The following is a 576,716-nucleotide window of genomic DNA, read 5'->3' as shown; positions in this document are numbered from 1 at the left end:
GGGGAAGGGGCTGAGGATATCGAGCCCCCAGACAGAAAATGGCCATGATAGAGGGATTGTTTGAAGAGCTTGGGCAGGCAGGTGTGTTTTCTTGGAATGGAACTGACAGGCTTCACATGTCGTGACTAACTCGACCGCATCTTGGAGGGCTGTGGGCCAATAGAATCCTCGCCGGAATGCTTTCCCAACTAATGCCCTTGATCCAATGTGGGAGCCGCACATTCTTATGTGAATCTCAGCCAGCAGTTCCTTTCCTTCTTCCCGACAGACACATTTCAATTTCACACCATTGGGCCTCCTTCTTTACAGAGTGTCATCGACAAACTGATACATACTGGCCCTCCAGGCTACTTCTTGAGCTTCATCTTGGTCGCCGGGAAACTCTCCGGTTTGGAGAAAGTGGACAATTGCCTTGCCCAAGTTGGAGCCTCGGGCTCGGCAACAAGGACTAGCGGCACCTCCTCTGCTGCGGGAGCACCAGCCTCGTTCGCGGGGTTAGTGCACCCGGCTGGAGGAGGTGGTCCGGCAGGCTGTGAGGAGTTGTTTCCGGCAGGGTCTCTGCCGGGAGCGGATGCCTCAACCAGGAGCGGATGGCTCAACCAGGAGAGGCTTACCGTAGTCAAACGTTCTCCTCTTCCAGGCCATTGTTGCTGGGGATACGGAAGGTTGAGTGAGATGGAGAACAAAAGTTTCTGGTTCCACAGGAAGCTTCTGCACAGTACACTTTGACAGATGATCAGCTATGCTGTTTTCTGCACGGGGTACGTGCTCTGTTTGTAATCCGTCAAAGCGCTCCTCCAATCTCCTCATATCCAAGGCGTATGCCTCCATCAATGGACTTTGATAATCCTTGTTGACTTTTCTCACCACAAGTTGTGAATCTCCACGAATGATCAGCTTCTTAATTCCCAATCCAACTGCGATCCTGAGCACGGCAAGGAGCCCTTCATACTCAGCTATATTGTTGGTGGCTTCTTCCCTGGCAAAATGCATTTGGACAACGTACTTCAAGTCCTCCCCAGAGGGGGCGACAAAAAGCACACCAGCTCCTGCACCTTGTAGGGAAAAAGCACCATCAAAATACATAATCCATTCTCGGGGCGATTCCTTGCCGGAAATAACTGTTTCTGTCACTTCCTCATCAGGGGTTGGTGTCCATACTGCAATAAACTCTGCCAATGCCCTTCTCTGAATAGTTGATGTGCTCTCAAACTTCAAATCAAAGCTGGATAACTCCAAAGCCCAATCCACTATTCTGCCGGTAGCCTCACAGTTTCGGAGTATCCTTTGCAACAGAAAATGAATAACAACCGTGATCTCATGGGCTTGGAAGTAGTGGCGATGTTTCCTTGAGGCCATAATAAGACCAAATATCAACTTCTGCACGCCAAAGTACCTCGATCAAGCCCCCTATAACAAAGAGCTGACAAACTACAATGGGCGTTGCACCACTTTCTTCCTTGCTGCGTTCTTGGGGTTGTTCTCGTTGTCTTGCTCATCACTGTCCCGATCCTTCTCTGATTCTGCTGGTCTCTGCTCACTTTCTGCCCCATCCACATCTCTTTGCGCCACCAAGGACGCACTGACCACTTCGTTGATTGCCAACAAGTATAGCAACAACGGCTCCTGGGGTTTGGGAGCAACCAAGGTAGGCACAGAGGACAAGTAGGCCTTCAACTCTTGCAAAGCTGCATCTGCTTATGGGGTCCACTTCATCGGGTCGGCCTTCTTCAAGATTTCGAAAAATGGCAGGGCGCCCTCGGCAGACTTGGAGATGAATCTGCTTAGCGCGACAACACATCCTATCAGATGCCTCACATCCTTGATTGTCCTTGGCGCCTGGATTTTCTCGATGGCCCTGATCTTGTCGGGGTTGGCTTTGATCCCGCGATGGGATACAAAGAAACCAAGCAGCTTGCCGGAGGGAGCACCAAACACACACTTCTCCGGGTTGAGCTTCAGATTGATCTTGCGCAGATTAGCAAATGTCACCTCCAAATCCTGAATAAGGGTGGCCTTATCCTTGGTCCTGACCACAGTATCATCCATATAAGCTTCTATGGTTCTGTGCAACTGTGGCTCAAAATCAATCTAGACTGCCCTTGCAAAAGTGGACCCGGCACTCTTTAATCTGAATTGCATGCAGGCCAAGCAGTATGTATCACATGGAGTGATGAATGATGTCTTCTCTTCGTCTTCCTTGGACATGAAGATTTGGTCATACCTAGAATATGCATCTAGAAAGGAGAGCAAATCACAACCTGAAGTGGAATCCAGGATCTGGTCTATACGTGGCAAGGGAAACGGGTCTTTCGGGCAAGCCTTGTAGAGATCTGTGAAATCTATGCAAAGTCTCGATTGCTTGTTAGCCTTCCGGACTACCACTAGATTTTCCAACCATGTGGGATGCAGTACTCCTCTGAGCAAACCAGCTGCCTCAAGCTTCTTGATCTCTTCTACAATAAACTACTACCTCTCCAAGGCCTACTTCTGGACTTTCTGCTTGACAGGTCGGGCATGTGGGCAGCTTGTAATTAAGGTGGTACTCGATTACATCCCTGGGAACACCGGGGATATCAGATGGTTGCAAGGAAAACACATCGATATTCGCCTGCACAAAGGCAACGAGCGCGCTTTCCTATTTGTCATCGAGGGTGGCACTGATAGTGAAGGTACCATCAACACTAGCCAGCCCTGCTGGGACCTTCTTCACTTGGGGTGCAGCGACCTTGGATCTCTTGTTGTTAGAACACTCCGGCATGTCGTCAAAGGGTGTCGTGCACTCGGTGGGGGCATGCTTCCCAGACTCTTTGCCAGAGTCCCTACAGTCTCTCTTCTTTCCTTTGCTTTCCTTGGCGGGAGCGGCCACTGCCTCTGCCGCAACCGCGTCCTGGTACATCTTACCCACACAAAGGATTGCACCCTTCTAATCTGATGGGATAGTGATGACTCCCAGTGGCCCAGGCATATTCAAGGTGTTGTAGGCATAGTGGGATGCCGCCATGAACTTAGCCAGAGACGGGCGTCCAAGAATCCCATTGTATGGCAGGGGGAGATCAACCACATCAAACACAATCCTCTCAGTCCGGTAGTTTAGCTCTCCCTCAAACGTTACCGGCAATGTGATCTTTCCCTTAGGATGGCTCCTAACGGGATTAACTCCTTGAAACGTGCCGGTAACCTCTAGCTCTTCTTCTCCTATCTGAAGCTTGCTGATAACTGCCGGGAAAATCAGATTCAACCCGCCCCGCCGTCCACCAGCATCTTTGTGACCTTAAGGTTGCAAATTGTTGGAGAGACTAACAACGGCAAACACCCTACCGCATTGGTATGGCTAGGATGGTCCTCCACATCAAATATGATGGGCGTACGGGACCATTTGAGCGGTTTCCGGGCCTCTGGTGTTGGTTCCACCACATTGACTTCTCTTGCCCACCGTTTGAGCTGGTTGTGAGAAGTGTGCAAAGATGCACCTCCATCAATGCACAGGGCGTCTGTGGCCTTTTGAGACTCCTGCTCACTAGTTTCCTCTTCATCCCCTCCGTCACTCTAATAATCATAGGTTTCCTTCACTCGACCTCTGGAGGGCTTTCCATGGTTCCGAAAGGGTTTGCCGGGGCAGTTTACTTCACCACTTCGGCCCTCACCACCAGCAACATTCTGACTCGTTTCCTTATCTCGCTTCTCATACACTGCTCTCTGTTTCTTGACAAGCTGCTCAACCTAATGACATTATTGAAGGTCGTGGCCCTTGGTCTGATGAATCTTGCAGTGTGCCCATCACCCTTCCCGGCTTTCTTGGCAGCAGCGGCTTCCCGGCAGCCAGTGCACGTGGCAGCTTCCTTGCCGGGGGCCTTAGCTTTGGCCTTCTTGCTGGTACTATCTCTTCGCTTCTTACTGCTCTTCTGTCTCTTCTTCTGACTAGTTGATTCATCATCATCCTCTGAATCAACATTGGTGCAATCTTCCTCTCCGGGCAACTTCCTTCCCTCCTCCATCCGAGCACACTTATCCACTAGTGTGTAAAGCTCCTTCACAGTCTTGGGAAACTGTACGTTCATCTTGGAACGAATACGACGGTTGCGCACATTGGACTGGAAGGCAGCTATTACTGCTACTGGATGGATATTTGGGATATTTCTATGGACTTTGCTGAATCTCTATAAATACTTATGGGGGGTTTCTCCTTCCTTCTGCTAGAGAAGTTGCAAATCGCTGGGCCTACGGGGTTCTTGATGACCACTATTGAAAGCACAAATGAACTCATGGCGCAGGCCAGCCCATGACGAAATGGAGTTCTCCGGTAGGTGCATCAGCCAAGACCTCACATTGGACTTAAGGGCCAAAGGGAAGTAGTTGGCAAACACATTCTCATCTCTTCCCCCGACGGCCTGAATAACGGTGGTGTAGATGCTCAAGAACTCTGCCGGGTTCAGCCTCCCATCGTACTTCTCAGGTATCTCTAGCTTGAACGTGCGAATGGACAGCCAATGGACTTGCCATAGCTCTTGTGTAAAGGCAGGGCAGCCAACCTCAAAAGGTAGGTGACGGTGTTCTGGACCCCCATGGCGGTTCACTTATGGGCCACTTCGGGCAGCCCATGCCGCATAAAAGGAGGATTCCACAAGACATGGCACCCAAGACAAGGAGTCCTCTAAACCCTAGGCCTCCAGTGTGTTATATAAACCAAGGCCAGGCTATTCAATAAACAATATAATATTCATTAGAACAATCCCGTGGTAGATACGTGTACTCTGTACTACACTCATATCAATACCATCTAAAGCAGGACGTAGGGCATGATACGTCTCCAATGTATCTACTTTTCCAAACACTTTTGCCCTTGTTTTGGACTCTACATCGCATGATTTCAATGGAACTAACCCATACTAACGCTGTTTTCAGCAGAACTGCCATGGTGTTATTTTTGTGCAGAAATAAAAGTTCTCGGAATGACCTGAAAATCCACAAAGACATGTTTTGGAATTAATAAAAATACTGGCGCAAGAATCAGCATCAGGGGCCCACACCCTGTCGACGAGGGTGCAGGGGGCGCGCCCCCTGCCTCGTGGGCCCCCTGAGACTCCACCGACCTCAGCTCCTACTCTGTATATTCACGTTCGGGGAGAGAAAAATCAGGGAGAAGGATTCATCACGTTTTACGACACCGAGCCACCGCCAAGCCCTAATCTTCCTTGGGAGGGTTGATCTGGAGTCCGTTCGGGGCTCTAGACAGGGGAATCCGTCGCCATCGTCATCATCAACCTTCCTCCATCACCAATTTCATGATTCTCACCGCCGTGCGTGAGTAATTCCATCATAGGCTTGATGGACGGTGATGGGTTGGATGAGATTTACCATGTAATTAAGTTAGTTTTGTTAGGGTTTAATCCCTAGTATCCATTATGTTCGAAGATTGATGTTGCTATGACTTTGCTATGCATAATGCTTGTCACTAGGGACCGAGTGCCATGATTTCAGATCTGAACCTATTATGTTTTTATGAATATATGTGAGTTCTTGATCCTATCTTGCAAGTCAATAGTCACCTAATATGTGTTATGATCCGGCAACCCCAAAGTGACAACAATCGGGATCACTCTCGGTGATGACCGTAGTTTGAGGAGTTCATTTATTTACTAAGTGTTAATGCTTTGGTCCGGTACTCTATTAAAAGGAAGCCTTAATATCCCTTAGTTTCCAATAGGACCCCGCTGCCACGGGAGGGTAGGACAAAACATGTCATGCAAGTTCTTTTCCATCATCACATATGACTATATTCCGAATACATGCCTACATTACATTGCTGAACTGGAGCTAGTTTTATGTCACCCTATGTTATAACTGTTGCATGAGGAATCACATCCGACATAATTATCCATCATTGATCCATTGCCTATGAGCTTTTCACATATTGATCTTTGCTTAGTTACTTTTCTATTGCCACTGTTACGATTGCTACAAAAACTACTACTGTTACTTTTGCCAATGTTACCATTACTTCCATACTACTTTGCTACTAGATACTTTGCTGCAGATATTAAGTCTTTCAGGTGTGGTTGAATTGACAACTCAACTGCTAATACTTGAGAATATTCTTTGCCTCCCCTTTTGTCGAATCAATAAATTTGGGTTGAATACTCTACCCTCAAAAATTGTTGCGATCCCCTATACTTGTGGGTTATCAAGACCATTTTCTAGCGAGGTTGCTGGGGAGCATAGCTCTATTCTTTGAGTCACTTGGGATTTATATCTTTTGATCACTATGAGGAGCTTGAAAGATGGAAGAACCTAGATTTTTCCCTCAACTACGAGGGGAGGTAAGGAACTGCCATCTAGCTCTGCACTTGATTCTCCTTCTATTTTGAGTAAACTTGCGACACGTACTCCTGCTATTGATTCTGATATGTCGCATATTATTGATGATGCCACTTCTGCTATTGATGATGCTTATGATGGAACTACTTCTATGCTTAATAATACTGTGCCATTAGGTGAATTTCTTGATGAACAACTTGCTAGGTTTAGAGAGAATGAAATTATTGAAACAGATAATATTGATGAAAGTGATGATGAAGATGCTCCCCCTAGATATGAATTGCCTGATCTGCCTGAGGGTCATGTTATGGATGAAGAGACTACTTGAGACCTTTTTGCTAGCAAAGATAGATATGATCTTAAGAAACTGTTAGCTAAGCTGAAAGAAAAGTCTTTGAATGCTAGAATGAAATATGACCCTGCTTTTGCTACTTCACCTATCTATATTTTTGATAAGGATTACGATTTCTCTATCGATCCTGAGTTAATTACTTTGGTTAAATCTGATCCTTTTTATGGCTATGAATCTGAAACTGTTGTGGCACATCTTACTAAATTGAGTGATATAGCCAGCCTATTCACTCATGAGGAAAAAATTCGTTACTACTATATCCTTAAGTTATTTCCTTTCTCATTAAAGGGTGATGCTAAAACATGGTTTAATTCTCTTGCTCCTGGTTGTGTGCGTAGTCCCCAGGATATGATTTATCACTTCTCTGCTAAATATTTCCCCCCTCATAAGAAACAAGCTGCCTTAAGGGAAATATGTAATTTTGTGCAAATTGAAGAAGAGAGTCTCCCACAAGCTTGGGGGAGGCTTCTGCGGTTACTTAATGCTTTGCCTGATCATACTCTCAAGAAAAATGAAATACTTGATATCTTTTATAATGGACTAACCGATGCTTCCAGAGACCACCTGGATAGTTGTGCTGGTTGTGTTTTCAAGGAAATACTTGTTGAGCAAGCTGAATTGCTATTGAATAATATATTGAGTAATGATAATGATTGGACACTTCCTGAACCAACTCCTGAGCCAACTCCGAAGAAAATGGGTATTCTATTTCTCAGTCCTGAAGATATGCAAGAGGTAAAGAAATCCATGAAAGAAAAGGGTATTAAAGTTGAAGATGTTAAGAATTTACCACCTATTGAAGAAATACATGGTCTTAATAACCCGACACAGGTAGTAAAGGTAAATTCTCTCTACAGATTTTATGAAGGTGATATTCCTCGTAATAAGTCTGTAAGCCAATGCTTCGATGAGTTTGATGATTTTGTTGTTAAACAAGAAAACTTCAATGCTTATGTTGGTAGACAATTGAAATGTAATACTTATATGATTGAACACTTGAGTGATTATATGTCTAGAGTTAAAGGTGACCTTAAACTTATTAGTAAACATGCTTCTATGGTTACCACTCAGGTAGAAGAAGTGCTTAGAGCTCAAGATGATTTTCTCAATGAATTAAATAATAAGAAAAATTATAATGTTGTTAGAGTTGTGACTAGAGGGGGTAAAATGACTCAGGAACCTTCGTATCCTAAGGGCCACCCTAAGAGAGTTGAGCAAGATTCTCAGAGAACTAATGTTGACACACCTAGTCCTTCTAAGAAGAAGAAAAAGAAAAATTATAGGACTTTGCATGCTCCTAGTGAACCTGTTGTTGACACACCTAAGAATCCCAATGATATTTCTATTTATGATGCTGAAACACAATCTGGTAATGAACATGAACCTAGTGATAATGTTAATGATGATGTTCATGTTGATGCTCAACCTAGCAATACCAATGATGTAGAGATTGAACCTGCTGTTGATCTTGATAACCCACAATCAAAGAATCAATGTTATGATAAGAGAGACTTTGTTTCTAGGAAGCACGGTGAAGAAAGAGAACCATGGGTTCATAAACCCATGCCTTTTCCTCCTAAACTATCCAAGAAAAAGGATGATGAGTATTTTGAGCGCTTTGCTGAAATGATTAGACCTATCTTTTTGCGTATGCACTTGACTGTTATGCTTAAAATGAATCCTTATGCTAAGTATATGAAAGATATTGTTACAAATAAAACAAAGATACCGGAAGATGAAATTTCCACCATGCTTGCCAATTATACTTTTAAAGGTGGAATACCTAAGAAACTAGGAGATCCAGGAGTACCAACTATACCATGCTCCATTAAAAGAAACTATGATAAAACTGCTTTATGTGATCTTTGAGCCGGTGTTACTGTTATGCCTCTCTCTTTATATCGTACACTTGATTTGAATAAGCTGACACCTACTGAAATATCTTTGCAAATGGCCGATAAATCAACTGCTATACGTGTCAGTATTTGTGAGGATGTGCCTGTTGTGGTTGCAAAAGTAACTATTTTAACGGACTTTGTTATTCTTGATATTCCCGAGGAAAATAGTATGTCGATTATCCTTGGTAGACCCTTTTTGAATATTGCGGGGGATGTTATTGATTGCAACAAAGGCAATGTCACTTTTCATGTTAATGGTAATGAGCATACAGTACACTTTCCGAGGAAACAACCTCAAGTCCACAATATCAATTCTATTGGAAAAATTTCAATGATTGAAATTGGAGGTTTTGAATTCCCTCTTCCTACTGTCAAGAAGAAATATGATATTCTTATTTTTGGGGACATGCATATCCCTGTTGAGGTAACCTAGTGTTATTCGAAAATTCTCCAATTTCATGTTATTTGGAAAGAGTTTGTTAACAAGACTTAACCAACCTTGTTACTGGATTCCTTTTTGATGAGCATGAGATGGAAGAAGTTAGAAAACACAACTCCCTGCACCCTCCTTTTACTTTCTATTATTTATATTAAATAAAGGAAAAATTGTATTTTCTGTCTGTTTTCTGAATTATCCTTGCAATAAAACTACCCCAAAAATAAAAGTTCGCCAAATGTCCTGAAAATGAAATATGATTTTTTGTTGAATATTTAAGAATTTCTGGCACTGATAACACACTAAGCGGGCTCACCATTTGTCCACGAGGGCACAGGGCGCGCCCACCCCCCGGGGGCGTGCCCCTGCCTCGTGAGCCCCATGTGGCCCCCCTCCACTTATTCCAGCACCCACACACTTCGTCTTCCTCCAGAAAAAATCATCCCGTAGCTCAAACCCGTGCTCTAGCTCATCTTGCTGCCATTTTCGATCTCCTTGCTCAAAGCTCCATGCACAAAACTGTTTTGGGGGATTGTTCTTCAGTACGTGACTCCTCCAATGGTCAAATTAGTTTTTGTTCTAGTGCTTTATTTATTGCAAATTTTTGCTGCTTAGGTGACCCTGTTCTTGAGCTTGCATGTCAAATTTATATGGTCAAAAGTAGTTTTAATGCATGATAGCCTCTAGGCACTTGTGGGATTAGTTGCTATCAATCTTGTTGAGTTTGGTTCGCTTTTATTTTGAGTCACTAAAAATTTCAGAAATTTTTCAGAGAAAGAAAAATGCATAGGAAAATGTACCAAGGTGGATCCTCAAGGAAGCAAGGACCAAGGCTCGTGATACGTGAGCCGGACGATGAACCACCGAGGGAAGCTCATGTGCGGCCTTGTGAATGTCCGTCAGAGGAGTTTATGGTCCAGGCAGGCATCAGGGATGAATTTGACATGTATGTGCGTAATGCTGATCTTGAGGACTTCGTGTCAGATAAGTGCCTACAGTACCACTACCTAACTCATTCCTTTGTGAGGAGGTTTAAATTTACATCCTCACGCAATTTTCACACTGTTTTATTTGATCTTTATGATAAATCATATACCATGGACTTAGAAGATTTTAGTACTGCTTATAAACTCCCGCAGTGGGGCAATGTTAGTGAACCTCGCAAATCTGAATATAAAGACTTTCTTGCTAGTATCACTATGGGGGAATCTAGTGAAATCACACAAGCTACCATAGGGAGCATTCACTTCCCTTCCATACATTATTTCGCTCTCTTTATAGGTAGATGCATTAACGGTAAAGATGAGGCATGTCACACGTGCGTTCCAGATCTTAGTGTCCTCAAGAGTGCGGTATCAGGTGATAAACAATATAACTTGGGTGCCATTGTGGCACGAAGGTTGCATCTTAACGGTGTAAGTGGAGATTTGTTTGGTGGAATTTATGCAACTCGTGGAGCTAATTATCTTGGTATACCCTTACATGGAAATGATATTGAGTTCCCTCCTGCTTATTTAGATTATAGTGCTATGGTGCACCATCAGTTTCTTGAGAGGAATGAACAGTTCCTTTAGTACCAACTAATCTTTGACAAACAGCCCACTGTCCATGTTGCCCTCCCTGCTCCTACTTTCTTTAACTTTCAGGCAAACAGGAGATATGTTATAACCAGGGAGGAGGCAAACGAGTATGAGAGGAGGACGGAGGAAGCTCGCCTCCAAGATGCAGCTCTTCAGGCAGTAGCTGCTGCATTTCAGTACAACCTCAACCATGACTTTGGATATCCGCTAGGCCAGCAGTGGACATAGACCAACTTAGGCCAAAAGCCTAAGCTGGGGGAGTACGTATTTCTCACCGACATTACATTCATGTTCACACACTCATTCTAGTTGTCGGTGCTCATACTTTTTCATTGTACAATCCATGATAGTTTATTTTCTTTTTTAAGCCTTCTTCTTGTGTGTTTGAAAAACCTGAAGAAAAACCAAAAAATTTAGTTGTAGCTTTTAGCTAGATTACTTTCCACGTCTGTAGTAGTAGTAATTAAAAGAATACCCAAAAAGATTTCTCGTTCTTCTTTTGCTTGTTAGGAGCTTTCCCGTGTAAATAGTTTTATTTCTTCTCTTATTCTTTGGGGTTGAGAGGAGAAGACCATGATCAAAATGTTGAGTGTCTCTCATATGCGTTATTGTTGATTTAACCAAGGGCCCATATTACCTTGTCTTCTCCCTTGTATTAAATGCTTGCAGATTCCAGCTTAGTCCAATGCACGTGCACAACTATTATTATCCACACCGTTCGGTCGTGCAAGTGAAAGGCAATAATGATGATATATGATGGACTCAACCTATCTTGTTTTTGTAAATATGATTAGTTCATCGTTCCTGATTCAGCCTATTATGAATGAAACATGTTCGCAATGACAATTAGAGATTATAGTTTCCCATGCCATTCTTAATTAGCTAGGAGTTTATAATGGTTTACCTTGCGTGCCAACATGCTATTAAAATCGTTGTGATGTGGTATGATAGGGTGGTATCCTCCTTTGGACGATTCGAGTGGCTTGACTTGGCACATGTTCACGCATGTAGTTGAAACTAAATCAACATAGCCTCCACGATATTTATGTTCATGTTGATTTATATCCTACTCACGCTTGCACTCATTGTTGCTTAATCTTAATGCATGTTCATGACTGTTGTCGCTCTCTAGTTGGTTGCTTCCGAGTCTGTTTCTAGCCTTCACTTGTACTAAGAGGGAATACCGCTTGTGCATCCATTTCCATAAACCCCAAAGTTATTCCATATGAGTCCACCATACCTTCCTATATGCGGTATTTACCTGTCGTTCCAAGTAATTTGTGTTTGCCAACCTCTAAACCTTCAAATGAATTTCTGTTTTGTATGCTCGAATAGCTCATGTATTGTAACACCCTCGATGCGACTATAGCTCCCACGTGTCGAGGCACGACTTAGAGACATAATCGCATTGAAGGCATATGTCGCAAGTTAGGCAATCTTCACAACATCCCATGTAATATGATAATAAAAGGGGAGATAACATAGTTGGCTTACACTCGCCACGTCAATCAAGTACATAAATAACATTACATCATCCAAACACTCATGGCCCGACTACGGCGCCAAAATAAAAGAGAACCCAACATGCGACACGGTCCCAATCACCCCCAACTGGGCACCACTACTGATCATCGGGAAAGGAAACATAGTAACGTTGAGAGTCTTCATCGAACTCCCACTTGAGCTGATACGCGTCACCTGGAGCGGAATCATCAGGCCCTGCATCTGGTATAGTAGTAATCTGTGAGCCACAGGGACTCAGCAATCTCGCACCCTCGCGATCAAGACTATTTAAGCTTATAGGTATGGCAAGGTAATATAAGTGGAGCTGCAGCAAGCGACTAGCAAGTATGGTGGCTAACTTATTCGCAACAGAGGGCGAGAAGAGGAGGCAAAGCGCGAGTGAGAAACTAGAGAGCAACCTGCGCAAACATTACTCCAACACCGTGTCCACTTCCCGGACTCCGCCGAGAAGAGGCCATCACGGTAACACACTCAGTTGATTCATTTTAATTAAATTAAGGTTCAAGTTATCTACGACCGGACATTAACAAATTCCCATCTTCCCATAACCGCGGGAACGGCTTTCGAAAGTTCAAATCCCTGCAGGGGAGTCCCAACTTAGCCCATGACAAACTCTCACGGTCAACGAAGGAATAGACCTCTTCCCAAGACGTTCCGATCAGACTTGGTATCTCGGTAATTCAAGACACTTCGACAGGTTAAAACAAGACCAGAAAACCGCCCGAATGTGCCGACAAATCCCGATAGGAGCTGCACATATCTCTTTCTCAGGGCACACTCAGATTGTCTAAACTTCCGGTAGGCCAGCCCAGAGTTGCCCCTGGTAGCCACCGGCGGCTGACGGGTTGGACCAACACTCAGAGGAGCACTGGCCCGGGGGGGGGGTTAAAAATAATGATGACCCTTGAGTCTGCAGAACCCAAGGGAAAGAAAAGGCTAGGTGGCAAATGGTAAAACCAAGGTTGGGCATTGCTGGAAAAGCTTTAATCAAGGCGAACTATCCAGGGGTTCCCATTATAACCCAACCGCGTAAGGAACGCAAAATCCGGGAACATAACACCGATATGACGGAAACTAGGGCGGCAAGAGAGGAACAAAACACTAGGCGAGAGGCCGAGCCTTCCACCCTTTACCAAGTATATAGATGCATTAAGATAACATAGCAATATAATGATATCCCAACAAGTAAATAAATGTTCCAATAGGAACGGCCTCCGATCTTCACCTGCCACTAGCAACGCTATAAGAGGGGCTGAGCAAAGAGGTAACATAGCCAATCAACGGTTTGCTAGGACAAAGGTGGGTTAGAGGTTTGACATGGCAATTTGGGAGGCTTGCAAGCAAGTGGTAGGCATCGCAGCATTGGCATAGCAAAAGAGCGAGGAAACTAGCATAGCAAAGATAGTAGTGATTTCGAGGGTATGATCATCTTGCCTGCACAGTTGTCAAAGTTGACTGCATCCTCGAAAGCAAACTCAACGGGCTCCTCGTTAGCGAACTCGTCTCCCGGCTCTACCCAGACAAGACAAACAAGCAACAAGGATACAATCAACCACGTGCAAGGATCAAGCAATATGATGCAATGATGATATGCTATGCGGGATGCCAAATGCAAGATATGACAGGAAATGCATGAACCTGGCCTCAACATGGAAATCCAAGTGTGCCACTGTAAATATGAGATGAAATCTCTTGAAAACGATATAAAGAACGCCGGAATCGGAGTTACGGTTTGGAAATGGCAAGCGATTCAAAAATGACACCGGTCTGCGATTTACAGCAAGTAGGCATCAAGATGCAACGAAATAAACATGCTACAGCACTCAAACATGACAAAAAAATACATGGAAGGGATGCACACAAGATGCTTAACAAAAGTCTAGCACTGAGCTATGGCCAAATCATCCATCAACAGGTTCAAACAAGCATGGCAAAAACGCATATGGCAAACAGATCTCAGACTTAGTGAAATTAACACTTGTCTGAAATTTCAGATCAGGTAGCCCTCTTCGGAGCAACAAAACTACATGCTACAGGACCTAATCATGGCAAAGTAAAGCATGTAATGGAGCTACTCAAAAAGCTTAACAAAAGTCCCTTATTGACCTTGAGCCAAAAGGGATCAGAAAATACAATTGCAAGCATGCGAACATAGCAAAAACATAATCAGTTTCAGACTTAGTGAAAAACTGACACATGCTGAAATATAACTCAAGTAGGCATGTTTACGAGCTCGATGCACTCACTACAGAGCAATTCATGGCAATACAAGCATACATCCATCAATAAGGCACAAAATGCAAGCTATAAATGGCAAGAACAATAGCATAGCATGCACGGATCAACTACAACATCACCGGCAAAATTGCAAACAAGTTGACAATCTGCCTAGATTCACAAAGTAGCAAAAGTAGAGCTCGATTGACTCAAGCTAGGTTGCTCCATAGTTGCAAACAAAGACATGGATGGATAGAGCTCTACAATATTAACAAAACTCCCTTACTGATAATCCACAAAAGAGGAACGGATCACTAGGAAACAACAAGAACATATGGCATCATGAGATAAACAGCTCCAGGACTTAGTGAAAACTACTAAGTCCCTGAAAACAGACTTAGCAAGTGCACCACTTTGCAAGCTTGCACAAGTCACCACACACATCCTAAAAATACATGGGTTGCACCTCTGGAAAAATGACAAAACCCTTAACAAAACACATATATAACTCACGGGCATATAATGCACACAATAATCATGGAAAAAATGACAAAAGTGCTAAACGAAGTAGCAGATCTGACAATTAACTCAAGTAGCCCTCTTCTAATAGCATTTCGGGCATCAAGATGAACTCTAATGAAAATGATGCAATGGAATGAAATGATGTATTCTCTGAGATGAACATTTTGATATGCTATATGCATGAATCGGAGCTACGGATACAAAGTTACGATGCGATGAACATGTGCATATGGATCTGGGAAACTCAGGACTTAGAAGAAATTTAATTTACCCCGTGGAAAAAGTCAACGGCGGACGGGGATATCCAGGACGGAGCGGTGCGGGGACGGGTGAGGGCGTTTGGATCGGGGACCGTGGATCTGGTCCCGATCCGGATCGGATCCGGCCGGAGCTCCGGCGAGCGGTGGAACTCCGGCGAGGCGTGGTGGAGCTCCGGCGGCGGGGAGCCTCGATGGCGGCGGCGGGGCCGCGCCGGCAAAGGGAGGCGCCGGCGGGAACGAGCGGTGGCGGGAGCAACGGCCCGGGCGGCGAGCTCGCGCGGCGGCGGCGGAGATGGCGGCACGGTGGCGTGCGGCGGCCGGCGGCGAAGGCGCGCGGCAGGCGGGGCGAGCTCGGCGGCGGAGGCGCATGGAGGCGGTGAGGTGGCGGCGTCGGATAGGCTGGCGGCGGCGAAGAGGTGACGTGGCACGCTGCAATTGGGCGGAAGGAGGTGGCTGGCGAGATGGACGCGTCCGCCGGCGGGCGGACATGTCCGGCGGCGCGGAGGGAGTTGGATCTAGGGTTGGACTGCGCGAAAATTTCGGAGGAGAGCACATATTTATAGGTAGAGGGAGCTAGGAGAGTCCAAATGAGGTGTGGTTTTCGGCCACCTGATCGTGATCGAACGACCGAGATGATGGAGCAGGTTTAGGTGGGTTTTGGGCCAAATTGGAGGGGTGTTGGGCTGCAACACACACGAGGCCTTTTCGGTCCCTCGGTTAACCGTTGGAGTATCAAACGAAGTCCAAATGATACGAAACTTGACAGGCGGTCTACCGGTAGTAAACCAAGGCCGATTGGCAAGTATCGGTCCAATCCGGAAATGTTTAAACCCCACACATGAAAGAAAGGTAGAAACGACCACCGGAGGAGAACGGAGCGCCGGATTGCAAAACGAACAACGGGAAAAATGCTCGGATGCATGAGACGAACATGTATGAAGATGCAATGCACATGATGACATGATATGAGATGCATGACACTCAAGAAATGACAAGGCAACAACAGCGAATAACTGCACGACACCTGGCACATCGGTCACGGGGCGTTACAACATTCCACCACTACGAGAGGATCTCGTCCCGAGATCTAGAATGGCACCGGAGGGAAAAACGGAAGAGAAAGAGAAGAGGTAAAATGAAGTTGCTTCATTGACAAACGAGTGAAACCACGAACCTTGAGAGGGTTAAGCCATTTCGAGAAAAGAATACAACGGCGATGAACGAAGTTGAAAACACTCCGTTAGAAAAGAGGGACAAGGAAGAACAACTTCGAGCAGCACTCTGGTTGAGAAGTTATGCAAGACTTGATACGATGAAAAGAACATGAGAAGAGGACACGACACTCCATTTAAACAAGATAGAGAAGGGATAAGACTGATATAATTTGGACAGCACTTCGACTGTAAATGGAAGAAATTGAACATGATCTTGACAAAACGAGATGACGGGTGAAAAGAACAACATCGCAATGCCTCCGGAAGAAAAGAATAGAAGATAGATAATTGAAATAAAAGAATGGAGAAGAAAATGTCATCTTATGCCACAAAAGCGCTTGAGAAGGCATCCTTAGGAGACGGGTCGAGCGGAATTGTTGGAACCCCAACAACGAAAAGAATATACTTGATATGGTCTTATGGAATACATTTCAAAACTATGAGGTGAAATTCTGCCACTAACGAAACAATAGATTGGCTTGATATCAAGAAGGAGACGAGAAACTTATTCACCGGAAGGATAAAAGAAGAACTTGGGTCATTTATAAACACCATAATTAGCAACAATCCTTAGGGAAAGCTTTAGGTGAAATATAACCCAAGTTAACTCCCATGACGAGATTGATGGATTTAAAATACCCTATTCTTAACAACATGTGAATCATGAAACATGAACTCAAATTATCAAGAATGACATAATACCATCTCCAATGATATGGTAGAAAGAAATGCACTCCGGATTGCAAGATGAAGAAAGCTTGAGCTTCTGTGAAAAGAATTTCGATGAACACTTCGAGAAGGAGTATCAAACGAAAAGAAAAAAAGAAGAAGTTGAAAACACAAAGTGAAACCTTGTAATGATTTAGATGGATCTCCGTGATGAAGTAATTGAAAAAGGTTGGAACTCCGGGAAAAATAGAAGATGAAACAAAGAAACCGAGAATTTTTTCAATGAACCTTCGGAATAAGGAATTAATCATTTGGATGAACAAGAATAAGAATTATGTTATGCTTATCCTTCACCAATTTAAATTGATGACAATCCACGGATTTGGCATACTACTTATTCTTGTAGCAAGGATGAAGATAGATATAGCTCAACTTGAGCAGGTCTTCAACGATCCACCGGTAGTATTGAAACAACGACTGAATTGATAAGGAAGAGAAATCTTGAACGAACCACCGTAAGAATTAAAAAAATGAACGAAGAGAAGATAAAGAAACACCGGGAGGAATTAGCAAATGAACGAAAATACTTGCTAGGATTTAGATACATGAGAACGAAAAGATCACGAACTGATTAGATTTCACTTGACCGATGTACCGTCAAGATTGTAGAATGATAACTGAATGCTGAGAATGAATAAACCTTCCGAAATGATGGCCTTCGGAGGCACAAGCTGAAAAGACTCCTGAATTAATCCGGATGGTTGAAAAGAATTCTCACATCGAAAACAATTTTGAGAGGATGGCATTAAGCTAGAATCACGAATCTCTGAGAGAACGGATAAAATATGGAGGGAAAACTCTTCTTCGGTCTTCAAAATCCGAGAATGATGACGATAAACAATCACCATGAATCGTTGAGATACTCCGGAATGAGAAATGGAAAGGTTGAACCAACGATGAAAATAAATGAAAGATCTTGGAGAAAGACATTTGACTGATGACAATGCATTCTTACGTCAAATTTCGAAAAGAATTTGATGGTAGCTCCGGGAAAATAGAAGAGTCAGGTAAGATCCTGGGAAAAGACCTGTGGGTTAGGGCCCACTCAAAAGAAACACCGTAGAATCATTTGGAAGGGAGATTGCACTGGTTGAATTAAATGACTTGTATGAGGGAACATCCTCGAAATAGGTTGAACGGATCTTGGATGACAAGGCGAGCCTTCTGAGATATCTTCAGGGCACCGGAACAAATGAATAGCGAGAAGTGAAAGAATATGAGGAGCACCGGCATGATAGGGTATTTGAAACGAGGAAAAAGATATGATGAACACCGAAGGCTTGAATTGGTTCCACCGGAGAAGAAAATGGGTGACGAGAGACGAACTTGAAGCTTCATTAGCATCTTCCTGAGAATCACCGGGAAAGTACATGAAGGAAAAGAATGGAGAGACTTCACATCAATGAAGGATACTTGAATAATAAATCTAAGTCCTTGAAGAAAACAAGGGTGGGAGGGAGGGAAATCAAAGGCAACTTGGAGACGGATGAAACAAACACCGTTCAGAAGAAACTGATATTTGATCTTGCAGATGTTGAAATGATCGGATCCACTTGAAGAGAAACACGCCGATTAAAAAGGATTGACAAAAACAATCTTGATGATCAAGAAGGATTGGTATTCATATCGGAGTATGAGAATACCATTTGGGGAAGGGATGGAATCAACATTTGGCTTTGAAGCAACTCGAATACCACAACTCAAAAACAAAACAAAGGATTGGCTTGCAGAATAAGCCGAAACAAACATATGATAGAGATTTCGTCTGAAGTTTTCGTGGTGGGGCCCACACGGGCTCGATCGTACAGCACCATCATGTACAAGGCAGTGCACATGACATAGCAGCGTCCCTGAGTCGGCATAGCCAAGGACTCTTTAAGACACAACGAGACCACTGTAAAACCGACCGTGAATAGGCGGACCACTAGACGTCGAACCCCAATTTCATATCATACATCCGTCGGAAAGAAATTCTAAGAGCTACTTGAATAACCCACCTATGAAACTCCCGAACCTTTCCGGTTATGCAATCAGGTGTTGGGGATACAGGGGAAGCATAATATCTCACCCAAAACTAGCAAATCCTACATCCAGCTGTATCCGTCCTTCAACACATAACCAAGAAACCTTCGGAAACCATCTACATCAACCTTCGAAAAGCATCCGCTATACAAGTTATGGCGATACTCCCGAACTCCCGCCCCAGTACTGGGTGGCGTCGAGGTTATCTCACCAACGAACTGCATAAAAAGAGATTTTCGATGTCGGCGTACTAAACTCAGGTATTCCAGAACTTCAACGATAAAATTATGATGACAACACCTCAGAGCTCAACTCCCCGGGACACTTCCACTAAACCCCTGACAGGAGGCACCAAGACAATGTTCTCATCATAAAACCATCGGAACGATTCCAAGATACCCGCGTGATCCTAAAATTTTTTTAGTGCAATTTGAGAAGAGAAGAGTCAAAACTCTACGTCAGGATGCCTTACCAGAGCGATGAGGAGACTGGGAAGTAAAAAGAATTCCTAATCTCTCTGATATATAACTCCTAAAGACTCAAAACATTTTTCTAGACACAACTCGGCCACTAAAAACGATCAAGCAATGGGGCTCCTAAGGTCGGGGAAGGCTCTGATACCAACTTGTAACACCCTCGATGCGACTATAGCTCCCACGTGTCGAGGCACGACTTAGAGACATAATCGCATTGAAGGCATATGTCGCAAGTTAGGCAATCTTCACAACATCCCATGTAATATGATAATAAAAGGGGAGATAACATAGTTGGCTTACACTCGCCACGTCAATCAAGTACATAAATAACATTACATCATCCAAACACTCATGGCCCGACTACGGCGCCAAAATAAAAGAGAACCCAACATGCGACACGGTCCCAATCACCCCCAACTGGGCACCACTACTGATCATCGGGAAAGGAAACATAGTAACGTTGAGAGTCTTCGTCGAACTCCCACTTGAGCTCATACGCGTCACCTGGAGCGGAATCATCAGGCCCTGCATCTGGTATAGTAGTAATCTGTGAGCCACAGGGACTCAGCAATCTCGCACCCTCACGATCAAGACTATTTAAGCTTATAGGTATGGCAAGGTAATATAAGTGGAGCTGCAGCAAGCGACTAGCAAGTATGGTGGCTAACTTATTCGCAACAGAGGGCGAGAAGAGGAGGCAAAGCGCGAGTGAGAAACTAGAGAGCAACCTGCGCAAACATTACTCCAACACCGTGTCCACTTCCCGGACTCCGCCGAGAAGAGGCCATCACGGTAACACACTCAGTTGATTCATTTCAACTAAATTAAGGTTCAAGTTATCTACAACCGGACATTAACAAATTCCCATCTGCCCATAACCGTGGGCACGACTTTCGAAAGTTCAAATCCCTGCAGGGGAGTCCCAACTTAGCCCATGACAAGCTCTCACGGTCAACGAAGGAATAGACCTCTTCCCAAGACGTTCCGATCAGACTTGGTATCTCGGTAATTCAAGACACTTCGACAGGTTAAAACAAGACCAGAAAACCGCCCGAATGTGCCGACAAATCCCGATAGGAGCTGCACATATCTCTTTCTCAGGGCACACTCAGATTGTCTAAACTTCCGGTAGGCCAGCCCAGAGTTGCCCCTGGTAGCCACCGGCGGCTGACGGTTTGGACCAACACTCAGAGGAGCACTGGCCCGGGGGGGGGGGGTTAAAAATAATGATGACCCTTGAGTCTGCAGAACCCAAGGGAAAGAAAAGGCTAGGTGGCAAATGGTAAAACCAAGGTTGGGCATTGCTGGAAAAGCTTTAATCAAGGCGAACTATCCAGGGGTTCCCATTATAACCCAACCGCGTAAGGAACGCAAAATCCGGGAACATAACACCGATATGACGGAAACTAGGGCGGCAAGAGAGGAACAAAACACTAGGCGAGAGGCCGAGCCTTCCACCCTTTACCAAGTATATAGATGCATTAAGATAACATAGCAATATAATGATATCCCAACAAGTAAATAAATGTTCCAATAGGAACGGCCTCCGATCTTCACCTGCAACTAGCAACGCTATAAGAGGGGCTGAGCAAAGAGGTAACATAGCCAATCAACGGTTTGCTAGGACAAAGGTGGGTTAGAGGTTTGACATGGCAATTTGGGAGGCTTGCAAGCAAGTGGTAGGCATCGCAGCATTGGCATAGCAAAAGAGCGAGCAAACTAGCATAGCAAAGATAGTAGTAATTTCGAGGGTATGATCATCTTGCCTGCATAGTTGTCAGAGTTGACTGGATCCTCGAAAGCAAACTCAACGGGCTCCTCATTAGCGAACTCGTCTCCCGGCTCTACCCATACAAGACAAACAAGCAACAAGTATACAATCAACCACGTGCAAGGATCAAGCAATATGATGCAATGATGATATGCTATGCGGGATGCGATGCGGGATGCCAAATGCAAGATATGACAGGAAATGCATGAACCTGGCCTGAACTTGGAAATCCAAGTGTGCCACTGTAAATATGAGATGAAATCGCTTGAAAACGATATAAAGAACGCCGGAATCGGAGTTACGGTTTGGAAATGGCAAGCGATTCAAAAATGACACCGGTCTGCGATTTACAGCAAGTAGGCATCTAGATGCAACGAAATAAATATGCTACAGCACCCAAACATGACAAAAAAATACATGGCAGGGATTCACACAAGATGCTTAACAAAATTCTAGCACTGAGCTACGGCCAAATCATCCATCAACAGGTTCAAACAAGCATGGCAAAAATGCATATGGCAAACAGATCTCAGACTTGGTGAAATTAACACTTGTCTGGAATTTCAGATCAGGTAGCCCTCTTCGGAGCAACAAAACTACATGCTACAGGACCTGATCATGGCAAAGTAAAGCATGGCATGGAGCTACTCAACTAGCTTAACAAAAGTCCCTTAGTGACCTTGAGCCAAAAGGGATCAGAAAATACAATTGCAAGCATGCGAACATAGCAAAAACATAATCAGTTTCAGATTTAGTGAAAAACTGACACATGCTGAAATATAACTCAAGTAGGCATGTTTACGAGCTCGATGCACTCACTACAGAGCAAGTCATGGAAAGACAAGCATACATCCATCAAGAAGGAACAAAATGCAAGCTAGACATGTCAAGAACAATAGCATAGCATGCACGGATCAACAACAACATCACCGGCAAAATTGCAAACAAGTTGACAATCTGCCCAGATTCACAAAGTAGCAAAAGTAGAGCTCGATTGACTCAAGCTAGGGTGCTCCATAATTGCAAACAAAGACATGGATGGATAGCGATCTACAACATTAACAAAACTCCCTTACTGATCGTCCTCAAAAGAGGTACGGATCACTAGGAAACAACAAGAACATATGGCATCATGAGATAAACAACTCCAGGACTTAGTGAAAACTACTAAGTCCCTGAAAACAGACTTAGCAAGTGCACCACTTTGCAAGCTTGCACAAGTCACCACACACATCCTAAAAATACATGGGTTGCACCTCTGGAAAGATGACAAAACCCTTAACAAAACACATGTAGAACTCACGGGCATATCATGCACACAATAATCATGGCAAAAATGACAAAAGTGCTAAACGAAGTAGCAGATCTGACAATTAACTCAAGTAGCCCTCTTCTAACAGCATTTCGGACATCAAGATGAACTCTAATGAAAATGATGCAATGGAATGAAATGATGTATTCTCTGAGATGAACATTTTGATATGCTATATGCATGAATCGGAGCTACGGATGCAAAGTTACGATGCGATGAACATGTGCATATGGATTTGGGAAACTCAAGACTTAGAAGAAATTTACCCCGCGGAAAAAGTCAACGGCGGACGGGGATATCCAGGACGGAGCGGTGCGGGGACGGGCGAGGGCGTTTGGATCGGGGACCGGTGGATCTGGTCCCGATCCGGATCGGATCCGGCCGGAGCTCCGGCGAGCGGTGGAACTCCGGCGAGGCACGGTGGAGCTCCGGCGGCGGGGAGCCTCGGTGGCGGCGGCGGGGCCGCGCCGGCAAAGGGCGGCGCCGGCGGGAAGGAGCGGTGGCGGGAGCAACGGCCCGGGCCGCGAGCTCGCGCGGCGGCGGCGGAGATGGCGGCACGGTGGCATGCGGCGGCCGGCGGCGAAGGCGCGCGGCAGGCGGGGCGAGCTCGGCGGCGGAGGCACATGGAGGCGGTGAGGTGGCGGCGTCGGATAGGCTGGCGGCGGCGAAGAGGTGACGTGGCATGCTGCCATTGGGTGGAAGGAGGTGGCCGGCGAGATGGACGCGTCCGCCGGCGGGCGGACATGTCCGGCGGCGCGGAGGGAGTTGGATCTAGGGTTGGACTGCGCGAAAATTTCGGAGGAGAGCACATATTTATAGGTAGAGGGAGCTAGGAGAGTCCAAATGAGGTGCGGTTTTCGGCCACGTGATCATGATCTAACGACCGAGATGATGGAGCAGGTTTAGGTGGGTTTTGGGCCAAATTGGAGGGGTGTTGGGCTGCAACACACACGAGGCCTTTTCGGTCCCTCGGTTAACCGTTGGAGTATCAAACGAAGTCCAAATGATACGAAACTTGACAAGCGGTCTACCGGTAGTAAACCAAGGCCGCTTGGCAAGTCTCGGTCCAATCCGGAAATGTTTAAACCCCACACATGAAAGAAAGGTAGAAACGACCACTGGAGGAGAACGGAGCGCCGGATTGCAAAACGGAGAATGGGAAAAATGCTCGGATGCATGAGAGGAGACACCTTTAGAGCACCTTTATAATCACCCAGTTACGTTGTGACGTTTGGTAGCACACAAAGTGTTCCTCTGTTAAACGGGAGTTGCATAATCTCATAGTCATAGGAACGTGTATAAGTCATGAAGAAAGCAATAGCAACAAACTAAACGATCAAGTGCTATGCTAACGGAATGGGTCAAGTCAATCACATCATTCTCCTAATTATGTGATCCCGTTAATCAAATGACAACTCATGTCTATGGTTAGGAAACATAACCATCTTTGATCAACGAGCTAGTCAAGTAGAGGCATACTAGTGACACTCTGTTTGTCTATGTATTCACACATGTATTATGTTTCCGGTTAATACAATTCTAGCATGAATAATAAACATTTATCATGATATAAGGAAATAAATAATAACTTTATTATTGCCTCTAGGGCATATTTCCTTTAATTAGGGTTGAGGGCGGTGGAGTCCCAGGGGGCCCACGTGGCAGGGGGCGCCCTGCACCCTCGTGGGCACGGTGTGGGCCCCCTGATGCTGATTCTTTCTCCAATATATTTCAGTAATTCCAAAACGTGTCTCCGTGGATTTTCTGGTCATTCCGAGAACTTCTATTTCTGCGCAGAAATAACACCATGGAAGTTCTGCTGAAAACAGCGTCAGTCCGGGTTAGTTCCCTTGAAATCATGCAAGTTAGAGTCCAAAACAAGGGAAAAAGTGTTTGGAAAAGTAGATACGTTCGAGACGTATCAACTCCCCCAAGCTTAAACCTTTGCTTGTCCTCAAGCAATTCAGCTGACAAATTGAAAGTGATAAAGAAAAACTTTTACAAAATCTGTTTGACCTTGTTGTTGCAAATATGTAAAGCCAACATTCAAGTTTTCAGCAAAGATTATGAACTAATCATATTCACAATAACATTTAGGTCTCATGTTTACTCATATCAATGGCTTAATCAACTAGCGAGCAATAATAATAAATCTCAGATGACAACACCTTCTCAAAACAATCATAACATGATATAACAAGATGGTATCCGCTAGCCCTTTCTGAAACCGCAAAACATAAATGCAAAGCACCGCTGAAGATCAAGGACTGACTAGACATTTTAATTCATGGTAAAAGAGATCCAGTCATACTCAATGTAAATTAACAACAATGCATGCAAATGACAACGGTGCTCTCCAACTGGTGCTTTTTAATGAGAGGATGATGACTCAACATAAAAGTAAATAGATAGGCCCTTCGCAGAGATTTGCAGAGGTGCCAGAGCTCGAGTTTTGAAATAGATATAAATAATATTTTGAGTGGCATACTTTCATTGTCAACATAAGAAACAAGAGATCTCGATATCTTCCATGCTACACACATTATAGGTGGTTCCCAAACAGAATGGTAAAGTTTATATTCCCCACCACCGACAAACGTCAATCCATGGCTTGTCCGAAACAACTGGTGTCATCCAACTAACAACAATACCGGGGAGTTTTGTTTGCAATTCTTTTGATTTGATTTGAGCATGGGACTGGGCATCCCGGTTACCAGCCATTTTCTCGTGAGTGATGAGCGGAGTCCACACATCATGAGAATAACCCACCTAGCATGGAAGATATAGACAGCCCTAGTTGATACATGAGCTATTCGAGATTACAAAACAAAATTTCATTTGAAGATTTAGAGTTTGGCACATACAAATTTATTTGGAACGGCAGCTAAATACCGCATATAGGAAGGTATGGTGTACTCATATGGAATAACTTTGGGGTTTATGGAAGTGGATTCACAAGCAGTATTCCCGCTTAGTACAAGTGAAGGCTAGAAAGAGATTGGGAAGCGATCAACTATAGAGCGACAACAGTCAAGAACATGCATTAAGATTAATAAACAATGAGTGCAAGCATGAGTAGGATATAAATCACCATGAACATAAATATCGTGGAGGCTATGCTGATTTTGTTTCAACTACATGCATGAACAAGTGCCAAGTCAAGCCAGTCGAATTGTTCAAAGGAGGATACCACCCTATCATACCACATCACAACCATTTTAATAACATGTTGGCACACAAGGCAAACCATTATAAACTCCCAGCTAATTAAGCATGGCATGAGCAACTACAATCCCTAATTGTCATTGCAAACATGTTTCATTCGTAATAGGATGAATCAAGAACGATGAACTAATCATATTTACAAAAACAAGATTGGTAGATTTCATACCAGCTTCTCTCATCTCACTCAATCCAACATATATAATCATTATTGCCTTTCACTCGCATGACCGAACGGTGTGGATAATAATAGTGCTCATGCATTGGACTATGCTAGAATCTGCAAGCATTTAATACAAGGAAGAAGACAAGGTAATATGGGCTCTTGGTTAAATCAGCAATAATACATATGAGAGCCACTCAATATTTTCATCATGGTCTTCTCCTCTCGACCCCAAAGAATAAGAAAAGAAATAAAACTATTTACATGGGAAAGCTCCCAACAAGCAAAAGAAGAGCGAGAAATCTTTTTGGGTTTCCTTTTAATTACTACTACTACAGGCATGGAAATTAGACTAGCTAAAAGCTACAACTAATTTTTTTTATTTTTCTTAAGGTTTTTCAAACACACAAGAAGAAGGCTTAGAAAAGAAAAGAAACTAGCATGGATAGTACAATGAAAAAGTATGAGCACCGACAACTAGAATAGTGTGTGAACATGAATGTAATGTCGGTGAGAAATACGTACTCCCCCAAGCTTAGGCTTTTGGCCTAAGTTGGTCTATGGCCACTGCTGGCCTGGCGGATATCCAAAGTCATAATTGGGGGTGTACTGAGATGCAACAGCTACTTCCTGAAGAGCTGCAACTTGGAGGCGAGTTGCCTCTGTCCTCCTCTCATACTCGTTCGCCTCCTCCCTGGTTATAACATATCTCCTTTTTGCTTGAAAGTTAAAGAAAGTAGGAGGAGGGAGCACAACATGGACAGTGCGCTGTCTGTCAAAGATTAGTCGGTACTGGAGGAACTGTTCATTCCTCTCAAGAAACTGATGGCGAACCATACCACTATAATCTAGATAAGTAGGAGGCAACTCCATATCATTTCCATGTATGGTTACACCAAGATAATTAGCTACACGAGTTGCATAAATTCCACCAAACAAATCTCCACTTGCACCGTTAAGATGCAACTTTCATGCAACAATGGCCCCCAAGTTATATTGTTTATCACCTAATACCGCACTCTTGAGGACACTAAGATCTGGAACGCACAAGTGACAAGCCTCATCTTACCGTTAATGCATCTACCTACAAAGAGAGCAAAATAATGTATGGAAGGGAAATGAATGCTCCCTATGGTAGCTTGTGTGATTTCCCTAGATTCCACCATAGTGATACTAGCAAGAAAGTCTTTATATTCAGATTTGTGAGGTTCACGAACATTGTCCCACTGCGGGAGTTTACAAGCAGTATTAAAATCTTCTAGGTCCGTGGTATATGATTTATCATAAAGATCAAATAAAATAGTGTGAGAATTGCATGAGGATGTAAATTTAAACATCCTCGCAAAGGAATCAGTTAGGTAGTGGTATTGTCGGAACTTATCTGACACGAAGTCCTCAAGATCAGCATTACGCGCATATGCGTCAAATTCATACTTGATGCCTGCCTGGACAATAAAATCCTCAGATGGCCATTCACAAGGCCGCACTTGAGCTTCCCTCGGTGGTTCATCGTCCGGCTCACGTATCATGAGCCTTGGTCCTTGCTTCCTTGAGGAACCACCTTGGTACATTTTCCTATGCATTTTTCTTTCTCTGAAAAATTTCTGAAATTTTAGTAACTCAAAATAAAAGTGAACCAAACTAAACAAGATTGATAGAAGCTACTCCCACATGTGCCTAGAGGCTATATCATGCATTAAAACTACTTTTGACCACATAAATTTGACATGCAAGCTCAAGAACAGGGTCACCTTGGCAGCAAAAATTTGCAATAAATAAAGCACTAGAACAAAAACTAATTGGACCTTTGGAGGAGTCACATACCGAAGAACAATCCCCCAAAACAGTTTTGTGAATGGAGCTTTGAGAAAAGGGATCGAAAATGGTAGCATGATGAGCTAGAACATGGGTTTGAGCTATGGGAGGATTTTTTCTAGAGGAAGACGAAGTGAGTGGGTACTAGAATAAGTGGAGGGGGCCCACGTGGGGCCCACGAGAAAGACGGGCGCACCTCAGGTGGGTGGGCGCGCCCTATGCCCTCGTTGCCAAATGGTGGGCCCCCCTGGTGTGTTCTCAGTGCCAGAAATTCTTAAATATTCTACAAAAATCATATTTCATTTTCAGGACATTTGTAGAACTTTTATTTTGGGGTTATTTTTATTGCAAAGATAATTCGAAAACAGGGAGAAAATACTATTTTTTTTCTTTATTTAATCTAAATAACAGAAAGTAAAAGGAGGGTACAGATAGTTGTGCTTTCTAACTTCATCCATCTCGTTCTCACCAAAAGGAATCCACTAACAAGGTTGATCAAGTCTTGTTAAGAAAGTCTTTTCGAATAACATGAAACCGGAGAATTTTCGAATAACGCTAGGTTACCTCAACGGGGATATGCATGTCCCCAAAAATAAGAATATCATATTTCTTCTTGACAGTAGGAAGAGGGAATTCAAAACCTCCAATAGTAATCGTTGTAATTTTTCCAATAGAATTGATACTGTGGACATGAGGTTGTTTCCTCGGAAAGTGTACAGTATGCTCATTACCATTAACATGAAAAGTGACATTGCCTTTGTTGCAATTAATAACATCCCTTGCAGTAATCAAAAAGGGTCTACCAAGGATAATCGACATACTATCGTCCTCGGGAATATCAAGAATAACAAAGTCTGTTAAAATAGTAATGTTTGCAACCACAACACGCACATCCTCACAAATACCGACAGGTATAGCAGTTGATTTATCGGCCATTTGCAAAGATATTTCAGTAGGTGTCAACTTATTCAAATCAAGTCTACGATATAAAGAGAGAGTCATAACACTAACACCGGATCCAAGATCATATAAGGCAGTTTTAACATAGTTTCTTTTAATGGAGCAAGGTATAGTTGGTACTCCTGGATCTCCTAGTTTCTTTGGTATTCCACCTTTGAATGTATAATTGGCAAGCATGGTGGCAATTTCAGCTTCTGGTATCTTTGTTTTGTTTGTAACAATATCTTTCATATACTTAGCATAAGGATTCATTTTAAGCATATCTCAAAAGCATACGCAAAAAGATAGGTCTAATCATTTCAGCAAAGCACTCAAAATCCTCATCATCCTTTTTCTTGGATGGTTTTGGAGGAAAAGGAATGGGTTTCTGAACCCATGGTTCTCTTTCTTTACCGTGCTTCCTAGCAACGAAATCTCTCTTATCATAACATTGATTTTCTTTGATTGTGGGTTATCAAGATGAACAGCAGGTTCAATCTCTACATCATTGTTATTGCTAGGTTGAGCATCAACATGAACATCATCATTATCACTAGGTTCATGTTCATTACCAGATTGTGTTTCAGCATCAGAAATAGAAATGTCATTGGGATTCTCAGGTGTGTCAACAACAGGTTCACTATAAGCATGCAAAGTCCTATCATTTTTCTTTTTCTTCTTCTTAGAAGGACTAGGTGCATCAACATTAGTTCTTTGAGAATCTTTCTCAACTCTCTTAGGGTGGCCCTCGGGATATAAAGGTTCCTGAGTCATTCTACCCCCTCTAGTCATAACTCTAACAGCATTATCAATTTTCTTATTATTTAATTCTTTGAGCAAATCATCTTGTGCTTTAAGCACTTGTTCTACCTGAGTGCTAACCATAGAAGCATGTTTCCTAATAAGTTTAAGGTCACCTTTAACTCTAGACATATAATGACTCAAGTGTTCAACCATATAAGCATTATGTTTCAATTGTCTACCAACATAAGCATTGAAGTTTTCTTGTTTAACAATAAAATTATCAAACTCATCCAAGCATTGGCTAGCAGACTTAATACGAGGAATATCACCTTCATCAAAGCTATAGAGTATTTACCTTTACTACATGTGTCGGGTTATTAAGACCATGTATTTTTTCAATAGGTGGTAAATTCTTAACATCTTCAGCTTTAATACCCTTTTCTTTCATAGATTTCTTTGCCTCTTGCATATCTTCAGGACAGAGGAATAGAATACCTGTTTTCGGAGTTGGCTTAGGAGTTGGTTCAGGAAGTGTCCAATCATTATCATTACTCAATATATTATTCAATAGCAATTTAGCTTGCTCAACAGTTCTTTCGCTAAAAACACAACGAGCACAACTATCCAAGTGGTCTCCGGAAGCATCGGTTAGTCCATTATAAAGATATCAAGTATTTCATTTTTCTTGAGAGGATGATCAGGCAAAGCATTAAGTAATCGGAGAAGCCTCCCCCAAGCGTGTGGGATATTTTCTTCTTAAATTTGCACAAAATTATATATTTCCCTTAAGGCAGCTTTTTTCTTATTAGTGGGGCAATATTTAGCAGAGAAGTAATAAATCATATCATGGGGACTATGAAGACAACCAGGAGCAAGAGAATTAAACCATGTTTTAGCATCACCCTTTAATGAGAACAGAAATAACTTAAGGATATAGGAGGAACAATTTTTTTCCTCATGAGTGAACGGGGTGGCTATATCATTCAATTTAGTAAGATGTACCACAAAAGTTTCAGATTCATAGCCATAAAAAGGATCAGATTCAACGAAAGTAATTAACTTAGGATAAGTGAAGTAGGAAAAGCAAGGTCATATTTCATTCTAACAAGGTCATATTTCATTCTATCTGATAGGTGAAGTAGGAAAAGCAGGGTCATATTTCATTCTAGCATTCAAAGACTTTTCTTTCAGCTTAGCTAACAGTTTCTTAAGATCATATCTATCTTTGCTAGCAAAAAGGTCTCAAGTAGTCTCTTCATCCATAACATGACCCTCAGGCAGATCAGGCAATTCATATCTAGGGGGAGCATCTTCATCATCACTTTCATCAATATTATCTGTTTCAATAATTTCATTCTCTCTAAACCTAGCAAGTTGTTCATCAAGAAATTCACCTAATGGCACAGTATTATTAAGCATAGAAGTAGTTCCATCATAAGCATCATCAATAGCAGAAGTGGCATCATCAATAAGATGCGACATATCAGAATCAATAGCAGGAGTACGTGTCGCAAGTTTACTCAAAATAGAAGGAGAATCAAGTGCAGAGCTAGATGGCAGTTCCTTACCTCCCCTCGTAGTTGAGGGAAAAATCTAGGTTCTTCCATCTTTCAAGCTCCTCATAGTGATCAAAAGATATAAATCCCAAGTGACTCAAAGAATAGAGCTATGCTCCACGGCAACGGCGCCAGAAATTCGTCTTGATAACCCACAAGTATAGGGGATCACACCAATTTTCGAGGGTAGAGTATTCAACCCAAATTTATTGATTCGACAAAAGGGGAGGCAAAGAATATTCTCAAGTATTAGCAGTTGAGTTGTCAATTCAACCACACCTGAAAGACTTAATATTTGCAGCAAAGTATTTAGTAGCAAAGTAGTATGGAAGTAACTGTAACGGTGGCAAAAGTAACAGTAGTAGTTTTTGTAGCAATCGTAACAATGGCAACGGAAAAGTAACTAAGAAAAGATCAATATATGAAAAGCTCGTAGGCAATGGATTAATGATGGATAATTATGTCGGATGTGATTCCTCATGCAACAGTAATAACATAGGGTGACACAGAACTAGCTCAAGTCCATCAATGTAATGTAGGCATGTATTCTAAATATGGTCATACGTGCTTATGGAAAAGAACTTGCATGACATCTTTTGTCCTACCCTCCCATGGCAGCGGGGTCCTATTGGAAACTAAGGGATATTAATGCCTCCTTTTAATAGAGTACCGACCAAAGCATTAACACTTAGTGAATACATGAACTCCTCAAACTACGGTCATCACCGAGAGTGGTCCCGATTATTGTCACTTCAGGTTTGCCTGATTATAACACATAGTAGGTGACTATTGACTTGCAAGATAGGATCAAGAACTCACATATATTCATGAAAACATAATAGGTTCAGATCTGAAATCATGGCACTCGGGCCCTAGTGACAAGCATTAAGCATAGCAAAGTCATAGCAACATCAATCTTAGAACATAATGGATACTAGGGATCAAACCCTAACAAAACTAACTCGATTACATGGTAAATCTCCTCCAACCCATTACCATCCAGAAAGCCTATGATGGGATTACTCACGCACAGCGGTGAGCATCATGAAATTGGTGATGGAGGATGGTTGATGATTACGATCGCGACGGATTCCCCTCTCTGGAGCCCCGAACAGACTCAGATCATCCCTCCCGAGGAAGATTAGGGCTTGGCAGCGGCTCCGTATCGTAAAATGCGATGGCTCCTTCTCTCTAATCTTTTCCTCCCTGAAAGTGAATATATGAAGTTGGGGTTGAGGTCGGTGGAGTCCCAAGGGGCCCACGAGGTAGGGGGCGCGCCCTAGGGGGGCGCCCTGCACCCTCGTGGACAGGGTGTGGGCCCCCTGATGCTGATTCTTTCACCAATATTTTTCATTAATTCCAAAACGTGTCTCTATGGATTTTCAGGTCATTCCGAGAACTTTAATTTCTGCACAAAAATAACACCATGGTAGTTCTGCTGAAAACAACGTCAGTCCGGGTTAGTTCCATTCAAATCATGCAATCTTGAGTCCAAAACAAGGGCAAAAGTGTTTGGAAAAGTAGATATGTTGGAGACGTATCAGAGTCCTGGATTAGGGGGTCCCCAGGCATCCAGGCTATGTGACGTGGGCCGGAATGGTGGGCCGTGAAGATACAACATAGAAGGCTTCCCCCATGTCCGAATGGGACTCTCCTTGGCATGGAAGTCAAGCTTGGTGTTCGGATATGAAGATTCCTTTCTCTGTAAACCGACTCTGTACAACCCTAGCCCCCTCCGTGTCCATTTAAACCGGAGGGTTTAGTTGGTATAGGCAATCATAATCATATAGGCTAGACATCTAGGGTTTAGCCATTACGATCTCGAGGTAGATCAACTCTTGTAACCCCTATACTAATCAAAGTCAATCAACCAGGAAGTAGGGTATTACCTCCATTAAGAGGGCCCGAACATGGGTAAACATCGTGTCCCCTGCCTCCTGCAACCTTCGATCCTTAGACGCACAGTTCGGGACCCCCTACCCTAGATCTGCCGGTTTTGACACCGACAGCTCTCTTCCGCCGGTCGACTCGCCACCGCTCCACCGCTTCCATGGCTGGCGCCCGTCGAGCCTGTGCTGAGCGTCAGGCCGCCCTCGCTGCTCACGTCGCCCAGACAGTGCCTGCCGGCAGGCCTCCCCGTCATTCTCCATTGCCTGCCACCAATGCCAGAACCGGCCCGGTGGGGCACGAGCAGCAAGCTTCCTCACTGCACCCCTCCGTGCGGCGTGATGGATGCATGGCCACCCCGTCGCTGAGTCGGGCTGGTTCGTCATCTCATGCTCGCCGTGCGCCTGTCACATCCCTAGCTTATGGTACTGCCTGGTGTTTTGCATCTTGTTGCATCATGTTTAAATTCTATTTAAGTTGAAATAGGGATTGACCAAACCCTAGCATCAGAAAGAATTCTACTAGGTTCAAATAAAAATATTTTCAATGAACCCAAAATGCCTTCCCAAAAATGTTCATCATCTTTGGATTGGTCTAGAACCTCTGCCAAAAATGGTGCATATTTTTCTAGGACACTTTGGATTTTTGAATTAATCCATAAGTATTTGAATTTGGACATTTAAATCTTATAAATATTTTTAATTGTCCAAATAATCCTGAAAGTACTTGAGGGCTGTTGGGAAATATTTCAAAGGTGCCTAAAATTATTTTCAGGATTTAACCAAGTGGTTTAGTATTTTCACTAAGTCAAAAACAACAGCAGAAAATAGAAAAAACAGAAATAAAAGAGAGAGAGAGAGAGACTACCTGTGTTACCTGCAGGCCCAGCCCACCTGGCAGCCCAGCCACCTGGCCGGCCCACCGAGGGCAGGGGCGTCTTCTTCCTCCTGCTAGAAGGCCGAGGAGAAGACAGCCACGGCGCCGCGGCGTGCCACACCGGCAGCTGCCTGCCTGGCTGCCCCCTCATCGCCCTGGACTCCCTCCGCGATGCCACGCACTCCCTCTTGACACCCTCGCTCTCTCCCTGGACCCCCTCCCCCTCGTCTTCTCTCTCCCGCAGCACCACCGAATGGAGCCGTCGCCACCGTCGCAGTTTGTCGTGGCCACCGACCTCCCCACGCCAAGCCAGCTAGCCCACGAGGACCGCCTCGCTGCGGCGCACCTCTACGCCCAGTCCCACGAGCCCGGACGCCTTGAAGAGATGCCTTCGAGCTCGTCTCCTACCTCGGACCTGCCGGTCACCGTCGCCCGATTCGTTGAACTCCGGTCGCCTCCGAGCTCGCTGACCACCTCTTCCTCTCCACTGTGAGCTCCAACGCCTCCCCTCTCGCTTCCCGTGCTCGATTTCGCCGCGCAGCCGTCGCCTCTGTCGATCCCGAGAACCCGTCGCTGCTGGCCGTGTCGCCACGTGGATAGAGCTCACGCACGTCGCGTCTGAGCATACCACCATGATCAGCGTGATGCCAAAAGCCCAAAACCCCCACCCACTTCTCCTGCCGTTCGATGTAGCGTCGTTTCCGCCAACGCCCGATCTCCGGCCGCCGCCCAAGTGCTCGCCGTCGTCAACTCCGGCCACCTCATGCCCTCCCCCTACCACCGTTGGATTCGCACGAGCCCCAGCTGCTCATAGATGGGCTCGGCCATCGATTTCGTCACCGAAGCCGCCGTCCCGATCATCACCGCTGCGTTCCCAGGTCGCCGGCGTTGAGCTCCAGCGATGCTGCCGTGGCAGTCTCATTAACTGTTAATGACCACTCTAAACACCCCCTTGAGTCACTGCCATGTGGGCCCCTGAGCCTAATTAGGTTAGTCTAATTTTTCTGTTAGATTAGTGCTAATGCCGTGGAACCCACGTGTCAGCTCTGACCATGGCCCAGTCAGCGTTGACCGGGCCCACCTGTCATCCACCCAAAGCAGCCCTGAGACACTGACGTGTGGGTCCTAGCTGCCAGGTTTGACCTGGACTGGCATTGTTGACCTGCTGACGTTGTGCAGTCGTCATGCTGACGCTATAAATCATTTTCTGGATTTAAGTTTATTCAGGAAATTCCAGAAAATGCCCAAAACTTCTAAAAATCATAGAAAATTATCCATAACTCCAAATAAGATAAATTATATATGAAAAATGATCATAAAAATCCAATCTATCCATCTGTACTGGTTTCTTGCATGTCAGAGCAACTTAAACTTGTTGTTTAGCTCAAAACATGTTAATGCACTTTATAAACCCATAACTAGAGTTTGTATTCGAATCTTTGATTCAAATGAGTTCAAACCACCCTAGTTGTAGATGCATTAGCCCAACCCACTCATTTTGCCATAGCATATTCATGCATCATATTGTTGCGTTGCATTGATTGTGTTTTTCTCTGTTTCCGGTAATTGTCCCCTCTCAGTAGACATTGCTTCGACGATGTCATCGTTGACACTGATGAAGACCCAATGCTATCTTCAGAAGTGTCAGGCAAGCACAAACCCCTTGTTCATTCCGATACAATCCCACTCTCTCGCTCCTGCTCTCTTTTACTGCATTAGGACAACAACGATTCATCTGTTACTTGTTGCGGTAGTTGAACCCCTTATCCTCTGCATGACCTGTCATTGCCACAGTAAATAGATGAAACCCACTAGCATGAGTAGGAGTTGTTTGAGCCCTGATGTGCCTACTCATTCATGCTTGTTTGTCATGCCTGCTATTGCATAGAGTTGTGTCAGGTCTGATTCATCGGGAATGAATCGGAGGTGTGTGAACATGTCCTACTATGTGTGAGCTAAGTGTGTGAACACGTTTTGGTAAAGGTAGCGATGAGAGGCCATGTAGGAGTACATGGTGGGTTGTCTCATTGAAACCGTCCTCAGGAACTGAGTTCTGTGTCTGTGATCCATGAACAGCTACTACCACTCATTGGGATCCTTAATTGACCCTCTTGGCTTCTTAATCACCCTAGTACTCTGTCCAGGAGTTGCAACTAGTTTCTGGTGTTTGTAGGTTATGTGTTGGCGGCCGTGCATAGCGCTGACCATAGGGGTGGGCTATGATGCGGTAGATACACCGTGGCACGGTGTACCGGGCGCCCGTTTGGTGTCTCGGGAACCCTGTTCACATCGTTCGGGGCCGTATGTGGAAACCTCCGCCGTACTCCCTGAGGATGGAACCTGGATAGGCGATAAACCTGGACTAGAGACTTAAGTGTTTAGGTAGGCCATGGCCGACACCCTCGTTGGGGTTCCGCTTGAAGGTTGCCGAGTACATGTCGTGTAAACGACGGTAAGTGGTGGGAGCGTGCGTGAAGAAGTACACCCCTGCAGGGTTATCAATATCTACTCGAATAGCCGGATTCCTCGGATATGGAAAATTGGACCCCTTGCATAGTTCATAGACAAGTGAAAGTGGATACTCTAAAACTCGCAAGATAAGTGTGAGTGCTATGGATGGCCTTCTCGTAGGGAGATAGGAGCGGATCCATAGTGGTGTATTGAATGGTGAATATGTGGACTCGTGTGCGCCACCTCAAAAGAGTTGCTTGTAGTCGTAGTTCAGGTTAGCCACTGGGTCAAAGCTGGCTTGCTGCAGTTAAACTCCACTACCCCTTTGTTGATACCGATGCATATGTAGTTAGTTCTGATGTAAGTCTTGCTGAGTACAATTGTACTCACGTTTGCTTAATTTATGTTTTGCAGAGAGACGTCAGTCTCGCTAGTAGTTCCCTGTGGGCTTCGACGTTTTGCTTGCTACCTCAGCTATGATCTTGTGCCCTCGGCAGGATCTGGTAGATAGTCAGGCTTCTTAGCCTCTTTCATTTGTAGATGTCTGTACTCAGACATGTTAAGCTTCCGCATGTGCTTTGATTTGTATGCTATGATTGTTGGGTCATGAGACCCATGTTTGTAATATCTCGCTCCTCGGAGCCTAATGAATAAATACTTGAGTCGTAGAGTTATGTTGTGATGCCATGTTGTATTTACACATATCGAGCATATTGTGTGTATGATTGAAATGCTTGGTATGTGTGGGATCCGACAACCTAGTTGTTTATCCTTGGTAGCCTCTCTTATGGGGAAATGTAGTCTTGTGCTTCCATGAGCCATAGTAGTCCGCTACAGCCCGGTTCACCGGAGTCCTGCTAGCCCAGCACTACTGCTCAGGACACTTGACTGGCCGGCATGTGTTTCACTTCGTTCCCGTGTCTGTCCCTTCGGGGAAATGTCACGCTGTGATATCCGGAGTCCTGTTAGCCCAGTGCTACAGCCCGGATTCACACGCCGCTGACCGACATGCTCGATGTGATTCATGTATGCCTGTCCCCATAGGTTGGTGCCGCTTTGGGTTCACGACTAGCCATGTCGGCCCGGGTTCTCTGTCACATGGATGCTAGCGACACTATCATATACGTGAGCCAAAAGGCGCAAACGGTCCCGGGCCATGGTAAGGCGACACTCGTGGGAATACCGTGTGTGAGGCCGCAAAGTGATATGAGGTGTTACCGGCTAGACCAATGTGACTTGGAATCGGGGTCCTGACAGCTTTGGTATCAGAGCCTGACTTCCTGTAAGATTACCAAGCCAAGCTGGTCGAAGTCGTGTCTAGAAATGCTTTAGTTATGTAAGGGAATTGATTGTGGAAGGGAATGTAAGGCACTTTTTACTCCTTTACCCTATGGCCTTCTAATCTGAGTCATCCTCTTCTCTTCTACGGGGATTAAGAACTAGGCTTCTCATCTTTCTATCAGGATCACGTATTACTAATCCGTAGACTCTTAGGATTGTTGTTTTCAAGCCTCAGTTCAGTTCCTACTACTTCCATATGTTCATAGCTGGCCTCAGAACATTGATATTGTGATGTTGAGTGGTTATGCCACCATTTTTGTGGGATGTCTCAAATCATTTTGAGCATTTACAGCCATTATGCTGTCCAAGTCATCCCAGGTATCTAAACAGTCTAATGCATTTGCAAATCTCTTCGTCCCGTTTCCGATGTCATTTTGGGCCAGATTAAGCACACTAATTGGTCTGTTGAGGTACTCCATTGCCTTGACATATATGTTGGACCTAGTATTATGACCCTAGGAATTCTAGCGAACCACCCACTAATCTAGCAATGCTTTATATCCCCAGTGTGAAAATTCTGGCCACCTTTCTTGAAAGCATCCCGTGATGTTATTTAGTTAGTAGGTATTCTACTACTAGGTTTTGAACCCGAGATTCACCCTACTTCATGTTGTTAGTATTTGCTAGTTCCCTTAAGATATTAGTAACCATGTGATAGTCCTCGAGGTCTGTGGTATATCGTTCTTCCAATACCATGAGCCAATATGGCAGAAGTTATTTGAACCAAAAGATCACAACTAGAGTACTCTTGAGGAGTTCTCCATTCATAATTGTGGCTCTGCCAGTCCTACCTCTCTGCATGGGTTATCCGGAAGAAACATGTTGAACTTGGTTCGACATACTAATCTATGCATCCACAACTCAGAAAGTTATATGTTCCTTGAGTGACCCTCCTCAGCTGTATTCCGACCCTAGTCTGTCAATTGATAGTCAGGAATAGTTGTGCATCCGTGTTCATCGATGCCTATTATTCTTGTGGTCCGTCAAGCCATTCTATTCCGGAATGACTAGGAGAAACAAACTCTAGTACCTCGTCCACAGCTAGGATTGGGTCAAAGTAGTTGTATCCCACAGATCAAAATGCCAATCCAACTTTTGTTCTGTTCTACCACGGAGTATCACCCTCTTTCATAACAAGAGTATTGTGAGAATTGCACACACCCTCAAATGAATTCTTGACACAGTGATACTTCTTGCCATCATTGTTCATTCCTCGGTTCCCATGTTATTGTAACTGGAATGCCGACAAGTGAATCGTGATGTGTGAAATCAATACTCCTAGCAGCCTTGTTGCTTGGTATTTAAAGGACACTACTTTCATTCTTAGCGCGTTGGTTCTTAAATCATCATTCTAAGACTGATTGTGCTACCTAGTCTTTATCTCCTGGTGCATTCTTCGATCAATGAGTTAGGATTACGTCAATCCCTCACTCTTTTAGTCATTTCGTCTTGCCTTGAAAAGCAAGATTGTTCTTGAGCTTAATAACATATTGGTGGTTCATGATTTACCGATTATCTTCTCACAAGTATCACCAGGTTGTCCCCTGACTGTTATGTTGAGTTCGTGATCAAGTTGGTTTTCCATTAAACCACCCTTTCTCCAAGAATCTGTGTTGGATACCCCTGAGCTAGTTGGTTAAGCTAAATAACAACTTGGAGAGTTGGAAGATAAAAGCTTGTCTGACTTAGTTCGTGTCAAGGGATATCTTTTGTGTGTGTGTGTTGAAGAAAGGTGATATCTTCATCGATTGGTCCTCGTGATCAGTTGTTGGACCTATTGTCTTGTCAAAACTTTGATTTGAGTATGGGCTATCACCAAATCAAATCAGAACCAATGATGTTCGTAGTGTTGTCTTACTCGTGGTTGATCCTCGAGCATACACCATTATATCATTTGTTCTGACCAATGTTATTGCTTTGTTCACATAGTTGTGGAATTCCATCTTCATGGAAATCTTTATGATTTGTTGTTGAGCCCATCAGCAGCGTCTTATCTTCTCCATGGCTCATGTCGAACATCAAGCTGGTGTTGGAAACTTGTGCAAGCATTTCTTCGTGTTTCGTTCATGAAGCATATGTTTGGATGAAAGAAATGACTACCTTTGATTCACGTGCATTTGGTGAAAGTTGCCGCCGTGAATTCGAGAAAGTTAGTTTTGCTTCCTCTGGAATCAACCCAAGTCAGTCATGCACAAGTGCGAAGTATTCTATGGCTTGGAGACTTGCAACCTTCATTCTATATGTATCCCTAGCACACGAAGCCACTGATTGATTTGTTCAAGGATAAGAAGTTTAAATGCTATTCCCGAAGGGCCCAGACAGACATGCACAAGACTTCATTATTTCAATGATGGTTCCCCATCTGAACCCGGTAGTGTTTTATTGTAAGACTACTATGTGATCATGCTTGTCTTGGACAACATGTTCATAGGTTTGTAGCGGAACCAGCTCATGTTTTGGAGCTTGCTATCGTAGTTCATTTCCGAGAATCTTGCAACGCCATCTCATCGACTTGTGTTGCAAACTTTCTTTTCAGACATGCTGAGTCTGAAGTATCCTATCACCAATCGGATCTGAATCTCAGGCAGATATGATGGTTGGAACATTCCCAGCAGTTACATTTTGTTCCCAGCTTGCACCGCCATTGTGCCAATTCCCCATGGGCTGCCCTTCTCGGTAGTTGCTGTCCAATATCATCTTTAAAAGTGGACTTACCATGAGTCCCATCCATTTCCGATGTTAAGCAAAAATCATCCATTGCGTTGTCTTCAACAAGGTAGTCCACATCATTCATTCTAGTCCGGGTATGCCATTCCTCTGAACTTCACCAAACGATTGTAGGTGAATTGCCTTAGGCTGGTATAGAGAGTTTCAATGATCTCCGTATCAAAAGTAATTCTTTTTGCCACTTAAGGGAATAACTCTATGAGTCATCTTCCCTAAGATGTCTCGTTATAGTATCATGGTAACTTAACTCCTCGCTACCTTGAAACCCCCTCACCATCTATTTAAGCGTGGAATTGTTTCCTACCAAATCGAGCCACCACCTTCTATTTCCTATCACCCCAATGAGTGTCTCGTGTCTTAGCTCAAGAGATATTCCTACGTCTCATTCCGTGAGTTGATCCTGAGTTGTTCGATCTTCAAGAAGATCGATCCTTCTAGAGTTTCCCTTTCTCCTTCATGTCGTGTTGGACAAAGATCTCGAAGGCCCGGGCGTCAAGATCATGTGGTAGAACGAATCAACATCTTCGATGAGGGCACTTGGATCACGAATATCGTGCTAGCTTTGTATCCCCTCTGTCTTCTTACCTCACGTCTTGAATCTCGGGACGAGATTCTTGTTTAGTGGGGGTGAGCTGTCACATCCCTAGCTTATGGTACTGCCTGGTGTTTTGCATCTTGTTGCATCATGTTTAAATTCTATTTAAGTTGAAATAGGGAATGACCAAACCCTAGCATCAGAAAGAATTCAACTAGGTTCAAATAAAAATATTTTCAATAAACCCAAAATGCCTTCCCAAAAATGTTCATCATCTTTGGATTGGTCTAGAACCTCTGCCAAAAATGGTGCATATTTTTCTAGGACACTTCGGATTTTTGAATTAATCCATAAGTATTTGAATTTGGACATTTAAATCTTATAAATATTTTTAATTCTCCAAATAATCTTGAAAGTCCTTGAGGGCTGTTGGGAAATATTTCGAAGGTGCCTAAAATTATTTTCAGGATTTTACCAAGTGGTTCAGTATTTTTACTAAGTCAAAAACAACACGAGAAAATAGAAAAAAACAGAAATAAAAGAGAGAGAGAGAGAGAGAGAGAGAGAGAATACCTGTGTTACCTGCAGGCCCAGCCCACCTGGCACCCCAGCACCTGGCCGGCCCACCAAGGGCAGGGGCGTCTTCTTCCTCCTGCCAGAAGGCAGAGGAGAAGATAGCCACGGCGCCACAGCGTGCCACGCCGGCAGCTGCCTGCCTGGCTGCCCCCTCGTCACCCTGGACTCCCTCCGCGATGCCACACACTCCCTCTCGACCCCCTCGCTCTCTCCCTGGACCCCCTCCCCCTCCTCTGCTCTCTCCCGCAGCACCACCGAACGGAGACGTCGCCACCGTCGCCGTTCGTCAAGGCCACGGACGCCTTGAAGAGACGCCTTCGAGCTCGTCTCCTACCTCGGACCTGCCGGTTGCCGTCGCCCGATTCGTTGAACTCCGGTCACCTCCGAGCTCGCTGACCACCTCTTCCTCTCCACTGTGAGCTCCTACGCCTCCCCTCTCACTCCCCGTGCTCGATTTCGCCGCGCAGCCGTCGCCTCTGTCGATCCCGAGAACCCGTCGCTGCCGGCCATGTCACAGGCGTGGCTACAGCTCACGCACGTCGCGTCTGAGCATACCACTGTGCTCAGCGCGATGCCAAAATCCCAAAACCCCCACCCACTGCTCCTGCCGTTCGCTTTAGCGTTGTTTCCGCCGACGCCCATCTCCGGCCGCCGCCCAAGTGCTCGCCGTCGTCAACTCCGGCCACCTCTTGCCCCCCCCTGCCACCATTGGATTCGCACGAGCCCCAGCTCCTCGTAAATGTGCTCGGCCATCGATTTGGTTGCCGAAGCCGCCGTCCCGATCATCACCGCCGTGTTTCCAGGTCACCGGCGTTGAGCTCCGGCGATGCTGCCGTGGCAGTCTCATTAACTGTTAATGACCACTCTAAACACCCCCTTGAGTCACTGCCATGTGGGCCCCTGAGCCTAATTAGGTTAGTCTAATTTTTCTGTTAGATTAGTGCTAATGCCATGGACCCCACGTGTCAGCTCTGACAATGGCCCAGTCAACGTTGACCGGGCCCACCTGTCATCCACCCAAAGCAGCCCTGAGACACTGACGTGTGGGTCCTAGCTGTCAGGTTTGACCTGGACTGGCATTGTTGACCTGCTGACGTCGTGCAGTCGTCATGCTGACGCTATAAATCATTTTCTGGATTTAAGTTTATTCAGGAAATTCCAAAAAATGCCCAAAACTTCTAAAAATCATAGAAAATTATCTATAACTCCAAATAAGATAAATTATATATGAAAAATGATCAGAAAAATCCAATCTATCCATCTGTACTAGTTTCTTGCATGTTAGAGCAACTTAAACTTGTTGTTTAGCTCAAAACATGTTAATGCACTTTATAAACCCATAACTTGAGTTTGTATTCGAATCTTTGATTCAAATGAGCTCAAACCACCCTGGTTGTAGATGCATTAGCCCAACCCACTCATTTTGCCATAGCATATTCATGCATCATATTGTTGCGTTGCATTGATTGTGTTTTTCTCTGTTTCCGGTAATTGTCCCCTCTCAGTAGACGTCGCTTCAACGATGTCATCATTGACACTGATGAAGACCCAATGCTATCTTCAGAAGTGTCAGACAAGCACAACCCCCTTGTTCATTCCGATACAATCCCACTCTCTCGCTCCTGCTCTCTTTTACTGCCTTAGGACAACAACGATTCATCTGTTACTTGTTGCGGTAGTTGAACCCCTTATCCTCTGCATGACCTGTCATTGCCACAGTAAATAGATGAAACCCAATAGCATGAGTAGGAGTTGTTTGAGCCCTGATGTGCCTACTCATTCATGCTTGTTTGTCATGCCTGCTATTGCATAGAGTTGTGTCAGGTCTGATTCATCGGGAATGAATCGGAGGTGTGTGAACATGTCCTACTGTGTGTGAGCTAAGTGTGTGAACACGTTTTGGTAAAGGTAGCGGTGAGAGGCCATGTAGGAGTACATGGTGGGTTCTCTCATTGAAACCGTCCTCAGGAACTGAGTTCTGTGTCTGTGATCCATGAACAGCTACTACCACTCATTGGGATTCTTAATTGACCCTCTTGGCTTCTTAATCACCCTAGTACTCTGTCTAGGACTTGCAACTAGTTTCTGGTGTTTTTAGGTTATGTGTTGGCGGCCGTGCATAGCGCTGACCATAGGGGTGGGCTATGATGCGGTAGATACACCGTGGCACGGTGAACCGGGCGCCCGTTTGGTGTCTCGGGAACCCTGTTCACATCGTTCGGGGCCGTATGTGGAAACCTCGGCCGTAATCCCTAAGGATGGAACCTGGATAGGAGATAAACCTGGACTAGAGACTTAAGTGTTTAGGTAGGCCGTGGCCGACACCCTCGTTGGGCTTCCGCTTGAAGGTTGCCGAGTACATGTCGTGTAAACAACGGTAAGTGGTGGGAGCGTGCGTGAAGAAGTACACCCCTGCAGGGTTATCAATATCTATTCGAATAGCCGGATTCCTCGGATATGGAAAATTGGACCCCTTGCATAGTTCATAGACAAGTGAAAGTGGATACTCAAAAACTCGTAAGATAAGTGTGAGTGCTATGGATGGCCTTGTCGTAGGGAGACGGGAGCGGATCCATAGTGGTGTATTGAATGGTGAATATGTGGACTCGTGTGCGCCACCTCAAAAGAGTTGCTTGTAGTTGTAGTTAAGGTTAGCCACTGGGTCAAAGCTGGCTTGCTGTAGTTAAACTCCACTACCCCTTTGTTGATACTGATGCATATGTAGTTAGTTCTGATGTATGTCTTGCTGAGTACAATTGTACTCACGTTTGCTTAATTTAACTTTTGCAGAGAGACGTCAGTCTCACTAGTAGTTCCGTGTGGGCTTCGACGTTTTGCTTGCTACCTCAGCTATGATCTTGTGCCCTCGGCAGGATCTGGTAGATAGTCAGGCTTCTTAGCCTCTTTCATTTGTAGATGTCTGTACTCAGACATGTTAAGCTTCCTCATGTGCTTTGATTTGTATACTATGATTGTTGGGTCATGAGACCCATGTTTGTAATATCTCACTCCTCGAAGCCTAATGAATAAATACTTGAGTCGTAGAGTTATGTTGTGATACCATGTTGTATTTACACATATCAAGCATATTGTGTGTATTATTGAAATGCTTGGTATGTGTGGGATCCGACAACCTAGTTGTTTATCCTTGGTAGCCTCTCTTATGGGAAATGTAGTCTTGTGCTTCCATGAGCCATAGTAGTCCGCTACAGCCCGGTTCACCGGAGTCCTGCTAGCCCAGCACTACTGCTCAGGACACTTGACTGGCCGGCATGTATTTCACTTCATTCTTGTGTCTGTCCCTTCGGGGAAATGTCACGCGGTGACATCCGGAGTCCTGTTAGCCCAGTGCTACAGCTCGGATTCACACGCTGCTAACCGACATGCTCGATGTGATTCATGTATGCCTGTCCCCATAGGTTGGTGCCGCTTTGGGTTCATGACTAGCCATGTCAGCCCGGGTTCTCTATCACATGGATGCTAGCGACACTATCATATATGTGAGCCAAAAGTCGCAAACGGTCCCGAGCCATGGTAAGGCGACACCCGTTGAAATACCATGCGTGAGGCCGCAAAGTGATATGAGGTGTTACCGGCTAGACCAATGTGACTTGGAATCGGGGTCCTGACAGCGCCGGCGGACGCGCAGGCTGCGCTCCTCATGGCGCACGAGCTCCTGCGCTACCGCCCCGTCGACAACTTCTATGAAGACTAGCTGGACCGCATCGCCGAGCTAGTCAGCCCCGTTGGGGACTCTCCTGCACCGTCCCTCTCGCTGCCTCGCCTGCCTGCTGTTGTGGGCGATATAGCCCATGGAGCACCTCCTCCACCTCCCCGTCAAGACATCGCCCTGGGCATGACCCGCCGCGCAGGGCACCCACGCGTGATGAACAAAGCTACCAGGAGGTCCGGCGGCCGCAAGAAGATGATCCTGCACTCCCAGCACCACCACATCAAGACTGCGCGCCGCCTTCGGTGGTGGCGCGTGAGCACCAATATAAGGCTCCACCTCCACGACGGGCTCATGTGACTACCGCGGGCTGTTGTGCCTTCACTCCGGAGCTTCGCAACATCGTCTGGTCAGGGAAGTTCAAGCCTAACTTGCAAGCTGAGCATCGAGGCGGCCAACATCGATGAGATGGTCATTGAGAACTGGTTTCCCATGGCCCTCAAAGATGCCGCGCGCTCGTGTCTCCTGAACCTGCCCACGAGATGCGTGAGCGTTTTGTCGCGAACTTCCAGGGCACTTGCGACCGCCCGCCGGCCGCTGGTGACCTTCGACGCATCAAGGAGCACCCAGGGGAGACCCTGCAGAAGTACATCCATCTCTTCAACGGTGTTCGCCTCAAGATCGCCAAGGTTTCGGACGACGCCATCATCTCAACATTTTCTGATGGTGTCCGCGACGTCAGGATGAAGGAAGAGCTCGCCATAGACGAGGACCTGTGCACGGCTCTGGAGATGTTAAACATGGCAACCAGGTGCGCGATTGCTGAGGAGGGTCGCCTCTCACTCCTGGAGCTCCCAGGGACAGACCCATAAGACAAGAAGGCCAAGGTCAAGGATGTGAAGCGCAAGGGGCCGGCCGCGCTTGCGGCTGAGCCGGAGATGAAGCGCGGATGCGACCACCCAGAGTCATCCAAGGGCAGCCGCCCGTTCTGCGTCTTCCACAACATGCACAACCACAACACCAATGACAGTCAGGAGCTCATGGCCATCTGTGACGGGCACCTCGGTCGTCGCCCCGAGTGCAGCGACCGGGGCTACGGCCGTGGAGGAGGCAATGTCGGATTGCGGGTTCCGGCAAACCCTTGAGGTTCGAACACTGGGGTGCGCATGAATATCTCTCCCTAGCTCACTCTTGCAATGATCTCATGGCCTAGCTCGCCGAACCCAAGGAACGAGTGACACGAGAGTTTATACTGGTTCGGGCCACCGCTGTGGTGTAATACCCTACTCAAGTGTGGTGTGGTGGATTGCCTCGTGGGCTAAGGACAAACTAGTACAATGGATGAAAAGCCTCTTGAGGAGAGGTGTTGTCGTGCTCGATGAGCTGGTGTGTTTGAGGATGGTCTGAATTGTCCAGCCTTTTCTATGGTGGTGGCTAGCCCTGTTTATAGAGGCCCTGGTCCTCTTCCCAAATGTTTAGGCGGGAAGGGATCCCAGAACGACCAATTTCGAAGGGAGACAACTAGGACAAGTTATCTTGACAAAAGGTGGTCTTCCCCTGCCAAAGGCTCTGGTGGTGACGCTGCCGTGGTCTCCGCGGTGACCTCCGTCCTGCCGTCCTATTTGTCTTGGTCTTGTTGCACTGATATGGAACCCTTTGCCTGATGCCTCAGGACTCCTCGCCTGCGCCTGCTTCCTTAGCACCAAAGAGGAAACCGACACTCTGCGCCCGCTGACGCCCGCCTGGCCTTGGTCGTCATGGCTCACATCACGCGGACCTCGCGAGGTGCCCCTTGCATAGATGTCTCCGCTCCTTAGGAGCCAGCCTAGCGAGGCTACCCCTGGGGAGGTCTTGGTGTCGTCCGCCTCACGAGGCTTGGCCCCTCGCAAGGGTCTTGAGTTCTTGCTGATGAAGATGGGCCATACCAGGCCGTTGGTGGAGCCACACCCTAGGCCGTTGGTGGAGCCACACCCTAGGCCGCAGGCAGGCAGGTCTGGGTACTCCCATTCCTTGGACGCCGACAGTAGCCCCCGGGCCCAAGGCGCGATCGGACTTGGCTTCGAGGCGAAGCCAAAGGGCAAGTGCGAAGCGCCATGGGCCCCAGCCGCCTGCGGCCTTGATTGACGCGTGGCGATTGATAGGTCGTGGGCATCTCTGCTTCCCCACGCTGCCTCGGCAACTGCCCGACTTGACGAGACCCTGCTGCATGCAGAAGAAAACCATCATTACCTTAGATCATGGAAGCTCGCGGTTGGCCTCCCTCTGGATATCAATGAGGAGTGGGGCGGAGCCCCCGTTGCTCATCTCTTCCTCCATCTGGCTTGCTTCCTCTTCTTTCTCTTTTCTTTTCCGTCTTGCAGCAACACCCATGGCGCCAATACGGAGGTTCTACGCCGCTGAGAAGGAGAAAACCACCCACGAAGAGCTTGGGCCACTCCCACCAAAGAAGAGGCTAGTCCGCTCCCGCGACATCGTTGTGAGGCTGGAGGTGACAAGGCCTTGGTACGAGCGGCCTCCCCCCGGCTACCCGCTATCCTTGTACGCTCGGGCAGAAGGCTCCAGAGGAGGAGGTAGCGACTGGCGCCGCTCGTGCCAAGGTTGCGGTGGCCCTGCCATGGTGGCCCGCGCTGCCGCCCCGCGAACGCACGCCGAGGACTCCTTGCATGATCTCGTGGTGTGGGCGGAGATGCCACCGCGCACATGGATCTGATTCCCTCCATTCGTTGCCGAAGTGATGCTGCCAAGGGGGCCGCTCGAGCTGTGGCTACAGCATGCCGAGTGCGGCACCCCGGCGACGGGAGCAGAGGTCGAGGCCGTCTCCCCGGCAAGATTTTCATGACCCATGGATGGGGTGAGGTTGCCCGTGTCTGTCGCACGGAGGGGACCCTCGCCATCCATTTTGAGTATGACGGCGCCTCCATGATGCTCTTCAAAGTCTTTGATGAGGAAAGCTGCTGTCTGGAGTGCTGCCCTGAAGGGGATCGCCAGGACAGTGCAGGGGCAGGCGCTGGGCCCGTCCTAGGTCCTGCCGACGACTCCTCCAGCAGCAGCGATGGCGCTTGGGAGTCCAGCGACTCTCCCAAGCCTGACGAGACTCCGGAGGCGAGCGACGATAGCTATGTGCCCCGAGCTCACGCCGCGCCCGGAGCACAGCAGCGCGTCCGCTCGTCGTCGCCACTGATTAGGATGGGGTTGGCGTCGGCCCCTCGTGACCCACTATTGATGATGGCGCTGGCGGTGATACTTGTAGATAGGGCTCCTAGAAACTTCGTTCTTTATTTCCCTGTGAGGAATCGAGATGAACCCTGTGAGGGTGTGTAAAGATTATATAACACTTTTGCATCAATATCATTTTCAATGCGAAGTTCATGATTGCACGTCTTTCTCCGGCATTGTCCCCCTTTTCGTCCTCGTGGTAGCTTAGTGCTCTACGTCGATAGGTCCTAATCCCCAGGCAGGCTTCAACCGTCGCTGGTAGGCCAGGTCGCAATGCCGCGGTCAAGGCCAGGAGGTGAACGACCCGAGGTCCGGTAAGAGCTCCTAAGGTGCGATGCTCAAGAGGCCCCCCTTGGCACGCAAGCAGCTCCCTAAAGGTAGAAAACGAAGGCGGCATTACATAAAGCAAGGCTGCAGGAGCCGAGAATCCTAAGTCGCGGGCTGGGTTGCCTTGGATACATGACTTATCTTAACGATCATGGATTGGTTCCTTGCGTGGCACCCGGTTCGTGGGCCGCTGATGGCGATGCTGCCAGGTTGTGTCCATGCCAGCTCCCACCCTTCACACTCTCCTGGGTGCTCTGCATCCTTGGGTCCCGGCCCTCGAGCGAGCTCAGCCACCGCTGGTATGCCAGGCCACGATGTCGTGGTCAAGGCCAGGGGGTGAGGGCTGAAGAGCCAGTAAGAGCTCATGAAGCACGATGCTCAGGAGCCCTCCCTTTAACGCCCAAGTGAAAAGCATGAAAGGGAGCAGCTGGTGGGACCTCCCGTAGCTAGGCTCCATAGGATCCTGCGGGTTAGTGCGAGAGAGAGAGAGAGAGAGAGAGTACCCCATAGTGGCGGTTGCCGGCCTGCCATTAATCCTTCCACGAGAAGTTGAAGGCACTGAGGATCTAGTGAGGTGGCGTACACGGAGCGGGCCGCGAGCCAGAGCTCGATCGCACAGGTTTATCAATGTTGCAGGGACAGACCCGAGCACAAGCACCGTGCCAGCATGTGAGTCTCCCGTTGCAGGATAAGCAAGTAACCAATCAGCAGCACGGGAGGCCGTAGTGAGCAAGCACCAGGTGAGTAGTGATTATAGAGCAATTCATGCGAGGAGGCAAGCCAGTTCAGATAGATGCAAGAACGATACATGCCACTGGGACGGACGCAAGCGGCCTGGGGATGATACAGGCCATGAGGTGCTCCCAACAGAGTAAGCAAAAGACGCAAAAGGATACACGCCGTAGGGACAGGCCCATGCGACTTGGGGATAATGCAGCCCGAAGGGCGCCCCTAACTGAATAAACTGGAAAGAGTCACCTGATATTGTAGCTGGAGTGGTGTCGGGGTAGCTGAAGATGCACGCCAGAGAAGTTGCTCCTCATGAGCCGCTAGGGTCCTGAGCCTCAAGAGGCTCCGCAGGCCCAGGTGGCTCCTAAAGAACTGTCATGATCTCCACCAGGACATCGTGATGCCTGGCCTCCTGAGCCGATAGAATGCTCCACACGTGGCACTAGAAGGTGACAGCCGCATTCTGCAGGCCGAGGGGCATGCGAACGTAGCAGTGAGGGGGACCCTCACACCGTCCAACACGTGAAGGCCATAAACGTCCTTGAGATGCGGCCCTATTGAGCCCTGGAACATCGATGCAGACGCGCAGCCCGCCGCCCTTGGTAGTGTGGGTAGCTGCGCTAGGTGGTGGGCAATGGTCGCTATGTATGGTCCTTGCCTCTTGAAGCTCCTGCATCGCCTTGGTGATAAATTCCTGAGCACAAGGCGTCCCACCCCTTGTGCCCCCTTGAGGTAAACATGCGACCAAACACGCCTCCACATGGTGCCCGAGCGCCTCCCTCGTGACGTTGGTTTTGGTCTGAGGCCCTCCATAAGGGAGCCCCCGAGCCCAGCCTAAGGAGGGCGCCAGGTGCGCCGTCCTATGCGAGGGAAGAAGGCGCCCCATCTGCGGGCGCAGGACCTGAGATAGTGCCGCTGGAGACGCCGCCCTCCTGAGGTGCTCAACGGAGTAGCTGCTTCTTCTTCTTGGGGTTGGCCTCAGGAGGGTACAGGGTGCCTTCATTGTTGGGGTCTTCGGTCACTGCATCTTGATAAGCGCACTCAAGGGAGCACACTGCATCTCATTCTTCACAGGGGACCGTGATGATGCCACTGCTCCCTGGCATCTTGAGGATGTTCTAGCCGTGGTGAGTGACTGCCATAAACTTGGCCAAGGATGGAGTTGTATGGCAGGCGGATGTGGGCGACGTCGAAGTCGATGAGCTCGGTGCGGTAGTTGTCATGCTGGCGGAAGGTGATAGGGAGGTGGACTTGCCCTATCGCATGGAACCTGGATGCTGTCGAATGTCTCGACGGACAGGACATTGAGCCCTACACCGCCGTCTATGAGGGTCTTGGTGACTTGAACGGTGCTGATGACGGGTGAGCAAGGCATCGGGAGGGCGCCGACGGTCGGCGCGCACTTGAGATGGTCTGACGAGCTGAAGGTGATGGCACACTTGGACCACCTGAGTTGGCGCGTGGCCTCGTGCCTGGGAAGGGCCGCGTTCGCCTCGCGACTAAACTGCTTGAAGGCACACTGAGAGGCTAGGGCTTGAGCACCACCTAAGATACAACCGATGGCGGATGGCTCCTGGAAGCCCCCAGCCCCCTCATCTTGATGGTGGTTGAGGGAGTCCTGGATGAGGGGGTCTCCGGACAGCCGGACTATATCCTTTGGCCGGACTGTTGGACTATGAAGACACAAGATTGAAGACTTCGTCCCGTGTCCAGATGGGACTCTAATTGGTGTGGAAGGCAAGCTAGGCAATATGGATATGTATATCTCCTCCTTTGTAACGAACCTTGTGTAACCCTAGCCCCTTCCGGTGTCTATATAAACCGGAGGGTTTTAGTCCATAGGACAACATACAATCATACCATAGGCTAGCTTCTAGGGTTTAGCCTCTCCGATCTCGTGGTAGATCAACTCTTGTAGTACTCATATTATGAAGAATAATCAAGCAGGACGTAGGGTTTTACCTCCATCAAGAGGGCCCGAACCTGGGTAAAACATCATGTCCCCTGTCTCCTGTTACCATCCGCCTTAGACACACTGTTCGGGACCCCCTACCCGAGATCCGCCGGTTTTGACACCGACATTGGTGCTTTCATTGAGAGCTCCTGTGTGTCATCATCATTAGGCTTGATGGCTCCTTCAATCATCGATAGCGATGTAGTCCAGGGTGAGACTTTTCTCCTCGGACAGATCTTTGTATTCGGCGGCTTCGCACTGTGGGCCAACTCGCTTGGCCATCTGGAGCAGATCGAGAGTTACGCCCTTGGCCACCAGGTCAGGTTTGGAAGCTTAAACTACATGGCCGATATCCGCGGAGACTTGATATTCGACAGATTCGAGCCCCTGCCTAGTGCGCCACACGGTCACGATGAGCATGATTTAGCTCTACCATCGGACGGTGTTCATGAGATCGCACCGGCAACTTCTCAGACCCTCAATTCGGAGCCAATTGCGCCATCCATGGACAGGTGGATAGACCCCGCCATGGAGGTTGTATTCTTAGCGGCGATCGAGCCGAATATCAAACTCACCCTTCACGGGAGCCGCGACGAACTACCGGATTCTTCCTCAGCCACGGTCTCTGAACTGCCAGCGCTCGTGCCTATCGAATCCGACTGGGCGCCGATCATGGAGTTCACCTCCGCGGATGATGAAGAAATTCTCTCCCCACCCACCACCCACTTGGTAGCCACTGTCGACGATTGGCCGACATGCTCCACTTCGACTCCGAAGACATAGACGGTATGGACGATGATGCAAGAGACGAACAGGAACCACTGCCCACAGGGCACTGGACTCCCACTTCATCATATGATGTATAAATGGTGGGGACACCCAAAGAAAACGACGACGAGGAACGGAAGGACGCAGCGAAGGGTTGTTCCCTCGAGAAGCAGTCAAAGCGGCGGCGTAAGCGCCCTCCAAATCCCACCTCGGCAGAAACAATGATCATATAGACCCGACGATAGAGCAGGGTGAACCATCACCCGACCAGGGCAACACGAAGAATCAAACCGAACAACTCGACCCCATCAAGGATAACAGTCCGGACGATATCACACCGTACAGGCACCCTGAGCAATAGAATGCCCATCAAAGGCTGGTTGCCATTGCGAGGAGTCTGAAAAAGCAGAAGCAAAGGCTCAGGGCTGCACAAGACACACTCAAAATCAGATGGAGTGAAGTACTCAACACTGCAGCGAAGTACGGCAGTAATCGCCACACCAAGAGCTACCCGAAGCGAAAGTTGCTACCTGAATTTGATGAGGAGGCCTTAGATCACCCGCAACCAAAAATTAAAACGGCCATCTGGTCGGATAGACGACCTCGTGGCCAACATAGAGCGGCAAATGACGCCGCACATAAGCCAGTACGCGATCCACGCGAGGGCTCGCATCAAAAGGACGGCGCAACCAGATCCATATACGGGCCACGCAAGCGTGCTCTAGCATGCAATGCAACACAACAAACATTTGAACACCACGGTACACCCAAATACAGGGATGCCGCACACTCCCTATGTTTCATCGATGAGGTGCTGGACCATGAATTTCCAGAGGGATTCAAACTCGTAAACATAGAGGCATACGATGGAACAACAGACCCTGGGGTCTGGATTGAGGACTACATCCTCCATATCCATATGGCTCGGGGAGACGATCTTCACGCCATCAAGTACTTACCACTCAAGCTCAAAGGGCCAGCTCGGCACTGGCTTAAAAGCCTCCCCGAAAACTCCATTGGAAGCTGGGAAGAGCTCGAAGACGCCTTTCGGGCAAATTTTCAAGGGACCTATGTCCGACCACCAGATGCAGACGATTTAAGTCATATAACTCAACAGCCCGGAGAGTCAGCACGAAAGCTTTGGAACAGGTTCCTCACTAAAAAGAACCAAATAGTCCGCTGTCCGGATGCCGAAGCCTTAGCAACTTTCAAGAACAGTGTTCGAGACGAATGGCCTGCTAGACACCTCGGCCAAGAGAAGCCGAGAACAATGGCAGCATTAACAAGCCTCATGACCTGCTTTTGCATGGGCAAGGACAGCTGGTTAGCCCGATGCAGCACCAGTGACCTGAGTACATCTGAGGTCGGCGATGGAAACGGGAAATCACGACGCAGCGAAAATAAGCCCCGGAATAAAGAAGACAACCCGAAGAGCAGGACAGTAAACGCCGGATTCAGAAGCTCTTGACCAGGTCAGCAAAAGCTTCCCTCCAAAGGCAACAGAGACGAACTATCCAGCCTAAACAAAATTCTGGACCAAATATGTCAGATCCATAGCACCCCCGATAAACCTGCAAATCATACCCATAGAGAATGTTGGGTCTTCAAGCAGTCCGGCAAGCTCAATGCCGAACATAAGGGGCAGGATACACCAAGCGAAGTCAAGGACGAGCCTCGCAGGCAAAGCACTGGGGAACAGAAGAAATTCCCACCAAATGTCAAAATAGTCAACGTGTTACACGTGATAAAGGGGAGAAACAAAGCAGCACTCCCAGAGACACATGCCCCAGGGCCTATCACCGTGGAGTTCTGCCACTGGTGGTCCCAACCGATCACCTTTGACCATCGAGATTACTCGGCAAGTAGCCGGCGTGTAGGATGGGCTGCCTTGGTATTAGACCCAATAATTGACGAATACCACTTCACACGAGTCCCGATGGACGGCGGCAGCAGTTTAAACCTGATATATCAGGACATAGTCCGCAACATGGGGATAGACCCAACAAAAATAGCCGCATCAATACTACCTTTAAATGAGTAACGGCAGGCCCAGAGGCCCATTGCACGGGCTCCATACTACTAGAGGTTATATTCGGCTTCCCCGATAACTTCCGCAGCGAAAATTTAACCTTCCACATCGCTCCGTTCCAAAGTGGCTACTCAAGCACTACTCGGACGTGAAGCTTTCGCTCGCTTTAACGCAATACCACATTACGCTTCCCTCATGCTTAAGATGCCCGGTCCACGTGGCATCATTACAGTAAATGGAAATATTGAGCGCTCCTTGCGCACGGCAGACCGTGCGGCTGTCTTGGCTGTCGCACACTAAATGGCCTCACCAACTAAAGCATCTGACAGGTCGTTAAGACCACGGACACGGTTGGACGAGTCCGGTACAGCTATATGTAATTGATACAGGTTTGATGGCTATACCCCTATTACAATACAAGGGGCTCAACGCGCGCGCACAAGTGGCAATCAGGCTCAACTTTACTTATTTTGAACTATATATTGTTTATTTAGTATAACTTACCTTTTGCATGGCAACTTGTCAATTAAGTTCCTCTCTTTTATCAGATGACCATCGTGCTACACCCGTCCAGAATATGGCACAATAGAAACACATGCGCAGACATGTAGCAGGGACCCGTTCCAAGGATTCTTTTTAGATTAAGACCCTGCGTACACCTTTTTCACTGTCTCTTGTTGATACACATCCCTCGGATTCTCAGTACAATTGAGAAGGATGCTGACGTCTTGGCATGTGGCCATGTTAGAATAATACACGTACCTGGACACCAGGGGCTTATTACAAAAGGCACTTTTTAGGCCCGATTTACACCATAAAGTCCGAATATCATAGGGAGTGTTCGGCGTCGTGAGTTTGGCCTTATATGCATCAGCTCCGAATCATGTCTTTGGTCAAATGTTGGGTTTGCCCAGCTCCTGTGTTTTGCTGCCTTACATTCCGCTCTATCGGCTAAGGTAGCACCAGGAGAACTACTGCGATTGTGCCCTGCTTCATCCGGACGAGCACCTCAGTAGAGAAAGCCAAAAACTGACTGTCATGATATAGCCTGAGACTGGTCAACCACTCGATGACCTAACGGAATCTTCGGGATTCCTCCGCCTTAACGAAGGGCAGTTTCCCGTCCAGGCATGTACGCACCCCGAATTCGGATGAGTGCGGAGCCACCAGGGGCTATATAGTAGCCCCACTGTCAAACACCTCTGGCTAAGTGAAAGTGTTAAAGCATTATAGTCCGGTTGCCTAGTTCGCTGCGCTATCACCTCCTTAATGGACCAAGACGTTGGATCAATTGTGAACATGCGTCTTCTGCGAACACCCCCGCATTATATGCGTGGGGGCTGAAGCCAACGACTGCAATCTTTCAGGTTATATACATATATACATAAACGGCCGCATAGGAGGCATCATAATACTTTCGGGTAGAAGTATAAATACAGCCTTGATAAACTTAACAAAACATTGTTTTTACAATGGGAATACATGTCACTCAAACATAATATTCTTCGAGCACTGGGCCTCTATCGAACGAGCGCCTTCAAGAACTTCTTCAAAATAGTGCTCGACAGCCACTCGGCCTATGGCCGCACCCTACGCCGCAACAGTGGTGGCATCCATCTCCGCCCAGTATGTATTGACATGGGCAAGGGCCATCCGCGAGCCTTGTATGCACGCCGACCTCTTCATTGCATTAATGCACGGCACCGCACCAAGGAACTGTTGCACCAAACTAAAATAGTTGTTTGGCTTTGGCCTTTCCGACCATAGATGATCCACAACAGACCTCATGGCGAGTCCGGACAATCTATTCAGCTCGGCCCATTCGGCAAGCCGATCAGTCAATGTAATCGGATGCTCTGGAACGTTAAATTGTGACCAGAATAGCTTGTCCACTTCATGATATGTTTGATCTTGGAAGTATTCAGCCGCATCGACAGCACTCGCCGCCAAGTCCAGATATGTGTCCGCCGAACTCCACAGCCAGTACAGAGGGGCATACCGAGGATCTCCAAACTTCCTCCGCAGCATAAAGGGTTTCCCAGCCATGATATCGCCGGCTTGGCGCAGCTCCTCCTTCGCTGTCATCGCAGAGCGGGTGTCTTTGGTCGCCATCGTGGCCATTTCTAGGTCCATCGCCTTCGCCCAATGTTCTTCTTCAAGAAGCTGGCACCGGTCGGCAGTATCTTTTAACTTTACAGCCATCTTGGCCATTTTTTCTTTGCTCTCGCTATGCGCGGCCTTTTCGGCTCTTAACTCTTCGGCCGCCTTTAAAGCGGCCGCATTGCTACTCCTGGCTTGCTCCTTGGCTCAGGCAAGCTCCACCCGAAGGGTCTCCACGGTGGCCGCTCCATCTGCAGTCACAAACATATTAAAGATACTGGCATCAGGCCGCTCTTATTATGTGACAATCACCAGAAAAATCACTGACCCGGCGCCTCGTCTAGTCGCTCGTTGACAAGCACGATGTCGGCATCTGCCACATCCAGCTGCCGCTTTAGTTCGACATACCCATCAGTCCAGCTAGCCACTAGAGCCTCCACCACCTGCACATAAAGGCAGTTTAGTTATTACCTGGGACTATGATCCTCTGTTTGCCGCCGCTTTCGACAACAACCAGAGTCTCAGGGGCTACTATCTACACAGGGCACATCTAATCATGTGCGGTACTTTCAAAAATGTACATCATTTCACGTACCTCAAAACCCGTCAGTAGACTCATAAAGGCTTCATGCAGCCCGCTTTCGGCGGACGAAATCCTTTCGATCATCGTACTCATCAATGTGCGGTGCTCTTCTGAGATATCCGGTTTCTCCAGCAGATCCCTCCGTACATCTGACCGCACACCTGACGGTGCCGGACTCTTTTGATTGCTCTCTTCGAGAGCTGGATACTGAGGACTTCGATGGCCATAGGATTACCTTCTGGCCTTGCCGGATCAGGAGAAGCCCTCCGCGACGACACCTCAGGGTCGCCCGCTTCGTAAGGCGGTGTGGCAGGGGGAGGCGTTTTGCTTTCCATCATCTCCGGAAGAAGATACCCCGAAGACGAGCTCCGCTGAGAAGGGCTAAGATCGGAACTGCAAGATAAATGCTTCGATTATTCTCCTCAGAAACAGAGCAAGATATTTTTCGTTATTGAATACCCTTTTACTTACAGCTCGGTAGAGGGCTGATCCCCGCACGGACATTGTGCAGCAAGAGTACCCTCCGAGGCAGGTCCCTCTGGCGGAGATTTCTTCTCCCGTTTGGAAACCTTAGTTTCCGGATCTTCAGAGGTAGACCTCTTCCTTCCCCGGGGAGAGAGAGTGTCAGATTCTTCCCCTTGGTTATCCTCCCTCGAGGAGGCGCTCATTCCCTCGGTTGGAATAGGTAGTGATGGAGGCCCGCTTTCGCCCTCTTCATTCCCCCCTTCATCTTCCTTTGAGGGCACCAGGCAAGGTGCTGGCTCGAGCATCTTTTCCAGCACCGGATTGTCCAAGCCCTCAGGAAGGGGGGCCGAACACCGGATCATCTTCGCCTTTGTTATCCAGTCCTGGTCAAAGACCGATTCTTCAGAATAATGTACTAATAAATAAAAGGACAGTGTGTTCGGCCATGGGATTACTTACTTGGGTAGCGGTGTGATTGCTGCTCAGGCCCACGTCCTCGGTAGTGTCCGGACACTCTATTTGGGGTCCGAAGAATGACTTGTACATCTCCTTGTGCGTCATGCCGAGGAAATTCAGAATAGTGCGCGGTCCTTCCGGGTTGAATTCCCACATGCGGAGGGGCCGCCGTTTGCAAGGCTGGACTCGACGAACCATCATAACTTGCATTACCATAACCAGACTGAAATCTCCTTTGAAGTGATCTCGGATGCGGCTCTGCAGTATGGGCACGTCCTTTGTTGGACCCCAACTCAGCCCCCTGCTGATCCATGACATCAGTTGTGGTGGAGGGCCCGAGCGAAAGGTGGGGACAGCTACCCACTTGGCACTTCGGGGAGCTGTGACATAAAACCACTCCCGTTGCCACAATCCGGACACCTCTGGAAAGGAACCCTTTGGCCATGGAGCGTCAGCAATCTTGCTTATTAGAGCAACTCCGTACGCTGCCTACTGCCCCTCGACCATCTTTGGCTTCACATCGAAGGTCTTGAGCCACAGGCCAAAGTGAGGGGTAATGCGGAGGAAGGCCTCACACACGACAATAAATGATGAGATGTGAAGAAGGGAATCCCGGGCCAGATCGTGAAAATCCAGCCCGTAATAGAACATGAGACCCCTAACAAAGGGATCCAGAGCGAGGCCTACTCCTCGGAGGAAGTGGGAGACAAACACAATGCTCTCGTTGGGTTCGGGGGTAGGGACGACCTGCCCTCGGGCGGGCAGCCTGTGTGAAATTTCGGCGGTCAGATATCTGGCCTCCCTCAACTTCTTGATGTCCTCCTCCATGACGGAGGAAGGCACCCACCGGCCTTGAAGGCCGGATCCAGCCATGATTGAAGGTCTGAAGCACCTGACCTTGGCTTTGGGTGTTAGAACTCGAGGCGGGGGAAGGATTTGATTGAGCACGGGAGGAAAAAAAATTAAAAGCCTTGTCCCTTTATAAAAAAGGTGAATATCAAGCCTCCTCCTCGTGGCCATTTGGGACTTGCCTAAAATCTAGGAGTCCTAGGCACGGTTGGGTTACCCACGTCCGTATTAATGATAATCCCGTAATAAAGGGAACACGATCTCTGCTTTGACAAGACGTCTCAAGAAACCGCCTCGCGTTATGTACGGGGCTGGTTAAAGAAAAACAGTTCAAATAATTACCGGGCCGTGACGTGATGTCATGCTGCCAAAACGTGTCAGCAGATTAGATTTGTGGAAATATTATTCACTCTACGGTGGTATGTGGAACTTATTTTGCAGGGTCGGACACTATCCTTGTATTCAAACTCTTCTGTGGTGTATTCGGAGGAGGAACGCGCCTTGCAATGTCGAAGACAACACTGCGCGCCGGACTCATCGTCATTGATGCCTGGTTCAGGGGCTAGTGAGGGAGTCCTGTATTAGGGGGTCTCCGGATAGCCGGACTATATCCTTTGGCTGGACTGTTGGACTATGAAGACATAAGATTGAAGACTTCGTCCCGTGTCCGGATGGGACTCTAATTGGCATGGAAGGCAAGCTAGGCAATACGTATATCTCCTCCTTTGTAACAGACCTTGTGTAACCCTAGCCCCCTTCGGTGTCTATATAAACCGGAGGGTTTTAGTCCATAGGACAACATACAATCATACCATAGGCTAGCTTCTAGGGTTTAGCCTCTCCGATCTCGTGGTAGATCAACTCTTGTAGTACTCATATTATGAAGAATAATCAAGCAGGACGTAGGGTTTTACCTCCATCAAGAGGGCCCGAACCTGGGTAAAACATCATGTCCCCTGCCTCCTGTTACCGTCCGCCTTAGACGCACAGTTTGGGATCCTCTACCCGAGATCCGCCGGTTTTGACACCGACAGTGGTCGTCGTTCCTTCTTGGTGGGGGTGGCAACGGAGGGAGGCCGGTGTTGACTTGCAGGCGGTCCTCACAAAGCTGGTCTCTCTAGGCGCCCTCACGAGGTTGGTCTTGCCAGCGGTCCTCACGAGGCCGGTCATGCCACTCCTGGGGGGGCGCGATCGTCCAGCGTCCTCCGCTTCGTACTCCTCCTCGGCCGTAGCCTCGGTCGTTGTGCTCGGGGCATCGACCGAAGCGCCCATCTGGGATGGCCCTGAGCTACTGACAGTCGGTGCTGTTGTGGCTGTGAAAATTGTGGAAGGCGCAGAATGGGCGGTTGGCCTTGGATGATTCGCGGTGGTCGTGGCCGCACTTCATCTCTGGCTCCGCCGCGAGCACGGCAACCCCCTTGCACTTCACGCCCTTGATCTTTGCCTTCTTGTCCTCCTGGTCAGCAGGTGGGAGCTCGAGGAGGGAAAGGCGTCCTTCCTCAGCCCTTGCACACTTGGTCGCCATATTGAACATCTCCAGGGCCGTGCATAGCTCCTCGTGGATGGCGAGCTCTTCCTTCATCTTGACGTCGCGGGCGCCGTCGGAGAACGCAGAGATGGGAATCTTAAGGCGAACATTGTTGAAGCGCCGGATGTACTTCTGCAGGGTTTCCCCTAGTTGCTGCTTGATGTGTCGCAGGTCGCCTGCGGTCGGTGGGCGGTCGCGAGTGCCTTGAAAGTTGGCAACGAAACGCTCGCGCATCTCGCCACAGGAGGAGATCGATCCCGTAGGCAAGTTCAGGAGCCACGAGCGCATGTCATCCTTGAGGGCCATGGGAAACCAGTTCGACATGACCTTCTCGTCTCCGTTAGCTGCCTCGATGCTCAGATCATAGAGATGCAACAACTCTGCGGGGTCGGGGGTGCCGTCGTAGCGCGGAGGTAGGTCTGGCTTGAACTTGCATGGCCAGACGACGGTGCGCACCTCAGGAGTAAAGGCACGACAGCGTTTTATGGTCACCGGAGCCTATCGCGGTAGTGGAGCTTGATCCTGATATCCACGCACCGCCGTCGCAGGCAGCATGCAGTCTTGATGCAATGGTGCTGGGAGCGCAGGAGCATTTTCTTGTGGCCTCGAGACTTCTTGGCAGCTTCCTTCTTCATGCGCGGGCACCCGGTGTGGAGGTTCATGCCGCGGGATCGCGCGTGTTGGTGCTAGGGCCCCATCTTGATGCAGAGGCGGCGGAGGCGCTCCATGAGCCGCGCGTCTTGGTGCTACAGCACCATCTTAATGCGGAGGCGCTCCATGAGCTACGTCGCCCGCGGCTGGGGGTGTGCGAGGCAGCGAGGGAGAAGGTGCAGGAGAGGCTCCGGCAGCACTGACGAACTCAGCGATGCGGTCCAGCCAATCCTCGTAGAGGTCGTCGACCAAGAAGTCACGCAGGAGCTCGAGTGCCATGAGCAGCGCGGCCTACGCGTCCGTGGGCACGCGATGAGCGTGGGACGACGAGCCGGACGGAGTCAGCGACGGGGTGCCGGTATATCCGTCCCGCCGCACGGAGGGGTGCAGCGATGAAGCTTGCTGCTCGTTTGCCGTCGGGCCGGTGGCGGCGTTGGTAGCGGGTGATGGAGAACGGTAGGGAGGTCGCAAACCAGTGCCATCTGAGCGATGCGGGCGGCGAGGGACGCCCGGCGCTCAGCACAGGCTCGACCGAGTGTCGGACATGGTTGCTGTGGAGCTGTGGAGAGTGAATCAACGGAAGAAAGGCTTTAGCGCACCCGTACTGGGCATGCCAAATGTCATATTGCGTGTTCCGGCAAACCTTTGAGGTTTGAACACAGGGGTGCGCACGAAGATCTCCCCCTAGCTCACTCTCGCAATGATCTCAAGGCCTAGCGCGCCGATCCCAAGGAACAAGTGACACAAGAGTTTATACTGGTTCGGGCCACCGCTGTGGTGTAATACCCTACTCCAGTGTGGTGTGGTGGATTGCCTCGTTGGCTAAGCATAAACTAGTAAAGTGGATGAACAGGTGATACGTCCGCAATGTATCTATAATTTTTGATTGTTCCATGCTATCATATTATCTATTTTGGATGTTTAATGGGCTTTAATTTACCTTTTTATATTATTTTTGGGACTAACCTACTAACCAAAGGCCCAGTGCAAATTGTTGTTTTTTTGCCAATTTCAGTGTTTCACACAAAAGGAATCATTTCGGTCTACTTGTCGCGGACGTGATGCCTATATACATGATCATGCCTAGATATTCTCATAAGTATTCGCTTTTCTATCAATTGCTCGATAGTAATTTGTTCAGGCACCATAGAATTTGCTATCTTGAGAGAAGCGACTAGTGAAACCTATGGCCCCCGGGTCTATCATCCATCATATTATTTCCATATCAGTTTGCTATTTCTATTACGGTTTATTTTGCAATCTATATCATAAAAATACCAAAAATATTTATGTTATTCTCTCTATCAGATCTCACTTGGTAAGTGACCATGAAGGGATTGACAACCCCTTTATCGCGTTGGTTGCGAGGTTCTTGTTTTTTTTGTGCACGTACTAGGTGACTTGTGTGTTACCTCCTACTGGATTGATACCTTGGTTCTCCAAAACTGAGGGAAATACTTACCCTAATGCGCTGCATCACCCTTTCCTCTTCAAGGGAAAACCAACGCATGCTCAAGAGGTAGCAAGAAGGATTTCTAGCGCCGTTGTCGGGGAAGTTGCATCAAGTCAAGACATACCAACTACCCATCGCAAACTCTTATCCCTCGCATTCCATTATTTGCCATTTGCCTCTCGTTTTTCTCCCCCTCACTTCACCCTTCCCATTTTATTCGCCCTCGTTTTCCACTCGCCTCTTTTTCGTTCGCCACTTTTTGGTTGCCTCTTGCTTGCTTGTGTGTTGGATTGTTTGTCACGATGGCTCAAGATAATACTAAATTGTGTGACTTTTCCAATACCAACAATAATGACTTTATTAGCACTCTAATTGCTCCTATTACCGATGTTGAATCTTCTGAAATTAATACTGCTTTGCTGAATCTTGTCATGAAAGATCCATTTTCTGGCCTTCCTAGTGAAGATGTCGCTACCCATCTAAACAACTTTGTTGATTTGTGTGATATGCAAAAGAAGAAATATGTGGATAATGGTATTGTTAAATTCAGGCTAATCCCGTTTTCACTTAGAGATCATGCTAAAACTTGGTTTTCCTCTTTGCCTAAAAATAGTAGTGATTCATGGAATAAGTGCAAAAATGCTTTTATCTCTAAGTATTTTCCTCCCTCTAAGATCATCTCTCTTAGAAACGATATTATGAATTTTAAGCAACTTCATCATGAGCATGTTGCACAATCTTGGGAGAGGATGAAATTAATGATATGAAATTGCCCTACACATGGTTTGAATCTGTGGATGATCATACAAATTTTTTATACTGGATTGAATTTTGCTTCTAGAAATCTTTTAGATTCGGCCGCGGGAGGCACTTTTATGGAAATCACTTTAGGAGAAGCTACTAAACTCCTAGATAATATTATGATTAATTATTCTCAATGGCACACCGAAAGATCTACTAGTAAAAAGGTTCATGCTATAGAAGAAATTAATGTTTTGAGTGGAAAGATGGATGAACTTATTAAATTGTTTGCTAATAAGAGTGTTTCTTCTGATCCTAATGATATGCCTTTTTCTACTTTGATTGAGAATAATAATGAATCTATGGATGTGAATTTTGTTGGTAGAAACAATTTCGGTAACAATGCGTATCGAGGGAACTATGATCCTAGGCCGTTCCCTAGTAATTCCTCTAATAATTATGGTAATTCCTACAACAACTCTTATGGAAGTTTTAATAATACGCCCTCTAATTTTTAGAGTAGTGTTAAAGAATTTATGATTTCACAAAAGAATTTTAATGCTTTGCTTGAAGTAAAATTGCCTAAGATTGATGAGTTGGCTAGGAACGTGGATAGAATTTTCTTGATGTTGATTCTTTGAAACTAAGATCTTTTCCACCTAAACATGATATCGATGATTCTATCAAAGCCATGAAAATTATCATTGATGAGTGCAAAGAAAGAACCGCTAGGATGCGTGTGAAAAAGATTGCTTTATAAAAGCGTGTTCTTGTAGTTTCCATGATAGTAATAATGAAGATCTAAAAGTGATTGCTATGTCTCCTATTAAATCTTTGTTTTGCAATATGAATCTTGATAATGATGGGACTGGATATGAGTCAACTTTAGTTAAAATGCGTCCCCATGATTCAGAGTTTTTAGATCTTGATGCAAAAATTGGCAAAAGTGGGATTGAAGAGGTCAACACTTTACATATCAACTAACCCACTATTTTGGATTTCAAGGAATTTAATTATGATAATTGCTCTTTGATAGATTGTATTTCATTGTTGCAATCCATGTTAAATTCTCCTCAAGCTTATAGTCAAAATAAAGCTTTTACCAAACATATCGTTGATGATTTAATGCAATCTTATGAAGAAAAGCTTGAATTAGAAGTTTCTATTCCAAGAAAACTTTAAGATGAGTGGGAACCTACTGTTAAAATTAAAATTAAAGATCATGAATTCTATGCTCTATGTGATTTGGGTGCTAGTGTTTCCACGATTCCAAAAACTTTGTGTGATGTGTTAGGTTTCCGTGAATTTGATTATCGTTCTTTAAATTTGGATCTTGTGGATTCCACTATTAAGAAACCGATGGGAAGGATTAATGATGTTACTATTGTTGCAAATAGGAATGATGTGCCCGTAGATTTCATTGTTCTTGATATAGATTGCAATCCTACTTGTCTTATTATTCTTGGTAGACCTTTCCTTAGAACGATTGGTGCAATTATTGATATGAAAGAAGGAAATATTAGATTCCAATTTCCGTTAAGGAAAGGCATGTAACACTTTCCTAGGAAGAAAATTAAATTAACTTATGAATCTATTATGAGAGCCACCTATGGATTGCATACCAAACATGGCAATACCTAGATCTATCCTTGTTTTTATGCCTAGCTAGGGGCGTTAAACGATAGCGCTTGTTGAGAGGCAACCCAATTTTATTTTTGTTTCTTGCTTTTTGTTCATGTTTAGTAATAAATAATTCATCTAGGTTCTTTTTATATGTGGTTTTACGCTTTTAATTAGTGTTTGTGCCAAGTAGAACCTTTGGGAAGACTTGGGGGAAGTCTTTGCGATCTTGCTGTAAAAAACAAAAACTTTAGCGCTCACGAGATTTGCTGCCATTTTTTACTGGAGAGTGAGATTAGGTTGATTCTTTTTGAAGATGACTAATATCCAAATTCCTCACGTTAAAAGTTTATTTAATAATTTTTGGGGTTATATAAGTATTCTAAACCTACAGATTACTACAGACTGTTCTGTTTTTAACAGATTCTGTTTTTCGTGTGTTGTTTGATTATTTTGATGAATCTATGGCTAGTATCGGGGAGTATGAACCATAGAGAAGTTGAATACAGTAGGTTTAACACCAATATAAATAAATAATGATGTCATTACAGTACCTTGAAGTGGTGGTTTGTTTTCTTATACTAACGGAGCTCATGAGATTTTCTGTTGAAGTTTTGTGTTGTGAAGTTTTCAAGTTTTGGGTAGAGATTTGATGGATTTTCGAAAAAAGAGTGGCAAGAGCCTAAGCTTGGGTATGCCCAAGGAACCCCAAGGTAAAATTCAAGGAAAACCAAAAGCCTAAGCTTGGGGATGCCCCGGAAGGCATCCCCTCTTGCATCTTTGTCTATCGGTAACCTTAATTGAGGCTATATTTTTATTCACCACATGATATGTGTTTTTCTTGGAGCGTCTTGTATGATTTGAGTATTTTCTTTTTAGTTTACCACAATCATCCTTGCGGTACACACCTTTTGGGAGAGACACACATGAATCAGAATTTATTAGAATACTCTATGTGCTTCACATATATCTTTTGAGCTAGATAATTTTGCTCTAGTGCTTCACTTATATATTTTTAGAGCACAGTGGTGGTTTTATATTATAGAAATTATTTACCTCTCATGCTTCACTTATATTATTTTGAGAGTCTTATAGAACATCACAGTAGTTTGCCTTGGCTATAAAATTAGTCCTAATATGATAGGCATCCAAGATGGGTATAATAAAAACTATCATAAAAAGTGCATTGAATACTATGAGAAGTTTGATAATTGATGATTGTTTTGAGATATAAAGATGGTGATGTTAGAGTCATGCTAGTTGAGTAGTTGTGAATTTGATAAATACTTGTGTTAAAGTTTGTGATTCCTGTAGCATGCATGTATGGTGAACATTATGTGATGAAGTCGGAGCATGATTTATTTATTGATTGTCTTCCTTATGAGTGGTAGTCGGGGATGAGCGATGGTCTTTTCCTACCAATCTGTCCCCCTAGGAGCATGCGCGTAGTACTTTGTTTTGATAACTAATAGATTTTTGCAATAAGTATGTGAGTTCTTTATGACTAATGTTGAGTCCATGGATTATATGCACTCTCACCCTTCCATCATTGCTAGCCTCTCTAGTGCCACGCAACTTTCGCCAGTACTAGAAATACACCTTATACCTTCCTCAAAATAGCCACCATACCTACCTATTATGGCATTTCCATAGCCATTGCGAGATATATTGCCATGCAACTTACCACTGTTCTGTTTATTATGACACGTTACATCATTGTCATATTGCTTTGCATGATCATGTAGTTGACATCGTATTTGTGGCAAAGCCACGTTCATAATTCTTTCATACATGTCACTCTTGATTCATTGCACATCACGGTACACCACTGGAGGCATTCACATCGAGTCATATTCTATTCTAGTATTGAGTTGTAAGTAAATAAAAGTGTGATGATTATCATTATTAGAGCATTGTCCCAAGTGAGAAAAGGATGATGGAGACTATGATTCCCCCACAATCCCCACTCACGCACATAGATATCTATTGATGGGCATCTCCATAGCCCGTTGATATGCCTAGTTGATGTGAGAGTATCTTCTTCTTTTGTCTTCTCCACAACCACCATTGTATTCCACCTATAGTGCTATGTCCATGGCTCACGCTCATATATTGCGTGAAGATTGAAAAAGTTTGAGAACACCAAAAGTATGAAACAATTGCTTGGCTTGTCATTGGGGTTGTGCACGATTTAAATACTTTGTGTGGTGAAGATAGAGCATAGCCAGACTATATGATTTGGTAGGGATAATTTTCTTTGGCCATGTTATTTTGAGAAGACATGATTGCTTTGTTAGTATGCTTGAAGTATTATTATTTTTATGTCAATATTAAACTTTTGTCTTGAATCTTTTGGATCTTAACATTCATGCCACAATAAAGAAAATTACATTAAGAATTATTCTAGGTAGCATTCCACATCAAAAATTCTGTTTTTATCATTTACCTACTCGAGGACGAGCAGGAATTAAGCTTGCGGATGCTTGATACGTCTCCAACGTATCTATAATTTTTGATTGTTCGATGCTATTATATTATCTGTTTTGGAAGTTTAATGGGATTTAATTTACCTTTTTTATATTATTTTTGGGACTATACTACTAACCAATGGCCCAGTGCAAATTGCTGAATTTTTTGCCTATTTCAGTGTTCTGCAGAAAAGGAATATCAAACGGAATCCAAACAGAATGAAACCTTCGGGAGAGTTATTTTTGGAACAAACGTGATCCAGGAGACTTGGAGTGGGCGTCAAGAAGGAAGCGAGGAGGCCACGAGGCAGGGATGTGCGCCCAAGGGGGTAGGCGGGCCCCCACCCTCGTGGGCCCCTCGCAGCTCCACCGACGTACTTCTTCCTCCTATATATATATACCCCGAAAACATCCAAGAGCACCACGAAACCCTATTTCCACTGCCTCAACCTTCTGTACATGTGAGATCCCATCTTGGGGCTTTTCCAGCACTCTGTCGGATGGGGAATCGATCACGGAGAGCTTCTACATCAACACCATAGCCTCTCCGATGATGTGTGAGTAGTTTACCACAGACCTTCGGATCCATAGTTATTATCTAGATGGCTTCTTCTCTCTCTTTGGATCTCAGTACAAAGTTCTGCTCGATTATCTTGCAGATCTATTCGATGTAATTCTTTTTGCGGTGTGTTTGTCGAGATCCGATGATTTGTGGGTTTATGATCAGGATTATCTATGAACAATATTTGATTCTTCTCTGAAATCTTTTATGCATGATTTAAATATCTTTGCAAGTCTCTTCGAATTATCAGTTTGGTTTGGCCTACTAGATTGATCATTCTTGCAATGGGAGAAGTGCTTAGCTTTGGGTTCAATCTTGCGGTGTCCTTTCCCAGCGACAGCAGGGGAAGCAAGGCACGTATTGTATTGTTGCCATTGAGGATAAAAAGATGGGGTTTATATCATATTCATTGAGTTTATCCCTCTACATCATGTCATCTTGCCTAATGTGTTACTCTGTTCTTATGAACTTAATACTCTAGATGCATGCTGGATAGCGATAGATATGTGGAGTAATAGTAGTAGATGCAGAATCATTTCGGTCTACTTGTCGCGGACGTGATGCCTATATAGATGATCATGCCTAGATATTCTCATAAGTATTCTCTTTTCTATCAATTGCTCGACAGTAATTTGTTCACCCACCATAGAATTTGATGTCTTGAGAGAAGCCACTAGTGAAACCTATGGCCCCCGGGTCTATCTTCCATCATATTATTTCCATATTAGTTTGCTATTTCTATTACCCTTTATTTTGCAATCTTTATTTCCCAATCTATATCATAAAAATACCAAAAAAATTATCTTATTATCTCTATCAGATCTCACTTTCGTAAGTGACCGTGAAGGGATTGACAACCCCTTTGAGGGAGTCCTGGATTAGGGGGTCTCCGGACAGCCGGACTATCTCCATTGGCCGGACTGTTAGACTATGAAGATACAAGATTGAAGACTTCGTCTCGTGTCCGGATGGGACTCTACTTGGAATGGAAGGCAAGCTAGGCAATACGTATATGGATATCTCCTCCTTTTTAACCGACCTTGTGTAACCCTAACCCTCTCCAGTGTCTATATAAACCGAAGGGTTTTAGTCCGTAGGACAACATTCACAACATACAATCATACCATAGGCTAGCTTCTAGGGTTTAGCCTCTCTGATCTCGTGGTAGATCTACTCTTGTAACACCCGTATCTTCAATATTAATAAAGCAGGACGTAGGGTTTTACCTCCATCAAGAGGGCCCGAACCTGGGCAAAACTTCATGTCCCTTGCCTCCTGTTACCATCCGGCCTAGACGCACAGTTCGGGACCCCCTACCCGAGATCCGCCGGTTTTGACACCGACATTGGTGCTTTCGTTGAGAGTTCCTCTGTGTCGTCGCCGTTAGGCTTGATGGCTCCTACTATCATCGATAGCGATGCGGTCCATGGTGAGACTTTTCTCCCTGGAATGATCTTCGTATTCGGCGGCTTTGCACTGCGGGCTAATTCGCTTGGGCATCTGGAGCAGAATGAAGGCTACTCCCCTGGCCATCAGGTCAGATTTGGAAGTTTGAACTACACGAACGACATCCGCAGAGACTTGATCTTCGACGAATTCGAGCGGCAGCCAGGCGCGCCCCACTGTCGCGATGGGTATGACCTAGCTCTACCGCCGAACAGTACCCCAGAAGTCGCGCCCGCATCAGCCCCGACCCTTAGTTCGGAGCCAACTGCGCCAATCGAGGACGGGTGGTTAGACACCGCCTCAGGGGTTGCAGTGTAGCGACCAGACCTCAAACGGTTTGATCTCTGTGCTCAGGTATCATCCCTGGATCAGTAATGCTGACACCACACAGTACTTGGAGGATTTATAACAGAGTAGCAATCACACACTTTTTACATCAAGTGTCTCAATAGAGAACTTATTACAATAAATGTTGCTTAAGGCCATCTAATAACGATAACAGCAGAAGGCTTAGAAGATAAGTGAGTCCATCAACTTCAACGGCATCACTGAGTATAGAACCACGACCTAAAAACTCCTTAATCATCGTTTGAAAAGTCTGCAACATTAACGTTGCAGCCCGAAACGGGTCAGCACATGGAATATGCTGGTAAGGTAACACATAGAGAGTAATGGAATGAAACAACTATACTATATGCACATTTGGCTGGTGGAAAGCTCTATGGTTACAGTTTTTCGTAAAGCCAATTTTTCCCTACTACAAAGAAATAAATTTTATTTAACTATCATGGTAGTTGTTAAACATTGAGAATGGTTGACAACATTCTCAATCCCAATTAAGCATCATCATTAAACAAAACCCAACAAAATTAAATTAGAGAGTAACATGTTGAGATTCACATGATAATCCAAGTACTAGATACTCAAGTTGTCCATAACCGGGGACACGGCTAACCATGATTAGTTTATACACTCTGCAGAGGTTTGTGCACTTTTCCCCACAAGACTCGATCGGCTCCATTTGGTTTCTCGCACTACATGGTGTTTGAGAAGACGGATGACCGAGACATAGTCTTTCAGAAGCGCTAGCACCTTACGATGGATAGACCGTTACACCTACTTTCCCCTACATCTGCTAGTCTACCCTGTAAGAGTTCGCACGACTTAATCAATTATGCTAGAGCCCATAATAGCTTGTGGCTGCAGACGAAAGTTTCTAGTATGAAAAATCTCATGATCCCTTTGGGCCTGGGTGGCGGTCCATAAAGAAAAACAAGCAATCCTAGAATACCCGGGTACCTCAATCCACCCAGATGTGTGTTTAAGTTGCCACCTTAGATAAACCATTACTTAACAAACTCACATCTGTCATGGATATCACTCACCCAATCCACGTCTACTAGCATAGCATGGCATAATGTCAAACATAGAAGTAACTCCCAAAGGTTTGATAATAAACAGGTAATAGGTACTACCTCAACTACTTCCCATCCCACAATTTAATTAGATCCTAATCATGCAATGTTTGAGGATTGATATAATGCAATAAAACTGGGTAGTAGGAGGTATGATCAAAGTGTTACTTGATGAAGACATGTACCTAGGGTAGGGACACGAACCTGACCGAAGAGTCCCACTCTAGGACACCCCTGGGAGAAATCATCTTTCAATCGACTTGAAGGCATCCCACTCGACAGGTTCAAGACACTCGACCAAGAAGCTATCACTCGACCATGAAACCAACCACTCGACCGCCGGAAGATCTGTAGTCACTCCGTAGGCAAACGGTTAGCAGTTAAGTAGTCTTCATGGTCATTACAGCACTTTATTAGAGGCGTTACCAGTAACACTCCATCTTAAATGTACTTTAAACCCCGCATTACTGAGGGCAGGAGGGGGCCGACGAACTCTATATAAGCCACCCCCCTCCTCAGTAGGAAGGGTCGCACCCCTGTAATCGATACACGCATAAATCCAGTCGACCGCCTCCGGGCTCCAAGACGTAGGGCTATTACTTCCTCCGAGAAGGGCCTGAACTCGTAAACCTCGCGTGTAACAGCTTCCCAATAGCTAGGATCTCGCCTCTCCATACTCACCCCCTACATCAATGTCAGAGTTAGAACCACGACAGTTGGCGCCCACCGTGGGGCAGGAATCTTAGCGCTTGGTTGGAGAAGTTGCGATCTTGTCCGATCCCTTTGATCATGGTTTCTTGCGGAGTTTTGGTGGAGAGCTGCGAGATCCATCTCGGCACGCTTACCTTCATCGTCGACGACTCTGCCTGGCTTCAGGAGGCACCGCTCGACATCGACGCGCTCCCCGCCCGCGGCGCGACACATTTCCACGCATGCGTTCGTGGCGTCCTCCTGCGGCAACCGTCGACCCAATATGGGTCGGCCCCCGTATCGTTTCCCCACCCTGTCTCTCACCAGCGCAAGCGCTCCGGTCGGTCAAGACTTCAGCGGTGGGTGAGGCACACCGTGGCCTGCCAATCGGCAGCCCCGCAAGTCGCGGCCATCGAGCCCGTCGAATCCCTCTACGGCCTGTTCGACCTGTCGACTGGCTCCGTGGAGACCGCATCCGAATGCGACAGCAGCGATCCAGCGGCTGAGGTTCTGGCGGTCGACGGAACACACAGTCCCCCTGGTTTCCCTCGCACTGATGGAGGCGCGGGTGGGGGCGATCCGTCGCATCCCCACGACGAGTATCTCCCCGAACCTCTCACGTCAGTGCAGCGAGAGGAGCTTCGCCGCCGGAACATGGACGCGCTCCGCACTCCTATCGTCGGAGAGACCCCCGAGGCCCGGGCCTTGGAAGGCGCGCGTTTGGCCAACTTGGCCGAGCGCACTCGACTGGAGAATCTCCAGCGAGCACTCGATGAGCAAGCGCGTCAGCGGGCTCCCGAGTCTAGTCGACGCCAGCTCTTCCCGCCGACGCAGGTATATCGAACCCCAGTTCAGAATCTAGACGCCGCGGCCCGTATAGCAGAATCGATTCAGCCCTCCCAGTCGGAGGCTGGCAGGGGCTTGTTGCAGATCAGAGCATTGCTCCGGGCGGCGGGAGACCAGAATTCCGCTGTCTCTCAGTCGCGGAATAGGATCCACAGTCGGTCTGTCGCAACAGATACAGTCGAGTCAGCTCACAGCCCAAGATCACCCCCGAGGCGTGAGGGACGTGGTGGCCGGCATGATCAGTACAGGAGGAATGAGCAGTATGATCACCGATTCGACCGTGATGATCGACGTCTAGTGCCAACCCCTCCCCCGAGGAGTGGGTCATATGCGCCTCGACGGCAAGATGACAGACGCTCTCATAGTGTTGGGCAAAGGATTCCAGTCGACCCCAGAGACCCAGGCTTTGATGCGAGATCCATCCTCGTTCAAGGTTTGGTCGACAGGAACAGAGCTCATCGAGAAGGCTACAACAGAGATGCGCCTGCCGGCAGCAGAGTACGTGCTTCAGGGCCGGAGTGTTTCAGTCGAGCCATCAGAGCCGCGGTAATTCCTCCCAACTTCAGGTTGGCGACTGGAATCGGCAAGTTCACCGGTGAATCTAAGCCGAACACCTGGCTCGAAGATTACCGAGTGGCTGTACAGATTGGCGGTGGCAATGACGAGGTGGCCATGAAGCATTTGCCTCTCATGTTAGAGGGCTCGGCCAGAGCATGGCTAAATCAGTTGGCACCCAGCAGCATTTACACTTGGGAGGACCTCTCCCGAGTGTTTATCACAACCTTTGAAGGAACGTGCAAGCGACCTGCAGGCCTAACCGAGCTGCGGTCTTGCGTGCAGAAGCCGAATGAAACTCTGAGGGAATACATCCAAAGGTGGATCATGCTGCATCACTCGGTTGAGAACGTGCCGGACCATCAAGCGGTTTGTGCCTTCAAGGAAGGTGTTAAATACAGAGAGTTGAATCTGAAGTTCGGCCGAACTGGAGAGATGTCTCTGAATGGGATGATGGAGATTGCCACCAAGTATGCTAACGGAGAAGATGAAGATCGACTCCGGAGTGGCAAGCAGAAAGCAGTCGCCGAGGAAACCGGAGGTAATTCCGGTCGGAAGCAGAAACGGAAGGCCGAGCCAGCTGCTCCTGGGGAGGCCCTGGCCGTAGCCTAGGGAAACTTCAAGGGAAAATCCAAGGGCACCTAGAAGCCCAAGAAAGTCAAGGATCAAGACGGAAATGATGTTTTGGATCTGCCATGTCACATCCACACCAAGAAGGATGAAGAGGGTAATTTTATTTACCCAAAGCATACCACTCAACAGTGCCGGCTCCTGATCCAGCAGTTCCAAGGAAAACAGTCCAAGGATAAGGAAAAAGAGTCGGACAGAGTCGAGGGCAAGGAAGACAGTGACGATGGATACCCCCAAGTCAATTCCACCCTGATGATTTTTGCCGATGTCGAAAGCAAAAGTCGACTGAAAGTCATTAACCAAGAGGTGAACATGGTTGCCTCGGCAACACCCAGTTACCTGAAGTGGTCCCAGACTGCCATCACATTCGACCAGTCTGATCACCCGACGCACATTGCCACCCCTGGGAGGCAAGATTTGGTGGTCGACCCAATTGTTGAAGGCACTCGACTGACTAAAGTCCTGATGGATGGGGGCAGCGGCCTGAACATACTGTATGCTGAAACATTGAAAGGAATGGGCATTTCGATATCCAGACTCAGCACCAGTAACATGAGTTTCCACGGAGTCATTCCTGGGAAGAAAGCCCAATCACTCGGCCAGATCTCTCTTGATGTGGTTTTCGGTGATTCGAAGAATTACCGCAAGGAAAAGTTGACATTCGAGGTTGTGGACTTCCAAAGTGCTTATCACACCATTTTGGGCAGGCCAGCTTACGCGCGCTTCATGGCCCGACCATGTTACGTGTATCTCAAACTGAAGATGCCTGGCCCCAAAGGTGTGATCACTGTCACTGGCAATCGGAAAAAGGCGGAAGAGTGCTTTCAGAAGGGCTCAAAGATTGCAGATGCTCAGATGGCAGTGGTCGAGCTGCAAGAGTACCAAAAGACTGCCGACCCAAGCGAGTTGCTACGAGCCAAGAAGCCTGCTTCAGAATCAGCTTTTCAGTCGTCCGGTGAAACAAAAACAGTCAACATTCACCCGACCGACCCCGACGCCGCTCCGACTCACATCTCAACGACGCTTGACTCCAAATAGGAAGAAGCGCTCATCCAGCTCCTCCGTGCGAACTGGGATATCTTCGCATGGAAACCCTCCGACATGCCTGGAGTTCCCAGGGGGCTGGCTGAGCACCGTCTACGGGTCGACCCAAAATTCAAGCCTGTGAAGGAACATCTTCGGCGGTCCGCCGTCCAGAAGAAGCAAGCCATTGGCGAGGAGGTGGCTCGGCTCTTAGCAGCAGAGTTCATCCGAGAAATTTAGCACTCCGAGTGGCTCGCCAATGTCGTCATGGTCCCCAAGAAGGACAAGTCACTTCGCATGTGCATTGATTTCAAACATATCAATCGGGCCTGCCCGAAAGATCAATTTCCTCTCCCTCGCATCGACCAAATAGTCGACTCGACTGCGGGGTGCGAGAGATTGTCTTTTCTAGATGCTTATTCCGGATACCATCAGATCCGTTTGTATGGACCCGATGAAATCAAAACAGCTTTCATCACCCCATTCGGATGTTTCTGTTATGTCACTATGCCGTTCGGCCTCAAGAACGCCGGAGCCACGTTCATGATAATGATTCAGAAGTGTTTACTCACTCAAATCAGTCGGAATGTGGAGGCATACATGGACAATATTGTGGTCAAGTCACGCAAAGGTTCCGACCTGCGAGCTGACCTTGCCGAAACTTTTGCCAACCTCAGGAGGTATGATATCAAGCTCAATCCATCAAAATGCACATTCGGAGTTCCAGGCGGAAAGTTACTCGGTTTTCTCGTTTCCGAACGAGGGATCGACGCCAATCCTGAGAAAACTGGCACCATACTCCGGATGAAGCGTCCTGTGCGTGTGCACGATGTCCAAAAGCTTACAGGCTGCTTGGCCGCTTTGAGTCGATTCATTTCTCGCCTCGGTGAAAAGGCGTTGCCTCTCTACCGACTGATGAAGAAGTCCGACAAGTTCGAGTGGACTCCAGAAGTTGACGCAGCGTTTGCAGAACTCAAAGCTCTGCTCTCCACCCAGCCGGTGCTTGCTGCCCCAATCAGCAAAGAGCCTCTGCTGCTGTACATTGCGGCCACGGGACAAGTTGTCAGTACAGTACTCACAGTCGAGCGGGAAGAAGAAGGAAAGGCCTTCAGAGTTCAACGCCCAGTCTATTATCTGTCTGAAGTTTTGACCCCTTCAAAACAAAGATACCCTCACTACCAGAAGCTTGTATATGGGATTTACATGACCACGAAGAAGGTTGCACATTACTTCTCTGACCACTCCATTACAGTCGTCAGCGACGCCCCACTGTCAGAGATACTGCATAACAGAGATGCAACTGGTCGAGTGGCCAAGTGGGCGATTGAACTCCTTCCCTTAGATATCAGGTTTGAAGCAAAGAAAGCTATTAAGTCCCAAGCAATCGCAGATTTCGTCGCCGAGTGGATTGAACAGCAGCTTCCGACTCAAGTTCACTCGGAGCACTGGACCATGTTCTTCGATGGATCTAAGATGCTAAATGGTTCCGGTGCTGGGGTAGTTCTAGTCTCCCCCAAGGAGATAAGCTCAGATATGTTCTCCAGATTCACTTCGATTCCTCCAACAATGAAGCAGAGTATGAAGCACTTTTGTATGGGTTGCGCATGGCCATTTCACTCGGCGTCCGTCGCCTCATGGTCTATGGCGACTCAGATTTGGTGGTTAATCAGGTGATGAAGGAGTGGGACATCAGAAGTCCAGCTATGACCGGTTATTGCAATGCAGTGAGAAAGCTAGAAAAGAAATTCGAGGGGTTGGAGCTTCATCACATCCCCCGACTGAAAAACCATGCAGCTGATGACCTGGCCAAGATAGGCTCCAAGAGAGAAGCCATTCCCAGTAATGTGTTTTTGGAGCACATCCGCTCGCCGTCAGTCCAGGAAGATCCTTTCACAGAAGAAGCCCCACAACCGAAAAGTGCCACAGATCCGACTGAAGTCGAAGTTCCTGTTGTGGTCGACCTGATCATGGAAGTATTGGCCATCACTCCCGTCTGGACGGTACCATACATCGCGTATATCCTAAGGAAAGAGCTCCCAGAGGACGAGGAAGAGGCTCGGCAGATCGTCCGCCGATCCAAGGCCTTCACAGTCATAAAGGGGCAATTGTACAGAGAAAGCGCGACTGGAATCGGTCAGAAGTGCATAACTCCGGAAGAAGGTCAAATGATCCTTGGTGAGATCCATTCGGGGACCTGCGGTCACCATGCGTCCTCTCGGACCATTGTGGCCAAAGCATACCGAGCAGGATTTTACTGGCCAAGAGCAAATGAGATGGCAAAGGAGATAGTTGACAAGTGTGAGGGGTGTCAATTCTACTCCAACATGTCCCACAAACCCGCATCAGCCCTGAAGACCATTCCACTCGTCTGGCCCTTCGCTGTCTGGGGACTGGACATGGTCGGCCCCCTGAGAACAGGCAGGAGCGGTTTCACCCATGTACTTGTGGCAGTCGAGAAGTTTACCAAGTGGATTGAAGCTAAACCCATCAAGAACCTCGATGCTGGCAGTGCTATTAGCTTCGTCAGAGGACTAACATTCAGGTTTTTTGTCCCTCACAGCATCATCGCTGACAATGGGTCTAACTTCGATTCAGACCAGTTCAGAGCCTTTTGCGCCTCTCAAGGCACTCGTGTCGACTACGCATCAGTCGCCCATCCCCAGTCGAATGGACAAGCTGAAAGAGCAAATGGTCTGATCCTCAAAGGACTAAAGCCTCGGCTAATGCGTGACCTCAAACACGCAGCAGGTGCCTGGGTTAACGAGCTTCCGTCAGTTTTGTGAGGATTAAGGACCACCCCTAACCGGTCGACTGGAAGAACCCCATTCTTTCTTGTTTATGGAGCCGAAGCCGTTCTGCCATGTGATCTCCTTCACAACGCTCCCCGAGTCGAGCTCTACACCGAAGATGAAGCAGAACAGGCTCGGCAAGATGCAGTAGACCTCCTGGAAGAAGAAAGAGAGATGGCCATGATCAGATCAACCATTTATCAGCAAGACTTGCGTCGATTCCATGCCTGACATGTGAAGAGTCGGGCCTTCCAAGAAGGAGATTTGGTCCTCCGAGTGGATCAACAGAAACCACACAAGCTTGCTCCTACTTGGGAAGGCCCCTTCATCATCACCAGAGTCCTCCACAATGGAGCGTATCACCTCTACAATGTTGATCGCCAGATTGACGAGCCGCGAGCTTGGAATGCGGAACTACTCCGCCCCTTTTACACTTAAGTTCCTTCCCATAAAGATGTAATAAGAGAAATTCCCGCAGTTCATCTTTGTCAAAGTCAAGAGTGTTCCAATGATTGCTGTCACTTCTGTTTACATACGAGAACCCCCAGTGGGTGACTTATCCGCGAACCCGTTTCGCCTAAGTTCAAAAGAATCCTACCGAGTGGAGAGCGAACCTCCCACTCGGGGGCTTAGCTGCAGTCCAGCACTCGCCTAAGTTCTCCTACGCAGAGACTTAGCTGCAGTCAGCACTCGCCTAAGTTTGAAAAATCCTACCGAGTGGAGAGCGAACCTCCCACTCGGGGGCTTAGCTGCAGTCCAGCACTCGCCTAAGTTCTCCTACGCAGAGACTTAGCTGCAGTCAGCACTCGCCTAAGTTTAAAAAATCCTACCGAGTGGAGAGCCAACCTCCCACTCGGGGGCTTAGCTGCAGTCCAGCACTCGCCAAAGTTCTCCTACGCAGAGACTTAGCTGCAGTCAGCACTCGCCTAAGTTTAAAAAATCCTACCGAGTGGAGAGCCAACCTCCCACTCGGGGGCTTAGCTGCAGTCCAGCACTCGCCTAAGTTCTCCTACGCAGAGACTTAGCTGCAGTCAGCACTCGCCTAAGTTTGAAAAATCCTACCGAGTGGAGAGCGAACCTCCCACTCGGGAACTTAGCTGCACTCCAGCACTTGCCTAAGTTCTCCTACGCAGAGACTTAGCTGCAGTCAGCACTCGCCTAAGTTTGAAAAAACCTACCGAGTGGAGAGCGAACCTCCCACTCGGGAACTTAGCTGCAGTCCAGCACTCGCCTAAGTTCTCCTACGCAGAGACTTAGCTGCAGTCAGCACTCGCCTAAGTTTGAAAAATCCCACCGAGTGGAGAGCAAACCTCCCACTCGGGGGCTTAGCTGCAGTCCAGCACTCGCCTAAGTTCTCCTACGCAGAGACTTAGCTGCGGTCAGCACTCTCCTAAGTTTGAAAAATCCCACCGAGTGGAGAGCAAACCTCCCACTCGGGGGCTTAGCTGCAGTCCAGCACTCGCCTAAGTTCTCGTACGCAGAGACTTAGCTGCGGTCAGCACTCGCCTAAGTTTGAAAAATCCCACCGAGTGGAGAGCAAACCTCCCACTCGGGGGCTTAGCTACAGTCCAGCACTCGCCTAAGTTCTCCTACGCAGAGACTTAGCTGCGGTCAGCACTCGCCTAAGTTTGAAAAATCCCACCGAGTGGAGAGCAAACCTCCCACTCGGGGGCTTAGCTGCAGTCCAGCACTCACTTAAGTTCTCCTACGCAGAGACTTAGCTGCGGTTAGCACTCGCCTATGTTTGAAAAATCCCACCGAGTGGAGAGCAAACCTCCCACTCGGGGGCTTAGCTGCAGTCCAGCACTCGCCTAAGTTCTCCTACGCAGAGACTTAGCTGCGGTCCAGCACTCGCCTAAATAGGAAACACTTCTCATTTCCCAAGGACGACGAGGGGCAGGTCGACCGCCACCTTCTCCTTCAGAGCTGCACCACGGACACAAAGTTATTTCGAGTGAAGATCAAATCCCACTCGATGGGTCATCCACAAAGAGATTCAACGACAAAGCAAGTTCAAATAAAGCCTAAAAGAGCCGAGAAGCCTCAGATCAAAGTACTCGAGCCCACAGCTCAGCAGAGTTTAACTGTTACACTTCCACTCGGCATTCCGAGGTGAATTTAAGGCAGAGTCTGACGGATTACAAAATACACTCGGCAGCCCGAGGCAAATTTTTTCATTCCTCAGGAGGAGGAGGACTGGCAGGAGCGACAAACTCATCCAAGTCGATCCCATCTGCGATACGGGTAGCAGCAGCAATGAATGTCTCCATGAAGTCCTGGAAGTTGTGCTTCCTCGTGTTGGCGACTTGGATGGTGGCCAGCTTCTCCTCCCGCACCTCCTTGCAGTGGACGCGGACCAGGGACAGAGCCACGTCAGCGCCACACCGAGCTGAAGACTTCTTCCACTCCTGCACTCGGTCAGAGATTCCATTGAGTCGAGTCATCAGAGACTCGAGATCATTCTGGAGCGTAGATTCCGGCCAAAGTGCCGGGTCGATCCGCGTCATGGCAACCTTCAGTCGAGCCAAGTAATCCACGACGCCGTCAACACGAGACTCCAGATGGAGCACGTTCATTGCGGCCTCGTCCTTCACAAGGGAGTTAACTGGGTCCAAGCTCGGCTCCACTCGACTGGTCTCCTCTTCAAAATTCTGGCAAAGCTCTGCATACAAGATTCAAGGATAAGACAATTTTCACAGAATGAGTCGACTCAAAAACCAGTCGGAACTGAATGCGCACCTCCAAGCTTAAGGTACAACTTCTTGGCAAGGCTCCCCAAGTAGCTCTCCAGGTCGTTTCTCCCGCGAGCGAGGCCTTCCAGCTTCTCACTCAGGGTGAGGTTCTCCTTCTTCCAACGTGAACACTCCCTGTTGGCCTCATTCAGAGCAGTCTTGAGCTTGGTATTCTCTTGTTCTAAGTGGTCGACTGAAGCTAGCTTCTGTGCGGCCAGAGCGGTCTTGTCATCAGCCTCCTTGCGGGCGGCAGCCAAGTCCTGATCCTTCTTCGCCAGAGCTTCTTTCAGTGTTTCGGCAAAAACGATGATTGAGTCGGAGAAAGCGAAGAGATACTAACCAGTCGACAAAGGCGTCTTACCTGCGGCGCCGTCTCTGACCTTCTGCAGCTCCGTCCTGGCCAGCTCCAGATCGAGGTTCATTTGGATTTGCTGCTTCTCCAAGTCAGCCAAGCGGGTTCCAAGATCACAAGATTTCTGAAGTCAAAGAGGAGGAGTTACAATTTCAAATAAAAAGCAACAAAGACAATAAATACTAAGACTATGGTCGACTGCCAGCAGTCCACCTTAGTCTCGGGGACTACACCCAGTGGGTGCACTTAGCGTGCCCCCACCGGTTCCTATCCCACCCATCTGACCCCCGAAGTCGAGTCAAAGACAAGTTGCTTCCGAGCAGCTAAGAGACAATAAGCCTACACCCAGTAAAAAAAGAGAGAGAAAGACGTCGACTGCCTGCAGTCGACAGAGTGAAGAAACTCAACTACGACTCAATTTAAAGACCACAGCCGACTGCCAGCAGTCGACCGTCGTCTCGGGGACTACACCCAGTGGGTGCACTTAGCGTGCCCCCACTCGTCCAAGAATTGGCAAACACACCCACTGGGTGTACAAACTTAAAGACCTTCGGAAAAGAGAATCTTCAAAGGACATACCAAAACAGATCAAGTGTTGAAGTCGACTGACCCGGACATTGCTCTGAAGAGCCGAGCTTGCGTCGTAAGCCGCCTGGCAAGCCTCCCAAGCCACTTTCACCTGTTCCATCATGACTCCGGCCTGGCGTACATCCTCCTTCACAGCAGCCGCTTGGTCCTCAGGGACGGGGTACGCAGCAAAAAGCGAAGACGGATCTGCAGTCGACGCTGAAGGCTGCACACTCGTCAAAGGAACAGCGAAAGTCACGGAAGCCCGAGTGGGTTCGCCATCATCCCGAACTGCAGCCTCAGGCGCGGGAGTGGATTGCGGAGTATTGCCAGCCAACACCTTCTTCTTCCTCTTCACCCTCAGCGGTGCGTCGTCGTTGTCGTCCGGGAGGTCGATAACATGAGGAGGAGCTGCAATGAAAACATTCAATCGACCAACGCTTCAGTCGACTCGTAAGCAGGACGGCAGTGATCGTACCAGGTTTGGAGGTGACAGCGTCCTCCATTTCTTGGTCGTCGTTCCTGGCAGAGACCTCAGAAGTTGCACCACTACAAATCTCAAAAGATTAGTCAGTTGGCCCAGCGAATCGACCAAGGATCCGTCCACAGTCGACAAAGGAAAGCAAGTGTTGTTGTTACCCCGAAATGGTGGGAACAGCTATCTTCATCTTGGGCAAGGCCTTGGGCGGCTTAGATGGTGCCGTTCGTGGGTGCTTGGGAGCCTTCCCGGTCGGCGGAGGAGAAGAAGTCCGAGGGCGTTTCGACGACTGCCCAACAGGAGCGGTCGCCTTGCCACGTTCCTGTGCTGGATCATGGGCGAGCTTGGACCGTCCCTCCGGGCGGGGAGGTTCAGCCTCCTCCTCCTCTTCACTGGAGAAGATGTCGTCTCCCTCCTCTCCCTCACCGTCGGACTCCCACTCGACCTAGTCGTCCCCGCTCTCGCCTCCGCTCCCCTCACCTTCCTTGGTCGGCCCCTGTGCCCCGCTGGGCGTCGAGTACATCTCAGTGGTAGCCTGGAGGACAACGGACAGGACGAAAGTCAGTCGACTTGCATAAAGAAGACTAATACAGAAGGCCAGATATCCGACACAAAGACATACCTGATCCACCTCATATGAGTTGTCGAGTGGAATCACCCTTCTGGCTCCTCGGGGGTTGTCTTTGTTCCCCGTGATGCTTGACAGCCACCCCTCCAGCATCTCATCGGTGACCTCCTCCGGGTGGATTCGAGTGGTGTCGTCGAGGCCAGAATACAGCCACATCGGATGGTCTCGCGCCTGGAGCGGTTGGATGCGCCTCTGGAGAAAGACCTCTAACAGGTCCATCCCAGTCACCCCCTCACGGACAAGTTCAACCACTCGACCCGCCAATACTTTGACTTGGGAACTTTCCTCCGGCGTGACTTTCAGAGAGATAGGCTTCTCGGCTCGGTCGAGTGAAAAAGGAGGAAGACCGGTCGACTATCCGGGGGTCGCCTGGTCCTGGCAGTAGAACCAGGTCGACTGCCAGCCGCGGACCGACTCCGGGAAGGTGATAGAAGGGAAACAGCTCTTCCCCCTCGTCTGGATCGCCAGACCCCCGCACAACTGGATGACTTGCGTCTTCTCGTCACTCGACTTGGCTTTCTTCACCGACTGAGAGCGGCAAGTAAAGATATGCTTGAAAAGCCCCCAATGCGGACGGCAACCCAGGAAGGCCTCGCACATAGAAATGAACGCGGCAAGGTAGACTATGGAGTTGGGGGTAAAGTGATGGAGCTGCGCTCCGAAGAAATTCAAGAAGCTTCGGAAGAATGGGTGGGGAGGCAGAGAAAACCCTCGGTCGATGTGGGTGGCGAGGAGCACGCACTCATCGTCGCGGGGTTGCGGCTCGATCTCCCTTCCCGGGAGACGTGGGGCCTCATGGGGAATGGCTCCTCCCTCGACCATGTCGTCGAGGTCTTCCTGCCGGAGCACCGATGGCATCCAATCGCCCTGAATCCAACCCTTGGGCAGGGTGGTCCGGGAGGAAGATCCACCTCGCGAAGACTTCTTCCCCTTCCCCGTCGCCGCCGCCTTCTTCGCGCGCTCCAAAGCAGTGGTCTTGCCCTTCACCATCGTCGCCGGAGAGATCTCGCACGGGCTCGCAGCGCTAGGGTACGGCCGAGGGTCGCAGGAGGGCTGGCAAAGAAAGAGAGGAAGAAGGAAGGAGAAGAGAGCGCACGGCTTGGAAACCCAGAGCCGGCAACTTATAAGGGGCCGTTCCCGAGTGGCTGACCGGTAGGCCCAGGCCATCCAGTCAAATCCCGCAACAGACGCGCGCGCAGTACGTGGCGAAAAAGGCGACGCGGAGATCGAGGAACTTCCGCTTGATCGCTTCCGATCACTGCGGCTGCTCCCGTCCCGCGCGCTTCCCAAAATCCAAATCCCGCGACATCCGCGGGCCGCAGAACAACTCGCTAAGGAATAGAAGACCCCGATCACGCCGGCACTCGGCACGGCACAAACAAAGAAATTCACTCGACAGAAGGCCTGGAATGGATCAAGGCGACTGAAAAAGGTTGGCAACGTCATCCGTGACGATTGTCCCGAAACGAGGCGCTCACATAGCCCGAAGAACCAGTCGGAAAGATCTCCAACTCTTTCCCCACTCTAACCTCGGTCCATTCGGGGGCTAATGATGAAGACATGTACCTAGGGTAGGGACACGAACCTGATCGAAGAGTCCCACTCTAGGACACCCATGGGAGAAATCATCTTTCAATCGACTTGAAGGCATCCCACTCGACAGGTTCAAGACACTCGACCAAGAAGCTATCACTCGACCATGAAACCAACCACTCGACCGCCGGAAGATCTGTAGTCACTCCGTAGGCAAACGGTCAGCAGTTAAGTAGTCTTCATGGTCATTACAGCACTTTATTAGAGGCGTTACCAGTAACGCCCCATCTTAAATGTACTTTAAACCCCGCATTACTGAGGGCAGGAGGGGGCCGGCGAACTCTATATAAGCCACCCCCCTCCTCAGTAGGAAGGGTTCGCACCCCTGTAATCGATACACGCATAAATCCAGTCGACCGCCTCCGGGCTCCGAGACGTAGGGCTATTACTTCCTCCGAGAAGGGCCTGAACTCGTAAACCTCGCGTGTAACAGCTTCCCAATAGCTAGGATCTCGCCTCTCCATACTCACCCCCTACATCACTGTCAGAGTTAGAACCACGACATTACTTGCCTTGCTGATGATCCGCGAAACCTAGAGATTCGAAGTGACAGGCGGCGCACTCCGGGTATTCTATCGCAAACAAACAAACAAGCATATAATAAGTATTCATCTAATGCACAGGTAAAACTCAAATAAGAGATCTAACCAGAGAGTTCAACTTAAGAACTCTGGTTTGCAAAAAGAATCAAATCGAACGGAGCAACGGATGTCAAACGACAGAAGAAACAGGTCTCGTTTACTATTCTCGATGTAGGGCAAATTTTACAGTGGAAAAACTTTGTTTAAGTTGGTTAAACGGATAGAGGGTTTCGAGATGAAACTATAGGCGCATGGATCCCCTGATTCCGATAAACGAGCGAAAAGTTATACTAAAACGAAAATCAGATCAGGAATCGCGATCAGAAAAATCACGGATTTAATCCGAGAAAAAGAAAAACGACGAACGTTCGTTAGAACGAACGAAGGACGAACGCTCGCTATTTAAATAAATCGGAAAAACCGATCTATTGAAAAAACCGAAACTAAAAAAACGAGCAAAACCGTCTATTGACTCCGGGGTCTAAAAAAACTACCAGTAACTCCGGCGAGAACTCCGACGGCTGCGGCGGCTGCGGCGGGGCGGCGGCGCGGCGGCGCTAGGGCAGAGCGACGGCTAGGGTTTGGGTGGGGAGGCTCGGGGCTGGGCTCCCGGCTTATAAAGCCTGATCGGGCCTGGTGTCCAGGTCGGACACGGCCCGTAGGTTGGTGGCGTTTTTTTTTATTCCGTGCAGAAAAACAAATAAAAGAAATACTAAACGGACTCCAAAAATCCCGAAATAAATTTTGCCGGGCTTCTAAAATCAAGCCGCACAAGGTGAACATTTATTTGGGGCCTAAATGCAAATTTGAAAAACGCACATTTTTCCAAAATTCAAATAAAATAACGAAAAACTCCGAAATAAAATTTTATTTGATTTTATTATTAAATCCTCAATATTTCTTTATTTTGGGAAAGTCATTTTATTCCCTCTCTCATATTTTTGTAATAGAAATAATTGATGATAAAATAATTAAAATCAAATGATCCTATTCTCAAAATTTGAGAAAACTCAAATATGAAAATAATGAAATCCCCAACTCTCTCCGTGGGTCCTTGAGTTGCGTAGAATTTCTAGGATCAAAACCAAAAGCAAATAAAATATGATATGCAATGATGATCTAGTGTATAACATTCCAAATTGAAAACTTAGGATGTTACATGCAGTCTCAACGGCGATCGAGCCGAACACTAGCATAAATCTCCGTGCAGCCCGTGACTCTAAGGTGCCGGACTCCCTTCCGGACCCCGAACCATCCGCGCCCCTGCCAATCGAATCCGATTGGGCACCGATCATGAAATTCACCGCCGCGGTTATCTTTCAACACTCACCCTTCAGCGACATTCTGAATTCACTAAGGTGTCTCTCTTTGTCAGGAGAGCCCTGGCCGTATTATGGCCAACGGGATTGGGATGTGGACGACGAAGAAATTCGACGCCCGCCCACCACCCACTTAATAGCCACTGTCGATGACTCAACTGACATGCTCGACTTCGACTTCGAAGACATCGACGGTATGGACAGCGATGCGGGAGGCAAAGAGGAACCACCGCCCACAGGGCGCTGGACGTCCACTTCATCATATGACGTATACATGGTGGACACACCAAAAGAAGACGACGAGGAACGGAAGGATGCTCCGAAGGCTTATTCCCTCGAGAAGCAGTCAAAGCGGCGGCGCAAGAGCTGCCCCAAATCACGCCTCGCCAGAAATAACAATAACACAGACCCAGTGTTGGAGCAGGGCGAACCACTGCCGGACCACGGCAATACGGAGAATCAAACCGAACAAACCAATTTTGTTAAAGATAATAGTTCGGACGACACAACGCTGGACAGGCACTCGGAGCAGCAGAATGCCCGTCAAAGGCTTGTTGCCACTGCGAGGAGTCTGAAAAAGCAGCAGCAAAGGCTCAAGGCTGCGCAGGACACACTCCAAATCAGATGAAGTAATGTACTCAACACAGCAGCGAAGTACGACGACAATCGCCCCACCAAGAGCTACCCAAAGCGAATTCGATGAGGACGCCTCACGGATAGACGACCTCACGGCCAACATAGAGCGGCATACAATGTCACCCACAAGACAATACGTGATTCACGCGAGGGCTTGCACCAAAAGGACAGCACAAGCAGATCCATCTGTGGACCACGCAAGCGCGCCCCAGCATACGATATAACACAACAGACATCCGAACAACGCGGTACACCCAGATACAGGGGTGCCGCACACCCCCTATGTTTCACCGACGAGGTGCTGGATCATGAATTTCCAGAGGGATCCAAACCTTCAAACATAGAGGCATACGACGGAACAACAGACCCTGGGGTCTGGATCGAGGACTATATCCTCCACACCCATATGGCTCGAGGAGATGATCTCCACGCCAACAAGTACTTACCACTCAAACTCAAAGGGCCAGCTCGTCATTGGCTTAAAGGCCTCCCCGAAAACTCCATTGGAAGCTGGGCAGAGCTCTAAGACGCTTTTCGGGCAAACTTTCAAGGGACTTATGTCCGACCTCCGGATGCGGATGATTTGTCTCATATAACTCAACAGCCCGGAGAGTCAGCCCGACAGCTTTGGAACAGGTTTCTTACTAAAAAGAACCAAATTGTCGACTCCCCGGACGCCGAAGCCTTGGCAGCTTTTAAGCACAGCGTCCATGATGAATGGCTTGCCCGACAGCTCGGCCAAGAAAAACCGATAACAATGGCAGCATTAACAAGCCTCATGACCCGCTTTTGCGTGGGAGAAGACAGCTGGCTAGCCCGATGCAGCTCCAGCGACCCCAGTACATTTGAAGTTAGAGATGGAAATGGGAAATCACGGCGCAACAGCAATAACAAATGCGGGAATAAAAGAGACAGCACGAAGAGCACGGCAGTACACGCCGGATTCAAATGCTCTCGACCAGGTCAGCAAAAGGCGCCCCCTAAAGGCGCCAGAGACGAACTGTCCAGCCTAAACAAAATTCTGGACCAAATATGTCAGGTCCATAGCACCCCTGCCAAACCAGCCAATCATACCCACAGAGAATGTTGGGTCTTCAAGAAGTCCGGCAAGCTCAACGCCGTACACAAGGGGGAGGATACACCAAGCGAAGATGAGGATGAGCCTCTCAAGGAAGACACTGGGGAACAACAGAAATTTCCACCAGAAGTCAAAACAGTAAACGTGTTACACGTGATCAATGGCAGAAACAAAACGGCACTCCCAGAAAAATACGCCCGAAGGACTATCACCGCGGAGTCCTGCCACTGGTCGTCTCAACCGATCACTTTCGACCATCGTGATTACTCAGCAAATGTCCGGTGTGCAGGATGGGCTGCCCTGGTATTAGACCCAATAATTGACGGATACCACTTCACACGAGTCCTAATGGACAGTGGCAGCAGTCTAAACCTGTATAACAGGATACAATCCGCGAAATGGGGATAGACCCAACAAAAATTTGCCATAGCAATATTACCTTTAAAGGAGTAACGCCAGGCCCAGGGGCTCATTACACGGGCTCCCTGCTACTAAAAGTTATATTCGGCTTCCCCGATAACTTCCGTAGCGAACATTTAACCTTCCACATTGCTCCGTTTCAAAGTGGCTATCAAGCACTAGTCGGACGTGAAGCTTTCGCTCGCTTTAACGCAATACCACACTACGCTTCCCTCACACTCAAGATGCCTGGTCCATGTGGCATCATTACAGTGAACGGAAGTTTTAAGCGATCTCTGTGCGCCGAAGAGCGTGCGGCTGCCCTGGCAGCCACACACTAAAAATGGCCTCACCAACTAAAGCATTTAGCAGGTCGTCACGACCTCGGACACAGTTAGACGAGTCCGGCGCAGCCATATGCAATTTTTACCAGATCAATGATCAGACCCCTATTACAAATACAAGGGGCTCAACGTACGCAGACAAGCAGCAATTCTTACTTACCTTGAATTATACATAATTTCTTTCAAAAACTATCTTTTTGCACGACAACTTTTTCACCTAAGCTCCTCTCTTTTATAGATAATCATCGTGCTACACCCGTCCATGATACGGCACAACGGAGACACAGGCGTAGACGTCCAGCAGGGACCCGCTCCAAGGATTCTTTTTAGATTAAGACCCTGCGTAAACCTTTTTTACTATCTCTTGTTGATACATATTCACCGAATTCTCAGCACAGTTGAGAAGGATGCTGGCGTCTTGGCATGTGGCCACGTCAGAATAATGCACGTACCTGGACACAAGGGGCTTCTTACGAAGGGCACTATTTAGGCCCGGTTTATACCATAAAGACCGAATACCTTAGGGAGTGTTCGGCGTCGCGAGTTTGGCCTTATATGCATGAGCTCCGAATCATTGTCTTTGGTCAAATGTTGGGTTTGCCCGGCTCCTGTGTTTTGGTGCCTTACGTTCCTCTTTACGGGCTAAGGTAGCACCAGGAGAACTACTGCGATTGTGCCCTGGTTCATCCGGACGAGCACCTCAGTAGAGAAAGCCGAAAACTGACTGTCATGATATAGCATGAGACTGGTCAACCACTCGGTGACCTATCGGAATGTTAGAATTCCTCCTCCTTAATGAAGGGCCGTTTCCCGGCCAGGCATGTACGCACCCTGCGATCGGGAGAGTGCGGAGCCACCAGGGGCTATCTAGTAGCCCCACTGTCAAACTCCTATGGCTAAGTGAAAGTGTTAAACCATTATAGTCCGGTTGCCTCGCTCGCTACGCTATCACCTCCTTAATAGGACCAAGACGTTGGGTAAAGTGTGAACATGCATTTTTTGCGAACACCCGCGCATTTTATGCGTGGGGGTTAAAGCCGACGGCTGCAATCTTTCAGGTTATACACAGGTATACATGAACGGCTGCACAGGAGGCATCATACTACTTTCAGGCAAAAGTATAAAAATAACCTTATAAAAAATTCATAAAAGCATTGTGCTTATAATGAAAATACATATAAAATATTTCGAGCACTGGGCCTCTATCAAACGAGCACCCTCGAGAACCTCCTTGAAATAGTGCTCGGAAGCCACCCGGCCTATGGCCGATCCTTGCGCCGCAACAGTAGTAGCGTCCATCTCCACCAAGTATGCTTTAAGACGGGCAAGGGCCATCCGCGAGCCATCTATGCACGCCGACCTCTTCATCGCATTAATGTGCGGCACCGCATCAAGGAACTGCTACACTAAGATGAAACATCTGTTTGGCTTTGGTCTTTCCGGCCATAGCTGATCCAGAACAGACCTCATGGCGAGTCCGGACAACTTATTCAGTTCGTTCCATTCGGCTAGCTGGTCAGTCAATGAAAGTGCACGCTCTGGAACGTGGAATTGCGTCCAGAACAGCTTGTCCACTTCACGATCTATCTGACCTTGGAAGTACTTGGCCGCATCGGCAGCGCTCGCCGCCAAATCCATATACGCATCTGCCGAACTCCACAGCCGATCCAAAGGGGCATACCGAGGATCTCTGAACTTCCTCCGTAACATGAAGGGTTTCCCAGCTGCAATATCCCCGGCTTCCCGCAGTTCCTCCTTCTTCGCTCTCATAGCAGAACGGGTGTCTTTGTCCGCAGCCGGGCCTTCTCAAGGTCCGTTGCCTTCGCTCGGTTTTCTTTTTCAAGGAACTGGCAATGGTCGGCAGTGTCTTTTAATTCTAAGGCCATCTTGGCCATCTTCTCGTGGCTCTCGCAATGTGCGGCCTTCTCGGCTTTCAACTCTTCGGCTGCCTTCAAAGCAGCCGCATTTCCAATCCTCACTTGTTCCTTGCCTCGGGCAAGTTCCGCCCGCAAGGCTTCCACGGTGGCAGCTCCGTCTGCGGTCACAACATATTAAAGATACTGGCATTATGCTGCACTTACTATGTGGCGTTCACCGGATAATAACACTTACCATGTGCCTCGTCAAGCCTCTTATTGACAAGCTCGATGTTGGCGTCTGCCGCATCCAATTGCTGTTTTAATTGGGTGAACTCCCTAGTCCGGCTAGCCACCGGAGCTTCCACCACCTGCACATAGAGGCAGTTTGGTTATTGCCTGGGAATATGATCCTCTGTTCTCCGCTGTTCTCAACGACAACCAGAGTCTCAGGGGCTACTATGTACACAGGGCACACCTAACATGTGCAGTACTATCACATATTATCTCACATACCTCAAAGCCTGTCAATAGACTCATAAAGGCTTCATGTAATCCGCTTTCAGTGGACGATATTCTCTCCATCACCGTACCCATCAGCGTACGGTGCTCTTCTGGGATGGCCGCTCGCCCCACCAACTCCGTCAGAACGTCCGACCGCACACCAGACGGTGCCGGACTCTTTCGTATGCTCTCTTCGGGAGCCGGACACTTGGGACTTTGGGGGTCTACGGGATTATCTTTTAGCCTCAGCGGATCCGGAGAGGCCCTCCACGACGACACATCGGGGTCGCCCGCTTCTGGAGCGGAGGCCCCCCCTGGGAGGCGTTTCGCTCTCCATCATCTCTGGAAGAAGATCCCCCGAAGATGAGCTTATTTGTGAAGGGTTGAGGCCCGAACTGCAAGATAGATGCGGCGGTTATTTTCTCAGGGGCAAAATATAGCTTACCCTTGCTATTAAAATATTTTGGATCACTTACGACTCGTTGGAGGGATGATCCCCCCGCGGACTCTATGCGGCAAAAGCACCCCCCAAGGCAGGACCCTCAGTGGGAGACCTCTTCTCCCGTTTGGAGGCTTCGGCTTCCGGATCCTCGGAAGCAGTCCTTTTCCTCCCCTGATCGTCCTCCTTTGTGGAGACGCTCGCTCCCTCGGTTGGAGCGGATAGCGATGGGGGCCCGCGTCCGCCCGTATTATCTCCCTCGATATCTTCCTTCAAGGGCTCCGGGCAAGGTGCGACCTCGAGCATCTTCTCCAATACCGGGTTTTCCAAACCCTCAGGGAGGGGGGCCAAACACCGAATCATCTTCGCCTTTGTTAGCCAATCCTGGTCAAAGAGCGAACTCTCAGAAACAACTTCTAACAAAAGACAGTGTGTTCGGCTAGAGGATTTCTTACTTATTCAGTGGCGCGGTTACTGCTCAGGCCCACATCCTCGGTGATATCCGGACATTCCACTTGAGGTCGGAAGAATGACTTGTACATCTCCTCGTGCGTCAGGCCGAGGAAACTTTGAATGGCACGTGGTCCCTCTGGGTTGAACTCCCACAAGCGCAGGGGCCGGCGTTTGCAAGGCTGGACTTGACGAACAAGCATAACTTGTATTACCGCAACCAAATTAAAATCTCCCCCGAAGAGATCTCGGACACGGCTTTGCAGTATAGGCACGTCCTTGGCTGGACCCCAGCTCACACCCCTGCTAATCCATGACATCAGTTGTGGTGGGGGGCCTGAGCGGAAAGCGGGCAGCCGCCCACTTGGCACTTCTGGGAGCCGTGACGTAAAACCACTCCCCTTGCCATAATTCGGACACCTCCGGAAAGGAACCTTTCGGCCATGGAGCTCCTGCCATCTTGCCTATTGATGCACCTCCGCATGCTGCATATCGCCCCTCGATCATCTTCGGTTGTACTTCAAAGGTCTTGAGCCACAGGCCGAAGTGAGGGGTCACACGGAGGAAGGCCTCACACACGACAATAAATGTCGTGATGTGGAGAAAGGAATCCGGAGCTAGATCATGGAAATCTAGCCCGTAATAGAACATCAAGCCCCTGACGAAAGGATCCAGAGTGAGGCTTAGACCTCGGAGGAAGTGGCAGAAGAACACAACGTTCTCGTTGGGTTCGGGAGTAGGGACGACCTGCCCTTGAGCAGGCAGCCGATGCGAAACCTCGGCGGTCAGGTATCTGGCCTCCCTCAACTTCTTAATGTCCTCTTCCGTCACGGAGGAGGGCATCCATCGGCCTTGATGGATGGATCTGGACATGATTGAAGATCCGGAGCACCTAACCTGGGCTTTGGGTGTTAGAACTCGAGGCAGAGGAAGGATTCGATTGAGCACGAGAGAGAAAAAGCAAAAACCCCGTCCCTTTATAAAGAGGGTGAATATCAAGCGTCCTCTCCGTAGCCGTTTAGGACTTGCCTATAATCTAGGAGTCCTAGACACAGTTGGGTTACCCATGATCATATTAATGAGAATCCCGTAATTGGGGGAACACGATCTCCACTTCGGCAAGACGTGTCACGAAACCGCCTCGCGTTATGTGTGGAGCTGGTTAAAAGAAACGGTTCGAATAATCACCGGGCCATGGTGTAACATCGTGCTGCCAAAACAAGCCAGCAAATTAGATCTGCGAAAGCGTTATTCTCTCTGTGTTGGAATGTGAAATTTATTTTGCATGGTCGGACACTATCCTCGTATTCGACTTCTTCTGTCATGTATTCGGAGAAGGAACCCGCCTTGCAATGCCGAAGAAAACTGCGCGCCGGACTCATCGTCATTGAAGCCTGGTTCAGGGGCTAGTGAGGGAGTCCTAGATTAGGGGGTCCCCGGACAGCCGGACTAACTCCATTGGCCGGAGTGTTAGACTATGAAGATACAAGATTAAAGACTTCGTCTCGTGTCCGTATGGGACTCTACTTGGCGTGGAAGGCAAGCTAGGCAATACGTATATGGATATCTCCTCCTTTTTAACCGACCTTGTGTAACCCTAACCCTCTCCGGTGTCTATATAAACCGAAGGCTTTTAGTCCGTAGGACAACAATCACAACATACAATCATACCATAGGCTAGCTTCTTGGGTTTAGCCTCTCTGATCTCATGGTAGATCTACTCTTGTAACACCCATATCTTCAATATTAATCAAGCAGGACGTAGGGTTTTACCTCCATCAAGAGGGCCCGAACCTGGGTAAAACTTCTTGTCCCTTGCCTCCTGTTACCATCCGGCCTAGACGCACAGTTCGGGGCCCCCTACCCGAGACCTGCCGGTTTTGACACCGACACCCTTTATCGTATTGGTTGCGAGGTTCTTGTTTGTTTGTGCAGGTACTAGGTGACTTGTGTGTTACCTCCTAATGGATTGATACCTTGGTTCTCAAGAACTGAGGGAAAATCAACGCATGCCTGAGGAGAGGTGTTCTTGAGCTCGATGAGCTGGTGTGTTTGAGGATGGTCTGAATGATTCGTCCTTTTCTGTGGTGGTGGCTAGCCCTGTTTATAGAGGCCCTGGTCCTCTTCCCAAATATTTAGACGGGAAGGGATCCCTCAACGGCCAATTTTAAAGGGGGACAACTAGTACCAGTTATCCTGACAAAAGGTGGTCTTCGCCTGCCAAAGGCTCTGGTGGTGACGCCGCTGTGGGCTCCGCGGTGACCTCTGTCCTGCCGTCCTGCTGGTCTTAGTCTTGTTGCACCGATATGGAAACATTTGCCTGATGCCTCGAGATTCCTCGCCCGCGCCTGCTTCCTTAGCACCAAAGAGGAAACTGGCACTCTGCGCCCACTGGCGCCTGCCTGGCCTTGGTCGTCATGGCTCACGTCACGCGGACCTCGCGAGGTGCCCCTTGCATAGATGTCTCCGCTCTTCAGGAGCCAGCCTAGCGAGGCCGCCCCTGGGGAGGTGTTGGTGTCGTCCACCTCGCGAGGCTTGGCCCCTCGCGAGGGTCTTGAGTGGTTGCTGATGAAGGTGGGTCGTACCAGGCCGTTGGTGGAGCCACGCCCTGGGCCGCAGGCAGGCAGGTCTAGGTACCCCCATTCCCAGGACCCCGACAGCCAAGGAGGAGGACACTGGGACGACTGCGGCCCCCACCAGGAGTGGCGCGATCAGCCACATGAGGAGTGCTGGCAAGCCCAGCCTCGCGAGGGCGCTTGGAGAGACCAGCCTCAGGAGGATCCTCCTCAAGGCAGCGCTGGCCTCCCTCCGCTGCCACCACCACCAAGAAGGAACGACGACCACCTCCAAGACGAGGGGGCTAGGGGCTTCCAGGAGCTTCGAGCCATCGCCTGCATCCTGGGCGGTGCTCAGGCCCCAGCCTCTCATCGCATCATCAAGAAGTTTGCCCGCGAAGTGAACGCGGCCCTCCCCAGGCCACGTGACCGTTCAGGTGGTCAAAGTGAACCATCACCTTCAGCTCAACCGACCAGCTCAAGTGCGCAGCAACATCTTGTGCCCTCCCGATGCTTTGCTCGCTCGTCATCAGCAACGTCCTCGTCACCAAGACTCTCATCGATGGTGGTGCGGGGCTCAACATTCTTTCCATCGAGAAGTTCGGCCGCCTCCAAGTGCCCTATGACTAGCTGCAGCCCACCAAGCCTTTCTTAGGAGTAACCGATGGCTCCACCACCCCGATAGGGCAGATCCGCCTCCCTGTCACCTTCGGCATGCGCGACAACTACCGCACTGAGCTCATCGACTTCGATGTTGCGGCACATCCGCCTTTCGTACAATGCCATCCTTGGATATCCAGCCCAGGCCAAGTTCATGGTGGTGACACATCATGGTTACAAAGTCCTCAAGATGCCAGGGAACTACGACATCATCACAATCGCCTGCGAGGAAAAGGACGCAGTGTGCTCTCTCAAGCGCGCCTACTGGGTTATGGCAGTTGAGAACCCTGACGATGAAGGAACCTTCTGTCCTCTTGAGGTTGTCCCCATGAGGAAGAAGCAACTGCTCCACCAAGGGCCTCAGGAGAACGGTGCCGCCACCTTAGGACCTGTGCCCACGGCCGGGGCGCCTCCCACTATCGCATAGGAAGGAGCGCCCGGTGCCCCTCATAGGCTGGGCTCGGGGGCTCTCCTCTGGAGGGCCTTTGACCTAGTTAACGTCATGAGGGAGGCGCTCGGGCACCACGTGGAGGCGTGCTTCAGCGCACGCTTCTGCCAGGAGAGCATGAGGCACGAAGCACCTGCCGCTTAGGAGTTCATCACCCAGGAAACCGAGGAGCTTCAAGAGGCGAGAGCCATGCGCAGCGATCGCCGCGCACCACCCGGCGCGGCTCCTCCGCCTGGCGAGGACAGTGAGCTGCGCGCCTCCGTGTTAATAAACTGACTTGTGTAGGTACTAGGTGACTTGTGTGTTACCTCCTACTGGATTGATACCTTGGTTCTCCAAAACTGAGGGAAATACTTACCCTACAGTGCTGCATCACCCTTTCCTCTTCAAGGGAAAACCAACGCATGCTCAAGAGGTAGCAAGAAGGATTTCTAGCGCCGTTGTCGAGGAGGTTGCATCAAGTCAAGACATACCAACTACCCATCTCAAACTCTTATCCCTCACATTCCATTATTTGCCATTTGCCTCTCGTTTTTCTCCCCCTCACTTCACCCTTACCGTTTTATTCGCGCTCATTTTCCACTCGCCTCTTTTTCGATCGCCTCTTTTTGGTTGCCTCTTGCTTGCTTGTGTGTTGGATTGGTTGTCACGATGGCTCAAGATAATAATAAATTGTGTGACTTTTCCAATACCAACAATAATGACTTTATTAGCACTCTAATTGCTCCTATTACCGATGCTGAATCTTCTGAAATTAATACTGCTTTGCTGAATCTTGTCATGAAAGATCCATTTTCTGGCCTTCCTAGTGAAGATGTCGCTACCCATCTAAACAGCTTTGTTGATTTGTGTGATATGCAAAAGAAGAAATATGTGGATAATGGTATTGTTAAATTCAGGCTAATCCCATTTTCACTTAGAGATCGTGCTAAAACTTGGTTTTCCTCTTTGCCTAAAAATAATAGTGATTCATGGAATAAGTGCAAAAATGCTTTTATCTCTAAGTATTTTCCTCCTGCTAAGATCATCTCTCTTAGAAACGATATTATGAATTTTAAGCAACTTCGTCATGAGCATGTTGCACAATCTTGGGAGAGGATGAAATTAATGATATGAAATTGCCCTACACATGGTTTGAATCTGTGGATGATCATACAAAATTTTTATGCTGGATTGAATTTTGCTTCTAGAAATCTTTTAGATTTGGCCGCGGGAGGCACTTTTATGGAAATCACTTTAGGAGAAGCTACTAAACTCCTAGATAATATTATGATTAATTATTCTCAATGGCACACCGAAAGATCTACTACTAAAAAGGTTCATGGTATAGAAGAAATTAATGTTTTGAGTGGAAAGATGGATGAACTTATTAAATTGTTTGCTAATAAGAGTGTTTCTTCTGATCCTAATGATATGCCTTTGTCTACTTTGATAGAGAATAATAATGAATCTATGGATGTGAATTTTGTTGGTAGAAACAATTTCGGTAACAACGCGTATCGAGGGAACTTTGATCCTAGGCCGTTCCCTAGTAATTCCCCTAATAATTATGATAATTCCTACAACAACTCTTATGGAAGTTTTAATAATACGCCCTCTGATTTTTAGAGTAGTGTTAAAGAATTTATGATTTCACAAAAGAATTTTAATGCTTTGCTTGAAGTAAAATTGCCTAAGACTGATGAGTTGGCTAGGAACGTGGATAGAATTTCTCTTGATGTTTATTCTTTGAAACTAAGATCTTTTCCACCTAAACATGATATCAATGATTCTATCAAAGCCATGAAAATTTCCATTGATGAGTGCAAACAAAGAACCGCTAGGATGCGTGTGAAAAAGATTGCTTTATAAAAGCGTGTTCTTCTAGTTTCCATGATAGTAAGAATGAAGATCTAAAAGTTATTGCTATGTCTCCTATTAAATCTTTGTTTTGCAATATGAATCTTGATAATGATGGTACTGGATATGAGTGAACTTTAGTTAAAATGCGTCCCCATGATTCAGAGTTTTTAGATCTTGATGCAAAAATTGGCAAAAGTGGGATTGAAGAGGTCAACACTTTACATATCAACTAACCCACTATTTGGGATTTCAAGGAATTTAATTATGATAATTGCTCTTTGATAGATTGTATTTCATTGTTGCAATCCGTGTTAAATTCTCCTCGTGCTTATAGTCAAAATAAAGCTTTTACCAAACATATCGTTGATGATTTAATGCAATCTTATGAAGAAAAGCTTGAATTAGAAGTTTCTATCCCTAGAACACTTTAAGATGAGTGGGAAGCTACTGTTAAAATTAAAATTAAAGATCATGAATTCTATGCTCTATGTGATTTGGGTGCTAGTGTTTCCACGATTCCAAAAACTTTGTGTGATGTGTTAGGTTTCTGTGAATTTGATGATCGTTCTTTAAATTTGGATCTTGTGGATTCCACTATTTAGAAACCTATGGGAAGGATTAATGACGTTATTATTGTTGCAAATAGGAATTATGTGCCTGTAGATTTCATTGTTCTTGATATAGATTGCAATCCTACTTGTCTTATTATTCTTGCTAGACCTTTCCTTAGAACGATCGGTGCAATTATTGACATGAAAGAAGGAAATATTAGATTCCAATTTCCGTTAAGGAAAGGCATGTAACACTTTCCTAGTAAGAAAATTAAATTAACTTATGAATCTATTATGAGAGCCACCTATGGATTGCATACCAAACATGGCAATACCTAGATCTATCCTTGTTTTTATGCCTAGCTAGGGGCGTTAAACGATAGCGCTTGTTGAGAGGCAACCAAATTTTATTTTTGTTTCTTGCTTTTTGTTCATGTTTAGTAATAAATAATTCATCTAGGTTCTGTTTATATGTGGTTTTATGCTTTTAATTAGTGTTTGTGCCAAGTAGAACCTTTGGGAAGACTTGGGGGAAGTCTTTGCGATCTTGCTGTAAAAAACAGAAACTTTAGCACTCACGAGATTTGCTGCCATTTTTTACTGGAGAGTGCGATTAGGTTGATCCTTTTTGAAGATGACTAATATACAAATTCCTCACGTTAAAAAATTTATTTAATAATTGTTGGGATTATGTAAGTATTCTAAACCTACATATTACTAAAGACTGTTCTGTTTTTAACAGATTCTGTTTTCCGTGTGTTGTTTGATTATTTTGATGAATCTATGGCTAGTATCGGGGGGTATGAACCATAGAGAAGTTGGAATACAGTAGGTTTAACACCAATATAAATAAATAATGAGGTCATTACAGTACCTTGAAGTGGTGGTTTGTTTTCTTATACTAATGGAGCTCATGAGATTTTCTGTTGAAGTTTTGTGTTGTGAAGTTTTCAAGTTTTGGGTAGAGATTTGATGGATTTTCGAAAAAAGAGTGGCAAGAGCCTAAGCTTGGGTATGCCCAAGTAACCCCAAGGTAAAATTCAAGGAAAACCAGAAGCCTAAGCTTGGGGATGCCCCGGAAGGCATCCCCTCTTGCATCTTCGTCTATCGGTAACTTTAATTGAGGCTATATTTTTATTCACCACATGATATGTGTTTTTCTTGGAGCGTCTTGTATGATTTGATTATTTCCTTTTTATTTTACCACAATCATCCTTGCGGTACACACCTTTTGGGAGAGACACACATGAATCGGAATTTATTAGAATACTCTATGTGCTTCACTTATATCTTTTGAGCTAGATAATTTTGCTCTAGTGCTTCACTTATATCTTTTTAGAGCACAGTGGTGGTTTTATTTTATAGAAATTATTTATCTCTCATGCTTCACTTATATTATTTTGAGAGTCTTATAGAACATCACAGTAGTTTGCCTTGGCTATAAAATTAGTCCTAATATGATAGGCATCCAAGATGGGTATAATAAAAACTACCATAAAAAGTGCATTGAATACTATGAGAAGTTTGATAATTGATGATTGTGTTGAGATATAAAGATGGTGATGTTAGAGTCATGCTAGTTGAGTAGTTGTGAATTTGATAAATACTTGTGTTAAAGTTTGTGATTCCTGTAGCATGCAGGTATGGTGAACCATTATGTGATGAAGTCGGAGCATGATTTATTTATTGATTGTCTTCCTTATGAGTGGCAGTCGGGGATGAGTGATGGTCTTTTCCTACCAATCTGTCCCCCTAGGAGCATGCGCGTAGTACTTTGTTTTGATAACTAATAGATTTTTGCAATAAGTATGTGAGTTCTTTATGACTAATGTTGAGTCCATGGATTATACGCACTCTCACCCTTCCATCATTGCTAGCCTCTCTAGTACCATGCAATTTTCGCCAGTACTAGAAATCCACCTTATACATTCCTCAAAACAGCCACCATACCTACTTATTATGGCATTTCCATAGCCATTGTGAGATATATTTCCTTGCAACTTACCACCGTTCTGTTCATAATTCTTTCATACATGTCACTCTTGATTCATTGCACATCACGGTACACCGCTGGAGGCATTCACATTGAGTCCCAAGTGAGAAAAGGATGATGGAGACTATGATTCCCCCACAATCCCCACTCACTCACATTGATATCTATTGATGGGCATCTCCATAGCCTGTTGATACGCCTAGTTGATGTGAGAGTATCTTCTTCTTTTGTCTTCTCCACAACCACCATTCTATTCCACCTATAGTGCTATGTCCATGGCTCACGCTCATATATTGCGTGAAGATTGAAAAAGTTTGAGAACACCAAAAGTATGAAACAATTACTGGCTTGTCATTGGGGTTGTGCACGATTTCAATACTTTGTGTGGTGAAGATAGAGCATAGCCAGACTATATGATATTGTAGGGATAATTTTCTTTGGCCATGTTATTTTGAGAAGACATGATTGCTTTGTTAGTATGCTTGAAGTATTATTATTTTTATGTCAATATTAAACTTTTGTCTTGAATCTTTCGGATCTTAACATTCATGCCACAATAAAGAAAATTACATTAAGAATTATTCTAGGTAGCATTCCACATCAAAAATTCTGTTTTTATCATTTACCTACTCGAGGACGAGCAGGAATTAAGCTTGCGGATGCTTGATACGTCTCCAACGTATCTATAATTTTTGATTGTTCGATGCTATTATATTATCTATTTTGGAAGTTTAATGGGATTTAATTTACCTTTTTTATATTATTTTTGGGACTATACTACTAACCAATGGCCCAGTGCAAATTGCTGAATTTTTTGCCTATTTCAGTGTTCCGCAGAAAAGGAATATCAAACGGAATCCAAACGGAATGAAACCTTCGGGAGAGTTATTTTTGGAACAAACGTGATCCAGGAGACTTGGAGTGGGCGTCAAGAAGGAAGCGAGGAGGCCACGAGGCAGGGATGTGCGCCCAAGGGGGTAGGCGCACCCCCACCCTCGTGGGCCCCTCGCAGCTCCACCGACGTACTTCTTCCTCCTATATATATATATCCCGAAAATATCCAAGAGCACCATGAAACCCTATTTCCACTGCCTCAACCTTCTGTACATGTGAGATCCCATCTTGGGGCCTTTTCTAGCGCTCTGTCGGACGGGGAATCGATCACGGAGGGCTTCTACATCAACACCATAGCCTCTCCGATGATGTGTGAGTAGTTTACCACAGACATTCGGATCCATAGTTATTAGCTAGATGGCTTCTTCTCTCTCTTTGGATCTCAGTACAAAGTTCTCCTCGATTATCTTGGAGATCTATTCGATGTAATTCTTTTTGCGGTGTGTTTGTCGAGATCCGATGATTTGTGGGTTTATGAGCAAGATTATCTATGAACAATATTTGATTCTTCTCTGAAATCTTTTATGCATGATTTAAATATCTTTGCAAGTCTCTTCTTATTATCAGTTTGGTTTGGACTACTAGATTGATCATTCTTGCAATGGGAGAAGTGCTTAGCTTTGGGTTCAATCTTGCGGTGTCCTTTCCCAGTGACAGCAGGGGCAGCAAGGCACGTATTGTATTGTTGCCATTGAGGATAAAAAGATGGGGTTTATATCATATTGCTTGAGTTTATCCCTCTACATCATGTCATCTTGCCTAATGTGTTACTCTGTCTTTATGAACTTAATACTCTAGATGCATGCTGGATAGCGATAGATATGTGGAGTAATAGTAGTAGATGCAGAATCGTTTCGGTCTACTTGTCGCGGACGTGATGCCTATATAGATGATCATGCCTAGATATTCTCATAAGTATTCTCTTTTCTATCAATTGCTCGACAGTAATTTGTTCACCCACCATAGAATTTGCTATCTTGAGAGAAGCCACTAGTGAAACCTATGGCCCCCAGGTCTATCTTCCATCATATTATTTCCATATCAGTTTGCTATTTCTATTACCCTTTATTTTGCAATCTTTATTTCCCAATCTATATCATAAAAATACCAAAAAAATTATCTTATTATCTCTATCAGATCTCACTTTCGTAAGTGACCGTGAAGGGATTGACAACCCCTTTGACGGAGTCCTGGATTAGGGGGTCTCCATTGGCCGGACTATCTCCATTGGCCGGACTGTTAGACTATGAAGATACAAGATTGAAGACTTCGTCTCGTGTCCGGATGGGACTCTACTTGGCGTGGAAGGCAAGCTAGGAAATACGTATATGAATATCTCCTCCTTTTTAACCGACCTTGTGTAACCCTAACCCTCTCCAATGGCTATATAAACCGAAGGGTTTTAGTCCGTAGGACAACATTCACAACATACAATCATACCATAGGCTAGCTTCTAGGGTTTAGCCTCTCTGATCTCGTGGTAGATCTACTCTTGTAACACCCGTATCTTCAATATTAATAAAGCAGGACGTAGGGTTTTACCTCCATCAAGAGGGCCCGAACCTGGGAAAAACTTCATGTCCCTTGCCTCCTGTTACCATCCGGCCTAGACGCACAGTTCGGGACCCCCTATCCGAGATCCGCCGGTTTTGACACCGACATTGGTGCTTTCATTGAGAGTTCCTCTGTGTCGTCGCCGTTAGGCTTGATGGCTCCTACTATCATCGATAGCGATGCGGTCCATGGTGAGACTTTTCTCCCCGGACAGATCTTCGTATTCGGCGGCTTTGCACTGCGGGCTAATTCGCTTGGGCATCTGGAGCAGAATGAAGACTACGCCCCTGGCCATCATGTCAGATTTGGAAGTTTGAACTACACGACCGACATCCGCGGAGACTTGATCTTCGACGGATTCGAGCCGCAGCCAGGCGTGCCCCACTATCGCGATGGGTATGACCTAGCTTTACCGCCGAACAGTACCCCAGAAACCGCGCCCGCATCAGTTCTGACCCTTAGTTCGGAGCCAACTGCGCCAATCGAGGACGGGTGGTTAGACACCGCCTCAGGGGTTGCAGTGTAGCGACCAGACCTCAAACGTTCTGATCTCTGTGCTCAGGTGTCATCCCTGGATCAGTAATGCTGACACCACACAGTACTTGGAGGATTTATAACAGAGTAGCAATCACACACTTACTACATCGAGTGTCTCAATAGAGAACTTTTTACAATAAATGTGGCTTAAGGCCATCTAATAACGATAACAGCAGAAGGCTTAGAAGATAAGTGAGTCCATCAACTCCAACGGCATCACTGAGTATAGAACCATGACCTAAAAACTCCTTAATCATTGTCTGAAAAGTCTGCAACATTAACGTTGCAGCCCGAAACGGGTCAGCACATGGAATATGCTGGCAAGGTAACACATAGAGAGTAAAGGAATGAAACAACTATACTATATGCACATTTGGCTGGTGGAAAGCTCTATGGTTACAGTTTTGCGTAAAGCCAATTTTTCCCTACTGCAAAGGAATAAATTTTATTTAACTATCATGGTAGTTGTTAAACATTGAGAATGGTTGACAACATTCTCAATCCCAATTAAGCATCATCATTAAACAAAACCCAACAAAATTATATTAGAGAGTAACATGTTGAGATTCACATGATAATCCATGTACTCGATACTCAAGTTGTCCATAACCTGGGACACGGCTAACCATGATTAGTTTATACACTCTGCAGAGGTTTGTGCACTTTTCCCCACAAGACTCGATCGCCTCCGTTTGGTTTCTCGCACTACATGGTGTTTGAGAAGACTGATGACCGAGACATAGTCTTTCAGAAGTTCTAGCACCTTATGATGGATAGACCGTTACACCTACTTTCCCCTACATCTGCTAGTCTACCCTGTAAGAGTTTGCACGACTTAATCAACTATGCTAGAGCCCATAATAGCTTGTGGCTGCACATGGAAGTTTCTAGTATGAAAAATCTCATGATCCCTTTGGGCCTGGGTGGCGGTCCATAAAGAAAAACAGGAAATCCTGGAATACCCAGGTACCTCAATCCACCCAGATGTGTGTTTAAGTTGCCACCTTAGATAAACCATTACTTAACAAACTCACATCTGTCATGAATATCACTCACCCAATCCACGTCTACTAGCATAGCATGGCATAATGGCAAACGTAGAAGTAACTCCCAAAGGTTTGATAATAAACAGGTAATAGGTACTACTTCAACTACTTCCCATCCCACAATTTAATTAGATCCTAATCATGCAATGTTTGAGGATTGATCTAATGCAATAAAACTGGGTAGAGGTATGATCAAAGTGTTACTTGCCTTGCTGATGATCCGCGAAACCTAGAGATTCGAAGTAACAGGCGGTGCACTCCAGGTATTCTATCACAGACAAACAAACAAGCATATAATAAGTATTCATCTAATGCACTGGTAAAACTCAAATAAGAGATCTAACCAGAGAGTTCAACTTAAGAACTCCGGTTTACAAAAAGAATCAAATCAAACAAAGCAACGGAAGTCAAACGACAAAAGAATCAAGCTTCGTTTACTATTCTCGATCTAGGGCAAATTTTACAGTGGCAAAACTTTGTTTAAGTTGGTTAAATGGATAGAGGGTTTCGAGACGAAACTACAAGCGCTTGAATCCCCTGATTCCGATAAACGAGCGAAAAGTTATACTAAAACGAAAATCGGATCAGGAATCGCGATCAGAAAAATCGCGGATTTAATCTGAGAAAAAGAAAAACGACGAACGTTCGCTAGAACGAATGAAGGACGAACGCTCGCTATTTAAATAAATCGGAAAAACCGATCTATTAAAAAAACCGAAACTAAAAAAACGAGCAAAACCGTCGGAAAAACCGAACGGTTTTTCGGAAAAAAAACCGGTGTCTACAAAAAACTACCGGCAACTCCGGCGAGAACTCCGGCGGCTGCGGCGGGGCGGCCTCGCAACGGCGGCTGCGGCGGGGCGGCGGCGGCGGTGGCGGTCGGCGGCGCGGCGGCAGCGGCGGCGGGGCGGCGCTAGGGCGGAGCGACGGCTAGGGTTTGGGTGGGGAGGCTCCGGGCTGGGCTCCCGGCTTATAAAGCCCGATCGGGCCTGGTGTCCAGGTCGGACACGGCCCGTAGGTCGGTGGCGTTTTTTTATTCCGGGCAGAAAAACAAATAAAAGAAATATTGAACGGACTCCAAAAATCCCGAAATAAATTTTCCCGGGCTTCTAAAATCAAGCCGCACAAGGTGAACATTTATTTGGGGCCTAAATGCAATTTTGAAAAACGCACATTTTTCCAAAATTCAAATAAAATAACGAAAAACTCCGAAATAAAATTTTATTTGATTTTATTATTAAATCCTCAATATTTCTTTATTTTGGGAAAGTCATTTTATTCCCTCTCTCATATTTTTGTAATAGAAATAATTGATGATAAAATAATTAAAATCAAATGATCCTATTCTCAAAATTTGAGAAAACTCAAATATGAAAATAATGAAATCCCCAACTCTCTCTGTGGGTCCTTGAGTTGCGTAGAATTTCTAGGATCAAAACCAAAAGAAAATAAAATATGATATGCAAAGATGATCTAGTGTATAACATTCCAAATTGAAAATTTGGGATGTTACATGCAGTCTCAACGGCGATCGAGCCGAACACTAGCATAAATCTCCGTGCAGCCCGTGACTCCAAGGTGCCGGACTCCCTTCCGGACCTCGAACCATCCGCGCCCCTGCCAATCGAATCCGATTGGATGCCGATCATGAAATTCACCGCCGCGGATATCTTTCAGCACTCACCCTTCGGCGACATTCTGAATTCACTAAGGTGTCTCTCTTTGTCAGGAGAGCCCTGGCCATATTATGGCCAACGGGATTGGGATGTGGACGACGAAGAAATTCGACGCCCGCCCACCACCCACTTAATAGCCACTGTCGATGACTCAACTGACATGCTCGACTTCGACTTCGAAGACATCGACGGTATGGACAACGATGCGGGAGGTGAAGAGGAACCACCGCCCACAGGGCGCTGGATGTCCACTTCATCATATGACGTATACATGGTGGACACACCAAAAGAAGATGACGAGGAACAGAAGGATGCTCCGAAGGCTTATTCCCTCGAGAAGCAGTCAAAGTGGCGGCGCAAGCGCCACCCCAAATAACGCCTCGCCAGAAATAACGATAACACAGACCCAGTGTTGGAGCAGGCGAACCATTGCCGGACCACGGCAATACGGAGAATCAAACCGAACAAACCAATTTTGTTAAAGATAATAGTTCGGACGACACAATGCTGGACAGGCACTCGGAGCAGCAGAATGCCCGTCAAAGGCTTGTTGCCACCGCGAGGAGCCTGAAAAAGCAGCAGCAAAGGCTCAAGGCTGCGCAGGACACACTCCAAATCAGATGGAGTAATGTACTCAACACAGCAGCGAAGTACAACGACAATCGCCCCACCAAGAGCTACCCAAAGCGGAAGTTGCTACCTGAATTCGATGAGGAGGCCTCAGACCCCTCACAACCAAAAATTGAAACAGCCACCTGGCCGGATAGACGACCTCACGGCCAACATAGAGCGGCATACAATGTCACCCACAAGACAATACGTGATTCACGCGAGGGCTTGCACCAAAAGGACAGCACAACCAGATCCATCTATGGACCACGCAAGCGCGCCCCAGCATACGATATAACACAACAAACATCCGAACAACGCGGTACACCCAGATACAGGGGTGCCGCACACCCCCTATGTTTCATCGACGAGGTGCTGGATCATGAATTTCCAGAGGGATTCAAACCTACAAACATAGAGGCATACGACGGAACAACAGACCCTGGGGTCTGGATCGAGGACTATATCCTCCACACCCATATGGCTCGAGGAGATGATCTCCATGCCAACAAGTACTTACCACTCAAACTCAAAGGGCCAGCTCGTCATTGGCTTAAAGGCCTCCCCGAAAACTCCATTGGAAGATGGGCAGAGCTCCAAGACGCTTTTTGGGAAAACTTTCAAGGGACTTATGTCCGACCTCCGGATGCGGATGATTTGAGTCATATAACTCAACAGCTCGGAGAGTCAGCCCGACAGCTTTGGAACAGGTATCTTACTAAAAAGAACCAAATTGTCGACTACCCGGACGCCGAAGCCTTGGCAGCTTTTAAGCACAGCGTCCATGATGAATGGCTTGCCCGACACCTCGGCCAAGAAAAACGGAGAACAATGGAAGCATTAACAAGCCTCATGACCCGCTTTTACGTGGGAGAAGACAGCTGGCTAGCCCGATGCAGCTCCAGCGACCCCAGTACATTTGAAGTTAGAGATGGAAATGGGAAATCACGGCGCAATAGCAATAACAAATGCAGGAATAAAAGGGACAGCACGAAGAGCACGGCAGTACACGCCGGATTCAAAAGCTCTCGGCCAGGTCAGCAAAAGCCGCCCCCTAAAGGCGCCAGAGACGGACTGTCCAGCCTAAACAAAATTCTGGACCAAATATGTCAGGTCCATAGCACCCCTGGCAAACCAGCCAATCATACCCACAGAGAATGTTGGGTCTTCAAGCAGTCCGGCAAGCTCAACGCCGGACACAAGGGGGAGGATACACCAAGCGAAGATGAGGATGAGCCTCTCAAGGAAGACACTGGGGAACAACAGAAATTTCCACCAGAATTCAAAGCAGTAAACGTGTTACACGTGATCAATGGCAGAAACAAAACGGCACTCCCAGAAAAATACGCCCGAAGGACTATCACCGCGGAGTCCTGCCACTGGTCGTCTCAACCGATCACTTTCGACCATCGTGATTACTCAGCAAGTGTCCGGCGTGCAGGATGGGCTGCCCTGGTATTAGACCCAATAATTGACGGATACCACTTCACACGAGTCCTGATGGACAGTGGCAGCAGTCTAAACCTGATATAACAGGATACAATCCGCGAAATGGGGATTGACCCAACAAAAATTTGCCATAGCAATATTACCTTTAAAGGAGTAACGCCAGGCCCAGGGGCTCATTACACGGGCTCCCTGCTACTAAAAGTTATATTCGGCTTCCCCGATAACTTCCGTAGCGGACATTTAACCTTCCACGTCGCTCCGTTTCAAAGTGGGTATCAAGCACTAGTCGGACGCGAAGCTTTCGCTCTCTTTAACGCAATACCACACTACGCTTCCCTCACACTCAAGATGCCTAGTCCATGTGGCATAATTACAGTGAACGGAAGTTTTAAGCGATCTCTGTGTGCCAAAGAGCGTGCGGCTGCCCTGGCAGCCGCACACTAAAAACGGCCTCACCAACTAAAGCATTTAGCAGGTCGTCACGACCTCGGACACGGTTAGACGAGTCCGGTGCAGCCATATGCAATTTTTATCGGATCAATGATCACACCCCTATTACAAATACAAGGGGCTCAATGTGCGCAGACAAGCGGCAATTCTTACTTACCTTGAATTATACATAATTTCTTTCAAAAGCTATCTTTTTGCACGACAACTTTTTCACCTAAGCTCCTCTCTTTTACAGATAATCATCGTGCTACACCCGTCCAGGATACGGCACAACAGAGACACAGGCGCAGACGTGCAGCAGGGACCCGCTCCAAGGATTCTTTTTAGATTAAGACCCTGCCTAAAACCTTTTTTAGTGTCTCTTGTTGATACATGTCCACTGAATTCTCAGCACAGTTGAGAAGGATGCTGGCGTCTTGGCATGTGGCCACGTCAGAATAATGCACGTACCTGGACACAAGGGGCTTCTTATGAAGGCACTATTTAGGCCCGGTTTATACCATAAAGACCGAATACCTTAGGGAGTGTTCGGCGTCGCGAGTTTGGCCTTATATGCATCAACTCCGAATCATTGTCTTTGGTCAAATGTTGGGTTTGCCCGGCTCCTGTGTTTTGGTGCCTTACGTTCCTCTTTACCGGCTAATGTAGCACCAGGAGAACTACTGCGATTGTGCCCTGGTTCATCCGGATGAGCACCTCAGTAGAGAAAGCCCAAAACTGACTGTCATGATATAGCATGAGACTGGTCAACCACTCGGTGACCTATCGGAATGTTAGAATTCTTCCGCCTTTATGAAGGGCCGTTTCTCGGCCAGGCATGTACGCACTCCGCGATCGGGGGAGTGCAGAGCCACCAGGGGCTATCTAGTAGCCCCACTGTCAAACTCCTATGGCTAAGTGAAAGTGTTAAAGCATTATAGTCCGGTTGCCTCGCTCGCTACGCTATCACCTCCTTAATAGGACCAAGACATTGGGTTAAGTGTGAACATGCATTTTTTGCGAACACCCCCTAATTTTATGCGTGGGGGTTGAAGCCGACGGCTGCAATCTTTCAGGTTATACATAGGTATACATAAACGGCTGCACAGGAGGCATCATACTACTTTCAGGCAAAAGTATAAAAATAACCTTATAAACAATTGATAAAAGCATTGTGCTTACAATGAAAATACATATCAGTCAAACATAAAATATTTCGAGCACTGGGCCTCTATCAAACGAGCACCCTCGAGAACCTCCTCGAAATAGTGCTCGGCAGCCACCCAGCCAATGGCCGATCCTTGCGCCGCAACAGTGGTAGCGTCCATCTCCACCCAGTATGCTTTAAGACGGGCAAGGGCCATCCGCGAGCCTTCTATGCACGCCGACCTCTTCATCGCATTAATGTGCGGCACCGGATCAAGGAACTGCTACACTAAGCTGAAAGAGCTGTTCGGCTTTGGTCTTTCCGGCCATAGCTGATCCACAACAGACCTCATGGCGAGTCCGGACAACCTATTCAGTTCGGCCCATTCGGCTAGCTGGTCAGTCAATGAAAGCGGACGCTCTGGAACGTGGAATTGCATCCAGAACAGCTTGTCCACTTCACGATCTGTCTGACCTTGGAAGTACTTGGCCGCATCGGCAGCGCTCGCCGCCAAATCCATATACGCATCTGCCGAACTCCACAGCCGATCCAGAGGGGCATACCGAGGATCTCCGAACTTCCTCCGTAACATGAAGGGTTTCCCAGCCGCAATATCCCCGGCTTCCCGCAGTTCCTCCTTCTTCGCTCTCATAGCAGAATGGGCGTCTTTGTCCGCAGCCGCGGCCTTCTCGAGGTCCGTTGCCTTCGCTCGGTTTTCTTTTTCAAGGAACCGGCAATGGTCGGCAGTGTCTTTTAATTCTAAGGCCATCTTGGCCATCTTCTCCTGGCTCTCGCAATGTGCGGCCTTCTCGGCTTTCAACTCTTCGGCTACCTTCAAAGCAGCCGCATTACTAATCCTCACTTGTTCGTTGGCTCGGGCATGTTCCGCCCGCAAGGCTTCCACGGTGGCAGCTCCATCTGCATTCACAACATATTAAAGATACTGGCATTATGCTGCACTTACTATGTGGCATTCACCGGATAATAACACTTACCATGTGCCTCGTCAAGCCTCTTCTTAACAAGCTCGATGTCGGCGTCTGCCGCATCCAGTTGCTGTTTTAATTGGGCGAACTCCCTAGTCCGGCTAGCCACCGGAGCTTCCACCACCTGCACATAGAGGCAGTTTGGTTATTGCCTGGGAATATGATCCTCTGTTCGTCGCCGTTCTCAACGACAACCAGAGTCTCAGGGGCTACTATCTACACAGGGCACACCTAACATCTGCAGTACTATCACATATTATCTCACATACCTCAAAGCCTGTCAATAGACTCATAAAGGCTTCATGTAATCCGCTTTCAGTGGATGATATTCTCTCCATCACCGTACCCATCAGCGTACGGTGCTCTTCTGGGATGGCCGCTCACCCCACCAACTCCCTCAGAACGTCCGACCGCACAACAGACGGTGCCGGACTCTTTCATATGCTCTCTTCGGGAGCCGGACACTGGGGACTTTGGGGGTCTACGGGATTATCTTCTGGCCTCACCGGATCCGGAGAGGCCCTCCGCGACGACACATCGGGGTCGCCCGCTTCTGGAGCGGAGGTGTCCGGGGGAGGCGTTTCGCTCTCCATCATCTCTGGAAGAAGATCCCCCGAAGATGAGCTCATTTGAGAGGGGTTGAGGCTCGAACTGCAAGATAGATGTGGCGGTTATTTTCTTAGAGGAAAAATATAGCTTACCCTTGCTATTAAAATATTTTGGATCACTTATGACTCGTTGGAGGGCTGATCCCCCCGCGGACTCTGTGCGGTAAAAGCACCCCCCAAGGCAGGACCCTCAGTGGGAGACCTCTTCTCCCGTTTGGAGGCTTCGGCTTCCGGATCCTCGGAAGCAGTCCTTTTCCTCCCCCGATCGTCCTCCTTTGTGGAGACGCTCTCTCCCTCGGTTGGAGCGGATAGCGATGAGCAGGCAGCCGATGCGAAACCTCGGCGGTCAGGTATCTGGCCTCCCTCAACTTCTTAATGTCCTCTTCCGTCACGGAGGAGGGCATCCATCGGCCTTGATGGATGGATCCGGACATGATTGAAGATCCGGAACACCTAACCTGGGCTTTGGGTGTTAGAACTCGAGGCAGAGGAAGGATTCGATTGAGCACGAGAGAGAAAAAGCAAAAACCCCGTCCCTTTATAAAGAGGGTGAATATCAAGCGTCCTCTCCGTAGCCGTTTAGGACTTGCCTATAATCTAGGAGTCCTAGACACAGTTGGGTTACCCATGATCGTATTAATGAGAATCCCGTAATTGGGGGAACACGATCTCCACTTCGGCAAGACGTGTCACGAAACCGCCTCGCGTTATGTGTGGAGCTGGTTAAAAGAAATGGTTCGAATAATCACCGGGCCATGGTGTAACATCGTGCTGCCAAAACAAGCCAGCAAATTAGATCTGCGAAAGCGTTATTCTCTCTGTGGTGGAATGTGAAATTTATTTTGTAGGGTCGGACACTATCCTCGTATTTGACTTCTTCTGTCATGTATTCGGAGAAGGAGCCCGCCTTGCAATGCCGAAGAAAACTGCGCGCCGGACACATCGTCATTGAAGCCTGGTTCAGGGGCTAGTGAGGGAGTCCTAGATTAGGGGGTCCCCGGACAGCCGGACTAACTCCATTGGCCGGAGTGTTAGACTATGAAGATACAAGATTAAAGACTTCGTCTCGTGTCCGTATGGGACTCTACTTGGCGTGGAAGGCAAGCTAGGCAATACGTATATGGATATCTCCTCCTTTTTAACCGACCTTGTGTAACCCTAACCCTCTCCGGTGTCTATATAAACCGAAGGCTTTTAGTCCGTAGGACAACAATCACAACATACAATCATACCATAGGCTAGCTTCTTGGGTTTAGCCTCTCTGATCTCATGGTAGATCTACTCTTGTAACACCCATATCTTCAATATTAATCAAGCAGGACGTAGGGTTTTACCTCCATCAAGAGGGCCCGAACCTGGGTAAAACTTCTTGTCCCTTGCCTCCTGTTACCATCCGGCCTAGACGCACAGTTCGGAACCCCCTACCCGAGACCTGCCGGTTTTGACACTGACACCCTTTATCGTATTGGTTGCGAGGTTCTTGTTTGTTTGTGCAGGTACTAGGTGACTTGTGTGTTACCTCCTAATGGATTGATACCTTGGTTCTCAAGAACTGAGGGAAAATCAACGCATGCCTGAGGAGAGGTGTTCTTGAGCTCGATGAGCTGGTGTGTTTGAGGATGGTCTGAATGATTCGTCCTTTTCTGTGGTGGTGGCTAGCCCTGTTTATAGAGGCCCTGGTCCTCTTCCCAAATATTTAGACGGGAAGGGATCCCTCAACGGCCAATTTTAAAGGGAGACAACTAGTACGAGTTATCCTGACAAAAGGTGGTCTTCGCCTGCCAAAGGCTCTGGTGGTGACGCCGCTGTGGGCTCCGCGGTGACCTCTGTCCTGCCGTCCTGCTGGTCTTAGTCTTGTTGCACCGATATGGAAACATTTGCCTGATGCCTCGAGATTCCTCGCCCACGCCTGCTTCCTTAGCACCAAAGAGGAAACTGGCACTCTGCGCCCACTGGCGCCTGCCTGGCCTTGGTCGTCATGGCTCGCGTCACGCGGACCTCGCGAGGTGCCCCTTGCATAGATGTCTCCGCTCTTCAGGAGCCAGCCTAGCGAGGCCGCCCCTAGGGAGGTCTTGGTGTCGTCCACCTCGCGAGGCTTGGCCCCTCGCGAGGGTCTTGAGTGGTTGCTGATGAAGGTGGGTCGTACCACGCCGTTGGTGGAGCCACGCCCTGGGCCGCAAGCAGGCAGGTCTAGGTACCCCCATTCCCAGGACCCCGACAGCCAAGGAGGAGGACACTGGGACGACTGCGGCCCCCGCCAGGAGTGGCGCGATCAGCCACATGAGGAGCGCTGGCAAGCCCAGCCTCGCGAGGGCGCTTGGAGAGACCAGCCTCAGGAGGATCCTCCTCAGGGCAGCGCTGGCCTCCCTCCGCTGCCACCACCACCAAGAAGGAACGACGACCACCTCCAAGACGAGGGGGCTAGGGGCTTCCAGGAGCGTCGAGCCATCGCCTGCATCCTGGGCGGTGCTCAGGCCCCAGCCTCTCATCGCATCATCAAGAAGTTTGCCCGCGAAGTGAACGCGGCCCTCCCCAGGCCACGTGACCGTTCAGGTGGTCAAAGTGCACCATCACCTTCAGCTCAACCGACCAGCTCAAGTGCGCAGCAACAGCTTGTGCCCTCCCGATGCTCTGCTCGCTCGTCATCAGCAACGTCCTCGTCACCAAGACTCTCATCGATGGTGGTGCGGGGCTCAACATTCTTTCCATCGAGAAGTTCGGCCGCCTCCAAGTGCCCTATGACTAGCTGCAGCCCACCAAGCCTTTCTTAGGAGTAACCGATGGCTCCACCACCCCGATAGGGCAGATCCGCCTCCCTGTCACCTTCGGCAAGCGCGACAACTACCGCACTGAGCTCATCGACTTCGATGTTGCGCCACATCTGCCTTTCGTACAATGCCATCCTCGGATATCCAGCCCAGGCCAAGTTCATGGTGGTGACACATCATGGTTACAACGTCCTCAAGATGCCAGGGAACTGCGACATCATCACAATCGCCTGCGAGGAAAAGGACGCCGTGTGCTCTCTCGAGCGCGCCTACTGGGTTATGGCAGTTGAGAACCCCGACGATGAAGGAATCTTCTGCCCTCTTGAGGTTGTCCCCAAGAGGAAGAAGCAACTGCACCACCAAGGGCCTCAGGAGAATGGTGCCGCCACCTTAGGACACGGGGCGCCTCCCACTATCGCATAGGAAGGAGCGCCCGGCGCCCCTCATAGGCTGGGCTCGGGGGCTCTCCTCTGGAGGGCCTTTGACCTAGTCAACGTCACGAGGGAGGCGCTCGGGCACCACGTGGAGGCGTGCTTCAGCACACGCTTCTGCCAGGAGAGCATGAGGCACGAAGCACCTGCCGCTTAGGAGTTCATCACCCAGGAAACCGAGGAGCTTCAAGAGGCGAGAGCCATGCGCAGCGATCGCCACCCGCCACCCGGCGCGGCTCCTCGGCCTGGCGAGGATAGTGAGCTGCGCGCCTCCGTCAACATCCCAGGGCTCAACAGGGCCGCATCTCAGGAGCGCTTCTGGCCATAGCGTGTTGGTCGGTATGAGGGGCCCCCTCACAGCTACGTTCGCATGCCTTTTGTCCTGACGAACGCGGTTGTTGCCCTCCAGCGCCACATGCGGAGTGTCCTAGCGACTCTGGAGGCCAGGAACTAGGCGGTCCTGATGGAGATGGCGATGGTCCTTCACGAGCATGTCAGGCCTCTGGAGCCTCCTGAGGTTCAAGGCCAAGGTGGCTCATGAGGAGCGACTTCTTCAGCATGCGTCATCGGCTACTCCAACATCTCTTCAGCAATGGTGCAAGGTGACATCTTCCGATTTATTTAGTTGGGGGCGCCTCTCGGGCTGCTTTATCCCCATGTCGTGTTGGTCCGTCCCTTCGACATGTATCTTTCTTGCATCTTCTAGTCGTTCAACTGGGAGCGCCCCTTGTACTGCATCATCCCCAGGCCGCATGGGGCCGTCCCTATGGCATGTATCGTTTGCATCTCTCGAAACTAGCTCTGCCCTATCCATGCCATGATTTATGTTACCACCACTTGCTTGTCGTATGGCCCTTCGCGGTCTCCCGCATTGCTTGCCGACCTCTTATCCATCCCACGACGGAGGCTCACATGCTGGCACGACGCTTGTGCTCGGGTCCGTCCCTGCAACGCTGACAAATCTAAGAGATCAAGCTCTGACTCGCAGCCTGCCCTGCGCATGTCACTTTACCTGGTCCTCAGTGCCTTCATCTTCCTGTGGAATGATCAGCGGCAAGACAGTGGGCGCGCTCACGAGTTATGCTCTCTTCTCGGACTAACCCACAGGGATCCTTGAAGTTTGGCTGCAGGCAGCCCCGCCGGCCGCCCTCTTTCCGTGCAGTTCACTTGCACGTTAAAGGGGTCTCCTGAGCATCGCGTCTCGACAGCTCCTACTGAATCTCCAGCCCTCACCCCCTGCCCTTGACCACGACATCATGACCTGGCATACCAGCGGCGGCTGAGCGTCGCTCGAGGGTCAGGACCCGAGGACGTAGAACACATAGAAGAGCAAGGAAAGGGGAGGCCGGCATGAGCCCACCTTGCAGCATCACCACTAAAGCACAATCAAGTGCCGCACGAAGGAATCACCTTAGGCTCATTAAGATAAGTCTCCTATGTGTATCAGTATAAACCCATTGCCCAGGATTCTCGTCTCTCGCAATCTCACTCTGGCAGCGCCGCTTTCCTTTTCGCCCCCTAGGAAGTTGCTTGCGGGCCAAAGGGGACCTCTTGAGCATCGCACCTCAGGAGCTCTCACCGGACCTCGGGCCGCTCACCTCCTGGCCTTGACCATGGCATCATGACCTGGCAAACCAGCAATGGCTGAAGCCCGCCTGGGGACTGGGACTAGTCGGCGTAGAGCGCAAAGCTACCACAGGAACGAAAAGGGGGGACAATGCCATAGCAAGAATGCACAGCCGCAAGCTCATACTAGGAATAATAAATTTCGGAGAAAAAGCATTACATTTTTTACATATGCCCACGGGGTCTGTCTCTATTCCTCGCACGGAAAAAAGGAAACTTCGAGGACCTCGGCTGCTGGGCATCACTGATGGCGCCGAGCAGACGCTGCTGCTGTGCTCCGAGCACAGTGAGAGCTCGGTGGCACGTAGCTGTCGTCGCTCGATTCTGGAGTGTCGCTAGGCTCGGGAGAGTTGCCCCTGTTGTTGGAGGAGCTATTCACGAGGCCGGGGGCGGGCCTGATGCCCGTAGCCGCGCCACACAAGCCGCTTCCCCCAAGGCAACACTCCAAGCGGCAGCCCTCCTCGTCGAAGACCTTGAAGAACAATATGGAGGCGCCATCATACTCGAAATGGATGGCGCGGGCCCCATCTGCGCGGCAGGGACGGGCGACCTCGCCCCATCCTTGAGTCATGAAGATTTTGCCCGGGGGGACGACCTTGACTTCCGCCCCCTCGGCGGCATCTCCTCGTCGAAGAATCACAAAAGTTGGATCCACGTGCGCGGAGGCATCACCGTCCACATCACGAACTCGCGCGAGGAGCCCTCGGCGTGAGTTCACAGGCCGGCAGCCCGTGCAACCTCAGCTTGGCGGCAACGGCCATGGCTCGCGTGGCACGGGGCGCTGCCGCCTTCTTCGGAGCCCTGCGCACGGGCGTACAGCGGGAGCGGGAAGCCAGGCGATGGCCGCTCGTACCAAGGCCACGTCACCTCCTGCCTTTCACCAGCATCACGAGGGCGGCTGAACCACTTCTTCGGCGGAAGCGGTTCGTGCTCCTCCCGAGGGGCCTTTCCCTTTTCTACCGCGGAGAAGCTCCTGATCGGTGCCATGGGAGCTATGGCAAGACGACGGCACGAGGAAGAAGAAGGAGTGGGAGGCGAGAAGATGGAAATGGGCAAAGGGGGCTTCGTCCTCCTCCCATTTATAGCTAGAAGGAGGCCAACCGCTAGCCTCAATGACCGCACGCAATGATGGTTTTCCTCTGCAAGCAGCAGAGTTTCGTCAAGGCGAACACTTGCCGAGGCAGCGTGGGGAAACGGAGACAACCAAGTCTCATCAATCGCCACGCATCAACCAAGGCTGCGGGCGGTTAGGGCCCGCTACACTCCGCACTTGCCCCTTGGCTTCGCCTGGAAGCCAAGTTCGAGCGCGCCTTGGGCACGGGGGCTATTGTCGGCGTCCTGGGGCCGGGGGTGCCCAGACTTGCCTGCCTGCGGCCCATGACGAGGCTCCATCGGCGGCCGGGTACGGCCCAGCTTCAGGATCAACAACCCAAGACCCATGCGAGGGGCAAAGCCTCGCAAGGTGCTATGTCTTGAGCTTGCGTTGGTTTTCCCCGAAGAGGAAGGGATGATGCAGCAGAGTAGCGTAAGTATTTCCCTCAGTTTTTGAGAACCAAGGTATCAATCCAGTAGGAGCCCACACTCAAGTCCCTCATACCTGCACAAAGCGATAGCTACTCGCAACCAACGCGATTAGTGGTTGTCAAGCCCTTTATGGTCACTTACGAGAGTGAGATCTGATAGGTAGAATATTTTTGGTATTTTTGATATAAAGATGCAAAATAAAAAGTAAAGTCAAAGTAAATAGCAAAACAATATAAAAGTGATGGAGATTGCTTTGATGAGAATAGACCCAGGGGCCATAGGTTTCACTAGTGGCTTCTCTCAAGAGCATAAGTATTCTACGGTGGGTGAACAAATTACTGTTGAGCAATTGATAGAAGTGTGCATAATTATGAGAATATCTAGGCATGATCATGTATATAGGCATCACGTCCGTGGCAAGTAGACCGAAATGATTCTGCATCTACTACTATTACTCCACTCATCGACCGCTATCCAGCATGCATCTAGAGTATTAACTTAAAAACAGAGTAACGCCTTAAGCAAGATGACATGATGTAGAGAGATAAATTCATGCAATATGAAATAAACCCCATCTTTTTATCCTCGATCGCAACAATACAATACGTGCCTTGCTGCCCCTTCTGTCACTGGGTAAGGACACCGCAAGATTGAACCCAAAGCTAAGCACTTCTCCCATGGCAAGAACTACCAATCTAGTTGGCCAAACCAAATGGATAATTCGAAGAGACTTGCAAAGATAACCAATCATGCATAAAAGAATTCAGAGAAGATACAAATATTATTCATAGATAGACTTGATCATAAACCCACAATTCATCGGTCTCAACAAACACACCGCAAAAAACAAGATTACATCGAATAGATCTCCATGAGAGAGAGGGAGAACTTTGTATTGAGATTCAAAGAGAGAGAAAGAAGCCATCTAGCTACTAACTATGGACCCAAAGGTCTGAGGTAAACTACTCACACTTCATCAGAGAGGCTATGATGATGTAGAAGCCCTCCGTGATGACGGCCCTCTTTCGGCGGAGCTCCAGAACAGGCCCCAAGATGGGATCTCGTGGATACAGAAAGTTGCGGCAGTGGAATTAGGTTTTTGGCTCCTCTTCTGATCGTTTGGGTGTACGTGTATATATAGGAGGAAGGAGTACGTCGGTGGAGCACCAAGGGGCCCATGAGGCAGGGGGCGTGCCCTAGGGGGGGGGCGCCCCCCACCCTCGTGACCGCCTCTTTGATCCCTTGCAGTAGGGTCCAAGTCTCCTGGATCACGTTCGGTGAGAAAATCACGTTTCCGAAGATTTTATTCCGTTTGGACTCCGTTTGAAACACTAAAATAGGCAAAAAAAACAACAATTCTGGGATGGGCCTCCGGTTAATAGGTTAGTCCCAAAAATAATATAAAAGTGGAAAATAAAGCCCAATATAGTCCAAAACAGTAGATAATATAGCATGGAGCAATCAAAAATTATAGATACGTTGGAGACGTATCAGGCATCCCCAAGCTTAATTCCTGCTCGTCCTCGAGTAGGTAAATGATAAAAAGAGAATTTTTGATGCAGAGTGCTACTTGGCATAATTTCAATGCAAATCTTCTTAATTGTGGTATGAATATTCAGATTAGAAAGATTCAAGATAAAAGTTTATATTGACATAGAAAATAATAATACTTCAAGCATACTAACAAATCAATTATGTCTTCTCAAAATAACATGGCTAAGAAGAGTTATCCCTACAAAATCATATAGTCTGGCTATGCTCCATCTTCCGCACACAAAGTATATAAATCATGCACAACCCCGATGACAAGCCAAGCAATTGTTTCATTCTCTAACTTTTTCAAAACTTTTTCAATCTTCACGCAATACATGAGGTGAGCCATGGATATACCACTATAGGTGGAATAGAATGGTGGTTGTGGAGAAGACAAAAAGGGAGAAGATAGTCTCACATCAACTAGGCATATCAACAGGCTATGGAGATGCCCATCAATAGATATCAATGTGAGTGAGTAGGGATTGCCATGCAATGGATGCACTAGAGCTATAAATGTATGAAAGCTCAACAAAAGAAACTAGTGGGTGTGCATCCAACTTGCTTGCTCACGAAGACCTAGGGCAATTTGAGGAAGCCCATCATTGGAATACACAAGCCAAGTTCTATAACGTAAAATTCCCACTAGTATATGGAAGTGACAAAATATGAGACTCTCTATATGAAGAACATGGTGCTACTTTGAAGCACAATATATGAGACTGGCTATATCATGGTGCTACTTTGAAACACAAGTGTGGAAAAAGGATAGTGGCATTGCCCCTTTTTTTGGGCCTTCTTTTTTTTCTTTGGCCTTTCTCTCTCTTTTTTTATTGGGACAATGCTCTATTAAATGATGATCATCACACTTCTATTTATTTACAACTCAATGATTACAACTCGAGACTAAAACAAAGTATGACTCTATATGAATGCCTCCGGCGGTGTACCGGGATATGCAATGAATCAAGAGTGACAAGTATGAAAGAATTATGAACGGTGGCTTTGCCACAAATACTATGTCAACTACATGATCATGCTAGGCAATATGACAATGATGGATGTGTCATGATGAACTAGCTGGTGGAAAGTTGCATGGCAATATATCTCGGAATGACTATGGAAATGCCATAATAGGTAGGTATGGTGGCTGTTTTGAGGAAGGTATATGGTAGGTGTATGATACCGGTGAAAGGTGCGCGGTATTAGAGAGGCTAGCAAAGGTGCAAGGGTGAGAGTGCGTATAATCCATGGACTCAACATTAGTCATAAAGAACTCATATACTTATTGCAAAAATCTAGAAGTTATCAAAGCAAAGTACTACACGCATGCTCCTAGGGGGATAGATTGGTACGAAGAGACCATCGCTCATCCCCGACCGCCACTCATAAGGAAGACAATCAATAAATAAATCATGCTCCGACTTCATCACATAACGGTTCACCATACGTGCATGCTACGGGAATCACAAACTTCAACACAAGTATTCTTTAAATTCACAACTACTCAACTAGCATGACTTTAATATTATCACCTCCATATCTCAAAACAATTATCATGCTTCAATCTTTTCTTAGTATTCAACACACTCAAAAGAAAGTTTCACAAATCTTGAATACCAAGCATATTATTATTAGGCAAATTACCATGCTATTAAGAGACTCTCAAAATAATTTAAGTGAAGCATCAGAGATCAATAGTTTGTTTAAAACGAATCCACCACCATGCTCTAAAAGATCTAAGTGAAGCACATAGAGCAAAATTATCTAGCTCAAAAGATATAAGTGAAGCACATAGAGTAAAATTATCTAGCTCAAAAGATATAAGTGAAGCACATAGAGCAAAATTATCTAGCTCAAAGGATATAAGTGAAGCACATAGAGTATTCTATCAAATTTTAATTCATGTATGGCTCTCTAAAAAGGTGTGCACAGAAAGGATGATTGTGGTATACTAGCAAACAAAGACACAAATAATACAAGACACTCCAAGCAAAACACATATCATGTTGGTGAATAAAAATATAGTTCCAAGTAAATTACCGATGGAAGTGGATGAAAAGAGGGGATGCCTTCCGGGGAATCCCCAAGCTTTAACTTTTTGGTGTCCTTGGATTATCTTGGGGGTGCCATGGGCATCCCCAAGCTTAGGCTCTTGCCACTCCCTGTTCCATGATCCATCAAAAGAATTCACCCAAAACTTGAAAACTTCACAACACAAAACTCAAGATAGAAAACTCGTGAGCTCCGTTAGCGAAAGAAAACAAAAGACCACTTCAAGGTACTGTAATGAACTCATTATTTATTTATATTGGTGTTAAACCTAGTTTATTCCAACTTCTCTATGTATTATAAACTATTTTACTAGCCATAGATTCATCAAAATAAGCAAATAACACACGAAAAACAGAATCTGTCAAAAACAGAACAGTCTGTAGTAATCTGTATCTAGCGCAAGATCTGGAACCCCAAAAATTCTAAAATAAATTTCTGGACGTGAGTAATTTATATATTAATCATCTTCAAAAATAATTAACTAAATATCACTCTTAAAATAAAAATGACAGCAGTTCCCGTGAGCACTAAATTTCTGTTTTTTACACCAAGTTCAACAAGACATTCCCCAAGTCTTCCAAACGGTTCTACTTGGCACAAACACTAATTAAACACAAAAAACACAACCTAAACAGAGTCTAAATAATTTATTTATTACTAAACAGGAGCAAATAGCAAGGAATAAAAATAAAACTGGGTTGCCTCCCAACAAGCGCTATCGTTTAACGCCCCTAGCTAGGCATAACGAGGAAGAATAGATCTAGGTATTGCCATCTTTGGTAGGCAATCCATAAGTGGCTCTCATGATAGTTTCATATGGTAATTTTATTTTATTTCTTGGAAAGTTTTCCATGCCCTTTTTTAATGGAAATTGAAATCTAATATTCCCTTCCTTCATATCAATAATCGCACCAACCGTTCTAAGGAAAGGTCTACCAAGAATAACAGGGCAAGAAGGATTGCAATCTATATCAAGAACAATGAAATCTACGGGCACATAATTCCTATTTGCAACAATAAGAACATCATTAATTCTTCCCATAGGTTTCTTAATAGTGGAATCCGCAAGATGCAAGTTTAGAGAGCAATCATCAAAATTACGGAAATCTTGTAAATCACACAAAGTCTTGGGAATAGTAGAGACACTAGCACCCAAATCACACAAAGCATAAAACTCATGATCTTTCATTTTAATTTTAATAGTTGTTTCCCACTCATCATAGAGTTTTCTAGGGATAGAAACTTTCAACTCAAGTTTTTCTTCATAAGATTGCATCAAGGCATCAACAATATGTTCGGTAAAGGCTTTATTTCGACAATAAGCATGTGGAGAATTTGGCACGGATTGCAACAAGGAAATAAAATCAATCAAAGAGCAATTTTCATAATTAAATTCCTTGAAATCCAATATAGTGGGTTTAGCAACATCTAGATTTTTATTTCTTTCAATCCCACTTTCATCAATTTCATCATTAAGATCTAAATACTCCGAATTGTTAGAACGCCTTCTAGGTAAAGGAAGATCATATTCAGTTTCATCAAGATTCATATTGCAAAATAAAGATTTAATAGGAGACACATCAATAACTTTTAGATCTTCATCTTGATTTTAATAAGAATAAGAAGAACATGCTTTAATAAAGGCATCTTTGGAAGCACGCATCCTAGCGGTTCTTTCTTTACACTCATCAATTGAAATTCTCATGGCTTTTAGGGACTCATTAATATCATGCTTAGGTGGAATAGATCTAAGTTTCAAAGCTTCAACATCAAGAGCAATTCTATCAACGTTCTTAGCCAAATCATCTATCTTAAGCAATTTTTCTTCAATCATAGCATTAAAATTCTTTTGCGAAGAAATAAATTCTTTAATATTAGATTCAAAATCAGAGGGCATCTTAATATAATTTCCATAAGAGTTGTTGTAGGAATTCCCATAATTATTAGAAGGATTACTAGGATATGGCCTAGGATTAAAATTCCCTCTATGAGCGTTGTTACCAAAATTATTCCTACCAACAAAATTCACATCCATAGATTCATTGTGATTCTCAATCAAAGTAGACAAAGGCATATCCTTAGGATCAGAAGAAACACTCTTAGAAGCAAATAATTTCATAAGTTCATCCATCTTTCCACTCAACACATTAATTTCCTCTATCGCATGCACTTTTTTATTAGAAGTTCTTTCAGTATGCCATTGAGAATAATTAACCATAATATTATCTAGGAGTTTAGTAGCATGATCTCTAAGCGAAAAAGGAAATAGCTTCAGTTTAATGACATCATTATTGACATCTTTTTTCTTTTGCATATCACATAAATCAACGAAGCTATTCAGATGAGTAGCGGCATCTTCACTAGGAAGGCCGGCGAATTGATCTTTCATAACAAGATTCAACAAAGCAGTATTAATTTCACAAGATTCAGCATCGGTAAGATTAGCAATCGGAGTGCTAAGGAAATCATTATTATTGGTATTGGTGAAGTCACACAATTTGGTAGTATCTTGAGCCATCGCGACAAACAAGCAATCTAACACACGAGCAAACAAAAAGCAAGCGGACAAAAGAGGAAAATAGAGAGGGAGGATAGAGAGAGAGGGTGAATAAAACGGCAAGGGCGAATTGGGGGGAGAGGAAAACGAGAGGCAAATGGCAAATAATGTAATGCGAGAGATAGGGATTGTGATGGGTACTTGGTATGTTGACTTTTGGCGTAGACTCCCCGGCAACGGCACCAGAAATCCTTCTCGCTACGTCTTGAGCTTGCGTTGGTTTTCCCCGAAGGGGAAGGGATGATGCAGCAGAGTAGCGTAAGTATTTCCCTCAGTTTTTGAGAACCAAGGTTTCAATCCAGTAGGAGACCACGCTCAAGTCCCTCGTACCTGCACAAAGCGATAGCTACTCGCAACCAACGCGATTAGGGGTTGTCAAGCCCTTCACGGTCACTTACGAGAGTGAGATATAATAGATAGAATATTTTTGGTATTTTTGATATAAAGATGCAAAATAAAAGTAAAGGCAAAGTAAATAGCAAAACAATATAAAAGTGATGGAGATTGATATGATGAGAATAGACCCGGGGGCCATAGGTTTCACTAGTGGCTTCTCTCAAGAGCATAAGTATTCTACGGTGGGTGAACAAATTACTGTTGAGCAATTCATAGAATTGTGCATAATTATGAGAATATCTAGGCATGATCCTGTATATAGGCATCACATCCGTGACAAGTAGACCGAAACAATTCTGCATCTACTACTATTACTCCACTCATCGACCGCTATCCAGCATGCATCTAGAGTATTAAGTTAAAAACAGAGTAACGCCTTAAGCAAGATGACATGATGTAGAGAGATAAATTCATGCAATATGAAATAAACCCCATCTTGTTATCCGCGATGGCAACAATACAATACGTGCCTTGCTGCCCCTTCTGTCACTGGGTAAGGACACCGCAAGATTGAACCCAAAGCTAAGCACTTCTCCCATGGCAAGAACTACAAATCTAGTTGGCCCAACCAAATGGATAATTCGAAGAGACTTGCAAAGATAACCAATCATGCATAAAAGAATTCAGAGAAGATTCAAATATTATTCATAGATATACTTGATCATAAACCCACAATTCATCGGTCTCAATAAACACACCGCAAATAAGAAGATTACATTGAATAGATCTCCACGAGAGAGGGTTGTATTGAGATTCATAGAGAGAGAAGAAGCCATCTAGCTACTAACTATGGACCCGAAGGTCTGAGGTAAACTACGCACACTTCATCGGAGAGGCTATGATGATGTAGAAGCCCTCCGTGATGATGGCCCTCTTCCGGCGGAGCTCTGGAATAGGCCCCAAGATGGGATCTCGTGGACAAAGAAAGTTGCGGTGGTGGAATTAGGTTTTTGGCTCCTCTTCTGATTGTTTGGTGGTACGTGTGTATATGTAGGAGGAAGGAGTACGTCGGTGGAGCACCGAGGGGCCCACGAGGCAGGGGGCACGCCCTAGGGGGGCGCCCCCCACTCTCGTGATCGCCTATTTGATCCCTTGCAGTAGGGTCCAAGTATCCTGGATCACGTTCGGAGAGAAAATCACGTTTCCGAATATTTTATTCCGTTTGGACTCCGTTTGATATTCTGTTTATCCAAAACACTGAAATAGGCAAAAAACAGCAATTCTGGGCTGGGCCTCCGGTTAATAGGTTAGTCCCAAATATAATATAGAAGTGGAAAATAAAGCCCAATATAGTCTAAAACAGTAGATAATATAGCATCGAGCAATCAAAAATTATAGATACATTGGAGACGTATCACGAGGCGGACGACACCAAGACTTCCTCGCGGGGCGGCCTCCCGAGGCTGGCTCCCGAGAAGCCGGGAAATCTATGCAAGATGCACCTCGCGATGTTCAGATGACGTGAGCCGTGACGACCAAGGCTAGGCGGGCGGCAGCGGGTGTAGTGTCCCAGTTTCCTCTTTGGTGCTAAGAAGGCAAGCACAGGCGTGGAGTCCCGAGGAATCAAGCAAAGGTTTCCATTTCGGTGCAATAAGACTAAGACCACCTGGACGTCAGAGCAGAGGTCATCATCGAGCCCACCATGGCGTCACGACCAGGAGCCTTTGGCAGGCGAAGACTAGTTTTGCCAGGATACCATGTACTAGTTGTCTCCCTTCAAATTTGGTCGTCGTGGGATCCCTTCACACCTTACATTTGGGAAGAGGACCAAGGCCACTATAAATCGGACTTAACCACCAGCATAGAAGAGGACGGATCATCCAGATCATCCTCTCACCCACCAGCTCATCGAGCACAAGAAGACCTCTCCTCCTGAGGTTATTCTCCACTGTAGTAGTTCATCCCAAGCCTTTGGAGGCCAATCCACCACAAAGCAGGAGTACGGTTTTACACCGCAAGGTGGGTCGAACCTGGGTAAACTACCGTGTCTTTTGTTCATCTAGTTCATCGAGCTAGGCAGTTAGATTAGCGATTAGGCAGACTGGGGAGGACGAGTTCTTCGCGCGCACCCCTGAGTTCGAACCTCCCAAGGGTCTGCGGAACCCCGAATCCGAGATTTGGCGCGCTAGGTAGGGGTGCGTCGGAGCCTGTCTTCCACCGGTTGACCCACCACCGCTCCACCGCTTCCATGGCTGACGCCCGTCGAGCTCGTGCTGAGCGTTGGGCTGCCCTCGCCGCTCGCGTCACCTAGATGGCGCCTGCCGGTGGGCCTCCCCGTCGTTCTCCATCGCCTGCCGCCACCAGCCCAGTGGGGAACAAGCAGCAAGCATCCTCGCTGCACCCCTCCGTGCGGCGTGATGGACGCACGGCCACCCCATCGCTGACTCCGGCTGGTTCTTCATCACATGCTCGTCGCTCGCCGGCGGATGCGCAGGCTGCGTTGCTCATGGCGCGCGAGCTCCTGCGCTACTGCCCCATCGACGAGTTGTACAAAGACTAGCTGGACCACATCGCCGAACTAGTCAGCGGTGCTGGAGCTCTCCTACACCGTCCCTCTCACTGCGTCGCCCACCACTTGCTGCAAGCGACGTAGGCCATGGAGCACCTCCTCGACCTCCCCGTCAAAATAATATTCTAATAACTAGTTAAACTTCTTGTTTTGTAATACTTGAACTTCCACCGGTAAGAACACGACTGTGATGCCCTGAATTAATCGTGCACTAATGATAGACACAAATGTGCATGATCTAGATTAGAGACTTACAGGAAAATATCACAACACAACTCTAGACTCAAATTAAAATAATTCAAGCTTTATATTAGAAGCTAGGGGCCTTAAGGGCTCTAATACATATGCTCGAACTCACAAGAGTTAGCGGAAGCAACAATATTTGAGTAAAGACATAAGGTAAACAAGTCTTCCTTAAGAAGGCTAGCTAAAACAACAAGAACAATCGAAAAGGCAAGGTCTCCTGCCTGAGACCCTCCTAACTACTCTTGGTCGTCGGCAGTCTCCACGTAGTAGTAGGCTTCATCGGGGTAGTAGTAGTCATCGACGGGGTCGGCTGGCTCCTTGGATCCGTCATCTGATCGAAGCAATTGGGTATAGGGGAAAAGAGGTAGCAAAGCAACCGTGAGTACTCATCCAAAGTACTCCCAAGACTTACATCAGATCTATGCTAATTTTGCATCAGTATCAAAGGAATGGGGCTATATCTTTGGACCGAACTTCAGAAATGCTAGAAGAGAAGGGAAAACCTAGCCAATCGAAGACTAGCATCTTGCAACACTAAAAGAGTGCAAATTAGCATAATATAAGTAGCAAATATGTCGTAGTACTGCTCAGAGATCCGTTCATGACTCCCTGTGAAAAAGCAATCCTACAGCCATCATATACATTTCATGTCTCGAGTATCCACTTCTAGTTGTATAGATCAGGATACAACTTTGAGCGTCTGTTACCATGTACACGGCTATTCGAATAGATTAACTTCCCTGCAGGGGTGCACAAACTTACCCAACACGCTCGATTAACTCTGGCCAAACATACTCTCCTGGGTCATGTCTGGCCTCGGCTGATCGACACGTCGTAGTCCTACCTAGGCTCAATAGAGAGGCCAGCATGTTGTCTACATCCTAAGCGCTCAAGGGTCTTAGGCCCATCGCCCTTTGCACTCCCGCATGTTGCGTTGATGGCCGGGATCAGTCCTGGCTACCTCTTTATACAAAGCAGGTGCTTACATGGACCACCCAGGCGCGTGCCGCTCAATCGCTGACGTATGAAGAGCTTTCGAAAATCATACGACACCGAGTGCCCATACTTATTCCCGCGTGGTGGTCAGTGTGAAAAGGCTAGAGGCCTGCTCGGATCACATATCCAAACCGTTAGTGTCTTGGGAGTGCGCGGAGACGAACAATGAGCCATGATCTATGGTCCTGTCGCCCCGTCTCACGGACTTAGGATAAGGGCTAAGAATGCCCGACAGTGCCGCATAGTTTTCTCACTGGTACCCTCCAGGTCAACCCGACTCCACACCACTCGCGCGTACCCTCATTGTCAACTTGACTCACAAGAGACTATTAGGAACTCAGGTCCACCTCTAATAGGGTGGTACCGCCTGTCCCTCTAGTCCTGCAGAAATGGTGACTCTCGCATGTACCCCTCAGGGCCGACCCATCTTTGACATGGTTTCGGGGGTAAAGCCAAAGTAACCGTGTGTCCATAAGACCAAGGGGGGAATCCTAGGAATCACCCCCGATGGATTCCATTTGATATAATCGTCAAGGTGAACTAGGAGGAATCACCCTTGAGGATTCACACTTGAGGTTTTGCACGACAAAGTCGTCATCGGGAGTGGTGAAGGAGGAACCACCCTCCATATACCACGACTGATTAGCTAAACTACAGAGATCTTATCGGAAGTGCTATACGAGGTATGACCATAGACACTCGATAGCTGTTTTATAGAGTCATACAACTAAAGGGGTGGGGAGGTGATGTGTCAGGCTCTGGATAGCGATCACATTGAGCGAGTCATCGGTCATAAAGTGTGGGCAACAGGGACAAGGTGAGGGGTCACTGACGGATCACTAATCAAGCTATAATAAGCATATAGGATAAACAGGTAGGTAACAATAGCAGGTTACAAAATCAGGCTATGCATCAGACTAGGATCAATCAAACACAGTATAAAATTCTGATGCAAGCATGAGAGAGAAGGAAACGGGCGATATAGGAATGATAAACGGGGGTTTGCTTGCCTGGAAGCTCTGTTGCAAGTGGCAGGACGTTAGAGGTGTAGTCGTACACTGAAGCAGTGTCAATCTTGGTGTCTACCAGAGAGAAGAGGGGGAACAAACAATAAATATAAGGTATACAAATGCATCACGATGCATGACGTGGCAATATGCAGTGCTAGGGTTGTCCTAACGCATTTCTACATGATACAGACAAATAAGGAAAACATCTGGGAATGTTTCCCTGACGTTTGGCATTTTTTGGACACATGAATCAAAGGGGAAGGATCCATGTTCATCATGTTATAGGCATGTGACAGATGAATGGATAGCATATTCGGATTTGTTATATTTTTTCAGCAATTTTCATATCTAAATTATTTTCATCTGAGCTACGACTATTTTTTTTATTAATTTTCAAAGTTTAAATTGTTTTTCTGAGTTTTCTGGGATTAATTTAATTAAAAATAAAAAACAGCCAAATTTCTATGGGTACATAGGAGTGTACCCAGCAATGAGCGCATGTGTAAGACATGTGGATCCACAGGGCCTAGTTGACCCTGTCAACATAGACTGGTTAACCAAAGAATAGTAGACGTGGGTCGCAGTTGTCATTGTCACAGAACTTTGAATAAGTTTTAAAACAAAATGGGCCCATGTGTCAGTGTCACAGAGGAGGGGTGTTAGTGTTAAATTGGATTAGCTCCTAATTAAACTTTCGGGCCCCACGTGTCATGGGCCAAGCGGCCATGTGGGAGAGAACTGTTCGGCTCTGCACGGGTGGCAGAAGCGGTGGGCACTGACAATAGGCGCCAACTCTAGGCGCGAGAGGAGGCGCGCTCGTGAGGGTGGTCACAAGGGATCGTGGGTCGTGGCGAACTGTAGCAGGCAGGGCGTGGGAGTGCAGGGGCGAGGGAGCAGAGCTCCGATGTGGCCGGGGAGGGCGAGGGCGGCCAGCGGGCAAGTGGCACGGCGAACGGGGGGTGGGGAGCAGTGTGGCAGCGAGGAGCAGGGCCCGGGTGCAGAGCAGAGCGGCGAGGGCATGAGGAAGCGTGGCAGGGGAGCGACGATGCGGGGCTGGATGCCGTCGCGATCGCAGTGCCCGCGACCACTGGCCGGAGACTGGGTGGCTAGGGTTCCCTAGGGAGAGGGAGGCGTCCTTATCAACCCGCAACACCGGCGGATGGGCGCCATGTGGCCAGAGCAAGGCCATGGCGGGGGGAGATGGCGCCACGATCCCCCTGGCGGGAGATCGGGGACAAGCCAGGTGGGTCTGGCTTCACTGTGCACTTGAGGCCCAAGTACGCAGTTAGGGCTTTTGTTTTTCTTTTTTCATATTCTGTTTCTTTTATTAGTTCTTTTTTTCATTTTTCAGTAGTACAAAATGATTTTTGTAAAAAGTGACACCTGATACATTAAATACTTTGCAATATTTGGATTTGGTACAAAAAGCCTCAAAGCATTTGGGAGTGTTTAACTATTTTGGAAAATTGAAAAGGCAAAAATAATTGTTGCTGGTCCACTATTTTGTTTGGTAGGGTCAATTTGGATTTCAAATAATGTTGGTTTTGTTTTTATAATTGCTTTGGGATTATTTGAAATATTATGAACTATTTTGTTTACATTTTGAAGATGTAAATTTTTGACTTGAAATTTAAATTTGAATTTGGCTTTGATTTTGGACAAGTGGAAATTTGCAAAAATAATTATGATGACATGGTCACCATTAGGGGGAGATTACTGTAGCATGACACTGGGGGTGTTACAATGACCTTCTTTCTGTTTTCACAACAATGGCTTTTCTACGGGATTACGGGTGATGCGTCCTGTTCCTTTGAGTACTAATGTAAACCTGATACACTTTTTAGCATCTAAATTGGTTTTCTTTGCAATGTTCTATAAAGGCGGATTTGTTATCGTGACATGGTTGCCGCATGTCTATGGGAGTTACAATTGAGCCAGTAGGCATTCATGATCCCCTAATATGATCTCAATTGAGTTTTAGCATGCGCTTTGAGTTCATTTGGTGTTTATTTCTCGCGGATTTTGTTTGGAGCTCTGTTCTTTGCATGTTGGTGTTGTTGTAGCTACTTCTGTTGATTTTTTGTTTTGCTCTCAACATTGGAGGTGAATCTACGTATTATATTGAAATTAAACCATCCTAATTCATTAATTTTGGTCAGGCGGGTTCCTACAGTCATTTTTTCGGCCGATAGGTTCCGGTTCCGCCCTCCACGGTTGACCCCACTTTTCTTCGAATGGACAGCATGGTGGCGCATCTATTTGATGTTAGTGGGGAGTATGATAGTATTCGAAATGTCGGTGGACGCATTGTAGTACACACAGATGATTAGATCTGGGAACCAAATTCGATCGTGGGTATTTTTCCGATCAATGACAGTCTGTTGTAGAAGTTGGACTTCTATACCATTTGTGTTATAAGTTTTGTAGATTTTCACATGTTTTAGGTGATGGGCAATATGATCTCTTCGGTTGCTGTTGTTATCAAATTTTTGTGTATGATTTTTGTTTTTCACAGTCCTCATGTGTGCAATTGTGGAGCTGGTCCAGAGACACACGCATCCTCCTTTCCTCTAAGCTATTTTCATACTCCGAATAGTAGTATAACTACAGTAGGTTCTCATGCCGAACTTCTAGTTTTTTCCTTCTGTTCGAAACTCCAATAGTGAGGTTTTTTTAACATGTGAATCTGAGGTTTTAAAAACTTCAAAGTTCTGTTTCTTTCTAATTTCAACTTCATTATTTTAATATTCATCAAATATTTTTTTCTATTTACATAAAACAATAGAATTGATATTTTAAAAAAAATATTGAGCTTCATTTATTTTTACAACTGTTATGTGTTTTTTAAATCCGACCCTTATTTGTTTTGTAATAAACATCTAATTGTTATTTACACTAGAACTTTTGTGTTTTTCTGTATACTTTTTTGAAGTCCTCCTGATTTTAATTGTTCAAATGGCCCATAAACAAATCGTGTGCTTCTCTAACATATTTTAGTAGTGCGAATAGGAGTAGAACTTCATTAGCTACATATGCTAAACTTACATTTTTTTCTATGGGGGACTTCTAGGATCAGTTTTTTATTCTGAATCGGAGGTATTATACACTTTTAACTTTTGTGTCTTCCTAATTTGGACTTGTAATTTTAATAAGAGGTATTACAATCTGGACTGCTGGTAGTTAGAACCTGACCTTCTCTCAATCTTTCACAATCGGTGTTCCCGCATGATTAAGGGTGCTGTCCGCGGAATTATGGAGCTAGCCCGCTGTCGGAATTGGGACTCCAAGGACCCAATAAAGGTTCGAACTCTAGCGTGTGCATGAAGAACCCCGCCAAGCTCTAGTTCTCTGCCCATTGCCTCACGCTGATGCTCCAGCGCGCTTGAGCGGGAAGGATGTTGAACAACAAACACAATAGTTTACCCAGGTTCGGGCCACCTTGTGGTGTAATACCCTACTCCTACTTTGTGGTCGATTGCCTCACGAGGGAGGATGAACATGCGTGTGTACAAGGAGGATGAACTGCCTCGGGAGGCTTGGCTAGTTCGAGGTATCCCTAGTATTTGACCCCTTTCTATAATGGAGATAGCCTATACTTATACTCGCCTTGGTCCTCTCCCCCGAAAACTCTAGGCGGGAAGGGTTACCACAACAGCCAATTTTGAAGGGGAACGGGAGTACAGCTTATCCTGACTAAAGGTGGTCTTCGCCTGCCAAAGCTTCCTGCCATGATGCGGTGGTGAGCCCGCTGTCCTGGTCTTCTTACACCATAGTGGCAACCTTTGGGGATTGCTTCAGGAACCCGCGTGTTGTCCTTGCCTCCTTAGCATGAAAGAGGAAAGAATCCTTATCTGCACCCGCTGGAATGTCTCCTGGCACTGCTCGCCATGGCTCACGTCACCCATGTGCAGTGTGAGGCGGGGCTTGGAGAGCCTAGAGATATCTTCCCCTAGAGGGTCCTCGGGAGGCTGCCCTTCCTGAAGCCCTCGGGAGCTCTTGACGAGCCTTGCTGATGTACGCCGCGCAACACGGGGGCCCTCACGAGGGTCTTGCTCGTGAAGCCTTGAAGTTGAGCCACGCTAGGCCCTCTGCTGGAGCCATGCGATGGGCCGCAGGCAGACGGGCCTGGGTACCCCCAGTCCTAGAGGCCCGATAGTAGCCCCCTCTCCCACGGCACGCACGACTCCGCTTTTGAAGAAAGGAGGGGGCAATAGGGCGTGGGGCCCAACCACCTGCAGGCCAGGCTCGACGCGTGGCGTACAATGGGGCGTGGGATGCCGCCACTTCCAGACGGCGCCTCGGCAACCGCCCAGGCCGACATAAAGCCTGGCGGGGGCTACGCATGGCCCTCATTCCTATCTCTGTCGCACGTGTCTCCCCGTGCCTCGCAAGATTCCTCACAATCCAATCTCAGGCGCGGCTCCACCCTCACCTTGCTCACAGCCGCGACACCGTATGGCGCCGGCCGGCAAGAATGCGAAGTCCATGGCCCTGGCGTGAGCTTGCATCCCATGGGGCTAGTGCTCTAGCCCTCCTCAGTCGCCAAGGAGGATGATCTAGGCCCCAAACTCCCACTGATAGCCGGGGAGGGGAACAAAGGGCAGGGTGACCAAGATCTGGCCAAGCTCGCAACCGCGGAGTTGCCTGGCGGAGTCTGTCTACCCCTTCTTTCTCCACAGCGTCTACGCCGGGTTGGTCCAACCATTCTTCGATTTATTCTACGCCATCCTCTGTCATTATCAAATCCACGCCCTCCACCTTTAGCCCAACTCCATCCTTCTCCTGGCCATCCGTGCCTTCTACTATGAGGCCTTCGTGCGGAGGGCTACCGGCAGCGCTGGGTCATAATGGACGCATGCCACACCATCCCGCTCCTGATTAGTCCGGCGGCGCTGCCCGAGCAGACCCAGGTGGGGCCACAAAAAGGTCACCGACTCAATGGTGGAGCATGTCCTAGAGTAGATAGTCCCGCATGGGGAGGCAGAGATGAGAGGGGCGAAGATCGCTAAATAGTTCATGGGGTAGCGCGTCACGCCACTCCGAGTGCACTCGCAGGCCATGTGGGAGTATGCCGGCACGGGGGACGCGATGAGGCTACACGTCGCCGGCCTGATGGCGGAGGAGCTAGATGAGGCCCTGGCGGACCTACTTGGCCACCTCCATAGGGACCCTCCCGAGGCTGCGGCCCCACTGTACAGCTGCGATGACAAGGTGGGGTTGGTCGCAGTGATGCCTTCCTTCAATGAGTGGGGGCTCATGCCACACGACCACGCTAGCTCGCCCGTGGTGGTGTCCTCTAGCAAAAGAGATAGCGACGAGGACTCGGAGGGGACATAGGACGACTCTGACTAGGCGCCACCGCCCCACCCCCACCGATCTCTTTGTGCCTTCTGGGACGACTCTGTCGAACGACCCAGGTGACGTCTCCTCCGCCCACCGATGCGGCGAGGGAGGCTGGGCTCAGTCCTACGTCGATCTAGCCATCGGTGGCGGTGACTGACATAGGCGGTGACTCCCCAGGTGCTCGGGAAGGGTAGAGATCTGGGGCCATCACGGGGGCCACGTCGAGCACTCTGCGAGTAGCCCCGGGGCGGTGCACAAGGATGGCGACGACGCGTTGGCCGCCACCGAGAGGAAGAGGAAATGGACCGTGCGAGAAGATTAAGTGCCCCTGTCCATTTTTGTGTGATGCGTCTGTGACCTGCCCGCCCACGCTAGCCCCTCATCTATGCAGGGGGCAAGGTAGCGAGAAGACGACGCAGAAGAAGGAGATAGTTGCTGGGGCGAAGGTGACCCATGTCTCAAAGTCAATGTCGATGCTTGGCTGCGGCTCTGGCGGGCGCGGGAGGTGCCTTGTATCGCCACGGTGCCACGCTCTGACGCACGGGCGCCGTAGTATCCCCCAGAGTCACGACAACTTAGCCCCCGACATCACCTGCTAAGGCCGCGATGAACCAGCCTATGGGGAAGGATGGGGTGCCTCAGCCGTCGGTGGCCGTCATCAGCCCCGCCATCGGAAGCGACGCAGGGCGCGTCATGGCGCAGCCTCGAGCCGCGTCCCTTCTAGTTACTCAGCGAGTCAGCGTGGCGGTCCCGCTAGGTGCGTCACGGGAGCCGAGTGCAGGGTAGGATCTAGAGCCCCTCGTGCCCAGGCGGAGGATGTCGGGGCCTCTTCGGCACCGTTTACAACAAACGAGGAGGTGTTGCCCCTCGTCAGGCTCTCACACTCATGAACTACCACACCTTGATCAGGCAGGGGGCCTTAGCGGACGCTCAGGTCGCACTCGGCCGACTCGGTGCAGACCTTCAGGATGCCGGAGGGCACCTCACCAAGGAGCACCTGAAGCTCGCCTCAGGGTGGCACCAGCTAGACACCACCACCAAGGACGCCCAGGGCCGGGCTGAGGCCACCATCACGGAGAGCAAGAAGGAAGCCGTCGAGGCAAAGGAAGCTCATGATAGCGCACTTGCCGAGGTGGAGGTGGCCACTAACCGCCGCGGCGTAGCAGAAGCCAGCCTGAAGGCGTTGTAGGACGAACATGCCATGCAGGCGCGGCAACTCCAGTTATGAGAGGATGCCCTCAAGGCCTGTGAGGTGAGGTTTGCGGATCACGACTACGAGTTAGCGAAGGTGGCGACCGAAGGAATTGTGGAGTGAGAGCGCTTGGAGGCGCTGCAATGCGAGATGACCTATGACCAAGAGGCCCATGCCAAGCACGTCTTTGAGACCGACGCCAAGCTTGATGCCAGGGAGAAGAACGTTCGGGAGGACACTGACGCGAAGGTAGTGACAGACTGCGCCTCTTTCTCTTCACTTGAGCTCAGATCCCACGAGGCGTTGAGTTCCATATGCAGGGAGCGGTTGGAGGCTCCTCTGACAAGCCCCAATGTCGACTATGCCGAGCTTTCTTCCAAGCTCATGGGATAGCTCAAGGGCTTGGCCCAGAAGGTGGATGGCATCCTGGAGGTGGAATGCCGTGACCTCTTCTCCGTTGCGGCGACATGCTTCTTCAACCACCTCCTCCTTCGTGATTCTGGCTTCTACTTTGGCGAAGTGATAGTTCCCGTCCCCACGGAATTTCACGATGACCTGGCGGCAGCTATGGAGGGTTACCTGACCGTGCTGCTTGATAAGTTCTCCTGCAGTAGTGACGGAGTACCTGGTGAGACCGAGGTGGGCGACGGCAACGGTGGCGACGATGCTTCTTCCTGAAACTTCCTTTATCACGCTACAATGGACTGACCGAGGCGTAAGACAATGGTTTAATTTGTGAGATGCTTTATGCTTGTAATAACAGTTTGTAATCCGCGGGTTTCCTTTTCGTGCTCCGTTTCTTTGTTGCTTGCCTTTGTGCTCTGCATTGGTAGGCCCCAGCCCCGCACATACCACAGCCATTGCTGGAAATCTCATGTCGCGATGTCTAGAAAAAGCCAGGAGGTGAGGGGTTTCAGAGCTAGTGAAGGCTCCTGAGGTGCGATGCTCAGGAGTTCCCCCTTGATGTGTAAGTGGCCCGGATGATATGGAAACATCAATGACGGCGAGGCTACCCCTGGGGTTCTCGTACTTAGCTCTTGTGGTGCTGATAGTCGTTTACTTATCGAGCGTGCAGTGTGAGGTCCCATTGAGTGCTCCGTCCCAATGGAACACCTATGCGCAAAGCTTCACTTCGGGCAACGTGTGCTCGTTGGCTTGCACCTGGGTGTTACGCGAGGAGACTAGACACCAAGGGCCTTGGTGGGGTGACATCCACGGGGGCTGGCCCCGCGAGCGAGAGCCCAATCCCTTGGGTTTTTCAACGCTAGTGTGACTGACCCGAGCACAGGCACCATGTCCAGCCCCCGCTGGCGTGAGGCTCGGGGGGAAGCCACGAGCCATGTCGCTGAAGGGTTGAGCGGCGGCCGTGACAGGCATGGGCCATCCTGCCATCAATATGGCCCATGGGGTGCTCTTAGTTGATTATCCACCAGCGTGGAGCATGGGGCTTCCACTGGGCGTGGGCATGGTCGTACTATGACCTTTCCGCTAGTGCTATGCATGGGGCTTCCATTGAGTATGGGCAGGAGCTCTGTGCTAGAGTGTCCGAGGTGTGTACAGCCCAACTTCATTTGTATGCGTGAAAGGCAGAACAGAACTTATGGAGGGTCAAATAATCAAGAACCCTCGTGCGGCTCAAGAGATCCTTCCTCATTCCTCAAGCGGGTTGCGCCTTGCTATTGACGCGGTTGTGCACTAATGTAACCTAGGACATGGGGGCGACCCGTGCCAAATGGCCGTCCCGAGGTCATCAGATGAGAAGGTTAGGCACCAAGGACCCAAACTAGGTGACGTGTACGGGTCCAGCCCGCTAAACTGAGCTCAGTCACTTGGGTTTAGCGACGCTGCAGGGATGAATCCGAGAACAACCTCCGTGCCAGGATTTCCCATGGAATGATCTGAGGAGGAGCCACCCGGCACGTGGCACCCATGGTGACGAAACACCAAAATTGCAGTTATATAGATTGGGCCACGCCCTAACTGGCCTATGCGCGATGGTCCCATGAGAGGACGAGACACCAAGGACCCCTGGAGGTGATGTGCACGAGAGATGGCCCACGAGATAGAGCTCAATTGCTTGGATTTATCAATGGTGCAAGGACAAACCCGAGCACTGATGTTGTGTCAGCCCTTAGTCATGAAATAGTCAAGAGCAGGGTCGTGAGGGCGCAGCGATTTCCATGGCGTCGAGGCACCGATCGTGAAAATTCAAGTCAACGAGAAAACTTCATCAGAGCATAACTAAATTTGGTACATGGCCAAAATGATGTGGCTGCAGGGACAGGCCTTGACTAGCTCGAGGATGATGCAGCCCGAGGGGTGCCCTCAATTGAACAAACCAAAAAGTCACCTGGCAACGATGTTGCTGCTGAAGCGTCGGGTTGGTAGGTGAAGCACGCACGAAGGGTCAATCCTCAGGGGTCTAGTGGCTCCTAAGGCCTTGGAGGCTCGCGAGGAGCCGAAGCCTCACGGGACACCAACGTTACAATCAGCTCGTTTGTGGCCCGTTAATCCGTTGGGCCATTTTCATAGCGTCATCAAATACGTCCGATTAACGACGGCCCATTATTGTCGGCCCATGAACGGATAATTCCAAATCTAGACCGTTTACGGCCCATAATGCGGTCTATTATTGGCCCATGATTGGCCTATCGATCATACGGCACGTACAAGGCCCATTGATGCTACGACCCGTAGAAGGCCCATTGTTTCCACGGCCCGTAGAAGGCCCATTGTTTCTACATCCCGTAGAAGACCCATTGTTTCTACGGCCCGTAGAAGACCCATTGTTTCTACGGCCCATAGAAGGCCCATTGTTTCTACGGCCCATAGGAGGCCCATGGTAACTACAGTAAATATGTTGCCCATGGTTATTGTGGACTAGTTTTAAAAAATAGGTTATTGCGGCCACTAGCAAACCATGGAAAAAGAACTGCACTGACTACAAGCAAACAAATAAACAAGACAACAGGGAAATAAATAAGCAAGCAACTTACGCTAGGTTATCACGGCTATTACACATATTACATCCACTGGGCATCAAAGTTCGCCACCAGTGCAAATATAGGGAACAAAGCAGCATATCAAATACACTGGTTGTCCAAGTTGGCGACCAGTGCAAATAAATGCCGCAACAAAACAAGTCCAGAACTGAAACCAGTTCAGAAGAGCTCAAGAAACAATATCCTGGGTACCCATAATGATGGCAAGATGCTTAGCAAGCTTATTAACCTTCTCTTATTTGGCGCTTAAATCCTCCAGCACTTGCTGTTGCACCAGAAAGTATGCATCTGAATTCTGCAGGGACTTCCTCAGTCCTTCAGCTTCCTATCGCATAACATCTGATCAATGTCTCTCAACTTGAAGTTGAGACTCAAGAAGCCGAACTAATTCAGGCAGCGAGTTTGAAGAGCTGGTGCCAGCAGTAGTAGCCAGTAACTTGAACACTACATCAAGATAGGACTTTGGGGTTGTCTCAAAGTCTTCAATATAGTTTCTATCAGCTTTCTTGGAGACCAACAGGGATGCCTCACTATCTTGAACCTTATCTGCATTACTTCCTTTACCATTGCATAACGGGGGTACTCTTCTCCGATATTTTTTCCACGTTCTAAAAGAGAAACAAACAAAGACATCACATGTTTACAATGTAGTATATGAAACTCATTTTGGTAAACAAGTTCAGTAGTAAAGTGGATAGGATAACATCATGAAACAAACATATATTTATGTAGTACGGTCACTTTATGGTCTATATCATTCTAGTTTATGTTGCCAAATCAAGATAGATACAGTTCGAATCATATCTATTTAAGACAAAGCAGCATAGACAGAATATAAGTGTGGAAAACTACACAACAATAACAACACTTGTAATGTGCATGGCACAAGAACATAACTGTTTATTCAATTGAAACTAAAATCAACATAGAGCAAGTTAAAACAGCAAACACGTTAAAGAAACATGTTTAAAACATACATGTTGCGCCATTGGAGTTTCAATTGCATCCTTCAAATTTGAAATTAGTTGGTATGAGTAAATACAGTGATGCAAGAGCAAAGTAGTATGTACCATAGCTACGGAACTTGACCTGAGAACAATTCTTCTTCTGCTTTAAGCGTTGACTTAGGGTTCGGAGTGGTGGTCCTCATGCTTTTGGCACTGAAGTTGCCTTACTAACTGCTCGTGTTTGGGTGCTCTGTGGTGGAGACGGTGCTGTGTCAACAGGAACTGGGTTACTATCTGCTGGGGTTGGGGTTAGAAGGGGTGTAACTGGTTCTCTGTCCAACTGGGTAAGGGTACAATCTGCGTGAGTCTGGGTTATGTGTGGTGGGGTTGGTTATTGGGAAAATACAACTGTGGTTCTATCTGCATTGACAGCTAGCACGATCTTTTCTGAAGACTGTGTTTTTACTCCCACAGATACTGCCATCACTCCCTCCAATGAAATTGCTGATAAACAAGAAAAGTAATTGAATGTATAGACATTGTAAGATAGACAAGTGCAATGTATATTAGGGAAGAAAACATGACATGAAATAATTCACATTTATGTTGTTTAACCAAACAGAATAGCAGGACATAATTTCACATATATCACTGGTACAACGATGTGCTAAACAAATGGTTGTAACCCCTTTCCGCGATGACATTTGGAACCGTCGCCAAGTGAGTGTGTGCAGTAGGGTGATCTTCCCACACGACCCAGAAATCACCGGGGATAGGCCCTCCTGGGACCCAGGCTGGGGCCGTGTGCGATCGGGTGAGGCATCGAAACCCAATCATTTCCGTAGGTATGTACATACCACACGGTAATCCGAGAAAATCATTTCCATAGGTATGTACATCCCACATGGTGAATCCAAGAAAATCATTTCCGTAGGTATGTACATCCCACACGGTGAATCCCAGAAAATCATTTCCCTAGTTATGTACATCCCACACAGTGAATCCTAGAAAAACATTTCCGTAGGTATGTATATCACACATAGTTCTTTGTGTGGAAACGTTTATGCAAGGTGGCCTAATGCAAACAGTTCGCTACCAGAAGCCGTGTGTGATTGTTAGTTGATCGAACACGGCTACTTTCTAGAAACCATGCGGGTTGTATGAGTTCATCGCCCATGGTGCTATCTGAGTAACCGTTTGCAATAGAAAACCCCAATAAGCAGGGTAATTAGCCTATTAGTGATAATCCATGTACTAATCAAACTGATATTTCTTATAAAACACACCATATATTTCATATCCATATAAAAGCAACCAGGATTTCATAATTAAATTACATCAGATAGCTTTGGCACTCAGTTATGGCATTATACAACAACACTAAGTTTCACATGTAGCATCAAAAACCTTTGGAAAGTAGCATCATACACGGTAAATAGACAGATGAATCTCATTTGGGAAACTACAGAAGCGGAAGGCAAATATTGAGTCTTCAGTGATGTTGAATGTCCTTGCAACTTTAGTTTAGTGACTATGGATAATTGCCCACCCGACCTTCGTCCTCTTCAGCAAGACTTCAATATTGTACCATGGGTGTTGAATGAATACCTTCCTTGCCTCTTAACCATGCAGGTGGTTTGAGAGGTAATCATCGGTGAACTGCTTTGAAAAGTATTGAAAACAAAGCTATGCATAAATCATTGTTGTAAATTTTGAAATGGCACAAGGGGTAAAAACAAGGCAAAAGAGTTGGTACCATCCTATAGTTGACTGGTGTCTTCTTCATTGTGCAAAAAAAGATCTTGCTGTTATTCGTCGCAAGTTTCTTCATCCTAACAATCTTTCTGGGTTTCTTGACTTGATTGATATTCATGGACATCTCATTTCCCCATATGCAAAATGGGTCGAACAGTGGGTCTAAGCCTCTCACAGCAGGACCTACATGTGCAAGACCAAATTTTAAGAAACCTATATATTAGAATGATTCCTGCAACTACACAATAATGTGCTATTGGCCAAAGGACCCTGCTTGAACAAACCTCGATGGTAAACCGCAGTGTCTCCGATTGTTTCCTTGCAACACACATAAGGAAGATCTTGATCATGTTAACTAAGAGTTGCCATACTATGAGTAGAATATGTATTGAGTACAGCCAAATTTGATTGGTGTCACAGGCATAACAATACAAAATTGTACCCACAACAAATGAAAATCAAATTGCAGAATTGAACCAAACATTAAATGGACATCAGACCAAATGAACCAAAATAGTTAGCTGAGCACGACATTGCAGAATAGAAACATGTACTAGAAGATAAGATAGCTAACAAAACAAAGAATGCTTGAGATCAGTACTACGAAATGTAGCAATTGTTCGACCAAAGTGTTAAGTGAACATTACATTTGAGAGGACCAAACTGTTAACTAAACATCAAATTGCATATTAACATTACAGAGGACATATCACTAGAAGGAACTAGCGGTGGCCTCGAGAAAACATCACGAACTGTATTTTAAAGTAGACAACCGCGTGGCGGTGTCGACGGTGGCCTCGAAGATGAGGTGCTCCTCCAAGATCTGGCGGTCGACACGCATGGCAGCCATAGCGACCTCGTTGGTGCGTGTGGCCGCATGCTATTCAGCTCCACATTATACTGCGTGTAAAATGGCTGTGGGCGGCGCTTCATTGGAGGAGGGGGCAGTGATTTTGATGGAAGGTGTCGCTCCGTCGGTCGGGGCATGTGGGACGGGAAAGGAAGATGATGGTGCGGGTGGGATGAGGATTACCTGACCATATCGACAAGGCCGTGCAACAAGAAGAAGGGTCGGTGGCAAGGAGGCCGCGCAGCAAGAAGAAGGGTCGTCGGCGAGGAGGCGGCGCTGCAGGAAGAAGGGTCGCCGGTGAGGAGGCGGCGCTACAAGTAGAAAGGGTAGCTGGCGAGGAGGCGACACTGCAAGAAGAAGGGTCGCCGGTGAGGAGGCTCCGCTGCCCGTAAGCAACAGTGAAGGTTTGACCTTGAAAAGCAAGGAGGAACAATGGAAATGTGGCAGTTGGTAGGAGGGAGCGGGCGGGGAGATAAATATTTCCATGGTGGCCAAAAAATTTTGTTCGGTGCCGCGAGAAACTTCCTGCGCAAGCCAGACCAGACGGTGCGCCAAGATATTTTATATCGCATCCCGCAAGATTCATTCTAGTAAACTGTTTGTGGTATACCTGATTTTTTCATTATATTTTGAAAGACAAAATGGTGTTACGGAGGGAAAGGATGGTGTTTGAATTGCTAGAACATTTACGTACAATCAACATGCAACTAGTACATGAGTGTCGTGTCTAAATTTGGAATTATTCCGGGTTTGTTTGGCATTTTTATGCATTAATTGAGTCTCTGGGCATTTAATGTGCATAATTCAAATTTGAACTACAAGCACATGCTCCAATGCACAAAAGTTGTTTGAAAAATCACATGTGTGTCCTTGGGTGAATTTCTAGGTCCCATGCAAGAGATGTGAGTGAAATTCAAACATCTGGGCATCATGGCTCGGCCGGAAAGATTGAGAAACTTGGTTTTTTAATTCCCGTATTTCCAAAACACGCTTGAAAATCATGAAACTTGGCATGGTGTCATGACATGGCACCAACATGTTGTGGTAATTTTTTTAGCCGAATTGGGACAAGATTTGGTGTAAGCTTCTTGCAAACTGGAGCTTCCCTCAAGAAGGCTCATGGTTCCGAGAGGAAACGTGTCACCTCTGTGCGCGAAACAACATATGTACGCTGCCTTCTCCCGCCTTAATTTTTTTACACGGCCAGATTAGACCAAATAGAAGTACGGTGCTAAATTTTGGAATTATTTTGGGTTCGTTTGGCCTTTTTTATGCATTAATTGAGTTTCTGCGCATTTAATTTGCATAATTCAAATTTGAATTACAAGCAGAGGCTCCAGTGCACCAAACTCGTTTGAAAAATCACATGTGTGTCCTTGGGTGAATTTCTAGGTCCTATGCAAGATATGGGAGTGAAATTCAAACATCTGGGCGTCGTGGCTCAGCCGGATAGATTTAGAAACTTGTTTTTTAATTCCTGTAATTCCAAAAAATACCTGAAAATCATGAAACTTGGCATGGTTTCATGACATGGCACCAACTTGCTGCGGTATTTTTTTTGGCTGAATTGGGACAAGCTTTGGTGTAAGCTTCCTGCAAACCGGAGCTTCCCTCTAGAAGGCTCGTGGTTCCGAGAGGGAACGTGTCACCTCCGTGTGTGAAACGACATACGTAAACTACCTTCTTCCGCCTTAATTTTTTTGCACAGGCAGATTAGACCAAATAGAAGTACCGTGCTAAATTGCGGAATTATTCCAGGTTCATTTGGCCTTTTTTACGCATTAATTGAGTTTCTGTGTATTTAATGTGCATAATTCAAATTTCAACTACACGCATAGGCTCCAGTGAACCAAAGTTGTTTGAAGAATCACATGTGTGTCCTTGGGTGAATTTCTAGGTCCCATGCAAGAGATGGGAGTGAAATTCAAACATCTGGGCGTCGTGGCTCAGCCGGAAAGATTGAGAAACTTGGTTTTTTAATTCCTGTAATTCCAAAACATGCCTGAAAATCATGAGACTTGGCATGGTGTCATGACATGGCACCAACATGATGCGGTAATTTTTTAGGCCGAATTGGGACAAGCTTTGATGTAAGCTTGTTTCAAACCGGAGCTTCCCACAAGAAGGCTCGTGGTTCCGAGAGGGAACGTGTCACCTCCGTGCGTGAAACGACTTACGTACACTGCCTTCTCCCGTCATAAGTTTTTTACACAGGCAGATTAGACCAAATAAAAGTACTGTGCTATATTTTGGAATTATTCCGGGTTCGTTTGGCCTTTTGATGCATTAATTGAGTTTCTCAGCATTTAATGTGCATAATTCAAATTTGAACTACAAGCACAGGCTCCAGTGCACCAAAGTTGATTGAAAAATCACATGTGTGCCCTTGGTTGAATTTCTATGTCCCATGTAAGAAATGGGAGTGAAATTCAAACATCCTGGCATCATGGCTTGGCCGGAAAGATTGAGAAACTTGGTTTTTTAATTCCTGAAATTGCAAAACACGCCTGAAAAACATAAAAATTGGCATGGTGTCATGACATGGCACCATCATGCTGCAGTAATTTTTTGGCCATATTAGGACAAGCTTTTATGTAAGCTTCTTCCAAACCGGAGCTTCCTCCAAGAAGGCTCATGGTTCCGAGAGGGAACGTGTCACCTCCGTGTGCGAAACGACAAACATACACTGCCTTCTCCCGCCTTAATTTTTTTACACTAGCAAATTAGACCAAATAGAAGTACCATGGTAAATTTTGGAATCATTCCCGGTTCGTCTGGCCTTTTTTATGCATTAATTGAGTTTCTGCACATTTGATATGCATAATTCAAATTAGAACTACAAGCACAGGCTCCAGTGCGCCAAAGTTGTTTGAAAATTCACGTGTGTATCCTTAGGTGAATTTCTAGGTCTCATGCAAGAGATGGGAGTGAAATTCAAACATCTGGGCGTCGTGGATTGGCCGAAAAGATTGAGAAACTTGGTTTTTCAATTCCTGTAATTCTAAAACACGCGTGAAAATCATGAAACTTGGCATGGTGTCATGACATGGCACCAACATGCTGCAGTAATTTTTTGGCCAAATTGGGACAAGCTTTGGTGTAAGCTTCTTGCAAACCGGAGCTTCCCTCGAGAAGGTTTGTGGTTCCGAGAGGGAATGTGTTACCTCCATGTGCGAAACGACATACGTACACTGCCTTCTCCCGCCTTAATTTTTTTACACAGGCATATTAGACCAAATAGAAGTACCGTGCTAAATTTTAGAATTATTCCGGGTTCGTTTGGCCTTTTACGCATTAATTGAGTTTCTGCTTATTTAATGTGCATAATTCAAATTTGAACTACAAGCACGGGCGATAGTGAGCCAAAGTTGTGTGAAAAATCACATGTGTGTGTCCTTGGGTGAATTTGTAGGTCCCATGCAAGAGATGGGAGTGAAATTCAAACATCTAGGCGTTGTGGCTCGGCCGGAAAGATTGAGGAACTTGGTTTTTTTAATTCCTGTAATTCCAAAACACGCCTGGAAATCATGAAACTTGGCATGGTGTCATGATATGGCACCAACATGCTACAGTCAGATTTTGGCCGAATTGGGACAAGCTTTAGTGTAAGCTTCTTGCAAACTAGGCCTTCCCTCAAGGAGGCTCGTGGTTTCGAGAGGGAACATGTCACCTCCGTGTGCGAAACGACATACGTACACTGCCTTCTCCCGCCTTAATTCTTTTACAGAGGAAGATTAGACCAAACAGAAGTACCGTGCTAAATTTTGGAATTATTCCGGGTTCGTTTGGCCTTTTTTATGCATTAATTGAATTTCTACGCATTAAATGTGCATAATTCAAATTTGAACTACAAGCACGGGCTCCAGTGCACCGAAGTTGTTTGAAAAATCACATGTGTGTCCTTGGGTGAATTTCTAGGTCCCATGCAAGAGATGGGAGTGAAATTCAAACATCTGGGCGTCGTGGCTCCACCGAAAAGGTTGAGAAACTTGGTTTTTTAATTCTTGCAGTTCCAAAACATGCCTGAAAATCATGAAACTTGGCATGGTTTCATGATATGGCACCAACATGGTGCGGTAATTCTTTTGACCGAATTGGGACAAGCTTTGGTGTATGCTTCTTGCAAACCGGAGCAACCCTCAAGAAGGCTCGTGGTTCCGAGAGGGAATGTGTCACCTCCGTGTGCGAAACGACATACGTACACTGTCTTCTCCCGCCTTAATTTTTTACACAGGCAGACGAGACCAAATGGAAGTGCCATGGTAAATTTTAAAATTATAACTGGTTTGTTTGTCCTTTTTATGCATTACTTGAGTTTCTGTGCATTTAATGTGCATAATTCAAATTTGAACTACAAGCACAAGCTATAGTGCACCAAAGTTGTTTGAAAAATCACATGTGTGTCCTTGGGTGAATTTCGAGGTCCCATGCAAGAGATGGGAGTGAAATTCAAACATCTGGGCGTTGTGGCTCGGCCGGAAAGATTGAGAAACTTGGTTCTATAATTCCTGTAATTCCAAAACTCGCCTGAAAATCATGAAACTTGGCATGGTGTCATGACATGGCACCAACATGCTACGGTAATTTTTTAGCCAAATTTGGACAAGCTTTAGTGTAAGCTTCTTGCAAACCAGGGATTCCATCAAGAAGCCTCGTGGTTTCGAGAGGGAACATGTCACCTCCGTGTGCGAAACGACATACGTATACTGCCTTCTCCGCCTTAATTCTTTTACACAGGCAGATTAGACCAAATAGAAGTATCATGCTAAATTTTGGAATTATTCTGGGTTCGTTTGGCTTTTGTATGCATTAATTGAGTTTCTACGCATTTAATGTGCATAATTCAAATTTGAACTACAAGCACAGGCTCCATTGCACCAAAGTTGTTTGAAAAATCACATATGTGTCCCTGGGTGAATTTCTAGGTCCAATGCAAGAGATGGGAGTTAAATTCAAACTTCTGGGCGTCGTGGCCCCACTGGAAAGATTGAGAAACTTGGTTTTTTAATTCCTGTAATTCCAAAACACGCCTGAAAATCATGAAACTTGGCATGGTGTTATGACATGGCAGCAACATGCTGCGGTAATTTTTTTGGCCGAGATGGGACAAACTTTGGTGTAAGCTTCTTGCAAACCGGAGCTTCCCTCAAGAAGGCTCGTGGTTCCGAGTGGGAGCGTGTCACCTCCGTGTGTGAAACGACATACGTACACTGCCTTCTCCCGTCTTAATTTTTTTACACAGGCAGATTAGACCAAATAGAACTACCGTGGTAAATTTTGGAATTAGTCCGGGTTTGTTCGGCCTTTTTATGCATTAATTGAGTTTCTGCGCATTTAATGTGCATAATTCCAATTTTAACTACAAGCAGAGGCTCCAGTGCACCAAAGTTGTTTGAAAAATCACATGTGTGTACTTGGGTGAATTTCTAGGTCCCACGCAAGATATGGGAGTGAAATTCAAATATCTGGGCGTCGTGGCTCGACCGGAAAGATTTAGAATCTTGGTTTTTTATTTCCTGTAATTCCAAAACACGCTTGAAAATCATGAAACATGGCGTGGTGTCATGATATGGCACCAACATGCTACGGTAATTTTTTGGGCGAATTGGAACAAGATTTAGTGTAAGCTTCTTGCAAACCGAAGCTTCCCTCAAGAAGGCTCGTGGTTTCGAGAGGGAACGTGTCACCTCCGTGTGCGAAACGACATACATACATTGCCTTCTCCCGCCTTAATTTTTTACACAAGCAGAACAGACCAAATATAAGTACTGTGCTAAATTTTGAAATTATTCAGGGTTCTTTAGCCTTTTTACGCATTAGTTGAGTTTTTGCGCATTTAATGTGCATAATTCAAATTTGAACTACAACCAAAGGCTCTAGTGCACCAAAGTGTTTGAAAAATAACATGTGTGTCCTTGGTTTTTAAATTCCAGTAATTCCAAAACACGCCTGAAAATAATGAAACTTGGCATGGTGTCATGACATGGCACCAACATGCTGCGGTAATTTTTTTGGGCGAATTGGGACAAGGTTTGGTGTAAGCTTCTTGCAAACCGGAGCTTCCCTCAAGAAGGCTCATGGTTCCGAGAGGGAACGTGTCCCCTCCATGTGCGAAACGACATACGTACACTGCCTTCTCCTGCCATAATTTTTTTACATAGACAGATCTGACCAAATAGAAGTACCATGGTAAATTTTGAAATTATTCCGGGTTTGTTTGCCCTTTTTTATGCATTAATTGAGTTTCTGCGCATTTAATGTGCACAATTCAAATTTGAACTACAAGCACAGGCTGCAGTGCACCAAAGTTGTTTGAAAAATCACATGTGTGTCCTTTGGTGAATTTCTAGGTTCCAGGCAAGAGATGGGAGTGAAATTCAAACATCTGGGCATCGTGGCTTGGCTGGAAATATTGAGAAACTTGGTTTTTTAATTCCTGTAATTCCAAAACACACCTGAAAATCATGAAACTTGGCATGGTGTCATGACATGGCACCAACATGCTGCGGTAATTCTTTTGGCCGAATTGGGACAAGCTTTAGTGTAAGCTTCTTGCAAACCGGAGCTTCCCTGAAGAAGGCTTGTGGTTTCAAGAGGGAACGTTTCACCTCCGTGTGCGAAACAACATACGTACACTGCCTTCTCCCGCCTTAATTTTTTTAAACAGGAAGATCAGACCAAGTAGAAGTACCGTGGTAAATTTTGAAATTATTCTGGGTTCGTTTGGCCTTTTGTATGCATTAATTAAGTTTCTGCGCATTAAATGTGCATAATTCAAATTTGAACTACGAGCACAGGCTCCAGTGCAACCAAGTTGTTTAAAAGTTACATGTGTGTCCTTGGGTGAATTTCTAGGTCCCATGCAAGAGATGGGAGTGAAATTCAAACATCTGGGCATCGTGGCTCGATCGGAAAGATTTAGAAACCTGGTTTTTGAATTCCTATAATTCCAAAACATGCCTGAAAATCATGAAACATGGCATGGTGTCATGACATGGCACCAACATGCTGCGGTAATTTTTTTGGGCGAATTGGGACAAGCTTTAGTGCAAGCTTCTTGCAAACCGGAGCTTCCCTCAAGAAGGCTTTTGGTTTCGAGAGGGAACGTGTCACTTCCGTGTGTGAAACAACATACGTACACTGCCTACTCCCGCCTTAATTTTTTTACACAGCCAGATTAGACCAAATAGAACTACCGTGGTAAATTTTGGAATTATTCCGGGTTCGTTTGGCCTTTTTATGCATTAACTGAATTTCTGCATATTTAATGTGCATGATTCAAATTTGAACTACAAGCACAGGCTCCAGTGCGCCAAAGTTATTTGAAAAATCACATGTGTGTACTTGGGTGAATTTCTAGGTCCCTTGCAAGTGATGGGAGTGAAATTGAAACATCTGGGCATCGTGGCTCGGCCAGAAAGATTTAGAAACTTGGTTTTTGAATTCCTGTAATTCCAAAACACGCCTGAAAATAATGAAACATCGCATGGTGTCATGACAGGGCACCAACATGCTGTGGTAATTTTCTTGTCCTAATTGGGACAAGCTTTAGTGTAAGTTTCTTGCAAACTAGAGCTTCCCTCAAGAAGGCTCATGGTTTCAAGAGGGAACGTGTCATCTCCGTGTGCGAAACGACATACGTACACTGCCTTCTCCCGCCTTAAATTATTTACACAGCCAGATTAGACCAAATAGAACTATCGTGTTAAATTTTGGAACTATTCCGGGTTCATTTGGCCTTTTTATGCATTAATTATGTTTCTACGCATTTAATGTGCATAATTCAAATTTGAACTACAAGCACAGGCTCCAGTGCACCAAAGTTGTTTGAAAAATCACATGTCTATCCTTGGGTGAATTTCTAGGTCCCACGCAACAGATAGGAGTGAAATTCAAACGTCTCGGCGTCGTGGTTCGGTCGGAAAAATTTAGAAACTTGGTTTTTGAATTCCTGTAATTCCAAAACATGCCTGAAAATCATGAAACATGGCATGGTGTCATGACATGGCACCAACATGCTGCGATAATTTTTTTGGGCGAATTGGGACAAGCTTTAGTGTAAGCTTCTTGCAATACGGAGCTCCCTCAATAAGGCTTGTGGTTTCGAGAGGGAACGTGTCACCTCCGTGTGCGAAACAACATACGTACACTGCCTTCTCCCGCCTTAATTTTTTTACACAGCCAGATTAGACCAAATAGAACTATCGTGTTAAATTTTGGAAATATTCCGGGTTCGTTTGGCCTTTTTATGCATTAGTTATGTTTCCACGCATTTAATGTGCATAATTCAAATTTGAACTACAAGCACAGGCTCCAGTGCACCAAAGTTGTTTGAAAAATCACATGTCTATCCTTGGGTGAATTTCTAGGTCCCATGCAACAGATAGGAGTGAAATTCAAACGTCTCGGCGTCGTGGCTCGGTCGGAAAAATTTAGAAACTTGGTTTTTGAATTCCTGTAATTCCAAAACATGCCTGAAAATCATGAAACATGGCATGGTGTCATGACATGGCACCAACATGCTGCGATAATTTTTTTGGGCGAATTGGGACAAGCTTTAGTGTAAGCTTCTTGCAAACCGGAGCTTCCCTCAAGAAGGCTTGTGGTTTCGAGAGGGAACGTGTCACCTCCGTGTGCGAAACAACATACGTACACTGCCTTCTCCCGCCTTAATTTTTTTACACAGCCATATTAGACCAAATAGAACTACCGTGGTAAATTTTGGAATTATTCTGGGTTCGTTTGGCCTTTTTATGCATTAATTGTGATTCTGCGCATTTAATGTGCATAAATAAAATTTGAAGTACAAGCACAGGCTCCAGTGCACCAAAGTTTTTTGAAAAATCACATGTGTGTACTTGGGTGAATTTCTAGGTCCCTTGCAAGAGATGGGAGTGAAATTCAAACAACTATGCGTCGTGGCTCGGCCAGAAAGATTTAGAAACTTGGTTTTTTCATTCCTGTAATTCCAAAACACGCCTGAAAATCATGAAACATGGTAGGGTGTCATGACAGGGCACCAACATGCTACGGTAATTTTTGTGGCCTAATTGGGACAAGCTTTAGTGTAAGTTTCTTGCAAACTCGAGCTTCCCTCAAGAAGGCTCATGGTTTCAAGAGGGAACGTGTCACCTCCGTGTGCGAAACGACATACGTACACTGCCTTCTCCCGCCTTAAATTTTTTACACGGCCAGATTAGACCACATAGAACTATCGTGCTAAATTTTGGAATTATTCTGGGTTCGTTTGGCCTTTTTATGCATTAATTGTGATTCTGCGCATTTAATGTGCATAAATAAAATTTTAACTACAAGCACAGGCTCCAGTGCACCAAAGTTGTTTGAAAAATCACATGTCTGTCCTTGGGTGAATTTCTAGGTCCCATGCAACAGATAGGAGTGAAATTCAAACATCTGGGCGTTGTGGCTCGGCCGGAAAGATTGAGAAACTTGGTCTTTTACTTCCTGTAATTCCAAAAGACACGTGAAAATCATGAAACTTGTCATGGTGTCATGACATGGCACCAACATGCTGTGGTGATTTTTTTGGCCGAATTAGGAAAAGCTTTGATGTAAGCTTCTTTCAAACCGGACCTTCCCTCAAGAAGGCTCGTGGCTCCAAGAGGGAACGTGTCACCTCCGTGCGTGAAATGAAATATGTACACTAGCTTCTCCCGCCTTTACACAGGAAGATTAGACCAAATAGAAGAACAGTGGTAAATTTTGGAAATATTCCTGGTTCGTTTGGCCTTTTTATGCATTAATTGAGTTTATGCACATTTAATGTGCATAATTCAAATTTGAACTACAAGCAGAAGCTCCGGTGCACCAAAGTTGTTTGAAAAACCACATGTGTGTCCTTAGGTGAATTTCTAGGTCCCATGCAAGAGATGGGGGTGAAATTCAAACATCTGGGCGTCGTGGCTCTGCCGGAAAGATTCAGAAACTTGGTTTTTGAATTCCAGTAATTCCAAAACATGCCTAAAAATCATGAAACTTGCATGGTGTCATGACATGGCACCAACATGCTGCGGTAATTTTTGTTGGCCAAATTGGGATAAGCTTTGGTGTAAGCTTCTTGCAAACTAGAGCTTCCCTCAAGAAGGCTCGTGGTTCCGAGAGGGAACATGTCACCTCCGTGTGCGAAACTACATACGTACACTGCCTTCTCCCTCCTTAATTTGTTTACACAGGCAGATTACACCAAAGAGAAGTACCGTGCTAAATTTTGGAATTATTCCGAGTTCGTTTGGACTTTTTTACACATTAATTCAGTTTTCTGCGCATTTAATGTGCATAATTCAAATTTCGACTACAAGCAGTGGCTCCAGTGCACCAAGGTTGTTCGAAAAATCACATGTGTGTCCTTGGGTGAATTTATAGGTCCCATGCAACAGATGGGAGTCAAATTCAAACATCTGGGTGTCATGGCTCGGCCGGAAAGATTGAGAAGCTTGGTTTTTTAATTCCCGTAATTCTAAAACACGCTTATAAATCATTAAACTTGGCATGGTGTCATGACATGGCACCAGCATGCCACGGTAAATTTTTTTGGCCGAATTGGGACAAGCTTTGGTGTAAGCTTCTTGCAAACCGGAGCTTCCCTCAAGAAGGCTTGTGGTTGCGAGAGGGAACGTGTCACCTCCGTGTGCGAAATGACATATGTACACTCCCTTCTCCCGCCTTAATTTTTTTCCACAGGCAGATTAGACCAAATAGAAGTACTGCACTAAATTTTGGAATTATTCCGGGTTCGTTTGGCCTTTTTATGCATTTATTGAGTTTCTGCACATTTAATGTGCATAATTCAAATTTGAACTACAAGCACAGGCTCCAGTACACCAAAGTTGTTTGAAAAATCACATGTGTGTCCTTGGGTTAATTTCTAGGTCCCATGCAAGAGATGGGAGTAAAATTCAAACATCTGGGCATCGTGGCTCGGCCGGAAAGACTGAGAAACCTGGTTTTTTAATTCCAGTAATTCCAAAACACGCCTGAAAATCATGAAACATGGCATGGTGTCATGACATGCCACCAACATGTTGCGGTAATTTTTTGACCGAATTGGGACAAGCTTTGGTGTAAGATTCTTGCAAACGGGAGCTTCCATCAAGAAGGCTCATGGTTCCGAGAGGGAACGTGTCACCTCCGTGTGCGAAACGACATACGTACACTATCTTCTCCCACCTTATTTTTTTTACACAGACAGATTAGACCAAATAGAAGTACCGTGCTAAATTTTGGAATTATTCCGGGTTCGTTTGGCCTTTTTATGCATTTATTGAGTTTCTGCACATTTAATGTGCATAATTCAAATTTGAACTACAAGCAAAGGCTCCAATACACCAAAGTTGTTTGAAAAATCACATGTGTGTCATTAGGTGAATTTCTAGGTCCCATGCAAGAGATGGGAGTGAAATCCAAACATCTGGGCGTCGTGGCTCGGCCGGAAAGATTGAGAAACTTGGTTTTTAAATTCCTGTAATACGAAAACACACCTGAAAATCATGAAACTTGGCATGGTGTCATGACATGGCACCAACATGCTGCGGTAATTTTTTTGGGCGAATTGGGACAAGCTTTGGTGTAAGCTTCTTGCAAACCGGAGCTTCCCTCAAGAAGGCTCATGGTTCCGAGAGGGAACGTGTCCCCTCCGTGCGTGAAACGAAATACGTGCAATGCCTTCTCCCATCTTAATTTTTACACACAAGCAGATTAGACCGAATAGAAGTTGTTTGAAAAATCACATGTGTGTCCTTGGGTGAATTTCTAGATCCCATGCAACAGATGGTAGTGAAATTCAAACATCCGGGCGTCGTTTCTCGACTGGAAAGATTAAGAAACTTGGTTTTTTAATTCCTGTAATTCCAAAACACGCCTAAAAATCAAGAAACTTGGCATGTTGTCATGACATGGCACCAACATGTTGCAGTAATTTTTATGGCCAAATTGGGAAAAGCTTTGATGTAAGCTTCTTTCAAACCGGAGCTTCCCTTAAGAAGGCTCGTAGTTCCAAGAGGGAAGGTGTCACCTCCGTGTGTGAAACGTAATACATGCAGTGCCTTCTCCCATCTTAATTTTTACACACAAGCATATTAGACCGAATAGAAGTACCGTGCTAAATTTTGGAATTATTCCGGGTTCGTTTGTCCTTTTTACGCATTAATTGAGTTTCTGCGCATTTAATGTGCATAATTGAAATTTGAACTAAAAGCATAGGCTCCACTGCACCAAAGTTGTTTGAAACATCACATGTGTGTCCTTGGTTGAATTTCTAACTCCCATGCAAGAGATGGGAGTGAAATTCAAACATCTGGGCATCATGGTTCGGCTGGAAAGATTGAAAAACTTTGTTTTTAAATTCCTGTAATTCCAAAACACACCTGAAAATCATGAAACTTGGCATGGTGTCATGACATGGTACCAACATGTTGCGGTAAATTTTTTAGCGGAATTGGGACAAGCTTTTGTATAAGCTTCTTGCAAACCGGAGCTTCCCTGAAGAAGGCTCATGGCTCCGAGAGGGAACGTTTCACCTCCGTGTGTGAAACGACATACGTACATTGCCTTTTCCCGTCTTAATTTTTTACAGAGGCAGATTAGACAAAATAGAAGTACCGTGCTAAATATTGGAATTATTCCGGGTTCGTTTGGCCTTTTTACGCATTAATTGAGTTTATGCGCATTTAATGTGCATAATTCAAATTTGAACTACAAGCACAGGCTCCAGTGCACCAAAGTTGTTTGAAACATCACATGTGTGTCCTTGGTTGAATTTCTAACTCCCATGCAAGAGATGGGAGTGAAATTCAAACATCTGGGCATCATGGTTCGGCCGGAAAGATTGACAAACTTTTTTTAATTCCTGTAATTCCGAAACACGCCTGAAAATCATGAAACTTGGCATGGTGTCATGACATGGCACAAACATGCTGCGGTAATTTGTTTGACTAAATTTGGACAAGCTTTGGTGTAAGCTTCTTGCAAACCGGAGCTTTCCTCAAGAAGGCTCGTGGTTCCGAGAAGGAACGTGTCACCTCCGTGTGCGAAACGAGATACGTACACTGCCTTCTCCCCCCTTATTTTTTTACACATGCATATTAGACCAAATGGAACTACCGTGGTAAATTTTGGAATTATTCTGGGTTCGTTTGAAATTTTTTATGCATTAATTGAGTATCTGCACATTTAATGTGCATAATTCAAATTAGAACTACAAGCATAGGATCTAGTGCACCAAAGTTGTTTGAAAAATCGCATGTGTTTACTTGGGTGAATTTCTAGGTCCCATGCAAGAGATGGGAGTGAAATTCAAACATCTGGGAGTCGTTGCTCGGCCAGAAAGATTTAGAAACTTGGTTTTTTAATTCCTGTAATTCCAAAACACGCCTGAAAATCATGAAACATGGCATAGTGTCATGACATGGCACCAACATGCTGCGGTAATTTTTTTGGCCGAATTGGGACAGGCTTTACTGTAAGCTTCTTGCAAGCCGGAGCTTCCCTCAAGAAGGCTCGTGCTTCCGAGAGGGAACGTGTCACCTCCTTGTGCGAAATGACATACGTACACTGCCTTCTCCCGCCTTAATTTTTTTACACAGGCAGATTAGGCCAAATAGAAGTACCGTGCTAAATTTTAGAATTATTCTGGGTTCGTTTGGCCTTTTTTATGCATTAATTGAGTTTCTGCGGATTTAATGTGCATAATTCAAATTTGAACAACAAGCACAGGCTCTAGTGCACCAAAGTTGTTTGAAAAATCCATGTGTGTCCTTGGTTGAATTTCTAGGTCCCATGCAAGAGATGGGAGTGAAATTCAAACAGCTGGGCGTCGTGGCTCGGCGAGGAAGATTGAGAAAGTTGGTTTTTAATTCCTGTAATTCCAAAACACGCCTAAAAATCATGAAACTTGGCATGGTGTCATGACATGGCACCAACATGCTGCGGTAATTTTTTTGGCCGAATTGGGACAAGCTTTGGTGTGACCTTCTTGCAAACCGGAGCTTCCCTGAAGAAGGCTCGTGGTTCCGAGAGGGAACGTGTCACCTCCGTGTGCGAAACGACATACGTACACTGCCTTCTCCCGCCTTAATTTTTTTACACAGGCAGCTTAGGCCAAATACAAGTACCGTGCTAAATTTTGGAATTATACCGTGTTCGTTTGGCCTTTTTATGCATTAGTTGAGTTTCTGCACATTTAATGTGCATAATTCAAATTTGAAGTACAAGCACAGGATCTAGTGCACCAAAGTTGTTTGAAAAATCACATGTGTGTCCTTGTGTGAATTTCTAGGTCCCATGCACTAGATGGGAGTGAAATTCAAACATTTGGGCTTTGTGGCTCGGCCAGAAAGTTTGTGGAACTTGGTTTTTTAATTCTTGTAATTCTAAAACACACTTGAAAATGATGAAACTTGGCATTGTGTCATGACATGGCACCAACATGTTGCGGTAATTTTTTTGTCCGAATTGGGACAAGCTTTGGTATAAGCTTCTTGCAAACCGGAGCTTCCCTCAAGAACGCTCGTGGTTCTGAGAGGGAACGTGTCACCTCCGTGTGTGAAATGACATATGTACTCTGTCTTCTCCTGCCTTTATTTTTTTACACAGGCAGATTAGGCCAAATAGAAGTACCGTGCTAAATTTTGGAATTATTCTGGGTTCGTTTGGCCATTTTTATGCATTAATTGAGTTTCTGCGCATTTAATGTGCATAATTCAAATTTGAACTACAAGCACACGCTCCAGTGTACCAAAGTTGTTTGAAAAATCACATGTGTGTCCTTGGGTGAATTTCTAGGTCCCATGCAAGAGATGAGAGTGAAATTCAAACATCTCGGCGTCGTGGCTCGGCGGGAAAGATTGAGGAACTTGGTTTTTTATTCCTGTAATTCCAAAACACGCCTGAAAATCATGAAACTTGGCATGGTGTCATGACATGGCACCAACATGCTGCGGTAATTTTTTTGGCCGAATTGGGACAAGCTTTGCTGTACGCTTCTTGCAAACTGGTGCTTCCCTCAAGAAGGCTCGTGCTTCCGAGAGGGAACGTGTCAATTCTATGTGTGAAATGACATACGTATACTGCCTTCCACTACTAGGGAAAAGCCTAGCAGCAGCGATGGTTTTGGGCCTCTTAGTAGCGCGGGTGCTGGTGCTACTAATAAGGCGCTACAGCTAACGTATAGCTGTAGCGCCTGTTGTCCCATGCTACTGCTATACATGAATAGCTGTAGCGCTCTTTGGGAAAGGGCGCTACTGATATTATCTGCAGTGCTGTTTGCTGGGACGCGCTACTGGTTAGGAGGCGCTACTGCTAAATTTCCCCCCTCGCTACTACTAGTTTATTTATTATTTTTTTCCTGCATATTTGTTTTGTATTTGAATAGGCTTTATACAATAATCTTTAGCATATCATACACATACAAATGTAATCATAGCATATACATACAATTAGTCTCATCAAATCATGTCATCATCATAATCATCATCCAACACAAAGTGGTCTCTCGTCATCATCTCGAAAATAGCGATACAAGTCTCGATTACTTGCAAATACATCGTCATCCATCTAAACAATGATATACACGAGAAGAGCTATCACTTTGAGAACATGAGTTCATATCCCTCTCTCGCATTAGCGTGAACCTAAACTAACTACTGCCTGTCGCTCGGAAACCGGAAACCGGTACACCTGGGCGGCCTGACACTCCGGTCACTTGTCGTATATATACTCCTGGCGTAGCACTTCTTCGCCATCTATGATCTATGCACCTGCATCATCACATGAGTCGATGATATGCAACATATATAGTTGAGCAACAGAAAGAGACAGACTTGGCAAAAATAGAAACAACATATCATAAGCATAAATAACAAAGTTCATCGTACCCCGAATGCCCTAACTAGAGTGATTTTCGCTAGTCGAGGAGGAGGACGGTTTAATTACATCACAAATAAAGTTTCACCATGCATAACTCAAAGTTTTGTCATACAGAAAGTATGGACTAAACGGACACATTGTCATATATCGACAATCACTCCAACATGTCGTTCCATCCATCCAAGTCAGGGAGATAGTCCCCGAGCCTAGTGAAAGGCTTGAGAGGCTATCCATGTTCGGACGTCTTCCTGTGACATTTGTACTTCTCCGTAGAACATCCCTGTTTTTCCGACGACCTCCTTCATGATGATTTGGGCAAGTTTGCGCTGGATGTTATAGAACTCAGCTCAAAGTCGATGATCCTCGATATCTCCTATGTCCTTTGCCCATTGCAGAATATGGGCATCGCTGGAAGAAGGTGCCATGCGAAGGTTCTGGTGATCCCGTCTGTACTCCAGCATGTGGTGTAGGACATATAATCCATCATTAAGAGAATCGTTCGGTTGCTAGATGCAGCAGAAGTCGGTCTTATGGCCGAAGGCGACCCTGCCGCCCCTTATCTTCTTGTCCCTGACCTCTCCACCCATTGATTGGTAGTATTACATAGCACTGTCGAGAACATCATTGATGTGGGTGTAATCCTTTTGGTGAATGTTCTTCGACGAGTCCAAGTAAAGAGCGTGGGAGAATCGGGGGGAGAGGATGATGAGGACGGCGCGCCCGCCGCTGTGCAAAATAAGTCCTCAAATTAATTAGCCTCCACCGTGCAAATGAATGATTGAAATCGAAGGAAGGATAGCAGCACGGATGACTTACATGGGATGATAAGGCACGAGAATCGCCCCCTTGTCCTTATTGGCGAGCATGAAACTGGCGATGTAATCCCTCGCGTATTCACGGTGCTTTGTGCAGACTCCCAAGAAGCACTCGTGCATGTAGTACGGGTCAACGACACAGATATGAGATATGTGCTCAACCCCGATGATGTAGTTCATGTGCAAGACATAAAGGTGGACAAACGTAAAATCTAGCTTCTTCACGTGAAACATGTCGAATATGTAATCAAATCGGAGGAAGAACTTATCCACGGGGAAGCTGTCGACGTATGACATTTTCCGCGGAACGTTAACCACATAGAGTGGGTATCCTGGATCTTTCGAGGCGATGAGGTCTTTCTCTACCCGCAGCACATCGTCATGAAGTCTCTTTAGATCGCCGAATCTGGCCCGTAGCGCTGTTGCAGGTAGGATTGGTTGACCGGGGATATGCCATTTATCCGCATAGGGGATTTCTATACGGTCCTGAAGCCGAGGCTGCTGAGGCGGCTGGATCATAGAAACAACTTTTTTGCCTTTCCTCGCTCTCTTCCTAAACTTCTTTACTACCGGAGGGTCGTCCATAATACGTTGAGACGGCAATTCAGGCACCGACTCATGACGCTCAAACCCCGAGGAGGCGCCAGTATAGACATACTATTCAGCAGCGCCATCGTCGTCCTCATCCTCATCCATGGCGACATCATCAGCGACTAATGGAGCCTCCTCCTTACCCCGTCCGCTATCACCCAACCCGACACTCGATGCTAATTGGGTAGGTGGGGTGTTGATGTTCATACCTTGCTAAGGCTGTGTGCTCGTGGGTGTGCTCCCGACCGCCTCCAGACGAAGCAGACTCTTTGGCCACAACAGGACCCACCCAGCATTGCAACAATCACCAAGCCGCCGCGGTGTCTCGTCGTCATCCCCCAGTAGTACTGGAGGAGGCAAATTCTCGTGGCCCGGTTTGACACTGGCCACGGAAACCTTGAAGACGTTCGGGGGGATCAGCCGGCTGTGGAACAATGGTTCCTTCGGCTCCATTATCGTCGCCTTCCCCACATCCACCTTCTGGTGGACGATGGTTTACAATATGGTGCACGGGGTTTCGTCAGCCTGCAAAGAAAATTCTGCGACATGAGACATCCAAAAGGCAACGAAAACGGGAGATTATACATTTATATTGAAGCGGGCCGGTGTGACAGATACCGTGAGGGCGTCGAGCTCTGCCAAAGACGAAGCACCGCCTAGCACGTCTGGTGCGGGAGCCGGTGCAGGAGCAGGTGCAGCTGCAGGTGCTGGTGCAACGCTAGTGGAGCCGCTCCCCGCCAAGAAGTCAGCAAGGGGAAAGTCCGCTGCATTTTTTTCTGGATTTTTCCTGGTCCAATTAAAAACGGCCGGAACCAAGGTAGTAGAAATATCTACAGCCACCTATTTTGCGGCAGCTACCGCTGTTGCGACTGTCTGTGTTGATTTCTTCTCAACTACAATCTCAACCCTCTTGTCGATGTTTTCTTCATTTAACCTCCGTCTTTCCTTTCTCTCCTCCGTGGTCTCACGATAGTACTTCTTCCACGTGGCGTCGTCTCCGACACCATGCATGCGTCCATACAACGGTCGAGTATCCACCGGTTGTTGTTTCAATATGTTCAACGCCCGGTTGAATAGAGTGTCCCACTTGGGCCTCGCCAATGCCTCCGATGGCGAGTCGCTTTCGGCCGCAATCCTGTGCTGCTCTCTCTACAAAAGGCACGAGGATCGTTTACAAATATGACTAACATGTGCAGTCGAATTGATCAGAAACTAAAATTACCAGTAGTCTCATGAACTCTGTAATGACTGGTGTTGTCTCGTAAACCTTCTTCACTAGGTCCCAACGGTGTCGGGCCCTGAGGACGTCACGCTCCTGCGGGACGGTGGACTCCGCCAAGGGGTCTAGGATGCCCAGACTTGTGGCTTCCGCGTCCTCCTTGGCCCATTTCGACCTCTTTCCGCCGTAACCATGGCTTCCGAGGTGGTGGCTCCCAAAGTTCCTCTCTTGAAGCCCCTTCATGTACTTAGACTTTTTTTGGCATCTTCGGCCTCGCAAGCCTCGTTGAATATTTGAAACTGCTCTTCCGTGATTGTCGGATTATCCTTTACAATCTTGGAGTAGGGTTCCTTCGTGTCGATGATCCTTTCTTTCACTTGATTTTCCCAGGCGGCAAACGTGTCGCTAAACTTGGTCATGGCGTGTTTGTTTATCTTCTTCATTGCCGGGTCCTCATCTGGATCTTTATAATCCTTCTCATTCCGGCCCGGGAACAAGAATATTTGGAGAAACTTCTTTAGGAGGGAGCTCCTCATATTTTCTATCTTCTGTAGTTTTTCATCGTTGATGGTGGCGGTTGTCCGTACGATGCAGCCGTAGCATCAACGCGCTTCCTCGTGCGCCGTTGGCTCAAAATTGCCGTCGTCCACCTCCGTGACCACTACCCTAGTAGTCCTGAGTTTGTTAGGAACCTGTTGCCTCTTTTCTTTCGGTTCTACACCGGCTCCGCTCCCCGAGGCAGCGCCGGTCTCAGTATCAGCGCCGGTCTCGATGCCGGTCTGAGTCTGAGCACCGGTCTCAGTCTCAGCGCCGGTCTGCGTGTCGGTGTCAGTCCCCGATGCCACCAGTGGGCCCAGCAATAACATCGGTTGATCGTCGGTAAGGCTAATAAATTCGTCTGCCGCCCAGTAGGCGTCGTCGCAATCACGAGAACCCTATCCTTCATCGTTGCTAGCCATGTTTCCTATGATTAAATCTAGTCAATTAATTCTAGACCTAATAAAATGAATAATGACATAAAAAGGCCTATTGTTTTGCAGGAATGTTGACTCCTTCCTGGTGCGGCAAATCACGGGCACTCGATATGTCCTAGTTTGTAGCACAAGTCATGCCGAAATTCATGAAAAATTTCGGCATGACCTTTGCTAAAAAGTGGACAAATCAAGAACCTGAAATTTGCTGGAATAGAAATGAATCAGCATTCCGGCAAAACATAGGCCACTCAGCATCATTCCCTGGAAACAGTGTTCAAATATCCCTCTTCGACACCGCAACACATGTCCAAATATACACGAGCAACAACATGTCCAAATTTCACCAGCTAATTCAAAATCAAAGTGTAGAAGAAAATTCATTTAACTACTAATAGAACAAAATTCAGTTAACTTTAGTGCTCTATAATGATGAAAGGAAAAAATTCAGTTAACTACTAATTTCATTCATTTAGGTTATTCATTTAACATCACCTAATTAACCTACTGTACCACTACAACTAGCAGCACTACTAACCTAATTAACCTAGCAAAACTCTAGTGCCCTAACTGAAAAACATCTAATTAACATCTACTAGTACCACTATTGCCCTAACCTAATTAACATCTACTAGTATCACTATATACTATACAAGCAGCATCTACCCTAATTAAACCCTACTGCCCTAACTAACTTTTGTTGTAAACCAATTTTTTTGCTCTAAACTAATTTTTGCTCTAACATCTACTACTTAACATCTTTTGCTCTAAACTAAATTTTTTGTTATAAACAAACTTTTGCTCTACTAATTTTTTCTCTAAAATGCAGATAGAGATGAGTGGGGGGAGGGGTGGGGGACTTACAGAGAGGGGAGAGACGGTGGCGGGGAGGTGCTCGGTGATGGAGGTAGGGGCGGAGAGGGCAGGCTCGGGCACGTGCAACGCGGTCCTGGGTGAGCTCGGGTGGCGGTGAGGTGGAGGGCTCCGACGGTGACGTCGAGGGCGGTCTCGGGCGGCGGCGGTGAGGCTGAGGGCGGCCTCGGGCGGCGGCGGTGAGGATGACGGCGGCCTCGGGGGGAGACAGTGAGGTTGCGGGCATCCACGCCGGCAGGAGACGGCGGCAAAGTAGGGCGACGGTGAATTGGGGAGACGGTGGCGAGGGCGAGGGATATGGGGAGGAAGTGGTGGCCGGGGCGGGGGGGGGGGGGAACCACTATTTAAGTGAAACGTAACGGTAGCGCATTTCCGAAAACGCGCTATAGCTAAGTTAGCTATAGCGCGTTTCCTGAAACCCGCTACTGCTATTCCTTTCTCCTTTTTCCCTTTACATTTTTCTTTACATTTTATTTTTTTTCCTTTCTCCTTTTTCTATTTCTTTCATTTTCATTTACTTTTCTACTTGTTTTTCACTTTATTTTATTTCCGGTAGCAGCAGCGCCTTACACGTAAGCGCGCTACAGCTAAGGAGAGCAGCAGTAGCGCGGGGCCAGTATACGCGCTACTGCTAGGTTGGGCTAGCCATGTGCACCCAGTTCAAACATAGCAGCAGCAGTTTTCGCTAGTACGCGCTACTGCAAAAGGCATAGCAGTAGCGCGGTTTATTTACGCGCGCTGCTACGAAGTAGCAGTAGTGTTTGATTTTGTATAGCGCTACTGGTAAGATTCTGTGTATAGGCTTTTCCCTAGTAGTGTTCTCCCACCTTAATTTTTTTACACAGACTGATTAGACCAAATAGAAGTACCGTGCTAAATTTTGGAATTATTCCGGGTTCGATTGGCCTTTTTTATGCATTAATTGAGTTTCTGCGCATTTAATGTGCATAATTCATGTTTGAACTACAAGCATAGGCTTTAGTGCACCAAAGTTATTTGAAAAATCACATGTGTGTCCTTGGTGAATTTCTAGGTCCCATGCAAGAGATGGGAGTGAAATTCAAACATCTGGGCATCGTGGCTTGGCCCGAAAGATTGAGAAACTTCGTTTTTTAATTCCTGTAATTCCAAAACACGCCTGAAAATCAGGAAACTTGGCATGGTGTCATGACATGGCACCAACATGTTGCGGTAATTTTTTTTGGCTGAATTGGGACAACGTTTGGTGTAAGCTTCTTGCAAACCAGAGCTTTCCTCAAGAAGGCTCGTGGTTCCAGGAGGGAACATGTCACCTCCGTGTGCGAAACGACATATGTACACTGTCGTGGTTCTAAGTCTGACAGTAGATTAGGGTGTACGTAAGAGAAGGCAAGATCCTAGCTACGATGAGGTTGTGCATGCAAGATTTACGAGTTCAGGATCTTCGCGGAGGAAGTAACAGCCCTACGTCTCGGTACCCTGAGGCGGTCGACTGGATTATGTGTGAAATTACAGGGGGTGCGAACCCTTGTCTCAGTGGTGGGGGTGGCTTATATAGAGTGCGCCAAGACCCCAGCCAGCCCACATTACAAGGAGTTCAATGTACATAAAGGTGAGGCGTTACTGGTAACGCCAGCAATAAAGTAATATAAATGATCATTAACACTACGGAGTGAATGCCTGACCGTTGCCATCCTGAGTGACTTTAGATCTTCTATACTCTGAGTGGTATCTTGTACGGTCGAGTGATGGTGTACTGGTCGAATGGAATTGGGCTATCCAAGTGGAGTTGTTGGTCGAGTGGGTTGCATTCCGAGGTGATTCCAGTCAGTGGAAATTACTGTGCTTTGAATGATGCTGATCTTTGGGTAGTGTCCTTGGGAAGGGCGTCTAGGTCAGGCCCATTACCCTACCCTAGGTACATGTCATCGTCATTAGCCCCCGAATGGATCAACGTCCAAGGAAAGGAAGAGGTTGGAGGTAGTTCTGACTCAATTTTTATGCTCCAGAGGCATCTTGCTTGGGAAGGTGAACTATCTTGATCACCATGTTTAAAATTCAAATGAATTTGAATTGGGGATGTTCAAACCCATGCAGTTAATAATTTCAACTAGGTTCAAGTTTAAATCTTTTCAATAAACCCAAAATGCCTTTGAAAATGTTCATGATTTATGATAAAGGTGAAAACCTCTGCCAAAAATGATGAGCATTTTCTTGGCCATTTATGGATTTTTTAATTAACTCATATTGTATTTTGGTTGGAGCAGATAGATCCTATAAATATGTTTATTGCTCCAATACTTCTGAAACATTTTGTGGAGCTCTGGGATAAACCACATTGCATCCACAAAAGTTTCCATAAGCTGCAAAAAAAATTTGGTTAGTAAACCAAATTCAAAACAGAAGCAAGAAATAGAAAAACTGAAGAAAATAGGAAAGCAGAGAGAGTGTGTGCTCACCTCGCAACCCACTAGCGGCCCAGCCCACCCCCACCTTGCCAGTCATCTTCCTCGACGCGCCAGAAGGACAAAGCGTGTGTGGCCGCAGCATGCCGGCACGCGCCAGCCACCTCCTGCCTCCATGCATGTCTCCCCATCGCCCTGAGGACGCCATGTGACTCCTTGATGCTCTCCCTTGTCCTCATCCTCTCCCCTATACCTCTCTCTCTCTCACCCCCGAACAGAGGCGCCGCCACCACCGCCATCCGCCGCTACCACCGACCTCCCCACGCCCATCCGGCTATGCCACGAGCTCCGCCTCAACCCCCGCGTCCTCTACATCATGCCAGGCGCCGCTACGAGCTCCGTGACGATGTCCCCGACCCCATCTTACTCCTCGGGTCACCGTAGATATCCTTCGCCGCCCGCTCGCTCCGACGCCTCCTCGAGCCAAACGAGCCACCCATCCAACTCCCTGTGAGCCCCGCCGTCATACCCCCTCTCCCCATCGTCGATTTCTCGCTGCAACACAGATGAAAGCTAGTCCCGTATGCCACCGCCGCATGAGCTCATCACCGACGAGGCTTCATTGACCAAATGGTCCCATGCATGCCTCCGTTGGGTTCATGAGCTCTCATAGATCCCGTAGGTGCAAACCGCTGGCCCTCCCGCGCGCCGTGTTGTTGATTCCGTCGACACCCGAGCTCCGGCCACCGCCCAACTCACTGCTGCCGCCGCTACATACCGCCTCGCGACCTGCTACCGCCTCCGCTGGATGCGTAGGAGCACGGGCTCCCTCCTGGTGCCCTCAGCGCACCCAGCCACTGCTCCTAGCGCCAACCTGGTGAGCCACCACCTCTCGGGTTCATCGTCGTCGTCTAACCGCCGGCGATCTGACATGGCGCCACCATTAGTTGCTAATGACCCAACTAATCACCCCTGGGTCACTGACCAATGGGCCCCAGGCCATTATTAGTTTTGGTTAAGATTTTAACCTTTATTAACCCCTCAGTCACTGACTGATGGCTCCCTCGTGTCAGGTTTGACCCTGGCCTCCCAGCTGACCCGCTGACATCACAGTGACGTAATGTTGACGTAATAAGTGTTTTTTGGAGTTTTAAATAAATCAGAAATGATTTTTTTTATTTCAGAAAATGTTTGAAACTTCTAAAAATCATAGAAATTAAACCGTAACTCCAAATGAAATAAGTTATATATGAAAAATGATGAGAAAAATCCAATATATCCATCTGTACCTTTTTCATGCATGTTAGAACAACTTATAGCTGCTGTTTAGGACCAATCATATAAATGGCATATGATTAATCACATGTGGAGTTTGAATTTGAATCTTGGATTCAAACCAACTCCATTTAACCCGTTGCTAGTTGCATTAGCTCAAATCATAGCATATTGCCATGTCACATTCATGCATCATATTGTTTGATTACATTGATTATGTTCCCTCTTGTTTGCCGGTGATTGTTTCCCCCTCATTAGACGTATGTTTCGACGATGAGTTCGATGACACTGATGAAGAGCTATATCATCTTCAGAAGTGCCAAGCAAGCAAAACCCCCTTGTTCATTCTGATACAATCCCACCCTCTTGCTTATGCTCTCTTTTATAGCATTAGGACAACAACAATTCAACTCTTACATGCTGCGGTAGTTGAACCCCTTTTCTCTGCATGACCTGTCATTGCCACAATAAATAGATGAAACCCACTAGCATGAGTAGGAGTTGTTTGAGCCCTGATGTTCCTACTCATTCATGCTTGTTGGGCATGCCTGCTATTGCTTAGAGTTGAGTCAGGTCTGATTCATCAGGGATGAATTGGAATGGTGATGAACATGTCCTACTGTGTGTGTGCTAAGTGTGTGAACACGTGAAAGTGTGTTATATCGACTAGAGGGGGGTGAATAGGCGATTTTTATGAACTCTTCACTGAGGAATTTCAGGGTGAGGAAATTACTGAGTGAAGAACTACTTGCAGCAGAATAAGTACTCAGAAGTAAACATAATAGTGCATGAGCATGGTCTTCATGAAGAAATGAAAAGAAGCACAGAGTACAGAAAGCGTAAACACATGATAACACATGATAAAGACAAACAGACTAAAGAAGTTGAACTGAGGAAATGGAGAAAGTCTTCAGTCAAAGTCTTAAAACAAATATGAACAAGCATACAACACAGAAATGAGGAAATGGAAGGGTTGACGAAATGGAACCAGGTAGGTTGGTGAAGACAGTGATTTGGTAGACCAGTTCCAACTGATGTGAGAGTTGTACGTCTGGTTAGGGCTGCTAGGTATTTAAACCAGAGGACACACAGTCCCGAACAACCAGTCCTGAACACGCTTCTCATGACACTCAGTCCTCACCATATTCCCCTTGAGCTAAGGTCACACAGACCTCGCCCAATCACTCGTGGTATGTCTTCAGGTGACTTCCAAACCTTCACAGACTCAGTCACTCGGCGATCCACAATTTCCTCTTGGATGCTCTAGACCATGCCGCCTAACCGCCTGGAAGATGCACATTCTTCAAAGGTAACAAGCGTCGGATCCACGCAGGATCAATTTCTTCAGTGATGCTCAATCACTTTGGGTTTGTATGTGTTTTGGTTTTCCTCACTTGATGATTTTCATTCAAAGTCCTCGGAGGATGGGATGGTCTCAAATGACAAGTGTCAGTTTCTCTCGGAGCAGCCAACCAACTAGTGGTTGTAGGGGGCAGCTATTTATAGCCTAGGGAGAAGCCCGACATGATAAGACATAAATGCCCTTCAAGAATATGACCGTTTGGTGGGTAGATATTTTGGGACAGCTGGAGCATAGCACAGCAATGGTCGGAATTTTGAGTATCAAATACCTCAGGGCTATCATGTTCCTCACTGTGTAGGCAGTCCGCACTGGCAAATTCCAAACTCCTTAGTCAGAACAAATTCCTCAGAGACCAGAAGAACTTCGTCTTTGTCACTGAAGAAATTGACTAAACTGTATGGGATTTCGAATGGCTTCACTCGAAGGGATTGGTAGGTGTAGGATTTGAGTTGAGCATCACTTGGAAAATTTTCCTTAGTATTTCCTCGACCCCCTTTAACAGTACAGTGTCTCCTATGACTCAAGAAAGAGTAACTAAAACAAAGAAATTAAAGGTGTTCATGCTTCATGTTCCTCGAATGAATACCAAGTCTTCAGGATCACACCAATTTCTTCACTTTCAAAGTCTTCAGAAAGTTTTCAGAAATCCAAAGTCTTCTATCGAAGAACTTCATTTCTAGGGGTCGACTTTCTCTGTAAATATCAAACTCCTCATAGACTTATAGACCTATGTACACTCACAAACGCATCAGTCCCTTAACCTATAAGTCTTCAATACACCAAAATCACTAAGGGGCACTAGATGCACTTACAATCTCCCCCTTTTTGGTGATTGATGACAATATATGTTAAGTTTTCAACGGGGATAAACATATGAAGTGTAAATACTGAAATTGAGGAATTTGATTACAAGATATAGAAGAACTCCCCCTAAAGATGTGCATACTGAGGAATTTGCTTTTGAAGCAATGCAAACTTTGAAGAGTAGAATCATGGAGTTCTCCCCCTATATCTCTTAATTCATACACGCATTTAACATATAATATGAAGAATTTGAAATGCATGATGAAATATGGTGACTGATGTAATTCAGCATGCGTGTATTAACATTAATGAGGAATAAGCATGCAGAAAAACTCAGCAAAAGTATCAGACCACCATAGAGTTTAAGTTTACAACTCGATCCAGCAAAGTCTTCAAAAGAACGAGAGTTGTAACTTACAAAAAAACGCCCATATTGGTAGACCCGCTTGAAGACTAACTCAAATTTCTCCCCCTTTGTCATTGAATGACCAAAAGGGTCGGAAAAAAGAGGACTAACGCCCCTGAAGAATATCTAGTTGATGGAGGAGCGCCAGCGTTGTTGGGGTCATTGGTTGTTGTAGGGCCTGCAGCAGTGTCGTCCATGTCTTCAAACTCATCAGTGTCGCGGGATAAAGAATAGGAGCTGGCCACCAAGGAAGGAACTTTGACTTTCTTGAATTTCTTCGCTGGAGGTGCAGACTAATCAAAGTTCTCCTTGAGACCCATTTGCTTCAGATCTTCTTCACCATACATATGTGATAAGAGAGCCCAGGTGCGACCGAAAACATCATGGAGGTAGTAATGGTTCTTCTTCACTGCATTATGTGTAGCAGTCATGTTGTGAAGAAGAGAATCAAACTGACGCTTAACCCATTTATGGTTTCGATCCACCTTCTGGTGAAGACTAAGAAGCAGCTCACTGTTAGTCATCACCTTGGGAGCTGTGGCTTGAGGATTTTGCTTGGATGCATGTGCAGCAGAATCATGAGTGGCAGAGTCATCATTTGTGGAATAAGATGCAGCTTTGCGAAATTGACCATCCAATGGACGAATTCCTTCATCAATGACAGCAGGTGCCTTGCCCTTTTCATCAGCTGGGGAATAAGTCTGCTTGAGGACTTCAATTGGGGGCAGGTAGCTGAGGTGATTCCGAAAGTTAGCCTTGTAGTTTAGTGAAGACCTTGTTCTGAGGAATCTCATAATCCATGGAGCATAAGGCTTGAACTCAAATGGAGAGAGTGCAACATTTGCCAGAGTCCTCATGAAGAAATCATGATAATTGACAGGAATGCCATGTATGATGTTGAATAGCACATTCTTCATGATGCCAACAATTTCCTCATCAGACGAGTCATGACCTTTGATAGGACTCATTTTACTCATAGGAATGCGATAGACTGTTCTGGGCACATATAGCAATTCCTTCACGAGGAATTTGGTCCTTGGCGCTTGACCGGGCTTCAGGGGCTTCATCAGCACTTGCATGTAATGGGCGGTGAGTTCAGGCCCCTGGTACAGACAGCGAGCTCCTTCAAGGGGTGGACTGATGGGAAGTGTTGATATCATCAAGATCACCTGTGATGTGCAGTGTAGCGTAGAACTGAAGAATAAGCTCTTCATTCCAATCAACAATATCAGAGCAAAAGTTGAGGAGGCCTGCGTCATGAAGCACACTGAGGACAAGAGAGAAGCAAGGCTGTGATTCCATGTCCACGTGAGGAATATGCTCATGGTAGAAGACTTTATCCTTGTTGAAGAGCAGTGAAAAATAGAAATTGGCCTGGCTGGCAGTCCAGAAGCACTTCCTCCTAAGACGAGCGAAGTCATAAGGATTGTAGTCCGTGAATAATACATGCTCGCCGAAGAAGTCATCAGCCTTGAATTTTTCCTTCTTTCAAAAGGGATCCTTTGGCTTGGGGTGAGTTGTGTTCGTCAATTGCATCACAGCCTCAGGGATCTCGATCTCAGGTTCCGCAGGCTGAGGAATTTTAGGTTCTTCTTCAGTGGCAGCCTGGGACTTCAATTCTTCACTTACATTTTCTTGAGCCCTAGTGGCAGGAATCTCTTCATGGACAGACGGTGTGGCATGAGGTTCTTCAGATCCCATTTGTACTTCAGTAGTGACAGGGGACTGAGGAATTTGTTGTAGGGGTGTGAACAGAGGAGAATTGGGATGCTGACTTTCCCAAAAGTCATCGTTCATCACTGGAGTTGTGCATCCAATGTCCACATCTTCGTCTTCATTCATTTTTTCAACGCCGGCCTCTTCAACAGTGAACTGAGAGGTGGGCGATGAGACTATTGGGGTTGAAGGGATTGCATCCGCTTCAATTTCTTCATCCAACTGCTCTAAGGAAGCAGCAGAAGGAATGTCTTCATTGGATCTACTTGGGATTACGTATTCTTCATCAAAAGGAACAAGGTCCTTTGATGGCATAGATGAGACAGGAACAAAATCAATTGGATTTTCAAATGTGCTGGTCAGTGGCTTCATTTTCTTCGGAGCTGAAGAATTGATGCATTTGATGCCTTCCTTTTCTTCACAGCTGCACACTCTGCAGCCTTGGTCTTCTTCACATCTGATGCAGATTGAAGAATCAGAGATGGTGTAGGCGCAGGAGGAGCAGAGGAATTTGGTTCAAGATCTTCAGACACAACTGATGCAGTTGCCCTGACTTCTTCATTTTCTTCAGGCGCAACACTAGTGGCTGCCCTGGCAATTTCTTTAGCGGCTGGAATGCAGTCATCAGCCCTGGTACTAGCATTTTCTTCAGCAGCCTGAGTATCATCAGCGGTGCTGGCATTTTCTTCAGTAGGATGAGTAGATGCTTCAGCCTGTGGATTATCTTGTTGCGTTGGGGCTGCAACATTGGAAGTGAACTGTTTAGTTAGATTCACAAAATGGACCTTGGCTCCTAGCCAATCAGCACGGTATGCGTCAAATTCATCACTGATTTTCTTGATCTCAGATTGAATAGTGACAAGTTCTTCAGTTGTCATAGAGACCACGTTTTTCTTCAAGAAGCGCTCCTTTTTGTACTGTGCTTTCTTCAACTGCCTGGCCTTTTCAAATTTCCATTTTTCTTCCTGAATGAAGTGAGTCAACATATGACTTTGGCCAGGAGTCAGCTTGAAGTCAGGCATAGCAGTGTTGGGGTCCTTGTGCCAGAGATCAATGTAATCAAGGATCAATTTTGGATCCAAAAGCAGAGGCACACTTGTGCCTTTTGCTCTAGCGGCCCTGAGTTGCCTGTCCTAGATGATTTCAGCAAGTTCCTCATCGTCAGCTTCATCTTCATTAGACGACACTTGAAAGGCGACCTGCTTCTTATGAGGACTTGGTCGAGAGCCTCGTCCAGCAATGGCCTTTGTCTTCAGCAAAGAGGGGTTAGTTGATGAATTTGGTGCAGCTGAAGAACTAGCAGAAGCTCCTGAGGCAATAGAGATTCCTGTTGTCCTTTGGCACGTGGCGAGATGCACAGGTGCTCAGGATTTTGACGGAGGAGCTGGTGCGGCTTGAGGAATTGGTTGTGAGGGCTTTGAAGAATCTGGCCGTGAGGGCATTGCTGAGGAACTTGGCCGTGAGGGCATCGGGGTTAAAGCACTTGGCTTATGAGCCGGCTTCTTTGGCATGGCCTTCTTTGGCTCGCTTGTAGAGGCCTCAGCAGTGGCAACAGCAACAATAGAGTCTTCATTAAATTTCCTCACTGCTTCCTTAGTTACTCTGGCTAGCTTGGCCTGGCGCTTAGCCCATTCATCAGGATAATCCTCACCACGCTTGACGCTGGTGGGATCAGCTACTTGGCCAGGTGCCAACGGAGGTCTTGGGCATGGAGGATTAAGAGCAAATTTCTTCAAATAATTGGGAGTAACATATCTGTATTCACTCCATTCCCGTGCACATCTCCTCTCTATCCTTTGGATGCGCACTTTGCGCTCATTCTTAGTTTCCTTTCCATGGGTGGCCTCATCAGGAGTGCAATATATCCTTGTATATATCCTCGGGGATTTCAAACATAGTGGTGACTTCCAGCTTCTTTCCTCCATTATGAGGTTTCTTGCCATCTGCCATTTTCTTCAGCTGAGGGTTTTGAACGATTGAGTTCTCTGAAGAGGTATGCAACTTTTCTTCGAGGAACGGTGCAAATGAGTTAAGTTGATGAGAACCTAATGATTCAACAACGGACATGTGTACCTGTGAACAGAGTATAGTTGCGAGGAATTTGGAGAGGTCATATGCGTTCTCAGAATATTTTGCAATAAGAACAAGTTTGAGGAATTTGACCGGATGAATCTTGAGGAATTTCACTAACCGTTCTTTGACTTAGGTTCTAGAGTTGTACAGATTTGAAAATCCACACAATTGAGGAATCTTGAAGAAAAATGGTGCTTAGGGAAATAGATCAAGAACATATGATATGTGAGGTTTCCAGTGTGTGTGGATTTGAAGAAAACACGTTTTAAAGATTTAAAGAAAAACATCCGAATCAACAAGGGTAGTAAAAATAACTTTTAATTACTCTGGATGAAGAACATGACGAACTGGGAAGTGTAGATTTGAAGCTCGTCGGTTCAGATCTTCCACGCCCTAACTTGGCTGAGGAAGACAGCTACGGCAGCGGCGGAGTGAAGAAATCCGCGTCCGGCGGGAGTACGGCGGCGACAAGGTCGAGGCAGTGAAGCTCTTCCTCACCGGCGACAATGGAAGTAGAGGCGGCACTAGGGTTTGAGAGCTCGAGCGAGGGATTGAGGTCGAGCAGAGTAAAAGTGAAGTGAGGAAGGGAGAGGGGTATTTATAACCGAAGTGAAAAACTTCTTACCCGAGGAAATAGGACGAACGTGCCCCTGACCCTTCTCATTCGCTTGACATGTGTCACCCACGTACCGAGAGGTGAAGATCGTGTCAAATTGTGGGTGAATAGGATAACTATTATCGTAGAATGCGTAATGGTTTCAGCGGCAAAGGCCGAAAATTCAGATAAGATAAGTTTAAAGTTCCATTCGCAATTTTTCAGCTGACCAGGACACAGTGACGATTTTGAACGAGTTCCAAATAGAACGCACATTAAGAATTTGTGAATAGACCGGGTTGAGTTTAGCATAGAGGGGGAAAGAGTCCGATCAGATTCACTTAGCAGAACAAGCAACTTGAAGAAATAGCAACAAGTGAATGTTGTAGAGGACATAAACTCATATATATATAGCCAATGAAGAAAAATGACGGAAATGGTGAAGACAATGCAAGTTGAAAAACAATAGAGGAATTTCAAAGCTGAGGAAAAACTCAAATTGAAGATTTTCAAGTTTGGGTGGTGGAGTGACCTACCATATAAGAATGATGATTTTAGACACCGCGCACAATTGTCGTAGGGTTCTGAGAATCAAATTCTTCGTTAATTTCTTCACACTTAGAGTCTTATTCTTCATTGATTGAAGAAAAAACGTTTCTTCATGTGTTGCACATCTAAGTCATCAATTTTTCACTAGTGTTAGGATGAGTGTCCTTTTCAAAGAACATTCGAAGATTCTAGGATATTTAGCTCACACCACAACTTGCTTAATCTCTTCTCATCCAAGGGCTTAGTGAAGATATCGGCTAGCTGTTCTTCAATCTTCACATGCTCAATAGAGATGTCGCCCTTCAACACATGATCATGAAGAAAATGATGACGAATCTGAATGTGCTTTGTCTTCGAGTGCTGAACTGGGTTATGAGTAATCTTGATGGCACTCTCATTGTCACAGTAGAGTGGCACATTCTTCACGTTGACGCCGTAGTCCTTGAGAGTTTGCTTCATCCATAGCAGTTGAGCACAGCAAGAACCAGCAACAATGTACTCAGCTTCAGCAGTAGACAGTGATACGCAGTTCTTTTTCTTGGAGGACCAACAGAACAAGGATCGTCCGAGGAAATGGCATGTACCAGATGTTGACTTGCGGTCCACACGATCACCAACATAGTCAGAGTCTGAATATCCAATGAGATCAAAAGCCGAGCCCTTGGGATACCATAATCCAAGTGTTGGTGTGTGACCTAGATATTGAAGAATATGCTTCACAACCTTGTGGTGTGATTCCTTCGGTGTAGCTTGAAATCGGGCACACATACAAACACTAAGCATAATATCTGGCCTAGATGCACATAAGTACAATAAAGAACCAATCATGGAGCTATATACCTTTTGATCAAAGTGAATACCATTTTCATCAGTGCATAGATGTCCATTTGTGGGCATAGGGATTTTGACTCCTTTGCAATCTTGCATGCCAAATTTCCTCAGTACATCCTTGAGATATTTCTCCTGAGATATGAATATGTCATTGCATTGTTGACAAATCTGAAGACCTAAGAGGAATTTTAATTCTCCCATCATAGACATTTGATATTCTTCACAAATCATATAGGCAAATTCATCACTATAACGTTGGTCAGTAGAGCCAAAAATGATATCATCAACATTAATTTGGCATAGAAACAGTTCACCATCATAAGATTTAGTGAAAAGAGTTGGGTCAAGTGAACCGGGTTTGAAGCCTTTCTTCATGAGGAATTCCTTCAAAGTATCATACCATGACCGTGGGGCCTGCTTGAGGCCATAGAGGGCCTTATTGAGTCTGAAGACTTTGTCAGGATGCTTTGGATCTTCAAAACCTAGGTGTTGAGCAACATATACTTCTTCCTCAAGCCTACCATTGAGGAATGCACTTTTCACATCCATTTGATATAAGATGATATCATGATGGTTAGCATAAGCAAGTAATATGCGAATAGCTTCAAGTCTAGCAACATGTGCAAAAGTTTCATCGAAATCAATTCCTTCAACCTATGTGTAGCCTTGAGCTACAAGCCGTTCCTTATTCCTCACCACAAGGCCATTTTTATCTTGCTTGTTGTGGTAGATCCACTTTGTACCGATGATGTTATGCTTACGAGAATCTGGACGTTTGACTAGTTCCCAGACGTTGTTGAGCTCGAATTGATGTAATTCCTCTTGCATAGCTTGAATCCACTCAGGCTCCAGAAATGCATCATCTACCTTAGTGGGCTCTGTGATAGAGACGAAAGCAAAGTGCGCACAAAAGTTAGATAAATGTGAAGCTCTTGAGCGTGTGAGAGGACCTCGAATGTTGATGTCGCTGATGATTTCTCAATTTGCACTTCATCTGCAACACGAGGATGAGCGGGTTGTTGTCGAGGAATTTGATCAGTATTTTCTTCAGCAGCATTTTCTTCAGGTGCATCAGCATGACGTTCTTCATGTTCTAGAATGACTTCTTCAGCAGATTCTTTGGTAGGAATGAAATCCTCAGTAGCCTTGAACTTAATAGATTCGTCAGGAGGTATTTCATCCGTCACAGGAGGTAGGTGCTCTCTTAGCGAGCCATTAGTCTCATCGAACCGCACATCTACAGTTTAAACAACCATGTCGAGATAGGTGTTGAAGACTCTGTAGGTGTGCTTTTGGTGCAAATTTAGAATTGTGATGAGGATCACTAATCCAACATTTTGCATCGAAGACTTTGAAATAACTCACATTGGGTTTCTTGTCGGTGAGGAGTTCATATGCAGTCTTCTTGAAGAATTTGTGAAGATATACCATGTTGATGATGTGGCACGCAGTATCAATTGCCTCAGGCCAAAAGCGATGAGGCGTCTTGTACTCATCAACCATAGTGCGGGCCATCTCAACAAGAGTCCTATTCTTGCGCTCCACGACGCCATTTGCTAAGGAGTATAAGGAGCAGATAACTCATGAGTAATACCAAGTTCATGAAGATAGTCATCAAGACCAGTGTTCTTGAACTCAGTTCCATTATCACTTTCTGATGTGCTTGATTTTCACACCAAAGTTGTTTGAAGCCATCAAGGAAAATCGTTTGAAGACTTCCTGCACTTCAGTTTTGTAAGTGATGATATGCACCCATGTATATCGAGAATAATCATCAACAATGACAAAGCCATATAAAGATGCATCATTAGTAAATGTGGCATAGTGAGTAGGGCCAAAGAGATCAATGTGAAGCAATTCAAATGGTCGAGTAGTAGTCATGATAGTCTTTGATGGATGCTTGGCCTTGGTCATCTTTCCAGCTTCACAGGCTCCACACAAATGGTCCTTGAGGAATTTGAGACCCTCGATGCCAATGACATGCTTCTTCTTCGCGAGCGGGTGCAGATTCCGCATGCCAGCATGACCAAGTCGTCGATGCCATAGCCAGCCTTCTGAAGCTTTTGCATGTAGACATGTAGCAGGTTGTGGTCCTGTAGAGAAATCAACAATATAAAAATCTCCTCTCCTAAAGCCTTAGAAGACTTTGGAATTGTCAGCTTCCATGATCACAACACAACGATACTTGCCAAATACAACAACCATATCAAGATCACAAAGCATTGAAACAGATATGAGGTTGAACCCTAAGGACTCGACAAGCATGACTTTGTCCATGTGTCGATCCTTTGAGATTGCAACCTTACCTAGACCCAATTCCTTGCTATTGCCTTTGTTAGCGTAGGTGATATGCTTCAGATGTGAAAGAGATAAAGCTGACTCCATCAATAAGCTCCTGTAACCAGTCATGTGATTTGTACATCCACTATCAAGGACCCACTCAGTGGCTTTGGGTTGATCATCCTGCAGATGAATTAGTGCAACTTACAAACTCATATATACTTCAACAGTGAAGAATATGGTATCAATTTCATCAGATCAATTTCATCAAGCAATAGAGCAGATAAAGCAGTATGAGGACGTCAGAAATGAAAATTCATTTCTTCATGATTAGCTTGCATCCTTTCAAGCAAATTCAGGTCTCCAGCAAATTCTTCAGACGATTAAGTTCATCTGGAGACCTGAACCTGCATAAGATGTTAGTTCTTTTTCTTCACCACCCACATCTAGAGGGGTGGCAAAGAGTTCATCATTCTGCGAGCTCCATAAGAGAAAGGTGGCCTAGATGCCAATCCACTTCATTTCACATAAGAGGGGTTAGGGTAAGCATAGGACTAAGTAGAGAAATTCTTCGAGGACTTATGAACATAGTGATTTGATGAATAATGCACATATCCATAATCGTTAGATCTTCCCTGCGAAACAGACGGGTTAGCATGAGTATGTTCATATGAGGACTTTGATCCTTTTGAGGAATTTGATCCATGTGAGGAGTTTGGTCCATATGAGGACTTGGATCCATATGAAGAATTTGATCTAGGGTTCCTATTATTCACAGGTGGTGTCATGATGACATTCACCTGAAGAATTTCAAGGCACCTTTTGGGAACCCAGATTTTCTTCATAGGAGAACCATTCCTGCAGTTAGTGCTAACATATCTAGCAAATACTTCACCATTCTAATTTTTGAAGAGTTTATAATTGGAGTCAAATGACCCATCAGAAGAATATGAAGATTCACATGTGAAGCCAGATAATGTAGATGGATTCACTGAAGGTCCCTTTGCAGCAACCCACGAGGTTTTGGGATACTGCTCAGGTTTCCATTAGGTCCCATCAACATTGTGTTTCCTCTCAAAGGCAATACCCTCTTTCCTAGGGTTCCTATTGAGGATTTGCTTTTTAAGCACGTCACAAAGAGCCTGATGCCCTTTGAGGCTTTTGTACATTCCTTTCATATACAATTCCTTCAGCCCTACATCGTCAGTGAAACTAGCAATGTCCTTAGATGAGGAATTAGTGATAGCAGAGACAGTTGAATAATTGGCAACAATGGAAGCATTTGAGCATTCAGGTGAAGAATTAGTAGTTTCACGTTCAATGCACTTCAAACATGGAAGAATAAATTCATCCTGCGTAGCGCTGATCTATTGAGCAAGTAATGAATCATGCTCCTTCTGAAGATCTTCATAACTTACTCTTAACTGCTCAAGATCTTGCTTTCTTTGAAGAATTTCATAAGAAAGCTTCTCATGATCAGATAGGAGAGTGTTATGATGACCTTGAAGACTGCCAAACTTGGACTGAAGTCCCTGAAGACTTTTAGCCAAAACTTTGGAACCATCCATTTCTTCACCCAACATATCGTCGTTCTCATTTAGCATGTTTTGAACTTTTTCCAAAGCTCTTTGTTGTTTAGTGGCAAGGGAAGGAAGTTTGACATAACTGGGTCCAAATTCTTCACCAGATTCATCATCACTTGACTCAGATAAGTAGCAATCAGTTACCTTGGCACTTTTTGCCATAAGCCATGGTGCAAAGGATGATGATTCTGGATTGAAAGTCATACCCTTGCGCGATTCCATGAATTTTTCGAACCAGGGTTTATGGTGAGATCGATGACCTTCATAGACCTTAGATAGCCGGTCCCAGATGAGTTTCACATGGCTGAGATGCATAACGTTCCTGAACTGATTTTGTGACAAGCAGGAGCAGATAAGGTCCTTCGCCGTGAGGTTGAGCAGTGTGTATTTGCGAATATCATCAGCCTCCGCCATCTTGCATACGTCAGTGAGGCCAATCTCGGTGACGGTCCAGAGTTCAATGTTCATCGCCATGAGGCGCTTCTTCATCATGGCCTTCCACTTGGGATAATCATGACCGTCAAAGATGGGCAAGTCACAGTCTTCATTCCTGTGATCGACATAACTAAAACTCCGGGCGGTTAAACCAAAATCACATAGAACAAGGGAGTACCTTGCTCTGATACCAATTGAAAGTGCGTTATATCGACTAGAGGGGGGTGAATAGGCGATTTTTACGAATTCTTCACTAAGGAATTTCAGGGTGAGGAAATTCCTGAGTGAAGAACTACTTGCAGCGGAATAAGTACTCAGAAGTAAACATAACAGTGCATGAGCATGGTCTTCATGAAGAAATGAAAACAAGCACAGAGTACAGAAAGCGTAAACACAGGATAACACGGGATAAAGACTGACAGACTGAAGAAATTGAACTGAGGAAATAGAGAAACTCTTCAGTCAAAGTCTTCAAACAGATATGAACAAGCACACAACACAGAAATGAGGAAATGGAAGGGTTGAGGAAATGGAACCAGGTAGCTTGGTGAAGACAATGATTTGGTAGACCAGTTCCAACTGTTGTGACAGTTGTACATCTGGTTAGGGCGGCTAGGTATTTAAACCTGAGGACACACAGTCCTGGACACCCAGTCCTGAACATGCAGCTCAGGACACTCAGTCCTCACCGTATTCCCCTTGAGCTAAAGTCACACAGACCTCGCCCATTCTTTCATGGTAAGTCTTCAGGTGACTTCCAAACCTTCACACACTCGGTCACTTGGCGATCCACAATTTCCTCTTGGATGCTCCAGACCATGATGCCTAACCGTCTGGAAGATGCACAGTCTTCAAAGGTAACAAGCGTCGGATCCACGCAGGATCAATCTCTTCAGTGATGCTCAATCACTTTGGGTTTGTAGGTGTTTGGGTCTGGGTTTTCATCACTTGATGATTTTCACTCAAAGTCCTCGGAGGATGGGATGCTCTCAAATGACAAGTGTCAGTTTCTCTCGGAGCAGCCAACCAGCTAGTGGTTGTAGGGGGCAGCTATTTATAGCCTAGGGAGCAGCCCGACATGATAAGACATAAATGCCCTTCAATGATATGACCGTTAAGTGGGTAGATATTTTGGGACAGCTGGCGCATAGCACAGCAACGGTCAGAATTTTTTGAGTATCAAATACCTCAGGGCTATCATGTTCCTCACTATGTATGCAATCCGCACTGGCGAATTCCTAACTCCTTAGTCAGAACAAATTCCTCAGAGACCAAAAGAACTTCATCTCTATCACCAAAGAAATTGATTGAACTGTATGAGATTTCCAATGGCTTCACTCGAAGGGATTGGTAGGTGTAGGATTTGAGTTGTGCATCACTTGGAAAATTTTCCTTAGTATTTCCTCGACCCTGTTTAACAGCACGGTGTCTCCTAGGACTCAAGAAAGAGAAAATAAAACAAAGAAAACAAAGGTCTTCATGCTTCATGTTCCTCGAATGAATACCAAGTCTTCAGGATCACACCAATTTCTTCACTTTCAAAGTCTTCAGAAAGTCTTCAGAAATCCAAAGTCTTCAGTTGAAGAACTTCATTATTAGGGGTCGACTTTCTCTGTAAATATCAAACTCATCATAGACTTATAGACCTGTGTAACTAGTTTATAGGCATCATAGACTTATAAACATCATATACTTATAGGTTAAACACCATAAACTAGTTGCAACTCCTAAAAATGATGAGTTTGATAAACTCATCATAGACTTATAGATATTTAGGAACTAGTCATTTATAGACCATATTTCTTATAGGCTGTTTATCAAACTCATCATTTTTAGGAGTTGCAACTAGTTTATGGTGTTTTTAGGATATGTGTTAGGGGCCGTGCGTAGCGCTGACCCTAGGGGTGGGCTATGATTTGGTAGAGACATGAGGCACGGTGTACCGGGACACCCGTTTGGTGCCTCGGGAACCATGCTCTCATCGTTTGGGGCTGTGAGTGAAACCCCGGCCGGATCTCCTTGCAGATGGAACCCGAATAGGCGATAACCTGGACTACAGACTTGTGTGGTTAGTCAGGTCGTGGCTGACTCCCTGGCCAGGCTTCTGCTTGAAGGTTGCCGAGATAAACGACGTGTACAGGTTGGTAAGTGGCGAGAGGGTGTGTGAAGAAGTACACCCCTGCAAGGTTAACATCATCTATTCGAATAGCCGTGTCCGCGGTAAAGGACTTCTGGGTTGCTTGTACAGTTAATAGACAAGTGAAAGTGGATACTCTAAAATGAGCAAGATAAGTGTGAGTGCTATGGATGGCGTTCTCGTAGGGAGACGGCCGCGGATCCATAGTGGTATATTGATTGGTGAATATGTGGACTCGTGTGCGCCACCTCAAAAGAGTTACTTGCAGTCGTAGTTCAGGATAGCCACCGAGTCAAAGCTGGCTTGCTGTAGTTAAACTCCACCAACCCCTTTGTTGATAATGATCCATATGTAGTTAGTTCTGATGTAAGTCTTGTTGGGTTCATTTGTACTCATGTTATCTTAATTTATGTTTTTGCAGAGAGACTTCAGTCTTGCTAGTAGTTCTGTGTGGGCTTCGACATTTAGCTTGTTACCTCAGCTATGATCTTGTAGCCTTGGGAGGGTCTGTACTCAAACATGTTAAGCTTCTGCATGTGCTATTGCTTGTATTACTTGAATGCTGGATCATGAGACCCATTTTTGTAATATCTGACTCTTCGGAGTCCTATGAATAAATACTTTGAGTCATAGAGTTTTGTTGTGATGCCATGTTGTATTTACACATATCGAGCATATTGTGTGTATGACTGAAATGCTTGGTATGTGTGGGATCTGACAACCTAGTTGTCTATCCTTGGTAGCCTCTCTTATGGGGAAATGTAGTCTAGTGCTTCCACTGAGCCATGATAGTCTGCTACAGCCCGGTTTACCGGAGTCATGTTAGCCCAGTTGCTACTGCTCCGGAACACTTAGAGTGGCTGGCATGTGTCCTTCTTCAGAGTCCTATTAGCCTGCTACAGCCCAGATTCCCGGAGTCCTGCTAGCCCAGTTGCTACAGCCCGAATTCACTCGCTGATGAGTCATGTATGCTCGTCCCTATAAGTTAGTGCCACTTTGGGTCCACGACGAGTCATGTTGGCCCGGGTTCTCTGTCATATGGATGCTAGCGACACTATCATATACGTTAGCACCCGTGGGGATACCGTGCGTGAGGCCGCAAAGTGATATGATGTGTTACATGCTTGATCAATGTGGCTTAGGATTAGGGTCCTGATAGCTTTGGTATCAGGGCCTGACTGCCTATAGGATTACCAAGCCAAACTGGTTGAAGTTGAGCCTAGAAATGCTTTACTTATATAAGGGAATTGATTGTGGATGGGAACGTAAGGCTCTTTTTACTCCTTTACCTTATGCCTTCTGATGCGAGTCATCCTCTTCTCTTCTACGGGGATTAAGAACTAGGATTCTCATCTTTCTATCAGGATCACGTGTTACTAATCCGTAGACTTATAGGAATGATGGAGTCAAGTCTCAGTTCAGCTCCTCCTACTTCCGGGTGTTCATAGCTGGCCTCAAAACCTTGATATTATGATGTTGAGCGGTTATGCAACCATTTTGCAGGATGTCTCAAATCTTTTTGAGCATTTACAGCCATTATGCTATCTGAGTCATCCCAGGTTTCTAAATAGTCTGATGCATTTGCAATCCCATCTCTCCATTCTCGATGTTCCTTTGGGCTAGTTTAACCACACTAATCGGTGAGTTGAGGTACTCTATTGCCTCAACATATATGTTGGAGGTATTATTATGACCCTAGGTGTCTTAGAGGATCACCTAGTAATCTAGCCATGTTTTGTGTTCCTAGTGTGATGATTCTGCCCATCATTCTCGAAAGCATCCCGTGATGTTACTAGTTAGTAGGTTTTCCATTCCTGGGTTCTTGAACCCAGGATTCACTCCACTTACCTCTAGTTGTTAGCGTTTGCTCGTTCCTTTAGGTTATTAGTAACCTTTGCGATAGTCCTCGAGGTCCGTGGTTTATCCTTCTTCCAAATACCATCAACTACTTATGGCAGAAGCTCTCCTGAACCAAAACATCACAATAAGAGTGCTCTTGATGAGTTCTCCATTCTGCATTGTGATTCTGCCAGTCCTACCTTTCTACATGGATTATCTGGAAGAAACATGTTGAACTTGTTTGACATACTAAATCTATGCATCCGCAACTCAGGAAACCATAGGTTCCTTTGAGTTGTGTCTCTTTAGTTGTATTCTGACCTCTGTCTATCAGTTCATAGTCAGGACTAGTTGTGCATTCGTGTTATCGATGCCTAATATTCTTGTGGTCCGTCAAGCCATTCTATTCCGGAATGACTAGGAGAAACAAACTCCAGTACCCCATCCATATCTAGGATTGGGTCAAAGCAGTTGTATTCCACGGATGAAAATGCCAATCCAGCTTTTGCTCTGTTCCACCTTGGGGCATTACCATCTTTGTATCAAGAATGTCGTGGGAAGTGCACCACCTCCTATGAACTCTTGATAGAGTGATACTTCTCGCCATCACCGTTCTTTCCCCGGTCTCTGTGTTATTGTAACCGGAATGCCGACAAGTGAACTATGATGTGTGAAATCAATACGTCTAGCAACCCTGTTGCTTGGTACTTAATGGACGATAATTCCATTCTTAGCGTGTTGGTTACTGAACCATCATTCTAAGATTGATCGTGCTACCTAGTCCATTTTCCTAGTGCACTCTTCGATCGATGAGTTAGGACTGTATTAATCCCTCGCTCTTTTGATCCTATGGTCTTGCCTTGAAAAGCAAGATTGCTCTCGTGCTTAGTAACATATCGGTGGTTCATGATTTTCCGAATATCTTCTTGGAAGTATCACCAGGCTGTTCCCTGATTGTCATGTTGAACTCGTGATCAAGTTGGCTTTCTTATAAACCACCCCTTCTCCTAGAATCTGTGTTGGATACCCCTAAACTAGTTGGATAGGCTAAACAACAACTTGGAGGATTGGAAGATCAAAGCTTTATCTGACTTAGTTCATTTCAAAGGGATATCCTCATGTGTTTGTTGAAGAAAGATGATATCTTCATCAATCGGTCCTCATGATCAATTGTTGGATATACTATCTTGTCAATACTTTGATTTGAGTGTGTTCTATCGTTAAATCAAATCAGAACCAACACTGTTCGTAATGTTGTCTTACTCGTGGTTGTTTCCTCGAGCATACACCATTATATCTTTTGGGTCTGACCAATACTATTGTCTTGTTAACATAGTTTTGGAATTCCACCTATATGGAAGCCTGGATGGATTGTTGTTAAGCCCATTGACAACATTTTCATCTTGTCCATGATTCATGTTGAACATCTAAGTTAGTGTTGGAAACTTTATAAGCATTATCTTCATGTCCCGGTCATGAAGCATATGTTTGGATGAAAGAAGTGACTTCCTCTAGTTCATGTGCATTTGAAGCAAGTTGCCGCCGTGAATTCGAGAAAGCTTGTATTTTGCTTCTTCTGGTATTATCCCGAGTCAGTCATGCACGTGCGAAGCATTCTATGGTCTGAAAGACTGATCATCTCCATTCCATATGTATTCCCTAGCACACCAAGCCACTGATTAACTTGTTCAAGGAGAAGCAATTCCTTCATAAGAGCTAATCATATGACTTATGCAAGGGCTTCGCTCTCCGCAATGATGGTTCCCAGCCAGAACTCGGTAGTGATTTATTGTAAGACTACTATGTGGTCATGCTTGTTTGGGACAGCGTTTTCACATGTGTGTAGCGGAACCAGCTCATGTTTTGGAGCTTGCTATCGTAGTTCATTTCCCGAGAATCTCGCAACATCCTCTTGTCGATTTGTGTTGCAAACTTTCCTTTCCAGACATGATGTCTCAAATATCCTATTACCAACTAGATCTGAATCTCGGGCAGATATGATGGTTGAAAAACTCCCAACATTTGCATTTTGCTCCCAGCTTGCACCGCCACTGTGCCAATTTCCCATGGGCTGCCCCTCCCAGTAATTACTGTTCAGGATCATCTTCAAAAGTGGTCCTACCATGGGTCCCATCCATTTCCGATGATAAGCAAAAATCATCCATTGCGTTGTCTTCAACAAGGTAGTCCACATCATCCATTCTAGTCCGAGTATGTCATTCTTTCAAACTCCTTCAAATGATCGATTGTGATTGCCTTAGGCTGGTATAAAGAGTTTCAATGATATTTGTATCAAAAGTAATTCTTTTTGCCACTTAAGGGAATATTTCTATGAGCCACCTTCCCCAAGGTGCCCCATTATGGGATCATGGCAATTAACTCCTGGATACTTTGAAACCTCTTCAGCATATTATCTAAGCGTGGAATTATTGCCTGCCAAATTGAACCTTTGTCATCTACTTCCTTCCATCGCTCCTGATGTGTGTTTTGTGTCACAGCTCAAAAGATATTCTTATGTATCCTTCCATGAGTTGATCGTGAGTTGCTCGATCTATGTGAAGGTCGCTTCTCATAGAGTTTCCCCTGTTCCTTTCGTCAATGTGTTTGTACGGAGATCTTGAAAGCAAAGACGCCAAGATCAGTTGAAGCAATGGATCAACATCTTCGAGAAGGGCAATTGGATCATGAAGATCGTGTTAGCTTTGTGTCCCCGCTGTCTTCTTACCTCACGTCTTGAATCTCGGACTAGATTCTTGTTTAGTGGGGGTGAGTTGTCACAGCCCTAGCTCAGCCCTTGTTGTCTTTTCTTGATCATCATGTGTAAAATTCAAACGAATTTGAATTGGGGATGTTAAAAACCTAGCAGTTAATAATTTCAACTAGGTTCAATTTTAAATCTTTTCAATAAACCCAAAATTCCTTTGAAAATGTTCATGATTTATGATAAAGGTGAAAACCTCTGCCATAAATGATGAGCATATTTCTTGGCCATTTATGGATTTTTGAATCAACTCATATTGTATTATGGTTGGAGCAGATAAATCCTATAAATACGTTTATTGCTCCAATACTTCTGAAACATTTTGTGGAGCTCTGGGATAAACCATATTGCATCCACAAAAGTTTCTAGAAGGTGGAAAAATAATTTGGTTAGTAAACCAAATTCAAAACAGAAGCAAAAAATACAAAAACTGAAGAAAATAGGAAAGCAGAGAGATAATGTGTGCTCACTTCGCAGCCCACTAGTGGCCCAGCCCACCCCCACCTTGCCAGTCATCTTCATCGGCGCGCTAGAAGGATAGAGTGCATGTGGCCGCGGCACGCCGGCACGCACTAGCCACCTCCTGCCTCCCTGCATGTCTCCCCATCACCCTGAGGACGCCACGCGACCCTTAACACTCTCCCTCGTCCTCATCCTCTCCCTGTACCTCTCTCTCACCACCGAACGGAGCCGCCACTGCCGCCGCCGTCCGCCGCAACCGCTGACCTCCCCACGCCCATCCGGCTATGCCACGAGCTCCGCCTTGACCCCCGCATCCTTTGCACTGAGCCAGGCTCTGCCAGGAGCTCCGTGACAACGTCCCTGATCCTCTTCGCCGCCCGCTCGCTCCGCCTTGACCCCCGCATCCTTTGCACTGAGCCAGGCTCTGCCAGGAGCTCCGTGACAACGTCCCTGATCCTCTTCGCCGCCCGCTCGCTCCGACGCCTCCCAGAGCCAAACGAGCCGCCCATCCAACTCCCTGTGAGCCCTGTCGTCACCCCCCTCTCCCCATCATCGATTTCTTGCTGCAACGCCGATGACCATGAGTCCCGTATGCCGCCGCCGCACGAGCTCATCGTCGACGAGGCTCCGGTGACCAAATGGTCCCGTGCGTGCCTCCGTTGGGTTCGTGAACTCTCATAGATCCCGTAGGTGCAAACCACTGGTCCTCCCGCACGCCGTGTCATCGATTCCGTCGACACTTGAGCTCCAGACGGCGCCCAACTCGCCGCTGCCGCCGCTACATACCGCCTCACGACCTGCTACCACCTCCGCTAGATGCGCAGGAGCACGGGCTCCCTCCTGGTGCCCTCAGTGCACCTAGCCGATGCCCCTAGCGCCACCCCGACGAGCCACCGCCGCTCTCGTTCGTCGCCATCGCCTAACCATCGGCCATCTGACGTGGCGTCACCATTAGCTGCTAATGACCCAACTAATCACCACTGGGTCACTGACCAATGGGCCCCAGCCCATTATTAGTTTTGGTTAAGATTAGTTTTAACCCCCGAGACACTGACTGATGGGTCCCACGTGTCAGGTTTGACCCTGGCCGCCCAGTTGACCCGCTGACGTCACAGTGACGTAATGCTGATGTAGCAAGTGTTTTCTGGAGTTTTAAATAAATCAGAAGTGATTTATTTATTTCAGAAAATGTTGAAACTTCTAAAAATCATAGAAATTAAACCGTAACTCCTAATGAAATGAGTTATATATAAAAAATGATCAGAAAAATCCAATCTATCCATCTGTACCTTTTTCATGCATGTTAGAACAACTTATATCTGTTGTTTAGGACCAATCATATAAATGGCATATGAATAATCACATGTGGAGTTTCAATTTGAATCTTGGATTCAAACCAACTCCATTTAACCCGTTGCTAGTTGCATTAGCTCAAATCATAGCATATTGCCATGTCACATTCATGCATCATATTGTTACATTGCAATGATTGTGTTCCCTCTTGTTTGCCAGTGGATGTTTCCCCCTCGGTAGACGTATGTTCCGACGATGAGTTTGATGGCACCGATGAAGAGCTATATCATCTTCAGAAGTTTCAGGCAAGCAAAACCCACTTGTTCATTCTGATACAATCCCACTCTCTCGCTTCTTCTCTCTTTTACTGCATTAGCGCAACAACGATTCAACTCTTACATGCTGTGGTAGTTGAACCCCTTTCCTCTGCATGACCTGTCATTGCCACAGTAAATAGATGAAATCCATTAGCATGAGTAGGAGTTGTTTGAGCCCTGATGTGCCTACTCATTCGTGCTTGTTTGTCATGCCTCCTACTGCTTAGAGTTGAGTCAGGTCTGATTCATCGGGGATGAATTGGAATGGTGATGAATATGTCCTACTGTGTGTGAGCTAAGTTTGTGAACCCGATTTGGTAGAGGTAGCAGTGAGACGCCATGTAGGATTACATGATGGGTTGTCTCATTGAAGCCGTCCTCAGGAACTGAGTTCTGTGTTTGTGATCTATGATTAGCTACTACCATACATTGGAATGCTTAAGTGCCCCTTTCGACTTATTAATAGCCTTGATCTCTGTCCAGGAGATGCAACTAATTTCTGGTGTTTGTAGGATATGTGTTGGGGCCGTGCGTAGCGCTGACCCTAGGGGTGGGCTATGATGCGGTAGAGACATGAGGCACGGTGCACCGGGACGCCCGTTTGGTACCTCGGGAACCCTGCTCTCATCGTTTGGGGTCGGGAGCGAAACCACGGATGGATCATGTGCATGAATGTGGCACCAGCTTTCTTGAGACCAAAGAGCATGGTAACATAGCAAAAGCACCCGAATGGAGTGATAAAAGCTGTTTTTATTTCATTAGGACCATACAGTCGAATCTGATGGTACCTGGAATAAGCGTCCAGAAAGGACAAACGCTTCCATCCCGCGGTCGAGTCAACAATTTGATCAATGCAGGGTAGGGGGGAATGATCTTTCTGGCAGGATCGATTGATATGTTTGAAGTTGATGCACATGCAAAGTGAATCGTCCTATTTGGGGACCATACAACATTGGCAAGCCACTCGGAGTGGTATATCTCGCGGATGAACTCAACTGCCATCAGCCGATCCACCTCCTCACCAATTGCTTTCCTCTTCTCCACGGCGGACCGGCGGAGATGCTCTTGGACAGGTTTTGCTTTCGGGCCGACTCGCAAACAGTGCTCAGCCAGTCCCCTGGGTACACCTGGCATGTCAAAAGGTTTCCATGCAAAGATGTCCCAGTTCTCATGGGAGGAACTGTATGAGTGCTTCTTCCTATTTGCTGTCGAGTGTTGTTGAAATATGAGTCGGAGCAGCATTGGGATCGGTTGGGTGAACATAAACTTGTTTCGTTTCACCGGGCGACTGAAATGAAGATTCTGAAGCGGGCTTCTTAGCACACAACAAATCAATCGGATATGCGTTCTTCTGGTACTCTTGCATTTCTACTACTACTATCTATTCATCAGTAATCTTTGAGCCTTTCTGAAAACATTCCTCTGCTCTCTGCCAATTCCTAGTGATCATAATCACGCCTTTGGGCCTACGCATCTTCAGCTTGAGGTATACATAACATGGTCAAGCCATGGAGTGAGCATGTGCAAGTCTTCCCAAAATAGCATGATAAGCACTGTGAAAATCCACAAATTCAAATGTCAACCTTTCCTTGCAATAGTTCTTCTAATCCCCGAAAACCACGTCAAGAGTGATCTGGTAGAGTGAATAAGCTTTTTTCCCAGGGATGACACCATGGAAGCACATATTTCTTTCACTGAGCTTGGACATCGGGATGCCCATCTCTCGGAGGGTCTTAGCATATAGAATGTTCAAACCACTACCACCATCCATGAGGACCTTGGTCAATCGGGTGCCTCCAACAACCGGGTCGACCACCAACGCTTGCCGCCCTGGGGTAGCGACACGTGCCGAGTGATCTGACTAGTCAAATGTAATGGGAGTCTTTGACCACTTCAAATATGTTGGCATTGCCGGAGCAACCATGTTCACTTCTCTGTTAATGACTTTCTATCGACTTTTGCTCTCAACATCAGCGAAAATCATCAAAGTGGCATTGATGTTGGGGAAACCATCATCTTCCTCTTTGTCTTCATCCTTATCAGACTCTTTCTCTTTCTCTTTGGACAGACCCTCTTGGAATTGTTGAATAAGGAGTTGACATTGTCAAGTGGTATGCTTGGGATAAATCAGGTTTCCTTCTTCATCCACTTTGGTGTGTATATGACACGGAAGATCCAACACATCATTCCCTGTTGAATCCTTCACCTTTTTGGGGACCCATGGTCCTTTTATTTTTCCCTTGAATTTTCCCTATGTCACCACTGCAGCTTCACCCGGAGTGACGGGTCCGGCCTTGCACTTTTGTTTCCGATTGGAATTACCTCCCATGGCTTCTTGGGCAACTGGTTTGCTCTTGCCGCTGCAGAGTCAGTCTTCTTCTTCATCGTTGGCGTACCGAGTGGCTATTTCCATCATTCGGGTCAAAGTCATATCTCCTGTCCGACCAAATTTCAGGTTCAGCTCCCGGTACCGAATGCCCTCCTTGAAGGCGCAGACTGCTTGGTGCAGTGACATATTTTCCACTGTGTGATGCAAAGTGGTCCACCTCTAGATGTAATCTCTCAGCGTCTCATTCTGCTTCTGAACACAATGTTGCAACTCTGCCAGTTCTCCAGGTCGTTTGCAAGTGCCTTCAAACATTCCGACGAACACTCGGGCCAACTCCTCCCAATTGAATATGCTGCCAGGTGCCAACTGATTCAACCAAGCCCTGGCCTACCCTTCCAACATCAAAGGAAGGTGTTTCATGGCTACCTCATCATTACCGCCGCCAATCTGCACAGCCACTCGGTAATCCTCTAACCAGGTGTCAGCTTTGGATTCACCGGTAGACTTACTTACCCCAGTCGCCAACCTGAAGTTGGGAGGGATCTCTGCGGCTCTGATGGCACTGCTAAAACACTCAGGCCGTGATACATGCACTTGACTGCTTGCTAGTCGATCTCTGTCTTTTCCTTCTCTGTGAGCTCTGTTCTGGTCGACCAGACCATGTACAAAAATTGATCTTGCATCAAATCCAGGTTCCCTGGGGTCGACTGGATGCCTTCGCTCGTCACCATACGGACGCCTCTCGTTGGTCACCGCGGTGCATACGACCTGCCTCGCGGAGGCGGCATTGACACTCCACGACGGTCCTCACGACCGACCCGATGATCATATTCCTCATAATTCCGGCCCATCAGTTGCTCTTGACGGTGTCCATGATCCTCATGCCGCGGAGGCGATCTTGGGTTGTGAGGCCACTGGACAGTGTCCGCAACCACAGATCTGCTATGGATCCTATTGCGCAACTGGGAAACTGCTATGTTCTGCTCTCCCGCTACACGGAGCAATGCTCTAATCTGCATCAAACCTCTTCCAGCCTCTGATTGGGACGACTAGATTGATTCTGCTATGCTAGCTGCAGCAGTAAGATTCTGAATTGGGGTGCGGTATACCTAATGCTCGGGAGGAAACAATTGCCGCTATCATCGACTAGATTCAGGGACAAGCCGTCGGGCGTGGTCGTCGAGTGAACGTTGGAGATTATCCACTCATGCTCGCTCAGCCAAAGTGGCCAGGCGTGCAGTCTCCAAGGCCCGAGCCTCGGAGGTTTCTCCGACGATGGGGGTGTGGAGTGCCTCTGAATTGCGATGATGCAGCTCCTCTCGCTGTTGTGGAGTAAGGGCTTGAGGACGATATTCTTCGTGAACGTGTGACGTATCACCGCCACCATCGCCGCCGTCACTGCAGCGGAAACCAGGCGGGCTGCGAGGCGTGTTGACCATCAGAACTTCCACCGTAGGGTCGCTTCTGTCACACTCGGACAGGGTCTCGACAAAGCTAGTTGACAGGCCGAACAACCCGTAGAGAGATTCGTCGGCCTCGATTGCCGCGACTTGGGAGGTGGCTGATCGACGAGCCACCACATGCTTGATCCACCGCTGAAGCCGCGATTGACCGGATCGCTTGTGGCGTCGAGCGGCAAAGAGTGAAGACGTTGCGGGAACCTAACGATACTGGGTCGACGGCTGCCGCAGAAGGACGCCGCAGGCGCACACCCGAAAGTGGGTCGCTCCGCGGACAGGGAGCACCTTGACGTCAAAGGGAGCCTCTTGAAGCCAAGCGGAGTCGTTGGCGATGAAAACGAGCGCGCCGAGATGGATCTCGCGGCCCTTAGCCAAACCTCCACCAGAAACCATGGTGATGGGAATCGGAAAAATCACAACCCCACCAGAAGTCACTAAGACACCGGCCCCACGGTGGGCGCCAACTGTCGTGGTTCTAAGTCTGACAGTAGATTAGGGGGTATGTAAGAGGAGGCAAGATCCTAGCTACAATGAGGTTGTGCACGCAAGATTTACGAGTTCAGGCCCTTCCCGGAGGAAGTAACAGCCCTACGTCTTGGTGCCCTGAGGCGGTCGACTGGATTTTGCATGAAATTACAGGGGTGCGAACCCTTGTCTAAGTGGTGGGGGGTGGCTTATCTAGAGTGCTCCAAGACCACAGCCAGCCCACGTTACAAGGAGTTCAATGTACATAAAGGTAAGGCGTTATAGGTAACGCCAACAGTAAAGTCATATAAATGATCATTAACACAACGGAGTGAATGCCTGACCGTTGCCATCCTGAGTGACTTTAGATCTTCTGTACTCCGAGTGGTTTCTTATACTATCGAGTGATGGTGTACTGGTCGAATGGAATTGGGCTATCTGAGTGGAGTTGTTGGTCGAGAGGGTTGCACTCTGAGGTGATTCCAGTCAGTGGAAATTACTGTGCTTTGAATGATTATGATCTTTGGGTAGTGTCCTTGGGAAGGGCTGGTGACCCACAAGTATAGGGGATCTATCGTAGTCCTTTCGGTAAGTAAGAGTGTCGAACCCAACGAGGAGCAGAAGGAAATGATAAGCGGCTTTCAGCAAGGTATTCTCTACAAGCACTGAAATTATAGGTAACAGATAGTTTTGTGATAAGATAATTTGTAATGAGCAACAAGTAAAAAAAGTAAATATAGTGCAGCAAGGTGGACCAATCCTTTTTGTAGCAAAGAACAAGACTGGAGAAATTCTTATATAGAGAAAAGCGCTCCCGAGGACACATGGGAATTATCGTCAAGCTAGGTTTCATCACGATCATATGATTCGCGTTCGTTACTTTGATTATTTGGTATGTGGGTGGACCGGTGCTTGGGTACTGTCCTTACTTGGACAAGCATCCCACTTATGATTAACCTCTATTGCAAGCATCTGCAACTACAACAAAAGTATTAAGCTAAAGCTAACCATAGTATGAAACGTATGGATCCAAATCAGCCCCTTACGAAGCAACGCATAAACTAGGGTTTAAGCTTTTGCACTCTAGCAACCCATCATCTACTTATTACTTCCCAATGCCTTCCTACACTAGTAGAAAACATGGCTTTGGTCCAGGCCGGGTCAGCCCATTAGTACCGGTTCAGTCCAGAACCGGGACCAATGTGGGCATTGGTCCCGGTTCGTGAGCCCAGGGGGCCGGCTGGGCCACGTCGGCCATTGGTCCCGGTTCATCTGGACCTTTTGGTCCTGGTTGGTGGGATGAACCGGGACCAATGGGCCTCGCTCCTGGCCCACCACCATTGGTCCCGGTTGGTGGCTTGAACCGGGACCAAAGGCTCCCCTTTAGTCCCGGCTCATGTCACCAACCGGGACCAATGAGGTGCCTATATATACCCCTCGCTCGCGAGCAGAGCACCCCAGTGCTCTGTTTTTCTATGGCCGAGGGTGAGAGGGCTTGGTGGTGCTCTAGCTCACCTCCTATGCACACAAGGTGTTCGATGGAATGCCCGAGCCACACTACTTAAGCTTTCTCCTCTCTAAGCTTGACCTCCAAGCTCCATTTTCCATAATATTTGTCTAGGTTTAGCGGTTCGTCACGCCCCGTCCCTGTCTTCACCGCCGTCGATCACCCGCGCCGAGCTCATCGCTGGCACCACCGTGGTGAGCCTCTTGTTCTTATCTTCTTTCTAAAAGGAAAAATATTCTTACTTGTATGTTTACATAGATACTTGTATTATTTACTTACTTTTATTATTGCATCTTATATAGTGCGATGGTTTTGGTATCCGCCCCCGTCGGCCCTCGTCCTGTCTATGATTCGGATGTGGTATATATATTATCTTTATAACTATTGGTTCATTTATTGTTTATGAAAAATATGCCGACCAACGTGACGTAGATTTTATTTATGTAGGATGTATGTGAAACGGAAATGCCAACCGACCCTATTGTCGAGAGGTTAAATTTAGTTGAAGAAGAAAACAATTTGTTGAAGGAAAAAATAAAAAAAATTGAGGAGGAGAAGATGATATTGGAGTTGCATGTTGCGGATGTCGTCGATGATCACAAGATTAAGATGGATGCAATGCGCTTGAAGATTAGAAAGATTAGAAAATATGCCATTCATTCCGAGGCTTGGTATCATTATGCCATTGGATCAATTGTTACCTTGGTTGCGATTATGATCGCATTTGTTTTCGCATTGAAATGTTTTACATAGTTTCAATGTATGGTTTAATTAATTAGATGCTCTGGAGAGCTATATGTTGTTAGATGAGAACTATGTATGCACTTTGGTTTTAATGTGATGATGAACTTCTATTAATTTGGACACTTAATTATATATAATGCACGCAGATGAACCGGCAATGGATGTACGGTGACAGACACACCTGCAAGTACATTAAGGGCGTGCATGAGTTTCTCGATGCGGCTGAGGCAAACAAGCAGAATGGTTTTATGTGTTGTACATGCACTGAATGTGGGAATACGAGGTCTTACTCTAACCGGAAAATCCTTCACTCCCACCTGCTTTACAAGGGTTTCATGCCACACTATAATGTTTGGACGAGGCACGGAGAAATAGGGGTTATGATGGAAGACGATGAAGAAGAAGAGTACGATGACAACTATGTGCCCCCTGAATACGGTGATGCTGCAACGGGGGGAGCTGGTGAAGATCAAGAGGAACCAGATGATGTGCCCAATGATGCTGTAACGGGTGAAGCTGCTGAAGATCAAGAGGAACCAGATGATGTGCCCGATGATGATGATCTCCGCCGGGTCATTGTCGATGCAAGGACGCAATGCGAAAGTCAAAAGGAGAAGCTGAAGTTCGATCGCATGTTAGAGGATCACAAAAAGGGTTATACCCCAATTGCGAAGATGACAACACAAAGCTAGGTACCGTACTGGAATTGCTGCAGTGGAAGGCAGAGAATGCTGTGGCTGACAAAGGATTTGAGAAGCTACTGAAAATATTGAAGAAAAAGCTTCCAAAGGATAACGAATTGCCCGACAGTACATACGCAGCAAAGAAGGTCATATGCCCTCTAGGATTGGAGGTGGAGAAGATACATGCATGCCCTAATGACTGCATCCTCTACCGCAATGCATAGAAGGATCTGAACGCATGCCTGGTATGCGGTGCATTGCGGTATAAGATCAGACGAGATGACCCTGGTGATGTTGACGGCGAGCCCCCCAGGAAGAGGGTTCCTGCGAAGGTGATGTGGTATGCTCCTATAATACCACGGTTGAAACGTCTGTTCAAAAACGAAGAGCATGCCAAGTTGATGTGATGGCACAGTGAGAACCGAAAGAAAGATGGAAAGTTGAGAGCACCTGCTGACGGGTCGCAGTGGAGAAAAATCAAGAGAAAGTACTGGGATGAGTTTGCAAAGGACCCAAGGAATGTATGGTTTGCTTTAAGCGCGGATGGCATTAATCCTTTCGGGGAGCAGAGCAGCAATCACAGCACCTGGCCCGTGACTCTATGTATGTATAACCTTCCTCCTTGGATGTGCGTGAAGCGGAAGTTCATTATGATGCCAGTTCTCATCCAAGGCCCTAAGCAACCCGGCAACGAAATTGATGTGTACCTAAGGCCATTAGTTGAAGAACTCTTATAGCTGTGGAATGGAAACGGTGTACGTACGTGGGATGAGCACAAACATGAGGAATTTAATCTTAAGGCGTTGCTGTTCATGACCTTCAACGATTGGCCCGCTCTCAGTAACCTTTCAGGACAGACAAACAAAGGATACCACGCATGCACGCACTGTTTAGATGACACTGAAAGTATATACCTGGACAAAGGCAGGAAGAATGTGTACCTGGGCCATCATTGATTTCTTCCGACCAACCATCAATGTCAAAAGAAAGGCAAGCATTTCAAAGGCAAGGTAGATCACCGGAAGAAGCCCGCCATGCGTACCGGTGATCACGTACTTGCTATGGTCAATGATTTACACTACGTAATCTTTGGAAAGGGTCCCGGTGGACTAACTGTTCCGAATGACACTGAGGGACACGCACCCATGTGGAAGAAGAAATCTATATGTTGGGACCTACCCTACTGGAAAGACCTAGAGGTCCGCTCTTCAATCGACGTGATGCACGTGACGAAGAACCTTTGCGTGAACCTGCTAGGCTTCTTGGGCATGTATGGGAAGACAAAAGATACACCTGAGGCACGGGAGGACCTGCAACGTTTGCACGAAAAAGACGGCATGCCTCCGAAGCAGTATAAAGGTCCTGCCCGCTACGCTCTTACGAAAGAAGAGAAAGAAATCTTGTTTGAATGCCTACTTTGTATGAAGGTCATGACTGGCTTCTCGTCGAATATAAAGGGAATAATAAATATGCCAGAGAAAAAGTTTCAGAACCTAAAGTCTCATGACTGCCACGTCATTATGACGCAACTGCTTCCGGTTGCATTGAGGGGGCTTCTACCGGAAAACGTCCGATTAGCCATTGTGAAGCTATGTGCATTCCTCAGTGCAATCTCTCAGAAGGTGATCGATCCAGAAATCATACCAAGGCTAAGGAGTGATGTGGCGCAATGTCTTGTCAGTTTCGAGCTGGTGTTCCCACCATCCTTCTTCAATATCATGACGCGCGTCCTAGTTCATCTAGTCGACGAGATTGTCATCCTGGGGCCCGTATTTCTACACAATATGTTCCCCTTTGAGAGGTTCATGGGAGTCCTAAAGAAATATGTTCGTAACTGCGCTAGGCCAGAAGGAAGCATCTCCATGGGCCATCAAACAGAGGATGTTATCGGGTTTTGTGTTGACTTCATTCCTGTCCTTAAGAAGATGGGTCCCCCTAAATCGCGGTATGAGGGGAGACTGACTGGAAAAGGCACTCTTGGAAGGGACTCAATAATATGCAGGGACGGATATTCTTGGTCTCAAGCACACTACACAGTTCTACAGACCTCTACCTTGGTGACCCCGTATGTCGATGAACACAAGAACAGTCTGCGCTCCAAACACCCGGAGCAGTGCAACGACTGGATTACATGTGAACACATCAGGACTTTCAGCAGTTGGTTGGAAACACGTCTCAGAGGTGACAACACTGTTTGTGATGAGTTGTACTTGTTGTCCAGGGGACCATCTTTGACTGTATTGACTTACAAAGGATACGATATAAATGGGAATACATTTTACACGATCGCCGAAGATCAAAAGAGAACCAACCAAAACAGCGGTGTCCGCTTTGATGCAGCAACCGAGAGCGGAAAGGACACATATTATGGTTGCATAGAGGACATATGCGAACTTGACTACGGACCTGATTTTAAGGTCCCTTTGTTTAAGTGCAAATGGGTCAATCTGTTAGGCGGCGGGGTACAGGTAGACCCACAGTACGGAATGACAACAGTGGATATGAAAAATCTTGGGTACACTGACGAACCGTTCGTCCTAGCCAATGATGTGGCACAGGTTATCTATGTGAAGGACATGTCTACCAAACCGAGAAAAAGAAAAGATAAGGAAGCAATACATCATACGATGAGCCAAAGCGCCACATAGTTCTTTCAGGAAAAAGGGACATCCTAGGAGTGGACGGCAAGACAGACATGTCTGAAGATTATGAAAAGTTTCATGAAATTCCTCCCTTCAATGTCAAGGCTGACCCAAGCATCCTGATAAACAATGAAGATTATCCATGGTTACGACGCAATAAGCAAATGACACAAGCGAAGAAAAAGTGAAGACTTTCTCCCGCAACTATTATGATGATACCATGCCAAGTTTGTAACACACGAACATGCTACCATTGTCCGTTTTGTACATGCACATGCTATGTGGGTGAAATTATGATACCATGCCAACTTTCAACTTTTTCAGAGTTCATTTGAAATGCTTTCATGTCTTATGGTTCGGCCCTCGTAATACCATGACCATTAGTCCCTGGCCCATGCCAACTTTCAAGTTTCAACTTTCTAAAACTAATGGCACTAACAAAAAGTTTATAATTTTGCTCCTCGCCCTTGGCCCATGACCATTAGTCCCGGTTTGTGCCACAAATCGGGACTAAAGGGTTGGTCCTCGTTGCGGGCAGAGTTTAGTCCCACCTCGCCAACCGAAGGGGGCTCACACCGGTTTATAAGCCCTTCCCTCTCTGCCTTGTTGAGCTCCTCTCAAAGTGAAAATAGATGCCCTAATAGAGAAAAGTTTAACCTAAATTCATAGTGAATTTCTCTGAAATTCATAGAAATTTACTAGGAATTTAGGTTGAATTTTCTCTATAAGCGCATCTATTCTCATTTTTTTAGTAAGTTAATCACAAACTTGTGATTCAAGCAATTTTCAAAGAATTCAAATTTTAACTATTCAAATTTGAAAACTAATGGCACTAACAGAAAGTTTATAATTTTTCTAAAACTAATGGCACTAACAGAAAGTTTATAATTTTGCTAACCTAAAAGCAAACAGAATTAAAAATTAAAGCAAAAAACAAAAGAAAATAAATAATGCAAAAAACAAATCAAAAAAACAGGAAAAAAACTATTTTTATAGTAAAGTTAATCACAAAATAAAATGGCACTAACAAAAAGTTTATAATTTCTCTAAAACTAAAAGCAAAAAGAATAAAAAAAATAAAGCAAAAAACAAAGAAAATAAATAATGCAGAAAACAAAACAAAAAAACTGGAAAAAAAATAGCAACAATAAGTATTTTGTTGTAAGTAGAAACAAAATAAAATAAATAAAGCAACAAAGAAAACAAAAAAACAAAAAAGTGTTTTCAAATTTTAAAACTAATGGCATTAACAAAAAGTTTATAATTTTTTTAAAACTAAAAGCATAAAGAATTAAAAAATAAAGCAAAAAACAAAAGAAAATAAAATAAATAAAGCAACAAAAAAACAAAAAAAATGCCACCTACTAGGCCCCCACGGCCTGAATACAACTAGAAACCCATCAAAGGGCCAGGATTCAGGCCCGCAGGAGGCCCAGTAGGCCCACAGGCATAGCAGTGACAATTAGGCCCGTAAGCCTGCAATGGAGAGAAGCTCGACAGGGGTGCGGCAGTGGGGCTTATAAACCACTGCGCACCCCTCTCAACTGGCGAGGTGGGACTAAACTTTTGACGCCGCAGCCGCACAAGGCCTTTGGTCCTGGTTGGTGGCACCAACCGAGACTAAAGGGGGGCATTGGTCACGGTTCGTGGCACCAACCGTGACCAATGCCCCCCTTTAGTCCCGGTTGGTGCTACCAACCGGGACCAAAGGCCGCCGCTTCCCGCCCTTTGGGCTGCTGAAAAGAGGCCTTTGGTCCCGGTTGGTGGCACCAACCGGGACTAAAGGGGGCATTGGTCACGGTTGGTGCCACGAACAGTGACCAATGCTCTATCTATATATACAACACTTGTGAAAATTTTGGTTCAGTTCTTCAATCCCGCCCCGACGACGCCGCCAGGCTGCCCCTCTGCTCGCCTCGCCGTCGCCGCCGTTACCCCTGCCCCGCCCCCGTGCACGCCCTACCTCGCCGTCGTCGCCGGCCACCCGTCCGCCGCCCCCGAGCACCCCCTGCGCCGCCGAGCCCGTCCGCCGCCCCCGAGCACCCTCTGCGCCTCGCCGTCGCCGCCGTTGCCCCTGCCCCGCCCCCGAGCGCGCCCTACCTCGCCGTCGGCGCCGGCCGCCCCCGAGCCCGTCCGCTGCCCCCGAGTGTGCCCCGCCGTCGCCCTCGCCCTCGCCGACCCCGAGCCCATCCTCGTCGCCGTCGCCCCCGACGCCGGCCCCCCGCGTCTCCTCACCGATCCCTCCGGGAGAGGTAGCTACCGCCCCATCCTCCCCCCTTCCTTCCTCCCCCGCTCCTTAATTTGCATAATTCTGTAGATGTATGTATGATGAATTTTGATATTTTTTTGTTCATATATAATGTAGATGTCTATGTATGTATGGAATGATATCGATGGATGTATGTATATAGAACATTCCTAGAAAATATGATGAATCCGATATGACCAATGTCCCCCTCCGGTTCACTCGGGAACACTAACTCTCTCGGAGAAAAAAATGTTATCGGGGAAAAAATGTTATCGGGGTCGAGGGTCGTCGAACATGAGAGGAAGAAGAGGATAAAAAAGAAGAGGAAGAAGAAAAAAAAGAGGAGAAGAAAGAATAGAGGAGCTTCTCCTCTATTCTTTCTTCTCCTCTTTTTTTTCTTCTTCTTCCTCTTTTTTTTATCGGTAACGAGGGTCGTCGAGGGTCGCCGAGCGGTAGAGGAAGAAGAGGATAAAAAACAAGAGGAAGAAAAAAAAGAGAGGGGTCGACGGTCGCCTAGGGGTCGAGGGTCAAGAGGGGGTCTAGGGTCGCCGAGAGGGGAGAGGAAGACGAGGAGAAATAAATAAGAAGAAGAAAAAAGAAGAAAAAGGAGAGGATAAGAAGAAAGGAATAGAGGAGAAGAAGAGAAAAATAGAATATATATTCTATTTTCTCTTTTCTCCTCTATTCCTTTCTTCTTCTCCTCTTTTTTTCTTCTTTTTTTTCTTCGACATGTGGTGGGGTCGAGAACGTCGGACATTCATGAGAGAGGCGAGGAAGAAGGGGAAGAAGAGGAGAGGAAGAAGAGGAAGTCTTCTCCTCTATTCTTTCTTCTCTTCTTTTTTCTTCTTCTTCCTATATGTATTAGTTTTTTTATTTAGGTTGTTAATTAGTAGATATTAATTTTGTTCATATATGTATGGATGCATGTGATATGTATGTTTGTATGCATGTATCGGGTATGTCGTTGTCGATATACCCCCTACACGTTAACTTTGACATGAGGGGGTCGAGAGGGGGTCTAGGGTCACTGAGGGGTCCAGGGTCGTCGAACATGAGAGGAAGAAGAGGATAAAAAAAGAAGAGGAAGAAGAAAAAAAAGTGGACAAGAAAGAATAGAGGAGTCTTTCATGTCCACTTTTTTTTCTTCTTCTTCCTCTTTATTTTATCGGGAACGAGGGTCGTCGAGGGTCGCCGAGCGGTAGAGGAGAAACCCTAAATAGAAAGTATCGTCGGTCTGAGATACATGTACCGTCGGTGTCGGACACTACATCCACGTCCCACAAGTGGCGTGGGCTTCGACGCCCACGTCACTTGTGGGATGTGGATGTAGTGTTCGACACCGACGGCCACATGTATCTCACACCCACGATACTTGCTATTTAGGGTTTCCTCTACCGTTCGGCGACCCTGACCCTCAACGACCCTCGTTTTCGATAAAATAAAGAGGAAGAAGAAGAAAAAAAAAAGAGAAGAAGAGAAGAAGAAGAAAAAAAGAGGAGAAGAAAGATTTCTTCTCCTCTTTTTTTCTTCTTCTTCTCTTCTTCTCTTTTTTTTTTCTTCTTCTTCCTCTTTATTTTATTGGGAACGAGGGTCATCGAGGGTCGTCGAGCAGTAGAGGAGAAACCCTAAATAGAAAGTATCATCGGTGTGAGATACATGTATCGTCGGTGTCGGACAGTACATCCACGTCCCACAAGTGGCGCGGGCTTCGACGCCCACGTCACTTGTGGGACATGGATGTAGTGTCCGACACCGACGGCCACATGTATCTCACACCCACGATACTTGCTATTTAGGGTTTCCTCTACCGTTCGGCGACCCTGACCCTCGACGACCCTCGTTCCCGATAAAATAAAGAGGAAGAAGAAGAAAAAAAAGAGAAGAAGAGGAAGAAGAAGAAAAAAAAAGAGAAGAAGATCTTTTTTTTCTTCTTCTTCCTCTTTATTTTATCGGGAACGAGGGTCGTCGAGGGTCAGGGTCGCCGAATGGTAGAGGAAACCCTAAATAGAAAGTATCGTCGGTGTGAGATACATGTGGCCGTCGGTGTCGGACACTACATCCACGTCCCACAAGTGGCGCGGGCTTCGACGCCCACGTCACTTGTGGGACGTGGATGTAGTGTCCGACACCGACGGCCACATGTATCTCACACCCACGATACTTGCTATTTAGGGTTTCCTCTACCGCTCGGTGACCCTCGACGACCCTCGTTCCGGGTAAAAAAAGAGGAAGAAGAAGAAAAAAAAGAGGAGAAGAAAGAATAGAGTAGTTCTTACTCCTCTATTCTTTCTTCTCCTCTTTTTTTTCTTCTTCCTCTTCAATTTTTTATCCTTGAAGCGTTGTCGAGGCCACCCCAAACCCTAGAGAAGCTGCGTCGAGGCCACCCCAAACCCTGGAGAAGCAGCATCGAGGCCACTAATTAATATTAGTTCTACGTTTGCCACTAATATATCCATCTGTCATGTTTGAATAATAATTTCCATGTTGTAAATATTTGTAGAAACTATGGACACCGCCCGAGACGAAGTACAAGAAGAGTTGTTGGGGGACATAATCGCACGAGGAAGTGATGCCGTCTGCTCGTTGTTTCTCAACGACACCGATGGTCTGGAAGCAGCTGGCTATGATTATGATGGCTCCGGTGACCTAATGCCGGTGCAAGAAGGAGATCGTGAGGACGGCTCCGGTGACCCAATGCCGGTGCAAGAAGGAGACCGTGATGACGTCTCCGGTGACCGAACCGAGTCCGGCCAGGTATATATATTAGTTAAGCTTCTGTTGACTAGCTAATTGATGCATTCATGGTTTTGGTATGTACACATATTAATTAAGTCTTTGTTCTTTTTTCTAGCGCTCCGGATCGAGCGCAACTTCGGTAAAGAGATGAGGCCCGAAGAAAAAGTTGAGCTCAGATGAAAAGTTTGAGATCATAGCAATCCCGCCCGAAGGCCAACCGATTGAACCCCTCCAGACAAAGAGCACATTTGTTGCTCAGTGCGGGGTTTTGGTTAGGGACAAGATCCCGATCAGCATCCAGCAATGGTTAAAGCCGGCTACAGAAGACCCTGAGGTGTCTTATGTCAATGATATGCAGAAAAATGATCTTTGGACTGAGCTGAAGTCAAATTTCACCCTAACGCCAGAGGATTATCCATAGAAGCCAGTTAAAGAGCAATTAATCAAGTCTTTTGCTCTTAAGAGGATGGCAGAACTATTCAGGAGGTGGAAGAAAGAGCTGAATAAGTTTGTCGAAAATAAAGAGACACCAAAATTCAAGGGCAGATATGAGAAGATCAGAGATCACTGGCCCGCATTTGTGGCCCACAAGACATCGGAAAAGAGTAAGAAGATGTCGGTGACAAACAAGAAAAATGCTGCGAAGAAGAAGCATCACCATTGCACGGGGTCAGGTGGCTACCTCGTAGCCCGGCCTAAGTGGGCCAAGACTGAGAATGATCTGGTTGATAAAGGGATCGAACCAGAGACAATTAACTGTCTAGACCGTTGCCAGACTTGGTTCTTCGGGGCTGGTGGAACCTTGGACCCTGTAACAGGGAAGTGCATTTGGATGAATGATCAAATGGACATACCAGTCAGGAAGCTTCAGCAATATATTGAAGCAGCGCAGCAAGGGACATTCTTTCCAAATAGAGAGAACGACGAGCTCACAATGGCCCTCGGGAATCCTGAGCACCCTGGACGGACACGAGGTTGGGTTTCCGGACGCAGGCGGTTACAAATCCCAGGAGAGGAGGAAAAAATTGCAGCAGACCCAAATGCATGCACTACAAGCAAGGGTACAAGCGATAGAGGAACGAGAAGCAAATCGCAGCAAACATACTGCCGAAGCTTCCCCCGAAGCTACCCCGCCATCTCAGCGGAGAAGCAGCATGGCTTCCACCGAGCTGCTTCAGCCAAAGCATGCCTTGACGGCTCCTGCCAGCTATCCCGTGGACGCTATCATGGAGTCTCAAAATTGCCACCTTATGACGCAATGGATGAATTTGACGGTCAAGGCGGCTGTTGGCTCTGTTTATCCTACCGAACCCGGCGCAACTTTTCACTGCCGGCCGATTCCAGAAGGATATGCTAGGGTGATGGTGGATGAAATAACGGAGGGATTTGAGGACCTCCAGCTTGACCACCCTACCGGTGAAGGGGAGACTAGGCTAGGCTCTGCTCTGAAGACTCCATGCCTATGGCGAAAGGAGCTCATCAACCTTCCGAACTGGACGCCTCTGCCTCCTCCTCCTCCTCCTCCGGCAAGTCAGGGCACTCCGCCTCCTCCACCAGTGAGTCGGGGCACTCCGCCCCCTCCACCGCCTCCTCCTCCGGCGAGTGACGATCAGGGCAATCGACCGGCTCCTTCTCCGGCACGTGGCGGCACTCTGCCTCCTTCTCCGCCTGCGCCGACGCGCCCGAGCAGCCAGCCTCCTCCTTCTCCGCCTCGTCAGCAAGGGCGGAAGAGACCTGCCGCCGCTCTGGCTGCTCCGGCGCGTCGTAGTCCTTCTCCTCCGCCTCGTAAGCAAGTAAAGAATACAGCCGCTCCGTCTGCTCGGCCGGCGTCTTGCAGTACAGCCAGAGGCGGGAGGACATACAGATTCGGTCCTTCTCTGAAGACTCCAGAGAAGTTACCATACGAGAGGACCCCGGAGGAGAACGCGAAGATCGCGCGAACCGAAGTGGATGACTGGTTTCAAGGGTTGAAAGCAAAGAGACATCCACCTCCGGAGGAGAAGGTAGATCCAGTGAAAGCGAAGCGCACTCTGGCTGCCCTGACAAAACCACCCAAGTCTCCGCTGAAAGGACACTATGAGCGCATTATTGGAAAGGAATTTGCCGAAGCGGAGCGGTCGGGAAGTATTGTCAGTGATCAAAGGCTAAAAGAACGACGAGCTGGGAAACAAATTGCCCACCTCGGCGAACAAGCGAAGCAATCGTGACCCCCGCTCAAGGTGCCTAGCGACAACGTCGCTAATGATCCGAGGATGGTGCCCGGTTATAGCAATCTTGCCGATTACCTGCCCGACGATGTACATTATGAACCCATGGAGGTGTAGATACAAAGATACGAGTACGGGAAGCCTCTCGTCAAAGATGAAAGATCTCTATCAACGATGATGCGAAGATTGCATGATTGGTACTTGAAAATCTGCAAAGACTCTGGGGGGAGGAGTACTTTGTATGTGAAAGTTAAAAAGGAGCATGACCTCGTTGGAATTGAACTGTTGCCTGTTCCATTTGAGGAGTTCTTTCAGTTTTTCAATCAATTGGCCCTCGATAAAACAACGGTCACCTGCCACTGTCTATAAGTAGTACTACTTCTGTCATTAAGTCTCTCTATATAGCTCAGCTCTTTCATTGCATGTATTTATAATCATCCTCACTATATTATGCAGATTGAAGATCGCCGAATTGAAGAAAACACAAGTCGGTGATATTGGGTTCATTAACACATATCTCATAGATGCAACTCAGGTTAAATTTCATGCCGCAGATACCGAGGCCAACTTGCTACGATCGGTGGTAATAAATGAAAACAAAGATATAATACTCTTTCCTTACAACTTCAAGTGAGTGTTACTGTCTTGTGCATATTCGGTTTCCCTTATATATATATATATTAGTCAAGGTTATAGTAATGTAATTGATGAGTTATGCATGTGTGTGCAGTTACCACTATATTCTCCTAGAGATTAAGCTTGAGCAGGGACTAGTAACTGTCTTAGACTCAAAACGAAAAGATCCCCAGGACTATGCGGACATGACTCAAATGCTCGAGAAGTAAGTTAAATCGATCATTATCCACTATATCAGCAACTTTGTTCATTTCCTGATATATCAAGTAATTGTTTTCTTTGTCTGGCAGGGTTTGGAAAAAATTCTCCAAAAAAGCTCCAGGACTCCCGAAGAAGCTGCAATTTAGACACCCGAAAGTAAGTACTATAGTACCATGTTCCGCACATCTCCTATTGATTTGGCATTCTTGCTTATTAGTTTGATTGACCTCTATTTCTTGTAAAGTGGTTGTGGTAGGAAAAAGGGAATGATTTCTGTGGATACTACGTTTGCGAGTCCATCCGCCACACGACCTGTGAGCGGGGCTACACTGATGAACAATATGAAGTACGTAAATAACAACATTCACAATTTTATTTTATTACCATCATTTGTGTTGAGTTTCATTCATTCATATATATATGTATTGACCCCCTTCTTCAAATTAGATGTTTCGGAAGCGGGATGAACTCCTAGCACCAGCACGCATGCGAGCAATTCAAGAGGAATTGGCGGCATTGTTTCTTGACCACGTGATCGCTAAAGATGGAGAATACTATGTGGACCATGAGTCCGTATGATTATATTTGTAAGAGATAATTATTGTATATATGTAGCCGGTAGTGTCAGATAGATATACGAGAACTTGTTGTTCGACCAATCTCTCGGAGAAGGAGAGGTGGTCGATATCACTTCTCTCTGTATGCATATATGTTCATGATGATCTTCTGTTTCCTTCGTTTGCTTACTAGCTAGCTAGCGTGTCTAGTCCTCTCTATACGGATGTATAGTACGTAGCGTCGACCAAGCACGAACATAAGAGAGGACACTTCTCTCTATTAATTATAGCTAGCTAACACAATATATGAAACACCTAAATTAACCCCCCAAAACCCCCAAAAGCCCCAAACCCCCCCCCCCTTCAAAAAAAACAAAAACCCCAGCCACAGAAATGCTGATGCGTGGATGCCTATTGGTCCCGGTTGGTGCCACCAACCGGGACCAAAGGGTCTCCTGCCTGGGCTCCGCGCACAGGCCACGTGGAGGCCCATCAGTCCCGGTTCTGGATTGAACCGGGACTAAAGGGGCAGGGCATTAGTACCGACCCTTTAGTCCCGGTTCAGGAACCGGGACAAAAGGCCCTTACGAACAGGGACAACGGGCCCTTTTTCTACTTGTGCTATAGGCCCAAATAATGGTGAAGTGTCATGTAGTCGACGTTCACATAACACCACTAGAGGAGAGATAACATACATCTCATCAAAATATCTAACGAATACCAAATTCACAGGACTACTAATAGCAAGACTTCTCCCATGTCCTCAGGAACAAACATAACTACTCAGAAAGCATATTCATGTTCATAATCAGAGGGGTATTGATATGCATATAGGATCTGAACATATGATCTTCCAACAAATAAACCAACTAGCATCAACTACAAGGAGTAATCAACACTACTAGCAACCCACAGGTACCAATCCAAGACTTAGAGACAAGAATTGGATACAAGAGATGAACTAGGGTTTGAGAGGATATGGTGGTGGTGAAGATGTTGATGGATATTGACCCCCTCTCGATGAGAGGATCGTTGGTGAGGATGATGGCGATGATTTCCCCCTCCCGGAGGGAAGTTTCCCTGGCAGAACAGCTCCGCCAGAGCCCTCGATTGGTTCTGCCTCGTGGCGGCGGAGTCTCGTCCCGAAAGCTTTCTTATGATTTTTTTGCTCAACGAAAGACTCCATATATCAGAAGATGGGCATTGGAGGGTCACCAGGGGGCCCACGAGGCAGGGCGGCGACCAGGGGGGTAGGGCGCACCCCCCACCCTCGTGTCCAGGGTGTGGCCTCCCTCTGGAACTTCTTGCGCTCAGTATTTTGTATATATTCTGAAAATGACTTCCGTGAAGTTTCAGGACTTTTGGAGCTGTGCAGAATAGGTCTGTAATATTTGCTCCTTTTCCAGCCCAGAATCCCAGCTGCCGGCATTCTCCCTCTTTATGTAAACCTTGTAAAATAAGAGAGAATAGGCATACGTATTGTGACATAATGTGTAATAACAGCCCATAATGCAATGAATATCGATATAAAAGCATGATGCAAAATGGACGTATCAACTCCCCCAAGCTTAGACCTGGTTTGTCCACAAGCGAAAGCCGGAATCGAAAAATATGTCCACATGTATAGATATAGAGGTGTCGATAAAAATAAAATACGGACATGAGGGCATCATGATCATCCTTAGAACATCAACTTATATAATTCTTGTCATATGATCTCTTATGCTAGAGTAACAATTCAATCACAATTTCAAGTATGAATCATAAACTTCATTGAAAACTAAAAAACTATAATCTCAGTCATTGGAGCAATTGCAATTTATCAAAACATAGGAAAGAGTCAATATAAGAGCTTTTTAGCAAGTCGACATACTCAACTATCATATAGTCTTTCACAATTGGTAACACTCATGCAATACTTATGGGTATGGAGTTTTAATCGGACGCAGAGAAAGATAGGGGCTTATAGTTTTGCCTCCCAACGTTTTACCTCCAGGGTAATGTCAACAATAATAGTTCATGAAAACTAACATCCAATTAGCCATATATACCAGGATCTTTCCAACATGTTGTGCTTGCCAAAAGATAAAATGTAAAAGGAAGGGTGAAGATCACCATGACTGTTATGCAAAGTAGGAGATAAAAGTAAAATATAGGCCCTTCGCAGAGGGAAGCAAAGGTTGTCATGTGCTTTTATGGTTGGATGCACAAAATCTTAATGCGAAAGAACATCACTTTATATTGCCACTTGTGATATGGACCTTTATTATGCAGTCCGTCGCTTTTATTTCTTCCGTATCACATGATCGTATAAAGCTTTTTTTCCCACACTAATAAGTCATACATATTTAGAGGGCAATTTTTATTGCTTGCACCGATGACAACTTACTTGAGGGATCTTACTCAATCCATAGGTAGGTATGGTGGACTCTCATGGCAAAACTGGTTTAAGGGTGTTTGGAAGCACAAGTAGTATCTCTATTTGGGGCAAGGAATTTGGCTAGCATGAGGGGGAAAGACAAGCTCAATCATGTTGGATGATCCATGACAATATAATTTATCTCAGATGTAAGAAAACATAACCCATTACATTGTCTTCCTTGTCCAACGTCAACTCTTTAGTATGTCATATTTTAATGAGTGCTCACAATCATAAAAGATGTCCAAGATAGTATATTTATATGTGAAGACCTCTCTTTCTTTATTACTTCCTATTAATTGCAACGATGACCAAAACTATGTTTGTCAACTCTCAACAACTTTTATTCATCATACTCTTTTATGTGAGCTCATTACTCTCCATAAGATCCATATGATCTCTTTGTTTATTTTTATTTCTTTCTCTTTTCTTTTATTCACTCAAGATTATGGCAAAATAATCAAGCCCTTGACTCAACACTAATCTTTAGTATAAATAACTCAAGGACTCAATTACGTAGAAGGATCATAAAGCAAAACTCACAACTAGATCATACTAAAACTTTATGCTACTAGATTAAGATATTACCAAAAGGATCGAACTAAGAATAATAGTAATGATAGAAGTGATGGTGATACGTGTTGATCTCCATCATAGTATCATTGTCGTCTCGCCAATCTTATGCCTGTACGACTATCGCTACCGCTTAGTGATAAAGTAAAGCATTACAAGGCGATTGCATTGCATACAATAAAGCGACAACCATATGGCTCCTGCCAGTTGCCGATAACTCGGTTATAAAACATGATCATCTCATACAATAAAATTTAGCATCATGCTTTGACCATATCACATCGCAACATGCCCTGCAAAAACAAGTTAGACGTCCTCTACTTTGTTGTTGCAAGTTTTACGTGGTTGCTACGGGCTGAGCAAGAACCGTTCTTACCTACGCATCACAACCACAACGATAGTTTGTCAAGTTGGTGTTGTTTTAACCTTCGCAAGGACCGGGCGTAGCCACACTCGGTTCAACTAAAGTTGGAGAAACTGACACCCGCCAGCCACCTGTGTGCAAAGCACGTCGGTAGAAGTAGTCTCGCGTAAGCGTACGCGTAATGTCGATCTGGGCCGCTTCATCCAACAATACCGCCGAACCAAAGTATGACATGGTGGTAAGCAGTATGACTTATATCGCCCACAACTCACTTGTGTTCTACTCGTGCATATGACATCTACGCATAAAACCAGGCTCGGGTGCCACTATTGGGGAACGTAGTAATTTCAAAAAAATTCATACGCACACGCAAGATCATGGTGATGCATAGCAACGAGAGGGGAGAGTGTTGTCCACGTACCCTCATAGACCGAAAGCAGAAGCGTTAGCACAACGCGGTTGATGTAGTCGTACGTCTTCACGATCCGACCGATCAAGTACCGAAAGCACGGCACCTCCGAGTTCAACACACGTTCAGCCCGATGACGTCCCTCGAACTACGATCCAGCCGAGTGTTGAGGGAGAGTTTCGTCAGCACGATGGCGTGGTGACAATGATGATGTTCTACCGACGCAGGGCTTCGCCTAAGCACCGCTACAGTATTATCGAGGTGGACTATGGTGGAGGGTGGCACCGCACACGGCTAAAAGATCAAATCAATGTTGTGTCTTTGGGGTGCCCCCCGGCCCCCGTATATAAAGGAGCAAGGGGGGAGGTGCGGCTGGCCAGGAGGAGGCGCGCCAAGAGGAGTCCTACTCTCACTGGGAGTAGGACTCCCTCCCTTCCTTGTTAGATTAGGAGAAGGGGGGAAAGAGGAGGGAGAGAGGAAGGAAAGGGGGGCGGCACCCCCCTCTCCTTGTCCTATTCGGATTAGAGGGGGAGGGGCGCGCGGCCCTGCCCTAGCCGCCTCTCCTCTTCTCCACTAAGGCCCACTATGGCCCTTTAAGCCCCCAAGGGGTTCCGGTAACCCCTCGGTACTCCGGTAAAATCCCGATTTCACCCGGAACATTTCCGATATCCAAATATCGGCTTCCAATATATCAATCTTCATGTCTCGACAATTTCGAGACTCCTTGTCATGTCCGTGATCACATCCGGGACTCCAAACAACCTTCGGTACATCAAAACTCATAAACTCATAATATAACCGTCATCAAAAACTTTAAGCGTGCGGACCCTACGGGTTCGGGAACTATGTAGACATGACCGAGACACGTCTCCGGTCAATAACCAATAGTGGAACCTGGGTGCTCATATTGGCTCCCACATATTCTACGAAGATCTTTATCGGTCAGACCGCATAAGAACATACGTTGTTCCCTTTATCATCGGTATGTAACTTTCTCGAGATTCGATCGTCGGTATCTCAATGCCTAGTTAAATCTCGTTACCGACAAGTCTCTTTACTTGTTTCGTAATACATCATTCCGCAACTAACACATTAGTTGCAATGCTTGCAAGGCTTAAGTGATGTGCATTACCAAGTGGGCCCAGAGATACCTCTGCGACAATCGGAGTGACAAATCCTAATCTCGAAATACGCCAACCCAGCAAGTACCTTCGGAGACACCTGTAGAGCACCTTTATATTCACCTAGTTACATTGTGACGTTTGGTAGCACACAAAGTGTTCCTCCGGTAAACGGGAGTTGCATAATCTCGTAGTCACAGGAACATGTATAAGTCATGAAGAAAGCAATAGCAACATACTAAACGATCGAGTGATAATCTAACGGAATGGGTCAAGTCAATCACATCATTCTCCTAATGATGTGATCCCGTTAATCAAAGGACAACTCATGTCTATGGCTAGGAAACATAACCATCTTTGATTAATGAGCTAGTCAAGTAGAGGCATACTAGTGACACTCTGTTTGTCTATGTATTCACACAAGTATTATGTTTCCGGTTAATACAATTCTAGCATGAATAATAAAAAATTATCATGATATAAGGAAATAAATAATAACTTTATTATTGCCTCTAGGGCATATTTCCTTCAGTCTCCCACTTGCACTAGAGTCAATAATCTAGATTACACAGTAATGATTCTAACACCCATGGAGTCTTGGTACTGATCATGTTTTGCTCGTGGGAGAGGCTTAGTCAACGGGTCTACAACATTCAGATCCGTATGTATCTTGCTAATTTCTATGTCTCCCACCTGGACTAAATCCCGGATGGAATTGAAGCTTCTCTTGATGTGCTTGGTTCTCTTGTGAAATCTGGATTCCTTTGCCAAGGCAATTGCTCCTGTATTGTCACAAAAGATTTTCATTGGACCCGATGCACTAGGTATGACACCTAGATCGGATATGAACTCCTTCATCCAGACTCCTTCATTTGCTGCTTCCGAAGCAGCTATGTACTCCGCTTCACATGTAGATCCCGCCACGACGCTTTGTTTAGAACTGCACCAACTGACAGCTCCACCATTCAATGTAAACACGTATCCGGTTGGCGATTTAGAATCGTCCGAATCAGTGTCAAATCTTACATCAAAATAACCATTTACAATGATCTCTTTGTCACCTCCATAAACAAGAAACATATCCTTAGTCCTTTTCAGGTATTTCAGGATGTTCTTGACCGCTGTCCAGTGATCCACTCCTGGATTACTTTGCTACCTCCCAGCTAGACTTATAGCAAGGCACGCATCAAGTCTGGTACACATCATTGCATACATGATAGAGCCTATGGCTGAAGCATAGGGAACATCTTTCATCTTCTCTCTATCTTCTGCAGTGGTCGGGCATTGAGTCTACTCAACTTCACACCTTGTAACACAGGCAAGAACCCTTTCTTTGCTTGATCCATTTTGAACTTCTTCGAAACTTTGTCAAGGTATGTGCTTTGTGAAAGTATAATTAAGCGTCTTGGTCTATCTCTATAGATCTTGATGCCCAATATATAAGCAGCTTCACCGAGCTCTTTCATTGAAAAAATCTTATTCAAGTATCCCTTTATGGTATTCAGAAATTATATATCATTTCCAATCAGCAATATGTCATCCACATATAATATCCGAAATGCTACAGAGCTCCCACTCACTTTCTTGTAAATACAGGCTTCTCCAAAAGTATGTACAAAACCAAATGCTTTGATCACACTATCAAAGCGTTTATTCCAACTCCGAGAGGCTTGCACCAGTCCATAAATGGATCACTGGAGCTTGCACACTTCATTAGCTCCCTTTGGATCGACAAAACCTTTCGGTTGCATCATATACAACTCTTCTTCCAGAAATCCATTCAGGAATGCAGTTTTTACATCCATTTGCCAAATTTCATAATCATAAAATGCGGCAATTGCTAACATGATTCGGACAGAGCTAAGCATCGCTGCGGGTGAGAAGGTCTCATCGTAGTCAATCCCTTGAACTTGTCGAAAACCTTTCACAACAAGTCGAGCTTTATAGACAGTAATATTACCGTCAGCGTCAGTCTTCTTCTTGAAGATCCATTTATTTTCAATGTCTTGCCGATCATCGGGCAAGTCAACCAAAGTCCACACTTTGTTCTCATACATGGATACCATCTCAGATTTCATGGCCTCAAGCCATTTTGCGAATCTGGGCTCACCATCGCTTCTTCATAGTTCGTAGGTTCGTCATGGTCTAGTAACATAACCTCCAGAACAGGATTACTGTACCACCCTGGTGCGGATCTTACTCTGGTTGACCTACGAGGTTCAGTAACAACTTTATCTGAAGTTTCATGATCATCATCATTAACTTCCTCACTAATTGGTATAGACGTCACAGGGACCAGTTTCTGTGATGAATTACTTTCCAATAAGGGAGTAGGTATGGTTACATCATCAAGTTCTACTTTCCTCCCACTCACTTCTTTCGAGAGAAACTCCTTCACTAGAAAGGATCCATTCTTAGCAACGAATGTCTTGCCTTCGGATCTGTGATAGAAGGTGTACCCAATAGTCTCCTTTGGGTATCCTATGAAGACACATTTCTCCGATTTGGGTTCGAGCTTATCAGGTTGAAGCTTTTTCACATAAGCATCGCAGCCCCAAACTTTAAGAGAGGACAACTTTGGTTTCTTGCCAAACCACAGTTCATAAGACGTCGTCTCAACGGATTTCGATGGTGCCTTATTTAACGTGAATGCGGTCGTCTCTAAAGCGTAACCCCAAAATGATAGCGGTAAATCGGTAAGAGACATCATAGATCGCACCATATCTAGTAAAGTACGATTACAACGTTCGGACACACCATTACGCTGTGGTGTTCCGGGTGGCGTGAGTTGCGAAAATATTCCGCATTGTTTCAAATGTAGACCAAACTCATAACTCAAATATTCTCCTCCATGATCAGATCGTAGAAACTTTATTTTCTTGTAACGATGATTTTCAACTTCACTCTGAAATTCTTTGAACTTTTCAAATGTTTCGGACTTATGTTTCATTAAGTAGATATACCCATATCTGCTTAAATCATCTGTGAAGGTGAGAAAATAACGATACCCGCCGCGAGCCTCAATATTCATTGGTCCACATATATCAGTATGTATGATCTCCAATAAATCAGTTGCTTGCTCCATAGTTCCAGAGAACGGCGTTTTAGTCATCTTGCCCATGCGGCACGGTTCGCAAGTACCAAGTGATTCATAATAGAGTGGTTCCAAAAGTCCATCAGTATGGAGTTTCTTCATGCGCTTTACACCGATCTGACCTAAACGGCAGTGCCACAAATATGTTGCACTATCATTATCAACTCTGCATCTTTTGGCTTCAACATTATGTATATGTGTATCACTACTATCAAGATTCATCAAAAATAGACCACTCTTCAAGGGTGCATGACCATAAAAGATATTACTCATATAAATAGAACAACAATTATTCTATGATTTAAATGAATAACCGTCTCGCATCAAACAAGATCCAGATATAATGTTCATGCTCAACACTGGCACCAAATAACAATTATTTAGGTCTAATACTAATCCTGAAGGTAGATGTAGAGGTAGCGTGCCGACGGCGATCACATCGACTTTGGAACCGTTTCCCATGTGCATCGTCACCTTGTCCTTGGCCAGTGTTCGCTTAATCCGTAGTCCATGTTTTGAGTTGCAAATAATAGCAACATAACTAGTATCAAATACCCAGGTGCTACCGTGAGCTCTGGTAAGGTAAACATCAATAACATGTATATCACATATACCTTTGTTCACCTTGCCATCCTTCTTATCCGCCAAATACTTGGGGCAGTTCCGCTTCTAGTGACCAGTCTGCTTGCAGTAGAAGCACTCAGTCTCAGGCTTAGGTCCAGACTTGGGTTTCTTATTTTGAGCTGCAACTTGCTTGATATTCTTCTTGAAGTTCCCCTTCTTCTTCCCTTTGCCCTTTTTCGTGAAACTGGTGGTCTTATTGAGCATCAACACTTGATGCTCCTTCTTGATTTCTACCTCCGCAGCCTTTAGCATTGCGAAGAGCTCAGGAATCGTCTTATCCATCCCTTGCATATTATAGTTCATCACGAAGCTTTTGTAGCTTGGTACAGTGATTGAAGAATTCTGTCAATGACGCTATCATCCGGAAGATTAACTCTCAGTTGAATCAAGTGATTGCAGTACCCAGACATCTTGAGTATATGCTCACTGACAGAACTATTCTACTCCATCTTGCAGCTGTAGAACTTATTGGAGACTTCATATCTCTCAATCCGGGCATTCTTTTGAAATATTAACTTCAACTCCTGGAACATCTCATATGCTCCATGACGTTCAAAACGTCGTTGAAGTCCCGGTTCTAAGCCGTAAAGGATGGCACACTGAACTATCGAGTAGTCATCAACACGTGACTGCCAGGCATTCACAATGTCTACAGTTGCTGGCACAGGTGGTACACCTAGCGGTGCATCCAGGACGTAACTCTTATGTGCAGTAATGAGGATAATCCTCAAATTACGGACCCAGTCCGTGTAATTTCTACCATCATCTTTCAACTTTTCTTTCTCAAGGAACGCATTAAAATTCAACGGAACAACAGCATGGGCCATCTATCTACAATCAATATAGGCAAGCAAGATACTATCAGGTACTAAGTTCATGATAAATTTAAGTTTAATTAATGATATTACTTAAGAACTCCCACTTATATATACATCTCTCTAATCCTCTAAGTGATCACGTGATCCATATCAACTAAACCATAACCGATCATCACGTGAAATGGAGTAGCTTTCAATGGTGAACATCACCATGTTGATCATATCTACTATATGATTCATGCTCAACCTTTCAGTCTCAGTGTTCCGAGGCCATATCTGCATATGATAGGCTCGTCAAGTTTAACATGAGTATTCCGCATGTGCAAAACTAGCTTGCACCCATTGTAGATGGATGTAGAGCTTATCACACCCGATCATCATGTGGTGTCTGCGCACGACAAACTTTCGCAATGGTGCATACTCAGGGAGAACACTTTTATCTTGAAATTTAGTGAGAGATCATCTTATAATGCTACCATCAATCAAAGCAAGATAAGATGCATAAAATATGAACATCACATGCAATCAATATAAGTGATATGATATGGCCATCATCATCTTGTGCTTGTGATCTCCATCTCCGAAGAATCGTCATGATCACCATCGCCACCGGCGCGACACCTTGATCTCCATCGTAGTATCGTTGTCGTCTCGCCAATCTTATGCTTGTATGACTATTTGTTATGGTATATCTCTCTCAAGGTAGTTTTGGTGATTGATGACAACATTTTTGCGGACTAATCTTGTGCGTTCAATTATTCTCAGATTCTCCCCTGGCACGAGAAGCTTTCTTCCCCTCAGAGTGTATTTCAAGACGGTGTAGCTCTATCGTTTCTTCCTAGGTGGACTAGTTGCGTAGAGGGCATCGTACTATCAAGAGGGGGTCCGCTGGGGTTTTGCTTGGGTGGAATCATCACGTACACATCAGCTTCTCACCCTCCGAGCTTTTCCTATCCATTGAAGAGATCTCTCCTCTCTTCCTTGTTCTGTTTAGGTCTAAGCGGTAGTACCGCGCACCCAAAGGTAGTACCGCTGAGAAGCCACAAGCGGCAGTACCGCTTCGCAGCGGTAGTACCGCCATGGCTCCACAGCAGTAGTACCGTTGGGGGCCTGGCTCCTCCGCTGGTCCTCAGCTTATTTGAGAGATCCCTTCTCTCTCTCTCTCGCCCCAGCGGTAGTACCGCACTGCCTGCGGTACTACGGTCGAAGGGTCACAAGCAGTAGTACCGCTCCACAGCGGTACTACCGCCCTTGACCCCACTGCCGTAGTACCGCTGGGTAGTTTGGCTCCTACCTCCTCGATTCGAGAGGTCTTTTTCTCATGTCGGGTTTTGCGGCACTAGTCACGGTTGTAGTGGCGGTAGTACCGTTCCAGGAGCGGTAGTACCGCCCTACCACCGCGGTAGTACCGCATTTGGGTCCGTTCCCTACTAAGTCTCCTCAGCGCGGCAGTACCGCTGGTTGGCGCGGCAGTACCGTCGCTTGGCGGTAGTACCGCCCCCTCTCAGCGGTAGTACCGCCCTGTGCGGGGCTGGTTGGTGGGGGGCAACGGGATTGTTGCCCCCACTATAAAAGGGAGTCCCCTTCCTCCCTCTAACTTACCTCTTCCTCCCCCAAGCTCCATTTATTGCTCAAGCTCCATTAAATACTCCAAGCTTCATTTCTGGCCGATCTATCTCTCTAGCCAATCAAATTTGTTGATTTGCTCGAGAGTGGTTGAGAAGGCCCCGATCTACACTTCCACCAAGGGATTTTCGATTCCCACACTTATCCCTAGAGGATCTTGTTAGTCTTGGGTGTTTGAGCACCCTAGACGGTTGAGGTCACCTCGGAAGCCATATTCCATTGTGGTGAAGCTTCCTGGTCTTGTTGGGAGCCTCCGATTAAGTTGTGGATATTGCCCCAACCTTGTTTGTAAAGGTTCGGTCGCCGCCTTCAAGGGTACCAATAGTGGAATCACGGCATCTCGCATCGTGTGAGGGCGTGAGGAGAATACGGTGGCCCTAGTGGCTTCTTGGGGAGCATTGTGCCTCCACACCACTCCAACAGAGACGTACTTCCCCTCAAAGGAATTAACTTTGGTAACACATCCTCGTCTTCACCGGATCCACTCTTGGTTATCTCTTACCTTTACTTGTGCAAGCTCTTTATTGTTTCTACCCTTGCTTGCTTGTATGCTTGTTGTTATTGCATCATATAGGTTGCTCACCTAGTTGCACATCTAGACAACCTACTTTGATGCAAAGTTTAATTTGGTAAAGAAAAGCTAAAAATTAGTAGTTGCCTATTCACCCCCCTCTAGTCAACCATATCGATCCTTTCAATTTGGTAAAGAAAAGCTAAAGAGTATGGTTGATACTGTAGACAGTGTGGAGGAACACTCCGGTGTGAATCCGATCTCGTCTATGGGAGATGGGGGAACTTCGGTCTCTCGTGAGGAGTTCAATGTGGCCTTGGAGACATTGAAAACCTCCATGACGACCGAAGTTGAAAGCATGTTTACTAAATTTCTTGAGGGGCTTAAACTATCCACTGCACCGTTGAAAGTGGGTGATTCCGCCAACAAGGTGTCGGATGCTATCCCCGATAAGGGGGAAGCTAGTAGTGAAAAGGTTCCTTCTTCTAGTGGCAAGAATGGCACCGGCATCTTTGCCCATGTGGAACCACCACTTGTTTATGGTGGACCGCTTCCTTCCACTCATTTGAATCATGCCGGTCCTCCCCCTAAGATTGTGAAAAATGAGGATTTTGATTCTTGGGTTTACCGCTTTAAACGTCATTTAAATCATGTGAACACTAACCTTTGGAGAATCATTGAAGAAGGTTTCTATCCACATGATCCAAGCAACTTCACTCCTTGAGAAGCCGCGGACAATCAATTCAATGAGAATGCTCTCTTCATCATTCAAGATGCAATTCCACCCGAAGACCTACCTCATCTTCGTCCCTTCGCCTTGGCCAAAGATGCATGGCATTGTGTCGTGTCTCTCTACCGGGGAAGCGCAAGCATTCAACGCTCCAACTATGAAGTGGTACAAGATGAGGCCGATGAGTTTGCAATGAAGGAAGATGAAGAACCTCGTGAGCTTTATCGGAGAGTAACCAAACTCGCGGTCTCACTACGAGATCACAAGAGCAAGGACACGGATGACAATTGGATGAAGCGCAAATTCCTCAAGGCAATGATGCCCTACCACAAGGCCATGTCCTCCGTCATTCTTTAAAGACCGGACTTCCACACTTTGACCTCAAGCGAAGTGTTGGATGAGTTTGTGGCCATGAACATTTTGGACAAGACCGCCGACAATGCGGTGCTCCGTTCTCAACGGGCAAAGAAGCCTAACCTTGCATTGAAGGCCAAGCTCACCGTGGAAGAAGAAGAAGAGGAAGAAGAGGAGAGCAACCCCGAAGATACGAAGTATGCATATCATGAACACATGGCAATTGCTTCAAGGCAATTTTGGAGCAAGAAAAACTTGAGGCCCAACTTTAGCAAAAACAACTCGAGTGGCACAAGGGGCAAGCAACGTGTAAGAACTTGCTACAATTGCAGCAACGTGAGTCATTTCGTTGCGGAATGCCCGTATGAGAAGAGGGAAGACAATGGTGGCAAACTCATCCGAAAGGACAAGGCCAAGTCGTTCCCCAACAAGAACAACTTCACCAAGAAGACTCCTCCCAAGGCTTTGGTTGTGCAAGAATAGTACAATGAGGATGATGATGATGATGAAGATGATGAGTCGGTTGCCATGGCCTCCGTTGCCATTGCAACAACGTCACGGGTGTCTCTCTTTGACTCACCCAACGAGAGCATCACCGCCAAGTGCCTCATGGCTAAAGCCACCAACAAGGTAACCTCCAACATCAAAACTACCATCATTAATCATCCTTCCCAAATGGATAGCATTAATGAACTTGAGGGAGCTAATGTGGAGGCTAACGAGTTTGAGGATTTTATGGGCAAACTCAAGGGAAAATCCAAGAAGCACTTTGTTGCTCTCTTGGAACAACTTGGTGAGGCCAATGACATGATCGAGGCTCATGAAGACACCATCTCTAAGATGGAAGGGCATAGTCGTGACTATGCCGATGAGATTTCGGATCTTTCCAATGCTCTTGAGGAAGAGCGTGGTATTCGTTTGGCTCTTGAGGAGTCACACAACGTTGATCATGCTAAGTTAAAGAAAGATTATGATCATGCCCTCATTATTTCTCATGTGCTAAATTCCGAGAAGGCCAAACTCGGGGTTGATCTTGCTAGACTCAAAGAGGAGTTTGATATACTTGACAAGGCCCACAAGGCCTTGAAGGGTATTCACGCTAGTCTCAAGGAGTCTCATGATCAACTCCAAGTGAAGCTAACTAAGGAGAAAGCAACTTTTCCTCATATGGTTTTAATTGATAATGCAAATGCTACTAACCCGTGTTGTGAGCATATACATCTTGTTGAGGAAAATGCTAAGTTGAAGTAGCAACTTGAGAGAGGTCTTGCGACTTGCATACAAGGCAAGAAGAACCTCAACGATCTCTTGATCAACCAAAAGGGAGCTGTGGCCAAGGAAGGGGTTGGGTACGTGCCCGACTCCAAGAACAAGAAGAAGAATGACAAGACCAAGCGACCTCCTCCCCTCATGCAAACCTTTGTGAGGGAGGGAGAGAGTGCCCCTGAGGAGAAGAAGAAGAACAATGTCAAGAAGGGCAATGTCATCCCTCCAAACAAAGTCGGCGATTTTAATCCTTCTTATGTGTTATGCCGTGCTAGTGATGGGCATGTTTATGCCAAATTTGTTGGTTCTCTTCATGAGTACATTGAATGGTATATTTGGGTTCCTAAGACCCTTGTTACTAACATCAAAGGACCCATTACAAAATGGGTACCTAAAACTAAGCATTGATCTCTTGTAGGTGCTTGCTTCAGGTGGTGGATCATGGTTGCTCGATAGCGGAGCTACAAATCATATGACCGGAAGCAAGGACTTGGTGGTGGACGTGCACAAAGTTCCATCTATGCCCACCAATGTCGAGTGGGGTGACGCCTCATCCTCTAAGGTATTGGGACTTGGAAAGGTGGTCATCTCTCATGATCTCACGATCGAGAAGGTCATGCCTATTGAGTCTCTTGGATACAATTTACTTTACGTTCGTCAACTTGCAATCATGGGCTTTGCCACTTTCTTTGATATCGATACCATGGCCCTCTTGTGGAGCAAGACTCTTAAAGTAGCTTTTGTTGGGCATGTCGAGAATGGTCTATATGTGATTAACTTTTCGGAGCGACCCACTAAGACCGCGACATGCCTAATGGCTAAAGTTGATGTGGGATGGCTTTGGCATCGCCGTTTAGCCCATGTCAATATGAGATCTTTGCAAAGTCTTCTCAAGGGGGACCATGTCCGTGGACTATCGAATGTTAGCTTTGTGAAAGATCGTGCTTGCAGTGCCTGTATCGAAGGAAAGCTACATGAGAAGGCTCACCCTCCCACGACTATCATTTATTCAAAGAGGCCCTTGGAGCTCCTTCACATGGATCTTTTTGGGCCCCCATCCTTCGATAGTCTTGGAGGTAGGGAGTATTGCTTGGTGATTGTGGATGACTACTCAAGGTACACATGGGTGTATTTCTTCAAGAGGAAGAGCGAGACCCAACAAACCGTCATTGACTTTGCAAATGAAGCACAACGTCAACACAATGCAAAGATCTTGACAATAAGAAGTGACAACGGCACCGAGTTCAAGAACTACACCTTGGATGAATTTCTTAGTGATGAGGGAATCAAGCATCAATATTCCACACCACCAAGGAGGAATTAGAGCATCGTGCCACCAAGGTTTCTTCCAAGCTCTCCACCAAGGATCATCTCATGACGAATGTGCTTCGAAGCTTAAGAAAGGGGGTAAGCACTCGTAGACAATTAGCAAATTATTGTGAATATCATGCGTTTGTCTCTTGTGTGGAGCCCCACAAGGTCTATGAGGCGCTAGAAGATCCGGATTGGCTCAATGCCATGCACGAAGAACTCAACAACTTCGAGCGCAACAAAGTGTGGAGATTGGTGCCAAGGCCAACAGGGAACCATAATGTCATTGGAACCAAGTGGATATTCAAGAACAAGCAAGATGCCCATGGGATTATCATTCACAACAAGGCTCGTTTGGTAGCACAAGGCTACTCCCAAGTCGAGGGTATCGACTACGGTGAAACCTTTGCTCCTGTTGCTCGTCTTGAATCCATTCGCATGTTGATTGCATATGCTTCTCATCATAACTTTAAGTTACAACAAATGGATGTGAAGAGTGCTTTTCTTAATGGTCCCATTAATGAATTGGTTTACGTCAAGCAACCCCCCGGGTTCGAGGATCCCTACTTTCCCGATCATGTGTATCAACTCGATAAGGCACTCTATGGCCTTAAACAAGCCCCACGTGCATGGTATGACCACCTTACCGAGTTGTTACAAGATCGTGGTTTTGAAGTTGGGCTAATCGACCCCACTCTTTTTACTAAGAAGGTCAAAGGGGAGTTGTTTGTGTGCCAATTATATGTTGATGATATTATCTTTGGTTCTCCTAACAAAGCTTTCGATGAGGAATTTGCCGCTCTCATGACCTCAAAGTTCGAGATGTCCTCCATGGGAGAGTTGAAGTTCTTTCTAGGGTTCGAAGTGAAGCAAAGAAGAGAAGGAACTTTCATCAATCAATCCAAATACACTCAAGACATGCTCAAGAGATTCAAGCTAAGTGACGTCAAGCCGGCTTCCACTCCAATGCCCACCAAGTGCCAACTTGACTTAGATCCCAACGGTAAAGTGGTGGATCAAAAGGTATATCATTCCATGATTGGATCCTTGCTTTACCTTTGTGCATCTAGACCAGACATCATGTTGAGTGTGGGAATTTGTGCACCGTTTCAAGTCGCACCTAAGGAGAGTCACTATGTGGTGGTCCAACGAATCTTTCGATATTTGGCTCATACCCCAAACTTTGGCTTATGGTACCCAAGAGGATCAAACTTCAAGCTTGTAGGCTACTCGGACTCCGATTGGGCGGGAGACAAAGTGGATAGGAAGTCCACTTCCGGAGGGTGCCAATTCCTTGGTTGCTCTTTGGTAAGTTGGTCTTCCAAAAAGCAAAGTTGTGTGTCTCTCTCGTCCACCGAAGCGGAGTATGTGGCGGCCGGTAGTTTTTGTGCACAACTCTTATGGATGAGGCAAACTTTAAAGGATTACGATGTCACTTGTGACAAAGTGCCTCTTTGGTGTGACAATGAAAGTGCCATCAAAATCTCTCTCAACCCGGTGCAACACTTCAAGACGAAGCATATTGAGATCCGGTATCACTTCATCCGGGATCACATTAGGCAAGGAGAGATCGAGCTCAACTACGTCAACACTCATGATAACCTTGCAGATATCTTCACGAAGCCCTTGGATGAAGCAAGATTTCGCGAGTTAAGGCATGAGCTGAATATCATTGATTCAAGAAATGTTGCTTGAACTCGCGCACACCCTATCACGCTCAACTTGTTGTCTAGTTTAGGTGTAGGCATGGACATAGGGGGAGTGTTGTTCTCTCAATGAACTCTCCCTCCCCCCATTATGCATAAATTGATCAAGTCTTTCACCTTAGCCATTGTTGATGGCACTTGTGCTTCAAAGACGAGTTTTGGTCATGGGCCCAAGGTTAAAATCTTCGCGGTGCCATACCTTTTGACTCAAACATAGGTGGCCTCGGCCACCGCCCTCTTTTGAAGAGGTGTGTCTTGGTCGTTTGCTGTTGTGCGTTGTTGTTTCTCTCTTGCCGTTTTTGTCGTTTCGTCGAGCTAAAGCCGTGTCTGTTTAGTTGTCGTGGCGTGTTGGGCGGTACTACCGCCCCCAGCGCGGTACTACCGCTGAGGGACGGGACCTGAGGGTTAAGTCGAGGCAGGGGGAGGTTTCTTCTCCCCCATACCCATTCACTTTGCCCCTCTTGTCTCTTCCTCTCTCCAGCCTTCTCTTGCCGTGGGAGGGCTCCGGCGGATCTCCGTCTCCAGGGCATCCCTCTCCATTTCCTTTGGTGGAGTCGATCCCCACCTCGTCCTCTTGCCATGGATGCCGGTATTGCCCCCGTTCCTTCTTTCGTTTTGTCTCCTTTTAGTTCTTGTTTCTTAGGGGCAATGGTGGTTGCATCTCTAGATTTTTGGTGAAATCTAGGCATGAGTTGGTTGGAGAAGGCAACTAGACTTTCTAGATTAGAGTTTGGTAGGATTATTTTTGAATTTGGTAGGCCAGTAGTGCCGGATCTGCCCACGGTTGTAGGAAACCACTGTTTCATTGCCGCGTGCTATGAAACTGTTGTTTATCCGCCTCAAGCCGTACTACCGCTCCCTTTGGAGCGGTACTACCGCTTGACCTATAGCGGTACTACCGCTTCCTTCGGGGCGGTACTACCGCGGGCAGGTCACGGTACTACCGCTGCATGCCAATTTCCATCATTCTCCTGCCTTACCTTGATCTTTTGTTGTGTTTGTTGGCTTATGCTCGTTCTTTCTGGTTGTTTCGCGTTGTTCTTGTGTTTGGTTCCAGGTAATGACCGTTACGAGCAGCAAGGTCGCCGTATCAACCCCGGGCGTGCCACATCAAAACGCTACCGCACCTCAGAGCCTGCTGGTGGTTCCTCAAGCACCCAACCGCCTCCAGCAAGTGCTTCTGCAAGTGTTCCTCCACCTCCTCAGCAATCGAAGCGAGCCGCCAACAAGCCAAAAGGGAAGACTGTGACTGAGATGACCAACAAGGAGTTTTGGGAGAAGCGTTGCCGCAACCCCTATGCGGTGGACCAAGAACCCACTTTGGTCAACCGCCCGTTCTGGAACCATTTTCAGTTTGCCATCTACTTTGATGTGATCAAGGCCAAGAAGAATCTTTTTGTTGATGTTCGCTCCATTGACACTGATGCTATGGAGAAGGATCCGGAGTACTTTGGCGAAGCTCTTCAGATGTGCACTCAGCTAAACATTCTCAGGATCATGCAATTCAATAAGGATGTCGATGCGGATTTGGTGGCTCAATTCTATGCCACCGTCCACCTTGGGACAGATGTCGACAGGACTCTGACATGGATGACCAATGGCAAGCTGCTTTCTGTCAAGTGGAATGCTTTCATGGAGTTACTTGATGTGGTGGATACCGGGCTTGAGACTCCTGTCGGTTTCCGTCCTCACCGCAATGCTACATCCACCCACAAGTAAGCCCTTTGGCCCTACTGCACTGTGAAGGTTCACCCAGTCACTCAGAAGAAGACCTATGAGCTGTCTCTGTATCTGGACATTCTTCATCGCATATTCCGTGAGACTCTCTTCCCTCGGATCGGGAATATGGATATGGTCCACTCTTACCTCGTGGACATGCTCCTTTTCTGTCAGCATGAGAAGGAAGCAAGCACTGGAAAGAGCCTGGATATCTCTCATGTCATGTGGTCTGAACTTCTATCTGCCATGTCTGAGCGCAAGTGTCCTATCTATGGTCCATTCATCATGAAGCTCATTGAGAGGGCCTGGGCACAGACTTATCCCAGAGTGCTGCTAGAGACTGGAGAATTGGTGTCTCATGAGATCAAGCGTCTGAGGAAGAAGGACAACTGGACAGTGCCTCACACAGGGGGTCCATCTGCTACTGCTGCCACAGGGGGTCCGTCTGTTGATGCTGCTGCTGCTGCCATGGGGACCGAGGGTGAGGCTGCTACTGATGATCATGAGGAGAACTTTGGCCCCTCTAGTGCAGAACCGTCATGGGCACAGAAGCTTAAGCGCAAGATTAAGAAGCTTTTCTGCATGGAGTCTCATGGTCAGTACATGACTCATGTGGCGGAGAAGCATGCCAGGACGCGCCACAAGGAGCTCATGCGTCAGATGGGAGCAACTGTTGTCAGTGGGTCTGAGGGTCAGATCATCAGAATTGCCACTGGACCGACTCCGATGCCGAGCAGTTTTTGACCCACGATAAAGATGTAGAGATGTGATGTTCGAGACCTTCCCCTCCCATCACCTGGAGTCATAGTGTCACTCTATGCCCTTTTTGGTGTCTCGCTGCCAAAGGGGGAGAGAGTGTAGGGATTTGCTTCTTGTGTCGTGCTTTGAGTCGTCTTGTGTTTTCTTGTGTGTTCCTTCTTTGGTTTGGTTTGGTGTGAGACCTAAGTCCTAGTCATATGGTGTAAGACATATGCTCCCTATCGCTACCTTATTACTTATGTCACTTCAGAGTACTGTAGTTTATATTGAGATGCATGCTTGTCCTGTTTATTCTCTTCTCTCATATATCTTGTGCTTAGTGTTGTTGGACTATAAAATATAGGGGGAGTGTTGATCCGAATGTGTGTGTCATGCCTTATCTTGGTGCACACATTTTGGGGGAGCTCGTCTATATTTTGTAGTTCTTAGTTTTATTCATTTTAACTCTTTTCCTTGCGCAAATCCCTTGTTGTCATCAATCCACCAAAAAGGGGGAGATTGTTACGGCATATCTCTCTCAAGGTAGTTTTGGTGATTGATGACAACATGTTTGCGGACTAATCTTGTGCGTTGAATTATTCTCAGATTCTCCCCTGGAACGAGACGCTTTCTTCCCCTCGGAGTGTATTTCAAGACGGTGTAGCTCTTTCGTTTCTTTCTAGGTGGACTAGTTGCGTAGAGGGCACCGTACTATCAAGAGGGGGTCCGCTGTGGTTTTGCTTGGGTGGAATCATCACGTACACATCAGCTTCTCACCCTCCGAGCTTTTCCTGTCCATTAAAGAGATCTCTCCTCTCTTCCTTGTTCTGTCGAGGTCTAAGCGGCAGTACCGCGCACCCAGTGGTAGTACCGCTGAGAGGCCACAAGCGGCAGTACCGCTTCGCAGCGGTAGTACCACCGTGGCTCCACAACAGTAGTACCGCTGGGGGCCTGGCTCCTCCGCTGGTCCTCAGCTTATTTGAGAGATCCCTTCTCTCTCTCTCTCGCACCCCAACGGTAGTACTGCACTGCCTGCGGTACTACGGCCGAAGGGTCACAAGCAGCAGTACCGCTCCACAGCGGTACTACCGCCCTTGACCCCACTGCCGTAGTACCGCTGGGTAGTTTGTCTCCTACCGCCTCGATTCGAGAGGTCTTTTTCTCGTGTCGGGTTTTGCGGCACTAGTCACAGTTGTAGTGGCGGTAGTACCGTTCCAGGAGCGGTAGTACCGCCCTACCACCGCGGTAGTACCGCATTTGGGTCCGTTCCCTACTAAGTCTCCTCAGCGCGGCAGTACTGCTGGTTGGCGTGGCAGTACCGTCGCCTGGAGGTAGTACCGCCCCCTCTCAGCGGTAGTACCACCCTATGCGGGGCTGGTTGGTGGGGGGCAACGGGATTGTTGCCCCCACTATAAAAGGGAGTCCCCTTCCTCCCTCTCACTTACCTCTTCCTCCCCCAAGCTCCATTTATTTCTCAAGCTCCATTAAATACTCCAAGCTTCATTTCCGCCTGATCTATCTCTCTAGCCAATCAAATTTGTTGATTTGCTCGGGAGTGGTTGAGAAGGCCCCGATCTACACTTCCACCAAGGGATTTTCGATTCCCCCACTCATCCCTAGCGGATCTTGTTACTCTTGGGTGTTTGAGCACCCTAGACGGTTGAGGTCACCTCGGAGCAATATTCCATTGTGGTGAATCTTCGTGGTCTTGTTGGGAGCCTCGATTAAGTTGTGGAGATTGCCCCAACCTTGTTTGTAAAGGTTCGGTTGCCGCCTTCAAGGGCACCAATAGTGGAATCACGGCATCTCGCATCGTGTGAGGGCGTGAGGAGAATACGGTGGCCCTAGTGGCTTCTTGGGGAGCATTGTGCCTCCACACCGCTCCAACGGAGACGTACTTCCCCTCAAAGGAAGGAACTTCGGTAACACATCCTCGTCTTCACCGGATCCACTCTTGGTTATCTTTTACCTTTACTTGTGCAAGCTCTTTATTGTTTCTAACCTTGCTTGCTTGTATGCTTGTTGTTATTGCATCATATAGGTTGCTCACGTAGTTGCACATCTAGACAACCTACTTTGATGCAAAGTTTAATTTGGTAAAGAAAAGCTAAAAATTGGTAGTTTCCTATTCACCCCCCCCCCCTCTAGTCAACCATATCGATCCTTTCACTATCTCTACCGCTTAGTGATAAAGTAAAGCATTACAAGGCGATTGCATTGCATACAATAAAGAGACAACCATATGGCTCTTGCCAGTTGCCGATAACTCGGTTACAAAACATGATCATCTCATACAATAAAATTTAGCATCATGCTTTGACCATATCACATCACAACATGCCCTGCAAAAACAAGTTAGACGTCCTCTACTTTGTTGTTGCAAGTTTTACGTGGTTGCTACGGGCTGAGCAAGAACCGTTCTTACCTACGCATCACAACCACAACGATAGTTTGTCAAGTTGGTGCTGTTTTAACCTTCGCAAGGACCGGGCGTAGCCACACTCGGTTCAACTAAAGTTGGAGAAACTGACACCCGCCAGCCACCTGTGTGCAAAGCATGTCGGTAGAACCAGTCTCGTGTAAGCGTACGCGTAATGTCGGTCTGGGCCGCTTCATCCAACAATACCGCCGAACCAAAGTATGACATGCTGGTAAGCAGTATGACTTATATCGCCCACAACTCACTTATGTTCTACTCGTGCATATGACATCTACGCATAAAACCAGGTGCGGGTGCCACTGTTGGGGAACGTACGGACCCTACAGGTTCGAGAACTATGTAGACATGACCGAGACACGTCTCCGGTCAATAACCAATAGCGGAACCTGGATGCTCATATTGGCTCCCACATATTCTACGAAGATCTTTATTGGTCAGAGCGCATAACAACATACGTTGTTCCCTTTGTCATCGGTATGTTACTTGCCCGAGATTCGATCGTCGGTATCTCAATACCTAGTTCAATCTCGTTACCGGCAAGTCTCTTTACTCGTTCCATAATACATCATCCCGCAACTAACTCATTAGTTGCAATGCTTGCAAGGCTTAAGTGATGTGCATTACCAAGTGGGCCTAGAGATACTTCTCCGACAATCGGTGTGACAAATCCTAATCTCAAAATACGCCAACCCAACAAGTACCTTCAGAGACACCTGTAGAGCACCTTTATAATCACCCAGTTACGTTGTGACGTTTGGTAGCACAGAAAGTCTTCCTCCGGTAAACGGGAGTTGCATAATCTCATAGTCATAGGAACATGTATAAGTCATGAAGAAAGCAATAGCAACATACTATACCATTGAGTGCTAAGCTAACGGAATGGGTCAAGTCAATCACATCATTCTCCTAATGACGTGATCCCGTAAATCAAATGACAACTCATGTCTATGGCTAGGAAACATAACCATCTTTGATCAACGAGCTAGTCAAGTAGAGGCATACTAGTGACACTCTATTTGTCTATGTATTCACACAAGTATTATGTTTACGGTTAATACAATTCTAGCATGAATAATAAACATTTATCATGATATAAGGAAATAAAAAATAACTTTATTATTGCCTCTAGGGCATATTTCCTTTAATACGATACTGGGGCACTCCCCCAAGCTTGGCAGTTGCCAAGGGGAGTGCCCATACCCATGTGATTATATCTCTATTGTTGGTGAAGAAGATGCTGGTGATGATGAATAGTCGCACATTGAGCGTAGGAGGTCTTCTAACTTGTGGATAATGCCTTTGAGTGCGATGATATGCTCATTCAACAAAATATTTTCACGTGTGAGATACTTATTTTGTATACGAGCTAACTCAATCATCTTGAAAGCTTCAATCTCAGTTGGGGTAAGAAGATTGTGATCAAGTTGAAGGATGTCTTCTGTTGCCGGAATTTGGTCCTCCGTGGTCTTCTTGATCCCTTTATCCTTGTTGATCTCCATGGGTTCTTCTCTCTTCATCTCTATCTTCATTAGCCAAGCATCGTTGCCCTCATTGTTGAAGGAGGAGGGGGACGACATGATGCTTGGCTTTGAGAACCCTGGCAGAAAACAGCTCGAAACAAGAACAGGAGATTTTTGCGTGATACGGGAGTCAAAACCCTCGGTAGATTATATAATGAAGTTTTACCGAACAAAAGAAGTGTCGTGCAAGAAAACGGAGTCCGGAGAGCGCACGAGGTTCTCACGAGGCAGGGGGTGCGCCCAGGGGGGTAGTGCGCGCCCCCCACCTTCCTGGAGCCCTCGTGTCCTTCCCGGACTGCTTCTTATTTTTCTATTTTTCTAAATATTCCAAAACGGAGAAAAATTGCCATTAGAACTGTTTTGGAGTTGGTTTACTTACCGTATCACATACCTATTCCTTTTCGGAGTCTAAAACGTTCCGGAAAGTGTCCCTTATGAATCCTCCGGGGTTACAGTTTCAATAATATTGGTTTCAACATTTATAGGATTACTTGAGATATGATGTTTGATTCTTTGACCGTTCACCACCTTCGGATTTGTGCCTTCGAAGTTGTTGATTTTGTTGGCACCGGAACGATAGACCTCCTCGATAATGTAAGGACCTTCCCATTTAGAGAGAAGCTTTCCTGCAAAAAATCTTAAACGGGAGTTGTATAGCAATACATAATCACCTACATTAAACTCACACTTTTGTATCCTTTTGTCATGCCATCTTTTAACCTTTTCTTTAAATAATTTGGCATTCTCATAGGCTTGGGTTCTCCATTCATCAAGTGATCTAATGTAAAATAACCATTTCTCACCGGCAAGTTTGAAATCATAATTGAGCTCTTTAATAGCCCAATAAGCCTTATGTTCTAGTTCGAGAGCTAAGTGACATGCTTTTCCATAAACCATTTTATGCGGAGACATACCCATAGGATTTTTATATGCAGTTCTATAGGCCCATAATGCATCATCAAGTTTCTTGGACCAATTCTTTCTAGATCTATTAACAGTCTTTTGCAAGATTAATTTGAGTTCTCTATTACTCAACTCTACTTGACCACTAGACTGTGGGTGATAAGGAGATGCAATTCTATGATTAACATCATACTTAGCAAGCATTTTACGAAAAGCACCATGAATAAAATGTGTACCACCATTAGTCATTAGATATCTAGGGACTCCAAACCTCAGAAAAATAACTCCTTTAAGAATATTAATAGAGGTGTTATGATCAGCACTACTAGTTGGAATAGCTTCTACCCACTTAGTAACGTAATCAACCGCAACTAAAATATGTGTATATCCATTAGAGGCAGGAAAAGGTCCCATATAATCAAAGCCCCAAACATCAAATGGTTCAATAACAAGTGAATAATTCATAGGCATTTATTGACGTCTACTAATATTACCAATTCTTTGACATTCATCACAAGATATGACAAACTTACGGGCATCCTTGAAGAGAGTAGGCCAATAAAAACTGGATTGCAATACCTTATGTGCAGTTCTATCTCCAGCATGGTGTCCTCCATAAGCCTCAGAGTGACACTTGTGTAGGATCTATTCCTGTTCATGCTCAGTTACACAACGTCTAATAACACCATCTACTCCTTCTTTATAAAGATGTGGATCATCGCAGAAGTAATGTCTTAAATCATAGAAAAACTTTTTGTAACGCCCCGAGACCGATGTGCCAGGTGTCGTCCAGTTATTCGCTGTTGTTTCCTTGTCATTGCTTGCGTGTCATGCATTGCATATCATGTCATCATGTGCATTTCATTTGCATACGTGTTCGTCTCATGCATCCGAGCTTTTTCCCCGTTGTCCGTTTTGCAATTCGGCGCTCCGTTCTCCTCCGGTGGTCATTTCTACCTTTCTTTCGTGTGTGGGGATTAAACATTTCCGGATTGGACCGAGACTTGTCATGCGGCCTTGGTTTACTACCGGTAGACCGCCTGTCAAGTTTCGTACCATTTGGACTTCGTTTGATGCTCCAACGGTTAACCGAGGGACCGAAAAGGCCTCGTGTGTGTTGCAGACCAACGCCCTTCCAAAGTGGCCCAAAACCCACCTAAACCTGCTCCATCATCTCGGTCGTTCGATCACGATCGCGTGGCCGAAAACTGCACCCCACTTGGACTCTCCTAGCTCCCTCTACCTATAAATATGTGCTCTCCTCCGAAATTTCCGCACAGACGAAACCCTAGATCCACTCCCTTCGCGCCGCCGGACACTTCTTCCACCGCCCGGACATGTCCGCTCGCCGCCGCCACCTCACTCCGCCCAATGGCGAGCTGCCACGTCGTCACAGCCGCCTTCCTCCTCCAATCCCGCTGCGCCACATCACCGCGCCCCGCCTCCTCTCTCTCTCTTTCCACGCCGCCGCGGCCCTGCGGGCCCGAGGCCGGCCCGCCCGGCCCGAGCTGCCCCACGGTCAGTGCTGCTCCTCCCGCGTCGTGCCGCCTCTCCTCCGGCGTCCTCCTCCGACGTCCGCACTCGCCGGCGCCGGTCCGCCTCCCCTCGCCGGCGCTGCAGTCCTCCAGCGTCTCGCCGAGCTCCCTCGCCGCCGTTGCTCCGGCACCACACCGCCCGTTGACCTCCTCCCGATCCGGCGCCCCGAGCGCCCGAGTCTCCATCAAGCCGCCGCCCTGCCTCTGCCGGCGTCGCCCCGCACCGGCGACCATCGATTACACCGCCACCGCCATCTGCGTCGCCCTCCGCCGTCGTTCGTCGCTGGAATCAGCCCCGGGCCAGATCCGATCCGGGAGTGGGGTCAGATCCACCCACTCCCTCATCCAAATGCGTCGTCCTGATCCAGATCCGTGCCGTCCCGCTTCTCTCCGTCCCGCGTTGACTTTCGCGGAGGTATAATTTCACTAAGTCCCCGAATTTCCCAGATCCATATGCCCATGTTCATCGTGCCGTAACTTTGCATCCATAGCTCCGATTCATGCATATAGCATATCAAAATGTTCGTCTCAGAGAGTACATCATTTAATCTCATTGCATCATTTTCATTTGAGTTTATCTTGATGCCCGAAATGCTGTTAGAAGAGTGATATTTGAGATAATTGTCAGATCTGCTGCTCCATTTAGCTATTTGTCATTTTTGCCATGATTATCATGTGCATGATATGCCCTTGAGCTCTACATATGTTTTGTTCAGGGTTTTGCCATCTTTCCAGAGGTGGAGCCCATGTATTTCTGTGATGTGTGTGGTGACTAGCACAAGCTTGCAAAGTGGTGCATTCGTTAATGCTGATTTCAGGGACTTAGCATTTCCACTAAGTCCTTGAGCTGTTTATCTCATATGGTCATATGTTCATGTTGTTTCCTAGTGATCCGTGCCTCTTTTGAGGATGATCAGTAAGGATGTTTTGTTAATCTTGTAGTGCTCTATCCATCCATGTCTTTGTTTGCAATTACGGAGCACCCTAGCTTGAGTCAATCAAGCTCTACTTTTGCTATTTCGTGAATCTGGGCAGATTGTCTACTTGTTAGCGATTTTGCCGATGATGTTGTAGTTGATCCGTGCATGCTATGTTATTGTTATTGCCATGTCTAGCTTGTATTATGTGTATTCTTGATGGGTGTATGCTTAGATTGTCATTCCTTGCTCTGTAGTAAGTGCATCAAGCTCGTAAACATGCCTACATGATATCTGTTTCAGCATGCTCCAGTTTTCACAAAGTCTGTGATCTGATTATGTTTTTGCTATGTTCACCTGCTTGCAATTGTATTATCTGATCCCTTTTGGCTCAAGGTCACTAAGGGACTTTTGTTAAGCTCTTTGAGTAGCTCCATGCAATGCTTTACTTTGCCATGTTCAGGTACTGTAGCATATTGTTTTCATGCTCCGAAGTTTCCTACCTGATCTGAAATTCCAGACAAGTGTTAATTTCACTAAGTATGAGATCTGTTTGTCATATGCATTTTTGCCATGCTTGTTTGAACCTGTTAATGGATGAATTGGCCGTAGCTCAATGCTAGACTTTAGTTAATCATCTTGAATGCATCCCTGGCATGTATTTTTCTGTCATGTTTGGGTGCTGTAGCTTGTTCATCTCATTGCATTTAGATGGCTACTTGCTGTATATCGTAGACCGGTGTCATATTTGAATTGCTTGCCATTTCCAAACCGTAACTCCGATTCCGGTGATCTTTATGTCGTTTTCAAGTGATTTCATCTCACCTTTCCAGTGGCACACTTGGATTTCCATGTTGAGGCCAGGTTCATGCATTCTTTGTCAAATCATGCATATGCATCGCATACCGCATCCCGCATATCATACCATGTTCATGTGTTGGTTGTTTACTATGTTGTGTGTTTCTTTCCGGTGTTTGCTTCTTCGGGTTGGTTCCGGTAATGTCGTGTTTGTGAGGACCCGTTCGTCTATGTCCATTTGTCTTTTTCATGGACTCGTTCTTCTTCCTTGCGGGATTTCAGGCAAGATGATCATACCCTCGAAATCACTACTATCTTTGCTTTGCTAGATGCTCGCTCTTTTGCTATGCCTATGTTGCGATACCTACCAATTGCTTATCATGCCACCCATATTGTTGAACCAAGCCTCTAACCCACCTTGTCCTAGCAAACCGTTGTTTAGCTATGTTACCGCTTTGCTCAGCCCCTCTTATAGCATTGTTAGTTGCAGGTGAAGATTGATGTTTTGTTCCTTGTTTGAACATGGAGATCTTTCCTTGTTGGAACATGTTTACTTGTTGGGATAACACAATATATCTTATTTAATTAATGCATATATATACTTGGTAAAGGGTGGAAGGCTCGGCCTTATGCCTGGTGTTTTGTTCCACTCTTGCCGCCCTAGTTTCCGTCATATCGGTGTTATGTTCCCGGATTTTGCGTTCCTTACGCGGTTGGGCTATTATGGGAACCCCTTGACAGTTCGCCTTGAGTAAAACTTCTCCAGCAATGCCCAACATTGGTTTTACCATTTGCCACCTAGCCTTTTATTTTCCCTTGGGAGTCGCGCTCCTGAGGGTCATCATTATTTTACCCCCCCGGGCCAGTGCTCCTCTGAGTGTTGGTCCAACCTGTCAGCTGCCGGTGACCACCAGGCGCAACTCTGCGCTGGCCTACCCGTACCTAGGACAATCTGAGTGTGCCCTGAGAAAGAGATATGTGCAGCTCCTATCGGGATTTGTAGGCACATTCGGGCGGTGTTGCTGGTTTAGTTTTACGCTGTCGAAATGTCTTGTAGAACCGGGATACCGAGCATGATCGGAATGTCTCGGGAGGAGGTCTATTCCTTCGTTGACCGTGAGAGCTTGTGATGGGCTAAGTTGGGACACCCCTGCAGGGATTTGAACTTTCGAAAGCCGTGCCCGCGGTTATGGGTAGATGGGAATTTGTTAACGTCCGGTTGTAGAAAACCTGAAGTTGACCTTAATTAAAATGAATCAACAGCGTGTGTTACCGTGATGGTCTCTTTCCGGCGGAGTCCGGGAAGTGAACACGGTGTTGGAGTTATGCTTGACGTAGGTTGTTTTAGGATCACCTCTTGATCATACTTTTATCGACCGTGCTTTGCCTTCTCTTCTCGCTCTCATTTGCGTATGTTAGCCACCATATATGCTAGTCGCTTGCTGCAGCTCCACCTCATACCTTTTACCTTACCCATAATCTTAAATAGTCTTGATCGCGAGGGTGTGAAATTGCTGAGTCCCCGTGGCTCACAGTTACTTCCAAAACCAGCTTGCAGGTGCCGATGAGTCCGTTCAGGTGACGCAACCAAGCTCAAGGAGGAGCTCGATGAAGATCTTGTCCTTTATGTTGTTTCGTTCTAGTTGATCAGTAGTGGAGCCCAGTTGGGGTCGATCGGGGACCTTGTCGCATTTGGGGTTCTTCTTTTATTTTGGTTCCGTAGTCGGACCTTGATTGTATCTGGATGATGTAATCCTTCATTCATGTAATTGTGTGACGTGGTGACTGTAATCCAACTATGTATCTCTTTTCCCTTATTGTATTACATGGGTTGTTTGCGAAGATTACCTCACTTGCGACATTGCTTTCAATGCGGTTATGCCTCTAAGACGTGCTTCGACACGTGGGAGATATAGCCGCATCGAGGGCGTTACACTTTTTCTTTTGCTGGTATGTGAAACTAGGTGGTATAAATTTAGCAACAATGTAATTAGCATAATCAGCATACTATGGAGCAGTATGAGAAGCATTTATGACGTTTAATTGTTCATCGGGAAAGCTATCATCAATAGGTAGTGGGTCATCAAGAACACTTTCTAACCTAGACAAGTTATCTGCAACGGGGTTCTCGGCTCCCTTTCTATCAATAATATGCACGTCAAATTCTTGTAGGAGGAGAACTCGTCTAATAAGTCTAGGTTTAGCAGCATGATCAGTGTGAATAGTTACTTTAGAATCAACAATATAAGGTCTGAACTTATCACAAGAAAATACAACTGCTAAGAATTCTTTTTCAGTAGTAGCATAATTTCTCTGGGCATTGTCTAGAGTTTTACTCGCATATGGAATAACATTTAATTTCTTATCAACTCTTTGCCCTAGAACAACACCTACAACATAATCACTAGCATCGCACATAATTTCAAAAGGTAAATTCCAATCAGGTGGCTGAACAATAGGTGCAGAGATTAATGCTTTCTTAAGTATTTCAAAGGCTTCTACACAATCATCATCAAAGACGAATGGTATATCTTTTTGTAATAAATTAGTCAGAGGCCGAGAAATTTTTGAGAAGTCCTTAATGAACATCCTATAAAAACCGGCATGACCAAGGAAACTTCTTATACCTTTGATGTCCTTGGGACACGGCATCTTTTCAGTAGCAACAACTTTAGCTTTATCAACTTCAATGCCTCTTTCAGAAATTTTGTGCCCCAAGAAAATACCTTCATTAACCATAAAGTGGCATTTCTCCCAATTCAAGACAAGGTTAGTTTCTTCACATCTCTGCAAAACTTGATCAAGGTTGCTTAAGCAATCATCAAAAGAGGATCCATAAACGGAGAAATCATCCATGAATACCTCACATATCTTTTCATAAAAATCAGAAAATATAGCCATCATGCATTACACAAACCAAAAGGCATACGTCTATAAGCAAAAGTATCGAAAGGACAAGTAAAAGTGGTCTTAGATTGATCATCAGCTGACACATGTATTTGAGAGGAGCCAGAATAATCATCTAGAAAGAAAAATTGTGTATGTTTGGATAATCTTTCTAGCATTTGATCAATAAAAGGTAAGGGGTAATGATCTTTTTTAGTAGCCTTGTTTAATTTGCGGAAATCAATTACCATCCTATAACCTATAATAATTCTTTGCAAAATCAATTCATCTTTACCATTAGGAACGACAGTAATACCTCCCTTCTTAGGAACACAATGGACAGGACTTACCCATTGACTATCAGCAACGGGATAAATTATACCTGCCTCAAGGAGCTTTAGTATTTCCTTTCTTACCACTTATTTCATCTTAGGATTCAGCCGTCGTTGGTGATCAATAATTGGTTTGGCATCTTTCCCCAAATTTATTTTGTGTTGACACAGAGTGGGACTGATGCCCTTAAGATCATCAAGAGTATATCCAATAGCAGCACGGTGCTTCTTTAGAGTTTTCAATAATTTTTCTTCCTCCTTCTCTGAAAGGTTAGCACTAATAATAATATGATATATCTTCTTTTCATCAAGATAAGCATATTTAAGAGTATCAGGCAATGGTTGAAGCTCAAACACGGGATCACCCTTGGGTGGAGGAGGATCCCATAAGATTTCAACAGGCAAGTTGTGTTTCAGCATAGGTCCCTGTTTAAAGAACACTTCATCTATTTCCCTTCTTTCATTCATATACATATCATTTTCATGGTCTAGCAAATATTGTTCTAAAGGATCACTAGGAGGTACGGCAATAGAAGCAAGACCAATAATTTCATCTTTACTAGGCAGTTCTTATTCACGGTGTTGTCTACGAAATTTAGAAAAGTTAAACTCATGAGACATATCACCTAAACCAATAGTAATAACATCCTTTTTGCAGTCTATCCTAGCATTAACAGTGTTTAAGAAGGGTCTACCAAATATAATGGGAAAAAATCTATCTTGTGGGGAACCAAGAACAAGAAAATCAACAGGATATTTGGTTTTCCCACACAAGACTTCAACATCTCTAACAATCCCAATTGGTGAAATAGTATCTCTATTGGCAAATTTAATTGTGAGATCAATATCTTCTAACTTAGCAGGTGCAATATCATGCATAACTTCTTTGTATAAGTCAATAGGTATTGCACTAGCACTAGCACCCATATCACACAAGCGATGATAACAATGATATCCTATTTTAACAGAAATAATAGGCATGCCTACCATAGGTCTATGTTTATCTTTAGCACAAGGTTTAGCAATTCTAGCAGTTTCATCACATAAATAAATAACATGCCCATCAATATTATCAGCCAAGAGATCCTTAACAATAGCAATATTAGGTTCAACTTTAACTTGCTCAGGAGGTGTATAGGTTCTAATATTGCTTTTACAAATCACAGTTGAAGCTTTAGCATGATCTTTTATCCTAACAGGAAAAGGTGGTTTCTCAACATAAGCTGTAGGAACAATAGGATCATTATAAGTGATAGTCTTTTCTTCAACTTTAATAGTTGCAGCTACTTTTACTTCTATGGGAGGATGGTATTTAAACCACTTCTCTTTGCGGAGATCAATATGAGTAGAAAAAGATTCACAAAAAGAAGCTACTTTCAGAGTCAAGTCCATATTTACTGCTAAATTTACGGAAAACATCGGTATCCATAAAAGATTTAACACAATCAAACTTAGGTGTCATACCTGACTCCTTACCTTCGTCGAGATCCCAATCTTCAGAGTTGCGTTTAATTCTTTCCAATAAATCCCATTTGAATTCAATAGTCTTCATCATAAAAGAGCCAGCACAAGAAGTATCGAGCATGGAGCGGTTGTTATCAGAAAGCTGAGCATAAATTTTTTGAATAATCATTTCTCTTGAGAGCTCATGATTGGGGCATGAATATAACATTGATTTAAGCCTTCCCCAAGCTTGAGCGATGCTTTCTCCTTCGCGAGGCCAAAAATTATATATATAATTACGATCACGATGAACAAGATGCATAGGATAAAACTTCTGATGAAATTCCAATTTCAATCGTTTGTAGTTCCATGATCCCATATCATCACATAGCCTATACCATGTCAATATATCTCCCTCCAAAGATAAAGGGAAGACCTTCTTCTTGATAACATCATCGGGCATACCTGCAAGCTTAAATAATCCACAAACTTCATCCACATATATTAGGTGCTCATTAGGGTGTAATGTTCCATCTCCACAAACTTCATACCCGAAGGAATTTCAAAGCAGACATTTTTATTTTCAGTAGTTTCAATAGGTTCAGTAGGTTGGGGAGCAACTCTTTGCTCTATTGGTCGGGGTGAAGATACCCCAAACAAGCCCCTCAGAGGATTACTTTCCATAGTAACAAGTGATAGTAAATTTCAGCACACTATATAAAATTCTCCCTACCAAAGCCGCTTCACTCCCCGGCAACGGCGCCAGAAAAGAGTCCTGATGACCCAAAAGTATAGGGGATCTATCGTAGTGCTTTCCATAAGTAAGAGTGTCGAAGCCAACGAGCAGCAGAAGGAAATGATAAGCAGTTTTCAGCAAGGTATTCTCTGCAAGCACTGAAATTATAGGTAACAGATAATTTTGTGATAAGATAATTTGTAACAAGCAACAAGTAACAAAAGTAAATATAGTTCAGCAAGGTGGCCCAATCCTTTTTGTAGCAAAGGAGAAGCCTGGAGAAATTTTTATATAGAGAAAAGCGCTCCCGAGGACACATGGGAATTATCGTCAAGCTAGGTTTCATCACGATCATATGATTCGCGTTCGGTATTTTGATAATTTGGTACATGGGTGGACCGGTGCTTGGGTACTGTCCTTACTTAGACAAGCATCCCACTTATGATTAACCTCTATTGCAAGCATCCGTAACTACAACAAAAGTATTAAGGTAAACCTAACCATAGCATGAAACATATGGATCCAAATCAGCCCCTTACGAAGCAACGCATAAACTAGGGTTTAAGCTTCTGTCACTCTAGCAACCCATCATCTACTTATTACATCCCAATGCCTTCCTATAGGCCCAAATAATGCTGAAGTGTCATGTAGTCGACGTTCACATAACACCACTAGAGGAGAGACAACATACATCTCATCAAAATATCGAACGAACACCAAATTCACATGACTACTAATAGTAAGACTTCTCCCATGTCCTCAGGAACAAACGTAACTACTCACAAAGCATATTCATGTTCATAATAAGAGGGGTATTGATATGCATATAGGATCTGAACATATGATCTTCCACCAAATAAACCAACTAGCATCAACTATAAGGAGTAATCAACACTACTAGCAACCCACAGGTACCAATCCCAGACATAGAGACAAGAATTGGATACAAGAGATGAACTAGGGTTTGAGAGGAGATGGTGTTGGTGAAGATGTTGATGGAGATTGACCCCCTCCCGATGAGAGGATCCTTGGTGATGACGATGGCGATGATTTCCCCCTCCCGGAGGGAAGTTTCCCCGGCAGAACACCTCCGCCAGAGCCCTAGATTGGTTCCGCCAAGGTTCCGCCTCGCTGCGGCGGAGTCTCATCCCGAAAGCTTGCTTATGATTTTTTCCTCAACGAAAGACTCCATATATCATAAGATGGACATCGGAGGGCCACCAGGGGGGCCACGAGGCAGGGGGCGCGCCCAGCGGGTAGGATGCACCCCCACCCTCGTGGCCAGGGTGTGGGCCCCCTCTAGAACTTCTTGCGCTCAGTATTTTTTATTTATTTTGAAAATGACTTCCGTGAAGTTTCAGGACTTTTGGGCTGTGCAGAATAGGTCTCTAATATTTGCTCCTTTTCTAGCCCAGAATCCCAGCTGCCGGCATTCTCCCTCTTTATGTAAACCTTGTAAAATAAAGTGAATAGGCATAAGTATTGTGACATAATGTGTAATAACAGCCCATAATGCAATGAATATTGATATAAAAGCATGATGCAAAATGACATATCAAGGGCATCTAGGTCAGGCCCATTACCCTACCCTAGGTGCATGTCATCATCATACACTGCTTTTTCCGGCCTTAATTTTTTTACACAGGAAGATTAGACCAAATAGTAGTACCGTGCTAAATTTTGGAATTATTCCGGGTTCGTTTGGCCTTTTTTATGCATTAATTGAGTTTCAGCGCATTTAATGTGCATAATACAAATTTGAACTACAAGCACAAGCTCCAATGCACCAAAGTTGTTTGAAAAATCTCATGTGTGTCCTTGGGTGAATTTGTAGGTCCCATGCAAGAGATGAGAGTGAAATTCAAACATCCGGGCGTCGTGGCTCTGCCGGAAAGATTGAGAAACTTGGTTTTTTAATTCCTGTAATTCCAAAACATGCTTGAAAATCATGAAACTTGGCATGGTGTCATGACATGGCACCAACATGCTGCGGTATTTTTTTTGGCCGAATTGGGACAAGCTTTGGTGTAAGCTTCTTGCAAACTGGAGCTTCCCTCAAGAAGGATCATTCTTCCGAGAGAGAACGTGTCACCTCCGTGTTTGAAATGACATACGTACACTGCCTTCTCTCGCCTTAATTTTTTTCACACAGGCAGATTAGACCAAATAGAAGTACCGTGCTAAACATTGGAATTATTCTGAGTTTGTTTAGCCTTTTTATGCGTTAATTGAGTTTCTGAGCATTTAATGTGCATAATTCAAATTTGAACTAAAAGCACAGACTCTAGTGCACGAAACTTGTTTGAAAAATCACATGTGTGTCCTTGGGAGAATTTGTAGGTCCCATGCAAGAGATGGGAGTGAAATTCAAACATCTGGGCGTCGTGGCTCGGCCGGAAAGATTGAGCAACTTGGTTTTTTAGTTCTTGTAATTCCAAAACATGCCTGAAAATCATGAAACTTGGCATGGTGTCATGACATGGCACCAAGATGATCCAGTAATTTTTTTGGCCAAATTGGGACAAGCTTTGGTGTAAGCTTCTTGCAAACCGGAGCTTCCCTAAAAAAGGCTCGTCATTCCGAGAGGGAACATGTCACCTCCGTGTGTGAAACGACATACGTACACTGCCTTCTCCCGCCTTAATTTTTTTACCCTTGCAGATTAGACCAAATAGAAGTATCGTGCTAAATTTTGGAATTATTCTGGTTTGTTTGGCCTTTTATGCATTAATTGAGTTTCTGCACATTTAATGTGCATAATTCAAATTTTTACTACAAGCACAGGCTCCAGTGCACCAAAGTTGTTTGAAAAATCACATATGTGCCCTTGGGTGAATTCCTAGGTCCCATGCAAGAGATGGGAGTGAAATTCAAACATCTGGGCGTCGTGGCTGGGCCAGAAAGATTGAGAAACTTGGTTTTTTAATTCCTATAATTCCAAAACATGCCTGAAAATCATGAAACTTGGCATGGTTTCATGACATGGCACCAACATGCTGTGGTAATTTTTCTGTCCGATTTGCGAAGGCGCACACATTAACAATCAACAAAGTCATTTTGGAACAAGTGCTGTCACATTACAAATCAGAAACACAAGTATTATTGAAACCGTTGGCATTCTACTTACCAATTACGTGCAGCCACGCGTCCCCTTTTTTATTGGCTAGGAGGTCCCGTGCGGGGTTGCTATTTGAGTACGGGAGGCGTGAGATCAGACCCCTGCGCGTGCTCATCGAGAGGAGAGCCCTTTGACCGCTACTCGCCGCAGACCTTTCCAACGTGTACTTTAATGGTGCCCGAGCATCTGTTGCATGGTGTGGCTATATGTCTGACTGGACTTAGATTTAAGAGAGAAAAATGAAAATCTGAAAAGAAAGTTTTGCACGGATCTTGATGTATGATCCGACGGACCTATATAGCATCGACTGAGACTTATAGCAAGCATGATGAATATAAGGACGATGACAGTGGATAATAATTCTCTTACATATTTAGAAACATAATTAAAAAAGCCACATGCGGCAACGCCCGAAATACACAAAGGAAAAAGAAGAAGGAAGACAACGATCTGGCTCGTTGATCTCTACTTTCTTGATGCGTTGCTGCAGGCCGTAGGAACTAGTCTCCACGGCAAGTGGCGAAGAGCTCTTTCTTGTCCTCAAGATGCTGCTTGAGAGCATCCATAGATTCCTCCACCAGCCTTCTGCGCTTGATGTGCAGCATGGTATTCTCTTCCATAAGTTTCTCAATGACGATGCTGATCCTCTTCAACAAGGCTGTGGTCTGCTCCTGCTCCTCCGCACTTCCGACGATCTTCGCCCTCAACAGGTCGCGCTCATCCTGGAGCTTCACATTGCTCTCACTTTGTTTCCAGATGATGTCGGTAGACTATTCAAATGAGTCTTTCAGGTCATCCTGCATCCTCGCCCACCTGGAGATCTGATCCATCTGCCTAAGAACAAGGGCACACATGCGCCTGTAAGAGTTCTCGCCTGCCCGCGAGACATTTTCCCAGGCCGCCGCGGCGCGGGAGGACATCTCTGCTGCATTGGCGGCACAGCGGGACATCTCTTCTGCTTCCACGGCGCGGCCAGAACAGTCTGCTACATTGACGGCGCGACGGGACCTCCATGCTATTTTGGCGGCACGACAGGACCTCTTTGTTGCTACGGCCGTGCGGCAGGACATGTTAGCTGCTTTCGCGGTAAGGCGGGACATCTCTTATGCTTCCGCTTCCAGGGTCGCCTCTCACTTGTGGCAGTCTCTTGACCCTGAACTCATGCTGGCCATGGCGGACGCAAGGGAACAATGATGAATGACTTGTTTGTTTTTGTGGTTGAGGAGTTGAGGAGGAATGTGCAGTCATCTTGGAGTAGTAGTATTTATAACCGCATAGTAATATGCTCCTAAGTGGGAAACCATTCAGGTTTTGATCCGTGTGAACAAGTTTGCAATTTGGAATGTGACGGGACGCATGCTCAAAATTTACTGACGGTTATAAGTGCGACACTATTCCCAGAAGGCGTAACGTGGGCACGTACGCCTTCTCGACCACGTACGTGGAGTTTGCACCATAGGGTGCACCGTAATAGGCAATGTCAACACACATCTTGTTCCAACAACCGTGCACGCTCATTATTACCATCGAGCATGCTTCTTTTAATTAGAATGTGTGTGCCCGTCTAGCGCACACACATTGATCTATCTAACTATTTTAGTTTGTTGTGGCTAATCGCAAACAGTTCATCCATGTGAAGTGTATGCCATCAATCGCAGACACTTTGATCTGGCTGACCCATTTCTATTCTGTTGCCTAATCATAAACAATTAATCCTTCTAAAGCGTATGCCCTCAATTACACACACCTTGATCTAGCTGACTCTTTCTTTTGTGTTGCCTAATCACAAACAGTTCATCCGAGTGAAACTGTATGCTCTTGCTACCTCTTGAGGACTGCGTTGGTTTTCCCTTGAAGAGGAAATGGTGAGGAAGCAAAGTAGCATAAATATTTCCCTCAGTTTTTGAGAACCAAGGTATCAATCCAGTAGGAGGCCACATGCAAGTCCCTGATACCTACAAAAACAAATAAGAACCTCACAACCAACGCGATAAAAGGGGTTGTCAATCCCTTCACGGTCACTTACGAGAGTGAGATCTGATAGAGATGATAAGATAATATTTTTGGTATTTTTATGATAAAGGTTAAACGTAAAGATTGCAAAATAAAAGGTAATAGAAATAGCTTGTTGACTGAAGATTAATATGATGGAGAATAGACTCGGGGGCCATAGGTTTCACTAGTGGCTTCTCTCAGGATAGCATAAGTATTACGGCGGGTGAACAAACTACTGTCGAGCAATTGATAGAAAAGCTAATAATTATGAGAATAGCTAGGCATGATCATGTATATAGGCATCACGTCTGTGACAAGTAGACCGACTCCTGCCTGCATCTACTACTATTACTCCACACATCGACCGCTATCCAGCATGCATCTAGAGTATTAAGTTCATAAGAACAGAGTAACGCATTAGGTAAGATGACATGATGTAGAGGGATAAACTCAAGTAATATGATATAAACCCCATCTTTTTATCCTCGATGGCAACAATACAATACGTGTCATTTCCCTTTCTTTCACTGGGATCGAGCACCGCAACATTGAACCCAAAGCTAAGCACTTCTCCCGTTGCAAGAAAGATCAATCTAGTAGGCCAAACCAAACTGATAATTCAAAGAGACTTGCAAAGATAACCAATCATGCATAAATATTTCAGAGAAGAATCAAACATTGTTCATAGATAGACTTGATCATAAACCCACAATTCATCGGATCTCGACAAACACACCGCAAAAAGAGTTACATCGAATAGATCTCCAAGAAGATTGAGGAGAACTTTGTATTGAGTTTCAAAGAGAGAGAAGAAGACATCTAGCTAATAACTATGGACCCGAAGGTCTGAAGTAAACTACTCACACATCATCGGAGGGGCCATGGAGTTGATGTAGAGGCCCTCCGTGATCGATGCCCCCTCCGGCGGTACAGAAGGTTGCGGCGGTGGAAATAGGGTTTCATGGTGCTCCTGGTTGTTTTCCGCGTATATGAGTATATATAGGAGGAAGAAGTAGGTCAGTTGAGCCACGAGGGGCCCACGAGGGGCGAGGGCGCGCCCACCTACCTCGTGGACTCCTCATTCGTTTCTTGTCGTCCACTCCAAGTCCTCTGGATCATGTTTGTTCCAAAAATCATGTTCCTGAAGGTTTCATTCCGTTTGATATTTCTTTTCGACGAAACACTGAAATAGGCAAAAAACAGCAATTTGCACTGGGCCTTGGGTTAATAGGTTAGTCCCAAAAATAATATAAAAGTGTAAAATAAAGCCCATGAACATCCAAAACAGATAATATAATAGCATGGAACAATCAAAAATTATAGATACGATGGAGACGTATCAATCATCCCCAAGGTTAATTCCTGCTCATCCTCGAGTTGGTAAATGATAAAAACAGAATTTTTGATGTGGTATGCTACCTAACATAATTCTCAATGTAATTCTCTTTATTATGGCATGAATATTCATATCCGAAAGGTTCAAGACAAAAGTCTAATATTGATATAAAAATAATAATACTTCAAGGATACAAACTAAGCAATTATGACTTCTCAAAATAACATGGCAAAAGAATGTTCATACCTACAAAATCATATAGTTTGGTCATGCTCCATTTTTGCACAAGAATGATCTCATCATGCACAACCCTGGTGACAAGCCAAGCAATTGTTTCACACTTTAGTAATCTCAAAACTTTTCAACTTTCACGCAATGTATGAGTGCGAGCCATGGATATAGCACTATTGGTGGAATAGAATATGATGATGGGGTTATGTGGAGAAGACAAAAAAGGATAAAGTCTCGCATCGACGTGGCTAATCAATGGGCTAGGGAGATGCCCATCAATTGATGTGAATGCAAGGAGTAGGGATTTCCATGCAACGGATGCACTAGAGCTATAAATGTATGAAAGCTCAACAAAAGAAACTTAGTAGGTGTGCATCCAACTTGCTTGCTCACGAAGACCTAGGGCATTTGAGGAAGCCCATTGTTGGAATATACAAGCCAAGTTCTATAATGAAAAATTCCCACTAGTATATGGAAGTGACAAAACAAGAGACTCTCTATCACAAAGATCATGGTGATACTTTGAAGCACAAGTGTGGAAAAAAGGATAGTAGCATTGCCCCCTTTTTTGGGGGACTTCCCTTTTTTGGCCTTTTTATTTTTTCTTATTTGGGACAATGCTCTATTAATGATGATCATCACACTTCTATTTATTTACAGCTCAATGATTACAACTCGATAATAGAACAAAGTATGACTCTATATGAATGCCTCCGGCGGTGTACCGGGAAGGGCAATGAATCAAGAGTGACATGTATGAAAAATTATGAACTGTGGCTTTGCCACAAATACGATTTCAACTACATGATCATGCAAGTCAATATGACAATTATGATGTGTGTCATGATAAATGGAACGGTGGAAAGTTGCTTGGCAATATATCTTGGAATGGCTATGGAAATGCCATAATAGGTAGGTATGGTGGCTGTTTTGAGGAAGATATAAGGAGGTTTATGTGTGACAGAGTGTATCATATCACGGGGTTTGGATGCACCGGTGAAGTTTCCGCCAACTTTCAAGGTGAGAAAGGGCAATGCACGGTACCGAAGAGGCTAGCAATGATGGAAGGGTGAGAGTGCGTATAATCCACAGACTCAACATTAGTCATAAAGAACTCACATGCTTATTGCAAAAATCTACAAGTCATCAAAAACCAATTATTAAGCGCATGCTCCTAGGGGGATAGATTGGTAGGAAAATACCATTGCTCATCCCCGACTGCAACTCATAAGGAAGACAATCAAATAACACCTCATGTTTCAAATTTGTTACACAACGGTCACTATAGGTGCATGCTATGGGACTTGCAAACTTCAATGCAAGTATTTCTAAAATTCAAAACTACTCAACTATTAAACTCTAATATTACCACCTTTATATCTCAAAACAATTATCAAGTATCAAACTTCTCCTAGTACTCAATGCAATTTTATTAAAGTTTTTATTATACCGATCTTGGATGCCTATCATATTAGGACTAAATTCATAACCAAAGAAAATTACCATGCTGTTCTAAGGGACTCTCAAAATAATACAAGTGAATCATGAGAGATCAATTATTTCTATAAAATAAAACCACCACCATGCTCTAAAAGGTATAAGCGAAGCACTAGAGCAAAATTATCTAGCTCAAAAGGTATAAGTGAAGCACATAGAGTATTCTAATAAATTCCAATTCATGTGTGTCTCTCCCAAAAGGTGTGTACATCAAGGATGATTGTGGTAAACTAAAAAGCAAAGAATCAAATCATACAAGACGCTCCAAGCAAAACACATATCATGTGGTGAATAAAAATATAGCTCCAAGTAAAGTTACCGATGGACGAAGACGAAAGAGGGGATGCCTTCCGGGGCATCCCCAAGCTTAGGATTTTGGTTGTCCTTGGATGTTACCTTGGGGTGCCTTGGGCATCCCCAAGCTTAGGCTCTTGCATCTCCTTGTTCCACCATCCATCAAATCTTTACCAAAAACTTGAAAACTTCACAACACAAAACTTAAAAGAAAATCTCGTGAGCTCCGTTAGTAAAAGAAAACAAACCACCACTTCAAGGTACTGTAATGAACTCATTATTTATTTATATTGGTGTTAAACCTACTCTATTCCAACTTTTCTATGGTTCATAAACTTTATTACTAGCCATAGGTTCATCAAAATAAGCAAACAACACCCGAAAAACAGAATCTATAAAAAACAGAATAGTCTATAGTAATCCGTAGGTCCCGAATACTTCTGGAACCCCCAAAATTCTAAAATAAATTGCTGTACGTGAGGAATTTATCTATTAATCATCTGAAAAAATAATAAAGTAAATATAACTCTCCAGTAAACAATGGCAGCAAATCTCGTGAGCGCTAAAGTTTCTGTTTTTTACAGCAAGATCGCAAAGACTTTCCCCAAGTCTTCCCAAAGGTTCTACTTGGCACAAACACTAATTAAAATAATAAAACCACATCTAAACAAAGGCTAGATGAATTATTTATTACTAAACAGAACCAAAAAGCAAGGAACAAAAATAATATTGGGTTGCCTCCCAACAAGCGCTATCGTTTAACGCCCCTAGCTAGGCATAAAACCAAGGATAGATCTAGGTATTGCCATGATAATGATAAGGTAAATCGTGAAAACTCATCTCATACTCCCTAAGTTAAGCAGAAAGCTTTATTTGTGGAAAGCAAAAGTAATCAAAAGGGCTAAATTTAATGGGACAAAAGTCCCCAAGATTAAGCTCGGGAGGTATTGGTTCCTCCTTTGGCCCCTCATATTGCACAACCGATTCATCATTATAAGCATTCTTTTGGCAAAAAGTCATGAGGCTTTGTTAAAGGGAAAACCCTAACCCATTATTCTGGATAGAAAAATTATCATTAAGCTCAGAGATCCTATCAACAAGAACATTGGTAGGAACCTTTTTTCTAAGGTTTTTATTAAAAGCAACATGATCTAAAGATCGTAAACGCATAATGTCTTCTTGATAAAAAAGGATTGCTTCTATGGGAGGACAGCCGGCATCCACCCTATAATGCGCAAAAATTTCATTGGCCTCTTTTATTATAAATCTGAACTCATGAGCTAAAAAGATGGTCGCAGATCGCTTAACAGAAGAATTCTCAATATTAGAAAATTCTAGGAAAATCCTTTTTATGGAAGGACGCATATGTAAAAATTGTCTTTCAAGTTCAACTATGAGCAAAGATATAGCATGCGCGAGAAATCTAGTTTTATGTAGAATATACCCGCTCATGGTGGGCAAAGCACCGACACAAGTAAAGAAATCTTGAATAACTCCCTTCCCAATAATATTACCGCTACCAATCCGAAACTTTTTAGTGTGTAAAATAGAAGGATTTTCAAGAGGATCATCAATAGCATCAAGGTTTTCCATATTATTATCCTTATCAATGATAACCTCCCCAGTTTCAGACATGATGGTAACAAATTGCAAAAAGAACTACCACGCAGAAGGAAGGAAGGAAAAAGAGGCGAACGGAAAAGATGGCGAATAAAACGGCAAGGGTGAAGTGGGGGAGAGGAAAACAAGAGGCAAATGGCAAATAATGTAATGCGAGGGATAAGAGTTTGTGATGGGTACTTGGTATGTCTTGACTTGTGCGTAGACTGCCCGGCAACGGCGCCAGAAATTCTTCTTGCTACCTCTTGAGCACTGCGTTGGTTTTCCCTTGAAGAGGAAAGGGTGATGCAGCAAAGTAGCATAAGTATTGCCATCAGTTTTTGAGAACCAAGGTATCAATCCAGTAGGAGGCCACACGCAAGTCCCTCGTACCTACAAAAACAAATAAGAACCTCGCAACCAATGCGATAAAGGGGTTGTCAATCCCTTCACGGTCACTTACGAGAGTGAGATCGGATAGAGATGATAAGATAATATTTTCGGTATTTTTATGATAAAGACTAAAAGTAAAGATTGCAAAATAAAAGGTAATAGAAATAGCTTGTTGATTGAAGATTAATATGATGGAGAATAGACCCGGGGGCCATAGGTTTCACTAGTGGCTTCTCTCAGGATAGCATAAGTATTACGGTGGGTGAACAAATTACTGTCGAGCAATTGATAAAAAAGCGAATAATTATGAGAATATCTAGGCATGATCATGTATATAGGCATCACGTCCATGACAAGTATACCGACTCCTTCCTGCATATACTACTATTACTCCACACATCGACCGCTATCCAGCATGCATCTAGAGTATTAAGTTCATAAGAACAAAGTAACGCATTAGGTAAGATGACATGATGTACAGGGATAAAATCAAGTAATATGATATAAACCCCATCTTTTTATCCTCGATGGCAACAATACAATATGTGTCGTTTCCCTTTCTATCACTGGGATCGAGCACCGCAAGATTGAACCCAAAGCTAAGCACTTCTCCCATTGCAAGTAAGATCAAGTTAGTAGGCCAAACCAAACTGATAATTCAAAGAGACTTGCAAACATAACCAATCATGCATAAAACATTTCAGAGAAGAATCAAATATTGTTCATAGATAGACTTGATCATAAACCCACAATTCATCGGATCTCGACAAACACACCGCAAAAAGAGTTACATCGAATAGATCTCCAAAAATATTGAGGAGAACTTTGTATTGAGATCCATAGAGAGAGAAGAAGGCATCTAGCTAATAACTATGGACCCGGAGGTCTGAAGTAAACCACTCACACATCATCGGAGGGGCCATGGAATTGATGTAGAGGCCCTCCGTGATCGATGCCCGCTCCGACGGAGCTTCGGAAAATGCCCCAAGATGGGATCTCTTGGGTACAGAAGGTTGCGTCGGTGGAAATAGGGTTTCGTGGTGCTCCTGGTTGTTTTCAGTGTATATGAGTATATATTGGAGGAAGAAGTAGGTCGACTGAGCCACGAGGGGCCCACGAGGGGGGAGGGCGCTCCCACCTGCCTAGTGGACTCCTCATTTGTTTCTTGACGTCCACTCCAAGTCCTCTGGATCACCTTTGTTCCAGAAATCATGTTCCCGAAGGTTTCATTGCGTTTGGATTCCGTTTGATATTCCTTTTCTGCGAAACACTGAAATAGGCAAAAAAAACAGCAATTTGCACTAGGCCTTGGGTTAATAGGTTAGTCCCAAAAATAATATAAAAGTGTAAAATAAAGCCCATTAACAACCAAAACAGATAATATAATAGCATGGAACAATCTACTATTATAGATACGTTGGAGATGTATCAAGCATCCCAAAGCTTAATTCCTGCTCATCCTCGAGTAGGTAAAAGATAAAAACATAATTTTTGATGTGGAATGCTACCTAACATAATCCTCAATGTAATTCTCTTTATTGTGGCATGAATATTCAGATCCGAAAGATTCAAGACAAAAGTCTAATATTGACATAAAAATAATAATACTTCAACGATACTAACTAAGCAATTATGTCTTCTCAGAATAACATGGCAAAAGAATGTTCATCCCTACAAAATCATATAGTTTGGTCATGCTCCATTTTCGTAACACAAGAATGCGCTCATCATGCATAACCCTGATGACAAGCCAAGCAATTGTTTCACACTTTAGTAATCTCAAACCTTTTCAACTTTCACGCAATACATGAGCGCGAGCCATGGATATAGCACTATGGGTGGAATAGAATATGATGATGGGGGTTATGTGGGGAAGACAAAAAGGAGAAAGTCTCACATCGACGCGGCTAATCAATGGGCTAGGGAGATGCCCATCAATTGATGTCAATGCAAGGAGTAGGGATTGCCATGCAACGGATGCACTAGAGCTATAAATGTATGAAAGCTCAGCAAAAGAAACTAAGTGGGTGTGCATCCAACTTGCTTTCTCATGAAGACCTAGGGCATTTGAGGAAGCCCATTGTTGGAATATACAAGCCAAGTTCTATAATGAAAAATTCCCACAAGTATATGAAGTGACAAAACAAGAGACTCTCTATCATAAAGATCATGGTGATACTTTGAAGCACAAGTGTGGAAAAAAGGATAGTAGCATTTCCCCTTTTTTGGGGCCTTCCCTTTTTTTGCCTTTTTATTTTTTCTTATTTTGGACAATGCTCTATTAATGATGATCATCACACTTCTATTTATTTACAGCTCAATGATTACAACTCGATACTAGAACAAAGTATGACTCTATATGAATGCCTCCGGCGGTGTACTGGGAAGGGCAATGAATCAAGAGTGACATGTATGAAAAATTATGAACTGTGGCTTTGCCACAAATACGATGTCAACTACATGATCATGCAAGTCAATATGACAATTATGATGTGTGTCATGATAAATGGAACGGTGGAAAGTTGCATGGCAATATATCTTGGAATGGCTATGGAAATGCCATAGTAGGTAGGTATGGTGGCTGTTTTGAGGAAGATATAAGGAGGTTTATGTGTGACAGAGTGTATCATATCACGGGGTTTGGACGCACCGGTGAAGTTTCCGCCAACTTTCAAGGTGAGAAAGGGCAATGCACGGTACCAAAGAGGCTAGCAATCATGGAAGTGTGAGAGTGCGTATAATCCATAGACTCAACATTAGTCATAAAGAACTCACATGCTTATTGCAAAAATCTACAAGTCATCAGAAACCAATTATTAAGCGCATGCTCCTAGGGGGATAGATTGGTAGGAAAAGACCATTGCTCATCCCCGACTGCAACTCATAAGGAAGACAATCAAATAACACCTCATGTTTCAAATTTGTTACACAACGGTCACTATATGTGCATGCTATGGGACTTGCAAACTTCAATGCAAGTATTTCTAAAATTCAAAACTACTCAACTATTACACTCTAATATTACCAGCTTTATATCTCAAAACAATTATCAAGTATCAAACTTCTCCTAGTACTCAATGCAATTTTATTAAAGTTTTTATTATACCGATCTTGGATGCCTATAATATTAGGACTAAATTCATAACCAAAGCAAATTAACATGCTGTTCTAACGGACTCTCAAAATAATATAAGTGAAGCATGAGAGATCAATAATTTCTATAAAATAAAACCACCACCGTGCTCTAAAAGGTATAAGCGAAGCACTAGAGCAAAATTATCTAGCTCAAAAGGTATAAGTGAAGCACATAGAGTATTCTAATAAATTCCAATTCATGTGTCTCTCTCCCAAAAGGTGTGTACAACAAGGATGATTGTGGTAAAATAAAAAGCAAAGACTCAAATCATACAAGACGCTCCAAGCAAAACACATATCATGTGGTGAATAAAAATATAGCTCCAAGTAAAGTTACCAATGGACAAAGACGAAAGAGGGGATGCCTTGAAGGGCATCCCCAAGCTTAGGCTTTTGGTTGTCCTTGGATTTTACCTTGGGGCGCCTTCGGCATCCCCAAGCTTAGGCTCTTGCCTCTCCTTGTGTGACTCCCCCGATTTGACAGTACACTAATCATACACGCAAACGCGTACAATCAAGATCAGGGACTCACGGGAAGATAACACAGCACAACTCTATAAATAAAATAAGTCATACAAGCATCATATTATAAGCCAGGGGCCTCGAGGGCTCGAATTCAAGAGCTCGATCATAGACGAGTCAGCAGAAGCAACAATATCTGAGTACAGACATAAGTTAAACAAGTTTGCCTTAAGAAGGCTAGCACAAACTAGGGATACAGATCGAAAGAGGCACATGCCTCCTTCCTGGGATCCTCCTAAACTACTCTTGTTCGTCTTCAGGGGCCTGCACGTATTAGTAGGCACCTCCAGTGTAGTAGGAGTCGTCGTCGACGGTGGCGTCTGGCTCCTGGACTCCATCGTCTGGTCGCAACAAACGAATATAGAAAGAGGGGAAAAGGGGGAGCAAAGCAACTGTGAGTACTCATCCAAAGTACTCTCAAGCAAGGAGCTACACTACATATGAATTGGTATCAATGAAAGGGGGTAGTATATGTGGATTGAACTGCAGAATGCCGGAATAAGAGGGGGATAGCTAGTCCTGTCGAAGACTATGCTTCTGGCCGCCTCCACGTTGCAGCATGTAGAAGACAGTAGATGGTAAGTTCACCAAGTAACATTGCATAGCATAACCCTACCCAGTGATCCTCCCCTCGTCGCCCTGTGAGAGAGCAATCACCAGTTGTATCTCGCACTTGGAAGGGTGTGTTTTATTAAGTATCCGGTTCTAGTTGTCATAAGGTCAAGGTACAACTATGGGTCGTCCTTTTATCGAGGGACACGGCTATTCGAATAGATCAACTTCCCTGCAGGGGTGCACCACATTTCCCAACGCGCTCGATCCCCTTTGTCCGGACACACATTCCTGGGTCATGCCCGGCCTCGGAAGATCAACACGTCGCAGCCCTACCTAGGCACATCAGAGAGGTCAGCATGCCGATCTAAATCCTATGGCGCAGGGGTCTGGGCCCATCACCCATTGCACACCTGCATGTTGCGTATGCGGCTGGTGAGCATCGCCCATTGCACACCTGCACGTTGCGTACGCGGCCGGTGAGCACACCTAGCCTCCCTTATACAAGAGCAGTCGTTCCAGTCCAACCCGGCGCGTGCCGCTCAGTCGCTGACGTCACGAAGGCTTCGGCTGATACCACGACGTCGAGTGCCCATAACTGTTCCCGCATAGTTGGTTAGTGCTTATAGGCCAGTGGCCAGACTCAGATCAAATACCCAGATCTTGTTAAGCTGTTTAATTGAATTAACCCCGGACGCCGACCAGGGCCAGGCCCATCTCTCTCCTAGGTGGTCTCAACCTGCCCTGTCGCTCTGCCACAAAGTTCCACTCAGAGGGCCGTCGGGACAAACGTCCTTTCGGACCCAATCCATGAAACACTCGCGGGTACTCTACGAGCCGACCCGACTTTAGTCACCACAAGTATGATATAATATGTATATAAGTATATACCCGTGATCACCTCCCGAGTGATCACGGCCCGATAGTATAGCATGGCAGACGGACAAGAATGCAGGATCACTGATGGTAAACTAGCATCCTATACTAAGCATTTAGGATTGCAGGTAAGGTATCAATAACTGTAGCAACAATGACAGGCTATGCATCAGAATAGGATAAACGGAAACAGTAACATGCTACACTACTCTAATGCAAGCAGTAGAGAGAAGAATAGGCGATATCTGGTGATCAAGGGGGGGGGGCTTGCCTGGTTGCTCTGGCAAGGAGGGGTCGTCAACACCGTAGTCTATCGCGGGTACCGGCAGCGGTCTCGGGGTCTACCGGAAAGAAGTAACGGAGGGGGAACACAATAAATAACAGAGCAAAAAAGCTACACCAAGCATAACATGGCAATGCGCGATGCTAGGGGTGACCTAACACAGTATGAGGTGATACCGGTGAAGAGGGGAAACATCCGGGAAAATATCCCCAGTGTTCGGACAGATGAATCGGAGGGGGAAAGTTGTATCTTCGCTATGCTAGGGAAGTGTGGTGGATGAACGGGCTGCGTATCCAGATTCGTCTCGTCGATCTGAGCAACTTTCATTTACAAAGTTTTTCCATCCGAGCTATGGTTTATTTTATATTGATTTTAAAAGTTTAAATCATTTTTAGGATTTATTTAATTATTTTAAATCAACATTATCCAGAACAGTGCATGCTAACGTCGGCATGATGTCAGTAGTTGACCGTTGACCTGGTCAACCTGACAGGTGGGTCCCACCTGTCAACGTTTGTTTGACAAATTAAAAGTAGTTAATTAGGTTAACTAGTTATTAGGTTAATTAATCTTAATTAGGTAATTTAAACAGAATTAATTAACGTAATTAATTAATTATTTTTTTCAATTATTATTTATTTATTATATGTATTATATGTATTTATTATTCCTTTTTTTAAACCGTTCTCAGGGGCTGGGCCTCGCGTGTCAATGGCCTAGAGGGCCGATGCGGTTAGCGGGCGCTACGGGCGCTTGCCTGCAGGGAGTGGCGGGGCGGGGCCAGAGGCCAGGGCCGCCGCGGTGGCCGACGGCGCTGCGGCGGCAGCAGAGGAGGTGGGGCGGCGAGCAGTGGTCTGGGGCCGCGGCCGGAGGAGTCGCCGGAGCAGCACGGCGAGGGCGTGGTCGGGAACGTCGGGGACGCGGGTGGCGGACGATACGACAGTCCGGGGCGGGGGCCGGCGAGGTCGGGGGAGGGCTGGCCAACACCGGCTAGCGGCGGGGCCGAGCAGGCAGGGAACGGCAACGGGGCCAGGCGGACGTGGGCGTCGCCGGAGCAGGGTGAGCAAGGCGCGGGCGGGGAGGCACGGGGTGGTGCGGTGGCACAGAGCCGGCAGGGGTGGTGCGACGGCGACGGAGGACAAGCAGCAGAGCAGAGAGCGGCGGGGCGAGGCAAGCACGGGCCTGCCAGAGCAACGAGCGGCAGCTGGTGCGGCCCCACGTGGTCGGGCGCGCATGGGTGCCCGGCAGGGCGCGGGGCATGGCGGCGCTCGACCACGCGAGCAGGGGAACAGCGCGTGGCGGCAGTGCGTAGAGGCGACGCACGGGCGCGCGTACAGCCACGTGAGCGCGTGCACGGGCACGGGACGGCGAGCACAACGATGTTCGTCACGGGGAGAGGGTAGAGGGGAGAGGTCGGGGCATCAACGGCGGGGCGTAGGGCACGAGGCAGCGGTTGTCGAGGCAGAGGACGGGGACGACACACGGTGGGGAGGAAGTCCGACGAGAGAGAGGGTGAGGAGGCCCGGCGACAGGTTCCGGCACGTCGAGTCAGTGGGGGCGTCGAGGAGGTCCGACGAGGGGGAAAGGCCCCGGGCAGCGGCGGCGATGTCGTCGAGCGGCGACGAGGGGGGGGGGGCGCGGCGCGGCGCCCAGGTCGGGTCGGGCAAGGAGAGGGAAGGAGGGGATCGACCGGGGTTGCTCCCTCGATCCACCTATCTAGATTGGGTGGGGAAGGGGAAGACGTGGACCGGGAAGTGCGGAGAGTGGGGTTGTGGTGGTGGATTGGGCTAGGGTTCGAGGAGGCGTGGGGGGTTAAGCGAGGAGGCGTGGGCTGGCCAGTTCGGCAGCCAGCTGGGCCTGGCCGAGTGGGGGGGGGGGGGCGACTACGTTTTCCTTTTGTTTTTTTCTCTTTTTTATCTCTATTCTGTTTTCTTTTATTGTTTTATTTTAGTTTCTCTTTTACTTTAGTTTTACTAATTATAAAAGTAGCCCCTAAACTAGTGTTAATAAATATGCTACGACCCCAAATATTTTGGCACCTTAAATAAAGAATATTTTATTTATTATTATTTTAAATGCATTTTAAATAATTGTTTTATCATTGTTATAATTAATTTAGTACATTGGAACATTTTATAGGTAGATGTTTACTCCACCAATATTAATTATGGATTATGGGCCACTCATAGAACATTTTAGTTTTAACATTTGAAAACTTTTACTGTTTGACTTGATTTTGGATTTTGAATTTCGAACATGATTGGATCACTGGGAGATTAATAATAGTGATAGTGGTGACATGGCATTATTAGTATGTGATTACTGTAGCCTAGATATCCGGGTGTCACACCTTGTTCCATAATCCATCAAATCTTTACCCAAAACTTGAAAACTACACAACACAAAACTTAAAAGAAAATCTCAAGAGCTCCGTTAGTAAAGGAAAACAAACCACCACTTCAAGGTACTGTAATGAACTCATTCTTTATTTATATTGGTGTTAAACCTACTCTATTCCAACTTTTCTATGGTCCATAAACTTTATTACTAGCCATAGGTTCATCAAAATAAGCAAACAACACCCGAAAAACAGAATCTGTCAAAAACAGAACAGTCTGTAGTAATCTGAAGGTTCCGAATACTTCTGGAACCCCAAAATTTTTAAAATAAATTGCTGTATGTGAGGAATTTTTCTATTAATCATCTGCAAAAATAATTAACTAAATATCACTCTTCAGTAAACAATGGCAGCAAATCTCGTGAGTGCTAAAGTTTCTGTTTTTTACAGCAAGATCGCAAAGACTTTCCCCAAGTCTTCCCAAAGATTCTACTTGCCACAAACACTAATTAAAAGCGTAAAACCCCATCTAAACAGAGGCTAGATGAATTATTTATTACTAAAAAGAACATAAAAGCAAGGAAGAAAAATAATATTGGGTTGACTCCCAACAAGCGCTATTATTTAACGCCCCTAGCTAGGCATAAAACCAAGGACATATCTAGGTATTGCCATGATAATGATAAGGTAAATCGCTAAAAGTCATCTCATACTCCCTATGTTCAGTAGAAATATTTCTTCGTGGCAAGCAAAAGTAATCAAAAAGGCTAAATCTAATGGGACAAAAGTCCCCAAGATCAAGCTCGGGAGGTATTGGTTCCTCCTTTGTCCCCTCATATTGCACAACCAATTATTCATTATAAGCATTCTTTTGGCAAAAAGTCATGAGCCTTTGTTCAAGGGAAAAACCTAACCCATTATTCTATATAGAAAAATTATCATTAAGCTCAAAGATCCTATCAACAAGAACATTGGTAGGAACCTTTTTTCTAAGGTTTTCATTAAAAGCAACATGATCTAAAGATCGTAAACGCATAATGTCTTCTTGATAAAAAAGGACTGCTTCTATGGGAGGACGGCCGGCATGCACCCTATAATATGGAAAAAAATTCATTGGCCTCTTTTATTATAAATCTGAACTCATGAGCTAAAAAGATGGTCGCTGCTCGCTTAACAGAAGAATGCTCAATATTAGAAAATTCTAGGAAAATCCTTTGTATGGAAGGATGCATGTGTAAAAATTGTCTTTCAAGTGCAACTATGAGCAAAGATATAGCATCCGCGAGACATCCAGTTTCATGAAGAATAGACTCCCTCATGGTGGGCAAATCACCGGCATAGGTAAAGAAATCTTGAATAATTCCCTTCCCAATAATATTGCCGCTACCAATCCGAAACTTTTTATTGTGTAAAATAGTAGGATTTTCAAGAGGATCATCAATAGTATCAAGGTTTTTCATATTATTATCCTTATCAATGATAACCTCCCTAGTTCCAGACATGATGGCAACAAATTGTAAAAATAACTAGCACACACAAGGAAGGAAGGAAGGAAAAAGAGGCAAACGGAAAAGAGTGCGAATAAAATGGCAAGGGTGAAGTGGGGGACAGGAAAACGACAGGAAAATGGCAGATAATGTAATGCGAGGGATAACAGTTTGTGATGGGTACTTGGTATGTCTTGACTTGTGCGTAGACTCCCCGGTAGCGGCGCCAGAAATCCTTCTTGCTACCTTTTGAGCACTGCGTTGGTTTTCCCTTGAAGAGGAAAGGGTAATGCAACAAAGTAGTGTAAGTATTTCCCTCAGTTTTTGAGAACCAAGGTATCAATCCAGTAGGAGGCCACACACAAGTCCCTCGTGCCTACACAAACAAATAAGAACCTCACAACCAACGCGATAAAGGGGTTGTCAATCCCTTCACGGTCACTTACGAGAGTGATATCGGATAGAGATGATAAGAAAATATTTTTGGTATTTTCATGATAAAGGTTAAAAGTAAAGATTGCAAAATAAAAGTTAATAGAAATAGCTTGTTGACTGAAGATTAATATGACGGAGAATAGGTTAGTCCCAAAAATAAAAGGTAATAGAAATAGCTTGTTGACTGAAAATAAAAGGTAATAGAAATAGGCAAAAAACAGCAATTTGCACTGGGCATTGGGTTAATAGGTTAGTCCCAAAAATAATATAAAAGTGTAAAATAAAGCCCATGAACATCCAAAACAGATAATATAATAGCATGGAACAATCAAAAATTATAGATACGTTGGAGACGTATCAACTGTATATCGCACACGCCTTCATCAGGCTGCCCATTTCTTTCGTTCCGCCTCATCGCACACAGTTCGTTAGACTGAACCGTATGACCTGAATCGCACACGCAACTAAAATATGAACCGTGTTTGATGGCTCCTCAATCGCAAACATTTTCACCTTGTTTGACGGTTCTTTTACACAACTGTTTGCTATTATTGCATTGCACACAGTTTTGTCGAAGGGTCTCTGATCATAGTGTCGCGTTAGCAGCATCTTGCAGTAGTATATGATGGCTAATTAAACAGGATAGCATGAGACAATTTCACATGTATGATGGCTAACTAAACAGGATAGAATGACATACTTCAAAATATGATGACTACGTAAACAGGATGACATGATATAACTATACGATGTGTCTATTAAAGTGGTTGGCATGCCATAAATCACAAACATGTCGTCGATGGGAACATGATGGCATGATATAACTCATGGATAGAATCACATAATTCAAAATATGATCACTACGTAAACAGTATGAGATGATATAACTATATTATGTCTTTAGAAAATGGGTTGGCACGCCATAATTCAGATACATGTTGTCTATTTAAACATCTTGGCATCATATAATTCAAATATATGATTTATATACTAAGCAAGTGAGCAGAGGGCAATCGCATATATGATGTGTCAACTAAGGAGATGGCATTCAATATTGTGTATATGATGTAAAACTAAGCATTGCAATACAACATATGCATGATCTGAGTAATATAACCCTGCCAAGTTTGAGCATACACCTCAGGGGATAATAGGACTAGCCATCTGCCCCTGAATCCTCCTCTAAAGAGCTATCTGTAACCAGCAAGACATCTGCTTCAGCCGGTAGCATTGTCTGCACTGAAGACCTTGTTTTCACTCCAGATTTATCCATCACCAATTCAAATGGTTGATGCACAAGAAGAGTAGTTAAATATACAAACATTGTCAACAAATGCAACGAGAAATACAAAAAAGGACGGCATGATATAATTCTCATAAATGACGCTTGTCTAAACAGCATTGCATTTCATGATTTACATATATAATGCCTTGCAACAAGATAGAATTGCATAATTCACATATACAATATCTTGCAACAAGATGGCATCGCATAATTCACATATATGGTAATTCGACACTAAACAGGTGGCATTCACACAAAGCATGTCTAAACTAAGAAAATGACATAGCAATGCAAGATACCATACATACGATATGAGCAACATAACACTGCCAAGTTAGAGCATGCACCTCGGGGGGGAAATAGGATTGGTCATCTGTCTCTGAATCCTCCTCTGAGGAGCTATCCGTAACCAGCAAGACATGCGCTTCGTCACATAGCATTGTCTGCTCTGAAGACCTTGTTTCCAATTCAGATTTTTCCATGACCGTGCCGAATGGCTGATGCACAGGAAGAGTAATTGAATGTACTAAAATTATTGACAAATTTAAGGCATAATAAAAAATGATGGCATGATATAATTCACATATAAGATGACTGGCTAACCAAGGTGGAATTGCAAAATTCACATATATGATGCCTGCCTAAACAAGATGGTATTGCATGATTCACATATACGATAAAGAAACTAAACAGATGGCATTGACACAAAGCATGTCTAAACTAAGCAGATGACATATTTGATGTATACAGTAAGCAACGGAAGGCACCATATGCATGATATTACCAACATCAGTATGCCAAGTTAGAGCGAAGACCTCAGGGGGTAAATAGGAGTGGTCTTCTCCTTGTGAATCCCCCTCAGAACAGTTATCTTCCTCTTGATTACGATCCAAAGTGGGTGGAGGTGGGTTGCCTTTGCGCATACCGTGGAGTGACGTCTGCATGAGATTTTATTGCCACACAAGGCTCGTCTCTTTTGCTCTACATGTTCAGTTCCATTGTGTACAATAACTGACATGCATAGGAATAAAACATGGTGAGATTATGTAAGGAGTCCATGCACAAATCCAGAGTGACGGTAGCAAACTGTGGATAGACCCAAAACCAATGATAGTAGGTAGATAATAGCTTTAGTTAAAAAATACAGATAATGGCTCCTTTAATGTTTGTTTGCACCCAACCTGAAACTCATAGTAGACACCCGAGATTGACCAGATAGTAGACAGATAGTACTGATTGCTGCCCCAATATATACCCCACAACCATTTATAAACTCAAGTTTAAACATTAGTTTGGACCTGACTCGGAGTCTAATAGGTGAACACAACGTTAAATTAGATGTCATCATATTAAGCGATGCATAACATAAGCAGACATGGAAAAGTGCGACCTCTCTTGCGGACCCGTGTAGTCCTCAAGGTCATCTACTCAATCGATGATGGTAATGCAGTTGTCGTGGCTGCCAGCGGTGGGGAAGAAGATCTGAGGCAGCAAAAGATAGTCTGGAGAGCGGATCCCTACTATGGTGAACCCTTCCGTCATTGGAGCAGCTGAGCTGGGGTGGAACACAGCGCAACAGGAGCAGGACAAACCACACAAGGTTTTCTTTGACACATATCTGTGACAGAAGTAATTGTGTAAGGGCTTGTTTGAATTTGAGGATTCTAACAATGCAGGAATAGGAAATACAGAGGAATAGGATAGAATTGCACGTGCAAAATAGAGAATTTAAAAACACAGGATTTCTGCCAATCTGTGTGTTTGATTCACAAGAATTGGAAGATCACAGGATGCAAAGAAGCATCGTGAGATTAAGTCAAACCATAAGAAAATGTACGGTTATAATGCTATTATGCTACTATCTCTTAGTCTTGTGCTTCATGAATAGGAATTTGAGAAGGAGGACAAGTGAAAATTAAAATTCCTACAGTTTTTCTTTCAAGGAGACACTAAAGGAACAAATCCTACTGTTTTCCTTTGCTCCATTCCTTTGAACCAAATTCATGAATGGTAGTACCATAGGAAACTTTCTAATTCCTATGTTTTTCCCTCAATTTTCCTTTCAAGCACCGGCAATTCTAGTAGGCAGGCTTGAGCAAGTAAAAGCCTACACTCAAAAAATGTTTTTGTGCTACTTCTATTACTTTGGACCTAGGCCACTGCCCTACTAGCTCAACTACCAGGCCCATCGACAAATTCACAACTCAAACACGCAGAGATAAATAATAATGGCATTCAAGAGAGTCCATCATGGATAGCTAAGTTGCCTGGTACCTCACTACTTATCATATAGTAGGATAAAATAATCGTATTTCACGTTACTACATGTGCTCAGTGGACAATATATATAAGATGTAGAGTAAAAAAGAGATGCAACAAGTGTACAACCTCTTTGGCGAAGCCATGTCGATCTCAGCGTGATTGGGTTGGTCGGTGAGGATGCTCTGGCTGACTTGGCTGTCAAAGGAGGGGAAGAAGATCTTAGGCGTCTGGAGATGGAACCTGGGGTACTGCTTCGCTGTGATGGAGGTTTTGGTCGTTGGAGCAGCTCCGGTGAGTTGTACGACGCCGAGGCTGAAGCAGGACAAGAGAGACAATGTTAACCTGAGCGGAATTCTAATCGCATCTCCAATAGATGATGTAAAATACATAACCACAAAGTGCTAGATGTAAAATACATCAGCCTCTCATCTCTGAACTTAATTGTCGAAACTGAATTTAACTGTCAAAACTGAACTTAACTACCGATACTGAATTTTGCTATCGAAACTGAATTTTACTGTCAAAACTGAACGCACTAGTAGCAGAAAAGCAGTAGCAGCAGTAGCGTGTGTGAGAGCCAGGGCAGCTGGTCATGTAGCAGCATTAGGTCAGGCTACCCTGAGCCGTCAGCCACCACCGGCCAAACAACCACCCCTCACCGCCCGCGGCCAACGGTGCACCGCCCCGCCCGCCCCAAAACCACTCCCCACCGCCGGTACGCCGCCGGCCCGGCCATCCCTCTAGCCCCCCCATGCCGATATTTTTCTTCGGCGATCCCCATGCCACCGCCCCACCACCACCGGCGACCAGCGCTCCCACCTTGAACCCTCAGATAGATAGTGGGGTACCTCTCCGGCGAGCCCCCTCCCCGCTGCGGCTGGTTCTTCCTCAACTCCGGCAAGCCCCCCCTCCACCCCCTGAAAATCAACTGACCCAAAAGTCGATTCAGTGGAATGAAGTGTAGATAAATCGGAGCAGCATCGCATGCAAGAGCAAGAGCGAGAGCAGCATCGCATCCAAGAGAAAGAGCAGACCAAGCAGGGCACTGAGAGCAAGAGCAGAGAAGTAGCGCGAGAGAGAGCTAAACCAGCAGCAACTCCTGCTGATGTGGATGTCGCCGCCGAGGGAACGACGCTGTGAAGGAAGTGGCCGGCGACGCCGCTGTGGATGGAGTCGCACCGTGTCGGCTCGGGACCGAGCGCCAGCAGCACCGTGAGATCGAATCAAGAAGAAAATGCGGTGATTAGTGTACAACCTCTTTGGTGGTGCCGATTAGGCCTCAGCTTCTTCCGAGGAAATGGTGATGATGATGCTCTTCCGGTGGTGCAGGTGAAGATTGAGGTGTGGGAATGGAGGTGGCGCGAAAGACGAGGGGAACGTCGGGGCAGCTCCTTGGAGGTGGAGGACGGGGTGCTGAACCGATGGGACAACAAGAACGACGACGGATCCTCATCCGGTACGGTGGATGAGGGTCGTCTAGCTGTTGCCGTGGACGACGTCGTCGGGGAAGAGGCTCCGGCTGGGTGGCGGGCGGAAGAGTGTGTGGGGCTTCATGGGTTTTCGCGGCCTCGATGTAGGAATGGGTGGGCAGATGGGATGGGAGTGGGGAACAACGAGACAAAGATATATCTTAAGTATTTCGGGGTAATAAGGCGCGGGTTGAGGAGGCGGGAGTTTCGCAGCACGATGGACAGAGACACTAGCTTTAAATTTTGGCATAACAGGGCGCGACTTCAAATTTCAGGAGAACAAGCCTAACGTGTACCCAAAAAAGACAATTCACACCTCATCACTAGAGAGAGCCATGTCCCGTCTTACTATATTACTAGAAATGCATTTAAATACAACAAAAATACTAAAAAAAATCGGGACAACAAACATAATGTGTACAGTACCAAAACAATTTGCACTTCCCTCAACAATAAGAAAACAATGTGTGTTGTTTAGCATACGGACTAAATTTGAGTACACTTTCCCTGTTTGAATGGGATTGTACTCGGGTTAGTTATACAACATTCTAAATATTATATTCGTGACACATGACATGAATATAGGAGAAGTAAATTCCTATATAAATATGAACTACATGTACATAAGATCTCAAATTCAAATATATGTATCCATTTTATGTTGAATTCAAATCATAGTACGTGTATGCTCTAGCTAGATGTTCGGAATCTAAACCATGTATGATATACTACGTACAATGTGTTTAACAAGAACAACACACACAAACACCATTTAGACTAGTAAGGTACACGTGCATTGCACGCACGAGATTTGGCAACCAAATTATGAATAAATACCACATTATAGCATGTAATCTTTGAGTCATATATGCATGATGTAGATGTTCGTTTAATTCTTATAGTTCATTTCATTCAAAATCATCTACTTTTTATAAGAAAGCTAATCTATTTTAAGATTCATGGAATTATGTGTTGTAAGGCATAAAGTAAAACCAAATAATGGCAAATCATGTAGAAAAACATTTGGGCAATTTTGATACGGAAGATTCTAGAACAAAGAAGAAGTGATTGTGTTTTGAGGTTTGTGCATTATGCTTAAGTTCAACCATGGAGTCTTCTACATTGTACATGTGGCAAAATCTGGTGGAATCTAGATGATATCCAACTGCCAGTAGTGCTCAAATTTGCGATCTCTGCACCATCGGATTGGCCTCATCCAACGACCATCTTTCAAAGTTAAAGTTATCCGCGCACTATATAAAAATATAAAATATAATATATATATATATATAGGGGTATGGATATAGATATGTGATGTGAAAGCCACCCATCATCTCCAATTAGAATAGTGTGTCCATGCACAGATGCAATGTGGCCAAACAATGTCTGCCATCGATATCTCAAATTCAAATCAGTCTGACCTTGTTCAATGTGTATATAGTACAGCATGCTCATTTCCAAACCACACTGCGCATATCTCAGTTATATTCACGCATGCATGGGTTTCAAACATCATGATCTCTTATTCAAATATTTGAATTCAACTTTATATTGATTATGACCTCACCTAGTCTTTTACACCCACACAGTCGTATTCTCTTTTATAATTGTACCACTAACTTTCTCCCATGCATGCATGCGCACACAGTACCAGTCGGCATTATCCATCGCACACATGCAATCTTTTTCTTCAGGCCGGTCTCCCATGCATGCACACACACACCTCCCCCTCTCCATCATATCGGGCATTCTTTATCTCTCACGTGCATGTGCAATGATCGATGTTCCTCTATGTGTGTGTATATATAGCTAGGTCTTTCACAGTTTCCCACACAAACCGATCAATCTATATATCGAGTGAGGTCTCACCCTCTTTCCCACGCCCACATCGATCAATCTATACCTCTCTATATTGGATTACATAGCTAATACACACACATTAATTATATATCCAACGTCCCCCTCTCATCATCCATGCCTTCCGCTTCATCTCTCAGACGCGCGCACAGTGGCGAAGATAGGGGGTAGCAAGGGCCCTGCCCCCCTAACATCACTATATATCGAGGCTAATATGAATGTGATCGTTAGAAAATTATTGGTAAAATGTTTAAGTTGATGAATTGGCCCTCCTCATAAAGGATTAGCAATGCTTGGCCCACTAGCTCATTTATTTTTCATGGCTCCGCCACTGCGCGCAACAGCGCACGTTCTTGCCCCCTCTCTTTAAATATGGATCTCGCACTTGTGCACTCCTTCATAGTCTCCCTCCACTTGGCCCCTTGCACCATCTACTAGCCTCCCACCGGAATTGCCACATGTACAATCTAGCAGACTCCATGGTTGAACTTAAGCATAATGCACAAACCTCAAAACACAAGTGCTTCTGCTTCGTTCTAGAATCGTCTGTATCATAACTACCCATACTTTTTTTCTAGTTGAATTTCCATTATTTGTATTTACTTTATGCTTTACAATGCATAGTTCCACGAATCATAAAATAGATTAAGGGCTTCTTTGATTCAAAGGATTCTCAAAGGAATTTTGGAGGATTCTAATCCTTAGGAATTTTTCCTATCTTGGTTGTTTGATTCAAAGGATTGTAAACCATAGGTATTTTTCCGTAGGATTCATTTTCACTAGATTTCATAGGAAACATCCCATCCACTCAAACCACTTTGAAAGAATCATGTGTTTTTTCTATGCACCATCAAACACTCGTACAATCCTTTAAGATTCCAGACGATATTCCACTCTAATCCCATGTTTTTCCTATTCCTGCGTTTTGGAAATCCTACGAATCAAATAGGCCCTAGCTTTTTATAAAAACAAATTTATTTTGAATGAGATGAACTATAAGAATTAAATGAAGGTCTACGTCAGGCATATATGACTCAGAGTATGTGCAAAACACGTAAATTAGAATTCCAATGGCACGCTACACAGTGTCTCTCTTGCAGTTCATGAAGCCACATGGAACATGTGGAGGCGTTGTCGTGACCTCCTTGTATGGATTAATCACAGTGACGTGCTACTTGTTCCAGAAAATGTACTTGTCCTCTCTGAGCCACACTAGCGGTACATGCATGAAGCGAAGATGTACACGCATGCCACACGCACACTCATTCCCTCGCACGCACATGCGGGTACATGGGGGGATGCATTTTTGTACGAATATCTAACCCATGTGATAATTTGACGCGTGTAAAGTCCTTAACTTCATTGATGGTCAATTAATATAGCGCATGCAAATTGAGTGGACGTGAGGGCGGAAGAAGGACATTACTACTCCACTTCGCGCATGCGAGTAGTTAAATCATGGGCTGCTAGCACTTCCATTGGTCTCCTTCATATTTTGTGCCAATTTTTGACCATATTTGTAAGTAATATAATATTTATGCATGTCATAAAAAGTGGCACAAAAAAGGGGGCCAATAAACCAGGACGTAGGCAGCATGATCAATTTTTGCCAGGGCTGCTGTTGGTGGCCTTTGTATTTAAATATGGACGGAGTGGAGTAGTACTATCTTTACATTAGCCTTGTAGGGCTCTCCCAGCGCATAGGATCGCCGCCCCGCCTCGCCCACCGGATCCCGCCATGGAGGATCCACCCATGGATAATCCCTTAGAGCCTAGTATCCTACAGGCTACCCTCTCGCTGCGACCCGCAACGCAGCCGCCTTTGAGTGAAACCCACATGTGTTCTAGAGGGTATCCATTGCTCTAGAATCACAGATCATGGCGCCGGAGGACATGCCAGAGCAGCGTTTCAGGTGGTGGGCAGCAAGGGAAAGTCAGATTGAGGAAGCGTCGCATCTATTGGAGAGAAGTTCAAAGGAGCTGCGCCTGGCGCAGCACAAGGCGGAGGCGCAAGTCGATCTTAGGGGAGAGAGAGATGCTGAGGGATGTCACCATCTGGTAGCGTCACGTTGATTTTGAGCTAGGGCTAATGGCATAGATCATGTTCACGGAGTCAACTGCGGAGGAAAGAACGCACATGCCTGCGCAATGGCATGAGCATCCGGTGGAACTGTTCAAATGGGCGGTAGGAGAAGCCAAATCCCGGGACCAGTTGCGGCGGCTCCGCTGGGCATGCATCGTAGGCGAGGTGAGCTGCCCTCCTTCCCTGCTAGTGATGCAGTGACCTAGTCGGTTGCTGCTGCAGTGAACTTGCAACGCCATGTCGGTTTGCAACCTTGACAATCACTCCATCTATATGTATTGTATTCCTGTGAAAATACTTGGTCGTTTGGAAAAAGATGGTAATTGATTTGTCACTAGTTTTAGAATGCTTGGTCATGACAATCAACCGGAGCCACAACCAGAAGTCTCCATCTGTAATACTTTATGGTCGGTCGCACCAATAGACTGCCGGTCGGACCCGCGTCTCACTGAAGGGACACACATCGGCTTGGTCTGACATGTACGTCCAGTTACATCACTGACTTGTGCGACTGCATTTGAGCAGCGTAGTACTCCCTCTATCTCAGTTTACAAGTCTTGCACGTGTACCTAGGTCGTTAATTTGAGCAACTTAATAAGAGGCATACATTATGAAAAATATATCATTACGAACTTCAAATATTCTTTTTTCAATGATATATGTTTTATGTTAAACAATTTATTTTATATAAGATACATTGACGACCTAGATACATGTGCAAGCCTTGTAAACTGAGATGAAGGGAGTACTTGAAATTTATGTTCCACTAAATTCATCGAAACCAAAACCATCAATTAATCTTTACCTTGTTCCCATCACATTCCAAAGTACTAGTGCTACAATTAAGTGAAAGCCTGCTCACACCTACTAGTACGTACCAAACCTGAATGTGTTCCCACTATGCAGGTTTTAGTACTAGTGCTAGCAGTACTTTGGTTATAAAAAGGGGAACTACCTAACTGAAAATTACTCTACCATCCTCCTCATAGGTCCTTCTTCTTCGTCCTTCGTTGGCATGGCTGGTGTGGAGACCTCTAGGTCGAGAACTACTCGTAACAAGGGAGTGGCAACCAAGGCTGCAGAAAAAAAGAGAGGGCTCGCTGCCACGCACAGACCTCGAAATATCTCTCATGGGCAGGCAATGGCTCCCGGTAGTGCCCTAGCCGCGGAGGCGAACATGCCGAGCTGGCGGCGCTGGAGTCGTTATCCCTCGATGGCATGCCCGATCAGCTCAATAAGCACCTCAATAAGTAGAAGGAGTTCATCCACAGCTTGGTGGAGCTGCTGAAGCAGATCCTCGACAACATGCCCGCTGAGCTCAATGAGCAGGGGGAGTTGACCGCCGGCTTGGTGATGCTGCTGAAGAACAGCATTGCCTCGGAGAAGAAGGCGACCAGCGAAATCTTACAACTTCAAGAGGACAAGGCAAAGCTCTGCCACGAGCTCGACCTGCTGAAGGAGGAGAACGCCGGCTGGAAGAAGCTGCATGAGAATAGTAGTTCCTCGATGAAGATACTGCAGGCCCTCATCATGGAACAGAAGGAGGAGTTGGAGAAGCTCCACATCAAGCACCCGACTACTGTCAAGGTACGTGATGCGGCCATGGAACAGATGATGAAGGCTCGCGTCGAGAAATCCCGCGTCGTGGACAAAATGAAGACGAAGGCGGAGGAGACGTGCATGGAGATGGAGGTCGTGGAGGCGACGAAGAAGCAGTTACGACTCCGCGGCCAGCAACCCTTCATGTAGTAGAGAGTAGCGCCCTAGACTTGTGTGTGCGTCTTCCTTCTTTTTTGGGGGTGATAATCTTCCTTCTTCTTTTGCTCCTGTGTTTCTTCTTTTGCTTCGGTTGTTTCGCCGCACGTGTCACGTTCTCGGTGAGCCATGAATGGAACAATGCTAACAATGAGATGACTAGCAAATTAGATCATTTTTATCGCCATATGGCACTGGGCTGCCGTGTTTAGTGCTCCTCCGTCGTACTACTACATTGGAAAACTTGAGTATACTACACGGTTCTTTGCTCCTCCTCAGTTCATAGGAACATTTATACGAGCAGTCAAATCACAAGGCCCTGCCTCCCAGCAGTAATGAGCCGTCAAATCACAAAGGCCTTCGCCTCTCTTGAAACCTACCAAGCTAGACTGCCCCGCCCTCTAGTCTTTTATAAAATGTATACTTTTGTGCAGTAGTAGTATCGATGGATTGCAACATGGAGCAAAACTAACAAGATGAAATTAAAGAAAAAAGGTGGACATATAGAGAGCGCTCGTCACCAAATAATGCATATAGTACTATTAAAAAAGCTAGTATGTGCTTAAATGGGGTGCTAAATTATATTAAAGAAACTAGCATACCTATTTAATTCTTGGGTTCTTATTATTTATGCCACTAGTTGTGTATCACTACTCAGTTTTAATATTAGAAGTTACAACTACTCAAAAATGCCATCGATCCATGAGATGCCTGCTCAAAATTGCAATAATATCTCAAAAATGTCATCATTAAGTTAGATGTTTGCTCAAAAATGCCATTAGACTTTGTTATTTTCAGGTCAAACTCGTTCACCATGTTATATGACAGAAATAAGCCGATTCTCACAGTGATAAGTGTGGCCCCGCTTGTCAGGACTAACCAAGCGAATAATTTTACAGGAAAATAAGAACGTTGTTGGGATCAAGTAGGCCCCACACTTTATTTTACTGTAGTGAGATAGAGGGAGAGCTGGCATGTTGGTCCATCGGTATTTATGTCATTATAACATGGCCAAAGAGATTTGAGTCACAATAATGGTGTCCAGCACAACACACCACTCAAATATAACTAAGCACCCTAAAATTCTTTGACAACTAAACTGCTGGCTATATGATGTTGGCCACATATATTGTACATATATAATGTGAAGAAATGAGTGGTAGTACTATACCAACTAAAATATGAACTATAAGAAATACTAGTATGTACGTACTGAAGAGTTAAAGTAACGAGAAGGAACATAACATAGTTCTGCTGGGGGATCAGCATAACACACCCCTCAAATAAAACTAAGAACACCTGAAATTAAACTAAGCAACTAATTTGATAGACACTGCATTAGAACCACCATGAGTAAGGACACTGCCTCCTTACTCGGACTCCTCGTCCATGTGCTTGACTTCGTCCTTGTCCCTCTTCCTCTTGGCCGATACTTCTTTGCTTGAACTGCACACTTGGATGTTGCTCTTCATCCAACCCTTCTAGATATTGAAACAAAGGTAGCCATCCATAGAAGATTAGAGGATGTGGTCTATATCTAGTACGTTCCACTCCCATGCATGATGAAACTCGAACGGAGGTTTCTTTAGTGTACCGTATGAAGGATGAACCATGGCTCCTGCCAGGGTCAGCATTGAAGAACGATCACGGGAGGGCACTAACCCTTTCTTCTGGAGGTCGAAGGGGTTGCCTACAATGAGACCTATCCGATCCAGGACCTCCCTATCGTTCCTAAAGTCTAAAATAACAAATTCAACTCGACCATCCTTGAGGAAGTTCTTAAAATCTTGGCACTCAACGTCGGCATGGCATATGTGGTAGAACAAGCATAAATCATGCATGCAAACCTAGATGACATCGAGCTTCTTCTTCTCTGCCTCCTTTAGAGTCTTCTCGCTTTGCAGGACTGTGGTGTACTCAACGTCTAGCCCAGCGACCCACTCATCCTTTAAGTTTTCAAACATGCATCTGAAGTGAGCAAGGCATCCTTTCACCGTCACGGAAGAACGGGTGTAGATGATGTCGAACTCATCGCTGGTGGTGGTTCTAACGTTGTACTCACCGCTGATCATGGAGATTTGGGACACTTGTGACACCCCCGTTTCAATCGTACACTACTCATACACGCAAATTTGTACGATAAAGAGCAGTGACTCACGGGAAGATATCACAACACAACTCTAGACACAAATTAAAATAATACAAGCTTTATATTACTAGCCATGGCCCTCGAGGGCTTGAATACACAAGAGTCAACGGAAGCAACAATATCTGAGTACAGACATAAGTTAGACAAGTCTTCCTTAAGAAGGCTAGCACAAAATCAACAGCGATCGAAAAGGCAAGGCCTCCTGCCTAGGAGCCTCCTAACTACTCTAGGTCGTCAGCGGCCGTCATGTAGTAGTAGGCACCCTCGGGGTAGTAGTAGTCATCAGTGGTGTCGTCTGGCTCTTGGGATTCGTCATCTGGTCGCAACAATCGGGTATGGGGGAAAAAGAGGTAGCAAAGCAACCATGAGTTCTCATCCAAACTACTCGCAAGACTTACATCAGATCTAAACTAAGTATGCATCTGTTTCAAAGGAATGGGTTGTATCTGTGGACTAAACTGCAGAATGCTAGAAGAGAAGGGGAAAGCCTAGCCTATCGAAGACTAGGATCTTCAAGCAGCTCCAAGCATCTTGCAGCAACAGAAGAGATAAGAGTAGCATATTTTAATATTACTAAGTATGTTGTAACATTTCCCGGAGATCACTTCCTCAACTCCCTATGAGGAAACAATCCCGGAGCCATCATATCCATTACATGCCTCAGCATCTAGTATCCAGTTCTAGTTGTATCAATCAGGATACAACTCCAAGTGTCTGTCACCGTAGGACAAGCTATCGATAGATGTTTTCTTCCCTACAGGGGTGCACCAACTTACCCACCACGCTCGATTAACTCCGGTCATGCCTGGCCTCGGCCAAACGATACGTCGCGACCCGACCTAGGCTTAATAGAGAGGTCAGCATGCCGGACTATACCTATGCCCCCAGGGATCTTGGTCCATCACCCCGGGAACTCCTACACATTGCGTGGGCGGCCGGTGAGCAGACCTAGCTACCTCCTTAACAAAGGCAGGTGCTTGTGTAGTCCAACCCGACGCGTGCCACTCAGTCGCATGACGTCTAATAAGCTTCGGGTGATGTATACGGTGCAAAACACCCATACTATGCCCAAGTGATGGTTAGTGCTATCAGGCCAGAGGCCCCTCGGATCAAATATCCAAATCATAGTGGATTAGGAATGCGCGGTAACGAGCAGAGACCCATGATCGATGAAACCCCGTCCCGAGGACTCGCAACAAGGGCTAAGAATGCCCAGCCATGCCTTGTAGTTATCTCGCGGGCACCTTCCAGGTCAACCCAATTCCACATCACTCGCAATTAAGCTCGCGTGGGTGCCCCTCATGGTCGACCCGGATTTAGTAACATGGTTCTGTGTAAAGTCATAGTAACCATAGTAACTGTGTGTCTAACACCAAGGGGAACCCTGAGGAATCACCCTCAATGGAATTCCACCTGATGTTATCGTCAAGGTGAACGAAGGAGGAATCACCCTCGAGTTCCACTCTTGAGGAGTTGCACGAGAGTGTCGTTATCTGGAGTGGAGAAGGAGGAATCGCCCTCGATGACCATAACCGATGAACTAACCTACAAGGTTAACATCAAAAGTGTTGATGAGGTATCACCCTCGACACTATAGTAACCGAGTAGTGTCGAGCAACTAAGGGGAAAGTGATGTGCGGTGCCGGGGCCGAGTCTTCGATCCCGTTTATCGGGTCTTCTAATAAACCAGCAGGGCAGTCGGGACAAAGTGGGGGTCTTTGATGGGTCTCTACCCAGCATATACTAAATAGTTTAGGATAAGTAGGTAGATAACAACATCAGGTTACAATAAACAGGCTATGAAGTAGAAATAGGATAACAGTAGTAGCAGCAGACTCTAATGCAAGCATAAGAGAGAAGGGAATGGGCGATATCGGAATTCTCAAGGGGGGTTTGCTTGCCTAGAAGCTCTGCTGAAAAGGAAGAAGTGTCATCGGAGACGTAGTCGGTCATAGGGGTAGCATCGGTCTCGGGGTCTACCGGAGAGAAGAGGGGGAAGAAACAGTGAATACAAGCAAGCAAAGCATCATAAAGCATAACAAGACGATATCCAGAACTAGGGTCGACCTAACATAGTGCTACACGAAATAGGTGAAGGGGGAATTCAACCGGGAATGTTTTCCCGGTTCTGGACCTGTGTCAGAGAGATGACCGGAGGGGGAATGTTCCATGTTCAGCATGCTAGGGCATGTGACAGATGAACGGACCATGCATTCGAATTCGTTAGATTTTTTGAGCAACTTTCATGTAGAAAACATTTTCATCCAAGTTACAGTTTATTTTCTATGAATTTCTAAAGTTTTAACAATATTTAGGAAAATCCCTGAAATTTTGCTAAGTATGAGAATTCGTCAGTTTTAAGCATCATTTAGCTATTTTTCAAAGACTACAACTATTGCTCTGTACATCCTATGATTTTGTGCCATATATCAATTTTTGAGCATTTTATGTGAACTACATGTTAGTATCACTTTCATCCATATTAGAGTTCATTTGCTTGATCAACAACAGCTCTAAAGTAGCTATGAAAATAAAGCTATTTTTGGTTTTTCTGTTAACAGAACATATAACTTTGTGATTTTCGTAGGATTTAATCTATGGATCTAACGAATTTGGTCCAATGGAAACATTTGAGCCTTGTCAAGTGTACTTCCTTCCCATATTTTTTAGTCTTGTTAAAAGTTGTCTAACTGCAGTTTAGAGGCTGTCTGGAGGGTTAGTCCTTGTAGATTTAGCAAAGCTAGCTACTACTACAGTAACATTCAGTTACTGTAGCAGGGCAGCAAAGCAGCAAAAGAAGAGTTGGGCGCAGCCACACTCTGCACACAAACACACATAGCACGCACGCACATGGGCACGTCAGCGGCCACGGCGCTGGTCAGGGATGCAACGCGCGAGTGGTAGTGGTAGCGGTGGCGGCAACATGGGCCGCGGCAGCAGAGGGCAGTAGCAGCGCGGCAACAACGCATGAGCGGCTAGACGCAGCGGACAGGGGCGGTCAAGCGGGTTGTGGGCTCTCGGGGTGAGGGCAATGGGAGAGGCCCGACGAGGTTAGGAGGGTGAGCAGGGGGGCCACGAGCGCTTGCGCGCGGCAAAGGCCGGCGGCGCGGGGTGGGCGCGACAAGCGCCGTGCGGCAGTGGGCGCACGCTGCCAACGGAGCGCAGCGGCGTGGGAGGGGGCAACCGTAGCAGGGCAGGGGAGCGAGGGAAGCATGGGGGATGCGGGGGTGCGGGCGGCTTCACCGCGAGGCCCTCAGCACGTGCCCATGCTCGCGTGGCTCGGAATGAGCGGAGGCCACGGCGGCGATGGAGCAGGGCGCCGGTGGCCTATGGGAGCTATGACGACAGTGGTCACGCGCATGGAAAAGGATGGTGTGGTGAGGGGTTCCGCACGGGAGCTCACCGTGGAGCGTAGGGGATGGCAGTGAGCTTGATGGAAGCTCGAGGTGGACGGATTTGTAGACGGAGTGTGCCGGAGCCGAGGAAAAATCCGGTGGCAAGGACCGTGGAGCGTAGGGGATGGCAGCGAGCTTGTTGGAAGCTCGAGGTGGACGGATTTGTAGACGGAGTGTGCCGGAGCCGAGGAAGAATCCGGTGGCAAGGACCGTGTCACGGGGGCGTCCGGCTCGTCCTGGTCGAGGAAGGAGCCGTGGAAGGACGAGGTCGAGGGCGGTGGTCCTCTTGCACGCCATGGTGCAACTCGGGGAGGAGGGTGGCCCCGGGATTGCCGGAGCCACGGTGACCACGGCGCTCGGCTCCGATCCAGATCGAAAGAGAGGCGAGCGACGGGAAACTGGGACTGCTAGGGTTCGAGCGAGAGGAAGAGGGGGCCAGGGGTTGCTCTTATCCACCAGGGAAAACACCCGGGAGGCGCGGGATGGCTGCCACGACGTCATCGGTGGCCATGGCACCGGTGGATCGTTGCCACGATCCCTCTGTGTGAACAGGGAAGGGGAGATGAGGGCGAGTTGGGTTGGGCTGGACCTCCTACTTTTGCTAAATGGGCCTAAGGTGTACAATGGTTCTTCCTATTTCTTCCTCTAAAATTATTAGTTGTCGTCCTCTAAAAGTTTAGTCATCAAACTAATCTTGTTAATTATATTAAAAAAACTTTGCATAAAATTCCAGGGCATTATTATTGAGCCACACACAAGCCTCTAGAATATTTGGAAAAGGATAATTATTTTTAGGATTCAAAATGGCCAAGTTATGTGTTGTTGGACCACTTATTAATTTCCTAGGAACTTAATTGTGAGCCGAATGAAGTTGTTTTGATCATGAAGATGATCAAAGGAATTAATATAATTATTTGAACATTTTAGTTTTACTGCTTGAAGAAATAATTTGTTTGAATTTATTTTAAATTTTGAATTTGAACTTGGTTAGGATCAAAGTGACGTTTAGCAAATTAATTGCGATGACATGGCATCATTAGTGCGTGATTACTGTTGCTTGATTATCCGGGTATTATAATTCTCCTCCACTATAAGAAATCTCGTCTCAATATTTAGGAGGTAGAGTATCGGGGAAAGACTCGGGAAGGACGGAGCTCAACACAAGATAGGTACTGATACGTCCATTTTGCATCATGCTTTTATATCGATATTTATTGCATTATGGGCTGTTATTACACATTATGTCACAATACTTATGCCTATTCTCTCTTATTTTACAAGGTTTACATAAAGAGGGGGAATGCCGGCAGCTGGGATTCTGGGCTGGAAAAGGAGCAAATATTAGAGACCTATTCTGCACAGCTCCAAAAGTCCTGAAACTTCACGGAAGCCATTTTCAGAATATATAAAAAATACTGAGCGCAAGAAGTTCCAGAGGGGGGCCACACCCTGGCCATGAGGGTGGGGGCGCGCCCCTTGCCTCGTGGGCCCCATGGTGGCCCTCCGATGCCCATCTTCTGCTATATGGAGTCTTTCGATGTGAAAAAAATCATAAGAAACCTTTCGGGGCGAGACTCTGCCGCCACGAGGCGGAACCTTGGCGGAACCAATCTAGGGTTCTCGCGGAGCTGTTCTGTCGGGGATATTTCCCTCCGGGAGGGGGAAATCATCACCATCGTCATCACCAACGCTCCTCTCATCGGGAGGGGGCTAATCTCCATCAACATCTTCACCAGCACCATCTCATCTCAAACCCTACACTACTAGGGAAAACCCTAGCAGTAGCGCTGGTTTTGTGCTCACTAGTAGCGCGGGTAGGTGCGCTACTAATAAGGCGCTACAGCTATTACTTAGCAGTAATGCGTGCCCGCACGCGCTACTTCTAGGAAAAATAGCTGCAGCGTTTGTTCACTCCCACGTTACTGCTAATCTAACTACTGGCAGCGTGTTTTCTCTCCATCGCTACTAATATTCTTTTTCTATTTTTTTATTTTTAGTGTATTGTAATCCCCCGAGACCTATGTGCCAGGTGTCGTTCAGTTATTCGCTGTTGTTGCCTTCTCATCGCTTGCGTGTCATGCATTGCATATCATGTCATCATGTGCATTGCATTTGCATACATGTTCATCTCATGCATCCGAGCATTTTCCCCGTTGTCTGTTTTGCAATCCGGCGCTCCTATGTCACCCGGTGTCCCCTTTTACCTCTTTTCATATGCGGGTATTAAATATTTCCGGTTTGGACCGAGACTTGTCATGCGGCCTTGGTTTACTACCGGTACACCGCCTGTCAAGTTTCGTGCCATTTGGACTTCGTTTGATACTTCAACGGTTAACCGAGGGACCGAAAAGGCCTCGTGTGTGTTGCAGCCAAACACCTTTCCAATTTGGCCCAAAATCCACCTAAACCCTCTCCATCATCTCGGTCGTTCGATCACGATCGGGTGGCCGCAAACCGCACCTCATTTGGAGCTTCCTAGGTCCCTCTACATCTATAAATAGACCCCCATTCCCAATCCCGGATCTTTTCCCGCGAAACCCTAAAAAATCCTCGCGCCGCCGCCGGACTTGTCCGCCGCCGACCGGACACACCGCTGCCGCCAATAGAACGCCACCACTTCAGCGCCGCCGGCGCCCTCCACCACTCCCGTGGCGCCACTTGGCACCGCCCTGTCCTCCCCGCGCCTCCCAGCCGCGCGGCCCGCCCAGGCCCGGGGCGAGCCCACGGGGCCCAACCAGCGCCGCCCCGAGCGCCCGAGCCCTCCGCCGCCCAGCGCCGGCCGTTCGCGCCCGCCGCTCGCCGTCTCCGCCCTGCTGCGCCACCATGCTGCCATCTCCGCCACCACATCCGCCGACCCGCACCGCCGCACTTGCTCGCCACCGCCGCCATGCATCAGTCGCTCTGCGCTTCGCCGCCCCACTCCTCCGCCGCAGTCGCGCTTCCCCGCCGTCTCTCCGGCTCGGATTCGGTGGGATCCGGCGCCCCGCCCTCGCCGGTGACCTCCCTCTTCGTCTCCGGCAACCCCGAGGTCTTCTTCGGCGATCCTCGTTCGCCGCGCCCAGATCTAGAAAAAACCAGAGGTTGACTTTCATTCCCCTCGAAATCTCCTAAGTCCCCAGATCTCAGAATTTTTAGGCATTTTCCATCGCTCATAACTCTCTCATCGTAGATCCGATTTGCGCGTGTATCATATAAAAATGTTCAGCTCGACGAGTACATCATTTCATCTCATTGCATCATTTTCATTAGAGCTCATCTTGATGCCCGAAATGCGGTTGGAAGAGGGCTATGTGATGAATGTTTCAACAAATGGCATTTTGTCATTTTTGCCATGATTAATGTGTGCGTGCTATGATCCTGAGCTCTACATGTGTTTTGTTATATGCCATACCATCTTTACATAGGTGTATTCCATGTATTTTTGTGACCTTTGTGGTGACTAGCACAAGCTTGCAAAGTAGCGTAATCGTTAATGCTGATTTCAGGGACTTAGAATTTCACTAAGTCCTTGTTCTGTTTGTCTTTATGCCATATGTTCATGTTGTTTCCTAGTGATCCGTACCTCTTTTCAGGATGATCAGTAAGGATGTTTTGTTAACATTGTGGTGCTCTATCCATACATGTTTTTTTGCATTTATGGAGCACCCTAGTGTGAGTCAATCGAGCTCTACTTTTGCTATAAAATGTTCCTGGCAGATTGTTAACTTGTTTAGCGATTTTGCGGAGGTTGTTGCTATTGATCCGTGCTTGCTATGTTGTTGTTCTTGCCATGTCTAGCTTCTATGCCATGTCTTCTTGATGGGTGTATGCCTAGTTTCTCATGCCTTGCCCTGTAGTGAGTGCATCGAGCCCGTAAACATGTCTACTCATTAACTATTTTGCCATGCTCCAGTTTTTCACCAAGTCTGAAACTGTTTATGTTTTTGCCATGTTCACATGCTTGCAATTGTATTTTCTAATCCCTTTTGGCTCAAGGTCATTAAGGGACTTTTGTTAAGTGCTTCGAATAGCTTCATTCCATGCCTTGCTTTGCCATGTTAAGTTCCTGTAGCATGTAGTTTTCATGATCTAAAGTGTGCTTCCTGATGATAAATTCCAGACTAGTGTTAATTTCACTAAGTCTGAAACCTGTTATCATTTGCACTTTTGCCATGCTTGTTTGAGCCTGTTAACGAGTGATTTAGCCATAGCTTAGTGTTCATATTTTGTCAAGCATCATGATTGGATCCCTGCCATGTATTTTGTTGTCATGTTTGAGTGCTATAGCATATTTATCTTGATGCATTTAGTTGGTCACTTGCTGATTATCGTAGGTCGTTGCCATATTTGTTTCGCTTGCCGTTTCCAAACCGTGCATCCGATTCCGGTGATGTTTATATCAATTTCAACCGAAATCACCTCACCTTTCCAGTGGCACTCTTGGATTTCCATGTTGAGGCCAGGTTCAATCATTCCTTTGCAAATCATGCATATGCATCATATACCGCATCCCGCATATCATACCATGTTCATGTGTTGGTTGTTTACTATGTTGTGTGCTTCTTTCCGGTGTTGCTTCTTCGGGTTGGTTATGATAACATCGCGTTTGTGAGGACCCATCCGTCTACGTCCGTTTGTCTTCTTCATGGACCCGTTCTTCTTCCTTGTGGGATTTCAGGCAAGATGACCATACCCTCGAAATCACTTCTATCTTTGCTTGCTAGTTGCTTGCTCTTTTGCTATGCCTATGCTGCGATACCTACCACTTGCTTATCATGCCTCCCATATTGTTAAACCAAGCCTCTAACCCACCTTGTCCTAGCAAACCGTTGTTTGGCCATGTTAGCGCTTTGCTCAGCCCCTCTTATAGCGTTGTTAGTTGCAGGTGAAGATTGAAGTTTGTTCCTTGTTGGAACATGGAGATGTTGTTCCTGGTTGGAACATGTTTACTTGTTGGGATATCACAATATCTCTTATCTAATTAATGCATCTATATACTTGGTAAAGGGTGGAAGGCTCGGCCTTATGCCTGGTGTTTTGTTCCACTCTTGCCGCCCTAGTTTCCGTCATATCGGTGTTATGTTCCCGGATTTTGCGTTCCTTACGCGGTTGGGTTATAATGGGAACCCCTTGAAAGTTCGCTTTGAATAAAACTCCTCCAACAAGGCCCAACCTTGGTTTTACCATTCGCCACCTAGCCTTTTTCCCTTGGGTTAGGCCAGCCCAAGGGTCATCTTTATTTTAACCCCCCCCCGGGCCAGTGCTTGTCTAAGTGTTGGTCCGAAATAGAGCCACTTGCGGCGCCACCTCGGGGAAACTTGAGGGCTGGTTTTAGTTGTACGTAGTGTTCATCCGGTGTTGCCCTGAGAACGAGATATGTGCAGCTCCCATCAGGATGTCGGCGCATCAGGCGGTCTTGCTGGACTTGTTTTACGATTGTCGAGGATGTCTTGTAACCTGAATGCCGAGCCTGATCGGATTGTCTTGGGAGAAGGAATATCCTTCGTTGACCATGAGAGCTTGTGATGGGCTAAGTTGGGACACCCCTGCAGGGATTTGAACTTTCGAAATTCGTGCCCATGGTTATGGGCAGATGGGATTTGTTAATGCACGGTTGTAGAAACCTGAAGTTGACCTTAATTAAAATACATCAACCGCGTGTGTAACCGTGATGGTCTCTTCTCGGCGGAGTCCGGGAAGTGAACACGGTGTTGGAGTAATGCTTGACGTAGGTTGTTCTAGGATCACTTCTTGATCATAGTTGTTCGATCGTGCTTTGCCTTCTCTTCTCGCTCTCTTTTGCGTATGTTAGCCACCAAACATGCTAGTCACTTGCTGCAGCTCCACCTCATACCTTTTACCCTTCCTATAATCTTAAATAGTCTTGATCGCAAGGGTGTGAGATTGCTGAGTCCCCGTGGCTCACAGATACTTCCAAAACCAGCTTGCAGGTGCCCATGAGACCGTGCAGATGATGCAACCAAGCTCAGGAGGAGCTCGATGAAGATCTTGTCCTTTGTGTTGTTTCGTTTCTAGTTTATCAGTAGTGGAGCCCAGTTGGGGTCGATCGGGGGACCTTGTCGCATTTGGGGTTGCTCTTTATTTTGGTTCCGTAGTCGGACCTTGATTGTATTTGGATGTTGTAATGCCTTATTCATGTATTGTGTGAAGTGGCGATTGTAAGCCAACTATGTATCTCTTTCCCTTATATATTACATGGGTTGTGTGAAGATTACCTCACTTGCGACATTTCTTTCAATGCGGTTATGCCTCTAAGTCGTGCTTCGACACATGGGAGATATAGCCGCATCGAGGGCGTTACAAGTTGGTATCAGAGCCTTCCCCGACTTTAGGAAACCCTGCTTGGTCGAATAGCTGGCGCTGTTGAGTCTAGAAAATTGTTTTGAGTCATTTAGGATTATATATATCGGAGAGTTAGGAATTCTTTCTACTCCCCAGTGCCTTCATCGCTCTGGTGAGGCATCCTGATGTAGAGTTTTGACTCTTCTCTTCTCAAATTTCACTAAAATAAATTTAGGATCATGCGGGTATCTTGGAATCGTTCCGATGGTTTTGTGACGAGAACATTGTTCTTGGTGCCTCCTGACATTTAGGGGTTGTGGTAGTGTCCCGGGGAGTTGAGCTCCGAGGTGTTGTTGTCACAATTTTATCGTTGATATTCTAGAATACCTGAGATTAGTTTTGCCTACATCGAAAATCTCTTTTATGCAGTTGTTGGTGAGATAACCTCGACGCCACCCAGTACTGGGGCGGGAGTTCGGGAGTATTGCCATAACTCGTATAACGGATGCTTTTCGAAGGCTGAGGTAGACGATTTCCGAAGGTTTCTTGGTTATGTGTTGAAGGATGGATATAGCTGGATGTAGGATTTGTTGGTTTTGGGTGAGATATTATGCTTCCCCTGTATCCCCAACACCTGATTGCATAACCGGAAAGTTTCGGGAGTTTATAAGTGGGAATTCAAGTAGCGCTTAGGATATCTTTCCGATAGATGTATGATATGAAATTAGGGTTCGACGTCTAGTGGTCCGCCTATCCACGGTTGGTTTTATAGTGGTCTCGTTGTGTCTTAAAGAGTCCTTGGCTATGCCGACTCGGGGACACTTTGTTTGTCATGTGCACTGCCTTATACATGATGGTGTTGTACGATCGAGCCCGTGTAGGCCCCACCACGAAAACTTCGGACAAAATCTCTATCATATGTTTGTTCCAGCTTATTCTGCAAGCCAACCCTTTGTTTTTGGTTTTTAGTTGTGGTATTCGAGTTTCTTCGAAGTCAAATGTTGATTCCATACCTTTCCCAAGCGGTGTTTTGATATTTCTATGCGAATATTAATCCTTCTCATTTATTGAGATTGTCATGTCAATCCTTCTCAACTGGTGTGTCTCTCTTCAAGTGGATCCGATCATTTCAACATCAGCAAGATCTATTACTAGTTCTTCTCAATGGTGTTTGTTTCATCTGTCTCCAAGTTGCCTTTATTTTTCCCGCCCACCCACCCTTTTTTTCCTCAAGGACTCGGATTTCTTAATCAAGCATCCTTTTATTCTTGTGAAGTCTCTCCATTCTTTTCCTTCATGTTCTTACCCGGTGATTCTCATGAAGATTCTAACGGAGCTTGAAGTTCGTCACTCTTCACTCGTTTTCTTCTCCGGTGGATCCATGTCAAGCTTTGTGGATCATATCCTTTTTCCTCATTTCAAATACCTTCTCATGCCGGTGCTCATCATATTCATTCATTTCTCGCTATTCAATTATTCCGGAGTGCTAAAGATATCTCGAAGATTCGTGTTTCCACTATGCATGCGTTCAAGCTCTTTCGAGATTGGTATCTCATTCAAGCCATTTTAATTCAACCGGTGCATTCTCTCTTTTAAATCATTTCAACAGTGTTTCTCTTGAGTGGGCCCTAACCCACAGGTCTTTTCCCAGGATCTTACCTGACTCTTCTTATTTTTCCGAAGCTATCCTCAAATTTCTTTTCAAAGTTTGACGTAAGAATGATTTGTCATCAGTCAAATGTCTTTCTCCAAGATCTTTCAAAATTCTTTTCATCGTTGGCTCAACCTTCCATTCTTCATCCCGGAGTATCTCAACAATTTGGTGGTGTTTCTCATCGTCATTCTCATATTTTGAAGACCGAAGAAGAGTTTCTTTTAAATATTGCCCCATTCTCTGCCATCCTCTCATAATTGTTTTCGGTTGTGAGATTTTTTCACCCATCCGGAGAAATTCAAGATTCTATTCAGTTTGATTATCCGGAGCCCATCATCTAAGATTTATTCATTCCAGCTTTCAGCTATCATACTCTAAATCATACCGGTGTCTAAATCAAGGATTCTCTAATCAGCTCGTAATCTCTTCATTCTCATGGATCTAAATTCTCTCAAGCATCTTCGTTTATTTGCAAATCCTTCCCGGTGTTTCTTCATGTTTTATTCGTTCATTTTCAATTCTTATGGTGGTTCGTTCAAGAGTTCTCTTCATTCGTTATCATATCAATTTATTTGTTATTTCTATCCTACCGGTGGTTCGTTCAATATTTTCGCAAGTTGGCGCTATATTTATCTTAATGCTCTCTACGAGAATAAGTAGTATGTAAAATCCGCTACGTGTCATCAATTTAAATTGGTGAAGGATACGCATAACGTAATTCTTATTCTTGTTTCATCCAAGTGATTAATTCCTTATTCCGGAGGTTCATCATATCACATTCTCGGTTCGAGAGGCTTTATCTTTTCTTTTCCGGAGTTCCAAGCCTTTCCGCTTTGTCTCGTCGTGAAGCTCCTTCTAAATCATTACAAGGTTTCACTTTATGTTTTCAACTTCTCTTTCCTTCCGTTTGATCATTCTTTTGTTTAACGGAGTTCTTCTTGGAGGTTCTACATGATAGTTCATCAAGGACTTAATCCATTCTCGAAACGTTCATCAAGATTATTTTCAGAGGAGTTCAAGCTTTCTTCTTCTTGCAATCCGGAGTGCAATTCTTTCACGCATATCTTTTGAGGTGGTGTTATGTCATTCTTGATAATTTCCCTTCGGGCTTCGTGTTTCACAAGTTATCAAGATGAGGTATTTTAAATCCACCAATCTCTTCATTGGAGTTATCTTGGGCTATATTTCACATAAAGTTTTCCTTTAAGGGTTGTCGCTCTTATGGTATTTATCAAGGACCCAAGTTCTTCTTTCATCCTTCTGGTGAAATAATCTTTCTTGTCTCCTTGTTCATACCAATCCAATTCTTTTTCCCGTGAGTGGCAGGTTGTCACCTCATAATTTGAGATGTATTCCATAAGACCATATCAAGATTATTCTTTTCTCTGTTGGTTTTCCGACAACTCCGTTCTAGCCTTTGTTGTAAGCGTGCTCTGCCAAGATCTTGTTTTTTACTTCGTTCACTCCTTTCCATTCTCTCTTTTCTTCCGGAGGCATTTTGATGTTGCTTTCTTCTACCTTTCTTCTTGTTCTTGTCAAGATCAAGTTCTTTTCATCTTATCAAGTATTGCATCTCTTTTCAACCGGAGCGCTATACGAATTTGTTCTTCTTTGTTCCTCCTTTCTATCGGTGTGTTTTCAATTTTGTTCATCTCCATTGTATTCTTTTCTCGTATTTGCTTAACCTCTCAAGGTTCTTTGGTTTCTCTCGTTTTTCAAAGAAGAAACTTAGTTTTACCTCTTCTCTTTCTCTTCCGTTTTCCCTCCGATGCCATTCTAGATCTCGGGACGAGATCCTCTCGTAGTGGTGGAGTGTTGTAACGCCCCGAGACCGATGTGACAGGTGTCGTTCAGTTATTCGCTGTTGTTCCCTTGTCATTGCTTGCATGTCATGCATTGCATATCATGTCATCATGTGCATTGCATTTGCATACATGTTCGTCTCATGCATCCGAGCATTTTCCCTGTTGTCCATTTTGCAATCCGGTGCTCCTATGTCACCCGGTGTCCCCTTTTACCTCTTTTCGTGTGCGGGTATTAAACATTTCTGGTTTGGACCGAGACCTGTCATGCGGCCTTGGTTTACTACCAGTAGACGCCTGTCATGTTTCGTGCCATTTGGACTTCGTTTGATACTCCAACGGTTAACCGAGGGACCGAAAAGGCCTCGTGTGTGTTGCAGCCCAACACCTTTCCAATTTGGCCCAAAACCAACCTAATCCCTCTCCATCATCTCGGTCATTCGATCACGATCGCGTGGCCGCAAACCGCACCTCATTTGGAGCTTCCTAGCTCCCTCTACGTCTATAAATAGACCCTCATTCCCAATCACGGATCTTTTCCCACGAAACCCTAAAAAATCCTCGCGCCGCCGCCGGACATGTCCGCCGCCGACCGGACACACCGTTGCCGCCAATAGAATGCCGCCACCTCAGCGCCGCAGGCGCCCTCCACTACTCCCGTGGTGCCACTTGGCACCGCCCTGTCCTCCTCGCGCCTCCCAGCCGCGCGGCCCGCCCAGGCCCGGGGCGAGCGCGCAGGGCCCATCCAGCGCCGCCCCGAACGCCCGCCGTCTCCGCCCTGCTGCGCCACCACGCCGCCATCTCCGCCACCGCATCTGCCGACCCGCGCCGCCGCACTTGCTCGCCGCCGCCGCCATGCATCAGCCACTCCGCGCCTCACCGCCCCACTCCTCCGCCACAGCCGCGCCTCCCCGCCGCCTCTCCGGCTCGGATCCGGCGGGATCCAGCGCCCCGCCCTCGCCGGTGACCTCCCTCTCCGTCTCCGGCAACCGCAAGGTCTTCTCCGGCGATCCTCGTTCGCCGCACCCAGATCTGGAAAAAAAACCAGAGGTTGACTTTCATTCCCCTGGAAATCTGCGAAGTCCCCAGATCTCAGAATTTTTAGGCATTTTCCATCTCTCATAACTCTCTCATCATAGATCCGATTTGCGCGTGTAGTATATCAAAATGTTTGTCTCGACGAGTACATCATTTCATCTCATTGCATCATTTTCATTTGAGCTCATCTTGATGCCCGAAATGCGGTTGGAAAAGGGCTATGTGATGAATTGGTCAGATCTATTTCAGCAAATGGCATTTTGTCGTTTTTGCCATGATTAATGTGTGCATGCTATGATCCTGAGCTCTACATGTCTTTTGTTATATGCCATGCCATCTTTATAGAGGTGTATTCCATGTATTTTTGTGACGTTTGTGGTGACTAGCACAAGCTTGCAAAGTAGCATAATCGTTAATGCTGATTTCAGGGACTTCGAATTTCACCAAGCCCTTGTTATGTTTTTGTCTTTATGCCATATATTCATGTTCTTTGCTAGGGATCCGTGCCTCTTTTGAGGATGATCAGTAAGGATGTTTTGTTAAAATTGTGGTTCTCTATCCATCCATGTCTTTGTTTGCATTTATGGAGCACCCTAGCTTGAGTCAATCGAGCTCTACTTTTGCTATAAGATGTTCCTGGCAGATTGTTAACTTGTTTAGCGATTTTGCCGAGGTTGTTGCTACTGATCCGTGCTTGCTATGTTGTTGTTCTTGCCATGTATAGCTTCTATGCCATGTCTTCTTGATGGGTGTGTGCTTAGTTTGTCATGCCATGCTCTGTAGTGAGTGCATCGAGCTCGTAAACATGTCTACTCGTTAACTGTTTTGCCATGCTTCAGTTTTTCACTAAGTCTGAATCTATTTATGTTTTTCCCATGTTCACATGCTTGCAATTGTATTTTCCGATCCCTTTTGGCTCAAGGTCACTAAGGGACTTTTGTTAAGTGCTTTTAGTAGCTTCATGCCATGCCTTGCTTTGCCATGTTAAGTTCCTGTAGCATGTAGGTTTCATGATCTAAAGTGTGCTTCCTGATGATAAATTCCAGACTTGTGTTAATTTCACCAAGTCTGAAACCTGTTATCATTTGCACTTTTGCCATGCTTGTTTGAGCCTGTTAATGAGTGATTTAGCTGTAGCTCAGTGTTCATCTTTTGTCAAGAATCATGAGTGGATCCCTGGCATGTATTTTGTTGTCATCTTTGAGTGTTGCAGCATATTTATCTTGATGCATTTAGTTGGTCACTTGCTGATTATCGCAGGCCGTTGCCATATTTGTTTCGCTTGCCATTTCCAAACCGTGCATCCGATTCCGGTGATCTTTATATCAATTTCAATAGAAATCACCTCACCTTTCCAGTGGCACTCTTGGATTTCCATGTTGAGGCCATGTTGAATCATTCCTTTGCAAATCATGCATATGCATCACATAATGTATCCTGCATATCATACCATATTCGTGTGTTGGTTGTTTACTATGTTGTGTGCTTCTTTCCGGTGTTGCTTCTTCGGGTTGGTTCCGATAACATCGCGTTTTTGAGGACCCATCCGTGCTCAGGAGGAGCTCGATGAAGATCTTGTCCTTTGTGTTGTTCCGTTTCTAGTTGATTAGTAGTGGAACCAGTTTTAGGCATTTTCCATCGCTCATAACTCTCTCATCGTAGATCCGATTTGCGCGTGTATCATATAAAAATGTTCAGCTCGACGAGTACATCATTTCATCTCATTGCATCATTTTCATTAGAGCTCATCTTGATGCCCGAAATGCGGTTGGAAGAGGGCTATGTGATGAATGTTTCAACAAATGGCATTTTGTCATTTTTGCCATGATTAATGTGTGCGTGCTATGATCCTGAGCTCTACATGTGTTTTGTTATATGCCATACCATCTTTACATAGGTGTATTCCATGTATTTTTGTGACCTTTGTGGTGACTAGCACAAGCTTGCAAAGTAGCGTAATCGTTAATGCTGATTTCAGGGACTTAGAATTTCACTAAGTCCTTGTTCTGTTTGTCTTTATGCCATATGTTCATGTTGTTTCCTAGTGATCCGTACCTCTTTTCAGGATGATCAGTAAGGATGTTTTGTTAACATTGTGGTGCTCTATCCATACATGTTTTTTTGCATTTATGGAGCACCCTAGTGTGAGTCAATCGAGCTCTACTTTTGCTATAAAATGTTCCTGGCAGATTGTTAACTTGTTTAGCGATTTTGCGGAGGTTGTTGCTATTGATCCGTGCTTGCTATGTTGTTGTTCTTGCCATGTCTAGCTTCTATGCCATGTCTTCTTGATGGGTGTATGCCTAGTTTCTCATGCCTTGCCCTGTAGTGAGTGCATCGAGCCCGTAAACATGTCTACTCATTAACTATTTTGCCATGCTCCAGTTTTTCACCAAGTCTGAAACTGTTTATGTTTTTGCCATGTTCACATGCTTGCAATTGTATTTTCTAATCCCTTTTGGCTCAAGGTCATTAAGGGACTTTTGTTAAGTGCTTCGAATAGCTTCATTCCATGCCTTGCTTTGCCATGTTAAGTTCCTGTAGCATGTAGTTTTCATGATCTAAAGTGTGCTTCCTGATGATAAATTCCAGACTAGTGTTAATTTCACTAAGTCTGAAACCTGTTATCATTTGCACTTTTGCCATGCTTGTTTGAGCCTGTTAACGAGTGATTTAGCCATAGCTTAGTGTTCATATTTTGTCAAGCATCATGATTGGATCTCTGCCATGTATTTTGTTGTCATGTTTGAGTGCTATAGCATATTTATCTTGATGCATTTAGTTGGTCACTTGCTGATTATCGTAGGTCGTTGCCATATTTGTTTCGCTTGCCGTTTCCAAACCGTGCATCCGATTCCGGTGATGTTTATATCAATTTCAACCGAAATCACCTCACCTTTCCAGTGGCACTCTTGGATTTCCATGTTGAGGCCAGGTTCAATCATTCCTTTGCAAATCATGCATATGCATCATATACCGCATCCCGCATATCATACCATGTTCATGTGTTGGTTGTTTACTATGTTGTGTGCTTCTTTCCGGTGTTGCTTCTTCGGGTTGGTTATGATAACATCGCGTTTGTGAGGACCCATCCGTCTACGTCCGTTTGTCTTCTTCATGGACCCGTTCTTCTTCCTTGTGGGATTTCAGGCAAGATGACCATACCCTCGAAATCACTTCTATCTTTGCTTGCTAGTTGCTTGCTCTTTTGCTATGCCTATGCTGCGATACCTACCACTTGCTTATCATGCCTCCCATATTGTTAAACCAAGCCTCTAACCCACCTTGTCCTAGCAAACCGTTGTTTGGCCATGTTAGCGCTTTGCTCAGCCCCTCTTATAGCGTTGTTAGTTGCAGGTGAAGATTGAAGTTTGTTCCTTGTTGGAACATGGAGATGTTGTTCCTGGTTGGAACATGTTTACTTGTTGGGATATCACAATATCTCTTATCTAATTAATGCATCTATATACTTGGTAAAGGGTGGAAGGCTCGGCCTTATGCCTGGTGTTTTGTTCCACTCTTGCCGCCCTAGTTTCCGTCATATCGGTGTTATGTTCCCGGATTTTGCGTTCCTTACGCGGTTGGGTTATAATGGGAACCCCTTGAAAGTTCGCTTTGAATAAAACTCCTCCAACAAGGCCCAACCTTGGTTTTACCATTCGCCACCTAGCCTTTTTCCCTTGGGTTAGGCCAGCCCAAGGGTCATCTTTATTTTAACCCCCCCCCCCCCCGGGCCAGTGCTTGTCTAAGTGTTGGTCCGAAATAGAGCCACTTGCGGCGCCACCTCGGGGAAACTTGAGGGCTGGTTTTAGTTGTACGTAGTGTTCATCCGGTGTTGCCCTGAGAACGAGATATGTGCAGCTCCCATCAGGATGTCGGCGCATCAGGCGGTCTTGCTGGACTTGTTTTACGATTGTCGAGGATGTCTTGTAACCTGGATGCCGAGCCTGATCGGATTGTCTTGGGAGAAGGAATATCCTTCGTTGACCATGAGAGCTTGTGATGGGCTAAGTTGGGACACCCCTGCAGGGATTTGAACTTTCGAAATTCGTGCCCATGGTTATGGGCAGATGGGATTTGTTAATGCACGGTTGTAGAAACCTGAAGTTGACCTTAATTAAAATACATCAACCGCGTGTGTAACCGTGATGGTCTCTTCTCGGCGGAGTCCGGGAAGTGAACACGGTGTTGGAGTAATGCTTGACGTAGGTTGTTCTAGGATCACTTCTTGATCATAGTTGTTCGATCGTGCTTTGCCTTCTCTTCTCGCTCTCTTTTGCGTATGTTAGCCACCAAACATGCTAGTCACTTGCTGCAGCTCCACCTCATACCTTTTACCCTTCCTATAATCTTAAATAGTCTTGATCGCAAGGGTGTGAGATTGCTGAGTCCCCGTGGCTCACAGATACTTCCAAAACCAGCTTGCAGGTGCCCATGAGACCGTGCAGATGACGCAACCAAGCTCAGGAGGAGCTCGATGAAGATCTTGTCCTTTGTGTTGTTCCGTTTCTAGTTGATTAGTAGTGGAGCCTAGTTGGGGTCGATCGAGGGACCTTGTCGCATTTGGGGTTGCTCTTTATTTTGGTTCCGTAGTCGAACCTTGATTGTATTTGGATGTTGCAATGCCTTATTCATCTATTGTGTGAAGTGGCGATTGTAAGCCAACTATGTATCTCTTTCCTTTATATATTACATGGGTTGTGTGAAGATTACCTCACTTGCGACATTGCTTTCAATGCGGTTATGCCTCTAAGTCGTGCTTCGACACGTGGGAGATATAGCCGCATCGAGGGCGTTACAAGTATTTATGCGCCATCGTACAAATATTGGTACAATACCAGTTATGAGGTTTACATCATTATGTCCATAACAGTGTGTCAAATGAAGGTGGATTAGGTTCAAGTGGAGGCAATATATGGTGCATGTCAAAAGTATAATACTAATCCAAACTTGATCTAGTTTGGACTTGTAGTACTTTCGATGTGCACCACATGTTGCCTCCACTTGAATCTAATCCGCCAGCACAAGCTATTTAATCATCATCATAGTCATTACCACCAACAATATTTATTTAATCACCACTAACACTAGCTAATAATAACCATCATAGTCATTACCACCAACACTAGCTATTTTATCATCATAGTAATAGTGTAGCACATCATCATCCTCAAACTCATTTCTAGCTAGCTAATCACTCCTGCTGCTCTCTCTTAGGTAAAATAACATAAAACATCTGTAGCTCTCCTCCTTGATCAAGTTGGAGCATGCAGATGAACCTGTCTCCTAGTCGTGGGTACTGCATCTGTTTGTTGCCCCCTAGTACTTCTCTGTGCTCCCCCATCACATATTTGGTCCAGTCTTGCACTATTAAGCATCCGTTGCTAATCTTGAATGCACTAAAGTAATCTGTAGGATATCTTGGTTGTAAGCTAATAATACTCATGGTACCTTTAGTCTCGATCCCATAAGGCACCACATTCATCGGGAGTCCCTATTGAAGAACATCGTATGGTAACATACTTAGCAATGAAGTTTAGCTTCAAAAATAATGTATGGAAAAGATGCACTGAGGACAAATAGTAAAAATATTACCATCCTTCCTAAATAGATGTGACCGTAGTTCATTACGAACACTATTGGTCGCACGTTTTCAGTTCTAACATTTCTAAGTGCAGGAAGAAAATTTATCTTTAGAGTATCAAGATCCTCAAGCCATGAAACATAATGACTTGGCTCCTCGCAGTTTAGTTCAGCCCCGGGACAGTAGTAGGTCATGTCTACCAAGTGCTGGATATGTTTGCTTGCACCGAAATAAGCTGACAATACAAATTAGTTGTCAACTATTTTTGAATAAAAAATATCAAATACATAAATATGGTTGATAAACTTACATAATGGTATAACTGGAGGCGTCTGCACATTGACCCAGATGTCAGCATTACCTTCAATATCATCTTCCGGACGAATATCAAAGGTGATAACCATATCAGGCTCAAATGCATAAGTCTTGCATAGTGATCGCCATGTTTTGCGTCCAAAATAGGTGTAGTCGTATGAATTGTATAATTTTACGTTGAAAATATAACCATGCTTGGTCTTCAAGTAAAATTTCTTTTCCTCCATAGTACGACTGAAACCTATCTTATCCAATACAAAAACACTTGCATGGCACGGGATACGCTAGTAGAATAGTAAAAAAAGACTTGTCATGCTTAATGTCATGCTTAAATTATAAGTTGAAGCAAATGTCATGCTTAATTACGAAAAAAGACTTGTCGTTGTGACTTACTGTATCCACTTCGAGGTTCTCGTCCAGCTTGATGCTGAAGCGTCTATCATGATCTAGGAAGGTTCCGTCGCACAGGCCGTGCTCGTGTTCACAATATTTGCAAATAGCAAAATCCTTTTCGTCGTCAGACATTTCCTATGTTCATAGTTAAAACATTAATTGAAAATCGATCGAAGACAACTACCAGGATACTCAACGCACAAATCCGGGGAACTCGATATTTCCTACATAATCTAGCACAAGTCATGCCAAAATTCATGGAAAAATCCGGCATGACCTTTGCTAAAATAGGACATATCGAGCGCCTGAAATTTTCCGGAACGGAAATGAATCAACACTCCGGCAAAACATAGGCCACTCGGAGGTGTAACCTGCAAACATGACCGGCCACTTGGGCAAGCACATATCCTATTTGAGCAACACAAGATATACATTTCAAAATATCTTATAGGACTCAAATTAGCATGCATTCAATAAGAAAAAGTAAATCATCTCATGCGTCCGTACATCGTCGAATATTATCACTAATACATCCCGAATAGTGTCATACATATAACATCACTAATACAACTAAAACCCTAGCACACGACGGGCATCGGCGCGGGCGGTGGACACCCACAGAAAAGGAACCATCACGGGATCATAGCTCCAGTGAGATCCCTGGACAACCTACCAGGTATTGGAGAACCTGTGCTCCAACGCAAACAAGTAGCGACGGACATGCGCGTCCTCCTCACTGACACGGTGACGCACCACCTCCGCGGGGTCCTCGAGCCTCTGGACCGTCACTGTCCCACGCGACCGCCACCAAAGAAGGTTCGGGTCAACGACAGGCTGGCTCCTCACCAACCTGCGCCTCCCGGTAGGTAGCGCCTCCCAGTACCACCCCGGCGGAGCCCAGTCTTGGACATGGCCCGTCTGGTCAAGCAGGTGTCGTCGTCCGCCGACTCGACGACGAGGATGCGAGATAGGCTTCGTCGACGTCGATGCAGGAAAAATTGCTTTAACTAAAAAAATAGCAACAAGTTCTTACTAACGAGTTCTATTAATTCAATTAGTTCTTACTAAAAATAAACTTACTATAAATAAAAATAAACTAATACCTAATTAGTACCTAGTTCTTACTAACTAATTAGTACCTAGGAACTACTGCCCTAATTACCATATAAGTAATTAACTAACTAGCACTAAAAATAGCCTAGGGTTCATACTAACTAGCACTAAATAGCTAGGGTTCATACTAAGCAGAGAAGAGGGATCGGAAGGGGAGAGTGCTTACAGAGGGTGGGGAGAGAGATGTGGTTGGGGGAGATGGTGGCACCGAGGCGCGGCGAGGCGGGGTCGGGGGAGACGGCGGCGAGGCGGGGTCGGGGGAGACGGCGGCGAGGCGGGGTCGGGGGAGACGGCGGCGAGGCGGGGTCGCGGGAGACGGCGGCGAGGCGGAGGCGAGGCGGGGTCAGGGGAGACAGCGGTGAGGCAGAGGCGACGAGTAATAGTAGAGGAGAATTGGGGGAGGAAGCAGAGGAGAGGGAATCAGGCCGCGCGGGGGGTTAGGTGAAAATAGCTTTAACAGTAGTGTGGGGAGGCAACACGCGCTGCTGCTAAAATCCGTAGTAGTAGCACTGTTCGTAGAAGGGCGCTACTACTATACCGAGCACGTCGGGAACAGTGTGGCAATTATGGTAGTAGCGCGGTCTGTTCCTGCCGCGCTACTGCTAAGCGGGTAACAGTAGCGCCGTTCTAGCAGACGCGCTACTGCTAAGTAGCAGTAGTGCCTCTTTTTAACAAGCGCTACTGGTAACATTCTGTGTATAAGGTTTTCCCTAGTAGTGCTAGTTCATCTCTTGTATCCAATTCTTGTCTCTAAGTATGGGATTAGTACCTGTGGGTTGCTAGTAGTATTGATTACTCCTTGTAGTTGATGCTAGTTGGATTATTTGGTGGAAGATCACATGTTCAGATCCTATATGCATATTAATACCCCTCTGATTATGAACATGAATATGCTTTGTGAGTAGTTACGTTTATTCCTGAGGACATGGGAGAAGTCTTGCTATTAGTAGTCATGTGAATTTGGTATTCGTTCGATATTTTGATGAGATTTTTGTTGTCTCTCCTCTAGTGGTGTTATGTGAATGTCGACTACATGACACTTCACCATTATTTGGGCCTAGATGTAGGCATTGGGAAGTAATAAGTAGATGATGGGTTGCTAGAGTGACAAAACCTTAAACCCTAGTTTATGCGTTGCTTCGTAAGGGGTTGCTTTGGATCCACATGTTTCACGCTATGGTTAGGTTTACCTTAATACTTTTGTTGTAGTTGCGGATGCTTGCAATAGAGGTTAATCATAAGTAGGATTCTTGTCCAAGTAAGGACATCACCCAGGCACCGGTCCACCCACATATCAGATTATCAAAGTACCGAACGCGAATCATATGATCGTGATGAAACCTAGCTTGACGATAATTCCCATCTGTCCTTGGGAGCGCTTTTCTCTATATAAGAATTTGTCCAGGCTTGTCCTTTGCTACAAAAAGGATTGGGCCACCTTGCTGCACTTTATTTACTTTTGTTACTTGTTTCTCATTACAAATTATCTTATCACAAAACTATCTGTTACCTATAATTTCAGTGCTTGCAGAGAATACCTTGCTGAAAACTGCTTATCATTTCCTTCTGCTCCTCGTTAGTTCAACACTCTTACTTATCAAAAGGACTGCGATAGATCCATTATACTTGTGGGTCATCAAGACTCTTTTCTAGCGCCATTGCCGAGGAGTGAGGCGCCTTTGGTAAGTGGAATTTGGTAAGGAAAATTTATATAGTGTGCTGAAATTTACTGTCACTTGTTACCATGGAAACTAATCCTCTGAGGGGCTTGTTCGGGGTATCTTCACCCCGACCAGTACAGCAAATAGTTGATCCTCAACCTACTGAACCTACTGAAATTGAAAATTTCTTCTTTCAAATTCCTTCGGGTATGATAGAAAAACTGCTAGCTAATCCTTTTGTAGGAGATGGAACATTACATCCTAATGAGCACCTAATATATGTGGATGAAGTTTGTGGATTATTTAAGCTTGCAAGTATGCCCGATGGTGTTATCAAGAAGAAGGTCTTCCCTTTACCTTTGGAGGGAGACGCATTGACATGGTATACGCTATGTCATGATATGGGATCATGCAACTACAAACGATTGAAATTGGAATTTCATCAGAAGTTTTATCCTATGAATCTTGTTCATTGTGATTGTAATTATATATAAAATTTTAGGCCTCGCGAAGGAGAAAGCATCGCTCAAGCTTGGGGGAGGCTTAAGTCAATGTTATATTCATGCCCCAATCATGAGCTCTCAAGAGAAATGATTATTCAAAAATTTTATGCTCAGCTTTCTGATAACAACCGCACCATGCTCGATACTTCTTGTGATGGCTCTTTTATGATGAAAACTATTGAATTCAAATGGGATTTATTGGAAAGAATTAAACGCAACTCTAAAGATTGTGATCTCGATGCAGGTAAGGAGTCAGGTATGACACCTAAGTTTGATTGTGTTAAATCTTTTATGGATACCGATGTTTTCCGTAAATTTAGCACTAAATATGGACTTGACTTTGAGATAGTAGCTTCTTTCTATGAATCTTTTGCTACTCATGTTGATCTCCCTAAGGAGAAGTGGTTTAAATATCATCCTCCCATTGAAGTAAAAGTAGCTGCAGCTATTAAAGTTGAAGAAAAGACTGTCACTTATAATGGTCCTATTATTCCTACTACTTATGTTGAGAAACCACCTTTTCCTGTTAGGATAAAAGATCATGCTAAAGCTTCAACTTTGGTTTGTAAAAGCAATATTAGAACCTATACACCTCCTGAGCAAGTCAAAGTTGAATCTAATATTGCTATTGTTAAGGATCTCTTGGCTGATAATATTGATGTGCATGTTATTTATTTCTGTGATTGTAGCGACCCGACCTCAAACGGTCAAGTCTCTGTGCTTCAGTGTCATCCCTCTACCTGCTAATCCACTTCTTCGGAAGCTTCACACAACTTACTCAACTATGCTAGAACCCATAATAGCTTGTGGTTGCACATGAAAGTTTCTAGCATGAAAATATCTCAGTTCTCTTTGCGCCTGGGTGGCGGACCTTAGGATGATCACACGGGTACTCCGGGATATCCTAGGACAACACTGCATTCCCCAAGTGCCCAACAAACAATCGACCCTGACGTGTATTAAAGTTGCCACCTTAAGTTGATCCATTAATTAACAATCTCACATATGTCATGGATTCACTCACCCAAACCACGTCTACGAGCATAGCATAGCAATATAAGCAATACGTAGAAGTAACTCTCAGGGTTTGAATATAATAGGGCAATAGGTTCTACCTCATCAACTACTTCCCGTCCCACACGTGAATCACATCCTAATCATGCAATGTTTGAGGATTGGAACTAATGCATAAAAACTGGGTATGGAAGGAGTATGATCGATGTGTTACTTGCCTTGCTGACGATCCGCAAAACCTAGGGACTCGTAGTAGCATGCTTCGCACTGCGTAAGTTCTATCGCAAACAAACAATAGCATACATAAGCAATCAAGCAAAGAAACATGGGTAAATCTCAAATAAGAAGATCTAACCAGAAAGTTCAACTTAAGAACTCTGGTTTGCGAAAAGAATCCAATCAAGTGGAGCAATGAAACTCAAATTGCGAAAGAAACAAGATCCGTTTACTAATCTGGAATAAAGTAAAATTTTACAGTAAGAAAATCTTGTTCAAGTTGATTAAACAGAAAGAGGGTTTCGAGACGAATATCTAGGCGCTTGAATTGTCTGATTCCGATAAACGAGCGAAAAGATAAACTGAAACAAAAATCGGATCAGAAATCGCGATTGAAAATAATCACGGAAAATCCGAGAAAACAAAACTAACGAACAGGCTAACGAACAAACGTTCATTGTCTGTAACTAACGAGCGAAAACCGTTCGTTAAAACGAAAGTATGGACGAACATACGCTATATAAACTAAACCGAGAAAATCGGTGAACCAATCTGGAAAAAATGAACCGAGTGTTTTTTAAAAAAAATTGAACCGGTTTAAAAAAACGAACGGCGGCTTATACCTCTCGGCGAGGTCCGGCGAGGCGGGGCGGCTCCGGCGAAGCGGGGCTGCGGCGGCGGGTGGCGCCTGGCGGCACGGGGCAGTGGCGGCAGGCGGCGGCGGCTGCAAGCGGCGGCGGCGGCGCGGTCTAGGCGGCGGGGCGGCTCGGGTTGGATGGCGGGGTGGGGTACGGGGCGGTGTATTTAAGGAGGGGGTGCTTGGGGGAGGGGCAAGGCGGTGCAGGGAGGAGTCTCGGCCGGACTCGGCTAGCGGCGGCGGCGCTCGCAGTCTCCAGGTCGGAGACGAGGCGCGGGGCTGTTGGGCTGGCTCGGCTAGGCTTCGGCCCAGTCGGGTGCTGAGTTTTTTTTAATAATTTCGCTGGAACTTAAATAAATCCTAGAAAATAAAATAAAAAACTAAAAATTCCAAAACAAATTTTCTCCATCTAAATAAAATATTTAGAACGAGATGAACATTTTCTTGGCCCTAAAATGCAATTCTGAAAAACGCGCAATTTTTCTAATGCGAATAAAATAGCAATAAAATCCGAATAAAAGCAATTATTTCGGAGAAGTCATTTTATCTCCTCTCATATATTTTAATATGAAATATTTTCGGAGAGAAAAATAATTAAAACCAAAATCCTCATTTCAATATTTGATAGAATTCAAATATGGAAACACAGAAATCCCCAACTGTCTCCGAGGGTCCTTGAGTTGCTTAGGTTTTCGAGGATCGAGAAACGAAATGCAATAAAATATGATATGCATGAATGATCTATGTATAACATTCCAAATTGAAAATTTGGGATGTTACAAACCTACCCCCCTTAAGATGAATCTCACCTTCGAGATTCGGGTTGGCTAGAAAATAGGTGTGGGTGGTCTTTGCGAAGATCATCCTCTCGTTCCCAGGTGGCTTCATCCTCGGTATGGTGGCTCCACTGAACTTTGCAAAACGTGATAACCTTGCTGCGGGTGACTCGGCTGGCAAATTCAAGAATCCTGACTGGCTTTTCCTCATAGGTCAAATCACTATCCAACTGAATCGCCTCCAAGGGTACGGTATCTCTTAACGGTATATCGGCCATGTCAGCATGACACTTCTTCAGCTGTGAAACATGAAATACATCATGAACTCGTGATAGTCCTTCGGGTAACTCCAACTTGTAGGCAACTTCTCCCATATGTTCCAAAACACGATACGGTCCTACAAATCTCGGGGCTAATTTTCCCTTACCAAAACGTTTCACTCCTCGCAAGGGTGATACTCGCAGATATGCTCTATCTCCAATTTCATAGGTTACCTCTTTGTGTTTCGAATCTGCATAACTCTTTTGCCTGGACTGAGCTACCTTCAGTCTATCTCGGATCAACTTAACTTTCTCCTCAAACTCCATAATCAAATCTGGTGCAAACAACTGTCGGTCTCCGACTTCATCCCACATCAATGGTGTTCTGCACCTTCGTCCATACAGGGCTTCGAACGGTGCCATCTTCAAACTGGCTTGGTAGCTATTATTGTGTGAGAACTCTGCGTAGGGCAAATTGTCATCCCAACTAGATTCATAATCTAGCGCACAGTCCCTCAACATATCCTCCAGAATCTGGTTGACTCTCTCGGTCTGTCCATGTATCTGCGGGTGGAATGTTGTACTGAACTCCAAGCTTGTCCCCAAAGTTTGGTGCAGCTGATGCCAAAACATTGAAGTGAACTGTGTTCCTCTATCTGATACGATTGTCCTTGAAACTCCATGCAGACATACGATCCTGGTCATATATATCTTGGCCAACTTTGCACTTGTATAGGTGGTTTTCACTGTGATAAAGTGAGCTACTTTGGTCAAGCGATCCACTACTACCCATATAGAATCATATCCTGATTTGGTCCTGGGCAATCCGGTGATGAAATCCATGCCAAGTTTATCCCACTTCCATTCGGGTATCGGCATAGGCTGTAACAATCCTGCTGGCTTTTGATGCTCAACGTTCACTCTCTGACATACATCACATACGGCTACATACTCGGCAATATCCTTCTTCATACCAGTCCACCAGAAACGTTCCTTCAAATCCAAATACATCTTGGTGTTTCCGGGGTGTATCGAGTATGGTGAGTCATGAGCCTCCTGAAGTATTAACTTCCTAATCTCTGTGTTATTGGGCACATAAACACGGTCTTCAAACCATAAGGTGTCGTGCTCATCGTCAAGAAAACCTTTGGCCTTTCCATCGCTCATTCTCTCTTTTATCTCGGCAATCTCTTTGTCATCCTTCTAAGCTTCTCGAATCTTTCCTAATAGTGTAGACTGAACCTCCATTGTTGCAACCAAACCTCTGGGAACAATCTCCAATCGAAGTTCCCTGAGATCCTCTGCTAACTCCTTTGGCAATCCCGTGCTTACTAGGGTGTTGGCATAACTCTTCTGACTCAAAGCTTCTGCTACGACATTGGCCTTGCTTGGATGATAGTGAAGCTTCATGTCATAATCCTTTATAAGCTCCAACCATCTCCTCTACCTAAGGTTCAGCTCCTTCTGTGTGAAAATGTACTTCAAACTCTTATGATCCGTGTACACATCACAACGATTTCCAATAAGGTAATGTCTCCAAGTCTTCAACGCATGCACTACGGCTGCCAACTCCAAATCATGCGTGGCATAATTCAATTCGTGCGGTTTTAGTTGTCGTGAGGCATACGAAACAACTCTTCCGTCCTGCATAAGCACACTTCCAAGTCCTAGGTAAGAAGCGTCGCAATAAACATGGAAATCCTTGCGTATATCTGGCAGATTCAGCACTGGGGCTGTAGTCAAACGTTTCTTTAACTCATGAAAACTCGTCTCACATTCTTCCATCCATTTAAACTTGGTATCCTTTTTCAATAACTGCGTCATTGGCTTCCCAATCTTGGAAAAATTCTCAGTGAATCTCCGATAGTATCCTGCGAGTCCAAGAAAACTGTGGATCTCGCTAACTGAAGTGGATGCCAACCATTCAGTGACTGACTGAACTTTGGTGGGATCTACTGCTATACCTTCTCCTGATATAACATGTCCAATGAATCCAACTTCCTTCAACCAAAACTCGCATTTGCTGAACTTGCCATACAACTGATGTTCCCTGAGTTTCTCGAGAACTAAATGCAAATGCTCTTTGTGCTCCTCCTCATTCTTCAAGTATACCATTATATCATCAATGAACACCACAACAAACTTATCCAAATATTTCATGAATACTTTGTTCATCATGCTCATGAAGTAGGCAGGGGCCTTAGTCAGTCCAAACGACATGACCGTATATTCATACAACCCGTACCGTGTGGTGAATGCTGTCTTTGGTATGTCCTTCTCTCGTATCTTCAGCTGGTGATATCCTGATCGTAGATCGATCTTTGAAAACACCTTGGCTCCTTGCAGTTGGTCAAACAAATCATTGATCATCGGCACTGGGTATTTGTTCTTGATCGTCACCTCATTTAACGCACGATAATCAACAACCATTCTTAGAGACTTATCCTTCTTCTCAACCAAAAGCACCGGGGCTCCCCATGGTGATGAACTCCGTCAAATGTAACCTTTCTCCAATAACTCCTTGATCGGTTTCTTAGTCTCCTCCAGATCATTTGCGGGCATCTGATATGGTCTCTTTGATATTGGCCCGGTGCCTGGCAACAGTTCTATCAAAAACTCGATGTCTGGATCCGGTGGCATGCCTGGTAACTCCTCTGGAAAAACATCAGGGTAATCCTTCACTAGAGGCACTTCCTCCTGAACAACTAACGTGAGGGTATTCACTTGGCTACTCCTTGGCGCATGCCTAGATACATACTTAATCCTTTTTCCCTCAGGGGTGGTGAGACAAATTGACTTACTAACATAGTTAATGCTTCCTCCATACTTTGACATCCAGTCCATGCCTAATATCACATCCAATCCTTGTGACTCCAAGATTATTAGGTCGGACGAAAAAACATGGCTACCAATGGTTAAGGGTATCTGGTCGCACAATCACTGGCCATATACTCTACTCTAGGTGAACTCACTAACAGAGGGGTCCTAAGGGTTTGGGTTGGTAGTTTAAACTTATCCATGAATTCCCTTGATATGTATGAATGCGATGCACCAGTCTCAAAAAGAACAAGGGAGGTAAAAGACTTAACCAAAAACTTACCAATAACCGTGTCTGGCTGCTCTTCAACCTCCTCCACGTTAACATGGTTCACTTGTCCTTTTTTGAATGGATTGGGCTTCTTTCCAGCGCTCCCAGTGGCGTTTCCATTCTTCGCTTCAGGGCACTCCCCAGGTGCCCAACAAACAATCCACCAAGATGTGTATTAAAGTTGCCACCTTAAGTTGAACCATTAATTAAAAATCTCACATCTGTCATTAACTCACTCACCCAAACCACGTCTACGAGCATAGCATAGCAATATAAGTAATACGTAGAAGTAACTCCCAATGTTTGAATATAATAGGGCAATAGGTTCTACCTCATCAACTACTTCCCGTCCCACATGTTAATCACATCCTAATCATGCAATGCTTGAGGATTGGAACTAATGCATAAAAACTGGGTATGGAAGGAGTATGATCATTGTGTTACTTGCCTTGCTGACGATTCGCAAAACCTAGGGACTAGTAGTATCACGCTTCACACTCCGGATGTTCTATCACAAACAAACAATGGCATACATAAGCAATCAATCAAAGAAACACGGGTAAATCTCAAATAAGAAGATCTAGCCAGAAAGTTCAACTTAAAAACTTGGGTTTGCGAAAAGAATTAAATCAAGCGGAGCAACGAAACTCAAACTGCCAAAGAAACAAGATCCGTTTACTAATCTGGAATAAATTCAAATTTTATAGTACCAAAATCTTGTTCAAGTTGACTAAGCAGAAAGAGAGTTTCGAGACAAAGATCTGGGCGCTTGAATCGCCTGATTCCGATAAACGAGCGAAAAGATAAACTGAAACGAAAATCGGATCAGAAATCGCAATTGAAAATAATCGCGGAAAATCCAACAAAAGAAAACTGACGAACAGGCTAACGAATGAACGTTCGTTGTCTGTAACTAACGAGCGAAAACCATTCTTTAAAATGAACTTACGGACGAACGTCCACTATATAAACTAAACCGAGAAAACCGGTGAACCGATCTGGAAAAAAACAAACCTAGGGTTTTCTAAGAAAAACTGAACCGGTTTTTTTAAAACGAATGGCGGCTTATACCTCCGGCGAGGTCTGGCGAGGCGGGGCGGCTCCGGCGAAGCGGGGCTGCGGCGGCGGGTGGCGCGGGGCGGCGGTGGAAGGCGGTGGCGCGGTGGCGGCTGCACGGTCTAGGCGGCGGGGCTGCTTGGGTTGGGTGGCGGGGTGGGGTGCGGGGGCGGTGTATTTAAGGAGGGGGTGCTTGGGCGAGGGGCAAGGCAGCGCGGGAGGTGTCCCAGCCGGACTCGGCTAGCGGCGGCGGCGCTCGCGGTCTCCAGGTTGGAGACGAGGCGCGGGGCAGTTGGGCCGGCTCGGCTGGGCTTCGGCCCAGTCGGGCACTGAGTTTTTTTTAAATAATTTTGCCGGAACTTAAATAAATAATAGAAAATAAATAAAAATCTAAAAATGCCAAAACAAATTTTCATCGTCTAAATAAAATATTTAGAACGAGAACAACATTTTCTTGGCCCTAAAATGCAATTTTGAAAAACGTGCAATTTTTCTAATGGGAATAAAATAGCAATAAAATCAAATATTTGATTTTAATATTTTTCCTCCAATATTTCAATTATTTTGGAGAAGTCATTTTATCTCCTCTCATATATTTTAATATGAAATATTTTAAGAGATAAAAATAATTAAAACTAAAATCCTCGTTTCAATATTTGATAGAATTCAAATATGGAAACAAAGAAATCCCAGACTCTCTCCGAGGGTCCTTGAGTTGCTTAGGTTTTCGAGGATCGAGAAACGAAATGCAATAAAATATAATATGCATGAATGATCTATGTATAACATTCCAAATTGAAAATTTGGGATGTTAGAGTGATGAAACTTCTAGAATTGCTAAACCTTGTGCTAAAGATAAACATAGACCTGTGGTGGGCATGCCTGTTATTTCTGTTAAAATAGGATATCATTGCTGTCATGGCTTCTGTGATATGGGTGCTAGTGCTAGTGCAATACCTATTGACTTATACAAAGAAATTATGCATGATATTGCACCTGCTAAGTTAGAAGATATTGATCTCACAATTAAACTTGCCAATAGAGATACTATTTCACCAATTGATATTGTTAGAGATGTTGAAGTCTTGTGTGGGAAAACCAAATATCCTGTTGATTTTCTTGTCCTTGGTTCCCCACAAGATAGATTTTTTCCCATTATATTTGGTAGACCCTTCTTAAACACTATTAATGCTAGGATAGACTGCAAAAAGGATGTTATTACTATTGGTTTAGGTGATATGTCTCATGAGTTTAACTTTTCTAAATTTCGTAGACAACACCGTGAATAAGAACTGCCTAGTAAAGATGAAATTATTGGTCTTGCTTCTATTTCCATACCTCCTAGTGATCCTTTAGAACAATATTTGCTAGACCATCAAAATGATATGTATATGAATGAAAGAAGGGAAATAGATGAAGTGTTCTTTAAATAGGGACCTATGCTGAAACACAACTTGCCTGTTGAAATCTTAGGGGATCCTCCTCCACCCAAGGGTGATCCCGTGTTTGAGCTTCAGCCATTGCCTGATACTCTTAAATATGCTTATCTTGATGAAAAGAAGATATATCCTGTTATTAGTAGTGCTAACCTTTTAGATAAGGAGGAGGAAAAATTATTGAAAACTTTTAAGAAGCACCGTGCTGCTATTGGATATACTCTTGATGATCTTAAGGGCATTAGTCCCACTCTATGTCAACACAAAATAAATTTGGAAAAAGATGCCAAACCAGTTATTGATCACCAACGATGGCTGAATCCTAAGATGAAAGAAGTTGTAAGAAAAGAAATACTAAAGCTCCTTGAGGAAGGTATAATTTATCCTGTTGCTGATAGTCAGTGGGTAAGTCTTGTCCATTGTGTTCCTAAGAAGGGAGGTATTACTGTTGTTCCTAATGATAAAGATGAATTGATCCCGCAAAGAATTATTACAGGTTATAGGATGGTAATTGATTTCCGCAAATTAATTAAGGCTACTAAAAAAGATCATTACCCCTTACCTTTTATTGATCAAATGCTAGAAAGATTATCCAAACATACACAATTTTTCTTTCTAGATGGTTATTCTGGTTTCTCCCAAATACATGTGTCAGCTGATGATCAATCTAAGACCACTTTTACTTTCCCTTTCGGTACTTTCACTTATAGACATATGCATTTTGTTTTATGTAATGCACCTGCTACCTTTCAAAGATGCATGATGGCTATATTTTCTGATTTTTGTGAAAATATATGTGAGGTATTCATGGATATTTCCCCGTTTATGGATCCTCTTTTGATGATTGCTTAAGCAACCTTGATCGAGTTTTGCAGAGATGTGAAGAAACTAACCTTGTCTTGAATTGGGAGAAATGCCACTTTATGGTTAATGAAGGTATTGCCTTGGGGCACAAAATTTCTAAAAGAGGCATTGAAGTTGATAAAGCTAAAGTTGATGCTATTGAAAAGATGTCGTGTCCCAAGGACATCAAAGGTATAAGAAGTTTCCTTGGTCATGCCGGTTTTTATAGGAGGTTCATTAAGGACATCTCAAAAATTTCTCGGCCTCTCACTAATTTATTACAAAAAGATATACCATTCGTCTTTGATGATGATTGTGTAGAAGCGTTTGAAATACTTAGGAAAGCATTAATCTCTTCACCTATTGTTCAGCAACCTGATTGGAATTTACCTTTTGAAATTATGTGTGATGCTAGTGATTATGTTGTAGGTGTTGTTCTAGGGCAAAGAGTTGATAAGAAATTAAATGTTATTCAATATGCGAGTAAAACTCTAGACAATGCTTAGAGAAATTATGCCACTACTGAAAAAGATTTTTTAGCAGTTGTGTTTGCATGTGATAAGTTCGGACCTTATATTGTTGATTCTAAAGTAACTATTCACACGGACCATGCTGCTATTAAATATCTTATGGAAAAGAAAGATGCTAAACCTAGACTTATTAGATGGGTTCTCTTGCTACAAGAATTTGATTTGCATATTATTGATAGAAAGGGAGCTGAGAACCCCATTGCAGACAACTTGTCTAGGTTACAAAATGTTCTTGATGACCCACTACCTATTGATGATAGCTTTCCTGATGAACAATTGAATGTCATAAATGCTTCTCACACTTCTCCATGGTATGCTGATTATGCTAATTACATTGTTGCTAAGTTTATACCACCTAGTTTCACATACCAGCAAAAGAAAAAGTTTTTCTATGATTTAAGACATTACTTTTGGGATGACCCACATCTTTATAAAGGAGTAGATGGTGTTATTAGATGTTGTGTACCTGAGCATGAACAGGAACAGATCCTACGCAAGTGTCACTCCGAAGCTTATGGAGGACACCACGCTGGAGATAGAACTGCACATAAGGTATTGCAATCCGGTTTTTATTAGCCTACTCTCTTCAAGGAAGCCCGTAAGTTTGTCTAATCTTGTGATGAATGTCAAAGAATTGGTAATATTAGTAGACGTCAGGAAGTGCCTATGAATTATTCACTTGTTATTGAACCATTTGATGTTTGGGGCTTTGATTATATGGGGCGTTTCCTTCCTCTATTGGATATACACATATTTTAGTTGCAGTTGATTACGTTACTAAGTGGGTAGAAGCTATTGCAACTAGTAGTGTTGATCATAACACCTCTATTAAGATGCTTAAAGAAGTTATTTTTTCGTGGTTTGGAGTCCCTAGATATTTAATGACTGATGGTGGTTCACATTTAATTCATGGTGCTTTCCGTAAAATGCTTGCTAAGTATGATGTTAATCATAGAATTGCATCTCCTTATCACCCACAGTCTAGTGGTCAAGTAGAATTGAGTATTAGAGAACTCAAATTAATTTTGCAAAGGACTGTTAATAGATATAGAAAGAATTGGTCCAAGAAACTTGATGATGCATTATGGGCCTATAGAACTGCATATAAAAATCCTATGGGTATGTCTCCGTATAAAATGGTTTATGGAAAAGCATGTCACTTACCTCTCGAACTAGAACAAAAGGCTTATTAGGCTATTAAAGAGCTCAATTATGATTTCAAACTTGCCGGTGAGAAAAGGTTATTTGACATTAGCTCACTCGATGAATGGAGAACCCAAGCATATGAGAATGCCAAATTTTTTAAAGAAAAAGTTAAAAGATGGCATGACAAAAGGATACAAAAGCGTGAGTTTAATGTAGGTGATTATGTATTGCTATACAACTATCATTTAAGATTTTTTGCAGGAAAGCTTCTCTCTAAATGGGAAGGTCCTTACCTTATCGAGGAGGTCTACCGTTCCGGTACCATAAAAATCAACAACTTCAAAGGCACAAATCCGAAGGTGGTGAACGGTCAAAGAATCAAACATTATATCTCAGGTAATTCTATAAATGTTGAAACCGATGTTATTGAAACCGTAACCCCGGAGGAATACATAAGGGACACTTTTCGAAACGTTTCAGACTCCGAAAAGGAATAGGATGTGGTACGGTAAGTAAACCGACTCCAAAACAGTTCTAATGGCAATTTTTCTCCGTTTTGGAATATTTAGAAAAATAGAAAAATAAGAAGCAGTCTGGGAAGGACACGAGGGGTCCACGAGGGTGGAGGGCGCGCCCTACCCCCTTGGGCGCGCCCCCTGCCTAGTGGTCACCTCATGTGCTCTCCAGACTCCGTTTTCTTGCACGTTACATATTTTGGTCGATAAAAATTCATTATCTAATCTCCTGACGGTTTTGACCACCGTATCACGCAAAAGTCTCCGGTTCTTGTTTCGAGTTGTTTTCTGCCAGGTTGTAAAAGCCAAGCATCATGTCATCTCCCTCCTCCAACAATGAGGGCAACGATGCTTGGGTAATGAAGATAGAGATAAAGAGAGAAGAACCCATGGAGATCAACAAGGATGAAGGGATCAAGAAGACCACGGAGGACCAAGTTCTGGCAACAGAATACATCCTTAACCTTGATCACAATCTTCTTACCCCAACTGAGATCGAAGCTTTCGAGATGATTGAGTTAGCTCGTATACAAAACAAGTATCTCACACGTGAAAATATTTTGCTGAAGGAGCATATCATCGCACTCAAGGGCATTGTCCGCAAGTTAGAAGACCTCCTATGCTCGATGTGCGACTATCCATCATCACCACCATCTTCTTCACTAACAAAGAAGAATTGAGTATCTGGTATGGGCACTCCCCTTGGCAACTGCCAAGCTTGGGGGAGGTGCCCCAGTGTCGTATCACCATCACTTCTATCCTTACCGTTTTTCTTAGTTCGATCCTTTTGGTAATATCTTGATCTAGTAGCATAAAAGTTTTAGTATGATCTAGTTGTGAGTTTTGCTTTATAATCCTTCTATGTAATCGAATCCGTGAGCTATATATAATAAAGATTAGTGTTGAGTCAAGGGCTTGATTATTTTTCCATGATCTTGAGTTAATAAAAGAAATAAAAAGAAACAAAGAGATCATATGGATCTTATGGAGAGTAATGAGCTCACATAGGAAGAGTATGATGAATAAAAGTTGTTGAGAGTTGACAAACATAGTTTTGGTCATCGTTGCAATTAATAAGAAGTAATAAAGAAAAAGAGGTCTTCACATATAAATACACTATCTTGGACATCTTTTATGATTGTGAGCACTCATTAGAATATGACATGCTAAAGAGTTGACGTTGGACAAGGAAGACAACATAATGTATTATGCTTTCTTACATCTGAGATAAATTATATTGTCATGGATCATCCAACATGATTGAGATTGCCATTCCCCCTCATGCTAGCCAAATTCTTTGCACCAAGTAGAGATACTACTTGTGCTTCCAAACACCCTTAAACCAGTTTTGCCATGAGAGTCCACCATACCTACCTATGGATTGAGTAAGATCCCTCAAGTTAGTTGTCATCGGTGCAAGCAATAAAAATTGCCCTGTAAATATGTATGACTTATTAGTGTGGGAGAAAATAAGCTTTATAGGATCATGTGATACAGAAGAAATAAAAGCGATGTTCTTTCGCATTAAGATTTTGTGCATCCAACCATAAAAGTGCATGACAACCTCTGCTTCCCTTTGCGAAGGGCCTATCTTTTACTTTTATCTCCTACCTTACATAAGAGTCATGGTGATCTTCACCCTTCCTTTTTATGTTTTATCTTTTGGCAAGCACAACATGTTGGAAAGATCCTAGTATATATGGCTAATTGGATGTGAGTTTTCATGAACTATTATTGTTGACATTACCCTTGATGTAAAACGTTGGGAGGCAAAACTATAATCCCCTATCTTTCTCTATGTCCGGTTAAAACTCCATACCCATAAGTATTGCGTGAATGTTAGCAATTGTGAAAGACTAAATGATAGTTGAGTATGTGGACTTGCTGAAAAGCTCTTATATTGACTCTTTCCTATGTTATGATAAATTGCAATTGCTCCAATGACTGAGATTATAGTTTGTTAGTTTTCAATGAACTTTATGATCCATACTTGAAATTGTGATTGAATTGTTACTCTAGCATAAGAGATCATATGACAATAATTATACAAGTTGTTGTTCAAAGAATGATCATGATGCCCTCATGTCCGTATTATATTTTTATCAACATCTCTATCTCTAAACATGTGGACATATTTTTCGATTTTGGCTTTCGCTTGAAGACAAGCGAGGTCTTAACTTGGGGGAGTTTATACGTCCATTTTGCATCATGCTTTTATATTAATTTTATTGCATTATGGGCTGTTATTACACATTATGTCACAATACTTATGCCTATTCTCTCTTATTTTACAAGGTTTACATAAAGAGGGAGAATGCTGGCAGCTGGGATTCTGGGCAGGAAAAGGAGCAAATATTAGAGACCTATTCCGCACAGCTCCAAAAGGCCTGAAACTTCATGGAAGCCATTTTCAGAATATATAAAAAAATACTAAGCGCAAGAAGTTCCAGAGGGGGGCCACACCCTGACCACGAGGGTGGGGGCGTGCCCCTGCCTCATCGGCCCCCTGGTGGCTCTCTGATGCCCATCTTCTGTTATATGGAGTCTTTCGATGAGAAAAAAAATCATAAGAAAGCTTTCGGGATGAGACTCCATCGCCACGAGGCGGAACCTTGGCGGAACCAATCAAGGGTTCTTGCGGAGCTGTTCTGCCGGGGAAACTTCCCACCAGGAGGGGGAAATCATAACCATCGTCATCACCAACGCTCCTCTCATCGGGAGGGGGCAATCTCCATCAACATCTTCACCAGCACCATCTCATCACAAACCCTAGTTCATATCTTGTATCCAATTCTTGTCCCTAAGTCTAGGATTGGTACCTGTGGGTTGCTAGTAGTGTTGATTACTCCTTGTAGTTGATGCTAGTTGGTTTATTTGGTGGAAGATCATATGTTCAGATCCTATATGCATATTAATACCCCTCTGATTATGAATATTAATATGCTTTGTGAGTAGTTACGTTTGTTCCTGAGGACATGGAAGAAGTCTTGCTATTAGTAGTCATGTGAATTTGGTATTCGTTCGATATTTTGATGAGATGTATGTTGTCTCTCCTCTAATGGTGTTATGTGAACGTCGACTACATGACACTTCACCATTATTTGGGCCTAGAGGAAGGCACTGGGAAGTAATAAGTAGATGATGGGTTGCTAGAGTGACAGAAGCTTAAACCCTAGTTTATGCGTTGCTTCGTAAGCGGTTGATTTGGATCCACATGTTTCATGCTATGGTTAGGTTTACCTTAATACTTTTGCTGTAGTTGTGGATGCTTGCAATAGAGGTTAATCATAAGTAGGATTCTTGTCCAAGTAAGGACATCACCCAGGCACCGGTCCACCCACATATCAGATTATCAAAGTACCAAACGTGAATCATATGATCGTGATGAAACCTAGCTTGACGATAATTCCCATGTGTCCTTGGGAGCGCTTTTCTCTATATAAGAATTTGTCCAGGCTTGTCCTTTGCTACAAAAAGGATTGGGCCCCCTTGCTGCACTTTATTTACTTTCGTTACTTGTTGCTCATTACAAATTATCTTATCACAAAACTATCTGTTACCTATAATTTAAGTGCTTGCAGAGAATACCTTGTTGCAAACTTCTTATCATTTCCTTCTGCTATTCGTTGGGTTCAACACTCTTACTTATCGAAAGGACTACGATAGATCCCCTATACTAGTGGCTCATCAAGACTCTTTTTTGGCACCGTTGACGGGGAGTGAAGCGCCTTTGGTAGGTGGAATTTGGTAAGGAAAAATTTATATAGTGTGCTGAAATTTACTGTCAACTTGTTACTATGGAAAGTAATCCTCTGAGGGGCTTGTTCGAGGTATCTTCACCCTGACCAGTAGAGCAAAGAGTTGATCCTCAACCTACTAAACCTACTGAAAATGAAAATGTCTGCTTTCAAATTCCTTCGGGTATGATAGAAAAACTGCTAGCTAATCCTTTTGTAGGAGATGGAACATTACATCCTGATGAGCACCTAATATATGTGGATGAAGTTTGTGGATTATTTAAGCTTGCAGGTATGCCCGATGATGTTATCAAGAAGAAGGTCTTCCCTTTATCTTTGGAGGGAGATGCATTGACATGGTATAGGCTATGTGATGATATGGGATCATGGAACTACAAACGATTGAAATTGGAATTTCATCAGAAGTTTTATCATATGCATCTTGTTCATCGTGATCGTAATTATATATATAATTTTTGGCCTCATGAAGGAGAAAGCATCACTCAAGCTTGGGGTAGGCTTAAGTCAATGTTATATTCATGCCCCAATCATGAGCTCTCAAGAGAAATGATTATTCAAAAATTTTATGCTCAGCTTTCTGATAACAACCGCACCATGCTCGATACTTCTTGTGCTGGCTCTTTTATGATGAAAACTATTGAATTCAAATGGGATTTATTGGAAAGAATTAAACGCAACTCTGAAGAATGTGATCTCGACGAAGGTAAGGAGTCAGGTATGACACCTAAGTTTGATTGTGTTAAATCTTTTATGGATACCGATGTTTTTCGTAAATTTAGCACTAAATATGGACTTGACTCTGAGATAGTAGCTTCTTTCTATGAATCTTTTGCTACTCATGTTGATCTCCCTAAGGAGAAGTGGTTTAAATATCATCCTCCCATTGAAGTAAAAGTAGGTGCACCTATTAAAGTTGAAGAAAAGACTGTCACTTATAATGATCCTATTATTCCTACTACTTATGTTGAGAAACCACCTTTTCCTCTTAGGATAAAAGATCATCCTAAAGCTTCAACTGTGGTTCGTAAAAGCAATATTAGAACCTATACACCTCCTAAGCAAGTTAAAGTTGAACCTAATATTGCTATTGTTAAGGATCTCTTGGCTGATAATATTGATGGGCATGTTATTTATTTCTTTGATTGTAGCGACCTGACCTCAAACGGTCAAGTCTCTATGCTTCAGTGTCATCCCTGTACCTGTTGATCCAACTCTTCGGAAGCTTCACACAACTTCCTCAACTATGCTAGAGCCCATAATAGCTTGTGGCTGCACACGGAAGTTTCTAGCATAAAACATCTCAGTTCTCTTTGAGCCTGGGTGGCAGACCTTAGGATGATCACACGGGTACTCCGGGATATCCTAAGACAACACTGGATTCCCCAGGTGCCCAACAAACAATGCACCCAGATGTGTATTAAAGTTGCCACCTTAAGTTGAACCATTAATTAACAATCTCACATCTTTCAAGGATTCACTCACCCAAACCATGTCTACAAGCATAGCATAGCAATATAAGTAATACATAGAAGTAACTCCCAGGGTTTGAATATAACAGGGCAATAGGTTCTACCTCATCAACTACTTCCCGTCCCACATGTTAATCACATCCTAATCATGCAATGTTTGAGGATTGGAACTAATGCATAAAAGCTGGGTATGGAAGGAGTATGATCAATGTGTTACTTTCCTTGCTGACGATCCGCAAAACCTAGGGACTCGTAGTAGCACGCTTCGCACTCCGGTTGTTCTACTTCAAACAAACAATAGCATACATAAGCAATCAAGGAAATAAACATGGGTAAATCTCAAATAAGAAGATCTAACCAGAAAGTTCAACTTAAGAACTCCGGTTTGCGAAAAGAATCAAATCAAGCGGATCAACGAAACTCAAACTGCGAAAGAAACAAGATCACTTTACCAATCTGGACTAAAGTCAACTTTTACAGTACCAAAATCTTGTTCAAGCTGATTAAACATAAAGAGGGTTTCGAGACGAAGATCTAGGCACTTGAATCGCCTGATTCCGATAAACGAGCGAAAAGATAAACTGAAACGAAAATCGGATCAGAAATCGTGATTGAAAATAATCGCGGAAAATCCAAGAAAAGAAAACTAACGAACATGCTAACTAACGAACGTTCGTTGTATGTAACTAACGAGCGAAAACTGTTCGTTAAAACGAACGTACGGACAAACGTCCGCTATATAAACTAAACCGAGAAAATTGGTGAACCGATCTGAAAAAAACGAACCTAGGGTTTTTTTAAAAAAATCGAACCGGTTTAAAAAAACGAACGGTGGCTTATACCTCCGGCGTGGTCCGGCGAGGCGGGGCTGCGGCGGCGGGTTGCGCGGGGCAGCGGCGGCAGGCGGTGGCGGCGCCGGCGCGGTCTATGCGGCGGGGCGACTCAGGTTGGGTGGCGGGGTGGGGTGCGGGGGCGGTGTATTTAAGGAGGGGGGTGCTTGGGGGAGGGGCAAGGCGGCGTGGGGAGGAGTCCCGGCTGGACCCGGCTAGCGGTGGCGGCGCTCGCGGTCTCCAGGTCAGAGACGAGGCGCTGGGCGGTTGGACCGGCTCGGCTGGGCTTCGGCCCAGTCAGGCGCTGAGTTTTTTTTAAATAATTTCACCGGAACTTAAATAAATCCTAGAAAATAAAATAAAAATATAAATATTGTAAAACAAATTTTCACCAGCTAAATAAAATATTTAGAACAAGATGAACATTTTCTTGGCCCTAAAATGCAATTTTGAAAAAAACACAATTTTTCTAATGCGAATAAAATAGCAATAAAATCCGAATAAAATCAAAAATTTGATTTTAATATTTTTCCTCTAATATTTCAATTATTTTGGAGAAGTCATTTTATCTCCTCTCATGTATTTTAATATGAAATATTTTCAGAGAGAAAAATAATTAAAACCAAAATCCTCGTTTCAATATTTGATAGAATTCAAATATGGAAACAAAGAAATCCCCAACTGTCTCCGAGGGTCCTTGAGTTGCTTAGGTTTCCGAGGATCGAGAAACGAAATGCAATAAAATATGATATGCATGAATGATCTATGTATAACATTCCAAATTGAAAATTTGGGATGTTACAAACCTACCCCCCTTAAGATGAATCTCACCCTCGAGATTCTGGTTGGCTAGAAAATAGGTGTGGGTGGTCTTTGCGAAGATCATCCTCTCGTTCCCAGGTGGCTTCATCCTCGGTATGGTGGCTCCACTGAACTTTGCAAAACGTGATAACCTTGTTGCGGGTGACTCGGCTGGCAAATTCAAGAATCCTGACTGGCTTTTCCTCATAGGTCAAATCACTTTCCAACTGAATCGCCTCCAAGGGTATGGTATCTCTTAGCGGTATATCGGCCATGTCAGCATGACACTTCTTCAGCTGTGAAACATGAAATACATCATGAACTCCTGACAGTCCTTCAGGTAACTCCAACTTGTAGGCAACTTCTCCCATATGTTCCAAAACACGATACGGTCCTACAAATCTCGGGGCTAATTTTTCCTTAACTCCAAAACGTTTCACTCCTCGCAAGGGTGATACTCGCAGATATGCTCTATCTCCAATTTCATAGGTTACCTCTTTGTGTTTCGAATCTGCATAACTCTTTTGCCTGGACTGAGCTACCTTCAGTCTATCTCGGATCAGCTTAACTTTCTCCTCAGACTCCTTAATCAAATCTGCTGCAAACAACTATCGGTCTCCAACTTCATCCCACATCAACGGTGTTCTGCACCTTCGTCCATACAGGGCTTCGAACGGTGCCATCTTCAAACTGGCTTTATAGCTATTGTTGTATGAGAACTCCGCGTAGGGAAAATTGTCATCCCAACTAGATCCATAATCTAGCGCACAGTCCCTCAACATATCCTCCAGAATCTGGTTGACTCTCTCGGTCTGTCCATCTGTCTGCGGGTGGAATGTTGTACTGAACTCCAACCTTGTCCCCAAAGTTTGGTGCAGCTGATGCCAAAACGTTGAAGTGAACTGTGTTCCTCTATCTGATACGATTGTCCTTGAAACTCCATGCAGACATATGATCCTAGTCATATATATCTTGGCCAACTTTGCACTTGTATAGGTGGTTTTCACTGGGATAAAGTGAGCTACTTTGGTCAAGCGATCGACTACTACCCATATAGAATCATATCCTGATTTGGTCCTGGGCAATACGGTGATGAAATCCATGCCAAGTTTATCCCACTTCCATTCGGGTATCGGCATAGGCTGTAACAATCCTGCTGGCTTTTGATGCTCAATCTTCACTCTCTGACATACATCACATATGGCTACATACTCGGCAATATCCTTCTTCATACCACTCCACCAGAAACGTTCCTTCAAATCCAAATACATCTTGGTGTTTCCGGGGTGTATCGAGTATGACGAGTCATGAGCCTCCTGAAGTATTAACTTCCTGATCTCTATGTTATTGGGCACATAAACACAGTCTTCAAACCATAAGGTGTCGTGCTCATCCTCAAGAAAACCTTTGGCCTTTCCTTCGCTCATTCTCTCTTTTATTTCGGCAATCTCTTTGTCATCCTTCTGAGCTTCTCGAATCTTTCCTAACAATGTACACTGAACCTCCATTGTTGCAACCAAACCTCTAGGAACAATCTCCAATCGAAGTTCCCTGAGATCCTCTGCTAACTCCTTTGGCAATCCCGTGCTTACTAGGGTGTTGGCATAACTCTTCCGACTCAAAGTGTCTGCTACGACATTGGCCTTGCCTGGATGATAGTGAAGCTTCATGTCATAATCCTTTATAAGCTCCAACCATCTCCTCTACCTAAGGTTCAACTACTTCTGTCTGAAAATGTACTTCAAACTCTTATGATCCATGTACACATCACAACGATTTCCAATAAGGTAATGTCTCCAGGTCTTCAACGCATGCACTACGGCTGCCAACTCCAAATCATGCATGGCATAATTCAATTCGTGCGATTTTAGTTGTCGTGAGGCATACGAAACAACTCTTCCGTCCTGCATAAGCACACTTCCAAGTCCTAGGCGAGAAGCGTCGCAATACACTTGGAAATCCTTGCGTATATCCGGCAGATTCAGCACTGGGGTTGTAGTCAAATGTTTCTTTAACTCATGAAAACTCGTCTCACATTCTTTCGTCCATTTAAACTTGGTATCCTTTTTCAGTAACTGCGTCATTGGCTTCACAATCTTGGAAAAATTCTCAATGAATCTCCGATAGTATCCTGCGAGTCCAAGAAAACTGCGGATCTCGCTAACTGAAGTGGGTGCCAACCATTCAGTGACTGACTGAACTTTGGTGGGATCTACTGCTATACCTTCTCCTGATATAACATGTCCAAGGAATCCAACTTCCTTCAACCAAAACTCACATTTGCTGAACTTGGCATACAACTGATGTTCCCTGAGTTTCTCGAGAACTAAATGCAAATGCTCTTTGTGCTCCTCCTCATTCTTCGAGTATACCATTATATCATCAATGAACACCACAACAAACTTATCCAAATATTTCATGAACACTTTGTTCATCATACTCATGAAGTAGGCAGGGGCGTTAGTCAGTCCAAACAACATGACCGTATATTCATACAACCCGTACCATGTGGTGAATGCTATCTTTGGTATGTCCTTCTCTCGTATCTTCAGCTGGTGATATCCAGATCACAGATCGATCTTTGAAAACACCTTGGCTTCTTGCAGCTGGTCAAACAAATCATTGATCATCGGCAATGGGTATTTGTTCTTGATCGTCACCTCATTTAACGCACGATAATCAACAACCATTGTTAGAGACTTATACTTCCTCTCAACCAAAAGCACTGGGGCTCCCCATGGTGATGAACTCCGTCGAATGTAGCCTTTCTCCAATAACTCCTTGATCTATTTCTTAATCTCCTCCAAATCATTTGCGGGCATCTGATATGGTCTCTTTGATATTGGCCCGGTGCCTGGCAACAGTTCTATCAAAAACTCGATGTCTCGATCCGGTGGCATGCCTGGTAACTCCTTTGGAAAAACATCTGGGTAATCCTTCACTACAGGCACTTCCTCCTGAACAACTCCCGTGAGGGTATTCACTTGGCTACTTCTTGGTGCATGCCTAAATACATACTTAATCCTTTTTCCCTCAGGGGTGGTGAGACAAATTGACTTACTGTCATAGTCAATGCTTCCTCCATACTTTGCCATCCAGTCCATGCCTATTATCACATCCAATCCTTGTGACTCCAAGATTATTAGGTCGGACAGAAAAACATTGCTACCAATGGTTAAGGGTATGTGGTCGCACCATCCACTAGCCATATACTCTACTCCAGGTGAACTCACTAACAGAGGAGTCCTAAAGGTTTTGGTTGGTAGTTTAAACTTATCCACGAATTTCCTTGATATGTATGAATGCGATGCACCGGTATCAAAAAGAATAAGGCCGGTAAAAGACTTAACCAAAAACTTACCAATAACCGCGTCTGGCTGCTCTTCAACCTCCTCCACGTTAGCGTGGTTCACTTGTCCTTTTTTGAATGGATTGGGCTTCTTTCCAGCGCTCCCATTGCCGTTTCCATTCTTCTCTTCAAGGCACTCCGTGGCATAGTGTCCAGTCTTCCCGCACTTGAAACAAGTAATGTGGCTTAGGTCTCTCTTGGCGGGTGTGGCTGGATTGGAACAGTTCTGATTGTTGCTTGCTCCATTCCCATTCCCATTCCTTGGGCCAGTATGATTCTGGGTACTTCCTCCATTGTGGGTGTGGCCTCCATGGTGATGAACAAGTCCTCCCGAGTTCTGGGTTTAGGCGAGGCTTCTGCTAAGCTCCTGAATTGTACCTTCCTTGTCCATACTTCCTCTTACGGCTCTCAATCTGCTGGTGCTTCCCTTCAATCATAAGAGCCTTATCTACCAACTCCTAGTAGTTGTTGAATGTTGCCACCATCAACTGCATGCTCATCTCATCATTCAGCCCTTCCATAAACTTCTCCTGCTTTGCGGCATCTGTGGCCACATCGTCAGGGGCATAGCGAGATAACTTGCTAAACTCATCCGCGTATTGAGCCACAGTACGGTTCCCCTGGCGTAAGTTGCAAAACTCACGCTTCTTCATACTCATAGCTCCAGTTGAGACATGGGTTGTACGGAAAGCTTGTTGAAACTGGTCCCATGTAACAGTGGCTATATGGTAGGTGACAGTGTAATTCTCCCACCATGAGGCTGCTGGTCCATCCAACTGATGTGCGGCAAAACGCACCTTCTCAGCATCTGTACATCCTGCAGTGGTTAACTCCCATCCAATCCTGCGGAGCCAATCATCTGCCACTATCGGCTTGGTACTACTGGAAATAACCGGCAGCTGCAACCTCAGAAAGTGGGCTAAGTTGTCAATTGGTGGTGGTGGCGGTGGGTTGTTGTTGTTTTTTCCTTGGTTCTGAACTAACAACTGCATCGGGGTATTCTGCTGCTGGATCAACTGAGTGAGCTCCGGTAGGAAAGTAAATCCGGGGTCACGTCTCGGAGGCATCTGATGGGTTTAGAGGGGAGAGATTAGAATAGAAGGAGGTCTAATGAGAAAAACACTACCCATATGCACACGAGACAAACACAATCATTTCACTCAATCAATCAAGCAAGGGCATACAATCGATCTAACTATCATTACAAAAGTAATTGGACTATACTATATATATGGTGGAATACTACTACTGATGTGGTGGTCTACTAAAAATATTCCTCGGTTGAAGACTCCATGATGTCTGCTCCAGCTTCGTCTTCATAGTCATCATCGCTATCGTCGGGGTCCGTGTCGGTGTCTTCGATGATGACGTAGTCCTCCGGGCGAATCTCCTTGTGTTCTTCGTCTTCTCCTCCTGGTGCAGGGTCTCCCATGAATACTCCTAGCTTCATTTCCAGATCGTCATTCTTCTCCACTAGTACGACGATTTCCTCCTCATAATCTTCACGTGTAGCCTTAAGTTCTTACTCCAGTTCCGTGATCCTGGTCATCGCCTTCTTCAGATCTATCATTCCTACGCACATATGGTTCTCCTGGCGACGAATGTGCTGGTCTAACTCCTGGATGAAAGCTGCAATCGATCTAACCTTCCTGGTACTGATCATCTCCCATTGCTCATCTCAGTGCCCACAAATCTGATAGATAGTATCCTTAAGCTCCTTATGATAAACTTCTCCAATGCGTCCCATGGTGATGTGAGCTGCCATACTCTTTCCTAGACTCTAGGTTGGTGCATCGAAGGAAAACTCTATGGGCTTAGTGACTGGTGTAAATGTCCTTCCTGGAACTTGAACTTGATATTCCATCACTCCTCTTCTGGTATTCCTCTTCTGGTAAAGTGGTGTTGTAAATCCCGGTGAAGCTTGGTATTCCAATGTTCAGGTACCTAGTGACTTCCTTCAAGTGTCGTCCAAATTGTGCTTCTTCATCCGGTTGTGCAAACTTGTTCCTTGCGTCCGCCATCCTAAAGAATAGGAAATGGAGAGGAGTCAGAAGTGAGAAGAGAATAGTGATCTAGGGCTTTATGTTAGTGGTCGTGTCCTACACTCAGCGTGTGCTCTGATACCATCTTGTAATGACCTGACCTCAAACGGTCAAGTCTCTGTGCTTCAGTGTCATCCCTCTACCTGCTGATCCACCTCTTCGGAAGCTTCGTGCAACTTACTCAACTATGCTAGAGCCCATAATAGCTTGTGGCTACACACCGAAGTTTCTAGCATGGAAATATCTCAGTTCTCTTTGAGCCTGGGTGGCGGACCTTAGGGTGATCACACGGGTACTCCGGGATATCCTAGGACAACACTGGATTCCCCAGGTACCCAACGAACAATCCACCTAGATGTGTATTAAAGTTGCCACCTTAAGTTGAACCATTAATTAACAATGTCACATCTATCATGGATTCACTCACCCAAACCACATCTACGAGCATAGCATAGCAATATAAGCAATACGTAGAAGTAACTCCCAGGGTATGAATATAACAGGGCAATAGGTTCTACCTCATCAACTACTTCCCGTCCCACATGTTAATCACATCCTAATCATGCAATGTTTGAGGATTGGAACTAATGCATAAAAACTGGGTATGGAAGGAGTATGATCAATGTGTTACTTGCCTTGCTGACGATCCGCAAAACCTATGGACTCGTAGTAGCACGCTTCGCACTCCAGATGTTCTATCGCAAACAAACAATAGCATACATAAGAAATCAAGCAAAGAAACACGGGTAAATCTCAAATAAGAAGATCTAACCAGAAAGTTCAACTTAAGAACTCCGTTTTGCGAAAAGAATCAAATCAAGCGAAGCAACGAAACTCATACTGCGAAAGAAACAAGATCCGTTTACTAATCTGGACTAAAGTCAAATTTTACAGTACCAAAATCTTGTTCAAGTTGATTAAATAGAAAGAGGGTTTCGAGACGAAGATCTGGGTGCTTGAATTGCCTGATTTCGATAAACGAGCAAAAAGATAAACTGAAACGAAAATCGGATCAAAAATCGCAATTGAAAATAATCACGCAAAATATGAGAAAAGAAAACTAACGAATAGGCTAACGAACGAACGTTCATTGTCTGTAACTAACGAGCAAAAACCGTTCGTTAAAACGGACGTACGGACAAAGGTCCGCTATATAAACTAAACCAAGAAAACCGGTGAACCGATCTGAAAAAAATGAACCGAGTGTTTTCTAAAAAAACCGAACCGGTTTTAAAAAAACGAACGATGGCTTATAACTCCGGCGAGGCGGGGCGGCTCCGGCGAAGCGGGGCTGCGGCGGCAGGTGGTGGGGGGCGGCGGCGGTAGGCGGCGTCGCGGCGCTAGGCGGCGGCATGGTCTAGGCGGCGGTGCGGCTCGGGTTGGGTGGCGGGGTGGGGTGCGGGGGCAGTGTATTTAAGGAGGGGGTGCTTGGGGGAGGGGCAAGGCGGTGCGGGAGGAGTCCCGGCCGGACTCGGCTAGCGGCGGCGGCGCTCGTGGTCTCCAGGTTGGAGACGAGGCATGGGGCGGTTGGGCCGGCTCGACTGGGCTTTGGCCAAGTCGGGCGCTGAGTTTTTTTTTAATAATTTCGCCGGAACTTAAATAAATCCTAGAAAATAAAATAAAAATCTAAAAATGACAAAAAAAATCACCGTCTAAATAAAATATTTTGAGCGAGATGAACATTTTCTTGGCCCTAAAATGCAATTTTGAAAAACATGCAATTTTTCTAATGCAAATAAAATAGCAATAAAATCTGAATAAAATCAAATATTTGATTTTAATATTTTTCCTCCAATATTTCAATTATTTTGGAGAAGTCATTTTATGTCCTCTCATATATTTTAATATGAAATATTTTCGGAGAGAAAAATAATTAAAACAAAAATCCTCGTCTCAATATTTGATAGAATTCAAATATGGAAACAAAAGAAATCCCCAACTCTCTCCGAGGGTCCTTGAGTTGCTTAGGTTTTCGAGGATCCAGAAACGAAATGCAATAAAATAAAATATGCATGAATGATCTATGTATAACATTCCAAATTGAAAATTTGGGATGTTACAGTGATGAAACTGCTAGAATTGCTAAACCTTGTGCTAAAGATAAACATAGACCTGTGGTGGGCATGCCTGTTATTTCTTTTAAAATAGGAGATCATTGTTATCATGGCTTGTGTGATATGGGTGCTAGTGCTAGTGCAATACCTATTGACTTATACAAAGAAGTTATGCATGATATTGCACCTGCTAAGTTAGAAGATATTGAAGTCACAATTAAACTTGCCAATAGATATACTATTTCACCAATTGGGATTTTTAGAGATGTTGAAGTCTTGTGTGGGAAAACCAAATATCCTGCTGATTTTCTTGTTCTTGGTTCCCCACAAGATAGCTCTTGTCCCATTATATTTGGTAGACCCTTCTTAAACACTATTAATGCTAGGATAGACTAGAAAAAAGGATGTTATTACTATTGGTTTAGGTGATATGTCTCATGAGTTTAACTTTTCTAAATTTCATAGACAACACCGTGAATAAGAATTGCCTAGTAAAGATGAAATTATTGGTCTTGCTTCTATTGCCGTACCTCCTAGTGATCCTTTAGAACAATATTTGCTAGACCATGAAAATGATATGTATATGACTGAAAGAAGGGAAATAGATGAAGTGTTCTTTAAACAGGGACCTATGCTGAAACACAACTTGCCTGTTGAAATCTTAGGGGATCCTCCTCCACCCAAGGGTGATCCCGTGTTTGAGCTTGAACATTGCCTGATACTCTTAAATATGCTTATCTTGATGAAAAGAAGATATATCCTGTTATTATTAGTGCTAACCTTTCAGAGAAGGAGGAAGAAAAATTATTGAAAACTCTGAAGAAGCATCGTGCTGCTATTGGATATATTCTAGATGATCTTAAGCGCATTAGTCCCACTCTATGTCAACACAAAATAAATTCGGAAAAAGATGCTAAACCAGTTATTGATCACCAACAACGGCTGAATCCTAAGATGAAAGAAGTGGTAAGAAAAGAAATACTAAAGCTCCTTGAGGCAGGTATAATTTATCTCGTTGCTGATAGTCAGTGGGTAAGTCCTATCCATTGTGTTCCTAAGAAGGGAGGTATTACTATCGTTCATAATGATAAAAATGAATTGATCCCGCAAAGAATTATTACAGGTTATAGGATGGTAATTGATTTCCGCAAATTAAATAAGGCTACTAAAAAAGATCATTACCCCTTACCTTTTATTGATCAAATGCTAGAAAGATTATCCAAACATACATAATTTTGCTTTCTAGATGGTTATTCTGGTTTCTCCCAAATACCTGTGTTAGTTGATGATCAATCTAAGACCACTTTTACTTTCCCTTTCGGAAATTTTGCTTATAGACGTATGCCTTTTGGTTTATGTAATACACCTACTACCTTTCAAAGATGCATGATGGCTATATTTTCTGATTTTTGTGAAAAGATATGTGAGGTATTCATGGATATTTCCCCGTTTATGGATCCTCTTTTGATGATTTCTTAAGCAACCTTGATCAAGTTTTACAGAGATGTGAAGAAACTAACCTTTTCTTGAATTGGGAGAAATGCCACTTTATTGTTAATGAAGGTATTGCCTTGGGGCACAAAATTTCTGAAAGAGACATTGAAGTTGATAAAGCTAAAGTTGATGCTATTGAAAAGATGCCGTGTCCCAAGGACATCAAAGGTATAAGAAGTTTCCTTGGTCATGCCGGTTTTTATAGGAGGTTCATTAAGGACTTCTCAAAAATATCTCGGCCTCTCACTAATTTAATACAAAAAGATATACCATTCATCTTTGATGATGATTATGTAGAAGCCATTGAAATACTTAAGAAAGCATTAATCTCGGCACCTATTGTTCAACCACCTGATTGGAATTTACCTTTTGAAATTATGTGTGATGCTAGTGATTATGCTGTAGGTGATGTTCTATGGCAATGAGTTGATAAGAAATTAAATGTTATTCAATATGCAAGTAAAACTCTAGACAATGCTTACAGAAATTATGCCACTACTGAAAAAGATTTTTTAGCAGTTGTATTTGCATGTGATAAGTTCGGACCTTATATTGTTGATTCTAAAGTAACTATTCACACAGATCATGCTGCTATTAAATATCTTATGGAAAAGAAAGATGCTAAACCTAGACTTATTAGATGGGTTCTCTTGCTACAAGAATATGATTTTCATATTATTGATAGAAAGGGAGCTGAGAACCCCGTTGCAGACAACTTGTCTAGGTTAGAAAATGATCTTGATGACCCACTACCTATTGATGATATCTTTCCTGATGAACAACTGAATGTCATAAATGCTTCTCACGCTGATCCATGGTATGGTGATTATGCTAATTACATTGTTGCTAAGTTTATACAACCTAGTTTCACATACCAGCAAAAGAAAAAGTTTTTCTATGATTTAAGACATTACTTTTGGGATGACCCAGATCTTTATAAAGGAGTAGATGGTGTTATTAGACGTTGTGTACTTGAGCATGAATAGGAACAGATCCTACGCAAGTGTCACTCCGAAGCTTAGGGAGGACACCACGCTGGAGATAGAACTGCACATGAGGTATTGCAATCTGGTTTTTATTGGCCTACTCTCTTCAAGGATGCCTGTAAGTTTGTCTTATCTTGTGATGAATGTCAAAGAATTGGTAATATTAGTAGACGTCAAGAAATGCCTGTGAATTATTCACTTGTTATTGAACCATTGGATGTTTGGGGCTTTGATTATATGGGGTCGTTTCCTTCCTATAATGGATATACACATATTTTAGTTGTTGTTGATTACGTTACTAAGTGGGTAGAAGCTATTCCAACTAGTAGTGTTGATCATAACACCTCTATTAAGATGCTTAAAGAAGTTATTTTTCCGAGGTTTGGAGTCCCTAGATATTTAATGACTGATGGTGGTTCAAATTTTATTCAGGGTGCTTTCCGTAAAATGCGTGCTAAGTATGATGTTAATCATAGAATTGCATCTCCTTATCACCCACAGTCTAGTGGTCAAGTAGAATTGAATAATAAAGAACTCAAATTAATTTTGCAAAAGACCATTAATAGATCTAGAAAGAATTGGTCCAAGAAACTTGATGATGCATTTTGGGCCTATAGAACTGCATATAAAAATCCTATGGGTATGTCTTCGTATAAAATGGTTTATGGAAAAGCATGTCACTTACCTCTCGAACTAGAACATAAGGCTTATTAGTCTATTAAAGAGCTCAATTATGATTTTAAACTTGCCGGTGAGAAAAGGTTATTTGACATTAGCTCACTTGATGAATGGAGAACCCAAGCATATGAGAATGCCAAATTGTTTAAAGAAAAAGTTAAAAGATGGCATGACAAAAGGATACAAAAGCGTGAGTTTAATGTAGGTGATTATTTATTGCTATACAACTATCGTTTAAGATTTTTTGCAGCAAAGCTTCTCTCTAAATGGGAAGGACTTTACGTTATCGAGGAGGTCTATCGTTCCGGTGCCATAAAAATCAATAACTTCAAAGGCACAAATCCGAAGGTGGTGAACGGTCAAAGAATCAAACATTATATCTCAGGTAATTCTATAAATGTTGAAACCAATGTTATTGAAACCGTAACCCTGGAGGAATACATAAGGGACACTTTCCGAAACGTTTCAGACTCCGAAAAGGAATAGTATGTGGTACGGTAAGTAAACCGACTCGAAAACAGTTCTAATGGCAATTTTTCTCCGTTTTGGAATATTTAGAAAAATAGAAAAATAAGAAGCAGTTTGGGAAGGACACGAGGGCTCCACGAGGGTGGAGGGCGTGCCCCCCTGCCTAGTGGGCACCTCGTGTGCTCTCCGGACTCCGTTTTCTTGCACATTACGTATTTTGGTCAGTAAAAATTCATTATATAATCTCCCGAAGGTTTTGACCACCGTATCACGCAAAAGTCTCATGTTCTTGTTTCGAGTTGTTTTCTGCCAGGTTGTCAAAGCCAAGCATCATGTCGTCTCCCTCCTCCTCCAACAATGAGGGCAACGATGCTTGGCTAATGAACATAGAGCTGAAGAGAGAAGAACCCATGGAGATGAACAAGGATGACGGGATCAAGAAGACCACGGAGGACCAAGTTCCGGCAACAGAAGACATCCTTCAACTTGATCACAATCTTCTTACCCCAACTGAGATCGAAGCTTTCAAGATGATTGAGTTAGCTCGTATACAAAACAAGTATCTCACACGTGAAAATATTTTGCTAAAGGAGCATAGCATCGCACTCAAGTGCATTATCCGCAAGTTAGAAGAACTCCTACGCTCGATGTGCGACTATCCATCATCACCACCATCTTCTTCACTAACAAAGAAGAATTGAGTATCTGGTATGGGCACTCCCCTTGGCAACTGCCAAGCATGGGGGAGGTGCCCCGGTGTCGTATCACCATCACTTCTGTCTTTACCATTTTTCTTCGTTCGATCCTTTTGGTAATATCTTGATCTAGTAGCATAAAAGTTTTAGTATGATCTAGTTGTGAGTTTTGCTTTATGATCCTTCTATGTAATCGAGTCCGTGAGCTATATATAATAAAGATTAGTGTTGAGTCAAGGGCTTGATTATTTTGCCATGATCTTGAGTGAATAAAAGAAAATAGAAGAAATAAAAAGAAACAAAGAGATCATATGGATCTTATGGAGAGGAATGAGCTCATATAGAAACAGTATGATGAATAAAAGTTGTTGAGAGTTGACAAACATAGTTTTGGTCATCGTGGCAATTAATAGGAAGTAATAAAGAAAGAGAGGTCTTCACATATAAATACACTATCTTGGACATCTTTTATGATTGTGAGCACTCATTAAAATATGACATGCTAAAGAATTGACGTTGGACAAGGAAGACAACGTAATGGGTTATGCTTTCTTACATCTGAGATAAATTATATTGTCATGGATCATCCAACATGATTGATATTGCCTTTCCCCCTCATGCTAGCTAAATTCTTTGCACCAAGTAGAGATACTACTTGTGCTTCCAAACACCCTTAAACCAGTTTTGCCATGAGAGTCCACCATACCTACCTATGGATTGAGTAAGATCCCTCAAGTAAGTTGTCATCGGTGCAAGCAATAAAAATTGGCCCCTAAATATGTATGACTTATTAGTGTGGGAGAAAATAAGCTTTATACGATCGTGTGATACGGAAGAAATAAAAGCGACGGACTGCATAATAAAGGTCCATATCACAATTGGCAATATAAAGTGACGTTTTTTCGCATTAAGATTTTGTGCATCCAACCATAAAAGCGCATGACAACCTCTGCTTCCCTCTTCGAAGGGCCTATCTTTTACTTTTATCTCCTACCTTACATAAGAGTCATGGTGATCTTCACCCTTCCTTTTTACATTTTATCTTTTGGCAAGCACAACATGTTGGAAAGATCCTAGTATATATGGCTAATTGGATGTGAGTTTTCATGAACTATTATTGTTGATATTACCCTTGAGGTAAAATGTTGGGAGGCAAAACTATAAGCCCCTATCTTCTCTGTGTCCGATTAAGACTCCATACCCATAAGGATTGCGTGAGTGTTAGCAATTATGAAAGACTATATGATAGTTGAGTATGTGGACTTGCTGAAAAGCTCTTATATTGACTCTTTCCTATGGTATGATAAATTGCAATTGCTCCAATGACTGAGATTATAGTTTGTTAGTTTTCAATGAAGTTTTGATTCATACTAGAAATTGTGATTGAATTGTTACTCTAGCATAAGAGATCATATGATAAGAATTATATAAGTTGATGTTCTAAGAATGATCATGATGCCCTCATGTCCGTATTTTGTTTTTATCGACACCTCTATCTCTAAACATGTGGACATATTTTTCGATTTCGGCTTTCGCTTGAGGACAAGCGAGGTCTAAGCTTGGGGGAGTTGATACGTCCATTTTGCATCATGCTTTTATATTGATATTTATTGCATTATGGGATGTTATTACACATTATGTCACAATACTTATGCCTATTCTCCCTTATTTTACAAAGTTTACATAAAGAGGGAGAATGCTGGCAGCTGGGATTCTAGGCTCGAAAAGGAGCAAATATTAGAGACCTATTCTGCACAGCTCCAAAAGTCCTTAAACTTCACGGAAGCCATTTTCAGAATATATAAAAAATACCGAGCGCAAGAAGTTCCAGAGGGGCCACACCCTGACCACAAGGGTGGGGCGCGCCCTACCCCCCTAGGCACGCCCCCTGCCTCATGGGCCCCCTGGTGGCTCTCCGATACCCATCTTCTATTATATGGAGTCTTTCGATGAGAAAAAAATCATAAGAAAGCTTTCGGGACGAGACTCGATCGCCACGAGGCGGAACCTTGGCGGAACCAATCTAGGGTTGTGGCGGAGCTGTTCTGCCGGGGAAACTTCCCACCGGGAGGGGGAAATCATCACCATCGTCATCACCAACACTCCTCTCATCGGGAGGGAGCCAATCTCCATCAACATCTTCACCAGCACCATCTCATCTCAAACCCTAGTTCATCGCTTGTATCCAATTCTTGTCTCTAAATCTAGGATTGGACCTGTGGGTTGCTAGTAGTGTTGATTACTCCTTGTAGTTGATGCTAGTTGGTTTATTTGGTGGAAGATCATATGTTCAGATCCTATATGCATATTAATACCCCTCTGATTGTGAGTATTAGTATGCTTTGTGAGTAGTTATGTTTGTTCCTCAGGACATGGAAGAAGTCTTTCTATTAGTAGTCATGTGAATTTCGCATTCGTTCGATATTTTGATGAGATGTATGTTGTCTCTCCTCTAATGGTGTTATGTGAATGTCGACTACATGACACTTCAACATTATTTGGGCCTAGAGGAAGGCATTGGGAAGTAATAAGTAGATGATGGGTTGCTAGAGTGACAGAAGTTTAAACCCTAGTTTATGTGTTGCTTTGTAAGGGGTTGATTTGGATCCACATGTTTCATGCTATGGTTAGGTTTACCTTAATATTTTTGTTGTAGTTGCGGATGCTTGCAATAGAGGTTAATCATAAGTGAGATGCTTGTCCAAGTAAGGACAGCACCCAAGCACCGGTCCACCCACATATCAGATTATCAAAGTACCGAACGTGAATCATATGATCGTGATGAAATCTAGCTTGACGATAATTCCCATGTGTCCTCGGGAGCGCTTTTCTCTATATAAGAATTTGTCCATACTTGTCCTTTGCTACAAAAAGGATTGGGCCTCCTTGCTGCACTTTATTTACTTTTGTTACTTGTTGCTCGTTACAAATTATCTTATCACAAATCTATCCGTTACCTATAATTTCAGTGCTTGCAGAGAATACCTTGATGAAAACTGCTTATCATTTCCTTCTACTCCTCGTTGGGTTCGACACTCTTCCTTATCGAAAGGACTATGATATATCCCCTATACTTGTCGGTCATCAGGTACCTGAGGGCTATCTGAGTGAACATGGCATAGAGGTATCTCTTGAGTTGAAATTGAAGAAAGTCATCAAGAGCAAGGCAAGAAGGTGCAATAAGAAGCTTCAAGCGGGTAGGCCATCGTTCTTTTCCTGAATGAGAGGTTGAAAGGGGGTTAAGAGCAATGGGAGTAAGTATTGCATCTGATAGTAGAATAGATCACTAGGAAGGTGGCTCGTGATTTTCATACGAAGCCAAGCGTGTGGAATAACTTTAGAAACATGGGTGTACAGGAGAGTCAAGTTTCGATCTTGTGGAACTGTGGGTTATGGGCCCACCATGTGGGTTAAAAGAAGGAAGGGTGCTAACATTTTGCAGGGATATGATAGCAAGGCGGTCAGAGGATAGCATATCAATTATGTTCGCAACAACGTTGGTACCAAGGGCGAGGGACGAAGAGAACCATTTTCCTACTCGTTGAAACGAGGCGGACCAATAGGCAAAGTTCTCATCCATCGGTGGTTACCAGAATGTCATCAACAATAGTAACAGGGTCTTACTGACAGAGTTGTACACCCAGGTGTTTACATAAGCAGGGAATTTAGTACTGCTTATATCATATAGATCAGAAGAAGGGTTAAACAAACCAATGGAAAGGAGAAAGTGATTATCAGATTTAAACAGAACAATGGAAAGGAAAATGTGTTTAAGAACAAACATTAGGAGTATATCCTTCCCAAGGACAAGGATAGGATGATATCCATGACAGGATAGTCAGTAGATTACCATTTAAGTAAAGGGGGGGAGGAAATTCATGACATCACCCATACAACAATGTTTGGATAAGTGATGAACGAACATTTAGAATTACGCTTCGAATGTTCGTAATGATGTTCAGAGTACCAAAGTCATGCTTCAGGATAACATTGACATGGTCATCAGGTAAAGATCGGGGACCTTGGGAACCCAAAGGGTCAATCGGAAATTTCTAGAACACCTCATGTAATTTTATCAGGAAAAAGATGAGGGTATGGCTGATGGGTTCAGCAGCAATCCATCGACATGTCAAAAAGAAGGCATTTCCAAAATTTATCTGAAAAAGTTTGTGTTGGGGGGAAGGCAAGAATGTTGTCGATGATAGCACAAATCATCGAGGGGCAAGGAGGGTATTTCTCATCATGAATTCAATTAATGTCTTGGAAGAGCTGAGAATGTTGATGACGATCACGACACATTTGTCGAGAAATTTCATGAAGATGTAATCGATCGGCGATGACATTAAGTCATAGGAATGATGAAGCAAAAGGTTATTGGAACCACGAATATGACACAAATTCGGAATCAAGCTTGCTATTCGAGAGGAAACGATGTGATGAGGAAGATCGATGTAAGCTTAGCTCATCGTCGAAAGTTGTGCTTCAGGAACAAGGACCAGGTTGCACGGTTAAAATTAGCATGATAATGATATAGCCAATCAGGCTAGGAATGACTTGAAGGACTAGTAAACTCACAAGCAACAAAAATTACTTTGAGTTACTGAATCAGGGGCATGGAATCAATTAACTTATCGGTGTTCTCGAGTGACTAATAACTCAAAACACGGGGAAATTTGAAATTAGTGAGAAGCAATACTAGATGAAGACTCATAGGAAGCAAGATGGTTATTTGTTATTATCAAGATACCAGAGAGTAATACTCGATGGAAGATCAAAATATGGGTTGCGGAGATGCATTTATCTGCAGAAGACAAGTGCTTTAACTTGTCCAAGAAATGAAATCAAACAGGAACAATCATGGTCAGAACCATGGTTGCAAAGGATCAAATCACAAATATAAGATGATCTTATACCAGGGGATAATTAATTTTAAGAGAAGATTCCACGATAAGTTCTACATCGTGTCCATGGGCATGAACACAAAGTTCAAGGTTGACTCCTACTTCTCCAATGCATAACCTTTCATTCAGTGCTCTATCATAAATGTTTTGAATGTGAAAATCTAACTGGTTGATTACCAAAGAAGTATGACCCATGAAATCGTTCGGGTTCACACAGATTAGGGAACGCATAGGTTCAACCCATCGAGACATCTTAGGAACATATGCCACAATCTTTAGAAGTAATTAGCACAAGCTCGGAAGAATAGAATGGTTGACAAAAGAAAAGGATAGAATTACCAAAGTCATGAGGTATCCGAGGAAAGGCTCACAAGGTTATTGAATACGAAGGATGTTGTGGGATAAAATCGAACAAAGGATCTGGCAGTCCACAAGGGATCTGATGTGAGCATCGGTACTCAAACAGAAGAAGAAAGAATGCAAGGAGATCAGATTATAGAAACAACAGACTAATTCAAAGCTCAAATGCAAGGAATTGTGATTTTCATATCAGGGGATCAGAAGTGGAGGTCTGATCAAAAGATAAGTAAGTTGAATAGACACATATTGACAATCAATGAAGGATTGATTTGCTAAGAACCAGCTCATCTCCGGAGTTACGTCTGAGCCAAAGGGGTGAATTCTAGTTTCAAATGATGACTGCGACCATTCACGATCATATCGAATCAAAGGCTCAAAATGGCGATGACAAAGGATGCTAATGAATATTGCTAGACATATGGAATTAACCATAATGTAAGAAGGTAAGGAAGAACAAGAGCAATAGGATACTGAGGATTTTCAGAAGTTCGAATAGTATTTTGAAGAATATTGCGAGTCACATGAACAACTAGGGATGAATGGATACTCTTGTAAGTGCGATGGATTATTCGTAAGGGCTTTCATGTGGTAATGAACTGCAAGGTAGTAAGCTCAAAGGATTCTCGGGACAACGGAGAGTATTTTGAGGCATCTTGTAATATCAAGATCAATAGGATTGAATGTAAGAATGGAACTGTAAGAAGTTATCCCTAAGGATATAACAGTGGTGGCAAATTTTCAAAGGCGGTGGGCACAAGGGTCTCGAGAAACATTGAAGAGTATCTGCAGAATCTTCTGGCGAAGCAAGTGATCATCTGTAGTGAAGGCGCTCTTCGGGAGGAAGTGGTTACGAGATCCTAGAGTCAGAGTTTGTAAAAGCTTTAACCCGAATAGATGGGAGATCAGAGTCCCAGAGTATAGACGTGGAATAAAAAGATCCTAATACCACCCAATGGCGATGTGGGCCCATAAGCCACACAGCCATGGTAGTAAAAGTTTTTCAATGACTAGACTCAACTTCAGCCAATGAGTTGGAAAGGGAGCTACCTACATGCAGTCGGCTCTGATACCAACTTGTGAGGCCCCCGATTCAATCGTACACTACTCATACACACAAATGTGTACGATCAAGATCAGGGACTCACGGGAAGATATCACAACACAACTCTAGACGCACACTAAAATAATACAAGTTTATATTAGAAGCCATGGGCCTCGAGGGCTCGAATACATAAGCTCGAATACACAAGAGTCAATGGAAGCAACAATATTTGAGTACAGACATAAGTTAGAAAGTCTGCCTTAAGAAGGATAACACAAAAGGAACATCAATCGAAAAGGCAAGGCCTCCTGCCTGGGAGCCTCCTAACTACTCCAGGTTGTCAGCGGCCGTCATGTAGTAGTAGGCACCCTCGGTGTAGTAGTAGTCATCAGTGGTGTCGTCTGGCTACTAGGTTCCGTCATCTGGTCACAACAATCGGGTATGGGGCAAAAAGAGGTAGCAAAGAAACCGTCGGTACTCATTCAAAGTATTCGCAAGACATACATCAGATCTAAACTAAGTATGCATCTGTATCAAAGGAATGGGTTCTATCTCTGGACTAAACTGCAAAATGCTAGAAGAGAAGGGGAAAGCCTAGCCTATCCAAGACTAGCATCTTCAAGCAGCTCCAAGCATCTTGCACCATCAGAGGAGATAAAAGTGACATATTTTAATATTAGTAAGTATGTTGTAACATTGCCCAGAGATCACTTCCTCGACTCCCTCCGAGGAAACAATCCCGGACACATCATATCCATTACATGCCTCAGCATCCAGTATCTAGTTATAGTTGTAATGATCGGGACACAACTCCAAGTGTCCGTTACCGTAGGATAGGCTATCGATAGATGTTTTCTTGTCTGCAGGAGTGCACCAACTTACCCACCACGCTCGATTAACTCCGGCCGGACACACTTTCCTGGGTCATGCCTGGCCTAGGCAAAACGATATGCCGCAACCCGACCTAGGCTTAAGAGAGAGGTCAGCACACTAGACTATACCTATGCCCCCAGGGGTCTTGGGCCATCGCCCCGGGAACTCCTGCAAGTTGCATGGGCGGTCGCTGAGTAGACCTAGCTACCTCCTTAATAAAGGCAGGTGCTTACGCAGTCAAACCCGATGAGCGCCACTTAGTCGCATGGCGTCTAATAAGCTTCGGCTGACGCATACGATGCAGAACGCCCATACTATGCCCACGTGATTGTTAGTGCTATCAGGCCATAGGCCCCTTGGATCAAATATCCAAATCGTAGTGAATTAGGAACGCGCGGTAACGAGTAGAGACCCACGATCGATGTGACCCCATCGCCCCATCTCGAGGACTCGCGAGAAGGGCTAATAATGCCCGACCACACCTCGTAATTATGTCGCGGGCACCTTTGTGACGCCCCCTATTTGACCGTACACTAATCATACACGCAAACGTGTACGATCAAGATCAGGAACTCACGGGAAGATATAACACCACAACTCTACCAATAAAAATAAGTCATACAAGTATCATATTACAAGCAAGGGGCCTCGAGGGCTCGAATACAAGAGCTCGATCATAGATGAATCAGCGGAAGCAACAATATCTGAGTCCAGACATAAGTTAAAGAAGTTTGCCTTAAGAAGGCTAGCAAAAATTGGGATACATATCGAAAGAGGCGCAGGCCTCCTGCCTGGGATCCTCCTAAACTTCTCTTGATCGTCGTCAGCGGCCTGCGCGTAGTAGTAGGCACCTCCCGAGTAGTAGTAGTTGTCATCGACAGTGGCGTCTGGCTCATGGACTCCAACGTCTGGTCGTAACAAACGGGTATAGAAAGGGGAAAAGGGGGGAGCAAAGCAACCGTGAGTACTCATCCAAACTACTCGCCAGTAAGGAGCTACACTACATATGTATGCATTGGTATCAAATGGAAAAGGGCTATCATATGTGGACTGAACTGCAGAATGCCAGAATAAGGGGGGATAGCTAGTCCTATCGAAGTCTACGCTTCTGGCCACCTCCGTGTTGCAGCATGTAGAAGAGAGTAGATGGTAAGTTCACCAAGTATCATCGCATAGCATAATCATAACCGATGATCCTCCCCTCGTCGCCCTGTGAGAGAGCGATCACCGGTTGTATCTGGCACTTGGAAGGATGTGTTTTATTAAGTATCCGGTTCTAGTTGTCATAACGTCAAGGTACAACTGCAAGTCATCCTGTTACCGAAGATCACGGCTATTCGAATAGATTAACTTCCGGACACACTTGTCTGGGTCATGCCCGGCCTCGGAAGATCAACACGTCGCAACCCTACCTATGCACAACAGAGAGGTCAGCACGCCGGTCTAAATCCTATGGCGCAGCGGTATGGGCCCATCACCCATTGCACACCTGCACGTTGCGTATGCGGCCGCTGAGCAGACCTAGCCTCCCTTATACAAGAGCAGGCGTTCCAGTCCAACCCGGCGCGTGCCGCTCAGTTGCTGACGTCATGAAGGCTTCGGCTAATACCACGACGTCAAGTGCCCATAACTGTCCCCGCATAGTTGGTTAGTGCGTATAGGCCAGTAGCCAGACTCACATCAAATACCTAGATCTCGTTAAGCGTGTTAGTTTGAAGTAACCGCAAACGCCGACCAGGGCCAGGCCCACCTCTCTCCTAGGTGGTCTCAACCTGCCCTGTCGCTCCGCCTCGAAGTAACAGTCGGGGGCCGTCGGGAACTCAGGCCCACCACTAACTGGATGGAGCCACCTGCCCCTTCAGCCCCCACATCAGTATCACTTGTGGGTACTCAACGAGCCGACCCTACTTTAATCACCACCTGTATAGTATGTATATATGTATGTATATATCCATGATCACCTCCCGAGTGATCACGGCCCGATAGTATAGCATGGCAGACAGACAAGAATGTAGGGCCACTGATGAAGTACTAGCAACCTATACTAGGCATGTAGGATTGCAGGTAAGGTATCAACAGTTGTAGTAACAATGACAGGCTATGCATCAGGATAGGATTAACGGAAAGCAGTAACATGCTACACTACTCTATGCAAGTAGTATAGAGAAGAGTAGGCGATATCTGGTGATCAAGGGGGTTGGGCTTGCCTGGTTGCTCTGGCAAGAGAGAGGGGTCGTCAACACCGTAGTCGTACTAGGTAGCAGCGGCATCGGTCTCGGTGTCTAGCGAGAGAAGAGGGGGAAGAAACAATGACTACAATGCAAGCAGATGCATAACGATGCATGACAAGGCAAGTAGCGGTGCTAGGTGTGCCCTAAGGCAGTATGAGGAGATACCGGCGAAGGGGGAAAACATCCGGGAAAATATCCCCAGTGTTTCACGTTTTCGGACAAACGAACCGGAGGGGGAAAGTTGTGTGTTCGCTATGCTAGGGATGCGTGGCGGACGAACGGGCTGCATATCCGGATTCGTCATGTCGTTCTGAGCAACTTTCATGTACAAAGTTTTTCCATCCGAGCTACGGTTTATTTTATATTAATTTTAAAAGATTTAAATCATTTTTAGGATTTATTTAATTATTTAAACCAACATTATCCAGAATAGTGTTTGCTGATGTCAACATGACGTCAGCAGTCAACAGGGGGTTGACTAGCTCAAGCTGACGTGTGGGTCCCACATGTCATACACTGTTAACTAATTAACTAAATTAATTAGTTTAATTAATAGATTAGTTAAGTTAGTTAATTAATTAGGCTAATCTAATCTGTATTAATTAAGTTAATTAATTATTTAATTAATTAATTATTTTACTTATTTATTTATTTATAAAATTCCTTTTTTAACCGTTTTGTGGGGTGGGGCCCCATATGTCATAGGGTCTAGGGGCCTTAACGGGCGCACGGGTGCGGGTGCTCGCACCTGAGGCCACGAGAGGTGAGGACGATCGCGCCCGGGGCCTCGGTGGCCGGCGACGACGGAAGCAGCGCCAGGCCCAGGAGCTGTGCGGCTCGCACGCCGGCGAGACGAGACATGACGGCCATCGGCAGGCGGGGCGAGGCGTGGGGTGGCACTGTCGGGGGTCGCCTGGGGCGGACGGTAGCGACGAGCGCGACATGACGGTGAGGCAGCGAACAGCAAGCAGCGAGCGGGCACGGCCAGCGAGGCGCGCAACGCGAGCAGGGGCATAGCGCGGGCAGCGAGCACTAGAGGCGAGCGGGCGCAGCTGGGAGCGGGCCACGGCGGACAGCGGCGCCGGGGTATGCGCGCGGGCGGGGAGTAGGAGGCTGCATCAGCAGGCAGGAGAGGAGGCGTGGCCTCGCCGCGGAGTGCGGGACGTCGAGCTGCAGAGGCAGGGGCTGCGGCAGCAGCTCGAGACGCGAGCCCGACATGGTTGGACGGAGCTAGGCGGAAGCGGCCTCGGCCGGGAGCGGCGATGTGCGCGGTGGCGCACGGGAGCAACATCGAGCATGGTTGCGGAGTGACAGCAGGACGTTGGGTCAATGGCAGCGGGGTTCGGGGAGGGGGACGGGGACGACAGCGACGAGGTCGGGGGCGGTGGCGTCCGGCGAGGTGGTCCTCCAGGTGATGGTGACGACCATGGGGCGACAGGGTGGCTCCGGGGAGGCTCGCAGAGCTCCAGACGGCGGTGGGTGGGCGTAGGGCGTCGGGGGCGACGAGATCGGGCCGATCCCGATCCACATCGAAGGGGGAGGAGAAGGGGGTCGTGGGGGGGGTGGGGTGCGGTTAGGGTTGGGGTTGGGGGCATAGGCCTAAGTAGGCCAAGGGTGTGGGCTAGTCAGCTGGGCCATTCGGCCCAGTGGAGGGGGGGGGTTTCATTTTCCTTTTGTTTTCTATTTTGTATTTTCCTTTTCTTTTATTTAATTTTCTATTATATTTTAAGTTCCTTTTTATTCCAGTTTTCTAAAAATAAACACTGGCACCTAAAATTGTATTTACAAATATACTACTGCCACCTTAATTCTCAACCCAAAATAAAATAGTTTAATATTTTATAAAATTCAACAGGCATTTATTTAATTGTTTTAATTATCTTAGAGCCTTTAAAGTTTTTATCAAAGTTTGGTTTCTCCACCATAATTACCTATGAGTTATTTGGTTCACCCCGAACATTTTAATTTTAATATTTGAAAACTTTTATTGTTTGCTCGATCTTGAATTTGAATTTGAATTGGTTTTCGAACTAATGCGAGATTGACAATAGTAATCGAAGTGACGTGGCATCATTAGCAGAGGGTTGCTGTAGCTTAATTATCCGGGCGTCACAAATCTCCTCTACTACAAGAAATCTCGTCCCGAGATTTAAGAGGTAGACAAAGGGGAAAGGTTTTGGTTACGAATCTAGCGGGTCTTCTCATCCTGGCTTGCTCTTCGCGAAGAAATTGATCCCTGTCATTGATGTCTTCACTTCTCTACTTCAATTCATCTTGACGAAGGCGTATCCTTTCTTCGGGTCTGTCTCATACTTATGAATAGGTAAGGGGCAGTTCGACAATGATAGAATGCTATTAGGGTTAACCATTGGGGGTTACCCATGAATGAACACAGGGGTATCTCTCGAGTTGGTCAAATGAAGCACATCGAGAGCCAAGCAAGGGGGTATAGTAAAAAGTATCAAGCGGATAAGCAATCGTTTGATGCCCAATTAGAAGGTGAAAGGGTTTCAGGGCAAAAGAATGAGTATTGTGTCTGATACCAGAATAGATCACTAGGAAGGTGACCCGTCAATTACGTACGTAGCCAGGCTCAAGGAATAACTTTGGCAACAGGGTGTACACGAGAGTTAGGGACCTGTGGGTTATGGGCCCACCATGTGGGTAAAAGTAGAAAGTAGTGGTGACATCTTGCATGGTCATGATAGCAAGACAGGCTAGAGCTTAGCCTGTCAGTTATGTTGGCAACAATGTCAGTGCCAAGGGCGAGGGACAAAGAGAACCATTTTCCTGCTCGTTGAAACGAGGCGGACCAATAGGCAAAGTTCTTGTCCATCGCTGGTTACCGAAATGTCATCAACAATAGTAACAGGGTCTTGCTGACAGAATTGTACACCGGGGTGTTTACATAAGCAGGAGAATATTACCACCTAGATCATATAGATCACAAGAAAGGTTAAACCAAAAAATGGAAAGAAAAATATGATTATCAGTTTAAACAGAACAATGGAAAGGAAAATGTGTTTAAACACATATTCCAAGGATATATCCTTCCCAAGGACAAGTAGATCATGATATCCATGATAGGATATAATGTAGAAAACTCTTTAGATAAGGGGGGAGAAATTTCATGACATTACCCATACAACGGTGTTTGGATAATTGAGTAGGATACATTTAACATTGGGCTTCAAATGTTATGGCTGAAAATCAGAGTACCATAGACATGCTTCGACATAGCATTGACATGGTCAACAGGTGAAGATCAGACTTTGGAAACTCAAAGGATCCATGAGGAATAACTTATATAATAAGTCTTTCAATTTCCTCAGGGAGGAATGGATAACCTTGCTAAAAAGGAAATGGTAACAATAGGTCCTCCGGCCAGGTGTGCTAGGCACGATATCACCTTACCGGGTCATATAAAGACCATTGTTATTACTCTTGGAAATATGTTCCCACCATCATATCTGATTGAGGTTCAGATCTAATTGGTGTCGGGATACCTCAGACTCGGGATGCCCGAGAAGAAAAGGCGCAACACCAATTGACGAGATGACATTGTAAGATTCTTAAAAAACAAACTATGGAAGTGAGTTCCAAAACAAGAGTTCATCATTAAATCAAGGAGAGGAAGAGGATGTGGCTGATGGACTCAGCAACAATTCATTTATATTTTCAAAAGATGGATTTCCACACTTATTTGAACAATGAGATAACATTTGTTAGATCAAATGATATAATGAGGTATGCTCGAGGAAAAACATACACCGTTAAACACTGGTTGAAAGGTGCACCCGAAATATGGGCTTAGGTAGCATGATCAATGTTAGAATGGTGATTCGATAACCAATGGTCCAAGAATGAAATATTGACCATTAACTTCGAAGCAATAGGGTTGCTAGAAGTTTTGAATTCGCACAACATAGATCAATTGTCGGTTTTCCGATTAGAAACAACACAGGGACCAAGGAATGAACGGATATGGCAAGAAGTATCACCTATATCAAGAATCCGTAAGAGGTGGTGAAATTCTCACGACATTCTTGACATAAAAGATGGTAATGCTCCAAGGTAGAACATAACACAAGCTGGATAGAAAGGAACCTAAAGTAATACACAAAACATGAGCAAGTTTGTGTTGGAGGGAGGGCATTAACGTTGCCGATGATAACACCAACCATCGAGGGGAAAGGATGGTATTGCTCATCATGAATTTGATAGATATTTTGGAAGAGCTCGGAATGTTGATGATCACGACACATTTGTCGAGATATTCCATGAGGCTGCCATCGAATAACGATGACATCAAGCAAAAGGAATGGTGAAGCAAAAGACCACTGGAAGCACGGATACGACACAAACTTGGAATCAAGTACTCTTGTTTAAGGCAATGATATATGACAAGGAAGATCGACGTAAGCTTAGCTTCTCGTCGAAAATTGTGCTTCGGGAAGAAGGACCGGATGGCACAATTTAAAATTTAGCACGATAATGATATAGTTGATCAGGCTAGAAATGACTAAAAAAAGGGTTATTAAAAATCGTAAGCAACAAAAATTACTTAGAGTTATTGAATTCGAGTGCGGACTCGATTCACTTATTAGTGTTCTCGAGTGACTAATAACTCACAACCCGGGGGAAATCTGAAATAGGTGAGAAGCAATAATAGATGAAGACTCGCAGGAAGCAACACAGTTCTCGAGATAACAGAGGTTAATACTCGAGGAAGATCAAAATAGAGGTTGCGGAGATGTATCGATCAACAGAAGACAAGTGCTTTAACTTGTCTGAGAAATGGAATCAAGGAAAAATGTGGTCGGGACCATGATTGTAAAGGATCAATGCATAGATACCAGATGATATCATATCAAGGAAATAGTTATTATTACAAGAAGTTTCTATGATAGGATATACATCGTGTCCATGGGCATGAACACAGGGTTCAGGGTTGATTCCCACTTGTTCAATGCATAACCTTTCATTCACCTCTCGTATTTCGAAAATGACATTAGTTGTTGAAAGTTTTACCTGGTGCAATACCAGATAAGTATGACCCGTGAAATCTTTCAGGTTCACATAGAGTAAGGAAGGCACAGGTTTAACCCATCGGGGCATCTTATGAACACATACCATAATCTTCAGGAGCGAATAACTCAAGCTCGGGAGCAGAGCATGGTTGACAAAAACAGGGGATACAATTTACCAAAGGCATTATGTGTCCGATGAAAGGCTCACAAGGTTAATGAATATCAAGGACGCTGCCGGATAAAATCCAACAAAGGATCTGGTGGTCTACAACAGATCTGATGTGAGCATCGGTACTCAACCAGAGGAAGAAGGAATGCAAGGAGATCAGTTTATAGAAACAACTGACTAACTCAAAGTTCAAATGCAAAGGAATTATCAATTCCAAGACAATGGATCAGAAGCAATGCTTTGATTAGGGATGGATAAGTTGAATAGCCTTAGGGGTACAATCGATGGCAACATTTGATTGGTCGAGATCCAGCTCATGTTTAAAATGACGTCTGAGTCGGAAGGATAAATTCTAGGGAATAAATGATGATTGTGTGCATTCACACACATGTTGAATCAAAAGGATCAGAATGACAATCAAACAAGTTTTTAAGGTAAATTGCTAAACTAATGGAAATAACCGGAATGCAAGTATGCAAGAATTCCAAGAACAACAGGCTGTTGAGGATCTTCAAAAGATCAAATAGTATTTCAAAGTCTTTTGCAGAACACGAGAACAACTTGGAATGAGTGGATACTCGATAAGTCCAAGGAATTATCCGTAGGGTTATTCAGGTGGCAAGGAACTGCAAGGCAGAAGGCACAAAAAATTTCTCGGAACAATAGAGGGGATTTCAGGGTATCTTGTCATAACAAGATCAACTGGGAATAAAAGTAAGAACGGTAAGTGTATGTATTTATCCACAGGGATATTACGGTGGTAGGGAATTGCAAAAGCAACATGCTAAAAGTCTCGAGAGAACATCGGAGAGTATCTTTGAAATCCTTCGATGGACCAAGTAATCATATGGAGTAAGGGGCTCTCTGGGTGGAAGTAGTTACGAGAACCTAGAGTCGGCGTTAGTAAAATCATTTAACCCGAATAGAGGAGAGATTAGCGTCCCATAGTATAGGTCGAGGAATAAAAGATGCTAATTCCACCCAATGGCGACGTGGGCCCATAATCCGCGCAGCCATGTTAGTAAAAGTTTTGCAATGTCTAGACTCGACTTCGGCCAAGGAGTGTGGAAGGGGGATTCCAACAGGCAGTCGGATCTGATACCAACTTGTGACGCCCCCAATTTGACCGTACACTAATCATACACGCAAACGTGTATGATCAAGATCAGGGACTCACGGGAAGATATCACAACACAACTCTACCAATAAAAATAAGTCATACAAGCATAATATTACAAGCCAGGGGCCTCGAGGGCTCGAATACAAGAGCTCGATCATAGACGAGTCAGCGGAAGCACCAATATCTGAGTACAGACATAAGTAAAACAAGTTTGCCTTAAGAAGGCTAGCACAAACTAGGATACATATCGAAAGAGGCGCATGCCTCCTGCCTGGGATCCTCCTAAACTACTCCTGGTCGTCCTTAGCGGCCTGCACGTAGTAGTAGGCACCTCCCGACTAGTAGCAGTCGTCATCGACAGTGGCGTCTGGCTCATGTACTCCAACGTCTGGTCGCAACAAACGGGTATAGAAAGGGGAAATGGGGGGAGCAAAGCAACCGTGAGTACTCATCCAAAGTACTCGCAAGCAAGGAGCTACACTACATATGTATGCATTGGTATCAAATGGAAAAGGGGTATCATATGTGGACTGAACTGCAGAATGCACGAATAAGGTGGGATAGCTAGTCCTATCGAAGTCTACGCTTCTGGCCACCTCCATCTTGCAGCATGTAGAAGGGAGTAGATGGTAAGTTCACCAAGTATCATCGCATAGCATAATCCTAACCGATGATCCTCCCCTCGTCGCCTAATAACCCACAAGTATAGGGGATCACAACAGTTTTCGATAAGTAAGAGTGTCGAACCCAACGAGGAGCTAAAGGTAGAACAAATATTCCCTCAAGTTCTATCGACCACCGATACAACTCTACGCACGCTTGACGTTCGCTTTACCAAGAACAAGTATGAAACTAGAAGTACTTTGTAGGTGTTTTCGGATAGGTTTGCAAGGTAATAAAGATCAAGTAAATAAAAGTAGGGGTTGTTGTAAGTAAAGAAGCAATAAATTAAATATAGCGAGTGTGGAAAAGTGGTGGTAGGAGTTGTGAAATTGCCCCTAGGCAATTGACTACTTTACTACACCGATAGCAAGTATTATGTGGGAGAGGCCACTGCTAGCATGTCATCCCTGACTTGCAATTCTATGCACTTATGATTGGAACTATTAGCAAGCATCCGCAACTACTAACGTTCATTAAGGTAAAACCCAACCAGAGCATTAAGATATATTGGTCCCCCTTCAATCCCGTATGCATCAATTTCTATGCTAGGTTGAAGCTTCTGTCACTCTTTCCCTCCAATACATAGTCCTATCAACATACAACTAACCCTAGGGTGTGATCCACGCGCGCAATCATATGATGGGCACCAAAGTACAGCAACATAACCACAAGCAAATTAAATCAATCATAGCAATTCATCAACCACCGATAGGACAACGAAAATCTACTCCGACATCATAGGATGGCAACACATCATTGGATAATAATATGAAGCATAAAGCACCATGTTCAAGTGGAGGGTACAACGGGTTGCGGGAGAGTGGACCGCTGTAGATAGAGGGGGGATGGTGATGGAGATGTTGGTGAAGATGGCGGAGGTGTTGGTGTAGATCACGGTGATGATGATGGCCCCCAACGGCGTTCCGGCGCCACCGGAAGCGAGGGGGAGAGAGCCCCCTCCTTCTTCGTCTTCCTTGACCTTCTCCCTAGATGGGAGAAGGGTTTCCCCTCTAGTCCATGGTCTCCATGGCGTGGGAGGGGCGAGAGCCCCTCCGAGATTGGATCTGTCTCTCTGTCTCTCTCTCTCTTTCTGGGTTCTCAGATTCTTCCCTTTCACCGTTTCTTATATTGCCAGAGATCCGTAACTCCGATTGGGCTGAAAGTTTAACACGATCTCTATCCGGATATTAGCTTTCTTGCGGCGAAAGAAGGGCATCAACCTCCTTACGGGTGACCCACGATGGTCAGGGGCGCGCCCCCCTGCCTCGTGGCCACCTCGGGCACCGTCTCGCGTGGATTTTTCTTCCCGAAAATCATATATATTCGAAAAAAATCTCCGTCAGTTTTATCCCGTTTCCACTCCGTTTGATATGGATATTCTGTGAAACAAAAAACATGCAACAAACAGGAACTAGCACTGGGCACGGGATCAATATGTTAGTCCCAAAAATAGTATAAAAAGTTGCCAAAAGTATATGAGAGTTGTAGAATATTGGCATGGAACAATCAAAAATTATAGATACGACGGAGATGTATCTGCATCCCCAAGCTTAATTCCTGCTCGTCCTCGAGTATTTAAATGATAAAAAAGATAATTTTTGATGTGGAATGCTACCTAGCATAATCTTGATCATGTAATCTAATCATGGCATGAATATTAAGATACGAGTGATTCAAAGCAATATTCTATCATTTGAAATAGAAACAATAATACTTCAATCCCACTAATAAAGCAATCATGTATTTTCAAAATAACAAGGCCAAAGAAATTTATCCCTACAAAATCATATAGTCTGGCTATGCTCCATATTCACCACACAAAATACTCACATCATGCACAACCCCGATGACAAGCCAAGCAATTGTTTCATACTTTTGACGTTCTCAAACCTTTTCAACTTTCACGCAATACATGAGCGTGAGCCATGGACATAGCATTAGGTGGAATAGAATATGATGGTGGAGAAGACAAAAAGGAGAAGATAGTCTCACATCAACTAGGTGTATCAACGGGCTATGGAGATGCCCATCAATAGATATCAATGTGGGTGAGTAGGGATTGTCATGCAACGGATGCACTAGAGCTATAAGTGCATGAAAGCTCCAACTGAAACTAAGTGGGTGTGCATCCAACTTGCTTGCTCATGAAGACCTCGGGCATTTGAGGAAGCCCATCATCGGAATATACAAGCCAAGTTCTATAATGAAAATTCCCACTAGTATATGAAAGTGATAACTCAAGAGACTCTCTATATGAAGAACATGGTGCTACTTTGCAGCACAAGTGTGGTAAAAGGATAGTAACATTGCCCCTTCTCTCTTTTTCTCTCATTTTTTTGTTTTTTGTTTTTTTTCTTTTTTGTAGGCTTCTTTGGCCTCTCTCTCTCTCTCTTTTATTTTTTGGGGGCTTATTTGGCCACTTTTATTTTGATAACCTCACATGGGACAATGTTATAATAATGATGATCATCACACTTTTATTTACTTACAACTCAATATTACAACTCGATATCTAGAACAAAGATATGACTCTATATGAATGCCTCCGGCGGTGTACCGGGATGTGCAATGATCTAGCGTAGCAATGACATAAAAAACGGACAAGCCATGAAAACATCATGCCAGCTATCTTACGATCATGCAAAGCAATATGACAATGAATGCTCAAGTCAGGTATATGATGATGAGAGTTGCATGGCAATATATCTCGGAATGGCTATGGAAATACCATGATAGGTAGGTATGGTGGCTGTTTTGAGGAAGGTATATGGTGGGTTTATGGTACCGGCGAAAGTTGCGCAATACTAGAGAGGCTAGCAATGATGGAAGGGTGAGAGTGCGTATAATCCATGGACTCAACATTAGTCATAAAGAACTCACATACTTATTGCAAAAATCTATTAGTCATCGAAACAAAGTACTATGCGAATGCTCCTAGGGGGATAGATTGGTACGAAAAGGCCATCGCTCGTCCCCGACCGCCACTCATAAGGAAGACAATCAATAAATACCTCATGCTCCAACTTCGTTACATAATGGTTCACCATACGTGCATGCTACGGGAATCACAAACCTCAACACAAGTATTTCTACTAATCCACAACTACCCACTAGCATGACTCTAATATCACCATCTTTATATCGCAAAACTATTGCAAGGAATCAAACATATCATATTCAGTGATCTACAAGTTTTATGTAGGATTTATGACTAACCATGTGAATGACCAATTCCTATCATCTCTCTAAATAGATATAAGTGAATCAAGAGAGTTTAATTATTTCTACAAAAGATATTCCCATGCTCTAACAAATATAAGTGAAGCAAAAGAGTATTCTACAAATGGCGGTTGTCTATGTAAATAGAAACAGGCAATCCAAACTTCAAATGATATAAGTGAAGCACATGAAGCATTCTATAAAGCCATACTCAAAAGATATAAGTGAAGTGCATAGAGCATTCTATAAATCAACCAAGGACTATCTCATACCAGCATGGTGCATAAAAGAAAAATGAAAACTAAATGCAAAAGACGCTCCAAGATTGCACATATCGCATGAACGAAACGAATCTGAAAACATACCGATAATTGTTGAAGAAAGAGCGGATGCCTTCCGGGGCATCCCCAAGCTTAGACACTTGAGTCTCCTTGAATATTTATTTGGGGTGCCTTGGGCATACCCAAGCTTGAGCTCTTGCCTCTCTTCCTTCTTCTCACATCGAGACCTTCTCGATCATCGAACACTTCATCCACACAAAACTTCAGCAGAAAACTCGGTAAGATCCGTTAGTATAATAAAGCAAATCACTACTCTAAGTACTGTTGAAAACCAATTCATATTTTTTTGCATTGTGTCCACTGTAATATAACCTTTTCATGGCTTAATCCACTGATATAAATCGATAGTATCATCAAAACAAGCAAACTATGCATCAAAAACAGAATCTCTCTAAAACAGAACAATCTGTAATAATCTGAACATTCACCATATTTCTGATACTTGAACAATTCTACCAAAATTAGGAAAAATAAAAAAATTGTATAGGAAGACAGTGCAAAAAGAATCAGAACCATTTGACGTTGCAGCAAAAAATGTATAATCTCACACTACAGCCAAAGTTTCTGTCCTGCACCGTACAAACCATCAAGCAAATGTGAACAACCTAAAGGCAAACCTTGGCACATTATTTTTATATTTAAACTTTATAAAAGCACACAACAGAAATAAATGACTCTCTAAAACATCCGGGTTGTCTCCCTAGAAGCGCTTTCTTTAAAGCCATTAAGCTAGGCATATAGTGCTCAAGTAATGAATCCACCCGGATCCCAAGGTATATCAAAGCCAATTTTAATTAACAATGATTTGTAATTTATTAGTGAGCACAAAGTAACATATATCATGCAACAACAAAGTCTAACTTTCTTCCTATGCATCGGCATGTCATAAAAGAACAATTCATGCACACAAAGTAAAGGCCAATGCATAGTATAAACAGTTTCTTGCAATTTTGTCATATTGGAAACATAGAGAGGTGGAGATATAGTTCCTCTCTCATAATAATTGCAAGTAGGAGCAGCAAGCACATGCATATTATATTCATCAAAATCATCATGTTCAACGGTAAAAGGCAACCCATCAATATAATCCTTAATAAGGGCAAACTTCTCTGATATAGTGTAGTCGGGAGAATTCAGAAAGATAATAGGACTATCATGTGTGGGTGCAATAGCAACAATTTCATGTTTAACATAAGGAACTATAGCAAGTTCATCTCCATAAGGATAATTCATATTGGCATCTTGGCCACAAACATAGCAAGCATCATCAAAAAGGGATATTTCAAAAGAATCATTGGGATCATAATAATCATCATAGCTATCATCCTTCGGTAAGCACGAAGGGAAATTAAACAACGTATGAGTTGAAGAGTTACTCTCATTAGAAGGTGGGCATGGGTAGCTAATCCGCTCTTCCTCCTTTTGTTCTTCGCTCTCCTCCTCATCTTTTTCATCCAATGAGCTCACAGTTTCATCAATTTCTTCTTCCATAGACTCCTGCAAAATATTAGTCTCTTCTTGAACAGCGGAGACTTTCACAATAAGCGCATTAATATAGGAATTATATTCATAATTATCATAGCAACATTTTAAGATAGCTAAATTTTCAGGCCTATAAACTTCATCATCATAAGCTTCATGCTTTTCAAACAAAGATTCAATTTCATAAACACCCTTAAAAGCAACAAATTCTTCTATTTGTTCCACATCATAGTAATCATATATATCATAAGCATAAGAAGCTAATGTTTCATTATCATTAAATTCACATGAAAAGGGAAGGTGTGGAGGCTTCACCTAACAGCAACAAGTATAATCATATCTCAAGCATAGTTGCCTAGCATACCAGTACAACATATAAATTTGATCCCATTATAATTTCCCTTTTTGTGTCAAGCGATAATCCCTAAAGTATTCACGTTGATCCAATGTTACTCCCATTACTAGATTGAATGGGGTTTTATCAGGATTATCAAAGTAGTACATAATATTTTTCACATATTGAGCATCAAGGGTTTTAGGAGGTTCCCCATCCCCATGAGTAGCAGGTACACCTAATTTTTTTGGTATTTCGTGTTCCATATCCATAACTAAAGATATAGAACAACTAGGAACAGCAAATAAAAATTACTTAGTGATAAAGCAAACAAGCACACACGAGAATATTCACCCGACGCTATTGCTCCCCGGCAACGGCGCCAGAAAAAGGTCTTGATAACCCACAAGTATAGGGGATCGCAACAGTTTTTGATAAGTAAGAGTGTCTAACCCACCGAGGAGCTAAAGGTAGAACAAATATTCCCTCAAGTTCTATCTACCACCGATACAACTTTACGCACACTTGACGTTCGCTTTACCTAGAACAAGTATGAAACTAGAAGTACTTTGTAGGTATTTTCGGATAGGTTTGCAAGGTAATAAATATCACATAAATAAAAAGTAGGGGCTGCTGTAAGTAAAGAAGCAATAAAGTAAATATAACGAGTGTGGAAAAGTGGTGGTAGGAGTTGTGAAATTGCCCCTAAGCAATTGACTACTTTACTAGACCGATAGCAAGTATTATGTGGGAGAGGCCACTGCTAGCATGTCATCCCTGACTTGGAATTCTATGCACTTATGATTGGAACTATTAGCAAGCATCCGCAACTACTAACGTTCATTAAGGTAAGACCCAACCATAGCATTAAGATATATTGGACCCTCTTCAATCCCGTATGCATCAATTTCTATGCTAGGTTGAAGCTTCTGTCACTCTTGCCCTCCAATACAGAGTCCTATCAACGTACAACTAACCCTAGGGTGTGATCCACGCGCGCAATCATATGATGGGCACCAAAGGACAGCAACATAACCACAAGCAAATTAAATCAATCATAGCAATTCATCAACCACCGATAGGACAACGAAAATCTACTCCAACATCATAGGATGGCAACACATCATTGGATAATAATATGAACCATAACGCACCATGTTCAAGTAGAGGGTACAGCGGGTTGCGGGAGAGTGGACTGCTGTAGATAGAGGGGGGTGGTGATGGAGATGTTGGTGAAGATGGTCGAGGTGTTGGTGTAGATCGCGGTGATGATGATGGCCCCCGGCGGCGTTCCGGCGCCACCGGAAGCGAGGGGTAGTGAGCCCCCCTCCTTCTTCTTCTTCCTTGACCTTCTCCCTAGATGGGAGAAGGGTTTCCCCTCTGGTCTATGGTCTCCATGGTGTGGGAGGGGCAAGAGCCCCTCCGAGATTGGATCTATCTCTCTGTCTCTCTCGGTTTCTGCGTTCTCAGGTTCTTCCCTTTCACCGTTTCTTATATTCCCGGAGATCCGTAACTCCGATTGGGCTGAAATTTTAACACGATCTCTATCCGGATATTAGCTTTCTTGCAGCGAAAGAAGGGAATCAACCACCTTTCGGGTGGCCCACGAGGGTCAGGGGCGCGCCCCCCTGCCTCGTGGCCACCTCGGGCACCGTCTCACGTGGATTTTTCTTCCCAAAATTCATATATATTCCAAAAAAAATCTTCGTCGGTTTTTATCCCGTTTGGACTCCGTTTGATATGGATATTCTGCGAAACAAAAAAAATGCAACAAACAGGAACTGGCACTGGGCACTGGATCAATATGTTACTCCCAAAAATAGTATAAAAAGTTGCCAAAAGTAAATGAGAGTTGTAGAATGTTGGCATGGAACAATCAAAAATTATAGATACGACAGAGACGTATCATCGCCCTATGAGACAGCGATCACCGATTGTATCTGGCACTTGGAAGGATGTGTTTTATTAAGTATCATGTTCTAGTTGTCATAAGGTCAAGGTACAACTCCAAGTCGTCCTGTTACAGAAGATCACGACTATTCGAATAGATTAACTTCCCTGCAGGGGTGCACCACATTTCCCAACATGCTCGATCCCCTTTGTCCAGACACACTTGTCTGGGTCATGCCCGGTCTCGGAAGATCAACACGTCGCAGCCCTACCTATGTAGAACAGAGGGGTCAGCACGCCGGTCTAAATCCTATCGCGCAGGGGTCTGGGCCCATCGCCCATTGCACACCTGCATGTTGCGTACGCGGCCGGTGAGCAGACCTAGCCTCCCTTATACAAGAGCAGGCGTTCGAGTCCAACCCAGGGCACGCCGCTCAGTCGCTGACGTCACGAAGGCTTCGGCTGATACCACGACGTCGAGTGCCCATAACTGTCCCCGCGTAGTTGGTTAGTGCGTATAGGCCAGTAGCCAGACTCACATCAAATACCCAGATCTCGTTAAGCGTGTTATTTTGAAGTAACCGCGAACGCCGACCAGGGCCAGGCCCACCTCTCTCCTAGGTGGTCTCAACCTGCCGTGTCGCTCCGCCTCGAAGTAACAGTCGGGGGCCGTCGGGAACTCAGGCCCACCACTACCTGGATGGAGCCACCTGCCCCTTCAGCCCCCACATCAGTATCACTTGCGGGTACTCAACGAGCCGACCCGACTTTAGTCACCACCTGTATAGTATGTATATATGTATGTATATATCTGTGATCACCTCCCGAGTGATCACGGCCTGATAGTATAGCATGGCAGACGGACAAGAATGTAGGGCCACTGATGAAGTACTAGCAACCTATACTAGGCATGTAGGATTGCATGTAAGGTATCAACAGTTGTAGTAACAATGACAGGCTATGCATCAGGATAGGATTAACCGAAAGCAGTAACATGCTACACTGCTCTAATGCAAGCAGTATAGAGAAGAGTAGGTGATATCTGGTGATCAAGGGGGGGCCTTGCCTGGTTGCTCTGGCAAGAGAGAGGGGTCGTCAACACCGTAGTCATACTGGGTAGCAGCGGCATCAGTCTCGGTGTCTGGCGAGAGAAGAGGGGGAAGAAACAATGAATACAATGCAAACAGATGCATAACGATGCATGACAAGACAAGTAGCGGTGCTAGGTGTGCCCTAACGCAGTATGAGGTGATACCGGCGAAGGGGGAAAACATCCGGGAAAATATCCCCGGTGTTTCGTGTTTTCGGACAAATGAACTGGGGGGGAAGTTGCGTGTTCGCTATGCTAGGGACGCGTGGCGGACGAACGGGCTGCGTATCCGGATTTGTCTCGTCGTTCCGAGCAACTTTCATGCACAAAGTTTTTCCATCCGAGCTACGGTTTATTTTATATTAAGTTTAAAAGATTTAAATCATTTTTAGGATTTATTTAATTATTTAAACCAACATTATCCAGAATAGTGTTTGCTGACGTCATCATGATGTCAGCAGTCAACAGGGGGTTGACTAGCTCAAGCTGACGTGTGTGTCCCACATGTCATACACTGTTAACTAATTAACTAAATTAATTAGTTTAATTAACAGATTAGTTAGGTTAGTTAATTAATTAGGCTAATCTAATCAGTATTAATTAAGTTAATTAATTCTTTAATTAATTATTCTATTTATTTATTTTTAAAATTCCTTTTTTTTAAACCGTTCTGTGGGGTGGGGCCCCACATGTCATAGGGTCTAGGGGCCTTAATGGGCGCACGGGTGCGGGTGCTCCTACCCGAGGCCACGAGAGGCGAGGACGATCGCGCCCGGGGCCTCAATGGCCGGCGGCGACGGAAGCAGCGCTGGGCGCAGGAGCTGCGGGGCTCGCACGCTAGCGAGACGAGCCGTGACGGCCATCGGCAGGCGGGGCGAGGCATGCGGTGGCGCTGTCGGGGGTCGCCTGGGGTGGCCGGTAGCGACGAGCGCGGCACGACGGCGAGGCAACGAACAGCAAGAAGCGAGCGGGCACGGCTGGCGGGGCGCGCAACGCGAGCAAGGGCACAGCGCGGGCGGCGAGCACTGGAGGCGAGCGGGCGCAGCTGGGAGCGGGTCGCGGCAGACAGCGGCGCCGGGGTATGCGTGCGGGCGGGGAGTAGGAGGCTGTAGCAGCAGGCAGGGGAGGAGGCGCGGCCTCACGGCGGAGTGCAGGACGGCGAGCTGCAGAGGCAGGGGCGGCAACAGCAGCTCGAGACGCGAGCCCGTCGTTATTGGACGGAGCAGGGCAGAAGAGGACTCGGCCGGGAGCGGCGATGTGCGTGGTGGCGCACAGGAGCAACAACGAGCGTGGCTACGGAGTGACGACATGCGTGGGCGTGGGCGCGTGCGGCGAGGGCGCGGTGTGGTGCGCGCGCGAAAGGACGACAGGGGAAGCTCGTGGGGCGCAGAGGCGACGCACATAGGTGCGCGGGTGCGCGCGCGCGAAGGCGCGGCTGGTCATGGTGAGCGCGAGCGCGACGGAGAGAGGAGGCCGCGGGCCTCACCGCGGGACATTGGGTCAATGGCAGCGGGGTTCGGGGAGGGGGACGGGGACGACAGCGACGAGGTCGGGGGCGGTGGCGTCTGGCGAGGTGGTCCTCCAGGCGATTGTGACGGCCAGGGGGCAATGGGGTGGCTCTGGTGAGGCTCGCAGAGCTCCAGACGGCGGTGGACGGTCGTAGGCCATCGGGGGTGACGGGATCGGGCCGATCCCGATCCAGATCGACGGGGGAGGAGAAGGGGGTCGTGGGGGAGTGGGGTGCGGTTAGGGTTGGGGTTGGGGGCAGAGGCCTAAGTAGGCCAAGGGTGTGGGCCAGCCAGCTGGGCCATTCGGCCCAGTGGAGGGGGGTGCTTTTCATTTTCCTTTTGTTTTCTATTTTGTATTTTCCTTTTCCTTTTTTTAATTCTCTATTTTATTTTAAGTTCCTTTTTATTTCAGTTTTATAAAAATAAACACTAGCACCTAAAATGGTATTTATAAATATACTACTGCCACCTTAATTCTCAACCCAAAATAAAATAGTTTAATATTTTACAAAATTCAGCAGGCATTTATTCAATTGTTTTAACTACTGTTTTAATTATCTTAGAGCCTTTAAACATTTTATCAAAGTTTGGTTTCTCTGCCATAATTATCTATGCGTTATTTGGTTGACTCCGAACATTTTAATTTTAATATTTGAAAACTTTTATTGTTTGCTCGATCTTGAATTTGAATTTGAATCGGTTTTCGAACTAACGCGAGATTGACAATAGTAATCGAAGTGATGTAGCATCATTAGAAGAGGGTTGTTGTAGCTTAATTATCCGGGCGTCACAACCTTCTAGGTCAACCCGACTCCACATCACTCGCAATTAAGCTCGCGCGGGTACCCCTCAGGGCCGACCCATCTTTAGTAACATGGTTCAGTATAAAGTCATAGTAAGCATAGTAATTGTGGGTCTAACAACAAGGGGAACCCTGAGGAATCACCCTAGATGGAATTCCACCTGATGTTATTATCAAGGTGAACGAAGGAGGAAACACCCTGGAGGTCCACTCTTGAGGAGTTGCACGACAGTGCCGTTATCGGGAGTGGAGAAGGAGGAACCACCCTCGATGACCATAACTGATGAACTAACCTACAAGGTTAACATCAGAAGTGCTGATGAGGTATCTCCCTCGGCACTTGATAGTAACCATTAGTGTCGAGCAACTAAGGGGAAAGTGATGTGCGGTGCCGGGGCCTGATCTTCGATCCCGTTTATCGGGTCTTCTGATAAACCAGCGGGGCAGTCGGGACAAAGTGGGGGTCTCTAATGGGTCTCTAACCAGCCTATACTAAACAGTTTAGGATAAGAAGGTAGGTAACAACAGCAGGTTACAATAAACAGGCTATGCAGCAGAAATAGGATAACAGTAGTAGCAGCAGATTCTAATGCAAGCATAAGAGAGAAGGGAATGGGCGATATCGGAATGCTCAAGGGCGGTTTGCTTGCCTGGAAGCTCTGCTGAAAAGGAAGAAGTGTCGTCGGAGACGTAGTCGGTCACAGGGGCAGCATCGGTCTCGGGGTCTATCGTAGAGAAGAGGGGGAAGAAACAGTAAATATAAGCAAGCTAAGCATCATAAAGCATAACAAGACGATATGCAGAACTAGGGTCGAACTAACATAGTGTTGCACAAAATAGGTGAAGGGGGGATTCAACCGGAAATGTTTTCCCGGTTCTAGACATGTGTTAGACAGATGACCGGAGGGGGAATGTTCCATCTTCAGCATGCTAGGGCATGTGACAGATGAACGGACCACGCATTCGGATTCGTTCAATTTTTCTGAGCAACTTGCATGTAGAAAACATTTTCATCTGAGTTACGGTTTATTTTTTATGAATTTCTAAAGTTTTGACAATATTCAGGAAAATCCTTGAAATTTTGCAAAGTCTGAGAATTCGTCAGTTTTAAGCATCATTTAGCTGTTTTTCAAAGGCTACAACTATTGCTCTGTACATTCTATGATTTTGTGTCTTATATCAATTTTTGAGCATTTTATGTGAATTACATGTTAGTATCACTTTCATCCATATTAGAGTTCATTTGTTTGATCAACAACAGCTCTAAAGTAGCTATGAAAATAAAGCTATTTTTTGGTTTTTCTGTTAACAGAACATAGAACTTTGTGATTTTCATAGGATTTAATCTATCCATCTAACGACTTTGGTCCAATGGAAACATTTGAGCCTTGTCAAGTGTACTACCTTCCCATATTTTTTAGTCTTGTTAACAGTTGTTTAACCGCAGTTTAGAGGTTGTCTAGGGGGTTAGTCCTTGTAGATTTAGCAAAGCTAGCTACTGCTATAGTAACATTCAGTTACTGTAGCAGGTCAGCAAAGGAGCAGCAACAGAGGTGGGTGTGGCCACACTCTGCACACACACAGCACGCACGCACACGACCATGTCAGGCGGCCATGGTGCTGGCTAGGGATGCAGCGTGTGAGTGGTAGCGGTAGCAGTGCAGTGGCGCTAGGCAGCGGTGGCGGCAGCATGGGCCGCAATAGCAGAGGGCAGTAGTAGCATGGCAACAACGCAGCAGGAGCGGCTAGCCGCAGCGGACCGGGGCGGGTGAGCGGGCGGTGGGCTCGCGGGGTGAGGGCGACGGGCGAGGCCCGGCAAGGTTAGGAGGGTGAGCAGGGGGGCCGCGAGCGCTTGCGCGCGGCAAAGGCCAGCGGCCAGGGGTGGGCGCGACAAGCGCCGTGCGGCAGCGGGCGTAGGCTGCCAACAGAGCGCAGCGGAGCGGGATGGGGCAACCACAGCAGGGCAGGGGAGCGAGGGTATCGCGAGGGACGCGGGGGTTGCGGGCGGCTTCACCGCAAGGCCCTCAGCACATGCCCGTGCTCGGCTGGCTCGGAACAAGCGGTGGCCTATGGGAGTTATGGCGACGGTGGTTACGCGCATGGAAACAGACAGTGCGGTGAGGAGTTACACGCGGGAGCTCACCGTGGAGCCGTAGGGGATGGCAGCGAGCTCGATGGAAGATCGAGGTGGCCGGATTCGTCGACGGAGTACGCCAGAGCAGCGGAAGAATCCGGTGGCAGGGACGGCATCACGGGGGCGTCCGGCTCGTCCTGGTGCTTGGGAAGGATGAGGACGAGGGCGGCGTTCCTCCTACACGCCATGGAACAGCTTGGGGAGGAGGGTGGCCGTGGTCATGCCGGAGCCACGGCGACAGCGGCGCCCGGCTCCGATCCAGATCGAAAGAGAGGCGAGCAAGGGGAAAGTGGGACTGCTAGGGTTTGAGGGAGAGGAAGAGGGGGCCAGGGGTTGCTCTTATCCACCGAGGAAAACGTCGGGGAGGCGCGGGATGGCACCACGGCGGCATCGGTTGCCATGGCGCCGGTGGATCGTTGCCACGATCCCTCTGTGTGAACAGGGAAGGGGAGATGAGGGCGAGTTGGGCTGGGCTGGACCTCCTACTTTTGCTAAATGGGCCGAAGGTGTACAATGGTTCTTTCTATTAATTTCTTCCTCTAAAATTATAAGTAGTTATCGGCGTCTAAAAGTTTAGTCATCAAACTAATCTCGTTAATTATATTAAAAAACTTTGCATAAAATTCTAGGGCATTATTATTGAGCCACACACAAGCCTCTAGAATTTGGAAAAGGATAATTATTTGTAGGATTCAAAATGGCCAAGTAATGTGTTGTTGGACTACTTATTAATTTCCTAGGAACTTAACTATGAGCCGAATGAAGTTGTTTTCATCATGAAGATGATCACGGGAATTAATAGAATTATTTGAACATTTTAGTTTTACTGCTTGATGAAATAATTTGTTTGACTTTATTTTAAATTTTGAATTTGAAATTGGTTAGGATCAAATTGACGTTTAGCAAATTAATTGCGATGACATGGCATCATTAGTGGGTGATTACTATTGCTTGATTATTCGGCCATTACAATGCCATGGATTTGTGGGGGGGTTAGGATTAGTGGAACTGCCATAATGTGAAAGGATGGGACGACTAGGAGCGAACTGCCGTAATGTTAAAGGACGTCCGGGGACGAGTAGGAGCGAACTGCTAGCGGTTTTTGTAAAAATGCTGAGTGGGGTGTGCGAACGGCATGGTAGTGGCTTGCCTGGTGGATAAGTGGATTCATGCACACTACCATGGGGGCCCAATTAGATGTCATGCCTTCTCGATGCCCAATTAAATGGCTTTCGATGTCATGTCAAGCGTCGGGAAAATTACAGGTGATACGAAGCTTTCCATTCTCCCATGATACGGGATTCCGAGAGCCCTTCGATTTGAGATCGAATGGTTGCATGGCGTGATTCTAGACCTATGGGTGAATATCCTATCCTGGAGGGTTATTCTGTAAATTTTCAGCAATTTAGCATGCGACCGTTCGATCTCAGATCCAAGGGCTGCCAGCAGCCCGTATAATGGTCGTACCACGACCGTCGCCTCGCTCGCGCGGTCGCGCCCTTGGAGATTTAACACGGTGCGTTAGGCTATCTGATGTTGGCATGTCATACGTAGTTATCACTTAGTCACTCAAACAATAAGGTTAGCTATAAGGTTGGCTATAATAGTATCTTTTTACTTCTCTCTATCTCTTTGTTCGTAGTATTTATTGCATTTGCCAAGGAGTGACATCTTCCAATGAAATGGTAGTCTCAAGTCATTAAAAGCATGCACACCCCACATCTCTTATTGGTTGATATGTCAAGAAACAAGAAACGATGTACTCCCTCCTTTCCGGTTTATAGGGCTTATCTCAACTTTGTTTTCAATTTATAGGGCTCATCTCCATCTCATTTTTAGTTTTCGAGACGCATTAAATCTTTGCATGTAATATTAAAAAGGAAGACACCAATGCATGTAATGTTTCTACTTATCTAGTGGCCAAGCATGCATGCACTGCAATTAATCCAATTTAATGCATGAGTTTAATTGAGGTAGTTTTGTAAAGTACGAGATACATTCCTCCACTCACAAAATGCCTTGATTGATTAGATTTAAGATTTGATCTCTATAAACCGGAAAAGAGGGAGTAGAAGTTAATGCACCGCGCCTAAGTGTTTTGGGATTATTTGGTTTTTGTAAGATGACTTGAGCACCTAGACGGAGGGAGTAATTAACTTGCCTCATCAGACTTTATGCCTATGTGGCAGGCTTAGCACCTGCACGAGCAAGTACAATAGTGGGCTATAAGCCCACTTACATCGCATTTTTGCATATGTGGAGGAAAGAGGCAAGGAAAAAGTGGAGGAGTGGGCTCTCATGCAAGAGCCAGCCTCTACATGGTGGAGCATTGGGAGAGTCACCTGTATACCATGGAGGTGGTCAGGAATCGGGAGACTCACACCGGTAGTAGAACCGTAGTTAAAATGATAAAATGGCAAGTAAAATCATGGGGTCCCACCTGTCCAGCTGTAACTCACTGTCAAATCACACAGCGCTACGTCTGCAGCAGCCTACTCCCTCATCTTCTCGCGTCTCTGTCGAACCGACTAGGCGGAACAGCCCCGCCTGCCGCGTGGGAAAAGCCCTGCCCTTGACTTTTAAATAGTATAGTATACTAATATTGTATGCATGGATTGTGCCATGGATCAAAGCCTCAACAAAACGGCGGCACACATGTATGGAGTATACAGCACGCCCGTCACGTTCGCGTGGCACCCCAGACGGTCGGTCAGTCTGGCACGTCGCTCTCCGAATGGAATGCGCATCATATTGTGTTTGCACACACATGTGGGACCGCAATCGAGAACTGACCATAGGCACACTCCCTGGCCCCGCAAGTCGGGTGAGTTAATAGAAGAGAGAGACGAGCGATAGTACTAGAGAAGTGTTGTACAGACGGTGGTGCCTGGACGATCACTGCATGACACGGAATATCGGTTCGTCCATGCATGTGACCAGAATCCAACTGACACGCCTGGATTGGCTATCGTCTACATATCATGCAGGTTGTGTTGTACAGGGTTGTAGTTCTGATGAGAAATCTAAAAAAAGTTTCTTGTCATCTCGCAATATTAGGTGTCATGTGCTTCGGATCACTGCATGACACGGAATATCGGTTCGTCCATGCATGTGACCAGAATCCAACTGACACGCCTGGATTGGCTATCGTCTACATATCATGCAGGTTGTGTTGTACAGGGTTGTAGTTCTGATGAGAAATCTAAAAAAAGTTTCTTGTCATCTCGCAATATTAGGTGTCATGTGCTTCGGATCACTGTGAGTGTTAAACAACGACAACTGAGTTCCTCCAAGGCGCTGGTCATTGGGGGCACATGCACGAAGACTACTCGGGTGCCATCTAGGTCAAGCCATCTATGTTAATTAGGACATCTATCGATGGACCCCTTTTCTATGAGTTTATCTTTAGTTTGAGCTTTGGTCCTTGTCTAGTTTGTCCGTCGGGATTCATGTTGTCTCCTTTGGGCAGCGAGGTAATGGTTTCTTGTCATGTGGCATTTTTTCGTGTTATATGTTATAATCCGGCGCTTCAAATCAAAATGACGACAACTGCGCCTCTGGGGCATGTGCATGAAGACTTCTCGACAGTCATTGACGAGGTCAAGCCGGCTTCGCTAGAAAAAGAAAACTAGTACTCCACTATATAGGTAGGAGCCTCCACGCTTGCTTATTAGTGTTGCTCTCTTCTGTAACGCCCCGAGACCGTTGTGCCAGGTGTCCTCCAGTTATTCGCCGGCATTGCCAGGTCATTTGCTTGCGTGTTGCATTTCATCATGCCATCTTGTGCATTGCATCATCATGTTTTCAAAACTTGCATCCGTCCCGGCCTCCTCGTTCTCTCCGGTGTCCGTTCTGAGCCGAGACACACTTGCACGCGCCCGCGGTATGTCCGAAATAGTATTTTATGAGTGGCTAGAAAATGTTCTCGGAACGGGATGAGAGTTGACGTGTGGTCTTATTATAGTGTAGATAGACCGCCTGTCAAGTTTCATCGCATTCGGAAATCGTTTGATGCCCCAACGGATAACTATAGCGGCATTATAGCCGGTCTAACGTCGGACGTTTTCGGTCTCCGGAAACAGTAGCCGGGCCTCTCTCTCTCTTCTCTTCTCTCAGCTCGAGACCGTCTACACAGCTCACTACTCACCGCCAGCACGATTGAGGCCGTGCCTCCTCTTCCCTCCTATGATCGATCTTGAATGGATCGTGAGCACCGAGCTTGTCCCCGCCGCCCTGCACGTTCATGCCGCCGGACCTCCCCAACCTTGCTGGAGCCCCAAGGGTCGCCGACCCTTCCTCACTGTCCTCCGATCCTCCTCCTGATTTTCCCTCTCTCTCTCATGGTGGCTCTCTCTCTCCTTACTAGGAACGGGCAGGAACTCGCCCAAGCTCCACGGCGTCGACGTCGCCGTCCTGCTTTGTCCGATTACCTACAACAAGACGCAGACCGCCGGATCCGAACCGAGCTTCTTCCCTCGCCCGCTCCCGCGTCCGGTCGCTGTCGTCCTTGCCCTGATGACCCCGCCGGAGTCGTCCTCCTCGCCTGCATCCACGGCAGCACCAGATCCTGCGCCCGCGGCCCCTGCCTCGACTGCCTCATGTTCGTCTCGAGCGCGCCCTGCGCGTTGACTGCGGCCCCGCACCCCCTCGCTCGATCCAGACGGGATCGAGGAGCGGGACGAGCCCAGCACCGCGGCCTGCCAGCTGCAGCCTCCGGCCCATCTCCACTCCAGCCCGCAGAGAAGACAGCTCCACGGATCAAACGCCTAGCCGGCCCAGCCGCAAGCCCCGAGGCCCAGCTCCCTCCTTCACGTGAAGCCCAGCTACATCAGCGCGCCAGCCGCCACTGCGTCCCGATCGAGTGCCTGGGCCGGCCTCGACTTGTGCTTCTTCACGGCCCAGCAAGACGTTGAGGCCCAGCCTCTCCACCAGCCGGTCTCCTCTCCGAACGGGCCGAGGCCCAATTTGAGCAGCTCCCCAGCTGTGTTCCAGATCCAGCCCGTTACATGTTTTGTTTTGTCCAGTGATTTTCCTAATTTTCCAGATGCTGCCTGTTTCGCAGAAAAGTCCCCCTAGATCATCCATATAATTACTCGAAAACCGTGCATCGGATTTAAATGTTTTAAATATGAAAGTTGCTTAGAATTTTGTATAGTTTCATAATATGTCAATTTCATCCACGTTTAAAATGTTTAAAATGGTGTTTTTTTTAAATTTGCTCCTATGCCATGTAAAAATGATTAATTCATAACTAAATAACCGTAGCTCGGTTTCTAATAAACTTTATATGCAAATGGGGTGGAATTTTGCCTAGTTTAACATGGTCTACTTGTTTTGCATGTTTAACAACTCTGAAATTGCGTTTAGGGCAGAACCGCACCAAATCTAAAATATGCTATGGGGATTTACCGGAATTGTTGTTCGTTGCTTCCGGCCTCATTTAAACTTGACTAGATAGGTAGTTTTACTTTGCTTCACCCTCTTGCCATGCTAACAACATTTAATCTTGTTGGGTACCTAAACGAGAGAGAACTAAATAAGTCATGTGGTGTTTTCTTCAATATGCAACTCCGTTGCATATTGTGCTCCACTTAATTTGTAGGATTGTTTGTGCACTTTGCCATGCCATGCTTCTTTAAACCGGTCATGCATCATACTTGGTTGTGCATCATGCCATGATTTTGTGGTGGTTGTTTACTATGTTGTGTGCTTCTTTCCGGTGTTGCTTCTTCGGGTTGGTTCTGGTAACGTCGCGTTGGTGAGGACCCGTTCGTCTACGTCCGTTTGTCTTCTTCATGGACTCATTCTTCTTCCTTGCGGGATCTGAGGCAAGATGATCATACCCTTGAAATCACTTCTATCTTTGCTTGCTAGATGCTCGCTCTTTTGCTATGCCTATGCTGCGATACCTACCACTTGCTTATCATGCCTCCCATATTGTTGAACCAAGCCTCTAACCCACCTTGTCCTAGCAAACCGTTGTTTGGCTATGTTACCGCTTTGCTCAGCCCCTCTTATAGCGTTGTTAGTTGCAGGTGAAGATTGAAGTTTGTTCCTTGTTGGAACATGGAGATGTTGTTCCTTGTTGGAACATGTTTACTTGTTGGGATATCACAATATATCTTATTTAATTAATGCATCTATATACTTGGTAAAGGGTGGAAGGCTCGGCCTTATGCCTGGTGTTTTGTTCCACTCTTGCCGCCCTAGTTTCCTTCATATCGGTGTTATGTTCCCGGATTTTGCGTTCCTTACGCTGTTGGGTTATAATGGGAACCCCTTGACAGTTCGCCTTGAATAAAACTCCTCCAGCAAGGCCAAACATTGGTTTTACCATTTGCCACCTAGCCTTTTCCTTTCCCTTGGGTCGGCCAGCCCAAGGGTCATCTTATTTTAACCCCCGGGCCAGTGCTCCTCTGAGTGTTGGTCCAACCCAGAGCACCGTGCAGGGCCATCCCTTGGCAACTTGGGTTACGTCGGCTCCTATACGCTTAGCTTATCCGATGTGCCCTGAGAACGAGATATGTGCAGCTCCTATCGGGATTTGTCGGCACAGCGGGTGGTCTTGCTGGACTTGTTTTACCATTGTCGAGGATGTCTTGTAGAACCGGGATACCGAGTCTGATCGGAATGTCTCGGGAGGAGGTCTATTCCTTCGTTTACCGTGAGAGCTTGTGATGGGCTAATTTGGGACACCCCTGCAAGGATTTGAACTTTCGAAAGCCGTGCCCGCGGTTATGGGCAGATGGGAATTTGTTAATGTCCGGTTGTAGATAACTTGAACCTTAACTCTTTTAAAATGCATCAACCGCGTGTGTAACCGTGATGGTCTCTTTCCGGCGGAGTCCGGGAAGTGAACACGGTGTTGGAGTTATGCTTGACATAGGTTGTTCTAGGATCACTTCTTGATCATAGTTTCTCGATCGTGCTTTGCCTTCTCTTCTCGCTCTCTTTTGCGTATGTTTAGCCACCAGATATGCTAGTCGCTTGCTGCATCTCCACCTCATACCTTTACCTTACCCATAAGCTTAGATAGTCTTGATCGCGAGGGTGCGAGATTGCTGAGTCCCCGTGGCTCACAGATACTTCCAAAAGCAGTTTGCAGGTGCCGTTGAGACTGTGCAGGTGATGCAACCAACCTCAGGAGGAGCTCAATGAAGATCTTGTCCTTTGTGTTGTTTCGTTCTAGTTGATCAGTAGTGGAGCCCAATTGGGGTCGATCGGGGACCTTTGTCGCATTTGGGGTTCTTCTTTTATTTTGGTTCCATAGTCGGACCCTGATTGTATTTGGATGTTGTAATGCTTTATTCATGTAATTGTTTGAAGTGGCGATTGTAAGCCAACTATGTATCTTTTCCCCTATTGTATTACATGGGTTGTTTTCGAAGATTACCTCACTTGCGACATTGCTTTCAATGCGGTTATGCCTCTAAGTCATGCTTCGACACGTGGGAGTATAGCCGCATCGAGGGCGTTACAAGTTGGTATCAGAGCCTTCCCCGACCTTAGGAGCCCCCATTGCTTGATCGTTTTTAGCAGCCGTTGTTGGGTCTAGAAAAATGTTTTGAGTCATTTAGGAATTATATATCGGAGAGTTTAGGAATTCTTTTTACTTCCCAGTCTCCTCATCGCTCTGGTAAGTCATCCTGACGTAGAGTTTTGACTCTTCTCTTCTCAAATTTCACAAAAAAAGTTTAGGATCACGCAGGTATCTTGGAATCGTTCCGATTGATTTGTGATGAGAACATTGTTCTTGGTGCCTCCTGTCATTTAGGGGTTGTGGCAGTGTCCCAGGGAGTTGAGCTCCATGGTGTTGTCGTCACAATTTTATCGTTGCAGTTCTGGAATACCTGAGTTTAGTTCGCCGACATCGAAAATCTCTTTTATGCAGTTGTTGGTGAGATAACCTCGATGCCACCCAGTACTCGGGCGGGAGTTCGAGAGTATTGCCATAACTCGTATAACGGATGCTTTTCAAAGGTTGAGGTAGATGTGTTCCGAAGGTTTCTTGGTTATGTGTTGAAGGATGGATACAGCTGGATGTAGGATTTGCTAGTTTTGGGTGAGATATTATGCTTCCCCTGTATCCCCAACACCTGATTGCATAATCGGAAAGTTTCGGGAGTTTATAAGTGGGAATTCAATTAGTTCTTAGGATATCTTTTGACAGATGTGTGATATGAAATTGGGGTTCGACGTCTAGTGGTCCGCCTATTCACGGTTGGTTTTACAGTGGTCTCGTTGTGTCTTAAAGAGTCCTTGGCTATGCCGACTCGGGGACGCTTCGTATGTCATGTGCACTGCCTTGTACATGATGGTGCTGTACGATCGAGCCCATGTAGGCCCCACCATGAAAACTACGGACGAAATCTCGATCATATGTTTGTTCCGGCTTATTTTGCAAGACAATCCTTTGTTTGGTGTTGAGTTGTGGTATTCGAGTTGCTTCGAAGTCAAATGCTGATTCCATATTTTCTCTAAACGGTGTTCTAATACTCCGAGGTGAATACCAATCCTTCTTGGTAATCGAGACTGTCATGTCAATCCTTTTTCAACCGGCGTGTTTCTCTTCAAGTGGATCCGATCATTTCAACAACCGCAAGATGAAGTATCAGTTCTTATCAACGGTGTTCGTTTCATCCATTCCAAATTGTCTTTGTTTTTTTCCCACCCTCCCTCCCTTTGTTTTTCTCCAAGGATTCAGATCTCTTAATCGAGTATCCATCTTACTGATGTGAAGTCTCTCCATTCTTTTCTATCATTATTCTTACCAAGTGGTTCCCCTGAAGGTGTTCTTCTAGTTCACCATTATTCGTTCTTTTCTTATCCGGTGATTCTCATGAAGATTCTAACGGAGCTTCAAGTTCGTCTCTCATCACTCGTTTTCTTCTCCGGCGAATTCAATTCAAGCTTTGCCAATTATATCCTTTCCTCGTTGCAAATGCCTTCTCATACTGGTGCACCTCATTTGTCATTCCATTTCTCGCTATTCATTTGTTCCGGAGTGCTAAAGATATCTCAAGGCTCGTCTTGTCATTCAAGATCTGTTCAACTTATTTCGATGTTGTTATCTCATTCAAGCCGTTTAATTCAACCGGTGCAACCTCTCTTTTAAATCATTTCAACGGTGTTTCTCTTGAGTGGGCCCTAACCCACAGGTCTATTCCCAGGATCTTACCTGACTCTTCTTATTTCCCAGAGATATCCTCAAATTTCTTGTCAAATTTTGACGTAAGTATGATTTATCATCGGTCAAATGTGTTTTCCTCCAAAATCTCTCAAATTCTTTTCATCGTTGTTTCAACATTTCTTATTTTTCTTCCCGGAGTGTCTCAACGTTTCATGGTGGTGTTTCTCGTCGCCATTCTCTGTACTTGAAGACCGAAGAAGATTTTCTCTCAATCTTGTCCTTGTTTCTTCAAGATTCATGGAGCTAGCTTTATGCCATTCTCTCATAATTATTTTCGGTTGTGAGAATTCTTTTCACCCTTCCGGAGCAATTCAAGATTCTTTTCAGTTTGTTCATCCGGAGCCCATCATCTCAGATTTATTTTTTCTTAGCTTCCAGTTATCATTCTCCAATCTTACCGGTGTATCATTCAATATTCTCTAATCAGTTTGTGATCCCTTCGTTCACTTGTATCTAAATTCTCTCAAGTATCCTCGTTCATTTCATAATTCTTCCCGGTGTTCCTTTATCTTTCCTTTGGTCATTTTAATTCTTACGGTGGTTCGTGCAAGAGTTCTCGTCATTCGTTATCATATCAATTCATTCGTTGTTCCAATCCTACTGGTGGTTCGTTGAAGACCTTCTCAAGTTTGCGCTATATCTCTCTTAATCGTTCTACGAGGATAAGTAATATGTCAAATCCGTTGTTTGTCTTCAATTTAATTGGTGAAGGATAAGCATAATGTAATTCTTATTCTTGTTTCATCCAAGTGATTAATTCCTTATTCTGGAGCCTCATCAAAATTCTTGATCTCATTTGTTAATCTTTCTTTTCCTGGAGTTCCAAGCTCTCTCATTTCTCTCATCATGAAGATACATCTAATCATTGCAAGTCTTCACTTTGTGTTTTCAACTTTTCTTTCATTTCGATTGATCATTTCTTTTGTTGCCGGAGTTCTTCATGGAGGCTCTACATGATGGTTCATAAAGGATTTAATTCCTTCTCGAAGTGTTCATCGAGATTCATTTCTAGGGAGCTCAAGTATTCTTCATCTTGCAATCCGGAGTGCAATTCTTTCTTCCATATCATTAGAGGTGGTATTATGTCATTCTTGATAATTTGAATTCATGTTCCATGATTCACATGTTGTTAAGAATGAGATATTTTAAACCCATCAATCTTGTCATTGGAGTTATCTTCGGTTATAGTTCACCTAAAGTTTTCCCTAAGGATTGTTGCTATTATGGTGCTTATAAATGACCCAAGTTCTTCTTTTATCCTCCCGGTGATATAGCTTTCTCGTCTCCTTGTTCTTATAAATCCAATTCTTTTCCCGTGAGTGGCAGGTTGTCACCTCATAATTTGAGATGTATTCCATAAGACCATATCAAGCTTATTATTTTCGTTGTTCATTTTCCAACAACTCCGTTCTAGATTTTGTTGTGAGCGTGCTCTCTCAAGACCTTGTTTCCCTTCGTTCACTCCATTCCATTTTTACTTTTGTTCCGGAGGCATTGTGATGTTCATCTTTTCAACCCATCATCTCGTTTTGTCAAAGATCATGTTCTTTTCATGCCTATCCTTTTAACCGGAGTGTTGTGTCCTCTTTTCAAGTATCCTCTCATCTTGTCAAGTTCAATTCCTTCCATTTACAGGCAGAGTGCTGTCCAAATTATATCACTCTTATTCCTTCCCTATCTTGTTTAACCGGAGTATTGTGCCCCTTTGTTCAAGTTCTTTTCACCTTATCAAGCCTTGCATCTCTTTTCAACCGGACTGCTGACCGAATTTGGTCTTCCTTGATCCCCTTCCTTAACAGGAATGTGTTCAATATATATCTTCCCTTCAACCTCAAGGTTTTCGCAATGTTCTTTGTCCCTCTTTTCTAACGGAGTGTTTTCGACTTTGTTCACCTTCGTTGTATTCTTTTCTTGAATTTGTTCAACCTCTCAAGGTTCTTTGGTTTCACTCGTTTGCCAAAGAAGCAACTTAGCCTTACCTCTTCTCTTTCTCTTCCCTTTTTCCCTCCGGTGCCATTCTAGATGTCGGGACGAGATCCTCTCGTAGTGGTGGAGTGTTGTAACGCCCCGAGACCGTTGTGCCAGGTGTCCTCTAGTTATTCGCCGGGGTTGCCAGGTCATTTGCTTGCGTGTTGCATTTCATCATGCCATCTTGTGCATTGCATCATCATGTTTTCAAAACTTGCATCCGTCCCGGCCTCCTCGTTCTCTCCGGTGTCCGTTCTGAGCCGAGACACACTTGCACGCGCCCCCGGTATGTCCGAAATAGCATTTCATAAGTGGCCGGAAAATGTTCTCGGAATGGGATGAGAGTTGACGTGTGGTCTTATTATAGTGTAGATAGACCGCCTGTCAAGTTTCATCGCATTCGGAGATCATTTGATGCCCCAACGGATAACTATAGTGGCATTATAGCCGGTCTAACGTCGGACGTTTTCGGTCTCCGAAAACAGTCGCCGGGCCTCTCTCTCTTCTCTTCTCTCAGCTCGAGACCGTCTACACAGCTCACTACTCACCGCCAAGCCCTACCTAACCTCTCTCGTCAGCCCGCGACCCTCCTCGCGCGCACCCGAAAGTTGTCCCGGACCCGACCCGGGCTGTCGCCACCGTTGTGTCCGGATCATCCCCAAACATCTACAAAATGTCATCATTTTCTTATTTGGGCTCCCTAACTATTTTATTCGCGACCGTACGATTACGATCGTAGGGATGAGGTAGCCCCTAACCTTACCCACCTGCGTATATAATGGGAAACCCTAGGAATTAGGGATCCTGTCCCATCCTTCCATCGATCCAATCCATCCCCACCGCCACTCTCTTTGTTTTCAGTGCCCAACCACCACCGCCTTGCCTCGTCACCGCCCGTCTGCTCGAGCACGATCGAGGCCGTGCCTCCTCTTCCCTCCTCTGATCGATCTTGAATGGATCGTGAGCACCGAGCTTGTCCCGCCGCCCTGCATGTTCATGCCGCCGGACCTCCCCAACCTTGCTGGAGCCCCACGGGTCGCCGACCCTTTCTCTCTGTCCTCCGATCCTCCTCCTGATTTTCCCTCCCTCTGTCTCATGGTGGCTCTCTCTCCTTCCCAGGAACGGGCAGGAACTCGCCCAAGCTCCACGGTGTCGACGTCGCCGTCATGCTGTGTCCGGTTACCTACAACAAGACGCAGACCGCCGGATCCAAACCCAGCTGCTTCCCTCGTCCGCTCCCGCGTCCGGTCGCCGTCGTCCTCGCCCTGATGACCCCGCCGGAGTCGTCCTCCTCGCCTGCATCCACGGCAGCACCAGATCCTACGCCCGCGGCCCCTGCCTCGACTGCCTCATGTTCATCTCGAGCACGCCCTGCGCGTTGACCGCGGCCCCGCACCCTCTCGCTCGATCCAGACGGGATCGAGGTGCGGGACGAGCCCAGCACCGCGGCCTGCCAGCTGCAGCCTCCGTCCCATCTCCACTCCAGCCCGCAGAGACGACAGCTCCACGGATCAAACTCCTAGCCGGCCCAGCCGCAAGCCCCGAGGCCCAGCTCCCTCCTTCACGCGAAGCCCAGCTACAGCAGCGCGCCAGCCGCCACTGCGTCCCGATCGAGTGCCTGGGCCGGCCTCGACTTGTGCTTCTTCGCGGCCCAGCAAGACGTTGAGGCCCAGCCTCTCCACCAGCCGGTCTCCTCTCCGAACGGGCCGAGGCCCAATTTGAGCAGCTCCCCAGCTCTGTTCCAGATCCAGCCCGTTACATGTTTTGTTTTGTCCAGTGATTTTCCTAATTTTCCAGATGCTGCCTGTTTCGCAGAAAAGTCCCCCTAGATCATCCATATAATTACTCGAAAACCGTGCATCGGATTTAAATGTTTTAAATATGAAAGTTGCTTAGAATTTTGTATAGTTTCATAATATGTCATTTTCATCCACGTTTAAAATGTTTAAAATGGTGTTTTTTTAAATTTGCTCCTATGCCATGTAAAAATGATTAATTCATAACTAAATAACCGTAGCTCGGTTTCTAATAAACTTTATATGCAAATGGGGTGGAATTTTGCCTAGTTTAACATGGTCTACTTGTTTTGCATGTTTAACAACTCTGAAATTGCGTTTAGGGCAGAACCGCACCAAATCTAAAATATGCTATGGGGATTTACCGGAATTGTTGTTCGTTGCTTCCGGCCTCATTTAAACTTGACTAGATAGGTAGTTTTACTTTGCTTCACCCTCTTGCCATGCTAACAATATTTAATCTTGTTGGGTACCTAAACGAGAGAGAACTAAATAAGTCATGTGGTGTTTTCTTCAATATGAAACTTCGTTGCATATTATGCTCCACTTAATTTGTAGGATTTTTTGTGCACTTTGCCATGCCATGCTTCTTTAAACCGGTCATGCATCATACTTGGTTGTGCATCATGCAATGATTTTGTGGTGGTTGTTTACTATGTTGTGTGCTTCTTTCCGGTGTTGCTTCTTCGGGTTGGTTCCGGTAATGTCGCGTTGGTGAGGACCCGTTCGTCTACGTCCGTTTGTCTTCTACATGGACTCGTTCTTATTCCTTGCGGGATCTGAGGCAAGATGATCATACCCTCGAAATCACTTCTATCTTTGCTTGCTAGATGCTCGCTCTTTTGCCATGCCTATGCTGCGATACCTACCACTTTCTTATCATGCCTCCCATATTATTGAACCAAGCCTCTAACCCACCTTGTCATAGCAAACCGTTGTTTGGCTATGTTACCGCTTTGCTCAGCCCCTCTTATAGCGTTGTTAGTTGTAGGTGAAGATTGAAGTTTGTTCCTTGTTGGAACATGGAGATGTTGTTCCTTGTTGGAACATGTTTACTTGTTGGGATATCACAATATATCTTATTTAATTAATGCATCTATATACTTGGTAAAGGGTGGAAGGCTCGGCCTTATGCCTGGTGTTTTGTTCCACTCTTGCCGCCCTAGTTTCCTTCATATCGGTGTTATGTTCCCGGATTTTGCGTTCCTTACGCTGTTGGGTTATAATGGGAACCCCTTGACAGTTCGCCTTGAATAAAACTCCTCCAGCAAGGCCAAACATTGGTTTTACCATTTGCCACCTAGCCTTTTCCTTTCCCTTGGGTCGGCCAGCCCAAGGGTCATCTTATTTTAACCCCCGGGCCAGTGCTCCTCTGAGTGTTGGTCCAACCCAGAGCACCGTGCAGGGCCATCCCTTGGCAACTTGGGTTACGTCGGCTCTTGTACGCTTAGCTTATCCGGTGTGCCCTGAGAACGAGATATGTGCAGCTCCTATCGGGATTTGTCGGCACAGCGGGTGGTCTTGCTGGACTTGTTTTACCATTGTCGAGGATGTGTTGTAGAACCGGGATACCGAGTCTGATCGGAATGTCTCGGGAGGAGGTCTATTCCTTCGTTGACCGTGAGAGCTTGTGATGGGCTAAGTTGGGACACCCCTGTAGGGATTTGAACTTTCGAAAGCCGTGCCCGCGGTTATGGGCAGATGGGAATTTGTTAATGTCCGATTGTAGATAACTTGAACCTTAACTCTTTTAAAATGCATCAACCACGTGTGTAACCGTGATGGTCTCTTTCCGGCGGAGTCTGGGAAGTGAACACGGTGTTGGAGTTATGCTTGACGTAGGTTGTTCTAGGATCACTTCTTGATCATAGTTTCTCGATCGTGCTTTGCCTTCTCTTCTCGCTCTCTTTTGCGTATGTTTAGCCACCAGATATGCTAGTCGCTTGCTGCAGCTCCACCTCATACCTTTACCTTACCCATAAGCTTAAATAGTCTTGATCGCGAGGGTGCGAGATTGCTAAGTCCCCGTGGCTCACAGATACTTCCAAAAGCAGTTTGCAGGTGCCGTTGAGACCGTGAAGGTGACGCAACCAAGCTCAGGAGGAGCTCAATGAAGATCTTGTCCTTTGTGTTGTTTCGTTCTAGTTGATCAGTAGTGGAGCCCAGTTGGGGTCGATCGGGGACCTTTGTCGCATTTGGGGTTCTTCTTTTATTTTGGTTCCGTAGTCGGACCCTGATTGTATTTGGATGTTCTAATGCTTTACTCATGTAATTGTTTGATGTGGCGATTGTAATCCAACTTTGTATCTTTTCCCCTATTGTATTACATGGGTTGTTTGCGAAGATTACCTCACTTGCGACATTGCTTTCAATGCGGTTATGCCTCTAAGTCGTGCTTCGACACGTGGGAGATATAGCCGCATCGAGGGCGTTACATCTTCACACTGTCTCGTCTTCTCCAGATCTAAACACGACAGCAATGGCCACACTCTCTCTCTCTCTGCTCACCGCTGGTCATAGATCCAGCTGTATCCTCTTCGCCGGGGAAGGTGAGAAGGTGCAACGTTCACGCGGTCGTCCTTGGCGATTGCTCATAGATAGGATCGATTGGATGTTCGAAAGCCACCAAAATTTTGACTGTTAAGAGGTAAAAGTAGTTCATGCACTCGAATCTAGTACTACTTGGTTCAAGCAAGGAAGAAAGAGGGTGGGGGTGGGGGAAGATCTGTTACCTGAATCTAGGAATTGGTCGAAAGAGGAAATAATGGGGGCAAAAAGTAGCAGAGACTCACTATCCAATTGGTCTCTTGGTCTAATAGGGAAATAAAAAGGGAAACGCAGTACAAACTCAATATAAACCTGATCTATTGGTTGAAAAAGGAAAGAAAGTGGGGACCGGGGGACAAGCCAATAGAGTAAGTCCAACACTAGATTTGCTAGCCTCACACAGTATAAGGTGGCTATACCGAACAAAAATGAGACCAACCCTGATATTCTGTTCTGATGTTTGTTGCCCCGAGCCACTCTTATGTAATGCCACTTGTAAAATGTAGCAGTCGCACTGTTAAAAGTAAGGACACGTTAAACCAATGTTGTTTTCAATGTAATGCCTCCATTAATATGAACCGATGGCACATTTTTTCATGTCCTGCTAAATTTTCCATTAAGATAAGTTGCTTCTTTTCATTAGAAATGCAATTGTCTGGTCCACCTACTCTCCCGTGCCCAAATACCGACTCTGTAGAAGCTGTTAATGTAACATTGCTGGTAAACTGAAGCAATGGCACCATTAAAGTAATGTCCTATTTAACGGTTGTCATAGTTAATCCTAATGCCCACACTAATATCTAACAATGCTGCTGCTTTAGAAATTGTTGCTTGTAATGCCCCGAGACCAATGCGCCAGGTGTCTTCCAGTTATTCGTTGTTGTTGCCTTCTCATTCGCTTGCTGTTGCATCTTGTCATCTCATCATGTGCATTGCATCCTCATGTTTTTAAAACATGCATCCGTCCCGGTCTCCTCGTTCTTTCCGTTGTCCGTTTGGAGCCCAGACACAGTCGCACGTGCCCGCGGCACGTCCGAAATAGTATTTTATAAGTGGCCGGAAAATATTCTCGGAATGGGTTGAAAGTTGGCATGCGGTGTTTCTATGTTGTAGGTAGACCTTCTGCCAAATTTCATCACATTTAGAGTTCGTTTCACGCCCCAACGGATTACTATAGCGACAATATAGTCGGTTTATTCGTCAGATGTTTCGGTCCCCGAAACTGCCGCCGGGCCTCCCTCTTTTCTCTCTCCTCTCAGCCCGAAAATCCTCCTACACACCCCACTACCACCCACTAGGCCCAACCAACCCCCCTCTCGATCGGTGCCTTCGAATCTCGATCGAAGGGCTCCGGAAGCCCCCCAACCCCCCCCCCTTAACCCTAGCTCATGTCTATATATAGACACCTTCCTTCTTAAAATGGGCTAACCTAGTCTTCCCCTACCCGTAGACCCCCTCCTCCTCGGATCCGCTGCCTCCAGCCACAGCCAACCCCCCTAGTCCACCCCTCCATCGCCACTTGGTGCACCCAGATTGGCTCCTCCGCCACCTAGCGCCGCCCGCGGCCAATCCCCATGTGCCACGCGACCTCCCCGCGTCCCCCAGCTGCCTCCCACCACCTCACGGGCCCACCGAAGCCCATCCATGGGCCGCCTCAGGCCGATCTGGTCCTGAGGTGTTCACGCCTTGCCGCCGCCCATCCTTAGTGCCCGCTCGCCCGCTCGCCCGTTCCTCGACCACGTTCGTCCCGCTCGTCCCCGCTTGCTCCACCACCGCTCGCCGAATTTCACACCTCGCCGGCGCCCGTGTCGGACTCCGCCGACTCACCAGACTCCACGTGCAGGCCTGCCTCGCTGCCCCCTCTCCTTCCCTTCCTTCTCGCCCTCGCTCGCTCACCATCTCCCTCTCTCCTGCAGGAACCAGGGAGCTCAAAGCCATGGGCGTGCGCCATCTGGTCTCCTTCGCCTGCCTCCTCCGTGAGGCTCACCGGAGCCACTCGCTGGTGAGCTCCTCACCGGCGAACTCCTGCTTCAAGCCGTGCCGGCGTCCCACTCGTTCTGCTCAGGAACGACCCCAACCCCGCCCTTTGCTCGATCTCGCCTTCGCGTTGACCCAGCGCTCAGGTGGGCCGCGCCAGGCATGCCAGCAAGGCCGGCCCAAGCCGCTTCCCTACCACAAGTCTCTCCACCGACTGGGCTTTGACCCATGGTGAGAACACCACAGCCCAGCACCCAACAGATTAGGCCCAATGCCTATTTTTTTCCTTTGGTCGATTTTAGGATTTATCCAGAGCACATCGTTTTACAGAAAAGTTCCTAGAGTTCATGCATTTGATAACTCATCAACCGTGCATCATATTAAAATGACTTATATATGTAAAATGCTTAGAATCTTGTCTAGTTTCATAATATGCCACTTTAATCTATGTTTAAAATGTTGTTTGTTTAAATTTACATAAATAACTTGTTAAAATGATTTAGTTCATGACTAATTAACCATAGCTCCATTTTAAATAAATTATATATGTAAATGGGGTAGAAAAATGCCGAGTTTAATGTGGTGACATTACTTTGCATGTTTAACAACTCTAAAATTATGTTTAGGGCAGAACAATACCAACTTTAAAATATGCACATGAGGATTTTTCCAGACTGGTTGCTTGTTGTTCCGGCCTCATTTAAACTTGCCTAGATAGGTAGCTTTATTATGCTTCACCCCTTCCCATGTTTAATAGCATTTAATATTGTTGGGTACATAAACGAGAGTGAACTAAATGTTTGAATGTGGTGTTTTCTTCAATATGCAACTCCATTGCATATTGAGCTCCACTTAATTTGTAGTATTGTTTGTTGCATTTTGCCATGACATACCTCTTTAAACCGGACATGCATCATACTTGTTTGCGTATCATGACATGCTTATGTGATGGTTGTTTACTATGTTGTTTGCTTCTTTCCGGGTTGCTTCTCTCGTTAGCTTCGGTTTTGTTCTGGAGTTGTGAGGATCCGTTCAATACGTCCATTTGTCTTCTTCGTGGACTCGTTCTTCTTCCTTGTGGGATCTCAGGCAAGATGACCATACCCTCGATATCACTTCTATCTTTGCTTGCTAGTTGTTCGCTCTATCGCTATGTCGCGCTACCTACCACTTGATTATCATGCCTCCCATATTGTCATGTCAAGCCTCTAACCCACCTTCCTAGCAAAACGTCATTTGGCTATGTTACCGCTTTTGGTCAACCCATCTTAGAGCATTGCTAGTTGCAGGTGAAGTTGAAGTTTGTTCCATGTTGGGACATGGATCTGTTGGGATATCACAATATCTCTTATTTTAATTAATGCACCTACTTGGTAAAGGGTGGAAGGCTTGGCCTTATGCCTGGTGTTTTGTTCCACACTTGCCACCTTAGTCTCTGTCATGTCGGTGTTATGTTCCTTGATTTTGTGTTCCTTACGCGGTTGGGTGTTATGGGAACCCCTTGAATGTTTGCTTTGAATAAAACTCCTCCAACAAGGCCCAATCTTGGTTTTACATTTGCCTAACAACCTATACCTTTCCCCTGGGTTAGCCAACCTGTCGGTGGGAACGACACCTATGGGATCACGAGAATCCCTACTACGGTTGCGGGGCGCGGGGTCGTGAGAAGAGCGGATCAAACAGATAGCACACGATTCGTTTATCCAGGTTCGGGCCGCGGGGATGCGTAAAACCCTACTCCGGCTTTGGTGGATTGTATATCTGTGTTCTTGAGCTAGCTATGGGGTGTGAGGAGCTCCAAAAAGCCGAATCCTCCTCCTGGTCGCCTCGGGCCTCCTTTTGTAGGAAAGGGGGTTGCCACCGTGGCACCAGGAAGTGGAAAGGGAATAGTGATGTGAGGTTATCCCTCGCACTACATGACAAGGCGCATTTAATGCGTCTTACCCAGGTGTCCTTGCTTTATCGGGGACGGGGGAGAGCCCTGTCTCGTCCGTCGCTGCTCCTTCTCGCGTCGACACGCGCCCTGGCCAGCAGCGCCCGCGGTGCCATGTAGGCAGGCAAGCAGCTGAGGTGGCGCAGTGGTGGGTCTCCACGAAGATCTGCATGCCGCCACGCAGGTGCTTGCCCAGCTGGTTGGGTCGGCATCTGCATGCGAATGGCGGTGGAGGTTTGACTGGCGTGGGCCTGATGGTGGCCCAACGGGTGTTTTTGGCAAGGGCCTTGCCGGGGCCCCGGCAAGGGTCTTGACGTGGCGCCTGCTGTCATCCCCGACAAGGCTCTTGCCGGGGGCCTTGTGGTCCTCCTTGGCTGGGATCCCACCAAGGATCATCATCTTCTGAAGGGTGTATCTTATCTCGAATGTCTTAACAAAGATCTGCATGCCACCACGAGGATGTCTCCCGAATCCTTGCCCCATGGGGGCAGTGGACTCAAGGGTGACTCACTCCGTAGGTGTGGGGCGAGCTGCCACGGCAAGGGTCTTGCCGGGTTTACTAAAACCGCCTCCCGGCAAGGATCTTGCCGGGGGGAGTCCGCTTCGTCCCCTTTGCTCTTTGTGGTCTTGGTTTTGGCGTCGTTCTGCTTCTCCTGAGCTTCGGCCTTACCTTGGCTCACCTCCCTTGCCTTGCTCAGTGTAGTGGTGCCCGTGGCTCAGACTGCCCGCGCACAGTTATAGGGGTACAAAAAGCGTACCCCTCTTTTTGTACACCGACAGGAGCCCCCGGGCCTGGGCCACACGTAAGCGCAATCACGTCGTTGGGCTAGGCCCAAAAACGGTGCGCGGGCATGCGGGGCGGTTTTTACCGCGGTAAGTCTCTTCGCGCGCTGCGCTCCCCATGCTTCCCGCGCGTGGCGCGGCGTGGGGAGGCGTGTGTGACGTGGGTGGGGTTGCTTCCCGCGGGCGTGCGTCACATCACAGTTAATGTGAAAGGAGGTGGCCCGCATTTTTCCCCCATAAGAAGGAATAACCGTGGGCGCGCTGCTCACTTTCTCCTCTTCCCTCGTGCCTTTTCCGATCTTAGAGCCGCCGTTCCCTTTCTTCCTTCCTTCCTAAGCTTTTGCTTTCGCCCGCCGCTGTCGCTTCACCATCCCCCTTCCTCAGCCCTCTGAACTCCTTGGTTGCCATGGCACCCAAATTCGCCAAGGGCAAGGGGGTGGCTAAGGGCGCCGGGACGGTGGAGCCGCCGGAGAGCGCGCTGTCGGGGGACCAGACGAAGTCCGCCTTCTTCTTCCCCTCGACGCTTGACGTTCAAGAGCTCCGGGCCTCCTTCAAGCCCCTATGAGGAGTGAAGACGGGGGGAGAGGATTCGGGACACCTGGCGACGCACATCATTCCTGCTGCTTGCGCTGATCCTGCCTCAAATCGGTACCCCTTCTTCGTTGATTACTTTTCTTGCGGGTTATGCCCTCCTTTCTCCGATTTCTTCTGCGACGTTATGCGCACCTTCGACTTTCGCCTCTTGGATTTTACTCCGAATGCGGTGGTGTGCATGGCTTTCTTCGCGCATCTTTGCGAAGGCTTTGCCGGGGTGCAGCCCAACACGACGCTCTTCCGCCATTACTTCTTCCCTCGAATCCAGCCGGGAGGAGCCATCTCCGGTTGCGTCACCTGGATCCCAAGATCCAAGGGGGCGTACCCGGACGGTGCCGTGAAGGAGAGGTGGGAGGAATGGCGTGGCCGGTGGTGCTGGATTGAGGATGAAAACCCGCCGGAATTCTGCAAGGTCCGCCGAGTGCCTCCGGTCCGCGGCAGCGATTGGAGCGATGTCGATGCCACCGATGGGAGGCTCACTGTCGCCACCACCAGGATTCTCCGGCTCACCCAGGCCGGACTCACCCTTGAGATGATCGGGGCGGACTTCATTCGCCGCCGGATCGCCCCGTTGCACAGCAAGGGGTGGCCAGCTTGGCTCTTTACCAACCCGGCTGACATTATGCGACTTTGCCCCGGCCTTGATCACAACTTCACAGTGCTGGCGCATGCTCACTTCTGCCAGCGGCTTTTCTAGCTTGATGTGTGTCGCGATGGCGAGGTCGAGCGGACCGGCAAGGCTGCGAGGGCTACCGCAAAGGTTGGCAAGGCCCTCAAAGGGCCATTTTTCAAGCTGCCAGCGGGGGTGGTCCCGTTGTGCAACAATTCGCGTCGGTCCGAGATCATCGCCATGATGTCGGACTGTAATGCGCACGGTCCTGTCCCGAGCTGGAATGAGCCAAAGGTCGAGGATATGCAGCAATTCTTCGACACCCTGATCGAGGTGTACGTCAATGCCGACGCCGAGCGGTGGCTTATCATGGACACCACCTAGGCAGTCTGGACTACATCGCCACTAGGGCGAGGGAGGCATAGCTTGCCATGGAGGCCGGCAGCGCCGGGGGCGTGGAGGACATGGCCGCAACGGCGGCAGAGGAAGAGGAGCTCTCCCGGTGGGCGGCGGCCTCCGGGGAGGTCAGCAGCGCCAACACTGGATCTCCGCTCGTCGAAGACACGGCCGACGAGTCATCGGGGGAGGAGGAGGACGCGGCGGCGGGCTCGACGCCAACCAGGGGAAGAGGGCGAGTCCCGTGGCGGGCTGGCTCCGGTGAGCCGGTCCGGCCCGGCAGGGCTGCGCCGCCTCAATTAACCCTGGAGGGGTCTGGGCGCCACACGAGGGCCACGACAGCCAAGAGGCTGACGAAGGCCGCTGAGAAGAAGAAGACAACAGCCCCTTCCTCATCCGGGCGCGCACAAACCCCGCTGCCTCCTTCGCCTCCTCCGGCAGGCGTTGACTCGGATGATGATGCGGAGCTCCCTTTTGATCTCGGGCCTCTCAGCCCGGAGAGGAAAAGGAAGCTGGTGGAAGAGGAGGAGACGAATGACGAGTAAGTTCTCCGTTCCTTACTGTCATTTCCATTTCCTTGAATTGGGTCGCTTGTCTTGATCCATTTTTGCTTCCGTAGGGAGACAGAGACGTTGGCCCAGAGGGTGAAGAGGGCGAGGACCTCGGCAAGCAGCCAGCCCCCGGTTGGGGCTTCAACGACACCATTGGTGGTGCTGAGCAGCCCAGACCGCAGCCCAGACCGCAGCCCCCGGCGCAGCCCCCAACGTAAGTTCGTCACCCTCTTCTTACTCGACATGCGGTAGGCGCTCGATCCTATGATGCTGACCTTGCCGGGTTTGCAGGAGGGGAGCGGCAGCAGGAGGAGCCACAGAGGGCTACTCCTAACACACCACCCCCATCGACTATGCCACCGCGGGGGGGGGGGGGGGGGGGGTCCTCGGCAAGGGCATCAGGCACGGTGCCCACCCCCATGGAGGAAGAGGGGAACTTGGGCGCTGGTGGCTCTGCCACGGCGCCAAATGTTGGCGGAGAGGGGACTTCTGCTTCACAGCCTGGTACTGGTATGTCGCCTGTCCTTCGTCTCTGTTTTTCCCTTATTCTTTTCATGGCTTCATTGCTCCCGTTGCTGCCCAGGCCCTCCTTCAACGGGTATGGAGGATGTGGATACCGTTGCTGGGAACATTGCTAAGGAGGCCGCCAAGAATGCTGCCGAGGACACCGCGGCTGGGGCCGCCAAGGCGACCGGCCTGCCAAGGGCGCCAGCGGTGGACCTACCGGTGAGGCCGGCAAGGCCTGCGCCGAGGAAGAGGTGGTGGGTGACCAGCCACCCTCCTCCTCAACCTCAGGCCCCGGCAGATATCTGAAGGTGGGCGACGATCTCTTCGTCCACCTCCCAGGGGCGTCAAGCCGGGGGCCCGCTGAAGGGGAAGTTTTCAACGGCGAGGTGCTTGCCGCCACCGGGCTCGAGGTGGTTGATGAGCCGGGCGTTGGTGGCGACGGTTCCCCAGAAGAGCAGTTTTTCTGTGCCATGGGGGCCAATTTCTGGAAGCTCCAAGTGCTCTACCGTGCTCGCCTGGACAAGGTCAAGTCCAGGATGGCAATGGTGGACAACGCGGAGGTGGACTTCAAGGCGCGCGTTGCCGAGACGCAGACCTGGTTCCACCAGGCTCGCGAGGAGCAGAGGGCCTTTCAGGAGAAATTGGCCGAGCGCGACGTGGAGCTCACCATGAAGATGGCCGACATCGAGAAGGCCCAGGAAAAGGCGGCGAACTTGGCTGCCGCGGCCGAGGCCGCCCGGAACCAGCATCAAGCCACCTTGGATTCCTAGGAAGAGGACCTCACCGCGCGTGAGGCGAAGCTTGCCGCAGCGCTCCGTGGCAAGGATGAGGAGCTTGAGGCCCTTGTCGCGCGGCGGACTCGCGAGCTGGAGCAGAGGCACAAGGAGGCACTCGATGCCCAGGCTCAGGCCCATGCCGGCATGGTAAGGGAGTTGGAGGTGGCGCAGGATGAGCTGAAGGAGCAGACCCTCAAGCTGTCCAGTGAGAAGAGCACGCTCAACAACGCCTTGGTGGAGGCGCAAGGAGCGGTTATCAGTAGGGCTGGGGAGCTCTCCGAAGCGCAAAACTCCGTCAGAGACCTCAAGCTGAAGCTGGAGGATCTCGAGAAGATGCTGTCGGAGAGCAGGCCTCGGGAGGAGACCTTGACCAGGAGCCTGGAGGAGGAGAAGCAGCTGCGGGCGAACGAGGCCGCCTCCCACCAGGATTATGTGGCGGGCGAGAACAGATGGATCAGCCACCTGGAGGAGGTCGCCGGCAGGGTCACCTCACAGTTGGCCACCATGGGGATGCCACACATGAGGTACGCCCCTGAGCGCAGCGGGACCGTCAACACCAAGTTGACCCTGTTCTTTGAGGGCGTCCTCGGAGCCTTGGCGTATCTTCACTCCAACAGGACGGCCACGCTGGCCGAGGATGCCCGGCGACTTTGCCGAAGGGTCGTTAGCAAGGTCCTCACAAAGACGGCTTACTGGAATCCCGATCTTGACTTCGCGACCGCGATGAAGAGCTTGCCGGATGGTGCTAACCTCACGGTGCTCAAGGAGTGCATCAAGCCCATCACCGTCTGCATCGACAAAATCAAGCGGGTGGAAGGCCAGCGCCGGGATTAGGCATCCCATTCTACTTCGCCGCTGCGGGTTCCCGACCAAGACAAATTTTATCTTTAGTTAGAACCGCAGCTATGATGTGATGTAATATAACTTTGAAGTACTCTTAATTTTCATGCATGTTATTTCCCCGTTCAATTCCTCTTTGTATGTGCGCCCTACGCCGATCGGGAAGGCTTGCCAGCCCAGAAGCCCCTAGTGGCGTTTTGGGGACGGATCCCCATGGCCAGCCGGGTACGCGTGCTGCCAGACGAGCCACCTTTCCATTCTGAACGCGGCCGCTCGAACTGTCGAGCTTGACTCGAGTCAGAATCGGGGGTGTTGCTGATCACGGAAGGCTACTCTGCCATTCTCGACGCAGCCGCTTGAGCTGTTGAGCGGACTCGAAACAGGGCAAGGGCATTGCCGATCGTGGTAGATCCCCATGGCATGCAGGTTTCTCATACAAAGCAAATATCTCCGGGGGATAACCTCAAATAAGAAGGGTAGCACAAATAAGGGTTCAGTGCAACTTAGCTTTTGTTTGTAGTCACTCAAGCGCTGATCTTCTGGCCTCCGTCCTTCTCCAAGAGCCACGAAAGCGAAGGAGTGCTGAGCTGATTGCTAGAGCCGATTCTCACAACTGCGCCCCCTACCTGGCGCGCCAAAGATTTCGGTGGGAACGACACCTATGGGATCACGAGAATCCCTACTACGGTTGCGGGGCGCGGGGTCGTGAGAAGAGCGGATCAAATAGATAGCACACGATTCGTTTATCCAGGTTTGGGCCGTGGGGATGCGTAAAACCCTACTCCTTCTTTGGTGGATTGTATATCTGTGTTCTTGAGCTAGCTATGGGGCGTGAGGAGCTCCAAAAAGCCGAATCCTCCTCCTGGTCGCCTCGGGCCTCCTTTTGTAGGAAAGGGGGTTGCCACCGTGGCACCAGGAGGTGGAAAGGGAACAGTGATGTGAGGTTATCGCTCGCATTACATGACAAGGCGCATTTAATACGTCTTGCCCAGGTGTCCTTGCTTTATCGGGGACGGGGGAGAGCCCTGTCTCGTCCGTCGCCGCTCCTTCTCGCGTCGACACTCGCCCTGGCCAGCGGCGCCCGCGGTGCCATGTAGGCAGGCAGGCAGTTGAGGTGGCACAGTGGTGGGTCTCCACGAAGATCTGCATGCCGCCACGTAGGTGCCTGCCTAGCTGGTTGGGTCGGCGGCTGCATGCGAACGGCGGTGGAGGTTTGACTGGCGTGGGCCTGATGGTGGCCCAACGGGTGTTTTTGGCAAGGGCCTTGCCGGGGCCCCGACAAGGGTCTTGCCGTGGCGCCTGCTGTCATCCCCTGCAAGGCTCTTGCCAGGGGCCTTGTGGTCGTCCTTGGCTGGGATCCCGTCAAGGATCATCATCTTCTGAAGGGTGTATCTGATCTTGAATGTCTTCACAAAGATCTGCATGCCACCACGAGGATGTCTCCCGAATCCTTGCCCCATGGGGGCAGTGGACTCAAGGGTGACTCACACCGTAGGTGTGGGGCGAGCTGCCACGACAAGGGTCTTGCCGTGTTTGCTAAATCCGCCTCCCGGCAAGGATCTTGCCGGGGGGGAGTCCGCTTCATCCCCTTTGCTCTTTGTGGTCTTGGTCTTGGTGTCGTTCTGCTTCTCCTGAGCTTCGTCCTTACCTTGGCTCACCTCCCTTGCCTTGCTCAGTGTGGTGGTGCCCGTGGCTCAGACTGCCTGTGCACAGTTATAGGGGTACAAAAAGCGTACCCCTCTTTTTGTACACCGACACAACCCGAGGGTCATCTTTATTTTAACCCCTCCCCCCGGGCCTGTGCTTCTCTAAGTGTTGGTCCGAACCAGGCAACCTGCGGGGCAACCGCTGGGCAACTTGAGGGCTGGTTTTACTCGTAGCTTGACCTACCGGTGTGCCCTAAGAATGAGATACGTGCGACTCCTATCGGGATTGTCGGCACATCAGGCGGCTTTGCTGGACTTGTTTTACCATTGTCGAAATGTCTTATAACCGGGATTCTGAGACTAACCGGGTCTTTTCAGGAGAAGGAGTATCCTTCGTTGACCATGAGAGCTTGTGATGGGCTAGGTTGGGACACCCCTACAGGGTTTAAACTTTCGAGAGTTGTGCCCGCGGTTATGTGGCAGATGGGAGTTTGTTAATGTCCGGTTGTAGAGAAATTGACACTTGACTTAATTAAAATGCATCAACCGCGTGTGTAGCCGCGATGGTCTCTTTTCGGCGGAGTCTGGGAAGTGAACACAGTTCTTCTATTATAATTGTGCGTAAGTAGTTTCAGGATCACTTCTAGCTTCACGACTGTTGCGTTGCTTCTCTTCTCGCTCTTTTTTGCGTATGTTAGCCACCATATTTGCTTAGTGCTTGCTGCAACTCCACCTCATTACCCTATCCTACCCATAAGTTTAAATAGTCTTGATCTTGCGGGTGTTAGATTGCTGAGTCCTCGTTACTCACGGATACTTCCAAACAGTTGCGGGTGCCGCTGCAGGTGGCGCAACCGCGCTCAAGTGGGAGCTCAATGAAGATCTTAGTCGTTGTTTTGTGTCTTTTCCGGATGATCAATAGTGGTGCCCAGTTGGGACGATCGGGGATCTAGCACTTGGGGTTGTCTTCCTTTATTTTGGTTCCGTAGACGGACCTTTGGTTGTACTCTGGATGATGTATGTTTAACTTGTTATTTGTGTGAAGTGGCGATTGTAAGCCAACTCTTTATCCCTTTCTTATTTAGTACATGGGATTGTGTGAAGATTACCCTACTTGCGACTAAACCACCATGCGGTTATGCCTCTAAGTGGTGCCTCGACAGGTGGGAGATATAGCCGCATCGTGGGTGTTACAAGTTGGTAATCAGAGCCATCCCCGGCTTAGGAGCCCCCAGCTTGATCGAATCGCTGACGTTGTTGAGTCTAGAACAAAATGTTTTGAGTCTTAGGATTATATATGTCGGAGAGTAGGATTCTTTTTACTCCTCAATCCTTTCATCGCTTTGGTGAGGCCTCCTGACGTAGAAGTTTTGACTTTTCTCTCCTCAAATTTCATGAATTTTTTTAAGATCACGCGGGTATCTTGGAATCATTTCGATATTCTTGTGACGAGAACATTGTTCTTGGTGCCTCCTGACATTAAGGGTTGTGGCAGTGTCCCGGGGAGTTGAGCTCCGAGGTGTTGTCGTCACAATTTTATCGTTGCAGTTCTGGAATACCTGAGCTTCGCCGACATCGAAAATCTCTTTTATGCAATTGTTGGTGAGATAACCTCGATGCCACCCAGTACTGGGGCGGGATTTCGGGATTATTGCCATAACTCGTATAACAGATGCTTTCTGAAGGTTGAGGTACATGATTTCCGAAGGTTTCTTGGTAATGTGTTGAAGGATGGATACAGCTGAATGTAGCAATTGTTAGTTTGGGTGAGATATTATGCTTCCCCTGTATCCCCAACACCTGATTGCAAAACCAGGAAGTTTCAGGAGTTTATAAGTGGGAATTCAAGTATGTCGTAGGATATCTTTCCAACAGACACATGATATGATATGGGGTCTATCATATGTTTGTTTCTGGCATATTTTACGAGCCAAATCCTTTGTGTTGTTTTGAATTGTGGTATTCGAGTTGCTTCAACGTCAAGTGTGGAATCCATACCTTTTCCTAAATGGTGTTCTCATATTTCTATGGGAATACTAATCCTTCTTGATATCGCGTTTGTCATCTCAATTTCTTCTCAACTGGTGTGCTACTCTTCAAGTGGATCTGATCATTTTCAACATCCGCAAGATCAACTCCAAGTTTTCTCAACAATATCCTTTCCATCTGCCCAAGTTGTCTTTGTTTCTTCTGCCCTCCCACCCTTTTTCTTCGAGGACTCGGATTTCTTAATCAAGTATCATTTATTGATGGGAAGTCTCTCCATTCTTTTCTGTCAATGTTCTTATCCGATGATTCTCAGGAAGGTACTAACGGAGCTTCAAGTTCATCATTCTTCGTTCTCTTTCTTCTCTGGTGGATTCAAGTCAAGCTTTGTCGATCATATCCTTTCCTCATTTCAAATGTTTTCTCATGCCGGTGCACCTCTTAATCATCCACTTCTTGCCATTCATTTGTTCTGGAATACTGAAGATATATTAGGAGATTCGTGTTTTCATTTCTAATCTGTTCAACCTATTTCGAGATTGTTATCTCTTTCGAGCCATTTAATTCAACCGGCGCAATCTCTCTTTTAAATCATTCAACGGTGTATCTTTTGAGTGGGCCCTAACCCACAGGTCTTTTCCCAGGATCTTACCTGAATCTTCTAATTTTTCTGGAGTTATTTTCAAATTCATTTCAAAGTTTGACATAAGAATGAATTGTAATCAATCAAATGTATTTCTCCAAGATCTTTCAAATTCTTTTCCTCGTTGGCTCCATCTTACTATTATTCTTTATTCCATTGTGTCTGAACAATTCATGGTGGTGTTTCTCATCGTCATTCTTGAATTTTGAAGACCGAACAAGAGATTCTCTTAAATCTTGCTCCATTCTCTTCAAGATTCATGGTTCTAAATTGCTGCCATCCTCTCATAATTGTTTTTGATTGTGAGAATTCTTTTCACTCATCTGGAGAAATTCAGGAGTCATTTGAGTTTGATTCTCCAGAGCCCATCATCTCAGAAGTATTCATTTCAGCTTTCAGCTCTCATTCTCCAAATATTACCGGTGCATCGCTCATGTATTCTCTAGTCAGTTCATGATCTCTTTGTACCTAAATTCTCTCAAGTATCTTCGTTCATTTTCCAATTCCTCCTGGCGATGCGTTTGTTTTCTTCGCCCATTTTATTAAATTCTTACGGTGGTTCGTCCAACATTCCTCTTCTATAGTTACCGTATCTATTTATTCGTTCTTTCCAATCCTACCAGCAGATCGTTGAAGACCTTTCTCAATTTTGCGCTATATCTCTCTTAATCCTTTCTACGAGAATAAGTAGTATGCCATTTCTGTTGCTTGTCATCAATTTAAATTGGTGAAGGATACGCATAACGTAATTCTTATTATTGTTTCATCCAAGTGATCTAACTTCTTCTTTCCGGAGTTGTTCATCATATCACATTCTCGGTTCGAGATGCTTCTTCTTTTCTTTCCGGAGTTCCAAGTTTTCCGCTTTATCTCATCGCAAAGCTCCATCCAATCATTGCAAGGCTTCAATCTTATTCTTTTCATCCTTCACTTCTTTTTATTATTCCTTTATTACCGGAGTTCTTCATGGAGGCTCAACATGGTGGGTCATCAAGGATTCCTTTCATTCTTCATTCGTTCTTCAAGATTTTTCTCGAAGTTATGGTCCGTTAAGCTATACTCAAAGATAAACATGGTGGTCAACACATGTTTTGTTTCGAGGAGGTCAAGCATTCTTCATCTTGCATTCCGAAGGGCAATTCTTTCATATCTCATCTTTTGAGGTGGTGTTATGTCATTCCTGACAATTTCACTTCATGTTTCATGATTCATAAGTTGTCCGGAATGACATATTTTAAACCCATCATTTTCCATTCGTGCATGAGATCCTTTGCAATCCATCAATCTCTTCATTGGAGTTATCTTGGGTTATATTTCACCAAAAGCTTTTCCCAAGGATTGTTGCTATTTATGGTGCTTATAAATGACCCAAGTTCTTCATTTATCCTCCCGGTGAAATAAGTTTCTCGTCTCCTTGTTGATATCAATCCAATCCATTGTTTTTCGTGAGTGGCAGAATTTCACCTCAAGATTTCGAGATGTTTTCCATAAGCCCACAACAAGCTTACTCTTTTCGTTGTTGGTTTTCCAACAACTCCGTTTGACCCTTCTCCTAAAGATGCTTTTCAAGCTCATTTGAGGTAAAAGATGTTTTCTCCTCCATTATTTTGATTCCATTCTTACTTTTGTTCTGGAGGCATTGTGATGTTGCTCTCTTCGACCCATCATCTTGTTTTGTCAAGATCATGTTCAATTCCTTCCATTTACAATCGAAGTGCTTCCCAAATTATATCATTCTTAGTCCTTCTCTATCTTGTTTAACCGGAGTGTTGTGTGTATTATTCCTCTTCTAACCAGACTCTCATCCAAGTACTTTTTTGCCAAGTTCATATTCTTTACCTTCCATTTCCAACCGGAGTGTTGTCTTAATTGATCCTTATCGTTCCTTGTACATCTAGTTTCTACCGGAGTGCTTGAATGTACTTCTTGTCCATTGCAACCCTTTTCTGATGTCTTTCAACCTACAAGGATCTATTAAGGTTCCTTGTTCCTCTTTTCTAACGGAGTGTTTTCAACTTTGTTCATCTTCATTGTATTCTTTCTTTCGATTTGTTCAACCCCACAAGGTTCTTTGGTTTCACTCATTTGTCAAAGAAGCAACTTAGTTTTACCTCTTGTCTTCTTCTTCCGTTTCTCTCTAGTGATATCCTAGATCTCAGGACGAGATCCTCTTGTAATGGTGGAGTGTTGTAACACCCCGAGACCGATGCGCCAGGTGTGTTCCAGTTATTCGCTATTGTTGCCTTGTCATTCGCTTGTGTGTTGCATCTTGTCATGTAATCATGTGCATTGCATCCTCATGTTTTTAAAACTTGCATCCGTCCCGGTCTCCTCGTTCTTTCTGTTGTCCCTTCTGAGCCCAGACACACTCGCACGCGCCCGCAGCGTGATACGTCTCCGTCGTATCTATAATTTTTGATTGTTCCATGCCAATATTCTACAACTTTCATATACTTTTGGCAACTTTTTATACTATTTTTGGGACTAACATATTGATCCAGTGCCCAGTGCCAGTTCCTGTTTGTTGCCTGTTTTTTGTTTCGCAGAATATCCATATCAAACAGAGTCCAAACGGGATAAAAACTGACGGAGATTTTTTTTGGAGTATATATGATTTTTGGGAAGAAAAATCCACGCGATACGGTGCCTGAGGGGGTGACGAAGCAGGGGGGCGCACCCCAGGGGGGCAGGCGCGCCCCTGACCCTCGTGGCCACTCTGTAAGGCGGTTGATGCCCTTCTTTCGCCGCAAGAAAGCTAATATCTGGATAGAGATCGTGTTAAAATTTCAGACCAATCGGAGTTACGGATCTCCGGCAATATAAGAAACGGTGAAAGGGAAGAATCTAAGAACGCAGAAACAGAGAGAGACAGAGAGACAGATCCAATCTCGGAGGGGCTCTCGCCCCTCCCATGCCATGGATGCCATGGACCAGAGGGGAAACCCTTCTCCCATCTAGGGAGGAGGTCAAGGAAGAAGAAGAAGGAGGGGGGCTCTCTCCCCCTCGCTTCCGGTGGCACCGGAGTGCCACTGGGGGCCATCATCATCACCGCAATCTTCACCAACAACTTCACCGCCATCATCACCAACTCTTCCCCCCTCTATGCAGTAGTGTAACCTCTCTCTTACCCGCTGTAATCTCTACTTAAACATGGTGCTCAACGCTATATATTATTTCCCAATGATGTATGGCTATCCTATGATGTTTGAGTAGATCCGTTTTGTCCTATTTTCTATTTGATGATCAAGATTGGTTTGAGTTGCATGTTTTATTATTGGTGCTGTCCTATGGTGCTCTCCATGTCGCGCAAGCGTGAGGGATCCCCGTTGTAGGGTGTTGCAATACGTTCATGATTCGCTTATAGTGGGTTGCGTGTGTGACTGAAACACAACCCCGAGTAAGGGGGTTGTTGCGTATGGGATAAAGAGGACTTGATACTTTAATGCTATGGTTGGGTTTTACCTTAATGATCTTTAGTAGTTGTGGATGCTTTCTAGAGTTCCAATCATAAGTGCATATGATCCAAGTAGAGAAAGTATGTTAGCTTATGCCTCTCCCTCAAATAAAATTGCAATAATGATTACCAGTCTAGTTATCCATTGCCTAGGGACAAATAACTTTCTCGTAACAACAAGCTCTTTACTAAACCTAACTTAGTTGTGTCTTTATCTAAACAGCCCCTACTTTTTATTTACTTGCTCTTTATTATCTTGCAAACCTATCCAACAACACCTACAAAGTACTTCTAGTTTCATACTTGTTCTAGGTAAAGCGAACGTCAAGCGTGTGTAGAGTTGTATCGTTGGTCGATAGAACTTGAGGGAATATTTATTCTGCCTTTAGCTCCTCGTTCGGTTCGAAACTCTTACTTATCGAAAACTGTTGTGATCCCCTATACTTGTGGGTTACCAAGATCTTTTTCTGGCGCGCTGCCGGGGAGCAATAGCGTGGGGTGAACCGTTATGTAATGAAGTCGGAGCATGAGGTATTTATTGATTGTCTTCCTTATGAGTGGCGGTCGGGGACGAGCGATGGTCTTTTCCTACCAATCTATCCCCCTAGGGGCATGCGTAGTAGTACTTTGCTTCGAGGGATAATAAACTTTTGCAATAAGTATGTGAGTTCTTTATTACTAATGTTGAGTCCATGGATTATACGCACTCTCACCCTTCCATCATTGCTAGCCTCTCTAGTATGGCGCAACTTTCGGCAGTACCATAAACCCATCATATACCTTCCTCAAAACAGCCACCATGCCTACCTATCATGGCATTTCCATAGCCATTCTGAGATATATTGCCATGCAACTTCCATCATCATCATATACATGACTTGAGCATTCATTGTCATATTGCTTTGCATGATCGTAAGATAGCTAGCATGATGTTTTCATGGCTTGTCCGTTTTTTTATGTCATTGCTACGCTAGATCATCGCACATCCCGGTACACTGCTGGAGGCATTCATATAGAGTCATATCTTGTTTCTATTATCGAGTTGTAAGTAAATAAAAGTGTGATGATCATCATTATTAGAGCATTGCCCCAGTGAGGAAAGGATGATGGAGACTATGATTCCCCCACAAGTCGGGATGAGACTCCGGACAAAAAAATAATAAGAAATTATTTAAAAAAGAGAAAGGCCAAAAAAAGAGAAGGCCCAAAAAAATAAAAGAATAAAAAAATAAAAAATGAGAGAAAAAGAGAGAAGGGGCAATGTTACTATCCTTTTACCACACTTGTGCTTCAAAGTAGCATCATGTTCTTCATATAGAGAGTCTCTTGAGTTATCACTTTCTTATACTAGTGGGAATTTTCATTATAGAACTTGGCTTGTATATTCCGATGATGGGCTTCCTCAAACGCCTGAGGTCTGCATGAGCAAGCAAGTTGGATGCACACCCACTTATAGCTCTAGTGCATCCGTTGCCTGGCAATCCCTACTCACTCACATTTATATCTATTGATGGGAATCTCCATAGCCCGTTGATACGCCTAGTCAATGTGAGACTATCTTCTCCTTTTTTGTATTCTCCAGAACCACCATTCTATTCCACGCCTAGTCAATGTGCTATGTACATGGCTCACGCTCATGTATTGCGTGAAAGTTGAAAAGGTTGGAGAACGTCAAAATTATGAAACAATTGCTTGGCTTGTCATTGGGGTTGTGCATGATGTGAATATTTTGTGTGGTGAAGATGGAGCATAGCCAGACTATATGATTTTGTAGGGATAACTTTATTTGGCCATGTTATTTTGAAAAGACATGATTGCTTTATTAGTAGGCTTGAAGTATTATTGTTTTTATGTCAAATGATAGACATGCTTTGAATAACTCGTATCTTAATATTCATGCCATGATTAGATATGTGATCAAGATTATGCTAGGTAGCATTCCACATCAAAAATTATCTTTTTTATCATTTACCTACTTGAGGACGAGCAGGAATTAAGCTTGGGGATGCTGATATGTCTCTGTCGTATCTATAATTTTTCATTGTTCCATGCCAATATTCTACAACTTTCATATACTTTTGGCAACTTTTTATACTATTTTTGGGACTAACATATTGATCCAGTGCCCAGTGCCAGTTCCTGTTTGTTGCATGTTTTTTGTTTTGCAGAATATCCATATCAAACGGAGTCCAAACAGGATAAAAGCTGACGGAGATTTTTTTGGAATATATATGATTTTTGGAAAGAAAAATTCACGCGAGATGATGCCCGAGGGGGCCACGAGGTAGGGGGCGCTCCCCTGACCCTCGTGGCCATCCCGTAAGGCGGTTGACGCCCTTATTTCGCTGCAAGAAAGCTAATATCCGGATAGGGATCGTGTTAAAATTTCAGACCAATCAGAGTTACGGATCTCCGGGAATATAAGAAACGATGAAAGGGAAGAATCTGAGAACGCAGAAACGGAGAGAGACAGAGAGACAGATCCAATCTCGGAGGGGCTCTCGCCCCACCAATGCCATGGATGCCATGGAATAGAGGGGAAACCCTCTCCCATCTTGGTGGAGGTCAAGGAAGAAGAAGGAGGGGGGCTCTCTCCCCCTCGCTTCCGGTGGCACCGGAGTGCCACCGGGGGCCATCATCATCACCGCAATCTTCACCAACAACTTCACCGCCATCATCACCAACTCTTACCCCCTCTATGCAGCAGTGTAACCTCTCTCTTACCCGCTGTAATCTCCACTTGAACATGGTGCTCAACGCTATATATTATTTCCCAATGATGTATGGCTATCCTATGATGTTTGTATAGATTTGTTTTGTCCTATGGGCTATTTGATGATCAAGATTGGTTTGAGTTGCATGTTTTATTATTGGTGCTGTCCTATGGTGCTCTCCGTGTCGCACAAGCGTGAGGGATCCCCGCTGTAGGGTGTTGCAATATGTTCATGATTCGCTTATAGTGGGTTGCATGAGTGACTGAAACACAAACCCGAGTAAGGGGGTTGTTGCGTATGGGATAAAGAGGACTTGATACTTTAATGCTATGGTTGGGTTTTACCTTAATGATCTTTAGTAGTTGCGGATGCTTGCTAGAGTTCCAATCATAAGTGCATATGATCCAAGTAGAGAAAGTATGTTAGCTTATGCCTCTCCCTCGAATAAAATTGCAATAATGATTACTGGTCTAGTTATCGATTGCCTAGGGACAAATAACTTTCTCGTAACAACAAGCTCTTTACTAAACCTAACTTAGTTGTGTCTTTAGCTAAACATCCCCTACTTTTTATCTACTTGCTCTTTATTATCTTGCAAACCTATCCAACAACACCTACAAAGTACTTCTAGTTTCATACTTGTTCTAGGTAAAGCGAACGTCAAGCGTGCGTAGAGTTGTATCAGTGGTCGATACAACTTGAGGGAATATTTGTTCTGCATTTAGCTCCTCATTGGGTTCGACACTCTTACTTATCGAAAACTGTTGCGATCCCCAATACTTGTGGGTTATCACGGCGCGTCCGAAATAGTATTTTATAAGTGGCCATAAAATGTTCTCGGAATGGGTTGAAAGTTGGTATGCAGTGTTGCTATGTTGTAGGTAGACCGTCTGCCAAATTTCATCACATTCGGAGTTCGTTTGATGCCCCAACGGATAACTATAGCGACAATAGTCGGTTTATTCATCGGATGTTTCGGTCCCCGAAACTGCCGACGGGCCTCCCTCTTCTTTCTCTCCTCTGAGCCCGAAAATTCTCCTACACAGCCCACTACCACCCACTAGGCCCAACCAACCCCCCTCTCGGTCGGTGCCTTCGGATCTCGATGGGAGGGGTCCAGAAGCCCCCAAAAACCCCCCGTAACCCTAGCCCATGTCTATATATAGACATCCCCCTTCTGAAAATGGGCTACCCTAGTCTTCCCCTACCCCTAGACCCCCTCCTCCTCGGATCCGCCACCTCCAGCCACAGCCAACCCCCTCCTTCTCCAATTCCGGCGAGATCCACCCCTCCATCGCCACTTGGCGTGCCGTGATTGGCTCCTCCGCCATCCAGCGCCGCCCGCGGCCAATCCCCATGTGCCACACGGCCTCCCCGCGTCCCCCAGCTGCCTCCCAACACCTCACGGGCCCGCCGAAGCCCATCCGCAGCCCCCTGATACGTCTCCAACGTATCTACTTTTCCAAACACTTTTGCCCTTGTTTTAGACTCTAACTTGCATGATTTGAATGGAACTAACCCGGACTGACGCTGTTTTCAGCAGAATTACCATGATGTTATTTATGTGTAGGAGCAAACGTTCTCGCAATGACCTGAAACTTCACGGAGACACTTTTCAGAAAATAAGAAAAACACCTGCCAAAGATGAAGGCCAGGGGGCCCACCACCTTGCCACGATCGTGGGGGGCGCAACTGCCCCCCAAGGACGCACCCCCTACCTCGTGGGCCCCCTGTTGCGTCTCCGACTCCAACTCCACCTCCATATATTGTGTTTCGGGGAGAAAAAAATGAAGGAGAATAAATCATCGCGTTTTACGATACGGAGCTACCGCCAAGCCCTAAAACCTCTCGGGAGGGCTGATCTGGAGTCCGTTCGGGGCTCCGGAGAGGGGAATCCGTTGCCATCGTCATCATCAACCATCCTCCATCACCAATTTCATGATGCTCACCGCTGTGCGTGAGTAATTCCAACGTAGGCTTGCTAGACGGTGATGAGTTGGATGGGATCTATCATGTAATCGAGTTAGTTTTGTTAGGGTTTGATCCCTAGTGTCCACTATGTTGTGAGATTGATGTTGCTATGACTTTGCTATGCTTAATGCTTGTCACTAGGGCCCGAGTGCCATGATTTCAGATCTGAATCTATTATGTTTTCATCAATATATGAGTGTTCTTGATACTATCTTGCAAGTCTATAGTCACCTATTATGTGTTATGATCCGTTAACCCCGGAGTGACAATAATCGGGATACTTACCGTTGATGACCGTAGTTTGAGGAGTTCATGTATTCACTATGTGTTAATGCTTTGTTCCGGTTCTCTATTAAAAGGAGGCCTTAATATCCCTTAGTTTCCATAAGGACCCCGCTGCCACGGGAGGGTAGAACAAAAGATGTCATGCAAGTTCTTTTCCATAAGCACGTATGACTATGTTCGGATTACATGCCTACATTATATCAATGAACTGGAGCTAGTTCTATGTCACCCTAGGTTATGACTGTTACATGATGAACCGCATCCGGCATAATTCTCCATCACCGATCCATTGCCTACGAGCTTTCCAGATATTGTTCTCCGCTTATTTACTTTCCCGTTGCTAGTGCTATCATCACTACAAAATACCAAAACATTACTTTTACTACTGTTACCTTTTGTTACCGTTATCACTACTATCATATTACTTTGCTACTAAAAAATTTGCTGTAGATATTAATTTTCCAGGTGTGGTTGAATTGACAACTCAGCTGCTAATACTGGAGAATATTCTTTGGCTCCCCTTGTGTTGAATCAATAAATTTGGGCTGAATACTCTACCCTCAAAACCTGTTGCGATCCCCTATAGTTGTGGGTTATCAAGACTATTTTCTGGCGTCGTTGCCGGGGAGCATAGCTCTATTCTTTGAGTCACTTGGGATATATATTTGCTTATCATTATGAAGAACTTGAGAGATCCAAAAACCAAGATCTATCCCTCAACTACGAGGGGAGGTAAGGAACTGCCATCTAGCTCTACACTTGATTCACCTTCTATTTTGAGTAAGTTTGCGACACCTACACCTGCTTCTGCTATTCATTCTAATATGTCGCATGTTATTGATGATGCCACTTCTGCTATGCATGATACTTATGATGAAACCCCCTCTATGCCTGATACTACTATGCCACTTAGTGATTTTCTCGATGAACAACTTGCTAGGGCTAGAGAAATTAAAAATATTGAATCTGATGATACTGAGGAAAGTGATGATGAAGAACCACTTGCCATTCCTAAGGGTTATGTTTTTGATCAAGATGCTTCTTTAGCCATTTTAGCTTGCAGAAATAGAACTGAACTTACAATATTATTAGCTAAATGGAGTAAGCAATCTTTAAATGCTAGAATGAAACCTGACCCTGCTTTTGCTACTTCACCTATCTTTGTTACTGTTAAGGATTATGAATTCTCTGTTGATCCTGATATAATTACTTTGGTTGAATCTGATCCTTTTCATGGTTATGAATCTGAAACTGTTGTGGCACATCTTACTAAATTTAATGATATAGCTACCCTGTTTACTAAAGATGAGAGAACTCGCTACTTTTATATCCTTAAAATATTTCCGTTCTCATTGAAGGGTGATGCTAAGATATGGTTTAATTCTCTTGATCCTAGTTGTGTGCGTAGTCCCCAGGATATGATTTATTACTTCTCTGCTAAATATTTCCATGCTCATAAGAAACAAGCTGCTTTAAGGGATATATATAATTTTGTGCAAATTGAACAAGAGAGTCTCCCACAAGCTTGGGGGAGGCTTCTCCAATTACTTAATGCTTTGCCTGAGCATCATCTTAAGAAAAATGAAATACTTGATATCTTTTATAATGGACTAACCGATGCCTCAAGAGATTACCTGGATAGTTGTGCTGGTTCTGTTTTCCGGGAAAGAACACCGGATGAAGCTGAAATTCTATTGAATAATATGTTGACAAATGAAAATAATTGGACACCACCGGAACCAATTCCTGAGCCTATTCCTAAACCAACTCCGAAGAAGAGGGGTATTCTATTTCTCAGTCCTGAAGATATGCAAGAGGCAAAGAAATCTATGAAAGAAAAGGGTATTAAAGCTGAAGATGTTAAGAATTTACCTCCTATTGAAGAAATGCATGGTCTTAATTTACCGCCTATTGAAGAAACTCATGGTCTTGATAAACCGACACAGGTAGTAAAGGTAAATTCTCTCTATAGATATGATAAAGCTGTAATCCCATTTACTAAAATTGCTAGCACATGCTTAGATGAGTTTGATAAATTTATGGCTAAGAAAGAAGATTTTAATGCTTATTTTGGTAGACAATTAAAATACAATTCAAATGTGCTTGGACACTTGGGTGATTATATGGCGATTGTTAAAGGTGAACTTAAACTTATTAGTAAACATGCATCTATGGTTACCACTCAAGTAGAACAAGTACTTAAAGCTCAAAATGATTTGCTCAATGAATTGAATAGTAAAGATAGTTATAATGCTGTTAGAGTTATGACTAGAGGTGGTAAAATGACTTAGGGACCCTTGTATCCTCAAGGCCACCCTAAGATAATTGAGCAAGATTCTCAGAGAAATAATTTAGATGCACCTAGTTCTTCTAAAAAGAAGAAAAAGAAAAATGATAAGACTTTGCATGCTTCTAGTGATCCTATTGTTGAAACACCTGAGAATCCAAATGATATTTCTATTTCTGATACTGAAACTCAATCTGGTAATGAACCTGAAACTAGTGGTAATGTTAATGATAATGTTCATAATGATGCCCAACCTAGTAATGATAATGATATAGAAATTGAACCTGTTGTTGATCTTGATAACCCACAATCAAAGAATCAATGTTATGATAAGAAAGACTTTGTTGCTAGGAAACATGGTAAAGAAAGAGAGCCTTGGGTTCAGAAACCCATGCCTTTTCCTCCCAAACCATCCAAGAAAAAGGATGACGAGGATTTTGAGCGCTTTGCTGAAATGATTAGACCTATCTTTTTGCGTATGCGATTAACTGATATGCTTAAAACCAATCCTTATGCTAAGTACATGAAAGATATTATCACAAATAAAAGAAAGATACCGGAAGCTGAAATTTCCACCATGCTTGCTAATTATACTTTTAAGGGTGGAATACCAAAGAAACTTGGAGATCCAGGAGTACCCACTATACCATGCTCCATTAAAACAAATTATGTTAAAACTGCTTTATGTCATCTTGGAGCCGGTGTTAGTGTTATGCCTCTCTCTTTATATTGTAGACTTGATTTGAATAAGTTGACACCTACTGAAATATCTTTGCAAATGGCTGATAAATCAACTGCTATACCTGTCGGTATTTGTGAGGATGTGCCTGTTGTAGTTGCAAATGTTACTATTTTAACGGACTTTGTTATTCTTGATATTCCCTAGGACGATAATATGTCTATTATTCTTGGAAGAACCTTTTTGAATACTACAGGGGCTGTTATTGATTGCACTAAAGGCAATGTCACTTTTCATGTTAATGGTAATGAGCACACGGTACACTTTCCGAGGAAACAACCTCAAGTTCATAGTATCAACTCTATTGGAAAAAATCCATCGATTATATTTGGAGGTTTTGAATTTCCTCTTCCTACTGTCAAGAAAAAATATGATATTCTTGTTATTGGGGATGTGCATATCCCCGTTGAGGTAACATAGTGTTATTCGAAATTCCTCCAGTTCCATGTTATTTGGAATGAGTTCGTTAACAAGACTTGATCAACCTTGTTAATGGATTCCTTTTGATGACCATGAGATGGATGAAACTAGAAGGCACAACCTTCTGTATCCCACTTTTACTTTCTGTTATTTGTATTAAATAAAATAAAAATAAATATTTGTCTGTCTGTTATCTGATTATCTGTGCAATATAAAAATATCTCGAAAATAAAAGTTCTCCAAATGACATGAAAATTAAATATGACCTTTTCTAGAATATTTGAGGATTTATGGAACTGAGAACACACTAGGGGGGCCAACCACCTGCCCACGAGGGTGGAGGGCGCGCCCACCCCTCTAGGGAGCTCCCACTACCTCACAGGCCCACGGTGCACCTCCTCCACTTATTCCTGCACCCACACACTTCATCTTCCTCCCCCAAACATGAATATCCAGCTCAAACCCGAGCCCAAGCTCGTTTTGCTGCCATTTTCGATCTCCTTGCTCAAAGCACCTCTCACAAAACTACTTGGGGAGATTGTTCCTTGGTATGTGACTCCCCCATTGGTCCAATTAGTTTTTGTTCTAGTGCTTTATTCATTGAAATTTTTTCTGCTTAGGTGACCCTATTCTTGATCTTGCATGTCAAATTTATATGGTTCCAAGTAGTTTTGATGCATGATATAGGCCCTAGGCACTTGTAGGCGTAGTTACTATCAATATTATTGAGTTTGGTTTACTTTTATTTTAAAGTTACTAAAAATTTCAGAATTTTTCAGAAATGATGAGGAGACTTTTGAGGGGCTCATCGAGCCAAAGCTCGAAGGAAAAGGCACCGAATCCTAAGTATAATCTGCCTCACACCACGGAGGTTCGGGCGTGTGAATGGCCTTCCGAGGATTTCTTAAGAGCAGCCAGGATTTATGAAGATTTTCATGAATTGGCTCAGAATGCAGGCCTTACTGCCTTCTCCACGACCAATGCGATCAGTATCTCTTGCTCACAAATATCTTTGTGCAAAACTTTCATTTCCATTCTATGAGCTCACCACCTACGATGGAGTTTTATTTATATGATGAGCATAAGGAGATGTCACTTTATGATTTCTGTCGGATTTGTTTAGTCCCTTTTGAGGGCAATATAGAAGAACCACATTGTGATGATGTGGAGGGATTTATTGACACTATCACTGTAGGGGAAACAAGGAAGGTTTCCGATGCACGAATCACTAGCATACACTTTCCTGTTTTACGTTATTTTGCATTATTTGCTAGTTGTTGCTCAATTGGTCGCGGAAACTGTGGAAACCTGAGTATCCCTGATATTATTATTTTGCACCACGGTTTATACGGTGATAACTTGTGATGCACCGAGACCGATGTGCTAGGTGCCCTCTAGTTATTCGCTGTCGTTGCCATGTCATGTGCTTGCGTGTTGCATCTTGTCATGTCATCATGTGCATTGCATCATCATTTTTTCGAAACATGCATCCGTCCCGGTCCCCTCGTTCTCTCCGTTGTCCGTTCTGAGCCCAGACACACTTGGACGCGCCCGCGGCATGTCCGAAATAGTATTTTATAAGTGGCCGGAAAATGTTCTCGGAATGGGATGAGAGTTGGTGTGTGGTCTTATTGTAGTGTAGATAGACCGCCTATCAAGTTTCATAGCATTCCGAGTTCGTTTGATAGCCCAACCGTTAAACTATAGTGGCATTATAGCCGGTCTGACGTCGGACGTTTTCGGTCTCCCGAAACAGTTGCCGGGTCTATCTCTCTTCTCTTCTTTCAGCCCAAAGCTTTCTGCATAGTCCGCTATCAACTGTCAGACCCCAAAACCCTCTCTGCACAGTGCATCGAACCCCTCACGTGAGCGTCCAAAACTGTCCCGAACCCAACCCGCTCTGTCGTTACCAACGGGTCTGGATCATCCCCAAACGTCTACAAAACATCACCGTTTTCTTATTTGGACTCCTGAGCCTATTTATTCTCGTCCATCGGATTTCGATCGGATGATCCAACTTCCCTCTTTTCCTGTATATATAGTCTACCCCTAGTCTATTTTCGGACCAATCCCTAATCCCTAGGGATCCTCCTAGCCGCCACCACCGCACTGTCTCTTCTCTGTTTTCCGTATCCGACCAACCGTAGCGCTCCGTTCCTCGATATCCTCGCCTGACAAACTGCCAGCCGTGGCAGCAGCAGTCCATGTCCACCTCGCCTTCGCGCTCCCGGAGACATTCAACGCTCGCAGCTCCTCGCGTCCGCGCGCCGCAGAGCATCAGCAGCAATCCTGAGCACCCCATCCCCTCGTCTTGTACCTTGATCCAAGATGGATCGGGAGCAGAGTTCCTCTTCACTCGTCGCAGGCGGCCTCAACATCTGGATCCGCCGCCTACCCCAGGTCACGCCGCCCAAGAAGTGCAACGCGCCTCCGCTTCTCTTCCTTTCTCCGGTGCCCTCCCTCTACTCTAAGTGCCGCCGCCATTTTTCTTGCAGGAGACAATGCCGAGCTCATCGCTGGCTTCCTCGGCCTCGTCCTTCGCCGGATCTGGGTTCCCCACGCGCGGATACCTCGTTCATGTCCTTCCCCGCCTTGCCCCATCGTCATCCCCGCCGAATCACCTTCGCCGGCGCAGCCGTTCCGTCGCGAGCCGCCACCGTCCTCACAGCGGCCTCGCTCGACCTCCTGTGCGGGGGAGAGGACCGAGCGGCTGCCTCCCTAGGCCGGCCCCGCGCTCATGGGCCGCGCCAAGGCCCAGCCTCCCGCTGCTAGCTTCCCCTACAGGCCTCCCTCTCCGTCCAGTGGGCCGTGGCCCATGTGAGAAGCAGCCCCTTCTCTCTATCGGGCTAGCCAGTTTCGGCCCGACTCATGTTTTTTTTCCGAGGAGTGATTTATCTTTTTATCCAGTTAAAACAGAATTGCAGAAAAGCCCTCAAACAACATGCATATTATAACTCACAAACGGTGCATCATTTTATAACAATTTATATATGAAACTTGCTTAGAATTTTGTGTAGATTAATAACTTGCCACTTTCATCTATGTTTGAAGTGCTTAAAATGCTGTTTGTTTAAATTTGCTTAAATAACTTGCTAAAATGATTTAATTCATAACTAAATAACCGTAACTCCGAATTTAACAAACCTTATATGTAAATGGGGTAGAATTTTGCATAGTTTAACATGGTGGCATCTCTTTGCATGTTTAACAACTCTAAAATTGTGTTTTGGGCATATCAGTACCAAATCTATAATATGCTCATGAGGAGTTTCCGGAATTGTTGTTCGTTGCTTCCAGCCTCATTTAAACTTGCCTAGCTTAGATAGTTTCATCATGCTTCACCCTCTTCTCATGTTTAACAACATTTAATATTGTTGGTTACATAAACAATATCGAACTAAATAATTCACGTGGTGTTTCGTCAATATGCAACGGAGTTGCATATTGGGCTCCATTTAATTTGTAGGATTGCTTGTGCACTTCGCCATGGTACGCCTCATTAAACCGGACATGCATCATACTTGTTGTGCATCATGCCATGATTTTGTGGTGGTTGTTTACTATGTTGTTTGCTCCTTTCCGGTGTGCTTCTTCGGGTTGGTTCCGATAATGTCGCGTTTGTGAGGATCCGTTCGTCTACATCTGTTTGTCTTCTTCATGGACTCGTCCTTCTTCCTTGCGGGATTTCAGGAAAGATGACCATACCCTTGAAATCACTTCTATCTTTGCTTGCTAGTTGCTCACTCTTTTTCCATGCCTGTGCTGCGATACCTACCACTTGCTTATCATGCCTCCCATATTGTTGAACCAAGCCTCTAACCCACCTTGTCCTAGCAAACCGATGTTTGGCTATGTTACCGCTTTGCTCAGCCCCTCTTATAGCATTGTTAGTTGCAGGTGAAGATCGAAGTTTATTCCTTGTTGGAACATGAGGAAGCTTGTTCCATGTTGGAACATGGATATTTTGTTGGGATATCACAATATCTCTTATTTAATTAATGCATCTATATACTTGTTAAAGGGTGGAAGGCTCGGCCTTATGCCTGATGTTTTGTTCCACTCTTGCCGCCCTAGTTTCCGTCATATCGGTGTTATGTTCCTGCATTTTGCGTTCCTTATGTGGTTGGGTTATAATGGGAACCCCTTGACAGTTCGCCTTGAATAAAACTCCTCCAGCAAGGCCCAACATTGGTTTTACCATTCGCCACCTAGCCTTTTTTCCATTGGGTTAGGCCAGCCCAAGGGTCATCTTTATTTTTAACCCCCCCGGGCCAGTGCTTGTCTAAGTGTTGGTCCAACCGAGCGATGTCCAGAGCTACCAGGGGCAACTCTGGGCTGGCCCACCCGGCGTCTTGCTCATTCGGTGTGCCCTGAGAACGAGATATGTGCAGCTCCTATCGGGATTTGTCGGCACATCTGGGTGGTCTTGCTGGTCTTGTTTTACCATTGTCGAAATGTCTTGTAACCGGGATTCCGAGTCTGATCGGGTCTTCCCGCTAGAAGGAATATCCTTCGTTGACCGTGAGAGCTTGTGATGGGCTAAGTTGGGATTCCCCTGCAGGGTTTTGAACTTTCAAAAGCCGTGCCCGCGGTTATGGGCAGATGGGAATTTGTTAATGTCCAGTTGTAGAAAACCTGAAGTTGACCTTAATTAAAATACATCAACCGCGTGTGTAACCGTGATGGTCTCTTTCCGGCGGAGTCCGGGAAGTGAACACGGTGTTGGAGTTATGCTTGACGTAGGTTGTTCTAGGATCACTTCTTGAACATACTTTTATCGACCGTGCTTTGCCTTCTCTTCTCGCTCTCATTTGCGTATGTTAGCCACCATATATGCTAGTCGCTTGCTGCAACTCCACCTCATACCTCTACATTCCCATAAGCTTAAATAGTCTTGATCGCGAGGGTGTGAGATTGCTGAGTCCCCATGACTCATAGATACTTCCAAAACCAGCTTGCAGGTGCCGTTGAACCGAGCAGGTGACGCAACCAAGATCAAGGAGGAGCTCGATGAAGATCTTGTCCTTTATGTTGTTTCATTCTAGTTGATCAGTAGTGGAGCCCAGTTGGGGTCGATCAGGGATCTGTGTAGCTTTTGGGGTAGTCTTCTTTTATTTTGGTTCCGTAGTCGGACCTTGTATGTATTTGGTTGATGTAATGCTTTATCCATGTAATTGTGTGAAGTGGCGATTGTAAGCCAACTATGTATCTCTTTCCCTTTATGTATTACATGGGTTGTGTGAAGATTACCTCACTTGAGACATTGCTTTCAATGCGGTTATGCCTCTAAGTCGTGCTTCGACACGTGGGAGATATAGCCGCATCGAGGGCATTACAAGTTGGTATCAGAGCCAGGTATCTAAATTCTCTCAAGCTTCTTCGTTCATTTGCTAAATTCTTCCCGGTGTTGTCCTTATCTTTTCCTCGGTCATTTTAATTCTTACTGTGGTTCGTTCAAGACTTCTCTTCCTTTGTTATGATATCAATTTATTCGTTGTTTCAACCCTACCAGTGGTTCGTCGAAGACCTTCTCAAGTTTACGCTATATCTATCTTAATCCTTTCTACGAGAATAAGTAGTATGCCAAATCCGTTGCTTGTCATCAATTTAATTTGGTGAAGGATAAGCATAATGTAATTCTTACTCTTGTTTCTTCCAAGTGATTAATTATTTATTCCGGAGGTTCATCGTATCACATTCTCAGCTCGAGATGCTTCATCTTTGTTTTCCAGAGTTCCTAGATTTTCCGCATTATCTCGTCGCGAAGATCCATATAAATCATTACAAGGATTCACCTTGTGTTTTCAACTTCTCTTTCCTTCCGTTTGATCATTCTTTTGTTTACCAGAGTTCTTCATGAAGGTTCTCCATGATGGTTCATCAAGGATTTAATTCCTTCTCGAAGTGTTCATTGAGATTCTTTTCAAAGGAGTTCAAGCATTCTCCATCTTGCAATCCAGAGTGCAATTCTTTCTATCGTATCACTGGAGGTGGTATTATGTCATTCTTGATAATTTGAGTTCATGTTTCATGATTCACAGGTTGTTAAGAATGGGGTATCTTAAATCCATCAACCTCTTCATTGGAGTTATCTTGGGTTATATTTCACCTAAAGCCTTCCCTAAGGTTTGTTGCTATCTATGGTGGTCATAAATGACCCAAGTTCTTCATTATCCTCCAGGTGAAATAGCTTCTCGTCTCCTTGTAATATCAATCCAATCAAATCTTTTTCGTGAGTGGCAAGTTGTCAAATCATAATTTTGAGATGTCCTCTATAAGTCCATATCAAGCTAATCCTTTTCATTATTGATAATCCAACAACTCCATTCTAGCATTTATTTGAAGCGTGCGCTGCCAAGATCTAGTTTTCTACTTCGATCATTCCATTCCTTTCTCTCATTTCTTCCGGAGGCATTGTGGTTTTGTTCTTTTCACCCATCATCTCGTTTTTTCAAAGATCATGTTCTTTCCTTTGCTTATCCATTCAACCGGAGTGTCGTGTTTTCATTCCAGTTCAATCATCTGATCAAGTTTTACCTCCATTCTCAACCGGAGTGATGTCTAAAATCTTTCTTACCCCTTGTGCCATTTTTTCCCTTCTCTATCTTGTTTTAACCGGAGTGTTATGTCTATCATTCCTCTTCTAACCGGAGCCTCATCCAAGTGATTTCATTTTGCCAAGCTCATATTCTTTACCTTCAATTTCCAACCGGAGTGCTGTCGTAATTGATCCTTATCGTTCCTTGTACTTCTTGTTTCTACCGGAGTGCTTGCATGTACTTCTTGTCCATTGCAACCATTTTCTTATATCTTTCTACCTACAAGGTTACCATAATGTTCCTTGTTCCTCTTTTCTAACGGAGGTTGTCAACTTCGTTTATCTCCGATGTATTCTTTTATCGAAATGGTTTAGCTTTTCAAGGTTCTTTGGTTTCACTCGTTTGTCAAAGAAGCAACTTAGTTTTACCTCTTCTCTTTCTTTTCCGTTGTTCCTCCGGTGCCATTCTAGATCTCGGGACGAGATCCTCTCGTACTGGTGGAGTGTTGTGACACCCCGAGACCGATGTGCCAGGTGTCCTCCAGTTATTCGCCGTCATTGCCATGTCATGTGCTTGCGTGTTGCATCTTGTCATGTCATCATGTGCATTGCATCATCATGTTTTCGAAACTTGCATCCGTCCCGGTCCCCTCGTTATCTCTGTTGTCCGTTCTGAGCCCAGACACAGTTGCACGCGACCGCGGCATGTCCGAAATAGTATTTTATAAGTGGCCGCAAAATGTTCTCGGAATGGGATGAGAGTTGGCATGTGGTCTTATTGTAGTGTAGATAGACTGCCTGTCAAGTTTCATCGCATTCGGAGTTCGTTTGATAGCCCAACCGTTAAACTATAGCGGCATTATAGCCGGTCTGACATCGGACGTTTTCGGTCTCCGGAAACAGCTGCCGGGTCTATATCTCTTCTCTTCTCTCAGCCCAAAGCTTTCTGCATAGTCCGCTGTCAACTGTCAGACCCCGAAACCCTCTCTGCACAGTGCATCGAACCCCTCACGTGAGCATCCGAAACTGTCCCGAATCCGACCCACTCTGTCGTTACCAACGGGTCCGGATCATCCCCAAACGTCTACAAAACATCACCGTTTTCTTATTTGGACTCCCGAGCCTATTTATTCTCGTCCGTCGGATTTTGATCGGATGATCCAACTTCCCTCTTTTCCTGTATATATAGTCTAGCTCTAGTCTATTTTCGGACCAATCCCTAATCCCTAGGGATCCTCCTAGCCACCGCCACCACATTGTCTCTTCTCTGTTTTCCGTGTCCGACCAACCGTAGCACTTCGTTCCTCGATCTCCTCGCCTGACAAACTGCAAGCCACGGCAGCAGCAGTCCATGTCCACCTCGCCTTCGCGCTCCCGGAGACATTCAACGCTCGCAGCTCCTCGCATCCGCGCGCCGCAGAGCATCATCAGCAATCCTGAGCGCCCCATCCCCTCGTCTTGTACCTCGATCCAGGATGGATCGGCAGCAGAGTTCCTCTTCACTTGTCGCAGGCGGCCTCAACATCTGGATCCGCCGCCTACCCCAGGTCACGCCACCCAAGCAGTGGAACGCGCGTCCGCTTCTCTTCCTTTCTCCGGTGCCCTCCCTCTGCTCTAAGTGCCGCCGCCATTTTTCTTGCAGGAGCCAAAGCCGAGCTAGTCGCCGGCCTCCTCGGCCTCGTCCTTCGCCGGATCTGGGTTCCCCACGCGCGGATACCTCGTTCCTGTCCTTCCCCGCCTAGCCCCGTCATCGTCCCCGCCGAATCACCTTCGCCGGCGCCGCCATTCCGTCGTGAGCCGCCACCGTCCTCACAGCAGCCTCACTCGACCTCCTGTGCAGGGCAGAGGACCGAGCCGCTGCCTTCCTGGGCCGGCCCCGCGCTCATGGGCCACGCCAAGGCCCAGCCTCCAGCTGCTAGCTTCCCCTGCAGGCCTCCCTCTCCGTCCAGTGGGCCGTGGCCCATGTGAGCAGCGCCACTTCTCTCTATCGGGCTAGCCAGTTTCGGCCCGACTCATGTTTTTTTTCCGAGGAGTGATTTATCTTTTTATCCAGTTAAAACAGAATTGCAGAAAAGCCCTCAAATAACATGCATATTATAACTCACAAATGGTGCATCATTTTATAACAATTTATATATGAAACTTGCTTAGAATTTTGTGTAGATTAATAATTTGCCACTTTCAGCTATGTTTAAAAATGCTTAAAATGCTGTTTGTTTAAATTTGCATAAATAACTTGCTAAAATGATTTAATTCATAACTAAGTAACCGCAACTCCGAATTTAACAAACTTTATATGTAAATGGGGTAGAATTTTGCATAGTTTAACATGGTGGCATCTCTTTGCATGTTTAACAACTCTAAAATTGTGTTTTGGGCATATCAGTACCAAATCTATAATATGCTCATGAGGAGTTTCCGGAATTGTTGTTCGTTGCTTCCAGCCTCATTTAAACTTGCCTAGCTTAGATAGTTTCATCATGCTTCACCCTCTTCTCATGTTTAACAACATTTAATATTGTTGGTTACATAAACAATATCGAACTAAATAATTCACGTGGTGTTTCGTCAATATGCAACGGAGTTGCATATTAGGCTCCATTTAATAGGATTGCTTGTGCACTTCGCCATGCCATGCCTCATTAAACCGGACATGCATCATACTTGTTGTGCATCATGCCATGATTTTGTGGTGGTTGTTTACTATGTTGTTTGCTCCTTTCCGGTGTGCTTCTTCGGGTTGGTTCCGACAACGTCGCATTTGTGAGGATCCGTTCGTCTCCGTCCGTTTCTCTTCTTCATGGACTCGTTCTTCTTCCTTGCGGGATTTCAGGCAAGATGACCATACCCTCGAAATCACTTCTATCTTTGCTTGCTAGTTGCTCGCTCTTTTGCCATGCCTGTGCTGCGATACCTACCACTTGATTATCATGCCTCCCATATTGTTGAACCAAGCCTCTAACCCACCTTGTCCTAGAAAACCGATGTTTGGCTATGTTACCGCTTTGCTCAGCCCCTCTTATAGCGTTGTTAGTTGCAGGTGAAGATCGAAGTTTATTCCTTGTTGGAACATGAGGAAGCTTGTTCCATGTTGGAACATGGATATTTTGTTGGGATATCACAATATCTCTTATTTAATTAATGCATCTATATACTTGGTAAAGGGTGGAAGGCTCGGCCTTATGCCTGGTGTTTTGTTCCACTCTTGCCGCCCTAGTTTCCGTCATATCGGTGTTATGTTCCTGCATTTTGCGTTCCTTATGTGGTTGGGTTATAATGGGAACCCCTTGACAGTTCGCCTTGAATAAAACTCCTCCAGCAAGGCCCAACATTGGTTTTACCATTCGCCACCTAGCCTTTTTTCCCTTGGGTTAGGCCAGCCCAAGGGTCATCTTTATTTTTAACCCCCCCGGGCCAGTTCTTGTCTAAGTGTTCATCCAACATTGGTTTTAACCCCCCCGGGCAACTCTGGGCTGGCCTACCCGACATCTTGCTCATCCGGTGTGCCCTGAGAACGAGATATGTGCAGCTCCTATCGGGATTTGTCGGCACATCTGGGTGGTCTTGCTGGTCTTGTTTTACCATTGTCGAAATGTCTTGTAACCGGGATTTCGAGTCTGATCGGGTCTTCCCGCTAGAAGGAATATCCTTCCTTGACCGTGAGAGCTTGTGATGGGCTAAGTTGGGACACCCCTGCAGGGTTTTGAACTTTCGTAAGCCGTGCCCGCGGTTATGGGCAGATGGGAATTTGTTAATGTCCGGTTGTAGAAAACCTAAAGTTGACCTTAATTAAAATACATCAACCGCGTGTGTAACCGTGATGGTCTCTTTCCGGCGGAGTCCGGGAAGTGAACACGGTGTTGGAGTTATGCTTGACGTAGGTTGTTCTAGGATCACTTCTTGAACATACTTTTATCGACCGTGCTTTGCCTTCTCTTCTCTCTCTCATTTGCGTATGTTAGCCACCATATATGCTAGTCGCTTGCTGCAACTCCACCGCATACCTTTACCTTCCCATAAGCTTAAATAGTCTTGATCACGAGGGTGTGAGATTGCTGAGTCCACGTGACTCACAGATACTTCCAAAACCAGCTTGCAGGTGCCGTTGAACCGAGCAAGTGACAACCAAGCTCAAGGAGGAGCTCGATTAAGATCTTGTCCTTTATGTTGTTTTGTTCTAGTTGATCAATAGTGGAGCCCAGTTGGGGTCGATCGGGGATCTGTCTAGCTTTTGGGGTAGTCTTCTTTTATTTTGGTTCCATAGTCGGACCTTGTATGTATTTGGTTGATGTAATGCTTTATTCATGTAATTGTGTGAAGTGGCGATTGTAAGCCAACTATGTATCTCTTTCCCTTTATGTATTACATGGGTTGTGTGAAGATTACCTCACTTGCGACATTGCTTTCAATGCGGTTATGCCTGTAAGTCGTGCTTCGACACGTGGGAGATATAGCCGCATCGAGGGCGTTACATAACTCTTTTAGTATGGGCGGCATTATTGCCAAACGGTTAAGTCTGAACCGTAACAAGGGCCCCATCTTTGGAGGCATCTATGCTACATGCCTAGCTGCACATTTTAACATACCTATTAGGCATTATGAGAAGGAAGAAAAGGTGCTGCCTGGTGTTTATTTAGATTATAAAAGTATGGTCGCACATGATTTTATTGTTAAGAATAGGGAAGGAGAGATTAAATATCAATTGTTCTTTAATAAACATCATCCTAAGACTATTACCTTGCCTGCTCCTGCTTTGTTTGATTTGACTGTAGGCACGTACCTTGTTCCGTTGACGGCTATCCACGCCTACCGGAACCCTGCACCAGCCAAGGAGCCAGAGCCGGAACCACAATTTGATCCTTCACAACAGTCTAATTATCAGTGGGATCCGAAGATGATTGTTAGCCAGTGGCAATCGGAGTCTTCCTCTTCTGCATCACAGTAAGACCCCAACTATTATTATGGATATCCGCCAGGCGAGCCGTGGCCATAGACCAACTTAGGCCAAAAGCCTAAGCTTGGGGGAGTACGTATTTCTCATTGACATTACATTTATGCTCACACACTCATTGCTAGATGTCGGTGCTCATACTTTTTCATTGTATCATCCATGCTAGTTTACTTTCCTTTTTTATGATTTTTTCTTGTGTGTTTAATAAACCTTAAGAAAAACCAAAAAAAATAGTTGTAGCTCTTAATCAGTTTAATTTCCATTCTTGTAGTAGTAATTAAAAAGAAAACCCAAAAATATTTCCTGTTCTTCTTTTGCTTGTTGGGAGCTTTCCCGTGTAAATAGTTTTATTTCTTTTCTTTTCTATGGGGGTCGATAGGAGAAGACCATGATTAAATTGTTGAAGTGGCTCTTATATGCATTATTATTGATCTGACAAAAGAGCCCATATTGCCTTGTCTTCTCCAGTTTATTGAATGCTTGCAGATTCCAACTTAGTCCAATGCACGTGCACTATTATTATTATTCACACTATTCGGTCGTGCAAGTGAAAGGCAATTAAGATGATATATGATGGACTGGCGGAGATGAGAAAAGCTGGTATGAACTCGACCTCTTTTGTTTTTGTAAATATGATTAGTTCATCATTCCTGATTCAGCCTATTATGAATAAATATGTTTGCAATGACAACTAGAGATCATAGTTTCTTGTGCCATGCTTGATTAGCTATGAGTTATAATGGTTTACCTTGCATGCCAACATGCTATTAAAATGGTTATGATGTGGTATGATAGGGTGGTATCCTCCTCTGAATGATTTATGTGAATTGACTTGGCACATGTTCACACATGTAGATGAAACAAAATCAACATAGCCTTCACGATATTTATGTTCATGGTGGATTATATCCTACTCATGCTTGCATTCAGTGTTGATTAATTTTAATGCATGTTCATGACTGTTGTCGCTCTCTAGCTGTTCGCTTCCCAGTCTTTTGCTAGCCTTCACCTGTACTAAGTGGGAATACTGCTTGTGCATCCAATGCCTTAAACCCCAAAGTTATTCCACATGAGTCCATTATACCTACCTATATACGATATCTACATGCCGTTCCAAGTAAATTTGTATGTGCAAAACTCTAAACCTTCAAATAAATATCCTGTTTTGTATGCTCGAGTAGCTCATGTATCAACTAGGGTTGTCCGTATCTTCCATGTTAGGCGGGTTATTCTCAAGAGGAGTGGACTCCGCTCCTCACTCACGAGATAAATGGCTGGTCACCGGGATGCCCAGTCCCATGCTTTATGCAAACTAAATCAAAATAATTGCAAACAAAACTCCCCCTGGGACTCTTGTTAGTTGGAGGCACTCGTTGTTTCGAGCAAGCCATGGATTGATGCTTGTGGTGGAAGGGGGAGTATAAACTTTACCATTCTGTTTGGGAACCGCCTATAATGTGTGTAGCATGGAAGATATCACCATCTCTTGGTTGTTATGTTGACAATGAAAGTATACCACTCAAAATATTATTCACCTCTGTTTCAAAACCGAGCTCTGGCACCTCTACAAATCCCTGCTTCCCTCTGCGAAGGGCCTATCTATTTACTTTTATGCTGAGTCGTCATCCCCTTATTAAAAAGCACCAGTTGGAGAGCACCGCTGTCATTTGCATTCATTACTATTAGTTTAAATTGAGTATGACTTGACTGGATCTCTTTTACCATGAATTACAATGTCTAGTCAGTCCTTGGTCTTTAAAGGTGCTCTGCATTTATGTTTTGCGGTCTCAGAAAGGGCTAGCGAGATACCATCCTGTTATATCATATTATGATTGTTTTGAGAAAGTGTTGTCATCCGAGTTTTATTATTATGGCTCGCTAGTTTATTATGCTATTGATATGAGTAAACTTGAGACCTATGTGTTATTGCGAATGTGGTTAGTTATAATCTTTGCTGAAAACTTGAATGCTTGCTTTACATATTTACAACAACAAGAGCAAACGGAGTTTGTAAAAGTTTTTCTTTATCACTTTCAGTTTGTCAACTGAATTGCTTGAGGACAAGCAAAGGATGAAGCTTGGGGGAGTTGATACGTCTCCAATGTATCTACTTTTCCAAACACTTATGCCCTTGTTTTGGACTCTAACTTGCATGATTTGAATGGAACTAACCCGGACTAACGCTATTTTCAGCAGAATTACCATGGTGTTATTTATGTGCAGGAGTAAATGTTCTTGAAATGACCTGAAACTTCACGAAGACACTTTTCAGAAAATAAGAAAAATACCTGCCAAAGATGAAGGCCAGGGGGCCCATCACCTTGCCACGAGGGTGGGGGGCGTGCCCCCTACCTCGTGGGCCCCCTGTTGCCTCTCCGACTCCAACTCCACCTCCATATATTGAGTTTCAGGGAGAAAAAAAATCAAGGAGAAGAAATCATCACGTTTTACGATACGAAGCCGCCGCCAAGCCCTAAAACCTCTCGGGAGGGCTGATCTGGAGTCCGTTCGGGGCTCCGGAGAGGGGAATCCGTCGCCATTGTCATCATCAACCATCCTCCATCACCAATTTCATGATGCTCATCGCCGTGCATGAGTAATTCCATCGTAGGCTTGCTGGACGGTGATGGGTTGGATGGGATCTATCATGTAATCGAGTTAGTTTTGTTAGGGTTTGATCCCTAGTGTCCACTATGTTCTGAGATTGATGTTGCTATGACTTTGTTATGCTTAATGCTTGTAACTAGGGCCTGAGTGTCATGATTTCAGATCTGAACCTGTTATGTTTTCATCAATATATGAGTGTTCTTGATCCTATCTTGCAAGTCTATAGTCACCTATTATGTGTTATGATCCGTTAACCTCGAAGTTACAATAATCGGGATACTTACCGGTGTTGACCGTAGTTTGAGGAGTTCATGTATTCACTATGTGTTAATGCTTTGTTTCGGTTCTCTATTAAAAGGAGGCCTTAATATCCCTTAGTTTCCGTAAGGACCCCATTGCCACGGGAGGGTAGGACAAAAGATGTCATGCAAGTTCTTTTCCATAAGAACGTATGACTATGTTCGGAATACATGCCTACATTATATCAATGAACTGGAGCTAGTTCTGTGTCACCCTAGGTTATGACTGTTACATGATGAACCGCATCCGGCATAATTCTCCATCACCGATCCATTGCCTACGAGCTTTCCATATATTGTTCTCCGCTTATTTACTTTTCCGTTGCTATTGCTATCATCACTACAAAAAACCAAAAACATTACTTTTACTACTATTACCTTTTGTTACCATTATCACTACTATCATATTACTTTGTTACTAAACACTTTGCTGCAGATATTAAGTTTCCAGGTGTGGTTGAATTGAAAACTCAGCTGCTAATACTTGAGAATATTCGTTGGCTCCCCTTGTGTAGAATCAATAAATTTGGGTTTGAATACTCTACCCACGAAAACTGTTGCGATCCCCTATACTTGTGGGTTATCACCCGCCCCGGGCTGACCTGGGCCTGAGGCGCCCGCGCCTCACCGCCGCCCATCCCTAGCGTCTGCTCGCCCGTTCCTCGACCTCGTCCATCCCGCTCATCCCCGTTTGCTCCACCCTCGCTCACCGGATTTGCCGCCTCGCTGGCAACAGCATCAGACTACGCCGACTCACCGGACTCCATGTGAAGGCCTGCCTTGCTGCCCCCTCTCCTTCCCTTCTGTCTCGCCCTCGCCAGCTCACCATCTCCGTCTCTCCTGCAGGAACCAGGGAACTCGAAGCCATGGCCGCACACCATCTGGTCTCCTCCGCCCGCCTCCTCCGCGAGACTCGCCGGAGCCACTCCCTGGTGAGCTCCTCGCCGACGAACTCCTGCTTGAAGTAGTGCCGGCATCCCACTCGTTCTGCTCGAGAACGACCTCGACCCCGCCCTCTGCTCGATCTCACCTTCGCGTTGACCCAACGCTCGTGTGGGCTGCGCCAGGCACGCCAGCAAGGCCGGCCCAAGCCGCTTCCCTGCCCCAAGTCTCTCCACTGACTGGGCTTTGGCCCATGGTGAGAACACCACAGCCCAGCGCCCCGTAGATTAGGCCCAGTGCCTGTTTTTTCCCTCTGGTCGATTCTAGGATTTATCCGGAGATCGCCGTTTTATAGAAAAGTCCCTAGAGTTCATGCATTTAATAACTCATCAACTATGCATCATATTAAAATGATTTATATATGTAAAATGCTTAGAATCTTGTCTAGTTTCATAATATGCCACTTTCATCTATGTTTAAAATGATATTTGTGTAAATTTGCTTAAATAACTTGTTAAAATGATTTAATTCATAACTAATTAACCATAGCTTGGTTTTAAATAAATTATATATCTAAATGGTGTAGAAAAATGCCTAGTTTAACTTGGTGACATTACTCTGCATGTTTAGCAACTCTAAAATTATGTTTAGGGCAGAACAATACCAACTTTAAAATATGCGCATGACGATTTTTTCGGACTTGTTGCTTGTTGTTCTGGCCTCATTTAAACTTGCCAAGATAGGTAGTATTATTATGCTTCACCTCTTTCCATGTTTAATAACATTTAATATTGTTGGGTACATAAGCGAGAGTGAACTAAATGTTTGAATGTGGTGTTTTCTTCAATATGCAACTCCGTTGCATATTGAGCTCCACTTAATTTGTAGTATTGTTTGTTGCATTTTGCCATGCCATGCCTCTTTAAACCAGACATGCATCATACTTGTTTGTGTCTCATGCCATGCTTATGTGATGGTTGTTTACTATGTTGTTTTCTTCTTTCCGGGTTGCTTTTCACGTTAGCTTCGGTTTTGTTCTAGAGTTGTGAGGATCCGTTCGACTACGTCCATTTGTCTTCTTCGAGGACTCGTACTTCTTCATTGTGGGATCTCAGGCAAGATGACCATACCCTCGATATCACTTCTATCTTTGCTTGCTATTTGTTCGCTCTATTTCTATGTCGCGCTACTTACCACTTGTTTATCATGCCTCCCATATTGCCAAGTCAAGCCTCTAACCCACCTTCCTAGCAAACAGTTGTTTGGCTATGTTACTGCTTTTACTCAGCCCCTCTTATAGCGTTGCTAGTTGCAGGTGAAGTTGAAGTTTGTTCCATGTTGGACATGGATATGTTGGGATATCACAATATCTCTTGTTTTAATTAATGCACCTATGTACTTGGTAAAGGGTGGAAGGCTTGGCCTTATGCCTGGTGTTTTGTTCCACTCTTGCTGCCTTAGTTTCCGTCATACCGGTGTTATGTTCCTTGATTTTGCGTTGCTTACGCGGTTGGGTGTTATGGGAACCCCTTGACAGTTTGCTTTGCATAAAACTCCTCCAGCAAGGCCCAATCTTGGTTTTACATTTGCCTAACAACCTATACCTTTCCCTTGGGTTGGCCAACCCGAGGGTCATCTTTATTTTAACCCCCCCCCGGGCCAGTGCTTCTCTAAGTGTTGCTCTGAACCGGGCAACCTGCGGGGCCACCTCGGGGCAACTTGAGGGCTGGTTTTACATGTAGCTTGACCTATCTGGTGTGCCCTGAGAATGAGATACGTGCGACTCCTATCGGGATTGTCGGCACATCAGGCGGCTTTGCCGGTCTTGTTTTACCATTGTCGAAATGTTTTATAACCGGGATTCTGAGACTGATCGGGTCTTTCCGGGAGAAGGCATATCCTTCGTTGACCGTGAGAGCTCGTGATGGGCTAGGTTGGGACACCCCTGCAGGGTTTAAACTTTCGAGAGCCGTGCCCGCGGTTATGTGGCAGATGGGAATTTGTTAATGTCCGGTAGTAGAGAAATTGACACTTGACTTAATTAAAATGCATCAACCGTGTGTGTGGCCGTGATGGTCTCTTTTCGGCGGAGTCTGGGAAGTGAACACAGTTCTTCTGTTATAATTGTGCGTAAGTAGTTTCAGGATCACTTCTAGCTTCACGACTGTTGCGTTGCTTCTCTTCTCGGTCTTATTTGCGTATGTTAGCCACCATATTTGCTTAGTGCTTGCTGCAGCTCCACCTCATTACCCTATCCTACCCATAAGTTTAAATAGTCTTGATCTCGCGGGTGTTAGATTGCTGAGTCCTCGTGACTCACGGATACTTCCAAACAGTTGCAGGTGCCGCTGATACCAGTGCAGGTGGCGCAACCGTGCTCAAGTGGGAGCTCGATGACGATCTTAGTCGTCGTTTTGTGTCTTTTCCGGATGATCAATAGTGGTGCCCAGTTGGGACGATCGGGGATCTTGCACTTGGGGTTGTCTTCCGTTATTTTGGTTCCATAGACGGACCTTTGGTTGTACTCTGGATGATGTATGTTTAACTTGTTATTTGTGTGAAGTGGCGATTGTAAGCCAACTCTTTATCCCTTTCTTATTCAGTACATGGGATTGTGTGAAGATTACCCTACTTGCGACTAAACCACCATGCGGTTATGCCCCTAAGTCGTGCCTCGACACGTGGGAGATATAGCCACATCGTGGGTGTTACAAGTTGGTAATCAGAGCCATCCCCGGCGTTGGAGCCCCCAGCTTGATCGAATCGCTGACGTTGTTGAGTCTAGAACAAAATGTTTTGAGTCTTAGGATTATATATGTCGGAGAGTAGGATTCTTTTTACTCCTCAATCCCTTCATCGCTCTGGTGAGGCCTCCTGACGTAGAAGTTTTGACTTTTCTCTCCTCAAATTTCATGATTTTTTGAGGATCATGCGGGTATCTTGGAATCATTTCGATATTCTTGTGATGAGAACATTGTTCTTGGTGCCTCCTGACATTTAGGGGTTGTGGCAGTGTCCCGGGGAGTTGAGCTCCGAGGTGTTGTCGTCACAATTTTATCGTTGCAGTTCTGGAATACCTGAGCTTCACCGACATCGAAAATCTCTTTTATGCAGTTGCTGGTGAGATAACCTCGATGCCACCCAATACTGGGGCGGGAGTTCGGGATTATTGCCATAACTCGTATAAAAGATGCTTTTCGAAGGATGAGGTACACGATTTCCAAAGGTTTCTTGATAATGTGTTGAAGGATGGATACAGCTGAATGTAGGAATTGTTAGTTTGGGTGAGATATTATGCTTCCCCTGTATCCCCAACACCTGATTGCATAACCAGGAAGTTTCGGGAGTTTATAAGTGGGAATTCAAGTATCTTGTAGGATATCTTTCCAACAGACACATGATATGATATGGGGTCTATCATATGTTTGTTTCCAGCTTATTTTGCGAGCCAAATCCTTTGTTTTGTTTTGAATTGTGGTATTCGAGTTGCTTCAACGTCAAGTGTGGAATCCATACCCAAGTGTGGTATTCGAGTTGCGTTCCAAAATGGTGTTCTCATATTTCTATGGGAATACTAATCCTTCTGTATTATTGAGTTTGTCATCTCAATTTCTTCTCAACCGGTGTGCTCCTCTTCAAGTGGATCTTATCATTTTCAACATCCACAAGATCAACTCCAAGTTTTCTCAACGGTATCCTTTCCATCTGCCCAAGTTGTCTTTGTTTCTCCCGCCCTCCCACCCTTTTTCTTCGAGGACTCAGATTTCTTAATCAAGTATCATTTATTGATGGGAAGTCTCTCCATTCTTTTCCGTCAATGTTCTTATCTGATGATTCTCAGGGAGATACTAATGGAGATTCAAGTTTGTCATTCTTCGTTCTCTTTCTTCTCTGGTGGATTCAAGTCAAGCTTTGTCGATCAAATCCTTTCCTCATTTCAAATGTTTTCTCATGCTGGGGCACCTCTTAATCATCCACTTCTTGCCATTCATTTGTTATGGAATACTGAAGATATCTTAGGAGATTCGTGTTTTCATTTCTAATCTGTTCAACCTATTTCGAGATTGTTATCTCTTTTGAGCCATTTAATTCAACCGGCGCAATCTCTCTTTCAAATCATTCAACGGTGTATCTTTTGAGTGGGCCCTAACCCACAGGTCTTTTCCCAGGATCTTACCTGAATCTTCTAATTTTTCCGGAGTTATTTTCAAATTCATTTCAAAGTTTGACGTAAGCATGAATTGTCATCAATCAAATGTCTTTCTCCAAGATCTTTCAAATTATTTTCCTCGTTGGCTCCATCTTTCTATTATTCTTTATTCCGGAGTGTTTGAACAATTCATGGTGGTGTTTCTCGTCGTCATTCTCGTATTTTGAAGACCGAAAAAGAGTTTCTCTTAAGTCTTGCTCCATTCTCTTCAAGATTCATGGTTCTAACTTGCTGTCATCCTCTCATAATTGTTTTCGATTGTGAGAATTCTTTTCACCCATCCGGAGAAATTCAGGAGTCTTTTGAGTTTGATTCTCCGGAGCCCATCATCTCAGAAGTATTCATTTCAGCTTTCAGCTCTCACTCTCCAAATCTTACCGGTGCATCGCTCAAGTATTCTCTAGTCAGTTCATGATCTCTTTGTTTCACTTATACCTAAATTCTCACAAGTATCTTCATTCATTTTCCAATTCCTCCTGGCGATGCGTTTGTTTTCTTTGCCCATTCTTTTAAAGTCTTACGGTGGTTTGTCCAACATTCCTCTTCTATAGTTACCGTATCTATTTATTCGTTCTTTCCAATCCTACCAGCGGATCGTTGAAGACCTTTCTCAAGTTTGCGCTATATCTCTCTTAATCCTTTCTACGAGAATAAGTAGTATGCCATTTATGTTGCTTGTCATCAATTTAAATTGGTGAAGGATACGCATAACGTAATTCTTATTATTGTTTCATCCAAGTGATCTAACTTCTTCTTTCCGGAGTTGTTCATCATATCACATTCTCGGTTCGATATGCTTCTTCTTTTATTTCCGGAGTTCCAAGTTTTCCGCTTTATCTCGTCGCAAAGCTCCATCCAATCATTTCAAGGCTTCAATCTCATCTTTTGAGGTGGTGTTATGTCATTCCTAACAATTTCACTTCATGTTTCATGATTCATAAGTTGTCCGGAATGACATATTTTAAACCCATCATTTTCAATTCGTGCATGAGATCATTTGCAACCCCTCAATCTCTTCATTGGATTTTTCTTGGGTTATATTTCACCAAAAGCTTTCCCTGAGGATTGTTTCTATTTATGGTGCTTATAAATGACCCAAGTTCTTCATTTATCCTCCCGGTGAAATAAGTTTCTCGTCTCCTTGTTGATATCAATCCAATCCATTGTTTTTCGTTAGTGGCAGAATTTCACCTCAGGATTTCGAGATGTTTTCCATAAGCCCACAACAATCTTACTCTTTTCATTGTTGGTTTTCCAACAACTCCGTTCGACCCTTCTCCTAAATATGCTTTTCAAGCTCATTTCAGGTAAAAGATGTTTTCTCCTCCATTATTTTGATTCCATTCTTACTTTTGTTTCGGAGGCATTGTGATGTTGCTCTCTTTGACCCATCATCTTTTTTTGTCAAGATCATGTTCAATTCCTTCCATTTACAATCGAAGTGCTTCCCAAATTATATCATTCTTAGTCCTTCTCTATCTTGTTTAACCGGAGTGTTGTGTCTATTATTCCTCTTCTAACCGAACTCTCATCCAAGTACTTTCATTTTGCCAAGTTCATATTATTTACATTCCATTTACAACTGGAGTGTTGTCTTAATTAATCCTTATCGTTCCTTGTACATCTAGTTTCTACCGGAGTGCTTGCATGTACTTCTTGTCCATTGCAACCCTTTTCTTATGTCTTTCAACCTACAAGGCTCTATTAAGGTTCCTTGTTCCTCTTTTCTAACAGAGTGTTTTCAACTTTGTTCATATTCGTTGTATTCTTTCTTTTGATTTGTTCAACCCCGTAAGGTTCTTTGGTTTCACTCATTTGTCAAAGAAGCAACTTAGTTTTACCTCTTGTCTTCATCTTCCGTTTCTCTCTAGTGCTATCCTAGATCTCGGGACGAGATCCTCTTATAGTGGTGGAGTGTTGTAACACCCCGAGACCGATGTGCCATGTGTCTTCCAGTTATTCGATGTTGTTGCCTTGTCATTCGCTTGCGTGTTGCATCTTCTCATGTAATCATGTGCATTGCATCCTCGTGTTTTTAGAACTTGCATCCGTCCCGGTCTCCTCGTTCTTTCCATTGTCCCTTCTGAGCCCAGACACACTCGCACGCGCCCGCGGCGTGATACGTCTCTGTTGTATCTATAATTTTTGATTGTTCCATGCCAATATTCTACAAATTTCATATACTTTTGGCAACTTTTTATACTATTTTTGGGACTAACCTATTGATCCAGTGCCCAGTGCCAGTTCCTGTTTGTTGCATGGTTTTTTCGCAGAATATCCATATCAAACGGAGTCCAAATGGGACAAAAACTGACGGAGAATTTTTTTTGGAATATATAGGATTTTTGGGAAGAAAAATCCACGCGAGACGGTGCCCGAGGGGGGCACGAGGCAGGGGGGCGCGCCCCTGACCCTCGTGGCCAACCTGTAAGGCGGTTGATGCCCTTCTTTCTCCGCAAGAAAGCTAATATCCGGATAGAGATCGTCTTAAAATTTCAGCCCAATTGGAGTTACGGATCTCCGGGAATAGAAGAAACGGTGAAAGGGAAGAATATGAGAACGCAGGAACAGAGAGAGACAGATCCAATCTCGGAGGGGCTCTCACCCCTCCCATGCCATGGATGCCATGGGGCCATCATCATCACCGCAATCTTCACCAACAACTTCACCGCCATCATCACCAACTCTTCCCCCCTCTATGTAGAAGTGTAACCTCTCTCTTACCCGCTGTAATCTCTACTTAAACATGGTACTCAACGCTATATATTATTTCCCAATGATGTATGGCTATCCTATGATGTTTGAGTAGATCCGTTTTGTCCTATTGGCTATTTGATGATCAAGAATGGTTTGAGTTTCATGTTTTATTATTGGTGTTGTCCTATGGTGCTCTCCGTGTCGCGCAAGCATGAGGGATCCCCGCTGTAGGGTGTTGCAATACGTTCATGATTCGCTTATAGTGGGTTGTGTGAGTGACTGAAACACAAACCCGAGTAAGGGGGTTGTTGTGTATGGGATAAAGACGACTTGATACTTTAATGCTATGGTTTGGTTTTACCTTAAGGATCTTTAGTAGTTGCGGATGCTTGCTAGAGTTCCAATCATAAGTGCATATGATCCAAGTAGAGAAAGTATGTTAGCATATGCCTCTCCCTCAAATAAAATTACAATAATGATTATCGGTCTAGTTATCAATTACCTAGGGACAAATAACTTTCTCGTAACAACAAGCACTTTACTAAACCTAACTTAGTTGTGTCTTTATCTAAACAGCCCCTACTTTTACTTGCTCTTTATTATCTTGCAAACCTATCCAACAACACCTACAAAGTACTTCTAGTTTCATACTTTTTCTAGGTAAAGCGAGCGTCAAGCGTGCGTAGAGTTGTATCAGTGGTCGATAGAACTTGAGGGAATATTTGTTCTGCCTTTAGCTCCTCGTTGGGATCGACACTCTTACTTATCAAAAATTGTTGCAATCCCTATACTTGTGGGTTACCAAGATCTTTTTCTAGCGCCGTTGCCGAGGAGCAATAGCGTGGGGTGAATATTCTCGTGTGTGCTTGTTTGCTTTATCACTAAGTAATTTTTATTTGTTGTTCTTAGTTGTTCTTTATCTTTAGTTATGGATATGGAACACGAAATACCAAAAAAGGTGTACTTTCTGCTCATGGAGATGGGGAACCTCCTAAAACCCTCGATGCTTGTTATGTGAAAGATATTATGTACTACTTTAATAATCCTGAGAAAACCCCATTCAATTATGTAATGGGAGTAACGTTGGATCAACGTGAATACTTTAGGGATTACCGCTTGACACAAAAAGGGAAACTATTATGGGATCAAATTCATATATTGAATTGGTATGCTAGGCAACTATGCTTGAGATGTGATTATACTTGTTGCTCTAGGATGAAGGCTCCACACCTTCCCCTTTTATGGGAATTTAATGATAATAAAACCTTAGCTTCCTATGCTATCGGTATATATGATTACTATGATGTGGAACAAATAGAAGAATTTGTTGCTTTTATGGGTGCTTATGAAATTGAATCTATGTTTAAAGAGTTTGAAGATTTTGATGATTCGGTTTATAGACCTGAAAATTTAGCTATCCTTAAATATTGCTATGAGAATTATGAATACAATTTTGATATTAATGCACTTATTGAGAAAGTCTCCGCTATCCAAGAAGAGACTAATATTTTGCAGGAATCTACGAAAGAAGAAGTTGATGAAACTGTGAGCTCATTGGATGAAAAAGATGAGGAGGAGAGCGAAGAACAAAAGGAGGAAGAGCGGATTGATCATCCGTGCCCACCTTCTAATGAGAGTAACTCTTCAACTCATATATTGTATAATTCCCCTTCATGCTTACCGAAGGATGAATGCTATGATAATTGCTATGATCTCGTTGATTCTTTTGAAATATCCCTTTTTGATGATGCTTGCTATGCTTGTGGCCAAGATGCCAATATGAATTATTCTTATGGAGATGAACTTGCTATAGTCCCTTATGTTAAACATGAAATTGTTGGTATTGCACCCACGCATGATAGTCCTATTATCTTTTTGAATTCTCCCAACTACACTATATCGAAGAAGTTTACCCTTATTAAGGATTATATTGATGGGTTGCCTTATACCGTTGCACATGATGATTTTGATGAATATAATATGCATGTGCTCACTGCTCCTACTTGCAATTATTATGAGAGAGGAACTATATCTCCACCTCTCTATGTTTCCCACATGATAAAATTGCAAGAAACTGTTTATACTATGCATTGGCCTTTACTTTGTGTGCATGAATTGTTCTTTTATGACATGCTGATGCATAGGAAGAGAGTTAGACTTCGGTGTTCCATGATATATGTTACTTTGTGCTCACTACTAAATTACAAATCATTGTTAATTAAAATTGGCTTTGATATACCTTGGGATCCGGGTGGATCCATTACTTGAGCACTATATGCCTAGCTTAATGAATTTAAAGAAAGCGCTGCCGGGGAGACAACCCGGAAGTTTTAGAGAGTCATTTATTTCTGTTGGGTGCTTTCATATAGTTTAAAAACAACAAAAATAAAGAGGGGAACCCAAAACTTTTTCAAAAGGGAAAGTGAAAGTGAGGAAGACAAGCATTGTTGAAGTGGGAGAGCTCCTTGAACTTTGTTCATGCTCACGGCAACTTTGTGAATCTTGATTACATAAACTTTTCAACAAAAATAATTATCCCCTTGTACAATTCCATTGTATTATAAAAATAATGTTCCAAGGTTTGCCTTTAGGATGTTTACATTTGCTTGATGGTTTGTACAGTGCAGGACAGAAACTTAGGCTGTAGTGCGCTATTTTACATTTTTAGCTGAAACGTCAAATGGTTCTGATTCACTTTTCACTTTCTTCCTATACAAATTTTTTATTTTTCCTAATTTTGGTAGAATTTTTCAAGTATCATAAGTATGGTGAATGTTCATATTGTTACAGACTGTTCTGTTTTAGACAGATTCTGTTTTTGATGCATAGTTTACTTGTTTTGATGAAACTATCAATTTATATCAGTGGATTAAGCCATGAAAAAGTTATATTGCAGTAGACACAATGCAAAAACAAAATATGAATTGGTTTGCAACAGTACTTACAGTAGTGATTTGCTTTATTATACTAACGGATCTTACCGAGTTTTCGTGTTCGATGATCGAGAAGGTCTTGATGTGAGAAGAAGGAAGAGAGGCAAGAGCTCAAGATTGGGGATGCCCAAGGCACCCCAAGTAAATATTCAAGGAGACTCAAGCGTCTAAGCTTGGGGATGCCCCGGAAGGCATCCCCTCTTTTTTCAACAAGTATCGGTATGTTCTCCGATTCGTTTCGTTCATGCGATATGTGCAATCTTGGAGCATCTTTTGCATTTAGTTTTCATTTTTATTTTATGCACCATGCTGGTATGAGATAGTCCTTTGTTGATTTATATAATGCTCTTTTCACTTCACTTATATCTTTTGAGTATGGCTTTATAGAATGCTTCATGTGCTTCACTTATATCTATTGAAGTTTGGATTGCCTGTTTCTCTTTACATAGAAAACCGCCATTTGTAGAATGCTCTTTTGCTTCAATTATATTTGTTAGAGCGTGGGCATATCTTTTGTAGAAAGAATTAAACTCTCTTGCTTCACTTATATCTATTTAGAGAGATGACATGAAGTGGTCATTCACATGGTTAGTCATAAAATCCTACATAAAACTTGTAGATCACTGAATATGATATGTTTGATTCCTTGCAATAGTTTTGCGATATAAAGAGGGTGATATTAGAGTCATGCTAGTGGGTAGTTGTGGATTAGTAGAAATACTTGTGTTGAGGTTTGTGATTCATGTAGCATGAACGTATGGTGAACCGTTATGTAACGAAGTCGGAGCATCAGGTATTTATTGATTGCCTTCCTTATGAGTGGCAGTCAGGGACGAGCGATGGTCTTTTCCTACCAATCTATCCCGCTAGGGGCATGCATAGTAGTACTTTGCTTCGAGGGCTAATAAACTTTTGCAATAAGTATGTGAGTTCTTTATGACTAATGTTGAGTCCATGGATTATACGCACTCTCACCCTTCCATCATTGGTAGCCTCTCTAGTATCGCGCAACTTTCTCCGGTACCATAAACCCACCATATACCTTCCTCAAAACAGCCACCATACCTACCTATCATGGCATTTCCATAGCCATTCTGAGATATATTGCCATGCAACTTCCATCATCATCATATACATGACTTGAGCATTCATTTCATATTGCTTTGCATGATCGTAAGATAGCTAGCATGATGTTTGCATGGCTTGTCCGTTTTTTGATGTCATTGCTACGCTAGATCATTGCACATCCCGGTACACTGCCGAAGGCATTCATATAGAGTCATATCTTTGTTCTAGTATCGAGTTGTAAGTAAATAAAAGTGTGATGATCATCATTATTAGAGCATTGCCCTAGTGAGGAAAGGATGATGGAGACTATGATTCCCCCACAAGTCGGGATGAGACTCCGGACGAAAAAATAAAAAAAATTATTAAAAAAAAGAGAAAGGCCAAAAAAAAGAGAAGGCCCCAAAAAATTAAAAAAAAATAAAATAAATGAGAGAAAAAGAGAGAAGGGGCAATGTTACTATCCTTTTACCACACTTGTGCTTCAAAGTAGCACCATGTTCTTCATATAGAGAGTCTCTTGAGTTATCACTTTCATATACTAGTGGGAATTTTCATTATAGAACTTGGCTTGTATATTCCGATGATGGGCTTCCTCAAATGCCCAAGGTCTTCATGAGCAAGCAAGTTGGATGCACACCCACTTAGTTTTAGTTCGAGCTTTCATACACTTATAGCTCTAGTGCATCCGTTGCATGGCAATCCCTTCTCACTCACATTTATATCTATTGATGGGCATCTCCATAGCCCGTTGATACGCCTAGTCGACGTGAGACTATCTTCTCCTTTTTGTTTTCTCTAGAACCACCATTCTATTCCACCTATAGTGCTATGTCCATGGCTCACGCTCATGTATTGCGTTAAAGTTGAAAAGGTTTGAGAGCGTCAAAAGTATGAAACAATTGCTTGGCTTGTCATCGGGGTTGTGCATGATGTGAATATTTTGTGTGGTGAAGATGGAGCATAGCCAGACTATATGATTATGTAGGGATAACTTTCTTTGGCCATGTTATTTTGAAAAGACATGATTGCTTTATTAGTAGGCTTGAAGTATTATTGTTTTTATGTCAAATGATAGACTATGCTTTGAATAACTCATATCTTAATATTCATGCCATGATTAGATATGTGATCAAGATTTTGCTAGGTAGCATTCCACATCAAAAATTATCTTTTTTATCATTTACCTACTCGAGGACGAGCAATAATTAAGCTTGGGGATGCTGATATGTCTCCGTCATATCTATGATTTTTCATTGGTCCATGCCAATATTCTACAACTTTCATATACTTTTGTCAACTTTTTATACTATTTTTGGACTAACATATTGATCCAGTGTCCAGTGCCAGTTCCTGTTTGTTGCATGTTCTATGTTTTGCAGAATATCCATATATCAAACGGAGTCCAAATGGGATAAAAACTGCCGGAGATTTTTTTGGAATATATAAGATTTTTGGGAAGAAAAATCCACGCGAGACGGTTCCCGAGGGGGCCATGAGGCAGGGGGCGCGCCCCTGACCCTCGTGGCCACCCCGTAAGGCGGTTGATGCCCTTCTTTCTCTGCAAGAAAGCTAATATCCGGATAGAGATCGTGTTAAAATTTCAGCCCAATCGGAGTTACGGATCTCCGGGAATATAAGAAACGGTGAAAGGGAAGAATCTAAGAACGCAGAAATAGAGAGAGACAGATCCAATCTCGGAGAGGCTCTCGCCCCTCCCATGCCATGGATGCCATGGACCATAGGGGAAACCCTTCTCCCATCTAGGGAGGAGGTCAAGGAAGAAGAAGAAGGAGGGGGCTCTCTCTCCCCCTCGCTTCCGGTGGCACCGGAGTGCCACCGGGGGCCATCATCATCACCGCAATCTTCACCAACAACTTCACCACCATCATCACCAACACTTCCACCCTCTATGCAGCAGTGTAACCTCTCTCTTACCCGCTGTAATCTCTATTTAAACATGGTGCTCAACGCTATATATTATTTCCCAATGATGTATGGCTATCCTATGATGTTTGAGTAGATCCGTTTTGTCCTATGGGCTATTTGATGATCAAGATTGGTTTGAGTTGCATGTTTTCTTATTGGTGCTGTCCTATGGTGCTCTCCGTGTCGCGCAAGCGTGAGGGATCCCCGATGTAGGGTGTTGCAATACGTTCATGATTCTCTTATAGTGGGTTGCGTGAGTGATGAAACACAAACCCGAGTAAGGGGGTTGTTGCGTATGGGATAAAGAGGACTTGATACTTTAATACTATGGTTGGGTTTTACCTTAATGATCTTTAGTAGTTGCGGATGCTTGCTAGAGTTCCAATCATAAGTGTATATGATCCAAGTAGAGAAATTATGTTTGCTTATGCCTCTCCCTCAAATAAAATTGCAATAAAGATTACCGGTCTAGTTATCTATTGCCTAGGGACAAATAACTTTCTCGTAACAACAAGCTCTTTACTAAACCTAACTTAGGTGTGTCTTTATCTAAATAGCCCCTACTTTTTATTTACTTGCTCTTTATTATCTTGCAAACCTATCCAACAACACCTATAAAGTACTTCTAGTTTCGTACTTGTTCAAGGTAAAGCGAACATCAAGCATGCGTAGAGTTGTATCGGTGGTCGATAGAACTTGAGGGAATATTTGTTCTGCCTTTAGCTCCTCGTTGGGTTCGACACTCTTACTTATCAAAAACTGTTGCAATCCCCTATACATGTGGGTTATCACGGCGTGTCCGAAATAGTATTTTATAAGTGGCCGGAAAATGTTCTCGGAATGGGTTGAAAGTTGGTATGCAGTGTTGCTATGTTGTAGGTAGACCGTCTGCCAAATTTCATCACATTCGGAGTTCGTTTGATGCCCCAACGGATAACTATAGCGACAATATAGACGGTTTATTCGTCGGATGTTTCGGTCCCCGAAACTGCCGACGGGCCTCCCTCTTCTCTCTCTCCTCTGAGCCCGAGAATTCTCCAACACAGCCCACTACCACCCACTAGGCCCAACCAACTCCCCTCTCGATCGGTGCCTTTGGATCTCGATCGGAGGGCTCCGGAAGCCCCCCAAACCCCCGCGTAACCCTAGCTCATGTCTATATATAGACATCCCCCTTCTAAAAATGGGCTACCCTAGTATTCCCCTACCCCTAGACCCCCTCCTCCTCGGATCCGCCACCTCCAGCCACAGCCAACCCCCTCATTCTCAAATTCCGGCAAGATCCACCCCTCCATCGCCACTTGGCGTGCCCCGATTGGCTCCTCCGCCACCCAGCGCCGCCCGCGGCCAATCCCCATGTACCACACGGCCTCCCCGCGTCCCCCATCTGCCTCCCACCACCTCACGGGCCCGCCCCGGGCCGTTCTGGGCCTGAGGCGCCCACGCCTCGCCACCGCCCGTCCCTAGCGCCCGCTCGCCCATTCCTCGACCCCATCCGTCCCACTCATCCCCGTTTGCTCCACCCCCGCTCGCCGGATTTCCCGCCTCGCCGGCGACAGTGTCAGACTCCGCCGACTCACCGGATTCCACGTGCAGGCCTGCCTCGCTGCCCCCTCTCCTTCCCTTCTGTCTGGCCCTCGCCAGCTCACCATCTCCCTTTCTCCTGCAGGAACCAGGGAGCTCGAAGCCATGCCCGCGCACCATCTGGTCTCCTCCGCCCGCCTCCTCCACGAGACTCGCCGGAGACACTCGCTGGTGAGCTCCTCGCCGACGAACTCCTGCTTGAAGCCACGCCGGCATCCCACTCGTTCTGCTCGGGAACGACCACGACCCCGCCCTCTGCTTGATCTCGCCTTCGCGTTGACCCAGCGCTCGTGTGGACCGCGCCAGGCATGCCAGCAAGGCCGGTCCAAGCCGCTTCCCTACCCCAAGTCTCTCCACCGACTGGGCTTTGGCCCACGTTGAGAACACCATAGCCCAGCGCCCAGTAGATTAGGCCCAGTGCCTGTTTTTTCCCTCTAGTCGATTCTAGGATTTATCTAGAGAACGCCGTTTTACAGAAAAGTTCCTACAATTCATGCATATAATAACTCATCAACTGTGCATCATATTAAAATGATTTATATATGTAAAATGCTTAGAATCTTGTCTTGTTTCATAATATGCCACTTTCATCTATGTTTAAAATGATATTTTTTTAAATTTGCTTAAATAACTTGTTAAATGATTTAATTCTTAACTAATTAACCATAGCTCTGTTTTAAATAAATTATATAACTAAATGGTGTGGAAAAATGCCTAGTTTAACGTGGTGACATTACTTTGCATGTTTAACAACTCAAAAATTATGTTTAGGGCAGAACAGTACCAACTTCGAAATATGCACATGAGGATTTTTTTGGACTTGTTGCTTGTTGTTCTGGCCTCATTTAAACTTGCCTAGATAGGTAGTTTTATTATGCTTCACCTCTTGCCATGTTTAATAACATTTAATATTGTTGGGTACATAAATAAGAGTGAACTAAATGTTTGAATGTGGTGTTTTCTTCAATATGCAACTCCGTTGCATATTGAGCTCCACTTAATTTGTAGTATTGTTTTTTTGCATTTTGCCATGCCATGCCTCTTTAAACCGGACATGCCATGCTTATGTGATGGTTGTTTACTATGTTGTTTTCTACTTTCTGGATTGCTTCTCTCATTAGCTTCGGTTTCGTTCTGGAGTTGTGAGGATCCGTTCGACTACGTCCGTTGTCTTCTACGAGGACTCGTACTTCTTCCTTGCGGCATCTCAGGCAAGATGCCCATACCCTCGATATCACTTCTATCTTTGCTTGCTAGTTATTCGCTCTATTGCTATGTCGCGCTACTTACCACTTGTTTATCATGCCTCCCATATTGCCAAGTCAAGCCTCTAACCCACCTTCCTAGCAAACAGTTGTTTGTCTATGTTACTGCTTTTACTCAGCCCCTCTTATAGCATTGCTAGTTGTAGGTTAAGTTGAAGTTTGTTCCATGTTGGACATGGATATGTTGGGATATCACAATATCTCTTGTTTTAATTAATGCACCTATGTACTTGGTAAAGGGTGGAAGGCTTGGCCTTATGCTTGGTGTTTTGTTCCACTCTTGCTGCCTTAGTTTCCGTCATACCGGTGTTATGTTCCTTGATTTTGCGTTGCTTACGCGGTTGGGTGTTATGGGAACCCCTTGACAGTTTGCTTTGCATAAAACTCCTCCAGCAAGGCCCAATCTTGGTTTCACATTTGCCTAACAACCTATACCTTTCCCTTGGGTCGGCCAACCCGAGGGTCATCTTTAATTTAACCCCCCCCCCCCGGGCCAGTGCTTCTCTAAGTGTTGCTCTGAACCGGGCAACCTGCAGGGCCACCTCGAGGCAACTTGAGGGCTAGTTTTTCTCGTAGCTTGACCTATCTGGTGTGCCCTGAGAACGAGATACGTTCGACTCCCATCGGGATTGTCGGCACATCATGCGGCTTTGCTGGTCTTGTTTTACCATTATCGAAATGTCTTGTAACTGGGATTCCGAGACTGATTAGGTCTTTTGGGAGAAGGAATATCCTTCGTTGGCCGTGAGAGCTTGTGATGGGCTAAGTTGGGACACCCCTGCAGGGTTTAAACTTTCGAGAGCCGTGCCCGCGGTTATGTGGAAGATGGGAATTTGTTAATGTCCGATTGTAGAGAACTTGAAACTTGACTTAATTAAAATGCATCAACCACATGTGTAGCCATGATAGTCTCTTTTTGGCGGAGTCCAGGAAGTGAACACGGTTCTTGTGTTATGATTGTGCGTAAGTAGTTTTAGGATCACTTCTAGCTTCACGACCGTTGCGTTGCTTCTCTTCTCGCTCTTATTTGCGTATGTTAGCCACCATATTTTCTTAGTGCTTGCTGCAGCTCCACCTCATTACCCTATCCTACCCATAAGCTTAAATAGTCTTGATCTCACGGGTGTGAGATTGTTGTGTCTTCGGGAGTCACGGATACTTCCAAACAGTTGCAGGTGCCGAAGATACCAGTGCAGGTGGCGCAACCGCGCTCAAGTGGGAGCTTGATGAAGATCTTAGTCGTTGTTTTGTGTCTTTTCTGGATGACCAGTAGTGGTGCCCAGTTGGGACGATCGGGGATCTAGCATTTGGGGTTGTCTTCCTTTATTTTTGTTCCGTAGACGGACCTTTGATTGTACTCTGGGTGATGTATGTTTAACTTGTTGTTTGTGTGAAGTGGTGATTGTAAGCCAACTCTTTATCCCTTTCTTATTCAGTACATGGGATTGTGTGAAGATTACCCCACTTGCGACTAAACCACCATGCGGTTATGCCTCTAAGTCATGCCTCGACACGTGGGAGATATAGCCGCATTGTGGGTGTTACATTGCTGTCCTTTTAGGATTGCCATTCAGATAAGGAACATGCTTCTTTTCATTTGATGTATGTTTCATCACTTGTTTGTCACCCTCCTTTCCACCTTTTTGGTGCAACAGAGACATACATTTCACGCTTGATCTTAGTTGAACTGCACAAATGATATCCAAATTATAGATGAAAATTCCATGAGCTTCACAACCAACCTTGATGTTGCTCAATTATATTGCAACAAATGAAGAAGAAGCTCTGTGGGTTTCGTTTTCTGATGGAAATTGAACCGGGGCTGAAGCCCTTTTCTTAAAAAAAAATTAAGAAGAAGCTGCTAGCTCACTGGACATTGGTTCATTTTAGGTAAACTGCACCAAAAGGTCCCATTAATTGAATCATCCATGTTGGTGACTGGTGTCATCCCTTCTATGATGGCGTTCATGGCAGATATGGTTCCCATCACGAGGTATGTGGATTTTTGGTCTGACCGTTCGCCAAAGATCCTGCATGTTGAGTCTCCTCTTGTGCTACTGTTTTGGCACTGCCACGATAAAGCAATAATGTTATTATTTTGCACCTTAATCTAGTGGCACTATTAATTTGAGGCAATGTTTTGGCACCGCTAGTGCCACTATTTTTTTTATATATCGAAAGTGGGGGTTTCCTCCAATTTCATTAAAGAAACCCTACCATAGAGAACCATTATCCGACAACATCTCAGTGTAAACGGGGAGTGATGCAACTACTACTAGACCAGACTGAGTACTAGCAGGAGACAAGCTCGCCACATAAGCTAGGCAGGTAGGGTGAAGCAGCACCAACTCGACCAAGTTTGGATTACAACCCAAATGCTACCACAGAAACATCAGGGGCGAGATAGAGCCAGCTTCAACATCCCAGTCTAAGCACCCCCGACCTCCATCCTTGCGACGCATGGTACACCTCGTTTGCCACCTGCTCAACCCTAGTGCCAGTGATAAATTAAGTAATAATATAGTTAAAATAGAGTGAGTGTCCTCTCTTTCATTTCATTTCCAATGTAGATAAAGAAAGTTCTTCTCTTTGTTAGTATATATTTCATCAACTAGTCCCATTGTTAATGTTTAAGCGTTTTTGCAAAGCCGGGTGCTTAATTTTAGTTGATCTGCGCAAAAATAGAGATTGGAATGTCTCAAGGCCCCACCTTGTACTACCGTTGTACACTGATGTTCATCACTGGCAGAAGGTGTATCGGGGAGACTTGGGTCGATTTCTAGTATGAGGCGTCGCATGGCACATCTCACCCTCGCAGCATGGCATACTATGATACTACCGCAATATTTTGTTCTATTTATTAGTGTATGTTTCATCAACTAGTGCCACTATAATGTAATCACGCTTTTTCATTATCTGTGCAAACATGGTTATTAAATTGCATTTTGGTGGAGCTGCACAAATGTACGGATGGAACCGGCATATATGCAGAGTATGAGGTGCCAAGTAAAATCACAGACACCAACCCTGCTCCATCTAAGCATTGGCATCCACCACCACCAGTGGGATGTGTGGCACTCACTGTGGACGGATCTTTCTCGGTAGCAAATCCTCTAACCAAATACTAGTAGCTTAGACATAAAAAAATACTAGTAGCTTATATTGGCAGTTTTTTATGGAGTACTCTTTTCTGATAGAAGCACCAATCTATTTTTCTTTATTTGTGCACAATGTCACAACTTTGACCCGAAGGTCTAGGGATATTTTAGGGTGGTTGGTGTAGTACTCGGGGACTGATTGTAAGCATGATTTTTATTAGCTGTCACACTAATTGTAAGCATGAGCAGATGGAAGATTAGGTTAGTGTGAAGCTTACCTTAAACCATACCAACGCCGTTGAAATGAGGCGAGCGTCGAGGGAACCCTGGAAAATAGAGGGGAAGTGACGTCGCGCCATACGGCCTCCTCTTGTGGTGGTAGAACGAATACTCATGTGGCTCCGGCTGGCTCTGCACCCTCACGAATGGCACACCGTACTCGATTGATTCGTTATCCTCTGGGTGCTCGACCTTCGACCTGTACGCCCACCACCTCCGCTTGAGTTTTTCCCCGGGCGAATCTGTCTGCTCCATCGCCTAGAGGAGATACTCAATGAACTCGAAGGACTGCGGCGTGACTACCGCCAAGGAGTACATCGCCGCCCTCATCTCCGTTGTCTTGCTCTTTCGCATACATTCCCACATGGCCCTCACCTTCCTCGAAATCTTCCACTCATTGTCAAACCAAGAAAGGATCTTGTCGTGGTTTTGTCACGGCAGATGTCCTTAGTGTCAGGACTTAGTCGCGAGGCCAGCGCATCTATGTGGTAGCTTGAGAGGGGTTGATTGGGATGAGAGACGCGGGGCGGATCAATGCACAAGACAAGGGTTTAAGACAGCTTCAGGCCCTGGGAAACATCATCCGGTAATAACCCTACATGCTGTTTGAGGCTAGGTCTCATCACGCTCATGGGGGAGTCGCCGTAAACCGGCTCTTCGTGTCTAACCCTAGCGATCGTTTCTTCTTGCTTGTCCTTCTTTGGGGAGCCCTGCCCCTCCTTATATATGTTGAAGGGGCGGTTTACATGTGGAGTCCTATTAGGATTAGGACTAGTCTATCTCTAATACAAACCGGATACAAGTCCTGGTCTTAACTCCTTGTAAGGTAAATATTCCTCATGCCTTTCCTCTTAAACCGGCCCACCATAGTATGAACCGGCCTTCATGAACCGCCCGTTGGGCCACCCGGTCTTATCGCTCCTCTGACCCGCCTGCCGGATTTCCAATGAATCGTAAACCGCCAGGCCAAACGGGTCACCAGTGAATCGTCAAGTCTCAGCCGGGTCTCAAGTAAACCGCCAAGTCCGATCGGGTTATACTTACGGACGGTTTACGCCGTGGGGTATATCCCCGACATTAGCCCCCAGTTTAATTTGGATTTATCCATGTTAAACTGATCCTGTAAAATAAACACAAGAACAAATTTGACAGGTTGTGCTCCGGGTTAAGAATTCTTGTAGACCGGCTCTTGATCATCCTTTAGTCCTTGCCATTTCCTCTTTCTAGAAAATCCAGGTCAATAACTAGCTTCATACTCAAATTGTTGACGTTGGTTTCTCATAGAAAAATATTGTGAAGAATAATCCACTTGAGTCAGCTTCCAAAGCGTCGGCTTAAGAAATGTTGGTCTTGAAATACTCATCTGATATTCAGCCGGTTTGAAGATGTAGAACTTGCCGGTTTATGATTACCACCATTGTCGGGTTATAAAAACTGATAATTCAGGGTCACGACTGTTGCCAACGCCGGTTCATGATTGTTGATGATGCCGGGTTGCAGCCACAGGGTTGTAATGATTAATTGGTGATGCCGGGTCAATCTGGTTTGCTCAAAACTAAGAATTTGAAAATATTTTTCCTTATATGCATATTACCCATAGCCCCCAAGTCTTGAGCAGAACAAAGTGATGGTTTAAGACTTGCTTCAATATGAATACTGCCACTTTTGAAGAAATCCATGTTGTTCATCCCAGTCACGAGTAAAAACTGGGACTTGTAATTGACTGATGCTCAAAAAACTTCAACTAGTGTAGCCCCAAAGGGCCGGGTCATTATGCAATAACGAGTAGGGACTTTATAAATATGATCATGCTTCATTGAAAATAACATCATATGATGTAACTCCACCATGGGGCTTGAACCCACGTCCATAAGGTTGAGAGCTTTGTGCTTTACCAACTGAGCAGTGGATCCTTCAATATAATGGATGAAAACTTGTGTACCTTGAATTGTCGACAGGAGCAATTGGTAGCCCCCAAGGGCTGGCTCATTACAATGTGATGAGTCGGGTCTTCAATAAAGTGAGCAAAAAATGACTTTGCATTAGCCCCCAAGTGTCATGGTGCATGCTTGCAGTGACATGAGACTTGCCTATTTGATATAATCTCAACTTTGAATAATACAGCCCCCAAGGGTCGGGTTGTAATCCTGCAGCGACTCGGGACTATTCCTTCAATTATAAAATAAATCATATCATTTAATAAAATAATAGCCATTGCGCTAAAGCGACTTTGAAAACCTCAATAATACCGGTTATTAATAACCATAATAAAAGTCCAGCCATGTTGGCTATCCAAAATAATATAATCCGGTATGAAAACCTTATTCATTCAATATCATAATGAAAATTCAGCCAAGTTTGGCTATTTGAATAATATAACCCAATGATTTATAAGCGCATGATTCCAATGGCGCAATCCAAATATATACTGGCGACTTATAGTCCAAAGCCAGGCCGGTTTAATAAACACCGGATAATTTCACATCATATACTAGCGACTTATTGTCTTAAAGCCAGGCCGGTTTAATAAACACCGGATAATTTATCATCATACTGGCGACATATAGTCGAAAGCCATGCCGGTTTAATAAACGCCGGTGATTTATAATCATGCTTTATTCAACCTGTGTCTACATACAACAAGTTTAAAGTGTCCTGGCGGTTTACCGCCGGACGGGTCATAATGCCCAACATAAACTTAAGAATAATCAAATATGAAATATATCATACCTGTAACATTGAATCACATCGTTGGTTTACCAACTTTTGTAGTAAGGGTGATAACCCAAATCTTGAGTACTGATAACTCCTCCCATATTGTGCCGGTTTATGATAAAACCGTACCGGGTTGTGATAGACATCGGATTATCCGTATATAATACTGGTGACTTTTTGTCAAACCAGACCGGGCTGATAGTCTCCGGATTATGACTTGATCATGTACTGACAACTTGTAATTGACAGTCGAACCGGGTTGTTAACACCGATTTAAAAACCAACAACAAAAATCTTTATCAAAAAGAGAACAAAACTCAAACAAGGGCAAAATAAAAACCATTATAGGCGAGGCTTTGAGCCGATCAAGAGGTGTGACTATGGTTCAGACATGACCAAGCCCCCAAATGACATCGTGGCATTACACCGATTAAGAGGCATGGCTATGGTTCGGGTTCGACCAAAGCCCCCAAGTGATGCTGTGGCATTAAGCCGATCAAGAGGTGTGACTATGGTTCAGACATGACCAAGCCCCCAAGTGATGTTGTGGCATTACGCCGATCAAGAGGCGTGGCTATGGTTCGGGTTCGACCAAAGCCCCCAAGTGATGCTGTGGCATTGAGCCGATCAAGAGGCGTGACTATGGTTCAGACTTGACCAAGTCCCCAAGTGATGCTATGGCTTTATGCCTATAAAAAGGTGTTGCTATGGTTGGGACACGACCAAGCCCCCAAGTGATACTGTGGCATTGCGCCGATCAAGAGGTGTGACTATGGTTCAGACATGACCAAGCCCCCAAGTGATCAATAATATGATAAGCCAATAAGGCAGGATACCCATGTTTGAACCGCGCATCATGGCAGCAGGTCCTCTTTGGCACCCTTTAACTTTTTGCAGGAGATAAATCCTTCTTGAACCGGGATTTTGAACCGGATATTGAGAGCTTCAAAGCTATGTGAGAGAACAAATTTCCCTTAAACCGGATTGCAAACCGGAATCTTCATTTTCAGCCAGAAATTTTCTGACGGTCTTTCAACTCGAACTTGCGAGAAGTTAAATCCTTTTTGAATCGGACATTTTTTAAACTGGATTTGAGCGCTTCAGAGCTTTGTGGGAAAAAGATTTCCCTTGAACCGGATTGTAAACCGGATATTTGAGAGCTTCAGTGAGACTGACTTCCCTTGAGCCGGATTTTAAACCGGAATTCTTTCTAATGACCCAGATCTTCTTCATTGAGCCGGGATTTTGTAACTGTCATATACTTTCTAAGCCGGAAATTTCCTGACGGCCTTTAAATTTTCACCAATATAACAGTAGCCTCCGGGATCGGGTTATCTTTCCCTCCATCGTCCTGGGGTTCTTAAACCGGCTGAAACTGGCAAGATTTTCTGAGTCATGTCATCGTAGCCCCCGATTCTCAAGGTGACTCGAGGAGTTGGCTTGAGATTCTCCAAATTTGACTGTGATATAAACCGACATAAGTTGTATAGCATTGTTGTTGATAGCACGATATGAATCCACAGAAGGTTGAGGTGACTGCGGCGGGCTATAGATGATCCCGTATGAGCCGTGTCAGCAACTCGGCCAATGGCTCCTTGCAACTGGCGATTTGAAGTTTAACCAAACTGTAGTGGCGGTGACTTGTGCGCCTGCCCATTGAGCCATCCAGTGCAGACGGCGGTCGATAGTATATGATAATTTGCCTCCAATTTGTTGAAAGAAAACCGGGCTACCCAAGTTGTGACTTGCTCATACTCAATAAACAGCTCATGCAGACAGGTGCGGCTCGGCGTGTTGATGTAGACCAGGCCGCGAGAGACGGACAGCAAAGACGACCGCAGCGTCAGACAACTCGGACAGATGAGCCGGCCGCGACATTATAAGCCGGCGCGGATGGGGAAAATCGGCACCGGTGTCGTAAACCGGCACGGACGGGCGAGTTAATTGCGGGCTCGGTCCCGGCAAGCTGATGTAAACCGGGCCACAGGGAAGGGGACTTGCGCACGTTCATTCACCGGGTTGTATGACACGAACGAAACGCCGGTGCAGAACGTTGCTAGCGCGTGCTTCGTGCCAGTAATATAACGCCTCATTTGTAATGAACAATTGTCCTGCGTCAAAAAATATCACATGCCAAATAATTGTTCACACAAAAATTAATATGTGTTATGAAAACAAACCGGACAGATATCACCTGATATGTCAGGCCAGTAGTTATCCTCATTGTAAGCCAGTGTGAACGCGTGAACCGGCCGTGAAAGCGGACGGGCGAGTCGTCCGTGGCGCTGTAAACCGGTGCGGTCGCGAGAGACGGCCACGGAGTTGGAAGCTAGTGTGGGAGTCCGTTGAATAACATCGACCACATGTGCTGAATGATGTTGGCAGGCCTCCATCTTCGCGGTAAAATATCATTTTGTAATGAATAATTCTCCTGCATATAAAATACAGCAGGGCAAAGTAGTTTCGCTTGGATGAATTAATCTATACTTAAAAATAAGTAGGGTAAATAGCACCTGGTATTTTTCGCACATATGTGGGTGCGACTATTAGCGCACACTTGATCTCCACGTATGTGTACAAAAACGGGCGGCGAAGCCACCGGTGCAAGCGTCGCAGGTGCATGGGCGCCGGGGATCCCCGGCCAAACCGAGGAGGCGCAGGCGAGTGCAAAGCGCACCGGCGGGTCGACGAGGCGAGGCCCGGCAGCGGAGAAACGCTGGCGTGGTACGGCCGCCGCTGCTGCAGAGTCGAGTCTTCGTTCTTTCCCGGGTCATAGTTGCTTTAACCAGCCCAGCTGCTCCCCTCTTCTCTGTATTTCTTCTGACCAAATGGTTTAGGCCAAGTTTGCTTTTGCCATTATCAGCAGCCGGTAGTACTCCTTTTGTGTGTGTGTGCCTCACTTCCTTTGATTGATCCTTCACGTGAGGTCATGGTAGCAAGTACTACTACTTCCACGGATGAATTGTTTATTAGTAGTGAATTGGCATCACTGATTTGCCTTGTAACGGCGCAGTGCTCCTGTATTGCGGCCACATCCGCGGGTCGATGACGCTGGCAGACCTCTCAGCACGGGTCGATGGAGGTATTGGTGACCCGGCGCAGCGGCGGCTCAGGCTGGCTTACAGCGAAGGTGAGACCGCTCACGACGAGGGCGGTTTGACGGCTCAGTTGTGGCAGAGACCGGCAGCACGGGTGCGACAGCTGATTTGGCCATGGCGGCTTGAAAGCAGAAATCCAATCCGGTTCCGGGTCGTTGTCCTTTTTACCAATCTAATCTTCTTTTCTTGATCTAATGAAGAAACGGTAGTGACCCTTGATCTCCACGTATAAGTAGTAATACTACTAGTAGCAATGCACTTGCAACACTAGTGTTTTCTACTCCATGTAGTCTGTTTTTGAGTGGCAGCAATATGACCACGTAATAGCTGTGGTCTTGATTAAAAAACAAGCAGAAAAAACTGCAGCAGCGCCTGAGCTCCTCGGGACTTGAAGCTTCCCTGCCGTATGGCATGTGCGTGACGCTGCCGAAGTATGCGAGGGCCCATGGCAAAAAGATCTCAAGGGTTATTTCACAGCCTACTTCTTGTCAATCTCGAACACTGCTGCGCGCAATCGAAATCCCGTCGGTCTCGGCGACTTGATTCTTGTATTGGTCGGACAGATCGGCTGCGACTCGAGTAAATTTGCACGCGTTCAAACAGAACCCCTGTGGGTCTCGATGACGTGCGACTGTGGCAACCGAAAACAGCAGCTTTGCAATAGAGTCCATCTCAATCGGATTAACCTTACGACAACTACGGCGCACGGACGCAGCCACTATGATGTTTAGACGTCGAGCCGCCTAATGAATCTTTTCTGAATGTAATTGTTTGACGCCTCGATCTCTGAATCGCTCGTCAGATGTTTCCCCTTGATGCTTTTGTCAGTACACGCAGCCAACAATCCACCATGGAATCTCTTGGTTTTTTAAATAATACAGTTCTTGGCAAGTCCCTGATCTTCCATAAGCGAGTCGACAGATTCGTCGGGCCGCTCTCTTAGCAAGTCGCCGCAGAAATTTGCTCCCTGTTGGTTTTGGCGGCTGAACAAACTCGTCAGATGAACCTCAGGACGGAGGCGGCACGTGGCTCGCAACCCTATTTTCTCTTTCACATATCATAAATCTTGAGGCTGATGCCAATCTTTTCGAACCGGTTCTACTTCATCCGGAGAATTGTGAACTTCTCGAAACCCTGAAAAAGATCCCTTCAAGAACTCAACACCACCGTGCGCAGGCCCCACGGTGGGCGCCAACTGTCGTAGTTTTGTCATGAAAGATGTCCTTAGTGTCAGGACTTAGTCGCGAGGCCAGCGCATCTATGTGGTAGCTTGAGAGGGGTTGATTGGGATGAGAGACGCAGGGCGGATCAACGCACAAGACAAGGGTTTAGACAGCTTCGGGCCCCGGGAAACATCATCCGGTAATAACCCTACATGCTGTTTCAGGCTAGGTCTCATTACGCTCATGGGGGAGTCGCCGTAAACCGGCTCTTCGTGTCTAGCCCTAGCGATCGTTTCTTCTTGCTTGTCCCTCTTTGGGGAGCCCTGCCCCTCCTTATATATGTTGAAGGGGCGGTTTACATGTGGAGTCCAATTAGGATTTGGACTAGTCTATCTCTAATACAAACCGGATACAAGTCCTGGTCTTAACTCCTTGTAAGGTAAATATTCCTCATGCCTTTCCTCTTAAACCGGCCCACCATAGTATGAACCGGCCTTCATGAACCGCCCGTTGGGCCACCGGGTCTTGTCGCTCCTCTGACCCGCCTGCCGGATTACCAATGAATCGTAAACCGCCAGGTCCAAACGGGTCACTAGTGAATCATCAAGTCTCAGCCGTGTCTCAAGTAAACCGCCAAGTCCGGCCGGGTTATACTTCCGGCCGGTTTACGCTGCGGGGTATATCCCCAACAGATCTCCTTCAACCTGGCTAACTTTGCCTGGTCGCTGCCGGGGATCTGCCTGATTTGTTGCTGCATCCTCTCCATAGATGTCCTTATGACTGGTCCGGTGCTTGCTTTGGAAGATGGGAGGAGAGATGGTGGTCTTGCAATAGAGAAGAGGGAGAGTCAAGACAGTGGTTTTGGAATGGACATGATGGAGAGGAGAGGGGGTGGTTTTGCAATGGAGAAGAGGGAGAGGTGAGACGGTGATTTTGGAATGGAGATGATGGAGAGGAGAGGTTTCCCTGCCTTTCAATCGCTTACAGGTGGGCCCCGCACTTGGTGGGACCCATGTGTCAGTGTCTCAATGGTAGTATGGGCTACGTCAGGGGATCCTTGTCCGAGGAGAGAGGAGGTGGTTTTGCAATGGAGAAGAGGGAGAGGCGAGGCGGTGGTTTTGGAATGGAGATGATGGAGAGGAGAGGAGGTGGTTTTGCAATGGAGAAGAAGGAGAGGAGTATGCGACAGCGATTTAGGATTGGACAAGAGGGCCGGCGCGCTGTGACTGGATCAACATCAAAATCAATTTACCCTTCAATTAAGAAAGTGACCCCACATTAACTAGTCTCCCTTTTATTCTGGGTCATATTTGACCATGATTTTCACAAAGAAAATATATGTTATACATTGCAAAAATAATATAATTTGAAAGTACATTCAGATACGAACCAAACGATACAATTTTTGGTGACATGCATTCACATTTTGCTTGTCAAATATAGTACATGGTCAAACTTTGACCCAAAATATGCAAAACAAAAAAAATACTTCCAATACCAGCGCCGCTCCTCTCCTCTTAAACCACCACCGCTCCTCTGCTATTCCAATCTAAATATAGCGCCCCTCCTCTCCTCTTCCATTGCAAAACCACCGCCCCTCCTCTCCTGTTCCAACCCAAAACCAGCGTCGCTCCTCCCCCGTTCTAATCCAAAACCAGCGCTGCACCTCTCCTCTTCCATTCAAAACCCGCCGCCGGCGAGTGAAGGTGATGTGGAGAAGTAGATCAATGGAGGAGTACAACCGATACGTGAGGATCGCAGATGGCGACCCTGTGAAGCTAGCAAGGATGCTAAAGATACAGTCTTGGTTAGACAATAAGGACCAACTAGCGGCGACGACGACATCCCTGGGCAAATATCTGTAACAAAACAAAAAGGCGGTGATACTCCCGAAGGGAGTCGCGCGGGAGTACATAGAGCTGCTCCTCTGCGCCAAGGAGCAAACAGATTCACCGAATCCGATTGTGAGGGAGCGGTGGTGGGAGTATCGATCCCAGATGGAGCATCCACCAGAGGTTGAAGGATCGAGCATCTACACGGTGTCGTTTGTGAGGGTGTCGTGCCAGAGCGAGCCGGTGAAGTCTTCGTCGACTGAACCCAACTGCAAGAGGAGAAAAGCAGTTGGACCGACGATGCTTCCCCCGCCATCCTCTCCCTCGTCATTCACATCGTCTCACGGGGTCGCTGTCTATCGCCGAGGAATTGGAGGGGACTGCCCCCCCCCCAAGCCCAATAGTTGGGTACGTTGTGAATTGTCAGGAGGAGCTTAGGGTTGTCAGTATTTGCAGGTTGTGAATTGTGTTGTGTTGTGTATTTGCAGTACTGAGCATATGAAGTATTTTATGAATTCTAGAGATCTATTTTTAGCACTTAAAAATGTAGTTTCATAGGAGTATAAAAGTGCAGACAATGTGATTCCCAGAGAAGAAAGTGCAAGTTTTAGTTTCAGTAAGAAACTGCAAGTTCAGTTTCAGATAAGAAACTGCAACTTTCAGAGGCAGAGCATTTATATTAACACGACCTTTTCAAAGAGGGTTAACATCATGTTGGAAGTTTTATTCATGGTCAAAAATGGAACTACCAGGCAGTTAACATCATGCTGATCAACATTCATGCATAGCACATCTTCATATGATGCATAGCCAAAAAGTTATGTTGTTTTGAAAATTCCCACACAATGTTGAGTGTGCGAAAAACAGAGAAAACGAGGGACGAAGTTTCGGCAAGTGTTGGACGTGGTGTGCGGAGATGACAATGGGGACCTGTCGGTGTCAAAACTGGTGGATCTCGGGTAGGGGGTCCTGAACTATGCGTCTAAGGTTAATGGTAATAGGAGACAGGGGACACGATGTTTACCCAGGTTCGGGCCCTCTCTACGGAAGTAATACCCTACTTCCTACTTGATTGTTCTTGATGAATATGAGTATTAAAAGAGTTGATCTACCATGAGATAGTAATGGATAAACCCTAGAAGTCTAGCCTGTATGACTACGGTATTGAGTATCTCCCCTTTTCGGACTACACCCTCCGGTTTATATAGACACAGGGAGGATCTATGGTTACAAAGAGTCGGTTACATAAGGCGGAATATTCATAGTTGTTCACCAAGCTTGCCTTCCACGCCAAGGAGAGACCTCTCCGGACACGGGTATAGTCTTCGGTCTTCATATCTTCACAGCCCATCAGTCCGGCCCATAGATAACAGGCTGGACGCCCGAGGACCCCTTAGTCCAGGACTCCCTCAGTAGCCCCTGACCCTGGCTTCAATTACAAGGTATCTGGCGTGTTGTGCTGTCTTCGGCATTGCAAGGAGGATTCCTCCTTCCGAACTCCCAAATAGTCTCCAGACGAATTGATCATGTCCGGACCTGTAACACACACCGCACACAACCACAGAGAGAATATAATAACACACAAGTCCAATCTGCTGACAACTTTAGTAATGTGACGTCACGCCTGTCCGGTCATAATTTCGAACCGTTTTTCGCCCCCACGTTTCAAGACGTGGTTGTCGTTAGCACGTCTTGTCAAAGCAGGGATCGTGTCCCCTTATTACAGGATTTTCATCAATACGAGCGTGGGTAACCCAACCGTCCTGCGAGAAAGATTCCTTAGGAATAGGCAGGTTCTTAGGCTTAGGCGGAGACGTTCAACACCAGAGGTGTTTATAAAGGAACCAAGGGCCGTCTTTTTATGCCAAACCTCTCCTAAGCCTCCCCAACCCTGAGTTCCAGCACCCAAGGTTCGACTGCATTGCTTTCAGCCTTCCCATCATGTCCAGATCCATCTCCCAAGGCTGATGGGTGGCTTCCTCTGTTATAGAGGAGGATATCACCAAGCTTCGGGCGGCCAGATATCTGACCGCAGAGATCCACCACTGGCTTCCTGCTCAAGGACAAGTTATTCCGACCCCCAGATCTGTCGAGAGGGTGGTATTCATCTCCCACTTCCTCCGGGGGTTAGGGTTTTCTCTTCACCCCTTTGTTCGAGGGCTAATGTTTTATTACGGACTAGATTTTCACGATCTTGCCCCGAACTCTATCCTCCATGTCTCGGCGTTTATCATTACATGCAAGGCCTTCCTTTGAATCCCCCCACACTTCGGCTTATGGCTCAAGACCTTTAGTGTGAAGCCGAAGGTAGTCGACGGGGAACAGGCGGAGTGCAGCGGTGCTACAATCAGCCAACTCGCCAACACTCCCTGGCCAAAAGGTTCTTTTACCAAGGCTTTCAATTACTGGCAGTGGGAGTGGTTTTATATTACAGAGCCCCGCAGTGCTAAATGGGTAGCTGCCCCCACCTTCCGCCCCGGCCCAATGTTACAGCTTGCATCATGGGTCAACAAGGGGCTAGACTGGGGATTAGTGGATGAAGTGCGGACCTTACAAATCCACATCCGAACCCTCCTCGAGAGAGATATCGATCTCGTTAGTGTGATCCAAATGATGTTAGTTCACCGAATCCTGCCCTGCCAGCGCAGGCCTCGCCGCATGTGGGAGTTCAATCCAAAAGGACCACAAACCCTCCAACACTTCTTCGGCGCCACACACAAAGGGATGTGGAAGTTATTTTTCGGGAAGCGGAAACATTTGCCGGATACTGCTGAGAACGTTGGCCTTAACTTTAATCGTCCGGATACCCCGGTAAGCACTTAGCTTTCGAATACTTTGTGGTCATGCATACAGTAATATGGTACTAAGCAAGCTAACTTTTTCCAGGGCTGGATAAAGAAGGCGGAACTGATTATGTGTTCGGCCCCACTACCCGAGGGCCCAGCAAATCCTGTCCTAACAAGGATGCTGGCCCCAGCACCATACCAGATGCCGGGGAAGGAGGACAAGGTGGAGGGCAAGAGGACCAAGGATGGCCTTATTTATTCCCAGGGAACCTCGGACTTTGTGTCCGGAGGAATAAAAATCCCCTCATCCAAAGACAAAAGTGAAGGGGGGCCACTATTTCCATCCCTCCCAGGAAGAAGAGGGCCGCCTCCGAAGATTGGAAGAAGCAGGCTCCTAAGCGAGGAAAGATGCCTCTAGGGGGCGGCCCGGGCCTAGACAATGTCGAAGTGCAGTCTCATGACGAGGACAAGCCTCCGGCCAAATCGTAAGTGAACATGGTTGTTTTAAACCTATACCGTTCTTTTCTTATGATGCCTGGAATATATATTTTTTGCAGCTCAGCACGCAGTCCCCTTCAACAATCCTCTTCCTCAGGGGACCTTCTCCCGAAGATGATGGAAAGCGAGATGCCCCCACCGGCTTCTCTGTCCAATAGGGCAGACGACCTTGAGGTGTCGTCGCAGAGGGTCTCCCCCGACCAACAAGTGGTGCAAAGGATGACGAAGACGCTACACGAAGGTGATACTTCGGCGGCCTAGGGTCCGGGGAACAACAATGACGACCCCGAACAATCCGAAATGCGGCCGGATACGAATAAACGGATCCCTTCAAAGGGTGACCGTACTCCTACGGCTGCCTCTGGAGACCCAGAGGCGCCGGATATCTTGACGAACATGCTGCAGCAGGCGTCCGTTTCATAGGAACATCGTACCTTGATGGGTACGGTGGTTAAAAAGGTCCTATCTGCAAAGAGCGGATTGAATGAGGCCTTTGCGAGTCTGCTGAGAGGCTTCGAGGTTTGTACTGTAATATGTGCAATTGTGTTTTATTCAGAAAATACACCTGTGTATAGATAGTAGCCCCTGACACTCAGGTTGGCTTCCCATAGGAAGCGAACGGAGGATCAAAAGAAATATCCGAGGACTAATCTGATTAACTTTGAACACAGCCTGCTTCGCCATGGCTACTTCCTAGACTGCGGCTATTGCCGAGCTGCAACGGAAGCTTGATGTAGGTGGGGATGACATTATGTTAATCAATATGCGTCTTGACGAGTCGCAAGGTATGTATTCGAGCAGTCCCTGCACGTACATTTTTGTGATATAAGCATGACACTGAAAGTTGTGCCTGGCTGCAGATGGTGCTGCCGCCGTTGAAATTCTTCGGGCGGAGCTAGCCCGGGCCAAGGAGCAGGCCCGGTGTAGTAATGTGACTGCCGAGAAGGCATCGGCTGAGTTAAAAGCCGAATGAGCTGCTCGGCGTCAAGACGAGGAGAAGATATCCATGATGGTGCTCGAGCTAAAAAGTGCTGCTAGCCAGTGTGAACTCCTTGAGAAAGAGAATGAAGCCAGAACGGCTAAAATTGACAAGGCCCTACGAGAGGCGAGAGAAGCGCGGTCTGAATCCAGAGTAGCCCATGAGGAGATCCAGCAAGCTGGGAAGATTGCAGCTTGTAAGCCATTTTTGCTACAGGCTAAGTTCGGTGATCCGAACTATGCTCACCTTAACCAATTGTGGAGTTCTCCGGACTAGTTTTTAGACTTGCCGAAGAGTTCTTCCGATGCGGCGCAGTATTATCAGGCGCGGCACGGGTACGCAATGAAGAAGCTTTTCTGGTCACAATTCGGCTCCTCGAAGCGCCCCCGGTTGCTGAATGAACAGATGTCCCAATGGGCCGAGCTTCATAGGATATCCGGTGGTGCCATGAAGAACGTCATATTTTGGTTATGGCCAACTGAGCCAATTCCGAACAGTTACTTCGGCTTGGTGCAGCGGCTTGTTGACGCAGTGTCGCGTATCGACGCTGTGAAGCGATCGGTGTGCATCGAGGGTGCACGGATGGCTTTTGCCCGAGTCAAGACGTTCTGGGGGAATATGAAGGCCAACGACGTTGCGGTGAAGAGTCCACCCAAGGGCAAGGATCGCCATGAACTGGACCATTATTTTGAAGACGTCCTTGTAGCCGCCCGCTTGATAGAGGGTCAATGCTTGAAAGACATAATGTTTCAGTCAAGTGTATGAGAATTGTACAAGACAGTTTTATAGCAAATCTATTTATATATTTTGCTAGAAAGCTTGTGTTCCTCCTGTGCGGCTGTTTTAATATAATCTGAAAGTTTTCCAGTCGTCGACTTGAGCCCCCTTGTAGGAAGTACAGGGGTGTTCGAAAAAGCATCTGATCACTCTTGACCCGACGTCTTGGTCCATGAAAGAGGTGTCAATGCGGTGAACCAGGCAACAAGACTATAGGGCGTTAACACTTTCACTTAGCCATAGGAGTTTTATAGTGGGTCTACGACATAGCCCCTATTATGTATGCGGCTTGGTCATACGATGCGTTTACATAATTGACCGGAAAAGAGGACCTTCGTGTGACATAGAGGAATCGCTAGAGATTCTGATAAGTCATCGAGTGGTTGACCAGCTCTCGCTGCATCATGACAGTCAGTTTTCGGCTTTCTCTACTAAGGTGCGTCACTAGGTGAACCAGTAGCACAATCGCAGTAGTTCTCCCTTTACTACCATAGCCGATAGAGTGGAACGTAGGATAGCAAGCACAAGAGCCGGGCAACCCAACTATTGACCCAAGACATGATTCAGAGCTGATGCATATAAGGCCAAACTCGCGACGCCGAAGTACGTTGTAAAAGCTGTTCGGACTTTGTTGGTAACTCATTTGTTCACGCACCGAGCCCTTGGCAAGTTAAGCCGGGGTATATCTATGAAACAACCATAGGAGGCATATTGATTTTGCGAAAAAATGCGAGTGATTAATTCGGATAATTTGAACTGGGACCTGAGTAATATGCCAATGGTTACTTGATATACATAAAGGCCACGACCCCGGCAATTTGATATACCCTGGGTCGAAGGCAGAGGAAAAAGGCATGTTACATGCTCGAAAAGAGAGTGCGGTCTACAAAAAGTTATTTTGGACCTACTATCGCATGTCTACGCCACCTGTCCTTGATAACCCACAAGTATATGGGATCGCAACAGTTTTTGAGGGTAGAGTATTCAACCCAAAGAATGTTCTCAAGTATTAGCAGCTGAGTTGTGAGTTGTCAATTCAACCACACCTGGAAACTTGAAAGTGTTTAGTAGCAAAGTAATATGATAGTAGTGGTAACGGTGGTAAAAGTTAACGGTAGCAAAAGTAATATTTTTGGTGTTTTGTAGTGCTGATAACAATATATGGAAAGCTCATAGGCAATGGATCGGTGATGGGGAATTATGCCGGATGCGGTTCATCATGTAACAGTCATAACATAGGGTGACACAGAACTAGCTCCAATTCATTAATGTAATGTAGGCATGTATTCCGAATATAGTCATATGAGCTTATGGAAAAGAACATGCATGACATCATTTGTCCTACCCTCCCGTGGCAGCGGGGTCCTAGCGGAAACTAAGGGATATTAAGGCCTCCTTTTAATAGAGTACCGGAACAAAGCATTAACACATAGTGAATACATGAACTCCTCATACTACGGTCATCATAGGTAAGTATACCGATTATTGTCACTTCGGGTTAACGGATCATAACACATAGTAGGTGACTATAGACTTGCAAGATAGGATCTAGAACTCTAATATATTTATGAAAACATAATAGGTTCAGAGCTGAAATCATGGCACTAGGGCCCTAGTGACAAGCATTAAGCATATCAAAGTCATAGCAACATCAATCTCAGAACATAGTGGATACTAGGGATCAAACCCTAACAAAACTAACTCGATTACATGATAAATATCATCCAACCCATCACCATCTAGCAAGCCTACGATGGAATTACTCACGCACGGCGGTGAGCATCATGAAATTGGTGATGGAGGATGGTTGATGATGATGGCGATGGATTCCCCTCTTCGGAGCCCTGAATGGACTCCAGATCAGCCCTCCCGAGAGAGTTTAGGGCTTGGTGGTGGCTTCGTATCGTAAAATGCGATGAATCCTTCTCACTGAAAGTGAATATATGGAGTTGGAGTTGAGGTCGGTGGAGCGTCAGGGGGGGCGCAAGGCAAGGGGCATGCCCAGGGGGGTAGGGCGCGCCCCCACCCTCGTGTACAGGTGGAGGCCCCCCTGACATGGATCTTCCTTCCAGTTTTTTATATATTCCAAAATAATTCTCCGTTGATTTTCAGGTCATTCCGAGAACTTTTATTTCTGCACAAAAATAACACCATGGCAATTCTGCTGGAAACAACGTCAGTCCGGGTTAGTTCTATTCAAATCATGCAAGTTAGAGTCCAAAACAAGGGCAAGAGTGTTTGGAAAAGTAGATACGACGGAGACGTATCAACTCCCCCAAACATAAACCTTTTCTTGTCCTCAAGCAATTCAGTTGATAAACTGAAAGTGATAAATAAATTTTTTTACAAACTCTGTTTGCTCTTGTTGTTGTAAATATGTAGAGCCAACATTCAGGTTTTCAGCAAAGATTATGAACTAACCATATTCACAATAACATTTAGGTCTCATGTTTACTCATATCAATGGCATAATCAACTAGCGAGAAATAATAATAAATCTTGGATGGCAACACTTCCTCAAAACAATCATGATATGATATAACAAGATGTTATCTTGCTAGCCCTTTCTGAGACCGCAAAACATAAATGTAGAGCACCTTTAAATATGAAGGACCGACTAGACATTGTAATTCATGGTAAAAGAGATCCAGTCAAGTCATACTTAATGTAAACTAACAGTAATGAATGCAAATGACAACGGTGCTCTCCAATTGGTGCTTTTTAATAAGAGGATGATGACTCAACATAAAAGTAAATAGATAGGCCCTTTGCAGAGGGAAGCAGGGATTTGTAGAGGTGCCAGAGCTCAGTTTTGAAATAGACATGAATAATATTTTGAGCGGCGTCAACATTACAACCAAGAGATGGCGATATCTTCCATGCTACACACATTATAGGCGGTTCCCAAACAGAATGGTAAAGTTTATACTCCCCCTCCACCAACAAAGCATCAATCCATGGCTTGCACGAAACGAGTGCCTCCAACAAACAACAGTCCCGGGGGAGTTTTGTTTGCAATTATTTTGATTTGATTTGCATAAAGCATGGAACTGTGCATCCCGGTGACCAGCCATTTTCTCATGAGTGAGGAGTGGAGTCCACTTGTCTTGAGAATAACCCGCCTAACATGGAAGATACATGCAGCCCTAGTTGATACATGAGCTATTCGAGCATACAAAATAGAATGTTTATATGAAGGTTTAGAGTTTAGCACATACAAATTTACTTGGAACGGCAGGTAGATACCGTGTATAGTTAGGTATGGTGTACTCATATGGAATAACTTTGGGGTTTATGGAATTGGATGCACAAGTAGTATTCCCACTTAATACAAGTGAAGGCTAGCAAAATACTAGGAAGCGACCAGCTAGAGAGCGACAACAGTCATGAACATGCATTAAAATTAATCAACACCGAATGCAAGCATGAGTAGGATATAATGCACCATGAACATAAATATCATAGAGGCTATGTTGATTTTGTTTCAACTACATGCGTGAACATGTGCCAAGTCAACCCACTCGAATCATTCAAAAGAGGATACCACCCTATCATACCACATAACAACCATTTTAATAGCATGTTGGCACATAAGGTAGACCATTATAAGCTCCTAGCTAATTAAGCATGGCATAAGCAACTACAATCTCTAATTTTCATTGAAAAATTGTTTCTTTCATAATAGGCTGAATCAGGAATGATGAACTAATCATATTTACAAAAACAAGAGAGGTCGAGTTCATACCAGCTTTTCTCATCTCAATAAGTTCATCGTATAATCATCATTATTGCCTTTCACTTGCACGACCGAATAGTGTGGATAATAATAATAGTGCACGTGCAATGGACTAAGATGGAATCTGCAAGCATTCAATTCAAGAGAGAAGACAAGCTAATATGTGCTCTTTGTTAGATCAACAATAATGCATATGAGAGCCACTCAACATTTTCATCATGGTCTTCTCCTCTTGACCCGCAAAGAACAAGAAAAGAAATATAACTATTTACACGGGAAAGCTCCCAACAAGCAAAAGAAGAATGAGAAATCTTTTGGGGTTTTCTTTTTAATTATTACTACTACAGCATGAAAAGTAAACTAACTAAAAGCTACAACTAATTTTTTTAGGTTTTTCTAAGGTTTATCAAACACACAAGAAGAAAGCATAAAAAGGAAAATAAACTAACATGGATGATACATTGAAAAAGTATGAGCACCGACAACTAGCAATGAGTGTGTGAACATGAATGTAATGTCGGTGAGAAATACGTACTCCCCCAAGCTTAGGCTTTTGGCCTAAGTTGGTCTATGGCCACGGCTGGCCTGGCGGATATCCAAAGCTGTAGTTGGGGTCGTACTAAGATGCAGCGGCTATTGCATCATGCGCTGCAGCATGGAGGCGAGCTGTGTCAGTCCTCCTCTCATACTCGTTCGCCTCTTCCCTGGTTATGACATATCTCCCTTTTTCCTGAAAGTCAAAGAAAGTAGGAGCAGGGAGAGCAACGTGATAGGTGCGTCGTCTGTCAAAGATTAGCCGGTACTGGAGGAACTGCTCGTTCCTCTCAATAAACTGATGACAAACCATAGCCTCATAATCTAAATAAACATGAGGCAACTCAATATCATACCCACATATGGGTATATCAAGAAAATTAGCTAGACGGGTTGCATAAATTCCACCAAAGAAATCTCCATTAAATCTATTATTATGCAACCTATGTGCAACAATGGCTCCCAAATTATAATGTTTATCTCCTAATATAGCAGTCCTGAGAATACTGAGGTCAGGGACACACATGTGGCATGCTTCATCTTTACCATTCATGCACCTACCTATGAAGAGAGCAAAATAATGTATAGCAGGAAAATGAATGCTCCCTATGGTAGCTTGCGTTATATCTCTAGATTCCCCCACAGTTATACTAGCAAGAAAATCTCTAAACTCATATTTGCGAGGCTCACTAGTGCTGCCCCATTGTGGAAGTTTGCAAACGGTATTAAAGTCCTTTAAGTCCACAGTATAAGAATTTTCATAAAGATCAAATAGGACAATTTGAGAATTGCATGATGATGATAATTCAAACCTTCTCACAAAGGAATCAGTGAGATACTGGTACTGGCGGCACTTATCTGCCTCGAAGCTCTCAAGATCAGCATTACACACATATGCGTTAAATACTTCCTTGATTCCTGCTCGATCCATAAAGTCCTCTGAAGGCCATTCACAAGCCCGCACCTGAGCTTCCCTTAGTGGTTCATCATCGGCATCGCGTATTGCGAGCCTGGGTCCTTGCTTCCTTGAAGGACCACCTTGGTACATTTTCCTAAACATATTTTTTCCTCTGAAAAATTTCTGAAATTTGTAGTAACTTCAAAATAAAAGTGAACCAAACTCAACAAAATTGATAGCAATTACTCCCACAAGTGCCTAGAGGATATATCATCCATTAAAACTACTTTTGACCATATAAATTCGACATGCAAGCTCAAGAATAGGGTCACCTAAGCAGCAAAAATATGCAATGAATAAAGCACTAGAACAAAATCTAGTTGGACCATTGGAGGAGTCACATACCAAGGAACAATCCCCCAAAGCAATTTTTCGAATGGAGCTTTGAGTAAGGAGATCGAAAATGGCAGCAAAATGAGCTTGGACTTGGGTTTGAGCTGGTTGGTGATTTTTGTGGGAGGAAGAAGGAGTGTGTGGTAGCTGGAATAAGTGGAGGGGAGCCACCGTGGGCCCACGAGGCAGGGGCGCTCGCCTAAGGGGGTAGGGCGCTCCCTGGACCCTCCTGGCCAGGTGCTTTCTCCCCGGTTGTGTTCTCAGTGCCAGATATTCTCAAATATTCTAGAGAAAATCATATTTAATTTACAGGGCATTTGGAGAAGTTTTATTTTCGGGGTATTTTTATTGCATTGATAATTCAGAAAACAGGCAGAATATACTATTTTTGCTTTATTTCAACTAAATAACAGAAAGTAAAAAGAGGGTATAGAGAGTTGTGTTTCCTAAATTCATCCATCTCATGCTCATCAAAAGGAATCCACTAACAAGGTTGATCAGGCTTGTTAACAAACTCATTCCGAGTAACATGGAACCGGAGAATTTTCGAATAACACTAGGTTACCTCAACGGGTATATGCACATCCCCAACAATATCATATTTCTTCTTGAGAGTAGGAAGAGGAAATTCAAAACCTCCAATTGTAATTGTTGAAAATTTTCCAATAGAATTGATACTGTGGAGTTGAGGTTGTTTCCTCGGAAAGTGTATCGTATGCTCATTACCAGCCCCTGCAGTATTCAAAAAGGGTCTTCCAAGAATAATAGATATACTATCGTCCTTGGGAATATCAAGAATAACAAAGTTCGTTAAAATAGTAACATTTGCAACCACAACAGGCACATCCTCACAAATACCGACAAGTATAGCAGTTGATTTATCAGCCATTTCAAAGATATTTCAGTAGGTGTCAACTTATTCAAATCAAGTCTACGATATAAAGAGAGTAATAACACTAACACTAGGTCCAAGATACATAAAGCAGTTTTAACATAGTTTCTCTTAATGGAGCATGGTATAGTTGGTACTCCGGGATCTCCTAGTTTCTTAGGTATTCCACCCTTAAAAGTATAATTGGCAAGCATGGTGGAAATTTCAGCTTCCGGTATCTTTCTTCTATTAGTAAAAATATCTTTCATATATTTAGCATAAGGATTCATTTTAAGCATATCAGTCAAACGCATACGCAAGAAGATAGTGTGATGCCCTCGATTCAATCGTACACTAATCATACACGCAAATGTGTACGATCAAGATCAAGGACTCACGGGAAGATATCACAACACAGCTCTAGACACAAATAAAAAATAATACAAGCTTTATATTACAAGCCAGGGGCCTCGGGGGCTCGAATACATAAGCTCGAATACACAAGAGTCAGCGGAAGCAACAATATTTGAGTATAGACATAAGTTAGACAAGTTTGCCTTAAGAAGGCTAGCACAAAAACAACATCGATCTAAAAGGCAAGGCCTCCTGCCTGGGAGCCTCCTAACTACTGCTAGTCGTCTGCGGTCTTCACGTAGTAGTAGGCATCCTCCGGATAGTAGTAGTCATCAGTGGCGTCATCTGGCTGTTGGGATCCGTCATCTGGTCGCAACAATTGGGTATGGGGGGAAAAGAAGTAGCAAAGCAACCATGATTACTCATCCAAAGTACTCGGAAGACTTACATCAGATCTAAACTAAGTATGTATCTATATCAAAGGAAATGGTTGTATCTGTGGACTAAACTGCAGAAAGCCAGAAGAGAAGGGGAAAGCCTAGCCTATCGAAGACAAGAATCTTCAAGCATCTTGCAGCATATAGAAGAGTACAGATCAACATAATGTGAAGTAGTAGTGTTATCAACCTCGTCCAGAGATCCTTTCTCGACTCCCTGCGAGAAAGCAATCCCAGAGCCATACTATCCAGTTATCATCTCATATCCAAGTCTCATATTCATCCATTCCTCATCACAAGTATCCAGTTCTAGCTGTATCGATCGGGATACAACTCCAAGTGTCCGTTACCGTAGGACAGGCTATCGATAGATGTTTTCTTCCCTGCAGGGGTGCACCAACTTACCCACCACGCTCGATTAACTCCGGCCGGACACACTTTCCTGGGTCATGCCCGGCCTCGGCCAAACAATACGCCGCAACCTGACCTAGGCTTTATAGAGAGGCCAGCACGCCGGACTAAACCTATGCCCCCAGGGGTCATGGGCCATCTCCCCGGGAACTCCTGCACGTTGCGTACGCAGCTAGTGAGCAGACCTAGCTCCCTCCTTCAACAAGGCAGGAGCTTACGCATTCCAACCCGGCGCGCGCCGCTCAGTCGCTGATGTCTATTAAGCTTTGGCTGATGTATACGACGTAGAACGCCCATACTATGCCCACATGATGGTTAGTGCTATCAGGCCAGAGGCCCCTCGGATTAAATATCAAAATTATAGTGGATTAGGAACGTGCGGTAACAAGCAGAGACTCACGATCGATGTGACCCTGTCACCCCGTCTCGAGTACTTGCGGCAAGGGCTAAGAATGCCCGGCCACGCCTTGTAAGTATCTCGCGGGCACCTTCCAGGTCAACCCGACTCCACATCACTCGCTATTAAGCTTGCGCGGGTACCCCTCAGGGTCGACCCGTCTTTAGTAACATGGCTCAGTGCAAAGTCATAGTAACCATAGTAATTGTGTGTCTAACAGCAAGGGGAAAACACGAGGAATCACCCCCGGTGAATTTCACTCGATGTTGTCATCAAGGTGAACGTAAGAGGATCCACCCTCGAGGTTCACATTTGATGGGTCGCACGACAGAGCCATAATGGAAGTGGTTAAGGAGGAAATCACCCTCGATGACCTCGACCGTATAGCTACACTACAGAGATCTCATCAGGAGTGATGTAAGAGGTTCCACCCTCGGCACTCGATGGTAACTCTACAGAGTCATACAACTAAGGGGGGTGATGCGCGGTGTCAGGGCCTGGATGTCGATCACGTTGATCGAGTCATCGAACATAAAGCGAGGCAACTGGGACAAGGTGGGGTCAATGATGGATCACTAACCAACCTATACTAAGCAGTCTAGGATAAGCAGGTAAGGTATGAAAGCAGGTACCAACAACAGGCTATGCATCAGAGTAGGATCATACAGAAAGCAGTAGCAGATCTAATGCAAGCATGAGAGGGAAAGAAATGGGCGATATCGGAATGTTCAAGGGGGGTTTGCTTGCCTAGTTGCTCTAGCAAGGAGGGGGGTCGTCGTCGACGTAGTTGATCACAAGGGCAGCATCGGTCTCGGGGTCTACCGGAGAGAAAAGGGGGAAGAAACAGTAAATATAAAGCAAACATAGCACCACAAAGCATAACATGGCAATAAGATGTGCCGGTTGTGACCTAATGCGGTAGGAGGTGATACCGACAAAGGGGGGAAACATCCGGGAAAGTATCCCCGGTGTTTCGCGTTTTCGGACAGATGAACCGGAGGGGGAAAGTTGCATGTTCACTATGCTAGGGATGCATGGCGGACAAACGGGCTGCGAATCCGGGTTTGTCTCGTCGTTCTGAGCAACTTTCATGTACAAAGTTTTTCCATCCGAGCTACGGTTTATTTTATATTAATTTTAAAAGATCTCAATCATTTTTAGGATTTATTTAATTATTTTAATGCAACATTATCCAGAATAGTGTTTGCTGACGTTAGCATGATGTCAGCATGACATCAGTAGTTGACATGGTCAACCTGACAGGTGGGCCCCACATGTCATAGGCTGAAGACTAACTATTTGTTAACATTTTAATTAGCAGGTTAATTAGAGTTAATTAGTTAACTAAACAATGTTACTTAAGTTAATTAATTAATTAATTAATTAACATTTTAATTTTAATTTTACATTATGAATTTTTACTTCTTTTTTTTAAATTCGTTCTAGGCGCGGGGCCCATATGTCATAGGCCCAGCAAAGCATAACGGCCGCACGGGCGTTAGGGCGTTCCGGGCGGAGCCCTATGAGTGTGCGGGCGTGCGGGCACTGTCCCGAGCATGGCCAACGGGGCGGCTGGGGGATGGCGGCAAGACGTCGGCCAGGTGAGGCATGCGGCGGCGCGGCAAGCTGCGGCGGTGGAGGTGGTGGCGGGGCCGCGTGGTGGAGCAGTGGTCGGGGGCGGAGGGGCGAGGCTAAGGCGAGTAGCAGCGGCTGCAGGGAGGACACAGCGAGGCGCGGCAGTGCGGTGCGCGCGGAAGCTGGCGAGCATGGCGGCGCGGGCGCGGCGCAGGCGAAGCAGAGGAGCTGAAGCAGGGGGGGCGCCGCGGGCGGGACGAGGGCGCCGGTGCTCGGCGCGCGCAGCCACGAGGCCAGCAGGGGAGCGAGGGGACGCGGACGGGCGTGGTCCGCGCGCGGTGAGCGCGAGGCCACGGCGCGGGATAGCGGCTAGCGGCGGCACTGGTAGCAGAACAGCGAGCAGCAGGGGGCGGGACGCGCGAGCTTCAGCGCTGGTAGGGGCGGTGTTCGGGGCGCGACTCGACGCGCGTATGGTGCGGTGTGCGCATGCGTGCTGTGAACGGCGCTGGCGACAGAGGGGAAGGAGGAGAGCTCACGGCGATGCGTAGGGACAAGGGCAGCGGTGCTCGGGGAGGTTGACAGGGACGGCGGGACGGAGAGGAGGCAACGAGATCGGGGTGGCGCGGGGTTCCGGCGGCGTCCGTGGAGCTCCGGGCGGCGGTGAACAAGGATGAGGCGGCGGCGTACGGCGGGTCGGGCGTGGCGTCGGGGCTCCCAGATCGGGAGAGCGGGGAGGCGAGGAGGACGGCGGTGGGGCGGCGCCGGCGGTGTTCGACGGGGCCGGAGCAACTGGCCCGATCCAAACGGGATCGGGTGAGGGAGGGGGAGTGGGGAACGAGGAGGAGTGGGGGTGGTCGAGCAGAGGGAGTGGGGTGTCGTGGGGGGAGTTAGGGTTACGGGGAGGGAGTGATAAGGAGGCCTGACTGGGCCTGGTGGGCCGGCCGATGCGGCTGCCGGCTGGGCCGTTCGGTCCAGCGTGGGGGGGGGGGTCTTTTCCCCTTTTTAAACAGAAAACCTTTTTTGTTTTCCTTATTAAAGGGCATTTAAACACTTTTAAAAAAATTGGTTCCACCACCAAAATTAGTTAGGGATTATTTGCCACATGACGAACATTTTGGATTTCATGTCTGAGGAATTTTGAATTTCCCTCATAATTTGAATTTGAAAATTGACTTTGATTTTTCATCAAGTGACAATTAGCTCAGTAAGCATGGTGACCTGGCACCATTAATAGGTGATTACTGTAGCATGACACTGGGGGTGTTACAAATCTCCTCCACTACAAGAAATCTTGTCCCGAGATTTAACTGGTGAAGTAAAGAGTAACTTCGGGAGAACTGACCCCTATAGGGTTAATTGTCTGGTGAACAATGTAGGGAATGTTACAGAAGTATCTCTCGAGTTAAAATTTAAGAAAAATGTCGAGAGCAAAGTGTGAAGGTACAATAGGAAGTTTCAAGCGGATGGGCAAACGATTGATACCTGAACCGAGTGTGAGAAAGGAGTTCAGAGCATCAGGAATAGATCATCTCTCGGAAGGTGGCTCGTGACATGATATGAAGCCATACGTAAAGAATATTTCGGCATCAAGGTTGTACGGGAGAGTCAGGTTACGATCCTGTGGAACTGTGGGTTATGGGCCCACCATGTGGGTTAAAAGAAGGAAAGGCGCTATTCATTTTGAACAGTCATGACAGCAAGGCATGTCAGAGGGTAGCCTGCCAGTTATGTCAGCAACAATCGTCGGTACCATGGGCGAGGTACGAAGAGAACCATTCTCCTGCTCGTTGAATGAGGCGGACCAATAGGCAAAGTTCTCATCCATCGGTGGCTACTGGAAAGTCGTCCACAATATTAACAGGGTCTTACGGACAGTTTGTACACCGAGGTGTTTACATAAGCAGGGAAATATTTCTGCTTATATCATATAGATCACCAGAAAGGCCAAACAAACCAATGGAAAGGAACATATGATCATCAGGTTAAGCAGAACAATGGAAAGGAAAAATGTGTTTAAACACATATTTCAGGGGTATATCCTTCCCAAGGACAAGCAGAGCATGAAATCCATGACATGGTAGAAGTATAGAACCATTTAGGTAAGGGGGAAGAAAATTCCTGACATTACCCATACAACGGTGTTTGGGTAATAGATCAAGAAACATTCGACAATGTGCTTCCAATGTTCTTGTTGATATTCGGAATACCTCGGTCATGCTTCAAGGTAGCATTAACATGGTGTTCCAAGTAGGGGGGGGTTGGAGTAGAAGATCACAAGAAATACTCAAGAACAACTGCAAGAATAGCCTGGAGTCCAAGGTATAACCAGACATGATCAAACATGTGTTGGAAAGAAGACAAGGGAGGTAGTCGATGATAACTCTAATCATCGTAGGTCAAGGATGGTATTTCTCATCACAAATTAAATTAATATCCTGGAAGAGCTCAGAATGTTGATATTGATCACGACGTATTTGTCGAGAGGTTCTACGAAGATGCCATCAAGGAGCGACGACAGCAAGCAACAGGAAGGATGAAGCAAAAGGCTATTGGAACCATGGATACGACACAAACTCGAAATCAAGCTTGTTGTTCAAGGCAAAATGATATGACGAGGAAGATTGACGTACGTTTAGCTCATCTCCGAAAATTTTGCTCCGGGAGGAAGGACCAGGTAGCACAGTTAAAATTTAGCAACATAACGATATAGCCGATAATGCTAGGAATGACTTGAATGATTATTAAACTCGTAAGCAACGAGAATTACTTAGAGTTATTGAATCGGGGTGTGGAATCGATTCACTTATCGGTGTCCTCGAGTGACTAATAACTTGGAACCCGGGGAAATCTGAAATCGGTTAGAAGCAATACTAGATGAAGACTCATAGGAAACAACACCGTTCTTTGTTATTCTCGAAATACCAGAGGGTAATACTCGAAGGAAGATCTAAATAGTGGTTGCGGAGATGCATTGGTCTGCAGAAGACAAGTGCTTTAACTTGTCTGAGAAAAGGAATCAAAGAATAACAATATGGCCGGAACCACGATTACAGAAAACCAAAACCCAGATATAAGACGAACTTATACCAAGGGGGTAATTATTTTTACGAGAAACTTCCATGATAAGATCGGTATCGTGTCCATGGGCATGAACGCAAGGTTCAAGGTCGACTCCCACTTCTCCAATACACAACTTTTCATTCACTTCTCGAATTCGAAGAATTTGTAGTGTTGAAATTTTATCTGAAGAAACACCAGTAGAGTAAGGTTTGTTAAAACTCTCGTGTTCAAAAGGATTAGGTGAGGCATAGGTTCAACCCATAGGGGCATCTTAGGAACCTATTCCACAAACTTCAGAAGTAAACAACACAAGCTCGAAAGCAGAGTATGGTTGACAAAAGGAGATGATACAACTTACTAAAGGCATTATGTATCTGGTAAAGAACTTCACGAGGTTCCTTGAATATGAAGGACACTGTCGAATGATAATCCAATAATGGATTTGGCGATCCACAACGGAGCTGATGTGAGTATCGATATTCAATCAAAAGAAGAAATAATGCAGAGGCATCGGATTTGGGAAACATCTGATAATTCCAAAGCTTAAATGCAAAGGAATTATGATTTCCAATTCGGGGGATCAGAAGCAGATGCTCTAATCAAAAGATAATCAGGTTGAAAAGACATAGATCGACAATCATTCAAGGTTTGATTTGCCGAGAACCAGCTCATGTTTGAAGTGACGTATGAGCCAAAAGGACGGATTTCATAAGGATCAACTGATGATTGCGTGCGTTCACAAACATGTTGAATCAATATGATCAGAAAGTCAACCACAACGGATTTCAAAGGATATTGCTAGACATATGGAATTAACCATCATGCAAGCAGGTAGCGAAGAACAAGAGCAATAAGCTACTAAGGTTTTCGGGAGATCAAATCGTATTTCAGAGAATTTTGTGAAACACAAGAACAACTGGGGATGATCGAACCCTCAATAAGTGTGAGGAATTACTCGTAGGTGTATTCATGTGGAAAAGAGCTACAAGGCAGTAGCTCAAAGGATTCTTAAAAAGTCGAAGAATAATGGGGACGGCGTGACGGAGAGGAGGCAACGAGGTCGGGGTGGCGCGGGGTTCCAGCGTTCGTGGATCTCTGGGCGGCGGTGAACAAGGATGAGGCGGCGGCGTACGGCGGGTCGGGGCGCGGCGTCGGGGCTCCCAGATCGGGAGATGGGGGAGGCGAAGAGGACAGCGGTGGGGCGGCGCCGGTGGTGTTTGACGGGGCCGGAGCAACTGGCCCGATCCAGACGGGATCGGGTGAGGGAGGGGGAGTGGGGAACGAGGAGGAGTGGGGGGTGGTCGAGCAGAGGGAGTGGGGTATCGTGGGGGGAGTTAGGGTTACGGGGAGGGTGATAAGGAGGCCCGACTGGGCCTGGTGGGCCGGCCGATGCGGCTGCCAGCTGGGCCGTTCGGTCCAGCGTGGGGGGGGGTCTTTTCCCCTTTTTTAGCATTTCCCCTTTTTAAACGAAAAACTTTTTTTGTTTTCCTTATTAAAGGGTACTTAAACGCTTTAAAAAAATTGGTTCCACCACCAAAATTAGTTAGGGATTATTTGCCACATGACAAACATTTTGGATTTCATGTCTGACGAATTTTGAATTTCCCTCATAATTTGAATTTGAAAATTGACTTTGATTTTTCATCAAGTGACAATTAGCTCAGCAAGCATGGTGACCTGGCACCATTAATAGGTGATTACTGTAGCATGACACTGGGGGTGTTACAGATAGGTCTAATCATTTCAGCAAGGAAAATGCATGGGTTTCTGAACCCATGGTTCTCTTTCTTTACCGTTCTTCCTAGCAACAAAGTCTCTCTTATCATAACGTTGATTCTTTGATTGTGGGTTATCAAGATCAACAGCAGGTTCAATCTCTACTTCATTGTCATTACTAGGTTGAGCATCAACATGAGCATCATTATTAACATTTTCACTAGGTTCATGTTCATTACCAGATTGTGTTTCAGCATCAGAAATAGAAATATCATTGGAATTCTCAAGTGTGTCATCAACAGGTTCACCAGAAGCATGCAAAGTCCTATCATTTTTCTTTTTCTTCCTTTTAGAAGGACTAGGTGCATCAATATTAGTTCTCTGAGAATCTTGCTCAATTCTCTTAGGATGGCCCTTAGGATATAAAGGTTCCTGAGTCATTTTACCACCTCTTGTCATAACTCTAATAACATTATCATTTTTCTTACTATTTAATTCTTTGAGCAAATCATTCTGAGCTTTAAGTACTTGTTCTACTTGAGTGGTAACCATAGAAGCATGTTTACTAATAAGTTTTAGTTCACCTTTAACATTAGCCATATAATCACTCAAGTGTTCAATCATATAAGCATTATGTTTCAATTGTCTACCAACATAAGCATTAAAATCTTCTTGCTTAACCATAAAGTTATCAAACTCGTCTAAGCATTGGCTTGCAAACTTATTAGGAGGGATTTCAGCTTTATCATATCTATAGAGAGAATTTACCTTCACTAACTGTGTCGGGTTATCAACACCATGTATTTCTTCAGCAGGCGGTAAATTAAGACCATGTATTTCTTCAATAGGAGGTAAATTCTTTACATCTTCAGCTTTAATACCTTTTTGTTCCATAGATTTCTTTGCCTATTGCATATCTTCAGGGCTGAGAAATAGAATACCCCTTTTCTTCGGAGTTGGCTCGAGAGTTCGTTCAGGAATTGGATCAGGGATTGGATCAGGAAGTGTCCAATTATTTTCATTAGTCAACATATTATTCAATAGAATTTCAGCTTCATCAATAGTTCTTTCCTTGAAAACACAACCAGCACAACTATCCAGGTGGTATCTAGAAGCATCGGTTAGTCCATTATAAATGATATCAAGCATTTCATTTTTCTTGAGAGGATGATCAGGCAAAGCATTAAGTAATCGAAGAAGCCTCCCCAAGCTTGTCGGAGACTCTCTTCTTCAATTTGCACAAAATTATATATTTCCCTTAAAGCTGCTTGTTTCTTATGAGCGGGGAAATATTTAGCAGAGAAGTAATAAATCATATCCTGGGGACTACGCACAAAACCAGGATCAAGAGAATTAAACCATGTCTTAGCATCACCCTTTAATGAGAACGGAAATAATTTAAGGATATAATAATAGCGAGTTTTCTCATCATTAGTGAACAGGGTGGCTATATCATTTGATTTAGTAAGATGTGCCACAACAGTTTCAGATTCATAGCCATAGAAAGGATCAGATTCAACTAAAGTAATTATCTCAGGGTTGACAGAGAATTCATAATCCTTATCAGTAACAAAGATAGGTGAAGTAGCATAAGCAGGATCATATTTGATTCTAGCATTCAGAGTTTTTTGTTTCAGCTTAGCTATTAATTTCTTAAGATCACTCCTATGATTGCAAGCAATAAAGTCTCTAGCAGTTTCTTCATCCATAACATAACCCTCAGGTACAACGGGCAATTCATATCTAGGGGGAGAATCTCCATCATCACTTTCATCAATATTATCAGTTTCAATAATTTCATTCTCTCTAGCCCTAGCAAGTTGTTCATCAAGAAATTCACCAAGTGGTAGAGTAGTATCAAGCATAGAAGTAGTTTCATCATAAGTATCATGCATAGCAGAAGTGGCATCATCAATAACATGCGACATATCAGAATTAATAGAGGAAGCAGGTTTAGGTGTCGCAAGCTTACTCAAAACAGAAGGTGAATCAAGTGCAGAGCTAGATGGCAGTTCCTTACCTCCCCTAGTAGTTGAGGGATAAATCTTGGTTCTTGGATCTTTCAAGTTCTTCATAATGATAAGCAGATATAAATCCCAAGTGACTCAAAGGACAGAGCTATGCTCCCCGGCAACGGCGCCAGAAAATAGTCTTGATAACCCACAAGTATAGGGGATCGCAACAGTTTTCGAGGGTAGAGTATTCAACCCTAATTTATTGAGTCGACACAAGGGGAGCCAAAGAATATTCTCAAGTGTTAGCAGCTGAGTTGTCAATTCAACCACACCTGGAAACTTAATATCTGCAAAAAAGTGTTTAGTAGCAAAGTAATATGATAGTAGTGGTAACGATGGTAAAAGGTAACAGTAGCAAAAATAATATTTTTGGTGTTTTGTAGTGATCATAACAATAGCAACGGAAAAGTAAATAAGCGAAGAACAATATATGGAAAGCTCGTAGGCAATGGATCGGTGATGGAGAATTATGCCGGATGCACTTCATCATGATGAGTCATAACATAGGGTGACACGGAACTAGCTCCAATTCATCAATGTAATGTAGGCATGTATTCCGAATATAGTCATACGTGCTTATGGAAAAGAACTTGCATGACAAATTTTGTCCTACCCTCTCGTGGCAGTGGGGTCCTCGCGGAAACTAATGGATATTAAGGCCTCCTTCTAATAGAGTACCGGAACAAAGCATTAACACATGTTAAATCCCATCCAACCCATCACCGTCCGGCAAGCCTACGATGGAATTACTCACACACGGCGGTGAGCATAATGAAATTGGTGATGGAGGATGGTTGATGATGACGATGGTGACAGATTCCCCTCTCCGGAGCCCCGAACGGACTCCAGATCAGCCCTCCCGAGAGAGTTTAGAGCTTGGCGGCGACTCCTTATCATAAAACGTGATGAATCCTTCTCCCTGATTTCCCCCCTCGAAAGTGAATATATGGAGTTGGAGTTGAGGTCGGTGGAGCGTCAGGGGGCCCACGAGGCCAGGGGCGCGCCTAGGGGGGTAGGGCGCGCCCCCACCCTCGTGGACAGGCCGAGGCCCCTTGATGTGGATCTTCCTTCCAGTATTTTTTATATATTCCAAAATAATTCTCCGTTGATTTTCAGGTCATTTCGAGAACTTTTATTTCTACACAAAAATAACACCATGGCAATTCTGCTGAAAACACGTCAGTTCGGGTTAGCTTCATTCAAATCATGCAAGTTAGAGTCCAAAACAAGGGAAAAAGTGTTCGGAAAAGGAAATACGATGGAGACGTGTCAGTCCTTAGTGAGGGGAATCCTTGAAGGGAGTAGCCCCGTAGGTGAGTGTACGGATCCGAACTCCTATGGGGCCGGTCGTAGGTGTTTCCCCTTTGCGCCACATCCTCTTAAGAGATAATGAAACAAAAGAAAATAGGAAAGCGGTTAAAGAATGTTACCGGAGTGCCTGCAGACTTGTCTGTATTGTGCTTCCGTTAATGCCCGTGGTATCTTGAGTGCGTAATTATGTATGCGCGGTATAGTTTTAACGGGTATACAAAATGGGCAGTGGAAGCCAAAGTGCTATTTCTGTTCCGAATTTGATTGATCTTCAGGGGGAAATTGCTTCCGCCCTCCGGCATTTAGCTGGTGAGCCGCTCCGTTGTCCCTATTGCCTGGTGGCCCATTTCCATTGTGTCCGGCATTGAGCCTACCGGCCTGCTTGAGGACCCAACAGCTTCTATTGGTGTGATTAGATGGTTTATTGGGGTGGCCATGAATCTGGCAGGGACGGTCCAATATCCTGTCTAGTTTGGATTGTCCATCTCTGTTTGCCTTGAATGGCTTTTTCTGTTGACCGGGCTTGGGATTGCTAAGTCCGGCGTTGACCGCTGTGTCGTCTGATCTTTCATTGTCGTTGTGACTGTTGTGTATGCTTCGTCGTGGCATGCAATTGCCATCTCGGATTTCGGAAGTGCCTGAGTCGCTGGCGCTGTTGCTTCTAGGAGTGAGCCAACTATCTTCTCCGGCGCAAAAGTGGGTCATTAGAGCAGTAAGGGCTATCATGGATCTAGGTCCTTCTTGACCGAGATGGCGTGCAAGCCATTCATCCCGGACGCTATGTTTAAAGGCCGCAAGGGCCTCCGCATCCGGACAGTCAACAATTTGGTTCTTTTTAACTAGGAACCTGGTCCAGTGCTTCTTGGCTGACTCTCCAGCCTGCTGGACAATGTTACTTAAGTCATCGGCGTCCGGTGGCCAGACATATGTTCCTTGGAAGTTGTTGCGAAAGGCGTCCTCCAAATCCTCCCAGCTGCCGATAGAATTTTCCGGCAAACTGTTTAACCAGTACTGAGCTGGTCCTTTGAGTTTTAGTGGTAGGTATTTGATAGCATGAAGGTTGTCTCTGCGGGCCATGTGGATATGGAGGAGGAAGTCCACGATCCATACCGCGGGATCCGTTGTTCCATCATATGATTCGATATTCACGGGTTTGAACCCATCTGGCAATTCATGCTCCATTACTTCATTTGTGAAGCAAAGAGGGTGTGCGGCGCCTCTATGTTGGGCCACACTACGGTGTATCTATGACAAAGCCTACTTGCGGTTTTCAGCCCGGGTGTGGCTAGGTTTGTCACGTCCAAATAGGTGGTCGTCGTCATGTGTCGAGGTATGTCATTGCGATCTGTAGGTCGCTCTTGAGTGTCTTGCTTTGCTACCCAAGTCTTGTTGACGGTCATATGTATAACACTGAGCTGTTTTGTTCTTGCTTTTACTGCGAGGTGGGGCAGTCTGGTGTTCGGCTTGAGTTGCCGCTTTACCTGGGCCCAGTTGTGGTCGGCCTGCCGCATTGTGCGATGATGGTACGGGCTCCAGCACCTTATCGTCACCCTGGGGTAGCAATCTATACTTCGGGTAGCTTTTGGCTGGTCCACTAAGGTCTTATTCTTCGGCAGCTAGGACATCAGTCCATTTATCATTGAGCAGATCTTGGTTAGCTTGAAGCTGCTGCTGCTTCTTTTTCAGGCTCCTTGCCGTGGCTATTAGCTGGCGGTTGAAGCTCTCCTGCTCAAGAGGTTCCACGAGAATGATGAAGTCTTTGGTGCCGAGGCTCACATCATCTTCGGAGAGCGGAAGGTAATTATCGTCCTCCGAATCTTCGTGCGTGGCCTGTTTAACAGGGCTAACCTGCTCATCTTCCCGTTCATCTTGTTTGTTTGCTTTATCGACGGGGTCTTCGTTGTCTTCGGCACCTTCCAAAGTGTCATCTTCTCCTGTGCCGGTGTTGCTATCTTTACTTCGGCGTGACTTAGAGCGGCGCTGCTAAGGCCGGCACTTGGACTGTATTTCGGAAGGTTTATCCTCAGCTGGGTCTTCCTTATCGTCGCCGCTGTGCTCCTTTGGTGCATCCACCATGTATACGTCATACGAGGAAGTGGCCGTCCAGCGTCTAGTGAATGGCGGGTTCTGGGCCTCTTCTTCTCCGACATCATCGTCCATACCACCGATGTCCTTGGAGTCGTAATCAAGTTCATCAGTCGAATCCTCGATCATGGCTATAAAGTGGATGGCGGGTGGGAAGTAAAATTCTCCATCGTCAGCCCCTAGTTCGAGCCGGATATAGTTCGGCTGAGAGTCATCCGCCAAGGACAGGTTTTTTTAATGAGTTTAGCACATCACCCAAAGGCGAGTGCTCGAAGATGTGATGCGACGCTGAATTTGAAGATCGATAAATGATCAAGCTCGGCGTCCGCGGGCTCGCGCGGTTCAGAACCTATGGCCGGAGACGAGTCCGACGTTCCGGTGGCATAGGCATCGTGTGAGACCATATCCATGTGCGGCTCCAACATCGTGGAATCTCCAGCCTTCGAGGTGGGGTTAATCCTCCCGTCTTTGGATGGCGCGGCCTGCTCTAGCTCTAGGGCCAGAGCGGTTACAGGAGCGATCTACTGGATGCGGCCCGATGACAGATTTAGGTTATGATCATCGGGGTGACCGGGAGCGGCCGCCGCGGTATCGAATCCGGCGAAGATCAAGTCTCCACGGATGTCTGCGATGTAGTTCAAGCTCCCGAATCTGACATGATGGCCAGGGGCATAGCTTTCGATCTGCTCCAGATGGCCAAATGAGTTGGCCCGCAGTGCGAAGCTGCTGAACATGAAGATCTGTCCGGGGAGGAAAGTTTCTCCGCGGACAGCGTCATTATTGAGGATTGAAGGGGCCATCGAACCTTTCAGCGGCAGCACAGAGGAACTCTCAATGAAAGCACCAATGTCGGTGTCAAAACCGGCAGATCTCGGGTAGGGGTCCCAAACTTTGCTCTAAGGTTGATGGTAATAGGAGACAGGGGACACGATGTTTACCCAGGTTCGGGCCTCTCTCTACGGAGATAATACCCTACTTTCTGCTTGATTGAGCTTGATAATTACAATTGGGAGGGGTCTGGCGTACCACAAAACGGTGGAAGCGGACCTCCTACGGTGGAAATAGGGTCCTGTTCGTTGGCAGTGGTATGGTGTACCACAAAACGGACGAAACGGATTTGTGTTGGAGTGCTACGGTCGAAACGGGGGTACTGTTCATCAAGAGGGGTGTGGCGTACCGCAAAACGGGACTCCACGGGATACTGTTCATCTCCACCGTCGACCTCCTCCAGCCTCCAAGGGCTATTGTTCATCCACCATCGACCTCCTCCAGCCTCCACCTGTGACTGTTCATCCACGGGCTCCTATTCATCCAGCCTCCACCGCGCGCTCCTCCACCGGGTACTGTTCAACCAGCCCTCTCCACGGGGGCCTATTCAACCACCCCTCCATGGGATACTGTTCATCCAGCCATCCACCGGCTACTGCTCAACCAGCCCTCCATGGGGTCCTGTTCATCCAGCCATCCACAGGGTCCTGTTCATCCAGCCCCCCACGGAGTCCTAATCATCCACCGGCTCGATCGATCGGGGTACTATTCATCCAGCGGCAACGGCCTCTACTACCACGGGGTCCTATTGATCCAACCCCCCCCCCAACAATGCTCATTGTTCATCTAGAGGCTACATCGATCAACTTCAGTTAGCAGCAGTAGCGAAGGAATCACTCGGGTTCAGTTAACAACAAGGGATCGATCGATCGCTCGGGTTCAGTAACGCGTAGCTTGCAGTGCAATCGCTCAGGTTCAGTTAGGGCCCAACGCCTCGCTCGGGTTCAGTTAGAGTGCAACGCCTCGCACACACGCACGTACGTACGAGAGAGGAATCAAACTTCTCATATATTCAATGCTCTTTATATGAAAGTTTTATCATATCCCTCCTAGATGCCCATCATATTAGGACTAAATTCATAACCTAAGAAAATTACCATACTATTTATATGACTCTCAAATTGATATAAGTGAAGCATGAGAGCTAAAACCACCGTCGTGCTCTAAAAAGATATAAATGAAGCACTAGAGCTACTACAAACTACTCCAAAAAGATATAAGTGAAGATCAATGAGTAGTTGAATAATTATGTAGCTATGTGAGGACTCTCTCTCTCCGATTTAAGAATTTAAGATCATAATATTTTATTCAAACAGCAAGCACAAAAATAAAATGACATTTCAAGAATAGCACATATCGTGAGAAGAAGCAAAAACTTAGGCTCAACCGAGGCTAACCGATAGTTGTTGATGAAGAAAGGTATCCTACTTGATCTTAGATGCTTCAGACTTCTTGAACTATTATCTTGGGATACCTTGGGCATCCCAAAGCTTGAGCTTTTGTGTCTCCTTAATTTCTTTTATACCACGGTTTCCCTAAGTCTTAAAAACTTCATCCACACAAAACTTAACAAGAACGCGTGAGATAAGTTGGTACAAATCAATGCATAACCTTATTATTCTCTACTGTAGAAAGTCACTAAAATTGTTATTTAATATTGAATACTAAATGCTTCTGCATATTTAGTACTCCTATTCTAAAATAGAATCCTTAAACAAGCAAGCATATGCAAACAATGCAAACATAACAACAATCTGTCTAAACAACACAGTCTGTGAAGATTGCAAGAATATTTATACTTCTATAACTCCAAAAATTCTGAAAAATTACCACATTGTAGAAAATTTGTTGTTCGCCATTGTGGAAAAATTTCAAGATTTTATCACTTTCGATGTTCCATAAGAATTCAGACAATTATAGAGAACTTCCTGTTTTCAAAACTGCAACGTATAGACTTGCAAAATAAGCATGGTAAAGGCTATACTTGGCATTTTTATTGAACAAAAATATGAAAAAATAATATTATAAATAGCTGAAAGAAAATATCCATAAAATAAAATGACGCTCCAAGAAAAACTCATATCATGTGACAAATAAAAATATAGCTCCGAGTAAGGTTACCGATTATGTTGGAGACGAAAGAGGGGATGCCTTCCGGAGCATCCCCAAGCTTAGTTGCTTGGATCTTCCTTGAATATTACCTTGGGGTGCCTTGGGCATCCCCAAGCTTAGTGTCTTTCCACTGCTTATTCTCCTCATATCGATATCTCATGCAAAACATGAAAGCTTCAATCACAGAAAACTTAACGGAACTCCGTGAGATGGTTTAGTATGGTAAAGACAAATCATTCACTTTGTTACTGTCAAGATAAGATTCTTAATTGTTCTCACACAATGCCTACTGTAACTTATCAATTACACTATTTATATCACTTAATAGCTATGGAAACACTAAATCAAGCAAAACTATGTATTGAAAACAGAATCTGGCAAAAACAGAACAGTCTATAATGATCTGGACAACTACTATACTTCTGTAAATTCAAAAATTCAGAAAAATTAGGACAACACAAGAAATTTGTATATCAATCTTGTGTATAAAATTCAGAATTTTATCAAACTCCAGTGAATTTAAACAATTCTGTTACTCGAAGCAAAAGTTTCTGTTTTGCACAGAATCAAGTCAACTATCATCCACACTATCCCAAAGGCTTTACTTGGCACTTTATTGAATCAAAAGCTATAAAACATTATTAATACGTAGATTAATCATTTGAACATACAAAAAACAGTAGGTATAAGTGTTGGATTGTCTCCTAACAAGCTCTTTTCTTTAATGCCTTTCTAGCTAGGCATGATGAGTTGAATGATGGTCACATAGAATATAAGAATTGAAACACAAAGGGAGCATCATGAAGCATATGACTAGCACATTGAAGCCTAACCCACTTCCTATGCATAGGTATGTTGTGAGCAAACAATTTATGGGAACAAGAATCAACTAGCATAGGAATGCAAAACAAGCATGACTTCAAAACTTTGAACACATAGAGAGGAAACTTGATATTATTGCAATAGGTAGAAGCATATGTTCCTCTCTCATAATAATTTTTAATAGCATCATGAATGAATTCAACAATATAACTACCACACAAAGCATTCTTTTCATGATCCATAAGAACATAATTTTTATTACTCTCCACATAAGCAAATTTCTTCTCATTCAAAATGGTGGGAGCAAACTCAACAAAATAACTATCACATGACACTTGATTTACATAATCAATTTGAGCACTAAAATCATTTGACAAATTTCATGGGTATCATTATTTTTATAGCATCATTTTCATCACAATGATCATCATAGAGAGAAACTTTGTTCTGAAAATCAATTGAAACATCTTCCAAGATAGTGGAATCATTACTAAATAAAGTCATGACCTCTCAAAATCCACTTTAATAATTATTACAACAATATTCAACACCTTCCAAAATAGTGGGATCATTAACTAGAGTTGACACTCTCCCAAACCCACATGCATCAACATAATCATAATAAATAAGAGGCATGCTACATCATAATAAATTTGCTAATCAAAACTTTGGGGACAAAAATATCATCTTCATCAAACATAGCATCCCAGCTTATGGCTTTGCATAAAATTAGCATCGTAGATATTCAAAGAATTCATACCAACAACATTGCAATCATGCTCATCATTCAAAGTTTTTATGCCAAACATTTTATTGAATTCTTCTTCTATCACTTCGGCACAATTTTCCTTTCCATCATTTTCAAGGAAGACATTATAAAGATGAAGCATATGAGGCAAGCTTAGTTCCATTTTTTGTAGTTTTCTTTTATAAACCAAACTAGTGATAAAGCAAGAAAGTAGATTCAATTGCAAGATCTAAAGATATACCTTCAAGCACTCACGTCCCCGGCAACGACGCCAAAAAAGAGCTTCATGTATACTACGCAACCTTCTTCTTGTAGACTCGTGTTGGGCCTCGAAGCGCGGTGTTTTGTAGGACATTAGCAATATTCCCTCAAGTGGATGACCTAAGGTTTATCAATCCATGGGAGGTGTAGGATGAAGATGGTCTCCCTCAAACAACCCTGCAACCAAATAACAAAGAGTCTCTTATGTTCCAGACACACCCAATACAATGGTAAATTGTATAGGTGCACTAGTTCGGCCAAGCGATGGTGATACAAGTGTAATATGGATAGTAGATATAGGTTTTTGTAATATGAAAATATAAAAAATCAAGAAGGTAACTAGTAACAAAAGTGAGCAAAAACAGTATTGCAATGCTTGAAAATAATGCCTAGGGTTCATAGTTTCACCAGTGAAAAGTCTCTCAACAATGATAACATAATTAAATCATCTGGCAATCCCTCAACGTGCGACAAAGAGTCACTCCAAAGTTCCTATCGCGGAGAACATAAGATGAAATTGCTTGTAGGGTACGAAACCACCTCAAAGTTATTCTTTCTAATCAATCTTTTGAGCTATTCCTATAAGTGTCACAAACAACCCTAGAGTTCGTACTAAAATAACACCATATGATACGCATAAATCAACCCTAATGTCACCTAGATACTCTAATGTCACCACAACTATCCGTGGGTCAATTATACGATATGTATAAAACAACTTTAGATTCATAATATTCAATCGAAGACAAAGAACCTCAAAGAGTGCCCCAAGATTTGTACCAGAGATTCAAGGATGAAAACATGCATCAACCTCTATGCGTAGATTATCCCAATGTCACCTCGGGAATCCATGAGTTGAGTGCCAAAACATACATCAAGTGAATCAGTAGAACACCCCATTGCCACCACGGGTATCCACCGCAAGACATACATCAGGTGTTCTCAAATCCATAAAAGTATTCTAGCCGATAATAGTGAAACCTCAAAGGTAAAAATCAATTCATCACAAGAAGATAGAGAGGGAGAAACACCATATGATCCAACTGTAGTAAGAAAGCTCGCGGTACATTAGCATTGTGCCAAATCAATAACACAAGAGAGAGACATCAAATCATTGCTAGTGGTACATACCCTCAGCCCCGAGGGTGAACTACTCCCTCCTCGTCATGGAGACCACCGGGATGATGAAGATGGCCTCCAGTGATTATTTCTCCCTCCAGCAGGGTGTCGGAACGGGCTCCTGATTGTTTTTTTGTGGCTACAGAGGCTTGTGACAGCGGAACTTCCTATGTGTGACATTGGAAATAAGTCAGGGGGTTCCCGAGAGGCCCACAAGCAGTAGGGGCATGCCCTTGGGGGGCAAGCCCCTGGCTTGTGGCCATCTCGGTCACCTCCTAGCACAGCTCCAGTGCTCCGTGGGTCTCTTCTGGTCCACAAACGATCACCAAAATTTTTTAGCCCATTCCGAGAACTTTTATTTCTGCACAAAAAATGACACCATGGGAGTTCTGCTGAAAACAACATTAGTCCGGGTTAGTTCCAATAAAATCATACCAAAACCATATAAAATTATTGTAAACATGGTATGAATACTTCATAAATTATAGATATGTTGGAGACGTATCACGTGCCATGGCGTCGCATGCGGAGGAGAGTCCGTGAATTTGAACTTCTTTTGTTTAGGGTTTAGGCTATTTGCACTTAATGCATAGGTGAATTTTAAATTACATTTTTAGGTTTATTTAGTTGTGTATTTAGGTGTAGGTGGACTTCCTTTGTTTGTGTAATTGAACTTCTTTTTTCTTTTGTTATTTTTTTGAGGTTTCAATGTGTGACATATGCGTTATGCTTTTGTTGTTATATTTTTGAATTTGTTTAGGGTTTGCTTCTTGCGTTGTAGTGCAATGCCAACTTTGGTGTGCCTGTGTGGGAGTGATTGCAATGCTAAGAAAATTGGTTGGAGTAGACGACGACATGGCATGCTGCTGACGTAGCATGTGAATATAAGTATATACATATTATTTTTACATTTATGCATATGGTCCTTTTTTCATGATGATTGTGACATTCATTACATGTGTATAGAATTATTTATGCTTTTCTTATTACATGCATCATTTATATTGTTATAATTATTCCCCGCCGCCCCCCACAGACGGAAAAACACCTATCTCTTCTCCCTGCTCGCTTGCCCCACGTCTCCGCCTTGCTCCCCAACTTCGTTGGCCCTTTCTCCTACCGTCGAGTGGGTTGGGAAAATGACGCCGCATCCGCTACTTTTTTTGCCCCACCACTTCACCCGACCCCTCCAACTCTTATGTCTCGACCGCTCTCTTTTCTTCCTAGAAACCGAAGCTCGCAATCGCTACTCGATTCGGAGCTACTACTGGCATCGTGGGGTGGAGGAACCGTCACGGGGTCATGCATCATGGTCGAGTACTTGAGGTAAGTTTTGTGCCCCCCCCGACGCCCCCTCTTATTATTTGATAGATCTAGGCAGCATCTCGCTTGCACTTTGTGTCCTTTGTGTCGCCTACGCTCTATGTCCTTTGTGTCGCCTGAGCTCTCGGATCCCCTTCCTCCTTTTTCTGCGATGCTTGCATATATGAGTAGGTAGGTTTAATTGATAGGATGCTTAGATGCTTCTACTTCGTCTCCTTCTGGAAGTTTTGGCTTGTTCATCTTTGGATTGCATTTCGAGTCCGTGTTTCTAGTGTATTCATCCGCATGTAGCTATTGGTTCCCCTCAATTAGTTCTTATATTCTAGGGAATTCCCATTGTTGAATTAGATGTTCCTATGTGTTTTTTTGGTGATGTATCATCCATCCTAGTATAGGGTTCTAAGGTGTTCTTTCTATTTTGTTGTTTTGTGTTTTTCAGGTGGATCTGGGGTTTCCACCATCCTATAGCAGGGAGGGGTGTTCTGATTGCTTCAGACCTTTCATCAAGAGGTACATTTTTATGTAATGATGATGGTGTAATTCCCTCCATGAATTTATTGTCTTGTTTTTTTATGGTTTGTAGATGTTGTATTGTTTATTTTATCTTTGTGTGTAAATACATCTAAGTTTTGTCTCTGTTAGAATAGTATTTTAATTTTTATTTTTAAATCATGATCTTCTCTTGTTTGTCATGTTCAACTGACCATGTTTGACAGAGTGAACTTCTTATATAGTAGTTTTGTATTATTGTTCTACATTTTGTGGTGTTCTTACATTTTGTGTGTACTACTGGTGAACTATCTGAGCAAGTATGTTTGAGCTTTCCAATATTTCAGTTTTTGTACATATCTTTGGCTTTGGTTGAGCTTCTGTATGTACATTGCTATTTCATAATTGAACTTCTGGTTATTCAGTGTTATACATAGTTGAACTTCTTGCTATTTCAATGTTTTAATGTTTTTAATATATTTTTGTTCATTTCTTCATTTGTAAGGACATTTCTTCTCTATTGATTTAATCTCACATGCCTTTGTTTTGTTTATGTAGTTGGTGATGGCATTAAGAATTTTGAAAAATGGTTTTGAGCAAGATGGTGTTTCAGACATTAATCGTGATGTCACAAAGTCCGACGCAACTACATCACATGTGCCTTTGAGTTTAGTCATGGAGGTTGCTTGAAGTCTTGAAAAAAATCTCGGTGATCTTGCATCTGCAGCTCTTGGTCCGTCTGGTATGTGCAACTCCTTTTACCATGTTTCTTATATTTATATGTAGAGGCATGTTTTTGAACTTTGTGCTTATGATGTTCTTGTGTGATTTTGTTTTATGTGTTTGCAGATTCTGTTGGGAAACGTAGTAGAAAACAAAAAATTCTCCCTATGATCACCTAGGAACAATAAGAAGATGCATAATGGGTTGTGATCAACGATCATTACCGACATCGGGAGTGCAACATAAGTAGAAAAGTCAGTGTAGATCGTACTTGGATTCCATAGAATGTGGATGACAATCCTGCGAGCTGCCCTCGAACGATCCCTTGAACGGTAGACCGAAAGCACAACCTCTCTACTTGGTACTTTTCTGTCTACCATGGCAGACGACAAATAACAGGTTCACGGACGGCAAAAGCTTTTGCCGTCTGCTAGCAGACAGCCCCACGTCCAGCACAGAAAACATCAGTAAAGAGCTGCTTTACTGTCTGCATAAATAAAGCATATGACAAAGACCCTTGACGTCTGCCTTGTAGGCCAAACAGACGGCAAAGTTAGTGGATGGCATAGCACTGACGTTAGCCTCCAACAACCTAGTTGTCCTCTCCTCCAACTCCCTCTCCTTCTCCGCCGCCTGCTAGTCCCTCTCCTGCAGAAGTGCCTGGGTTGTCTCTCTCTCTTTTTGAAGAGCAGCCTGCAACACCACTCCTCGTTTGCATTGCAATCATCGATGGCCACACACACAATGTAATGGATGAAAGATATATGAGTCTGTATAACTTACCTCGAAGGCGACTCGAGTGGTCGTGGACAAGGCCTTATCTCTGGACAGGAGCTCGTTTGGCGCGCCGTGATCTCCGGGAGAGTGCAAGGATAACGTATAAGTCCATCTCCAATGGCTATCGAGCCATGGAACCTCCCGCCACCAAATATCATCACCAGCTTTCGATCAAACTGCTAGCTTGGGTTAAAGTCCTCCCCTTCCCCTCATCTCTGTTCCTCACGAGCTTGTTGTGGGAGGAGATGTTGGTGAAGTTCTCTGGATGATCGAGGTCAGACATAGAGAATGCCTTGTCCTTCTTGTACGAGCCAGTATGGGCCATGGCATAAAGGTCGTTGTTGGTGTCAAAACCGGCGGATCTCGGGTAGGGGGTTCTGAACTGTGCGTCCAAGGTTGATGGTAACAGGAGACAGTGGACACAATGTTTACCCAGGTCCGGGCCCTCTCTATGGAGGTAATACCCTACTTCCTGCTTGATTGATCTTGATGAATATGAGTATTACAAGAGTTGATCTACCACGAGATCGTAATGACTAAACCCTAAAGTCTAGCCTATCTGACTTTGATTATGAGAATATATGTCTACAGACCTAGCCCTCCGGTTTATATAGACATCGGAGGGATCTAGGGTTACATAAGGTCGGTTATAGAGAAAGGAATTTTCATATTTGGTCGCCAAGCTTGCCTTCCAAGCCAAGGAGTGTCCCATCCGGACACGGGTAGAGTCTTCGGTCTTTGTATCTTCACAGCCCATCAGTCCGGCCCATGTCTGGCCCATGTCTAATAGGTCAGACGCCCGAGGACCCCTTAGTCCAGGAATCCATCAGTAGCCCCTAAACCAGGCTTCAATGACGAGGTGTCCGGCGCGCAGATTGTCTTCGGCATTGCAAGGCAGGTTCCCCTTTACGAATACTCCGAGAGAGTCTTCGGATGAATGTGTCCAGATATGCAACACAAGTACCACGCACAACCGTAGAGAGTATAATATATCACGAGTCCGATCTGCCGACAACTTTTTGTAATGTGACATCACATTTGCCCGGTCATTATTTTGAACCGTTTCTTGTCCTGCCGTTCCACGTTTCGAGGCGCAGCTTTATTGGCACATCTTCTCGAAGCAGAGATCGTGTCCCCTCATTGCGGGATTCTCATCAATACGAGCGTGGGTAGCCCAACCGCTCCATTGGTATGATTCCTTAGGAATAGGCAGGTTTTCAGGTTTAGGAGGAGGCATTAGATATCCGTTGCCTTTATTAAGGGGCCAAGGGCCGTCTTATTTTGCACCAACCCTTTCCTCAGCTCTTCCAACTTTGAGTTCAAGCACCCGAGGTTCGACTTCATTGCTTCAAGCTGCCCAATCATGTCCAGACCCAGCCCACAGGGCCGATGGGTGGCCTCCTCTGTTATAGAGGAGGACATTACGAAGCTTCGTGCGGCTAGATACCTGACCGCGGAGATCCCCCACAGGCTTCCTGCTCTAGGACAAGTTATTCCTACTCCCAGATCTGGCGAGAGGGTCGTATTCATCTCCCACTTCCAGCGAGGGCTAGGATTCGCTCTTCATCCCTTCGTTCGGGGGCTCATGTTTTAATACAGACTAGATTTTCACGATCTAACCCCAAATACTTTCCTTCACATCTTGACGTTCATTATCACATGCGAGGCCTTTCTCCGTATTCCCCTACACTTCGTCTTATGGCTCAAGACCTTTAGTGTGAAGCCAAAGATAGTCAACGGGAACACGCGGAGTGCGGAGGTGCTATAGTGAGCAAGCTTACCAATGCCCACTGGCCAAAATACTCTTTCACCGAAGCTCCCAACCTATGGCAGCGGGAGTGATTTTACGTGACTAAACCCCACGGTACCAAGTGGGCGGCTATACCTGTGTTTCAGTATGGCTCTCTGTTATAGCTTGCATCATGGATTAATAAGGGGCTGGACTGGGAATCAATTAACGAAGTGCAGAGTCTACAGAGCCGCATCCGGAGCCTCCTTGAGAAGGACGTTAGTCTTATCAACGTGGTTCAAGTAATGCTGGTCCACCAGGTTCTGTCATGCGAGCGACGGCCTCTCCGTATGTGGGAGTTTAATCCGGAAGGACCACGGACCCTCCAAGACTTCTTTGGTACTACGCACAAAGGAATGTAGAAGTTGTTTTTCGGGAAACGAAAACAGTGGCCGGACACCACCAAGGACTCCAGCCTCGACCGCAACCATCCGGATACCTCGGTAAGCTCTTGACTTCCGAACAATTTTTAACAATGTATGCCTTAATGCGATACTGATCACACTATCCTCTTCCAGGGCTCGCTAAAGAAAGTGGAGCGAATTAGGTGTTCGCCCCCCCCCCTTCCCGAAGATTTAGCGGATCCCGTATTAAAAGGATGCTGGCCCTGACACCGTACCAGATGCCTGTGAAGGAGGACAAGACAGAGAGCGGGGGGGCCAAAGGTGGCCTCCACCCCGAAGATACATTAGATATTGTGTCCCGGGAGATCAAAATCCCATCACCCGAAGACGAAAGTAAAGGAGAAGCCAACATTCCTTCTCCCCATGGTAAGAAAAGGGCCGTCTCCAAAAATTGGGAGGAAAAGGCTCCTAAGCGAGGCAAGATGCCCCTGTCGGGCGGCTTGGGCTTGGAGGACGACGTCATCAAGCAGTCCCCTGGCGAGGGCAAGCCTAAATCGTAAGTGAACAAGGGTGTTTTAAACATATCCCGTTCCTCTCATTTGACCAGGGTAACATCTAGAGTATATGTTTTTGCAGCTCGGCACACATTTTTCTTCAACAATCCTCTTCCTAGGGGGATCTTCTCCGGAGATGATAGAAAGCGAGATGCCTCCACTGGTCTCCTCGCCCAATAGGGCAGACGACTTCGAGGTGTCATCCCGGAGGGTCTCTCCTGATCAACAAGTGATGTGAGGGATGATGAAAACACTAACCGAAGGTGATACTTCGGTAGCCCAGGGTTCGGGGGCCAACAATAAAGGTCCTGGACTGTCCGGCTTACAGCAGGAGACAACTCTAGGGAAAAATGATCGGATCCCTTCGAAGGGAGGTCGTGCTGCTACAGCAGCTTCCGAAGATCCAAAAGCGCCGAATATATTGACGAACATGCTGTGACAGGCGTCCGTCTCCGAGGACCATCGTACCTTGATGGGTACGGTGGTTGAAAAGGTCCTGTCCGCGAAAAGCGGATTGAATGAGGCCTTCACGAGCCTACTAAGAGGCTTCGAGTTTTGTACTGTAATGCTTTCGATTGTGTTTTATTCACAAAATACTCCTGTCTATAGATAGTAGCCCCAGAGACTCTGATTGGCTTCCCAAGGGAGGCAATCAGAGGATCAAAAAGATATGTCCAGGAAATAATCTGACTACTTGGAACACAGGATGTTACCTCACCTGCTACTGCCCGGTCCATAGAGGTTATAGATCTGCAACAGAAGATTGATGAGGCGGATGATGAGATCACGCTTGTCAACATGCGGCTTGAAAAGGCGCAAGGTATGTTTTTGGGGAAGTCAGTATATGTATGTATGATAACATGAGCACGAAGCTAGGATTGTATACTGAGACATGCATAAGTGCAGATGGTGCTGCTACGGTGGAGGCCCTTCGGGCTGAGCTTGTCCTCAACAAGGAGCAAGCTTGGATGTGTAATTTGGCTGCCAATAAGGCAGCTGATGAGTTAAAAACCGAATAGGCTGCTCGGCGCCAGTGTGAGGAGAGAATTTCTATCATGGCGTTCAAGCTAGAGGAAACCACTGTCTAGTGTGAATTCCTCGAGAGGGATAACAAAGCCAAAGTGACCGATCTCGACAAGGCCTTGCAAGAGGCGAAAGAAGCACGATCTGAGTCTAGAGCGGCTCGGGAAGAGATCCGGCAAGTAGGGGAGATAGCGGTTGGTAAGCATTTGTTATTACACACGAAGTTCGGCGATCCGAAGTATTCCCCACTTAATCAACTGTGGAGCTCTCCGGACACATTCTTGGACCTGCCGAAGAGCACCTCTGATGCGGCGCAATTTTACCAAGCGCAGGAAAGGTGTGCAACGGAGAAGCTTTTTTGTCACCATTCGGTGCGCCAAAGTGGCCGCTGTTGCTGAATGAACACATGGCCCAGTGGGCCGAGCTCCACAGGACATCCGGTTCTGCTATGAAGGACGTCATAGTCCGGCTGTGGCCTATTGAGCCAATTCCGGATAGTTATTTCGGTTTGGTGCAGCGACTTGTTGATGTGGTGCTGCGTATCGACGCTGTTAAGCGTTCAAGGTGCATTGAAGGTTCATGGATGGCCTTTGCCCGCGTCAAGACATACTGGGTGAAGATGAAGGCCGCCGACGTTGCAGCGAAGAGTCCCCCCAAGGGCAAGAACCATCACACACCAGAGCATTATTTCAAGGACGTCTTAGAGGGTGCTCGCTTGATAGAGGGTCAGTGCTCGAAGCACATGATATTCGAATAAAATGTGTTGAAATTGTAAATGACAATATTATGATAGTTGCTGAAAAGCTTTGGTTCCTCCTGTGCGGCCGTTTTTGTATAATCTGAGAGTTTCCAGTCGTTTCCTTCAGCCCCCTCGTAGAAAATACGGGGGTGTTCGGAAAAGCACTTGATCACTCTTAACCCAACGTCTTGGTCCATGAAGGAGGTGTCAATGCGGCAAACTAGGCAATCGGACTATAGGGTGTTAACACATTCACTTAGCCATAGGAGTTTGTTGGTGGGTGTATGATATAAACCCTGGTATGTACGTGGTTGTCCCAATATGGTGCGTTACATGTATGACCTGAAGAAAGGTCCTTCGTGTAGTACGGAGGGAATTGCGAAAGATTTCGATATGTCATCGAGTGGTTGAGAAGCTCTCGCCGCATCATGACAGTCAGTTTTCGGCTTTCTCTACTAAGGTGTTTGACCAGATGAACCGGAAAAACAATCAAAATAGTTCTCCCTTCACTACCTTAGCCAATAGAGTGGAACATAAGGTAGCAAGCACAGGAGCCGGGCAACCCAACTATTGACCCAAGACATGATTCGGAGCTGATGCATATAAGGCCAAACTCGCGACGCCGAAGTATGCTATAAAGTTGTTTGGACTTGTTGGCAATTTATTTTGTTCCCATATCGAGCCCCTGGCGAGTTTTGTTGGGGTGTGTGAAATAACACAAGGAGCAAAATTCAGTTCTTTAGAGAAAAGTGAATACTGGATACAGGTTATGTTCACTAGAACTTGAGTGATATGCCAATTATTGTTTTGTATATAATAAAGCCGCAACCCCGACTATTTGACATGCCAAGGTTTGACGGCTTAGGAAGAAGGCACTTTACAGGCTCGCAAAATAGAGAGTGCGTTCTACAAAAAGTTGTTTGGGACCTCCTGTCGCACGTTTGTGCCACCTTCACTACTAGGAAAAGGGCTATAGCTAATGTGGTGCGCCATTATTGACATATTACTAATGGCGCACCTGGTGTGTGGTGCGCCATTAGTAGTTTTGAAAAAAAAATTGTTAGTTGTGGCGCACCAGGGGATAGTGCGCCATTACTAGTTGACATAGTAATGGCGCACCACCCCCCCCCCCCCGTGCGCCATTGGTAGTTTAAAAAAATAAAAAAAAAATTGTTAGTAGTGGCGCACCAGTGGAGAGTGCGCCATTACTAGTTTAATGGCGCACTCTCCACTGGTGCGCCACTACTAATATTTTTTTTGAAAACTACTAATGGCGCACCACACACCAGGTGCGCCATTAGTAACCATGGTGCTAAATGCGCCCCCCCCTGTGGACTGCCTTTTTAGTTAAAAAAATGATAGAAATGTCAAAAAAATAAAAGAAAATAAGTTTCCCATGTGATATGTGGTCTAGTTGTTGGGATAATTTACAAATATTAATTTCGACTTTATTTGCAAAATCTCTCTGGAATTTAGTAAAATAGGCATAACTTTTGCATACGAACTCGGATTAAAAAGTTTTTTATATGAAAAATCATCTACTCGAAAAGTTACATACGAATTGAATCGGGGGAACGTTGTTCAACATCTTCAAAATCCCCAAAAACCTAACAGAACGAAAGATACTGGGGATTTTAAGATCTGGAGGGGGGAAATGAAAAAAAAATCAAACTTACTAGTGGAGCACCATTTGGTAGGTGCGCCACTAGTAACAGAAAAAAATTGGTTTAAAAAAATTTGGAATTTTTTTTCAAAATATGGTACGTAATATGACCGGGAAGTTTGAAATATTTTTTCAAAATTTCATCACACTCATGAACATGAACAAAGTCCTAGACATCAACAATGTTTAATAGGATTGATATGATAGATATATCAACAAGTGCCTGTGAAGTGAGCTGGTGCTGGGGTTGGATAGAACTGCAAAGTTAAGCGTGCTTGGGCTGGAGTAGTGTGACGATGGATGACCTTCCGAGAAGTTTGACCATAGAGGTGCGCCATTACTATTTTTTTTACTAATGGCATGATAATAGTGGCACACCTGTAGTGGGCCATTAATGGCAAAAACAGGTGCGCCACTAATTAGCCTTTTCCTAGTAGTGCTTTCCGTAGTGAAGTTGCTCCTTAACAGGAGTAGCCTTTAGGTGAATGTACAAACCCGACCTCCGATAGAGTTTGTGAGGTGACCAACCTTTGAGTCACCTGTGGTAAAGGATAATGAAAAAGGAAAGAGTAGTTAGAAAAGAAAAAGAAGGAGGTTACGAGAGTACTTGTAAGCCCGTCCGTATTGTCCTTCCGCCGATGCCCATGGTATTTTGAGTGCATAGTTATGTATGCGCGGTACAGATTTCACGGGTGTATGAGGCGGATGGCGGAAGCCGAACTGCCAATCCAGCTCCAGAATTTGTCGGTCTTGTGGAATGGAGACCGACGGCTTAATGGCTGATACATCTCCAATGTATCTATAATTTTTGATTGCTCCGTGCTATATTATCTACTGCTTTGGACATTATTGGGCTTTATTATCCACCTTTATATTATTTTTGGGACTAACCTATTAACTGGAGGCCCAGCCCAGAATTGCTGTTTTTTTGCCAATTTTAGCGTTTCGAAGAAAAGGAATATCAAATGGAGTCCAAACGGAATGAAACCTTCGAGAACATGATTTTTGGAATGAACAAGATCTAGGAGACTTGGACCCTACGTCAAGCAACCAACAGGGAGGCCACGAGGTAGCGGGGCGCGCCTACCCCCCCCCCCCCAGGCGCGCCCTCCACCCTTGTGGGCCCCCTGTTGCTCCACCGACGTACTTCTTCCTCCTATATATACCTACGTACCCCCAAATGATCAGATACGGAGCCAAAACCCTAATTCCACTACTGTAACTTTCTGTATCCATGAGATCCCATCTTGGGGCCTATTCCGGAGCTCCGCCGGAGGGGGCATTGATCACGGAGGGCTTTAACATCATCACCATAGCCTCTCCGATGAAGTGTGAGTAGTTTACCTCAAACCTCTGGGTCCATAGTTATTAGTTAGATGGCTTCTTCTCTCCTTTTGGATCTCAATACAAAGTTCTCCCCCTCTCTTGTGAAGATCTATTCGATGTAATCTTCTTTTTGCGGTGTGTTTGTTGAGACTGGTGAATTGTGGGTTTATGATCAAGTTTATCTATGAACAATATTTGAATCTCCTCTGCATTCTTTTATGTATGATTGGTTATATTTGCAAGTCTCTATGAATTATCAGTTTGGTTTGGCCTACTAGATTGATCTTTCTTGCAATGGGAGAAGTGCTTAGCTTTGGGTTCAATCTGGGGGTGTCCTTTCCCAGTGACAGTAGGGGCAGCAAGGCACGTATTGTATTGTTGCCATCGAGGATAACAAGATGGGGTTTTCATCATATTGCATGAGTTTATCCCTCTACATCATGTCATCTTGCTTAAGGCGTTACTCTGTTCTTATGAACTTAATACTCTAGATGCATGCTGGATAGCAGTTCATGTGTGGAGTAATAGTAGTAGATGTAGGCAGGAGTCGGTCTACTTGTCTTGGATGTGATGCCTATATACATGATCATACCTAGATATTCTCATAACTATGCTTAATTCTGTCAATTGCTCAACAGTAATTTGTTCACCCATAGTAAAATACTTTTGCTCTTGAGAGAAGCCACTAGTGAAACCTATGGCCCCCGGGTCTATCTTCATCATATTAATCTTCCAATACTTAGTTATTTTCATTGCTTTTATTTTACTTTGCATCTTTATCATAAAAATACCAAAAATATTATCTTATCATATCTATCAGATCTCACTCTCGTAAGTGACCGTGTAGGGATTGACAACCCCTTATCGCGTTGGTTGCGAGGATTTATTTGTTTTGTGTAGGTGGAAGGGACTGGCGCGTAGCCTCCTACCGGATTGATACCTTGGTTCTCAAAAACGGAGGGAAATACTTACGCTACTTTGCTGCACCACCCTTTCCTCTTCAAGGAAAAACCAATGCAAGTGCTCAAGAGGTAGAAATGGCCGACAAGGTATGCGTTTTAATTAGACCGCTTTGTACTCCAGCTGAAGGAAATGTAATATGATCCTCAGTCTGGGGGAGTGCTTCTCATGCTCCCCTATAGAGGTGTGTGTCACGTATACCATGTTCACTGTTTTTACTTTGGGGCAAAATTGCTTCTGACCCCCGGTATTTTGTTGCTGAGTCTCTTCGTCATCGCTATCACCAGTCGGCCTCCTCCCCTTGTGTTCGGCATTGACCTTGCCGGCCTGCTTGAAGACCCAACAGCTTCTGTTGGTGTGATTAGCTGGTTTGTCAGGGTTGCCATGAATCTGGCAGGGTCGATCCAATATTTTGGCTAAATTGGATGGTCCGTCTCAGTTTGCCTTGAATGGCTTTTTCCGTTGACCGGGTTTGGGGCCGCTGAATCCAACGTTGACCGTTGTGTCGTGCATTCTTTCCTTATCATTACGACTTTTTTGTTTGCTCGTTCGTGGTTTGCCATTGCTGTCTCGGACTTCGGAAGTGCCCGGATCGCTGGCGCTGTTGCTTCTACAAGCGAGCCAACTGTCTTCTTCCACGCGAAAGCGAGTCATCAGAGCGGTAAGGGCTGACATGGATTTTGGTTTTTCTTAACCGATGTGGCGGGCAAGCCACTCGTCCCAGACGCTGTGTTTGAAGGCCGCTAGGGCTTCTGCGTCTGGGTAGTTGATGATTTGATTCTTTTTAACTAAGAACCTAGTCCAGAGCCTCCTAGCTGACTCTCCAGGCTGCTTGACAAGGTGACATAAGTCATCGGCATCTGGTGGCCGGACATATGTACCTTGGAAGTTGTCGCAAAAGGCGTCTTCCAAATCCTCCCAACTGCCAATAGAGTGTTCAGGAAGACTGTTTAGCCAGTACCGAGCAGGCCCCTTGTGTTTTAGTGGGAGGTATTTGATGGCATGAAGGTCATCTCCGCGGGCCAGGTGGATATGGAGAAGGAAATCATCGATCCATACGGCAGGATCAGTTGTTCCATCGTATGATTAGATATTCACGGGTTTAAACCCCTCTGGGAATTCATGCTCCATTACTTCGTATGTGAAGCATAGAGGGCGTGCGGTGCCTCTATATTGGGCCACATTGCGACGTAGCTCCGATGGACTCCGTCTGTGGTTTTCGGCCCGGGTGTGACTAGGTTTGTCATGCTCGGCTTGATAGCCGTCGTCACGCATCGAGGCACACCCCCGTGATCCGTAGATCGATCTGGCCGGGCCTGTTTTGTTCTTCAGGCGCCGCTGGAGATCATACGTGTATCCCTGAACAGTTTTGTCTATGCCTTTATGACGAGGTAAGGCGGGCTGGTGTTCGACATGTGTTGCCGCTTTGTCCCGACCACGCCGAGGTCAGTCAGCCGCATTGTGTACCGATGGCCTAGGCTCCAACGCCTCGGCATCGAATTAAGGTAGCAATTTGCGCTTCGGGTAACTTTTGAGTGGTCTCTTGAGGCCGTGCTCCTCGGCTGCTAGGACATCAGTCCATCTATCGTTCAGCAGATCTTGATCAGCTTGAAGCTGCTGCTGTTTCTTTTTCTGGCTCCTTGCGGTGGCTATTAGCTGGCGCTTGAAGCGCTCCTATTCGAGAGGTTCCTCAGGCACGATAAAATCATCGGTGCCGAGGCTTGTCTCGTCCTCGGAGAGCGGAAGATAATTACTATCCTCCGAGTCTTCATGCGTGGCCTGATTACCAGGGCTAACTTGCCCATCTTCCCGTTCATCCTGTTCGGAAGTTGGCTAAGTCGGGTGTTCATTTTCTTCGGCACCGTCCGGAGTGTCGTCTTCTCCTATGCCGATGTTGCTGTCTTTGCTGCGGCTTGACTTCGAGCGGCGCCGCTGACGCCGGCGCTTTGGTTGTGTCTCGGGAGGTTTATCCTCAACCGGATCTTCCTTGTCAGCGCTGCTATTCTCTTTTGCTGCATCCACCATGTATACGTCATACGAGGCAGTGGCCGTCCAGCGTCCGATAAACGGCGGGTTTTGGGACTCTTCTTCTCCGGCATCATCGTCCATACCGTCGATGCCATCGAAGCCGTAATCGAGCGTGTCGGTTAACTCTTTGACAGTGCCTATGAAGTGGGCGGTGGGTGGGAAACGAAATTCTCCATCATCAGCTTCCAGTTCGAACCAGATATAATTCAGCTGTGAGCCCCTCACTAAGGACAGTGCTCTTAACTAGTTTAACATGTCGCCCAAAGGCGAGTGCCGAAAGATGTCCGCGGAGCTGAATTCGACGATCGATGACCGATCAAGCTCGACGTATGCGGACACACAAGGTTCGGAACCTGTAGCCAGACACAAGGCCATGGTTTCGGTGACACAGATGTCACTTGAAGTTAGGTCTGTGTGTGGCTCCAACGCCGCTGAGTCTGCGGCTTCCGCGGTGGGGTTGAGGTTCCCATTTTCGGATGGCGCGATCTACTCCGAATCTAGGGCCAGAGCAGCTACATGTGCTATCTCCCGGGTATGGACCGATGATAGATTTACGTCATGTTCATCGTGGTGGCAGGGAGCGGCTGCCGTGGTCTCGAATCCGTCGAAGATCCAGTCTCCACGGATATCCGCGACGTAGTTCAAGCTTCCAAGTCTGACCTGATGGCCAGGGGCATAGTTTTCGATCTGCTCCAGATGGCCAAGTGAGTTGGCCCGCAATGCGAAGCCACCGAACCCGAAGATCTGTCCGGGGAGGAAGACTTCCCCTTGGACAGCGTCGTTGTAGATGATTGAAGGAGCCATCAAACCTTTTGACGACGACAAAGTGGAACTCTCAATGAAAGCACCAATGCCGGTGTCAAAACCGGTGGATCTCGGGTAGGGGGTCCCGAACTGTGCGTCCAAGGTTGATGGTAACAGGAGACAGGGGACACAATGTTTACCCAGGTTCGGGCCATCTCTGTGGAGGTAAAACCCTACTTCCTACTTGATGGACCTTGATGAATATAAGTATTACAAGAGTTGATCTACCATGAGATCCTAATGGCTAAACCCTAAAAGTCCAGCCTGCCTGACTATGATTATCAGGAGATATGTCTATGGACCTAGCCCTCTGGTTTATATGGACACCGGAGGGATCTAGGGTTACATAAGGCCAGTTAAAGAGAAAGGAATCTTCATATTTGGTAGCCAAGCTTTCCTTCCACGCCAAGGAGAGTCCCATCCGGACATGGGTAGAGTCCTCGTTCTGTGTATCTTCACAGCCCATCAGTCCGGCCCATGTCTAATAGGTCGGACGCCCGAGGACCCCTTAGTACAGGACTCCCTCAGTCGTACACCTCTAACACCTCCACCTTATTGTGCCGCGCCTAAAAGAGAGTAACATAGTATTAGTAATTAAAGGGCTCAAGCTAGGATGAGAATGAATTGCATGAATCATGAAGCAAACCACATACCCAGTTCTGCCCGTACTGATGTAAGTTGGCGCTGCCTTGATGGTGTGGCACACCTTACATTTGGGAACGCCAGTACTTGGCATTGTTGTGGATGGCTAGCCATTCGTCCGAGCACCACTCATCCATGAATGCCTCCCAACAATCCATCTTATCCACACACCATGTCGGGCGCACCTACGTTAGTAAAGAGAAATTTGAGCACTACAACTATGAATCAAATCAAGAAAACTAAGTACAAGGCCTTAAGAATAGGTAATTACCTTCATGTACTGCTCCTTCTTCAGAAACTTTCCACGTCACGATGGCCTGGCCTTCTTAACACCACACAAGGCATAGTAGTCTCGAACAGCCTACACCCGAGCCTTGTTTCGTTAGTTTTGTAGTTGGCGCTTGCACTCGGCATCAATAACCTGTGATGCGGCCTCCTCGTATACCTCCTCACACATGTAGAAGGTCTGCAATCCAGCGAGACAACACTGTTTAGTAAAATAACTAGCTATTTGAAGATTTTTAATTGTGTAAAGGAGAAATTACCCAAAGCTTTCTGAACACCACACTGGTACAACGAGGTGCTATACAAACGGGTTTTAACCCCTTTCCACGACGGTGTTCGGAGTCGTCCCCAACTGAGTGACTGCGATAGGGGGGTCCTTCCCACACGACCCAGAAATCATTGAGGATATGCCCTCCTAGCATACACGCTTGGCAAAATGAGGTCGTGTACGACCGGCGAGTGATCAAATACAGTTATAAGTACAGTAGTGCTAAAAAAATACAATTATACAAGCCAAATCATTTCCGGTCGTAAGTACATCCACACAGTTAGTCGCCGCTAAACGTTTCCATTCGTATGTACATTCCACACAGTCAATCCAAGGAATACGTTTCCGTTAGTATGCACATCCCACACAGTTAATCCAAGAAGTACATTTCCATTCGTATATACATCCTACACAGTCACTCCAAGGAAAATGTTTCCATTCGCAGGTACAGCACACACAATTTTCCCAATTAAATCGTTTGTGATAGCGTTGCCATTGCACACGATATTAACAATTTTATTGTTTGTGTTACTGAATGCATCACACATAGTGCGTAGAAGAAACTATGTGGCAAAGGATGTCCATCACACACACTTTTTTATGTGGTAAACGTTTGCGCAAGCTGGCCTAACGCAAACCATTTTCAATAGAATGTCATGTGTGATTGTTCATTGATCCAACACGGTTTATTCCTAGAAACTGTGTGTGTTGCCTGAGGTCATCGCCCACAGTGTGTTCCCAATAACCGTTTGCAATGGAAAACCCAATTAGCAGGCTAATTGCCCTATTATTAATAATCCATTTATTAATCTATCTGACATTTCATATTAAGCACATAATATATTTCATTTCCATGGAAGCAGGATTTCATAATTGAAATACATCAGAGTACTTCATCACTCACCTACCCCATTACACAACTACACGAACACCAAGTTTCACACGCAACATCTACAACCTTTTAAAATTAGCATCGTAGATGGAACATAGACAGATCAATCTCATCTTGAAAGCTGCTGAAGCGGAAGGCGAATATTGAGCCTTCATTGATGTTGAAGGTCTTTGCAACTTTAGGCCAGTGCCTGTGGATGATTGACTGCCCATCCTTCATCCTCTTCAGGAACACTTCAATATTGAACCGTGGGTGTTGTATGAAAACCTTACTCGCCTCTTGACCATATAGGTGGTTTGAGAGGTAATCATCAGTGAACTGCTCTAGAAAGGCCTGAAAACAAGGATATGGATAAATATCTTCTCCAGATTTGAAATGGCGCAAAGGAATTAAAAAGACAAGGTATAACACTTAGTATCATCCCATAGTGAACTGATGTCTTCTTCATTGTGCAAACAAAGATGTTGTTTTTTGTCGCTAAATTCTTTATTGTAACAATCGTTCTAAGTTTCTTGACTTGATTGATATTAATGGACAACTCATTTCCACATATGCAAAAAGGGTCAAACAGTGGGTCAAAACCTCTCATAGCAGGACCTACATGTGCAAGACCAAATTGGTAAAAAACTAATATTGAAAAACAAGAAGTGGAAATGTGTGTTATTAACTCCAACATGACTAATGTCTAAAAACACACAAACATTGTCATTCAAACTTGTATTGTGCAAGTCTAAGTACACTTGTTATTGGCCCTGTTTGGATGCATGGATTATAGTTAGTTTGAGCTAGTTTGGGCTCAAATAGCCCTAAAGTATCCAAACATGATGGCTAGTTTGAGCTAGTTTGACGCAACCCACCCAAAACAACTATCCCACACACGAGGTGCTGATTGGGGCTAGTTCTCCTAGTGAATTTGTTGTCAATCTAACAATGTCATCCAACCACCTCTTCAGCTGGAGTTAGTTCAGGATTAGTCATTGTTTAGCATCATTGTTATTTAGGAAACATATGATACTGTAGGATTTATTCTACCTTGACTTGTACTCCAAGATGACCATGTACTCCTATATATATGCCCATGAGGCTCAAGCAATACAATCAACTATTCCACCAATCTCTCTCTCTCCCTTTTAACTGTCATGAGCAAGAAACTAACTCTAACCACTAGCTATGTTGTTAAATTAAATGGAAATGCGTGTTTAGTACTCCCTCCGGTCCTTTTTACTCTGCATATAATAATTGGCTAAAGTCAAACTTCATAAAGTTTGACCTTATTTATACGAAAAAATATCAACATCTAGCATGCTAAAGTTATAAAATATGAAAATTTAAGTCATTTCACATGTACTGATATTTATTTCATATTGTGAATGTTGGTATTTTGTTCTATAAAGTTGGTCAAACTTTACGAGGCTTGACTTTAGAAAATCTTGTATGCGAACTAAAAAGATTTGAAGGGAGTACAACATGCTTAACAACAACCAAATATAGTCATTCATCGAGCTATTGTTAAATTTGGTATTGATGAAATTGAACTGCACAGTTCATACTAGCACATATAGAACATCACACTATTAATAGCTGAAATAAACAAGGCATACTACGAACAACCAAAGATGGCAATTGAAACTAGACATATGCTAACTACAAACAATCGAAGAACCATAAACCATACAAATAAACAAGGCGTAATGCAAACAACCTAATATAGAAATAAATACTGGACATGTTCTCACTACAAAAGAGGTTCGAGAAGACAAATCATGGGTTTCCTCACTTGTCACAGATTGGCTCCTCCTCGTGGTCGTCGTTGATGAGGTCTGACTTGCCAGCTGAGGATCCCAGGCCAGCATCGTAAATCGTGTCCTTCAGAAATGGCAAAAGGGTCTCCACGGCATTGAACGATGGCAAATTGTTCATAAGGAGCCGCAGGAGATCAGCGGCAGCGCCATCGATGAGATCAATGACTGTCGAACCCGAAAGGTCGGGAGTGGGCAACTTAACCTATGACATAACCCGCTTCCAGTCGTCGGTGTCGATGACCTTGATATCGTAGCCGGCGTCCGTGACATGCCAGAATACTCTAGCCAACTGATTGAAAGGCTCAATCCAGGTCCAATCATTGTCGTCAGCTTCATCGGCGGCCACCTCGTCGACGTCGGGTGAAGAGGCGGCGTTAAAGCTCTTTTGGGCCATTTGCTCTTTGAGCTTCCCGGGAAACGTAGCCGGGCTTAGGCTGCAATGCTGTGGACTGAAGTAGGGGGTGGGGATGGGGATCTCTGGGAAAGGGGGAATTTCTCATGCATCATCTAAGAAACTCAGGGTAGCGAGCGTATGTATATCGGTGGGTAAACTGCACGGGCAGACCAGCAGAGGTTGACGATGGAGGCGGCACGGCGGCGGCGGCGACGGTGACCAAGCTAGGTTTGGAGCGAGGGAGGGGTGGTGCGTATGTGTGTGAGCGGGGGATTTGGGGTGAGCGAAGGATTTGGGTATGTGTGTGGAGGGGGTCCAAGGTGGTGTTCAAGGAAATGCCGCGGGTACTGAAAATTTTACTAGGCGAGAGTAAAATGGCGAGGCTACCAAAAATTTGGATCAAGGGATTGAAGCAGAGCGGAGCGAGAGTAACGAACATCACACACAGTTAAAACATAATAATCGTGTGCTATCAAACAAAAAGCACTCCAGCCTAGCAGATATTTTTGACATTGCGAGGGATGGAGGCGGGTTTAAAATGCCGGGGCTACTAAAAATTTGGATCTACTAACTGAAGCAGAGCGGGAGTAACAAACAACGAACACGGTCTACACATACTAATCGTGTGCTATCAAATAGAAAAACCATCTACGCAGGTAGATATTTTCAAGAGTGCGAGGGAGTATATATTTTCGAGAGGGGCAGGAAAGCCTCGTACGTGGAGCCCAATCTACTATGATCATGTGGGTGACCGGGGTAGGGTTGCAGCACAAGGGTAGTCCTAGGGAACCGTGTCTATTTCGTACCCAATCAGAGACAGTTGCTGCGTTCGACTCGTCTACTGTTTATAAATTTGGTCAACCATGCATGAAAGGGTTAGAACACGAACACACTTGCATGTGGGCCAAATATATGTATGAAAATGGTGGTTTTCTATTCAAATAACCAATGCACAACTTTGATGTGGCACCTGTCGCACAAAGCGCACATTATTATTGCTGCCCCCCCCCCAACAAACACACACACACAATTCGTGTTGCCGAGAGGGGAATCCTAGCTATGAACGCAAGTCCCCAAATAGCTAGGTCTGACATCTCACCATACCATAACACAAAACATAAAAGGAGTACATCAACCCCCCTTTGCTTCTGATCAAATGTGGACCATATGCGGGCCCACAGATGTGTTCTTATTGCGTTACCAAATCACAAATTTGATGTGGCACATGTGCATCGCAAATTAATCGGGCATCCCCGATGTCAGTGTCAAAACCAGCCGATCTCGGGTAGGGGGTCCCGAACTATGCGTCCGAGGATCGAAGGTAACAGGAGGCAGGGGTCAATGTTTACCCAGGTTTGGGCCCTCTTAATGGAGGTAATACGTACTTCCTGCTTGATTGACTTTGATGAGTATAGGGGTTACAAGAGTTGATCTACCTCGAGATCGTAATTGCTAAACCCTAGATGTCTAGCCTGTAGGATTTGTCTTAGCCTCTACGGCCTAAACCCTCCGATTTATATAGACACCGGAGGGGCCTAGGGTTGTACAGAGTCGGTTTATAGAGAAAGGAAAATACACATCCGGATGCCAAGCTTTCCATCCACCCAAAGGAGAGTCCCATTCGGACATGGGGAAGGCCATCTATATTGTATCTTTACGGCTCATTAGTCTGGCCCATGACAAATAGGCCGTATCCCCGAGGACCCCATAATCCAGGACTCCCTCAGTAGCCCCTGAACTAGGCTTTAATGACGATGTGTCTGGCGTGCAGATTGTCTTCGGCATTGCAAGGCGGGTTCCTCTTCCGAATACTCCAAAGCTATTGAACTATATCCGGCTCTGCATAACAGTTACAACCCTAAGCCATAAGGGAAAAATACATAAACAAAATAAGTCATGTCTACTAACAACTTTTTTCGACGAGACGTTATGTCTGGCCTTATTATTATGTTGAACCGTTTTGTGGCCTCCCGCTTCGCGTTTCGAGGCACGATCTTCATAGACACGTCTTGTCAAAACATAGATCGTGTCCCCTTATTGTGGGATTCCCATCAATATGGGTTTGGGTAATCCAACCATGCCATTCGCACGATCCCTTGGGAATAGGCTAGTTTTAAGGTTCGTGGGGAGGCGCTTGATATTCACTGCCTTTATAAGAGGACAAGGATCCATCTTTTTACCTCACGCCTTCTTCTTCCTTAGCCCTTCCATCCTCGAGGTCCAGCGCCCAAGTTTCGATCTTTTCCGTCACCACCAAACACTCCTGCCATGTCCGGATCCGGCTCACAGGGCAAGTGGCTGGCTTCCTCCTTGACAGAGAGGAACGTCAAGGTACTCTGGGAAGCGGGGTACTTAGCCGCAGACATCACGCACCGGCTCCCTGCCAAAAAGCATATCATCCTCACCCGGGAGCCTAACGAGAGGTGTAGTGTTCATCCCTCGCTTTCTCCGCGGACTAGGGTTTCCTCTCCACCCTTTTGTCCGCAGCCTCATGTTCTATTATGGGCTACATATCCAAGATCTAGCCCCAAATTCCTTCCTCCACATTTTAGCATTCATTGTCGTGTGCGAGGCGCTTTTCCGCATCCCCCCCACTTCAGCCTATGGCTTAAGGTCTTCAACGTGGAGGCAAAGGTGGTTGACATGGAGCATGCAAACCGTGGAGGTGCCATGGTGAGCAAGCTTCCGAACGTCACCTGTCCAAAAGGGGCCTTTGTGGAGACTGTCAAAATATGGCAACAGGAGTGGTTCTACATCACCGAACCCCGCGGTGCCAACTCGAGACCGCTCCTGAGTTCTGATCCAGACTCCTGATGCGGCTTGCATCGTGGATAAACAAGGGTCTAGATTGGGCATTGTCCGATGAGGTGATGACGCTACAGAAGTGCATAAAAATATAATCGAGAAGAACACCAGCCTTGCTAATGTGGTCCAAGTGATGCTCTTTCGCCAGATTCTCCCTTGCTAGCCCTGGAATCTCCACATGTGGGAGTTCAATACGGCTAGCCCTCCGACCCTGCAGTGATTCTTTGGCATGACACACGAAGAGATCTGGAAGCTGCTTTTCAAGTACCATAAGTCGTGGCCGAAGCCGACCGAAGACATTGGCCTCAACTGTGCTCATCTGTCCACTCTAGTAAGTTTTCGCATTTCCGAATCATAACTTCAACTTGTAAACCCAAGGGGTATGCTGAGCCTTCCATTCTTCCTTCAGGGCTGGACAAAGAAGGAAGAGCGGATTCGATGTCCGGCTCCGTTGCTTGAAGAGCCAGCCATTCCTCTTCTGACGAAGATGCTGGTCCCGGTGCCGGAGAAGAAGGCCAAGAAGAAGGGCAAGGGGGCCAGAGGCAGCCTTCCCCGAAAAGGTACTTTGGAGACTATGTCCGGGGATACCAAAGCTCTGTCCTCCCATGAGGGGGATGAAGATGAAGAGGGAGAGTAGGAGGGCAATTCTCCCCTAAATGGGGAAACAAAAAAGGGGGGCTTCTGTGGACCTAGAGGCGGAGGCATCCAAGAAGGGGAAAATTTCCCTTTCAGACGATTCGGAATCGAACGCCAAAGCCATCCCGGAGTGGCGCCCCAGGCTGAAGCCCCTGGCCGAATCGTAAGTATTCAAAGATACTATACATATATCTGGCCTTTTACAAATTGTAGGATAACATATCATTTACGTATTTTAGTCCGGCCCGTGATCTCCCCCAACAATCATCGTCTTCGGGTAACTCCTTGGCGCCGGAGATGATGGAGAGCGAAATGCCTCCGCAAGCCTCTCCGCCACATGCCGCAGATGACACTGAGTTGTTGTCCAAAAGGACTTCTCCGGGCCAGGGAGATGTGCGGAAGGCCGCTGAAACAGCGCCAGAGGGTAATGCCTCGGCTGGCGAAAACATGGGGGCCACAACCCCAATGGAAATAGACGACGGGGCCCGGACTAGTCCGGCCCCCAGCCGTATACAACTCCGGAGGCCCACACGGCTCCGGAATCGAGCGAGCAGCCCCTTTTAAGCGAGGGGGGAGTGCCGACTCCACCGTCGACCTCCATCAATCCGGAGGCGCCGAACACATTGAGGGATGCACTTCAACGTGCTTCCGTCGTGGAGGAGCACCGTGCCCTAATGGGCTGAAAAAGTTCAGTCCGCCAAAAGCGGGTTGAACGAAGCTTTCACCAGCCTATTAAGAGGCTTTGAGGTATGCGATGTAATATTTTTAGCAACTTATACATGTGCGAAAAATATGACTATGTATAGAGAGTAGCCCCTGAGACTCTGTTTGGCTATTTGAAAAAGAGATCGGATAAAGGATCAAATATTCGTGGGAGTTAACATACTTATCTATTTTTGTAAACAGGTTTCACTGTTAGCGGCGTCAGCCAAGGATGCTGAAGTTTCCGAACTTCAGCGCAAAATTAAGCTGGATGATGATGATATCGACCGTATTCACAAGCGGTTCAATGAGGCCCAAGGTATGCTTTTAAAAGACCCCTTACAAGCCCAAATTATAATGCAAACTCCGAGTTTAGGCTCATGTGCTACTATGTGTATGATTGCAGGCAGCGTGGACGAGGTCGAGACCCTCAAAAGTGCCCTTGCCGAAGCCAACGAAGAGATGAAGGCAAGCAAAGCAGGCGCAAACAAAGCAGCCGCGGATTTAAAGGCCGAGGATGTCACCCGCTGCTAGTATGAGGAAAGGTTGACCGAGGTGGAGTGATAGCTCAAGGATGCCGCTGACAAGTGCAAGTCTTTGGAGGATCAGAATAAGGCCCAGCAAACCGAACTCGCCAAGGCTCTACAAGAGGCCAAGGAGGCGCGGACCGAGTTCCGGGTAGTTCGTGAGGAGATCAAGCAAGTCGAACAAATAGCGGCTGGTAAGCCTTTTCTTTTATGGAGTATATTTGGTGGTCAGAGGTATGTTTTGCTGAATCGACAATGGAGTACTCCTGATGCCTTTCCGGATCTTCCGCGGAGTGTTGCCAACGCCGCACAACATTTTCGGGCCCAAGAAGGGAACACGACAGAGAAGCTATTCTGGTCGCAGCACTTGGCACTGGAGCGGCCAGCGTTGCTAAACAACCAGATGATGCAGCTCGCGGAGCTACATCAGATGTCTGGTTTGGCCATGAAGAACCTCATAATCCAGCTATGGCTAGCCGGACCCATTCCGAGTAGCTACTTCAGCCTGGTCAAGCGGCTCAGCGACGCCTTGTCTCGAGTTGAGGCTGTGAAGCGTTCGGCGTGCATAGAAGGTGCGCAGATGTCCTTTGACCGTGTCAAGATGCACTGGGCGAAGATGAAGGCTGCCGTCGTGGCAGTCGAAGGTCCGCCCGGAGGCAAGGACCACCGCAAGCCGGAGCGCTATTTTCAAGATGTCCTCGAGGGTGCCCGTTTGATAGAGGGTCAATGCTCGAAGGATATTATGTTCGAGTGAATGTATCCAAACTGCCCCGGCCTTGTGTTATAAACCAAGGATTTGTAATGTATTTATGTTGTTATCCGAACTACATACCTCCTGCATGGCCGTATTTTATTATTCTTGAAAGTTTAACAGTCGTTGGCTTCAGCCCCCACGTAGATGCTACGAGGGTGTTCATAATAACGTGTAATCACTCTTGACACAATGTCTTGGTCCGTAAAGGAGGTGACTTACGTAATAAACCAGGAAATCAGACTATGTGGCTTTAGCACTTTCACTTAGCCATAGGAGTTTGACTGTGGGGCTAAAAACTAGTCCCTGGTGCGCATGCGGCTGTCCGAACTAGGATGCCTTAGGCACGTGACCAAACCGAAGTCAGTCCTTCGTATAATATGGAAAAAATCACAAAAGATTTGTATTAAGTTGCCGTATAGCTGACCAGCTCTCGCCATACCATGACAGTAAGTTTTTGGCTATCTCTACTGAGGTGTTTGACGGGATGAACGAGAAACACAATCGCAGTAGTTCTCCCTTTACTACCTTAGCCGAACAAGAGGAATGTAAGATGGTAACCACAGGAGCTGGGAAACCCAACTATTGACCAAAGACATGATTCGGAGCCAATGCATATAATGCCATATTCGGGACGCCGAAGTATACTATAAAAGTGTTTGGACTTGTGTTCTTTTTTTTAGAAAATAATATATGTGGCTAACTAGAGCCCCTGGTGATGTAAATCGTGTCGAGGTGTATATGACAATCTGACACAAAGAGGAAATACAAATTTAGGATGTAAGCTAATACCAAACAGGGTTGGCGAAACTATTTCCATTATAGTCTAATTGATACGTCAAAACATATTTTTACAGAGCATGTAGTAAGCATCGAGGTTATTTTACATGCTGAATACAAGGGAAAGTTGTATACGGGTCCTAAAAAGGAAAAATGATCTTGAAGATCCTTTGGACACTCTGTCGCACGTATGCCCTGCTTTTCGCCTTGGTGTATGATCCTTTGAGAGGATTAACAATCGAGTCCACATGAGGGGCCTAGAAGAGGGCCCTTGGTACCATCGAAAAGTGATGTGGGTTGTGAAGAACCTGAAAAATAAAAATAAGAAAAAAAGGGATAATGTGAGGGTCCAGATAGGGTCGAGCCGTATTATGGACTTTAGTGGTGGTGTGCCTCCATCCTTGCCCATGGTATCTTTAGTGCGTAGTCATGTACGCGTCGTACATATGCTGCTATCAATTTGGGGCTTGGACAGAGGCCGAATTGTTAATCTATCTCTGAACGAGCCAGACTTCAATTATGTAGGTTAGATCGGACTCGTTTAACGGTGTCCCGTGGCTTGACTGCCGATGTAGTATTCGGCTTGATAAGGCCACCCTACACTTTAGCTGCGAGGGCTGCGGTATGCTCCTCAGTATGGAGGGAGCACTCCATGTTTCCATTTACTGTCATAATGCCACGTGGTCCAGGCATCTTGGGCTTCAGATAAGCGTAGTGCAGGACTGCATTGAAATGAGCGAAAGTGGTTCGTCCGAGCAGTGCATGATAGCCACTGCAGAAGGGGACGATGTCAAAGATCATGTCTTCACTATGGAAATTATCCGGTGAACCGAACACTACTACCAGTGTTGTGGACCCTATGCAATAGGCCTCGACGCCGGGTATCACTCCTTTAAAGGTGGTTTTAGTGGGTTTGATTCTTGATGGATCAATACCCATTTTGCGGACAGTGTCCTGATAAAGCAGGTTGAGGCTGCTGCTGCCGTCCATAAGGACTCGCGAACGATGGAATTCGTCGATGATTGGGTCGAGGACCAATGCTACCGAACCTCCGTGACAGATACTGGTCGGATGGTCTCTACGATCAAAAGTGATTGGTCAGGCTGACCATGGGTTAAATTTTTAGGCGACTTGCTCTATGGCATAAACGTCCATTAGTGTGTGCTTGCGCTCCCATTTGGGGATATGAGTGACGTAGATCATGTTCACTGTCTTCACCTCGGGGGGGGGGGGATTTCTTTTGCCCCCTCCCATGTTCGTTGGGCAAGGCTCTTCATTGTCGTCCTCGCTGGGCGGCCCCTTCCCTTTAAGTTTGGTGTTTAGCTTACCGGCCTGTTTAAAGGCCCAAAAATTTCTGTTGGTATGATTGGCACGCTTGTCAGGGGTGCCATGGATCTGGCAAGGCCGATCTAGTATTTGGTCCAGACTAGATGGACCCTCTTTGTTTCCTTCAAATGGCTTCTTTCGCTGAACGGGTATAGAGCCGTTGAATCCGGCGTTGACCGTCGTGTCTTCGGTATCTTCATTGTTCTTTCCATGCTTGTGTTTATTGTGTCGTGGCCTACCATTGCCATCTCTGGCTTCGGAGATGCCGGGGTCACTGGTGCTATTCCTTCTACGAGCTAGCTAGCTATCTACTCCCGTGCAAAAGCGGTTCATAAGTGCGGTGAGAGCTGCCATGGACTTTGGTTTTTCTTGGTTGAGTTCTCAGGCGAGCCACTCTTCTCGGATGTTGTGTTTAAAGGTCATTTGGGCTTCAGCGTCCGGACAGTCTACAATTTGGTTCTTTTTAATTAAGAAAGTGGTCCAGAGTTTTTGGGCCGAGTCTCCGGGTTGCTGGAATATCCGACTAAGGTCATCGGCGTCTGGAGACCGAACATAGGTACCTTGGAAGTTGTCTCTAAAGGCATCTTCCAAATCTTCCCAGCTAGCAATAAAGTTTTCTAGGAGGCTATTTAACTAGTGCCGTGCTGGTCCCTTGAGTTTTAGGGGGAGGTACTTGATGGCATGACGATCGTCACGAGCCATGTGAATGCAGAGAAGAAAATCTTCGATCCATACTACAAGATCCTTCATGCCATCATATGATTCAATGTTCACAGGTTTAAACCCTTCTGGGAACTGGTGCTCCATTACCTCATTGGTGGAGCATAAGGGGTGTGCGGCGCCTCTGTATCGGGTGACGTCACGACGCAGTTCGGATGAAGTTTGTATGCGGTTTTCGGCACTAGTGAGGTTATGCCTGTCGGGCCAAGCCTAACGGTTGTCTTCTATCGTTGGGGCGTGCCCCCTTGATCCATAGATTGATCTTGTTTGGCCTGCTCTATTGCCCAGGTCTTGACGTAGGTCGTAGGTGTATCCTGGAGCTGTTGTCTCTCTGCCTCTATGGCGAGGTGGTGCGGGTTGGTGTTCGGCATAGGTGGCCGCTTTATCTCGCCCGCGTGGTGGCTGGTCTGGATCATCAGCACGGTCATGTCATGATGGTATGGGATCGATGGCCTCATCGTCAAATTGTGGTAGTAGCCGATGCTTTAGATAACTCTTTGCTACGTGTTGAAGGCCATACTCTTCGGCGGCTAGGACTTGGGTCCACCTGTCGTTGAGTGTATGTTGTTCAGCTTGGAGCCGTTGCTTCTGCTTTTTAGGCTTCTCGCAGTAGCGATTATCTGGCGCTTAAAGTGCTCCTGCTCGAGTGGTTCCTCTGGCATGATGGAGTCTTCGTCGTCGAGGCTCACATAGTCCTTGGAGAGTGGTAGATAATTACAGTCTTTCGAGTCTCCGTTCCCGACCGGGTCGTCGGGGTTGACATGCCCCTCCTCCACATTGTCTTGTTCGGTTGTGGGATCGACAGGGGCTTCGGGCTCTTCGGCACCCTCCGGAGTATTATCGTCTCCTGTGCCGGTATTACTGTATTTGCCACGATGCGATTTTGAGCGACGTCGCTGGCGTCGATGCTCGAGTGGTGCCTCATTAGGTTTGTCCTCCACCGGATCATTCCTGTTTGCATCATCATCCTCTTTGGGTGTGTCCACCATGTACACGTCGTATGTGGGGGTGGCCGCCCAACGTCCGGTAATCAGCGGGTCTTGGCCTTGTTCGTCTCTGGCATTGTCGTCCATGCCGTCGATATCTTTGGAGGCGTAATCCAGCATGCCAGTTAAATCTTCGATAGTGGCTATGAAGTGGGTGGTGGGTGGGGCGCAAAATTCCCCGCTCTCAGCCCCTAGCCTCGTTTAATAGCGAGGTTTGTACAGGGAAACGAGTGTCCGTGGGGCTGGCCGGGGCGAAGGCCTCCTGGCCATGCTTGCATGGCACAAACTTCGAGAGTTCAGATTTGGAATTTGCGGGCGTGTCCAGCTTTTCAATGATAGGGGGAACCCGGTCTAATGCTGAATTCACCATGGACACAATCGCCTCCAGATCCTCAATAGTGCGGTTCGCAACAGAGTCCAGTGGGCTCCAAACTCCCATCTTCAGACCTGGTGGTTTGCTCCGGATCTGAGGCCAGAGCAGTTGACGGGGCCGCGAACCCTTCGAATATCACGTCTCCTCGGATATCAGTGACATAATTTAGGTTCTTGAAACTGATCTGATGACCAGGGGCGTAGCTATCGATCTGTTTAAGGTAGCCAATCGAGTTGGCACGTAGAACGAAGCCACCGAATACAAAAATCTGGCCGGCGAGGTAAGCTTTCCCGGAGACAGCATCGTTGTAGATGATTGAATGAGCCATTAAGCCTTGTGTTGATGACACAGTGGAACTCTTAATGAAAGCACCAATGTCGGTGTCAAAACCGGCCGATCTCGGGTAGGGGAACCCGAACTGTGTGTTTGACGATCAAAGGTAACAGGAGGCAGGGGACACAATGTTTACCTAGGTTCGAGCCCTCTTAATGGAGGTAATACCCTACTTCCTGCTTGATTGACTTTGATGAGTATAGGTGTTACAAGAGTTGTTCTACATCTAGATCATAATGGCTTTACCCTAGATGTCTAGCCTATATGATTTGTCTTAGCCTCTACGGACTAAACCCTCCGGTTTATATAGACACCGGAGGGGCCTAGGGTTGTACAGAGTTGGTTTACAGAGAAAGGAAAATACACATCCGAACGCCAAGCATGCCATCCACGCAAAGTTGAGTCCCATCCGGACACAAGGGAATGCCTTCTATCTTGTATCTTCACGGCCCATGGCAGATAGGCCGGATCCCCGAGGACCCCAATCCATGACTCCCTCACCCGACCCCATGGAGGTTCATCTAGTACGAAGTAGTATTGTGCCCCCCCCACACACAAACGCACACGCACTTTGAGTCGGTGGGAGGGGGCATCTCACCAAGGCGTATTGTAAGATTGACCAAGAAGAATCACCACCTTGGTCATATAACCTCTCTTGTTTCTTGGGTCAAAGTCACACATTGATGTTCCACCCGCGACCATACAAAATAGGCTAGCTTGTTGCCGATAACCACGCGTGGGAGTGCCTAAAGACAACCGCTAAATGCATGTGGCCCAAACATATGTATGAAGTGTCATGTGGTGTTTGAATATACCCAATGCACAGAGCGAGGGTTCATGACACATCTATACCTACTAATAAAAGGGCTATCGCTTCTTTCCACTGTAATTTCGTTCGTTTTTGGTCCGTCCACCTTGCCCATATTATATTTTCTCTACGCGATGTGGTACTAATCTATATAGCTGCCCATACATCAAAAGCAATAAAGGATTCCGTTCGTCAGGAATTTTCAGCACCAGCCTGCGCTTGGCCCATCTACTCTGGGTAAGAATGAAAACTAAAGCATGTTTGTGTCTTATAATGGGATTCGGCCAGCTATGAATAGTCCCACCTCGACCTTTTATATTCAATAACACCAGTTTATATACATGGAAAACTTGCATGTACCTAGAAGCTGGCTATGAGTTCATGCATGCGCTATCCATCGGGAGCAAGAAAAAGGGAATGGAGGGAGAGGAGCAAGATACAGAAAAAAAGAGGAGCCCGCCATGGCCGCCGACGCTGGAGGGGAGTGGGGGATCCCGGTGGGGGGTCCTTGCAGCGGTGTGGGCACAGGCAGTAGCAAAGGCGTGTCCCAGGGTTAGAATGTGGATAACTGGAGGAGAGAGATCAAGGAGATAAGGCGATGCGAGGAGGTGCTAGTGATGCAGCTGCTGGTTTTTTTGTTCGTCTGTTTTTTAGGGATCACAGCTGCTGGTTTCTTATAGGGGAAATGATTAGGATCACCTGAATGATAACAATGTGTGCTTCCGCCGCCTCCGTGGCCGTTGGATCTGATTTTAATCAGATGGCGCCTTACCAAGATTAGGTTTCGCAACTAAGTCGTTGTTGTAATTTCTGCTATCGCAACAACTGGTGTGTTGCGGAATCTGGATCTGGATCCCCACAAGAGGAGTGGCCACCCGTGCTCCTGCAATGCCTCCTTGCGCTGCTTTGGCTGCCACCACCGACGCTCGCCACCAGCAACACGCCGAACAGGCCGCCGGTGTGGGCGCGACCGCTGCCGTCCGCCTCCACCATGAACGTCGGTTGTTGCGGTGCATCCCAAGTCAAGATGCATCCGCCATCCTGGGGAAGCATCGGCATCCGCGTCCACGGCGAGGAGCTGCGTCCATCCCCTGCGATCCCGAGGGAGCATTGGCCCTTCTTTCAGTCGTCATGGTCACTGCTTGCTGCTAGCTACAACGAATTTCTGCAACAAGTTCTCTGTTGCAAAAAAACTACAACAAGACCTCTGTTCCAAAACAAATTAAATTCCAACTAGACCTCCATATCCAAAAAATTGCAACACGACCTTTGTTGCAAAAAACTGTAACAAGAAATTTCTTGCAAATTTTCCGCAACATAACTCGTATTGCGGAAATTTTCTGCAACACGACATGTCTTGCGTTGGTAGAAGGTGACCCTCGACCGCTCAATCTGTCTGATCCGACGGCTTGCAAGGCGGCGGATGTTTTAAAAATATCCACCGGCCCACGCATAGTAGCGCCCTTCTTCTAGACGTGTTAGGCTAGCTTTTTTTGTAGACACTTTTTTTGACTAGCATGCAGGCATGTTGACAGGTTCCTTTTGCTATTTTTAGTAGTTTGGATATTTTTTGCGAGATTAATACTGTGGAATCTTCACCCACCGATGAAAATCTCCAAGTCCATCACACTCACCTGTTTTTTTTGACAGCACGATCACGCGGACGTGTTAATGTGCAAACATGTCGTTGTTCTCTTGAACTATGCACACGTTGCTCTTTTGTTTTAAGGTCGATTTGAATCATCTAAGAAAAAGTTGAATTCGACTCTATTTATGTACCTCACAAACTCATATTGACTGGCTACTAGGACGCGAAAATAGAAAAGGAAACAAACAACATACATACATGGATCAGGATTAGGCAATGTTGGACTAACATATACAAACAGGTTAAGGCAAACACAAGAAAAACATATGTTTTTGCATGTCCAGTAAAGTAAATATAAAATAATAATAAATACTGTCTCCATGTGATTTTGGTTCATACCAGCGTAAAGTTAACCATTGGTGCCAAAACACAAGACATTTACATGTCATGGCTATAGAATCTTTAGCCGCTTGGTTTACTACAAAAATAGTGTGTGTTTTTCTCCCATTGCAACGCACGGGCAATTTTCCTAGTAGTATACTATATATATAGCGATTCATTTGTATGCGAGCCTTCGAACTTACGTTTCCAATCTCACCATGATCGACGTACCACTATACGGTAATGCGAACCAAGGGAAGAAGAATCCACCCTGGTAACCTCTCTCGCGTTGTTGGTCGAAGTGTTGGACGTCCACGCGGGCCCATGAATATATAGGCCGTCGATGATAACTAAGCGAGGGAGAATGTCCAAAGACAACCACTGCATGTATATATGTGCTCCAAACATATGTATGGACATGCATGATGCATGAATATAAATTTGAATACCAAAAGCACAACATTTTGATGTGGCGCATGCACGCATAGTCCCCACACAGATCTGGTTCATGATTCGTCAAGTGCTCCCCCCCCCCCACTTCAACCCGGTGGGAGGGATTTGTGCGTACACATGCGCGTGAAGTATATAGTTGCATGTACCGAACCGTATAAGATGAATGAAAATTTAATCCCCTCCTAATTATAAGTCAAATTAACCTCTATCGCTGTCGGTCGAAGTGATTGACCAAGCGGGCGCACAGAGATGGACTAAGAATCTCGCTGATAACCCCGTGAGTAAGTGCTAGAGGACAACCACCATCCCTTGCTTGTGGGCCAAACACATGTATGGAGATGTGTGGTTGTGATGTTTGAATACCTAATATATATGCGGAACTTTGATGTGGCACATGCCTCGGAAACCTCTAAGTCCCCCACATGAACCGTGGCTATGACACGTGGTATATAGATGTTGCCCCCCTCCCCTCTTCGACGCGTAATATGTACTCCTATGTACCATAAAACAACCCAAAAATAATCCTCCTTGTTCGTCAAATTACCTTTCTCGTTGTGTCATATATTAGGTGGACGACGACCAAGCGGGCCCATGGAGGGAAGAGTCGCAGTCGAATGAGTGACAACCATCGTCTGCACGTGGCCCAATGTGTTGGTCATGTTTTTAATATCCAATATGCACAACTTTGCGGCACCTGCCTCGGAAACTGAAAAGTCCCTACACAGAGTGAGAACGATTCATGACGTGTGTGTAGTATATATGTGTTGCCCCGGTGTCACATCCCTAAAATTTGATTGCAGATAGTTGCATAAGCATCCATGCATCATGTCTAAATCTATTTGAAAATTGAAATGGGGATTGAGCAAACCCTAGCAACAAATGGAATTCAACTAGGTTCAATTTAAAAATATTTTCAATGAACACAAAATGCCTTTAGAAAAGTTCATCATTTTTAAATGGGTGAAAACCTATGCCAAAAATGGTGCACTTTTTCTAGGTCATTTCTGGATTTTTGAATTTACTCATATTGTATTTGAATTGGAGCTATTAATTCCTGTAAAATATTTCATAGCTCCATATATTCTGAAACTTGGTGAGGGCCTCTGCTTTAAATGAGATAGTGACCAGAAAAGATTTCAGAATTTTATAAAGTGATTTCTATTTAAACTAAATCAAAAAAAATTACAAAAATAGAAAAAAACAGAAATAGAAAAGAGAGAGAGGACTTACCTGGCTTACCTGCAGCTCACCTGGCAGCCCAAGTTGCCGGCCCAGCCCAACACCGCTGCCAGTCATCTCCCTCCTCTCGCCAGAAGGATGAGAGACGCGTGGTCGCCGCGCGCCGGCCACCTCCTGCTTCTGTCGACGCGGGAGAGGCTCCTGAAGCCGCCACGCGCCCACCCTCGACCCCCTCGCCCATTGCTCGTCCTCGTCCCCTCCTCCGTCCCCTCCCTCTCGCAGCTGAGAGCCACCCAAGCGTAGCCGTCATCGCCGCTCACTGTTGCCGTAGCCACAACCTTCCTCTTGCTTTCTCGAATGGTCCACGAGCTCCGTCGTCGACCGCCATACCATCTCGGTTGATTCACACGATCGAAAGTCCCTCGGAGCGCCGTGCATGACATTTTCTTCCTCCTCGGCCGCCGAAGATCGACCTCGCTGCCCCGCTGGCTCTAGCCCTCCCCCGAGCCAACTGAGACTGTCGTCGACCTCACCATGAGCTCCTCTTCGGTTCTCCTCTCTCCCCATGTGTTTTTGCTCTCTTTAGCCACGCCAACCACCGGAGCTGTGAGCTTTCGGCCGCCGTCCATGTCGCCACCGCGGCCACAGTCGCTGGTGCCCTCGTTCGAGCCGTCAACGTGCTCAGCACAATCCCAGGAGCCTAGAGCAACCACCCGCTGCTCCTGCCATGCCCAGAAGAGCCGAACCCGAGCTCCGGCCGCCACAAAGGTCGACGCCGTGCTCAACTCCCTCCCCCTGCCACCGTGGGGTGCACATGACCTTCAGATCCTTGTAGAGGGGCTCGGTCGTTGATTTGGTCGCCGTAGGGCAAATCCCGAGCCCCTCCGCTGTCTCTGGCCTCACCAGCGATGAAGTGCGGGCCAACTCCGACGAGTTTGACCCAAGTAGACTAAGATTTGACCCCCCACCCTCGAGTCACTGACATGTGGGGCCACTCACTAATTTAATTAAGTTAATTAGTTGTTTAGCACTAACAGCCACTCTAAGCTAGTTTAGTCACTGACACGTGGGTCCCACCGGCGAGGTTGACCTGGACCGGCCATGTTGACTTGCGGACGCCACAACAACGTCTTGCTGACGCGGTAAAGGATTTTCTGAATGAAAACTAATTCAGGAAATTCTAGAAAATGACTTAATCTTCAAAAATTCATAGAAATAATCTATAACCCCAATGGAAAAGATTAATATATGAAAAATGATCAGAAAAATCCAGTCAATCCATTTATGCTATTTTCATGCATGTTTGAGCAACTTCAAGCTGTTGTGTATGACAATTTGAATAAATGGCATTTCAAATGTCTTATGTGGAGTTTGAATTTGAACCTAGGGTTCAAACCAACTTCATTTAAATTGTTGCTAGTTGCATTAGCTCAAACACACTCATTTTGCCATGTCATGGTCATGCATCATATTGCTGCATTGCATGGATTGTGTCCCCTCTTATTTGCCGGTGTTTGTCCCCTCTCAGTAGATGTTCTACCGACGATGAGTGCGATGACACCGATGAAGTTCTATACTATCTTCAGAAGTCCTAGGCAAGCAAACCACCTTGAGCATTCTGATACAATCCCACTCTTTTGCTCCTGCTCTCTTTTACTGCATTCACACAACAGCGTTTCAGATGTTACTTGTTGCAGTAGTTGAACCACATTCCTTTGCATGACCTGTCTTTGCCACAGTAAATAGTTGAAACCCACTTGCATGAGTAGGAGTTGCTTGAGCCATGTTGTTCCTACTCATTCATGCTTATTTTTCGTGCCTGCTATTTCTTAGAGTTGTGTCAGGTTTGATTCATCGGGGATGAATTGGAATGTTGTGAACATGTACCCTATTGTTGAGAGCTAAGTGTGTGAACACGATTTGGTAAAGGTAGCGGTGAGAGGCCATGTAGGAGTACATGGTGAGTTGTCCCATTGAAACCGTCCTCGGGAACTGAGTTTTGTGTTTGTGATCCAAGACAGTTACTACCACACATTGGAATTAAGTGCCCCTCTCAACTTATTAACCGCCTTGATCTATGTCCAGGAGTTGCAACTAGTTTCTAACGTTTGTAGGTTGTGTTAGTAGTATACCAAGTGGCACCCGACCAGGTGGGCTTGGGACAGACTAGGCACCGTGGCCCAATGTACCAAGTGGCACCCGTTTGGTGGGCTTGGGAACCCTGCACACATCGTTTGGGGCCGTATTGGAAACCCTGACTGGATCTCCTTGTGGATGGAACCCGAATAGGAGATAAACCTGGACTAGAGACTTGTGTGGTTAGTCAGGTCGTGGCCGACACCCTCGCCGGGCTTCCGCTTGAAGGTTGTCGAGTACATGTCGTGTAAGCAGTGATAAGTGGTGGGAGCGTGTGTGAAGAAGTACGCCCCTGTAGGGTTAACATGATCTATTCGAATAGTCGCGTCCGTGGTAATGGACTACTGGGTTGCTTGTGTGGTTCATAGACAAGTGAAAGTGGATACTCTAAAATGCGCAAGATAAGCGTGAGTCCTATGGATGGCCCTCTAGTAGGGAGATGAGAGAGAATCCATAGTTGTGTATTGATATGGTGAATATGTGGATTCGTGTGCGCCACCTCAAAAGAGTTACTTGCAGTCGTAGTTCAATATAGCCACAGTCAAAGCTGGCTTGCTGCAGTTAAACTCCACCACCCCTTTGTTGATACTGATGCATATGTAGCTAGTTTTGATGTAAGTCTTGCTGGGTACATTTGTACTCACGTTTTCTTAATTTATGTTTTTGCAGAGAGACTCCAGTCTAACTAGTAGTTCTGCGTGGACTTCGACATTTAGCTTGTTACCTCGGCTATGATCTTGTACCCTTGGGAGGTTCGTGTAGATAGCTAGGCTTCTCTGCCCTTTTTCATTTGTAGTTGTCTGTACTCAGACATGTTAAGCTTCCGTTGCTTGTATGCTCTGTATGTTGGGTCGTGTGATCCATGATTGTAATTCTTACTATCTATGACTCTTCGAAGCCTTCTCAATAAATACTTTGATTCATAGGGTTTTGTTGTGATGCATGTTGTATTTGCACATATTGAGCATATTGTGTGTATGATTTTGAAATGCTTGGTATGTGTGGGATCCGACAATCTAGTTGTTTATTCTTGGTAGCCTCTCTTATGGGGAAATGTCTCCTAGTTCTTCCATTGAGCCATGGTAGCTTGCTACTGCTCCGGAACACATGGGATGATTGACATGTGTCCTACTTTGCTCATGTGTCTGTCCCTTCGGGGAAATGTCATACGTTGTTCCTTTAAGTCCTTGTAGCTTGCTACGACATGGGTTCATACGTTGATGACCAACACATGCATTGCCGGGTCAGGTATGCCTCTCCTTGTAAGTTAGTGCCACCTTGGGTTTACGACTAGTCATGTCGGCTCGGGTACTCTTTCATATGGATGCTAGCGACACTATCATCTACATGAGCCAAAAGGCACAAACGGTCCCGGGCCTGGTAATGTGGCACCCGTGGGGATCCCGTGCGTGAGGCCAGAAAGTTATATGATGTGTTACATGCTAGATCGGTGTGACTTAGGATCGGGGTCTCGGCACCCGGCCCCCTCCTCCCCTCTTCGACGCGTACTATATACTCCTACCGCAACACAACCAAAAAAGAAACATCCTTGCTGGGTCGAAGTGATGGAGGACAACCTCGTGGGCCCATGGATGGAAGCATCGCACGCGAGTGAGTGTCCTATATGACGCGTAGTATTGCCCCCGGACACCCTCTTCAATGCTTACTATATATATACTCCTACCATACATATAAAAAAACCAAAAAAGACCATCCTTGTTGGTCAAATAATCCTCTCTCATCGCATGTCATAGTGCTAGATGGCGACCTCGTGGGCCCACGGGAGTGAGTGTCCTAGGAACACCGCATGCATGTGGCCCAAAGATGCATGTCAAACTTCTTCTGCAGCAAACATGCGACCAAAGGAGTTTAGTGTCAAAAATTCAAAATGAATAAATAACATATATCCATTTTTATACATTGATTGATTTCCTAGGGATTTAAATGTGCAAAAATCAAATTTGATCTACATGAGACCCGTGATAGTGCATGAAATGGATTGCAAAATCATTTGTGTATGTGCCCGTGGGTGCATGTTTAGTCCCCATGCAAGAAATTTCTAACATCTAGAATCTTGATTTTAAAATCCAAAACTAAGTTGAAATTCATGAAGCTTATCGTAGTGGCATATGGAAACCACTAGTCTGTGATATTTTTTTCCAAATTTGAGACAAGTTTTGATATAATCTTCTTACATATAGGAAATTAAAAATAATTATCAACCAATATCGCATACGAACTCTTTATTCGAACCGTGTGCTTTAGACCAACGAAATGTAAGTGCAGTGCTTCGGTTAAGAATTAAAGCTGCATAATTAATTGTTAAAAAGGAAAAATCAATATAATACATGCCGCAGACGCGTCCCGTATGCCGTTCGAGCATGCATGAGTAGACGATATGCATGCTAGCAGGCAGACCGGGAGGCCAAGGCATGCGCGTGTTCGCTACGCACTCACCATGGGGCATGCTGGTAGATGTGTGAAATGACGGTAGCCGTGCGAGCAGTCCGCTGTGCAGGCTCACCGGGAGGTGAACCAGCCCTTTTACCGCTGCCCACCTTGCTCCCACTGTTCCATATTGATGGCGCCTGATCTGCGGCCACTCACCCCATCCATGGTTGCCACCGCCACATGGAGTGCATTAGGATTTTGCCGAAGCGCACCATCGGTATTAGTGCCGATGCCGGGGCTGGTGAGGCACCTACGCAACGCATGAAGGTGGGCGCAGACATTGCTGTCGCTGCCGACGAGGTCTCATGTGGTCAGCAGCGCGACCTTGACTTCATCGCCGTCGTCGTGCCTCCCTTATCTAAGCCGGAGGTCCATCGCTACTCCGGCAATGACTTCGACTCTGACAGAAAACCAGTTAGTCCCCCCCCCCATTTGTTGGGAACAGAAACCCTTGGTTATGTTCACCCTGTCCATGACACCAGAGTAAGATTCTTTAGATCCACGTAGTGTATTGATTGTTTCAAAGCTATCTATGGTTAGTGATTAATTGTCTGTTCTGTACAAACGATTATTTGCTAATAATCCGACTAGGGTTAGCGTGCGTGCTAATAATTTGTAGCCAGATCTTGAGAATTGATTTTAAATGTCCTACATATATGTTTGTGCCCTTTTTTCTTCTAGATCTTGAGAATTGATTTTGAATGTCCTACATGTATGTTTCTTCCTTTTTTCCTTCCAAATTGCTATGTACAAAGAGGAGGCTCCGGCCAGTGGCGCCGACGACTGTAGATCCTGCACTCGACAGCATGGGCAGAAGCGGCCTCGCCCCTGGATCTAAGAAACCCATAGAATATCGGGCGGACTGCATCAGCGGTCTCCCGGACACCATCCTTGGGGAGATCATCTTCCTTCTCCCCACCAAGGATGGCTGCCGCACACAGGTCCTCACATCTCTGTGGCACGCCGTACCTCTTAATCTCGACTGTCACCGGCTATCTATCATTCATGATTTGAATTGCATAGAGCCATCATCTGCTCCCACCAGGGCTCCGCTCAATGCCTATGCATCCTGCCATGCTTCCTGCTGCACATACTCTTCATGGTGAACGCCTGGCTGACATCCCGTCAAAAAACTCCAACATCTTGAGTTCGCCTGTCATCTAGAAAATTATTCCCACAAGGTTGACTCGGCCTCTGCGCATAGCAAAGATCTTGGCACTACAATCTGTCGGCCCCAATCTATATGAAGTTGTTAGATTCCTTATATGCTTTCCTTGCATGGAGAAGCTATACATCGAGGTGACGCTCCTTTCCTATTAATTCTTAACCACAACAGACCTGAATTTTTTTTACTTTTACCAATGATTACAATGACAAAGGTAGAATGGTTTCTAAAGGAAATTTGGAGGATTTCAATACATATTTATTTGGGGATGCTAGTGTTGTACACGTTTTATTCCTTCACCCGGCATGCTTTCGTGATAAAAGTTTATCATGAAAGATTGAAGATGGCATTTCACTCTTTTCGTGTATTTTAGAAATCCTGCAAATCAAAGAGGCCCAAAGTGCTCAAATCTGCAGCTATGCCCTAATATGTTGTCTTCATTTGCAGATACTAGCAGGCCCGAATGTAGAAAATGTTGGGAATATACCAATCCCATTGAATGCCTTGATCTTCATCTCACAGAAATTACTTTTAACAAGTACTGAGGCACCACACCAGAAATTAAATTCGGCAGGTTCTTCGTTGAGAAAGCAAGGTTGCTTAAGGTAATGAGGTTTGCCCTGTATTTAATGCGCAGAAGTGAATGGATTGCTAAAGAGTGCACGCGTCTACACCTAGATGGAAAAGGCTCTGCAAAAGCTGAATTTCAGTTTGTAACTTCATATGACAGATTATTCAGAAGTCACTGTATCGAGCCGCTATATGACTTCTCGGTGGCTGATCCTTTCGCAGAAAAATGCATGAAAAAGATTCTGAAGAAGATGAATTTTATGTGTCTGAATAGTTTCAACCTTGTAATCTTTGAATTGGAACCTTGCAATATTTATGGTATTTGTTATATAACGTAATTGGATGTTTAATTTAGTTTTGCAATCATGTCCTGTTATAAGTATGTATTTGTTCTTCTTCTGTACACAAAGCATAGATGTCGTGTAGAGAGAGCATATCACATCGCACATGGACCACACTAGGGAACCCGTCGGTGATGAATTCATCAATTGCAAACGGTTATATACCAGCAAGTGTTTGCCCACAACACACACAACTTATTCCATCACAAACAACTCGAATAGATCAACTATATGTCACGTATCGCACATTATCAAAAAGTAATGCGGTAGACCTTCTTTAACATGCGTCCCTACGCACGGAGCGCTCTACTCTCGTCCCTGCACGCACGCTCTACCTGCGATTGGGGCCTGCACACGATCAAGTTGGGGGACCATATGCATGTGGTTGCACCACACGCGTCACCACGATGAAGTTACGTGCGACACGATGGAGTTATGTGCTGCAAATAAGAACTGCCATCCGGGCATGCGGATATTCCAGCACATCTGGCTTCCCCTTTAATTCTCGCGGCCATTATAACCTTAATCTCTTCAAGCTTTCGATCGCGCCCCACAATACAACAAGCACGCCCACGATGACACATAGAGAGGGGATGTCTAGCGGCGCTCCAATGGAGTTTGGAGAGCATAAAGTGGAGAGCCATGCAAGGGAGATGGATCTCTCAGTGGTGTACACCACCGACCCGGCCATGGTGGATGACTACATCAACATCGTTGAGTAGTTGCTTGCTCGAGACAAGTACAAGGTGGTCGGCATCGACCACCAGTACACCGGCGGTGATCCCAACATTTATCAGAAGGTTATCATCGCCTAGTTGTGCGTGTGCAATCATGTCCTCATCTACCACTACTGCATGGCCACAGAGCCTTGCGACCGTTTTGCCAGGTTTTTCAATAGCACCCACTACAAGTTCGCTACGGTGGATACCACCGATGATGTAAAAGCGCTTAGGGTTACGTGCTTGGCCAGCAAGAACCTTGGCGAAATCCGTGGCCACTACCAGCACTACAAAAAAATACACATCTGTGATGATACGTGTTTGTCATAGTAGGTCACATTTTCTGTCATGCATGTACATCCATGACGAATTTATGACAGAATCAAGATAGTCATACATGCGCTGTCGTAGAAGTGTTCCATGACATTACCAAAATTATCATCACAGAAGTGTTCACTTCTATGAGGATAAATGCCGCATCATGGAAGTGCTTTCGTCAAGGGTGACCGACACGTGGCATCCACCGTAAAGGGTCGCCGTTAAGCTATCAGGTCCGGTTTTGGATCCGATACCCCGCTAACAGCCATCACCAATGCCGATTTTCCACATGTAAAATTCTCATTGGCCGACGGAACAACGTGTCAGCTCTGCGCTGGCACAGGTGCACTCATCCTATAGGTGAGATGTGCTTATGATATGTTGACATGTGGATCGGCCCAAAAGTGGCCCATAAAGATTAAATTGGCCGGCCCTACTAAAGGCCCACAAGATTTTGTGGACCATAATAGGCTGGCCCAGCTAAAGGCCCATGAGATTTCGCCAACCATAATGGGCCGGCCAGCTAAAGGCCCACAAGATTTTGAGGACACTAGTGGGCCGGCCCGTTAATAGGCTGCCATGTTTTGGCCCAAATGCTGGCCCGTATTTGGTCCGGTCCATTAACAACCTTCCACGTTCCGAGCCTAATAAAAGCCCGTATGAGATCCAGCCCGTTAAAAGCCTACCATGTTTTGGGCCAAATTACGGCCTAGATCAGGTCCAGCTCTTTAAGAGGCTTTGGGCTAAATTATTGCACATATCAGATTCGGCCCGTCAACTAGACGCTATGCTTTTGGGCCCACTTGCTAAAGCCCATTTAGTAATTCGGCCTGATATTAGTTTCAGCCTTTTAAAGGCCCATTTAACATTTTGGCCCTATATTTATTCCGGCATGTTCAAAGCCCGTCATATAGTTGGGCCTAACTACGGCCCAGTTTGCATCTGACCTGCTCATAGCCGATAAACTGATTGGGCCAAACAAGGATCGAGAGAATTTTGTCCTATTAACAGCCTGTGATGTGATTGGCACAATCATGGGCCGGGTCGATTTCAGCCTCCTGCCGGCCCGTGAGCTGCTCGACACATTTCAGGCCCAACCTACTTTTCAGCCTCCTAAAAGCCCATTGAGTTTTCTTGCAAAAATAGGGCTGGTAGTTTACTCGGCCTATTAAAGGCCCGAAAAGGCCCGAATCTACTAGTGGGTCAGTTTACATTTAGGCTTGTTAACGGACCAAGATGACTAGGCCCATGATGCGGATAATATATAGTGATTTGCATGAAGGCCTGATTAAGTACGGCAATTTTACTGTTTGGCCGGTTTGCTGGGAAGACAGTATATATATAGTAAAATAACTGCAGCATTGTGAATAATAAAAAACCTTCACTATACAATAAAGAAATTACAGCATATTACATCCATTGGGCATCAAAGTTTGCCACTATGATAATAAAGCACAAGCAGACAACATATTACATACACTGGGCATCAAAGATCGCCACCAGTGCAAATAAACACGCCGACAAAATAATATACAAATCCGACAGCACTTCAATAGAGTTCAAGAAAGGTTAACCCTACTCGGGAGCTGCAGCGCAAGTAGCTGAGCAAGCTGATGAGATTGCGCTTGTTTGACACTTATATCCTCCTCACTCTGAAAGTTAAACAAGTAGACAGATGACATGTTTTGCACATATAGGTATTTTTGCTGACAATTCATCACATTTCATACTGACGAATAAAATGACACAGTTTAAAATAGCATTAACACATTATGGTATTGTTCAGGTGAAGACATGGCAAGAAATGACATTGTGAAGGAGTTGGAAGCTTCACGACACCAATGGATTACAGATCAAGAACTCATCAGTATTAATACTTAGTGTGCTGTCAATTTATCCCATTTCACATTTGCAAATAAAGAGACCGTTTAAATAATAGTAGAATGATATGACATTGTTCATAGTTAAGACATTCCAGAATATGACATTGTGTTGTAGTGGGTAGGTTCACCACACTACTAGATTACGGATCAAGAACAGAAGCATACATGTAGTGCAAAAGAAGATCACTTGCTCTGTATAGTTTAATTTACATGGTATGAAGAGGGAACTTGGTTTTACAACTGAAATCTTAATTTGGGAAGGACGAATTTTTTATGAACTGCATAATAAACTTTAAACATGCAATCTGATGCAAACTCCAAAAAATAAACAGCTATTGCAGTCATGCCTAACCAAATATACACAACAAAGTTTGAAGGCTTGAGAAGGACAAACTTACATTATTGGTGAAGACAGGCTCTATAAAGCCCTTGTCCATGCTGGTGGGGGGGGGGGGGAATTCAATAAGTTTACCACAGAATCTTCCTCATAAGCATTGCCTTTATTCTACATTTTGTTAAGAGTAAATATAGATGTGATAATATAAGAAAAATGGAGAATATGTAAGATAAGATGAAGAGTGATGCTACATAACCAAGTAGCTATAAATGTAAGTACAACGATACAGGCAAAAGTTACAACCAAGAGCAATGAAGAGCTAAAATTCTTCAGTACCATCGGTGTTATCCAACCATATGGCAAGAGTAAATATAGATCTGATGTGTAGAAAATGGAGGGAAAAGGAGAATAAGCTGCAGAGTGATGGTACATGAACAACTAGCTGTCAATATAAGTACACTAATAAAGGACAACAGGTACTTACAAGAGCAATTGAGAGCTAAAAAATTTCATCGGCATTGGATATATTCTACACTAATGTAACCACTCATACATATCAGATAATTTGGAGAGAACAATTGATAAGAAAACTATCATGCATACTGCTGTCACATAATGAACCTGGTATTAATGCAAATACAGTGATACAGGACAATAGGTACTAACAAGAGCAAAGCAGTGTGCAGCATATTTGCGATATCCTATCGCTCTTTTAAACCAAAATTCTTCTTCGAGCAGATTTCCAGGAAAAAAGGTCCGTAAGGCACATGCGGAAAAGTAGAAGTTCAAATTGTCATGTGATATCATAGACAGTACCTCATCCTAGGAATGAGACCAGTGCATAACAAGGTTTTTCCATTCAATGTCTTCTAAATTTAGCACAGGAGACTTCACGGGAAATTCATTTATAGACTTGCCATCAAAGTGTGATTTCCTCCGGTAACACCAATACTACTGCAATGCTTCCTTGAAAAGCGCAAGCAAACTTTGTTCGTCATGACTATCCAGATTGACCCTCGCCTACTTATAACAATCAGCAGAAAACAGGAAAATAATCACCATGAATAATAGCACTTACACGTAAGTGGGATGGGAAGATATGAAAATGGTGTTTGTCTTCACTATAATCTTCCCATGATAGGAATATATGCACATGGTCCCTAACAACATTGAAAGGATTGTCTTTTAAACTGGGAATAACTGGAATGGTGTTCCAATCTACAGAAATTGGCCGTCTCTGCAGTTGGGATAGGTCTTCGGCCGGTGGACTTGCCGTACTTTTTGTTGGAGTGGGATTTTTCTGTGGTATGGCTGGTGCTATGGCAACTGAAATCGGCATACCTTTTGCTGGAGTGCAGGTCCTGTGAGGTGGGGCTAGTGGTGTGGACGGTGAAGAATCTGCTGGAGTTAGTCCTACATTTTGTGTCACTAGTTGTACATCCAATGTAAGTGGGGTGATGTCTGATTTCTCTGGCACCTCCACGTTTTACAAGGACTTTGCTGGTGCTCCTCCAGGTTCGGCAATCACCCTCTTCCTTTTTGATGTCGGATGCACAAGATCAAGATTTGAGTGGGAAAACATGGTATGATGACAGATGGAATATGTATTGATAATGGATGGGCATGGCATCTTGACATATATGATGGGTAAACTAAGCAGATGGCGGTGCAACAAAGTAGAAGAATAGTCATTAGGATAAAACGTTGCCAAATTAGAATAGGCACCTTGATGGGTGAATAGGACGGGCCATTTGCCTTTGACTCCTCAAGGTCAAAATAGTCATTAGGATCACATTCTGAACAAGAATCTACTGGTGGGGAGCGTATGAGTTTCATTGCATCCAGAATGGCACTCAATGCCTTGGTGCCTATTTTGTATGTCATTGCAGTGTTCCACAATATTCTTTTGATCGCGGATTCTGATATTCACTGTAATTATGTATAATATTTGAGAACCATGAAAACATAAATATTAGTGATATTATCTTTGTAATGCAATGGTTATTCTAATATAGGGGCACCCCTGTAAACCCATGTGTGCTATCACTGGATTCTGATAAGAGAGCTCATGTGTGTTGTAATATGGTGCGGGCATTAATATAACCTGGCACAAGTACACAAAAATAGGCTCCAGAAGTAAGAATAGTTGGCAGATGATAGGTTCATAACATACTGTATAGAGAGTTTATTGCCAAACCATGATAACAAGAGCACACAACAACTAGGCAGATTGTAGTGTACATAAAAGGGGTACACCCTAACCACGATATATAAATCGGGAAAGTGGAACTAGCTGGAAAATAAGGTGTTGTATTGCCACTACTAATTGAAAGCCTATCGGTCACGTACAGGCTAGCTCTATCAGCTGTTGACTGTAGATGTCCCTGCTCCCCTTCTTGACAAGGAACATATTGTATATACTAAATACATAATAACAAAAGAGTAAAATGTTAAAGAACAGAAGAGGAAGCATATTCTTGATATTCCGCTTCATTGCATACAATGTTGGTTGCCCACTCATGATGAATCACAGCGCCCAAAGAAATGCAATTCCATGCCGTCTCTCTATATGTGGCCACATGCATTTGGAAAATCAAGTGGGAGCATTACCTGGCCAATCAAATGTGTGTCTGTTAACTAATATCAATGTCATATCACAATTCGTATTTGAAGAAGTAAGCTTTGGACTTATGATTGGTGTGTTGTTTAGCTTCAAGAGTGGACTGCTGCTAGTGCGACACAAAGCAGCTACACAGATCATAGTGTAGATATAACGGGAAAACCGTAAGCATCGGGAGTAAAATCAGCAAAGTGGAACTTGCTGGAATATATGTGTTACTATTGCTGGTACGGCTAGAAAGGCTTCGGATACCAGCTCTCTTCAACTAAAGGTGCGGTACGGTTAATATCCGTGTAACTCTCAAAGGCGACACAGCTCCCCGCATTTCCTTGCTAATCTTATAGGATTCAAGTGGGCAGGCAACTACAATTCCTATTCCTATCTTTACAAAATCCTACAAATCAAAGAGGCCCGAAGAGTTCAAAGTGTCCATCACAACCGACCGTATAGACCTCTGCACTACAAATGTCCCTGCTCATCTTCACTACAAGGAACATACTATACTACTATCATACTCCCTCCATTCCAACATATAAGTCTTTGTAGATATTTCCACTATGGATCACATATAGATGTATACAGATACATCTTAGAGTGTAGATTCACTCATTTTGCTCCATATGTAGTCCATGGTGGAATCTACACAAAGACTTGTATTTAGGAACAGAGAGAGTACTTATTAAAGAAGAACGGAAGAGGAACATGCTAAAGCAGAGCAAGCATATTTTGGATAATAAAATGTTCGTTGCATAGTGCCCACACATGATGAACCAGAGCGCATTAAGAACGGAAATCACTACTATCTCTCTATATGTGGTGCACGTACTTTTTGAAAGTATAGTAGGAGCATTAGCTAACCAATTAAATGTTATCTATTTTAGTAATATCAGCATCATATCAGATTCATATTTGAGCAACAAGTTTGGAATTATGAGTGGCACGTTGTTTAGCTTGATGGATTCAGGAGCAGTGCTAAGGAGCTACGGTGATGGTACTGAATATAAAGGCATGTATTCATGCAAGTCGCATGACTTTTGTCATTTGGGTCAGTCGACCATTTCAGGCGGTTGGATGAAGATCCTACGTCTCCTAACCCTTCTTCTTCCTCATCTCTGATTCTTACCATACAGAACACCGCACAAGCCGCCGGCCAAACCACCGGCCCCGACCCCCCCTCGCCCTCCCCTGAACCGCCCCCACCACCTGTGTTCCTCCGCCATCACCACCCCCACCCCCTCCCTCACCCGCGTCGAGTTTTCTTAGTTTGGCGAGGCCCCACCACTACCCCCACAACCATCGTCCCCACCCGAGCCCCTTCCTTCGCACCGGCGAACTTTGGCGAGCTCTCAAAAATCGACTGACCCAATTTTGAAATTTAGTCTAATATTATTTAACTAGTGTGGAATATAGAAGGGGAAAACCATAAGCATTGCGAGTATAGTGTTGAGCGTGCGATGGCGGATGTGAAGGTGCAAACCGGACAAAGGCAACTTCGCAACCAATTTTTTCTTTCAACTAACAAGTAAGTGATGGACAAGAAATCAGAGTAAAGCAGTGGCGATCTATTTTCTTGCTACGATAAATAAGTTGAGCAGATACGAAAGAGTACCGCCTCTGGTGCGGCGCCATGTAAGCATCTGCTGAGAATTTGATGGTGTTGCGGTAGCGATGGCTGTCGGCGGCGTGGAAGCATATCTAGGAGGGTAGACGGGGGCGGCGGGGCACGGTGGATGAGACGGTCGTAGGAGCGGTGCCGGCAAGGTGGATGACGGCGGGGATGAAGCGAGAGGACGGGATGCAAGGATCCATGTCCGAACCCGTGGATGAGAGAGGTCGAACTCTTGTAATGGGCAACAACGTCGGGGTATGAGAGAGGACGGCAGTGGATGGGGTGGCGGACGGAGGAGGCTGGGGTTGAGAGGGTGTTTTGGCTCCCATGGAGTACAGATGGGGAAATGGAGGGACAGAGGAAGGGGGAACCATGTATTCAGGGCGTGCTTGTCTCAAATGCGAGGAAATTTACGGACTTAGCCCCCATTTAAATTTTCCTTCATCACAACAATATTAGTCGGTTGGGGATAAGACGGTAATCTCGCATACACCGAACATTTGCCGACGAGAGTTTGTTTTGGCGCCCACCGTGTATGAATCAGGGAGGGAGTCGATTTCGGCCGAGGAGACACTGTGTTTTGGCGCCCACCGTGTATGAATCCGGGTAAGAGGTAGTTATGTCATGTTTGAGTGAAATTACAAACCTACGCCTATTGAAACCTATAGAAATTGAGCCGATAGGTTTTCCGTGTCAGGGATAGGCGGTAATTTCCACCTCGCAGATTTTGGTTTCGGGCAGTCATTGCGACTTTCCCTGCTTTGGTCAAATTCTTGTAGGGCAAGAGTGCACGTTTACCATGCCAACTCAATTCGGATCCAGTTTGTTTTCTATTTTTGTTTGGGCAGGATCCATTTTCGTTTGGAATAAAATTCTATATACATCATTTTTCATATATACTTTCAAAAGCACAACAAAGAATTCTGCTCCTTTATATGTATAATATGATTTACAAATACAATGATCTCAAAATCATAAGGTTGAATTCAAAAAACTTAAATCAAATTATGTTCTACTAAAATGTATGGATCAGTAATATCTACATATTAAATAACAAAGATGTGCGTGAATTCATATGAGTATGCATGTTTGATAGATCAATTTTGGTTCGAGTATGAATTACATGTATCATCATCTCGAATTCAAATATTTTAATCCCTTTTATGTTGACTCCTTTCACGCCCATCTCTCTCGCATGCTCCTTCATGTAGCTATCACTCTCTTTTCTCCAGCTCACTCGCACGCTCACTTCATGTTTGCCCTATCTTCGCAAACATGGTCTCTCGACATCTCCCTTCAGAAGTGTCACACTCCCCCTATCATTATAAATTACACGGTTTTCATTATCTCTCACGTCTCTACCATTCTCTGGTATCACTAGGTACCTAAGCTTTCGTTTTCACCGCCACACACATAGTCTCGCTCATCTTTCACTTTGTATTTCTCTCTATGGGGTTCTCTGTCACACTCTATATGTCTCTAGATATGACTCATACCACTAAAATTACTCTCTCCCACAGACACAACATTTGTTGCGGTCTCCTTTCCGTCTCCATCCCATTTATAAAAATGAGATTATTCATTTGTTTACCGATCAGGCAAACTCCCCCCTCTGTCTCACACACAGACAACTCCTGCTTCCACTCCCCTTCCCGACTACTGTCTCTCTCACACACACAAAACTCACGCTTTCGCACCCCCGACTCGTATTTCTCTCACAAACCTCGATCGACTAGCCTCCAGATAGGTTTATACACCCGCACACTCGTGCTTCCACTATCGCGTACATGTCTCTCTCTCACGCTCCTTGTATCTATGTAGATTTTTCGTCCCTTCTTGAGACACACCCTCTCGATCGTGCACACACACACTATTGCCTCATTTTAAGCTGATACCTCTCGCACACACACTCTTTGTGTCTTTGTCACACATGCACTCCGTCCTCCTCCTCTCTCCCTCTCTCTCACACACACAACACACACACACATGGGCTTTTTGCAACAACTAGCAAGATGCCCATGCGTTGCACGGAACATCAACATGCATTTGTATGAGTAGTTTATCTTGTGAGGTAAAAGGATGAACGAGGGAAGGCCTTATTTGCAAATGTGGAGAGGGGTGTGGGTATCTTTTTGCAAAATTGCCATAGTTTCCTTCCTATTTATCAGATATAAATCGGGCGGCCTATATTGCAGGATGGCAGGCACACCATCATCACCAACTCTGCTTTTTATCTCTACTCTTAGAAAAAGAATAGTCGGTGATGATGGTGCACCTGCCATCCTGCAATATTGGTCGCCCGATCTATATCTAACAGATAGGAAGGAAATTATGGCAATTTACCCGCACTCCTCTCCACATTTGCAGATAAGGCCTTCCCTCATTCATCCTTTTCTCCCACAAGATCTTGATGTTCCGTGCAACGCACGGGCATCTTGCTAGTAAGATTAGAAATTAGACATATACCACTTCTCGAATCTTGAAACCAACAAAATTCCTCCCTTATCTCATCAAAATCTCCAAAGTTATATATTTTGAGTGAAACATAACATATTTTCAGTGATATACGTATTTCAAAACTAGACTTTTTTCTATCAAATCGGTGAATATGTATTAATCTACTTTGATCGTTTGGCAACGCATTGGAACATTGCTAGTAGTTATTACTACTGTATAATTTTTTGGAGACCAGACAAACGGTGGAGTACATATACGAAGAGAAGACGCGCTTGCACACAGTCGGTCTCTCGCTGTCTCGCACACATGAGAGTTACGTATAGGCACCGTTAACAAATAAACCCTAAAACCCTAGGTGCACGATTGCTGCATGCGCGGGTACCGGGTACGTGGTGGAGTGCACCTTTGTAGGAATAGTCAGCTCACGTGATAATTTGATCCGTAGGAGTTGATGGTCGGGACCACAGGTGAACGACCTGGAGGCGGTGGCTTGCTAGTTGCCATAGATCGAGTAGCCACGTTTAAAATATTATTTTTTAGCGGGGTAAGAGTTCCGATTTTCAATGGCGCGTTATAAGTACTAAGTAGTTTTTAGAACGATTGGTATGGAGCAAAAATGGAATTCATAACTACTACCTCCTTGGTGTATGGTTGTATCGGTTTATGTTGTGAGATGTTGAACCTAGTAGTTCTAGGGCAAATACTATGGTTTAGATGTTGGTTTTCATTAATGAAAATCGGAAAGGGGAAACCCTTATTTGATAAAAAAACTACTACCTCTGTCCTGGTTTACTAGTCCCCATCGTATTTTGGGTCAAAGTTTGTTCACGAATATTACTTGTAAAATGTGAATGGAAAACGAGATTTTGGTATACCCAAACAAAAAAGGACTGGAGGGAGTGATTGCTCTGACACGGACGCGACCTCTCATAGCGCATGCATTGAATCGGCACGCCGACCTAGAGGGCCCTACTCGCTGCAGGCCCAGCTGAACATGCCTCCTCGCCGCATGCAACCGGCTTTAGACAGCACCGCCTGCCTCCATTGAATCCGCGCGTGTGCCGGCAACACGTCCTTCCGCGAGCCAGCCGGCATTTTAGAACACAAAAAATGACCAAAATATAATTAATTACGTCTTGACGTGTTGTGCTCGCACTGGTAGCAGGAACTAGAGGTTTTTCTTTATTTATAACTCTCCTCACATTTTTTTGGCTTCGAAGTAAATCATGGTTGTGGACATTATCTATGAATGTGCAGATACCTGTGAACATGAGTTTGATGTGAAAGTTGAACTTAGAATGTCGGGCTTGGGCGTGAACTATACCATGTCCAATGTTTCGTCTGTTATTGTTTGGAAAGTAATTGTTGTTATTACATGACCCAAAAAAATTTATTTTGTACCACATCAGTAGATGCACTGTAACATCCCAAATTTCCAATTTGGAATGTTATACATAGGTCATCATATGCATATCATATTTCATTTGCATTTTGGCTTTGTGATCCCAAAATCTTAAGCAACTCAAGGACCCATGGAGAGAGTTGGGGATTTTACTGTTTTCATATTTGAATTTTCTCAAATATTGGAAAGTGGATTATTTAAGTGTTAATTATTTTTCTCTCCAAATAATATTTCTAATATCAAAAATATATCAGAGGAGATAATATCAATTCTCCAAAGTAATTGAAATATTGGAGGAAAATTATTAAAATCAAATAAATAATTTTATTCGGATTTTATTGCTACTTTATTTCAATTAGAAAAATATGCATTTTTCAAAATTGCATTGTTCTAAATATTCTATTTAGACGGTGACAATTTGTTTTGGCATTTTTAGATTTTTATTTTATTTTTTTAGGATTTTTCTGGCGGAATCTGTTTAAAAAAATGTCAACCGACCTAAACTGGCCATAACCGACCCAGACTCCTGCCGGGCAGGCTTTATAAGCCGCTGATACATCTCCGTCGTATCTACTTTTCCAAACACTTTTGCCCTTGTTTTGGACTCTAACTAGCATGATTTGAATGGAACCAACCCGGACTGATGCTATTTTCAGCAGAATTGCCATGGTATTATTTATGTGCAGAAACAAAAGTTCTCGGAATGACCTGAAACTCCATGGAGATTATTTTTGGAAATAATAAAAAATACTGGCAAAGATTCAAGGCCAGGGGGCCCACACCCTAGCCAGGAGGGTTGGGGAGCGCCTGCCCCCTAGGCGCGCCCCCTTCCTCATGGGCCCCCTGGAGCTCCACCGACCTCAACTCCAACTCCATATATTCATGTTTGGGGAGAAAAAAATGGAGGAGAAGGATTCATCGCATTTTACGATACGGAGCCTCCGCCAAGCCCTAAACTCTCTCGGGAGGGCTGATATGGAGTCCGTTCGGGGCTCCAGAGAGGGGAATCCGTCGCCGTCGTCATCATCAACCTTCCTCCACACCAATTTCATGATGCTCACCGATGTGCATGAGTAATTCCACCGTAGGCTTGCTGGACGGTGATGGGTTGGATGAGATTTATCATGTAATCGAGTTAGTTTTGTTAGGGTTTGATCCCAAGTATCCACTACATTCTGAGATTGATGTTGCTATGACTTTGCTATGCTTAATGCTTGTCACTAGGGCCCGAGTGCCATGATTTCAGATCTGACCCTATTATGTTTTCATGAATATATGTGAGTTCTTGATCCTATCTTGCAAGTCTATAGTCACGTACTATGTGTTATGATCCAGCAACCCCTAAGTGACAATAATCGGGACCACTCCCGGTGATGACCATAGTTTGAGGAGTTCATGTATTCACCATGTGTTAATGCTTTGGTCCAGTACTAGTTTCCGCTAGGACCCCGGTGTCACGGGATGGTAGGACAAAAGATGTCATGCAAGTTCTTTTCCATAAGCACGTATGACTATATTCGGAATACATGCCTACATTACATTGATGAATTGGAGCTAGTTCTGTGTCACCCTAGGTTATGACTGTTACATGATCGATCGCATCCGGCATAATTCTCTATCACCGATCCATTGCCTACGAGCTTTCCATATATTGTTCTTCGCTTATTTACTTTTCCGTTGCTATTGTTATCATCACTACAAAATACCAAAAATATTACTTTTGCTACCATGACCTTTTGGTACCATTACCACTACTATCATATTACTTTGCTACTAAAGACTTTGCTGCAGATATTAAGTTTCCATATGTGGTTGAATTGACAACTCAGCTTCTAATACTTGAGAATATTCTTTGGCTCCCCTTGCATCGAATCAATAAATTTGGGTCGAATACTCTACCCTCGAAAACCGTTGCGATCCCCTATATTTGTGGGTTATCAGCCGCCACCCGAGGCCCCAGCCCAACAAGCCGCCCCGCCTCGAAACCCTAGCGCTAGCACGCCGCCGCCGCCCGCCACTCGCCGCCATGCCGTACGCCGGAGCCGTCGCCGCCGTTCGCAGGACCCGCCATTCTTTTTTGGTTTAGGTAAAAACCGTTCGGTTTTGTTGAAAACCCTAGATGCGTTTTTTATTTTTATCGGTTCGGTTTTCGACGGTTTATTTATTTAGCGAACATTGGTCCGTCCGTTCGTTCTAACGAACGCTATACGGCGGTTAGGTTCAGACAGCGAACGTTTGTTCGTTAGTCTTTTCTTTTTATTTTATTTTCGGCCAGGGACCTATCCGCGATTATTTTTATCGTAGATTAACCCCCGATCTTCAAACGCTCACCGTTTCTTAACCGTTTCCCCAAATCCAGTGAAACCAATGCAAAAATCTTTGTCTAGAAACCTTCTTTCTGTTTAATCAACTTGAACAAGTTTTCCACAATTTTAAAATTTGGTTTCAAGCAGATTTTCTTTCGAAGTTTTTTTGACCGTAGTTTTAGCTCCATAGCTCCGATTTGATTGATTCTTTTTGCAAATCGAATCTCTTCAGTTGAGTTTTCAGATTTGATCCTCTTATTTGAAGTTTTCCCCTTGCATATTTTCTTGAGTTCTTATGTATGCTTTTGTTTGATTACACTAGAATTCCCGGAGTGCGCAGCGTGCTACTATGAGTCATTAGGTTTTGCGGATCATCAGCAAGGCAATTAACACTTTGATCATATCCCTTTTACCTAGTTTTTATGCATTAGTTTCAACCCTCAAACATTGCATGAGTAGGATATATTAACTTGTGGGTTTGGGAAGTAGATGTTGAGGTAGAACCTATTACCCTTTTTATTATCAAACCATGGGAGTTACTTCTACGTTATGCTACTTATTGCCATACTATGCTCATAGACGTGGATTAGGTTTGAGTGTATCCATGAAATATGTGAGATTATTAATTAATGGTTTACTTAAGGTGGCTACTTAAACACACATCTAGGTGGATTGGTTGCGGGCACCTGGAGATATACCAGTGCCGTCCTTTTTGGTTCGCCCCCAGGCTCAAAGGGATTATAAGATTATTCATGCTGGAAACTTCCGTGTGCAACCACATGCCATTATGGGCTCTGGCATAGTTGAGTAAGTTGTGGGAAACCTTTCCATGATGGGCTCGCAGATGTAGGGGATTGTAGGTGTACCGGCCTATCTATCGGTTAAGGTGTCCTCTTCGGAAAGACTGTGTCTCGGTCATCCGTTTCTCAAACACCCTGCAGTGCTAGAAATACAACGGAGGATATCGAGTCTTGTGGGGGAAAGTGCACAAACCTACAAAGTGTACAAACTAATCATGATTAGCCGTGTCCCCGGTTATGGACATTTTGAGTATCTGGTTCTTGAATTATCATGTGGATCTCATCACTCTAAATTAATTGGTTGGGATGTTAATTACTTTTAATTAGGATTGAGATGGGGATTTACCATTCTTAATGTTTTTCAACTACCATGATAGTTAAATAAAATGTATTCCTTTGTTGTAGGGAAAAAATGGCTTTTCGCAAAAACACTATAACCATAGAGCCTCCACCATCCATATTTGCATGTAGTGATAGCATTTACTTGTTCATTGCTCTACTATATTATCTTGCCAGCATATTCCATGTGCTGACCCGTTTTCGGGCTGCAACATATCATGTTGCAGACTTTTCAGACGAAGAGTAAGGTGCGCTAGGTCGTTTGTCATGCACTCAGCTATGCCGTTGGAGTTGATGGACTCACTTTATCTTCCAAGCCTTCCGCTGTTATTCTACTTAGATGGCCTTAAGCCATATTTATTGTAATAAGTTCTCTTTTGAGACATTCGATGTAATAAGTGTGTGATTGCTACTCTATTATAAATCCTTCAAGTACTGTGTGTCAGCATTACTGATCCAGGGATGATACTTATGCATAGAGATTTGACCATCTGAGGTCGGATCACTACAAGATGGTATCAGAGCACACGCTGAATGTAGGACATGACCACTAAGATGAGACATAGATTACTCTTCTCTACTCATTTCTGATTCCTCTCCGTTTTCTACTCTATAGGATGGTGGACACAAGGAATAAGTTTACACAGCCGGATGAAGACACACCTTTTGGACGACACTTGAAGGAAGTCACTAGGTACCTGAACATTGGAATACCAAGCTTCACCAGAACCTACACCGCCACATTACCAGAAGAGGAGCGATGGATGATTCGATTTCAAGTTCCAGGAAGGACATTCACGCCAGTCACTAAGCCCATAGAGTTTTCCTTTGACGCACCAACCTAGAGTCTGGGAAAGAGCACGGCAACCCACATTGCTATGGGATGCATCGGCGAAGTTTATCACAAGGATCTTAAGGATACTATCTACCAGATATGTGGGCGCCGAGATGAGCAATGGGAGATGATCAGCATCCGGAAGGACAGGTCCATTGCAGCCTTCATCAGGAGATAAATCATCACATTCGTCACCAGGAGAACCAGATGTGCACAAGCATGATAGATCTGAAGAAGTTGATGACTAGGAACATGGAGCTAGAAGAGGAACTCAAGTCTAGACGCGACGGATATGAGGAGGAAATCATCATACTAGTGGAGAAGAATGACGACCTGACAAGGAAGCTAGGAGAATTCATGGGAGACCCTGCGCCAGGAGGAGATGATGACCACCCCAAGGACTACATCATCATCGACGACACCGACTCCGACCCCAGTGATGATGATTATGAAGACGAAGCTGGAGAAGATATCATGGAGTCTTCTACCGATCAAAATTTCTAGTAGACCACCATATTATTAGTAGTATTCCCCCAGGTAGATATTAGTAGTCCGAGCACTATAACGATAGTTAGATCGATGGTATTCCCTTGCTTGATATTGTTTGGAGTGATATTGATTGTGTTTGTATCATGTGCATATGGGTAGTGCTTTCCCATTAGACCTCATTCTATTCTAATCTCTCCCCTCTAAAACCCACCAGATGCCTCCGAGACGTGACCCCGGATTTTCCTTGCCACCGGAGCTCACTCAGTTGATTCAACAACAGAATACATTGATGCAGTTGCAAGTTCAGAATCAAGGAAACAACAACAACAACAACAACAATAACAACAACCCACCACAACCTCCTCCAGTTGACAACCTAGCCCGCATTCTAAGGTTACAACCTCCGGTGTTTTCTAGTAGCACCGAGCCCATAGAGAATTACACAGCCACCTTCCCCATAGCCAATGTTACTTGGGAGCAGTTTCAGCAAGCATTCTGCACTGGTCATGTCTCAACTGGAGCTATGAGCATGAAGAAGCGTGAGTTTAACAACTTACGCCAGGGCAACCATACAGTAGAGCACTACGTGGAGGAGTTTCGCAAGCTAGCTCGTTATGCCCAAGATGACGTGGCCACCGATGCCACGAAACAGGAGAAGTTTATGGAAGGGCTGAATGATGAGATGAGTATGCAGTTGATGGTGGCAACGTTCAACAACTACCAGGAGTTGGTAGATAAGGCTCTTATGATTGAAGGTAAGCAACATCAAATTGAGAGCCGCAGAAGGAAGTATGGACAAGGGAAGTACAATTTAGGAGCTCAGCAGAAACCCCGTTTCACCCCAAACATGGTAGGATTTACCCATAACCATGGAGGCCACACTCACAATTGAGGAAGTTCGCATAACCAAAATGGCCCTAGGAATAGAAATGGGAGTGGAGCAAGCAGTCAAAACCGCTCTAACCCAAGCACTCCCACCAAGAAGGACCAAAGCCACGTTACTTGTTTCAAGTGCGGGATGACTGGACACTATGCCAATGAGTGCCCTGAACTCAAGAATGGAAATGGCAATGGAACATCTGGAAAGAGGCCCAACCCTTTCAACAAGGGACAAGTGAACCACGTGAACGTTGAGGAGGTTGAGGAGCAGCCAGATGCAGTTATCGGTAAGTTTTGGTTAAGTAATTTAATGCAATAGTTCTTTTTGATACTAGTGCATCACATTCATACATATCAAGGGGATCCGTGGATAAGTATAAGTTGCCGACCAAAGTTCTTAAGACACCTATGTTAGTAAGTTCAACCGGACCGTAGTATATGGCAAGCAGTGGATGTTTTCAGATGCCATTGACCATAGGTAGGCATGTTTTCCCTTAGATTTAATAAATTTGGAATCACAAGGATTGGATGTGATACTCGGTATGGAATGGCTATCAAAGTGTGGAGGAAACATTGATTGCGCCAGTAGGTCAATTCTACTCACCACACCGGAGGGAAAAAGGATTAAGTATGTATCCAAGCATACTCCTAAGAGTACTCACGTAAATTCCCTCATGGGAGTTGTTCGGGAAGAAGTGCATGTAGTGAAGGATTACCCAGATGTATTTCCACAGGAACTACCAGGCATGCCCCCGGATCGAGACATTGAGTTTTTAATAGAGCTACTGCCAGGCACTGGACCAATATCGAAGAGACCATATCGGATGCCCGCAAATGATCTGGAGGAGATTAAGAAACAGATTAAGGAGTTATTGGAGAAAGGTTACATTCGACGAAGTTCATCACCATGGGAAGCCCTAGTGCTCTTGGTTGAGAAGAAGGATAGATCTCTGAGAATGGTTGTTGATTATCATGCATTGAATGAAGTGACAACCAAGAACAAGTACCCACTGCCGATGATCAATGATTTGTTTGACCAGCTACAAGGAGCTAAAGTATTCTCCAAGATCGACCTTCGATCAGGATACCACCAGCTGAAGGTCCGACAATAGGATATACCTAAGACAGCTTTCACCACAAGGTACGGGCTGTATGAGTACACGGTTATGTCATCCGGATTGACTAACGCCCTGCCTATTTCATGAGTACGATGAACAAGGTGTTTATGGAGTTCTTGGATAAGTTTGTTGTGGTTTTCATTGATGACATTTTGGTATACTCAAAGAATGAAGAAGAGCATAAGGAGCATTTGCGTTTAGTTCTCGAGAAGCTCCGGGAACATCAGTTCTATGCCAAGTTCAGCAAATGTGAGTTTTGGTTGAAGGAAGTGTGTAACACCCACGATGCGGCTATATCTCCCACGTGTTGGAGCACGACTTAGAGGCATAACCGCATTGTAGGCATGTCATAAGAGGGGTAATCTTTACACATCCCATGTACTGAATAAGAAAGAGATAAAGAGTCGGCTTACAATCACCACTTCACACAATACATAAATATAGCATTACAACATCCAAAATACAATCAAGGTCCGACTACGGAACCAAAATAAAGACAACCCCAAATGCATAAGATCCCCAATCGCCCCAACTGGGCTCCACTACTGATCGTCTGGAAAGGAAACATAGTAACATCCTGAATCATCGTCGAACTCCCACTTTAGTTCGATTGCATCCCCTGGAATGGCATCATCGGCACCTGCATATGGTTTTGGAAGTAATCTGTGAGTCACGGTTACTCAGCAATCTCATACCCTCGCGATCAAGACTATTTAAGCTTATGGGTAGGAAAAGGTAGTGAGGTGGAACTAGCTAGCACTAGAATATATGGTGGCTATCTTACGCAAATGAGAGAGAGAAGAGAAGCAAGGAACAATTGATAAGTTATCCTGATCAAGAAGTGATCCTGAACTACTTATGTTCAAGCATAACACGAGATCGTGTTCTCTTCCCGGACTCCACCGAAAAGAGACCATCACGGCTACACACGTTGTTGATTCATTTTAGTTAAGTTAACTGTCAGGTTTTCTACAACCGGATATTAACAAATTCCCATCTGCCCATGACTGCGGGCACGGCTTTCGAAAGTTCAAAACCCTGCAGGGGTGTCCCAACTTAGCCCATCACAAGCTCTCACGGTCAATGAAGGATATTCCTTCTCCAAGGACGACCCGATCAGACTCGGAATCCCGGTTACAAGACATCTCGACAATGGTAAAACAAGACCAGCAAAGCCACCCGGATGTGCCGACAAATCCCGATAGGAGCTGCACATATCTCGTTCTCAGGGCACACCGGATTGTCCAAACTTCCGGTAGGCCAACCCAGAGTTGCCCCTGGTGGCCACCGGCGGCTGACAAGTTGGACCAACACTCAGGGGAGCACTGGCCCGGGGGTTTAAAATAAAGATGACCCTTGAGTCCGCGAAACCCAAGGGAAAAAGGCTTAGGTGGCAAATGGTAAAACCAAGGTTGGGCCTTGTTGGAGGAGTTTTCTTTAAGGAGAACTGTCAAGGGTTTCCCATTATAACCCAACCACGTAAGGAACGCAAAATCAAGGAACATAACACCGGTATGATGGAAACTAGGGCGGCAAGAGTGGAACAAAACACCAGGCATAAGGCCGAGCCTTCCACCCTTTACCAAGTACATAGGTGCATTAAAGTAAACAAGATATAATAATGTTATCCCAACAATAATCATGTTCCAAACAAGGAACAAACTCCAATCTTCACATGCAACTAGCAACGCTATAAGAGGGGCTGAGCAAAGCGGTAATGTAGCCAAACAATGGTTTGCTAGGACAAGGTCGGTTAGAGGCTTGACATGGAAATATGGGAGGCATGATAAAGCATGTGGTAGGTATCGTGACATAGCAATAGAGCGAGCAACTAGCAAGCAAAGATAGAAGTGATTTCGAGGGTATGGTCATCTTGCCAGCAAAGTTCTCCGAGTTGACGTAAGCTTGATCCTCGTAAGCGTACTCAACGGGATCCTCGATCACGTACTCATGTCCCGGCTCTACCCAAGGCAAGAACACAAGCAAAAGAAACCACAATCAACCACGGTGCAATGCGCAAGCAACATGATGCAAAGCATGGCATGATATGCGGGATGTAATATGTAATGCATATGCGTGCTCCGGAAGGAAAAGATTGAACCAGGCCTCAACTTGGCAAACAAAGTGCACCGCTGGAAATATGAGTTGATTTCGGTCTAAATTGATATAAAGATCACCAGAATCGGATGCAAGGTTTGCAAATGGCAAGCAAAACAATAATGGCACGATACTGCGATTAACAGCACGATGCCATCTAAAATGCACCAAGAAACTAAGCTACTGCACTCTAACATAGCAACAAAGCACATGGTAGTGATCTACTCAAGATGCTTGACAAAAGATGAAGACTGAGCTACAGCTAAATAACATAAGAGCAGGTTCAAACAAGCATGGCAAAAGTGCAAAAGATATCAGCTTCACAGACTTAGTGGAAATAACATGTCAGGAATTAACATGAGGAAGCAATGTTTAGAGCAAGATATCAACATGCTACCAGAAGAGGACATAGCAAAGCAAGGCATGGCATGAATCTACTCAAAGCATATAACAAAAGTCCCTTACTGACCATAAGCCAAAAGTGCACAGAAAACATGACGGCACCCATGTAAACATAGCAAGTTTCGTTAACAGATTCAGACTTAGCAGAAAACTGGACATGGAAAAAATAGAATTACGAAGGCACGTTTGCGAGCTCGATGCACTCAACACAAGGCATTGCATGACAAGCTAAGCATACTCCCAGCAAGAAGACATGATCATGAAGCCAAGCAAAACAAGAACAAGGTTATAGAATGCATGGATCAACTACAATAACCTTGGCAAAATTGATTAACACGTAAACAATCTGCCAGGAACATTTAATAGCCAAAGTAGAGCAAGATTGAGTCATGTTAGGGTACTCCATAAATGCAAACAAGGACATGGATGGATAGAGCATAACCAGATGTAAAAATTATCCTTACTGAACATACTCAAAAGAGGCATGGATAACTCTGTAGCAACATGAATACATGGCACAAAAATAACATCAGGGAAAAGACTTAGTAGGATTCTAAGTCCCTGAAATCAGCAACATCACGAGAGCTACTTTGCATGCTTGTCACCACATTGATCACAAAAATACATGGCATACACCTCTTTAAACATAGTATGGCATAGCCCAAAACACATGTAGAGCTCAAGTCCTTAGGAGGCACACAATAATCATGGCAAAAATGACAAATGCTCAAGATCTGCTAAGAATAAGGAACTAACATTTTATAGCACTCTTGCAACAGCATTTTAGGTATCAAGATGGACTCAAACAAGCATGGTGCAATGGAACAAAATGAAGAGGACATCCTAACGAACATTTTGACATACCACACGCCCAAAACGGAGCTATGATGACAGAGTTATGATGCGATGAACAAGGCTAGAAAATATTAGGGACTTAGGAAAAAATGGGTCAACCTAAGGTTTCTCAGATCCAGATCCGGGTGCGCGGTTCGAGGTTGAACGGAGAAGGTCGCCGAAGTAGAGGAACACGGTGGCCGGAGTTGGGGCGGCGGGTACCGGACGACGAGGGGACGACGAGGACGCCGAACGGCGGGCGCGGAGGCGGCGACGTGGCGAGGAAGAGCGGCGGCGTAGGGAAGCCAGACGGCGACCGGATCCCGCGGTAGCGGCACCGCAGGCTCGCGGGCGAGGCGCGGGCGGCGGAGGAGCTCGCGGGCTCGGGGGGCCCGCCCCGGGACTAGTAGGCCGGCGGCGCGGGGGCGGCGGGCGCGCCACATGGCGGCACTGGATTGGATGCGGACGGCGGCGCGGGTGTTCGGTGACGGCGGGCGTGTCCGATGGCGGCGGGATCTATTCTTAGGGTTTCAACTGCGCGAAAAATCCGGGAGGGGCACATATTTATAGGTAGAGGGAGCTAGGAGAGTCCAAATGAGGTGCGGTTTTTCGGCCACGCGATCGTGATCGAACGGCCAAGAGGATGGAGGGCGTTTGGATGGGTTTTGGGCCACTTTGGAGGGGTGTTGGGATGCAACACACACGAGGCCTTTACGGTTCCTCGGTTAACCATTGGAGTATCAAACGGACGCCAAACGGCACAAAACTTGACAAACGGTCTACCGGTAGTGTACCAAGGCCGCTTGGCAAATCTTGGTCCAATCCGAGAACGTTTAACACCCGCACACAAAAAGAGCCAAAAGGGGACGTCGGAGGACATAGGAGTGCCGGAATGCAAAACGGACAACGGGGAAAATGCTCGGATGCATGAGACGAACACATATGCAAATGCGATGCACATGATGACATGATATGAGATGCATGATATGGACAAAATGAAAAACGAAGACAAAACCCAACCACGAGGGAATATCATAACTTAGAGCCGAAAATGGCAAGAGTTGGAATACAAATGTGGTAAATTACATACGGGGCGTTACAACACTCCACCACTATGAAAGGATCTCGTCCCGAGATCTAGGACTGGAAAAACTATGGATATTTGGAACAGAGGTGGTCCTTGTGTTCCTAGGTGGCTTCTCGGTCGGAATGATGTGACCACTTCACTTTCAGGAACTTGATAGACTTGTTGCGAGTCTTGCGCTCAGTTTCTTCAAGAATAGCAATGGGATGCTCATGATAAGACAGGTCTTCTTGGAGATCAATCTCTTCGAAGTTGATGGTGCGGTCAGGAGTCTTGAAACACTTGCGAAGTTGTGACACGTGAAACACGTCGTGCACATTTGCAAAGTTGGATGGAAGCTCAAGTTGATAGGCGAGGTCACATCTTTTGCCAATGATCTTAAAAGGACCCACGTATCTAGGGGCAAGCTTCCCTTTGATACTGATGCGACGAGTACCTTTCATTGGAGAGACGCGGAGGTAGACATGGTCTCCTATCTCGAAAGCCAATTCATGATGCTTGCTATCATAGTAACTCTTCTGGCACGACAGCGCGGCATTGAGATTTTCACGAATGACTTTGCACATTTCTTCAGCCTCTGTGATCAAGTCATTGCCAAGAAGTTGGCGTTCACCTGTCTCTGACCAATTAAGAGGGGTATGACACTTTCTGCCATAGAGAATCTCGAATGGGGCCTTGACCGAACTCGCTTGGAAGCTGTTGTTGTAGGAGAACTCGGCATATGGAAGACAATCTTCCCACTTTATACCTAAAGAATGTTGGTGCCCATGGCCTTCTGAAAAGTATCCCAGAACTTAGAAGTAAAGATGCTTCCACAATCTGAAGATATCAACTACGGAATGCCATGCAAAGAGACAATCCTGGAGGTATATAGCTCTGTCAACTGAGCTGTTGTGATAGATTCTTTGATAGGAAGAAAATGAGCCACTTTAGTAAGCTTGTCGATGACAACAAAGTAGCATCATTGCCACGCTTGGACTTGGGAAATCCAGTCACAAAGTCCATCTCAATATGGTCAAACTTCCATTCTGGAATGGCAAGAGATTGGAGGAGACCAGCTGGTCGTTGGTGTTCTGCTTTCACTCTTCTGCAGAAATCACATTCATTCACGAACTGAGCAATCTCGCGCTTCATTCGAGTCCACCAACACGACTGCTTGAGGTCATGGTACATCTTTGTACTCCCAGGATGAATAGATAGGAGTGAATTGTGAGCCTCGATCATAATGACTTTACGAAGGTCACCTTTAGGAACAGCAATTCGATCCTCGAAGAATAGAGTATCTTTGTCATCAAGGCGATAGCACTTGTACTTGGGTTGGCTCTTGGCAATACCAATCTTCACCTTCTTCACCATAGCATCAAAAAGTTGAGCCTCACGAATCTGATCTTCCAAAGTAGGAGAGACTTGGAGGTTGGCAAGGAATCCTTGAGGAACAACTTGGAGATTAAGTTTGCGGAAAGCTTCACAAAGATCCGGTTGGAAGGGCTTGAGAATCAAACTATTGCAGTAAGCCTTCCTGATCAAAGTGTCAACAATGACATTGGCCTTTCCTGGAGTATATTCAATACTCGGATTATACTCTTGAATCATTTCGACCCAACGAGTCTGCCTGAGGTTGAGGTTGGGCTGAGTGAAGATCTACTTGAGACTCTTATGATTAGTGAAGATGTCCACTTTTCTTCCCAACAAGAGATGTCTCCATGTTAGAAAAGCATGGACAACTGCCGCCAACTTGAGGTCATGAGTGGGGTAGTTATTTTCGTTGGGCTTCAACTGGCGAGAGGTATAGGCCACAACTTTCTTCTCTTGCATTAACACAGCATCGAGACCTTGCAGGGAAGCATCACAGAAAACCTCGAATGGTTTGGATTCATCAGGAGGAGTCAGAACTGGAGCTATGACTAACTTCTCTTTGAGGGTGTTGAAAGCGAAGTCACATTCAGGCGTCGAGACATACTTCACATTCGTTTGGAGAAGGTTGGAAAGAGGCTTCGCGATTTTAGATAAATTCTCAACGAATCTTCGACAATAGCTTGCAAGCCCAAGAAAGCTGCGGAGCTGCTTCACATTCCGAGGCAGTTCCCAATTCACAATTGCAGATACCTTCTCAGGATTAACAGCTATGCCCTTGGCGGAGATGATATGCCCAAGGTAGAGAACCTCATCGAGCCAAAACTCGCACTTTGAAAACTTCGCATAGAACTGATGTTCTCTGAGTTTCTCCAGCACCAATCTCAAATGCTTGGCATGACCTCCTTGTTCTTGGAAAAGACCAAAATATCGTCAAGATAGACAAAGACAAAGTCATTTGTGTAAGGGTTGAAGATGAAGTTCATCATGCGAGAGAACGTTGGAGGAGCATTGACAAGGCCGAAAGACATGAAAATGTATTCATACGAACCATAGCTTGTTCTGAATGCTGTCTTGGGATATCTTGTTCACGAATGCGAATCTGATGATAGCCCATACATAGGCCAAGCATGGAGAATATTTGAGCACCCTTTAGTTGTTTGAATAGTTCATTGATGTTGGGAAGTGGGTACTTGTTCTTTATGGTCTTCTTGTTCAATGGACGGTAGTCGACACAAAGTCGGTCCGTGCCATCCTTCTTCTTGACAAAAAGAACACCACAACCCTATGGACAAGAACTTGGTCGGATCAGACCCATACGCTCTTGTATATCGAGTTGTTTCTTTAGCTCCTTCAACTCTTCTGGTCCAAGCTTGTAAGGACGTTTGCAAACAGGTTCCGTGCCAGGCTCAAGATCGATGACAAATTCAACTGGTCGGTGAGGAGGCATTCCTGGAAGCTCTTCTAGAAAGACGTCTTGATATTCACAAACGACTGGAATCTGGGAGATGGCATTCAACTCGCCCTTCTCGTTGAGAGAAAAGAGTCGAATGGTATCGTCACGAGTGTCAAAGACAATCACATCCTCACACGAGTGTGTCAATTGAATCTTCCTGGCAGCACAATCAAGTTGAGCCTTGTGCTTAGAAAGCCAGTCCATTCCGAGAATAAGATCAATATCCAAATCACCAAGGACCATTGGAGAAGATAGAAACTTATAGTCACCCATCTTGATAGAAACATCCGGAACCATGTAGCTTGCGTGCAAGCATTTACCCGGTGATACCACTGCTAACGGACTAGGCAAATCTTGGAAACCCACTCATGCTTAGATGCAAATGGTCTTGAGATGAAACAATGCGATGCACCAGTATCAAAAAGAACTTTTGCAGGAATATCATTAACAGGAAGATTACCCATGATCACTTCTGAAGAGTCCTCTGCCTGAGCTGCGTTCATCATGTTGACCTTTGCAAACTTGGGATTATTCTTGACCACTGCATTGCTGGTAGATCTCATAGGGGGAGGAGGCGGAAGACGCCTCTGGTTGAAGCATTTGTTCGCATAGTGACCCTTCTACTGACACTTGTTGCACGTAACCTCTGAGAGCTGCCGTGATACGGAGAACTTGACCTTGGAGCATGAGACGAAGCTTTGTTCTAAAAGCCTGGGTTGGGTGGGTGGGAAGATCCATTGCCACGTTTACGCTTCTGCTGATAAGGCTGACGGAACGGAGGAGGAGGCAACCAGTACTTTTGCTGCTTAGCTGCCACTTGAGTTGAAGAAGAAGGAGTATCATCCCTGACTCTCTTCTTGGAAGCATCGCACTTGAGCTGAGCGGCATCTTGCTTTAGTGCCATGTTGTAGAACTCATCATACTTTTTCGGCTCAAAAAGCACGAGAGCTAGTTGCAGATCTTCTTTGAGGCCACCTATGAACTGATAAATCATGCTCTTCTCATCAGGGACGTCTTGTTTGGAGAAGCGAGCAAGCCTCTGGAACATGATATTGCATTGGTAAACAGACAAGCTGCCTTGCTTCAGATTGCGGAACTCCTCACACTTACTCTCAACAACACTCTGAGGAATGTGGTGAGCTTTGAAGTCTTGGCGTAAATCATCCCAGGTAATCACACGACCTCTGGAATCTTTGTATTGTTGATACCACTCAGCAGCTTGGTCTTTGAGTTGGAACGAAGCAAACTTGACAAAGTACTCAGGCCTAACGTTGCTGCACTCAAAATGTTTGCAGATATGCACGAGCCAATCGTCAGCGTCTGTGGCCTCGACAGTTACTAATAGACTTCGGCTGGTTTGCGAGGAACTGGATGAGGGTAGCAAACTGAGATTGATTGTTGCCATGGCCTTGATTTCCTTGGTTGCGCTCTTGCAAGATTTGCAAAAGCATCCGCGTGTTGGCGTTGGTAGCGGCCATCACAGCTTGCCATGCCTCCGGAGGTGGAGGTGGTGGCGGTGGCTCCGGATTCTGATGCGTTGGAGGAGCCATCCTGAAGAGGGTGACATCCGTTAGCATCTTGAAAGACATATATTCAAGCTGAATCAAATGGATCGAAATTGCAACATATAGCCTTAACATTCGAACAAGAATGAACGAATGAATTCCAAATTAAATGATCACACTTGCATAAATTGAGAAGCCACTTAGATAAAGGTAGATGAATAAAACAACAAGGTACAGATATGAACAAATAATTGGTAAGGATTACCCAATCACAAACCAAATATCTGCGGAAGAAATACTAGAGCTACATGAATTCCCACCTATGAAACTCCCGAAACTTTCTGGTTATGCAATCGGGTGTTGAGGATATAGGGGAAGAATAATATCTCACCCAAAACTAGCAAATCCTACATCCAGCTATATCCATCCTTCAACACATAACCAAGAAACCTTTGGAAATCATTTACCTCAACCTTCGAAAAGCATCCGTTATACGAGTTATGGAAATACTCCCGAACTCCCACTCCAGTACTGGGTGGCGTCGAGCTTATCTCACCAACAACTGCATACAGGAGATTTTCGATGTCGGCAATCTCAGGTATTCCAGAACTGCAACGATAAAATTGTGACGACAACACCTCGGAGCTCAACTCCCCGGGACACTGCCACAACCCCTAAATGTCAGGAGGCACCGAGAACAATGTTCTCGTGACAAAACCATCGGAACGATTCCAAGATACCCGCGTGATCCTAAGAAAAATTTAGTGAAATTTCAGAAGAGAAGAGTTAAAACTCTACGTCAGGAGGCCTCACCAGAGCGACGAAGGGACTGAGGAGTAAAAAGAATCCTACTCTCCGATATATATAATCCTAAAAGACTCAAAACATTTTTCTGGACTCAACAACTCCAGCGGTTCGATCAAGCAGGGGGCTCCTAAGTTGGGGAAGGCTCTGATTACCAACTTGTAACACCCACGATGCGGCTATATGTCCCACGTGTCGGAGCACGACCTAGAGGCATAACCGCATTTTAGGCATGTCACAAGAGGGGTAATCTTTACACATCCCATGTACTGAATAAGAAAGAGATAAAGAGTTGGCTTACAATCGCCACTTCACATAATACATAAATATAGCATTACATCATCCAGAATACAATCAAGGTCCGACTACGGAACCAAAATAAAGACAACCCCAATGCATAAGATCCCCGATCGCCCCAACTGGGCTCCACTACTGATCGTCTGGAAAGGAAACATAGTAACGGCCTGAATCCTTGTCGAACTCCCACTTGAGTTCGGTCGCATCCCCTGGAATGGCATCATCGGCACCTACATCTGGTTTTGGAAGTAATCTGTGAGTCATGGGGACTCAGCAATCTCATACCCTCGCGATCAAGACTATTTAAGCTTATGGGTAGGAAAAGGTAGTGAGGTGGAGCTGCAGCAAGCACTAGCATATATGGTGGCTATCTTACGCAAATGAGAGCGAGAAGAGATGCAAGGCACGGTCGATAAGCTATCATGATCAAGAAGTGATCCTGAACTACTTACGTTCAAGCATAACACGAGACCGTGTTCTCTTCCCGTACTCCGCCGAAAAGAGACCATCACGACTACAGACGCTGTTGATTCATTTTAGTTAAGTTAAGTGTCAGGTTTTCTACAACCGGATATTAACAAATTCCCATCTGCCCATAACCACGGGCACGGCTTTCGAAAGTTCAAAACCCTGCAGGGGTGTCCCAACTTAGCCCATCACAAGCTCTCACAGTCAATGAAGGATATTCCTTCTCCCAAGACAACCCAATCAGACTCGGAATCCCGGTTGCAAGACATCTCGACAATGGTAAAACAAGACCAGCAAAGCCACCCGGATGTGCCGACAAATCCCGATAGGAGCTGCACGTATCTCGTTCCCAAGGCACACTGGATTGTCCAAACTTCCGGTAGGCCAACCCAGAGTTGCCCCTGGTGGCCAGCGGCGGCTGACAAGTTGGACCAACACTCAGGGGAGCACTGGCCCGGGGGTTTAAAATAAAGATGACCCTTGAGTCCGCGAAACCCAAGGGAAAAAGGCTTAGGTGGCAAATGGTAAAACCAAGGTTGGGCCTTGTTGGAGGAGTTTTCTTTAAGGAGAACTGTCAAGGGTTTCCCATTATAACCCAACCACGTAAGGAACGCAAAATCAAAGAACATAACACCGGTATGATGGAAACTAGGGTGGCAAGAGTGGAACAAAACACCAGGCATAAGGCCGAGCCTTCCACCCTTTACCAAGTACATAGGTGCATTAAAGTAAACAAGATATAATAATGTTATCCCAACAATAATCATGTTCCAAACAAGGAACAAACTCCAATCTTCACCTGCAACTAGCAACGCTATAAGACGGGCTGAGCAAAGCGGTAACATAGCCAAACAACAGTTTGCTAGGACAAGGTGGGTTAGAGGCTTGACATGGCAATATGGGAGGCATGATAAATCATGTGGTAGGTATCGCGGCATAGCAATAGAGCGAGCAACTAGCAAGCAAAGATAGAAGTGATTTCGAGGGTATGTTCATCTTGCCTACAAAGTTCTCCGAGTTGACGTAAGCTTGATCCTCGTAAGCGTACTCAACGGGTTCCTCGATCACGTACTCGTCTCCCGGCTCTACCCAAGGCAAGAACAAAAGCAAAAGAAACCACAATCAAACACGGTGCAATGCGCAAGCAACATGATGCAAAACATGGCATGATATGCGGGATGTAATATGCAATGCATATGCGTGCTCCGGAAGGAAAAGATTGAACCAGGCCTCAACTTGGCAAACCAAGTGCGCCGCTGGAAATATGAGTTGATTTCAGTCGAAATCGATATAAAGATCACTGGAATCGGATGCATGGTTTGCAAATGGAAAGCAAAACAATAATGGCACGATACTGCGATTAACAGCACGATGCCATCTAAAATGCACCAAGAAACTAAGCTACTGCACTCTAACATAGCAACAAAGCACATGGTAGTGATCTACTCAAGATGCTTGACAAAAGATGAAGACTGAGCTACAGCTAAATAACATAAGAGCAGGTTCAAACAAGCATGGCAAAAGTGCAAAAGATATCAGCTTCACAGACTTAGTGGAAATAACATGTCAGGAATTAACATGAGGAAGCAATGTTTAGAGCAAGATATCAACATGCTACCAGAAGAGGACATAGCAAAGCAAGGCATGGCATGAATCTACTCAAAGCATATAACAAAAGTCCCTTACTGACCATAAGCCAAAAGTGCACAGAAAACATGACGGCACCCATGTAAACATAGCAAGTTTCGTTAACAGATTCAGACTTGGCAGAAAACTGGACATGGCAAAAATAGAGTTACGAAGGCACGTTTGCGAGCTCGATGCACTCAACACAAGGCATTGCATGAAAAGCTAAGCATACTCCCAGCAATAATACATGATCATGAAGCCAAGCAAGACAAGAACCAGTTCATAGCATGCATGGATCAACTAAAACAACCTTGGCAAAATTGATTAACACATAAACAATCTGCCAGGAATATTTTATAGCAAACATAGAGCAAGATTGAGTCATGCTAGGGTACTGCATAAATTCAAACAAGGACATGGATGGATAGACCATAACCATATGTCAAAATTATCCTTACTAAACATACTCAAAAGAGGCATGGATCACTCTGTAGCAACATGAATACATGGCATAAAAATAACATCAGGGAAATGACTCAGTAGGATTCTAAGTCCCTGAAAGCAGCAACATCACGAGAGCTACTTTGCATGCTGGTGATAGTCACCACATTGATCACAAAAATACATGGCACACACCCCTGTAAAGATGGCATGGCATAGCCCAAAAGACATGTAGAGCTCAAGTCCATAGGAGGCACACAATAATCATGGCAAAAATGACAAATGCTCAAGATGTGCTAAGAATTTGGAACTAACATTTTATAGCACTCTTGCAACAGCATTTTAGGCATCAAGATGAACTCAAACAAGCACGGTGCAATGGAACAAAATGAAGAGGACATCCTAACAGACATTTTTATATCTCACACGCCCAAAACGGAGCTACGATGACAGAGTTATAATGCGATGAACAGGGCTAGAAAATATTAGGGACTTGGGGAAAAACGGGTCAACCTAGGGTATCCCAGATCCAGATCCAGGCGCTCGGTTCGAGGTTGAACGGAGAAGGTCACCGGGGTAGAGGAACGCATTGGCCGGAGTTGGGGCGGCGGGCGCCGGACGACGAGAGGACGGCGAGGACGCTGAACGGCGCGAGCGACGAGGTCGTCGGAGACGGCGGAAGGCAGTGCGGGGAGGCGGCGGCGCGGGGAGGAAGAGCGGCGGCGTGGGGAAGCCAGACAGCGACCTGATCCCGCGGTGGCGGCGGCGCAGGCTCGTGGGCGAGGAGTGGGCGGCGGAGGAGCTCGCGGGCTCGGGGGGCCGGCGGCGTGGAGCCGGCGGGCGTGCCACGTGGCGGCGCTGGATTGGATGCGGACGGCGGCGTGAGCGTCCGGTGACGGCGGACGTGTCCGGTGGCGGCGGGATCTATTCTTAGGGTCTCAACTGCGCGAAAAATCTGGGAGGGGCACATATTTATAGGAAGAGGGAGCTAGGAGAGTCCAAATGAGGTGCGGTTTTTGGCCACGCGATCGTGATCGAACGGCCGAGAGGATGGAGCGGGTTTGGATGGGTTTTGGGCCACTTTGGAGGGGTTTTGGGCTGCAACACACACGCGGCCTTTACGGTTCCTCGGTTAACCGTTGGAGTATCAAACGGACTCCAAATGGCACGAAACTTGACAGGCGGTCTACCGGTAGTGTACCAAGCCCGCTTGGCAAATCTCGGTCCAATCCGAGAACGTTTAACACCCGCACACGAAAAGAGGAAAAGGAGGACATATGAGTGCCGGAATGCAAAACGGACAACAGGGAAAAATGCTCGGATGCATGAGACGAACACGAATGCAAAATGTGATGCACATGATGACATTATATGAGATGCATGACATGGACAAAATGCAAAACGAAGAAAAACCCCAACCACGAGGGAATATCATAACTTAGAGCCGAAAATGGTAAGAGTTGGAATACAAATATGGTAAATTACATACGGGGCATTACAAAGTGGGATTCCTTGGACATCTTATATCAGGAGAAGGTATAGCAGTAGACCCTACAAAGGTTCAGTCGGTCATTGAGTGGTTGGCACCCACCTCAGTTGGAGAGATCCGCAGTTTTCTTGGACTCGCGGCATATTATCGGAGATTCATTGAGAATTTCTCTAAGATTGCAAAGCCCATGACAGAGTTATTGAAGAAGGACATAAAGTTCAAATGAACAGATGAATGTGAGGCAAGTTTTCAGGAGTTGAAGAAACGTTTGACTACAGCCCCAGTGATCATTCTGCCAGATATATGTAAGGATTTCCATGTGTATTGTGACGCGTCTCGTTTAGGACTTGGAGGCGTGCTTATGCAAGATGGAAGAGTTGTTTCGTATGCCTCACGTCAGCTTCGACCGCATGAGTTGAATTAAGCCAAGCATGATTCGGAGTTAGCAGCAGTAGTGCATGCGCTCCAGACCTGGAGACATTTTCTTATTGGAAACCATTGTGTTGTTTACATGGATTATAAGAGTTTGAAGTATATTTTTACACAGAAGGAGTTGAATCTCAGGCAAAGGAGATGGTTGGAGCTTATAAAGGATTACGATATGAAGTTGCACTATCATCCAGGCAAGGCCAATGTCGTAGCAGACGCTTTGAGCCGGAAGAGTTACGCCAATACCCTCGTAAGCGGAGGATTGCCAACGGAGTTAGTTGAAGATCTCAGGGAGCTACATTTGGAGATAGTCCCTAGAGGTTTTGTTGCAGCATTAGAAATTTAGTCAACATTATTGGGAAAAATTTGAGAAGCTAGGAAGGATGATAAGGAAATTGCTGAGATAAAGGAGAAGACGAGCAAAGGAAAGGCCAAAGGTTTTCGTGAGGATGAGCACGACGCCTTGTGGTTTGAGGACCGTGTTTATGTGCCCAATAATGCAAAGATCAGGAAGTTGATACTTCAGGAAGCTCACGACTCGCCATACTCGATACACCCTGGAAACACCAAGATGTATTTGGATTTGAAGGAGCGTTTCTGGTGGACTGGTATGAAGAAGGATACTGCCGAGTATGTAGCCGTATGTGATGTATGTCAGAGAGTGAAGGCAGAACATCAGAAGCCAGCAGGATTACTGCAGTCTATGCTGATACCCGAATGGAAGTGGGATAAGCTTGGCATGTATTTCATCACCGGATTACCTAGGACCCGATCGGGATACGATTCTATTTGGGTAGTAGTGGATCGCCTGACCAAAGTGGCTCACTTTATCCCAGTGAAAACCACCTATACAATTGCGAAGTTGGACAAGATATACATGACCAGGATCGTATGTCTACATGGAGTTCCGAGGAGTATTGTATCACATAGAGGAACATAGTTTATTTCAAAGTTTTGGCACCAGCTGCACCAGACTTTGGGCACCAGGCTAGAGTTCAGTACAACTTTTCATCCGCAGACAAATGGACAGACCGAGAGAGTCAATCAGATTCTGGAGGACATGTTGAGAGCTTGTGCGTTAGATTATGGATCTAGTTGGGATGACAATTTACCCTACGCGGGGTTCTCATAAAACAACAATTACCAAGCCAGTTTGAAGATGGCACCTTTCGAAGCTTTGTATGGAAGAAGGTGTAGAATGCCGTTGATGTGGGATGAAGTTGGAGACCGTCAGTTGTTTGGACCAGATTTGATCAAAGAGTCAGAAGAGAAGGTTAAGTTGATTCGAGATAGGCTAAAGGTAGCTCAGTCCAGGCAGAAAAGTTATGCAGACTCAAAACGCAAGGAGGTAGTCTATGAAATCGGAGACAGAGCGTATCTTCAGGTGTCACCCCTACGAGGAGTTAAACGTTTTGGAGTTAAGGGAAAGCTAGCCCCAAGATTCGTAGGACAATACCAAGTTTTGGAACGTATGGGAGAAGTGGCCAACAAGTTGGAGTTACCCGAAGGACTGTTAGGAGTTCATGATGTGTTTGACGTTTCCCAGTTGAAGAAGTGCCATGCGGAGATGGCCGATATTCCTCTGAGAGATACGGTGTCCCTGGAAGCAATTCAGTTGGATTGTGATCTGACATATGAGGAGAAACCTGTCAAGATTCTCGAGTTTGCCAGCCGAGTTACATGCAGTAAGGTTATCAAGTTTTGCAAAGTTTAGTGGAGCCACCATACCGAGGATGAAGCCACCTGGGAACGAGAGGATGATCTATGAAAAGACCACCCACACCTATTTTCTAGCCAACCCGAATCTCTAGGGCGAGATTCACCTTAAGGGGGGTAGGTTTGTAACATCCCAAATTTCCAATTTGGAATGTTATACATGGGTCATCATATGCATATCATATTTCATTTGCATTTTGGCTTTGTGATCCCAAAATCCTAAGCAACTCAAGGACCCACGGAGAGAGTTGGGGATTTTATTGTTTTTGTATTTGAATTTTCTCAAATATTGGAAAGTGGATCATTTTGGTTTTAATTATTTTTCTCTCCAAATAATATTTCCAATATTAAAAATATATGAGAGGAGATAACATGACTTCTCCAAAGTAATTAAAATATTGTAGGAAAATTATTAAAATCAAAAAATAATTTTATTCGGATTTTATTGCTATTTTATTTGAATTAGAAAAATATGCATTTTTTAAAATTGCATTCTTAGGCCAAGAAAATGTTCACTTTTTCTAAATATTCTATTTAGACGGTGAAAATTTGTTTTGGCATTTTTAGATTTTTATTTTATTTTTTAGGATTTTCCCGGCAGAATGTGTTTTAAAAAAAGTCAACCGAACTAAACGGGTCGTGACCGACCCGGAGTCCTGCCGGACAGGCTTCATAAGCCGCCGCCCGAGGCCCCAGCCCACCAAGCCGCCCCGCCCCGAAACCCAAGCCCTAGTGCGCCGCTCGCCGGAGCCGCCGCCGCCATTCGCCGGACTCGCCGTTGTTTTTTTCGGTTTAGGTAAAAACTATTCGGTTTTTTTAAACCCTAAATGCTTTTTTTTTATTTTTATCAATTCGGTTTTCGACGGTTTATTTATTTAGCGGACGTTTGTCCGTCCGTTCGTTCTAACGAACGATATATGCCGGTTAGGTTCACACATCAATCGTTCGTTCGTTAGTCTTTTCTTTTTATTTTATTTTCGGCCACGGACCTATCTGCGATTATTTTTATCGCAGATTAGCCCCCGATCTTCAAACGCTCACCGTTTCTTAACCGTTTGTCCAAATCCAGTGAAACCAACGCCAAAATCTTCGCCGCAAAACCCTCTTTCTGTTTAATCAACTAGAACAAGGTTTTGACAATTTTAAAATTTGGTTTCAAGAAGATTTGTTTTTGAAGTTTTTTTACCGTAGTTTCTGTTCCGTAGCTCCGATTGAATTGATTCTTATTGCAAATCGAATCTCTTCAGTTGAGTTTTCAGATTCGATCCTGTTATTTGAAGTTTTCCCCTTGCATCTTTGCTTGAGTGCTTATGTATGCTATTTTTTGTTTGTGCTAGAATTCCTAGAGTGCGCAGCGTGCTACTACGAGTCACAAGGTTTTGCGGATCATCAGCAAGGCAAGTAACACTTTGATCATATCCCTTTTACCTAGTTTTTATGCATTAGTTTCAACCCTCAAACATTGCATGAGTATGATCTCTTAACTTGTGGGTTTGGGAAGTAGATGATGCGGTAGAACCTATTACCCTTGTATTATCTAACCATGGGAGTTGCTTCAACGTTATGCTACTTATTGACATGCTATGCTCGTAGACATGAATTGGGTTTGAGTGTATCCATGGAAGATGTGAGATTATGAATTAATGCTTTACTTAAGGTGGCTACTTAAACAAACATCTGGGTGGATTCGTTGCAGGCACCTAGGGATATACAGTGCTGTCCTTTTTGGTTCGCCACCCAGGCTCAAAGGGATCATAAGATTATTCATGTTGGAAACTTCCATGTGCAGCCACATGCCATTATGGGATCTAGCATAGTTGAGTAATTTGTGGGAAACCTTTCCATGATGGGCTAGCAGATGTAGGGGATTGTAGGTGTACCGACCTATCTATCGGTTAAGGTGACCTCTTCGGAAAGACTGTGTCTCGGTCATCCGTTTCTCAAACACCATGAAGTGCGAGAAATACAACGAAGGAGACCGAGTCTTGTGGGGATAAGTGGGCAAACCTCTGCAGAGTGTACAAACTAATCATGATTAGTCGTGTCCATGTTTATGGACATTTTGAGTATCTGGTTCTTGAATAATCATGTGGATCTCATCACTCTAAATTAATTGGTTGGGATGTTAATTTCTTTTAATTGGGATTGAGATGGGGATTTACCATTTTCAATGTTGTTCAACTACCATGATAGTTAAATAAAATGTATTCCTTTGTTGTAGGGAAAATTGGCTTTTCATAAAAACATTATAACCATAGAGCCTCCACCAGCGATATTTGCATGTAGTGATCGCATTTACTTGTTCATTGCTCTACTATGTTATCTTGCTAGCATATTCCATGTGCTGACCCATTTTCGGGCTGCAACATATCATGTTGCAGACTTTTCATACGAAGAGTAAGGTGCGCTATGTCGTTTGTCGTGCACTCAGCTATGCCGTTAGTGTTGATGGACTCACTTTATCTTCCAAGCCTTCCGCAGTTATTCTACTTAGATGGCCTTATGCCATATTTATTGTAATAAGCTATCTTTTGAGACATTCGATGTAATAAGTGTGTGATAGATACTCTGTTATAAATCCTTCAAGTATTGTGTGTGTCGGCATTACTGATCCAGGGATGACACTTATGCATAGAGATTTGACCGTTTGAGGTCGGATCGCTACATGCACGGACATCACAACAGGAATGCTGACTAGGTAAACATTTGAACCTAGCTATAATGAAGGAAAATTTGTATTGAGAACCGTTTTAGATAGCAGGAGATGCCTGGCCTGCTCTGCCTCTACTTGCTTATTTATGGCTTCTTCCATCTCTTCTTTGGCTTGGGTGAAGAGAGCATCTGATTTCTCTTTTCGCTTCTTTCGGAACTCAGCTACATTCTCAAGGGTTGCTACACACTTTCTTTCAGCCTTTACTAGATCCATGAGGACACGAACAATTGACGACTCCACCTGGCTTGTGTGTAATCCAGCATCATCTGGAATTTTCACCTTGTGTCTAATCCAACATCATTAGGGAACTGGCACCTTGTGTGTAATCCAGCCTAATTTTGGAAACATGATCTCGAGGTTGACCATACTTCCCTCCTCGCAGGAACTGCTTCCTGACATGAAGTTCCTTCTTTTTTAGATGAATACTTAGAGCAACCCAGATACATTTAGTAGAAGCCAGATAAACATGACTCAAATAAGTGAATTCAAAAGGAAAAATATAAAAACAGACTACAAGGTGAGAACACCCACTTCCCACATCAAGCTAAAAACGAAAGCATTAGGACGATTAAGACTCTTCCCATTACACATTGAAGAACACGAGGCTAAGAGAAATAGAAACTACAGCATATACACATCGAAGAACACGAGGCTAAATGAAAGTAATTGAAAGGGTGTTACTTACCAAAGCTCGTTTTACAGGTTCGGTGCAGCTCCTTTTTAACTTGCCACGCTCCTTGAAGATGTCCACAATATCCCGTGTTTGGTCTGCATTGCTCCTCTGCATGTCCGCACGAGTCATTTTAAAATCTCAACATGGCAAGAAAAATATACTAGTAGTAATACTCACGCATCTTGTGGGTAACGTTAAAGCACTCGTCTGCCATGTTAGAGCATCTCCAACATAAGCACAACAGGTAGCGCTTTTAAAAAGCGTTTACAACGGCATAATAGCCAGTTTTTGTGGGAGCGGAGTGCTGAGATCGACAAGTAGAGATAGAGAGTAGAGACATAGATAGTTCTCAGCATAGATATAGCATAGATAGATAAAAATAGATAGTTCAGCTACTCCTCGTCGTCCGACTCCTCCTCAGTGATGTCCCCCTCCGACGTCTCAATGTAGGCGCGAAGATACCGATCATTGTCTTATTGAATTGAATTGAACATCCGCTTTTCGCGTACACTTGTCCTTGCGATAGGTGGCTCGCTCTGCCCTCCTCTTCTCCCTCTTCGCCCTCCTTTGCGCGTAGAACTCACGCTCATTGATGATGTCCTGCGGGAAGCATTGGCGCCACAGCGCCATGGCTTCCTCGTCCATCTCAGCGATGCCAAGACAGTGCTCCCGCCTCTGGTTGTCCCGACGATCCTCGTCGGTGATAAGCCGCAGCAGAGGCGCGAGCTCCTGCGCCCGCTCCCGCGTCGGCACATTGGGGAAGTTCAATATTCCATAAGGCCACCGGAGGCGCCATGCCGCCGCGTCATACACACGGGCGGCCTTGTTGGCGGTGTAGAAATTGCCGAGGCCGAGGCGCATCCCGCGAAACTGGATCTCGACGGAGAAGCCGCCAAAGGGGTGCGCGCGGATGCCGCAGTATCACCAAGCTTCTCGGTGACGTGGCGGCATGGTGGCGCGGCGGCGGTGAGGCGAGAAACAACAGGGAGAGAACGGTGGTAAGGCGCAGAGTGGGGAGAGAGCGGTTGCATGGCACAGAGCGGTGGGAGGGCATTGGATTTTATAAAGCACGCTGGATGCCACGCGCCAAAACTAGCGTGCGCGGCCGCTTTTTCCCGCACGCACGCGATCCATTGCCAACGTCCCTGCTATCTCTACTCTCTTCTCTACTGTTATAATTATTTTATATTTTATATTTATCTCTACTTCTCTACTCTTTTGAAAAACAGAGTTTGTGATTATGGTGTGCCTGCCATCCTGCAATATAGGCCGTCCAATTTATATCCGACGGATAGGAAGGGAATTATGGCAATTTTGCAGAAAGATACCCACACCCTCTCCAGATTTGCAAATAAAGCCTTCCCTCCTTCATCCTTTTCTCCCAAAAGATAAACTACTCATACAAATGCATCTTGATGTTCTGTGCAACGCATGGGCATCTTGCTAGTTCTAAAAAACATTCCATCATTTGCCACACTACTAGTTGCAGATGAAGAACGTACCCAAGCACAGCGCGATACAGGAGCGACTCACAATTACAAGCTGATATGCCATAACCAATTACTTTTACGGGAACAATAGAAACCAGGAAACTTGAAGGGTAGGTATGAACAAAATTGGAACTGCACATGCACCCCTAAGTGATTCAATACACACATTACCAATCGAGGAGGAGAACGATGGTCGCGACGGCCTCTGTGCATCATGGTCAGCAACGGGAGTCAGTTCATTGTCCACGATGGTGGTGCTTTGTGCTTGGCATCGGCTTCCGGGAAGCAGATCCGAGACCGTGGAAGACGGTGCCGGGGAAGAGGCTCCGTGTACGACAACGACGTTGGACCGGCTCCAGTGCGGCGTATGAGGTCGTCGATGAGGCAGATGCCCTGCGGTGGACGAGTGCGCCAATGTAGAAGGGGAGGAGCACGAAGGCTGCGATGCCGTGGAGATGTCTATTTTGTGGTGGGGATAGAAAATGGGGAGTATTCATGTGTACTACTCTGGGTGCAGGGGTGGGGTTGGCTGGGTAGGGTGAACCTGAAGTTACGAAAATAGCCCCCTACCAAGTGTCATCCGTAGGCCTGTTCCAAAGGCTATGATGGTAACTTCGCACTGCTCGAATCAGGGTCGCGGGAGATTTTCCGGCCGACCTCAAAATTTTGTGACACTGAACTCCCTGTGTGGCGTGTTGGCTGATTGGGCTAAGCAACTAGCGAGTAGTACTAGTGACTACTAGTACTCCCTCCATTTTTATTAACTCTACATATTAGGATTGACCGAAGTCAAAATTCCTAAAGTTTGACCAAGTTTATAGAAAAAATATAAGCATTTACCATAACAAATATGTATGATGTGAAAGTACATTCAATAATGAATCTAATGGTATTTATTTGTTATTGTATATGTTAATATTATTTGTTATAAACTTTCTGAGCATTTACAAAACTTGACTTTGACCAATGCTAATACATGGACTTAAATAAAAACGGAGGGAGTACACATTTGTTTTCTTAGTTTGTCGTGAATTAATCATTTGTTGTAATTGTGAAAGAAATATTTAGGCAGCTGACTTCGAATGTAATGGTCTATACAATTGAATAGGTACAATCATTGTTGAATTCCAAGATATATACGAGGTCTATAGTACCTCACAATATGCTCAAACTCACATAATCCTAGTCAAATGAGAATCTAAATGCATTTCATAGTTATTACTTTGTAGGAGGCAAAAAAACCAACCATAACTCTACATCATCCATTATAAAAACAACATTATGAACACATCCCAATGTGTGAATGAAACGTGTAGAGAGAGCTTGCAAAGATGGAGCAGATAGGATGGGAAAGATTGTAAGTATGTGGACGAGAGAGTAGGAGACAAACCTAACGATAGAGAGAGAGAGAGGTAGAGAGAGAAAGAGAGAGGAAGAAGTTAGGTCTGTGAGAAAGATCGAGACATGTAATATACATGAGATGCGTGTGCATCCGGATTTTGTACACATGGAAGGAGACGAGACAATGGGTCGGTTGAGAGAGCTGGAAAAACTTGGAAGAGAGGGGAAGGATCTTGTGGGTTGAGCGATTGATAAATTTGTGCGGGAGAGAGAGAGGGATTGATAATTTTGTGCGGGAGAGAGAGGGGGGAGGAGTTAGTCAGCCATCATCACATCATCCAGCTTCCAAATGGCCCCGCATTCTATAGTGCAGTGTGGTCGCCATATTAAATCTCCTCGATGCCCTCTTTGAAGATTGAGGTGTTGTGCATGCTGGGGTGCAGAGAAGCACAAGCGAGAGTGGTTGCCATATGACCTTGGATGGGGATGAATTGTGTGCTCGGGGGAGGGGGAGTGTTTGTGCGGTGTGTGTGTGTATGTCAGATATTGAGAGAAATCAAACCTATGGAGAGAAATGTGTGTGTATGTGCCAGAAAGCTACATGCTAAATAGGGTTTTCACGAAGAGATTGTGCGTGCGAGATAGAGAGCGATGTGCGGGCCTTGAGGTGGGCAGAGGCCGGGTGATGGTGGCAAAATGTGTGCATTGATGCATGTGTTACATGCAATCATTCGAGGGACGGACGAATCGAGAGAGATGGTTGTTGTGTTATGGATGTTCCTCTCTCTCTCTCTCACACACACACACTCACACACAAGTACAAACAGAAGACCGTTCTCTCATGTATACACAACGTATCAACATCTGTCTATGTCTCACTCACACATGATCATTTGCACATTCACACCTCTCCATGTCTCTTTCACACGCACACCATCTCCACATTGCCCTTCCGCCACAACACACATATGGACACATACACACGTTCTCTCTCAGTCACACACACAAAATCAGTATTAGAAAAACCAGGAAGCACCTAAAATGTCCAAATCCAAATAAATACGAACTAGAGCTAAATTCAAATGTATGGAAATATTGTAGCGTTAAGAACTTTTCCAGGAAAAAAAATTGAGTACTATTCGGGGCTTGTTTTCACATAGACAAAAAGGTTCGGTGGATGTCCTTCGAGCACGACACGGTGACACACCATTTGATCGACCGCACGGCCGTGGTTCACGCGCTTGCACAGGATTCCGTATCGTGGTTGTGGTAACTAATATAAGCACTGCCTCAGTCTAATGTTTACGTGTACTAGTACGGTTTCTTTTATGTTTGACCAACCGTATATAAAATAAACTAAGCTCCGATACGCGCACTCATCAATATGATGCCGCCACCGTTGTGCATGCTGGCGCTCGCCTGCTCTGTCCAATCATTTCTCGCCCATAACCGCCGTGTCGCCGCCATCCCTATGCCATGAAGCCGAAGGCTCGCCCGCTCACGTCGACTGTAGTCCCTCCTCGCGATGCCGCCACACTGCCAAGCACGCGAGCTGCTGGTGGAGCCGCGTCTGTGCACACATCGTATGAAGAGGAGGATGAGTGCGTGTTCCAGCATGCCGGCGAGGAGGAACTAGCATGTCATTGTTGTCTCCCCCCGTGCGGAGGAGGCACACATGGTGGTTGTCGCGGCGAAAGTTGGTCGCGCTCGCGCTGAGCCCGCACACCGGGTGCGGACACGGAATCTACCCTTGAGACCTTGAATGCCATGTGGATCCTACAATCTGAAGGAGCAATTTGGGTAAGTCGACTCTTGTGAGCCGCTGGATGCAACATGGATGGCCAGAAGGGCTTCTTCAACCTCCAAATTGATGCACTGTTCATCTTCTCTCTCTCAAGCATCGAGCCGCCAGCCCACCACATGCCTAACTGCCTGCCGCCGCCCTGCCCTCCCCTGAACCGCCTGCCACCGCCATGCTCCCCCCACCACTACTATCCATTTAACCCCAGGCACGATTGATTTTTTCCAGCGAACTACATTCCACACACAACACTCATAAGATAGATCATGGACAACCTGCCACCCTAATATAGATACTAGGGTAGCTTCTCTGCCGTCTTCTTCCTTCACTCCGTCGAACTTATTTCACAAATCGACTGACCCAAATTATACTACTAGTACGAACGTATTAAGTATAGTAGGAACACGAAGATACGAGGAGTAGTACCAACTACAAGAAGAACAGTAGTAAGACATAATACTAGTACTATTGTACGTACTAAAGAGTTCAAATAACGAGAAAGAACATAAACATAGTTCTGCTAGGGGCTCAGCACAACAAACCCCTGAAATAAAACTAAGCAACTAGTCCTCTTGACACTGCAGTAGAACTAGCATGAGCGACGGCACGGCCACCTTACTCAGAATCCGATTCCGAGTCCACTTCCTCTTCGCCGATGCTTCTTTTCCTAAACCGGACACTGGGCTCTGTTTCTTCATCCAACCCTTCTAGATATTTAAACAAAGGTAAGCATCAAGTGCTATGTACAGCATGTGATCTTCATCTATTGTCTTTGACTCCCATGCATGATGAAACTCGTGGTGAGGTTTCTTCAGTTTAGTGTACGAAGGATCAATCATGGCTACTGCCAGGGTCAGCATTGAAGGCTGAGAGGAGGACACCAGGCTTTCCTTCTGGAGATCGAAGGGCTGGCCTACAACGAGGCTTGTCCGGCCCAGGACATCCCTATCGTTCCTAAAGTCTACAGTAACGAATTTCACTCTTTCTTCCTTGAGGAAGTTCTTAAAATCCTGGCACTCAATGTCGGCATGGCATATGTGGTAGACCAAGCACAGATTATGTACGCAAACCTGGATCACGGCAGGCTTCTTCTTCTCTGCCTCCTTTAGAATCTTCTCCCTTTCCAGGACTGTGGTGTACTCAACATCTAGCCCAGCGACCCACTCATCCTTTGAACTGTTGAATATGCATAGGAAGCGAGGAAGGCATTCTTTCAGCATCGCGGATGCACGGGTGTAGATGACGATGAACTCATTGCCGGTGATGGCTCTAACCTAGTTCTCAACGGCGACCATGAAGATTTGGGATGCCATGGATTTTGGAGGAGGGTTAGGAGAAGTTGAACTGGTGTAATGTGAAAGGATGGGATGATTGGGAGCGAACTATTGTAAGGTAGAAGACGGGGACGAGTAGGGTGTGTGAACGGCATGGGGTTGTTGGCTTACTCGGTGGATAAATGGCTGCAAGCCCTCAAAGAGTTCTTGAGTACTATGCGAGACCCAGTAGATGTCATGTCTACTAGACCCATATCGTAGGCCTGACGGTATAGCTTCTACCTGTTCGCATGCCATGCCGGCGCGTGAATGTAACTTCACTTAATTCCGTCAACCGTCGCGCCTCCCATGACATTTGCCTCCCTCGCGTGGCCGCGCCCTTTGAGACTTTGACCGGCTATAAATGAGCAATTTTTTTCCTACTCCACATGCATGATACTCCTTCTCGTCCTTTTTACTTCCGTCGACCGCTTGCAAAGTTTTTGACCAAATTTATACTAAAAATATCAATATCTAAAATATTGATTATAATGAGTATAGAAACTATGTTTTATAATTAGTATAAAAATATAGATTTGACATTGTGAATGTTGATACATTTTTCTATAAGTTCGGTCAAAGTAGAGGTACATTGACTTCAAACAAAACTTAAATGCACAATGCAGACTAGTTCCTCCATCCTGGTGCGTGCTATGTCCTATCTAGTAATAACAACAAGGTTAGCTATTAGAGTACTACTACCTCCCTTCTAGTTTAAAGGGCTCGATTCAAGATTTTCACCTACTCTTACCAAGATAGAGGCGCTGGAATAGTTTTTGTAGTGGTTTCTAGAGTCTGGACTCCATGTTCAGGAACCTTCACCACTGCTGGCAAGAATCCAAGGAGATGAACCAGAAAGGAAATGAGGTTGGAATGAGTAGTTCCATATTTTATACGGTGGCAGAGGTGGGTAAATATCTGCTATACCTCCGGTGGCAAGGCCATGTCTCTATGCACACACATCTCAGCCATTGGTTCCAAGTAGATCGAACGGCTCACGTTGTCCAGAGGCAAACACACCATCACCACCAACTAAGATTTTTATAGGAGTAATAAATATATAGAGTAGAAAATAGAGATAAGAGCCGAGATAGAGAGTAGAGATTAGTCAATATTCTCTTTAGGCTACTCATAGTAGAAGGTATCATATACTAGTATCATGTGCATGATACTAGTGTATGATATGGGACTACCTTTAACATGATATAGTATCTACCTATGTTACTCTAACCCCCCTCTCTACTTTAATTTTTTGTCACATCATCATGTTTGCTATTCCCGTGTGCATGATACCATCTAGTAAGATACCACATTACCACCACTATGGTCAGCCTTAATCATCGCATGCAATAATTTAATGCACCTTGAAATCTGAACGGCTGCTTGACTCTCCTCACTAGTAGAAAAATGACTTTTAGTACCGGTTCGTAAGGACCTTTAGTACCGGTTCTAGAACCGACACTAAAGAGTGGGGACTAAAGGTCCCCCCTTTAGTCCCAGTTCAACATGAACCGGGACCAAAGGCCCACCATGTGGCACGAGGCGCGCCATGGTCTGGGGGACCTTTTGTACTGGGTTTTTTCAGATTTTTTTAAATAAAGAAAAAACAGCCCGCCTACTGGGCCGACACGGCCTGCATACGACTAGAAACCCAACCTCTAGTTGGGTCAGGATGCAGGCCCGTATGGCCCAGTAGGCTCCACAGGGCAGAAGACATGCAATAGGCCCACAAAGGCCTGCTTAGAGAGGATCTCGACACGGTAGCCGCGGCGGGGCTTATAAACCGGTGCCAGCTCCTCTCAACTAGCGAGCTGGGACTAAACATTGTGCACTGCGGGTGGCAGCGCACCACCTTTAATACCGGTTGGTGACTCCAACCGGTACTAAAGGGGGGGTCTTTAGTACCGGTCGAAGCCACCAACCCATACTAAAGGCCACCACCTTTAGTACCAGTTGGTGGCTCCACCTAGTACTAAAGGGGGGGGTCTTTACTACCGGTTGGAGCCACCAACCTGTACTAAAGACCACCACCTCTTTAGTACCGGTTCGTGGCATGAACCGGTACTAAAGGTTCACCATGAACTGGTACTAATGAGCGCCGCCCACCTAGCCGTTGGAACAGGCACTATTGGTCACATATGTGCCGGCTCAAATACAAACCGGGATTAATGAGCTACGCATTTAACCCTTTTTCTACTAGTGCCTTCTCCCTCCGGCAGTCCCACCACTCCACCTTGTATAGAAAAAATCTGCATGCATGACTCTCCTCCCCTGCGCTCGTCCAATTCATTGTGACCAGCAATATTCCCACCCATTCCCTCCCCCGTAATTTACTCCAACAAATATGCCCACGTAGTTGTTACGTTAATCACGCAACATATCTTATAGGACGCTGCTTCAGTTACTTAACTCCAGGTGCATTGGGTCACTGACATGTGGGCCCAACAGGCGTCTGGCCCACATGTCAGTGACGCAACTGGACCTGTGATTAACTTAGTGCAGCTTAGTCCATATCATATGTAGGTGTGCCATTGCTCGCTATAAATACTGCGCCTCCCATGGCATTCGTAAGAACGCTCACGTTCATCACTATCTGCTCCCCCCTCTCACGTCGACCACCATGGCATCTCCACTCCCAATCCCTAGGCGCCCCTCGCTACACCGCGCGAACGGTCACTCGTCACCGTGCCATTCCTCGCCGCCACTAGTCGACGAGGACGCATTGGCGTTCCGCTCCTCCCCGCGACGCATCGAGGTGGACGTGTCGGTGTTCCCAATCTCGCAAGCATGTGCGTCGAAGGACGCGTCGGATCCCCGCTATGAGGAGAATGCCGCGCCGCCCGCCGAGCCCCCGGCCTTGAGGAGCTTTGGAAAGAAATGGATGTTGCCTTGTGGGAGGCTTTGCCTCCGGCAGAGCGCGCCAAACACTACAAAAAAATGCACTTCCGTGATGATACGTGTTTGTCACAGTAGGTCACATTTTCTGTCATGCATGTACATCCATGACAATTTTTTGACATAATCAAGATAGTCATACATGTGCTGTCGTAGAAGTGTTCCATGACATTACCAAAATTATCATCACGGAAGTGTCCACTTCAATGACGATAAATGGCGCGCCATGGAAGTGCTTTCGTCAGGCATGACCGACACATGGCATCCACCGTAACGGGTTGTCGTTAAGTTATCGGGTCATGTTTTGGATCCGATAACCCGCTAATAGCCTGGACCAATAAGTATTTTCCACGTGTAAAATTCTCATTGGCCGGAGGAATCACATGTTGGCTCACCGTTGGGACAGATGTCATCCATGCATTGGACAGGAGGCGCCTATGATACGAAGACACATGGCACGTCCCAACAAAGGCCCATTCCGGTGAAAAGGCCGACCCGTTTGACTTGGTCAAAACGTAACGGGATGGCCCATAGAAAGCTTGTTAACGGCCTGTTCGTACATAGCCCATTTACGGCCCGCTAACTCACGACCTGTTATGGCCTATCGGAATTAAGCCCAGTATCTTCATCTCGGCCGCCCAATATGATTCCAGCTAGTTGTAACTTCCGGCCCATGTGTGGCCCATGATGTCGTTCGGCCCATACAAGGCCATTTGTAACTATTTGCCCATTAACGACCCGTGGTGAATCTGGCCTGCAATGAACAGTGTACCGCTGTATACCCATTAACAGCCCATTATTCCATTGGGCCGTTTCCAACCCGTGTTATCTTTCGGCCTTCTCAGGGCCCATTTATTCTTGGGCTCATTTCCAGCATTCGGTTACTTACGGCCTGTTAATGGCCTTTTCTGCTTGTGGGCCAAATTCAGCCCGTGGTTACAATCGGCCTGTTTGCGGCCCGTTAATCCGTTGGGCTGTTTTCATGGCGTCATCAAATACGGCCCATTAATGATGGCCCGTTATTGTCGGCTCACGAACGGACAATTCCAAATCTAGCACGTTTACGGAGCATAATGCGGTCTGTTATTGGCACATGTTTGGCTGATTGATCATACGGCCCATAGAAGTCCCATTGATGTTGCGGCTCGTAGAAGGCCCATTGTTTCTACGGCCCTTAGAAGGCCCATTGTTTCTATGGCCCGTAGGAGTCCCATGGTAACTACTGTAAATATGTAGCCCATGGTTATTGTGGCCTAGTTTTAAAAAATAGGTTATTGCAGCCACTAGCAAACCGTAGAAAAAGAACTGCACTAAGTACAAGCAAACAAATAAACAAGATAACAAGGAAATAAATAAGCAAGCAACTTATGCTAGGCTATCACGGCTATTACACATATTACATCCACTGGGCATCAAAGTTTGCCACCAGTGCAAACATAGGGAACAAAACAACATATCATATACACTGGTTGTCATAGTTGGCGACTAGTGCAAATAAACGCCGCAGCAAAACAAGTCCAGAACTGAAACCACTTCAGAAGAGCTCAAGAAACAATATCCTGGGTACCCATAATGCTTGGTCTGACTTGTACGACCAGTTACACCACTGACTTGTGAGATCACATTTAATGGTGTGGTACTCCCTCTATCTCAGTTTACAAGTCTTGCACGTGTACCTAGGTTGTTAGTTTAGCCAACTTAATAAGAAGCATACATTACGAAAAATATATCATTACAAACTTCAAATATTCTATTTTTTAATGATATATTTTTTGTGTTAAACAATTTATTTTATATAAGTTACCTTGACGACCTAGATACATGTGCAAGCCTTGTAAACTGAGATAGAGGGAGTACTTGTAATTTATGTTCCACTCAACTCATCTGGAGCCGTTTCGGGCTTCGAAACCAAAACCATCAATTAATCTTTACCTTGTTCCCATCACATTCCAAAGTACTAGTGCTACAATTAAGTGCAATCCTGCTCACACTTACTAGTACGTACCAAACCTGAACGTGTTCCCACTATGCAGGTTTTAGTACTAGTGCTAGTACTTAGGTTATAAAAAGGGGAACTACCTAACCGAAAATTACTTTACCTTCCTCCTCATAAGTCATTCTTCTTCGTTCGTCCTTGACATGGCCGGTGTGCAGAGCTCTATGTCGAGAGCTACCCATAACAAGGGAGCAGTAACCAAGGCTGCGGAAAAAAGAGAGGAACCGCCGCCTCGCATAGACCTCGAAAGATCTCTCACGGGCAGGCGATGGCTCCCAGGAGCGCCCTAGCCGCGGAGGCGAACATGCCGACATGACTGCTCAGCTCAATAATCACCTCAATAAGCAGAAGGAGTTCATCCACAGCTTGGTGGAGCTGCAGAAGGAGAGCCTCAACGACATGCCCGCTAAGCTCAATGAGTAGGGGGAGTTGACCGTCGGCTTGGTGATGCTGCTGAAGAAGAGCATTGCCTTGGAGAAGAAGGCGACCGGCAAAATCCTGCAACTTTAGGAGGACAAGGCGAAGCTCTGCCACAAGCTTGACCTGCTGAAGCAGGAGAACGTTGACTGGAAGAAGGTGCATGAGAATAGTAGTTACTCAATGAAGATGATGCAGGCCCTTGTCATGGAACAAAAGGAGGAGTTGGCGATGCTCCGCATCGAGCACCCGACTGCTGTCAAGGTATGTAATGCGGCCGTGAAACAAATGATGAAGGCTCATGTCGAGAAATCCCGCATCAGGGACAGAATGAAGAAGATGGCGGAGGAGACGCGCAAGGAGATGGAGGTGGTGGAGGCGATGAAGAAGCAGTTACGACTTCGTGGCCAGCAACCCTTCATGTAGTAGAGAGCAGCACCCTAGACTTGTGTCTGCGTCTTCCTTCTTTTTTGGGGTGATAATCTTCCTTCTTCTTTTGCTCCTGTGTTCCTTCTTTTTCTTCTGGTGTTTCGCCGCACGTGTCATGTTCTCTGTGAGGCATGAATAGAACAATGCTAACAATGAGATGACTCGCAAATTAGATCATTTTTATCGCCAAATGGCACTTGGCTGCCATGTTTCCTGCTCCTCTGTCGTACTCCAGTTGAAAACTTGAGCATACCACAGTTCTTTGATCCTCCACAAGTCGTCAGGACATTTATACGAGCAGTCAAATCACAAGGCCCCGCCTTCCAGCTGTAATGAGCCATCAAATCACAAAGGCCCTTGCCTCTCTTGAAACAGACCAAGCTAAACTGCCCGACCCTCCAGTCTATTAAAAATGTATACTTTTGTACAATAGTAGTATCGATGGATTGCGCCATGGAGCAAAACTAACAAGATGAAATTAAACAAAAAAGGTGGTACATATAGAGAGCGCTCGTCGCCAAATTATGCATATAGTACTATTAAAAAAGCTAGTACGTGATTAAATGGAGTGCTAAATTCTATTAAAGAAATTAGCATACCTATTTAATTCTTGGGTTCTTATTATTTATGCCACTAGTTGTGGATCACTACTCAGTTTTGCCATTAGAAGTTACAACTACTCAAAAATGTCATCGATCCATGAGATGCCTGCTCAAAATGCAATTAGATATCTCAAAAATGCCATTGTTAAGTTAGATGTTGCTCAAAATACAATTAGACATTGTTATTTTCACGTTAAACCCGTTGACCATGTTATATGACAAAAATAAGCCGATTATCACAATGATAAGTGTGGCCCCGCATGTCAGGAGTAACCAAGCGAATAATTTTACAGGAAAATAAGAACACTGTTGGGATCAAGTAGGCCCCACACTTTATTTTACTGTAGTGAGATAGAGGGAGAGCTGGCATGTTTGTCCATTGGTATTTGTGTCATTATAAAATGGAAAAGCAGATTTGCGTCACAATAATGCTGTCCAGCACAACACACCCCTCAAATAAAACTAAGCACCCTGAAATTCTTTGACAAAACTAAGCACCCTAAAATTCTTTGACAACAAAATTGTTGGCCATATGATGTTGGCCATATATATTGTACGTATATAATGTGATGAAACGAGTGGTTGTTCTATACCAACTAAAATATGAACTGTAAGAAATACTAGTATGTACATACTAAAGAGTTAAAGTAACGAGAAGAAACATAACATAGTTCTGTTGGGGGATCAGCACAACACAACCCTCAAATAAAACTAAGTACACCTGAAATTAAAATAAGCAACTAATCCGGTAGACACTGTATTAGAACCACCATGAGCAACAGCACTGCCACCTTACTCGAACTCCTCGTCCACGTCCTCGACTTCGTCCTTGTCCCTCTTCCTCTTGGCCAATACTTCTTTGCTTGAACCGCACACTTGGCTCTTGCATTTCATCCAACCCTAGTAGATATTGAAACAAAGGTAGATATCCATTACAGCATAGTGGATGTGGTCTATATCTAGTACATTCCACTGCCCTGCACAATGAAACTTGAGCAGAGGTTTGTCTAGTTTACCATACGAAGGATGAACCATGGCTCCTTCCAGGGTCAGCATTGGAGGCTGATCACGGGAGGGCATCAACCCTTTCTTCTGGAGGTCGAAGCGGTTGCCTACAACGAGGCCTATCCGACCCAGGACTGTTCTGTCGTACATAAAGTCTATAGTAAAGAATTTGACTAGGTCACCCTTGAAGATGTTCTTAAATGCCTCGCACTCAACGTCGGCATGTCATATGTGGTAGACCAGGCATAAGTCATGCACACAAACCTAGATTATGGCGGGCTGCATCTTCTCTTCCTCCTTCACATTCTTCTCTTTTTCCAAGGTTGTGATATACCTAACATCTAGCCCAGCAACCCACTCATCATTTGAATTTTTGAACATGCGTCTGAAGCGATCAAGGCATTCTTTCACCTTCGCAGAAGAATGGGTGTAGATGACGTCGAACCCATCGTCGGTGATGGTCCTAACCTTGTACTCACCACTCATCATGGAGATTTGGGACGCCATGGAATTGGGAGGAGGGTTAGGATTAGTGGAACTGCCATAACCTGAAAGGACGGGATGACTTGGAGCGAAGTGCTGTAATGTTAAAGGATGTCTCGGGACGAGTAGGAGCGAACAGCCAGCGGTTTTTCGATTGTAAAAATGCCGAGTGGGGCATGTGAATGTAAGGGTAGTGGCTTGCCTGGTGGATAAATGGATTCATGCACAGTACTATGGGGCCCAATTAGATGTCATGTCTACTTGATGCCCAATTAAATGGCTTTCGATGTCATGTCAAGCATCGGGAAAATTACAGGAGATATGAAGCTTTCCATTCTCCCATGATACGGGCTTCCGAGGGCCCTTGGATCTGAAATCGAACGGTTGCATGGCGTGATTCTAGACCTATGGGTGAATATCCTATCTTGGAGGGTTATTCTGCAAATTTTCAGCAACTTAGCATGCAACCATTCGATCTCAGATCCAAGGGATATCATGTCGCGCCTACCACGACCGTCGCCTCGCTTGCGCCCTTGGATATTTAACATGGTGCATTAGCCTATCTCATGTTGGCATGTCATATATAGTCATCACTTAGTCACTCATACAACAAGGTTACGTATAAGGTTGGCTATCAGAGTATTTGTTTTTACTTCTCTCGATCTCTTTCTTCATAGTATTTATTGCATTTGCCAAGGAGTGACCTCTTCCAATGAAATGGATGCTTAGATTAGGTGCTAAGGGCATTAAATGCCTTGGAAACTCAAGTCCCCAATCCATAGGTGCTTAGTTTTTTTGTTGCTAAGTTTGGTTCATTTAATTAGCTATAGACTCAAAATTGTCTTTTCACCTAGGTACACGTGCTTAGCACCATTTCTTCCTGGGGTCACCAAACTAGTCTCTCTCTTCTTAATTAACTTGCCACATCAGACATTATACCTATGTGGCAGGCTTAGCACTTGTACGAACATGTACAATAGTGGGCTATAAGCCCGCTTACATGGCATTTTTGCATATGTGGAGGAAAGAGTCAAGGAAAAAGTGGAGGAGTAGGCTCTCATGCGAGCATTGGGAGAGGCACCTGTATACCATGGTGGTGGTCAGGAATCAGGAGACTCACGCTAGTCATAGCATAGCAGTTAAAATCATAATGGCAAGTCAAATCATGGGGCCCCACTTGTCCAGCAGTAACTCGCTGTTAAATCACACATCCCTAAGTTTGCAGAAGCCTACTCCCTCATCTTCTCGCGTCTCTGTCGAACCAACTAGGTGGAACTGCCCCACCTACCGAGCAGGAAAAGCCCCGCCTTGACTTTTAAATAGTACAGTATATTAATTTTGTATCCATGGATTGCGCCATGGATCAAAGCCTCAAGAAAACGGTGGTACACACGTACGGAGTATTCAACACACCCGTTCTCATTCGCGTCGCACCCCAGACGGTCGGTCGGTCTGGCACGCCGCTCTCTGAATGGAACGCCCATCATATTGTGTTTGCACACACATGTGGGACCGCAATTGAGTACCGACCATAGGCAAACTCTCTAGCATCGCAAGTCGGGTGAGTTAATAGAAGAGAGAGACAAGCGATAGTACTAGAGAAGTGTTGTACATACGTTGGTTCCTGGACGATCCCTGCATGACACGGAAGATCAGTTCGTCCATGCATGTGACTAGACTCCAGCAGACATGCCTGGATTGGCTATTGTCTACATATCATGCAGGCTGCGTTGTACAGGGCTTTAGTTCTGATGAGAAATCTAAAAAAAGGTTTCTTGTCATCTCACAATATTAGGTGTCATGTGCTTCGGATCACTGCGAGGGTTAAACAGCGACAACTGAGTTCCTCCAAGGTGCCGGTCATTGGTGGCACATGCACGAAGACTACTCGGCTGCCATCTAGGTCAAGCCGGCTATGTTAATTAGGACATCTATCGATGGACCCCTTCTCTACAAATTTATCTTTAATTCGATCTTTGATCCTCGTCTAGATTGTCCGTCGGGATTCATGTTGTCTCCTTTGGGTTGTGAGGTTATGGTTTCTTGTCATGTGGCATTTTTTCATGTTATATGTTATAATTCGGTGCTTCTGATCAAAATGACGACAACTGCGCCTCATGGGCACATGCATGAAGACTTCTCGAGAGTCATTGACAAGGTCAAGCCGGCTCCGGTAGACAAAAGAAAACAAGTACTCCACTATATAGGCAGGTGCCTCCGCGCTTGCTTGCTAGTGTTGCTCACTTCACACTGTCTCGCCCTCTCCAGATCCAGCCATCTTGTACTTGCTAGTGTTGCTCACTGTTGGTCACAGATCCAGCCGGATCCTCTCGGCCGGGGAAGGTGAGAAGGTGCAACGTTCACCCGGTCGTCCTCGGCGACGGCTCTTACCCACTGCCGGCGCATCCCAATCAGCGTGCCATGCCATTCTCTCGCCAGCACCGTTGGCTAGGGAGGGCCTCCGACTCCTTCTTCCTCGCTGCCGTAGTGTGGGTAGATTTGGACACCCTCCGCCCACCAAGCGACATCCCGGCGGCCCTCAGGTATAACTTCCTTCTAAACTGGCCTTGCTCTACTTCCCGAGCTCCTGATGTCGCTGCATTTGTATATTTTACTATTTCTCAGGCCCTCTCGTAGATAGGATCGATCGGCTGTTTGAAAGCCACCTCAATTTTTACTGTTAAGAGGTAAAACTAGTTCATGCACTCGAATCTAGTACTACTTGGTTCAGGAAGAAAGGGGGTGGGTGCAGGAAGATTTGTTACCTGAATCTAGGACTTAATCGAAAGAGGAAATATTGGGGGGCAAAAAGTAGCATAGACTGGCTATCCAATTGGTATCTTGGTCTTATAGGGGAATAAAGGGAAACGCAGTACAAACTCAATATAAACTTGATCTATTGGTTGAAAAAGGAAAGAAAGTGGGGACTGGGGGACAAGTCAACAGAGTAAGTCCAGCACTAGATTTGCTAGCCTCACATAGTATAAGGTGGCTATACCGAACAAAAATGGGACCATCCCAGATATCTTGTTCTGATGTTTGCTGCCCCAAGCCACTCTTATGTAATGCGACTATTAAAATGTAGCAGTCATACTATTAAAAGTAAGGACACGTTAAACCAATGTTGTTTTCAATGTAATGCCTCCAGTAATATGAATCAATGGCACTTTTTTTCATGTCCTGATAAATTTACCATTAAGATAAGTTGCTTCTTTTCGTTACAAATGCAACTGTCCTGGTCCGCCTACTCTCCCGTGCCCAAATACCAACTCTGTAGCAGCTGTTAATGTAATGTTGCTTGTAAAATGAAGCAATGGCACCATTAAAGTAATGTCATATTTAACGGTTGTCATAGTTAATCATAATGCCCACACTAATATCTAGGAATGTTGCTGATTTAGAAATTGCTACTGTGTGATAGTTCTTCAACATATCTACTTTTCCTAACACATTTTCGTCTTGTTTTGGACTCTAATTTGCATGATTTGAATGAAACTAACCCCAGACTGATGCTGTTTTCAGCAGAACTACCATGGTGTTGTTTTTGTGCAGAAATAGAAGTTCTCGTAATGGAACGATACTTTGCCAGGATTTTTTATATCAATAATAAGAATTTCTGGAGCCAATACCCACCAAAGGGGGGCACCTGGGTGAGCACAACCCACCAGGGCGCGCCCCCACTCCTAGCGCACCCAGGTGGGTTGTGCCCACCTGGTGGCCCCGCGGACCCTGAAACCGACGCTATAAAATCCCATTTTTCTAGAAAAAAAATCAGGGAGAAAGAATTATCGCGATCCACAAGAGGGAGTCGCCTCCACCTCCTTTTCTTCCTCGGGAGGCCAGATCTGGAGTCCGTTTGGGGCTCCGGAGAGGGGGATCTTTGTTCTTCATCATCACCAACCCTTCTCCATCACCAATTCCATGATGCTCCCCACCGGGAGTGAGTAATTCCTTTGTAGGCTCGCTGGTCGGTGAGGAGTTGGATGAGATTCATCATGTAATCGAGTTAGTTTTGTTAGGTCTTGATCCCTGTTATCCACTATGTACCTAGATTGATGTTGCTATGACTTTGCCATGATTAATGCTTGTCACTTTGGGCCCGGGTGCCATGATTTCAGATCTAAACCGTTTATGTTATCACCATTATATCCATGTTCTAGATCTTATGTTGCAAGTTATAGTCACCTACTACGTGTTATGATCCGGCAACCCCGGAGTGACAATAGCCGGGCCCACTCCTGGTGATGACCGTAGTTTGCGGAGTTCATGTATTCACCATGTGTTAATACTTTGTTCCGGTTCTCTATTAAAAGGAGGCCTTAATATCCCTTAGTTTCCAATATGGACCCCGCTGCCACGGGAGGCTGGACAAATGATGTCATGCAAGTTCTTTCCATAAGCACGTATGACTATTTACGGAATACATGCCTAAATTATATGGATGAACTGGATCAAATGTCGTGTCGCACTAGGTTATAACTGTCTCATGATGAATATCATCCAACAAGTCACCGATCCAATGCCTACGAATTTAACCTGTATTGTTCTTGCTAAGTTACTACTTCTATCACCATTGTTACACTTGCTACAAAACTATTGCTATCATTGTTACCGTTACCGTTACTGCTACTACTATTATCAAAACTGTCATACTACTTTGCTACTGATCACTTTGCTGCAGATAATTAATTTTCAGGTGTGGTTGAATTGACAACTCAGCTGCTAATACCTTCAAATATTCTTTGGCTCCCCTTGTGTCTAATCTATAAATTTTGGTTGAATACTCTACCCTCGAAAACTGTTGTGATCCCCTATACTTGTGGGTTATCAAGACATTTTTCTGGCGCCGTTGCCGGGGAGCATAGCTATATTTGTTGAGTCAATTGGGATTATTGTCATATTATCACTATGAAGAATTTGAAGGATGATAAGACTAATATATTTCCCTCAAAGACGAGGGGAGGTAAGGAACTGCAATCCAGTTCTGCTTTAGGTTCACCTTCTAAGTAAACTTGCAACACCACCACATGCTATTAATTCTGATATGTCGCAAGTTATTGATGATGCCACTTTTGCTATGGATAATCCTAATGATGATGCTAGTACCTTGCTGAATGATGAGGTGCCACTTGGTGATTTTCTTGATAAACAAATTGCTAGAGTTATACAACATGATGTTGTTGAATCTGATGATGAGCTTGAAACTGAAACTCATGAAACACCAGCTAGAACTATCCCTCCTAGATATGAATTTCCTAAGGTACCGGAAGGTTATGTTATGAGTGAGGAGAGAACTAGAGATATTCTTGCTTGCAGAGATAGACATGATCTAGAGAAATTATTATGCAAGTATAAAGAAAAATTTCAGAATGCTGGAATGAAATTTGATCCTAAGTTTGCTACTTCACCTATCTTTGTTGATGATAAGGGTTATGAATTCTCTGTCGACCCAGAGTTAATTACTTTGGTTGAATCTGATCCTTTCCATGGTTATGAAACTGAAACTGTTGTGGCACATCTTACTAAGTCGAATGGCATAGCCACCCTTTTCACTCATGATGAGAAGACTCACTATTACTTTATTCTCAAATTATTTCCTTTCTCATTAAAGGGTGATGCTAAAGCTTGGTACAATACTCTTGCTCCTGGTTGTGCGCGTAGTCCCGAGGATATGATTTATTACTTCTCTGAAAAATATTTTTTTTGCTCATAAGAAAGAAGCTACCTTACAGGAAATATTTAACTTTGTGCAAATTAAAGAAGAGAGTCTCCCACAAGCTTAGGGGAGGATTTGCCAGTTACTTAATGCTTTGCCTGATCATCCACTTAAGAAAAATGAAATACTTGATATCTTCTATAATGGACTAACTAATGCTTCTAGGGACTTCCTAGAAAGTTGTGCTGGTTGTGTTTTCAGGGAACGAACTGTTGGGAAAGCTGAAGAATTATTGAATAACATATTGAAAAATTATGATGATCTGACTCTTCCTGAACCACTGGCTAAACCCACTCCGAAGAAAAGGGCTATATCATATCTTAGTCCTGAAGACATGCAAGAGGCAAAGAAATTTACGAAGGAAAAAGGTATTAAAGCTGAGGATGTTAAAAATTTACCTCCTATTGAAGAAATACATGGGCCTAATACACCACCAACTCCTAAGGTGGTAGAGGTAAATTCTCTTATGAAATTCAATGATAATGATAATCCTCACAATATGCATCCTAGTCAATTCCTTCATGAGTTTGAAAACTACATTAGAAAACAATATCACTTCAATGCAAATGTTATGAAATAATTGAAATACAATTCTGATATGATTGCTCACTTGAGTGACTTGTTATTTAGAATCTCAAATGGTGTTAGAGCTGTTGGAAAGCATGCTTGTATGGTTCAAACTCAGTTAGAACAAGTTGCTAAATCTCAAAGAGAATTGCTTGATGAGATGAATAATAATATACATGACTTTGCTATTAGAGTTGCACCTAGAGGAGGTAAAATGACTCAGTAACCACTTTATCCTAAGGGACACCCTAAAATAATTGAACAAGATTCACAAAGAGCTAACACTAGTGCACCTAGTCCTTCTAGAAAGAAAAATAAAAAGAAAAATGATAGGACTTTGCATAGTTCTAGTGAACCTAAAATAGAAAAACCTCCTGACATAGATAATGAAGTTTCTATCTCCGTTGCTGAAACTTAGTCTGGTAATGAACACTCATCTAGTGATAATGAAAAAGATAATGCTGATGTTCATGAAGACTCTCAACCAAATAATAAAGAACCAGATAATGATGTTGAGATAGAACCACCTGTTGATCTTGATAACCCACAACCTAAGAATAACAGGTATCATTAAAGAGACTTCATTGCTAGAAAACACGGTAAAGAAAGAGAACCGTGGGTTCAAAAACCTATGCCTTTTCCACCTAAGTCATCTAAAAAGAATGATGATGAAGAATTTGAACGCTTTGCTGAAATGCTGAGGCCAGTCTTTTTGCGTACTCGCTTGACTAATATCATGAAAATGCCTCCTTATGCAAAGTATATGAAAGACATCATCACAAATAAGAGAAAAATAGCGGAAGCTGAAATCTCCACTATGCTTGCTAATTATAATTTTAAAGATGGAGTACCTAAAAAACTTGGAGATACGGGAATACCAACTATACCTTGCCCAATCAAAAAGAATTATGTGAAGACTGCTTTGTGTGATTTAGGAGCCGGTGTGAGTGTTATGCCTTTCTATTTATATAAAAGACTTGATTTGAATAAACTCACACCTACTGAAATATCTTTGCAAATGGCTGATAAATCAATTGCCATACCTATCGGTATCTGTGAGGATGTGCCCATTTTTGTTGCTAATGTTACTATTTTGACTGACTTTGTTATACTTGAGATGCCCGAGGATGACAACATGTCCATTATACTTGGTAGACCCTTCTTGAATACTGCAGGGGCTGTTATGTTGGGGAACGTAGCAGAAATTCAAAATTTTCCTACATGTCACCAAGATCTATCTATGGAGAAACCAGCAACGAGGGGAAGGAGAGTGCATCTACATACCCTTGTAGATCGCTAAGCGGAAGCGTTCAAGACAACGGGGTTGAAGGAGTTGTACTCGTCGTGATCCAAATCACCGGAGATCCTAGTGCTGAATGGACGGCACCTCCGCGTTCAACACACGTACAGCCCGGTGACATCTCCCATGCCTTGATCCAGCAAGGAGAGAGTGAGAGGTTGAGGAAGACTCCATCCAGCAGCAGCACAACGGCGTGGTGGTGGTGGAGGAGCGTGGTACTCAGTAGGGCTTCGCCAAGCACCGCAAGAGACGAGGAGGGAGAGGGGTAGGGCTGCGCCAAGGAGATTGAATCCATGTTTCTGGCAGCCCAAAACCTCAAGTATATATAGGGGGAGGGGAGGGGCTGCGCTCCCATCTAGGTTTCCACCCCTAGGGGTGGCGGCCAGCCCTAGATCCCATCTAGGGGGGCGGCCAAGGGGGGGAGATGGAGGCGCACCACTAGGTGGGCCTTAGGCCCATCTGAGCCTAGGGTTTGCCCCCTTCCACTCTCCCTTGCGCCTTGGGCCTTGGTGGGGGGGCGCACCAGCCCACCTGGGGCTGGTCCCCTCCCACACTTGGCCCATGCAGCCCTCCGGGGCTGGTGTCCCCACTTGGTGGACCCCCGGGACCCTCCCGGTGGTCCCGGTACGTTACCGTTAAAACCCGAAACTTTTCCGGTGACCAAAACAGGACTTCCCATATATAAATCTTTACCTCCGGACCATTCCGAAACTCCTCGTGACGTCCGGGATCTCATCCGGGACTCCGAACAACATTCGTAAACCACATACAAAACTTCCTTTATAACCCTGGCGTCATCGAACCTTAAGTGTGTAGACCCTACGGGTTCGGGAACCATGCAAACATGACCGAGACGTTCCCCGGTCAATAACCAACAGCGGGATCTGGATACCCATGTTGGTTCCTACATGTTCCACGATGATCTCATCGGATGAACCACGATGTCGAGGATTCGATCAATCCCGTATACAATTCCCTTTGTCTATCGGTATTGTACTTGCCCGAGATTCGATCGTCGGTATCCCGATACCTTGTTCAATCTCGTTACCGGCAAGTCTCTTTACTCGTTCCGTAGCACATCATCCCGTGATCAACTTCTTGATCACATTGTGCACATTATGATGATGTCCTACCGAGTGGGCCCAGAGATACCTCTCCGTCACACGGAGTGACAAATCCCAGTCTTGATTCGTGCCAACCCAACAGACACTTTCAGATATACCTGTAGTGTACCTTTATAGCCACCCAGTTACGTTGTGACGTTTGGCACACCCAAAGTATTCCTACGGTATCCGGGAGTTGCACAATCTCATGGTCTAAGGAAATGATACTTAACATTAGAAAAGCTTTAGCATACGAACTACACTATCTTGTCCATCACATCATTCTCCCAATGATGTGATCCCGTTATCAACGACATCCAATGTCCATGGTCAGGAAACCGTAACCATCTATTGATCAACGAGCTAGTCAACTAGAGGCTTACTAGGGACATGGTGTTGTCTATGTATCCACACATGCATCTGAGTTTCCTATCAATACAATTCTAGCATGGATAATAAACGATTATCATGAACAAGGAAATATAATAATAATCAATTTATTATTGCCTCTAGGGCATATTTCCAACATGTTATTCATTGTAATAAAAGCAAGATCACTTTTCATATCAATGGTAATGAGCATATGGTGCACTTTCCGAAGAAACAATTCCAAGTGAATGGTATTAATGTTATTGAAAAATCTCCGACAATCACTATTGGAAGTTTTCAAATACCTCTACCTGCTGTCAAAAAGAAATATGAAATGCTTATTGTTGGGGACATTCATATCCCCATTGAGGTAACTTAGTGATTTACGAAAGTTCTTCGGTTTCATGCTAATCAAAGTGGTTGTTAACAAGACTTTATCAACCTTATTAATGTATCATTTTTGAACGGTATGAAGCTGATGAATTTAGTAAGCACTACTTTTTGTCCCTACTTTTCATTCTCTTCTGTTATTAGTTAAATAAAATAAAATGCCATGTTTTGTATGTTTTCTGATTTTCCCGTGCAATAAAAAAATGACCCAAAAAATAAAAGTTCTCAGAATGCCCTAAAAATTTAGTACGATTTTTTGTGAATATTTAAGATTTTTGGTGCAAATAACATCAGAGGGAGGTGCACCAGATGGGCACAACCCAAGTGGGCGCGCCAGGACTCCCAGGCGCGCCCTGGTGGGTTGTTGTCCCCATGTGGGCCCCCTCACTTATCTCTTCATACCACATCATCACCTGCCTCCAGAAAAAAAATCCCCATTGCTCTCTCTCCCGCGTTCTTGCTCTCAAACCCGCGGATTTCGATCGCTTTGCTCGAAGCTCCATTTCCAAAACTGTTTCGGGGGATTGTTGCTTGGTATGTGACTCCACCGTTTGTCCAATTAGTTTTTGTTTTAATGGTTTGCATTTTGAATAATTAGCTACTCTTGGTGCTATTGTAGATGAGCTTGCATGTGGAATTCTTAGTGTTCTACGTAGTTTGAATGCTTGCTATGGCCTCTATGTATCCCTATGAGTAGTTGCTATCAATCTTATAAAGTTTTGTTGATAAATTTTTGTCGCCCAAAAATTTTCAGAAAATTGTACGCGAACATGATGAACTTGTTTGGAAGGAGTTCTTCGAGGAGGTGATCCTCTGGGGCATCTTCTAGTGACAGCTCCGCTCGCCGGTCATATGTTGATCCAAGTGAAAGCTCCACTCGAGATGCCGCCTCCAAAATATGCTTATGGCCTTGCGATGAGTATATGGTGCGTGTGGGTATTAAAGAGGAGTTTGAGCAATATGATCATAATGCCGGTCTAGGTCCCTAGATTTCAGATAAGTGTGAACTACGCCACCTTCTCACTGAATCATTTGTCAACGGATTTAAATTACTTCCTCGTGATCCAGGGTGTCATTTATGCTTTATGATAACCCATTTACCATATCACTAGAGAATTTTGCTTACAACTGCAAACTCCCGTTCTGGGGTTTGCTTGACGAACCGCCAAGGGCTAGGTATCAAACATTCTTGTCTAGTCTTTGGTGAGACGAGGGGAGTGACACAAGGTAGAATAAAGAGCATTCATTTCCCACAAATTCAGTACTTTGTAGTATTTAATGGGAAATGCGTAGTAGGAAAGCAAGATTGTAGCAGACTTTGAAATGCAACTATCCCTAGGTGGTTTTGGTAATTACTAACAACATATAGCTCATTGAACTAATACTATTTCAAGATGATCATTTCAGAAAGTTCAATGATTGGCATGGCATGGATTAGGAATGTGGAGCCCTCAAAATGCTAAGGACAAATATTGGCTCAAGCTCAAGACTCCACATTTTAATTTTAGTGATCCAAGATCACATTGAGTCCATAGGAAAAGCAAATACTATTAAAAGGGGATGAAAGTGTTGCTAAATGGCTTGCTTGCTCAAAATGCTTAGTGATATGGTGATATGCTCCAAAAACCCTCAACCACTTTCTCATATACACATATCTCCCAAACCAAAAAGTCAAACTCGGCCCCACCGAAATATTCTATCCGACGCCACCGAGTTCACTTGACATAGCCACTACCGCAAACCCTAGTCACTTCGGTCTCACTGATAGGGATCTCAGTCTCACTGAGATGGGATTGCATACTCTCTGTTTCCCTTCGTAACGTTTCGGTCCAACCGAGATGAGCGATCGGTCCCACTGACTTCGCAATGCAAGCTCTCTGTTTTACTTTCGTAACGTTTTGGTCTCACCAAAATGAGCGATTCGGTCCCACCAAGTTTGCATGAGCAACTCTCTGGTTAGCTTACTACCAAAATCGGTCCCACCGATTTGTGTAATCGGTCTCACCGAGATTACATTATGCCCTAACCCTAATGAAATCGGTGCCACCGAGTTGACATGCTGGTCCCATCGAAAAGCCTAACGTTCACATTTTGAACTGAATCGGTTCGACCGAGTTTTCTGGTTCGGTCCCACAGAGTTTGTTGAATTGCGTGTAACGATTAGATTTTGTGTGGAGGCTACATATACCCCTCCAACCTTCCTTCATTAAGAAGTAGAGCCATCAGAACGTCCCTACACTTCAATCATTCATTTTTTGAGAGAGAACCAGCTACTCATGTGTTGAGACCAAGATATTCCATTCCAAGTTGCAGTTCACTCCAATCATCTTTCTAGCAAATCCAAATCTGTGAGAGAGAGTTGAGTGTTGGGGAGACTATCATTTGAAGCACAAGAGCAAGGAGTTCATCATCAACACACCGTCTATTACCTTTTGGAGAGTGGTGTCTCCTAGATTGGGTAGGTGTCACTTGGGAGCCTCCATCAACATTGTGGACTTGAACCAAGGAGTTTGTATGGGCAAGGAGATCGCCCACTTCGTGAAGATCTACCCTAGTGAGGCAAGTCCTTCATGGGTGATGGCCATGGTGGGATAGACAAGGTTGCTTCTTTGTGGATCCTTCATGGGTGCAGCACTCCATGGACTCACGCAACTGTTACCCTTCGTGGGTTCAATTCTCCATCAGCGTGGATGTACGATAGCACCACCTATCGGAACCACACCAAAAATATCCGTGTCTACATTGCGTTTGCTCCCTCCAAACTCCTCCCTTTACCTTCATGTGCAATGTTTTACAATCTGCTGCCATACTCTAAGACTGCATTTGTAGGTTGATTGCTTGACTTGTGCTAAGTTACTAAAATCTGCCAAGACTTAAAATTGGGAAGAGGCTAGATTTTTATTTGGTCAAGTAGTCTAATCACCCCCCTCTAGACATACTTTTGATCCTACAAGTGGTATGAGAGCTTTGGTCTCTGAGGGAGTCCTGGATTAGGGGGTATCCGGACGGCCGGATTGTATCCTTTGGCTGGAATGTTGGACTATGAAGATACAAGATTGAAGACTTCGTCCCGTGTCCGGATGGTACTCTCCTTGGCGTGGAAGGCAAGCTTGGCAATACGGATATGTAGATCTCCTTCCTTGTAACCGATTCTGTGTAACCCTAGCCCCCTCCGGTGTCTATATAAACCGGAGGGTTTTAGTCCGTAGGACAACATACAATCATATCATAGGCTAGCTTCAAGGGTTTAGCCTCTCTGATCTTGTGGTAGATCAACTCTTGTACTACTCATATTATCAAGAATAATCAAGGAGGACGTAGGGTTTTACCTCCATCAAGAGGGCCTGAACCTGGGTAAAACATCGTGTCCCCTGCCTCCTGTTACCATCTGCCTTAGACGCATAGTTCGGGACCCCCTACCTGAGATCCGCCGGTTTTGACACCGACATTGGTGCTTTCATTGAGAGTTCCTCTGTGTCGTTGCCGTTAGGCTTGATGGCTCCTTCGATCATCGATAGCGATGCAGTCCAGGGTGAGACTTTTCTCCCCTGACAAATCTTTGTGTTCGGCGGCTTCACACTGCGGGCCAACTCGCTTGGCCATCTGGAGTAGATCGAGAGTTACGCCACTGGCCACCAGGTCAGGTTTGGAAGCTTAAACTACACGACCGACATCCGCGGAGACTTGATCTTCGACGGATTCGAGCCCCTGCCGACTGTGTCGCACGGTCATGATGAGCATGATTTAGCTCTACCATCAGACAGTGTTCAGGAGACCGCACCTGAGGGAGTCCTGGATTAGGGGGTCTCCGGACAGCCGGACTATATCCTTTGGCCGGACTATTGGACTATGAAGATACGAGATTGAAGACATTGTCCCGTGTCCGGATGGGACCCTACTTGGCGTGGAAGGCAAGCTTGGCAATATGGATATGTATATCCCCTCCTTTGTAACCGACCTTGTGTAACCCTAGCCCCCTCCGGTGTCTATATAAACCGGAGGGTTTTAGTCCGTAGGACAACATACAGTCATACCATAGGCTAGCTTCTAGGGTTTAGCCTCTCTGATCTCGTGGTAGATCAACTCTTGTACTACTCATATTATCAAGAATAATTAAGCAGGATGTAGGGTTTTACCTCCATCAAGAGGGCCCGAACCTGGGTAGAACATCGTGTCCCCTGCCTCCTGTTACCGTCCACCTTAGACCCACAGTTCGGGACCCCCTACCCGATATCCGCCGGTTTTGACACCGACATTGGTGCTTTCATTGAGAGTTCGTCTGTGTCATCACCGTTAGGCTTGATGGTTCCTTCGATCATTGATAGCGATGCAGTCCAGGGTGAGACTTTTCTCCCGGGACAGATCTTTGTATTCGGCGGCTTCGCACTGCGGGCCAACTCGCTTGGCCATCTGGAGCAGATCGAGAGTTATGGCCCTGGCCACCAGGTCAGGTTTGGAAGCTTAAACTACACAGCCGACATCCGCGGAGACTTGATCTTCGATGGATTTGAGCCCCTGCCGAGTGCGCCGCACGGTCACGATGAGCATGATTTAGCTCTACCATCGGACAGTGTTCAGGAGACCGCATCGGCAACCGCTCCGACCCTCAATTCGGAGCCAATTGCGCCATCCATGGACGCGTGGATAAACCCGCCACGGAGGCCGTATTCTCAGCAGCGATCAAGCCGACGATCGACCTTACCCTTCACGGGAGCCGTGACGCCGAACTACCGGATTCTTCCTCGGCCATGGACTCCGAACCGCCTGCGCCCGTGCCTGTCGAATCCGACTGGGCGCCGAGCATGGAGTTCACCTCCGCGGATATCTTTCAGCACTTGCCTTTCGGCGACATACTGAACTCATTAAGGTCTCTCTGCTTGTCAGGAGAGTCCTGGCTGAACTATGTGCGGCACGATTGGGATGCGGATGATGAAGAAATTCGCCACCCACCCACCACCCACTTAGTAGCCACTATCGACGATTTGATCGACATGCTCGACTTCGACTCCGAAGACATCGACGGCATGGACGATGATGCAGGAGACGAACAGGAACCACTGCCCATAGGGCACTTGATGCCCACTTCATCATATGATATATACATGGTGGACACACCCAAAGAAAATGACGACGAGGAACGGAAGGACGCAGCGATGGGTTGTTCCCTCGAGAAGCAGTCAAAGCGGAGTCGTAAGCGGCGCTCCAAATCCCGCCTCGGCAGAAACAATGATCATATAGACCCAGCGATAGAGCAGGGTGAACCATTGCCCGACCATGGCAACACGGAGAATGAAACCGAACAACCCAACTCCGTCAAAGATAACAGTCCGGACGACATCACACCGGACACGCACCCGGAGCAACGGAATGCCCATAAAAGGCTTGTTGCCACTGCGAGGAGTATGAAGAAGCAGAAGCAAAGGCTCAGGGCTGCACAAGACACACTCAGAATCATATGGAGTGAAGTACTCAACACTGTAGCGAAGTACGGCGGTAATCGCCACACCAAGAGCTACCCGAAGCGAAATTTGCTACCTGAATTCAATGAGGAGGCCTTAGATCCGCCGCAATTAAAAAACAAAACGGCCATCCGGTCGGATAGACGACCTCATGGCCAACATAGAGCGGTAAACGATGCCGCACATAAGCTAGTAGGCGATCCACGCGAGGGCTCGCATCAAAAGGACGGTGCAACCAGATCCATATACGGGCCACGCAAGCGCGCTCCAGCATGCAATGCAACACAACAAACATCCAAACACCATGGTACACCCAAACACAGGGGTGCCGCACACCCCCTATGTTTCACCGCTGAGGTGCTGGACCATGAATTTCTAGAGGGATTCAAACCCGTAAACATAGAGGCGTACGACGGAACGACAGACCTTGGGGTCTGGATTGAGGATTACATCCTCCATATCCATATGGCTCGAGGAGACGATCTCCACGCCATCAAGTACTTACCCCTCAAGCTCAAAGGGCCACCTCGGCACTGGCTTAAAAGCCTCCCCGAAAACTCCATTGGAAGCTGGGAAGAGCTCGAAGACGCCTTTCGGGCAAATTTTCAAGGGACCTATGTCCGACCACCGGATGCAGACGATTTAAGTCATATAACTCAACAGCCCGGAGAGTCAGCTTGAAAGCTTTGGAACAAGTTCCTCACTAAAAAGAACCAAATAGTCGACTTTCCGGACGTTGTAGCCTTAGCAGCTTTCAAGCACAGCGTTCGAGATGAATGGCTTGCTAGACACCTCGGCCAAGAAAAGCCGAGAACAATGGCAGCATTAACAAGCCTCATGACCCGCTTTTGCGCGGGCGGGGACAGCTGGTTAGCCAGATGCAGCACCAGCGACCCAAGTACATCCGAAGTCAGGGACGGAAACGGGAAATCACGACGCAGCAAAAACAAGCGCCGGAATAAAGAAGACAGCCCGAAGAGCACGGCGGTAAACGCCGGATTCAGGAGCTCTCGGCCAGGTCAGCAAAAGCTGCCCTCCAAAGGCAACAGAGACGAACTGTCCAGCCTAAACAAGATTCTGGACCAAATATGTCGGATCCATAGCACCCCCGATAAACCTGCAAATCATATCCATAGAGAATGTTGGGTCTTCAAGCAGTCTGGCAAGCTCAACGCCGAACATAAGGGGCAGGATACACCAAGCGAAGACGAGGACGAGCCTCGCAATCAAAGCACTGGGGAACAAAAGAAATTCCCACCATAAGTCAAAACAGTAAACGTGTTACACGTGACAAAGGGGAGAAACAAAGTGGCACTCCTAGAGACACATGCCCCAGGGCCTATCACCGCGGAGTTCTGCCACTGGTCGTCCCAACCGATCACCTTCGACCACCGGGACTACTCGGCAAGTATCCGTCATGTAGGATGGGCTGCCTTGGTATTAGATCCAATAATTGACGGATACCACTTCACACGAGTCCTGATGGATGGCGGCAGTAGTTTAAACCTGATATATCAGGACACAGTCCGCAAAATGGGGATAGACCCAACAAAAATTAGCCACAGCAATACTACCATTAAAGGAGTAATGCCAGGCCCAGAGGCCCATTGCATGGGCTCCCTGCTACTAGAGGTTATATTCGGATTTCCCGATAACTTCCGCAGCGAAAATTTAACATTCCACATGGCTCCGTTCCAAAGTGGTTATCAAGCACTACTCGGACGCGAAGCTTTCGCTCGCTTTAACGCAATACCGCCTTACGCTTCTCTCATGCTTAAGATGCCCGGTCCACGTGGCATCATTACAGTAAATGGAAATATTGAGCGCTCCTTGCACGCGGAAGACCGTGCGGCTGCCTTGGCAGCCGCACACTAAACAGCCTCACCAACTAATGCATCTGCCAGGTCGTTAGGACCACGGACGCGGTTAGACGAGTCTGGCGCAGCTATATGTACTTGATACAGGTTTGATGGCTATACCCCTATTACAATACAAGGGGCTCAACACGCACAAACAAGTGGCAATTAGGCTCAACTCTACTCATCTTGAACTGTATATTGTTTATTTAGTATAACCTACCTTTTTGCACGATAACTTTTCAACTAACTTCCTCTCTTTTATAGATGACCATCGTGCTACACCCGTCCAGGACATGGCACAACGGAGACACAGGTGCAGACGTGCAGCAGGGACCCGTTCCAAGGATTCTTTTTAGATTAAGACCCTGTGTAAACCTTTTTTACTGTCTCTTGTTGATACACATCCCTCGGATTCTTAGTACAATTGAGAAGGATGCTGACGTATTGGCATGTGGCCACGTCAGAATATTGCACGTATCTGGACACCAGGGGCTTATTACAAAGGGCACTGTTTAGGCCCGGTTTACATCATAAAGACCGAATACCTTAGGGAGTGTTCGGCGTCGCGAGTTTGGCCTTATATGCATCAGCTCCGAATAATGTCTTTGGTCAAATATTGGGTTTGCCCGGATCCTGTGTTTTGCTGCCTTACGTTCCGCTCTATCGGCTAAGGCGGCACCATGAGAACTATTGCGATTGTGCCCTGGTTCATATGGACCAGCACCTCAGTTGAGAAAGCCGAAAACTGACCATCATGATATAGCGTGAGACTGGTCAACCACTTGATGACCTAGCCGAATCTTCAGGATTCCTCCGCCTTAACGAAGGGCCGTTTCCCGGCCAGGCATGTACGCACCCCGAATTCAGATGAGTG

The 576,716-nt window shown here is 45.4% G+C and overlaps 1 long non-coding RNA gene across 1 annotated transcript; it reads right to left on the bottom strand.

The window, feature by feature from the left end:
* Positions 1 to 341,351: 341,351 nt before the first annotated feature.
* Positions 341,352 to 353,901, bottom strand: LOC147975836 (uncharacterized). Its single transcript, XR_015601089.1, has 2 exons — positions 353,499 to 353,901; positions 341,352 to 352,080 (listed from the first exon to the last, which is right to left on the bottom strand). It is a non-coding gene; the product is annotated as an uncharacterized LOC147975836 (long non-coding RNA).
* Between the last annotated feature and the right edge of the window lie 222,815 nt (positions 353,902 to 576,716).

Source organism: Triticum urartu, chromosome 4A (genome assembly GCF_056163025.1).
Source record: "Triticum urartu cultivar PI428250 chromosome 4A, HENAU_Tu73, whole genome shotgun sequence".
NCBI lineage: Eukaryota > Viridiplantae > Streptophyta > Magnoliopsida > Poales > Poaceae > Triticum > Triticum urartu.
Note: the sequence above shows the minus strand (reverse complement) of the source record. Positions and strands in the feature narration are given on the sequence as shown.